Below are 576,716 nucleotides of genomic sequence, written 5' to 3'. Positions count from 1 at the left end.
GTGTTCTCCTTACATGAATGGGACTCTTCCTACTGCTAAAACATGTCTGTCACACACAGAGGATGGTATACCGTCTGATCAGGAAGAGTTTGGAAAAGGCATCTCATCGCCTCATCTCCTGGTGCTCGGGTTCACCCCTCCAGCGTCTTTACTAACAGTCTCCCCACTTGGAGATGTCAGCACTGTCAACATCCTGTTGCATACAGTTTGGAATTTGTCCAGAGGATGAAGCGGAAGGATGAGGAACAATGAGAGACAAGTCCTAGGTGTTCAGACAGGCACATGTCACTCTAATTTCCAATCAGGAAGACGAATTGACCAAAGGCTAGGGTTGCCCATGGAAACAGTATAGGGCTTGAGGAAATCCCACTGCTTTGTGGCCAGTTCCCATAAACACAAGTTGAACAATGGAACTCAGGGGCAGTAAAATTCACGAAACTGCAGAGTTGAAAATATCTATCACTGAAAAATGTCTTGAGGAAAGTCAGAGAAAAGGATTGGTAAGCAAGGGAGAATGGCAGGAAAGGGATTTGAGGAGGTAGAAAGGACTCGCCATTAAGCACAAGAAAAGGGGCTGAACATTGCCAACATTGCAGTTGGCCAAAAAGGCTGTATGCGTTTTTTTCTGTATATATTCAAGAAAAGGGCATACACTTTTTTAGCCAACCAAACAGGTGGGCACTGGAAATCAATACTACAAAAGATATCACTTCGCATCAGTCAGAAGAGCCATCCTCATAAAGTGTAAACACCAGAAATGCAGGACAGGGCAAGGAGAAGAGGGAGCCCTGTGAGGCTTATAGTGGAAATGTATATTGCCAATGGCCATTCTGGAGAAGTGTATTGTGTTTACTAAAGCATCTAAAAAATGAGCTACAGAGCATAGGGCACTTGCACTCATGGGCGTATGTCTTGGGAAAAACAAAAATCGAGAGGACACAGGCACCCCAATGTTTACTGCCTCTCTGTTTAAAAGATTCTCGACTAGGATATAACTTAAATGTCTCTGGAGGGAAAAAATGGATAGAGATGTGGTACTTATGTAGAGTGGAATATTACTCAGCCTGGAAGTCAATGAAATATGGCCAGTTGTAACAACTCCGGAGGAGTTACGTATGATCATTCTAAGTGACATAATTCAAAAAGAAAAAGACACATATCATAAGATATCACTTAAAGGTGGAATCCAAAATGGCTACACATGAAATAAATTACAAAACAAAAACATAGTCAAATATGTAGACAACACGCGTAAGGCTGCTAAACGGGAAAGGTGGGGAGGGGTGAGGCATCATCCAGGAGGTTGAAATTAGCAAAGATACCATTCCAAATACCAAACTGATAATCAACAAGGCCTACACGGTAGCTAAAAGAACTGCACTCAGCACACTCAAGTCACTGGAAAAGAATATATATGACTGGTAAGAATCTGAAAAAGAATTTATTGATGTCTCTCTGTATGTGAATCAAGTGGATGTACAGCAGCAAGAAACAGAGCTTTGAAAATCAGCTGTAACCAATATAGTAATAAATTGAAAAAAATAAACGACAAAGAGACAGAGAAAACCTCTTACAACTTTTCCTCAGGGACGGTGATGCAACATGGATTGAACACATCTAGACCCACAGCAGGATGAGACATAAGGCTGGAAACTGTTTACGCTAAGAGAAATATGAGGTTGGGTGAGGAAATGCACACCCTTTAAAGTAATACTACCTGGTACCCATTCAATGGGTCCCAAATCTGCAGGTTCAAGGGATCTTCCTACAGCGAAAACATGCATGGAAAACCCAGAGGACTGTACACCATGTGATCGGGAGATGTGTCTAAAATGCACCTCATTTATCCTCTCCTGGTGCTCCTGTTCATCATTCCAGCCACGTTACTTAGAATCTCCCCACTTAGAGAATCAGCACATTTAAACTTCTGTTTCACACATTTTGCAAATTGTGAGGAGGATGAACGGGAAGAGGGGGAACCAATGAGAGAATAGTTGTAGGGGTTTGGACGGGCACATGTCACTCTAATTTCCCATTAAGAATAAGAATTAAAAAAAGGCTCAGCCCGCCTCGCCGGAGCCAAAATAGGGCCTGAAGCAATCCTGCGGCTTTGAGGCCAGCTCACAAAAGAGCAACTTAAAAAATGGAGCTCAGGGTCACTGCAATTCACAAACCTGCAGAGTTATAAATGAAAACTAACGTCCCAAAATATGTTGAGGTAAGGCAAAGAAGAGGATCTGAATGCAAGACAGAATTGCAAGAAACAGATTTCAAGAGATAGATTGGACTCGTCTTTAAAGCACATGAAAAGCGGCAGAATTTCGACAATGATGCAGTTGGCCCAAAAGGGAGTATGCGTTTTTTCCTGAATATATCCAGGAAAAAACGCATACGCACTTTATGGGCAACCAAGCAAGCAAGCAATGCAAATGTGCACAACAAAGAAGTCTCATTTCCCACCGGTCAAAAGGGCCATCCGAAAAAATTGTAAAAACCAGAAATGCAGGACAGGCCATGGAGAACAGGGAGCCTTTATACGCTGATGGACAGTGTGTGAACTGCCGAGAGCCACTCTGGAGAAGTGTATGGTGGTTCCTAAATCATCTAAAAAACAGAGCTACAGAGCATAGGGCACTTCCAATCACGGAAGTATATCTAGGGAAGTCTAAAAATCAACAAGACACAAGCACACCACAGTTTAGGGCTACTCTGTTTACAAGAACCTCAACTTCAGTACACCTTAAATATCCCAGGAAAGAGAACAATGGATAAAGAAAATGTGGTACTTATGTACAATGGAATATCTCTTCACCATGAAATCAATGTAATAAGGCTAGTAGAAGGATAAAGAGTGGATTTAGGTCCGATAATACTACTTGAAATAAGTCAAACAGAAAAAGAAACATATCATAAGATATCACTTATAGAGGGAGGATAAATATGGCTGCACAAAAAATGAATTACAAAACAGAACAGTGTCTCACATTTAGAAAACACACTTATGTCAGCTTAAGGGGAAAGGAGAGGTGGGGTGATGCATAAAACCAGAGTTTGAAATTAGCACAGATACCGTTCAATAAACCAAATAGGTATTAGACAAGATCTACACCTTGCTCAATGAACTGGCCTCAACACACCCTATACACCGCAGAGAAATATATCTGAGTAATAAGAATCTTAAAACCCATGTATTGATATATCTCCATAAGGGAATCAAGTGTGTGCAGAGCGGCCAAACACAGCAGTGAAAATGAGCTAAACCCCATTATAGAAATAAATTTTAAAACCAAAACGCAGAAACAATGAAAGAGAGAAAAATTCTTACAAAATTCGCTCAGGGGCTGTGATGCAACCTGGAATGACCACATATAAACCCACAGCTGGATAAGACATAAGGCTGGACACTTGGGGCTGAGAGGATTGGTGAGCTTTGGTGAGCAACTGCCGAAAGTTTAATGCAATACTTCATGCTACTCATTCCAAGGGTCCCAACACTCCAGGTTGAAGGGAATCTTCCTACAGCTAAACCATGCATGGGAAATCCAGCGGATGGTATACCATATGATCGGGAAAGGTTTCTAAAACGCACCTCATTTTCCTCTCCTGGGGCTCCGGATCAACATTCCAGCCACTTTACTAACAACATCTCCACATGGAGAGTCAATGCCTTTACGTTCCGGTATCGCACAGTCTGCAGTTAGTGCGGAGGATGAATGGGAATAGGGGGAACCAGTGAGAAAATAGCTGTAGCGGTTTCAATGGGAACATGTCACTCTAATTCACATCAGGAAGAAGAATTAACCAAAGGCAGAGCAAGGCGACCCAGAAGAAGAATAGGGCCTGAAGAAATCCTGTGGATATGAGGCAAGATCACAAAAATAAGAGCTGAAAAATGCAGCTAAGGGCCACGGCAATTCAAAAACCTGCAGAGTTAAAAAGGCCAACAATTTTCAAAAAGTATATTGAGGTAAGGCTATGAAGAGGCACTGACAGCAAGGCAGAATTGCAGGAAACCGATTTCAGGAGGTAGACTGGAATTGCATTGAAAACATATGAAAACACTCAGAACGTCGACAATGATGCACTTGGCCAAAAAGGGCGTATGCGTTTTTTCCTGAATATATTCAGGAAAAAACGCATACGCCCTTTTTGGCCAACCAAGCAAGCTTGCAAAGGAAATCTGCACTACAATGAAGTCTCACTTCCTCCCTGTCAAAAGGAGCATCTGAAAAAAGTGTAAAATCCAGAAAGACAGGACAGGCCATGGAGAACTGGGAGCCTTGTTATGCTGATGGGCGGGATGTAAATTGCCAACAGCCACTCTGGAGAAGTGTATGGTGTTTCCTGAAACATCTAAAAAACAAAGCAACAGAGCCTAGGGCACTTCCACTTATGGTCCTATAGCTTAGGGAAATTAAAATCAAAAAGACACAGCCACCCCAAAGTTTGGGACGGCTCTGTTTACAAGAACCTCGTTTATGGTACAAGTTCAATATCGCAGAAAGTGAAAAATGGATAAAGAAGTTGTGGTACTTATGTACAATGCAATATCACTCAGCAATGAAATCTATGTCATCAGGCCCGTAGCAGCATAATGAGTAGATTCAGGTACCATGATTCTAAGTGAAAAAAATCACACAGAAAAAGAAACATCATAAGATATCACTACTACACGGAATGTAAACTTAGCTACAAAGGAATTGAATTACAAAACAGAACAGGGTCTCAAATGTAGAAAACCAACTTATGCTTGCTTAAGGGGAAAGGTGAGTTGGGGTGCTGCATAAAACCAGAGATTGAAATTAGCACAGATACCGTTCCATAAGCCAAATATGTAATAGACAAGAGCTACTCCTTGCTCAACGAAGTGGACTCTACACCCCATATTAAACGCCTATGAATATACCTGACTAGTAAGAATCTTAAAACCTATGGATTTCTATGTCTCCGAAAGAGAATAAGGCGTGTGTACAGCGGCATAAACGTAGCAGTGATAGGATTGGTGAGGTTCTGTGAGCCAATGCAGACCCTTTGAAGTCATATTGCATGGTACCCATTCCATGGGTCTCAACTCTCCAGGTTTAAGGGATTCTTCCTTCAGCTAAAACATGCATGTGGAACCCAGAGTATGATCCACCGTGTGATCGGGAAACGTGTTCAAATGTGTCTCAGGTTTCGTCCCCTGGTACTCGGGTGCAACATTCCAGTAGCTTTACTAACACTCTCCCCACTTGGAGAGTCAGTGCCTTTAACCTCCTGTTTGGCCCAGTTTGCCATTTCTGCGGAAAATGAACAGGAATAGGGAGAACCAATGAGAGACTAGCTGGAGGTGCCTGTACTGGCAAATTTAACTCTCATTTCCCACCAGGAAGAGGAATTAACCAAAGGCTCAGCGTGCCATGCCGGAACCACACTAGGGCCTGAAGCAATGCTGCGGTGTTGCGGCCAGCTCACAAGAAAGCGAGTTGAAGAAAGGAGCTCAGGGGCACTGTAATTCACAAACCTGCAGAGTTATAAATGACAGCTATCGTCCAAAAATATATTGAAGTAAGGCTGCCAAGAGGACTTGAAAGCGGGGCATAATTGCAGGAAACCGATTTCAGGAGGTAGACTGGAATTGCATGTAAAGCATATGAAAAGAGGCAGAACGTCCACAATGATGCACTTGGCCAAAAAGGGCGTATGCGTTTTTTCCTGAATATATTCAGGAAAAAACGCATACGCCCTTTTCGGCCAACCAAGCAAGCTTGCAAAGGAAATCTGCACTACAATGAAGTCTCACTGCCCCCCGGTTAAAAGGGCCATCTGAAGAACGTATAAAATCCAGAAAGGCAGGACAGGCCATGGAGAACTGGGAGCCTTGTTATGCTGATGGGCGGGATGTAAATTGCCAACAGCCACTCTGGAGAAGTGTATGGTGTTTCCTGAAACATCTACAAAACAAAGCAACAGAGCCTAGGGCACTTCCACTTATGGTGGTATAGCTTAGGGAAATTAAAATCAAAAAGACACAGCCACCCCAAAGTTTGGGACGGCTCTGTTTACAAGAACCTCGTTTACGGTACAAGTTCAATATCACAGAAAGCGAAAAATGGATAAAGAATTTGTGGTACTTACGTACAATGCAATATCACTCAGCAATGAAATGTATATCATCAGGCCCATAGCAGCATAATGAGTGGATTCAGATACGATGATTCTAAGTGAGATAAGTCACACAGAAAAAGAAACATCATAAGATATCACTACTACACGGAATGTAAACTTGGCTACACAGGAACTGAATTACAAAACAAAACAGGGTCTCAAATGTAGAAAACCAACTTATGCTTGCTTAAGGGGAAAGGTGAGTTGGGGTGCTGCATAAAACCAGAGATTGAAATTAGCACAGATACCGTTCCATAAGCCAAATATGTAATAGACAAGAGCTAGTCTTTGCTCAACGAAGAGGACTCAACACCCCATATTAAACGTCTAAGAATACACCTGACTAGTAAGAATCTTAAAATCTATGGATTTATATGTCTCCGAAAGAGAATCAAGCGTGTGTACAGTGGCAAAAGCGCAGCAGTGATAGGATTGGTGAGGTTCGGTGAGCCAATGCAGAACCTTTGAAGTCATATTGCATGGTACCCATTCCATGGGTCTCAACTCTCCAGGTTTAAGGGATTCTTCCTTCAGCTAAAAGATGCATGTGGAACCCAGAGTATGATCCACCATGTGATCGGGAAACGTGTTCAAATGTGTCTCAGGTTTGGTACCCTGGTACTCGGGTGCAACATTCCAGACGCTTTACTAACCCTCTCCCCACGTGGAGAGTCAGTGCCTTTAACCTCCTGTTTGGCCCAGTTTGCAATTTCTGCGGAAAATGAACAGGAATAGGGAGAACCAATGAGAGACTAGCTGGAGGTGTCTGGAAGGGCAAATTTAACTCTCATTTCCCACCAGGAAGAGGAATTAACCAAAGGCTCAGCGTGCCATGCCGGAACCACACTAGGGCCTGAAGCAATGCTACGGTGTTGCAGCCAGCTCACAAGAAAGCGAGTTGAAGAAAGGAGCTCAGAGGCACTGTAATTCACAAACCTGCAGAGTTATAAATGACAGCTATCGTCCAAAAATATATTGAAGTAAGGCTGCCAAGAGGACTTGAAAGCGGGGCAGAATTGCAGGAATCCGATTTCAGGAGGTAGACTGGAATTGCATTGAAAACATATGAAAACACTCAGAACGTCGACAATGATGCACTTGGCCAAAAAGGGCGTATGCGTTTTTTCCTGAATATATTCAGGAAAAAACGCATACGCACTTTTTGGCCAACCAAGCAAGCTTGCAAAGGAAATCTGCACTACAATGAAGTCTCACTGCCCCCCAGTCAAAAGGGGCATCTGAAAAAAGTGTAAAATCCAGAAAGGCAGGACAGCTCATGGAGAATTGGGAGCCTTGTTATGCTGATGGGCGGGATGTAAATTGCCAACAGCCACTCTGGAGAAGTGTATGGTGTTTCCTGAAACATCTAAAAAACAAAGCAACAGAGCCTAGGGCACTTCCACTTATGGTCCTATAGCTTAGGGAAATTAAAATCAAAAAGACACAGCCACCCCAATGTTTGGGACGGCTCTGTTTACAAGAACCTCGTTTATGGTACAAGTTCAATATTGCAGAAAGCGAAAAATGGATAAAGAAGTTGTGGTACTTATGTACAATGCAATATCACTCAGCAATGAAATTTATGTCATCAGGCCCGTAGCACCATAATGAGTAGATTCAGGTACCATGATTCTAAGTGAAAAAAATCACACAGAAAAAGAAACATCATAAGATATCACTACTACACGGAATGTAAACTTAGCTACAAAGGAACTGAATTACAAAACAGAACAGGGTCTCAAATGTAGAAAACCAACTTATGCTTGCTTAAGGGGAAAGGTGAGTTGGGGTGCTGCATAAAACCAGAGATTGAAATTAGCACAGATACCGTTCCATAAGCCAAATATGTAATAGACAAGAGCTACTCCTTGCTCAACGAAGTGGACTCTACACCCCATATTAAACGCCTAAGAATATACCTGACTAGTAAGAATCTTAAAACCTATGGATTTCTATGTCTCCGAAAGAGAATCAAGCATGTGTACAGCGGCATAAACGTAGCAGTGATAGGATTGGTGAGGTTCTGTAAGCCAATGCAGACCCTTTGAAGTCATATTGCATGGTACCCATTCCATGGGTCTCAACTCTCCAGGTTTAAGGGATTCTTCCTTCAGCTAAAACATGCATGTGGAACCCAGAGTATGATCCACCGTGTGATCGGGAAACGTGTTCAAATGTGTCTCAGGTTTCGTCCCCTGGTACTCGGGTGCAACATTCCAGTAGCTTTACTAACACTCTCCCCACTTGGAGAGTCAGTGCCTTTAACCTCCTGTATGGCCCATTTTGCCATTTCTGCGGAAAATGAACAGGAATAGGGAGAACCAATGAGAGACTAGCTGGAGGTGCCTGTACGGGCAAATTTAACTCTCATTTCCCACCAGGAAGAGGAATTAACCAAAGGCTCAGCGTGCCATGCCGGAACCACACTATGGCCTGAAGCAATGCTGCGGTGTTGCGGCCAGCTCACAAGAAAGCGAGTTGAAGAAAGGAGCTCAGGGGCACTGTAATTCACAAACCTGCAGAGTTATAAATGACAGCTATCGTCCAAAAATATATTGAAGTAAGGCTGCCAAGAGGACTTGAAAGCGGGGCAGAATTGCAGGAAACCGATTTCAGGAGGTAGACTGGAATTGCATGTAAAGCATAGGAAAAGAGGCAGAACGTCCACAATGATGCACTTGGCCAAAAAGGGCGTATGCGTTTTTCCCTGAATATATTCAGGGAAAAACCCATACGCCCTTTTTGGCCAACCAAGCAAGCTTGCAAAGGAAATCTGCACTACAATGAAGTCTCACTGCCCCCCGGTCAAAAGGGCCATCTGAAAAAAGTGTAAAATCCAGAAAGGCAGGACAGGCCATGGAGAACTGGGAGCCTTGTTATGCTGATGGGCGGGATGTAAATTGCCAACAGCCACTCTGGAGAAGTGTATGGTGTTTCCTGAAACATCTAAAAAACAAAGGAACAGAGCCTATGGCACTTCCACTTATGGTCCTATAGCTTAGGGAAATTAAAATCAGTAAGACACAGCCACCCCAAAGTTTGGGACGGCTCTGTTTACAAGAACCTCGTTTACGGTACAAGTTCAATATCACAGAAAGTGAAAAATGGATAAAGAAGTTGTGGTACTTACGTACAATGCAATATCACTCAGCAATGAAATGTATATCATCAGGCCCATAGCAGCATAATGAGTGGATTCAGGTACGATGATTCTAAGTGAAATAAGTCACACAGAAAAAGAAACATCATAAGATATCACTACTGCATGGAATGTAAACTTGGCTACCCAGGAAATGAATTACAAAACAGAACAGGATCTCAAATGTAGAAAACCAACTTATGCTTGCTTAAGGGGAAAGGTGAGTTGGGGTACTGCATAAAACCAGAGATTGAAATTAGCACAGATACCGTTCCATAAGCCAAATATGTAATAGACAAGAGCTACTCCTTGCTCAACGAAGTGGACTCTACATCCCATATTAAACGCCTAAAAATATACCTGACTAGCAAGAATCTTAAATCCTATGGATTTATATGTCTCCAAAAGAGAATCAAGCGTGTGTACAGCGGCATAAACGCAGCAGTGATAGGATTGGTGAGGTTCGGTGAGCAAATGCAGACCCTTTGAAGTCATATTGCATGATACTCATTCCATGGGTCTCAACTCTCCAGGTTTAAGGGATTCTTCCTTCAGCTACAACATGCATGTGGATCCCAGAGTATGATCCACCGTGTGATCGGGAAACGTGTTCAAATGTGTCTCAGTTTTCGTCCCCTGGTACTCGGGTGCAACATTCCAGTCGCTTTACTAAAACTCTCTCCACTTGGAGAGTCAGTGCCTTTAACCTCCTGTTTGGCCCAGTTTGCCATTTCTGCGGAAAATGAACAGGAATAGGGAGAACCAATGAGAGACTAGCTGGAGGAGCCTGGACTGGCAAATTTAACTCTCATTTCCCACCAGGAACAGGAATTAACCAAAGGCTCTGCGTGCCATGCCGGAACCACACTAGGGCCTGAAGCAATCCTGCGGTGTTGCGGCCAGCTCACAAGAAAGCGAGTTGAAGAAAGGAGCTCAGGGGCACTGTAATTCACAAACCTGCAGAGTTAAAAATGACAGCTATCGTCCAAAAATATATTGAAGTAAGGCTGCCAAGAGGACTTGAAAGAGGGGCAGAATTGCAGGAAACCGGTTTCAGGAGGTAGACTGGAATTGCATGTAAAGCATAGGAAAAGAGGCAGAACGTCCACAATGATGCACTTGGCCAGAAATGGCGTATGCGTTTTTTCCTGAATATATTCAGGAAAAAACGCATATGCCCTTTTTGGCCAACCAAGCAAGCTTGCAAAGGAAATCTGCACTACAATGAAGTCTCACTGCCCCCCGGTCAAAAGGGCCATCGGAAAAAAGTGTAAAATCCAGAAAGGCAGGACAGGCCATGGAGAATTGGGAGCCTTGTTATGCTGATGGGCGGGATGTAAATTGCCAACAGCCACTCTGGAGAAGTGTATGGTGTTTCCTGAAACATCTAAAAAACAAAGCAACAGAGCCTAGGGCACTTCCACTTATGGTCCTATAGCTTAGGGAAATTAAAATCAAAAAGACACAGCCACCCCAAAGTTTGGGACGGCTCTGTTTACAAGAACCTCGTTTACAGTACAAGTTCAATATCACAGAAAGTGAAAAATGGATAAAGAAGTTGTGGTACTTACGTACAATGCAATATCACTCAGCAATGAAATCTATATCATCAGGCCCGTAGCAGCATAATGAGTGGATTCAGGTACGATGATTCTAAGTGAAATAAGTCACACAGAAAAAGAAACATCATAAGATATCACTACTACAAGGAATGTAAACTTGCCTACACAGAAACTGAATTACAAAACAGAACAGGATCTCAAATGTAGAAAACCAACTTATGCTTGCTTAAGGGGAAAGGTGAGTTCGGGTGCTGCATAAAACCAGAGATTGAAATTAGCACAGATACCGTTCCATAAGCCAAATATGTAATAGACAAGAGCTAGTCTTTGCTCAACGAAGAGGACTGAATACCCCATATTAAACGTCTAAGAATATACCTGACTAGTAAGAATCTTAAAATCTATGGATTTATATGTCTCCGAAAGAGAATCAAGCGTGTGTACAGTGGCAAAAGCGCAGCAGTGATAAGATTGGTGAGGTTCGGTGAGCCAATGCAGAACCTTTGAATTTATATTGCATGGTACCCATTCCATGGGTCTCAACTCTCCAGGTTTAAGGGATTCTTCCTTCAGCTAAAACATGCATGTGGAACCCAGAGTATGATCCACCGTGTGATTGGGAAAAGTGTTCAAATGTGTCTCAGGTTTCGTCCCCTGGTACTCGGGTACAACATTCCAGACGCTTTACTAACACTCTCCCCACTTGGAGAGTCAGTGCCTTTAACCTCCTGTTTGGCCCAGTTTGCAATTTCTGCGGAAAATGAACAGGAATAGGGAGAACCAATGAGAGACTAGCTGGAGGTGTCTGGACGGACAAATTTAACTCTCATTTCCCACCAGGAAGAGGAATTAACCAAAGGCTCAGCGTGCCATGCCGGAACCACACTAGGGCCTGAAGCAATGCTGCGGTCTTGCAGCCAGCTCACAAGAAAGCGAGTTGAAGAAAGGAGCTCAGAGGCTCTGTAATTCACAAAACTGCAGAGTTATAAATGACAGCTATCGTCCAAAAATATATTGAAGTAAGGCTGCCAAGAGGACTTGAAAGCGGGGCAGAATTGCAGAAAACCGATTTCAGGAGGTAGACTGGAATTGCATGTAAAGCATAGGAAAAGAGGCAGAACGTCCACAATGATGCACTTGGCCAAAAAGGGCACTGCGTTTTTTCCTGAATATATTCAGGAAAAAACGCATACGCCCTTTTGGGCCAACCAAGCAAGTTTGCAAAGGAAATCTGCACTACAATGAAGTCTCACTGCCCCACGGTCAAAAGGGCCATCTGAAAAAAGTATAAAATCCAGAAAGGCAGGACAGGCCATGGAGAACTGGGAGCCTTGTTATGCTGATGGGCGGGATGCAAATTGCCAACAGCCACTCTGGAGAAGTGTATGGTGTTTCCTGAAACATCTAAAAAACAAAGCAACAGAGCCTAGGACATTTCCACTTATGGTCCTATAGCTTAGGGAAATTAAAATCAAAAAGACACAGTCACCCCAAAGTTTGGGACAGCTCTGTTTACAAGAACCTCGTTTACGGTACAAGTTCTATATCACAGAAAGCGAAAAATGGATAAAGAAGTTGTGGTACTTACGTACAATGCAATATCACTCAGCAATGAAATGTATGTCATCAGGCCCGTAACAGCATAATGAGTGGATTCAGGTACGATGATTCTAAGTGAGATAAGTCACACAGAAAAAGAAACATCATAAGATATCACTACTACACGGAATGTAAACTTGGCTACACAGGAACTGAATTACAAAACAGAACAGGGTGTCAAATGTAGAAAACCAACTTATGCTTGCTTAAGGGGAAAGGTGAGTTGGGGTGCTGCATAAAACCAGAGATTGAAATTAGCAGAGATACCGTTCCATAAGCCAAATATGTAATAGACAAGAGCTACTCCTTTCTCAACCAAGTGGAATCAACACCCCATATTAAACGCCTAAGAATATACCTGACTAGTAAGAATCTTAAAACCTATGGATTTCTATGTCTCCGAAAGAGAATCAAGCGTGTGTACAGCGGCATAAACGCAGCAGTGAAAGGATTGGTGAGGTTCGGTGAGCAAATGCAGACCCTTTGAAGTCATATTGCATGGTACCCATTCCATGGGTCTCAACTCTCCAGGTTTAAGGGATTCTTCCTTCAGCTAAAACATGCATGTGGAACCCAGAGTATGATCCACCGTGTGATCGGGAAACGTGTTCAAATGTGTCTCAGGTTTCGTCCCCTGGTACTCGGGTGCAACATTCCAGACGCTTTACTAACACTCTCCCCACTTGGAGAGTCAGTGCCTTTAACCTCCTGTTTGGCCCAGTTTGCAATTTCTGCGGAAAATGAACAGGAATAGGGAGAACCAATGAGAGACTAGCTGGAGGTGTCTGGACAGGCAAATTTAACTCTCATTTCCCACCAGGAACAGGAATTAACCAAAGGCTCAGCGTGCCATTCCGGAACCACCCTATGTCCTGAAGCAATCCTGCGGTGTTGCGGCCAGCTCACAAGAAAGCGAGTTGAAGAAAGGAGCTCAGGGGCACTGTAATTCACAAACCTGCAGAGTTATAAATGACAGCTATCGTCCAAAAATATATTGAAGTAAGGCTGCCAAGAGGACTTGAAAGCGGGGCAGAATTGCAGGAAACCGGTTTCAGGAGGTAGACTGGAATTGCATGTAAAGCATAGGAAAAGAGGCAGAACGTCCACAATGATGCACTTGGCCAAAAAGGGCGTATGCGTTTTTTCCTGAATATATTCAGGAAAAAACGCATACGCCCTTTTGGGCCAACCAAGCAAGCTTGCAAAGGAAATCTGCACTACAATGAAGTCTCACTGCCCCCCGGTCAAAAGGGCCATCTGAAAAAAGTGTAACATCCAGAAAGGCAGGACAGGCCATGGAGAACTGGGAGCCTTGTTATGCTGATGGGCGGGATGTAAATTGCCAACAGCCACTCTGGAGAAGTGTATGGTGTTTCCTGAAACATCTAAAAAACAAAGCAACAGAGCCTAGGACATTTCCACTTATGGTCCTATAGCTTAGGGAAATTAAAATCAAAAAGACACAGTCACCCCAAAGTTTGGGACAGCTCTGTTTACAAGAACCTCGTTTACGGTACAAGTTCTATATCACAGAAAGCGAAAAATGGATAAAGAAGTTGTGGTACTTACGTACAATGCAATATCACTCAGCAATGAAATGTATGTCATCAGGCCCGTAACAGCATAATGAGTGGATTCAGGTACGATGATTCTAAGTGAGATAAGTCACACAGAAAAAGAAACATCATAAGATATCACTACTACACGGAATGTAAACTTGGCTACACAGGAACTGAATTACAAAACAGAACAGGGTGTCAAATGTAGAAAACCAACTTATGCTTGCTTAAGGGGAAAGGTGAGTTGGGGTGCTGCATAAAACCAGAGATTGAAATTAGCACAGATACCGTTCCACAAGCCAAATATGTAATAGACAAGATCTACTCCTTGCTCAACGAAGAGGACACAACACCACATATTAAACGCCTAAGAATATACCTGACTAGTAAGAATCTTAAAACCTATGGACTTATTTGTCTCCGAAAGAGAATCAAGCGTGTGTACAGCGGCATAAGCGCAGCAGTGATAGGATTGGTGACGTTCGGTGAGCAAATGCAGACCCTTTGAAGTCATATTGCGTGGTACCTATTCCTTGGGTCTCAACTTTCCAGGTTTAAGGGATTCTTCCTTCAGCTAAAACATGCATGTGGAACCCAGAGTATGATCCACCGTGTGATCGGAAAACGTGTTCAAATGTGTCAGTTTTCGTCCGCTGGTACTCGGGTGCAACATTCCAGATGCTTTACTAACACTCTCCCCACTTGGAGAGTCAGTGCCTTTAACCTCCTGTTTGGCCCAGTTCGCAATTTCTGCGGAAGATGAACAGGAATAGGGAGAACCAATGAGAGACTAGCTGGAGGTGTCTGGACGGGCAAATTTAACTCTCATTTCCCACCAGGAAGAGGAATTAAACAAAGGCTCAGCGTGCCATTCCGGAACCACCCTATGTCCTGAAGCAATCCTGCGGTGTTGCGGCCAGCTCACAAGAAAGCGAGTTGAAGAAAGGAGCTCAGGGGCACTGTATTTCACAAACCTGCAGAGTTAAAAATGACAGCTATCGTCCAAAAATATATTGAAGTAAGGGTACCAAGAGGACTTGAAAGCGGGGCAGAATTGTAGGAAACTGATTTCAGGAGGTAGACTGGAATTGCATGTAAAGCATAGGAAAAGAGGCAGAACGTCCACAATGATGCACTTGGCCAAAAAGGGCGTATGCGTTTTTTCCTGAATATATTCAGGAAAAAACGCATACGCCCTTTTTGGCCAACCAAGCAAGCTTGCAAAGGAAATCTGCACTACAATGAAGTCTCACTGCCCCCCGGTCAAAACGGACATCTGAAAAAAGTATAACATCCAGAAAGGCAGGACAGGCCATGGAGAACTGGGAGCCTTGTTATGCTGATGGGCGGGATGTAAATTGCCAAAAGCCACTCTGGAGAAGTGTATGGTGTTTCCTGAAACATCTAAAAAACAAAGCAACAGAGCCTAGGGCACTTCCACTTATGGTCCTATAGCTTAGGGAAATTAAAATCAAAAAGACACAGCCACCCCAAAGTTTGGGACGGCTCTGTTTACAAGAACCTCGTTTATGGTACAAGTTCAATATAGCAGAAAGTGAAAAATGGATAAAGAAGTTGTGGTACTTACGTACAATGCAATATCACTCAGGAATGAAATCTATGTCATCAGGCCCGTAGCAGCATAATGAGTGGATTCAGGTACGATGATTCTAAGTGAAATAAGTCACACAGAAAAAGAAACATCATAAGATATCACTACTACACGGAATGAAAACTTGGCTACACAGAAACTGAATTACAAAACAGAACACGGTCTCAAATGTAGAAAACCAACTTATGCTTGCTTAAGGGGAAAGGTGAGTTGGGGTTCTGCATAAAACCAGAGATTGAAATTAGCACAGATACCATTCCATAAGCCAAATAGGTAATAGACAAGAGCTACTCCTTGCTCAACGAAGTGGAGTCAACACCCCATATTAAATGCCTAAGAATATACCTGACTAGTAAGAATCTTAACACCTATGGATTTATATGTCTCCGAAAGAGAATCAAGCGTGTGTACAGCGGCATAAATGCAGCAGTGATAGGATTGGTGAGGTTCGGTGAGCAAATGCAGACCCTTTGAAGTCATATTGCATGGTACCCATTCCATGGGTCTCAACTCTCCAGGTTTAAGGGATTCTTCCTTCAGCTAAAACATGCATGTGGAACCCAGAGTATGATCTACCGTGTGATCGGGAAACGTGTTCAAATGTGTCTCAGTTTTTGTCCCCTGGTACTCGGGTGCAACATTCCAGACGCTTTACTAACACTCTCCCCACTTGGAGAGACAGTGCCTTTAACCTCCTGTTTGGCCCAGTTTGCAATTTCTGCGGAAAATGAACAGAAATAGGGAGAACCAATGAGAGACTAGCTGGAGGTGTCTGGATGGGCAAATTTAACTCTCATTTCCCACCAGGAAGAGGAATTAACCAAAGGCTCAGCGTGCCATGCCGGAACCACACTAGGGCCTGAAGCAATGCTGCGGTGTTGTGGCCAGCTCACAAAAAAGCGAGTTGAAGAAAGGAGCTCAGGGGCACTGTAATTCACAAACCTGCAGAGTTAAAAATGACAGCTATCGTCCAAAAATATATTGAAGTAAGGCTGCCAAGAGGACGTGAAAGCGGGGCAGAATTGCAGGAAACCGATTTCAGGAGGTAGACTGGAATTGCATGTAAAGCATAGGAAAAGAGGCAGAACGTCCACAATGATGCACTTGGCCAAAAAGGGCGTATGCGTTTTTTCCTGAATATATTCAGGAAAAAACGCATACGCCCTTTTTGGCCAACCAAGCAAGCTTGCAAAGAAAATCTGCACTACAATGAAGTCTCACTGCCCCCCGGTCAAAAGGGCCATCTGAAAAAAGTATAACATCCAGAAAGGCAGGACAGGCCATGGAGAACTGGGAGCCTTGTTATGCTGATGGGCGGGATGTAAATTGCCAACAGCCACTCTGGAGAAGTGTATGGTGTTTCCTGAAACATCTACAAAACAAAGCAACAGAGCCTAGAGCACTTCCACTTATGGTCCTATAGCTTAGGGAAATTAAAATCAAAAAGACACAGCCACCCCAAAGTTTGGGCCGGCTCTGTTTACAAGAATCTCGTTTATGGTACAAGTTCAATATAGCAGAAAGTGAAAAATGGATAAAGAAGTTGTGGTACTTACGTACAATGCAATATCACTCAGGAATGAAATCTATGTCATCAGGACCGTAGCAGCATAATGAGTGGATTCAGGTACGATGATTCTAAGTGAAATAAGTCACACAGAAAGAGAAACATCATAAGATATCACTAATACACGGAATGTAAACTTGGCTACACAGGAACTGAATTACAAAACAGAACAGGATCTCAAATGTAGAAAACCAACTTATGCTTGCTTAAGGGGAAAGGTGAGTTGGGGTGCTGCATAAAACCAGAGATTGAAATTAGCACAGATACCATTCCATAAGCCAAATAGGTAATAGACAAGAGCTACTCCTTGCTCAACGAAGTGGACTCAACACCCCATATTAAATGCCTAAGAATATACCTGACTAGTAAGAATCTTAACACCTATGGATTTATATGTCTCCGAAAGAGAATCAAGCGTGTGTACAGCGGCATAAATGCAGCAGTGATAAGATTGGTGAGGTTCGGTGAGCAAATGCAGACCCTTTGAGGTCATATTGCATGGTACCCATTCCATGGGTCTCAACTCTCCAGGTTTAAGGGATTCTTCCTTCAGCTAAAACATGCATGTGGAACCCAGAGTATGATCCACCGTGTGATCGGGAAACGTGTTCAAATGTGTCTCAGTTTTCGTCCCCTGGTACTCGGGTGCAACATTCCAGTCACTTTACTAACACTCTCCCCACTTGGAGAGTCAGTGCCTTTAACCTCCTGTTTGGCCCAGTTTGCAATTTCTGCGGAAAATGAACAGGAATAGGGAGAACCAATGAGAGACTAGCTGGAGGTGTCTGGACGGGCAAATTTAACTCTCATTTCCCACCAGGAAGAGGAATTAACCAAAGGCTCAGCGTGCCATGCCGGAACCACACTAGGGCCTGAAGCCATGCTGCGGTGTTGCGGCCAGCTCACAAGAAAGCGAGTTGAAGAAAGGAGCTCAGGGGCACTGTAATTCACAAACCTGCAGAGTTATAAATGACAGCTATCGTCCAAAAATATATTGAAGTAAGGCTGCCAAGAGGACTTGAAAGCGGGGCAGAATTGCAGGAAACCGATTTCAGGAGGTAGACTGGAATTGCATGTAAAGCATAGGAAAAGAGGCAGAACGTCCACAATGATGCACTTGGCCAAAAAGGGCGTATGCGTTTTTTCCTGAATATATTCAGGAAAAAACGCATACGCCCTTTTGGGCCAACCAAGCAAGCTTGCAAAGGAAATCTGCACTACAATGAAGTCTCACTGCCCCCCGGTCAAAAGGGCCATCTGAAAAAAGTATAAAATCCAGAAAGGCAGGACAGGCCATGGAGAACTGGGAGCCTTGTTATGCTGATGGGCGGGATGTAAATTGCCAATAGCCTCTCTGGAGAAGTGTATGGTGTTTCCTGAAACATCTACAAAACAAAGCAACAGAGCCTAGGGCACTTCCACTTATGGTCCTATAGCTTAGGGAAATTAAAATCAAAAAGACACAGCCACCATAAAGTTTGGGACGGCTCTGTTTACAAGAACCTCGTTTACGGTACAAGTTCAATATCACAGAAAGCCAACAATGGATAAAGAATTTGTGGTACTTACGTACAATGCAATATCACTCAGCAATGAAATGTATATCATCAGGCCCGTAGCAGCATAATGAGTGGATTCAGGTACGATGATTCTAAGTGAAATAAGTCACACAGAAAAAGAAACATCATAAGATATCACTACTACATGGAATGTTACCTTGGCTACACAGGAACTGAATTACAAAACAGAACAGGGTCTCAAATGTAGAAAACCAACTTATGCTTGCTTAAGGGGAAAGGTGAGTTGGGGTGCTGCATAAAACCAGAGATTGAAATTAGCACAGATACCGTTCCATAATCCAAATATGTAATAGACAAGAGCTACTCCTTGCTCAACGAAGAGGACTCAACACCCCATATTAAACGTCTAAGAATATACCTGACTAGGAAGAATCTTAAAATCTATGGATTTATATGTCTCCGAAAGAGAATCAAGCGTGTGTACAGTGGCATAAGCGCAGCAGTGATAGGATTGGTGAGGTTCGGTGAGCCAATGCAGAACCTTTGAAGTCATATTGCATGGTACCCATTCCATGGGTCTCAACTCTCCAGGTTTAAGGGATTCTTCCTTCAGCTAAAACATGCATGTGGAACCCAGAGTATGATCCACCGTGTGATCGGGAAACGTGTTCAAATGTGTCTCAGTTTTTGTCCCCTGGTACTCGGGTGCAACATTCCAGACGCTTTACTAAAACTCTCCCCACTTGGAGAGTCAGTGCCTTTAACCTCCTGTTTGGCCCAGTTTGCAATTTCTGTGGAAAATGAACAGGAATAGGGAGAACCAATGAGAGACTAGCTGGAGGTGTCTGGACGGGCAAATTTAACTCTCATTTCCCACCAGGAAGAGGAATTAACCAAAGGCTCAGCGTGCCATACCGGAACCACACTAGGGCCTGAAGCAATCCTGCGGTGTTGCGGCCAGCTCACAAGAAAGCGAGTTGAAGAAAGGAGCTCAGGGGCACTGTAATTCACAAACCTGCAGAGTTATAAATGACAGCTATCGTCCAAAAATATATTGAAGTAAGGCTGCCAAGAGGACTCGAAAGCGGGGCAGAATTGCAGGAATCCGATTTCAGGAGGTAGACTGGAATTGCATGTAAAGCATAGGAAAAGAGGCAGAACGTCCACAATGATGCACTTGGCCAAAAAGGGCGTATGCGTTTTTTCCTGAATATATTCAGGAAAAAACGCATACGCCCTTTTTGGCCAACCAAGCAAGCTTGCAAAGGAAATCTGCACTACAATGAAGTCTCACTGCCCCCCAGTCAAAAGGGCCATCTGAAAAAAGTGTAAAATCCAGAAAGGCAGGACAGCTCATGGAGAATTGGGAGCCTTGTTATGCTGATGGGCGGGATGTAAATTGTCAACAGCCACTCTGGAGAAGTGTATGGTGTTTCCTGAAACATCTAAAAAACAAAGCAACAGAGCCTAGGGCACTTCCACTTATGGTCCTATAGCTTAGGGAAATTAAAATCAAAAAGACACAGCCACCCCAAAGTTTGGGACGGCTCTGTTTACAAGAACCTCGTTTACGGTACAAGTTCAATATCACAGAAAGCGAAAAATGGATAAAGAAGTTGTGGTACTTACGTACAATGCAATATCACTCAGCAATGAAATCTATGTCATCAGGCCCATAGCAGCATAATGAGTGGATTCAGGTACGATGATTCTAAGTGAGATAAGTCACACAGAAAAAGAAACATCATAAGATATCACTAATACACGGAATGTAAACTTGGCTACACAGGAACTGAATTACAAAACAGAACAAGGTCTCAAATGTAGAAAACCAACTTATGCTTGCTTAAGGGGAAAGGTGAGTTGGGGTGCTGCATAAAACCAGAGATTGAAATTAGCACAGATACCGTTCCATAAGCCAAATATGTAATAGACAAGAGCTACTCCTTGCTCAACGAAGAGGACTCAACACCCCATATTAAACGTCTAAGAATATACCTGACTAGTAAGTATCTTAAAATCTATGGATTTATATGTCTCCGAAAGAGAATCAAGCGTGTGTACAGTGGCATAAGCGCAGCAGTGATAGGATTGGTGAGGTTCGGTGAGCCAATGCAGAACCTTTGAAGTCATATTGAATGGTACCCATTCCATGGGTCTCAACTCTCCAGGTTTAAGGGATTCTTCCTTCAGCTAAAACATGCATGTGGAACCCAGAGTATGATCCACCGTGTGATCGGGAAACGTGTTCAAATGTGTCTCAGTTTTTGTCCCCTGGTACTCGGGTGCAACATTCCAGACGCTTTACTAAAACTCTCCCCACTTGGAGAGTCAGTGCCTTTAACCTCCTGTTTGACCCAGTTTGCAATTTCTGCGGAAAATGAACAGGAATAGGGAGAACCAATGAGAGACTACCTGGAGGTGTCTGGACGGGCAAATTTAACTCTCATTTCCCACCAGGAAGAGGAATTAACCAAAGGCTCAGCGTGCCATGCCGGAACCACACTAGGGCCTGAAGCAATCCTGCGGTGTTGCGGCCAGCTCACAAGAAAGCGAGTTGAAGAAAGGAGCTCAGGGGCACTGTAATTCACAAACCTGCAGAGTTATAAATGACAGCTATCGTCCAAAAATATATTGAAGTAAGGCTGCCAAGAGGACTCGAAAGCGGGGCAGAATTGCAGGAATCCGATTTCAGGAGGTAGACTGGAATTGCATGTAAAGCATAGGAAAAGAGGCAGAACGTCCACAATGATGCACTTGGCCAAAAAGGGCGTATGCGTTTTTTCCTGAATATATTCAGGAAAAAACGCATACGCCCTTTTTGGCCAACCAAGCAAGCTTGCAAAGGAAATCTGCACTACAATGAAGTCTCACTGCCCCCCAGTCAAAAGGGCCATCTGAAAAAAGTGTAAAATCCAGAAAGGCAGGACAGCTCATGGAGAATTGGGAGCCTTGTTATGCTGATGGGCGGGATGTAAATTGCCAACAGCCACTCTGGAGAAGTGTATGGTGTTTCCTGAAACATCTAAAAAACAAAGCAACAGAGCCTAGGGCACTTCCACTTATGGTCCTATAGCTTAGGGAAATTAAAATCAAAAAGACACAGCCACCCCAAAGTTTGGGACGGCTCTGTTTACAAGAACCTCGTTTACGGTACAAGTTCAATATCACAGAAAGCGAAAAATGGATAAAGAAGTTGTGGTACTTACGTACAATGCAATATCACTCAGCAATGAAATCTATGTCATCAGGCCCATAGCAGCATAATGAGTGGATTCAGGTACGATGATTCTAAGTGAGATAAGTCACACAGAAAAAGAAACATCATAAGATATCACTAATACACGGAATGTAAACTTGGCTACACAGGAACTGAATTACAAAACAGAACAAGGTCTCAAATGTAGAAAACCAACTTATGCTTGCTTAAGGGGAAAGGTGAGTTGGGGTGCTGCATAAAACCAGAGATTGAAATTAGCACAGATACCGTTCCATAAGCCAAATATGTAATAGACAAGAGCTACTCCTTGCTCAACGAAGAGGACTCAACACCCCATATTAAACGTCTAAGAATATACCTGACTAGTAAGAATCTTAAAATCTATGGATTTATATGTCTCCGAAAGAGAATCAAGCGTGTGTACAGTGGCATAAGCGCAGCAGTGATAGGATTGGTGAGGTTCGGTGAGCCAATGCAGAACCTTTGAAGTCATATTGAATGGTACCCATTCCATGGGTCTCAACTCTCCAGGTTTAAGGGATTCTTCCTTCAGCTAAAACATGCATGTGGAACCCAGAGTATGATCCACCGTGTGATCGGGAAACGTGTTCAAATGTGTCTCAGTTTTTGTCCCCTGGTACTCGGGTGCAACATTCCAGACGCTTTACTAAAACTCTCCCCACTTGGAGAGTCAGTGCCTTTAACCTCCTGTTTGACCCAGTTTGCAATTTCTGCGGAAAATGAACAGGAATAGGGAGAACCAATGAGAGACTAGCTGGAGGTGTCTGGACGGGCAAATTTAACTCTCATTTCCCACCAGGAAGAGGAATTAACCAAAGGCTCAGCATGCCATTCCGGAACCACACTAGGGCCTGAAGCAATGCTGCGGTGTTGCGGCGAGCTCACAAGAAAGCGAGTTGAAGAAAGGAGCTCAGGGGCACTGTAATTCACAAACCTGCAGAGTTAAAAATGACAGCTATCGTCCAAAAATATATTGAAGTAAGGCTGCCAAGAGGACTTGAAAGCGGGGCAGAATTGCAGGAAACCGATTTCAGGAGGTAGACTGGAATTGCATGTAAAGCATAGGAAAAGAGGCAGAACGTCCACAATGATGCACTTGGCCAAAAAGGGCGTATGCGTTTTTTCCTGAATATATTCAGGAAAAAACGCATACGCCCTTTTTGGCCAACCAAGCAAGCTTGCAAAGGAAATCTGCACTACCATGAAGTCTCACTGCCCAACCGGTCAAAAGGGCCATCTGAAAAAAGTGTAAAATCCAGAAAGGCAGGACAGGCCATGGAGAACTGGGAGCCTTGTTATGCTGATGGGCGGGATGTAAATTGCCAACAGCCACTCTGGAGAAGTGTATGGTGTTTCCTGAAACATCTAAAAAACAAAGCAACAGAGCCTAGGGCACTTCCACTTATGGTCCTATAGCTTAGGGAAATTAAAATCAAAAAGACACAGCCACCCCAAAGTTTGGGACGGCTCTGTTTACAAGAACCTCATTTACAGTACAAATTCAATATCACAGAAGGTGAAAAATGGATAAAGAATTTGTGGTACTTACGTACAATGCAATATCACTCAGCAATGAAATCTATATCATCAGGCCCGTAGCAGCATAATGAGTGGATTCAGGTACGATGATTCTAAGTGAGATAAGTCACACAGAAAAAGAAACATCATAAGATATCACTACTACACGGAATGTAAACTTGGCTACACAGAAACTGAATTACAAAACAGAACACGGTCTCAAATGTAGAAAACCAACTTATGCTTGCTTAAGGGGAAAGGTGAGTTGGGGTTCTGCATAAAACCAGAGATTGAAATTAGCACAGATACCATTCCATAAGCCAAATATGTAATAGACAAGAGCTACTCCTTGCTCAACGAAGTGGACTCTACACCCCATATTAATCGCCTAAGAATATACCTGACTAGTAATTATCTTAAAACCTATGGATTTATATGTCTCCAAAAGAGAATCAAGCATGTGTACAGCGGCATAAACGCAGCAGTGATAGGATTGGTGAGGTTTGATGAGCAAATGCAGACCCTTTGAAGTCATATTGCATGGTAGCCATTCCATGGGTCTCAACTTTCCAGGTTTAAGGGATTCTTCCTTCAGCTAAAACATGCATGTGGAACCCAGAGTATGATCCACCGTGTGATCGGGAAACGTGTTCAAATGTGTCTCAGTTTTTGTCCCCTGGTACTCGGGTGCAACATTCCAGATGCTTTACTAACACTCTCCCCACTTGGAGAGTCAGTGCCTTTAACCTCCTGTTTGGCCCAGTTTGCAATTTCTGCGGAAAATGAACAGGAATAGGGAGAACCAATGAGAGACTAGCTGGAGGTGTCTGGATGGGCAAATTTAACTCTCATTTCCCACCAGGAAGAGGAATTAACCAAAGGCTCAGCGTGCCATGCCGGAACCACACTAGGGCCTGAAGCAATCCTGCGGTGTTGCGGCCAGCTCACAAGAAAGTGAGTTGAAGAAAGGAGCTCAGGGGCACTGTAATTCACAAACCTGCAGAGTTAAAAATGACAGCTATCGTCCAAAAATATATTGAAGTAAGGCTGCCAAGAGGACTTGAAAGCGGGGCAGGATTGCAGGAATCCGATTTCAGGAGGTAGACTGGAATTGCATGTAAAGCATAGGAAAAGAGGCAGAACGTCCACAATGATGCACTTGGCCAAAAAGGGCGTATGCGTTTTTTCCTGAATATATTCAGGAAAAAACGCATACGCCCTTTTTGGCCAACCAAGCAAGCTTGCAAAGGAAATCTGCACTACAATGAAGTCTCACTGCCCCCCGGTCAAAAGGGCCATCTGAAAAAAGTATAAAATCCAGAAAGGCAGGACAGGCCATGGAGAACTGGGAGCCTTGTTATGCTGATGGGCGGGATGTAAATTGCCAACAGCCACTCTGGAGAAGTGTATGGTGTTTCCTGAAACATCTAAAAAACAAAGCAACAGAGCCTAGGGCACTTCCACTTATGGTGGTATAGCTTAGGGAAATTAAAATCAAAAAGACACAGCCACCCCAAAGTTTGGGACGGCTCTGTTTACAAGAACCTCGTTTACGGTACAAGTTCAATATCACAGAAAGCGAAAAATGGATAAAGAAGTTGTGGTACTTACGTACAATGCAATATCACTCAGCAATGAAATCTATGTCATCAGGCCCATAGCAGCATAATGAGTGGATTCAGGTACGATGATTCTAAGTGAGATAAGTCACACAGAAAAAGAAACATCATAAGATATCACTACTACACGGAATGAAAACTTGGCTACACAGGAACTGAATTACAAAACAGAACAAGGTCTCAAATGTAGAAAACCAACTTATGCTTGCTTAAGGGGAAAGGTGAGTTGGGGTGCTGCATAAAACCAGAGATTGAAATTAGCACAGATACCGTTCCATAAGCCAAATATGTAATAGACAAGAGCTACTCCTTGCTCAACGAAGAGGACTCAACACCCCATATTAAACGTCTAAGAATATACCTGACTAGTAAGAATCTTAAAATCTATGGATTTCTATGTCTCTGAAAGAGAATCAAGCGTGTGTACAGTGGCATAAGCGCAGCAGTGATAGGATTGGTGAGGTTCGGTGAGCCAATGCAGAACCTTTGAAGTCATATTGAATGGTACCCATTCCATGGGTCTCAACTCTCCAGGTTTAAGGGATTCTTCCTTCAGCTAAAACATGCATGTGGAACCCAGAGTATGATCCACCGTGTGATCGGGAAACGTGTTCAAATGTGTCTCAGTTTTTGTCCCCTGGTACTCGGGTGCAACATTCCAGACGCTTTACTAAAACTCTCCCCACTTGGAGAGTCAGTGCCTTTAACCTCCTGTTTGGCCCAGTTTGCAATTTCTGTGGAAAATGAACAGGAATAGGGAGAACCAATGAGAGACTAGCTGGAGGTGTCTGGACGGGCAAATTTAACTCTCATTTCCCACCAGGAAGAGGAATTAACCAAAGGCTCAGCGTGCCATACCGGAACCACACTAGGGCCTGAAGCAATCCTGCGGTGTTGCGGCCAGCTCACAAGAAAGCGAGTTGAAGAAAGGAGCTCAGGGGCACTGTAATTCACAAACCTGCAGAGTTATAAATGACAGCTATCGTCCAAAAATATATTGAAGTAAGGCTGCCAAGAGGACTCGAAAGCGGGGCAGAATTGCAGGAATCCGATTTCAGGAGGTAGACTGGAATTGCATGTAAAGCATAGGAAAAGAGGCAGAACGTCCACAATGATGCACTTGGCCAAAAAGGGCGTATGCGTTTTTTCCTGAATATATTCAGGAAAAAACGCATACGCCCTTTTTGGCCAACCAAGCAAGCTTGCAAAGGAAATCTGCACTACAATGAAGTCTCACTGCCCCCCAGTCAAAAGGGCCATCTGAAAAAAGTGTAAAATCCAGAAAGGCAGGACAGCTCATGGAGAATTGGGAGCCTTGTTATGCTGATGGGCGGGATGTAAATTGCCAACAGCCACTCTGGAGAAGTGTATGGTGTTTCCTGAAACATCTAAAAAACAAAGCAACAGAGCCTAGGGCACTTCCACTTATGGTCCTATAGCTTAGGGAAATTAAAATCAAAAAGACACAGCCACCCCAAAGTTTGGGACGGCTCTGTTTACAAGAACCTCGTTTACGGTACAAGTTCAATATCACAGAAAGCGAAAAATGGATAAAGAAGTTGTGGTACTTACGTACAATGCAATATCACTCAGCAATGAAATCTATGTCATCAGGCCCATAGCAGCATAATGAGTGGATTCAGGTACGATGATTCTAAGTGAGATAAGTCACACAGAAAAAGAAACATCATAAGATATCACTAATACACGGAATGTAAACTTGGCTACACAGGAACTGAATTACAAAACAGAACAAGGTCTCAAATGTAGAAAACCAACTTATGCTTGCTTAAGGGGAAAGGTGAGTTGGGGTGCTGCATAAAACCAGAGATTGAAATTAGCACAGATACCGTTCCATAAGCCAAATATGTAATAGACAAGAGCTACTCCTTGCTCAACGAAGAGGACTCAACACCCCATATTAAACGTCTAAGAATATACCTGACTAGTAATTATCTTAAAACCTATGGATTTATATGTCTCCAAAAGAGAATCAAGCATGTGTACAGCGGCATAAACGCAGCAGTGATAGGATTGGTGAGGTTTGATGAGCAAATGCAGACCCTTTGAAGTCATATTGCATGGTAGCCATTCCATGGGTCTCAACTTTCCAGGTTTAAGGGATTCTTCCTTCAGCTAAAACATGCATGTGGAACCCAGAGTATGATCCACCGTGTGATCGGGAAACGTGTTCAAATGTGTCTCAGTTTTTGTCCCCTGGTACTCGGGTGCAACATTCCAGATGCTTTACTAACACTCTCCCCACTTGGAGAGTCAGTGCCTTTAACCTCCTGTTTGGCCCAGTTTGCAATTTCTGCGGAAAATGAACAGGAATAGGGAGAACCAATGAGAGACTAGCTGGAGGTGTCTGGATGGGCAAATTTAACTCTCATTTCCCACCAGGAAGAGGAATTAACCAAAGGCTCAGCGTGCCATGCCGGAACCACACTAGGGCCTGAAGCAATCCTGCGGTGTTGCGGCCAGCTCACAAGAAAGTGAGTTGAAGAAAGGAGCTCAGGGGCACTGTAATTCACAAACCTGCAGAGTTAAAAATGACAGCTATCGTCCAAAAATATATTGAAGTAAGGCTGCCAAGAGGACTTGAAAGCGGGGCAGGATTGCAGGAATCCGATTTCAGGAGGTAGACTGGAATTGCATGTAAAGCATAGGAAAAGAGGCAGAACGTCCACAATGATGCACTTGGCCAAAAAGGGCGTATGCGTTTTTTCCTGAATATATTCAGGAAAAAACGCATACGCCCTTTTTGGCCAACCAAGCAAGCTTGCAAAGGAAATCTGCACTACAATGAAGTCTCACTGCCCCCCGGTCAAAAGGGCCATCTGAAAAAAGTATAAAATCCAGAAAGGCAGGACAGGCCATGGAGAACTGGGAGCCTTGTTATGCTGATGGGCGGGATGTAAATTGCCAACAGCCACTCTGGAGAAGTGTATGGTGTTTCCTGAAACATCTAAAAAACAAAGCAACAGAGCCTAGGGCACTTCCACTTATGGTGGTATAGCTTAGGGAAATTAAAATCAAAAAGACACAGCCACCCCAAAGTTTGGGACGGCTCTGTTTACAAGAACCTCGTTTACGGTACAAGTTCAATATCACAGAAAGCGAAAAATGGATAAAGAAGTTGTGGTACTTACGTACAATGCAATATCACTCAGCAATGAAATCTATGTCATCAGGCCCATAGCAGCATAATGAGTGGATTCAGGTACGATGATTCTAAGTGAGATAAGTCACACAGAAAAAGAAACATCATAAGATATCACTACTACACGGAATGAAAACTTGGCTACACAGGAACTGAATTACAAAACAGAACAAGGTCTCAAATGTAGAAAACCAACTTATGCTTGCTTAAGGGGAAAGGTGAGTTGGGGTGCTGCATAAAACCAGAGATTGAAATTAGCACAGATACCGTTCCATAAGCCAAATATGTAATAGACAAGAGCTACTCCTTGCTCAACGAAGAGGACTCAACACCCCATATTAAACGTCTAAGAATATACCTGACTAGTAAGAATCTTAAAATCTATGGATTTCTATGTCTCTGAAAGAGAATCAAGCGTGTGTACAGTGGCATAAGCGCAGCAGTGATAGGATTGGTGAGGTTCGGTGAGCCAATGCAGAACCTTTGAAGTCATATTGAATGGTACCCATTCCATGGGTCTCAACTCTCCAGGTTTAAGGGATTCTTCCTTCAGCTAAAACATGCATGTGGAACCCAGAGTATGATCCACCGTGTGATCGGGAAACGTGTTCAAATGTGTCTCAGTTTTTGTCCCCTGGTACTCGGGTGCAACATTCCAGACGCTTTACTAAAACTCTCCCCACTTGGAGAGTCAGTGCCTTTAACCTCCTGTTTGGCCCAGTTTGCAATTTCTGTGGAAAATGAACAGGAATAGGGAGAACCAATGAGAGACTAGCTGGAGGTGTCTGGACGGGCAAATTTAACTCTCATTTCCCACCAGGAAGAGGAATTAACCAAAGGCTCAGCGTGCCATACCGGAACCACACTAGGGCCTGAAGCAATCCTGCGGTGTTGCGGCCAGCTCACAAGAAAGCGAGTTGAAGAAAGGAGCTCAGGGGCACTGTAATTCACAAACCTGCAGAGTTATAAATGACAGCTATCGTCCAAAAATATATTGAAGTAAGGCTGCCAAGAGGACTCGAAAGCGGGGCAGAATTGCAGGAATCCGATTTCAGGAGGTAGACTGGAATTGCATGTAAAGCATAGGAAAAGAGGCAGAACGTCCACAATGATGCACTTGGCCAAAAAGGGCGTATGCGTTTTTTCCTGAATATATTCAGGAAAAAACGCATACGCCCTTTTTGGCCAACCAAGCAAGCTTGCAAAGGAAATCTGCACTACAATGAAGTCTCACTGCCCCCCAGTCAAAAGGGCCATCTGAAAAAAGTGTAAAATCCAGAAAGGCAGGACAGCTCATGGAGAATTGGGAGCCTTGTTATGCTGATGGGCGGGATGTAAATTGCCAACAGCCACTCTGGAGAAGTGTATGGTGTTTCCTGAAACATCTAAAAAACAAAGCAACAGAGCCTAGGGCACTTCCACTTATGGTCCTATAGCTTAGGGAAATTAAAATCAAAAAGACACAGCCACCCCAAAGTTTGGGACGGCTCTGTTTACAAGAACCTCGTTTACGGTACAAGTTCAATATCACAGAAAGCGAAAAATGGATAAAGAAGTTGTGGTACTTACGTACAATGCAATATCACTCAGCAATGAAATCTATGTCATCAGGCCCATAGCAGCATAATGAGTGGATTCAGGTACGATGATTCTAAGTGAGATAAGTCACACAGAAAAAGAAACATCATAAGATATCACTAATACACGGAATGTAAACTTGGCTACACAGGAACTGAATTACAAAACAGAACAAGGTCTCAAATGTAGAAAACCAACTTATGCTTGCTTAAGGGGAAAGGTGAGTTGGGGTGCTGCATAAAACCAGAGATTGAAATTAGCACAGATACCGTTCCATAAGCCAAATATGTAATAGACAAGAGCTACTCCTTGCTCAACGAAGAGGACTCAACACCCCATATTAAACGTCTAAGAATATACCTGACTAGTAAGAATCTTAAAATCTATGGATTTCTATGTCTCCGAAAGAGAATCAAGCGTGTGTACAGTGGCATAAGCGCAGCAGTGATAGGATTGGTGAGGTTCGGTGAGCCAATGCAGAACCTTTGAAGTCATATTGAATGGTACCCATTCCATGGGTCTCAACTCTCCAGGTTTAAGGGATTCTTCCTTCAGCTAAAACATGCATGTGGAACCCAGAGTATGATCCACCGTGTGATCGGGAAACGTGTTCAAATGTGTCTCAGTTTTTGTCCCCTGGTACTCGGGTGCAACATTCCAGACGCTTTACTAAAACTCTCCCCACATGGAGAGTCAGTGCCTTTAACCTCCTATTTGACCCAGTTTGCAATTTCTGCGGAAAATGAACAGGAATAGGGAGAACCAATGAGAGACTACCTGGAGGTGTCTGGACGGGCAAATTTAACTCTCATTTCCCACCAGGAAGAGGAATTAACCAAAGGCTCAGCGTGCCCTGCCGGAACCACACTAGGGCCTGAAGCAATCCTGCGGTGTTGCGGCCAGCTCACAAGAAAGCGAGTTGAAGAAAGGAGCTCAGGGGCACTGTAATTCACAAACCTGCAGAGTTATAAATGACAGCTATCGTCCAAAAATATATTGAAGTAAGGCTGCCAAGAGGACTCGAAAGCGGGGCAGAATTGCAGGAATCCGATTTCAGGAGGTAGACTGGAATTGCATGTAAAGCATAGGAAAAGAGGCAGAACGTCCACAATGATGCACTTGGCCAAAAAGGGCGTATGCGTTTTTTCCTGAATATATTCAGGAAAAAACGCATACGCCCTTTTTGGCCAACCAAGCAAGCTTGCAAAGGAAATCTGCACTACCATGAAGTCTCACTGCCCAACCGGTCAAAAGGGCCATCTGAAAAAAGTGTAAAATCCAGAAAGGCAGGACAGGCCATGGAGAACTGGGAGCCTTGTTATGCTGATGGGCGGGATGTAAATTGCCAACAGCCACTCTGGAGAAGTGTATGGTGTTTCCTGAAACATCTAAAAAACAAAGCAACAGAGCCTAGGGCACTTCCACTTATGGTCCTATAGCTTAGGGAAATTAAAATCAAAAAGACACAGCCACCCCAAAGTTTGGGACGGCTCTGTTTACAAGAACCTCATTTACAGTACAAATTCAATATCACAGAAGGTGAAAAATGGATAAAGAATTTGTGGTACTTACGTACAATGCAATATCACTCAGCAATGAAATCTATATCATCAGGCCCGTAGCAGCATAATGAGTGGATTCAGGTACGATGATTCTAAGTGAGATAAGTCACACAGAAAAAGAAACATCATAAGATATCACTACTACACGGAATGTAAACTTGGCTACACAGAAACTGAATTACAAAACAGAACACGGTCTCAAATGTAGAAAACCAACTTATGCTTGCTTAAGGGGAAAGGTGAGTTGGGGTTCTGCATAAAACCAGAGATTGAAATTAGCACAGATACCATTCCATAAGCCAAATATGTAATAGACAAGAGCTACTCCTTGCTCAACGAAGTGGACTCTACACCCCATATTAATCGCCTAAGAATATACCTGACTAGTAATTATCTTAAAACCTATGGATTTATATGTCTCCAAAAGAGAATCAAGCATGTGTACAGCGGCATAAACGCAGCAGTGATAGGATTGGTGAGGTTTGATGAGCAAATGCAGACCCTTTGAAGTCATATTGCATGGTAGCCATTCCATGGGTCTCAACTTTCCAGGTTTAAGGGATTCTTCCTTCAGCTAAAACATGCATGTGGAACCCAGAGTATGATCCACCGTGTGATCGGGAAACGTGTTCAAATGTGTCTCAGTTTTTGTCCCCTGGTACTCGGGTGCAACATTCCAGATGCTTTACTAACACTCTCCCCACTTGGAGAGTCAGTGCCTTTAACCTCCTGTTTGGCCCAGTTTGCAATTTCTGCGGAAAATGAACAGGAATAGGGAGAACCAATGAGAGACTAGCTGGAGGTGTCTGGATGGGCAAATTTAACTCTCATTTCCCACCAGGAAGAGGAATTAACCAAAGGCTCAGCGTGCCATGCCGGAACCACACTAGGGCCTGAAGCAATCCTGCGGTGTTGCGGCCAGCTCACAAGAAAGTGAGTTGAAGAAAGGAGCTCAGGGGCACTGTAATTCACAAACCTGCAGAGTTAAAAATGACAGCTATCGTCCAAAAATATATTGAAGTAAGGCTGCCAAGAGGACTTGAAAGCGGGGCAGGATTGCAGGAATCCGATTTCAGGAGGTAGACTGGAATTGCATGTAAAGCATAGGAAAAGAGGCAGAACGTCCACAATGATGCACTTGGCCAAAAAGGGCGTATGCGTTTTTTCCTGAATATATTCAGGAAAAAACGCATACGCCCTTTTTGGCCAACCAAGCAAGCTTGCAAAGGAAATCTGCACTACAATGAAGTCTCACTGCCCCCCGGTCAAAAGGGCCATCTGAAAAAAGTATAAAATCCAGAAAGGCAGGACAGGCCATGGAGAACTGGGAGCCTTGTTATGCTGATGGGCGGGATGTAAATTGCCAACAGCCACTCTGGAGAAGTGTATGGTGTTTCCTGAAACATCTAAAAAACAAAGCAACAGAGCCTAGGGCACTTCCACTTATGGTGGTATAGCTTAGGGAAATTAAAATCAAAAAGACACAGCCACCCCAAAGTTTGGGACGGCTCTGTTTACAAGAACCTCGTTTACGGTACAAGTTCAATATCACAGAAAGCGAAAAATGGATAAAGAAGTTGTGGTACTTACGTACAATGCAATATCACTCAGCAATGAAATCTATGTCATCAGGCCCATAGCAGCATAATGAGTGGATTCAGGTACGATGATTCTAAGTGAGATAAGTCACACAGAAAAAGAAACATCATAAGATATCACTACTACACGGAATGAAAACTTGGCTACACAGGAACTGAATTACAAAACAGAACAAGGTCTCAAATGTAGAAAACCAACTTATGCTTGCTTAAGGGGAAAGGTGAGTTGGGGTGCTGCATAAAACCAGAGATTGAAATTAGCACAGATACCGTTCCATAAGCCAAATATGTAATAGACAAGAGCTACTCCTTGCTCAACGAAGAGGACTCAACACCCCATATTAAACGTCTAAGAATATACCTGACTAGTAAGAATCTTAAAATCTATGGATTTCTATGTCTCTGAAAGAGAATCAAGCGTGTGTACAGTGGCATAAGCGCAGCAGTGATAGGATTGGTGAGGTTCGGTGAGCCAATGCAGAACCTTTGAAGTCATATTGAATGGTACCCATTCCATGGGTCTCAACTCTCCAGGTTTAAGGGATTCTTCCTTCAGCTAAAACATGCATGTGGAACCCAGAGTATGATCCACCGTGTGATCGGGAAACGTGTTCAAATGTGTCTCAGTTTTTGTCCCCTGGTACTCGGGTGCAACATTCCAGACGCTTTACTAAAACTCTCCCCACTTGGAGAGTCAGTGCCTTTAACCTCCTGTTTGGCCCAGTTTGCAATTTCTGTGGAAAATGAACAGGAATAGGGAGAACCAATGAGAGACTAGCTGGAGGTGTCTGGACGGGCAAATTTAACTCTCATTTCCCACCAGGAAGAGGAATTAACCAAAGGCTCAGCGTGCCATACCGGAACCACACTAGGGCCTGAAGCAATCCTGCGGTGTTGCGGCCAGCTCACAAGAAAGCGAGTTGAAGAAAGGAGCTCAGGGGCACTGTAATTCACAAACCTGCAGAGTTAAAAATGACAGCTATCGTCCAAAAATATATTGAAGTAAGGCTGCCAAGAGGACTTGAAAGCGGGGCAGAATTGCAGGAATCCGATTTCAGGAGGTAGACTGGAATTGCATGTAAAGCATAGGAAAAGAGGCAGAACGTCCACAATGATGCACTTGGCCAAAAAGGGCGTATGCGTTTTTTCCTGAATATATTCAGGAAAAAACGCATACGCCCTTTTTGGCCAACCAAGCAAGCTTGCAAAGGAAATCTGCAGTACAATGAAGTCTCACTGCCCCCCAGTCAAAAGGGCCATCTGAAAAAAGTGTAAAATCCAGAAAGGCAGGACAGCTCATGGAGAATTGGGAGCCTTGTTATGCTGATGGGCGGGATGTAAATTGCCAACAGCCACTCTGGAGAAGTGTATGGTGTTTCCTGAAACATCTAAAAAGCAAAGCAACAGAGCCTAGGGCACTTCCACTTATGGTCGTATAGCTTAGGGAAATTAGAATCAAAAAGACACAGCCACCCCAAAGTTTGGGACGGCTCTGTTTACAAGAACCTCGTTTACGGTACAAGTTCAATATCACAGAAAGCGAAAAATGGATAAAGAAGTTGTGGTACTTACGTACAATGCAATATCACTCAGCAATGAAATCTATGTCATCAGGCCCATAGCAGCATAATGAGTGGATTCAGGTACGATGATTCTAAGTGAGATAAGTCACACAGAAAAAGAAACATCATAAGATATCACTAATACACGGAATGTAAACTTGGCTACACAGGCACTGAATTACAAAACAGAACAAGGTCTCAAATGTAGAAAACCAACTTATGCTTGCTTAAGGGGAAAGGTGAGTTGGGGTGCTGCATAAATCCAGAGATTGAAATTAGCACAGATACCGTTCCATAAGCCAAATATGTAATAGACAAGAGCTACTCCTTGCTCAACGAAGAGGACTCAATACCCCATATTAAACGTCTAAGAATATACCTGACTAGTAAGAATCTTAAAATCTATGGATTTCTATGTCTCCGAAAGAGAATCAAGCGTGTGTACAGTGGCTTAAGCGCAGCAGTGATAGGATTGGTGAGGTTCGGTGAGCCAATGCAGAACCTTTGAAGTCATATTGCATGGTAGCCATTCCATGGGTCTCAACTCTCCAGGTTTAAGGGATTCTTCCTTCAGCTAAAACATGCATGTGGAACCCAGAGTATGATCCACCGTGTGATCGGGAAACGTGTTCAAATGTGTCAGATTTCGTCCCCTGGTACTCGGGTGCAACATTCCAGACGCTTTACTAACACTCTCCCCACTTGGAGAGTCAGTGCCTTTAACCTCCTGTTTGGCCCAGTTTGCAATTTCTGCGGAAAATGAACAGGAATAGGGAGAACCAATGAGAGACTAGCTGGAGGTGTCTGGACGGGCAAATTTAACTCTCATTTCCCACCAGGAAGAGGAATTAACCAAAGGCTCAGCGTGCCATGCCAGAACCACACTAGGGCCTGAAGCAATCCTGCGGTGTTGCGGCCAGCTCACAAGAAAGCGAGTTGAAGAAAGGAGCTCAGGGGCACTGTAATTCACAAACCTGCAGAGTTAAAAATGACAGCTATCGTCCAAAAATATATTGAAGTAAGGCTGCCAAGAGGACTTGAAAGCGGGGCAGAATTGCAGGAATCCGATTTCAGGAGGTAGACTGGAATTGCATGTAAAGCATAGGAAAAGAGGCAGAACGTCCACAATGATGCACTTGGCCAAAAAGGGCGTATGCGTTTTTTCCTGAATATATTCAGGAAAAAACGCATACGCCCTTTTTGGCCAACCAAGCAAGCTTGCAAAGGAAATCTGCAGTACAATGAAGTCTCACTGCCCCCCAGTCAAAAGGGGCATCTGAAAAAAGTGTAAAATCCAGAAAGGCAGGACAGCTCATGGAGAATTGGGAGCCTTGTTATGCTGATGGGCGGGATGTAAATTGCCAACAGCCACTCTGGAGAAGTGTATGGTGTTTCCTGAAACATCTAAAAAGCAAAGCAACAGAGCCTAGGGCACTTCCACTTATGGTCGTATAGCTTAGGGAAATTAGAATCAAAAAGACACAGCCACCCCAAAGTTTGGGACGGCTCTGTTTACAAGAACCTCGTTTACGGTACAAGTTCAATATCACAGAAAGCGAAAAATGGATAAAGAAGTTGTGGTACTTACGTACAATGCAATATCACTCAGCAATGAAATCTATGTCATCAGGCCCATAGAAGCATAATGAGTGGATTCAGGTACGATGATTCTAAGTGAGATAAGTCACACAGAAAAAGAAACATCATAAGATATCACTACTACACGGAATGTAAACTTGGCTACACAGGAACAGAATTACAAAACAGAACAGGGTCTCAAATGTAGAAAACCAACTTATGCTTGCTTAAGGGGAAAGGTGAGTTGGGGTGCTGCATAAAACCAGAGATTGAAATTAGCAGAGATACCGTTCCATAAGCCAAATATGTAATAGACAAGAGCTACTCCTTTCTCAACCAAGTGGAATCAACACCCCATATTAAACGCGTAAGAATATACCTGACTAGTAAGAATCTTAAAACCTATGGATTTCTATGTCTCCGAAAGAGAATCAAGCGTGTGTACAGCGGCATAAACGTAGCAGTGATAGGATTGGTGAGGTTCGGTGAGCAAATGCAGACCCTTTGAAGTCATATTGCATGGTACCCATTCCATGGGTCTCAACTCTCCAGGTTTAAGGGATTCTTCCTTCAGCTAAAACATGCATGTGGAACCCAGAGTATGATCCACCGTGTGATCGGGAAACGTGTTCAAATGTGTCTCAGGTTTCGTCCCCTGGTACTCGGGTGCAACATTCCAGACGCTTTACTAACACTCTCCCCACTTGGAGAGTCAGTGCCTTTAACCTCCTGTTTGGCACAGTTTGCAATTTCTGCGGAAAATGAACAGGAATAGGGAGAACCAATGAGAGACTAGCTGGAGGTGTCTGGACAGGCAAATTTAACTCTCATTTCCCACCAGGAACAGGAATTAACCAAAGGCTCAGCGTGCCATTCCGGAACCACCCTATGTCCTGAAGCAATCCTGCGGTGTTGCGGCCAGCTCACAAGAAAGCGAGTTGAAGAAAGGAGCTCAGGGGCACTGTAATTCACAAACCTGCAGAGTTATAAATGACAGCTATCGTCCAAAAATATATTGAAGTAAGGCTGCCAAGAGGACTTGAAAGCGGGGCAGAATTGCAGGAAACCGGTTTCAGGAGGTAGACTGGAATTGCATGTAAAGCATAGGAAAAGAGGCAGAACGTCCACAATGATGCACTTGGCCAAAAAGGGCGTATGCGTTTTTTCCTGAATATATTCAGGAAAAAACGCATACGCCCTTTTTGGCCAACCAAGCAAGCTTGCAAAGGAAATCTGCACTACAATGAAGTCTCACTGCCCTCCGGTCAAAAGGGCCATCTGAAAAAAGTGTAACATCCAGAAAGGCAGGACAGGCCATGGAGAACTGGGAGCCTTGTTATGCTGATGGGCGGGATGTAAATTGCCAACAGCCACTCTGGAGAAGTGTATGGTGTTTCCTGAAACATCTAAAAAACAAAGCAACAGAGCCTAGGACATTTCCACTTATGGTCCTATAGCTTAGGGAAATTAAAATCAAAAAGACACAGTCACCCCAAAGTTTGGGACAGCTCTGTTTACAAGAACCTCGTTTACGGTACAAGTTCTATATCACAGAAAGCGAAAAATGGATAAAGAAGTTGTGGTACTTACGTACAATGCAATATCACTCAGCAATGAAATGTATGTCATCAGGCCCGTAACAGCATAATGAGTGGATTCAGGTACGATGATTCTAAGTGAGATAAGTCACACAGAAAAAGAAACATCATAAGATATCACTACTACACGGAATGTAAACTTGGCTACACAGGAACTGAATTACAAAACAGAACAGGGTGTCAAATGTAGAAAACCAACTTATGCTTGCTTAAGGGGAAAGGTGAGTTGGGGTGCTGCATAAAACCAGAGATTGAAATTAGCACAGATACCGTTCCACAAGCCAAATATGTAATAGACAAGATCTACTCCTTGCTCAACGAAGAGGACACAACACCCCATATTAAACGCCTAAGAATATACCTGACTAGTAAGAATCTTAAAACCTATGGACTTATTTGTCTCCGAAAGAGAATCAAGCGTGTGTACAGCGGCATAAGCGCAGCAGTGATAGGATTGGTGACGTTCGGTGAGCAAATGCAGACCCTTTGAAGTCATATTGCGTGGTACCTATTCCTTGGGTCTCAACTTTCCAGGTTTAAGGGATTCTTCCTTCAGCTAAAACATGCATGTGGAACCCAGAGTATGATCCACCGTGTGATCGGAAAACGTGTTCAAATGTGTCAGTTTTCGTCCGCTGGTACTCGGGTGCAACATTCCAGATGCTTTACTAACACTCTCCCCACTTGGAGAGTCAGTGCCTTTAACCTCCTGTTTGGCCCAGTTCGCAATTTCTGCGGAAGATGAACAGGAATAGGGAGAACCAATGAGAGACTAGCTGGAGGTGTCTGGACGGGCAAATTTAACTCTCATTTCCCACCAGGAAGAGGAATTAACCAAAGGCTCAGCGTGCCATTCCGGAACCACCCTATGTCCTGAAGCAATCCTGCGGTGTTGCGGCCAGCTCACAAGAAAGCGAGTTGAAGAAAGGAGCTCAGGGGCACTGTATTTCACAAACCTGCAGAGTTAAAAATGACAGCTATCGTCCAAAAATATATTGAAGTAAGGGTACCAAGAGGACTTGAAAGCGGGGCAGAATTGTAGGAAACCGATTTCAGGAGGTAGACTGGAATTGCATGTAAAGCATAGGAAAAGAGGCAGAACGTCCACAATGATGCACTTGGCCAAAAAGGGCGTATGCGTTTTTTCCTGAATATATTCAGGAAAAAACGCATACGCACTTTTTGGCCAACCAAGCAAGCTTGCAAAGGAAATCTGCACTACAATGAAGTCTCACTGCCCCCCGGTCAATAGGGCCATCTGAAAAAAGTGTAAAATCCAGAAAGGCAGGACAGGCCATGGAGAACTGGGAGCCTTGTTATGCTGATGGGCGGGATGTAAATTGCCAACAGCCACTCTGGAGAAGTGTATGGTGTTTCCTGAAACATCTAAAAAACAAAGCAACAGAGCCTAGGGCACTTCCACTTATGGTCCTATAGCTTAGGGAAATTAAAATCAAAAAGACACAGCCACCCCAAAGTTTGGGACAGCTCTGTTTACAAGAACCTCGTTTACGGTACAAGTTCAATATCACAGAAAGTGAAAAATGGACAAAGATTTTGTGGTACTTACGTACAATGCAATATCACTCAGCAATGAAATCTATATCATCAGGCCCGTAGCAGCATAATGAGTGGATTCAGGTACGATGATTCTAAGTGAGATAAGTCACACAGAAAAAGAAACATCATAAGATATCACTACTACAGGGAATGTAAACTTGGCTACACAGAAACTGAATTACAAAACAGAACACGGTCTCAAATGTAGAAAACCAACTTATGCTTGCTTAAGGGGAAAGGTGAGTTGGGGTTCTGCATAAAACCAGAGATTGAAATTAGCACAGATACCATTCCATAAGCCAAATAGGTAATAGACAAGAGCTACTCCTTGCTCAACGAAGTGGACTCAACACCCCATATTAAATGCCTAAGAATATACCTGACTAGTAAGAATCTTAACACCTATGGATTTATATGTCTCCGAAAGAGAATCAAGCGTGTGTACAGCGGCATAAATGCAGCAGTGATAGGATTGGTGAGGTTCGGTGAGCAAATGCAGACCCTTTGAAGTCATATTGCATGGTAGCCATTCCATGGGTCTCAACTCTCCAGGTTTAAGGGATTCTTCCTTCAGCTAAAACATGCATGTGGAACCCAGAGTATGATCAACCGTGTGATCGGGAAACGTGTTCAAATGTGTCTCAGTTTTTGTCCCCTGGTACTCGGGTGCAACATTCCAGACGCTTTACTAACACTCTCCCCACTTGGAGAGACAGTGCCTTTAACCTCCTGTTTGGCCCAGTTTGCAATTTCTGCGGAAAATGAACAGAAATAGGGAGAACCAATGAGAGACTAGCTGGAGGTGTCTGGATGGGCAAATTTAACTCTCATTTCCCACCAGGAAGAGGAATTAACCAAAGGCTCAGCGTGCCATGCCGGAACCACACTAGGGCCTGAAGCAATGCTGCGGTGTTGCGGCCAGCTCACAAAAAAGCGAGTTGAAGAAAGGAGCTCAGGGGCACTGTAATTCACAAACCTGCAGAGTTAAAAATGACAGCTATCATCCAAAAATATATTGAAGTAAGGCTGCCAAGAGGACTTGAAAGCGGGGCAGAATTGCAGGAAACCGATTTCAGGAGGTAGACTGGAATTGCATGTAAAGCATAGGAAAAGAGGCAGAACGTCCACAATGATGCACTTGGCCAAAAAGGGCGTATGCGTTTTTTCCTGAATATATTCAGGAAAAAACGCATACGCCCTTTTTGGCCAACCAAGCAAGCTTGCAAAGGAAATCTGCACTACAATGAAGTCTCACTGCCCCCCGGTCAAAAGGGCCATCTGAAAAAAGTATAACATCCAGAAAGGCAGGACAGGCCATGGAGAACTGGGAGCCTTGTTATGCTGATGGGCGGGATGTAAATTGCCAACAGCCACTCTGGAGAAGTGTATGGTGTTTCCTGAAACATCTAAAAAACAAAGCAACAGAGCCTAGGGCACTTCCACTTATGGTCCTATAGCTTAGGGAAATTAAAATCAAAAAGACACAGCCACCCCAAAGTTTGGGCCGGCTCTGTTTACAAGAATCTCGTTTATGGTACAAGTTCAATATAGCAGAAAGTGAAAAATGGATAAAGAAGTTGTGGTACTTACGTACAATGCAATATCACTCAGGAATGAAATCTATGTCATCAGGCCCGTAGCAGCATAATGAGTGGATTCAGGTACGATGATTCTAAGTGAAATAAGTCACACAGAAAAAGAAACATCATAAGATATCACTAATACACGGAATGTAAACTTGGCTACACAGGAACTGAATTACAAAACAGAACAGGATCTCAAATGTAGAAAACCAACTTATGCTTGCTTAAGGGGAAAGGTGAGTTGGGGTGTTGCATAAAACCAGAGATTGAAATTAGCACAGATACCATTCCATAAGCCAAATAGGTAATAGACAAGAGCTACTCCTTGCTCAACGAAGTGGACTCAACACCCCATATTAAATGCCTAAGAATATACCTGACTAGTAAGAATCTTAACACCTATGGATTTATATGTCTCCGAAAGAGAATCAAGCGTGTGTACAGCGGCATAAATGCAGCAGTGATAGGATTGGTGAGGTTCGGTGAGCAAATGCAGACCCTTTGAAGTCATATTGCATGGTAGCCATTCCATGGGTCTCAACTCTCCAGGTTTAAGGGATTCTTCCTTCAGCTAAAACATGCATGTGGAACCCAGAGTATGATCAACCGTGTGATCGGGAAACGTGTTCAAATGTGTCTCAGTTTTTGTCCCCTGGTACTCGGGTGCAACATTCCAGACGCTTTACTAACACTCTCCCCACTTGGAGAGACAGTGCCTTTAACCTCCTGTTTGGCCCAGTTTGCAATTTCTGCGGAAAATGAACAGAAATAGGGAGAACCAATGAGAGACTAGCTGGAGGTGTCTGGATGGGCAAATTTAACTCTCATTTCCCACCAGGAAGAGGAATTAACCAAAGGCTCAGCGTGCCATGCCGGAACCACACTAGGGCCTGAAGCAATGCTGCGGTGTTGCGGCCAGCTCACAAAAAAGCGAGTTGAAGAAAGGAGCTCAGGGGCACTGTAATTCACAAACCTGCAGAGTTAAAAATGACAGCTATCGTCCAAAAATATATTGAAGTAAGGCTGCCAAGAGGACTTGAAAGCGGGGCAGAATTGCAGGAAACCGATTTCAGGAGGTAGACTGGAATTGCATGTAAAGCATAGGAAAAGAGGCAGAACGTCCACAATGATGCACTTGGCCAAAAAGGGCGTATGCGTTTTTTCCTGAATATATTCAGGAAAAAACGCATACGCCCTTTTTGGCCAACCAAGCAAGCTTGCAAAGGAAATCTGCACTACAATGAAGTCTCACTGCCCCCCGGTCAAAAGGGCCATCTGAAAAAAGTATAAAATCCAGAAAGGCAGGACAGGCCATGGAGAACTGGGAGCCTTGTTATGCTGATGGCCGGGATGTAAATTGCCAATAGCCTCTCTGGAGAAGTGTATGGTGTTTCCTGAAACATCTACAAAACAAAGTAACAGAGCCTAGGGCACTTCCACTTATGGTCGTATAGCTTAGGGAAATTAAAATCAAAAAGACACAGCCACCATAAAGTTTGGGACGGCTCTGTTTACAAGAACCTCGTTTACGGTACAAGTTCAATATCACAGAAAGCCAAGAATGGATAAAGAATTTGTGGTACTTACGTACAATGGAATATCACTCAGCAATGAAATGTATATCATCAGGCCCGTAGCAGCATAATGAGTGGATTCAGGTACGATGATTCTAAGTGAAATAAGTCACACAGAAAAAGAAACATCATAAGATATCACTACTACATGGAATGTTACCTTGGCTACACAGGAACTGAATTACAAAACAGAACAGGATCTCAAATGTAGAAAACCAACTTATGCTTGCTTAAGGGGAAAGGTGAGTTGGGGTGCTGCATAAAACCAGAGATTGAAATTAGCACAGATACCATTCCATAAGCCAAATAGGTAATAGACAAGAGCTACTCCTTGCTCAACGAAGTGGACTCAACACCCCATATTAAATGCCTAAGAATATACCTGACTAGTAAGAATCTTAACACCTATGGATTTATATGTCTCCGAAAGAGAATCAAGCGTGTGTACAGCGGCATAAATGCAGCAGTGATAAGATTGGTGAGGTTCGGTGAGCAAATGCAGACCCTTTGAAGTCATATTGCATGGTACCCATTCCATGGGTCTCAACTCTCCAGGTTTAAGGGATTCTTCCTTCAGCTAAAACATGCATGTGGAACCCAGAGTATGATCCACCGTGTGATCGGGAAACGTGTTCAAATGTGTCTCAGTTTTCGTCCCCTGGTACTCGGGTGCAACATTCCAGTCGCTTTACTAACACTCTCCCCACTTGGAGAGTCAGTGCCTTTAACCTCCTGTTTGGCCCAGTTTGCAATTTCTGCGGAAAATGAACAGGAATAGGGAGAACCAATGAGAGACTAGCTGGAGGTGTCTGGACGGGCAAATTTAACTCTCATTTCCCACCAGGAAGAGGAATTAACCAAAGGCTCAGCGTGCCATGCCGGAACCACACTAGGGCCTGAAGCCATGCTGCGGTGTTGCGGCCAGCTCACAAGAAAGCGAGTTGAAGAAAGGAGCTCAGGGGCACTGTAATTCACAAACCTGCAGAGTTATAAATGACAGCTATCGTCCAAAAATATATTGAAGTAAGGCTGCCAAGAGGACTTGAAAGCGGGGCAGAATTGCAGGAAACCGATTTCAGGAGGTAGACTGGAATTGCATGTAAAGCATAGGAAAAGAGGCAGAACGTCCACAATGATGCACTTGGCCAAAAAGGGCGTATGCGTTTTTTCCTGAATATATTCAGGAAAAAACGCATACGCCCTTTTTGGCCAACCAAGCAAGCTTGCAAAGGAAATCTGCACTACAATGAAGTCTCACTGCCCCCCGGTCAAAAGGGCCATCTGAAAAAAGTATAAAATCCAGAAAGGCAGGACAGGCCATGGAGAACTGGGAGCCTTGTTATGCTGATGGCCGGGATGTAAATTGCCAATAGCCTCTCTGGAGAAGTGTATGGTGTTTCCTGAAACATCTACAAAACAAAGCAACAGAGCCTAGGGCACTTCCACTTATGGTCGTATAGCTTAGGGAAATTAAAATCAAAAAGACACAGCCACCATAAAGTTTGGGACGGCTCTGTTTACAAGAACCTCGTTTACGGTACAAGTTCAATATCACAGAAAGCCAAGAATGGATAAAGAATTTGTGGTACTTACGTACAATGCAATATCACTCAGCAATGAAATGTATATCATCAGGCCCGTAGCAGCATAATGAGTGGATTCAGGTACGATGATTCTAAGTGAAATAAGTCACACAGAAAAAGAAACATCATAAGATATCACTAATACACGGAATGTAAACTTGGCTACACAGGAACTGAATTACAAAACAGAACAGGATCTCAAATGTAGAAAACCAACTTATGCTTGCTTAAGGGGAAAGGTGAGTTGTGGTGCTGCATAAAACCAGAGATTGAAATTAGCACAGATACCGTTCCATAAGCCAAATATGTAATAGACAAGAGCTACTCCTTGCTCAACGAAGAGGACTCAACACCCCATATTAAACGTCAAAGAATATACCTGACTAGGAAGAATCTTAAAACCTATGGATTTATATGTCTCCGAAAGAGAATCAAGCGTGTGTACAGTGGCATAAGCGCAGCAGTGATAGGATTGGTGAGGTTCGGTGAGCCAATGCAGAACCTTTGAAGTCATATTGCATGGTACCCATTCCATGGGTCTCAACTTTCCAGGTTTAAGGGATTCTTCCTTCACCTAAAACATGCATGTGGAACCCAGAGTATGATCCACCGTGTGATCGGGAAACATATTCAAATGTGTCTCAGGTTTTGTCCCCTGGTACTCGGGTGCAACATTCCAGACGCTTTACTAACACTCTCCCCACTTGGAGAGTCAGTGCCTTTAACCTCCTGTTTGACCCAGTTTGCAATTTTTGCGGAAGATGAACAGGAATAGGGAGAACCAGTGAGAGACTACCTGGAGGTGTCTGGACGGGCAAATTTAACTCTCATTTCCCACCAGGAAGAGGAATTAACCAAAGGCTCAGCGTGCCATGCCAGAACCACACTATGGCCTGAAGCAATGCTGCGGTGTTGCGGCCAGCTCACAAGAAAGCGAGTTGAAGAAAGGAGCTCAGGGGCACTGTAATTCACAAACCTGCAGAGTTATAAATGACAGCTATCGTCCAAAAATATATTGAAGTAAGGCTGCCAAGAGGACTTGAAAGCGGGGCAGAATTGCAGGAAACCGATTTCAGGAGGTAGACTGGAATTGCATGTAAAGCATAGGAAAAGAGGCAGAACGTCCACAATGATGCACTTGGCCAAAAAGGACGTATGCGTTTTTTCCTGAATATATTCAGGAAAAAACGCATACGCCCTTTTTGGCCAACCAAGCAAGCTTGCAAAGGAAATCTGCACTACAATGAAGTCTCACTGCCCCCTGGTCAAAAGGGCCATCTGAAAAAAGTGTAAAATCCAGAAAGGCAGGACAGGCCATGGAGAACTGGGAGCCTTGTTATGCTGATGGGCGAGATGTAAATTGCCAACAGCCACTCTGGAGAAGTGTATGGTGTTTCCTGAAACATCTAAAAAACAAAGCAACAGAGCCTAGGGCACTTCCACTTATGGTCCTATAGCTTAGGGAAATTAAAATCAAAAAGACACAGCCACCCCAATGTTTGGGACGGCTCTGTTTACAAGAACCTCATTTACAGTACAAATTCAATATCACAGAAGGTGAAAAATAGATAAAGAATTTGTGGTACTTACGTACAATGCAATATCACTCAGCAATGAAATCTATATCATCAGGCCCGTAGCAGCATAATGAGTGGATTCAGGTACGATGATTCTAAGTGAGATAAGTCACACAGAAAAGGAAACATCATAAGATATCACTACTACACGGAATGTAAACTTGGCTACACAGAAACTGAATTACAAAACAGAACACGGTCTCAAATGTAGAAAACCAACTTATGCTTGCTTAAGGGGAAAGGTGAGTTGGGGTTCTGCATAAAACCAGAGATTGAAATTAGCACAGATACCATTCCATAAGCCAAATATGTAATAGACAAGAGCTACTCCTTGCTCAACGAAGTGGACTCAACACCCCATATTAAATGCCTAAGAATATACCTGACTAGTAAGAATCTTAAAACCTATGGATTTATATGTCTCCAAAAGAGAATCAAGCATGTGTACAGCGGCATAAACGCAGCAGTGATAGGATTTCTGAGGTTTGATGAGCAAATGCAGACCCTTTGAAGTCATATTGCATGGTAGCCATTCCATGGGTCTCAACTCTCCAGGTTTAAGGGATTCTTCCTTCAGCTAAAACATGCATGTGGAACCCAGAGTATGATCCACCGTGTGATCGGGAAACGTGTTCAAATGTGTCTCAGTTTTTGTCCCCTGGTACTCGGGTGCAACATTCCAGACGCTTTACTAACACTCTCCCCACTTGGAGAGTCACTGCCTTTAACCTCCTGTTTGGCCCAGTTTGCAATTTCTGCGGAAAATGAACAGGAATAGGGAGAACCAATGAGAGACTAGCTGGAGGTGTCTGGATGGGCAAATTTAACTCTCATTTCCCACCAGGAAGAGGAATTAACCAAAGGCTCAGCATGCCATGCCGGAACCACACTAGGGCCTGAAGCAATCCTGCGGTGTTGCGGCCAGCTCACAAGAAAGCGAGTTGAAGAAAGGAGCTCAGGGGCACTGTAATTCACAAACCTGCAGAGTTAAAAATGACAGCTATCGTCCAAAAATATATTGAAGTAAGGCTGCCAAGAGGACTCGAAAGCGGGGCAGAATTGCAGGAATCCGATTTCAGGAGGTAGACTGGAATTGCATGTAAAGCATAGGAAAAGAGACAGAATGTCCACAATGATGCACTTGGCCAAAAAGGGCGTATGCGTTTTTTCCTGAATATATTCAGGAAAAAACGCATACGCCCTTTTTGGCCAACCAAGCAAGCTTGCAAAGGAAATCTGCACTACAATGAAGTCTCACTGCCCCCCAGTCAAAAGGGCCATCTGAAAAAAGTGTAAAATCCAGAAAGGCAGGACAGGCCATGGAGAACTGGGAGCCTTGTTATGCTGATGGGCTGGATGTAAATTGCCAACAGCCACTCTGGAGAAGTGTATGGTGTTTCCTGAAACATCTAAAAAACAAAGCAACAGAGCCTAGGGCACTTCCACTTATGGTCCTATAGCTTAGGGAAATTAAAATCAAAAAGAAACAGCCACCCCAAAGTTTGGGACGTCTCTGTTTACAAGAACCTCATTTACGGTACAAGTTCAATATCACAGAAAGCGAAAAATGGATAAAGAATTTGTGGTACTTACGTACAATGCAATATCACTCAGCAATGAAATGTATATCATCAGGCCCGTAGCAGCATAATGAGTGGATTCAGGTACGATGATTCTAAGTGAAATAAGTCACACAGAAAAAGAAACATCATAAGATATCTCTACTACACGGAATGTAAACTTGGCTACCCAGGAACTGAAATACAAAACAGAACAGTGTCTCAAATGTAGAAAACCAACTTATGCTAGCTTAAGGGGAAAGGTGAATTGGGGTGCTGCATAAAACCAGAGATTGAAATTAGCACAGATACCGTTCCATAAGCCAAATATGTAATAGACAAGAGCTACTCCTTGCTCAACGAAGAGGACTCAACACCCCATATTAAACGTCTAGGAATATACCTGACTAGTAAGAATCTTAAAACCTATGGATTTATATGTCTCCGAAAGGGAATCAAGCGTGTGTACAGTGGCATAAGCACAGCAGTGATAGGATTGGTGAGGTTCGGTTAGCCAATGCAGAACCTTTGAAGTCATATTGCATGGTACCCATTCCATGGGTCTCAACTCTCCAGGTTTAAGGGATTCTTCCTTCACCTAAAACATGCATGTGGAACCCAGAGTATGATCCACCGTGTGATCGGGAAACGTGTTGAAATGTGTCTCAGGTTTCGTCTCCTCGTACTCGGGTGCAACATTCCAGACGCTTTACTAACACTCTCCCCACTTGGAGAGTCAGTGCCTTTAACCTCCTGTTTGGCCCAGTTTGCAATTTCTGCGGAAGATGAACAGGAATAGGGAGAACCAATGAGAGACTATCTGGAGGTGTCTGGACGGGCAAATTTAACTCTCATTTCCCACCAGGAAGAGGAATTAACCAAAGGCTCAGCTTGCCATGCCGGAACCACACTAGGGCCTGAAGCAATCCTGCGGTGTTGCGGCCAGCTCACAAGAATGCGAGTTGAAGAAAGCAGCTCAGGGGCACTGTAATACACAAACCTGCAGAGTTAAAAATGACAGCTATCGTCCAAAAATATATTGAAGTAAGGCTGCCAAGAGGACTTGAAAGCGGGGCAGAATTGCAGGAATCCGATTTCAGGAGGTAGACTGGAATTGCATGTAAAGCATAGGAAAAGAGGCAGAACGTCCACAATGATGCACTTGGCCAAAAAGGGTGTATGCGTTTTTTCCTGAATATATTCAGGAAAAAACGCATACGCCCTTTTTGGCCAACCAAGCAAGCTTGCAAAGGAAATCTGCACTACAATGAAGTCTCACTGCCCCCCGGTCAAAAGGGCCATCTGAAAAAAGTGTAAAATCCAGAAAGGCAGGACAGGCCATGGAGAACTGGGAGCCTTGTTATGCTGATGGGCGGGATGTAAATTGCCAACAGCCACTCTGGAGAAGTGTATGGTGTTTCCTGAAACATCTACAAAACAAAGCAACAGAGCCTAGGGCACTTCCACTTATGGTCCTATAGCTTAGGGAAATTAAAATCAAAAAGACACAGCCACCCCAAAGTTTGGGATGGCTCTGTTTACAAGAACCTCGTTTACAGTACAAGTTCAATATCACAGAAGGTGAAAAATGGATAAAGAAGTTGTGGTACTTACGTACAATGCAATATCACTCAGCAATGAAATCTATGTCATCAGGCCCATAGCAGCATAATGAGTGGATTCAGGTACGATGATTCTAAGTGAGATAAGTCACACAGAAAAAGAAACATCATAAGATATCACTACTACACGGAATGTAAACTTGGCTACACAGGAACTGAATTACAAAACAGAACAGGGTCTCAAATGTAGAAAACCAACTTATGCTTTCTTAAGGGGAAAGGTGAGTTGGGGTGCTGCATAAAACCAGAGATTGAAATTAGCACAGATACCGTTCCATAAGCCAAATATGTAATAGACAAGAGCTACTCCTTTCTCAACCAAGTGGAATCAACACCCCATATTAAACGCCTAAGAATATACCTGACTAGTAAGAATCTTAAAACCTATGGATTTCTATGTCTCCGAAAGAGAATCAAGCGTGTGTACAGCGGCATAAACGCAGCAGTGATAGGATTGGTGAGGTTCGGTGAGCAAATGCAGACCCTTTGAAGTCATATTGCATGGTACCCATTCCATGGGTCTCAACTCTCCAGGTTTAAGGGATTCTTCCTTCAGCTAAAACATGCATTTGGAACCCAGAGTATGATCCACCGTGTGATCGGGAAACGTGTTCAAATGTGTCTCAGGTTTCGTCCCCTGGTACTCGGGTGCAACATTCCAGACGCTTTACTAACACTCTCCCCACTTGGAGAGTCAGTGCCTTTAAACTCCTGTTTGGCCCAGTTTGCAATTTCTGCGGAAAATGAACAGGAATAGGGAGAACCAATGAGAGACTAGCTGGAGGTGTCTGGACGGGCAAATTTAACTCTCATTTCCCACCAGGAAGAGGAATTAACCAAAGGCTCAGCATGCCATTCCGGAACCACACTAGGGCCTGAAGCAATGCTGCGGTGTTGCGGCCAGCTCACAAGAAAGTGAGTTGAAGAAAGGAGCTCAGGGGCACTGTAATTCACAAACCTGCAGAGTTATAAATGACAGCTATTGTCCAAAAATATATTGAAGTAAGGCTGCCAAGAGGACTTGAAAGCGGGGCAGAATTGCAGGAAACCGGTTTCAGGAGGTAGACTGGAATTGCATGTAAAGCATAGGAAAAGAGGCAGAACGTCCACAATGATGCACTTGGCCAAAAAGGGCGTATGCGTTTTTTCCTGAATATATTCAGGAAAAAACGCATACGCCCTTTTTGGCCAACCAAGCAAGCTTGCAAAGGAAATCTGCACTACAATGAAGTCTCACTGCCCCCCGGTCAAAAGGGCCATCTGAAAAAAGTGTAACATCCAGAAAGGCAGGACAGGCCATGGAGAACTGGGAGCCTTGTTATGCTGATGGGCGGGATGTAAATTGCCAACAGCCACTCTGGAGAAGTGTATGGTGTTTCCTGAAACATCTAAAAAACAAAGCAACAGAGCCTAGGACATTTCCACTTATGGTCCTATAGCTTAGGGAAATTAAAATAAAAAAGACACAGTCACCCCAAAGTTTGGGACAGCTTTGTTTACAAGAACCTCGTTTACGGTACAAGTTCTATATCACAGAAAGCGAAAAATGGATAAAGAAGTTGTGGTACTTACGTACAATGCAATATCACTCAGCAATGAAATGTATGTCATCAGGCCCGTAACAGCATAATGAGTGGATTCAGGTACGATGATTCTAAGTAAGATAAGTCACACAGAAAAAGAAACATCATAAGATATCACTACTACACGGAATGTAAACTTGGCTACACAGGAACTGAATTACAAAACAGAACAGGGTGTCAAATGTAGAAAACCAACTTATGCTTGCTTAAGGGGAAAGGTGAGTTGGGGTGCTGCATAAAACCAGAGATTGAAATTAGCACAGATACCGTTCCACAAGCCAAATATGTAATAGACAAGATCTACTCCTTGCTCAACGAAGAGGACACAACACCCCATATTAAACGCCTAAGAATATACCTGACTAGTAAGAATCTTAAAACCTATGGACTTATTTGTCTCCGAAAGAGAATCAAGCGTGTGTACAGCGGCATAAGCGCAGCAGTGATAGGATTGGTGACGTTCGGTGAGCAAATGCAGACCCTTTGAAGTCATATTGCGTGGTACCTATTCCTTGGGTCTCAAATTTCCAGGTTTAAGGGATTCTTCCTTCAGCTAAAACATGCATGTGGAACCCAGAGTATGATCCACCGTGTGATCGGAAAACGTGTTCAAATGTGTCAGTTTTCGTCCGCTGGTACTCGGGTGCAACATTCCAGATGCTTTACTAACACTCTCCCCACTTGGAGAGTCAGTGCCTTTAACCTCCTGTTTGGCCCAGTTTGCAATTTCTGCGGAAAATGAACAGGAATAGGGAGAACCAATGAGAGACTAGCTGGAGGTGTCTGGACGGGCAAATTTAACTCTCATTTCCCACCAGGAAGAGGAATTAACCAAAGGCTCAGCGTGCCATGCCGGAACCACACTAGGGCCTGAAGCAATGCTGCGGTGTTGCGGCCAGCTCACAAGAAAGCGAGTTGAAGAAAGGAGCTCAGGGGCACTGTAATTCACAAACCTGCAGAGTTATAAATGACAGCTATCGTCCAAAAATATATTGAAGTAAGGCTGCCAAGAGGACTCGAAAGCGGGGCAGAATTGCAGGAATCCGATTTCAGGAGGTAGACTGGAATTGCATGTAAAGCATAGGAAAAGAGGCAGAACGTCCACAATGATGCACTTGGCCAAAAAGGGCGTATGCGTTTTTTCCTGAATATATTCAGGAAAAAACGCATACGCCCTTTTTGGCCAACCAAGCAAGCTTGCAAAGATATCTGCAGTACAATGAAGTCTCACTGCCCCCCAGTCAAAAGGGCCATCTGAAAAAAGTGTAAAATCCAGAAAGGCAGGACAGCTCATGGAGAATTGGGAGCCTTGTTATGCTGATGGGCGGGATGTAAATTGCCAACAGCCACTCTGGAGAAGTGTATGGTGTTTCCTGAAACATCTAAAAAACAAAGCAACAGAGCCTAGGGCACTTCCACTTATGGTCGTATAGCTTAGGGAAATTAAAATCAAAAAGACACAGCCACCCCAAAGTTTGGGACGGCTCTGTTTACAAGAACCTCGTTTACGGTACAAGTTCAATATCACAGAAAGCGAAAAATGGATAAAGAAGTTGTAGTACTTACGTACAATGCAATATCACTCAGCAATGAAATCTATGTCATCAGGCCCATAGCAGCATAATGAGTGGATTCAGGTACGATGATTCTAAGTGAGATAAGTCACACAGAAAAAGAAACATCATAAGATATCACTAATACACGGAATGTAAACTTGGCTACACAGGAACTGAATTACAAAACAGAACAAGGTCTCAAATGTAGAAAACCAACTTATGCTTGCTTAAGGGGAAAGGTGAGTTGGGGTGCTGCATAAAACCAGAGATTGAAATTAGCACAGATACCGTTCCATAAGCCAAATATGTAATAGACAAGAGCTACTCCTTGCTCAACGAAGAGGACTCAACACCCCATATTAAACGTCTAGGAATATACCTGACTAGTAAGAATCTTAAAACCTATGGATTTATATGTCTCCGAAAGGGAATCAAGCGTGTGTACAGTGGCATAAGCACAGCAGTGATAGGATTGGTGAGGTTCGGTGAGCCAATGCAGAACCTTTGAAGTCATATTGCATGGTACCCATTCCATGGGTCTCAACTCTCCAGGTTTAAGGGATTCTTCCTTCACCTAAAACATGCATGTGGAACCCAGAGTATGATCCACCGTGTGATCGGGAAACGTGTTGAAATGTGTCTCAGGTTTCGTCTCCTCGTACTCGGGTGCAACATTCCAGACGCTTTACTAACACTCTCCCCACTTGGAGAGTCAGTGCCTTTAACCTCCTGTTTGGCCCAGTTTGCAATTTCTGCGGAAGATGAACAGGAATAGGGAGAACCAATGAGAGACTATCTGGAGGTGTCTGGACGGGCAAATTTAACTCTCATTTCCCACCAGGAAGAGGAATTAACCAAAGGCTCAGCTTGCCATGCCGGAACCACACTAGGGCCTGAAGCAATCCTGCGGTGTTGCGGCCAGCTCACAAGAATGCGAGTTGAAGAAAGCAGCTCAGGGGCACTGTAATACACAAACCTGCAGAGTTAAAAATGACAGCTATCGTCCAAAAATATATTGAAGTAAGGCTGCCAAGAGGACTTGAAAGCGGGGCAGAATTGCAGGAATCCGATTTCAGGAGGTAGACTGGAATTGCATGTAAAGCATAGGAAAAGAGGCAGAACGTCCACAATGATGCACTTGGCCAAAAAGGGTGTATGCGTTTTTTCCTGAATATATTCAGGAAAAAACGCATACGCCCTTTTTGGCCAACCAAGCAAGCTTGCAAAGGAAATCTGCACTACAATGAAGTCTCACTGCCCCCCGGTCAAAAGGGCCATCTGAAAAAAGTGTAAAATCCAGAAAGGCAGGACAGGCCATGGAGAACTGGGAGCCTTGTTATGCTGATGGGCGGGATGTAAATTGCCAACAGCCACTCTGGAGAAGTGTATGGTGTTTCCTGAAACATCTACAAAACAAAGCAACAGAGCCTAGGGCACTTCCACTTATGGTCCTATAGCTTAGGGAAATTAAAATCAAAAAGACACAGCCACCCCAAAGTTTGGGATGGCTCTGTTTACAAGAACCTCGTTTACAGTACAAGTTCAATATCACAGAAGGTGAAAAATGGATAAAGAAGTTGTGGTACTTACGTACAATGCAATATCACTCAGCAATGAAATCTATGTCATCAGGCCCATAGCAGCATAATGAGTGGATTCAGGTACGATGATTCTAAGTGAGATAAGTCACACAGAAAAAGAAACATCATAAGATATCACTACTACACGGAATGTAAACTTGGCTACACAGGAACTGAATTACAAAACAGAACAGGGTCTCAAATGTAGAAAACCAACTTATGCTTTCTTAAGGGGAAAGGTGAGTTGGGGTGCTGCATAAAACCAGAGATTGAAATTAGCACAGATACCGTTCCATAAGCCAAATATGTAATAGACAAGAGCTACTCCTTTCTCAACCAAGTGGAATCAACACCCCATATTAAACGCCTAAGAATATACCTGACTAGTAAGAATCTTAAAACCTATGGATTTCTATGTCTCCGAAAGAGAATCAAGCGTGTGTACAGCGGCATAAACGCAGCAGTGATAGGATTGGTGAGGTTCGGTGAGCAAATGCAGACCCTTTGAAGTCATATTGCATGGTACCCATTCCATGGGTCTCAACTCTCCAGGTTTAAGGGATTCTTCCTTCAGCTAAAACATGCATTTGGAACCCAGAGTATGATCCACCGTGTGATCGGGAAACGTGTTCAAATGTGTCTCAGGTTTCGTCCCCTGGTACTCGGGTGCAACATTCCAGACGCTTTACTAACACTCTCCCCACTTGGAGAGTCAGTGCCTTTAAACTCCTGTTTGGCCCAGTTTGCAATTTCTGCGGAAAATGAACAGGAATAGGGAGAACCAATGAGAGACTAGCTGGAGGTGTCTGGACGGGCAAATTTAACTCTCATTTCCCACCAGGAAGAGGAATTAACCAAAGGCTCAGCATGCCATTCCGGAACCACACTAGGGCCTGAAGCAATGCTGCGGTGTTGCGGCCAGCTCACAAGAAAGTGAGTTGAAGAAAGGAGCTCAGGGGCACTGTAATTCACAAACCTGCAGAGTTATAAATGACAGCTATTGTCCAAAAATATATTGAAGTAAGGCTGCCAAGAGGACTTGAAAGCGGGGCAGAATTGCAGGAAACCGGTTTCAGGAGGTAGACTGGAATTGCATGTAAAGCATAGGAAAAGAGGCAGAACGTCCACAATGATGCACTTGGCCAAAAAGGGCGTATGCGTTTTTTCCTGAATATATTCAGGAAAAAACGCATACGCCCTTTTTGGCCAACCAAGCAAGCTTGCAAAGGAAATCTGCACTACAATGAAGTCTCACTGCCCCCCGGTCAAAAGGGCCATCTGAAAAAAGTGTAACATCCAGAAAGGCAGGACAGGCCATGGAGAACTGGGAGCCTTGTTATGCTGATGGGCGGGATGTAAATTGCCAACAGCCACTCTGGAGAAGTGTATGGTGTTTCCTGAAACATCTAAAAAACAAAGCAACAGAGCCTAGGACATTTCCACTTATGGTCCTATAGCTTAGGGAAATTAAAATAAAAAAGACACAGTCACCCCAAAGTTTGGGACAGCTTTGTTTACAAGAACCTCGTTTACGGTACAAGTTCTATATCACAGAAAGCGAAAAATGGATAAAGAAGTTGTGGTACTTACGTACAATGCAATATCACTCAGCAATGAAATGTATGTCATCAGGCCCGTAACAGCATAATGAGTGGATTCAGGTACGATGATTCTAAGTAAGATAAGTCACACAGAAAAAGAAACATCATAAGATATCACTACTACACGGAATGTAAACTTGGCTACACAGGAACTGAATTACAAAACAGAACAGGGTGTCAAATGTAGAAAACCAACTTATGCTTGCTTAAGGGGAAAGGTGAGTTGGGGTGCTGCATAAAACCAGAGATTGAAATTAGCACAGATACCGTTCCACAAGCCAAATATGTAATAGACAAGATCTACTCCTTGCTCAACGAAGAGGACACAACACCCCATATTAAACGCCTAAGAATATACCTGACTAGTAAGAATCTTAAAACCTATGGACTTATTTGTCTCCGAAAGAGAATCAAGCGTGTGTACAGCGGCATAAGCGCAGCAGTGATAGGATTGGTGACGTTCGGTGAGCAAATGCAGACCCTTTGAAGTCATATTGCGTGGTACCTATTCCTTGGGTCTCAACTTTCCAGGTTTAAGGGATTCTTCCTTCAGCTAAAACATGCATGTGGAACCCAGAGTATGATCCACCGTGTGATCGGAAAACGTGTTCAAATGTGTCAGTTTTCGTCCGCTGGTACTCGGGTGCAACATTCCAGATGCTTTACTAACACTCTCCCCACTTGGAGAGTCAGTGCCTTTAACCTCCTGTTTGGCCCAGTTTGCAATTTCTGCGGAAAATGAACAGGAATAGGGAGAACCAATGAGAGACTAGCTGGAGGTGTCTGGACGGGCAAATTTAACTCTCATTTCCCACCAGGAAGAGGAATTAACCAAAGGCTCAGCGTGCCATGCCGGAACCACACTAGGGCCTGAAGCAATGCTGCGGTGTTGCGGCCAGCTCACAAGAAAGCGAGTTGAAGAAAGGAGCTCAGGGGCACTGTAATTCACAAACCTGCAGAGTTATAAATGACAGCTATCGTCCAAAAATATATTGAAGTAAGGCTGCCAAGAGGACTCGAAAGCGGGGCAGAATTGCAGGAATCCGATTTCAGGAGGTAGACTGGAATTGCATGTAAAGCATAGGAAAAGAGGCAGAACGTCCACAATGATGCACTTGGCCAAAAAGGGCGTATGCGTTTTTTCCTGAATATATTCAGGAAAAAACGCATACGCCCTTTTTGGCCAACCAAGCAAGCTTGCAAAGATATCTGCAGTACAATGAAGTCTCACTGCCCCCCAGTCAAAAGGGCCATCTGAAAAAAGTGTAAAATCCAGAAAGGCAGGACAGCTCATGGAGAATTGGGAGCCTTGTTATGCTGATGGGCGGGATGTAAATTGCCAACAGCCACTCTGGAGAAGTGTATGGTGTTTCCTGAAACATCTAAAAAACAAAGCAACAGAGCCTAGGGCACTTCCACTTATGGTCGTATAGCTTAGGGAAATTAAAATCAAAAAGACACAGCCACCCCAAAGTTTGGGACGGCTCTGTTTACAAGAACCTCGTTTACGGTACAAGTTCAATATCACAGAAAGCGAAAAATGGATAAAGAAGTTGTAGTACTTACGTACAATGCAATATCACTCAGCAATGAAATCTATGTCATCAGGCCCATAGCAGCATAATGAGTGGATTCAGGTACGATGATTCTAAGTGAGATAAGTCACACAGAAAAAGAAACATCATAAGATATCACTAATACACGGAATGTAAACTTGGCTACACAGGAACTGAATTACAAAACAGAACAAGGTCTCAAATGTAGAAAACCAACTTATGCTTGCTTAAGGGGAAAGGTGAGTTGGGGTGCTGCATAAAACCAGAGATTGAAATTAGCACAGATACCGTTCCATAAGCCAAATATGTAATAGACAAGAGCTACTCCTTGCTCAACGAAGAGGACTCAACACCCCATATTAAACGTCTAAGAATATACCTGACTAGTAAGAATCTTAAAATCTATGGATTTATATGTCTCCAAAAGAGAATCAAGCGTTTCTACAGAGGCATAAATGCAGCAGTAATAGGATTGGTGAGGTTCGGTGAGCCAATGCAGACCCTTTGAAGTCATATTGCATGGTACCCATTCCATGGGTCTCAACTCTCCAGGTTTAAGGGATTCTTCCTTCAGCTAAAACATGCATGTGGAACCCAGAGTATGATCCACCGTGTGATCGGGAAACGTGTTCAAATGTGTCAGATTTCGTCCCCTGGTACTCGGGTGCAACATTCCAGATGCTTTACTAACACTCTCCCCACTTGGAGAGTCAGTGCCTTTAACCTCCTGTTTGGCCCAGTTTGCAATTTCTGCGGAAAATGAACAGGAATAGGGAGAACCAATGAGAGACTAGATGGAGGTGTCTGGACGGGCAAATTTAACTCTCATTTCCCACCAGGAAGAGGAATTAACCAAAGGCTCAGCATGCCATGCCGGAACCACACTAGGGCCTGAAGCAATCCTGCGGAGTTGCGGCCAGCTCACAAGAAAGCGAGTTGAAGAAAGGAGCTCAGGGGCACTGTAATTCACAAACCTGCAGAGTTAAAAATGACAGCTATCGTCCAAAAATATATTGAAGTAAGGCTGCCAAGAGGACTTGAAAGCGGGGCAGAATTGCAGGAATCCGATTTCAGGAGGTAGACTGGAATTGCATGTAAAGCATAGGAAAAGAGGCAGAACGTCCACAATGATGCACTTGGCCAAAAAGGGCGTATGCGTTTTTTCCTGAATATATTCAGAAAAAAACGCATACGCCCTTTTTGGCCAACCAAGCAAGCTTGCAAAGGAAATCTGCAGTACAATGAAGTCTCACTGCCCCCCAGTCAAAAGGGCCATCAGAAAAAAGTGTAAAATTAAGAAAGGCAGGACAGCTCATGGAGAATTGGGAGCCTTGTTATGCTGATGGGCGGGATGTAAATTGCCAACAGCCACTCTGGAGAAGTGTATGGTGTTTCCTGAAACATCTAAAAAACAAAGCAACAGAGCCTAGGGCACTTCCACTTATGGTCGTATAGGTTAGGGAAATTAAAATCAAAAAGAAACAGCCACCCCAAAGTTTGGGACGGCTCTGTTTACAAGAACCTCGTTTACGGTACAAGTTCAATATCACAGAAAGCGAAAAATGGATAAAGAAGTTGTGGTACTTACGTACAATGCAATATCACTCAGCAATGAAATCTATGTCATCAGGCCCATAGCAGAATAATGAGTGGATTCAGGTACGATGATTCTAAGTGAGATAAGTCACACAGAAAAAGAAACATCATAAGATATCACTACTACACGGAATGTAAACTTGGCTACACAGGAACTGAATTACAAAACAGAACACGGTCTCAAATGTAGAAAACCAACTTATGCTTGCTTAAGGGGAAAGGTGAGTTGGGGTTCTGCATAAAACCAGAGATTGAAATTAGCACAGATACCATTCCATAAGCCAAATATGTAATAGACAAGAGCTACTCCTTGCTCAACGAAGTGGACTCTACACCCCATATTAATCGCCTAAGAATATACCTGACTAGTAATAATCTTAAAACCTATGGATTTATATGTCTCCAAAAGAGAATCAAGCATGTGTACAGCGGCATAAACGCAGCAGTGATTGGATTGGTGAGGTTTGATGAGCAAATGCAGACCCTTTGAAGTCATATTGCATGGTAGCCATTCCATGGGTCTCAACTCTCCAGGTTTAAGGGATTCTTCCTTCAGCTAAAACATGCATGTGGAACCCAGAGTATGATCCACCGTGTGATCGGGAAACGTGTTCAAATGTGTCTCAGTTTTTGTCCCCTGGTACTCGGGTGCAACATTCCAGATGCTTTACTAACACTCTCCCCACTTGGAGAGTCAGTGCCTTTAACCTCCTGTTTGGCCCAGTTTGCAATTTCTGCGGAAAATGAACAGGAATAGGGAGAACCAATGAGAGACTAGCTGGAGGTGTCTGGATGGGCAAATTTAACTCTCATTTCCCACCAGGAAGAGGAATTAACCAAAGGCTCAGCGTGCCATGCCGGAACCACACTAGGGCCTGAAGCAATCCTGCGGTGTTGCGGCCAGCTCACAAGAAAGCGAGTTGAAGAAAGGAGCTCAGGGGCACTGTAATTCACAAACCTGCAGAGTTAAAAATGACAGCTATCGTCCAAAAATATATTGAAGTAAGGCTGCCAAGAGGACTTGAAAGCGGGGCAGGATTGCAGGAAACCGATTTCAGGAGGTAGACTGGAATTGCATGTAAAGCATAGGAAAAGAGGCAGAACGTCCACAATGATGCACTTGGCCAAAAAGGGCGTATGCGTTTTTTCCTGAATATATTCAGGAAAAAACGCATACGCACTTTTTGGCCAACCAAGCAAGCTTGCAAAGGAAATCTGCACTACAATGAAGTCTCACTGCCCCCCGGTCAAAAGGGCCATCTGAAAAAAGTATAAAATCCAGAAAGGCAGGACAGGCCATGGAGAACTGGGAGCCTTGTTATACTGATGGGCGGGATGTAAATTGCCAACAGCCACTCTGGAGAAGTGTATGGTGTTTCCTGAAACATCTAAAAAACAAAGCAACAGAGCCTAGGGCACTTCCACTTATGGTCCTATAGCTTAGGGAAATTAAAATCAAAAAGACACAGCCACCCCAAAGTTTGGGACGGCTCTGTTTACAAGAACCTCATTTACAGTACAATTTCAATATCACAGAAGGTGAAAAATGGATAAAGAATTTGTGGTACTTACGTACAATGCAATATCACTCAGCAATGAAATCTATATCATCAGGCCCGTAGCAGCATAATGAGTGGATTCAGGTACGATGATTCTAAGTGAGATAAGTCACACAGAAAAAGAAACATCATAAGATATCACTACTACACGGAATGTAAACTTGGCTACACAGAAACTGAATTACAAAACAGAACACGGTCTCAAATGTAGAAAACCAACTTATGCTTGCTTAAGGGGAAAGGTGAGTTGGGGTTCTGCATAAAACCAGAGATTGAAATTAGCACAGATACCATTCCATAAGCCAAATATGTAATAGACAAGAGCTACTCCTTGCTCAACGAAGTGGACTCTACACCACATATTAATCGCCTAAGAATATACCTGACTAGTAATAATCTTAAAACCTATGGATTTATATGTCTCCAAAAGAGAATCAAGCATGTGTACAGCGGCATAAACGCAGCAGTGATAGGATTGGTGAGGTTTGATGAGCAAATGCAGACCCTTTGAAGTCATATTGCATGGTAGCCATTCCATGGGTCTCAACTCTCCAGGTTTAAGGGATTCTTCCTTCAGCTAAAACATGCATGTGGAACCCAGAGTATGATCCACCGTGTGATCGGGAAACGTGTTCAAATGTGTCTCAGTTTTCGTCCCCTGGTACTCGGGTGCAACATTCCAGACGCTTTACTAAAACTCTCCCCACTTGGAGAGTCAGTGCCTTTAACCTCCTGTTTGGCCCAGTTTGCAATTTCTGCGGAAAATGAACAGGAATAGGGAGAACCAATGAGAGACTAGCTGGAGGTGTCTGGACGGGCAAATTTAACTCTCATTTCCCACCAGGAAGAGGAATTAACCAAAGGCTCAGCGTGCCATACCAGAACCACACTAGGGCCTGAAGCAATCCTGTGGTGTTGCGGCCAGCTCACAAAAAAGCGAGTTGAAGAAAGGAGCTCAGGGGCACTGTAATTCACAAACCTGCAGAGTTATAAATGACAGCTATCGTCCAAAAATATATTGAAGTAAGGCTGCCAAGAGGACTCGAAAGCGGGGCAGAATTGCAGGAATCCGATTTCAGGAGGTAGACTGGAAGTGCATGTAAAGCATAGGAAAAGAGGCAGAACGTCCACAATGATGCACTTGGCCAAAAAGGGCGTATGCGTTTTTTCCTGAATATATTCAGGAAAAAACGCATACGCCCTTTTTGGCCAACCAAGCAAGCTTGCAAAGGAAATCTGCAGTACAATGAAGTCTCACTGCCCCCCAGTCAAAAGGGCCATCTGAAAAAAGTGTAAAATCCAGAAAGGCAGGACAGCTCATGGAGAATTGGGAGCCTTGTTATGCTGATGGGCGGGATGTAAATTGCCAACAGCCACTCTGGAGAAGTGTATGGTGTTTCCTGAAACATCTAAAAAACAAAGCAACAGAGCCTAGGGCACTTCCACTTATGGTCCTATAGCTTAGGGAAATTAAAATCAAAAAGACACAGCCACCCCAAAGTTTGGGACGGCTCTGTTTACAAGAACCTCGTTTACGGTACAAGTTCAATATCACAGAATGCGAAAAATGGATAAAGAATTTGTGGTACTTACGTACAATGCAATATCACTCAGCAATGAAATCTATGTCATCAGGCCCATAGCAGCATAATGAGTGGATTCAGGTACGATGATTCTAAGTGAGATAAGTCACACAGAAAAAGAAACATCATAAGATATCACTAATACACGGAATGTAAACTTGGCTACACAGGAACTGAATTACAAAACAGAACACGGTCTCAAATGTAGAAAACCAACTTATGCTTGCTTAAGGGGAAAGGTGAGTTGGGGTTCTGCATAAAACCAGAGATTGAAATTAGCACAGATACCATTCCATAAGCCAAATATGTAATAGACAAGAGCTACTCCTTGCTCAACGAAGTGGACTCTACACCCCATATTAAATGTCTAAGAATATACCTGACTAGTAAGAATCTTAAAATCTATGGATTTATATGTCTCCGAAAGAGAATCAAGTTTGTGTACAGTGGCATAAGCGCAGCAGTGATAGGATTGGTGAGGTTCGGTGAGCCAATGCAGAACCTTTGAAGTCATATTGCATGATACTCATTCCATGGGTCTCAACTCTCCAGGTTTAAGGGATTCTTCCTTCAGCTAAAACATGCATGTGGAACCCAGAGTATGATCCACCGTGTGATCGGGAAACGTGTTCAAATGTGTCTCAGTTTTTGTCCCCTGGTACTCGGGTGCAACATTCCAGACGCTTTACTAAAACTCTCCCCACTTGGAGAGTCAGTGCCTTTAACCTCCTGTTTGGCCCAGTTTGCAATTTCTGCGGAAAATGAACAGGAATAGGGAGAACCAATGAGAGACTAGCTGGAGGTGTCTGGACGGGCAAATTTAACTCTCATTTCCCACCAGGAAGAGGAATTAACCAAAGGCTCAGCGTGCCATACTGGAACCACACTAGGGCCTGAAGCAATCCTGCGGTGTTGCAGCCAGCTCACAAGAAAGCGAGTTGAAGAAAGGAGCTCAGGGGCACTGTAATTCACAAACCTGCAGAGTTATAAATGACAGCTATCGTCCAAAAATATATTGAAGTAAGGCTGCCAAGAGGACTTGAAAGCGGGGCAGAATTGCAGGAAACCGATTTCAGGAGGTAGACTGGAATTGCATGTAAAGCATAGGAAAAGAGGCAGAACGTCCACAATGATGCACTTGGCCAAAAAGGGCGTATGCGTTTTTTCCTGAATATATTCAGGAAAAAACGCATACGCCCTTTTTGGCCAACCAAGCAAGCTTGCAAAGGAAATCTGCACTACCATGAAGTCTCACTGCCCCCCGGTCAAAAGGGCCATCTGAAAAAAGTGTAAAATCCAGAAAGGCAGGACAGGCCATGGAGAACTGGGAGCCTTGTTATGCTGATGGGCGGGATGTAAATTGCCAACAGCCACTCTGGAGAAGTGTATGGTGTTTCCTGAAACATCTAAAAAACAAAGCAACAGAGCCTAGGGCACTTCCACTTATGGTCCTATAGCTTAGGGAAATTAAAATCAAAAAGACACAGCCACCCCAAAGTTTGGGACGGCTCTGTTTACAAGAACCTCATTTACAGTACAAATTCAATATCACAGAATGTGAAAAATGGATAAAGAATTTGTGGTACTTACGTACAATGCAATATCACTCAGCAATGAAATCTATATCATCAGGCCCGTAGCAGCATAATGAGTGGATTCAGGTACGATGATTCTAAGTGAGATAAGTCACACAGAAAAAGAAACATCATAAGATATCACTACTACACGGAATGTAAACTTGGCTACACAGAAACTGAATTACAAAACAGAACACGGTCTCAAATGTAGAAAACCAACTTATGCTTGCTTAAGGGGAAAGGTGAGTTGGGGTGCTGCATAAAACCAGAGATTGAAATTAGCACAGATACCATTCCATAAGCCAAATATGTAATAGACAAGAGCTACTCCTTGCTCAACGAAGTGGACTCAACACCCCATATTAAATGCCTAAGAATATACCTGACTGGTAAGAATCTTAAAACCTATGGATTTATATGTCTCCGAAAGAGAATCAAGCGTGTGTACAGCGGCATAAATGCAGCAGTGATAGGATTGGTGAGGTTCGGTGAGCAAATGCAGACCCTTTGAAGTCATATTGCATGGTACCCATTCAATGGGTCTCAACTCTCCAGGTTTAAGGGATTCTTCCTTCACCTAAATCATGCATGTGGAACCCAGAGTATGATCCACTGTGTGATCGGGAAACGTGTTCAAATGTCTCACTTTTCGTCCCCTGGTACTCGGGTGCAACATTCCAGACGCTTTACTAACACTCTCCCCACTGGAGAGTCAGTGCCTTTAACCTCCTGTTTGGCCCAGTTTGCAATTTCTGTGGAAAATGAACAGGAATAGGGAGAACCAATGAGAGACTAGCTGGAGGTGTCTGGATGGGCAAATTTAACTCTCATTTCCCACCAGGAAGTGGAATTAACCAAAGGCTCAGCGTGCCATGCCGGAACCACACTAGGGCCTGAAGCAATCCTGCGGTGTTGCGGCCAGCTCACAAGAAAGTGAGTTGAAGAAAGGAGCTCAGGGGCACTGTAATTCACAAACCTGCAGAGTTAAAAATGACAGCTATCGTCCAAAAATATATTGAAGTAAGGCTGCCAAGAGGACTTGAAAGCGGGGCAGAATTGCAGGAAACCGATTTCAGGAGGTAGACTGGAATTGCATGTAAAGCATAGGAAAAGAGGCAGAACGTCCACAATGATGCACTTGGCCAAAAAGGGCGTATGCGTTTTTTCCTGAATATATTCAGGAAAAAACGCATACGCCCTTTTTGGCCAACCAAGCAAGCTTGCAAAGGAAATCTGCACTACCATGAAGTCTCACTGCCCCCCGGGCAAAAGGACCATCTGAAAAAAGTGTAAAATCCAGAAAGGCAGGACAGGCCATGGAGAACTGGGAGCCTTGTTATGCTGATGGGCGGGATGTAAATTGCCAACAGCCACTCTGGAGAAGTGTATGGTGTTTCCTGAAACATCTAAAAAACAAAGCAACAGAGCCTAGGGCACTTCCACTTATGGTCCTATAGCTTAGGGAAATTAAAATAAAAAAGACACACTCACCCCAAAGTTTGGGACAGCTCTGTTTACAAGAACCTCATTTACAGTACAAATTCAATATCACAGAAGGTGAAAAATGGATAAAGAATTTGTGGTACTTACGTACAATGCAATATCACTCAGCAATGAAATCTATATCATCAGGCCCGTAGCAGCATAATGAGTGGATTCAGGTACGATGATTCTAAGTGAGATAAGTCACACAGAAAAAGAAACATCATAAGATATCACTACTACACGGAATGTAAACTTGGCTACACAGAAACTGAATTACAAAACAGAACACGGTCTCAAATGTAGAAAACCAACTTATGCTTGCTTAAGGGGAAAGGTGAGTTGGGGTGCTGCATAAAACCAGAGATTGAAATTAGCACAGATACCATTCCATAAGCCAAATATGTAATAGACAAGAGCTACTCCTTGCTCAACGAAGTGGACTCTACACCCCATATTAAACGCCTAAGAATATACCTGACTAGTAATAATCTTAAAACCTATGGATTTATATGTCTCCAAAAGAGAATCAAGCATGTGTACAGCGGCATAAACGCAGCAGTGATAGGATTGGTGAGGTTTGATGAGCAAATGCAGACCCTTTGAAGTCATATTGCATGGTAGCCATTCCATGGGTCTCAACTCTCCAGGTTTAAGGGATTCTTCCTTCAGCTAAAACATGCATGTGGAACCCAGAGTATGATCCACCGTGTGATCGGGAAACGTGTTCAAATGTGTCTCAGTTTTTGTCCCCTGGTACTCGGGTGCAACATTCCAGATGCTTTACTAACACTCTCCCCACTTGGAGAGTCAGTGCCTTTAACCTCCTGTTTGGCCCAGTTTGCAATTTCTGCGGAAAATGAACAGGAATAGGGAGAACCAATGAGAGACTAGCTGGAGGTGTCTGGATGGGCAAATTTAACTCTCATTTCCCACCAGGAAGAGGAATTAACCAAAGGCTCAGCGTGCCATGCCAGAACCACACTAGGGCCTGAAGCAATCCTGCGGTGTTGCGGCCAGCTCACAAGAAAGCGAGTTGAAGAAAGGAGCTCAGGGACACTGTAATTCACAAACCTGCAGAGTTAAAAATGACAGCTATCGTCCAAAAATATATTGAAGTAAGGCTGCCAAGAGGACTTGAAAGCGGGGCAGGATTGCAGGAAACCGATTTCAGGAGGTAGACTGGAATTGCATGTAAAGCATAGGAAAAGAGGCAGAACGTCCACAATGATGCACTTGGCCAAAAAGGGCGTATGCGTTTTTTCCTGAATATATTCAGGAAAAAACGCATACGCCCTTTTTGGCCAACCAAGCAAGCTTGCAAAGGAAATCTGCACTACAATGAAGTCTCACTGCCCCCCGGTCAAAAGGGCCATCTGAAAAAAGTGTAAAATCCAGAAAGGCAGGATGGGCCATGGAGAACTGGGAGCCTTGTTATGCTGATGGGCGGGATGTAAATTGCCAACAGCCACTCTGGAGAAGTGTATGGTGTTTCCTGAAACATCTACAAAACAAAGCAACAGAGCCTAGGGCACTTCCACTTATGGTCCTATAGCTTAGGGAAATTAAAATCAAAAAGACACAGCCACCCTAAAGTTTGGGACGGCTCTGTTTACAAGATCCTCGTTTACGGTACAAGTTCAATATCACAGAAAGCGAAAAATGGATAAAGAAGTTGTGGTACTTACGTACAATGCAATATCACTCAGCAATGAAATCTATGTCATCAGGCCCATAGCAGCATAATGAGTGGATTCAGGTACGATGATTCTAAGTGAGATAAGTCACACAGAAAAAGAAACATCATAAGATATCACTAATACACGGAATGTAAACTTGGCTACACAGGAACTGAATTACAAAACAGAACAGGATCTCAAATGTAGAAAACCAACTTATGCTTGCTTAAGGGGAAAGGTGAGTTGGGGTGCTGCATAAAACCAGAGATTGAAATTAGCACAGATACCATTCCATAAGCCAAATAGGTAATAGACAAGAGCTACTCCTTGCTCAACGAAGTGGACTCAACACCCCATATTAAATGCCTAAGAATATACCTGACTGGTAAGAATCTTAACACCTATGGATTTATATGTCTCCGAAAGAGAATCAAGCGTGTGTACAGCGGCATAAATGCAGCAGTGATAGGATTGGTGAGGTTCGGTGAGCAAATGCAGACCCTTTGAAGTCATATTGCATGGTACCCATTCCATGGGTCTCAACTCTCCAGGTTTAAGGGATTCTTCCTTCAGCTAAAACATGCATGTGGAACCCAGAGTATGATCAACCGTGTGATCGGGAAACGTGTTCAAATGTGTCTCAGTTTTTGTCCCCTGGTACTCGGGTGCAACATTCCAGACGCTTTACTAACACTCTCCCCACTTGGAGAGACAGTGCCTTTAACCTCCTGTTTGGCCCAGTTTGCAATTTCTGCGGAAAATGAACAGAAATAGGGAGAACCAATGAGAGACTAGCTGGAGGTGTCTGGATGGGCAAATTTAACTCTCATTTCCCACCAGGAGGAGGAATTAACCAAAGGCTCAGCGTGCCATGCCGGAACCACACTAGGGCCTGAAGCAATGCTGCGGTGTTGCGGCCAGCTCACAAAAAAGCGAGTTGAAGAAAGGAGCTCAGGGGCACTGTAATTCACAAACCTGCAGAGTTAAAAATGACAGCTATCGTCCAAAAATATATTGAAGTAAGGCTGCCAAGAGGACGTGAAAGCGGGGCAGAATTGCAGGAAACCGATTTCAGGAGGTAGACTGGAATTGCATGTAAAGCATAGGAAAAGAGGCAGAACGTCCACAATGATGCACTTGGCCAAAAAGGGCGTATGCGTTTTTTCCTGAATATATTCAGGAAAAAACACATACGCCCTTTTTGGCCAACCAAGCAAGCTTGCAAAGGAAATCTGCACTACAATGAAGTCTCACTGCCCCCCGGTCAAAAGGGCCATCTGAAAAAAGTATAACATCCAGAAAGGCAGGACAGGCCATGGAGAACTGGGAGCCTTGTTATGCTGATGGGCGGGATGTAAATTGCCAACAGCCACTCTGGAGAAGTGTATGGTGTTTCCTGAAACATCTACAAAACAAAGCAACAGAGCCTAGAGCACTTCCACTTATGGTCCTATAGCTTAGGGAAATTAAAATCAAAAAGACACAGCCACCCCAAAGTTTGGGCCGGCTCTGTTTACAAGAATCTCGTTTATGGTACAAGTTCAATATAGCAGAAAGTGAAAAATGGATAAAGAAGTTGTGGTACTTACGTACAATGCAATATCACTCAGGAATGAAATCTATGTCATCAGGCCCGTAGCAGCATAATGAGTGGATTCAGGTACGATGATTCTAAGTGAAATAAGTCACACAGAAAGAGAAACATCATAAGATATCACTAATACACGGAATGTAAACTTGGCTACACAGGAACTGAATTACAAAACAGAACAGGATCTCAAATGTAGAAAACCAACTTATGCTTGCTTAAGGGGAAAGGTGAGTTGGGGTGCTGCATAAAACCAGAGATTGAAATTAGCACAGATACCATTCCATAAGCCAAATAGGTAATAGACAAGAGCTACTCCTTGCTCAACGAAGTGGACTCAACACCCCATATTAAATGCCTAAGAATATACCTGACTAGTAAGAATCTTAACACCTATGGATTTATATGTCTCCGAAAGAGAATCAAGCGTGTGTACAGCGGCATAAATGCAGCAGTGATAAGATTGGTGAGGTTCGGTGAGCAAATGCAGACCCTTTGAGGTCATATTGCATGGCACCCATTCCATGGGTCTCAACTCTCCAGGTTTAAGGGATTCTTCCTTCAGCTAAAACATGCATGTGGAACCCAGAGTATGATCCACCGTGTGATCGGGAAACGTGTTCAAATGTGTCTCAGTTTTCGTCCCCTGGTACTCGGGTGCAACATTCCAGTCGCTTTACTAACACTCTCCCCACTTGGAGAGTCAGTGCCTTTAACCTCCTGTTTGGCCCAGTTTGCAATTTCTGCGGAAAATGAACAGGAATAGGGAGAACCAATGAGAGACTAGCTGGAGGTGTCTGGACGGGCAAATTTAACTCTCATTTCCCACCAGGAAGAGGAATTAACCAAAGGCTCAGCGTGCCATGCCGGAACCACACTAGGGCCTGAAGCCATGCTGCGGTGTTGCGGCCAGCTCACAAGAAAGCGAGTTGAAGAAAGGAGCTCAGGGGCACTGTAATTCACAAACCTGCAGAGTTATAAATGACAGCTATCGTCCAAAAATATATTGAAGTAAGGCTGCCAAGAGGACTTGAAAGCGGGGCAGAATTGCAGGAAACCGATTTCAGGAGGTAGACTGGAATTGCATGTAAAGCATAGGAAAAGAGGCAGAACGTCCACAATGATGCACTTGGCCAAAAAGGGCGTATGCGTTTTATCCTGAATATATTCAGGAAAAAACGCATACGCCCTTTTGGGCCAACCAAGCAAGCTTGCAAAGGAAATCTGCACTACAATGAAGTCTCACTGCCCCCCGGTCAAAAGGGCCATCTGAAAAAAGTATAAAATCCAGAAAGGCAGGACAGGCCATGGAGAACTGGGAGCCTTGTTATGCTGGTGGCCGGGATGTAAATTGCCAATAGCCTCTCTGGAGAAGTGTATGGTGTTTCCTGAAACATCTACAAAACAAAGCAACAGAGCCTAGGGCACTTCCACTTATGGTCGTATAGCTTAGGGAAATTAAAATCAAAAAGACACAGCCACCATAAAGTTTGGGACGGCTCTGTTTACAAGAACCTCGTTTACGGTACAAGTTCAATATCACAGAAAGCCAAGAATGGATAAAGAATTTGTGGTACTTACGTACAATGCAATATCACTCAGCAATGAAATGTATATCATCAGGCCCGTAGCAGCATAATGAGTGGATTCAGGTACGATGATTCTAAGTGAAATAAGTCACACAGAAAAAGAAACATCATAAGATATCACTACTACATGGAATGTTACCTTGGCTACACAGGAACTGAATTACAAAACAGAACAGGGTCTCAAATGTAGAAAACCAACTTATGCTTGCTTAAGGGGAAAGGTGAGTTGGGGTGCTGCATAAAACCACAGATTGAAATTAGCACAGATACCGTTCCATAATCCAAATATGTAATAGACAAGAGCTACTCCTTGCTCAACGAAGAGGACTCAACACCCCATATTAAACGTCTAAGAATATACCTGACTAGGAAGAATCTTAAAATCTATGGATTTATATGTCTCCGAAAGAGAATCAAGCGTGTGTACAGTGGCATAAGCGCAGCAGTGATAGGATTGGTGAGGTTCGGTGAGCCAATGCAGAACCTTTGAAGTCATATTGCATGGTACCCATTCCATGGGTCTCAACTCTCCAGGTTTAAGGGATTCTTCCTTCAGCTAAAACATGCATGTGGAACCCAGAGTATGATCCACCGTGTGATCGGGAAACGTGTTCAAATGTGTCTCAGTTTTTGTCCCCTGGTACTCGGGTGCAACATTCCAGACGCTTTACTAAAACTCTCCCCACTTGGAGAGTCAGTGCCTTTAACCTCCTGTTTGGCCCAGTTTGCAATTTCTGTGGAAAATGAACAGGAATAGGGAGAACCAATGAGAGACTAGCTGGAGGTGTCTGGACGGGCAAATTTAACTCTCATTTCCCACCAGGAAGAGGAATTAACCAAAGGCTCAGCGTGCCATACCGGAACCACACTAGGGCCTGAAGCAATCCTGCGGTGTTGCGGCCAGCTCACAAGAAAGCGAGTTGAAGAAAGGAGCTCAGGGGCACTGTAATTCACAAACCTGCAGAGTTATAAATGACAGCTATCGTCCAAAAATATATTGAAGTAAGGCTGCCAAGAGGACTCGAAAGCGGGGCGGAATTGCAGGAATCCGATTTCAGGAGGTAGACTGGAATTGCATGTAAAGCATAGGAAAAGAGGCAGAACGTCCACAATGATGCACTTGGCCAAAAAGGGCGTATGCGTTTTTTCCTGAATATATTCAGGAAAAAACGCATACGCCCTTTTTGGCCAACCAAGCAAGCTTGCAAAGGAAATCTGCACTACAATGAAGTCTCACTGCCCCCCAGTCAAAAGGGCCATCTGAAAAAAGTGTAAAATCCAGAAAGGCAGGACAGCTCATGGAGAATTGGGAGCCTTGTTATGCTGATGGGCGGGATGTAAATTGCCAACAGCCACTCTGGAGAAGTGTATGGTGTTTCCTGAAACATCTAAAAAACAAAGCAACAGAGCCTAGGGCACTTCCACTTATGGTCCTATAGCTTAGGGAAATTAAAATCAAAAAGACACAGCCACCCCAAAGTTTGGGACGGCTCTGTTTACAAGAACCTCGTTTACGGTACAAGTTCAATATCACAGAAAGCGAAAAATGGATAAAGAAGTTGTGGTACTTACGTACAATGCAATATCACTCAGCAATGAAATCTATGTCATCAGGCCCATAGCAGCATAATGAGTGGATTCAGGTACGATGATTCTAAGTGAGATAAGTCACACAGAAAAAGAAACATCATAAGATATCACTAATACACGGAATGTAAACTTGGCTACACAGGAACTGAATTACAAAACAGAACAAGGTCTCAAATGTAGAAAACCAACTTATGCTTGCTTAAGGGGAAAGGTGAGTTGGGGTGCTGCATAAAACCAGAGATTGAAATTAGCACAGATACCGTTCCATAAGCCAAATATGTAATAGACAAGAGCTACTCCTTGCTCAACGAAGAGGACTCAACACCCCATATTAAACGTCTAAGAATATACCTGACTAGGAAGAATCTTAAAATCTATGGATTTATATGTCTCCGAAAGAGAATCAAGCGTGTGTACAGTGGCATAAGCGCAGCAGTGATAGGATTGGTGAGGTTCGGTGAGCCAATGCAGAACCTTTGAAGTCATATTGAATGGTACCCATTCCATGGGTCTCAACTCTCCAGGTTTAAGGGATTCTTCCTTCAGCTAAAACATGCATGTGGAACCCAGAGTATGATCCACCGTGTGATCGGGAAACGTGTTCAAATGTGTCTCAGTTTTTGTCCCCTGGTACTCGGGTGCAACATTCCAGACGCTTTACTAAAACTCTCCCCACTTGGAGAGTCAGTGCCTTTAACCTCCTGTTGAACCAGTTTGCAATTTCTGCGGAAAATAAACAGGAATAGGGAGAACCAATGAGAGACTACCTGGAGGTGTCTGGACGGGCAAATTTAACTCTCATTTCCCACCAGGAAGAGGAATTAACCAAAGGCTCAGCGTGCCATGCCGGAACAACACTAGGGCCTGAAGCAATCCTGCGGTGTTGCGGCCAGCTCACAAGAAAGCGAGTTGAAGAAAGGAGCTCAGGGGCACTGTAATTCACAAACCTGCAGAGTTATAAATGACAGCTATCGTCCAAAAATATATTGAAGTAAGGCTGCCAAGAGGACTCGAAAGCGGGGCAGAATTGCAGGAATCCGATTTCAGGAGGTAGACTGGAATTGCATGTAAAGCATAGGAAAAGAGGCAGAACGTCCACAATGATGCACTTGGCCAAAAAGGGCGTATGCGTTTTTTCCTGAATATATTCAGGAAAAAACGCATACGCCCTTTTTGGCCAACCAAGCAAGCTTGCAAAGGAAATCTGCACTACAATGAAGTCTCACTGCCCCCCAGTCAAAAGGGCCATCTGAAAAAAGTGTAAAATCCAGAAAGGCAGGACAGCTCATGGAGAATTGGGAGCCTTGTTATGCTGATGGGCGGGATGTAAATTGCCAACAGCCACTCTGGAGAAGTGTATGGTGTTTCCTGAAACATCTAAAAAACAAAGCAACAGAGCCTAGGGCACTTCCACTTATGGTCCTATAGCTTAGGGAAATTAAAATCAAAAAGACACAGCCACCCCAAAGTTTGGGACGGCTCTGTTTACAAGAACCTCGTTTACGGTACAAGTTCAATATCACAGAAAGCGAAAAATGGATAAAGAAGTTGTGGTACTTACGTACAATGCAATATCACTCAGCAATGAAATCTATGTCATCAGGCCCATAGCAGCATAATGAGTGGATTCAGGTACGATGATTCTAAGTGAGATAAGTCACACAGAAAAAGAAACATCATAAGATATCACTAATACACGGAATGTAAACTTGGCTACACAGGAACTGAATTACAAAACAGAACAAGGTCTCAAATGTAGAAAACCAACTTATGCTTGCTTAAGGGGAAAGGTGAGTTGGGGTGCTGCATAAAACCAGAGATTGAAATTAGCACAGTTACCGTTCCATAAGCCAAATATGTAATAGACAAGAGCTACTCCTTGCTCAACGAAGAGGACTCAACACCCCATATTAAACGTCTAAGAATATACCTGACTAGTAAGAATCTTAAAATCTATGGATTTATATGTCTCCGAAAGAGAATCAAGCGTGTGTACAGTGGCATAAGCGCAGCAGTGATAGGATTGGTGAGGTTCGGTGAGCCAATGCAGAACCTTTGAAGTCATATTGAATGGTACCCATTCCATGGGTCTCAACTCTCCAGGTTTAAGGGATTCTTCCTTCAGCTAAAACATGCATGTGGAACCCAGAGTATGATCCACCGTGTGATCGGGAAACGTGTTCAAATGTGTCTCAGTTTTTGTCCCCTGGTACTCGGGTGCAACATTCCAGACGCTTTACTAAAACTCTCCCCACTTGGAGAGTCAGTGCCTTTAACCTCCTGTTTGACCCAGTTTGCAATTTCTGCGGAAAATGAACAGGAATAGGGAGAACCAATGAGAGACTACCTGGAGGTGTCTGGACGGGCAAATTTAACTCTCATTTCCCACCAGGAAGAGGAATTAACCAAAGGCTCAGCATGCCATGCCGGAACCACACTAGGGCCTGAAGCAATCCTGCGGTGTTGCGGCCAGCTCACAAGAAAGCGAGTTGAAGAAAGGAGCTCAGGGGCACTGTAATTCACAAACCTGCAGAGTTAAAAATGACAGCTATCGTCCAAAAATATATTGAAGTAAGGCTGCCAAGAGGACTTGAAAGCGGGGCAGAATTGCAGGAAACCGATTTCAGGAGGTAGACTGGAATTGCATGTAAAGCATAGGAAAAGAGGCAGAACGTCCACAATGATGCACTTGGCCAAAAAGGGCGTATGCGTTTTTTCCTGAATATATTCAGGAAAAAACGCATACGCCCTTTTTGGCCAACCAAGCAAGCTTGCAAAGGAAATCTGCACTACCATGAAGTCTCACTGCCCAACCGGTCAAAAGGGCCATCTGAAAAAAGTGTAAAATCCAGAAAGGCAGGACAGGCCATGGAGAACTGGGAGCCTTGTTATGCTGATGGGCGGGATGTAAATTGCCAACAGCCACTCTGGAGAAGTGTATGGTGTTTCCTGAAACATCTAAAAAACAAAGCAACAGAGCCTAGGGCACTTCCACTTATGGTCCTATAGCTTAGGGAAATTAAAATCAAAAAGACACAGCCACCCCAAAGTTTGGGACGGCTCTGTTTACAAGAACCTCATTTACAGTACAAATTCAATATCACAGAAGGTGAAAAATGGATAAAGAATTTGTGGTACTTACGTACAATGCAATATCACTCAGCAATGAAATCTATATCATCAGGCCCGTAGCAGCATAATGAGTGGATTCAGGTACGATGATTCTAAGTGAGATAAGTCACACAGAAAAAGAAACATCATAAGATATCACTACTACACGGAATGTAAACTTGGCTACACAGAAACTGAATTACAAAACAGAACACGGTCTCAAATGTAGAAAACCAACTTATGCTTGCTTAAGGGGAAAGGTGAGTTGGGGTTCTGCATAAAACCAGAGATTGAAATTAGCACAGATACCATTCCATAAGCCAAATATGTAATAGACAAGAGCTACTCCTTGCTCAACGAAGTGGACTCTACACCCCATATTAATCGCCTAAGAATATACCTGACTAGTAATAATCTTAAAACCTATGGATTTATATGTCTCCAAAAGAGAATCAAGCATGTGTACAGCGGCATAAACGCAGCAGTGATAGGATTGGTGAGGTTTGATGAGCAAATGCAGACCCTTTGAAGTCATATTGCATGGTAGCCATTCCATGGGTCTCAACTTTCCAGGTTTAAGGGATTCTTCCTTCAGCTAAAACATGCATGTGGAACCCAGAGTATGATCCACCGTGTGATCGGGAAACGTGTTCAAATGTGTCTCAGTTTTTGTCCCCTGGTACTCGGGTGCAACATTCCAGATGCTTTACTAACACTCTCCCCACTTGGAGAGTCAGTGCCTTTAACCTCCTGTTTGGCCCAGTTTGCAATTTCTGCGGAAAATGAACAGGAATAGGGAGAACCAATGAGAGACTAGCTGGAGGTGTCTGGATGGGCAAATTTAACTCTCATTTCCCACCAGGAAGAGGAATTAACCAAAGGCTCAGCGTGCCATGCCGGAACCACACTAGGGCCTGAAGCAATCCTGCGGTGTTGCGGCCAGCTCACAAGAAAGCGAGTTGAAGAAAGGAGCTCAGGGGCACTGTAATTCACAAACCTGCAGAGTTAAAAATGACAGCTATCGTCCAAAAATATATTGAAGTAAGGCTGCCAAGAGGACTTGAAAGCGGGGCAGGATTGCAGGAATCCGATTTCAGGAGGTAGACTGGAATTGCATGTAAAGCATAGGAAAAGAGGCAGAACGTCCACAATGATGCACTTGGCCAAAAAGGGCGTATGCGTTTTTTCCTGAATATATTCAGGAAAAAACGCATACGCCCTTTTTGGCCAACCAAGCAAGCTTGCAAAGGAAATCTGCACTACAATGAAGTCTCACTGCCCCCCGGTCAAAAGGGCCATCTGAAAAAAGTATAAAATCCAGAAAGGCAGGACAGGCCATGGAGAACTGGGAGCCTTGTTATGCTGATGGGCGGGATGTAAATTGCCAACAGCCACTCTGGAGAAGTGTATGGTGTTTCCTGAAACATCTAAAAAACAAAGCAACAGAGCCTAGGGCACTTCCACTTATGGTCGTATAGCTTAGGGAAATTAAAATCAAAAAGACACAGCCACCCCAAAGTTTGGGACGGCTCTGTTTACAAGAACCTCGTTTACGGTACAAGTTCAATATCACAGAAAGCGAAAAATGGATAAAGAAGTTGTGGTACTTACGTACAATGCAATATCACTCAGCAATGAAATCTATGTCATCAGGCCCATAGCAGCATAATGAGTGGATTCAGGTACGATGATTCTAAGTGAGATAAGTCACACAGAAAAAGAAACATCATAAGATATCACTACTACACGGAATGAAAACTTGGCTACACAGGAACTGAATTACAAAACAGAACAAGGTCTCAAATGTAGAAAACCAACTTATGCTTGCTTAAGGGGAAAGGTGAGTTGGGGTGCTGCATAAAACCAGAGATTGAAATTAGCACAGATACCGTTCCATAAGCCAAATATGTAATAGACAAGAGCTACTCCTTGCTCAACGAAGAGGACTCAACACCCCATATTAAACGTCTAAGAATATACCTGACTAGTAAGAATCTTAAAATCTATGGATTTATATGTCTCCGAAAGAGAATCAAGCGTGTGTACAGTGGCATAAGCGCAGCAGTGATAGGATTGGTGAGGTTCGGTGAGCCAATGCAGAACCTTTGAAGTCATATTGAATGGTACCCATTCCATGGGTCTCAACTCTCCAGGTTTAAGGGATTCTTCCTTCAGCTAAAACATGCATGTGGAACCCAGAGTATGATCCACCGTGTGATCGGGAAACGTGTTCAAATGTGTCTCAGTTTTTGTCCCCTGGTACTCGGGTGCAACATTCCAGATGCTTTACTAACACTCTCCCCACTTGGAGAGTCAGTGCCTTTAACCTCCTGTTTGGCCCAGTTTGCAATTTCTGCGGAAAATGAACAGGAATAGGGAGAACTAATGAGAGACTAGCTGGAGGTGTCTGGATGGGCAAATTTAACTCTCATTTCCCACCAGGAAGAGGAATTAACCAAAGGCTCAGCGTGCCATGCCGGAACCACACTAGGGCCTGAAGCAATCCTGCGGTGTTGCGGCCAGCTCACAAGAAAGTGAGTTGAAGAAAGGAGCTCAGGGGCACTGTAATTCACAAACCTGCAGAGTTAAAAATGACAGCTATCGTCCAAAAATATATTGAAGTAAGGCTGCCAAGAGGACTTGAAAGCGGGGCAGGATTGCAGGAATCCGATTTCAGGAGGTAGACTGGAATTGCATGTAAAGCATAGGAAAAGAGGCAGAACGTCCACAATGATGCACTTGGCCAAAAAGGGCGTATGCGTTTTTTCCTGAATATATTCAGGAAAAAACGCATACGCCCTTTTTGGCCAACCAAGCAAGCTTGCAAAGGAAATCTGCACTACAATGAAGTCTCACTGCCCCCCGGTCAAAAGGGCCATCTGAAAAAAGTATAAAATCCAGAAAGGCAGGACAGGCCATGGAGAACTGGGAGCCTTGTTATGCTGATGGGCGGGATGTAAATTGCCAACAGCCACTCTGGAGAAGTGTATGGTGTTTCCTGAAACATCTAAAAAACAAAGCAACAGAGCCTAGGGCACTTCCACTTATGGTCGTATAGCTTAGGGAAATTAAAATCAAAAAGACACAGCCACCCCAAAGTTTGGGACGGCTCTGTTTACAAGAACCTCGTTTACGGTACAAGTTCAATATCACAGAAAGCGAAAAATGGATAAAGAAGTTGTGGTACTTACGTACAATGCAATATCACTCAGCAATGAAATCTATGTCATCAGGCCCATAGCAGCATAATGAGTGGATTCAGGTACGATGATTCTAAGTGAGATAAGTCACACAGAAAAAGAAACATCATAAGATATCACTACTACACGGAATGAAAACTTGGCTACACAGGAACTGAATTACAAAACAGAACAAGGTCTCAAATGTAGAAAACCAACTTATGCTTGCTTAAGGGGAAAGGTGAGTTGGGGTGCTGCATAAAACCAGAGATTGAAATTAGCACAGATACCGTTCCATAAGCCAAATATGTAATAGACAAGAGCTACTCCTTGCTCAACGAAGAGGACTCAACACCCCATATTAAACGTCTAAGAATATACCTGACTAGGAAGAATCTTAAAATCTATGGATTTATATGTCTCCGAAAGAGAATCAAGCGTGTGTACAGTGGCATAAGCGCAGCAGTGATAGGATTGGTGAGGTTCGGTGAGCCAATGCAGAACCTTTGAAGTCATATTGAATGGTACCCATTCCATGGGTCTCAACTCTCCAGGTTTAAGGGATTCTTCCTTCAGCTAAAACATGCATGTGGAACCCAGAGTATGATCCACCGTGTGATCGGGAAACGTGTTCAAATGTGTCTCAGTTTTTGTCCCCTGGTACTCGGGTGCAACATTCCAGACGCTTTACTAAAACTCTCCCCACTTGGAGAGTCAGTGCCTTTAACCTCTTGTTTGACCCAGTTTGCAATTTCTGTGGAAAATGAACAGGAATAGGGAGAACCAATGAGAGACTACCTGGAGGTGTCTGGACGGGCAAATTTAACTCTCATTTCCCACCAGGAAGAGGAATTAACCAAAGGCTCAGCATGCCATGCCGGAACCACACTAGGGCCTGAAGCAATCCTGCGGTGTTGCGGCCAGCTCACAAGAAAGCGAGTTGAAGAAAGGAGCTCAGGGGCACTGTAATTCACAAACCTGCAGAGTTAAAAATGACAGCTATCGTCCAAAAATATATTGAAGTAAGGCTGCCAAGAGGACTTGAAAGCGGGGCAGAATTGCAGGAAACCGATTTCAGGAGGTAGACTGGAATTGCATGTAAAGCATAGGAAAAGAGGCAGAACGTCCACAATGATGCACTTGGCCAAAAAGGGCGTATGCGTTTTTTCCTGAATATATTCAGGAAAAAACGCATACGCCCTTTTTGGCCAACCAAGCAAGCTTGCAAAGGAAATCTGCACTACCATGAAGTCTCACTGCCCAACCGGTCAAAAGGGCCATCTGAAAAAAGTGTAAAATCCAGAAAGGCAGGACAGGCCATGGAGAACTGGGAGCCTTGTTATGCTGATGGGCGGGATGTAAATTGCCAACAGCCACTCTGGAGAAGTGTATGGTGTTTCCTGAAACATCTAAAAAACAAAGCAACAGAGCCTAGGGCACTTCCACTTATGGTCCTATAGCTTAGGGAAATTAAAATCAAAAAGACACAGCCACCCCAAAGTTTGGGACGGCTCTGTTTACAAGAACCTCATTTACAGTACAAATTCAATATCACAGAAGGTGAAAAATGGATAAAGAATTTGTGGTACTTACGTACAATGCAATATCACTCAGCAATGAAATCTATATCATCAGGCCCGTAGCAGCATAATGAGTGGATTCAGGTACGATGATTCTAAGTGAGATAAGTCACACAGAAAAAGAAACATCATAAGATATCACTACTACACGGAATGTAAACTTGGCTACACAGAAACTGAATTACAAAACAGAACACGGTCTCAAATGTAGAAAACCAACTTATGCTTGCTTAAGGGGAAAGGTGAGTTGGGGTTCTGCATAAAACCAGAGATTGAAATTAGCACAGATACCATTCCATAAGCCAAATATGTAATAGACAAGAGCTACTCCTTGCTCAACGAAGTGGACTCTACACCCCATATTAATCGCCTAAGAATATACCTGACTAGTAATAATCTTAAAACCTATGGATTTATATGTCTCCAAAAGAGAATCAAGCATGTGTACAGCGGCATAAACGCAGCAGTGATAGGATTGGTGAGGTTTGATGAGCAAATGCAGACCCTTTGAAGTCATATTGCATGGTAGCCATTCCATGGGTCTCAACTTTCCAGGTTTAAGGGATTCTTCCTTCAGCTAAAACATGCATGTGGAACCCAGAGTATGATCCACCGTGTGATCGGGAAACGTGTTCAAATGTGTCTCAGTTTTTGTCCCCTGGTACTCGGGTGCAACATTCCAGATGCTTTACTAACACTCTCCCCACTTGGAGAGTCAGTGCCTTTAACCTCCTGTTTGGCCCAGTTTGCAATTTCTGCGGAAAATGAACAGGAATAGGGAGAACCAATGAGAGACTAGCTGGAGGTGTCTGGATGGGCAAATTTAACTCTCATTTCCCACCAGGAAGAGGAATTAACCAAAGGCTCAGCGTGCCATGCCGGAACCACACTAGGGCCTGAAGCAATCCTGCGGTGTTGCGGCCAGCTCACAAGAAAGTGAGTTGAAGAAAGGAGCTCAGGGGCACTGTAATTCACAAACCTGCAGAGTTAAAAATGACAGCTATCGTCCAAAAATATATTGAAGTAAGGCTGCCAAGAGGACTTGAAAGCGGGGCAGGATTGCAGGAATCCGATTTCAGGAGGTAGACTGGAATTGCATGTAAAGCATAGGAAAAGAGGCAGAACGTCCACAATGATGCACTTGGCCAAAAAGGGCGTATGCGTTTTTTCCTGAATATATTCAGGAAAAAACGCATACGCCCTTTTTGGCCAACCAAGCAAGCTTGCAAAGGAAATCTGCACTACAATGAAGTCTCACTGCCCCCCGGTCAAAAGGGCCATCTGAAAAAAGTATAAAATCCAGAAAGGCAGGACAGGCCATGGAGAACTGGGAGCCTTGTTATGCTGATGGGCGGGATGTAAATTGCCAACAGCCACTCTGGAGAAGTGTATGGTGTTTCCTGAAACATCTAAAAAACAAAGCAACAGAGCCTAGGGCACTTCCACTTATGGTCGTATAGCTTAGGGAAATTAAAATCAAAAAGACACAGCCACCCCAAAGTTTGGGACGGCTCTGTTTACAAGAACCTCGTTTACGGTACAAGTTCAATATCACAGAAAGCGAAAAATGGATAAAGAAGTTGTGGTACTTACGTACAATGCAATATCACTCAGCAATGAAATCTATGTCATCAGGCCCATAGCAGCATAATGAGTGGATTCAGGTACGATGATTCTAAGTGAGATAAGTCACACAGAAAAAGAAACATCATAAGATATCACTACTACACGGAATGAAAACTTGGCTACACAGGAACTGAATTACAAAACAGAACAAGGTCTCAAATGTAGAAAACCAACTTATGCTTGCTTAAGGGGAAAGGTGAGTTGGGGTGCTGCATAAAACCAGAGATTGAAATTAGCACAGATACCGTTCCATAAGCCAAATATGTAATAGACAAGAGCTACTCCTTGCTCAACGAAGAGGACTCAACACCCCATATTAAACGTCTAAGAATATACCTGACTAGTAAGAATCTTAAAATCTATGGATTTCTATGTCTCCGAAAGAGAATCAAGCGTGTGTACAGTGGCATAAGCGCAGCAGTGATAGGATTGGTGAGGTTCGGTGAGCCAATGCAGAACCTTTGAAGTCATATTGAATGGTACCCATTCCATGGGTCTCAACTCTCCAGGTTTAAGGGATTCTTCCTTCAGCTAAAACATGCATGTGGAACCCAGAGTATGATCCACCGTGTGATCGGGAAACGTGTTCAAATGTGTCTCAGTTTTTGTCCCCTGGTACTCGGGTGCAACATTCCAGACGCTTTACTAAAACTCTCCCCACTTGGAGAGTCAGTGCCTTTAACCTCCTGTTTGGCCCAGTTTGCAATTTCTGTGGAAAATGAACAGGAATAGGGAGAACCAATGAGAGAATAGCTGGAGGTGTCTGGACGGGCAAATTTAACTCTCATTTCCCACCAGGAAGAGGAATTAACCAAAGGCTCAGCGTGCCATACCGGAACCACACTAGGGCCTGAAGCAATCCTGCGGTGTTGCGGCCAGCTCACAAGAAAGCGAGTTGAAGAAAGGAGCTCAGGGGCACTGTAATTCACAAACCTGCAGAGTTATAAATGACAGCTATCGTCCAAAAATATATTGAAGTAAGGCTGCCAAGAGGACTCGAAAGCGGGGCAGAATTGCAGGAATCCGATTTCAGGAGGTAGACTGGAATTGCATGTAAAGCATAGGAAAAGAGGCAGAACGTCCACAATGATGCACTTGGCCAAAAAGGGCGTATGCGTTTTTTCCTGAATATATTCAGGAAAAAACGCATACGCCCTTTTTGGCCAACCAAGCAAGCTTGCAAAGGAAATCTGCACTACAATGAAGTCTCACTGCCCCCCAGTCAAAAGGGCCATCTGAAAAAAGTGTAAAATCCAGAAAGGCAGGACAGCTCATGGAGAATTGGGAGCCTTGTTATGCTGATGGGCGGGATGTAAATTGCCAACAGCCACTCTGGAGAAGTGTATGGTGTTTCCTGAAACATCTAAAAAACAAAGCAACAGAGCCTAGGGCACTTCCACTTATGGTCCTATAGCTTAGGGAAATTAAAATCAAAAAGACACAGCCACCCCAAAGTTTGGGACGGCTCTGTTTACAAGAACCTCGTTTACGGTACAAGTTCAATATCACAGAAAGCGAAAAATGGATAAAGAAGTTGTGGTACTTACGTACAATGCAATATCACTCAGCAATGAAATCTATGTCATCAGGCCCATAGCAGCATAATGAGTGGATTCAGGTACGATGATTCTAAGTGAGATAAGTCACACAGAAAAAGAAACATCATAAGATATCACTAATACACGGAATGTAAACTTGGCTACACAGGAACTGAATTACAAAACAGAACAAGGTCTCAAATGTAGAAAACCAACTTATGCTTGCTTAAGGGGAAAGGTGAGTTGGGGTGCTGCATAAAACCAGAGATTGAAATTAGCACAGATACCGTTCCATAAGCCAAATATGTAATAGACAAGAGCTACTCCTTGCTCAACGAAGAGGACTCAACACCCCATATTAAACGTCTAAGAATATACCTGACTAGTAAGAATCTTAAAATCTATGGATTTATATGTCTCCGAAAGAGAATCAAGCGTGTGTACAGTGGCATAAGCGCAGCAGTGATAGGATTGGTGAGGTTCGGTGAGCCAATGCAGAACCTTTGAAGTCATATTGAATGGTACCCATTCCATGGGTCTCAACTCTCCAGGTTTAAGGGATTCTTCCTTCAGCTAAAACATGCATGTGGAACCCAGAGTATGATCCACCGTGTGATCGGGAAACGTGTTCAAATGTGTCTCAGTTTTTGTCCCCTGGTACTCGGGTGCAACATTCCAGACGCTTTACTAAAACTCTCCCCACTTGGAGAGTCAGTGCCTTTAACCTCCTGTTTGACCCAGTTTGCAATTTCTGCGGAAAATGAACAGGAATAGGGAGAACCAATGAGAGACTACCTGGAGGTGTCTGGACGGGCAAATTTAACTCTCATTTCCCACCAGGAAGAGGAATTAACCAAAGGCTCAGCGTGCCATGCCGGAACAACACTAGGGCCTGAAGCAATCCTGCGGTGTTGCGGCCAGCTCACAAGAAAGCGAGTTGAAGAAAGGAGCTCAGGGGCACTGTAATTCACAAACCTGCAGAGTTATAAATGACAGCTATCGTCCAAAAATATATTGAAGTAAGGCTGCCAAGAGGACTCGAAAGCGGGGCAGAATTGCAGGAATCCGATTTCAGGAGGTAGACTGGAATTGCATGTAAAGCATAGGAAAAGAGGCAGAACGTCCACAATGATGCACTTGGCCAAAAAGGGCGTATGCGTTTTTTCCTGAATATATTCAGGAAAAAACGCATACGCCCTTTTTGGCCAACCAAGCAAGCTTGCAAAGGAAATCTGCACTACAATGAAGTCTCACTGCCCCCCAGTCAAAAGGGCCATCTGAAAAAAGTGTAAAATCCAGAAAGGCAGGACAGCTCATGGAGAATTGGGAGCCTTGTTATGCTGATGGGCGGGATGTAAATTGCCAACAGCCACTCTGGAGAAGTGTATGGTGTTTCCTGAAACATCTAAAAAACAAAGCAACAGAGCCTAGGGCACTTCCACTTATGGTCCTATAGCTTAGGGAAATTAAAATCAAAAAGACACAGCCACCCCAAAGTTTGGGACGGCTCTGTTTACAAGAACCTCATTTACAGTACAAATTCAATATCACAGAAGGTGAAAAATGGATAAAGAATTTGTGGTACTTACGTACAATGCAATATCACTCAGCAATGAAATCTATATCATCAGGCCCGTAGCAGCATAATGAGTGGATTCAGGTACGATGATTCTAAGTGAGATAAGTCACACAGAAAAAGAAACATCATAAGATATCACTACTACACGGAATGTAAACTTGGCTACACAGAAACTGAATTACAAAACAGAACAAGGTCTCAAATGTAGAAAACCAACTTATGCTTGCTTAAGGGGAAAGGTGAGTTGGGGTGCTGCATAAAACCAGAGATTGAAATTAGCACAGATACCGTTCCATAAGCCAAATATGTAATAGACAAGAGCTACTCCTTGCTCAACGAAGAGGACTCAACACCCCATATTAAACGTCTAAGAATATACCTGACTAGTAAGAATCTTAAAATCTATGGATTTCTATGTCTCCGAAAGAGAATCAAGCGTGTGTACAGTGGCATAAGCGCAGCAGTGATAGGATTGGTGAGGTTCGGTGAGCCAATGCAGAACCTTTGAAGTCATATTGAATGGTACCCATTCCATGGGTCTCAACTCTCCAGGTTTAAGGGATTCTTCCTTCAGCTAAAACATGCATGTGGAACCCAGAGTATGATCCACCGTGTGATCGGGAAACGTGTTCAAATGTGTCTCAGTTTTTGTCCCCTGGTACTCGGGTGCAACATTCCAGACGCTTTACTAAAACTCTCCCCACTTGGAGAGTCAGTGCCTTTAACCTCCTGTTTGGCCCAGTTTGCAATTTCTGTGGAAAATGAACAGGAATAGGGAGAACCAATGAGAGACTAGCTGGAGGTGTCTGGACGGGCAAATTTAACTCTCATTTCCCACCAGGAAGAGGAATTAACCAAAGGCTCAGCGTGCCATACCGGAACCACACTAGGGCCTGAAGCAATCCTGCGGTGTTGCGGCCAGCTCACAAGAAAGCGAGTTGAAGAAAGGAGCTCAGGGGCACTGTAATTCACAAACCTGCAGAGTTATAAATGACAGCTATCGTCCAAAAATATATTGAAGTAAGGCTGCCAAGAGGACTCGAAAGCGGGGCAGAATTGCAGGAATCCGATTTCAGGAGGTAGACTGGAATTGCATGTAAAGCATAGGAAAAGAGGCAGAACGTCCACAATGATGCACTTGGCCAAAAAGGGCGTATGCGTTTTTTCCTGAATATATTCAGGAAAAAACGCATACGCCCTTTTTGGCCAACCAAGCAAGCTTGCAAAGGAAATCTGCACTACAATGAAGTCTCACTGCCCCCCAGTCAAAAGGGCCATCTGAAAAAAGTGTAAAATCCAGAAAGGCAGGACAGCTCATGGAGAATTGGGAGCCTTGTTATGCTGATGGGCGGGATGTAAATTGCCAACAGCCACTCTGGAGAAGTGTATGGTGTTTCCTGAAACATCTAAAAAACAAAGCAACAGAGCCTAGGGCACTTCCACTTATGGTCCTATAGCTTAGGGAAATTAAAATCAAAAAGACACAGCCACCCCAAAGTTTGGGACGGCTCTGTTTACAAGAACCTCGTTTACGGTACAAGTTCAATATCACAGAAAGCGAAAAATGGATAAAGAAGTTGTGGTACTTACGTACAATGCAATATCACTCAGCAATGAAATCTATGTCATCAGGCCCATAGCAGCATAATGAGTGGATTCAGGTACGATGATTCTAAGTGAGATAAGTCACACAGAAAAAGAAACATCATAAGATATCACTAATACACGGAATGTAAACTTGGCTACACAGGAACTGAATTACAAAACAGAACAAGGTCTCAAATGTAGAAAACCAACTTATGCTTGCTTAAGGGGAAAGGTGAGTTGGGGTGCTGCATAAAACCAGAGATTGAAATTAGCACAGATACCGTTCCATAAGCCAAATATGTAATAGACAAGAGCTACTCCTTGCTCAACGAAGAGGACTCAACACCCCATATTAAACGTCTAAGAATATACCTGACTAGTAAGAATCTTAAAATCTATGGATTTATATGTCTCCGAAAGAGAATCAAGCGTGTGTACAGTGGCATAAGCGCAGCAGTGATAGGATTGGTGAGGTTCGGTGAGCCAATGCAGAACCTTTGAAGTCATATTGAATGGTACCCATTCCATGGGTCTCAACTCTCCAGGTTTAAGGGATTCTTCCTTCAGCTAAAACATGCATGTGGAACCCAGAGTATGATCCACCGTGTGATCGGGAAACGTGTTCAAATGTGTCTCAGTTTTTGTCCCCTGGTACTCGGGTGCAACATTCCAGACGCTTTACTAAAACTCTCCCCACTTGGAGAGTCAGTGCCTTTAACCTCCTGTTTGACCCAGTTTGCAATTTCTGCGGAAAATGAACAGGAATAGGGAGAACCAATGAGAGACTACCTGAAGGTGTCTGGACGGGCAAATTTAACTCTCATTTCCCACCAGGAAGAGGAATTAACCAAAGGCTCAGCGTGCCATGCCGGAACAACACTAGGGCCTGAAGCAATCCTGCGGTGTTGCGGCCAGCTCACAAGAAAGCGAGTTGAAGAAAGGAGCTCAGGGGCACTGTAATTCACAAACCTGCAGAGTTATAAATGACAGCTATCGTCCAAAAATATATTGAAGTAAGGCTGCCAAGAGGACTCGAAAGCGGGGCAGAATTGCAGGAATCCGATTTCAGGAGGTAGACTGGAATTGCATGTAAAGCATAGGAAAAGAGGCAGAACGTCCACAATGATGCACTTGGCCAAAAAGGGCGTATGCGTTTTTTCCTGAATATATTCAGGAAAAAACGCATACGCCCTTTTTGGCCAACCAAGCAAGCTTGCAAAGGAAATCTGCACTACAATGAAGTCTCACTGCCCCCCAGTCAAAAGGGCCATCTGAAAAAAGTGTAAAATCCAGAAAGGCAGGACAGCTCATGGAGAATTGGGAGCCTTGTTATGCTGATGGGCGGGATGTAAATTGCCAACAGCCACTCTGGAGAAGTGTATGGTGTTTCCTGAAACATCTAAAAAACAAAGCAACAGAGCCTAGGGCACTTCCACTTATGGTCCTATAGCTTAGGGAAATTAAAATCAAAAAGACACAGCCACCCCAAAGTTTGGGACGGCTCTGTTTACAAGAACCTCATTTACAGTACAAATTCAATATCACAGAAGGTGAAAAATGGATAAAGAATTTGTGGTACTTACGTACAATGCAATATCACTCAGCAATGAAATCTATATCATCAGGCCCGTAGCAGCATAATGAGTGGATTCAGGTACGATGATTCTAAGTGAGATGAGTCACACAGAAAAAGAAACATCATAAGATATCACTACTACACGGAATGTAAACTTGGCTACACAGAAACTGAATTACAAAACAGAACACGGTCTCAAATGTAGAAAACCAACTTATGCTTGCTTAAGGGGAAAGGTGAGTTGGGGTTCTGCATAAAACCAGAGATTGAAATTAGCACAGATACCATTCCATAAGCCAAATATGTAATAGACAAGAGCTACTCCTTGCTCAACGAAGTGGACTCTACACCCCATATTAATCGCCTAAGAATATACCTGACTAGTAATAATCTTAAAACCTATGGATTTATATGTCTCCAAAAGAGAATCAAGCATGTGTACAGCGGCATAAACGCAGCAGTGATAGGATTGGTGAGGTTTGATGAGCAAATGCAGACCCTTTGAAGTCATATTGCATGGTACCCATTCCATGGGTCTCAACTTTCCAGGTTTAAGGGATTCTTCCTTCAGCTAAAACATGCATGTGGAACCCAGAGTATGATCCACCGTGTGATCGGGAAACGTGTTCAAATGTGTCTCAGTTTTTGTCCCCTGGTACTCGGGTGCAACATTCCAGATGCTTTACTAACACTCTCCCCACTTGGAGAGTCAGTGCCTTTAACCTCCTGTTTGGCCCAGTTTGCAATTTCTGCGGAAAATGAACAGGAATAGGGAGAACCAATGAGAGACTAGCTGGAGGTGTCTGGATGGGCAAATTTAACTCTCATTTCCCACCAGGAAGAGGAATTAACCAAAGGCTCAGCGTGCCATGCCGGAACCACACTAGGGCCTGAAGCAATCCTGCGGTGTTGCGGCCAGCTCACAAGAAAGTGAGTTGAAGAAAGGAGCTCAGGGGCACTGTAATTCACAAACCTGCAGAGTTAAAAATGACAGCTATCGTCCAAAAATATATTGAAGTAAGGCTGCCAAGAGGACTTGAAAGCGGGGCAGGATTGCAGGAATCCGATTTCAGGAGGTAGACTGGAATTGCATGTAAAGCATAGGAAAAGAGGCAGAACGTCCACAATGATGCACTTGGCCAAAAAGGGCGTATGCGTTTTTTCCTGAATATATTCAGGAAAAAACGCATACGCCCTTTTTGGCCAACCAAGCAAGCTTGCAAAGGAAATCTGCACTACAATGAAGTCTCACAGCCCCCCGGTCAAAAGGGCCATCTGAAAAAAGTATAAAATCCAGAAAGGCAGGACAGGCCATGGAGAACTGGGAGCCTTGTTATGCTGATGGGCGGGATGTAAATTGCCAACAGCCACTCTGGAGAAGTGTATGGTGTTTCCTGAAACATCTAAAAAACAAAGCAACAGAGCCTAGGGCACTTCCACTTATGGTCGTATAGCTTAGGGAAATTAAAATCAAAAAGACACAGCCACCCCAAAGTTTGGGACGGCTCTGTTTACAAGAACCTCGTTTACGGTACAAGTTCAATATCACAGAAAGCGAAAAATGGATAAAGAAGTTGTGGTAATTACGTACAATGCAATATCACTCAGCAATGAAATCTATGTCATCAGGCCCATAGCAGCATAATGAGTGGATTCAGGTACGATGATTCTAAGTGAGATAAGTCACACAGAAAAAGAAACATCATAAGATATCACTACTACACGGAATGAAAACTTGGCTACACAGGAACTGAATTACAAAACAGAACAAGGTCTCAAATGTAGAAAACCAACTTATGCTTGCTTAAGGGGAAAGGTGAGTTGGGGTGCTGCATAAAACCAGAGATTGAAATTAGCACAGATACCGTTCCATAAGCCAAATATGTAATAGACAAGAGCTACTCCTTGCTCAACGAAGAGGACTCAACACCCCATATTAAACGTCTAAGAATATACCTGACTAGTAAGAATCTTAAAATCTATGGATTTCTATGTCTCCGAAAGAGAATCAAGCGTGTGTACAGTGGCATAAGCGCAGCAGTGATAGGATTGGTGAGGTTCGGTGAGCCAATGCAGAACCTTTGAAGTCATATTGAATGGTACCCATTCCATGGGTCTCAACTCTCCAGGTTTAAGGGATTCTTCCTTCAGCTAAAACATGCATGTGGAACCCAGAGTATGATCCACCGTGTGATCGGGAAACGTGTTCAAATGTGTCTCAGTTTTTGTCCCCTGGTACTCGGGTGCAACATTCCAGACGCTTTACTAAAACTCTCCCCACTTGGAGAGTCAGTGCCTTTAACCTCCTGTTTGGCCCAGTTTGCAATTTCTGCGGAAAATGAACAGGAATAGGGAGAACCAATGAGAGACTAGCTGGAGGTGTCTGGACGGGCAAATTTAACTCTCATTTCCCACCAGGAAGAGGAATTAACCAAAGGCTCAGCATGCCATGCCAGAACCACACTAGGGCCTGAAGCAATCCTGCGGTGTTGCGGCCAGCTCACAAGAAAGCGAGTTGAAGAAAGGAGCTCAGGGGCACTGTAATTCACAAACCTGCAGAGTTAAAAATGACAGCTATCGTCCAAAAATATATTGAAGTAAGGCTGCCAAGAGGACTTGAAAGCGGGGCAGAATTGCAGGAATCCGATTTCAGGAGGTAGACTGGAATTGCATGTAAAGCATAGGAAAAGAGGCAGAACGTCCACAATGATGCACTTGGCCAAAAAGTGCGTATGCGTTTTTTCCTGAATATATTCAGGAAAAAACGCATACGCCCTTTTTGGCCAACCAAGCAAGCTTGCAAAGGAAATCTGCAGTACAATGAAGTCTCACTGCCCCCCAGTCAAAAGGGCCATCTGAAAAAAGTGTAAAATCCAGAAAGGCAGGACAGCTCATGGAGAATTGGGAGCCTTGTTATGCTGATGGGTGGGATGTAAATTGCCAACAGCCACTCTGGAGAATTGTATGGTGTTTCCTGAAACATCTAAAAAGCAAAGCAACAGAGCCTAGGGCACTTCCACTTATGGTCGTATAGCTTAGGGAAATTAGAATCAAAAAGACACAGCCACCCCAAAGTTTGGTACGGCTCTGTTTACAAGAACCTCGTTTACGGTACAAGTTCAATATCACAGAAAGCGAAAAATGGATAAAGAAGTTGTGGTACTTACGTACAATGCAATATCACTCAGCAATGAAATCTATGTCATCAGGCCCATAGCAGCATAATGAGTGGATTCAGGTACGATGATTCTAAGTGAGATAAGTCACACAGAAAAAGAAACATCATAAGATATCACTAATACACGGAATGTAAACTTGGCTACACAGGAACTGAATTACAAAACAGAACAAGGTCTCAAATGTAGAAAACCAACTTATGCTTGCTTAAGGGGAAAGGTGAGTTGGGGTGCTGCATAAAACCAGAGATTGAAATTAGCACAGATACCGTTCCATAAGCCAAATATGTAATAGACAAGAGCTACTCCTTGCTCAACGAAGAGGACTCAACACCCCATATTAAACGTCTAAGAATATACCTGACTAGTAAGAATCTTAAAATCTATGGATTTCTATGTCTCCGAAAGAGAATCAAGCGTGTGTACAGTGGCATAAGCGCAGCAGTGATAGGATTGGTGAGGCTCGGTGAGCCAATGCAGAACCTTTGAAGTCATATTGCATGGTAGCCATTCCATGGGTCTCAACTCTCCAGGTTTAAGGGATTCTTCCTTCAGCTAAAACATGCATGTGGAACCCAGAGTATGATCCACCGTGTGATCGGGAAACGTGTTCAAATGTGTCAGATTTCGTCCCCTGGTACTCGGGTGCAACATTCCAGACGCTTTACTAACACTCTCCCCACTTGGAGAGTCAGTGCCTTTAACCTCCTGTTTGGCCCAGTTTGCAATTTCTGCGGAAAATGAACAGGAATAGGGAGAACCAATGAGAGACTAGCTGGAGGTGTCTGGACGGGCAAATTTAACTCTCATTTCCCACCAGGAAGAGGAATTAACCAAAGGCTCAGCATGCCATGCCAGAACCACACTAGGGCCTGAAGCAATCCTGCGGTGTTGCGGCCAGCTCACAAGAAAGCGAGTTGAAGAAAGGAGCTCAGGGGCACTGTAATTCACAAACCTGCAGAGTTAAAAATGACAGCTATCGTCCAAAAATATATTGAAGTAAGGCTGCCAAGAGGACTTGAAAGCGGGGCAGAATTGCAGGAATCCGATTTCAGGAGGTAGACTGGAATTGCATGTAAAGCATAGGAAAAGAGGCAGAATGTCCACAATGATGCACTTGGCCAAAAAGTGCGTATGCATTTTTTCCTGAATATATTCAGGAAAAAACGCATACGCCCTTTTTGGCCAACCAAGCAAGCTTGCAAAGGAAATCTGCACTACAATGAAGTCTCACTGCCCCCCAGTCAAAAGGGGCATCTGAAAAAAGTGTAAAATCCAGAAAGGCAGGACAGCTCATGGAGAATTGGGAGCCTTGTTATGCTGATGGGCGGGATGTAAATTGCCAACAGCCACTCTGGAGAAGTGTATGGTGTTTCCTGAAACATCTAAAAAGCAAAGCAACAGAGCCTAGGGCACTTCCACTTATGGTCGTATAGCTTAGGGAAATTAGAATCAAAAAGACACAGCCACCCCAAAGTTTGGGACGGCTCTGTTTACAAGAACCTCGTTTACGGTACAAGTTCAATATCACAGAAAGCGAAAAATGGATAAAGAAGTTGTGGTACTTACGTACAATGCAATATCACTCAGCAATGAAATCTATGTCATCAGGCCCAGAGCAGCATAATGAGTGGATTCAGGTACGATGATTCTAAGTGAGATAAGTCACACAGAAAAAGAAACATCATAAGATATCACTACTACACGGAATGTAAACTTGGCTACACAGGAACAGAATTACAAAACAGAACAGGGTCTCAAATGTAGAAAACCAACTTATGCTTGCTTAAGGGGAAAGGTGAGTTGGGGTGCTGCATAAAACCACAGATTGAAATTAGCAGAGATACCGTTCCATAAGCCAAATATGTAATAGACAAGAGCTACTCCTTTCTCAACCAAGTGGAATCAACACCCCATATTAAACGCCTAAGAATATACCTGACTAGTAAGAATCTTAAAACCTATGGATTTCTATGTCTCCGAAAGAGAATCAAGCGTGTGTACAGCGGCATAAACGCAGCAGTGATAGGATTGGTGAGGTTCGGTGAGCAAATGCAGACCCTTTGAAGTCATATTGCATGGTACCCATTCCATGGGTCTCAACTCTCCAGGTTTAAGGGATTCTTCCTTCAGCTAAAACATGCATGTGGAACCCAGAGTATGATCCACCGTGTGATCAGGAAACGTGTTCAAATGTGTCTCAGGTTTCGTCCCCTGGTACTCGGGTGCAACATTCCAGACGCTTTACTAACACTCTCCCCACTTGGAGAGTCAGTGCCTTTAACCTCCTGTTTGGCCCAGTTCGCAATTTCTGCGGAAGATGAACAGGAATAGGGAGAACCAATGAGAGACTAGCTGGAGGTGTCTGGACGGGCAAATTTAACTCTCATTTCCCACCAGGAAGAGGAATTAAACAAAGGCTCAGCGTGCCATTCCGGAACCACCCTATGTCCTGAAGCAATCCTGCGGTGTTGCGGCCAGCTCACAAGAAAGCGAGTTGAAGAAAGGAGCTCAGGGGCACTGTATTTCACAAACCTGCAGAGTTAAAAATGACAGCTATCGTCCAAAAATATATTGAAGTAAGGGTACCAAGAGGACTTGAAAGCGGGGCAGAATTGTAGGAAACCGATTTCAGGAGGTAGACTGGAATTGCATGTAAAGCATAGGAAAAGAGGCAGAACGTCCACAATGATGCACTTGGCCAAAAAGGGCGTATGCGTTTTTTCCTGAATATATTCAGGAAAAAACGCATACGCCCTTTTTGGCCAACCAAGCAAGCTTGCAAAGGAAATCTGCACTACAATGAAGTATCACTGCCCCCCGGTCAATAGGGCCATCTGAAAAAAGTGTAAAATCCAGAAAGGCAGGACAGGCCATGGAGAACTGGGAGCCTTGTTATGCTGATGGGCGGGATGTAAATTGCCAACAGCCACTCTGGAGAAGTGTATGGTGTTTCCTGAAACATCTAAAAAACAAAGCAACAGAGCCTAGGGCACTTCCACTTATGGTCCTATAGCTTAGGGAAATTAAAATCAAAAAGACACAGCCACCCCAAAGTTTGGGACAGCTCTGTTTACAAGAACCTCGTTTACGGTACAAGTTCAATATCACAGAAAGTGAAAAATGGACAAAGATTTTGTGGTACTTACGTACAATGCAATATCACTCAGCAATGAAATCTATATCATCAGGCCCGTAGCAGCATAATGAGTGGATTCAGGTACGATGATTCTAAGTGAGATAAGTCACACAGAAAAAGAAACATCATAAGATATCACTACTACAGGGAATGTAAACTTGGCTACACAGAAACTGAATTACAAAACAGAACACGGTCTCAAATGTAGAAAACCAACTTATGCTTGCTTAAGGGGAAAGGTGAGTTGGGGTTCTGCATAAAACCAGAGATTGAAATTAGCACAGATACCATTCCATAAGCCAAATAGGTAATAGACAAGAGCTACTCCTTGCTCAACGAAGTGGACTCAACACCCCATATTAAATGCCTAAGAATATACCTGACTAGTAAGAATCTTAACACCTATGGATTTATATGTCTCCGAAAGAGAATCAAGCGTGTGTACAGCGGCATAAATGCAGCAGTGATAGGATTGGTGAGGTTCGGTGAGCAAATGCAGACCCTTTGAAGTCATATTGCATGGTAGCCATTCCATGGGTCTCAACTCTCCAGGTTTAAGGGATTCTTCCTTCAGCTAAAACATGCATGTGGAACCCAGAGTATGATCCACCGTGTGATCGGGAAACGTGTTCAAATGTGTCTCAGTTTTTGTCCCCTGGTACTCGGGTGCAACATTCCAGACGCTTTACTAACACTCTCCCCACTTGGAGAGACAGTGCCTTTAACCTCCTGTTTGGCCCAGTTTGCAATTTCTGCGGAAAATGAACAGAAATAGGGAGAACCAATGAGAGACTAGCTGGAGGTGTCTGGATGGGCAAATTTAACTCTCATTTCCCACCAGGAAGAGGAATTAACCAAAGGCTCAGCGTGCCATGCCGGAACCACACTAGGGCCTGAAGCAATGCTGCGGTGTTGCGGCCAGCTCACAAAAAAGCGAGTTGAAGAAAGGAGCTCAGGGGCACTGTAATTCACAAACCTGCAGAGTTAAAAATGACAGCTATCATCCAAAAATATATTGAAGTAAGGCTGCCAAGAGGACTTGAAAGCGGGGCAGAATTGCAGGAAACCGATTTCAGGAGGTAGACTGGAATTGCATGTAAAGCATAGGAAAAGAGGCAGAACGTCCACAATGATGCACTTGGCCAAAAAGGGCGTATGCGTTTTTTCCTGAATATATTCAGGAAAAAACGCATACGCCCTTTTTGGCCAACCAAGCAAGCTTGCAAAGGAAATCTGCACTACAATGAAGTCTCACTGCCCCCCGGTCAAAAGGGCCATCTGAAAAAAGTATAACATCCAGAAAGGCAGGACAGGCCATGGAGAACTGGGAGCCTTGTTATGCTGATGGGCGGGATGTAAATTGCCAACAGCCACTCTGGAGAAGTGTATGGTGTTTCCTGAAACATCTAAAAAACAAAGCAACAGAGCCTAGGGCACTTCCACTTATGGTCCTATAGCTTAGGGAAATTAAAATCAAAAAGACACAGCCACCCCAAAGTTTGGGCCGGCTCTGTTTACAAGAATCTCGTTTATGGTACAAGTTCAATATAGCAGAAAGTGAAAAATGGATAAAGAAGTTGTGGTACTTACGTACAATGCAATATCACTCAGGAATGAAATCTATGTCATCAGGCCCATAGCAGCATAATGAGTGGATTCAGGTACGATGATTCTAAGTGAAATAAGTCACACAGAAAAAGAAACATCATAAGATATCACTAATACACGGAATGTAAACTTGGCTACACAGGAACTGAATTACAAAACAGAACAGGATCTCAAATGTAGAAAACCAACTTATGCTTGCTTAAGGGGAAAGGTGAGTTGGGGTGTTGCATAAAACCAGAGATTGAAATTAGCACAGATACCATTCCATAAGCCAAATAGGTAATAGACAAGAGCTACTCCTTGCTCAACGAAGTGGACTCAACACCCCATATTAAATGCCTAAGAATATACCTGACTAGTAAGAATCTTAACACCTATGGATTTATATGTCTCCGAAAGAGAATCAAGCGTGTGTACAGCGGCATAAATGCAGCAGTGATAGGATTGGTGAGGTTCGGTGAGCAAATGCAGACCCTTTGAAGTCATATTGCATGGTAGCCATTCCATGGGTCTCAACTCTCCAGGTTTAAGGGATTCTTCCTTCAGCTAAAACATGCATGTGGAACCCAGAGTATGATCAACAGTGTGTTCGGGAAACGTGTTCAAATGTGTCTCAGTTTTTGTCCCCTGGTACTCGGGTGCAACATTCCAGACGCTTTACTAACACTCTCCCCACTTGGAGAGACAGTGCCTTTAACCTCCTGTTTGGCGCAGTTTGCAATTTCTGCGGAAAATGAACAGAAATAGGGAGAACCAATGAGAGACTAGCTGGAGGTGTCTGGATGGGCAAATTTAACTCTCATTTCCCACCAGGAAGAGGAATTAACCAAAGGCTCAGCGTGCCATGCCGGAACCACACTAGGGCCTGAAGCAATGCTGCGGTGTTGCGGCCAGCTCACAAAAAAGCGAGTTGAAGAAAGGAGCTCAGGGGCACTGTAATTCACAAACCTGCAGAGTTAAAAATGACAGCTATCGTCCAAAAATATATTGAAGTAAGGCTGCCAAGAGGACTTGAAAGCGGGGCAGAATTGCAGGAAACCGATTTCAGGAGGTAGACTGGAATTGCATGTAAAGCATAGGAAAAGAGGCAGAACGTCCACAATGATGCACTTGGCCAAAAAGGGCGTATGCGTTTTTTCCTGAATATATTCAGGAAAAAACGCATACGCCCTTTTTGGCCAACCAAGCAAGCTTGCAAAGGAAATCTGCACTACAATGAACTCTCACTGCCCCCTGGTCAAAAGGGCCATCTGAAAAAAGTATAAAATCCAGAAAGGCAGGACAGGCCATGGAGAACTGGGAGCCTTGTTATGCTGATCGGCGGGATGTAAATTGCCAACAGCCACTCTGGAGAAGTGTATGGTGTTTCCTGAAACATCTAAAAAACAAAGCAACAGAGCCTAGGGCACTTCCACTTATGGTCCTATAGCTTAGGGAAATTAAAATCAAAAAGACACAGCCACCCCAAAGTTTGGGACGGCTCTGTTTACAAGAACCTCATTTACAGTACAAATTCAATATCACAGAAGGTGAAAAATGGATAAAGAATTTGTGGTACTTACGTACAATGCAATATCACTCAGCAATGAAATCTATATCATCAGGCCCGTAGCAGCATAATGAGTGGATTCAGGTACGATGATTCTAAGTGAAATAAGTCACACAGAAAAAGAAACATCATAAGATATCACTAATACACGGAATGTAAACTTGGCTACACAGGAACTGAATTACAAAACAGAACAGGATCTCAAATGTAGAAAACCAACTTATGCTTGCTTAAGGGGAAAGGTGAGTTGGGGTGCTGCATAAAACCAGAGATTGAAATTAGCACAGATACCATTCCATAAGCCAAATAGGTAATAGACAAGAGCTACTCCTTGCTCAACGAAGTGGACTCAACACCCCATATTAAATGCCTAAGAATATACCTGACTAGTAAGAATCTTAACACCTATGGATTTATATGTCTCCGAAAGAGAATCAAGCGTGTGTACAGCGGCATAAATGCAGCAGTGATAAGATTGGTGAGGTTCGGTGAGCAAATGCAGACCCTTTGAAGTCATATTGCATGGTACCCATTCCATGGGTCTCAACTCTCCAGGTTTAAGGGATTCTTCCTTCAGCTAAAACATGCATGTGGAACCCAGAGTATGATCCACCGTGTGATCGGGAAACGTGTTCAAATGTGTCTCAGTTTTCGTCCCCTGGTACTCGGGTGCAACATTCCAGTCGCTTTACTAACACTCTCCCCACTTGGAGAGTCAGTGCCTTTAACCTCCTGTTTGGCCCAGTTTGCAATTTCTGCGGAAAATGAACAGGAATAGGGAGAACCAATGAGAGACTAGCTGGAGGTGTCTGGACGGGCAAATTTAACTCTCATTTCCCACCAGGAAGAGGAATTAACCAAAGGCTCAGCGTGCCATGCCGGAACCACACTAGGGCCTGAAGCCATGCTGCGGTGTTGCGGCCAGCTCACAAGAAAGCGAGTTGAAGAAAGGAGCTCAGGGGCACTGTAATTCACAAACCTGCAGAGTTATAAATGACAGCTATCGTCCAAAAATATATTGAAGTAAGGCTGCCAAGAGGACTTGAAAGCGGGGCAGAATTGCAGGAAACCGATTTCAGGAGGTAGACTGGAATTGCATGTAAAGCATAGGAAAAGAGGCAGAACGTCCACAATGATGCACTTGGCCAAAAAGGGCGTATGCGTTTTTTCCTGAATATATTCAGGAAAAAACGCATACGCCCTTTTTGGCCAACCAAGCAAGCTTGCAAAGGAAATCTGCACTACAATGAAGTCTCACTGCCCCCCCGGTCAAAAGGGCCATCTGAAAAAAGTATAAAATCCAGAAAGGCAGGACAGGCCATGGAGAACTGGGAGCCTTGTTATGCTGATGGCCGGGATGTAAATTGCCAATAGCCTCTCTGGAGAAGTGTATGGTGTTTCCTGAAACATCTACAAAACAAAGTAACAGAGCCTAGGGCACTTCCACTTATGGTCGTATAGCTTAGGGAAATTAAAATCAAAAAGACACAGCCACCATAAAGTTTGGGACGGCTCTGTTTACAAGAACCTCGTTTACGGTACAAGTTCAATATCACAGAAAGCCAAGAATGGATAAAGAATTTGTGGTACTTACGTACAATGCAATATCACTCAGCAATGAAATGTATATCATCAGGCCCGTAGCAGCATAATGAGTGGATTCAGGTACGATGATTCTAAGTGAAATAAGTCACACAGAAAAAGAAACATCATAAGATATCACTACTACATTGAATGTTACCTTGGCTACACAGGAACTGAATTACAAAACAGAACAGGATCTCAAATGTAGAAAACCAACTTATGCTTGCTTAAGGGGAAAGGTGAGTTGGGGTGCTGCATAAAACCAGAGATTGAAATTAGCACAGATACCATTCCATAAGCCAAATAGGTAATAGACAAGAGCTACTCCTTGCTCAACGAAGTGGACTCAACACCCCATATTAAATGCCTAAGAATATACCTGACTAGTAAGAATCTTAACACCTATGGATTTATATGTCTCCGAAAGAGAATCAAGCGTGTGTACAGCGGCATAAATGCAGCAGTGATAAGATTGGTGAGGTTCGGTGAGCAAATGCAGACCCTTTGAAGTCATATTGCATGGTACCCATTCCATGGGTCTCAACTCTCCAGGTTTAAGGGATTCTTCCTTCAGCTAAAACATGCATGTGGAACCCAGAGTATGATCCACCGTGTGATCGGGAAACGTGTTCAAATGTGTCTCAGTTTTCATCCCCTGGTACTCGGGTGCAACATTCCAGTCGCTTTACTAACACTCTCCCCACTTGGAGAGTCAGTGCCTTTAACCTCCTGTTTGGCCCAGTTTGCAATTTCTGCGGAAAATGAACAGGAATAGGGAGAACCAATGAGAGACTAGCTGGAGGTGTCTGGACGGGCAAATTTAACTCTCATTTCCCACCAGGAAGAGGAATTAACCAAAGGCTCAGCGTGCCATGCCGGAACCACACTAGGGCCTGAAGCCATGCTGCGGTGTTGCGGCCAGCTCACAAGAAAGCGAGTTGAAGAAAGGAGCTCAGGGGCACTGTAATTCACAAACCTGCAGAGTTATAAATGACAGCTATCGTCCAAAAATATATTGAAGTAAGGCTGCCAAGAGGACTTGAAAGCGGGGCAGAATTGCAGGAAACCGATTTCAGGAGGTAGACTGGAATTGCATGTAAAGCATAGGAAAAGAGGCAGAACGTCCACAATGATGCACTTGGCCAAAAAGGGCGTATGCGTTTTTTCCTGAATATATTCAGGAAAAAACGCATACGCCCTTTTTGGCCAACCAAGCAAGCTTGCAAAGGAAATCTGCACTACAATGAAGTGTCACTGCCCCCCGGTCAAAAGGGCCATCTGAAAAAAGTATAAAATCCAGAAAGGCAGGACAGGCCATGGAGAACTGGGAGCCTTGTTATGCTGATTGCCGGGATGTAAATTGCCAATAGCCTCTCTGGAGAAGTGTATGGTGTTTCCTGAAACATCTACAAAACAAAGCAACAGAGCCTAGGGCACTTCCACTTATGGTCGTATAGCTTAGGGAAATTAAAATCAAAAAGACACAGCCACCATAAAGTTTGGGACGGCTCTGTTTACAACAACCTCGTTTACGGTACAAGTTCAATATCACAGAAAGCCAAGAATGGATAAAGAATTTGTGGTACTTACGTACAATGCAATATCACTCAGCAATGAAATGTATATCATCAGGCCCGTAGCAGCATAATGAGTGGATTCAGGTACGATGATTCTAAGTGAAATAAGTCACACAGAAAAAGAAACATCATAAGATATCACTACTACATTGAATGTTACCTTGGCTACACAGGAACTGAATTACAAAACAGAACAGGATCTCAAATGTAGAAAACCAACTTATGCTTGCTTAAGGGGAAAGGTGAGTTGGGGTGCTGCATAAAACCAGAGATTGAAATTAGCACAGATACCATTCCATAAGCCAAATAGGTAATAGACAAGAGCTACTCCTTGCTCAACGAAGTGGACTCAACACCCCATATTAAATGCCTAAGAATATACCTGACTAGTAAGAATCTTAACACCTATGGATTTATATGTCTCCGAAAGAGAATCAAGCGTGTGTACAGCGGCATAAATGCAGCAGTGATAAGATTGGTGAGGTTCGGTGAGCAAATGCAGACCCTTTGAAGTCATATTGCATGGTACCCATTCCATGGGTCTCAACTCTCCAGGTTTAAGGGATTCTTCCTTCAGCTAAAACATGCATGTGGAACCCAGAGTATGATCCACCGTGTGATCGGGAAACGTGTTCAAATGTGTCTCAGTTTTCATCCCCTGGTACTCGGGTGCAACATTCCAGTCGCTTTACTAACACTCTCCCCACTTGGAGAGTCAGTGCCTTTAACCTCCTGTTTGGCCCAGTTTGCAATTTCTGCGGAAAATGAACAGGAATAGGGAGAACCAATGAGAGACTAGCTGGAGGTGTCTGGACGGGCAAATTTAACTCTCATTTCCCACCAGGAAGAGGAATTAACCAAAGGCTCAGCGTGCCATGCCGGAACCACACTAGGGCCTGAAGCCATGCTGCGGTGTTGCGGCCAGCTCACAAGAAAGCGAGTTGAAGAAAGGAGCTCAGGGGCACTGTAATTCACAAACCTGCAGAGTTATAAATGACAGCTATCGTCCAAAAATATATTGAAGTAAGGCTGCCAAGAGGACTTGAAAGCGGGGCAGAATTGCAGGAAACCGATTTCAGGAGGTAGACTGGAATTGCATGTAAAGCATAGGAAAAGAGGCAGAACGTCCACAATGATGCACTTGGCCAAAAAGGGCGTATGCGTTTTTTCCTGAATATATTCAGGAAAAAACGCATACGCCCTTTTTGGCCAACCAAGCAAGCTTGCAAAGGAAATCTGCACTACAATGAAGTGTCACTGCCCCCCGGTCAAAAGGGCCATCTGAAAAAAGTATAAAATCCAGAAAGGCAGGACAGGCCATGGAGAACTGGGAGCCTTGTTATGCTGATTGCCGGGATGTAAATTGCCAATAGCCTCTCTGGAGAAGTGTATGGTGTTTCCTGAAACATCTACAAAACAAAGCAACAGAGCCTAGGGCACTTCCACTTATGGTCGTATAGCTTAGGGAAATTAAAATCAAAAAGACACAGCCACCATAAAGTTTGGGACGGCTCTGTTTACAACAACCTCGTTTACGGTACAAGTTCAATATCACAGAAAGCCAAGAATGGATAAAGAATTTGTGGTACTTACGTACAATGCAATATCACTCAGCAATGAAATGTATATCATCAGGCCCGTAGCAGCATAATGAGTGGATTCAGGTACGATGATTCTAAGTGAGATAAGTCACACAGAAAAAGAAACATCATAAGATATCACTACTACACGGAATGTAAACTTGGCTACAGAGAAACTGAATTACAAAACAGAACACGGTCTCAAATGTAGAAAACCAACTTATGCTTGCTTAAGGGGAAAGGTGAGTTGGGGTGCTGCATAAAACCAGAGATTGAAATTAGCACAGATACCGTTCCATAAGCCAAATATGTAATAGAGAAGAGCTACTCCTTGCTCAACGAAGAGGACTCAACACCCCATATTAAACGTCTAAGAATATACCTGACTAGTAAGAATCTTAAAATCTATGGATTTCTATGTCTCCGAAAGAGAATCAAGCGTGTGTACAGTGGCATAAGCGCAGCAGTGATAGGATTGGTGAGGTTCGGTGAGCCAATGCAGAACCTTTGAAGTCATATTGCATGGTACCCATTCCATGGGTCTCAACTCTCCAGGTTTAAGGGATTCTTCCTTCAGCTAAAACATGCATGTGGAACCCAGAGTATGATCCACCGTGTGATCGGGAAACGTGTTCAAATGTGTCTCAGTTTTTGTCCCCTGGTACTCGGGTGCAACATTCCAGACGCTTTACTAAAACTCTCCCCACTTGGAGAGTCAGTGCCTTTAACCTCCTGTTTGGCCCAGTTTGCAATTTCTGCGGAAAATGAACAGGAATAGGGAGAACCAATGAGAGACTAGCTGGAGGTGTCTGGATGGGCAAATTTAACTCTCATTTCCCACCAGGAAGAGGAATTAACCAAAGGCTCAGCGTGCCATGCCGGAACCACACTAGGGCCTGAAGCAATCCTGCGGTGTTGCGGCCAGCTCACAAGAAAGCGAGTTGAAGAAAGGAGCTCAGGGGCACTGTAATTCACAAACCTGCAGAGTTAAAAATGACAGCTATCGTCCAAAAATATATTGAAGTAAGGCTGCCAAGAGGACTTGAAAGCGGGGCAGAATTGCAGGAATCCGATTTCAGGAGGTAGACTGGAATTGCATGTAAAGCATAGGAAAAGAGGCAGAACGTCCACAATGATGCACTTGGCCAAAAAGGGCGTATGCGTTTTTTCCTGAATATATTCAGGAAAAAACGCATACACCCTTTTTGGCCAACCAAGCAAGCTTGCAAAGGAAATCTGCAGTACAATGAAGTCTCACTGCCCCCCGGTCAAAAGGGCCATCTGAAAAAAGTATAAAATCCAGAAAGGCAGGACAGGCCATGGAGAACTGGGAGCCTTGTTATGCTGATGGGTGGGATGTAAATTGCCAACAGCCACTCTGGAGAAGTGTATGGTGTTTCCTGAAACATCTAAAAAACAAAGCAACAGAGCCTAGGGCACTTCCACTTATGGTCCTATAGCTTAGGGAAATTAAAATCAAAAAGACACAGCCACCCCAAAGTTTGGGCCGGCTCTGTTTACAAGAATCTCGTTTATGGTACAAGTTCAATATCGCAGAAAGTGAAAAATGGATAAAGATGTTGTGGTACTTACGTACAATGCAATATCACTCAGGAATGAAATCTATGTCATCAGGCCCATAGCAGCATAATGAGTGGATTCAGGTACGATGATTCTAAGTGAGATAAGTCACACAGAAAAAGAAACATCATAAGATATCACTAATACACGGAATGTAAACTTGGCTACACAGGAACTGAATTACAAAACAGAACAAGGTCTCAAATGTAGAAAACCAACTTATGCTTGCTTAAGGGGAAAGGTGAGTTGGGGTGCTGCATAAAACCAGAGATTGAAATTAGCACAGATACCGTTCCATAAGCCAAATATGTAATAGACAAGAGCTACTCCTTGCTCAACGAAGAGGACTCAACACCCCATATTAAACGTCTAAGAATATACCTGACTAGTAAGAATCTTAAAATCTATGGATTTATATGTCTCCGAAAGAGAATCAAGCGTTTCTACAGAGGCATAAATGCAGCAGTAATAGGATTGGTGAGGTTCGGTGAGCCAATGCAGACCCTTTGAAGTCATATTGCATGGTACCCATTCCATGGGTCTCAACTCTCCAGGTTTAAGGGATTCTTCCTTCAGCTAAAACATGCATGTGGAACCCAGAGTATGATCCACCGTGTGATCGGGAAACGTGTTCAAATGTGTCTCAGTTTTTGTCCCCTGGTACTCGGGTGCAACATTCCAGACGCTTTACTAAAACTCTCCCCACTTGGAGAGTCAGTGCCTTTAACCTCCTGTTTGGCCCAGTTTGCAATTTCTGCGGAAAATGAACAGGAATAGGGAGAACCAATGAGAGACTAGCTGGAGGTGTCTGGACGGGCAAATTTAACTCTCATTTCCCACCAGGAAGAGGAATTAACCAAAGGCTCAGCGTGCCATACCGGAACCACACTAGGGCCTGAAGCAATCCTGCGGTGTTGCAGCCAGCTCACAAGAAAGCGAGTTGAAGAAAGGAGCTCAGGGGCACTGTAATTCACAAACCTGCAGAGTTATAAATGACAGCTATCGTCCAAAAATATATTGAAGTAAGGCTGCCAAGAGGACTTGAAAGCGGGGCAGGATTGCAGGAAACCGATTTCAGGAGGTAGACTGGAATTGCATGTAAAGCATAGGAAAAGAGGCAGAACGTCCACAATGATGCACTTGGCCAAAAAGGGCGTATGCGTTTTTTCCTGAATATATTCAGGAAAAAACGCATACGCCCTTTTTGGCCAACCAAGCAAGCTTGCAAAGGAAATCTGCACTACCATGAAGTCTCACTGCCCCCCGGTCAAAAGGGCCATCTGAAAAAAGTGTAAAATCCAGAAAGGCAGGACAGGCCATGGAGAACTGGGAGCCTTGTTATGCTGATGGGCGGGATGTAAATTGCCAACAGCCACTCTGGAGAAGTGTATGGTGTTTCCTGAAACATCTAAAAAACAAAGCAACAGAGCCTAGGGCACTTCCACTTATGGTCCTATAGCTTAGGGAAATTAAAATAAAAAAGACACAGCCACCCCAAAGTTTGGGACGGCTCTGTTTACAAGAACCTCATTTACAGTACAAATTCAATATCACAGAAGGTGAAAAATGGATAAAGAATTTGTGGTACTTACGTACAATGCAATATCACTCAGCAATGAAATCTATAACATCAGGCCCGTAGCAGCATAATGAGTGGATTCAGGTACGATGATTCTAAGTGAGATAAGTCACACAGAAAAAGAAACATCATAAGATATCACTACTACACGGAATGTAAACTTGGCTACACAGAAACTGAATTACAAAACAGAACACGGTCTCAAATGTAGAAAACCAACTTATGCTTGCTTAAGGGGAAAGGTGAGTTGGGGTGCTGCATAAAACCAGAGATTGAAATTAGCACAGATACCATTCCATAAGCCAAATATGTAATAGACAAGAGCTACTCCTTGTTCAACGAAGTGGACTCTACACCCCATATTAATCGCCTAAGAATATACCTGACTAGTAATAATCTTAAAACCTATGGATTTATATGTCTCCAAAAGAGAATCAAGCATGTGTACAGCGGCATAAACGCAGCAGTGATAGGATTGGTGAGGTTTGATGAGCAAATGCAGACCCTTTGAAGTCATATTGCATGGTACCCATTCCATGGGTCTCAACTCTCCAGGTTTAAGGGATTCTTCCTTCAGCTAAAACATGCATGTGGAACCCAGAGTATGATCCACCGTGTGATCGGGAAACGTGTTCAAATGTGTCTCAGTTTTCGTCCCCTGGTACTCGGGTGCAACATTCCAGACGCTTTACTAACACTCTCCCCACTTGGAGAGTCAGTGCCTTTAACCTCCTGTTTGGCCCAGTTTGCAATTTCTGCGGAAAATGAACAGGAATAGGGAGAACCAATGAGAGACTAGCTGGAGGTGTCTGGATGGGCAAATTTAACTCTCATTTCCCACCAGGAAGAGGAATTAACCAAAGGCTCAGCGTGCCATGCCGGAACCACACTAGGGCCTGAAGCAATCCTGCGGTGTTGCGGCCAGCTCACAAGAAAGCGAGTTGAAGAAAGGAGCTCAGGGACACTGTAATTCACAAACCTGCAGAGTTAAAAATGACAGTTATCGTCCAAAAATATATTGAAGTAAGGCTGCCAAGAGGACTCGAAAGCGGGGCAGGATTGCAGGAAACCGATTTCAGGAGGTAGACTGGAATTGCATGTAAAGCATAGGAAAAGAGGCAGAACGTCCACAATGATGCACTTGGCCAAAAAGGGCGTATGCGTTTTTTCCTGAATATATTCAGGAAAAAACGCATACGCGCTTTTTGGCCAACCAAGCAAGCTTGCAAAGGAAATCTGCACTACAATGAAGTCTCACTGCCCCCCGGTCAAAAGGGCCATCTGAAAAAAGTGTAAAATCCAGAAAGGCAGGATAGGCCATGGAGAACTGGGAGCCTTGTTATGCTGATGGGCGGGATGTAAATTGCCAACAGCCACTCTGGAGAAGTGTATGGTGTTTCCTGAAACATCTAAAAAACAAAGCAACAGAGCCTAGGGCACTTCCACTTATGGTCCTATAGCTTAGGGAAATTAAAATCAAAAAGACACAGCCACCCCAAAGTTTGGGACGGCTCTGTTTACAAGATCCTCGTTTACGGTACAAGTTCAATATCACAGAAAGCGAAAAATGGATAAAGAAGTTGTGGTACTTACGTACAATGCAATATCACTCAGCAATGAAATCTATGTCATCAGGCCCATAGCAGCATAATGAGTGGATTCAGGTACGATGATTCTAAGTGAGATAAGTCACACAGAAAAAGAAACATCATAAGATATCACTAATACACGGAATGTAAACTTGGCTACACAGGAACTGAATTACAAAACAGAACAGGATCTCAAATGTAGAAAACCAATTTATGCTTGCTTAAGGGGAAAGGTGAGTTGGGGTGCTGCATAAAACCAGAGATTGAAATTAGCACAGATACCATTCCATAAGCCAAATAGGTAATAGACAAGAGCTACTCCTTGCTCAACGAAGTGGACTCAACACCCCATATTAAATGCCTAAGAATATACCTGACTGGTAAGAATCTTAAAACCTATGGATTTATATGTCTCCGAAAGAGAATCAAGCGTGTGTACAGCAGCATAAATGCAGCAGTGATAGGATTGGTGAGGTTCGGTGAGCAAATGCAGACCCTTTGAAGTCATATTGCATGGTACCCATTCCATGGGTCTCAACTCTCCAGGTTTAAGGGATTCTTCCTTCACCTAAAACATGCATGTGGAACCCAGAGTATGATCCACTGTGTGATCGGGAAACGTGTTCAAATGTCTCACTTTTCGTCCCCTGGTACTCGGGTGCAACATTCCAGACGCTTTACTAACACTCTCCCCACTGGAGAGTCAGTGCCTTTAACCTCCTGTTTGGCCCAGTTTGCAATTTCTGTGGAAAATGAACAGGAATAGGGAGAACCAATGAGAGACTAGCTGGAGGTGTCTGGATGGGCAAATTTAACTCTCATTTCCCACCAGGAAGTGGAATTAACCAAAGGCTCAGCGTGCCATGCCGGAACCACACTAGGGCCTGAAGCAATCCTGCGGTGTTGCGGCCAGCTCACAAGAAAGTGAGTTGAAGAAAGGAGCTCAGGGGCACTGTAATTCACAAACCTGCAGAGTTAAAAATGACAGCTATCGTCCAAAAATATATTGAAGTAAGGCTGCCAAGAGGACTTGAAAGCGGGGCAGAATTGCAGGAAACCAATTTCAGGAGGTAGACTGGAATTGCATGTAAAGCATAGGAAAAGAGGCAGAACGTCCACAATGATGCACTTGGCCAAAAAGGGCGTATGCGTTTTTTCCTGAATATATTCAGGAAAAAACGCATACGCCCTTTTTGGCCAACCAAGCAAGCTTGCAAAGGAAATCTGCACTACCATGAACTCTCACTGCCCCCCGGGCAAAAGGACCATCTGAAAAAAGTGTAAAATCCAGAAAGGCAGGACAGGCCATGGAGAACTGGGAGCCTTGTTATGCTGATGGGCGGGATGTAAATTGCCAACAGCCACTCTGGAGAAGTGTATGGTGTTTCCTGAAACATCTAAAAAACAAAGCAACAGAGCCTAGGGCACTTCCACTTATGGTCCTATAGCTTAGGGAAATTAAAATAAAAAAGACACACTCACCCCAAAGTTTGGGACAGCTCTGTTTACAAGAACCTCATTTACAGTACAAATTCAATATCACAGAAGGTGAAAAATGGATAAAGAATTTGTGGTACTTACGTACAATGCAATATCACTCAGCAATGAAATCTATATCATCAGGCCCGTAGCAGCATAATGAGTGGATTCAGGTACGATGATTCTAAGTGAGATAAGTCACACAGAAAAAGAAACATCATAAGATATCACTACTACACGGAATGTAAACTTGGCTACACAGAAACTGAATTACAAAACAGAACACGGTCTCAAATGTAGAAAACCAACTTATGCTTGCTTAAGGGGAAAGGTGAGTTGGGGTGCTGCATAAAACCAGAGATTGAAATTAGCACAGATACCATTCCATAAGCCAAATATGTAATAGACAAGAGCTACTCCTTGCTCAACGAAGTGGACTCTACACCCCATATTAAACGCCTAAGAATATACCTGACTAGTAATAATCTTAAAACCTATGGATTTATATGTCTCCAAAAGAGAATCAAGCATGTGTACAGCGGCATAAACGCAGCAGTGATAGGATTGGTGAGGTTTGATGAGCAAATGCAGACCCTTTGAAGTCATATTGCATGGTAGCCATTCCATGGGTCTCAACTCTCCAGGTTTAAGGGATTCTTCCTTCAGCTAAAACATGCATGTGGAACCCAGAGTATGATCCACCGTGTGATCGGGAAACGTGTTCAAATGTGTCTCAGTTTTTGTCCCCTGGTACTCGGGTGCAACATTCCAGATGCTTTACTAACACTCTCCCCACTTGGAGAGTCAGTGCCTTTAACCTCCTGTTTGGCCCAGTTTGCAATTTCTGCGGAAAATGAACAGGAATAGGGAGAACCAATGAGAGACTAGCTGGAGGTGTCTGGATGGGCAAATTTAACTCTCATTTCCCACCAGGAAGAGGAATTAACCAAAGGCTCAGCGTGCCATGCCAGAACCACACTAGGGCCTGAAGCAATCCTGCGGTGTTGCGGCCAGCTCACAAGAAAGCGAGTTGAAGAAAGGAGCTCAGGGACACTGTAATTCACAAACCTGCAGAGTTAAAAATGACAGCTATCGTCCAAAAATATATTGAAGTAAGGCTGCCAAGAGGACTTGAAAGCGGGGCAGGATTGCAGGAAACCGATTTCAGGAGGTAGACTGGAATTGCATGTAAAGCATAGGAAAAGAGGCAGAACGTCCACAATGATGCACTTGGCCAAAAAGGGCGTATGCGTTTTTTCCTGAATATATTCAGGAAAAAACGCATACGCCCTTTTTGGCCAACCAAGCAAGCTTGCAAAGGAAATCTGCACTACAATGAAGTCTCACTGCCCCCCGGTCAAAAGGGCCATCTGAAAAAAGTGTAAAATCCAGAAAGGCAGGATAGGCCATGGAGAACTGGGAGCCTTGTTATGCTGATGGGCGGGATGTAAATTGCCAACAGCCACTCTGGAGAAGTGTATGGTGTTTCCTGAAACATCTAAAAAACAAAGCAACAGAGCCTAGGGCACTTCCACTTATGGTCCTATAGCTTAGGGAAATTAAAATCAAAAAGACACAGCCACCCTAAAGTTTGGGACGGCTCTGTTTACAAGATCCTCGTTTACGGTACAAGTTCAATATCACAGAAAGCGAAAAATGGATAAAGAAGTTGTGGTACTTACGTACAATGCAATATCACTCAGCAATGAAATCTATGTCATCAGGCCCATAGCAGCATAATGAGTGGATTCAGGTACGATGATTCTAAGTGAGATAAGTCACACAGAAAAAGAAACATCATAAGATATCACTAATACACGGAATGTAAACTTGGCTACACAGGAACTGAATTACAAAACAGAACAGGATCTCAAATGTAGAAAACCAACTTATGCTTGCTTAAGGGGAAAGGTGAGTTGGGGTGCTGCATAAAACCAGAGATTGAAATTAGCACAGATACCATTCCATAAGCCAAATAGGTAATAGACAAGAGCTACTCCTTGCTCAACGAAGTGGACTCAACACCCCATATTAAATGCCTAAGAATATACCTGACTGGTAAGAATCTTAAAACCTATGGATTTATATGTCTCCGAAAGAGAATCAAGCGTGTGTACAGCGGCATAAACGTAGCAGTGATAGGATTGGTGAGGTTCGGTGAGCCAATGCAGACCCTTTGAAGTCATATTGCATGGTACCCATTCCATGGGTCTCAACTCTCCAGGTTTAAGGGATTCTTCCTTCACCTAAAACATGCATGTGGAACCCAGAGTATGATCCACTGTGTGATCGGGAAACGTGTTCAAATGTCTCACTTTTCGTCCCCTGGTACTCGGGTGCAACATTCCAGACGCTTTACTAAAACTCTCCCCACTTGGAGAGTCACTGCCTTTAACCTCCTGTTTGGCCCAGTTTGCAATTTCTGCGGAAAATGAACAGGAATAGGGAGAACCAATGAGAGACTAGCTGGAGGTGTCTGGATGGGCAAATTTAACTCTCATTTCCCACCAGGAAGAGGAATTAACCAAAGGCTCAGCGTGCCATGCCGGAACCACACTAGGGCCTGAAGCAATCCTGCGGTGTTGCGGCCAGCTCACAAGAAAGCGAGTTGAAGAAAGGAGCTCAGGGACACTGTAATTCACAAACCTGCAGAGTTAAAAATGACAGCTATCGTCCAAAAATATATTGAAGTAAGGCTGCCAAGAGGACTCGAAAGCGGGGCAGAATTGCAGGAATCCGATTTCAGGAGGTAGACTGGAATTGCATGTAAAGCATAGGAAAAGAGGCAGAACGTCCACAATGATGCACTTGGCCAAAAAGGGCGTATGCGTTTTTTCCTGAATATATTCAGGAAAAAACGCATACGCCCTTTTTGGTCAACCAAGCAAGCTTGCAAAGGAAATCTGCACTACAATGAAGTCTCACTGCCCCCCAGTCAAAAGGGCCATCTGAAAAAAGTGTAAAATCCAGAAAGGCCGGACAGGCCATGGAGAACTGGGAGCCTTTTTATGCTGATGGGCGGGATGTAAATTGCCAACAGCCACTCTGGAGAAGTGTATGGTGTTTCCTGAAACATCTAAAAAACAAAGCAACAGAGCCTAGCGCACTTCCACTTATGGTCCTATAGCTTAGGGAAATTAAAATCAAAAAGAAACAGCCACCCCAAAGTTTGGGATGGCTCTGTTTACAAGAACCTCATTTACGGTACAAGTTCAATATCACAGAAAGCGAAAAATGGATAAAGAATTTGTGGTACTTACGTACAATGCAATATCACTCAGCAATGAAATGTATATCATCAGGCCCGTAGCAGCATAATGAGTGGATTCAGGTACGATGATTCTAAGTGAAATAAGTCACACAGGAAAAGAAACATCATAAGATATCCCTACTACACGGAATGTAAACTTGGCTACCCAGGAACTGAAATACAAAACAGAACAGGGTCTCAAATGTAGAAAACCAATTTATGCTTGCTTAAGGGGAAAGGTGAATTGGGGTGCTGCATAAAACCAGAGATTGAAATTAGCACAGATACCGTTCCATAAGCCAAATATGTAATAGACAAGAGCTACTCCTTGCTCAACGAAGAGGACTCAACACCCCATATTAAACGTCTAGGAATATACCTGACTAGTAAGAATCTTAAAACCTATGGATATATATGTCTCCGAAAGGGAATCAAGCGTGTGTACAGTGGCATAAGCACAGCAGTGATAGGATTGGTGAGGTTTGGTGAGCCAATGCAGAACCTTTGAAGTCATATTGCATGGTACACTTTCCATGGGTCTCAACTCTCCAGGTTTAAGGGATTCTTCCTTCACCTAAAACATGCATGTGGAACCCAGAGTATGATCCACCGTGTGATCGGGAAACGTGTTGAAATGTGTCTCAGGTTTCGTCTCCTCGTACTCGGGTGCAACATTCCAGACGCTTTACTAACACTCTCCCCACTTGGAGAGTCAGTGCCTTTAACCTCCTGTTTGGCCCAGTTTGCAATTTCTGCGGAAAATAAACAGGAATAGGGAGAACCAATGAGAGACTAGCTGGAGGTGTCTGGACGGGCAAATTTAACTCTCATTTCCCACCAGGAACAGGAATTAACCAAAGGCTCAGCATGCCATGCCGGAACCACACTAGGGCCTGAAGCAATCCTGCGGTGTTGCGGCCAGCTCACAAGAAAGCGAGTTGAAGAAAGGAGCTCAGGGGCACTGTAATACACAAACCTGCAGAGTTAAAAATGACAGCTATCGTCCAAAAATATATTGAAGTAAGGCTGCCAAGAGGACTTGAAAGCGGGGCAGAATTGCAGGAAACCGATTTCAGGAGGTAGACTGGAATTGCATGTAAAGCATAGGAAAAGAGGCAGAACGTCCACAATGATGCACTTGGCCAAAAAGGGCGTATGCGTTTTTTCCTGAATATATTCAGGAAAAAACGCATACGCCCTTTTTGGCCAACCAAGCAAGCTTGCAAAGGAAATCTGCACTACAATGAAGTCTCACTGCCCCCCGGTCAAAAGGGCCATCTGAAAAAAGTGTAAAATCCAGAAAGGCAGGACAGGCCATGGAGAACTGGGAGCCTTGTTATGCTGATGGGCAGGATGTAAATTGCCAACAGCCACTCTGGAGAAGTGTATGGTGTTTCCTGAAACATCTAAAAAACAAAGCAACAGAGCCTAGGGCACTTCCACTTATGGTCCTATAGCTTAGGGAAATTAAAATCAAATAGACACAGTCACCCCAAAGTTTGGGACAGCTCTGTTTACAAGAACCTCGTTTACAGTTCGAGTTCAATATCACAGAAAGTGAAAAATGGATAAAGAATTTGTGGTAGGTACGTACAATGCAATATCACTCAGCAATGAAATCTATGTCATCAGGCCCAGAGCAGCATAATGAGTGGATTCAGGTACGATGATTCTAAGTGAGATAAGTCACACAGAAAAAGAAACATCATAAGATATCACTAATACACGGAATGTAAACTTGGCTACACAGGAACAGAATTACAAACAGAACAGGGTCTCAAATGTAGAAAACCAACTTATGCTTTCTTAAGGGGAAAGGTGAGTTGGGGTGCTGCATAAAACCAGAGATTGAAATTAGCACAGATACCGTTCCATAAGCCAAATATGTAATAGACAAGAGCTACTCCTTGCTCAACGAAGTGGACTCAACACCCCATATTAAACGTCTAAGAATATACCTGACTAGTAAGAATCTTAAAACCTATGGATTTATATGTCTCCAAAAGAGAATCAAGCATGTGTACAGCGGCATAAACGCAGCAGTGATAGGATTGGTGAGGTTTGATGAGCAAATGCAGACCCTTTGAAGTCATATTGCATGGTAGCCATTCCATGGGTCTCAACTCTCCAGGTTTAAGGGATTCTTCCTTCAGCTAAAACATGCATGTGGAACCCAGAGTATGATCCACCGTGTGATCGGGAAACGTGTTCAAATGTGTCTCAGTTTTTGTCCCCTGGTACTCGGGTGCAACATTCCAGATGCTTTACTAACACTCTCCCCACTTGGAGAGTCAGTGCCTTTAACCTCCTGTTTGGCCCAGTTTGCAATTTCTGCGGAAAATGAACAGGAATAGGGAGAACCAATGAGAGACTAGCTGGAGGTGTCTGGATGGGCAAATTTAACTCTCATTTCCCACCAGGAAGAGGAATTAACCAAAGGCTCAGCGTGCCATGCCAGAACCACACTAGGGCCTGAAGCAATCCTGCGGTGTTGCGGCCAGCTCACAAGAAAGCGAGTTGAAGAAAGGAGCTCAGGGACACTGTAATTCACAAACCTGCAGAGTTAAAAATGACAGCTATCGTCCAAAAATATATTGAAGTAAGGCTGCCAAGAGGACTTGAAAGCGGGGCAGGATTGCAGGAAACCGATTTCAGGAGGTAGACTGGAATTGCATGTAAAGCATAGGAAAAGAGGCAGAACGTCCACAATGATGCACTTGGCCAAAAAGGGCGTATGCGTTTTTTCCTGAATATATTCAGGAAAAAACGCATACGCCCTTTTTGGCCAACCAAGCAAGCTTGCAAAGGAAATCTGCACTACAATGAAGTCTCACTGCCCCCCGGTCAAAAGGGCCATCTGAAAAAAGTGTAAAATCCAGAAAGGCAGGATAGGCCATGGAGAACTGGGAGCCTTGTTATGCTGATGGGCGGGATGTAAATTGCCAACAGCCACTCTGGAGAAGTGTATGGTGTTTCCTGAAACATCTAAAAAACAAAGCAACAGAGCCTAGGGCACTTCCACTTATGGTCCTATAGCTTAGGGAAATTAAAATCAAAAGGACACAGCCACCCTAAAGTTTGGGACGGCTCTGTTTACAAGAACCTCGTTTACGGTACAAGTTCAATATCACAGAAAGCGAAAAATGGATAAAGAAGTTGTGGTACTTACGTACAAGGCAATATCACTCAGCAATGAAATCTATGTCATCAGGCCTATAGCAGCATAATGAGTGGATTCAGGTACGATGATTCTAAGTGAGATAAGTCACACAGAAAAAGAAACATCATAAGATATCACTAATACACGGAATGTAAACTTGGCTACACAGGAACTGAATTACAAAACAGAACAGGATCTCAAATGTAGAAAACCAACTTATGCTTGCTTAAGGGGAAAGGTGAGTTGGGGTGCTGCATAAAACCAGAGATTGAAATTAGCACAGATACCATTCCATAAGCCAAATAGGTAATAGACAAGAGCTACTCCTTGCTCAACGAAGTGGACTCAACACCCCATATTAAATGCCTAAGAATATACCTGACTGGTAAGAATCTTAAAACCTATGGATTTATATGTCTCCGAAAGAGAATCAAGCGTGTGTACAGCGGCATAAACGTAGCAGTGATAGGATTGGTGAGGTTCGGTGAGCAAATGCAGACCCTTTGAAGTCATATTGCATGGTACCCATTCCATGGGTCTCAACTCTCCAGGTTTAAGGGATTCTTCCTTCACCTAAAACATGCATGTGGAACCCAGAGTATGATCCACTGTGTGATCGGGAAACGTGTTCAAATGTCTCACTTTTCGTCCCCTGGTACTCGGGTGCAACATTCCAGACGCTTTACTAAAACTCTCCCCACTTGGAGAGTCACTGCCTTTAACCTCCTGTTTGGCCCAGTTTGCAATTTCTGCGGAAAATGAACAGGAATAGGGAGAACCAATGAGAGACTAGCTGGAGGTGTCTGGACGGGTAAATTTAACTCTCATTTCCCACCAGGAAGAGGAATTAACCAAAGGCTCAGCGTGCCATGCCGGAACCACACTAGGGCCTGAAGCAATCCTGCAGTGTTGCGGCCAGCTCACAAGAAAGCGAGTTGAAGAAAGGAGCTCAGGGGCACTGTAATTCACAAACCTGCAGAGTTATAAATGAGAGCTATCGTCCAAAAATATATTGAAGTAAGGCTGCCAAGAGGACTTGAAAGCGGGGCAGAATTGCAGGAAACCGATTTCAGGAGGTAGACTGGAATTGCATGTAAAGCATAGGAAAAGAGGCAGAACGTCCACAATGATGCACTTGGCCAAAAAGGGCGTATGCGTTTTTTCCTGAATATATTCAGGAAAAAACGCATACGCCCTTTTTGGCCAACCAAGCAAGCTTGCAAAGGAAATCTGCACTACAATGAAGTCTCACTGCCCCCCAGTCAAAAGGGCCATCTGAAAAAAGTGTAAAATCCAGAAAGGCAGGACAGGCCATGGAGAACTGGGAGCCTTGTTATGCTGATGGGCGGGATGTAAATTGCCAACAGCCACTCTGGAGAAGTGTATGGTGTTTCCTGAGACATCTAAAAAACAAAGCAACAGAGCCTAGGGCACTTCCACTTATGGTCCTATAGCTTAGGGAAATTAAAATCAAAAAGACACAGCCACCCCAAAGTTTGGGACGGCTCTGTTTACAAGAACCTCATTTACAGTACAAATTCAATATCACAGAAGGTGAAAAATGGATAAAGAATTTGTGGTACTTACGTACAATGCAATATCACTCAGCAATGAAATCTATATCATCAGGCCCGTAGCAGCATAATGAGTGGATTCAGGTACGATGATTCTAAGTGAGATAAGTCACACAGAAAAGGAAACATCATAAGATATCACTACTACACGGAATGTAAACTTGGCTACACAGGAACAGAATTACAAAACAGAACAGGGTGTCAAAAGTAGAAAACCAACTTATGCTTGCTTAAGGGGAAAGGTGAGTTGGGGTGCTGCATAAAACCAGAGATTGAAATTAGCACAGATACCATTCCATAAGCCAAATAGGTAATAGACAAGAGCTACTCCTTGCTCAACGAAGTGGACTCAACACCCCATATTAAATGCCTAAGAATATACCTGACTAGTAAGAATCTTAACACCTATGGATTTATATGTCTCCGAAAGAGAATCAAGCGTGTGTACAGCGGCATAAATGCAGCAGTGATAGGATTGGTGAGGTTTGGTGAGCAAATGCAGACCCTTTGAAGTCATATTGCATGGTACCCATTCCATGGGTCTCAACTCTCCAGGTTTAAGGGATTCTTCCTTCAGCTAAAACATGCATGTGGAACCCAGAGTATGATCCACCGTGTGATCGGAAAACGTGTTCAAATGTGTCTCAGTTTTCGTCCCCTGGTACTCGGGTGCAACATTCCAGTCGCTTTACTAACACTCTCCCCACTTGGAGAGTCAGTGCCTTTAACCTCCTGTTTGGCCCAGTTTGCAATTTCTGCGGAAAATGAACAGGAATAGGGAGAACCAATGAGAGACTAGCTGGAGGTGTCTGGACGGGCAAATTTAACTCTCATTTCCCACCAGGAAGAGGAATTAACCAAAGGCTCAGCGTGCCATGCCAGAACCACACTAGGGCCTGAAGCCATGCTGCGGTGTTGCGGCCAGCTCACAAGAAAGCGAGTTGAAGAAAGGAGCTCAGGGGCACTGTAATTCACAAACCTGCAGAGTTATAAATGACAGCTATCGTCCAAAAATATATTGAAGTAAGGCTGCCAAGAGGATTTGAAAGCGGGGCAGAATTGCAGGAAACCGATTTCAGGAGGTAGACTGGAATTGCATGTAAAGCATAGGAAAAGAGGCAGAACGTCCACAATGATGCACTTGGCCAAAAAGGGCGTATGCGTTTTTTCCTGAATATATTCAGGAAAAAACGCATACGCCCTTTTTGGCCAACCAAGCAAGCTTGCAAAGGAAATCTGCACTACAATGAAGTCTCACTGCCCCCCGGTCAAAAGGGCCATCTGAAAAAAGTATAAAATCCAGAAAGGCAGGACAGGCCATGGAGAACTGGGAGCCTTGTTATGCTGATGGGCGGGATGTAAATTGCCAATAGCCTCTCTGGAGAAGTGTATGGTGTTTCCTGAAACATCTACAAAACAAAGCAACAGAGCCTAGGGCACTTCCACTTATGGTCGTATAGCTTAGGGAAATTAAAATCAAAAAGGCACAGCCATCATAAAGTTTGGGATGGCTCTGTTTACAAGAACCTCGTTTACGGTACAAGTTCAATATCACAGAAAGCCAAGAATGGATAAAGAATTTGTGGTACTTACGTACAATGCAATATCACTCAGCAATGAAATGTATATCATCAGGCCCGTAGCAGCATAATGAGTGGATTCAGGTACGATGATTCTAAGTGAAATAAGTCACACAGAAAAAGAAACATCATAAGATATCACTACTACATGGAATGTAACCTTGGCTACACAGGAACTGAATTACAAAACAGAACAGGGTCTCAAATGTAGAAAACCAACTTATGCTTGCTTAAGGGGAAAGGTGAGTTGGGGTGCTGCATAAAACCAGAGATTGAAATTAGCACAGATACCGTTCCATAAGCCAAATATGTAGTAGACAAGATCTACTCCTTGCTCAGCGAAGAGGACTCAACACCCCATATTAAACGTCTAAGAATATACCTGACTAGTAAGAATCTTAAAATCTATGGATTTATAAGTCTCCGAAAGAGAATCAAGCGTGTGTACAGAGGCATAAGCGCACCAGTGATAGGATTGGTGAGGTTCGGTGAGCCAATGCAGAACCTTTGAAGACATATTGCATGGTACCCATTCCATGGGTCTCAACTCTCCAGGTTTAAGGGATTCTTCCTTCAGCTAAAACATGCATGTGGAACCCAGAGTATGATCCACCGTGTGATCGGGAAACGTGTTCAAATGTCTCACTTTTCGTCCCCTGGTACTCGGGTGCAACATTCCAGACGCTTTACTAACACTCTCCCCACTTGGAGAGTCAGTGCCTTTAACCTCCTGTTTGGCCCAGTTTGCAATTTCTGCGGAAAATGAACAGGAATAGGGAGAACCAATGAGAGACTAGCTGGTGGTGTCTGGACGGGCAAATTTAACTCTCATTTCCCACCAGGAAGAGGAATTAACCAAAGGCTCAGCGTGCCATGCCGGAACCACACTAGGGCCTGAAGCAATCCTGCGGTGTTGCGGCCAGCTCACAAGAAAGCGAGTTGAAAAAAGGAGCTCAGGGGCACTGTAATTCACAAACCTGCAGAGTTATAAATGACAGCTATCGTCCAAAAATATATTGAAGTAAGGCTGCCAAGAGGACTTGAAAGCGGGGCAGAATTGCAGGAAACCGATTTCAGGAGGTAGACTGGAATTGCATGTAAAGCATAGGAAAAGAGGCAGAACGTCCACAATGATGCACTTGGCCAAAAAGGGCATATGCGTTTTTTCCTGAATATATTCAGGAAAAAACGCATACGCACTTTTTGGCCAACCAAGCAAGCTTGCAAAGGAAATCTGCACTACAATGAAGTCTCACTGCCCCCCAGTCAAAAGGGCCATCTGAAAAAAGTGTAAAATCCAGAAAGGCCGGACAGGCCATGGAGAACTAGGAGCCTTGTTATGCTGATGGGCGGGATGTAAATTGCCAACAGCCACTCTGGAGAAGTGTATGGTGTTTCCTGAAACATCTAAAAAACAAAGCAACAGAGCCTAGGGCACTTCCACTTATGGTCGTATAGCTTAGGGAAATTAAAATCAAAAAGACACAGCCACCCCAAAGTTTGGGACGGCTCTGTTTACAAGAACCTCGTTTACGGTACAAGTTCAATATCACAGAAAGCGAAAAATGGATAAAGAAGTCGTGGTACTTACGTACAATGCAATATCACTCAGCAATGAAATCTATGTCATCAGGCCCATAGCAGCATAATGAGTGGATTCAGGTACGATGATTCTAAGTGAGATAAGTCACACAGAAAAAGAAACATCATAAGATATCACTAATACACGGAATGTAAACTTGGCTACACAGGAACTGAATTACAAAACAGAACAAGGTCTCAAATGTAGAAAACCAACTTATGCTTGCTTAAGGGGAAAGGTGAGTTGGGGTGCTGCATAAAACCAGAGATTGAAATTAGCACAGATACCGTTCCATAAGCCAAATATGTAATAGACAAGAGCTACTCCTTGCTCAACGAAGAGGACTCAACACCCCATATTAAACGTCTAAGAATATAGCTGACTAGTAAGAATCTTAAAACCTATGGATTTATATGTCTCCGAAAGAGAATCAAGCGTGTGTACAGTGGCATAAGCGCAGCAGTGATAGGATTGGTGAGGTTCGGTGAGCCAATGCAGACCCTTTGAGGTCATATTGCATGGTACCCATTCCATGGGTCTCAACTCTCCAGGTTTAAGGGATTCTTCCTTCAGCTAAAACATGCATGTGGAACCCAGAGTATGATCCACCGTGTGATCGGGAAACGTGTTCAAATGTGTCTCAGGTTTCGTCCCCTGGTACTCGGGTGCAACATTCCAGATGCTTTACTAACACTCTCCCCACTTGGAGAGTCAGTGCCTTTAACCTCCTGTTTGGCCCAGTTTGCAATTTTTGCGGAAGATGAACAGGAATAGGGAGAACCAGTGAGAGACTAGCTGGAGGTGTCTGGATGGGCAAATTTAACTCTCATTTCCCACCAGGAAGAGGAATTAACCAAAGGCTCAGCGTGCCATGCCGGAACGACACTAGGGCCTGAAGCAATCCTGCGGTGTTGCGGCCAGCTCACAAGAAAGCGAGTTGAAGAAAGGAGCTCAGGGGCACTGTAATTCACAAACCTGCAGAGTTATAAATGACAGCTATCGTCCAAAAATATATTGAAGTAAGGCTGCCAAGAGGACTTGAAAGCGGGGCAGAATTGCAGGAAACCGATTTCAGGAGGTAGACTGGAATTGCATGTAAAGCATAGGAAAAGAGGCAGAACGTCCACAATGATGCACTTGGCCAAAAAGGGCGTATGCGTTTTTTCCTGAATATATTCAGGAAAAAACGCATACGCCCTTTTTGGCCAACCAAGCAAGCTTGCAAAGGAAATCTGCACTACAATGAAGTCTCACTGCCCCCCAGTCAAAAGGGCCATCTGAAAAAAGTGTAAAATCCAGAAAGGCAGGACAGGCCATGGAGAACTGGGAGCCTTGTTATGCTGATGGGCGGGATGTAAATTGCCAACAGCCACTCTGGAGAAGTGTATGGTGTTTCCTGAAACATCTAAAAAACAAAGCAACAGAGCCTAGGGCACTTCCACTTATGGTCCTATAGCTTAGGGAAATTAAAATCAAAAAGACACAGCCACCCCAAAGTTTGGGACGGCTCTGTTTACAAGAACCTCATTTACAGTACAAATTCAATATCACAGAAGGTGAAAAATGGATAAAGAATTTGTGGTACTTACGTACAATGCAATATCACTCAGCAATGAAATCTATATCATCAGGCCCGTAGCAGCATAATGAGTGGATTCAGGTACGATGATTCTAAGTGAGATAAGTCACACAGAAAAGGAAACATCATAAGATATCACTACTACACGGAATGTAAACTTGGCTACACAGGAACAGAATTACAAAACAGAACAGGGTGTCAAAAGTAGAAAACCAACTTATGCTTGCTTAAGGGGAAAGGTGAGTTGGGGTGCTGCATAAAACCAGAGATTGAAATTAGCACAGATACCATTCCATAAGCCAAATAGGTAATAGACAAGAGCTACTCCTTGCTCAACGAAGTGGACTCAACACCCCATATTAAATGCCTAAGAATATACCTGACTAGTAAGAATCTTAACACCTATGGATTTATATGTCTCCGAAAGAGAATCAAGCGTGTGTACAGCGGCATAAATGCAGCAGTGATAGGATTGGTGAGGTTTGGTGAGCAAATGCAGACCCTTTGAAGTCATATTGCATGGTACCCATTCCATGGGTCTCAACTCTCCAGGTTTAAGGGATTCTTCCTTCAGCTAAAACATGCATGTGGAACCCAGAGTATGATCCACCGTGTGATCGGAAAACGTGTTCAAATGTGTCTCAGTTTTCGTCCCCTGGTACTCGGGTGCAACATTCCAGTCGCTTTACTAACACTCTCCCCACTTGGAGAGTCAGTGCCTTTAACCTCCTGTTTGGCCCAGTTTGCAATTTCTGCGGAAAATGAACAGGAATAGGGAGAACCAATGAGAGACTAGCTGGAGGTGTCTGGACGGGCAAATTTAACTCTCATTTCCCACCAGGAAGAGGAATTAACCAAAGGCTCAGCGTGCCATGCCAGAACCACACTAGGGCCTGAAGCCATGCTGCGGTGTTGCGGCCAGCTCACAAGAAAGCGAGTTGAAGAAAGGAGCTCAGGGGCACTGTAATTCACAAACCTGCAGAGTTATAAATGACAGCTATCGTCCAAAAATATATTGAAGTAAGGCTGCCAAGAGGATTTGAAAGCGGGGCAGAATTGCAGGAAACCGATTTCAGGAGGTAGACTGGAATTGCATGTAAAGCATAGGAAAAGAGGCAGAACGTCCACAATGATGCACTTGGCCAAAAAGGGCGTATGCGTTTTTTCCTGAATATATTCAGGAAAAAACGCATACGCCCTTTTTGGCCAACCAAGCAAGCTTGCAAAGGAAATCTGCACTACAATGAAGTCTCACTGCCCCCCGGTCAAAAGGGCCATCTGAAAAAAGTATAACATCCAGAAAGGCAGGACAGGCCATGGAGAACTGGGAGCCTTGTTATGCTGATGGGCGGGATGTAAATTGCCAACAGCCACTCTGGAGAAGTGTATGGTGTTTCCTGAAACATCTACAAAACAAAGCAACAGAGCCTAGGGCACTTCCACTTATGGTCCTATAGCTTAGGGAAATTAAAATCAAAAAGACACAGCCACCCCAAAGTTTGGGCCGGCTCTGTTTACAAGAATCTCGTTTATGGTACAAGTTCAATATCGCAGAAAGTGAAAAATGGATAAAGAAGTTGTGGTACTTACGTACAATGCAATATCACTCAGGAATGAAATCTATGTCATCAGGCCCATAGCAGCATAATGAGTGGATTCAGGTACGATGATTCTAAGTGAAATAAGTCACACAGAAAAAGAAACATCATAAGATATCACTACTACACGGAATGTAAACTTGGCTACACAGGAACTGAATTACAAAACAGAACAGGATCTCAAATGTAGAAAACCAACTTATGCTTGCTTAAGGGGAAAGGTGAGTTGGGGTTCTGCATAAAACCAGAGATTGAAATTAGCACAGATACCATTCCATAAGCCAAATAGGTAATAGACAAGAGCTACTCCTTGCTCAACGAAGTGGACTCAACACCCCATATTAAATGCCTAAGAATATACCTGACTAGTAAGAATCTTAACACCTATGGATTTATATGTCTCCGAAAGAGAATCAAGCGTGTGTACAGCGGCATAAATGCAGCAGTGATAGGATTGGTGAGGTTCGGTGAGCAAATGCAGACCCTTTGAAGTCATATTGCATGGTACCCATTCCATGGGTCTCAACTCTCCAGGTTTAAGGGATTCTTCCTTCAGCTAAAACATGCATGTGGAACCCAGAGTATGATCCACCGTGTGATCGGGAAACGTGTTCAAATGTGTCTCAGTTTTTGTCCCCTGGTACTCGGGTGCAACATTCCAGTCGCTTTACTAACACTCTCCCCACTTGGAGAGTCAGTGCCTTTAACCGCCTGTTTGGCCCAGTTTGCAATTTCTGCGGAAAATGAACAGAAATAGGGAGAACCAATGAGAGACTAGCTGGAGGTGTCTGGACGGGCAAATTTAACTCTCATTTCCCACCAGGAAGAGGAATTAACCAAAGGCTCAGCGTGCCATGCCGGAACCACACTAGGGCCTGAAGCCATGCTGCGGTGTTGCGGCCAGCTCACAAGAAAGCGAGTTGAAGAAAGGAGCTCAGGGGCACTGTAATTCACAAACCTGCAGAGTTATAAATGACAGCTATCGTCCAAAAATATATTGAAGTAAGGCTGCCAAGAGGACTTGAAAGCGGGGCAGAATTGCAGGAAACCGATTTCAGGAGGTAGACTGGAATTGCATGTAAAGCATAGGAAAAGAGGCAGAACGTCCACAATGATGCACTTGGCCAAAAAGGGCGTATGCGTTTTTTCCTGAATATATTCAGGAAAAAACGCATACGCCCTTTTTGGCCAACCAAGCAAGCTTGCAAAGGAAATCTGCACTACAATGAAGTCTCACTGCCCCCCGGTCAAAAGGGCCATCTGAAAAAAGTATAACATCCAGAAAGGCAGGACAGGCCATGGAGAACTGGGAGCCTTGTTATGCTGATGGGCGGGATGTAAATTGCCAACAGCCACTCTGGAGAAGTGTATGGTGTTTCCTGAAACATCTAAAAAACAAAGCAACAGAGCCTAGGGCACTTCCACTTATGGTCCTATAGCTTAGGGAAATTAAAATCAAAAAGACACAGCCACCCCAAAGTTTGGGCCGGCTCTGTTTACAAGAATCTCGTTTATGGTACAAGTTCAATATCGCAGAAAGTGAAAAATGGATAAAGAAGTTGTGGTACTTACGTACAATGCAATATCACTCAGGAATGAAATCTATGTCATCAGGCCCGTAGCAGCATAATGAGTGGATTCAGGTACGATGATTCTAAGTGAAATAAGTCACACAGAAAAAGAAACATCATAAGATATCACTAATACACGGAATGTAAACTTGGCTACACAGGAACTGAATTACAAAACAGAACAGGATCTCAAATGTAGAAAACCAACTTATGCTTGCTTAAGGGGAAAGGTGAGTTGGGGTGCTGCATAAAACCAGAGATTGAAATTAGCACAGATACCATTCCATAAGCCAAATAAGTAATAGACCAGAGCTACTCCTTGCTCAACGAAGTGGACTCAACACCCCATATTAAATGCCTAAGAATATACCTGACTAGTAAGAATCTTAACACCTATGGATTTATATGTCTCCGAAAGAGAATCAAGCGTGTGTACAGCGGCATAAATGCAGCAGTGATAGGATTGGTGAGGTTCGGTGAGCAAATGCAGACCCTTTGAAGTCATATTGCATGGTACCCATTCCATGGGTCTCAACTCTCCAGGTTTAAGGGATTCTTCCTTCAGCTAAAACATGCATGTGGAACCCAGAGTATGATCAACCGTGTGATCGGGAAATGTGTTCAAATGTGTCTCAGTTTTTGTCCCCTGGTACTCGGGTGCAACATTCCAGACGCTTTAATAACACTCTCCCCACTTGGAGAGACAGTGCCTTTAACCTCCTGTTTGGCCCAGTTTGCAATTTCTGCGGAAAATGAACAGGAATAGGGAGAACCAATGAGAGACTAGATGGAGGTGTCTGGATGGGCAAATTTAACTCTCATTTCCCACCAGGAAGAGGAATTAACCAAAGGCTCAGCGTGCCATGCCGGAACCACACTAGGGCCTGAAGCAATGCTGCGGTGTTGCGGCCAGCTCACAAAAAAGCGAGTTGAAGAAAGGAGCTCAGGGGCACTGTAATTCACAAACCTGCAGAGTTAAAAATGACAGCTATCGTCCAAAAATATATTGAAGTAAGGCTGCCAAGAGGACTTGAAAGCGGGGCAGAATTGCAGGAAACCGATTTCAGGAGGTAGACTGGAATTGCATGTAAAGCATAGGAAAAGAGGCAGAACGTCCACAATGATGCACTTGGCCAAAAAGGGCGTATGCGTTTTTTCCTGAATATATTCAGGAAAAAACGCATACGCCCTTTTTGGCCAACCAAGCAAGCTTGCAAAGGAAATCTGCACTACAATGAAGTCTCACTGCCCCCCGGTCAAAAGGGCCATCTGAAAAAAGTATAACATCCAGAAAGGCAGGACAGGCCATGGAGAACTGGGAGCCTTGTTATGCTGATGGGCGGGATGTAAATTGCCAACAGCCACTCTGGAGAAGTGTATGGTGTTTCCTGAAACATCTAAAAAACAAAGCAACAGAGCCTAGGGCACTTCCACTTATGGTCCTATAGCTTAGGGAAATTAAAATCAAAAAGACACAGCCACCCCAAAGTTTGGGCCGGCTCTGTTTACAAGAATCTCGTTTATGGTACAAGTTCAATATCGCAGAAAGTGAAAAATGGATAAAGAAGTTGTGGTACTTACGTACAATGCAATATCACTCAGGAATGAAATCTATGTCATCAGGCCCGTAGCAGCATAATGAGTGGATTCAGGTACGATGATTCTAAGTGAAATAAGTCACACAGAAAAAGAAACATCATAAGATATCACTAATACACGGAATGTAAACTTGGCTACACAGGAACTGAATTACAAAACAGAACAGGATCTCAAATGTAGAAAACCAACTTATGCTTGCTTAAGGGGAAAGGTGAGTTGGGGTGCTGCATAAAACCAGAGATTGAAATTAGCACAGATACCATTCCATAAGCCAAATAGGTAATAGACCAGAGCTACTCCTTGCTCAACGAAGTGGACTCAACACCCCATATTAAATGCCTAAGAATATACCTGACTAGTAAGAATCTTAACACCTATGGATTTATATGTCTCCGAAAGAGAATCAAGCGTGTGTACAGCGGCATAAATGCAGCAGTGATAGGATTGGTGAGGTTCGGTGAGCAAATGCAGACCCTTTGAAGTCATATTGCATGGTACCCATTCCATGGGTCTCAACTCTCCAGGTTTAAGGGATTCTTCCTTCAGCTAAAACATGCATGTGGAACCCAGAGTATGATCCACCGTGTGATCGGGAAATGTGTTCAAATGTGTCTCAGTTTTTGTCCCCTGGTACTCGGGTGCAACATTCCAGACGCTTTAATAACACTCTCCCCACTTGGAGAGACAGTGCCTTTAACCTCCTGTTTGGCCCAGTTTGCAATTTCTGCGGAAAATGAACAGGAATAGGGAGAACCAATGAGAGACTAGATGGAGGTGTCTGGATGGGCAAATTTAACTCTCATTTCCCACCAGGAAGAGGAATTAACCAAAGGCTCAGCGTGCCATGCCGGAACCACACTAGGGCCTGAAGCAATGCTGCGGTGTTGCGGCCAGCTCACAAAAAAGCGAGTTGAAGAAAGGAGCTCAGGGGCACTGTAATTCACAAACCTGCAGAGTTAAAAATGACAGCTATCGTCCAAAAATATATTGAAGTAAGGCTGCCAAGAGGACTTGAAAGCGGGGCAGAATTGCAGGAAACCGATTTCAGGAGGTAGACTGGAATTGCATGTAAAGCATAGGAAAAGAGGCAGAACGTCCACAATGATGCACTTGGCCAAAAAGGGCGTATGCGTTTTTTCCTGAATATATTCAGGAAAAAACGCATACGCCCTTTTTGGCCAACCAAGCAAGCTTGCAAAGGAAATCTGCACTACAATGAAGTCTCACTGCCCCCCGGTCAAAAGGGCCATCTGAAAAAAGTATAACATCCAGAAAGGCAGGACAGGCCATGGAGAACTGGGAGCCTTGTTATGCTGATGGGCGGGATGTAAATTGCCAACAGCCACTCTGGAGAAGTGTATGGTGTTTCCTGAAACATCTAAAAAACAAAGCAACAGAGCCTAGGGCACTTCCACTTATGGTCCTATAGCTTAGGGAAATTAAAATCAAAAAGACACAGCCACCCCAAAGTTTGGGCCGGCTCTGTTTACAAGAATCTCGTTTATGGTACAAGTTCAATATCGCAGAAAGTGAAAAATGGATAAAGAAGTTGTGGTACTTACGTACAATGCAATATCACTCAGGAATGAAATCTATGTCATCAGGCCCGTAGCAGCATAATGAGTGGATTCAGGTACGATGATTCTAAGTGAAATAAGTCACACAGAAAAAGAAACATCATAAGATATCACTAATACACGGAATGTAAACTTGGCTACACAGGAACAGAATTACAAAACAGAACAGGATCTCAAATGTAGAAAACCAACTTATGCTTGCTTAAGGGGAAAGGTGAGTTGGGGTGCTGCATAAAACCAGAGATTGAAATTAGCACAGATACCATTCCATAAGCCAAATAGGTAATAGACCAGAGCTACTCCTTGCTCAACGAAGTGGACTCAACACCCCATATTAAATGCCTAAGAATATACCTGACTAGTAAGAATCTTAACACCTATGGATTTATATGTCTCCGAAAGAGAATCAAGCGTGTGTACAGCGGCATAAATGCAGCAGTGATAGGATTGGTGAGGTTCGGTGAGCAAATGCAGACCCTTTGAAGTCATATTGCATGGTACCCATTCCATGGGTCTCAACTCTCCAGGTTTAAGGGATTCTTCCTTCAGCTAAAACATGCATGTGGAACCCAGAGTATGATCCACCGTGTGATCGGGAAACGTGTTCAAATGTGTCTCAGTTTTCGTCCCCTGGTACTCGGGTGCAACATTCCAGTCGCTTTACTAACACTCTCCCCACTTGGAGAGTCAGTGCCTTTAACCTCCTGTTTGGCCCAGTTTGCAATTTCTGCGGAAAATGAACAGAAATAGGGAGAACCAATGAGAGACTAGCTGGAGGTGTCTGGACGGGCAAATTTAACTCTCATTTCCCACCAGGAAGAGGAATTAACCAAAGGCTCAGCGTGCCATGCCGGAACCACACTAGGGCCTGAAGCCATGCTGCGGTGTTGCGGCCAGCTCACAAGAAAGCGAGTTGAAGAAAGGAGCTCAGGGGCACTGTAATTCACAAACCTGCAGAGTTATAAATGACAGCTATCGTCCAAAAATATATTGAAGTAAGGCTGCCAAGAGGACTTGAAAGCGGGGCAGAATTGCAGGAAACCGATTTCAGGAGGTAGACTGGAATTGCATGTAAAGCATAGGAAAAGAGGCAGAACGTCCACAATGATGCACTTGGCCAAAAAGGGCGTATGCGTTTTTTCCTGAATATATTCAGGAAAAAACGCATACGCCCTTTTGGGCCAACCAAGCAAGCTTGCAAAGGAAATCTGCACTACAATGAAGTCTCACTGCCCCCCGGTCAAAAGGGCCATCTGAAAAAAGTATAAAATCCAGAAAGGCAGGACAGGCCATGGAGAACTGGGAGCCTTGTTATGCTGATGGGCGGGATGTAAATCGCCAACAGCCACTCTGGAGAAGTGTATGGTGTTTCCTGAAACATCTACAAAACAAAGCAACAGAGCCTAGGGCACTTCCACTTATGGTCGTATAGCTTAGGGAAATTAAAATCAAAAAGACACAGCCACCCCAAAGTTTGGGACGGCTCTGTTTACAAGAACCTCGTTTACGGTACAAGTTCAATATCACAGAAAGCGAAAAATGGATAAAGAAGTTGTGGTACTTACGTACAATGCAATATCACTCAGCAATGAAATCTATGTCATCAGGCCCATAGCAGCATAATGAGTGGATTCAGGTACGATGATTCTAAGTGAGATAAGTCACACAGAAAAAGAAACATCATAAGATATCACTACTACACGGAATGTAAACTTGGCTACACAGGAACTGAATTACAAAACAGAACAAGGTCTCAAATGTAGAAAACCAACTTATGCTTGCTTAAGGGGAAAGGTGAGTTGGGGTGCTGCATAAAACCAGAGATTGAAATTAGCACAGATACCGTTCCATAAGCCAAATATGTAATAGACAAGAGCTACTCCTTGCTCAACGAAGAGGACTCAACACCCCATATTAAACGTCTAAGAATATACCTGACTAGTAAGAATCTTAAAATCTATGGATTTATATGTCTCCGAAAGAGAATCAAGCGTGTGTACAGTGGCATAAGCGCAGCAGTGATAGGATTGGTGAGGTTCGGTGAGCCAATGCAGAACCTTTGAAGTCATATTGAATGGTACCCATTCCATAGGTCTCAACTCTCCAGGTTTAAGGGATTCTTCCTTCAGCTAAAACATGCATGTGGAACCCAGAGTATGATCCACCGTGTGATCGGGAAATGTGTTCAAATGTGTCTCAGTTTTTGTCCCCTGGTACTCGGGTGCAACATTCCAGACGCTTTACTAAAACTCTCCCCACTTGGAGAGTCAGTGCCTTTAACCTCCTGTTTGGCCCAGTTTGCAATTTCTGCGGAAAATGAACAGGAATAGGGAGAACCAATGAGAGACTAGCTGGAGGTGTCTGGACGGGCAAATTTAACTCTCATTTCCCACCAGGAAGAGGAATTAACCAAAGGCTCAGCGTGCCATGCCGGAACCACACTAGGGCCTGAAGCAATCCTGCGGTGTTGCGGCCAGCTCACAAGAAAGCGAGTTGAAGAAAGGAGCTCAGGGGCACTGTAATTCACAAACCTGCAGAGTTAAAAATGACAGCTATCGTCCAAAAATATATTGAAGTAAGGCTGCCAAGAGGACTTGAAAGCGGGGCAGAATTGCAGGAATCCGATTTCAGGAGGTAGACTGGAATTGCATGTAAAGCATAGGAAAAGAGGCAGAACGTCCACAATGATGCACTTGGCCAAAAAGGGCGTATGCGTTTTTTCCTGAATATATTCAGGAAAAAACGCATACGCCCTTTTTGGCCAACCAAGCAAGCTTGCAAAGGAAATCTGCACTACAATGAAGTCTCACTGCCCCCCGGTCAAAAGGGCCATCTGAAAAAAGTATAAAATCCAGAAAGGCAGGACAGGCCATGGAGAACTGGGAGCCTTGTTATGCTGATGGGCGGGATGTAAATTGCCAACAGCCACTCTGGAGAAGTTTATGGTGTTTCCTGAAACATCTAAAAAACAAAGCAACAGAGCCTAGGGCACTTCCACTTATGGTCCTATAGCTTAGGGAAATTAAAATCAAAAAGACACAGCCACACCAAAGTTTGGGCCGGCTCTGTTTACAAGAATCTCGTTTATGGTACAAGTTCAATATCGCAGAAAGTGAAAAATGGATAAAGAAGTTGTGGTACTTACGTACAATGCAATATCACTCAGGAATGAAATCTATGTCATCAGGCCCGTAGCAGCATAATGAGTGGATTCAGGTACGATGATTCTAAGTGAAATAAGTCACACAGAAAAAGAAACATCATAAGATATCACTAATACACGGAATGTAAACTTGGCTACACAGGAACTGAATTACAAAACAGAACAGGATCTCAAATGTAGAAAACCAACTTATGCTTGCTTAAGGGGAAAGGTGAGTTGGGGTGCTGCATAAAACCAGAGATTGAAATTAGCACAGATACCATTCCATAAGCCAAATATGTAATAGACAAGAGCTACTCCTTGCTCAACGAAGAGGACTCAACACCCCATATTAAACGTCTAAGAATATACCTGACTAGTAAGAATCTTAAAATCTATGGATTTATATGTCTCCGAAAGAGAATCAAGCGTGTGTACAGTGGCATAAGCGCAGCAGTGATAGGATTGGTGAGGTTCGGTGAGCCAATGCAGAACCTTTGAAGTCATATTGAATGGTACCCATTCCATAGGTCTCAACTCTCCAGGTTTAAGGGATTCTTCCTTCAGCTAAAACATGCATGTGGAACCCAGAGTATGATCAACCGTGTGATCGGGAAACGTGTTCAAATGTGTCTCAGTTTTTGTCCTCTGGTACTCGGGTGCAACATTCCAGACGCTTTACTAAAACTCTCTCCACTTGGAGAGTCAGTGCCTTTAACCTCCTGTTTGGCCCAGTTTGCAATTTCTGCGGAAAATGAACAGGAATAGGGAGAACCAATGAGAGACTAGCTGGAGGTGTCTGGACGGGCAAATTTAACTCTCATTTCCCACCAGGAAGAGGAATTAACCAAAGGCTCACCGTGCCATGCCGGAACCACACTAGGGCCTGAAGCAATGCTGCGGTGTTGCGGCCAGCTCACAAGAAAGCGAGTTGAAGAAAGGAGCTCAGGGGCACTGTAATTCACAAACCTGCAGAGTTATAAATGACAGCTATCGTCCAAAAATATATTGAAGTAAGGCTGCCAAGAGGACTCGAAAGCGGGGCAGAATTGCAGGAATCCGATTTCAGGAGGTAGACTGGAATTACATGTAAAGCATAGGAAAAGAGGCAGAACGTCCACAATGATGCACTTGGCCAAAAAGGGCGTATGCGTTTTTTCCTGAATATATTCAGGAAAAAACGCATACGCCCTTTTTGGCCAACCAAGCAAGCTTGCAAAGGAAATCTGCACTACAATGAAGTCTCACTGCCCCCCGGTCAAAAGGGCCATCTGAAAAATGTGTAAAATCCAGAAAGGCAGGACAGGCCATGGAGAATTGGGAGCCTTGTTATGCTGATGGGCGGGATGTAAATTGCCAACAGCCACTCTGGAGAAGTTTATGGTGTTTCCTGAAACATCTAAAAAACAAAGCAACAGAGCCTAGGGCACTTCCACTTATGGTCCTATAGCTTAGGGAAATTAAAATCAAAAAGACACAGCCACCCCAAAGTTTGGGCCGGCTCTGTTTACAAGAATCTCGTTTATGGTACAAGTTCAATATCGCAGAAAGTGAAAAATGGATAAAGAAGTTGTGGTACTTACGTACAATGCAATATCACTCAGGAATGAAATCTATGTCATCAGGCCCGTAGCAGCATAATGAGTGGATTCAGGTACGATGATTCTAAGTGACATAAGTCACACAGAAAAAGAAACATCATAAGATATCACTAATACATGGAATGTAAACTTGGCTACACAGGAACTGAATTACAAAACAGAACAGGATCTCAAATGTAGAAAACCAACTTATGCTTGCTTAAGGGGAAAGGTGAGTTGGGGTGCTGCATAAAACCAGAGATTGAAATTAGCACAGATACCATTCCATAAGCCAAATAGGTAATAGACAATAGCTACTCCTTGCTCAACGAAGTGGACTCAACACCCCATATTAAATGCCTAAGAATATACCTGACTAGTAAGAATCTTAAAACCTATGGATTTATATGTCTCCGAAAGAGAATCAAGCGTGTCTACAGCGGCATAAATACAGCAGTGATAGGATTGGTGAGGTTCGGTGAGCAAATGCAGACCCTTTGAAGTCATATTGCATGGTACCCATTCCATGGGTCTCAACTCTCCAGGTTTAAGGGATTCTTCCTTCAACTAAAACATGCATGTGGAACCCAGAGTATGATCCACCGTGTGATCGGGAAACGTGTTCAAATGTGTCAGATTTCATCCCCTTGTACTCAGGTGCAACATTCCAGACGCTTTACTAACACTCTCCCCACTTGGAGAGTCAGTGCCTTTAACCTCCTGTTTGGCCCAGTTTGCAATTTCTGCGGAAAATGAACAGGAATAGGGAGAACCAATGAGAGACTAGCTGGAGGTGTCTGGACGGGCAAATTTAACTCTCATTTCCCACCAGGAAGAGGAATTAACCTAATGCTCAGCGTGCCATGCCGGAACCACACTAGGGCCTGAAGCAATCCTGCGGTGTTGCGGCCAGCTCACAAGAAAGCGAGTTGAAGAAAGGAGCTCAGGGGCACTGTAATTCACAAACCTGCAGAGTTAAAAATGACAGCTATCGTCCAAAAATATATTGAAGTAAGGCTGCCAAGAGGACTTCAAAGCAGGGCAGGATTGCAGGAAACCGATTTCAGGAGGTAGACTGGAATTGCATGTAAAGCATAGGAAAAGAGGCAGAACGTCCACAATGATGCACTTGGCCAAAAAGGGCGTATGCGTTTTTTCCTGAATATATTCAGGAAAAAACGCATACGCCCTTTTTGGCCAACCAAGCAAGCTTGCAAAGGAAATCTGCACTACAATGAAGTCTCACTGCCCCCCGGTCAAAAGGGCCATCTGAAAAAAGTGTAAAATCCAGAAAGGCAGGACAGGCCATGGAGACCTGGGAGCCTTGTTATGCTGATGGGCGGGATGTAAATTGCCAACAGCCACTCTGGAGAAGTGTATGGTGTTTCCTGAAACATCTAAAAAACAAAGCAACAGAGCCTAGGGCACTTCCACTTATGGTCCTATAGCTTAGGGAAATTAAAATCAAAAAGACACAGCCACCCCAAAGTTTGGGACGGCTCTGTTTACAAGAACCTCATTTACAGTACAAATTCAATATCACAGAAGGTGAAAAATGGATAAAGAATTTGTGGTACTTACGTACAATGCAATATCACTCAGCAATGAAATCTATATCATCAGGCCCGTAGCAGCATAATGAGTGGATTCAGGTACGATGATTCTAAGTGAGATAAGTCACACAGAAAAAGAAACATCATAAGATATCACTACTACACGGAATGTAAACTTGGCTACACAGAAACTGAATTACAAAACAGAACACGGTCTCAAATGTAGAAAACCAACTTATGCTTGCTTAAGGGGAAAGGTGAGTTGGGGTTCTGCATAAAACCAGAGATTGAAATTAGCACAGATACCATTCCATAAGCCAAATATGTAATAGACAAGAGCTACTCCTTGCTCAACGAAGTGGACTCTACACCCCATATTAATCGCCTAAGAATATACCTGACTAGTAATAATCTTAAAACCTATGGATTTATATGTCTCCAAAAGAGAATCAAGCATGTGTACAGCGGCATAAACGCAGCAGTGATAGGATTGGTGAGGTTTGATGAGCAAATGCAGACCCTTTGAAGTCATATTGCATGGTAGCCATTCCATGGGTCTCAACTTTCCAGGTTTAAGGGATTCTTCCTTCAGCTAAAACATGCATGTGGAACCCAGAGTATGATCCACCGTGTGATCGGGAAACGTGTTCAAATGTGTCTCAGTTTTTGTCCCCTGGTACTCGGGTGCAACATTCCAGATGCTTTACTAACACTCTCCCCACTTGGAGAGTCAGTGCCTTTAACCTCCTGTTTGGCCCAGTTTGCAATTTCTGCGGAAAATGAACAGGAATAGGGAGAACCAATGAGAGACTAGCTGGAGGTGTCTGGATGGGCAAATTTAACTCTCATTTCCCACCAGGAAGAGGAATTAACCAAAGGCTCAGCGTGCCATGCCGGAACCACACTAGGGCCTGAAGCAATCCTGCGGTGTTGCGGCCAGCTCACAAGAAAGTGAGTTGAAGAAAGGAGCTAAGGGGCACTGTAATTCACAAACCTGCAGAGTTAAAAATGACAGCTATCGTCCAAAAATATATTGAAGTAAGGCTGCCAAGAGGACTTGAAAGCGGGGCAGGATTGCAGGAAACCGATTTCAGGAGGTAGACTGGAATTGCATGTAAAGCATAGGAAAAGAGGCAGAACGTCCACAATGATGCACTTGGCCAAAAAGGGCGTATGCGTTTTTTCCTGAATATATTCAGGAAAAAACACATACGCCCTTTTGGGCCAACCAAGCAAGCTTGCAAAGGAAATCTGCACTACAATGAAGTCTCACTGCCCCCCGGTCAAAAGGGCCATCTGAAAAAAGTATAAAATCCAGAAAGGCAGGACAGGCCATGGAGAACTGGGAGCCTTGTTATGCTGATGGGCGGGATGTAAATTGCCAACAGCCACTCTGGAGAAGTGTATGGTGTTTCCTGAAACATCTAAAAAACAAAGCAACAGAGCCTAGGGCACTTCCACTTATGGTCGTATAGCTTAGGGAAATTAAAATCAAAAAGACACAGCCACCCCAAAGTTTGGGACGGCTCTGTTTACAAGAACCTCGTTTACGGTACAAGTTCAATATCACAGAAAGCGAAAAATGGATAAAGAATTTGTGGTACTTACGTACAATGCAATATCACTCAGCAATGAAATCTATGTCATCAGGCCCATAGCAGCATAATGAGTGGATTCAGGTACGATGATTCTAAGTGAGATAAGTCACACAGAAAAAGAAACATCATAAGATATCACTACTACACGGAATGTAAACTTGGCTACACAGGAACTGAATTACAAAACAGAACAAGGTCTCAAATGTAGAAAACCAACTTATGCTTGCTTAAGGGGAAAGGTGAGTTGGGGTGCTGCATAAAACCAGAGATTGAAATTAGCACAGATACCGTTCCATAAGCCAAATATGTAATAGACAAGAGCTACTCCTTGCTCAACGAAGAGGACTCAACACCCCATATTAAACGTCTAAGAATATACCTGACTAGTAAGAATCTTAAAATCTATGGATTTATATGTCTCCGAAAGAGAATCAAGCGTGTGTACAGTGGCATAAGCGCAGCAGTGATAGGATTGGTGAGGTTCGGTGAGCCAATGCAGAACCTTTGAAGTCATATTGAATGGTACCCATTCCATGGGTCTCAACTCTCCAGGTTTAAGGGATTCTTCCTTCAGCTAAAACATGCATGTGGAACCCAGAGTATGATCCACCGTGTGATCGGGAAACGTGTTCAAATGTGTCTCAGTTTTTGTCCCCTGGTACTCAGGTGCAACATTCCAGACGCTTTACTAAAACTCTCCCCACTTGGGGAGTCACTGCCTTTAACCTCCTGTTTGGCCCAGTTTGCAATTTCTGCGGAAAATGAACAGGAATAGGGAGAACCAATGAGAGACTAGCTGGAGGTGTCTGGTCGGGCAAATTTAACTCTCATTTCCCACCAGGAAGAGGAATTAACCAAAGGCTCAGCGTGCCATGCCGGAACCACACTAGGGCCTGAAGCAATGCTGCGGTGTTGCGGCCAGCTCACAAAAAAGCGAGTTGAAGAAAGGAGCTCAGGGGCACTGTAATTCACAAACCTGCAGAGTTAAAAATGACAGCTATCGTCCAAAAATATATTGAAGTAAGGCTGCCAAGAGGACTTGAAAGCGGGGCAGAATTGCAGGAAACCGATTTCAGGAGGTAGACTGGAATTGCATGTAAAGCATAGGAAAAGAGGCAGAACGTCCACAATGATGCACTTGGCCAAAAAGGGCGTATGCGTTTTTTCCTGAATATATTCAGGAAAAAACGCATACGCCCTTTTTGGCCAACCAAGCAAGCTTGCAAAGGAAATCTGCACTACAATGAAGTCTCACTGCCCCCCGGTCAATAGGGCCATCTGAAAAAAGTATAACATCCAGAAAGGCAGGACAGGCCATGGAGAACTGGGAGCCTTGTTATGCTGATGGGCGGGATGTAAATTGCCAACAGCCACTCTGGAGAAGTGTATGGTGTTTCCTGAAACATCTAAAAAACAAAGCAACAGAGCCTAGGGCACTTCCACTTATGGTCCTATAGCTTAGGGAAATTAAAATCAAAAAGACACAGCCACCCCAAAGTTTGGGCCGGCTCTGTTTACAAGAATCTCGTTTATGGTACAAGTTCAATATCGCAGAAACTGAAAAATGGATAAAGAAGTTGTGGTACTTAACGTACAATGCAATATCACTCAGCAATGAAATCTATGTCATCAGGCCCGTAGCAGCATAATGAGTGGATTCAGGTACGATGATTCTAAGTGAGATAAGTCACACAGAAAAAGAAACATCATAAGATATCACTACTACACGGAATGTAAACTTGGCTACACAGGAACTGAATTACAAAACAGAACAGGGTCTCAAATGTAGAAAACCAACTTATGCTTGCTTAAGGGGAAAGGTGAGTTGGGGTGCTGCATAAAACCAGAGATTGAAATTAGCACAGATACCGTTCCATAAGCCAAATATGTAATAGACAAGAGCTACTCCTTGCTCAACGAAGAGGACTCAACACCCCATATTAAACGTCTAAGAATATACCTGACTAGGAAGAATCTTAAAATCTATGGATTTATATGTCTCCGAAAGAGAATCAAGCGTGTGTACAGTGGCATAAGCGCAGCAGTGATAGGACTGGTGAGGTTCGGTGAGCCAATGCAGAACCTTTGAAGTCATATTGCATGGTACCCATTCCATGGGTCTCAACTCTCCAGGTTTAAGGGATTCTTCCTTCAGCTAAAACATGCATGTGGAACCCAGAGTATGATCCACTGTGTGATCAGGAAACGTGTTCAAATGTGTCTCAGTTTTTGTCCCCTGGTACTCGGGTGCAACATTCCAGACGCTTTACTAAAACTCTCTCCACTTGGAGAGTCAGTGCCGTTAACCTCCTGTTTGGCCCAGTTTGCAATTTCTGCGGAAAATGAACAGGAATAGGGAGAACCAATGAGAGACTAGCTGGAGGTGTCTGGACGGGCAAATTTAACTCTCATTTCCCACCAGGAAGAGGAATTAACCAAAGGCTCAGCGTGCCATGCCGGAACCACACTAGGGCCTGAAGCAATGTTGCGGTGTTGCGGCCAGCTCACAAGAAAGCGAGTTGAAGAAAGGAGCTCAGGGGCACTGTAATTCACAAACCTGCAGAGTTATAAATGACAGCTATCGTCCAAAAATATATTGAAGTAAGGCTGCCAAGAGGACTTGAAAGCGGGGCAGAATTGCAGGAATCCGATTTCAGGAGGTAGACTGGAATTACATGTAAAGCATAGGAAAAGAGGCAGAACGTCCACAATGATGCACTTGGCCAAAAAGGGCGTATGCGTTTTTTCCTGAATATATTCAGGAAAAAACGCATACGCCCTTTTTGGCCAACCAAGCAAGCTTGCAAAGGAAATCTGCACTACAATGAAGTCTCACTGCCCCCCGGTCAAAAGGGCCATCTGAAAAATGTGTAAAATCCAGAAAGGCAGGACAGGCCATGGAGAATTGGGAGCCTTGTTATGCTGATGGGCGGGATGTAAATTGCCAACAGCCACTCTGGAGAAGTGTATGGTGTTTCCTGAAACATCTAAAAAACAAAGCAACAGAGCCTAGGGCACTTCCACTTATGGTCCTATAGCTTAGGGAAATTAAAATCAAAAAGACACAGCCACCCCAAAGTTTGGGCCGGCTCTGTTTACAAGAATCTCGTTTATGGTACAAGTTCAATATCGCAGAAAGTGAAAAATGGATAAAGAAGTTGTGGTACTTACGTACAATGCAATATCACTCAGGAATGAAATCTATGTCATCAGGCCCGTAGCAGCATAATGAGTGGATTCAGGTACGATGATTCTAAGTGACATAAGTCACACAGAAAAAGAAACATCATAAGATATCACTAATACATGGAATGTAAACTTGGCTACACAGGAACTGAATTACAAAACAGAACAGGATCTCAAATGTAGAAAACCAACTTATGCTTGCTTAAGGGGAAAGGTGAGTTGGGGTGCTGCATAAAACCAGAGATTGAAATTAGCACAGATACCATTCCATAAGCCAAATAGGTAATAGACAATAGCTACTCCTTGCTCAACGAAGTGGACTCAACACCCCATATTAAATGCCTAAGAATATACCTGACTAGTAAGAATCTTAAAACCTATGGATTTATATGTCTCCGAAAGAGAATCAAGCGTGTCTACAGCGGCATAAATACAGCAGTGATAGGATTGGTGAGGTTCGGTGAGCAAATGCAGACCCTTTGAAGTCATATTGAATGGTACCCATTCCATGGGTCTCAACTCTCCAGGTTTAAGGGATTCTTCCTTCAACTAAAACATGCATGTGGAACCCAGAGTATGATCCACCGTGTGATCGGGAAACGTGTTCAAATGTGTCAGATTTCGTCCCCTTGTACTCAGGTGCAACATTCCAGACGCTTTACTAACACTCTCCCCACTTGGAGAGTCAGTGCCTTTAACCTCCTGTTTGGCCCAGTTTGCAATTTCTGCGGAAAATGAACAGGAATAGGGAGAACCAATGAGAGACTAGCTGGAGGTGTCTGGACGGGCAAATTTAACTCTCATTTCCCACCAGGAAGAGGAATTAACCTAATGCTCAGCGTGCCATGCCGGAACCACACTAGGGCCTGAAGCAATCCTGCGGTGTTGCGGCCAGCTCACAAGAAAGCGAGTTGAAGAAAGGAGCTCAGGGGCACTGTAATTCACAAACCTGCAGAGTTAAAAATGACAGCTATCGTCCAAAAATATATTGAAGTAAGGCTGCCAAGAGGACTTCAAAGCAGGGCAGGATTGCAGGAAACCGATTTCAGGAGGTAGACTGGAATTGCATGTAAAGCATAGGAAAAGAGGCAGAACGTCCACAATGATGCACTTGGCCAAAAAGGGCGTATGCGTTTTTTCCTGAATATATTCAGGAAAAAACGCATACGCCCTTTTTGGCCAACCAAGCAAGCTTGCAAAGGAAATCTGCACTACAATGAAGTCTCACTGCCCCCCGGTCAAAAGGGCCATCTGAAAAAAGTGTAAAATCCAGAAAGGCAGGACAGGCCATGGAGACCTGGGAGCCTTGTTATGCTGATGGGCGGGATGTAAATTGCCAACAGCCACTCTGGAGAAGTGTATGGTGTTTCCTGAAACATCTAAAAAACAAAGCAACAGAGCCTAGGGCACTTCCACTTATGGTCCTATAGCTTAGGGAAATTAAAATCAAAAAGACACAGCCACCCCAAAGTTTGGGACGGCTCTGTTTACAAGAACCTCATTTACAGTACAAATTCAATATCACAGAAGGTGAAAAATGGATAAAGAATTTGTGGTACTTACGTACAATGCAATATCACTCAGCAATGAAATCTATATCATCAGGCCCGTAGCAGCATAATGAGTGGATTCAGGTACGATGATTCTAAGTGAGATAAGTCACACAGAAAAAGAAACATCATAAGATATCACTACTACACGGAATGTAAACTTGGCTACACAGAAACTGAATTACAAAACAGAACACGGTCTCAAATGTAGAAAACCAACTTATGCTTGCTTAAGGGGAAAGGTGAGTTGGGGTTCTGCATAAAACCAGAGATTGAAATTAGCACAGATACCATTCCATAAGCCAAATATGTAATAGACAAGAGCTACTCCTTGCTCAACGAAGTGGACTCTACACCCCATATTAATCGCCTAAGAATATACCTGACTAGTAATAATCTTAAAACCTATGGATTTATATGTCTCCAAAAGAGAATCAAGCATGTGTACAGCGGCATAAACGCAGCAGTGATAGGATTGGTGAGGTTTGATGAGCAAATGCAGACCCTTTGAAGTCATATTGCATGGTAGCCATTCCATGGGTCTCAACTTTCCAGGTTTAAGGGATTCTTCCTTCAGCTAAAACATGCATGTGGAACCCAGAGTATGATCCACCGTGTGATCGGGAAACGTGTTCAAATGTGTCTCAGTTTTTGTCCCCTGGTACTCGGGTGCAACATTCCAGATGCTTTACTAACACTCTCCCCACTTGGAGAGTCAGTGCCTTTAACCTCCTGTTTGGCCCAGTTTGCAATTTCTGCGGAAAATGAACAGGAATAGGGAGAACCAATGAGAGACTAGCTGGAGGTGTCTGGATGGGCAAATTTAACTCTCATTTCCCACCAGGAAGAGGAATTAACCAAAGGCTCAGCGTGCCATGCCGGAACCACACTAGGGCCTGAAGCAATCCTGCGGTGTTGCGGCCAGCTCACAAGAAAGTGAGTTGAAGAAAGGAGCTAAGGGGCACTGTAATTCACAAACCTGCAGAGTTAAAAATGACAGCTATCGTCCAAAAATATATTGAAGTAAGGCTGCCAAGAGGACTTGAAAGCGGGGCAGGATTGCAGGAAACCGATTTCAGGAGGTAGACTGGAATTGCATGTAAAGCATAGGAAAAGAGGCAGAACGTCCACAATGATGCACTTGGCCAAAAAGGACGTATGCGTTTTTTCCTGAATATATTCAGGAAAAAACGCATACGCCCTTTTTGGCCAACCAAGCAAGCTTGCAAAGGAAATCTGCACTACAATGAAGTCTCACTGCCCCCCGGTCAAAAGGGCCATCTGAAAAAAGTATAAAATCCAGAAAGGCAGGACAGGCCATGGAGAACTGGGAGCCTTGTTATGCTGATGGGCGGGATGTAAATTGCCAACAGCCACTCTGGAGAAGTGTATGGTGTTTCCTGAAACATCTAAAAAACAAAGCAACAGAGCCTAGGGCACTTCCACTTATGGTCCTATAGCTTAGGGAAATTAAAATCAAAAAGACACAGCCACCCCAAAGTTTGGGACGGCTCTGTTTACAAGAACCTCGTTTACGGTACAAGTTCAATATCACAGAAAGCGAAAAATGGATAAAGAAGTTGTGGTACTTACGTACAATGCAATATCACTCAGCAATGAAATCTATGTCATCAGGCCCATAGCAGCATAATGAGTGGATTCAGGTACGATGATTCTAAGTGAGATAAGTCACACAGAAAAAGAAACATCATAAGATATCACTACTACACGGAATGTAAACTTGGCTACACAGGAACTGAATTACAAAACAGAACAAGGTCTCAAATGTAGAAAACCAACTTATGCTTGCTTAAGGGGAAAGGTGAGTTGGGGTGCTGCATAAAACCAGAGATTGAAATTAGCACAGATACCGTTCCATAAGCCAAATATGTAATAGACAAGAGCTACTCCTTGCTCAACGAAGAGGACTCAACACCCCATATTAAACGTCTAAGAATATACCTGACTAGTAAGAATCTTAAAATCTATGGATTTATATGTCTCCTAAAGAGAATCAAGCGTGTGTACAGTGGCATAAGCGCAGCAGTGATAGGATTGGTGAGGTTCGGTGAGCCAATGCAGAACCTTTGAAGTCATATTGAATGGTACCCATTCCATGGGTCTCAACTCTCCAGGTTTAAGGGATTCTTCCTTCAGCTAAAACATGCATGTGGAACCCAGAGTATGATCCACCGTGTGATCGGGAAACGTGTTCAAATGTGTCTCAGTTTTTGTCCCCTGGTACTCGGGTGCAACATTCCAGACGCTTTACTAAAACTCTCCCCACTTGGGGAGTCACTGCCTTTAACCTCCTGTTTGGCCCAGTTTGCAATTTCTGCGGAAAATGAACAGGAATAGGGAGAACCAATGAGAGACTAGCTGGAGGTGTCTGGACGGGCAAATTTAACTCTCATTTCCCACCAGGAAGAGGAATTAACCAAAGGCTCAGCGTGCCATGCCGGAACCACACTAGGGCCTGAAGCAATCCTGCGGTGTTGCGGCCAGCTCACAAGAAAGCGAGTTGAAGAAAGGAGCTCAGGGGCACTGTAATTCACAAACCTGCAGAGTTAAAAATGACAGCTATCGTCCAAAAATATATTGAAGTAAGGCTGCCAAGAGGACTTGAAAGCGGGGCAGAATTGCAGGAATCCGATTTCAGGAGGTAGACTGGAATTGCATGTAAAGCATAGGAAAAGAGGCAGAACGTCCACAATGATGCACTTGGCCAAAAAGGGCGTATGCGTTTTTTCCTGAATATATTCAGGAAAAAACGCATACGCCCTTTTTGACCAACCAAGCAAGCTTGCAAAGGAAATCTGCAGTACAATGAAGTCTCACTGCCCCCCGGTCAAAAGGGCCATCTGAAAAAAGTATAAAATCCAGAAAGGCAGGACAGGCCATGGAGAACTGGGAGCCTTGTTATGCTGATGGGCGGGATGTAAATTGCCAACAGCCACTCTGGAGAAGTGTATGGTGTTTCCTGAAACATCTAAAAAACAAAGCAACAGAGCCTAGGGCACTTCCACTTATGGTCCTATAGCTTAGGGAAATTAAAATAAAAAAGACACAGCCACCCCAAAGTTTGGGCCGGCTCTGTTTACAAGAATCTCGTTTATGGTACAAGTTCAATATCGCAGAAAGTGAAAAATGGATAAAGAAGTTGTGGTACTTACGTACAATGCAATATCACTCAGCAATGAAATCTATGTCATCAGGCCCGTAGCAGCATAATGAGTGGATTCAGGTACGATGATTCTAAGTGACATAAGTCACACAGAAAAAGAAACATCATAAGATATCACTAATACACGGAATGTAAACTTGGCTACACAGGAACTGAATTACAAAACAGAACAGGATCTCAAATGTAGAAAACCAACTTATGCTTGCTTAAGGGGAAAGGTGAGTTGGGGTGCTGCATAAAACCAGAGATTGAAATTAGCACAGATACCATTCCATAAGCCAAATAGTTAATAGACAAGAGCTACTCCTTGCTCAACAAAGTGGACTCAACACCCCATATTAAATGCCTAAGAATATACCTGACTAGTAAGTATCTTAAAACCTATGGATTTATATGTCTCCGAAAGAGAATCAAGCGTGTCTACAGAGGCATAAATGCAGCAGTAATAGGATTGGTGAGGTTCGGTGAGCAAATGCAGACCCTTTGAAGTCATATTGCATGGTACCCATTCCATGGGTCTCAACTCTCCAGGTTTAAGGGATTCTTCCTTCAGCTAAAACATGCATGTGGAACCCAGAGTATGATCCACCGTGTGATCGGGAAACATGTTCAAATGTGTCAGATTTCGTCCCCTGGTACTCGGGTGCAACATTCCAGACGCTTTACTAACACTCTCTCCACTTGGAGAGTCAGTGCCTTTAACCTCCTGTTTGGCCCAGTTTGCAATTTCTGCGGAAAATGAACAGGAATAGGGAGAACCAATGAGAGACTAGATGGAGGTGTCTGGACGGGCAAATTTAACTCTCATTTCCCACCAGGAAGAGGAATTAACCAAAGGCTCAGCATGCCATGCCGGAACCACACTAGGGCCTGAAGCAATCCTGCGGTGTTGCGCCCAGCTCACAGAAAAGCGAGTTGAAGAAAGGAGCTCAGGGGCACTGTAATTCACAAACCTGCAGAGTTAAGAATGACAGCTATCGTCCAAAAATATATTGAAATAAGGCTGCCAAGAGGACTTGAAAGCGGGGCAGAATTGCAGGAAACCGATTTCAGGAGGTAGACTGGAATTGCATGTAAAGCATAGGAAAAGAGGCAGAACGTCCACAATGATGCACTTGGCCAAAAAGGGCGTATGCATTTTTTCCTGAATATATTCAGAAAAAAACGCATACGCCCTTTTTGGCCAACCAAGCAAGCTTGCAAAGGAAATCTGCACTACAATGAAGTCTCACTGCCCCCCGGTCAAAAGGGCCATCTGAAAAAAGTGTAAAATCCAGAAAGGCCGGACAGGCCATGGAGAACTGGGAGCCTTGTTATGCTGATGGGCGGGATGTAAATTGCCAACAGCCACTCTGGAGAAGTGTATGGTGTTTCCTGAAACATCTAAAAAACAAAGCAACAGAGCCTAGGGCACTGCCACTTATGGTCCTGTAGCTTAGGGAAATTAAAATCAAAAAGACACAGCCACCCCAAAGTTTGGGACGGCTCTGTTTACAAGAACCTCATTTACAGTACAAATTCAATATCACAGAAGGTGAAAAATGGATAAAGAATTTGTGGTACTTACGTACAATGCAATATCACTCAGCAATGAAATCTATATCATCAGGCCCGTAGCAGCATAATGAGTGGATTCAGGTACGATGATTCTAAGTGAGATAAGTCACACAGAAAAAGAAACATCATAAGATATCACTACTACACGGAATGTAAACTTGGCTACACAGAAACTGAATTACAAAACAGAACACGGTCTCAAATGTAGAAAACCAACTTATGCTTGCTTAAGGGGAAAGGTGAGTTGGGGTTCTGCATAAAACCAGAGATTGAAATTAGCACAGATACCATTCCATAAGCCAAATATGTAATAGACAAGAGCTACTCCTTGCTCAACGAAGTGGACTCTACACCCCATATTAATCGCATAAGAATATACCTGACTAGTAATAATCTTAAAACCTATGGATTTATATGTCTCCAAAAGAGAATCAAGCATGTGTACAGCGGCATAAACGCAGCAGTAATAGGATTGGTGAAGTTCGGTGAGCAAATGCAGACCCTTTGAAGTCATATTGCATGGTACCCATTCCATGGGTCTCAACTCTCCAGGTTTAAGGGATTCTTCCTTCAGCTAAAACATGCATGTGGAACCCAGAGTATGATCCACCGTGTGATCGGGAAACGTGTTCAAATGTGTCTCAGATTTTCTCCGCTGGTACTTGGGTGCAACATTCCAGACGCTTTACTAAAACTCTCCCCACTTGGAGAGTCAGTGCCTTTAACCTCCTGTTTGGCCCAGTTTGCAATTTCTGCGGAAAATGAACAGGAATAGGGAGAACCAATGAGAGACTAGCTGGAGGTGTCTGGATGGGCAAATGTAACTCTCATTTCCCACCAGGAAGAGGAATTAACCAAAGGCTCAGCGTGCCATGCCGGAACCACACTAGGGCCTGAAGCAATCCTGCGGTGTTGCGGCCAGCTCACAAGAAAGCGAGTTGAAGAAAGGAGCTCAGGGGCACTGTAATTCACAAACCTGCAGAGTTATAAATGACAGCTATCGTCCAAAAATATATTGAAGTAAGGCTGCCAAGAGGACTTGAAAGCGGGGCAGAATTGCAGGAAACCGATTTCAGGAGGTAGACTGGAATTGCATGTAAAGCATAGGAAAAGAGGCAGAACGTCCACAATGATGCACTTGGCCAAAAAGGGCATATGCGTTTTTTCCTGAATATATTCAGGAAAAAACGCATACGCCCTTTTTGGCCAACCAAGCAAGCTTGCAAAGGAAATCTGCACTACAATGAAGTCTCACTGCCCCCCGGTCAAAAGGGACAACTGAAAAAAGTGTAAAATCCAGAAAGGCAGGACAGGCCATGGAGAACTGGGAGCCTTGTTATGCTGATGGGCGGGATGTAAATTGCCAACAGCCACTCTGGAGAAGTGTATGGTGTTTCCTGAAACATCTAAAAAACAAAGCAACAGAGCCTAGGGCACTTCCACTTATGGTCGTATAGCTTAGGGAAATTAAAATCAAAAAAACACAGCCACCCCAAAGTTTGGGACGGCTCTGTTTACAAGAACCTCGTTTACGGTACAAGTTCAATATCACAGAAAGCGAAAAATGGATAAAGAAGTTGTGGTACTTACGTACAATGCAATATCACTCAGCAATGAAATCTATGTCATCAGGCCCATAGCAGCATAATGAGTGGATTCAGGTACGATGATTCTAAGTGAGATAAGTCACACAGAAAAAGAAACATCATAAGATATCACTAATACACGGAATGTAAACTTGGCTACACAGGAACTGAATTACAAAACAGAACAAGGTCTCAAATGTAGAAAACCAACTTATGCTTGCTTAAGGGGAAAGGTGAGTTGGGGTGCTGCATAAAACCAGGATTGAAATTATCACAGATACCGTTCCATAAGCCAAATATGTAATAGACAAGAGCTACTCCTTGCTCAACGAAGAGGACTCAACACCCCATATTAAACGTCTAAGAATATACCTGACTAGGAAGAATCTTAAAACCTATGGATTTATATGTCTCCGAAAGAGAATCAAGGGTGTGTACAGTGGCATAAGCGCAGCAGTGATAGGATTGGTGAGGTTCGGTGAGCAAATGCAGACCCTTTGAAGTCATATTGCATGGTACCCATTCCATGGGTCTCAACTCTCCAGGTTTAAGGGATTCTTCCTTCAGCTAAAACATGCATGTGGAACCCAGAGTATGATCCACCGTGTGATCGGGAAACGTGTTCAAATGTGTCAGATTTCGTCCCCTGGTACTCGGGTGCAACATTCCAGACGCTTTACTAACACTCTCCTCACTTGGAGAGTCAGTGCCTTTAACCTCCTGTTTGGTCCAGTTTGCAATTTCTGCGGAAAATGAACAGGAATAGGGAGAACCAATGAGAGACTAGCTGGAGGTGTCTGGACGGGCAAATTTAACTCTCATTTCCCACCAGGAAGAGGAATTAACCAAAGGCTCAGCGTGCCATGCCGGAACCACACTAGGGCCTGAAGCAATCCTGCGGTGTTGCGGCCAGCTCACAAGAAAGCGAGTTGAAGAAAGGAGCTCAGGGGCACTGTAATTCACAAACCTGCAGAGTTAAAAATGACAGCTATCGTCCAAAAATATATTGAAGTAAGGCTGCCAAGAGGACTTGAAAGCAGGGCAGAATTGCAGGAAACCGATTTCAGGAGGTAGACTGGAATTGCATGTAAAGCATAGGAAAAGAGGCAGAACGTCCACAATGATGCACTTGGCCAAAAAGGGCGTATGCGTTTTTTCCTGAATATATTCAGGAAAAAACGCATACGCCCTTTTTGGCCAACCAAGCAAGCTTGCAAAGGAAATCTGCACTACAATGAACTCTCACTGCCCCCTGGTCAAAAGGGCCATCTGAGAAAAGTATAAAATCCAGAAAGGCAGGACAGGCCATGGAGAACTGGGAGCCTTGTTATGCTGATCGGCGGGATGTAAATTGCCAACAGCCACTCTGGAGAAGTGTATGGTGTTTCCTGAAACATCTAAAAAACAAAGCAACAGAGCCTAGGGCACTTCCACTTATGGTCCTATAGCTTAGGGAAATTAAAATCAAAAAGACACAGCCACCCCAAAGTTTGGGACGGCTCTGTTTACAAGAACCTCATTTACAGTACAAATTCAATATCACAGAAGGTGAAAAATGGATAAAGAATTTGTGGTACTTACGTACAATGCAATATCACTCAGCAATGAAATCTATATCATCAGGCCCGTAGCAGCATAATGAGTGGATTCAGGTACGATGATTCTAAGTGAGATAAGTCACACAGAAAAAGAAACATCATAAGATATCACTACTACACGGAATGAAAACTTGGCCACACAGAAACTGAATTACAAAACAGAACACGGTCTCAAATGTAGAAAACCAACTTATGCTTGCTTAAGGGGAAAGGTGAGTTGGGGTTCTGCATAAAACCAGAGATTGAAATTAGCACAGATACCATTCCATAAGCCAAATATGTAATAGACAAGAGCTACTCCTTGCTCAACGAAGTGGACTCTACACCCCATATTAATCGCCTAAGAATATACCTGACTAGTAATAACCTTAAAACCTATGGATTTATATGTCTCCAAAAGAGAATCAAGCATGTGTACAGCGGCATAAACGCAGCAGTGATAGGATTGGTGAGGTTTGATGAGCAAATGCAGACCCTTTGAAGTCATATTGCATGGTAGCCATTCCATGGGTCTCAACTCTCCAGGTTTAAGGGATTCTTCCTTCAGCTAAAACATGCATGTGGAACCCAGAGTATGATCCACCGTGTGATCGGGAAACGTGTTCAAATGTGTCTCAGTTTTTGTCCCCTGGTACTCGGGTGCAACATTCCAGACGCTTTACTAACACTCTCCCCACTTGGAGAGTCAGTGCCTTTAACCTCCTGTTTGGCCCAGTTTGCAATTTCTGTGGAAAATGAACAGGAATAGGGAGAACCAATGAGAGAGTAGCTGGAGGTGTCTGGATGGGCAAATTTAACTCTCATTTCCAACCAGGAAGAGGAATTAACCAAAGGCTCAGCGTGCCATGCCAGAACCACACTAGGGCCTGAAGCAATCCTGCGGTGTTGCGGCCAGCTCACAAGAAAGTGAGTTGAAGAAAGGAGCTCAGGGGCATTGTAATTCACAAACCTGCAGAGTTAAAAATGACAGCTATCGTCCAAAAATATATTGAAGTAAGGCTGCCAAGAGGACTTGAAAGCGGGGCAGGATTGCAGGAAACCGATTTCAGGAGGTAGACTGGAATTGCATGTAAAGCATAGGAAAAGAGGCAGAACGTCCACAATGATGCACTTGGCCAAAAAGGGCGTATGCGTTTTTTCCTGAATATATTCAGGAAAAAACGCATACGCCCTTTTTGGCCAACCAAGCAAGCTTGCAAAGGAAATCTGCACTACAATGAAGTCTCACTGCCCCCCGGTCAAAAGGGCCATCTGAAAAAAGTGTAAAATCCAGAAAGGCCGGACAGGCCATGGAGAACTGGGAGCCTTGTTATGCTGATGGGCGGGATGTAAATTGCCAACAGCCACTCTGGAGAAGTGTATGGTGTTTCCTGAAACATCTAAAAAACAAAGCAACAGAGCCTAGGGCACTGCCACTTATGGTCCTGTAGCTTAGGGAAATTAAAATCAAAAAGACACAGCCACCCCAAAGTTTGGGACGGCTCTGTTTACAAGAACCTCATTTACAGTACAAATTCAATATCACAGAAGGTGAAAAATGGATAAAGAATTTGTGGTACTTACGTACAATGCAATATCACTCAGCAATGAAATCTATATCATCAGGCCCGTAGCAGCATAATGAGTGGATTCAGGTACGATGATTCTAAGTGAGATAAGTCACACAGAAAAAGAAACATCATAAGATATCACTACTACACGGAATGTAAACTTGGCTACACAGAAACTGAATTACAAAACAGAACACGGTCTCAAATGTAGAAAACCAACTTATGCTTGCTTAAGGGGAAAGGTGAGTTGGGGTTCTGCATAAAACCAGAGATTGAAATTAGCACAGATACCATTCCATAAGCCAAATATGTAATAGACAAGAGCTACTCCTTGCTCAACGAAGTGGACTCTACACCCCATATTAATCGCATAAGAATATACCTGACTAGTAATAATCTTAAAACCTATGGATTTATATGTCTCCAAAAGAGAATCAAGCATGTGTACAGCGGCATAAACGCAGCAGTAATAGGATTGGTGAGGTTCGGTGAGCAAATGCAGACCCTTTGAAGTCATATTGCATGGTACCCATTCCATGGGTCTCAACTCTCCAGGTTTAAGGGATTCTTCCTTCAGCTAAAACATGCATGTGGAACCCAGAGTATGATCCACCGTGTGATCGGGAAACGTGTTCAAATGTGTCTCAGATTTTCTCCGCTGGTACTTGGGTGCAACATTCCAGACGCTTTACTAAAACTCTCCCCACTTGGAGAGTCAGTGCCTTTAACCTCCTGTTTGGCCCAGTTTGCAATTTCTGCGGAAAATGAACAGGAATAGGGAGAACCAATGAGAGACTAGCTGGAGGTGTCTGGATGGGCAAATGTAACTCTCATTTCCCACCAGGAAGAGGAATTAACCAAAGGCTCAGCGTGCCATGCCGGAACCACACTAGGGCCTGAAGCAATCCTGCGGTGTTGCGGCCAGCTCACAAGAAAGCGAGTTGAAGAAAGGAGCTCAGGGGCACTGTAATTCACAAACCTGCAGAGTTATAAATGACAGCTATCGTCCAAAAATATATTGAAGTAAGGCTGCCAAGAGGACTTGAAAGCGGGGCAGAATTGCAGGAAACCGATTTCAGGAGGTAGACTGGAATTGCATGTAAAGCATAGGAAAAGAGGCAGAACGTCCACAATGATGCACTTGGCCAAAAAGGGCATATGCGTTTTTTCCTGAATATATTCAGGAAAAAACGCATACGCCCTTTTTGGCCAACCAAGCAAGCTTGCAAAGGAAATCTGCACTACAATGAAGTCTCACTGCCCCCCGGTCAAAAGGGACAACTGAAAAAAGTGTAAAATCCAGAAAGGCAGGACAGGCCATGGAGAACTGGGAGCCTTGTTATGCTGATGGGCGGGATGTAAATTGCCAACAGCCACTCTGGAGAAGTGTATGGTGTTTCCTGAAACATCTAAAAAACAAAGCAACAGAGCCTAGGGCACTTCCACTTATGGTCGTATAGCTTAGGGAAATTAAAATCAAAAAAACACAGCCACCCCAAAGTTTGGGACGGCTCTGTTTACAAGAACCTCGTTTACGGTACAAGTTCAATATCACAGAAAGCGAAAAATGGATAAAGAAGTTGTGGTACTTACGTACAATGCAATATCACTCAGCAATGAAATCTATGTCATCAGGCCCATAGCAGCATAATGAGTGGATTCAGGTACGATGATTCTAAGTGAGATAAGTCACACAGAAAAAGAAACATCATAAGATATCACTAATACACGGAATGTAAACTTGGCTACACAGGAACTGAATTACAAAACAGAACAAGGTCTCAAATGTAGAAAACCAACTTATGCTTGCTTAAGGGGAAAGGTGAGTTGGGGTGCTGCATAAAACCAGGATTGAAATTATCACAGATACCGTTCCATAAGCCAAATATGTAATAGACAAGAGCTACTCCTTGCTCAACGAAGAGGACTCAACACCCCATATTAAACGTCTAAGAATATACCTGACTAGGAAGAATCTTAAAACCTATGGATTTATATGTCTCCGAAAGAGAATCAAGGGTGTGTACAGTGGCATAAGCGCAGCAGTGATAGGATTGGTGAGGTTCGGTGAGCAAATGCAGACCCTTTGAAGTCATATTGCATGGTACCCATTCCATGGGTCTCAACTCTCCAGGTTTAAGGGATTCTTCCTTCAGCTAAAACATGCATGTGGAACCCAGAGTATGATCCACCGTGTGATCGGGAAACGTGTTCAAATGTGTCAGATTTCGTCCCCTGGTACTCGGGTGCAACATTCCAGACGCTTTACTAACACTCTCCTCACTTGGAGAGTCAGTGCCTTTAACCTCCTGTTTGGTCCAGTTTGCAATTTCTGCGGAAAATGAACAGGAATAGGGAGAACCAATGAGAGACTAGCTGGAGGTGTCTGGACGGGCAAATTTAACTCTCATTTCCCACCAGGAAGAGGAATTAACCAAAGGCTCAGCGTGCCATGCCGGAACCACACTAGGGCCTGAAGCAATCCTGCGGTGTTGCGGCCAGCTCACAAGAAAGCGAGTTGAAGAAAGGAGCTCAGGGGCACTGTAATTCACAAACCTGCAGAGTTAAAAATGACAGCTATCGTCCAAAAATATATTGAAGTAAGGCTGCCAAGAGGACTTGAAAGCAGGGCAGAATTGCAGGAAACCGATTTCAGGAGGTAGACTGGAATTGCATGTAAAGCATAAGAAAAGAGGCAGAACGTCCACAATGATGCACTTGGCCAAAAAGGGCGTATGCGTTTTTTCCTGAATATATTCAGGATAAAACGCATACGCCCTTTTTGGCCAACCAAGCAAGCTTGCAAAGGAAATCTGCACTACAATGAACTCTCACTGCCCCCTGGTCAAAAGGGCCATCTGAAAAAAGTATAAAATCCAGAAAGGCAGGACAGGCCATGGAGAACTGGGAGCCTTGTTATGCTGATCGGCGGGATGTAAATTGCCAACAGCCACTCTGGAGAAGTGTATGGTGTTTCCTGAAACATCTAAAAAACAAAGCAACAGAGCCTAGGGCACTTCCACTTATGGTCCTATAGCTTAGGGAAATTAAAATCAAAAAGACACAGCCACCCCAAAGTTTGGGACGGCTCTGTTTACAAGAACCTCATTTACAGTACAAATTCAATATCACAGAAGGTGAAAAATGGATAAAGAATTTGTGGTACTTACGTACAATGCAATATCACTCAGCAATGAAATCTATATCATCAGGCCCGTAGCAGCATAATGAGTGGATTCAGGTACGATGATTCTAAGTGAGATAAGTCACACAGAAAAAGAAACATCATAAGATATCACTACTACACGGAATGAAAACTTGGCCACACAGAAACTGAATTACAAAACAGAACACGGTCTCAAATGTAGAAAACCAACTTATGCTTGCTTAAGGGGAAAGGTGAGTTGGGGTTCTGCATAAAACCAGAGATTGAAATTAGCACAGATACCATTCCATAAGCCAAATATGTAATAGACAAGAGCTACTCCTTGCTCAACGAAGTGGACTCTACACCCCATATTAATCGCCTAAGAATATACCTGACTAGTAATAACCTTAAAACCTATGGATTTATATGTCTCCAAAAGAGAATCAAGCATGTGTACAGCGGCATAAACGCAGCAGTGATAGGATTGGTGAGGTTTGATGAGCAAATGCAGACCCTTTGAAGTCATATTGCATGGTAGCCATTCCATGGGTCTCAACTCTCCAGGTTTAAGGGATTCTTCCTTCAGCTAAAACATGCATGTGGAACCCAGAGTATGATCCACCGTGTGATCGGGAAACGTGTTCAAATGTGTCTCAGTTTTTGTCCCCTGGTACTCGGGTGCAACATTCCAGACGCTTTACTAACACTCTCCCCACTTGGAGAGTCAGTGCCTTTAACCTCCTGTTTGGCCCAGTTTGCAATTTCTGTGGAAAATGAACAGGAATAGGGAGAACCAATGAGAGACTAGCTGGAGGTGTCTGGATGGGCAAATTTAACTCTCATTTCCAACCAGGAAGAGGAATTAACCAAAGGCTCAGCGTGCCATGCCAGAACCACACTAGGGCCTGAAGCAATCCTGCGGTGTTGCGGCCAGCTCACAAGAAAGTGAGTTGAAGAAAGGAGCTCAGGGGCATTGTAATTCACAAACCTGCAGAGTTAAAAATGACAGCTATCGTCCAAAAATATATTGAAGTAAGGCTGCCAAGAGGACTTGAAAGCGGGGCAGGATTGCAGGAAACCGATTTCAGGAGGTAGACTGGAATTGCATGTAAAGCATAGGAAAAGAGGCAGAACGTCCACAATGATGCACTTGGCCAAAAAGGGCGTATGCGTTTTTTCCTGAATATATTCAGGAAAAAACGCATACGCCCTTTTTGGCCAACCAAGCAAGCTTGCAAAGGAAATCTGCACTACAATGAACTCTCACTGCCCCCGGTCAAAAGGGCCATCTGAAAAAAGTGTAAAATCCAGAATGGCAGGACAGGCCATGGAGAACTGGGAGCCTTGTTATGCTGATGGGCGGGATGTAAATTGCCAACAGCCACTCTGGAGAAGTGTATGGTGTTTCCTGAAACATCTAAAAAACAAAGCAACAGAGCCTAAGGCACTTCCACTTATGGTCCTATAGCTTAGGGAAATTAAAATCAAAAAGACACAGCCACCCCAAAGTTTGGGACGGCTCTGTTTACAAGAACCTCATTTACAGTACAAATTCAATATCACAGAAGGTGTAAAATGGATAAAGAATTTGTGGTACTTACGTACAATGCAATATCACTCAGCAATGAAATCTATATCATCAGGCCCGTAGCAGCATAATGAGTGGATTCAGGTACGATGATTCTAAGTGAGATAAGTCACACAGAAAAAGAAACATCATAAGATATCACTACTACACGGAATGTAAACTTGGCTACACAGAAACTGAATTACAAAACAGAACACGGTCTCAAATGTAGAAAACCAACTTATGCTTGCTTAAGGGGAAAGGTGAGTTGGGGTTCTGCATAAAACCAGAGATTGAAATTAGCACAGATACCATTCCATAAGCCAAATATGTAATAGACAAGAGCTACTCCTTGCTCAACGAAGTGGACTCTACACCCCATATTAATCGCATAAGAATATACCTGACTAGTAATAATCTTAAAACCTATGGATTTATATGTCTCCAAAAGAGAATCAAGCATGTGTACAGCGGCATAAACGCAGCAGTGATAGGATTGGTGAGGTTTGATGAGCAAATGCAGACCCTTTGAAGTCATATTGCATGCTAGCCATTCCATGGGTCTCAACTCTCCAGGTTTAAGGGATTCTTCCTTCAGCTAAAACATGCATGTGGAACCCAGAGTATGATCCACCATGTGATCAGGAAACGTGTTCAAATGTGTCTCAGATTTTCTCCGCTGGTACTTGGGTGCAACATTCCAGACGCTTTACTAAAACTCTCCCCACTTGGAGAGTCAGTGCCTTTAACCTCCTGTTTGGCCCAGTTTGCAATTTCTGCAGAAAATGAACAGGAATAGGGAGAACCAATGAGAGACTAGCTGGAGGTGTCTGGACGGGCAAATGTAACTCTCATTTCCCACCAGGAAGAGGAATTAACCAAAGGCTCAGCGTGCCATGCCGGAACCACACTAGGGCCTGAAGCAATCCTGCGGTGTTGCGGCCAGCTCACAAGAAAGCGAGTTGAAGAAAGGAGCTCAGGGGCACTGTAATTCACAAACCTGCAGAGTTAAAAATGACAGCTATCGTCCAAAAATATATTGAAGTAAGGCTGCCAAGAGGACTTGAAAGCGGGGCAGAATTGCAGGAAACCGATTTCAGGAGGTAGACAGGAATTGCATGTAAAGCATACGAAAAGAGGCAGAACGTCCACAATGATGCACTTGGCCAAAAAGGGCGTATGCGTTTTTTTCTGAATATATTCAGGAAAAAACGCATACGCCCTTTTTGGCCAACCAAGCAAGCTTGCAAAGGAAATCTGCACTACAATGAAGTCTCACTGCCCCCCGGTCAAAAGGGCCATCTGAAAAAAGTGTAAAATCCAGAAAGGCAGGACAGGCCATGGAGAACTGGGAGCCTTGTTATGCTGATGGGCGGGATGTAAATTGCCAACAGCCACTCTGGAGAAGTGTATGGTGTTTCCTGAAACATCTAAAAAACAAAGCAACAGAGCCTAGGGCACTTCCACTTATGGTCCTATAGCTTAGGGAAATTAAAATCAAAAAGACACAGCCACCCCAAAGTTTGGGATGGCTCTGTTTACAAGAACCTCATTTACAGTACAAATTCAATATCACAGAAGGTGAAAAATGGATAAAGAATTTGTGGTACTTACGTACAATGCAATATCACTCAGCAATGAAATCTATATCATCAGGCCCGTAGCAGCATAATGAGTGGATTCAGGTACGATGATTCTAAGTGAGATAAGTCACACAGAAAAAGAAACATCATAAGATATCACTACTACACGGAATGTAAACTTGGCTACACAGAAACTGAATTACAAAACAGAACACGGTCTCAAATGTAGAAAACCAACTTATGCTTGCTTAAGGGGAAAGGTGAGTTGGGGTTCTGCATAAAACCAGAGATTGAAATTAGCACAGATACCATTCCATAAGCCAAATATGTAATAGACAAGAGCTACTCCTTGCTCAACGAAGTGGACTCTACACCCCATATTAATCGCCTAAGAATATACCTGACTAGTAATAATCTTAAAACCTATGGATTTATATGTCTCCAAAAGAGAATCAAGCATGTGTACAGCAGCATAAACGCAGCAGTGATAGGATTGGTGAGGTTTGATGAGCAAATGCAGACCCTTTGAAGTCATATTGCATGCCAGCCATTCCATGGGTCTCAACTCTCCAGGTTTAAGGGATTCTTCCTTCAGCTAAAACATGCATGTGGAACCCAGAGTATGATCCACCGTGTGATCGGGAAACGTGTTCAAATGTGTCTCAGATTTTCTCCGCTGGTACTTGGGTGCAACATTCCAGACGCTTTACTAAAACTCTCCCCACTTGGAGAGTCAGTGCCTTTAACCTCCTGTTTGGCCCAGTTTGCAATTTCTGCGGAAAATGAACAGGAATAGGGAGAACAAATGAGAGACTAGCTGGAGGTGTCTGGATTGGCAAATTTAACTCTCATTTCCCACCAGGAAGAGGAATTAACCAAAGGCTCAGCGTGCCATGCCGGAACGACACTAGGGCCTGAAGCAATCCTGCAGTGTTGCGGCCAGCTCACAAGAAAGCGAGTTGAAGAAAGGAGCTCAGGGGCACTGTAATTCACAAACCTGCAGAGTTATAAATGACAGCTATCGTCCAAAAATATATTGAAGTAAGGCTGCCAAGAGGACTTGAAAGCGGGGCAGAATTGCAGGAAACCGATTTCAGGAGGTAGACTGGAATTGCATGTAAAGCATAGGAAAAGAGGCAGAACGTCCACAATGATGCACTTGGCCAAAAAGGGCGTATGCGTTTTTTCCTGAATATATTCAGGAAAAAACGCATACGCCCTTTTTGGCCAACCAAGCAAGCTTGCAAAAGAAATCTGCACTACAATGAAGTCTCACTGCCCCCCAGTCAAAAGGGCCATCTGAAAAAAGTGTAAAATCCAGAAAGTCCGGACAGGCCATGGAGAACTGGGAGACTTGTTATGCTGATGGGCGGGATGTAAATTGCCAACAGCCACTCTGGAGAAGTGTATGGTGTTTCCTGAAACATCTAAAAAACAAAGCATCAGAGCCTAGGGCACTTCCACTTATGGTCCTATAGCTTAGGGAAATTAAAATCAAAAAAACACAGCCACCCCAAAGTTTGGGACGGCTCTGTTTACAAGAACCTCGTTTACGGTACAAGTTCAATATCACAGAAAGCGAAAAATGGATAAAGAAGTTGTGGTACTTACGTACAATGCAATATCACTCAGCAATGAAATCTATGTCATCAGGCCCATAGCAGCATAATGAGTGGATTCAGGTACGATGATTCTAAGTGAGATAAGTCACACAGAAAAAGAAACATCATAAGATATCACTAATACACGGAATGTAAACTTGGCTACACAGGAACTGAATTACAAAACAGAACAAGGTCTCAAATGTAGAAAACCAACTTATGCTTGCTTAAGGGGAAAGGTGAGTTGGGGTGCTGCATAAAACCAGAGATTGAAATTAGCACAGATACCGTTCCATAAGCCAAATATGTAATAGACAAGAGCTACTCCTTGCTCAACGAAGAGGACTCAACACCCCATATTAAACGTCTAAGAATATACCTGACTAGGAAGAATCTTAAAACCTATGGATTTATATGTCTCCAAAAGAGAATCAAGGGTGTGTACAGTGGCATAAGCGCAGCAGTGATAGGATTGGTGAGGTTCGGTGAGCCAATGCAGAACCTTTGAAGTCATATTGCATGGTACCCATTCCATGGGTCTCAACTCTCCAGGTTTAAGGGATTCTTCCTTCAGCTAAAACATGCATGTGGAACCCAGAGTATGATCCACCATGTGATCGGGAAACGTGTTCAAATGTGTCTCAGGTTTTGTCCCCTGGTACTCGGGTGCAACATTCCAGACGCTTTACTAACACTCTCCCCACTTGGAGAGTCAGTGCCTTTAACCTCCTGTTTGGCCCAGTTTGCAATATTTGCGGAAGATGAACAGGAATAGGGAGAACCAGTGAGAGACTAGCTGGAGGTGCCTGGACGGGCAAATATAACTCTTATTTCCGACCAGGAAGAGGAATTAACCAAAGGCTCAGCGTGCCATGCCGGAACGACACTAGGGCCTGAAGCAATCCTGCGGTGTTGCGGCCAGCTCACAAGAAAGCGAGTTGAAGAAAGGAGCTCAGGGGCACTGTAATTCACAAACCTGCAGAGTTATAAATGACAGCTATCGTCCAAAAATATATTGAAGTAAGGCTGCCAAGAGGACTTGAAAGCGGGGCAGAATTGCAGGAAACCGATTTCAGGAGGTAGACTGGAATTGCATGTAAAGCATAGGAAAAGAGGCAGAACGTCCACAATGATGCACTTGGCCAAAAAGGGCGTATGCGTTTTTTCCTGAATATATTCAGGAAAAAACGCATACGCCCATTTTGGCCAACCAAGCAAGCTTGCAAAGGGAATCTGCAGTACAATGAAGTCTCACTGCCCCCCAGTCAAAAGGGCCATCTGAAAAAAGTTTAAAATCCAGAAAGCCCGGACAGGCCATGGAGAACTGGGAGCCTTGTTATGCTGATGGGCGGGATGTAAATTGCCAACAGCCACTCTGGAGAAGTGTATGGTGTTTCCTGAAACATCTAAAAAACAAAGCAACAGAGCCTAGGGCACTTCCACTTATGGTCCTATAGCTTAGGGAAATTAAAATCAAAAAGACACAGCCACCCCAAAGTTTGGGATGGCTCTGTTTACAAGAACCTCATTTACAGTACAAATTCAATACCACAGAAGGTGAAAAATGGATAAAGAATTTGTGGTACTTACGTACAATGCAATATCACTCAGCAATGAAATCTATATCATCAGGCCCGTAGCAGCATAATGAGTGGATTCAGGTACGATGATTCTAAGTGAGATAAGTCACACAGAAAAAGAAACATCATAAGATATCACTACTACACGGAATGAAAACTTGGCTACACAGAAACTGAATTACAAAACAGAACACGGTCTCAAATGTAGAAAACCAACTTATGCTTTCTTAAGGGGAAAGGTGAGTTGGGGTTCTGCATAAAACCAGAGATTGAAATTAGCACAGATACCATTCCATAAGCCATATATGTAATAGACAAGAGCTACTCCTTGCTCAACGAAGTGGACTCTACACCCCATATTAATCGCCTAAGAATATACCTGACTAGTAATAATCTTAAAACCTATGGATTTATATGTCTCCAAAAGAGAATCAAGCATGTGTACAGCGGCATAAACGCAGCAGTGATAGGATTGGTGAGGTTTGATGAGCAAATGCAGACCCTTTGAAGTCATATTTCATGCTAGCCATTCCATGGGTCTCAACTCTCCAGGTTTAAGGGATTCTTCCTTCAGCTAAAACATGCATGTGGAACCCAGAGTATGATCCACCGTGTGATCGGGAAACGTGTTCAAATGTGTCTCAGATTTTCTCCGCTGGTACTTGGGTGCAACATTCCAGACGCTTTACTAAAACTCTCCCCACTTGGAGAGTCAGTGCCTTTAACCTCCTGTTTGGCCCAGTTTGCAATTTCTGCGGAAAATGAACAGGAATAGGGAGAACCAATGAGAGACTAGCTGGAGGTGCCTGTACTGGCAAATTTAACTCTCATTTCCCACCAGGAAGAGGAATTAACCAAAGGCTCAGCGTGCCATGCCGGAACCACACTAGGGCCTGAAGCAATCCTGTGGTGTTGCGGCCAGCTCACAAGAAAGCGAGTTGAAGAAAGGAGCTCAGGGGCACTGTAATTCACAAACCTGCAGAGTTATAAATGACAGCTATCGTCCAAAAATATATTGAAGTAAGGCTGCCAAGAGGACTCGAAAGCGGGGCAGAATTGCAGGAATCCGATTTCAGGAGGTAGACTGGAATTGCATGTAAAGCATAGGAAAAGAGACAGAATGTCCACAATGATGCACTTGGCCAAAAAGGGCGTATGCGTTTTTTCCTGAATATATTCAGGAAAAAACGCATACGCCCTTTTTGGCCAACCAAGCAAGCTTGCAAAGGAAATCTGCACTACAATGAAGTCTCACTGCCCCCCAGTCAAAAGGGCCATCTGAAAAAAGTGTAAAATCCAGAAAGGCAGGACAGGCCATGGAGAACTGGGAGCCTTGTTATGCTGATGGGCGGGAAGTAAATTGCCAACAGCCACTCTGGAGAAGTGTATGGTGTTTCCTGAAACATCTAAAAAACAAAGCAACAGAGCCTAGGGCACTTCCACTTATGGTCGTATAGCTTAGGGAAATTAAAATCAAAAAAACACAGCCACCCCAAAGTTTGGGACGGCTCTGTTTACAAGAACCTCATTTACGGTACAAGTTCAATATCACAGAAAGCGAAAAATGGATAAAGAAGTTGTGGTACTTACGTACAATGCAATATAACTCAGCAATGAAATCTATGTCATCAGGCCCATAGCAGCATAATGAGTGGATTCAGGTACGATGATTCTAAGTGAGATAAGTCACACAGAAAAAGAAACATCATAAGATATCACTAATACACGGAATGTAAACTTGGCTACACAGGAACTGAATTACAAAACAGAACAAGGTCTCAAATGTAGAAAACCAACTTATGCTTGCTTAAGGGGAAAGGTGAGTTGGGGTGCTGCATAAAACCAGGATTGAAATTATCACAGATACCGTTCCATAAGCCAAATATGTAATAGACAAGAGCTACTCCTTGCTCAACGAAGAGGACTCAACACCCCATATTAAACGTCTAAGAATATACCTGACTAGGAAGAATCTTAAAACCTATGGATTTATATGTCTCCGAAAGAGAATCAAGGGTGTGTACAGTGGCATAAGCGCAGCAGTGATAGGATTGGTGAGGTTCGGTGAGCAAATGCAGACCCTTTGAAGTCATATTGCATGGTACCCATTCCATGGGTCTCAACTCTCCAGGTTTAAGGGATTCTTCCTTCAGCTAAAACATGCATGTGGAACCCAGAGTATGATCCACCGTGTGATCGGGAAACGTGTTCAAATGTGTCAGATTTCGTCCCCTGGTACTCGGGTGCAGCATTCCAGACGCTTTACTAACACTCTCCTCACTTGGAGAGTCAGTGCCTTTAACCTCCTGTTTGGTCCAGTTTGCAATTTCTGCGGAAAATGAACAGGAATAGGGAGAACCAATGAGAGACTAGCTGGAGGTGTCTGGACGGGCAAATTTAACTCTCATTTCCCACCAGGAAGAGGAATTAACCAAAGGCTCAGCGTGCCATGCCGGAACCACACTAGGGCCTGAAGCAATCCTGCGGTGTTGCGGCCAGCTCACAAGAAAGCGAGTTGAAGAAAGGAGCTCAGGGGCACTGTAATTCACAAACCTGCAGAGTTAAAAATGACAGCTATCGTCCAAAAATATATTGAAGTAAGGCTGCCAAGAGGACTTGAAAGCAGGGCAGAATTGCAGGAAACCGATTTCAGGAGGTAGACTGGAATTGCATGTAAAGCATAGGAAAAGAGGCAGAACGTCCACAATGATGCACTTGGCCAAAAAGGGCGTATGCGTTTTTTCCTGAATATATTCAGGAAAAAACGCATACGCCCTTTTTGGCCAACCAAGCAAGCTTGCAAAGGAAATCTGCACTACAATGAACTCTCACTGCCCCCTGGTCAAAAGGGCCATCTGAAAAAAGTATAAAATCCAGAAAGGCAGGACAGGCCATGGAGAACTGGGAGCCTTGTTATGCTGATCGGCGGGATGTAAATTGCCAACAGCCACTCTGGAGAAGTGTATGGTGTTTCCTGAAACATCTAAAAAACAAAGCAACAGAGCCTAGGGCACTTCCACTTATGGTCCTATAGCTTAGGGAAATTAAAATCAAAAAGACACAGCCACCCCAAAGTTTGGGACGGCTCTGTTTACAAGAACCTCATTTACAGTACAAATTCAATATCACAGAAGGTGAAAAATGGATAAAGAATTTGTGGTACTTACGTACAATGCAATATCACTCAGCAATGAAATCTATATCATCAGGCCCGTAGCAGCATAATGAGTGGATTCAGGTACGATGATTCTAAGTGAGATAAGTCACACAGAAAAAGAAACATCATAAGATATCACTACTACACGGAATGAAAACTTGGCTACACAGAAACTGAATTACAAAACAGAACACGGTCTCAAATGTAGAAAACCAACTTATGCTTGCTTAAGGGGAAAGGTGAGTTGGGGTTCTGCATAAAACCAGAGATTGAAATTAGCACAGATACCATTCCATAAGCCAAATATGTAATAGACAAGAGCTACTCCTTGCTCAACGAAGTGGACTCTACACCCCATATTAATCGCCTAAGAATATACCTGACTAGTAATAATCTTAAAACCTATGGATTTATATGTCTCCAAAAGAGAATCAAGCATGTGTACAGCGGCATAAACACAGCAGTGATAGGATTGGTGAGGTTTGATGAGCAAATGCAGACCCTTTGAAGTCATATTGCATGGTAGCCATTCCATGGGTCTCAACTCTCCAGGTTTAAGGGATTCTTCCTTCAGCTAAAACATGCATGTGGAACCCAGAGTATGATCCACCGTGTGATCGGGAAACGTGTTCAAATGTGTCTCAGATTTTCTCCGCTGGTACTTGGGTGCAACATTCCAGACGCTTTACTAAAACTCTCCCCACTTGGAGAGTCAGTACCTTTAACCTCCTGTTTGGCCCAGTTTGCCATTTCTGCGGAAAATGAACAGGAATAGGGAGAACCAATGAGAGACTAGCTGGAGGTGTCTGGATGGGCAAATGTAACTCTCATTTCCCACCAGGAAGAGGAATTAACCAAAGGCTCAGCGTGCCATGCCGGAACCACACTACGGCCTGAAGCAATCCTGCGGTGTTGCGGCCAGCTCACAAGAAAGCGAGTTGAAGAAAGGAGCTCAGGGGCACTGTAATTCACAAACCTGCAGAGTTAAAAATGACAGCTATCGTCCAAAAATATATTGAAGTAAGGCTGCCAAGAGGACTTGAAAGCGGGGCAGAATTGCAGGAAACCGATTTCAGGAGGTAGACTGGAATTGCATGTAAAGCATAGGAAAAGAGGCAGAACGTCCACAATGATGCACTTGGCCAAAAAGGGCGTATGCGTTTTTTCCTGAATATATTCAGGAAAAAACGCATACGCCCTTTTTGGCCAACCAAGCAAGCTTGCAAAGGAAATCTGCACTACAATGAAGTCTCACTGCCCCCCGGTCAAAAGGGCCATCTGAAAAAAGTATAAAATCCAGAAAGGCAGGACAGGCCATGGAGAACTGGGAGCCTTGTTATGCTGATGGGCGGGATGTAAATTGCCAACAGCCACTCTGGAGAAGTGTATGGTGTTTCCTGAAACATCTAAAAAACAAAGCAACAGAGCCTAGGGCACTTCCACTTATGGTCCTATAGCTTAGGGAAATTAAAATCAAAAAGACACAGCCACCCCAAAGTTTGGGACGGCTCTGTTTACAAGAACCTCGTTTACGGTACAAGTTCAATATCACAGAAAGCGAAAAATGGATAAAGAAGTTGTGGTACTTACGTACAATGCAATATCACTCAGCAATGAAATCTATGTCATCAGTCCCGTAGCAGCATAATGAGTGGATTCAGGTACGATGATTCTAAGTGAAATAAGTCACACAGAAAAAGAAACATCATAAGATATCACTACTACACGGAATGTAAACTTGGCTACACAGGAACTGAATTACAAAACAGAACAGGGTCTCAAATGTAGAAAACCAACTTATGCTTGCTTAAGGGCAAAGGTGAGTTGGGGTGCTGCATAAAACCAGAGATTGAAATTAGCACAGATACCGTTCCATAAGCCAAATATGTAATAGACAAGAGCTACTCCTTGCTCAACGAAGTGGACTCTACACCCCATATTAAACGCCTAAGAATATACCTGACTAGTAAGAATCTTAAAACCTATGGATTTATATGTCTCTGAAAGAGAATGAAGCGTGTGTACAGTGCATTAGCGCAGCAGTGATAGGATTGGTGAGGTTCGGTGAGCCAATGCAGAACCTTTGAAGTCATATTGCATGGTACCCATGCCAAGGGTCTCAACTCTCCAGGTTTAAGGGATTCTTCCTTCAGCTAAAACATGCATGTGGAACCCAGAGTATGATCCACCGTGTGATCGGGAAACGTGTTCAAATGTGTCTCAGGTTTCGTCCCCTGGTACTCGGGTGCAACATTCCAGACGCTTTACTAACACTCTCCCCACTTGGAGAGTCAGTGCCTTTAACCTCCTGTTTGGCCCAGTTTGCAAATTCTTTGAAAGTTGAACAGGAATAGGGAGAACCAATGAGAGACTAGCTGGAGGTGTCTGGACGGGCAAATTTAACTCTCATTTCCCACCAGGAAGAGGAATTAACCAAAGGCTCAGCGTGCCATGCCGGAACGACACTAGGGCCTGAAGCAATCCTGCGGTGTTGCGGCCAGCTCACAAGAAAGCGAGTTGAAGAAAGGAGCTCAGAGGCACTGTAATTCACAAACCTGCAGAGTTATAAATGACAGCTATCATCCAAAAATATATTGAAGTAAGGCTGCCAAGAGGACTTGAAAGCGGGGCAGAATTGCAGGAAACCGATTTCAGGAGGTAGACTGGAATTGCATGTAAAGCATAGGAAAAGAGGCAGAACGTCCACAATGATGCACTTGGCCAAAAAGGGTGTATGCGTTTTTTCCTGAATATATTCAGGAAAAAACGCATACGCACTTTTTGGCCAACCAAGCAAGCTTGCAAAGGAAATCTGCACTACAATGAAGTCTCACTGCCCCCCGGTCAAAAGGGCCATCTGAAAAAAGTGTAAAATCCAGAAAGGCAGGACAGGCCATGGAGACGTGGGAGCCTTGTTATGCTGATGGGCGGGATGTAAATTGCCAACAGCCACTCTGGAGAAGTGTATGGTGTTTCCTGAAACATCTAAAAAACAAAGCAACAGAGCCTAGGGCACTTCCACTTATGGTCCTATAGCTTAGGGAAATTAAAATCAAAAAGACACAGCCACCCCAAAGTTTGGGACGGCTCTGTTTACAAGAACCTCGTTTACGGTACAAGTTCAATATCACAGAAAGCGAAAAATGGATAAAGAAGTGGTGGTACTTACGTACAATGCAATATCACTCAGCAATGAAATCTATGTCATCAGGCCCGTAGCAGCATAATGAGTGGATTCAGGTACGATGATTCTAAGTGAGATAAGTCACACAGAAAAAGAAACATCATAAGATATCACTACTACACGGAATGTAAACTTGGCTACACAGGAACTGAATTACAAAACAGAACAGGGTCTCAAATGTAGAAAACCAACTTATGCTTGCTTAAGGGGAAAGGTGAGTTGGGGTGCTGCATAAAACCAGAGATTGAAATTAGCACAGATACCGTTCCATAAGCCAAATATGTAATAGACAAGAGCTACTCCTTGCTCAACGAAGAGGACTCAACACCCCATATTAAACGTCTAAGAATATACCTGACTAGGAAGAATCTTAAAATCTATGGATTTATATGTCTCCGAAAGAGAATCAAGCGTGTGTACAGCGGCATAAGCGCAGCAGTGATAGGATTGGTGAGGTTCGGTGAGCCAATGCAGAACCTTTGAAGTCATATTGCATGGTACCCATTCCATGGGTCTCAACTCTCCAGGTTTAAGGGATTCTTCCTTCAGCTAAAACATGCATGTGGAACCCAGAGTATGATCCACCATGTGATCGGGAAACGTGTTCAAATATGTCTCAGGTTTCGTCCCCTGGTACTCGGGTGCAACATTCCAGACGCTTTACTAACACTCTCCCCACTTGGAGAGTCAGTGCCTTTAACCTCCTGTTTGGCCCAGTTTGCCATTTCTGCGGAAAATGAACAGGAATAGGGAGAACCAATGAGAGACTAGCTGGAGGTGTCTGGACGGGCAAATTTAACTCTCATTTCCCACCAGGAAGAGGAATTAACCAAAGGCTCAGCGTGCCATGCCGGAACGACACTAGGGCCTGAAGCAATCCTGCGGTGTTGCGGCCAGCTCACAAGAAAGCGAGTTGAAGAAAGGAGCTCAGAGGCACTGTAATTCACAAACCTGCAGAGTTATAAATGACAGCTATCATCCAAAAATATATTGAAGTAAGGCTGCCAAGAGGACTTGAAAGCGGGGCAGAATTGCAGGAAACCGATTTCAGGAGGTAGACTGGAATTGCATGTAAAGCATAGGAAAAGAGGCAGAACGTCCACAATGATGCACTTGGCCAAAAAGGGTGTATGCGTTTTTTCCTGAATATATTCAGGAAAAAACGCATACGCACTTTTTGGCCAACCAAGCAAGCTTGCAAAGGAAATCTGCACTACAATGAAGTCTCACTGCCCCCCGGTCAAAAGGGCCATCTGAAAAAAGTGTAAAATCCAGAAAGGCAGGACAGGCCATGGAGACGTGGGAGCCTTGTTATGCTGATGGGCGGGATGTAAATTGCCAACAGCCACTCTGGAGAAGTGTATGGTGTTTCCTGAAACATCTAAAAAACAAAGCAACAGAGCCTAGGGCACTTCCACTTATGGTCCTATAGCTTAGGGAAATTAAAATCAAAAAGACACAGCCACCCCAAAGTTTGGGACGGCTCTGTTTACAAGAACCTCGTTTACGGTACAAGTTCAATATCACAGAAAGCGAAAAATGGATAAAGAAGTGGTGGTACTTACGTACAATGCAATATCACTCAGCAATGAAATCTATGTCATCAGGCCCGTAGCAGCATAATGAGTGGATTCAGGTACGATGATTCTAAGTGAGATAAGTCACACAGAAAAAGAAACATCATAAGATATCACTACTACACGGAATGTAAACTTGGCTACACAGGAACTGAATTACAAAACAGAACAGGGTCTCAAATGTAGAAAACCAACTTATGCTTGCTTAAGGGGAAAGGTGAGTTGGGGTGCTGCATAAAACCAGAGATTGAAATTAGCACAGATACCGTTCCATAAGCCAAATATGTAATAGACAAGAGCTACTCCTTGCTCAACGAAGAGGACTCAACACCCCATATTAAACGTCTAAGAATATACCTGACTAGGAAGAATCTTAAAATCTATGGATTTATATGTCTCCGAAAGAGAATCAAGCGTGTGTACAGCGGCATAAGCGCAGCAGTGATAGGATTGGTGAGGTTCGGTGAGCCAATGCAGAACCTTTGAAGTCATATTGCATGGTACCCATTCCATGGGTCTCAACTCTCCAGGTTTAAGGGATTCTTCCTTCAGCTAAAACATGCATGTGGAACCCAGAGTATGATCCACCATGTGATCGGGAAACGTGTTCAAATATGTCTCAGGTTTCGTCCCCTGGTACTCGGGTGCAACATTCCAGACGCTTTACTAACACTCTCCCCACTTGGAGAGTCAGTGCCTTTAACCTCCTGTTTGGCCCAGTTTGCCATTTCTGCGGAAAATGAACAGGAATAGGGAGAACCAATGAGAGACTAGCTGGAGGTGCCTGGACGGGCAAATTTAACTCTCATTTCCCACCAGGAAGAGGAATTAACCAAAGGCTCAGCGTGTCATGCCGGAACCACACTAGGGCCTGAAGCAATCCTGCGGTGTTGCGGCCAGCTCACAAGAAAGCGAGTTGAAGAAAGGAGCTTAGGGGCACTGTAATTCACAAACCTGCAGAGTTATAAATGACAGCTATCGTCCAAAAATATATTGAAGTAAGGCTGCCAAGAGGACTTGAAAGCGGGGCAGAATTGCAGGAAACCGATTTCAGGAGGTAGACTGGAATTACATGTAAAGCATAGGAAAAGAGGCAGAACGTCCACAATGATGCACTTGGCCAAAAAGGGCGTATGTGTTTTTTCCTGAATATATTCAGGAAAAAACGCATACGCCCTTTTTGGCCAACCAAGCAAGCTTGCAAAGGAAATCTGCAGTACAATGAAGTCTCACTGCCCCCCGGTCAAAAGGGCCATCTGAAAAATGTGTAAAATCCAGAAAGGCAGGACAGGCCATGGAGAACTGGGAGCCTTGTTATGCTGATGGGCGGGATGTAAATTGCCAACAGCCACTCTGGAGAAGTGTATGGTGTTTCCTGAAACATCTAAAAAACAAAGCAACAGAGCCTAGGGCACTTCCACTTATGGTCGTATAGCTTAGGGAAATTAAAATCAAAAAGACACAGCCACCCCAAAGTTTGGGACGGCTCTGTTTACAAGAACCTCGTTTACGGTACAAGTTCAATATCACAGAAAGCGAAAAATGGATAAAGAAGTTGTGGTACTTACGTACAATGCAATATCACTCAGCAATGAAATCTATGTCATCAGGCCCATAGCAGCATAATGAGTGGATTCAGGTACGATGATTCTAAGTGAGATAAGTCACACAGAAAAAGAAACATCATAAGATATCACTACTACACGGAATGTAAACTTGGCTACACAGGAACTGAATTACAAAACAGAACAAGGTCTCAAATGTAGAAAACCAACTTATGCTTGCTTAAGGGGAAAGGTGAGTTGGGGTGCTGCATAAAACCAGAGATTGAAATTAGCACAGATACCGTTCCATAAGCCAAATATGTAATAGACAAGAGCTACTCCTTGCTCAACGAAGAGGACTCAACACCCCATATTAAACGTCTAAGAATATACCTGACTAGTAAGAATCTTAAAATCTATGGATTTATATGTCTCCGAAAGAGAATCAAGCGTGTGTACAGTGGCATAAGCGCAGCAGTGATAGGATTGGTGAGGTTCGGTGAGCCAATGCAGAACCTTTGAAGTCATATTGAATGGTACCCATTCCATGGGTCTCAACTCTCCAGGTTTAAGGGATTCTTCCTTCAGCTAAAACATGCATGTGGAACCCAGAGTATGATCAACCGTGTGATCGGGAAACGTGTTCAAATGTGTCTCAGTTTTTGTCCCCTGGTACTCGGGTGCAACATTCCAGACGCTTTACTAAAACTCTCCCCACTTGGAGAGTCATTGCCTTTAACCTCCTGTTTGGCCCAGTTTGCAATTTCTGCGGAAAATGAACAGGAATAGGGAGAACCAATGAGAGACTAGCTGGAGGTGTCTGGATGGGCAAATTTAACTCTCATTTCCCACCAGGAAGAGGAATTAACCAAAGGCTCAGCGTGCCATGCCGGAACCACACTAGGGCCTGAAGCAATCCTGCGGTGTTGCGGCCAGCTCACAAGAAAGCGAGTTGAAGAAAGGAGCTCATGGGCACTGTAATTCACAAACCTGCAGAGTTAAAAATGACAGCTATCGTCCAAAAATATATTGAAGTAAGGCTGCCAAGAGGACTTGAAAGCGGGGCAGAATTGCAGGAATCCGATTTCAGGAGGTAGACTGGAATTGCATGTAAAGCATAGGAAAAGAGGCAGAACGTCCACAATGATGCACTTGGCCAAAAAGGGCGTATGCGTTTTTTCCTGAATATATTCAGGAAAAAACGCATACGCCCTTTTTGGCCAACCAAGCAAGCTTGCAAAGGAAATCTGCAGTACAATGAAGTCTCACTGCCCCCCGGTCAAAAGGGCCATCTGAAAAAAGTATAAAATCCAGAAAGGCAGGACAGGCCATGGAGAACTGGGAGCCTTGTTATGCTGATGGGCGGGATGTAAATTGCCAACAGCCACTCTGGAGAAGTGTATGGTGTTTCCTGAAACATCTAAAAAACAAAGCAACAGAGCCTAGGGCACTTCCACTTATGGTCCTATAGCTTAGGGAAATTAAAATCAAAAAGACACAGCCACCCCAAAGTTTGGGCCGGCTCTGTTTACAAGAATCTCTTTTATGGTACAAGTTCAATATCGCAGAAAGTGAAAAATGGATAAAGAAGTTGTGGTACTTACGTACAATGCAATATCACTCAGGAATGAAATCTATGTCATCAGGCCCGTAGCAGCATAATGAGTGGATTCAGGTACGATGATTCTAAGTGAGATAAGTCACACAGAAAAAGAAACATCATAAGATATCACTAATACACGGAATGTAAACTTGGCTACACAGGAACTGAATTACAAAACAGAACAGGATCTCAAATGTAGAAAACCAACTTATGCTTGCTTAAGGGGAAAGGTGAGTTGGGGTGCTGCATAAAACCAGAGATTGAAATTAGCACAGATACCATTCCATAAGCCAAATAGGTAATAGACAAGAGCTACTCCTTGCTCAACAAAGTGGACTCAACACCCCATATTAAATGCCTAAGAATATACCTGACTAGTAAGTATCTTAAAACCTATGGATTTATATGTCTCCGAAAGAGAATCAAGCGTGTCTACAGAGGCATAAATGCAGCAGTAATAGGATTGGTGAGGTTCGGTGAGCCAATGCAGAACCTTTGAAGTCATATTGCATGGTACCCATTCCATGGGTCTCAACTCTCCAGGTTTAAGGGATTCTTCCTTCAGCTAAAACATGCATGTGGAACCCAGAGTATGATCCACCGTGTGATCGGGAAACGTGTTCAAATGTGTCTCAGTTTTTGTCCCCTGGTACTCGGGTGCAACATTCCAGACGCTTTACTAACACTCTCTCCACTTGGAGAGTCAGTGCCTTTAACCTCCTGTTTGGCCCAGTTTGCAATTTCTGTGGAAAATGAACAGGAATAGGGAGAACCAATGAGAGACTAGATGGAGGTGTCTGGACGGGCAAATTTAACTCTCATTTCCCACCAGGAAGAGGAATTAACCAAAGGCTCAGCGTGCCATGCCGGAACCACACTAGGGCCTGAAGCAATCCTGCGGTGTTGCGGCCAGCTCACAAGAAAGCGAGTTGAAGAAAGGAGCTCAGGGGCACTGTAATTCACAAACCTGCAGAGTTAAAAATGACAGCTATCGTCCAAAAATATATTGAAGTAAGGCTGCCAAGAGGACTTGAAAGCGGGGCAGGATTGCAGGAAACCGATTTCAGGAGGTAGACTGGAATTGCATGTAAAGCATAGGAAAAGAGGCAGAACGTCCACAATGATGCACTTGGCCAAAAAGGGTGTATGCGTTTTTTCCTGAATATATTCAGGAAAAAACGCATACGCCCTTTTTGGCCAACCAAGCAAGCTTGCAAAGGAAATCTGCACTACAATGAAGTCTCACTGCCCCCCGGTCAAAAGGGCCATCTGAAAAAAGTGTAAAATCCAGAAAGGCAGGACAGGCCATGGAGAACTGGTAGCCTTGTTATGCTGATGGGCGGGATGTAAATTGCCAACAGCCACTCTGGAGAAGTGTATGGTGTTTCCTGAAACATCTAAAAAACAAAGCAACAGAGCCTAGGGCACTTCCACTTATGGTCCTATAGCTTAGGGAAATTAAAATCAGTAAGACACAGCCACCCCAAAGTTTGGGACGGCTCTGTTTACAAGAACCTCATTTACAGTACAAATTCAATATCACAGAAGGTGAAAAATGGATAAAGAATTTGTGGTACTTACGTACAATGCAATATCACTCAGCAATGAAATCTATATCATCAGGCCCGTAGCAGCATAATGAGTGGATTCAGGTACGATGATTCTAAGTGAGATAAGTCACACAGAAAAAGAAACATCATAAGATATCACTACTACACGGAATGTAAACTTGGCTACACAGAAACTGAATTACAAAACAGAACACGGTCTCAAATGTAGAAAACCAACTTATGCTTGCTTAAGGGGAAAGGTGAGTTGGGGTTCTGCATAAAACCAGAGATTGAAATTAGCACAGATACCATTCCATAAGCCAAATATGTAATAGACAAGAGCTACTCCTTGCTCAACGAAGTGGACTCTACACCCCATATTAATCGCCTAAGAATATACCTGACTAGTAATAATCTTAAAACCTATGGATTTATATGTCTCCAAAAGAGAATCAAGCATGTGTACAGCGGCATAAACGCAGCAGTGATAGGATTGGTGAGGTTTGATGAGCAAATGCAGACCCTTTGAAGTCATATTGCATGGTAGCCATTCCATGGGTCTCAACTTTCCGGTTTAAGGGATTCTTCCTTCAGCTAAAACATGCATGTGGAACCCAGAGTATGATCCACCGTGTGATCGGGAAACGTGTTCAAATGTGTCTCAGTTTTTGTCCCCTGGTACTCGGGTGCAACATTCCAGATGCTTTACTAACACTCTCCCCACTTGGAGAGTCAGTGCCTTTAACCTCCTGTTTGGCCCAGTTTGCAATTTCTGCGGAAAATGAACAGGAATAGGGAGAACCAATGAGAGACTAGCTGGAGGTGTCTGGATGGGCAAATTTAACTCTCATTTCCCACCAGGAAGAGGAATTAACCAAAGGCTCAGCGTGCAATGCCGGAACCACACTAGGGCCTGAAGCAATCCTGCGGTGTTGCGGCCAGCTCACAAGAAAGTGAGTTGAAGAAAGGAGCTCAGGGGCACTGTAATTCACAAACCTGCAGAGTTAAAAATGACAGCTATCGTCCAAAAATATATTGAAGTAAGGCTGCCAAGAGGACTTGAAAGCGGGGCAGGATTGCAGGAATCCGATTTCAGGAGGTAGACTGGAATTGCATGTAAAGCATAGGAAAAGAGGCAGAACGTCCACAATGATGCACTTGGCCAAAAAGGGCGTATGCGTTTTTTCCTGAATATATTCAGGAAAAAACGCATACGCCCTTTTTGGCCAACCAAGCAAGCTTGCAAAGGAAATCTGCACTAAAATGAAGTCTCACTGCCCCCCGGTCAAAAGCGCCATCTGAAAAAAGTATAAAATCCAGAAAGGCAGGACAGGCCATGGAGAACTGGGAGCCTTGTTATGCTGATGGGCGGGATGTAAATTGCCAATAGCCTCTCTGGAGAAGTGTATGGTGTTTCCTGAAACATCTACAAAACAAAGCAACAGAGCCTAGGGCACTTCCACTTATGGTCGTATAGCTTAGGGAAATTAAAATCAAAAAGACACAGCCATCATAAAGTTTGGGATGGCTCTGTTTACAAGAACCTCGTTTACGGTACAAGTTCAATATCACAGAAAGCCAAGAATGGATAAAGAATTTGTGGTACTTACGTACAATGCAATATCACTCAGCAATGAAATGTATATCATCAGGCCCGTAGCAGCATAATGAGTGGATTCAGGTACGATGATTCTAAGTGAAATAAGTCACACAGAAAAAGAAACATCATAAGATATCACTACTACATGGAATGTAACCTTGGCTACACAGGAACTGAATTACAAAACAGAACAGGGTCTCAAATGTAGAAAACCAACTTATGCTTGCTTAAGGGGAAAGGTGAGTTGGGGTGCTGCATAAAACCAGAGATTGAAATTAGCACAGATACCGTTCCATAAGCCAAATATGTAGTAGACAAGAGCTACTCCTTGCTCAGCGAAGAGGACTCAACACCCCATATTAAACGTCTAAGAATATACCTGACTAGTAAGAATCTTAAAATCTATGGATTTATAAGTCTCCGAAAGAGAATCAAGCGTGTGTACAGAGGCATAAGCGCACCAGTGATAGGATTGGTGAGGTTCGGTGAGCCAATGCAGAACCTTTGAAGACATATTGCATGGTACCCATTCCATGGGTCTCAACTCTCCAGGTTTAAGGGATTCTTCCTTCAGCTAAAACATGCATGTGGAACCCAGAGTATGATCCACCGTGTGATCGGGAAACGTGTTCAAATGTCTCACTTTTCGTCCCCTGGTACTCGGGTGCAACATTCCAGACGCTTTACTAACACTCTCCCCACTTGGAGAGTCAGTGCCTTTAACCTCCTGTTTGGCCCAGTTTGCAATTTCTGCGGAAAATGAACAGGAATAGGGAGAACCAATGAGAGACTAGCTGGTGGTGTCTGGACGGGCAAATTTAACTCTCATTTCCCACCAGGAAGAGGAATTAACCAAAGGCTCAGCGTGCCATGCCGGAACCACACTAGGGCCTGAAGCAATCCTGCGGTGTTGCGGCCAGCTCACAAGAAAGCGAGTTGAAAAAAGGAGCTCAGGGGCACTGTAATTCACAAACCTGCAGAGTTATAAATGACAGCTATCGTCCAAAAATATATTGAAGTAAGGCTGCCAAGAGGACTTGAAAGCGGGGCAGAATTGCAGGAAACCGATTTCAGGAGGTAGACTGGAATTGCATGTAAAGCATAGGAAAAGAGGCAGAACGTCCACAATGATGCACTTGGCCAAAAAGGGCATATGCGTTTTTTCCTGAATATATTCAGGAAAAAACGCATACGCACTTTTTGGCCAACGAAGCAAGCTTGCAAAGGAAATCTGCACTACAATGAAGTCTCACTGCCCCCCAGTCAAAAGGGCCATCTGAAAAAAGTGTAAAATCCAGAAAGGCCGGACAGGCCATGGAGAACTGGGAGCCTTGTTATGCTGATGGGCGGGATGTAAATTGCCAACAGCCACTCTGGAGAAGTGTATGGTGTTTCCTGAAACATCTAAAAAACAAAGCAACAGAGCCTAGGGCACTTCCACTTATGGTCCTATAGCTTAGGGAAATTAAAATCAAAAAGACACAGCCACCCCAAAGTTTGGGACGGCTCTGTTTACAAGAACCTCGTTTACGGTACAAGTTCAATATCACAGAAAGCGAAAAATGGATAAAGAAGTCGTGGTACTTACGTACAATGCAATATCACTCAGCAATGAAATCTATGTCATCAGGCCCATAGCAGCATAATGAGTGGATTCAGGTACGATGATTCTAAGTGAGATAAGTCACACAGAAAAAGAAACATCATAAGATATCACTAATACACGGAATGTAAACTTGGCTACACAGGAACTGAATTACAAAACAGAACAAGGTCTCAAATGTAGAAAACCAACTTATGCTTGCTTAAGGGGAAAGGTGAGTTGGGGTGCTGCATAAAACCAGAGATTGAAATTAGCACAGATACCGTTCCATAAGCCAAATATGTAATAGACAAGAGCTACTCCTTGCTCAACGAAGAGGACTCAACACCCCATATTAAACGTCTAAGAATATAGCTGACTAGTAAGAATCTTAAAACCTATGGATTTATATGTCTCCGAAAGAGAATCAAGCGTGTGTACAGTGGCATAAGCGCAGCAGTGATAGGATTGTTGAGGTTCGGTGAGCCAATGCAGACCCTTTGAGGTCATATTGCATGGTACCCATTCCATGGGTCTCAACTCTCCAGGTTTAAGGGATTCTTCCTTCAGCTAAAACATGCATGTGGAACCCAGAGTATGATCCACCGTGTGATCGGGAAACGTGTTCAAATGTGTCTCAGGTTTCGTCCCCTGGTACTCGGGTGCAACATTCCAGATGCTTTACTAACACTCTCCCCACTTGGAGAGTCAGTGCCTTTAACCTCCTGTTTGGCCCAGTTTGCAATTTTTGCGGAAGATGAACTGGAATAGGGAGAACCAGTGAGAGACTAGCTGGAGGTGTCTGGATGGGCAAATTTAACTCTCATTTCCCACCAGGAAGAGGAATTAACCAAAGGCTCAGCGTGCCATGCCGGAACCACACTAGGGCCTGAAGCAATCCTGCGGTGTTGCGGCCAGCTCACAAGAAAGCGAGTTGAAGAAAGGAGCTCAGGGGCACTGTAATTCACAAACCTGCAGAGTTATAAATGACAGCTATCGTCCAAAAATATATTGAAGTAAGGCTGCCAAGAGGACTTGAAAGCGGGGCAGAATTGCAGGAAACCGATTTCAGGAGGTAGACTGGAATTGCATGTAAAGCATAGGAAAAGAGGCAGAACGTCCACAATGATGCACTTGGCCAAAAAGGGCATATGCGTTTTTTCCTGAATATATTCAGGAAAAAACGCATACGCCCTTTTTGGCCAACCAAGCAAGCTTGCAAAGGAAATCTGCACTACAATGAAGTCTCACTGCCCCCCGGTCAAAAGGGCCATCTGAAAAATGTGTAAAATCCAGAAAGGCAGGACAGGCCATGGAGAACTGGGAGCCTTGTTATGCTGATGGGCGGGATGTAAATTGCCAACAGCCACTCTGGAGAAGTGTATGGTGTTTCCTGAAACATCTAAAAAACAAAGCAACAGAGCCTAGGGCACTTCCACTTATGGTCCTATAGCTTAGGGAAATTAAAATCAAAAAGACACAGCCACCCCAAAGTTTGGGATGGCTCTGTTTACAAGAACCTCATTTACAGTACAAATTCAATATCACAGAAGGTGAAAAATGGATAAAGAATTTGTGGTACTTACGTACAATGCAATATCACTCAGCAATGAAATCTATATCATCAGGCCCGTAGCAGCATAATGAGTGGATTCAGGTACGATGATTCTAAGTGAGATAAGTCACACAGAAAAGGAAACATCATAAGATATCACTACTACACGGAATGTAAACTTGGCTACACAGGAACAGAATTACAAAACAGAACAGGGTGTCAAAAGTAGAAAACCAACTTATGCTTGCTTAAGGGGAAAGGTGAGTTGGGGTGCTGCATAAAACCAGAGATTGAAATTAGCACAGATACCATTCCATAAGCCAAATAGGTAATAGACAAGAGCTACTCCTTGCTCAACGAAGTGGACTCAACACCCCATATTAAATGCCTAAGAATATACCTGACTAGTAAGAATCTTAACACCTATGGATTTATATGTCTCCGAAAGAGAATCAAGCGTGTGTACAGCGGCATAAATGCAGCAGTGATAGGATTGGTGAGGTTTGGTGAGCAAATGCAGACCCTTTGAAGTCATATTGCATGGTACCCATTCCATGGGTCTCAACTCTCCAGGTTTAAGGGATTCTTCCTTCAGCTAAAACATGCATGTGGAACCCAGAGTATGATCCACCGTGTGATCGGAAAACGTGTTCAAATGTGTCTCAGTTTTCGTCCCCTGGTACTCGGGTGCAACATTCCAGTCGCTTTACTAACACTCTCCCCACTTGGAGAGTCAGTGCCTTTAACCTCCTGTTTGGCCCAGTTTGCAATTTCTGCGGAAAATGAACAGGAATAGGGAGAACCAATGAGAGACTAGCTGGAGGTGTCTGGACGGGCAAATTTAACTCTCATTTCCCACCAGGAAGAGGAATTAACCAAAGGCTCAGCGTGCCATGCCAGAACCACACTAGGGCCTGAAGCCATGCTGCGGTGTTGCGGCCAGCTCACAAGAAAGCGAGTTGAAGAAAGGAGCTCAGGGGCACTGTAATTCACAAACCTGCAGAGTTATAAATGACAGCTATCGTCCAAAAATATATTGAAGTAAGGCTGCCAAGAGGATTTGAAAGCGGGGCAGAATTGCAGGAAACCGATTTCAGGAGGTAGACTGGAATTGCATGTAAAGCATAGGAAAAGAGGCAGAACGTCCACAATGATGCACTTGGCCAAAAAGGGCGTATGCGTTTTTTCCTGAATATATTCAGGAAAAAACGCATACGCCCTTTTTGGCCAACCAAGCAAGCTTGCAAAGGAAATCTGCACTACAATGAAGTCTCACTGCCCCCCGGTCAAAAGGGCCATCTGAAAAAATTATAAAATCCAGAAAGGCAGGACAGGCCATGGAGAACTGGGAGCCTTGTTATGCTGATGGGCGGGATGTAAATTGCCAATAGCCTCTCTGGAGAAGTGTATGGTGTTTCCTGAAACATCTACAAAACAAAGCAACAGAGCCTAGGGCACTTCCACTTATGGTCGTATAGCTTAGGGAAATTAAAATCAAAAAGACACAGCCATCATAAAGTTTGGGATGGCTCTGTTTACAAGAACCTCGTTTACGGTACAAGTTCAATATCACAGAAAGCCAAGAATGGATAAAGAATTTGTGGTACTTACGTACAATGCAATATCACTCAGCAATGAAATGTATATCATCAGGCCCGTAGCAGCATAATGAGTGGATTCAGGTACGATGATTCTAAGTGAAATAAGTCACACAGAAAAAGAAACATCATAAGATATCACTACTACATGGAATGTAACCTTGGCTACACAGGAACTGAATTACAAAACAGAACAGGGTCTCAAATGTAGAAAACCAACTTATGCTTGCTTAAGGGGAAAGGTGAGTTGGGGTGCTGCATAAAACCAGAGATTGAAATTAGCACAGATACCGTTCCATAAGCCAAATATGTAGTAGACAAGAGCTACTCCTTGCTCAGCGAAGAGGACTCAACACCCCATATTAAACGTCTAAGAATATACCTGACTAGTAAGAATCTTAAAATCTATGGATTTATAAGTCTCCGAAAGAGAATCAAGCGTGTGTACAGAGGCATAAGCGCACCAGTGATAGGATTGGTGAGGTTCGGTGAGCCAATGCAGAACCTTTGAAGACATATTGCATGGTACCCATTCCATGGGTCTCAACTCTCCAGGTTTAAGGGATTCTTCCTTCAGCTAAAACATGCATGTGGAACCCAGAGTATGATCCACCGTGTGATCGGGAAACGTGTTCAAATGTCTCACTTTTCGTCCCCTGGTACTCGGGTGCAACATTCCAGACCCTTTACTAACACTCTCCCCACTTGGAGAGTCAGTGCCTTTAACCTCCTGTTTGGCCCAGTTTGCAATTTCTGCGGAAAATGAACAGGAATAGGGAGAACCAATGAGAGACTAGCTGGTGGTGTCTGGACGGGCAAATTTAACTCTCATTTCCCACCAGGAAGAGGAATTAACCAAAGGCTCAGCGTGCCATGCCGGAACCACACTAGGGCCTGAAGCAATCCTGCGGTGTTGCGGCCAGCTCACAAGAAAGCGAGTTGAAAAAAGGAGCTCAGGGGCACTGTAATTCACAAACCTGCAGAGTTATAAATGACAGCTATCGTCCAAAAATATATTGAAGTAAGGCTGCCAAGAGGACTTGAAAGCGGGGCAGAATTGCAGGAAACCGATTTCAGGAGGTAGACTGGAATTGCATGTAAAGCATAGGAAAAGAGGCAGAACGTCCACAATGATGCACTTGGCCAAAAAGGGCATATGCGTTTTTTCCTGAATATATTCAGGAAAAAACGCATACGCACTTTTTGGCCAACGAAGCAAGCTTGCAAAGGAAATCTGCACTACAATGAAGTCTCACTGCCCCCCAGTCAAAAGGGCCATCTGAAAAAAGTGTAAAATCCAGAAAGGCCGGACAGGCCATGGAGAACTGGGAGCCTTGTTATGCTGATGGGCGGGATGTAAATTGCCAACAGCCACTCTGGAGAAGTGTATGGTGTTTCCTGAAACATCTGAAAAACAAAGCAACAGAGCCTAGGGCACTTCCACTTATGGTCGTATAGCTTAGGGAAATTAAAATCAAAAAGACACAGCCACCCCAAAGTTTGGGACGGCTCTGTTTACAAGAACCTCGTTTACGGTACAAGTTCAATATCACAGAAAGCGAAAAATGGATAAAGAAGTCGTGGTACTTACGTACAATGCAATATCACTCAGCAATGAAATCTATGTCATCAGGCCCATAGCAGCATAATGAGTGGATTCAGGTACGATGATTCTAAGTGAGATAAGTCACACAGAAAAAGAAACATCATAAGATATCACTAATACACGGAATGTAAACTTGGCTACACAGGAACTGAATTACAAAACAGAACAAGGTCTCAAATGTAGAAAACCAACTTATGCTTGCTTAAGGGGAAAGGTGAGTTGGGGTGCTGCATAAAACCAGAGATTGAAATTAGCACAGATACCGTTCCATAAGCCAAATATGTAATAGACAAGAGCTACTCCTTGCTCAACGAAGAGGACTCAACACCCCATATTAAACGTCTAAGAATATAGCTGACTAGTAAGAATCTTAAAACCTATGGATTTATATGTCTCCGAAAGAGAATCAAGCGTGTGTACAGTGGCATAAGCGCAGCAGTGATAGGATTGGTGAGGTTCGGTGAGCCAATGCAGACCCTTTGAGGTCATATTGCATGGTACCCATTCCATGGGTCTCAACTCTCCAGGTTTAAGGGATTCTTCCTTCAGCTAAAACATGCATGTGGAACCCAGAGTATGATCCACCGTGTGATCGGGAAACGTGTTCAAATGTGTCTCAGGTTTCGTCCCCTGGTACTCGGGTGCAACATTCCAGACGCTTTACTAACACTCTCCCCACTTGGAGAGTCAGTGCCTTTAACCTCCTGTTTGGCCCAGTTTGCAATTTCTGCGGAAAATGAACAGGAATAGGGAGAACCAATGAGAGACTAGCTGGTGGTGTCTGGACGGGCAAATTTAACTCTCATTTCCCACCAGGAAGAGGAATTAACCAAAGGCTCAGCGTGCCATGCCGGAACCACACTAGGGCCTGAAGCAATCCTGCGGTGTTGCGGCCAGCTCACAAGAAAGCGAGTTGAAAAAAGGAGCTCAGGGGCACTGTAATTCACAAACCTGCAGAGTTATAAATGACAGCTATCGTCCAAAAATATATTGAAGTAAGGCTGCCAAGAGGACTTGAAAGCGGGGCAGAATTGCAGGAAACCGATTTCAGGAGGTAGACTGGAATTGCATGTAAAGCATAGGAAAAGAGGCAGAACGTCCACAATGATGCACTTGGCCAAAAAGGGCATATGCGTTTTTTCCTGAATATATTCAGGAAAAAACGCATACGCACTTTTTGGCCAACCAAGCAAGCTTGCAAAGGAAATCTGCACTACAATGAAGTCTCACTGCCCCCCAGTCAAAAGGGCCATCTGAAAAAAGTGTAAAATCCAGAAAGGCCGGACAGGCCATGGAGAACTGGGAGCCTTGTTATGCTGATGGGCGGGATGTAAATTGCCAACAGCCACTCTGGAGAAGTGTATGGTGTTTCCTGAAACATCTAAAAAACAAAGCAACAGAGCATAGGGCACTTCCACTTATGGTCGTATAGCTTAGGGAAATTAAAATCAAAAAAACACAGCCACCCCAAAGTTTGGGACGGCTCTGTTTACAAGAACCTCGTTTACGGTACAAGTTCAATATCACAGAAAGCGAAAAATGGATAAAGAAGTTATGGTACTTACGTACAATGCAATATCACTCAGCAATGAAATCTATGTCATCAGGCCAGTAGCAGCATAATGAGTGCATTCAGGTACGATGATTCTAAGTGAAATAAGTCACACAGAAAAAGAAACATCATAAGATATCACTACTACACGGAATGTAAACTTGGCTACACAGGAACTGAATTACAAAACAGAACAGGGTCTCAAATGTAGAAAACCAACTTATGCTTGCTTAAGGGGAAAGGTGAGTTGGCGTGCTGCATAAAACCAGAGATTGAAATTAGCACAGATACCGTTCCATAAGCCAAATATGTAATAGACAAGAGTTACTCCTTGCTCAACGAAGTGGACTCTACACCACATATTAACCACCTAAGAATATAGCTGACTACTATGTATCTTAAAACCTATGGATTTCTATGTCTCCGATAGAGAATCAAGCGTGTGTACAGCGGCATAAACGCAGCAGTGATAGGATTGGTGAGGTTCGGTGAGCAAATGCAGAACCTTTGAAGTCATATTGCATGGTACCCATTCCATGGGTCTCAACTCTCCAGGTTTAAGGGATTCTTCCTTCAGCTAAAACATGCATGTGGAACCCAGAGTATGATCCACCGTGTGATCGGGAAACGTGTTCAAATGTGTCTCAGGTTTCGTCCCCTGGTACTCGTGTGCAACATTCCAGACGCTTTACTAACACTCTTCCCACTTGGAGAGTCAGTGCCTTTAACCTCCTGTTTGGCCCAGTTTGCAATTTCTGCGGAAAATGAACAGGAATAGGGAGAACCAATGAGAGACTAGCTCGAGGTGTCTGGACGGGCAAATTTAACTCTCATTTCCCACCAGGAAGAGGAATTAACCAAAGGCTCAGTGTGCCATGCCGGAACCACACTAGGGCCTGAAGCAATGCTGCGGTGTTGCGGCCAGCTCACAAGAAAGCGAGTTGAAGAAAGGAGCTCAGGGGCACTGTAATTCACAAACCTGCAGAGTTATAAATGACAGCTATCGTCCAAAAATATATTGAAGTAAGGCTGCCAAGAGGAATTGAAAGCGGGGCAGAATTGCAGGAAACTGATTTCAGGAGGTAGACTGGAATTGCATGTAAAGCATAGGAAAAGAGGCAGAACGTCCACAATGATGCACTTGGCCAAAAAGGTCATATGCGTTTTTTCCTGAATATATTCAGGAAAAAACGCATACGCCCTTTTTGGCCAACCAAGCAAGCTTGCAAAGGAAATCTGCACTACAATGAAGTCTCACTCACCCCCGGTCAAAAGGGCCATCTGAAAAATGTGTAAAATCCAGAAAGCCAGGACAGGCCATGGAGAACTGGGAGCCTTGTTATGCTGATGGGCGAGATGTAAATTGCCAACAGCCACTCTGGAGAAGTGTATGGTGTTTCCTGAAACATCTAAAAAACAAAGCAACAGAGCCTAGGGCACTTCCACTTATGGTCCTATAGCTTAGGGAAATTAAAATCAAAAATACACAGCCACCCGAAAGTTTGGGACGGCTCTGTTTACAAGAACCTCGTTTACGGTACAAGTTCAATATCACAGAAAGTGAAAAATGGATAAAGAAGTTGTGGTACTTACGTACAATGCAATATCACTCAGCAATGAAATCTATGTCATCAGGCCCATAGCAGCATAATGAGTGGATTCAGGTACGATGATTCTAAGGGAAATAAGTCACACAGAATAAGAAACATCATAAAATATCACTACTACACGGAATGTAAACTTGGCTACACAGGAACTGAATTACAAAACAGAACAGGGTCTCAAATGTAGAAAACCAACTTATGCTTGCTTAAGGGGAAAGGTGAGTTGGGGTGCTGCATAAAACCAGAGATTGAAATTAGCACAGATACCGTTCCATAAGCCAAATATGTAATAGACAAGAGCTACTCCTTGCTCAACCAAGTGGAATCAACACCCCATATTAAACGCCTAAGAATATACCTGCATAGTAAATATCTTAAAACCTATGGATTTCTATGTCTCCGAAAGAGAATCAAGCGTGTGTACAGCAGCATAAACGCAGCAGTGATAGGATTGGTGTGGTTCGGTGAGCAAATGCAGACCCTTTGAAGTCATATTGCATGGTACCCATTCCATGGGTCTCAACTCTCCAGGTTTAAGGGATTCTTCCTTCAGCTAAAACATGCATGTGGAACCCAGAGTATGATCCACCATGTGATCAGGAAACGTGTGCAAATGTGTCTCAGGTTTCGTCCCCTGGTACTCGGGTGCAACATTCCAGACGCTTTACTAACACTCTCCCCACTTGGAGAGTCAGTGCCTTTAACCTCCTGTTTGGCCCAGTTTGCAATTTCTGCGGAAAATGAACAGGAATAGGGAGAACCAATGAGAGACTAGCTGGAGGTGTCTGGACGGGCAAATTTAACTCTCATTTCCCACCAGGAAGAGGAATTAACCAAAGGCTCAGCGTACCATGCCGGAACCACACTAGGGCCTGAAGCAATGATGCGGTGTTGTGGCCAGCTCACAAGAAAGCGAGTTGAAGAAAGGAGCTCAGGGGCACTGTAATTCACAAACCTGCAGAGTTATAAATGACAGCTATCGTCCAAAAATATATTGAAGTAAGGCTGCCAAGAGGACTTGAAAGCGGGGCAGGATTGCAGGAATCCGATTTCAGGAGGTAGACTGGAATTGCATGTAAAGCATAGGAAAAGAGGCAGAACGTCCACAATGATGCACTTGGCCAAAAAGGACGTATGCGTTTTTTCCTGAATATATTCAGGAAAAAACGCATACGCCCTTTTTGGCCAACCAAGCAAGCTTGCAAAGGAAATCTGCACTAAAATGAAGTCTCACTGCCCCCCGGTCAAAAGCGCCATCTGAAAAAAGTATAAAATCCAGAAAGGCAGGACAGGCCATGGAGAACTGGGAGCCTTGTTATGCTGATGGGCGGGATGTAAATTGCCAATAGCCTCTCTGGAGAAGTGTATGGTGTTTCCTGAAACATCTACAAAACAAAGCAACAGAGCCTAGGGCACTTCCACTTATGGTCGTATAGCTTAGGGAAATTAAAATCAAAAAGACACAGCCATCATAAAGTTTGGGATGGCTCTGTTTACAAGAACCTCGTTTACGGTACAAGTTCAATATCACAGAAAGCCAAGAATGGATAAAGAATTTGTGGTACTTACGTACAATGCAATATCACTCAGCAATGAAATGTATATCATCAGGCCCGTAGCAGCATAATGAGTGGATTCAGGTACGATGATTCTAAGTGAAATAAGTCACACAGAAAAAGAAACATCATAAGATATCACTACTACATGGAATGTAACCTTGGCTACACAGGAACTGAATTACAAAACAGAACAGGGTCTCAAATGTAGAAAACCAACTTATGCTTGCTTAAGGGGAAAGGTGAGTTGGGGTGCTGCATAAAACCAGAGATTGAAATTAGCACAGATACCGTTCCATAAGCCAAATATGTAGTAGACAAGAGCTACTCCTTGCTCAGCGAAGAGGACTCAACACCCCATATTAAACGTCTAAGAATATACCTGACTAGTAAGAATCTTAAAATCTATGGATTTATAAGTCTCCGAAAGAGAATCAAGCGTGTGTACAGAGGCATAAGCGCACCAGTGATAGGATTGGTGAGGTTCGGTGAGCCAATGCAGAACCTTTGAAGACATATTGCATGGTACCCATTCCATGGGTCTCAACTCTCCAGGTTTAAGGGATTCTTCCTTCAGCTAAAACATGCATGTGGAACCCAGAGTATGATCCACCGTGTGATCGGGAAACGTGTTCAAATGTCTCACTTTTCGTCCCCTGGTACTCGGGTGCAACATTCCAGACGCTTTACTAACACTCTCCCCACTTGGAGAGTCAGTGCCTTTAACCTCCTGTTTGGCCCAGTTTGCAATTTCTGCGGAAAATGAACAGGAATAGGGAGAACCAATGAGAGACTAGCTGGTGGTGTCTGGACGGGCAAATTTAACTCTCATTTCCCACCAGGAAGAGGAATTAACCAAAGGCTCAGCGTGCCATGCCGGAACCACACTAGGGCCTGAAGCAATCCTGCGGTGTTGCGGCCAGCTCACAAGAAAGCGAGTTGAAAAAAGGAGCTCAGGGGCACTGTAATTCACAAACCTGCAGAGTTATAAATGACAGCTATCGTCCAAAAATATATTGAAGTAAGGCTGCCAAGAGGACTTGAAAGCGGGGCAGAATTGCAGGAAACCGATTTCAGGAGGTAGACTGGAATTGCATGTAAAGCATAGGAAAAGAGGCAGAACGTCCACAATGATGCACTTGGCCAAAAAGGGCATATGCGTTTTTTCCTGAATATATTCAGGAAAAAACGCATACGCACTTTTTGGCCAACCAAGCAAGCTTGCAAAGGAAATCTGCACTACAATGAAGTCTCACTGCCCCCCAGTCAAAAGGGCCATCTGAAAAAAGTGTAAAATCCAGAAAGGCCGGACAGGCCATGGAGAACTGGGAGCCTTGTTATGCTGATGGGCGGGATGTAAATTGCCAACAGCCACTCTGGAGAAGTGTATGGTGTTTCCTGAAACATCTAAAAAACAAAGCAACAGAGCCTAGGGCACTTCCACTTATGGTCGTATAGCTTAGGGAAATTAAAATCAAAAAGACACAGCCACCCCAAAGTTTGGGACGGCTCTGTTTACAAGAACCTCGTTTACGGTACAAGTTCAATATCACAGAAAGCGAAAAATGGATAAAGAAGTCGTGGTACTTACGTACAATGCAATATCACTCAGCAATGAAATCTATGTCATCAGGCCCATAGCAGCATAATGAGTGGATTCAGGTACGATGATTCTAAGTGAGATAAGTCACACAGAAAAAGAAACATCATAAGATATCACTAATACACGGAATGTAAACTTGGCTACACAGGAACTGAATTACAAAACAGAACAAGGTCTCAAATGTAGAAAACCAACTTATGCTTGCTTAAGGGGAAAGGTGAGTTGGGGTGCTGCATAAAACCAGAGATTGAAATTAGCACAGATACCGTTCCATAAGCCAAATATGTAATAGACAAGAGCTACTCCTTGCTCAACGAAGAGGACTCAACACCCCATATTAAACGTCTAAGAATATAGCTGACTAGTAAGAATCTTAAAACCTATGGATTTATATGTCTCCGAAAGAGAATCAAGCGTGTGTACAGTGGCATAAGCGCAGCAGTGATAGGATTGTTGAGGTTCGGTGAGCCAATGCAGACCCTTTGAGGTCATATTGCATGGTACCCATTCCATGGGTCTCAACTCTCCAGGTTTAAGGGATTCTTCCTTCAGCTAAAACATGCATGTGGAACCCAGAGTATGATCCACCGTGTGATCGGGAAACGTGTTCAAATGTGTCTCAGGTTTCGTCCCCTGGTACTCGGGTGCAACATTCCAGATGCTTTACTAACACTCTCCCCACTTGGAGAGTCAGTGCCTTTAACCTCCTGTTTGGCCCAGTTTGCAATTTTTGCGGAAGATGAACAGGAATAGGGAGAACCAGTGAGAGACTAGCTGGAGGTGTCTGGATGGGCAAATTTAACTCTCATTTCCCACCAGGAAGAGGAATTAACCAAAGGCTCAGCGTGCCATGCCGGAACCACACTAGGGCCTGAAGCAATCCTGCGGTGTTGCGGCCAGCTCACAAGAAAGCGAGTTGAAGAAAGGAGCTCAGGGGCACTGTAATTCACAAACCTGCAGAGTTATAAATGACAGCTATCGTCCAAAAATATATTGAAGTAAGGCTGCCAAGAGGACTTGAAAGCGGGGCAGAATTGCAGGAAACCGATTTCAGGAGGTAGACTGGAATTGCATGTAAAGCATAGGAAAAGAGGCAGAACGTCCACAATGATGCACTTGGCCAAAAAGGGCATATGCGTTTTTTCCTGAATATATTCAGGAAAAAACGCATACGCCCTTTTTGGCCAACCAAGCAAGCTTGCAAAGGAAATCTGCACTACAATGAAGTCTCACTGCCCCCCGGTCAAAAGGGCCATCTGAAAAAAGTGTAAAATCCAGAAAGGCAGGACAGGCCATGGAGAACTGGGAGCCTTGTTATGCTGATGGGCGGGATGTAAATTGCCAACAGCCACTCTGGAGAAGTGTATGGTGTTTCCTGAAACATCTAAAAAACAAAGCAACAGAGCCTAGGGCACTTCCACTTATGGTCCTATAGCTTAGGGAAATTAAAATCAAAAAGACACAGCCACCCCAAAGTTTGGGATGGCTCTGTTTACAAGAACCTCATTTACAGTACAAATTCAATATCACAGAAGGTGAAAAATGGATAAAGAATTTGTGGTACTTACGTACAATGCAATATCACTCAGCAATGAAATCTATATCATCAGGCCCGTAGCAGCATAATGAGTGGATTCAGGTACGATGATTCTAAGTGAGATAAGTCACACAGAAAAGGAAACATCATAAGATATCACTACTACACGGAATGTAAACTTGGCTACACAGGAACAGAATTACAAAACAGAACAGGGTGTCAAAAGTAGAAAACCAACTTATGCTTGCTTAAGGGGAAAGGTGAGTTGGGGTGCTGCATAAAACCAGAGATTGAAATTAGCACAGATACCATTCCATAAGCCAAATAGGTAATAGACAAGAGCTACTCCTTGCTCAACGAAGTGGACTCAACACCCCATATTAAATGCCTAAGAATATACCTGACTAGTAAGAATCTTAACACCTATGGATTTATATGTCTCCGAAAGAGAATCAAGCGTGTGTACAGCGGCATAAATGCAGCAGTGATAGGATTGGTGAGGTTTGGTGAGCAAATGCAGACCCTTTGAAGTCATATTGCATGGTACCCATTCCATGGGTCTCAACTCTCCAGGTTTAAGGGATTCTTCCTTCAGCTAAAACATGCATGTGGAACCCAGAGTATGATCCACCGTGTGATCGGAAAACGTGTTCAAATGTGTCTCAGTTTTCGTCCCCTGGTACTCGGGTGCAACATTCCAGTCGCTTTACTAACACTCTCCCCACTTGGAGAGTCAGTGCCTTTAACCTCCTGTTTGGCCCAGTTTGCAATTTCTGCGGAAAATGAACAGGAATAGGGAGAACCAATGAGAGACTAGCTGGAGGTGTCTGGACGGGCAAATTTAACTCTCATTTCCCACCAGGAAGAGGAATTAACCAAAGGCTCAGCGTGCCATGCCAGAACCACACTAGGGCCTGAAGCCATGCTGCGGTGTTGCGGCCAGCTCACAAGAAAGCGAGTTGAAGAAAGGAGCTCAGGGGCACTGTAATTCACAAACCTGCAGAGTTATAAATGACAGCTATCGTCCAAAAATATATTGAAGTAAGGCTGCCAAGAGGATTTGAAAGCGGGGCAGAATTGCAGGAAACCGATTTCAGGAGGTAGACTGGAATTGCATGTAAAGCATAGGAAAAGAGGCAGAACGTCCACAATGATGCACTTGGCCAAAAAGGGCGTATGCGTTTTTTCCTGAATATATTCAGGAAAAAACGCATACGCCCTTTTTGGCCAACCAAGCAAGCTTGCAAAGGAAATCTGCACTACAATGAAGTCTCACTGCCCCCCGGTCAAAAGGGCCATCTGAAAAAAGTATAAAATCCAGAAAGGCAGGACAGGCCATGGAGAACTGGGAGCCTTGTTATGCTGATGGGCGGGATGTAAATTGCCAATAGCCTCTCTGGAGAAGTGTATGGTGTTTCCTGAAACATCTACAAAACAAAGCAACAGAGCCTAGGGCACTTCCACTTATGGTCGTATAGCTTAGGGAAATTAAAATCAAAAAGACACAGCCATCATAAAGTTTGGGATGGCTCTGTTTACAAGAACCTCGTTTACGGTACAAGTTCAATATCACAGAAAGCCAAGAATGGATAAAGAATTTGTGGTACTTACGTACAATGCAATATCACTCAGCAATGAAATGTATATCATCAGGCCCGTAGCAGCATAATGAGTGGATTCAGGTACGATGATTCTAAGTGAAATAAGTCACACAGAAAAAGAAACATCATAAGATATCACTACTACATGGAATGTAACCTTGGCTACACAGGAACTGAATTACAAAACAGAACAGGGTCTCAAATGTAGAAAACCAACTTATGCTTGCTTAAGGGGAAAGGTGAGTTGGGGTGCTGCATAAAACCAGAGATTGAAATTAGCACAGATACCGTTCCATAAGCCAAATATGTAGTAGACAAGAGCTACTCCTTGCTCAGCGAAGAGGACTCAACACCCCATATTAAACGTCTAAGAATATACCTGACTAGTAAGAATCTTAAAATCTATGGATTTATAAGTCTCCGAAAGAGAATCAAGCGTGTGTACAGAGGCATAAGCGCACCAGTGATAGGATTGGTGAGGTTCGGTGAGCCAATGCAGAACCTTTGAAGACATATTGCATGGTACCCATTCCATGGGTCTCAACTCTCCAGGTTTAAGGGATTCTTCCTTCAGCTAAAACATGCATGTGGAACCCAGAGTATGATCCACCGTGTGATCGGGAAACGTGTTCAAATGTCTCACTTTTCGTCCCCTGGTACTCGGGTGCAACATTCCAGACGCTTTACTAACACTCTCCCCACTTGGAGAGTCAGTGCCTTTAACCTCCTGTTTGGCCCAGTTTGCAATTTCTGCGGAAAATGAACAGGAATAGGGAGAACCAATGAGAGACTAGCTGGTGGTGTCTGGACGGGCAAATTTAACTCTCATTTCCCACCAGGAAGAGGAATTAACCAAAGGCTCAGCGTGCCATGCCGGAACCACACTAGGGCCTGAAGCAATCCTGCGGTGTTGCGGCCAGCTCACAAGAAAGCGAGTTGAAAAAAGGAGCTCAGGGGCACTGTAATTCACAAACCTGCAGAGTTATAAATGACAGCTATCGTCCAAAAATATATTGAAGTAAGGCTGCCAAGAGGACTTGAAAGCGGGGCAGAATTGCAGGAAACCGATTTCAGGAGGTAGACTGGAATTGCATGTAAAGCATAGGAAAAGAGGCAGAACGTCCACAATGATGCACTTGGCCAAAAAGGGCATATGCGTTTTTTCCTGAATATATTCAGGAAAAAACGCATACGCACTTTTTGGCCAACCAAGCAAGCTTGCAAAGGAAATCTGCACTACAATGAAGTCTCACTGCCCCCCAGTCAAAAGGGCCATCTGAAAAAAGTGTAAAATCCAGAAAGGCAGGACAGGCCATGGAGAACTGGGAGCCTTGTTATGCTGATGGGCGGGATGTAAATTGCCAACAGCCACTCTGGAGAAGTGTATGGTGTTTCCTGAAACATCTAAAAAACAAAGCAACAGAGCCTAGGGCACTTCCACTTATGGTCGTATAGCTTAGGGAAATTAAAATCAAAAAGACACAGCCACCCCAAAGTTTGGGACGGCTCTGTTTACAAGAACCTCGTTTACGGTACAAGTTCAATATCACAGAAAGCGAAAAATGGATAAAGAAGTCGTGGTACTTACGTACAATGCAATATCACTCAGCAATGAAATCTATGTCATCAGGCCCATAGCAGCATAATGAGTGGATTCAGGTACGATGATTCTAAGTGAGATAAGTCACACAGAAAAAGAAACATCATAAGATATCACTAATACACGGAATGTAAACTTGGCTACACAGGAACTGAATTACAAAACAGAACAAGGTCTCAAATGTAGAAAACCAACTTATGCTTGCTTAAGGGGAAAGGTGAGTTGGGGTGCTGCATAAAACCAGAGATTGAAATTAGCACAGATACCGTTCCATAAGCCAAATATGTAATAGACAAGAGCTACTCCTTGCTCAACGAAGAGGACTCAACACCCCATATTAAACGTCTAAGAATATAGCTGACTAGTAAGAATCTTAAAACCTATGGATTTATATGTCTCCGAAAGAGAATCAAGCGTGTGTACAGTGGCATAAGCGCAGCAGTGATAGGATTGGTGAGGTTCGGTGAGCCAATGCAGACCCTTTGAGGTCATATTGCATGGTACCCATTCCATGGGTCTCAACTCTCCAGGTTTAAGGGATTCTTCCTTCAGCTAAAACATGCATGTGGAACCCAGAGTATGATCCACCGTGTGATCGGGAAACGTGTTCAAATGTGTCTCAGGTTTCGTCCCCTGGTACTCGGGTGCAACATTCCAGATGCTTTACTAACACTCTCCCCACTTGGAGAGTCAGTGCCTTTAACCTCCTGTTTGGCCCAGTTTGCAATTTTTGCGGAAGATGAACAGGAATAGGGAGAACCAGTGAGAGACTAGCTGGAGGTGTCTGGATGGGCAAATTTAACTCTCATTTCCCACCAGGAAGAGGAATTAACCAAAGGCTCAGCGTGCCATGCCGGAACCACACTAGGGCCTGAAGCAATCCTGCGGTGTTGCGGCCAGCTCACAAGAAAGCGAGTTGAAGAAAGGAGCTCAGGGGCACTGTAATTCACAAACCTGCAGAGTTATAAATGACAGCTATCGTCCAAAAATATATTGAAGTAAGGCTGCCAAGAGGACTTGAAAGCGGGGCAGAATTGCAGGAAACCGATTTCAGGAGGTAGACTGGAATTGCATGTAAAGCATAGGAAAAGAGGCAGAACGTCCACAATGATGCACTTGGCCAAAAAGGGCATATGCGTTTTTTCCTGAATATATTCAGGAAAAAATGCATACGCCCTTTTTGGCCAACCAAGCAAGCTTGCAAAGGAAATCTGCACTACAATGAAGTCTCACTGCCCCCCGGTCAAAAGGGCCATCTGAAAAAAGTGTAAAATCCAGAAAGGCAGGACAGGCCATGGAGAACTGGGAGCCTTGTTATGCTGATGGGCGGGATGTAAATTGCCAACAGCCACTCTGGAGAAGTGTATGGTGTTTCCTGAAACATCTAAAAAACAAAGCAACAGAGCCTAGGGCACTTCCACTTATGGTCCTATAGCTTAGGGAAATTAAAATCAAAAAGACACAGCCACCCCAAAGTTTGGGATGGCTCTGTTTACAAGAACCTCATTTACAGTACAAATTCAATATCACAGAAGGTGAAAAATGGATAAAGAATTTGTGGTACTTACGTACAATGCAATATCACTCAGCAATGAAATCTATATCATCAGGCCCGTAGCAGCATAATGAGTGGATTCAGGTACGATGATTCTAAGTGAGATAAGTCACACAGAAAAGGAAACATCATAAGATATCACTACTACACGGAATGTAAACTTGGCTACACAGGAACAGAATTACAAAACAGAACAGGGTGTCAAAAGTAGAAAACCAACTTATGCTTGCTTAAGGGGAAAGGTGAGTTGGGGTGCTGCATAAAACCAGAGATTGAAATTAGCACAGATACCGTTCCACAAGCCAAATATGTAATAGACAAGATCTACTCCTTGCTCAACGAAGAGGACACAACACCCCATATTAAACGCCTAAGAATATACCTGACTAGTAAGAATCTTAAAACCTATGGACTTATTTGTCTCCGAAAGAGAATCAAGCGTGTGTACAGCGGCATAAATGCAGCAGTGATAGGATTGGTGAGGTTCGGTGAGCAAATGCAGACCCTTTGAAGTCATATTGCATGGTACCCATTCCATGGGTCTCAACTCTCCAGGTTTAAGGGATTCTTCCTTCAGCTAAAACATGCATGTGGAACCCAGAGTATGATCAACCATGTGATCGGGAAACGTGTTCAAATGTGTCTCAGTTTTTGTCCCCTGGTACTCGGGTGCAACATTCCAGACGCTTTACTTACACTCTCCCCACTTGGAGAGACAGTGCCTTTAACCTCCTGTTTGGCCCAGTTTGCAATTTCTGCGGAAAATGAACAGGAATAGGGAGAACCAATGAGAGACTAGCTGGAGGTGTCTGGATGGGCAAATTTAACTCTCATTTCCCACCAGGAAGAGGAATTAACCAAAGGCTCAGCGTGCCATGCCGGAACCACACTAGGGCCTGAAGCAATCCTGCGGTGTTGCGGCCAGCTCACAAAAAAGCGAGTTGAAGAAAGGAGCTCAGGGGCACTGTAATTCACAAACCTGCAGAGTTAAAAATGACAGCTATCGTCCAAAAATATATTGAAGTAAGGCTGCCAAGAGGACTTGAAAGCGGGGCAGAATTGCAGGAAACCGATTTCAGGAGGTAGACTGGAATTGCATGTAAAGCATAGGAAAAGAGGCAGAACGTCCACAATGATGCACTTGGCCAAAAAGGGCGTATGCGTTTTTTCCTGAATATATTCAGGAAAAAACGCATACGCCCTTTTTGGCCAACCAAGCAAGCTTGCAAAGGAAATCTGTACTACAATGAAGTCTCACTGTCCCCCGGTCAAAAGGGCCATCTGAAAAAAGTATAACATCCAGAAAGGCAGGACAGGCCATGGAGAACTGGGAGCCTTGTTATGCTGATGGGCGGGATGTAAATTGCCAACAGCCACTCTGGAGAAGTGTATGGTGTTTCCTGAAACATCTACAAAACAAAGCAACAGAGCCTAGGGCACTTCCACTTATGGTCCTATAGCTTAGGGAAATTAAAATCAAAAAGACACAGCCACCCCAAAGTTTGGGCCGGCTCTGTTTACAAGAATCTCGTTTATGGTACAAGTTCAATATCGCAGAAAGTGAAAAATGGATAAAGAAGTTGTGGTACTTACGTACAATGCAATATCACTCAGGAATGAAATCTATGTCATCAGGCCCATAGCAGCATAATGAGTGGATTCAGGTACGATGATTCTAAGTGAAATAAGTCACACAGAAAAAGAAACATCATAAGATATCACTACTACACGGAATGTAAACTTGGCTACACAGGAACTGAATTACAAAACAGAACAGGATCTCAAATGTAGAAAAACAACTTATGCTTGCTTAAGGGGAAAGGTGAGATGGGGTTCTGCATAAAACCAGAGATTGAAATTAGCACAGATACCATTCCATAAGCCAAATAGGTAATAGACAAGAGCTACTCCTTGCTCAACGAAGTGGACTCAACACCCCATATTAAATGCCTAAGAATATACCTGACTAGTAAGAATCTTAACACCTATGGATTTATATGTCTCCGAAAGAGAATCAAGCGTGTGTACAGCGGCATAAATGCAGCAGTGATAGGATTGGTGAGGTTCGGTGAGCAAATGCAGACCCTTTGAAGTCATATTGCATGGTACCCATTCCATGGGTCTCAACTCTCCAGGTTTAAGGGATTCTTCCTTCAGCTAAAACATGCATGTGGAACCCAGAGTATGATCCACCGTGTGATCGGGAAACGTGTTCAAATGTGTCTCAGTTTTTGTCCCCTGGTACTCGGGTGCAACATTCCAGTCGCTTTACTAACACTCTCCCCACTTGGAGAGTCAGTGCCTTTAACCGCCTGTTTGGCCCAGTTTGCAATTTCTGCGGAAAATGAACAGAAATAGGGAGAACCAATGAGAGACTAGCTGGAGGTGTCTGGACGGGCAAATTTAACTCTCATTTCCCACCAGGAAGAGGAATTAACCAAAGGCTCAGCGTGCCATGCCGGAACCACACTAGGGCCTGAAGCCATGCTGCGGTGTTGCGGCCAGCTCACAAGAAAGCGAGTTGAAGAAAGGAGCTCAGGGGCACTGTAATTCACAAACCTGCAGAGTTATAAATGACAGCTATCGTCCAAAAATATATTGAAGTAAGGCTGCCAAGAGGACTTGAAATCGGGGCAGAATTGCAGGAAACCGATTTCAGGAGGTAGACTGGAATTGCATGTAAAGCATAGGAAAAGAGGCAGAACGTCCACAATGATGCACTTGGCCAAAAAGGGCGTATGCGTTTTTTCCTGAATATATTCAGGAAAAAACGCATACGCCCTTTTTGGCCAACCAAGCAAGCTTGCAAAGGAAATCTGCACTACAATGAAGTCTCACTGCCCCCCGGTCAAAAGGGCCATCTGAAAAAAGTATAACATCCAGAAAGGCAGGACAGGCCATGGAGAACTGGGAGCCTTGTTATGCTGATGGGCGGGATGTAAATTGCCAACAGCCACTCTGGAGAAGTGTATGGTGTTTCCTGAAACATCTAAAAAACAAAGCAACAGAGCCTAGGGCACTTCCACTTATGGTCCTATAGCTTAGGGAAATTAAAATCAAAAAGACACAGCCACCCCAAAGTTTGGGCCGGCTCTGTTTACAAGAATCTCGTTTATGGTACAAGTTCAATATCGCAGAAAGTGAAAAATGGATAAAGAAGTTGTGGTACTTACGTACAATGCAATATCACTCAGGAATGAAATCTATGTCATCAGGCCCGTAGCAGCATAATGAGTGGATTCAGGTACGATGATTCTAAGTGAAATAAGTCACACAGAAAAAGAAACATCATAAGATATCACTAATACACGGAATGTAAACTTGGCTACACAGGAACTGAATTACAAAACAGAACAGGATCTCAAATGTAGAAAACCAACTTATGCTTGCTTAAGGGGAAAGGTGAGTTGGGGTGCTGCATAAAACCAGAGATTGAAATTAGCACAGATACCATTCCATAAGCCAAATAGGCAATAGACCAGAGCTACTCCTTGCTCAACGAAATGGACTCAACACCCCATATTAAATGCCTAAGAATATACCTGACTAGTAAGAATCTTAACACCTATGGATTTATATGTCTCCGAAAGAGAATCAAGCGTGTGTACAGCGGCATAAATGCAGCAGTGATAGGATTGGTGAGGTTCGGTGAGCAAATGCAGACCCTTTGAAGTCATATTGCATGGTACCCATTCCATGGGTCTCAACTCTCCAGGTTTAAGGGATTCTTCCTTCAGCTAAAACATGCATGTGGAACCCAGAGTATGATCAACCGTGTGATCGGGAAATGTGTTCAAATGTGTCTCAGTTTTTGTCCCCTGGTACTCGGGTGCAACATTCCAGACGCTTTAATAACACTCTCCCCACTTGGAGAGACAGTGCCTTTAACCTCCTGTTTGGCCCAGTTTGCAATTTCTGCGGAAAATGAACAGGAATAGGGAGAACCAATGAGAGACTAGATGGAGGTGTCTGGATGGGCAAATTTAACTCTCATTTCCCACCAGGAAGAGGAATTAACCAAAGGCTCAGCGTGCCATGCCGGAACCACACTAGGGCCTGAAGCAATGCTGCGGTGTTGCGGCCAGCTCACAAAAAAGCGAGTTGAAGAAAGGAGCTCAGGGGCACTGTAATTCACAAACCTGCAGAGTTAAAAATGACAGCTATCGTCCAAAAATATATTGAAGTAAGGCTGCCAAGAGGATTTGAAAGCGGGGCAGAATTGCAGGAAACCGATTTCAGGAGGTAGACTGGAATTGCATGTAAAGCATAGGAAAAGAGGCAGAACGTCCACAATGATGCACTTGGCCAAAAAGGGCGTATGCGTTTTTTCCTGAATATATTCAGGAAAAAACGCATACGCCCTTTTTGGCCAACCAAGCAAGCTTGCAAAGGAAATCTGCACTACAATGAAGTCTCACTGCCCCCCGGTCAAAAGGGCCATCTGAAAAAAGTATAACATCCAGAAAGGCAGGACAGGCCATGGAGAACTGGGAGCCTTGTTATGCTGATGGGCGGGATGTAAATTGCCAACAGCCACTCTGGAGAAGTGTATGGTGTTTCCTGAAACATCTACAAAACAAAGCAACAGAGCCTAGGGCACTTCCACTTATGGTCGTATAGCTTAGGGAAATTAAAATCAAAAAGACACAGCCACCCCAAAGTTTGGGACGGCTCTGTTTACAAGAACCTCGTTTACGGTACAAGTTCAATATCACAGAAAGCGAAAAATGGATAAAGAAGTTGTGGTACTTACGTACAATGCAATATCACTCAGCAATGAAATCTATGTCATCAGGCCCATAGCAGCATAATGAGTGGATTCAGGTACGATGATTCTAAGTGAGATAAGTCACACAGAAAAAGAAACATCATAAGATATCACTAATACACGGAATGTAAACTTGGCTACACAGGAACTGAATTACAAAACAGAACAAGGTCTCAAATGTAGAAAACCAACTTATGCTTGCTTAAGGGGAAAGGTGAGTTGGGGTGCTGCATAAAACCAGAGATTGAAATTAGCACAGATACCGTTCCATAAGCCAAATATGTAATAGACAAGAGCTACTCCTTGCTCAACGAAGAGGACTCAACACCCCATATTAAACGTCTAAGAATATACCTGACTAGTAAGAATCTTAAAATCTATGGATTTATATGTCTCCGAAAGAGAATCAAGCGTGTGTACAGTGGCATAAGCGCAGCAGTGATAGGATTGGTGAGGTTCGGTGAGCCAATGCAGAACCTTTGAAGTCATATTGAATGGTACCCATTCCATAGGTCTCAACTCTCCAGGTTTAAGGGATTCTTCCTTCAGCTAAAACATGCATGTGGAACCCAGAGTATGATCCACCGTGTGATCGGGAAATGTGTTCAAATGTGTCTCAGTTTTTGTCCCCTGGTACTCGGGTGCAACATTCCAGACGCTTTACTAAAACTCTCCCCACTTGGAGAGTCAGTGCCTTTAACCTCCTGTTTGGCCCAGTTTGCAATTTCTGCGGAAAATGAACAGGAATAGGGAGAACCAATGAGAGACTAGCTGGAGGTGTCTGGACGGGCAAATTTAACTCTCATTTCCCACCAGGAAGAGGAATTAACCAAAGGCTCAGCGTGCCATGCCGGAACCACACTAGGGCCTGAAGCAATCCTGCGGTGTTGCGGCCAGCTCACAAGAAAGCGAGTTGAAGAAAGGAGCTCAGGGGCACTGTAATTCACAAACCTGCAGAGTTAAAAATGACAGCTATCGTCCAAAAATATATTGAAGTAAGGCTGCCAAGAGGACTTGAAAGCGGGGCAGAATTGCAGGAATCCGATTTCAGGAGGTAGACTGGAATTGCATGTAAAGCATAGGAAAAGAGGCAGAACGTCCACAATGATGCACTTGGCCAAAAAGGGCGTATGCGTTTTTTCCTGAATATATTCAGGAAAAAATGCATACGCCCTTTTTGGCCAACCAAGCAAGCTTGCAAAGGAAATCTGCACTACAATGAAGTCTCACTGCCCCCCGGTCAAAAGGGCCATCTGAAAAAAGTATAAAATCCAGAAAGGCAGGACAGGCCATGGAGACCTGGGAGCCTTGTTATGCTGATGGGCGGGATGTAAATTGCCAACAGCCACTCTGGAGAAGTTTATGGTGTTTCCTGAAACATCTAAAAAACAAAGCAACAGAGCCTAGGGCACTTCCACTTATGGTCCTATAGCTTAGGGAAATTAAAATCAAAAAGACACAGCCACACCAAAGTTTGGGCCGGCTCTGTTTACAAGAATCTCGTTTATGGTACAAGTTCAATATCGCAGAAAGTGAAAAATGGATAAAGAAGTTGTGGTACTTACGTACAATGCAATATCACTCAGGAATGAAATCTATGTCATCAGGCCCGTAGCAGCATAATGAGTGGATTCAGGTACGATGATTCTAAGTGAAATAAGTCACACAGAAAAAGAAACATCATAAGATATCACTAATACACGGAATGTAAACTTGGCTACACAGGAACTGAATTACAAAACAGAACAGGATCTCAAATGTAGAAAACCAACTTATGCTTGCTTAAGGGGAAAGGTGAGTTGGGGTGCTGCATAAAACCAGAGATTGAAATTAGCACAGATACCATTCCATAAGCCAAATATGTAATAGACAAGAGCTACTCCTTGCTCAACGAAGAGGACTCAACACCCCATATTAAACGTCTAAGAATATACCTGACTAGTAAGAATCTTAAAATCTATGGATTTATATGTCTCCGAAAGAGAATCAAGCGTGTGTACAGTGGCATAAGCGCAGCAGTGATAGGATTGGTGAGGTTCGGTGAGCCAATGCAGAACCTTTGAAGTCATATTGAATGGTACCCATTCCATAGGTCTCAACTCTCCAGGTTTAAGGGATTCTTCCTTCAGCTAAAACATGCATGTGGAACCCAGAGTATGATCAACCGTGTGATCGGGAAACGTGTTCAAATGTGTCTCAGTTTTTGTCCCCTGGTACTCGGGTGCAACATTCCAGACGCTTTACTAACACTCTCCCCACTTGGAGAGACAGTGCCTTTAACCTCCTGTATGGCCCAGTTTGCAATTTCTGCGGAAAATGAACAGGAATAGGGAGAACCAATGAGAGACTAGCTGGAGGTGTCTGGATGGGCAAATTTAACTCTCATTTCCCACCAGGAAGAGGAATTAACCAAAGGCTCAGCGTGCCATGCCGGAACCACACTAGGGCCTGAAGCAATGCTGCGGTGTTGCGGCCAGCTCACAAAAAAGCGAGTTGAAGAAAGGAGCTCAGGGGCACTGTAATTCACAAACCTGCAGAGTTAAAAATGACAGCTATCGTCCAAAAATATATTGAAGTAAGGCTGCCAAGAGGACTTGAAAGCGGGGCAGAATTGCAGGAAACCGATTTCAGGAGGTAGACTGGAATTGCATGTAAAGCATAGGAAAAGAGGCAGAACGTCCACAATGATGCACTTGGCCAAAAAGGGCGTATGCGTTTTTTCCTGAATATATTCAGGAAAAAACGCATACGCCCTTTTTGGCCAACCAAGCAAGCTTGCAAAGGAAATCTGCACTACAATGAAGTCTCACTGCCCCCCGGTCAAAAGGGCCATCTGAAAAAAGTATAACATCCAGAAAGGCAGGACAGGCCATGGAGAACTGGGAGCCTTGTTATGCTGATGGGCGGGATGTAAATTGCCAACAGCCACTCTGGAGAAGTGTATGGTGTTTCCTGAAACATCTGAAAAACAAAGCAACAGAGCCTAGGGCACTTCCACTTATGGTCCTATAGCTTAGGGAAATTAAAATCAAAAAGACACAGCCACCCCAAAGTTTGGGCCGGCTCTGTTTACAAGAATCTCGTTTATGGTACAAGTTCAATATCGCAGAAACTGAAAAATGGATAAAGAAGTTGTGGTACTTAACGTACAATGCAATATCACTCAGCAATGAAATCTATGTCATCAGGCCCGTAGCAGCATAATGAGTGGATTCAGGTATGATGATTCTAAGTGAGATAAGTCACACAGAAAAAGAAACATCATAAGATATCACTACTACACGGAATGTAAACTTGGCTACACAGGAACTGAATTACAAAACAGAACAGGGTCTCAAATGTAGAAAACCAACTTATGCTTGCTTAAGGGGAAAGGTGAGTTGGGGTGCTGCATAAAACCAGAGATTGAAATTAGCACAGATACCGTTCCATAAGCCAAATATGTAATAGACAAGAGCTACTCCTTGCTCAACGAAGAGGACTCAACACCCCATATTAAACGTCTAAGAATATACCTGACTAGGAAGAATCTTAAAATCTATGGATTTATATGTCTCCGAAAGAGAATCAAGCGTGTGTACAGTGGCATAAGCGCAGCAGTGATAGGACTGGTGAGGTTCGGTGAGCCAATGCAGAACCTTTGAAGTCATATTGCATGGTACCCATTCCATGGGTCTCAACTCTCCAGTTTTAAGGGATTCTTCCTTCAGCTAAAACATGCATGTGGAACCCAGAGTATGATCCACTGTGTGATCGGGAAACGTGTTCAAATGTGTCTCAGTTTTTGTCCCCTAGTACTCGGGTGCAACATTCCAGACGCTTTACTAAAACTCTCTCCACTTGGAGAGTCAGTGCCTTTAACCTCCTGTTTGGCCCAGTTTGCAATTTCTGCGGAAAATGAACAGGAATAGGGAGAACCAATGAGAGACTAGCTGGAGGTGTCTGGACGGGCAAATTTAACTCTCATTTCCCACCAGGAAGAGGAATTAACCTAATGCTCAGCGTGCCATGCCGGAACCACACTAGGGCCTGAAGCAATCCTGCGGTGTTGCGGCCAGCTCACAAGAAAGCGAGTTGAAGAAAGGAGCTCAGGGGCACTGTAATTCACAAACCTGCAGAGTTAAAAATGACAGCTATCGTCCAAAAATATATTGAAGTAAGGCTGCCAAGAGGACTTCAAAGCAGGGCAGGATTGCAGGAAACCGATTTCAGGAGGTAGACTGGAATTGCATGTAAAGCATAGGAAAAGAGGCAGAACGTCCACAATGATGCACTTGGCCAAAAAGGGCGTATGCGTTTTTTCCTGAATATATTCAGGAAAAAACGCATATGCCCTTTTTGGCCAACCAAGCAAGCTTGCAAAGGAAATCTGCACTACAATGAAGTCTCACTGCCCCCCGGTCAAAAGGGCCATCTGAAAAAAGTGTAAAATCCAGAAAGGCAGGACAGGCCATGGAGACCTGGGAGCCTTGTTATGCTGATGGGCGGGATGTAAATTGCCAACAGCCACTCTGGAGAAGTGTATGGTGTTTCCTGAAACATCTAAAAAACAAAGCAACAGAGCCTAGGGCACTTCCACTTATGGTCCTATAGCTTAGGGAAATTAAAATCAAAAAGACACAGCCACCCCAAAGTTTGGGACGGCTCTGTTTACAAGAACCTCATTTACAGTACAAATTCAATATCACAGAAGGTGAAAAATGGATAAAGAATTTGTGGTACTTACGTACAATGCAATATCACTCAGCAATGAAATCTATATCATCAGGCCCGTAGCAGCATAATGAGTGGATTCAGGTACGATGATTCTAAGTGAGATAAGTCACACAGAAAAAGAAACATCATAAGATATCACTACTACACGGAATGTAAACTTGGCTACACAGAAACTGAATTACAAAACAGAACACGGTCTCAAATGTAGAAAACCAACTTATGCTTGCTTAAGGGGAAAGGTGAGTTGGGGTTCTGCATAAAACCAGAGATTGAAATTAGCACAGATACCATTCCATAAGCCAAATATGTAATAGACAAGAGCTACTCCTTGCTCAACGAAGTGGACTCTACACCCCATATTAATCGCCTAAGAATATACCTGACTAGTAATAATCTTAAAACCTATGGATTTATATGTCTCCAAAAGAGAATCAAGCATGTGTACAGCGGCATAAACGCAGCAGTGATAGGATTGGTGAGGTTTGATGAGCAAATGCAGACCCTTTGAAGTCATATTGCATGGTAGCCATTCCATGGGTCTCAACTTTCCAGGTTTAAGGGATTCTTCCTTCAGCTAAAACATGCATGTGGAACCCAGAGTATGATCCACCGTGTGATCGGGAAACGTGTTCAAATGTGTCTCAGTTTTTGTCCCCTGGTACTCGTGTGCAACATTCCAGATGCTTTACTAACACTCTCCCCACTTGGAGAGTCAGTGCCTTTAACCTCCTGTTTGGCCCACTTTGCAATTTCTGCGGAAAATGAACAGGAATAGGGAGAACCAATGAGAGACTAGCTGGAGGTGTCTGGATGGGCAAATTTAACTCTCATTTCCCACCAGGAAGAGGAATTAACCAAAGGCTCAGCGTGCCATGCCGGAACCACACTAGGGCCTGAAGCAATCCTGCGGTGTTGCGGCCAGCTCACAAGAAAGTGAGTTGAAGAAAGGAGCTAAGGGGCACTGTAATTCACAAACCTGCAGAGTTAAAAATGACAGCTATCGTCCAAAAATATATTGAAGTAAGGCTGCCAAGAGGACTTGAAAGCGGGGCAGGATTGCAGGAAACCGATTTCAGGAGGTAGACTGGAATTGCATGTAAAGCATAGGAAAAGAGGCAGAACGTCCACAATGATGCACTTGGCCAAAAAGGGCGTATGCGTTTTTTCCTGAATATATTCAGGAAAAAACACATACGCCCTTTTGGGCCAACCAAGCAAGCTTGCAAAGGAAATCTGCACTACAATGAAGTCTCACTGCCCCCCGGTCAAAAGGGCCATCTGAAAAAAGTATAAAATCCAGAAAGGCAGGACAGGCCATGGAGAACTGGGAGCCTTGTTATGCTGATGGGCGGGATGTAAATTGCCAACAGCCACTCTGGAGAAGTGTATGGTGTTTCCTGAAACATCTAAAAAACAAAGCAACAGAGCCTAGGGCACTTCCACTTATGGTCCTATAGCTTAGGGAAATTAAAATCAAAAAGACACAGCCACCCCAAAGTTTGGGACGGCTCTGTTTACAAGAACCTCGTTTACGGTACAAGTTCAATATCACAGAAAGCGAAAAATGGATAAAGAATTTGTGGTACTTACGTACAATGCAATATCACTCAGCAATGAAATCTATGTCATCAGGCCCATAGCAGCATAATGAGTGGATTCAGGTACGATGATTCTAAGTGAGATAAGTCACACAGAAAAAGAAACATCATAAGATATCACTACTACACGGAATGTAAACTTGGCTACACAGGAACTGAATTACAAAACAGAACAAGGTCTCAAATGTAGAAAACCAACTTATGCTTGCTTAAGGGGAAAGGTGAGTTGGGGTGCTGCATAAAACCAGAGATTGAAATTAGCACAGATACCGTTCCATAAGCCAAATATGTAATAGACAAGAGCTACTCCTTGCTCAACGAAGAGGACTCAACACCCCATATTAAACGTCTAAGAATATACCTGACTAGTAAGAATCTTAAAATCTATGGATTTATATGTCTCCGAAAGAGAATCAAGCGTGTGTACAGTGGCATAAGCGCAGCAGTGATAGGATTGGTGAGGTTCGGTGAGCCAATGCAGAACCTTTGAAGTCATATTGAATGGTACCCATTCCATGGGTCTCAACTCTCCAGGTTTAAGGGATTCTTCCTTCAGCTAAAACATGCATGTGGAACCCAGAGTATGATCCACCGTGTGATCGGGAAACGTGTTCAAATGTGTCTCAGTTTTTGTCCCCTGGTACTCGGGTGCAACATTCCAGACGCTTTACTAAAACTCTCCCCACTTGGGGAGTCACTGCCTTTAACCTCCTGTTTGGCCCAGTTTGCAATTTCTGCGGCAAATGAACAGGAATAGGGAGAACCAATGAGAGACTAGCTGGAGGTGTCTGGACGGGCAAATTTAACTCTCATTTCCCACCAGGAAGAGGAATTAACCAAAGGCTCAGCGTGCCATGCCGGAACCACACTAGGGCCTGAAGCAATGCTGCGGTGTTGCGGCCAGCTCACAAAAAAGCGAGTTGAAGAAAGGAGCTCAGGGGCACTGTAATTCACAAACCTGCAGAGTTATAAATGACAGCTATCGTCCAAAAATATATTGAAGTAAGGCTGCCAAGAGGACTTGAAAGCGGGGCAGAATTGCAGGAAACCGATTTCAGGAGGTAGACTGGAATTGCATGTAAAGCATAGGAAAAGAGGCAGAACGTCCACAATGATGCACTTGGCCAAAAAGGGCGTATGCGTTTTTTCCTGAATATATTCAGGAAAAAACGCATACGCCCTTTTTGGCCAACCAAGCAAGCTTGCAAAGGAAATCTGCACTACAATGAAGTCTCACTGCCCCCCGGTCAAAAGGGCCATCTGAAAAAAGTATAACATCCAGAAAGGCAGGACAGGCCATGGAGAACTGGGAGCCTTGTTATGCTGATGGGCGGGATGTAAATTGCCAACAGCCACTCTGGAGAAGTGTATGGTGTTTCCTGAAACATCTAAAAAACAAAGCAACAGAGCCTAGGGCACTTCCACTTATGGTCCTATAGCTTAGGGAAATTAAAATCAAAAAGACACAGCCACCCCAAAGTTTGGGCCGGCTCTGTTTACAAGAATCTCGTTTATGGTACAAGTTCAATATCGCAGAAACTGAAAAATGGATAAAGAAGTTGTGGTACTTAACGTACAATGCAATATCACTCAGCAATGAAATCTATGTCATCAGGCCCGTAGCAGCATAATGAGTGGATTCAGGTACGATGATTCTAAGTGAGATAAGTCACACAGAAAAAGAAACATCATAAGATATCACTACTACACGGAATGTAAACTTGGCTACACAGGAACTGAATTACAAAACAGAACAGGGTCTCAAATGTAGAAAACCAACTTATGCTTGCTTAAGGGGAAAGGTGAGTTGGGGTGCTGCATAAAACCAGAGATTGAAATTAGCACAGATACCGTTCCATAAGCCAAATATGTAATAGACAAGAGCTACTCCTTGCTCAACGAAGAGGACTCAACACCCCATATTAAACGTCTAAGAATATACCTGACTAGGAAGAATCTTAAAATCTATGGATTTATATGTCTCCGAAAGAGAATCAAGCGTGTGTACAGTGGCATAAGCGCAGCAGTGATAGGACTGGTGAGGTTCGGTGAGCCAATGCAGAACCTTTGAAGTCATATTGCATGGTACCCATTCCATGGGTCTCAACTCTCCAGGATTAAGGGATTCTTCCTTCAGCTAAAACATGCATGTGGAACCCAGAGTATGATCCACTGTGTGATCAGGAAACGTGTTCAAATGTGTCTCAGTTTTTGTCCCCTGGTACTCGGGTGCAACATTCCAGACGCTTTACTAAAACTCTCTCCACTTGGAGAGTCAGTGCCGTTAACCTCCTGTTTGGCCCAGTTTGCAATTTCTGCGGAAAATGAACAGGAATAGGGAGAACCAATGAGAGACTAGCTGGAGGTGTCTGGACGGGCAAATTTAACTCTCATTTCCCACCAGGAAGAGGAATTAACCAAAGGCTCAGCGTGCCATGCCGGAACCACACTAGGGCCTGAAGCAATGCTGCGGTGTTGCGGCCAGCTCACAAGAAAGCGAGTTGAAGAAAGGAGCTCAGGGGCACTGTAATTCACAAACCTGCAGAGTTATAAATGACAGCTATCGTCCAAAAATATATTGAAGTAAGGCTGCCAAGAGGACTCGAAAGCGGGGCAGAATTGCAGGAATCCGATTTCAGGAGGTAGACTGGAATTACATGTAAAGCATAGGAAAAGAGGCAGAACGTCCACAATGATGCACTTGGCCAAAAAGGGCGTATGCGTTTTTTCCTGAATATATTCAGGAAAAAACGCATACGCCCTTTTTGGCCAACCAAGCAAGCTTGCAAAGGAAATCTGCACTACAATGAAGTCTCACTGCCCCCCGGTCAAAAGGGCCATCTGAAAAATGTGTAAAATCCAGAAAGGCAGGACAGGCCATGGAGAATTGGGAGCCTTGTTATGCTGATGGGCGGGATGTAAATTGCCAACAGCCACTCTGGAGAAGTGTATGGTGTTTCCTGAAACATCTAAAAAACAAAGCAACAGAGCCTAGGGCACTTCCACTTATGGTCCTATAGCTTAGGGAAATTAAAATCAAAAAGACACAGCCACCCCAAAGTTTGGGCCGGCTCTGTTTACAAGAATCTCGTTTATGGTACAAGTTCAATATCGCAGAAAGTGAAAAATGGATAAAGAAGTTGTGGTACTTACGTACAATGCAATATCACTCAGGAATGAAATCTATGTCATCAGGCCCGTAGCAGCATAATGAGTGGATTCAGGTACGATGATTCTAAGTGACATAAGTCACACAGAAAAAGAAACATCATAAGATATCACTAATACATGGAATGTAAACTTGGCTACACAGGAACTGAATTACAAAACAGAACAGGATCTCAAATGTAGAAAACCAACTTATGCTTGCTTAAGGGGAAAGGTGAGTTGGGGTGCTGCATAAAACCAGAGATTGAAATTAGCACAGATACCGTTCCATAAGCCAAATATGTAATAGACAAGAGCTACTCCTTGCTCAACGAAGTGGGCTCTACACCCCATATTAAACGCCTAAGAATATACCTGACTAGTAAGAATCTTAAAACCTATGGATTTATATGTCTCCGAAAGAGAATCAAGCGTGTCTACAGCGGCATAAATACAGCAGTGATAGGATTGGTGAGGTTCGGTGAGCAAATGCAGACCCTTTGAAGTCATATTGAATGGTACCCATTCCATGGGTCTCAACTCTCCAGGTTTAAGGGATTCTTCCTTCAACTAAAACATGCATGTGGAACCCAGAGTATGATCCACCGTGTGATCGGGAAACGTGTTCAAATGTGTCAGATTTCGTCCCCTTGTACTCAGGTGCAACATTCCAGACGCTTTACTAACACTCTCCCCACTTGGAGAGTCAGTGCCTTTAACCTCCTGTTTGGCCCAGTTTGCAATTTCTGCGGAAAATGAACAGGAATAGGGAGAACCAATGAGAGACTAGCTGGAGGTGTCTGGACGGGCAAATTTAACTCTCATTTCCCACCAGGAAGAGGAATTAACCTAATGCTCAGCGTGCCATGCCGGAACCACACTAGGGCCTGAAGCAATCCTGCGGTGTTGCGGCCAGCTCACAAGAAAGCGAGTTGAAGAAAGGAGCTCAGGGGCACTGTAATTCACAAACCTGCAGAGTTAAAAATGACAGCTATCGTCCAAAAATATATTGAAGTAAGGCTGCCAAGAGGACTTCAAAGCAGGGCAGGATTGCAGGAAACCGATTTCAGGAGGTAGACTGGAATTGCATGTAAAGCATAGGAAAAGAGGCAGAACGTCCACAATGATGCACTTGGCCAAAAAGGGCGTATGCGTTTTTTCCTGAATATATTCAGGAAAAAACGCATACGCCCTTTTTGGCCAACCAAGCAAGCTTGCAAAGGAAATCTGCACTACAATGAAGTCTCACTGCCCCCCGGTCAAAAGGGCCATCTGAAAAAAGTGTAAAATCCAGAAAGGCAGGACAGGCCATGGAGAACTGGGAGCCTTGTTATGCTGATGGGCGGGATGTAAATTGCCAACAGCCACTCTGGAGAAGTGTATGGTGTTTCCTGAAACATCTAAAAAACAAAGCAACAGAGCCTAGGGCACTTCCACTTATGGTCCTATAGCTTAGGGAAATTAAAATCAAAAAGACACAGCCACCCCAAAGTTTGGGACGGCTCTGTTTACAAGAACCTCATTTACAGTACAAATTCAATATCACAGAAGGTGAAAAATGGATAAAGAATTTGTGGTACTTACGTACAATGCAATATCACTCAGCAATGAAATCTATATCATCAGGCCCGTAGCAGCATAATGAGTGGATTCAGGTACGATGATTCTAAGTGAGATAAGTCACACAGAAAAAGAAACATCATAAGATATCACTACTACACGGAATGTAAACTTGGCTACACAGAAACTGAATTACAAAACAGAACACGGTCTCAAATGTAGAAAACCAACTTATGCTTGCTTAAGGGGAAAGGTGAGTTGGGGTTCTGCATAAAACCAGAGATTGAAATTAGCACAGATACCATTCCATAAGCCAAATATGTAATAGACAAGAGCTACTCCTTGCTCAACGAAGTGGACTCTACACCCCATATTAATCGCCTAAGAATATACCTGACTAGTAATAATCTTAAAACCTATGGATTTATATGTCTCCAAAAGAGAATCAAGCATGTGTACAGCGGCATAAACGCAGCAGTGATAGGATTGGTGAGGTTTGATGAGCAAATGCAGACCCTTTGAAGTCATATTGCATGGTAGCCATTCCATGGGTCTCAACTTTCCAGGTTTAAGGGATTCTTCCTTCAGCTAAAACATGCATGTGGAACCCAGAGTATGATCCACCGTGTGATCGGGAAACGTGTTCAAATGTGTCTCAGTTTTTGTCCCCTGGTACTCGGGTGCAACATTCCAGATGCTTTACTAACACTCTCCCCACTTGGAGAGTCAGTGCCTTTAACCTCCTGTTTGGCCCAGTTTGCAATTTCTGCGGAAAATGAACAGGAATAGGGAGAACCAATGAGAGACTAGCTGGAGGTGTCTGGATGGGCAAATTTAACTCTCATTTCCCACCAGGAAGAGGAATTAACCAAAGGCTCAGCGTGCCATGCCGGAACCACACTAGGGCCTGAAGCAATCCTGCGGTGTTGCGGCCAGCTCACAAGAAAGTGAGTTGAAGAAAGGAGCTAAGGGGCACTGTAATTCACAAACCTGCAGAGTTAAAAATGACAGCTATCGTCCAAAAATATATTGAAGTAAGGCTGCCAAGAGGACTTGAAAGCGGGGCAGGATTGCAGGAAACCGATTTCAGGAGGTAGACTGGAATTGCATGTAAAGCATAGGAAAAGAGGCAGAACGTCCACAATGATGCACTTGGCCAAAAAGGACGTATGCGTTTTTTCCTGAATATATTCAGGAAAAAACGCATACGCCCTTTTTGGCCAACCAAGCAAGCTTGCAAAGGAAATCTGCACTACAATGAAGTCTCACTGCCCCCCGGTCAAAAGGGCCATCTGAAAAAAGTATAAAATCCAGAAAGGCAGGACAGGCCATGGAGAACTGGGAGCCTTGTTATGCTGATGGGCGGGATGTAAATTGCCAACAGCCACTCTGGAGAAGTGTATGGTGTTTCCTGAAACATCTAAAAAACAAAGCAACAGAGCCTAGGGCACTTCCACTTATGGTCCTATAGCTTAGGGAAATTAAAATCAAAAAGACACAGCCACCCCAAAGTTTGGGACGGCTCTGTTTACAAGAACCTCGTTTACGGTACAAGTTCAATATCACAGAAAGCGAAAAATGGATAAAGAAGTTGTGGTACTTACGTACAATGCAATATCACTCAGCAATGAAATCTATGTCATCAGGCCCATAGCAGCATAATGAGTGGATTCAGGTACGATGATTCTAAGTGAGATAAGTCACACAGAAAAAGAAACATCATAAGATATCACTACTACACGGAATGTAAACTTGGCTACACAGGAACTGAATTACAAAACAGAACAAGGTCTCAAATGTAGAAAACCAACTTATGCTTGCTTAAGGGGAAAGGTGAGTTGGGGTGCTGCATAAAACCAGAGATTGAAATTAGCACAGATACCGTTCCATAAGCCAAATATGTAATAGACAAGAGCTACTCCTTGCTCAACGAAGAGGACTCAACACCCCATATTAAACGTCTAAGAATATACCTGACTAGTAAGAATCTTAAAATCTATGGATTTATATGTCTCCTAAAGAGAATCAAGCGTGTGTACAGTGGCATAAGCGCAGCAGTGATAGGATTGGTGAGGTTCGGTGAGCCAATGCAGAACCTTTGAAGTCATATTGAATGGTACCCATTCCATGGGTCTCAACTCTCCAGGTTTAAGGGATTCTTCCTTCAGCTAAAACATGCATGTGGAACCCAGAGTATGATCCACCGTGTGATCGGGAAACGTGTTCAAATGTGTCTCAGTTTTTGTCCCATGGTACTCGGGTGCAACATTCCAGACGCTTTACTAAAACTCTCCCCACTTGGGGAGTCACTGCCTTTAACCTCCTGTTTGGCCCAGTTTGCAATTTCTGCGGAAAATGAACAGGAATAGGGAGAACCAATGAGAGACTAGCTGGAGGTGTCTGGACGGGCAAATTTAACTCTCATTTCCCACCAGGAAGAGGAATTAACCAAAGGCTCAGCGTGCCATGCCGGAACCACACTAGGGCCTGAAGCAATCCTGCGGTGTTGCGGCCAGCTCACAAGAAAGCGAGTTGAAGAAAGGAGCTCAGGGGCACTGTAATTCACAAACCTGCAGAGTTAAAAATGACAGCTATCGTCCAAAAATATATTGAAGTAAGGCTGCCAAGAGGACTTGAAAGCGGGGCAGAATTGCAGGAATCCGATTTCAGGAGGTAGACTGGAATTGCATGTAAAGCATAGGAAAAGAGGCAGAACGTCCACAATGATGCACTTGGCCAAAAAGGGCGTATGCGTTTTTTCCTGAATATATTCAGGAAAAAACGCATACGCCCTTTTTGGCCAACCAAGCAAGCTTGCAAAGGAAATCTGCAGTACAATGAAGTCTCACTGCCCCCCGGTCAAAAGGGCCATCTGAAAAAAGTATAAAATCCAGAAAGGCAGGACAGGCCATGGAGAACTGGGAGCCTTGTTATGCTGATGGGCGGGATGTAAATTGCCAACAGCCACTCTGGAGAAGTGTATGGTGTTTCCTGAAACATCTAAAAAACAAAGCAACAGAGCCTAGGGCACTTCCACTTATGGTCCTATAGCTTAGGGAAATTAAAATCAAAAAGACACAGCCACCCCAAAGTTTGGGCCGGCTCTGTTTACAAGAATCTCGTTTATGGTACAAGTTCAATATCGCAGAAAGTGAAAAATGGATAAAGAAGTTGTGGTACTTACGTACAATGCAATATCACTCAGGAATGAAATCTATGTCATCAGGCCCGTAGCAGCATAATGAGTGGATTCAGGTACGATGATTCTAAGTGACATAAGTCACACAGAAAAAGAAACATCATAAGATATCACTAATACACGGAATGTAAACTTGGCTACACAGGAACTGAATTACAAAACAGAACAGGATCTCAAATGTAGAAAACCAACTTATGCTTGCTTAAGGGGAAAGGTGAGTTGGGGTGCTGCATAAAACCAGAGATTGAAATTAGCACAGATACCATTCCATAAGCCAAATAGTTAATAGACAAGAGCTACTCCTTGCTCAACAAAGTGGACTCAACACCCCATATTAAATGCCTAAGAATATACCTGACTAGTAAGTATCTTAAAACCTATGGATTTATATGTCTCCGAAAGAGAATCAAGTGTGTCTACAGAGGCATAAATGCAGCAGTAATAGGATTGGTGAGGTTCGGTGAGCAAATGCAGACCCTTTGAAGTCATATTGCATGGTACCCATTCCATGGGTCTCAACTCTCCAGGTTTAAGGGATTCTTCCTTCAGCTAAAACATGCATGTGGAACCCAGAGTATGATCCACCGTGTGATCGGGAAACATGTTCAAATGTGTCAGATTTCGTCCCCTGGTACTCGGGTGCAACATTCCAGACGCTTTACTAACACTCTCTCCACTTGGAGAGTCAGTGCCTTTAACCTCCTGTTTGGCCCAGTTTGCAATTTCTGCGGAAAATGAACAGGAATAGGGAGAACCAATGAGAGACTAGCTGGAGGTGTCTGGACGGGCAAATTTAACTCTCATTTCCCACCAGGAAGAGGAATTAACCAAAGGCTCAGCATGCCATGCCGGAACGACACTAGGGCCTGAAGCAATCCTGCGGTGTTGCGCCCAGCTCACAGAAAAGCGAGTTGAAGAAAGGAGCTCAGGGGCACTGTAATTCACAAACCTGCAGAGTTAAGAATGACAGCTATCGTCCAAAAATATATTGAAGTAAGGCTGCCAAGAGGACTTGAAAGCGGGGCAGAATTGCAGGAAACCGATTTCAGGAGGTAGACTGGAATTGCATGTAAAGCATAGGAAAAGAGGCAGAACGTCCACAATGATGCACTTGGCCAAAAAGGGCGTATGCATTTTTTCCTGAATATATTCAGAAAAAAACGCATACGCCCTTTTTGGCCAACCAAGCAAGCTTGCAAAGGAAATCTGCACTACAATGAAGTCTCACTGCCCCCCGGTCAAAAGGGCCATCTGAAAAAAGTGTAAAATCCAGAAAGGCCGGACAGGCCATGGAGAACTGGGAGCCTTGTTATGCTGATGGGCGGGATGTAAATTGCCAACAGCCACTCTGGAGAAGTGTATGGTGTTTCCTGAAACATCTAAAAAACAAAGCAACAGAGCCTAGGGCACTGCCACTTATGGTCCTGTAGCTTAGGGAAATTAAATTCAAAAAGACACAGCCACCCCAAAGTTTGGGACGGCTCTGTTTACAAGAACCTCGTTTACGGTACAAGTTCAATATCACAGAAAGCGAAAAATGGATAAAGAAGTTGTGGTACTTACGTACAATGCAATATCACTCAGCAATGAAATCTATGTCATCAGGCCCATAGCAGCATAATGAGTGGATTCAGGTACGATGATTCTAAGTGAGATAAGTCACACAGAAAAAGAAACATCATAAGATATCACTACTACACGGAATGTAAACTTGGCTACACAGGAACTGAATTACAAAACAGAACAAGGTCTCAAATGTAGAAAACCAACTTATGCTTGCTTAAGGGGAAAGGTGAGTTGGGGTGCTGCATAAAACCAGAGATTGAAATTAGCACAGATACCGTTCCATAAGCCAAATATGTAATAGACAAGAGCTACTCCTTGCTCAACGAAGAGGACTCAACACCCCATATTAAACGTCTAAGAATATACCTGACTAGTAAGAATCTTAAAATCTATGGATTTATATGTCTCCGAAAGAGAATCAAGCGTGTGTACAGTGGCATAAGCGCAGCAGTGATAGGATTGGTGAGGTTCGGTGAGCCAATGCAGAACCTTTGAAGTCATATTGAATGGTACCCATTCCATGGGTCTCAACTCTCCAGGTTTAAGGGATTCTTCCTTCAGCTAAAACATGCATGTGGAACCCAGAGTATGATCCACCGTGTGATCGGGAAACGTGTTCAAATGTGTCTCAGTTTTTGTCCCCTGGTACTCGGGTGCAACATTCCAGACGCTTTACTAAAACTCTCCCCACTTGGGGAGTCACTGCCTTTAACCTCCTGTTTGGCCCAGTTTGCCATTTCTGCGGAAAATGAACAGGAATAGGGAGAACCAATGAGAGACTAGCTGGAGGTGTCTGGACGGGCAAATTTAACTCTCATTTCCCACCAGGAAGAGGAATTAACGAAAGGCTCAGCGTGCCATGCCGGAACCACACTAGGGCCTGAAGCAATCCTGCGGTGTTGCGGCCAGCTCACAAGAAAGCGAGTTGAAGAAAGGAGCTCAGGGGCACTGTAATTCACAAACCTGCAGAGTTATAAATGAAGCTATCGTCCAAAAATATATTGAAGTAAGGCTGCCAAGAGGACTCGAAAGCGGGGCAGAATTGCAGGAATCCGATTTCAGGAGGTAGACTGGAATTGCATGTAAAGCATAGGAAAAGAGGCAGAACGTCCACAATGATGCACTTGGCCAAAAAGGGCGTATGCGTTTTTTCCTGAATATATTCAGGAAAAAACGCATACGCCCTTTTTGGCCAACCAAGCAAGCTTGCAAAGGAAATCTGCAGTACAATGAAGTCTCACTGCCCCCCGGTCAAAAGGGCCATCTGAAAAATGTGTAAAAGGCAGGACAGGCCATGGAGAATTGGGAGCCTTGTTATGCTGATGGGCGGGATGTAAATTGCCAACAGCCACTCTGGAGAAGTGTATGGTGTTTCCTGAAACATCTAAAAAACAAAGCAACAGAGCCTAGGGCACTTCCACTTATGGTCCTATAGCTTAGGGAAATTAAAATCAAAAAGACACAGCCACCCCAAAGTTTGGGACGGCTCTGTTTACAAGAATCTCGTTTATGGTACAAGTTCAATATCGCAGAAAGTGAAAAATGGATAAAGAAGTTGTGGTACTTACGTACAAGCAATATCACTCAGGAATGAAATCTATGTCATCAGGCCCGTAGCAGCATAATGAGTGGATTCAGGTACGATGATTCTAAGTGACATAAGTCACACAGAAAAAGAAACATCATAAGATATCACTAATACATGGAATGTAAACTTGGCTACACAGGAACTGAATTACAAAACAGAACAGGATCTCAAATGTAGAAAACCAACTTATGCTTGCTTAAGGGGAAAGGTGAGTTGGGGTGCTGCATAAAACCAGAGATTGAAATTAGCACAGATACCGTTCCATAAGCCAAATATGTAATAGACAAGAGCTACTCCTTGCTCAACGAAGTGGACTCAACACCCCATATTAAACGTCTAAGAATATACCTGACTAGTAAGAATCTTGAAACCTATAGATTTATATGTCTCCAAAAGAGAATCAAGCATGTGTACAGCGGCATAAACGCAGCAGTGATAGGATTGGTGAGGTTTGATGAGCAAATGCAGACCCTTTGAAGTCATATTGCATGGTAGCCATTCCATGGGTCTCAACTCTCCAGGTTTAAGGGATTCTTCCTTCAGCTAAAACATGCATGTGGAACCCAGAGTATGATCCACCGTGTGATCGGGAAACGTGTTCAAATGTGTCTCAGTTTTTGTCCCCTGGTACTCAGGTGCAACATTCCAGACGCTTTACTAACACTCTCCCCACTTGGAGAGTCAGTGCCTTTAACCTCCTGTTTGGCCCAGTTTGCAATTTCTGTGGAAAATGAACAGGAATAGGGAGAACCAATGAGAGACTAGCTGGAGGTGTCTGGATGGGCAAATTTAACTCTCATTTCCCACCAGGAAGTGGAATTAACCAAAGGCTCAGCGTGCCATGCCGGAACCACACTAGGGCCTGAAGCAATCCTGCAGTGTTGCGGCCAGCTCACAAGAAAGTGAGTTGAAGAAAGGAGCTCAGGGGCACTGTAATTCACAAACCTGCAGAGTTAAAAATGACAGCTATCGTCCAAAAATATATTGAAGTAAGGCTGCCAAGAGGACTTGAAAGCGGGGCAGGATTGCAGGAAACCGATTTCAGGAGGTAGACTGGAATTGCATGTAAAGCATAGGAAAAGAGGCAGAACATCCACAATGATGCACTTGGCCAAAAAGGGCGTATGCGTTTTTTCCTGAATATATTCAGGAAAAAACGCATACGCCCTTTTTGGCCAACCAAGCAAGCTTGCAAAGGAAATCTGCACTACCATGAAGTCTCACTGCCCCCCGGTCAAAAGGGCCATCTGAAAAAAGTGTAAAATCCAGAAAGGCAGGACAGGCCATGGAGGACTGGGAGCCTTGTTATGCTGATGGGCGGGATGTAAATTGCCAACAGCCACTCTGGAGAAGTGTATGGTGTTTCCTGAAACATCTAAAAAACAAAGCAACAGAGCCTAGGGCACTTCCACTTATGGTCCTATAGCTTAGGGAAATTAAAATCAAAAAGACACAGCCACCCCAAAGTTTGGGACGGCTCTGTTTACAAGAACCTCATTTACAGTACAAATTCAATATCACAGAAGGTGAAAAATGGATAAAGAATTTGTGGTACTTACGTACAATGCAATATCACTCAGCAATGAAATCTATATCATCAGGCCCGTAGCAGCATAATGAGTGGATTCAGGTACGATGATTCTAAGTGAGATAAGTCACACAGAAAAAGAAACATCATAAGATATCACTACTACACGGAATGTAAACTTGGCTACACAGAAACTGAATTACAAAACAGAACACGGTCTCAAATGTAGAAAACCAACTTATGCTTGCTTAAGGGGAAAGGTGAGTTGGGGTTCTGCATAAAACCAGAGATTGAAATTAGCACAGATACCATTCCATAAGCCAAATATGTAATAGACAAGAGCTACTCCTTGCTCAACGAAGTGGACTCTACACCCCATATTAATCGCATAAGAATATACCTGACTAGTAATAATCTTAAAACCTATGGATTTATATGTCTCCAAAAGAGAATCAAGCATGTGTACAGCGGCATAAACGCAGCAGTAATAGGATTGGTGAGGTTCGGTGAGCAAATGCAGACCCTTTGAAGTCATATTGCATGGTACCCATTCCATGGGTCTCAACTCTCCAGGTTTAAGGGATTCTTCCTTCAGCTAAAACATGCATGTGGAACCCAGAGTATGATCCACCGTGTGATCGGGAAACGTGTTCAAATGTGTCTCAGATTTTCTCCGCTGGTACTTGGGTGCAACATTCCAGACGCTTTACTAAAACTCTCCCCACTTGGAGAGTCAGTGCCTTTAACCTCCTGTTTGGCCCAGTTTGCAATTTCTGCGGAAAATAAACAGGAATAGGGAGAACCAATGAGAGACTAGCTGGAGGTGTCTGGATGGGCAAATGTAACTCTCATTTCCCACCAGGAAGAGGAATTAACCAAAGGCTCAGCGTGCCATGCCGGAACCACACTAGGGCCTGAAGCAATCCTGCGGTGTTGCGGCCAGCTCACAAGAAAGCGAGTTGAAGAAAGGAGCTCAGGGGCACTGTAATTCACAAACCTGCAGAGTTATAAATGACAGCTATCGTCCAAAAATATATTGAAGTAAGGCTGCCAAGAGGACTTGAAAGCGGGGCAGAATTGCAGGAAACCGATTTCAGGAGGTAGACTGGAATTGCATGTAAAGCATAGGAAAAGAGGCAGAACGTCCACAATGATGCACTTGGCCAAAAAGGGCATATGCGTTTTTTCCTGAATATATTCAGGAAAAAACGCATACGCCCTTTTTGGCCAACCAAGCAAGCTTGCAAAGGAAATCTGCACTACAATGAAGTCTCACTGCCCCCCGGTCAAAAGGGACATCTGAAAAAAGTGTAAAATCCAGAAAGGCAGGACAGGCCATGGAGAACTGGGAGCCTTGTTATGCTGATGGGCGGGATGTAAATTGCCAACAGCCACTCTGGAGAAGTGTATGGTGTTTCCTGAAACATCTAAAAAACAAAGCAACAGAGCCTAGGGCACTTCCACTTATGGTCGTATAGCTTAGGGAAATTAAAATCAAAAAAACACAGCCACCCCAAAGTTTGGGACGGCTCTGTTTACAAGAACCTCGTTTACGGTACAAGTTCAATATCACAGAAAGCGAAAAATGGATAAAGAAGTTGTGGTACTTACGTACAATGCAATATCACTCAGCAATGAAATCTATGTCATCAGGCCCATAGCAGCATAATGAGTGGATTCAGGTACGATGATTCTAAGTGAGATAAGTCACACAGAAAAAGAAACATCATAAGATATCACTAATACACGGAATGTAAACTTGGCTACACAGGAACTGAATTACAAAACAGAACAAGGTCTCAAATGTAGAAAACCAACTTATGCTTGCTTAAGGGGAAAGGTGAGTTGGGGTGCTGCATAAAACCAGGATTGAAATTATCACAGATACCGTTCCATAAGCCAAATATGTAATAGACAAGAGCTACTCCTTGCTCAACGAAGAGGACTCAACACCCCATATTAAACGTCTAAGAATATACCTGACTAGGAAGAATCTTAAAACCTATGGATTTATATGTCTCCGAAAGAGAATCAAGGGTGTGTACAGTGGCATAAGCGCAGCAGTGATAGGATTGGTGAGGTTCGGTGAGCAAATGCAGACCCTTTGAAGTCATATTGCATGGTACCCATTCCATGGGTCTCAACTCTCCAGGTTTAAGGGATTCTTCCTTCAGCTAAAACATGCATGTGGAACCCAGAGTATGATCCACCGTGTGATCGGGAAACGTGTTCAAATGTGTCAGATTTCGTCCCCTGGTACTCGGGTGCAACATTCCAGACGCTTTACTAACACTCTCCTCACTTGGAGAGTCAGTGCCTTTAACCTCCTGTTTGGTCCAGTTTGCAATTTCTGCGGAAAATGAACAGGAATAGGGAGAACCAATGAGAGACTAGCTGGAGGTGTCTGGACGGGCAAATTTAACTCTCATTTCCCACCAGGAAGAGGAATTAACCAAAGGCTCAGCGTGCCATGCCGGAACCACACTAGGGCCTGAAGCAATCCTGCGGTGTTGCGGCCAGCTCACAAGAAAGCGAGTTGAAGAAAGGAGCTCAGGGGCACTGTAATTCACAAACCTGCAGAGTTAAAAATGACAGCTATCGTCCAAAAATATATTGAAGTAAGGCTGCCAAGAGGACTTGAAAGCAGGGCAGAATTGCAGGAAACCGATTTCAGGAGGTAGACTGGAATTGCATGTAAAGCATAGGAAAAGAGGCAGAACGTCCACAATGATGCACTTGGCCAAAAAGGGCGTATGCGTTTTTTCCTGAATATATTCAGGAAAAAACGCATACGCCCTTTTTGGCCAACCAAGCAAGCTTGCAAAGGAAATCTGCACTACAATGAACTCTCACTGCCCCCTGGTCAAAAGGGCCATCTGAAAAAAGTATAAAATCCAGAAAGGCAGGACAGGCCATGGAGAACTGGGAGCCTTGTTATGCTGATCGGCGGGATGTAAATTGCCAACAGCCACTCTGGAGAAGTGTATGGTGTTTCCTGAAACATCTAAAAAACAAAGCAACAGAGCCTAGGGCACTTCCACTTATGGTCCTATAGCTTAGGGAAATTAAAATCAAAAAGACACAGCCACCCCAAAGTTTGGGACGGCTCTGTTTACAAGAACCTCATTTACAGTACAAATTCAATATCACAGAAGGTGAAAAATGGATAAAGAATTTGTGGTACTTACGTACAATGCAATATCACTCAGCAATGAAATCTATATCATCAGGCCCGTAGCAGCATAATGAGTGGATTCAGGTACAATGATTCTAAGTGAGATAAGTCACACAGAAAAAGAAACATCATAAGATATCACTACTACACGGAATGAAAACTTGGCCACACAGAAACTGAATTACAAAACAGAACACGGTCTCAAATGTAGAAAACCAACTTATGCTTGCTTAAGGGGAAAGGTGAGTTGGGGTTCTGCATAAAACCAGAGATTGAAATTAGCACAGATACCATTCCATAAGCCAAATATGTAATAGACAAGAGCTACTCCTTGCTCAACGAAGTGGACTCTACACCCCATATTAATCGCCTAAGAATATACCTGACTAGTAATAATCTTAAAACCTATGGATTTATATGTCTCCAAAAGAGAATCAAGCATGTGTACAGCGGCATAAATGCAGCAGTGATAGGATTGGTGAGGTTTGATGAGCAAATGCAGACCCTTTGAAGTCATATTGCATGGTAGCCATTCCATGGGTCTCAACTCTCCAGGTTTAAGGGATTCTTCCTTCAGCTAAAACATGCATGTGGAACCCAGAGTATGATCCACCGTGTGATCGGGAAACGTGTTCAAATGTGTCTCAGTTTTTGTCCCCTGGTACTCGGGTGCAACATTCCAGACGCTTTACTAACACTCTCCCCACTTGGAGAGTCAGTGCCTTTAACCTCCTGTTTGGCCCAGTTTGCAATTTCTGTGGAAAATGAACAGGAATAGGGAGAACCAATGAGAGACTAGCTGGAGGTGTCTGGATGGGCAAATTTAACTCTCATTTCCAACCAGGAAGAGGAATTAACCAAAGGCTCAGCGTGCCATGCCAGAACCACACTAGGGCCTGAAGCAATCCTGCGGTGTTGCGGCCAGCTCACAAGAAAGTGAGTTGAAGAAAGGAGCTCAGGGGCATTGTAATTCACAAACCTGCAGAGTTAAAAATGACAGCTATCGTCCAAAAATATATTGAAGTAAGGCTGCCAAGAGGACTTGAAAGCGGGGCAGGATTGCAGGAAACCGATTTCAGGAGGTAGACTGGAATTGCATGTAAAGCATAGGAAAAGAGGCAGAACGTCCACAATGATGCACTTGGCCAAAAAGGGCGTATGCGTTTTTTCCTGAATATATTCAGGAAAAAACGCATACGCCCTTTTTGGCCAACCAAGCAAGCTTGCAAAGGAAATCTGCACTACAATGAAGTCTCACTGCCCCCGGTCAAAAGGGCCATCTGAAAAAAGTGTAAAATCCAGAATGGCAGGACAGGCCATGGAGAACTGGGAGCCTTGTTATGCTGATGGGCGGGATGTAAATTGCCAACAGCCACTCTGGAGAAGTGTATGGTGTTTCCTGAAACATCTAAAAAACAAAGCAACAGAGCCTAAGGCACTTCCACTTATGGTCCTATAGCTTAGGGAAATTAAAATCAAAAAGACACAGCCACCCCAAAATTTGGGACGGCTCTGTTTACAAGAACCTCATTTACAGTACAAATTCAATATCACAGAAGGTGTAAAATGGATAAAGAATTTGTGGTACTTACGTACAATGCAATATCACTCAGCAATGAAATCTATATCATCAGGCCCATAGCAGCATAATGAGTGGATTCAGGTACGATGATTCTAAGTGAGATAAGTCACACAGAAAAAGAAACATCATAAGATATCACTACTACACGGAATGTAAACTTGGCTACACAGAAACTGAATTACAAAACAGAACACGGTCTCAAATGTAGAAAACCAACTTATGCTTGCTTAAGGGGAAAGGTGAGTTGGGGTTCTGCATAAAACCAGAGATTGAAATTAGCACAGATACCATTCCATAAGCCAAATATGTAATAGACAAGAGCTACTCCTTGCTCAACGAAGTGGACTCTACACCCCATATTAATCGCATAAGAATATACCTGACTAGTAATAATCTTAAAACCTATGGATTTATATGTCTCCAAAAGAGAATCAAGCATGTGTACAGCGGCATAAACGCAGCAGTGATAGGATTGGTGAGGTTTGATGAGCAAATGCAGACCCTTTGAAGTCATATTGCATGCTAGCCATTCCATGGGTCTCAACTCTCCAGGTTTAAGGGATTCTTCCTTCAGCTAAAACATGCATGTGGAACCCAGAGTATGATCCACCATGTGATCAGGAAACGTGTTCAAATGTGTCTCAGATTTTCTCCGCTGGTACTTGGGTGCAACATTCCAGACGCTTTACTAAAACTCTCCCCACTTGGAGAGTCAGTGCCTTTAACCTCCTGTTTGGCCCAGTTTGCAATTTCTGCAGAAAATGAACAGGAATAGGGAGAACCAATGAGAGACTAGCTGGAGGTGTCTGGACGGGCAAATGTAACTCTCATTTCCCACCAGGAAGAGGAATTAACCAAAGGCTCAGCGTGCCATGCCGGAACCACACTAGGGCCTGAAGCAATCCTGCGGTGTTGCGGCCAGCTCACAAGAAAGCGAGTTGAAGAAAGGAGCTCAGGGGCACTGTAATTCACAAACCTGCAGAGTTAAAAATGACAGCTATCGTCCAAAAATATATTGAAGTAAGGCTGCCAAGAGGACTTGAAAGCGGGGCAGAATTGCAGGAAACCGATTTCAGGAGGTAGACAGGAATTGCATGTAAAGCATACGAAAAGAGGCAGAACGTCCACAATGATGCACTTGGCCAAAAAGGGCGTATGCGTTTTTTTCTGAATATATTCAGGAAAAAACGCATACGCCCTTTTTGGCCAACCAAGCAAGCTTGCAAAGGAAATCTGCACTACAATGAAGTCTCACTGCCCCCCGGTCAAAAGGGCCATCTGAAAAAAGTGTAAAATCCAGAAAGGCAGGACAGGCCATGGAGAACTGGGAGCCTTGTTATGCTGATGGGCGGGATGTAAATTGCCAACAGCCACTCTGGAGAAGTGTATGGTGTTTCCTGAAACATCTAAAAAACAAAGCAACAGAGCCTAGGGCACTTCCACTTATGGTCCTATAGCTTAGGGAAATTAAAATCAAAAAGACACAGCCACCCCAAAGTTTGGGACGGCTCTGTTTACAAGAACCTCATTTACAGTACAAATTCAATATCACAGAAGGTGAAAAATGGATAAAGAATTTGTGGTACTTACGTACAATGCAATATCACTCAGCAATGAAATCTATATCATCAGGCCCGTAGCAGCATAATGAGTGGATTCAGGTACGATGATTCTAAGTGAGATAAGTCACACAGAAAAAGAAACATCATAAGATATCACTACTACACGGAATGTAAACTTGGCTACACAGAAACTGAATTACAAAACAGAACACGGTCTCAAATGTAGAAAACCAACTTATGCTTGCTTAAGGGGAAAGGTGAGTTGGGGTTCTGCATAAAACCAGAGATTGAAATTAGCACAGATACCATTCCATAAGCCAAATATGTAATAGACAAGAGCTACTCCTTGCTCAACGAAGTGGACTCTACACCCCATATTAATCGCCTAAGAATATACCTGACTAGTAATAATCTTAAAACCTATGGATTTATATGTCTCCAAAAGAGAATCAAGCATGTGTACAGCAGCATAAACGCAGCAGTGATAGGATTGGTGAGGTTTGATGAGCAAATGCAGACCCTTTGAAGTCATATTGCATGCCAGCCATTCCATGGGTCTCAACTCTCCAGGTTTAAGGGATTCTTCCTTCAGCTAAAACATGCATGTGGAACCCAGAGTATGATCCACCGTGTGATCGGGAAACGTGTTCAAATGTGTCTCAGATTTTCTCCGCTGGTACTTGGGTGCAACATTCCAGACGCTTTACTAAAACTCTCCCCACTTGGAGAGTCAGTGCCTTTAACCTCCTGTTTGGCCCAGTTTGCAATTTCTGCGGAAAATGAACAGGAATAGGGAGAACAAATGAGAGACTAGCTGGAGGTGTCTGGATTGGCAAATTTAACTCTCATTTCCCACCAGGAAGAGGAATTAACCAAAGGCTCAGCGTGCCATGCCGGAACGACACTAGGGCCTGAAGCAATCCTGCAGTGTTGCGGCCAGCTCACAAGAAAGCGAGTTGAAGAAAGGAGCTCAGGGGCACTGTAATTCACAAACCTGCAGAGTTATAAATGACAGCTATCGTCCAAAAATATATTGAAGTAAGGCTGCCAAGAGGACTTGAAAGCGGGGCAGAATTGCAGGAAACCGATTTCAGGAGGTAGACTGGAATTGCATGTAAAGCATAGGAAAAGAGGCAGAACGTCCACAATGATGCACTTGGCCAAAAAGGGCGTATGCGTTTTTTCCTGAATATATTCAGGAAAAAACGCATACGCCCTTTTTGGCCAACCAAGCAAGCTTGCAAAAGAAATCTGCACTACAATGAAGTCTCACTGCCCCCCAGTCAAAAGGGCCATCTGAAAAAAGTGTAAAATCCAGAAAGTCCGGACAGGCCATGGAGAACTGGGAGACTTGTTATGCTGATGGGCGGGATGTAAATTGCCAACAGCCACTCTGGAGAAGTGTATGGTGTTTCCTGAAACATCTAAAAAACAAAGCATCAGAGCCTAGGGCACTTCCACTTATGGTCCTATAGCTTAGGGAAATTAAAATCAAAAAAACACAGCCACCCCAAAGTTTGGGACGGCTCTGTTTACAAGAACCTCGTTTACGGTACAAGTTCAATATCACAGAAAGCGAAAAATGGATAAAGAAGTTGTGGTACTTACGTACAATGCAATATCACTCAGCAATGAAATCTATGTCATCAGGCCCATAGCAGCATAATGAGTGGATTCAGGTACGATGATTCTAAGTGAGATAAGTCACACAGAAAAAGAAACATCATAAGATATCACTAATACACGGAATGTAAACTTGGCTACACAGGAACTGAATTACAAAACAGAACAAGGTCTCAAATGTAGAAAACCAACTTATGCTTGCTTAAGGGGAAAGGTGAGTTGGGGTGCTGCATAAAACCAGAGATTGAAATTAGCACAGATACCGTTCCATAAGCCAAATATGTAATAGACAAGAGCTACTCCTTGCTCAACGAAGAGGACTCAACACCCCATATTAAACGTCTAAGAATATACCTGACTAGGAAGAATCTTAAAACCTATGGATTTATATGTCTCCGAAAGAGAATCAAGGGTGTGTACAGTGGCATAAGCGCAGCAGTGATAGGATTGGTGAGGTTCGGTGAGCCAATGCAGAACCTTTGAAGTCATATTGCATGGTACCCATTCCATGGGTCTCAACTCTCCAGGTTTAAGGGATTCTTCCTTCAGCTAAAACATGCATGTGGAACCCAGAGTATGATCCACCATGTGATCGGGAAACGTGTTCAAATGTGTCTCAGGTTTTGTCCCCTGGTACTCGGGTGCAACATTCCAGACGCTTTACTAACACTCTCCCCACTTGGAGAGTCAGTGCCTTTAACCTCCTGTTTGGCCCAGTTTGCAATATTTGCGGAAGATGAACAGGAATAGGGAGAACCAGTGAGAGACTAGCTGGAGGTGCCTGGACGGGCAAATATAACTCTTATTTCCGACCAGGAAGAGGAATTAACCAAAGGCTCAGCGTGCCATGCCGGAACGACACTAGGGCCTGAAGCAATCCTGCGGTGTTGCGGCCAGCTCACAAGAAAGCGAGTTGAAGAAAGGAGCTCAGGGGCACTGTAATTCACAAACCTGCAGAGTTATAAATGACAGCTATCGTCCAAAAATATATTGAAGTAAGGCTGCCAAGAGGACTTGAAAGCGGGGCAGAATTGCAGGAAACCGATTTCAGGAGGTAGACTGGAATTGCATGTAAAGCATAGGAAAAGAGGCAGAACGTCCACAATGATGCACTTGGCCAAAAAGGGCGTATGCGTTTTTTCCTGAATATATTCAGGAAAAAACGCATACGCCCTTTTTGGCCAACCAAGCAAGCTTGCAAAGGGAATCTGCAGTACAATGAAGTCTCACTGCCCCCCAGTCAAAAGGGCCATCTGAAAAAAGTTTAAAATCCAGAAAGCCCGGACAGGCCATGGAGAACTGGGAGCCTTGTTATGCTGATGGGCGGGATGTAAATTGCCAACAGCCACTCTGGAGAAGTGTATGGTGTTTCCTGAAACATCTAAAAAACAAAGCAACAGAGCCTAGGGCACTTCCACTTATGGTCCTATAGCTTAGGGAAATTAAAATCAAAAAGACACAGCCACCCCAAAGTTTGGGATGGCTCTGTTTACAAGAACCTCATTTACAGTACAAATTCAATACCACAGAAGGTGAAAAATGGATAAAGAATTTGTGGTACTTACGTACAATGCAATATCACTCAGCAATGAAATCTATATCATCAGGCCCGTAGCAGCATAATGAGTGGATTCAGGTACGATGATTCTAAGTGAGATAAGTCACACAGAAAAAGAAACATCATAAGATATCACTACTACACGGAATGAAAACTTGGCTACACAGAAACTGAATTACAAAACAGAACACGGTCTCAAATGTAGAAAACCAACTTATGCTTTCTTAAGGGGAAAGGTGAGTTGGGGTTCTGCATAAAACCAGAGATTGAAATTAGCACAGATACCATTCCATAAGCCAAATATGTAATAGACAAGAGCTACTCCTTGCTCAACGAAGTGGACTCTACACCCCATATTAATCGCCTAAGAATATACCTGACTAGTAATAATCTTAAAACCTATGGATTTATATGTCTCCAAAAGAGAATCAAGCATGTGTACAGCGGCATAAACGCAGCAGTGATAGGATTGGTGAGGTTTGATGAGCAAATGCAGACCCTTTGAAGTCATATTTCATGCTAGCCATTCCATGGGTCTCAACTCTCCAGGTTTAAGGGATTCTTCCTTCAGCTAAAACATGCATGTGGAACCCAGAGTATGATCCACCGTGTGATCGGGAAACGTGTTCAAATGTGTCTCAGATTTTCTCCGCTGGTACTTGGGTGCAACATTCCAGACGCTTTACTAAAACTCTCCCCACTTGGAGAGTCAGTGCCTTTAACCTCCTGTTTGGCCCAGTTTGCAATTTCTGCGGAAAATGAACAGGAATAGGGAGAACCAATGAGAGACTAGCTGGAGGTGCCTGTACTGGCAAATTTAACTCTCATTTCCCACCAGGAAGAGGAATTAACCAAAGGCTCAGCGTGCCATGCCGGAACCACACTAGGGCCTGAAGCAATCCTGCGGTGTTGCGGCCAGCTCACAAGAAAGCGAGTTGAAGAAAGGAGCTCAGGGGCACTGTAATTCACAAACCTGCAGAGTTATAAATGACAGCTATCGTCCAAAAATATATTGAAGTAAGGCTGCCAAGAGGACTCGAAAGCGGGGCAGAATTGCAGGAAACCGATTTCAGGAGGTAGACTGGAATTGCATGTAAAGCATAGGAAAAGAGGCAGAACGTCCACAATGATGCACTTGGCCAAAAAGGGTGTATGCGTTTTTTCCTGAATATATTCAGGAAAAAACGCATACGCACTTTTTGGCCAACCAAGCAAGCTTGCAAAGGAAATCTGCACTACAATGAAGTCTCACTGCCCCCCGGTCAAAAGGGCCATCTGAAAAAAGTGTAAAATCCAGAAAGGCAGGACAGGCCATGGAGACGTGGGAGCCTTGTTATGCTGATGGGCGGGATGTAAATTGCCAACAGCCACTCTGGAGAAGTGTATGGTGTTTCCTGAAACATCTAAAAAACAAAGCAACAGAGCCTAGGGCACTTCCACTTATGGTCCTATAGCTTAGGGAAATTAAAATCAAAACGACACAGCCACCCCAAAGTTTGGGACGGCTCTGTTTACAAGAACCTCGTTTACGGTACAAGTTCAATATCACAGAAAGCGAAAAATGGATAAAGAAGTGGTGGTACTTACGTACAATGCAATATCACTCAGCAATGAAATCTATGTCATCAGGCCCGTAGCAGCATAATGAGTGGATTCAGGTACGATGATTCTAAGTGAGATAAGTCACACAGAAAAAGAAACATCATAAGATATCACTACTACACGGAATGTAAACTTGGCTACACAGGAACTGAATTACAAAACAGAACAGGGTCTCAAATGTAGAAAACCAACTTATGCTTGCTTAAGGGGAAAGGTGAGTTGGGGTGCTGCATAAAACCAGAGATTGAAATTAGCACAGATACCGTTCCATAAGCCAAATATGTAATAGACAAGAGCTACTCCTTGCTCAACGAAGAGGACTCAACACCCCATATTAAACGTCTAAGAATATACCTGACTAGGAAGAATCTTAAAATCTATGGATTTATATGTCTCCGAAAGAGAATCAAGCGTGTGTACAGCGGCATAAGCGCAGCAGTGATAGGATTGGTGAGGTTCGGTGAGCCAATGCAGAACCTTTGAAGTCATATTGCATGGTACCCATTCCATGGGTCTCAACTCTCCATGTTTAAGGGATTCTTCCTTCAGCTAAAACATGCATGTGGAACCCAGAGTATGATCCACCATGTGATCGGGAAACGTGTTCAAATATGTCTCAGGTTTCGTCCCCTGGTACTCGGGTGCAACATTCCAGACGCTTTACTAACACTCTCCCCACTTGGAGAGTCAGTGCCTTTAACCTCCTGTTTGGCCCAGTTTGCCATTTCTGCGGAAAATGAACAGGAATAGGGAGAACCAATGAGAGACTAGCTGGAGGTGCCTGGACGGGCAAATTTAACTCTCATTTCCCACCAGGAAGAGGAATTAACCAAAGGCTCAGCGTGTCATGCCGGAACCACACTAGGGCCTGAAGCAATCCTGCGGTGTTGCGGCCAGCTCACAAGAAAGCGAGTTGAAGAAAGGAGCTTAGGGGCACTGTAATTCACAAACCTGCAGAGTTATAAATGACAGCTATCGTCCAAAAATATATTGAAGTAAGGCTGCCAAGAGGACTTGAAAGCGGGGCAGAATTGCAGGAAACCGATTTCAGGAGGTAGACTGGAATTACATGTAAAGCATAGGAAAAGAGGCAGAACGTCCACAATGATGCACTTGGCCAAAAAGGGCGTATGTGTTTTTTCCTGAATATATTCAGGAAAAAACGCATACGCCCTTTTTGGCCAACCAAGCAAGCTTGCAAAGGAAATCTGCAGTACAATGAAGTCTCACTGCCCCCCGGTCAAAAGGGCCATCTGAAAAATGTGTAAAATCCAGAAAGGCAGGACAGGCCATGGAGAACTGGGAGCCTTGTTATGCTGATGGGCGGGATGTAAATTGCCAACAGCCACTCTGGAGAAGTGTATGGTGTTTCCTGAAACATCTAAAAAACAAAGCAACAGAGCCTAGGGCACTTCCACTTATGGTCGTATAGCTTAGGGAAATTAAAATCAAAAAGACACAGCCACCCCAAAGTTTGGGACAGCTCTGTTTACAAGAACCTCGTTTACGGTACAAGTTCAATATCACAGAAAGCGAAAAATGGATAAAGAAGTTGTGGTACTTACGTACAATGCAATATCACTCAGCAATGAAATCTATGTCATCAGGCCCATAGCAGCATAATGAGTGGATTCAGGTACGATGATTCTAAGTGAGATAAGTCACACAGAAAAAGAAACATCATAAGATATCACTACTACACGGAATGTAAACTTGGCTACACAGGAACTGAATTACAAAACAGAACAAGGTCTCAAATGTAGAAAACCAACTTATGCTTGCTTAAGGGGAAAGGTGAGTTGGGGTGCTGCATAAAACCAGAGATTGAAATTAGCACAGATACCGTTCCATAAGCCAAATATGTAATAGACAAGAGCTACTCCTTGCTCAACGAAGAGGACTCAACACCCCATATTAAACGTCTAAGAATATACCTGACTAGTAAGAATCTTAAAATCTATGGATTTATATGTCTCCGAAAGAGAATCAAGCGTGTGTACAGTGGCATAAGCGCAGCAGTGATAGGATTGGTGAGGTTCGGTGAGCCAATGCAGAACCTTTGAAGTCATATTGAATGGTACCCATTCCATGGGTCTCAACTCTCCAGGTTTAAGGGATTCTTCCTTCAGCTAAAACATGCATGTGGAACCCAGAGTATGATCAACCGTGTGATCGGGAAACGTGTTCAAATGTGTCTCAGTTTTTGTCCCCTGGTACTCGGGTGCAACATTCCAGACGCTTTACTAAAACTCTCCCCACTTGGAGAGTCATTGCCTTTAACCTCCTGTTTGGCCCAGTTTGCAATTTCTGCGGAAAATGAACAGGAATAGGGAGAACCAATGAGAGACTAGCTGGAGGTGTCTGGATGGGCAAATTTAACTCTCATTTCCCACCAGGAAGAGGAATTAACCAAAGGCTCAGCGTGCCATGCCGGAACCACACTAGGGCCTGAAGCAATCCTGCGGTGTTGCGGCCAGCTCACAAGAAAGCGAGTTGAAGAAAGGAGCTCAGGGGCACTGTAATTCACAAACCTGCAGAGTTAAAAATGACAGCTATCGTCCAAAAATATATTGAAGTAAGGCTGCCAAGAGGACTTGAAAGCGGGGCAGAATTGCAGGAATCCGATTTCAGGAGGTAGACTGGAATTGCATGTAAAGCATAGGAAAAGAGGCAGAACGTCCACAATGATGCACTTGGCCAAAAAGGGCATATGCGTTTTTTCCTGAATATATTCAGGAAAAAACGCATACGCCCTTTTTGGCCAACCAAGCAAGCTTGCAAAGGAAATCTGCAGTACAATGAAGTCTCACTGCCCCCCGGTCAAAAGGGCCATCTGAAAAAAGTATAAAATCCAGAAAGGCAGGACAGGCCATGGAGAACTGGGAGCCTTGTTATGCTGATGGGCGGGATGTAAATTGCCAACAGCCACTCTGGAGAAGTGTATGGTGTTTCCTGAAACATCTAAAAAACAAAGCAACAGAGCCTAGGGCACTTCCACTTATGGTCCTATAGCTTAGGGAAATTAAAATCAAAAAGACACAGCCACCCCAAAGTTTGGGCCGGCTCTGTTTACAAGAATCTCTTTTATGGTACAAGTTCAATATCGCAGAAAGTGAAAAATGGATAAAGAAGTTGTGGTACTTACGTACAATGCAATATCACTCAGGAATGAAATCTATGTCATCAGGCCCGTAGCAGCATAATGAGTGGATTCAGGTACGATGATTCTAAGTGACATAAGTCACACAGAAAAAGAAACATCATAAGATATCACTAATACACGGAATGTAAACTTGGCTACACAGGAACTGAATTACAAAACAGAACAGGATCTCAAATGTAGAAAACCAACTTATGCTTGCTTAAGGGGAAAGGTGAGTTGGGGTGCTGCATAAAACCAGAGATTGAAATTAGCACAGATACCATTCCATAAGCCAAATAGGTAATAGACAAGAGCTACTCCTTGCTCAACAAAGTGGACTCAACACCCCATATTAAATGCCTAAGAATATACCTGACTAGTAAGTATCTTAAAACCTATGGATTTATATGTCTCCGAAAGAGAATCAAGCGTGTCTACAGAGGCATAAATGCAGCAGTAATAGGATTGGTGAGGTTCGGTGAGCCAATGCAGAACCTTTGAAGTCATATTGCATGGTAGCCATTCCATGGGTCTCAACTCTCCAGGTTTAAGGGATTCTTCCTTCAGCTAAAACATGCATGTGGAACCCAGAGTATGATCCACCGTGTGATCGGGAAACGTGTTCAAATGTGTCTCAGATTTTCTCCGCTGGTACTTGGGTGCAACATTCCAGACGCTTTACTAAAACTCTCCCCACTTGGAGAGTCAGTACCTTTAACCTCCTGTTTGGCCCAGTTTGCCATTTCTGCGGAAAATGAACAGGAATAGGGAGAACCAATGAGAGACTAGCTGGAGGTGTCTGGATGGGCAAATGTAACTCTCATTTCCCACCAGGAAGAGGAATTAACCAAAGGCTCAGCGTGCCATGCCGGAACCACACTACGGCCTGAAGCAATCCTGCGGTGTTGCGGCCAGCTCACAAGAAAGCGAGTTGAAGAAAGGAGCTCAGGGGCACTGTAATTCACAAACCTGCAGAGTTAAAAATGACAGCTATCGTCCAAAAATATATTGAAGTAAGGCTGCCAAGAGGACTTGAAAGCGGGGCAGAATTGCAGGAAACCGATTTCAGGAGGTAGACTGGAATTGCATGTAAAGCATAGGAAAAGAGGCAGAACGTCCACAATGATGCACTTGGCCAAAAAGGGCGTATGCGTTTTTTCCTGAATATATTCAGGAAAAAACGCATACGCCCTTTTTGGCCAACCAAGCAAGCTTGCAAAGGAAATCTGCACTACAATGAAGTCTCACTGCCCCCCGGTCAAAAGGGCCATCTGAAAAAAGTATAAAATCCAGAAAGGCAGGACAGGCCATGGAGAACTGGGAGCCTTGTTATGCTGATGGGCGGGATGTAAATTGCCAACAGCCACTCTGGAGAAGTGTATGGTGTTTCCTGAAACATCTAAAAAACAAAGCAACAGAGCCTAGGGCACTTCCACTTATGGTCCTATAGCTTAGGGAAATTAAAATCAAAAAGACACAGCCACCCCAAAGTTTGGGACGGCTCTGTTTACAAGAACCTCGTTTACGGTACAAGTTCAATATCACAGAAAGCGAAAAATGGATAAAGAAGTTGTGGTACTTACGTACAATGCAATATCACTCAGCAATGAAATCTATGTCATCAGTCCCGTAGCAGCATAATGAGTGGATTCAGGTACGATGATTCTAAGTGAAATAAGTCACACAGAAAAAGAAACATCATAAGATATCACTACTACACGGAATGTAAACTTGGCTACCCAGGAACTGAATTACAAAACAGAACAGGGTCTCAAATGTAGAAAACCAACTTATGCTTGCTTAAGGGCAAAGGTGAGTTGGGGTGCTGCATAAAACCAGAGATTGAAATTAGCACAGATACCGTTCCATAAGCCAAATATGTAATAGACAAGAGCTACTCCTTGCTCAACGAAGTGGACTCTACACCCCATATTAAACGCCTAAGAATATACCTGACTAGTAAGAATCTTAAAACCTATGGATTTATATGTCTCTGAAAGAGAATGAAGCGTGTGTACAGTGCATTAGCGCAGCAGTGATAGGATTGGTGAGGTTCGGTGAGCCAATGCAGACCCTTTGAAGTCATATTGCATGGTACCCATGCCAAGGGTCTCAACTCTCCAGGTTTAAGGGATTCTTCCTTCAGCTAAAACATGCATGTGGAACCCAGAGTATGATCCACCGTGTGATCGGGAAACGTGTTCAAATGTGTCTCAGGTTTCGTCCCCTGGTACTCGGGTGCAACATTCCAGACGCTTTACTAACACTCTCCCCACTTGGAGAGTCAGTGCCTTTAACCTCCTGTTTGGCCCAGTTTGCAAATTCTTTGAAAGTTGAACAGGAATAGGGAGAACCAATGAGAGACTAGCTGGAGGTGTCTGGACGGGCAAATTTAACTCTCATTTCCCACCAGGAAGAGGAATTAACCAAATGCTCAGCGTGCCATGCCGGAACGACACTAGGGCCTGAAGCAATCCTGCGGTGTTGCGGCCAGCTCACAAGAAAGCGAGTTGAAGAAAGGAGCTCAGAGGCACTGTAATTCACAAACCTGCAGAGTTATAAATGACAGCTATCATCCAAAAATATATTGAAGTAAGGCTGCCAAGAGGACTTGAAAGCGGGGCAGAATTGCAGGAAACCGATTTCAGGAGGTAGACTGGAATTGCATGTAAAGCATAGGAAAAGAGGCAGAACGTCCACAATGATGCACTTGGCCAAAAAGGGCGTATGTGTTTTTTCCTGAATATATTCAGGAAAAAACGCATACGCCCTTTTTGGCCAACCAAGCAAGCTTGCAAAGGAAATCTGCAGTACAATGAAGTCTCACTGCCCCCCGGTCAAAAGGGCCATCTGAAAAATGTGTAAAATCCAGAAAGGCAGGACAGGCCATGGAGAACTGGGAGCCTTGTTATGCTGATGGGCGGGATGTAAATTGCCAACAGCCACTCTGGAGAAGTGTATGGTGTTTCCTGAAACATCTAAAAAGCAAAGCAACAGAGCCTAGGGCACTTCCACTTATGGTCGTATAGCTTAGGGAAATTAGAATCAAAAAGACACAGCCACCCCAAAGTTTGGGACGGCTCTGTTTACAAGAACCTCGTTTACGGTACAAGTTCAATATCACAGAAAGCGAAAAATGGATAAAGAAGTTGTGGTACTTACGTACAATGCAATATCACTCAGCAATGAAATCTATATCATCAGGCCCGTAGCAGCATAATGAGTGGATTCAGGTACGATGATTCTAAGTGAGATAAGTCACACAGAAAAAGAAACATCATAAGATATCACTACTACACGGAATGAAAACTTGGCTACACAGAAACTGAATTACAAAACAGAACACGGTCTCAAATGTAGAAAACCAACTTATGCTTTCTTAAGGGGAAAGGTGAGTTGGGGTTCTGCATAAAACCAGAGATTGAAATTAGCACAGATACCATTCCATAAGCCAAATATGTAATAGACAAGAGCTACTCCTTGCTCAACGAAGTGGACTCTACACCCCATATTAATCGCCTAAGAATATACCTGACTAGTAATAATCTTAAAACCTATGGATTTATATGTCTCCAAAAGAGAATCAAGCATGTGTACAGCGGCATAAACGCAGCAGTGATAGGATTGGTGAGGTTTGATGAGCAAATGCAGACCCTTTGAAGTCATATTTCATGCTAGCCATTCCATGGGTCTCAACTCTCCAGGTTTAAGGGATTCTTCCTTCAGCTAAAACATGCATGTGGAACCCAGAGTATGATCCACCGTGTGATCGGGAAACGTGTTCAAATGTGTCTCAGATTTTCTCCGCTGGTACTTGGGTGCAACATTCCAGACGCTTTACTAAAACTCTCCCCACTTGGAGAGTCAGTGCCTTTAACCTCCTGTTTGGCCCAGTTTGCAATTTCTGCGGAAAATGAACAGGAATAGGGAGAACCAATGAGAGACTAGCTGGAGGTGCCTGTACTGGCAAATTTAACTCTCATTTCCCACCAGGAAGAGGAATTAACCAAAGGCTCAGCGTGCCATGCCGGAACCACACTAGGGCCTGAAGCAATCCTGCGGTGTTGCGGCCAGCTCACAAGAAAGCGAGTTGAAGAAAGGAGCTCAGGGGCACTGTAATTCACAAACCTGCAGAGTTATAAATGACAGCTATCGTCCAAAAATATATTGAAGTAAGGCTGCCAAGAGGACTCGAAAGCGGGGCAGAATTGCAGGAATCCGATTTCAGGAGGTAGACTGGAATTGCATGTAAAGCATAGGAAAAGAGACAGAATGTCCACAATGATGCACTTGGCCAAAAAGGGCGTATGCGTTTTTTCCTGAATATATTCAGGAAAAAACGCATACGCCCTTTTTGGCCAACCAAGCAAGCTTGCAAAGGAAATCTGCACTACAATGAAGTCTCACTGCCCCCCAGTCAAAAGGGCCATCTGAAAAAAGTGTAAAATCCAGAAAGGCAGGACAGGCCATGGAGAACTGGGAGCCTTGTTATGCTGATGGGCGGGATGTAAATTGCCAACAGCCACTCTGGAGAAGTGTATGGTGTTTCCTGAAACATCTAAAAAACAAAGCAACAGAGCCTAGGGCACTTCCACTTATGGTCGTATAGCTTAGGGAAATTAAAATCAAAAAAACACAGCCACCCCAAAGTTTGGGACGGCTCTGTTTACAAGAACCTCGTTTACGGTACAAGTTCAATATCACAGAAAGCGAAAAATGGATAAAGAAGTTGTGGTACTTACGTACAATGCAATATAACTCAGCAATGAAATCTATGTCATCAGGCCCATAGCAGCATAATGAGTGGATTCAGGTACGATGATTCTAAGTGAGATAAGTCACACAGAAAAAGAAACATCATAAGATATCACTAATACACGGAATGTAAACTTGGCTACACAGGAACTGAATTACAAAACAGAACAAGGTCTCAAATGTAGAAAACCAACTTATGCTTGCTTAAGGGGAAAGGTGAGTTGGGGTGCTGCATAAAACCAGGATTGAAATTATCACAGATACCGTTCCATAAGCCAAATATGTAATAGACAAGAGCTACTCCTTGCTCAACGAAGAGGACTCAACACCCCATATTAAACGTCTAAGAATATACCTGACTAGGAAGAATCTTAAAACCTATGGATTTATATGTCTCCGAAAGAGAATCAAGGGTGTGTACAGTGGCATAAGCGCAGCAGTGATAGGATTGGTGAGGTTCGGTGAGCAAATGCAGACCCTTTGAAGTCATATTGCATGGTACCCATTCCATGGGTCTCAACTCTCCAGGTTTAAGGGATTCTTCCTTCAGCTAAAACATGCATGTGGAACCCAGAGTATGATCCACCGTGTGATCGGGAAACGTGTTCAAATGTGTCAGATTTCGTCCCCTGGTACTCGGGTGCAACATTCCAGACGCTTTACTAACACTCTCCTCACTTGGAGAGTCAGTGCCTTTAACCTCCTGTTTGGTCCAGTTTGCAATTTCTGCGGAAAATGAACAGGAATAGGGAGAACCAATGAGAGACTAGCTGGAGGTGTCTGGACGGGCAAATTTAACTCTCATTTCCCACCAGGAAGAGGAATTAACCAAAGGCTCAGCGTGCCATGCCGGAACCACACTAGGGCCTGAAGCAATCCTGCGGTGTTGCGGCCAGCTCACAAGAAAGCGAGTTGAAGAAAGGAGCTCAGGGGCACTGTAATTCACAAACCTGCAGAGTTAAAAATGACAGCTATCGTCCAAAAATATATTGAAGTAAGGCTGCCAAGAGGACTTGAAAGCAGGGCAGAATTGCAGGAAACCGATTTCAGGAGGTAGACTGGAATTGCATGTAAAGCATAGGAAAAGAGGCAGAACGTCCACAATGATGCACTTGGCCAAAAAGGGCGTATGCGTTTTTTCCTGAATATATTCAGGAAAAAACGCATACGCCCTTTTTGGCCAACCAAGCAAGCTTGCAAAGGAAATCTGCACTACAATGAACTCTCACTGCCCCCTGGTCAAAAGGGCCATCTGAAAAAAGTATAAAATCCAGAAAGGCAGGACAGGCCATGGAGAACTGGGAGCCTTGTTATGCTGATCGGCGGGATGTAAATTGCCAACAGCCACTCTGGAGAAGTGTATGGTGTTTCCTGAAACATCTAAAAAACAAAGCAACAGAGCCTAGGGCACTTCCACTTATGGTCCTATAGCTTAGGGAAATTAAAATCAAAAAGACACAGCCACCCCAAAGTTTGGGACGGCTCTGTTTACAAGAACCTCATTTACAGTACAAATTCAATATCACAGAAGGTGAAAAATGGATAAAGAATTTGTGGTACTTACGTACAATGCAATATCACTCAGCAATGAAATCTATATCATCAGGCCCGTAGCAGCATAATGAGTGGATTCAGGTACGATGATTCTAAGTGAGATAAGTCACACAGAAAAAGAAACATCATAAGATATCACTACTACACGGAATGAAAACTTGGCTACACAGAAACTGAATTACAAAACAGAACACGGTCTCAAATGTAGAAAACCAACTTATGCTTGCTTAAGGGGAAAGGTGAGTTGGGGTTCTGCATAAAACCAGAGATTGAAATTAGCACAGATACCATTCCATAAGCCAAATATGTAATAGACAAGAGCTACTCCTTGCTCAACGAAGTGGACTCTACACCCCATATTAATCGCCTAAGAATATACCTGACTAGTAATAATCTTAAAACCTATGGATTTATATGTCTCCAAAAGAGAATCAAGCATGTGTACAGCGGCATAAACGCAGCAGTGATAGGATTGGTGAGGTTTGATGAGCAAATGCAGACCCTTTGAAGTCATATTGCATGGTAGCCATTCCATGGGTCTCAACTCTCCAGGTTTAAGGGATTCTTCCTTCAGCTAAAACATGCATGTGGAACCCAGAGTATGATCCACCGTGTGATCGGGAAACGTGTTCAAATGTGTCTCAGATTTTCTCCGCTGGTACTTGGGTGCAACATTCCAGACGCTTTACTAAAACTCTCCCCACTTGGAGAGTCAGTACCTTTAACCTCCTGTTTGGCCCAGTTTGCCATTTCTGCGGAAAATGAACAGGAATAGGGAGAACCAATGAGAGACTAGCTGGAGGTGTCTGGATGGGCAAATGTAACTCTCATTTCCCACCAGGAAGAGGAATTAACCAAAGGCTCAGCGTGCCATGCCGGAACCACACTACGGCCTGAAGCAATCCTGCGGTGTTGCGGCCAGCTCACAAGAAAGCGAGTTGAAGAAAGGAGCTCAGGGGCACTGTAATTCACAAACCTGCAGAGTTAAAAATGACAGCTATCGTCCAAAAATATATTGAAGTAAGGCTGCCAAGAGGACTTGAAAGCGGGGCAGAATTGCAGGAAACCGATTTCAGGAGGTAGACTGGAATTGCATGTAAAGCATAGGAAAAGAGGCAGAACGTCCACAATGATGCACTTGGCCAAAAAGGGCGTATGCGTTTTTTCCTGAATATATTCAGGAAAAAACGCATACGCCCTTTTTGGCCAACCAAGCAAGCTTGCAAAGGAAATCTGCACTACAATGAAGTCTCACTGCCCCCCGGTCAAAAGGGCCATCTGAAAAAAGTATAAAATCCAGAAAGGCAGGACAGGCCATGGAGAACTGGGAGCCTTGTTATGCTGATGGGCGGGATGTAAATTGCCAACAGCCACTCTGGAGAAGTGTATGGTGTTTCCTGAAACATCTAAAAAACAAAGCAACAGAGCCTAGGGCACTTCCACTTATGGTCCTATAGCTTAGGGAAATTAAAATCAAAAAGACACAGCCACCCCAAAGTTTGGGACGGCTCTGTTTACAAGAACCTCGTTTACGGTACAAGTTCAATATCACAGAAAGCGAAAAATGGATAAAGAAGTTGTGGTACTTACGTACAATGCAATATCACTCAGCAATGAAATCTATGTCATCAGTCCCGTAGCAGCATAATGAGTGGATTCAGGTACGATGATTCTAAGTGAAATAAGTCACACAGAAAAAGAAACATCATAAGATATCACTACTACACGGAATGTAAACTTGGCTACACAGGAACTGAATTACAAAACAGAACAGGGTCTCAAATGTAGAAAACCAACTTATGCTTGCTTAAGGGCAAAGGTGAGTTGGGGTGCTGCATAAAACCAGAGATTGAAATTAGCACAGATACCGTTCCATAAGCCAAATATGTAATAGACAAGAGCTACTCCTTGCTCAACGAAGTGGACTCTACACCCCATATTAAACGCCTAAGAATATACCTGACTAGTAAGAATCTTAAAACCTATGGATTTATATGTCTCTGAAAGAGAATGAAGCGTGTGTACAGTGCATTAGCGCAGCAGTGATAGGATTGGTGAGGTTCGGTGAGCCAATGCAGACCCTTTGAAGTCATATTGCATGGTACCCATGCCAAGGGTCTCAACTCTCCAGGTTTAAGGGATTCTTCCTTCAGCTAAAACATGCATGTGGAACCCAGAGTATGATCCACCGTGTGATCGGGAAACGTGTTCAAATGTGTCTCAGGTTTCGTCCCCTGGTACTCGGGTGCAACATTCCAGACGCTTTACTAACACTCTCCCCACTTGGAGAGTCAGTGCCTTTAACCTCCTGTTTGGCCCAGTTTGCAAATTCTTTGAAAGTTGAACAGGAATAGGGAGAACCAATGAGAGACTAGCTGGAGGTGTCTGGACGGGCAAATTTAACTCTCATTTCCCACCAGGAAGAGGAATTAACCAAAGGCTCAGCGTGCCATGCCGGAACGACACTAGGGCCTGAAGCAATCCTGCGGTGTTGCGGCCAGCTCACAAGAAAGCGAGTTGAAGAAAGGAGCTCAGAGGCACTGTAATTCACAAACCTGCAGAGTTATAAATGACAGCTATCATCCAAAAATATATTGAAGTAAGGCTGCCAAGAGGACTTGAAAGCGGGGCAGAATTGCAGGAAACCGATTTCAGGAGGTAGACTGGAATTGCATGTAAAGCATAGGAAAAGAGGCAGAACGTCCACAATGATGCACTTGGCCAAAAAGGGTGTATGCGTTTTTTCCTGAATATATTCAGGAAAAAACGCATACGCACTTTTTGGCCAACCAAGCAAGCTTGCAAAGGAAATCTGCACTACAATGAAGTCTCACTGCCCCCCGGTCAAAAGGGCCATCTGAAAAAAGTGTAAAATCCAGAAAGGCAGGACAGGCCATGGAGACGTGGGAGCCTTGTTATGCTGATGGGCGGGATGTAAATTGCCAACAGCCACTCTGGAGAAGTGTATGGTGTTTCCTGAAACATCTAAAAAACAAAGCAACAGAGCCTAGGGCACTTCCACTTATGGTCCTATAGCTTAGGGAAATTAAAATCAAAAAGACACAGCCACCCCAAAGTTTGGGACGGCTCTGTTTACAAGAACCTCGTTTACGGTACAAGTTCAATATCACAGAAAGCGAAAAATGGATAAAGAAGTGGTGGTACTTACGTACAATGCAATATCACTCAGCAATGAAATCTATGTCATCAGGCCCGTAGCAGCATAATGAGTGGATTCAGGTACGATGATTCTAAGTGAGATAAGTCACACAGAAAAAGAAACATCATAAGATATCACTACTACACGGAATGTAAACTTGGCTACACAGGAACTGAATTACAAAACAGAACAGGGTCTCAAATGTAGAAAACCAACTTATGCTTGCTTAAGGGGAAAGGTGAGTTGGGGTGCTGCATAAAACCAGAGATTGAAATTAGCACAGATACCGTTCCATAAGCCAAATATGTAATAGACAAGAGCTACTCCTTGCTCAACGAAGAGGACTCAACACCCCATATTAAACGTCTAAGAATATACCTGACTAGGAAGAATCTTAAAATCTATGGATTTATATGTCTCCGAAAGAGAATCAAGCGTGTGTACAGCGGCATAAGCGCAGCAGTGATAGGATTGGTGAGGTTCGGTGAGCCAATGCAGAACCTTTGAAGTCATATTGCATGGTACCCATTCCATGGGTCTCAACTCTCCAGGTTTAAGGGATTCTTCCTTCAGCTAAAACATGCATGTGGAACCCAGAGTATGATCCACCATGTGATCGGGAAACGTGTTCAAATATGTCTCAGGTTTCGTCCCCTGGTACTCGGGTGCAACATTCCAGACGCTTTACTAACACTCTCCCCACTTGGAGAGTCAGTGCCTTTAACCTCCTGTTTGGCCCAGTTTGCCATTTCTGCGGAAAATGAACAGGAATAGGGAGAACCAATGAGAGACTAGCTGGAGGTGCCTGGACGGGCAAATTTAACTCTCATTTCCCACCAGGAAGAGGAATTAACCAAAGGCTCAGCGTGTCATGCCGGAACCACACTAGGGCCTGAAGCAATCCTGCGGTGTTGCGGCCAGCTCACAAGAAAGCGAGTTGAAGAAAGGAGCTTAGGGGCACTGTAATTCACAAACCTGCAGAGTTATAAATGACAGCTATCGTCCAAAAATATATTGAAGTAAGGCTGCCAAGAGGACTTGAAAGCGGGGCAGAATTGCAGGAAACCGATTTCAGGAGGTAGACTGGAATTACATGTAAAGCATAGGAAAAGAGGCAGAACGTCCACAATGATGCACTTGGCCAAAAAGGGCGTATGTGTTTTTTCCTGAATATATTCAGGAAAAAACGCATACGCCCTTTTTGGCCAACCAAGCAAGCTTGCAAAGGAAATCTGCAGTACAATGAAGTCTCACTGCCCCCCGGTCAAAAGGGCCATCTGAAAAATGTGTAAAATCCAGAAAGGCAGGACAGGCCATGGAGAACTGGGAGCCTTGTTATGCTGATGGGCGGGATGTAAATTGCCAACAGCCACTCTGGAGAAGTGTATGGTGTTTCCTGAAACATCTAAAAAACAAAGCAACAGAGCCTAGGGCACTTCCACTTATGGTCGTATAGCTTAGGGAAATTAAAATCAAAAAGACACAGCCACCCCAAAGTTTGGGACGGCTCTGTTTACAAGAACCTCGTTTACGGTACAAGTTCAATATCACAGAAAGCGAAAAATGGATAAAGAAGTTGTGGTACTTACGTACAATGCAATATCACTCAGCAATGAAATCTATGTCATCAGGCCCATAGCAGCATAATGAGTGGATTCAGGTACGATGATTCTAAGTGAGATAAGTCACACAGAAAAAGAAACATCATAAGATATCACTACTACACGGAATGTAAACTTGGCTACACAGGAACTGAATTACAAAACAGAACAAGGTCTCAAATGTAGAAAACCAACTTATGCTTGCTTAAGGGGAAAGGTGAGTTGGGGTGCTGCATAAAACCAGAGATTGAAATTAGCACAGATACCGTTCCATAAGCCAAATATGTAATAGACAAGAGCTACTCCTTGCTCAACGAAGAGGACTCAACACCCCATATTAAACGTCTAAGAATATACCTGACTAGTAAGAATCTTAAAATCTATGGATTTATATGTCTCCGAAAGAGAATCAAGCGTGTGTACAGTGGCATAAGCGCAGCAGTGATAGGATTGGTGAGGTTCGGTGAGCCAATGCAGAACCTTTGAAGTCATATTGAATGGTACCCATTCCATGGGTCTCAACTCTCCAGGTTTAAGGGATTCTTCCTTCAGCTAAAACATGCATGTGGAACCCAGAGTATGATCAACCGTGTGATCGGGAAACGTGTTCAAATGTGTCTCAGTTTTTGTCCCCTGGTACTCGGGTGCAACATTCCAGACGCTTTACTAAAACTCTCCCCACTTGGAGAGTCATTGCCTTTAACCTCCTGTTTGGCCCAGTTTGCAATTTCTGCGGAAAATGAACAGGAATAGGGAGAACCAATGAGAGACTAGCTGGAGGTGTCTGGATGGGCAAATTTAACTCTCATTTCCCACCAGGAAGAGGAATTAACCAAAGGCTCAGCGTGCCATGCCGGAACCACACTAGGGCCTGAAGCAATCCTGCGGTGTTGCGGCCAGCTCACAAGAAAGCGAGTTGAAGAAAGGAGCTCAGGGGCACTGTAATTCACAAACCTGCAGAGTTAAAAATGACAGCTATCGTCCAAAAATATATTGAAGTAAGGCTGCCAAGAGGACTTGAAAGCGGGGCAGAATTGCAGGAATCCGATTTCAGGAGGTAGACTGGAATTGCATGTAAAGCATAGGAAAAGAGGCAGAACGTCCACAATGATGCACTTGGCCAAAAAGGGCATATGCGTTTTTTCCTGAATATATTCAGGAAAAAACGCATACGCCCTTTTTGGCCAACCAAGCAAGCTTGCAAAGGAAATCTGCAGTACAATGAAGTCTCACTGCCCCCCGGTCAAAAGGGCCATCTGAAAAAAGTATAAAATCCAGAAAGGCAGGACAGGCCATGGAGAACTGGGAGCCTTGTTATGCTGATGGGCGGGATGTAAATTGCCAACAGCCACTCTGGAGAAGTGTATGGTGTTTCCTGAAACATCTAAAAAACAAAGCAACAGAGCCTAGGGCACTTCCACTTATGGTCCTATAGCTTAGGGAAATTAAAATCAAAACGACACAGCCACCCCAAAGTTTGGGCCGGCTCTGTTTACAAGAATCTCTTTTATGGTACAAGTTCAATATCGCAGAAAGTGAAAAATGGATAAAGAAGTTGTGGTACTTACGTACAATGCAATATCACTCAGGAATGAAATCTATGTCATCAGGCCCGTAGCAGCATAATGAGTGGATTCAGGTACGATGATTCTAAGTGACATAAGTCACACAGAAAAAGAAACATCATAAGATATCACTAATACACGGAATGTAAACTTGGCTACACAGGAACTGAATTACAAAACAGAACAGGATCTCAAATGTAGAAAACCAACTTATGCTTGCTTAAGGGGAAAGGTGAGTTGGGGTGCTGCATAAAACCAGAGATTGAAATTAGCACAGATACCATTCCATAAGCCAAATAGGTAATAGACAAGAGCTACTCCTTGCTCAACAAAGTGGACTCAACACCCCATATTAAATGCCTAAGAATATACCTGACTAGTAAGTATCTTAAAACCTATGGATTTATATGTCTCCGAAAGAGAATCAAGCGTGTCTACAGAGGCATAAATGCAGCAGTAATAGGATTGGTGAGGTTCGGTGAGCCAATGCAGAACCTTTGAAGTCATATTGCATGGTACCCATTCCATGGGTCTCAACTCTCCAGGTTTAAGGGATTCTTCCTTCAGCTAAAACATGCATGTGGAACCCAGAGTATGATCCACCGTGTGATCGGGAAACGTGTTCAAATGTGTCTCAGTTTTTGTCCCCTGGTACTCGGGTGCAACATTCCAGACGCTTTACTAACACTCTCTCCACTTGGAGAGTCAGTGCCTTTAACCTCCTGTTTGGCCCAGTTTGCAATTTCTGTGGAAAATGAACAGGAATAGGGAGAACCAATGAGAGACTAGATGGAGGTGTCTGGACGGGCAAATTTAACTCTCATTTCCCACCAGGAAGAGGAATTAACCAAAGGCTCAGCGTGCCATGCCGGAACCACACTAGGGCCTGAAGCAATCCTGCGGTGTTGCGGCCAGCTCACAAGAAAGCGAGTTGAAGAAAGGAGCTCAGGGGCACTGTAATTCACAAACCTGCAGAGTTAAAAATGACAGCTATCGTCCAAAAATATATTGAAGTAAGGCTGCCAAGAGGACTTGAAAGCGGGGCAGGATTGCAGGAAACCGATTTCAGGAGGTAGACTGGAATTGCATGTAAAGCATAGGAAAAGAGGCAGAACGTCCACAATGATGCACTTGGCCAAAAAGGGCGTATGCGTTTTTTCCTGAATATATTCAGGAAAAAACGCATACGCCCTTTTTGGCCAACCAAGCAAGCTTGCAAAGGAAATCTGCACTACAATGAAGTCTCACTGCCCCCCGGTCAAAAGGGCCATCTGAAAAAAGTATAAAATCCAGAAAGGCAGGACAGGCCATGGAGAACTGGGAGCCTTGTTATGCTGATGGGCGGGATGTAAATTGCCAACAGCCACTCTGGAGAAGTGTATGGTGTTTCCTGAAACATCTAAAAAACAAAGCAACAGAGCCTAGGGCACTTCCACTTATGGTCCTATAGCTTAGGGAAATTAAAATCAGTAAGACACAGCCACCCCAAAGTTTGGGACGGCTCTGTTTACAAGAACCTCATTTACAGTACAAATTCAATATCACAGAAGGTGAAAAATGGATAAAGAATTTGTGGTACTTACGTACAATGCAATATCACTCAGCAATGAAATCTATATCATCAGGCCCGTAGCAGCATAATGAGTGGATTCAGGTACGATGATTCTAAGTGAGATAAGTCACACAGAAAAAGAAACATCATAAGATATCACTACTACACGGAATGTAAACTTGGCTACACAGAAACTGAATTACAAAACAGAACACGGTCTCAAATGTAGAAAACCAACTTATGCTTGCTTAAAGGGAAAGGTGAGTTGGGGTTCTGCATAAAACCAGAGATTGAAATTAGCACAGATACCATTCCATAAGCCAAATATGTAATAGACAAGAGCTACTCCTTGCTCAACGAAGTGGACTCTACACCCCATATTAATCGCCTAAGAATATACCTGACTAGTAATAATCTTAAAACCTATGGATTTATATGTCTCCAAAAGAGAATCAAGCATGTGTACAGCGGCATAAACGCAGCAGTGATAGGATTGGTGAGGTTTGATGAGCAAATGCAGACCCTTTGAAGTCATATTGCATGGTAGCCATTCCATGGGTCTCAACTTTCCGGTTTAAGGGATTCTTCCTTCAGCTAAAACATGCATGTGGAACCCAGAGTATGATCCACCGTGTGATCGGGAAACGTGTTCAAATGTGTCTCAGTTTTTGTCCCCTGGTACTCGGGTGCAACATTCCAGATGCTTTACTAACACTCTCCCCACTTGGAGAGTCAGTGCCTTTAACCTCCTGTTTGGCCCAGTTTGCAATTTCTGCGGAAAATGAACAGGAATAGGGAGAACCAATGAGAGACTAGCTGGAGGTGTCTGGATGGGCAAATTTAACTCTCATTTCCCACCAGGAAGAGGAATTAACCAAAGGCTCAGCGTGCCATGCCGGAACCACACTAGGGCCTGAAGCAATCCTGCGGTGTTGCGGCCAGCTCACAAGAAAGTGAGTTGAAGAAAGGAGCTCAGGGGCACTGTAATTCACAAACCTGCAGAGTTAAAAATGACAGCTATCGTCCAAAAATATATTGAAGTAAGGCTGCCAAGAGGACTTGAAAGCGGGGCAGGATTGCAGGAATCCGATTTCAGGAGGTAGACTGGAATTGCATGTAAAGCATAGGAAAAGAGGCAGAACGTCCACAATGATGCACTTGGCCAAAAAGGGCGTATGCGTTTTTTCCTGAATATATTCAGGAAAAAACGCATACGCCCTTTTTGGCCAACCAAGCAAGCTTGCAAAGGAAATCTGCACTAAAATGAAGTCTCACTGCCCCCCGGTCAAAAGCGCCATCTGAAAAAAGTATAAAATCCAGAAAGGCAGGACAGGCCATGGAGAACTGGGAGCCTTGTTATGCTGATGGGCGGGATGTAAATTGCCAATAGCCTCTCTGGAGAAGTGTATGGTGTTTCCTGAAACATCTACAAAACAAAGCAACAGAGCCTAGGGCACTTCCACTTATGGTCGTATAGCTTAGGGAAATTAAAATCAAAAAGACACAGCCATCATAAAGTTTGGGATGGCTCTGTTTACAAGAACCTCGTTTACGGTACAAGTTCAATATCACAGAAAGCCAAGAATGGATAAAGAATTTGTGGTACTTACGTACAATGCAATATCACTCAGCAATGAAATGTATATCATCAGGCCCGTAGCAGCATAATGAGTGGATTCAGGTACGATGATTCTAAGTGAAATAAGTCACACAGAAAAAGAAACATCATAAGATATCACTACTACATGGAATGTAACCTTGGCTACACAGGAACTGAATTACAAAACAGAACAGGGTCTCAAATGTAGAAAACCAACTTATGCTTGCTTAAGGGGAAAGGTGAGTTGGGGTGCTGCATAAAACCAGAGATTGAAATTAGCACAGATACCGTTCCATAAGCCAAATATGTAGTAGACAAGAGCTACTCCTTGCTCAGCGAAGAGGACTCAACACCCCATATTAAACGTCTAAGAATATACCTGACTAGTAAGAATCTTAAAATCTATGGATTTATAAGTCTCCGAAAGAGAATCAAGCGTGTGTACAGAGGCATAAGCGCACCAGTGATAGGATTGGTGAGGTTCGGTGAGCCAATGCAGAACCTTTGAAGACATATTGCATGGTACCCATTCCATGGGTCTCAACTCTCCAGGTTTAAGGGATTCTTCCTTCAGCTAAAACATGCATGTGGAACCCAGAGTATGATCCACCGTGTGATCGGGAAACGTGTTCAAATGTCTCACTTTTCGTCCCCTGGTACTCGGGTGCAACATTCCAGACGCTTTACTAACACTCTCCCCACTTGGAGAGTCAGTGCCTTTAACCTCCTGTTTGGCCCAGTTTGCAATTTCTGCGGAAAATGAACAGGAATAGGGAGAACCAATGAGAGACTAGCTGGTGGTGTCTGGACGGGCAAATTTAACTCTCATTTCCCACCAGGAAGAGGAATTAACCAAAGGCTCAGCGTGCCATGCCGGAACCACACTAGGGCCTGAAGCAATCCTGCGGTGTTGCGGCCAGCTCACAAGAAAGCGAGTTGAAAAAAGGAGCTCAGGGGCACTGTAATTCACAAACCTGCAGAGTTATAAATGACAGCTATCGTCCAAAAATATATTGAAGTAAGGCTGCCAAGAGGACTTGAAAGCGGGGCAGAATTGCAGGAAACCGATTTCAAGAGGTAGACTGGAATTGCATGTAAAGCATAGGAAAAGAGGCAGAACGTCCACAATGATGCACTTGGCCAAAAAGGGCATATGCGTTTTTTCCTGAATATATTCAGGAAAAAACGCATACGCACTTTTTGGCCAACCAAGCAAGCTTGCAAAGGAAATCTGCACTACAATGAAGTCTCACTGCCCCCCAGTCAAAAGGGCCATCTGAAAAAAGTGTAAAATCCAGAAAGGCCGGACAGGCCATGGAGAACTGGGAGCCTTGTTATGCTGATGGGCGGGATGTAAATTGCCAACAGCCACTCTGGAGAAGTGTATGGTGTTTCCTGAAACATCTAAAAAACAAAGCAACAGAGCCTAGGGCACTTCCACTTATGGTCGTATAGCTTAGGGAAATTAAAATCAAAAAGACACAGCCACCCCAAAGTTTGGGACGGCTCTGTTTACAAGAACCTCGTTTACGGTACAAGTTCAATATCACAGAAAGCGAAAAATGGATAAAGAAGTCGTGGTACTTACGTACAATGCAATATCACTCAGCAATGAAATCTATGTCATCAGGCCCATAGCAGCATAATGAGTGGATTCAGGTACGATGATTCTAAGTGAGATAAGTCACACAGAAAAAGAAACATCATAAGATATCACTAATACACGGAATGTAAACTTGGCTACACAGGAACTGAATTACAAAACAGAACAAGGTCTCAAATGTAGAAAACCAACTTATGCTTGCTTAAGGGGAAAGGTGAGTTGGGGTGCTGCATAAAACCAGAGATTGAAATTAGCACAGATACCGTTCCATAAGCCAAATATGTAATAGACAAGAGCTACTCCTTGCTCAACGAAGAGGACTCAACACCCCATATTAAACGTCTAAGAATATAGCTGACTAGTAAGAATCTTAAAACCTATGGATTTATATGTCTCCGAAAGAGAATCAAGCGTGTGTACAGTGGCATAAGCGCAGCAGTGATAGGATTGGTGAGGTTCGGTGAGCCAATGCAGACCCTTTGAGGTCATATTGCATGGTACCCATTCCATGGGTCTCAACTCTCCAGGTTTAAGGGATTCTTCCTTCAGCTAAAACATGCATGTGGAACCCAGAGTATGATCCACCGTGTGATCGGGAAACGTGTTCAAATGTGTCTCAGGTTTCGTCCCCTGGTACTCGGGTGCAACATTCCAGATGCTTTACTAACACTCTCCCCACTTGGAGAGTCAGTGCCTTTAACCTCCTGTTTGGCCCAGTTTGCAATTTTTGCGGAAGATGAACAGGAATAGGGAGAACCAGTGAGAGACTAGCTGGAGGTGTCTGGATGGGCAAATTTAACTCTCATTTCCCACCAGGAAGAGGAATTAACCAAAGGCTCAGCGTGCCATTCCGGAACCACACTAGGGCCTGAAGCAATCCTGCGGTGTTGCGGCCAGCTCACAAGAAAGCGAGTTGAAGAAAGGAGCTCAGGGGCACTGTAATTCACAAACCTGCAGAGTTATAAATGACAGCTATCGTCCAAAAATATATTGAAGTAAGGCTGCCAAGAGGACTTGAAAGCGGGGCAGAATTGCAGGAAACCGATTTCAGGAGGTAGACTGGAATTGCATGTAAAGCATAGGAAAAGAGGCAGAACGTCCACAATGATGCACTTGGCCAAAAAGGGCATATGCGTTTTTTCCTGAATATATTCAGGAAAAAACGCATACGCCCTTTTTGGCCAACCAAGCAAGCTTGCAAAGGAAATCTGCACTACAATGAAGTCTCACTGCCCCCCGGTCAAAAGGGCCATCTGAAAAAAGTGTAAAATCCAGAAAGGCAGGACAGGCCATGGAGAACTGGGAGCCTTGTTATGCTGATGGGCGGGATGTAAATTGCCAACAGCCACTCTGGAGAAGTGTATGGTGTTTCCTGAAACATCTAAAAAACAAAGCAACAGAGCCTAGGGCACTTCCACTTATGGTCCTATAGCTTAGGGAAATTAAAATCAAAAAGACACAGCCACCCCAAAGTTTGGGATGGCTCTGTTTACAAGAACCTCATTTACAGTACAAATTCAATATCACAGAAGGTGAAAAATGGATAAAGAATTTGTGGTACTTACGTACAATGCAATATCACTCAGCAATGAAATCTATATCATCAGGCCCGTAGCAGCATAATGAGTGGATTCAGGTACGATGATTCTAAGTGAGATAAGTCACACAGAAAAGGAAACATCATAAGATATCACTACTACACGGAATGTAAACTTGGCTACACAGGAACAGAATTACAAAACAGAACAGGGTGTCAAAAGTAGAAAACCAACTTATGCTTGCTTAAGGGGAAAGGTGAGTTGGGGTGCTGCATAAAACCAGAGATTGAAATTAGCACAGATACCATTCCATAAGCCAAATAGGTAATAGACAAGAGCTACTCCTTGCTCAACGAAGTGGACTCAACACCCCATATTAAATGCCTAAGAATATACCTGACTAGTAAGAATCTTAACACCTATGGATTTATATGTCTCCGAAAGAGAATCAAGCGTGTGTACAGCGGCATAAATGCAGCAGTGATAGGATTGGTGAGGTTTGGTGAGCAAATGCAGACCCTTTGAAGTCATATTGCATGGTACCCATTCCATGGGTCTCAACTCTCCAGGTTTAAGGGATTCTTCCTTCAGCTAAAACATGCATGTGGAACCCAGAGTATGATCCACCGTGTGATCGGAAAACGTGTTCAAATGTGTCTCAGTTTTCGTCCCCTGGTACTCGGGTGCAACATTCCAGTCGCTTTACTAACACTCTCCCCACTTGGAGAGTCAGTGCCTTTAACCTCCTGTTTGGCCCAGTTTGCAATTTCTGCGGAAAATGAACAGGAATAGGGAGAACCAATGAGAGACTAGCTGGAGGTGTCTGGACGGGCAAATTTAACTCTCATTTCCCACCAGGAAGAGGAATTAACCAAAGGCTCAGCGTGCCATGCCAGAACCACACTAGGGCCTGAAGCCATGCTGCGGTGTTGCGGCCAGCTCACAAGAAAGCGAGTTGAAGAAAGGAGCTCAGGGGCACTGTAATTCACAAACCTGCAGAGTTATAAATGACAGCTATCGTCCAAAAATATATTGAAGTAAGGCTGCCAAGAGGATTTGAAAGCGGGGCAGAATTGCAGGAAACCGATTTCAGGAGGTAGACTGGAATTGCATGTAAAGCATAGGAAAAGAGGCAGAACGTCCACAATGATGCACTTGGCCAAAAAGGGCGTATGCGTTTTTTCCTGAATATATTCAGGAAAAAACGCATACGCCCTTTTTGGCCAACCAAGCAAGCTTGCAAAGGAAATCTGCACTACAATGAAGTCTCACTGCCCCCCGGTCAAAAGGGCCATCTGAAAAAAGTATAAAATCCAGAAAGGCAGGACAGGCCATGGAGAACTGGGAGCCTTGTTATGCTGATGGGCGGGATGTAAATTGCCAATAGCCTCTCTGGAGAAGTGTATGGTGTTTCCTGAAACATCTACAAAACAAAGCAACAGAGCCTAGGGCACTTCCACTTATGGTCGTATAGCTTAGGGAAATTAAAATCAAAAAGACACAGCCATCATAAAGTTTGGGATGGCTCTGTTTACAAGAACCTCGTTTACGGTACAAGTTCAATATCACAGAAAGCCAAGAATGGATAAAGAATTTGTGGTACTTACGTACAATGCAATATCACTCAGCAATGAAATGTATATCATCAGGCCCGTAGCAGCATAATGAGTGGATTCAGGTACGATGATTCTAAGTGAAATAAGTCACACAGAAAAAGAAACATCATAAGATATCACTACTACATGGAATGTAACCTTGGCTACACAGGAACTGAATTACAAAACAGAACAGGGTCTCAAATGTAGAAAACCAACTTATGCTTGCTTAAGGGGAAAGGTGAGTTGGCGTGCTGCATAAAACCAGAGATTGAAATTAGCACAGATACCGTTCCATAAGCCAAATATGTAGTAGACAAGAGCTACTCCTTGCTCAGCGAAGAGGACTCAACACCCCATATTAAACGTCTAAGAATATACCTGACTAGTAAGAATCTTAAAATCTATGGATTTATAAGTCTCCGAAAGAGAATCAAGCGTGTGTACAGAGGCATAAGCGCACCAGTGATAGGATTGGTGAGGTTCGGTGAGCCAATGCAGAACCTTTGAAGACATATTGCATGGTACCCATTCCATGGGTCTCAACTCTCCAGGTTTAAGGGATTCTTCCTTCAGCTAAAACATGCATGTGGAACCCAGAGTATGATCCACCGTGTGATCGGGAAACGTGTTCAAATGTCTCACTTTTCGTCCCCTGGTACTCGGGTGCAACATTCCAGACGCTTTACTAACACTCTCCCCACTTGGAGAGTCAGTGCCTTTAACCTCCTGTTTGGCCCAGTTTGCAATTTCTGCGGAAAATGAACAGGAATAGGGAGAACCAATGAGAGACTAGCTGGTGGTGTCTGGACGGGCAAATTTAACTCTCATTTCCCACCAGGAAGAGGAATTAACCAAAGGCTCAGCGTGCCATGCCGGAACCACACTAGGGCCTGAAGCAATCCTGCGGTGTTGCGGCCAGCTCACAAGAAAGCGAGTTGAAAAAAGGAGCTCAGGGGCACTGTAATTCACAAACCTGCAGAGTTATAAATGACAGCTATCGTCCAAAAATATATTGAAGTAAGGCTGCCAAGAGGACTTGAAAGCGGGGCAGAATTGCAGGAAACCGATTTCAGGAGGTAGACTGGAATTGCATGTAAAGCATAGGAAAAGAGGCAGAACGTCCACAATGATGCACTTGGCCAAAAAGGGCATATGCGTTTTTTCCTGAATATATTCAGGAAAAAACGCATACGCACTTTTTGGCCAACCAAGCAAGCTTGCAAAGGAAATCTGCACTACAATGAAGTCTCACTGCCCCCCAGTCAAAAGGGCCATCTGAAAAAAGTGTAAAATCCAGAAAGGCCGGACAGGCCATGGAGAACTGGGAGCCTTGTTATGCTGATGGGCGGGATGTAAATTGCCAACAGCCACTCTGGAGAAGTGTATGGTGTTTCCTGAAACATCTAAAAAACAAAGCAACAGAGCCTAGGGCACTTCCACTTATGGTCGTATAGCTTAGGGAAATTAAAATCAAAAAGACACAGCCACCCCAAAGTTTGGGACGGCTCTGTTTACAAGAACCTCGTTTACGGTACAAGTTCAATATCACAGAAAGCGAAAAATGGATAAAGAAGTCGTGGTACTTACGTACAATGCAATATCACTCAGCAATGAAATCTATGTCATCAGGCCCATAGCAGGATAATGAGTGGATTCAGGTACGATAATTCTAAGTGAGATAAGTCACACAGAAAAAGAAACATCATAAGATATCACTAATACACGGAATGTAAACTTGGCTACACAGGAACTGAATTACAAAACAGAACAAGGTCTCAAATGTAGAAAACCAACTTATGCTTGCTTAAGGGGAAAGGTGAGTTGGGGTGCTGCATAAAACCAGAGATTGAAATTAGCACAGATACCGTTCCATAAGCCAAATATGTAATAGACAAGAGCTACTCCTTGCTCAACGAAGAGGACTCAACACCCCATATTAAACGTCTAAGAATATAGCTGACTAGTAAGAATCTTAAAACCTATGGATTTATATGTCTCCGAAAGAGAATCAAGCGTGTGTACAGTGGCATAAGCGCAGCAGTGATAGGATTGGTGAGGTTCGGTGAGCCAATGCAGACCCTTTGAGGTCATATTGCATGGTACCCATTCCATGGGTCTCAACTCTCCAGGTTTAAGGGATTCTTCCTTCAGCTAAAACATGCATGTGGAACCCAGAGTATGATCCACCGTGTGATCGGGAAACGTGTTCAAATGTGTCTCAGGTTTCGTCCCCTGGTACTCGGGTGCAACATTCCAGATGCTTTACTAACACTCTCCCCACTTGGAGAGTCAGTGCCTTTAACCTCCTGTTTGGCCCAGTTTGCAATTTTTGCGGAAGATGAACAGGAATAGGGAGAACCAGTGAGAGACTAGCTGGAGGTGTCTGGATGGGCAAATTTAACTCTCATTTCCCACCAGGAAGAGGAATTAACCAAAGGCTCAGCGTGCCATGCCGGAACCACACTAGGGCCTGAAGCAATCCTGCGGTGTTGCGGCCAGCTCACAAGAAAGCGAGTTGAAGAAAGGAGCTCAGGGGCACTGTAATTCACAAACCTGCAGAGTTATAAATGACAGCTATCGTCCAAAAATATATTGAAGTAAGGCTGCCAAGAGGACTTGAAAGCGGGGCAGAATTGCAGGAAACCGATTTCAGGAGGTAGACTGGAATTGCATGTAAAGCATAGGAAAAGAGGCAGAACGTCCACAATGATGCACTTGGCCAAAAAGGGCATATGCGTTTTTTCCTGAATATATTCAGGAAAAAACGCATACGCCCTTTTTGGCCAACCAAGCAAGCTTGCAAAGGAAATCTGCACTACAATGAAGTCTCACTGCCCCCCGGTCAAAAGGGCCATCTGAAAAAAGTGTAAAATCCAGAAAGGCAGGACAGGCCATGGAGAACTGGGAGCCTTGTTATGCTGATGGGCGGGATGTAAATTGCCAACAGCCACTCTGGAGAAGTGTATGGTGTTTCCTGAAACATCTAAAAAACAAAGCAACAGAGCCTAGGGCACTTCCACTTATGGTCCTATAGCTTAGGGAAATTAAAATCAAAAAGACACAGCCACCCCAAAGTTTGGGATGGCTCTGTTTACAAGAACCTCATTTACAGTACAAATTCAATATCACAGAAGGTGAAAAATGGATAAAGAATTTGTGGTACTTACGTACAATGCAATATCACTCAGCAATGAAATCTATATCATCAGGCCCGTAGCAGCATAATGAGTGGATTCAGGTACGATGATTCTAAGTGAGATAAGTCACACAGAAAAAGAAACATCATAAGATATCACTACTACACGGAATGTAAACTTGGCTACACAGGAACAGAATTACAAAACAGAACAGGGTGTCAAAAGTAGAAAACCAACTTATGCTTGCTTAAGGGGAAAGGTGAGTTGGGGTGCTGCATAAAACCAGAGATTGAAATTAGCACAGATACCGTTCCACAAGCCAAATATGTAATAGACAAGATCTACTCCTTGCTCAACGAAGAGGACACAACACCCCATATTAAACGCCTAAGAATATACCTGACTAGTAAGAATCTTAAAACCTATGGACTTATTTGTCTCCGAAAGAGAATCAAGCGTGTGTACAGCGGCATAAATGCAGCAGTGATAGGATTGGTGAGGTTCGGTGAGCAAATGCAGACCCTTTGAAGTCATATTGCATGGTACCCATTCCATGGGTCTCAACTCTCCAGGTTTAAGGGATTCTTCCTTCAGCTAAAACATGCATGTGGAACCCAGAGTATGATCAACCGTGTGATCGGGAAACGTGTTCAAATGTGTCTCAGTTTTTCTCCGCTGGTACTCGGGTGCAACATTCCAGACGCTTTACTTACACTCTCCCCACTTGGAGAGACAGTGCCTTTAACCTCCTGTTTGGCCCAGTTTGCAATTTCTGCGGAAAATGAACAGGAATAGGGAGAACCAATGAGAGACTAGCTGGAGGTGTCTGGATGGGCAAATTTAACTCTCATTTCCCACCAGGAAGAGGAATTAACCAAAGGCTCAGCGTGCCATGCCGGAACCACACTAGGGCCTGAAGCAATCCTGCGGTGTTGCGGCCAGCTCACAAAAAAGCGAGTTGAAGAAAGGAGCTCAGGGGCACTGTAATTCACAAACCTGCAGAGTTAAAAATGACAGCTATCGTCCAAAAATATATTGAAGTAAGGCTGCCAAGAGGACTTGAAAGCGGGGCAGAATTGCAGGAAACCGATTTCAGGAGGTAGACTGGAATTGCATGTAAAGCATAGGAAAAGAGGCAGAACGTCCACAATGATGCACTTGGCCAAAAAGGGCGTATGCGTTTTTTCCTGAATATATTCAGGAAAAAACGCATACGCCCTTTTTGGCCAACCAAGCAAGCTTGCAAAGGAAATCTGTACTACAATGAAGTCTCACTGTCCCCCGGTCAAAAGGGCCATCTGAAAAAAGTATAACATCCAGAAAGGCAGGACAGGCCATGGAGAACTGGGAGCCTTGTTATGCTGATGGGCGGGATGTAAATTGCCAACAGCCACTCTGGAGAAGTGTATGGTGTTTCCTGAAACATCTACAAAACAAAGCAACAGAGCCTAGGGCACTTCCACTTATGGTCCTATAGCTTAGGGAAATTAAAATCAAAAAGACACAGCCACCCCAAAGTTTGGGCCGGCTCTGTTTACAAGAATCTCGTTTATGGTACAAGTTCAATATCGCAGAAAGTGAAAAATGGATAAAGAAGTTGTGGTACTTACGTACAATGCAATATCACTCAGGAATGAAATCTATGTCATCAGGCCCATAGCAGCATAATGAGTGGATTCAGGTACGATGATTCTAAGTGAAATAAGTCACACAGAAAAAGAAACATCATAAGATATCACTACTACACGGAATGTAAACTTGGCTACACAGGAACTGAATTACAAAACAGAACAGGATCTCAAATGTAGAAAACCAACTTATGCTTGCTTAAGGGGAAAGGTGAGATGGGGTTCTGCATAAAACCAGAGATTGAAATTAGCACAGATACCATTCCATAAGCCAAATAGGTAATAGACAAGAGCTACTCCTTGCTCAACGAAGTGGACTCAACACCCCATATTAAATGCCTAAGAATATACCTGACTAGTAAGAATCTTAACACCTATGGATTTATATGTCTCCGAAAGAGAATCAAGCGTGTGTACAGCGGCATAAATGCAGCAGTGATAGGATTGGTGAGGTTCGGTGAGCAAATGCAGACCCTTTGAAGTCATATTGCATGGTACCCATTCCATGGGTCTCAACTCTCCAGGTTTAAGGGATTCTTCCTTCAGCTAAAACATGCATGTGGAACCCAGAGTATGATCCACCGTGTGATCGGGAAACGTGTTCAAATGTGTCTCAGTTTTTGTCCCCTGGTACTCGGGTGCAACATTCCAGTCGCTTTACTAACACTCTCCCCACTTGGAGAGTCAGTGCCTTTAACCGCCTGTTTGGCCCAGTTTGCAATTTCTGCGGAAAATGAACAGAAATAGGGAGAACCAATGAGAGACTAGCTGGAGGTGTCTGGACGGGCAAATTTAACTCTCATTTCCCACCAGGAAGAGGAATTAACCAAAGGCTCAGCGTGCCATGCCGGAACCACACTAGGGCCTGAAGCCATGCTGCGGTGTTGCGGCCAGCTCACAAGAAAGCGAGTTGAAGAAAGGAGCTCAGGGGCACTGTAATTCACAAACCTGCAGAGTTATAAATGACAGCTATCGTCCAAAAATATATTGAAGTAAGGCTGCCAAGAGGACTTGAAAGCGGGGCAGAATTGCAGGAAACCGATTTCAGGAGGTAGACTGGAATTGCATGTAAAGCATAGGAAAAGAGGCAGAACGTCCACAATGATGCACTTGGCCAAAAAGGGCGTATGCGTTTTTTCCTGAATATATTCAGGAAAAAACGCATACGCCCTTTTTGGCCAACCAAGCAAGCTTGCAAAGGAAATCTGCACTACAATGAAGTCTCACTGCCCCCCGGTCAAAAGGGCCATCTGAAAAAAGTATAACATCCAGAAAGGCAGGACAGGCCATGGAGAACTGGGAGCCTTGTTATGCTGATGGGCGGGATGTAAATTGCCAACAGCCACTCTGGAGAAGTGTATGGTGTTTCCTGAAACATCTAAAAAACAAAGCAACAGAGCCTAGGGCACTTCCACTTATGGTCCTATAGCTTAGGGAAATTAAAATCAAAAAGACACAGCCACCCCAAAGTTTGGGCCGGCTCTGTTTACAAGAATCTCGTTTATGGTACAAGTTCAATATCGCAGAAAGTGAAAAATGGATAAAGAAGTTGTGGTACTTACGTACAATGCAATATCACTCAGGAATGAAATCTATGTCATCAGGCCCGTAGCAGCATAATGAGTGGATTCAGGTACGATGATTCTAAGTGAAATAAGTCACACAGAAAAAGAAACATCATAAGATATCACTAATACACGGAATGTAAACTTGGCTACACAGGAACTGAATTACAAAACAGAACAGGATCTCAAATGTAGAAAACCAACTTATGCTTGCTTAAGGGGAAAGGTGAGTTGGGGTGCTGCATAAAACCAGAGATTGAAATTAGCACAGATACCATTCCATAAGCCAAATAGGTAATAGACCAGAGCTACTCCTTGCTCAACGAAGTGGACTCAACACCCCATATTAAATGCCTAAGAATATACCTGACTAGTAAGAATCTTAACACCTATGGATTTATATGTCTCCGAAAGAGAATCAAGCGTGTGTACAGCGGCATAAATGCAGCAGTGATAGGATTGGTGAGGTTCGGTGAGCAAATGCAGACCCTTTGAAGTCATATTGCATGGTACCCATTCCATGGGTCTCAACTCTCCAGGTTTAAGGGATTCTTCCTTCAGCTAAAACATGCATGTGGAACCCAGAGTATGATCAACCGTGTGATCGGGAAATGTGTTCAAATGTGTCTCAGTTTTTGTCCCCTGGTACTCGGGTGCAACATTCCAGACGCTTTAATAACACTCTCCCCACTTGGAGAGACAGTGCCTTTAACCTCCTGTTTGGCCCAGTTTGCAATTTCTGCGGAAAATGAACAGGAATAGGGAGAACCAATGAGAGACTAGATGGAGGTGTCTGGATGGGCAAATTTAACTCTCATTTCCCACCAGGAAGAGGAATTAACCAAAGGCTCAGCGTGCCATGCCGGAACCACACTAGGGCCTGAAGCAATGCTGCGGTGTTGCGGCCAGCTCACAAAAAAGCGAGTTGAAGAAAGGAGCTCAGGGGCACTGTAATTCACAAACCTGCAGAGTTAAAAATGACAGCTATCGTCCAAAAATATATTGAAGTAAGGCTGCCAAGAGGACTTGAAAGCGGGGCAGAATTGCAGGAAACCGATTTCAGGAGGTAGACTGGAATTGCATGTAAAGCATAGGAAAAGAGGCAGAACGTCCACAATGATGCACTTGGCCAAAAAGGGCGTATGCGTTTTTTCCTGAATATATTCAGGAAAAAACGCATACGCCCTTTTTGGCCAACCAAGCAAGCTTGCAAAGGAAATCTGCACTACAATGAAGTCTCACTGCCCCCCGGTCAAAAGGGCCATCTGAAAAAAGTATAACATCCAGAAAGGCAGGACAGGCCATGGAGAACTGGGAGCCTTGTTATGCTGATGGGCGGGATGTAAATTGCCAACAGCCACTCTGGAGAAGTGTATGGTGTTTCCTGAAACATCTAAAAAACAAAGCAACAGAGCCTAGGGCACTTCCACTTATGGTCCTATAGCTTAGGGAAATTAAAATCAAAAAGACACAGCCACCCCAAAGTTTGGGCCGGCTCTGTTTACAAGAATCTCGTTTATGGTACAAGTTCAATATCGCAGAAAGTGAAAAATGGATAAAGAAGTTGTGGTACTTACGTACAATGCAATATCACTCAGGAATGAAATCTATGTCATCAGGCCCGTAGCAGCATAATGAGTGGATTCAGGTACGATGATTCTAAGTGAAATAAGTCACACAGAAAAAGAAACATCATAAGATATCACTAATACACGGAATGTAAACTTGGCTACACAGGAACAGAATTACAAAACAGAACAGGATCTCAAATGTAGAAAACCAACTTATGCTTGCTTAAGGGGAAAGGTGAGTTGGGGTGCTGCATAAAACCAGAGATTGAAATTAGCACAGATACCATTCCATAAGCCAAATAGGTAATAGACAAGAGCTACTCCTTGCTCAACGAAGTGGACTCAACACCCCATATTAAATGCCTAAGAATATACCTGACTAGTAAGAATCTTAACACCTATGGATTTATATGTCTCCGAAAGAGAATCAAGCGTGTGTACAGCGGCATAAATGCAGCAGTGATAGGATTGGTGAGGTTCGGTGAGCAAATGCAGACCCTTTGAAGTCATATTGCATGGTACCCATTCCATGGGTCTCAACTCTCCAGGTTTAAGGGATTCTTCCTTCAGCTAAAACATGCATGTGGAACCCAGAGTATGATCCACCGTGTGATCGGGAAACGTGTTCAAATGTGTCTCAGTTTTCGTCCCCTGGTACTCGGGTGCAACATTCCAGTCGCTTTACTAACACTCTCCCCACTTGGAGAGTCAGTGCCTTTAACCTCCTGTTTGGCCCAGTTTGCAATTTCTGCGGAAAATGAACAGAAATAGGGAGAACCAATGAGAGACTAGCTGGAGGTGTCTGGACGGGCAAATTTAACTCTCATTTCCCACCAGGAAGAGGAATTAACCAAAGGCTCAGCGTGCCATGCCGGAACCACACTAGGGCCTGAAGCCATGCTGCGGTGTTGCGGCCAGCTCACAAGAAAGCGAGTTGAAGAAAGGAGCTCAGGGGCACTGTAATTCACAAACCTGCAGAGTTATAAATGACAGCTATCGTCCAAAAATATATTGAAGTAAGGCTGCCAAGAGGACTTGAAAGCGGGGCAGAATTGCAGGAAACCGATTTCAGGAGGTAGACTGGAATTGCATGTAAAGCATAGGAAAAGAGGCAGAACGTCCACAATGATGCACTTGGCCAAAAAGGGCGTATGCGTTTTTTCCTGAATATATTCAGGAAAAAACGCATACGCCCTTTTTGGCCAACCAAGCAAGCTTGCAAAGGAAATCTGCACTACAATGAAGTCTCACTGCCCCCCGGTCAAAAGGGCCATCTGAAAAAAGTATAACATCCAGAAAGGCAGGACAGGCCATGGAGAACTGGGAGCCTTGTTATGCTGATGGGCGGGATGTAAATTGCCAACAGCCACTCTGGAGAAGTGTATGGTGTTTCCTGAAACATCTAAAAAACAAAGCAACAGAGCCTAGGGCACTTCCACTTATGGTCCTATAGCTTAGGGAAATTAAAATCAAAAAGACACAGCCACCCCAAAGTTTGGGCCGGCTCTGTTTACAAGAATCTCGTTTATGGTACAAGTTCAATATCGCAGAAAGTGAAAAATGGATAAAGAAGTTGTGGTACTTACGTACAATGCAATATCACTCAGGAATGAAATCTATGTCATCAGGCCCGTAGCAGCATAATGAGTGGATTCAGGTACGATGATTCTAAGTGAAATAAGTCACACAGAAAAAGAAACATCATAAGATATCACTAATACACGGAATGTAAACTTGGCTACACAGGAACTGAATTACAAAACAGAACAGGATCTCAAATGTAGAAAACCAACTTATGCTTGCTTAAGGGGAAAGGTGAGTTGGGGTGCTGCATAAAACCAGAGATTGAAATTAGCACAGATACCATTCCATAAGCCAAATAGGTAATAGACCAGAGCTACTCCTTGCTCAACGAAGTGGACTCAACACCCCATATTAAATGCCTAAGAATATACCTGACTAGTAAGAATCTTAACACCTATGGATTTATATGTCTCCGAAAGAGAATCAAGCGTGTGTACAGCGGCATAAATGCAGCAGTGATAGGATTGGTGAGGTTCGGTGAGCAAATGCAGACCCTTTGAAGTCATATTGCATGGTACCCATTCCATGGGTCTCAACTCTCCAGGTTTAAGGGATTCTTCCTTCAGCTAAAACATGCATGTGGAACCCAGAGTATGATCAACCGTGTGATCGGGAAATGTGTTCAAATGTGTCTCAGTTTTTGTCCCCTGGTACTCGGGTGCAACATTCCAGACGCTTTAATAACACTCTCCCCACTTGGAGAGACAGTGCCTTTAACCTCCTGTTTGGCCCAGTTTGCAATTTCTGCGGAAAATGAACAGGAATAGGGAGAACCAATGAGAGACTAGATGGAGGTGTCTGGATGGGCAAATTTAACTCTCATTTCCCACCAGGAAGAGGAATTAACCAAAGGCTCAGCGTGCCATGCCGGAACCACACTAGGGCCTGAAGCAATGCTGCGGTGTTGCGGCCAGCTCACAAAAAAGCGAGTTGAAGAAAGGAGCTCAGGGGCACTGTAATTCACAAACCTGCAGAGTTAAAAATGACAGCTATCGTCCAAAAATATATTGAAGTAAGGCTGCCAAGAGGACTTGAAAGCGGGGCAGAATTGCAGGAAACCGATTTCAGGAGGTAGACTGGAATTGCATGTAAAGCATAGGAAAAGAGGCAGAACGTCCACAATGATGCACTTGGCCAAAAAGGGCGTATGCGTTTTTTCCTGAATATATTCAGGAAAAAACGCATACGCCCTTTTTGGCCAACCAAGCAAGCTTGCAAAGGAAATCTGCACTACAATGAAGTCTCACTGCCCCCCGGTCAAAAGGGCCATCTGAAAAAAGTATAACATCCAGAAAGGCAGGACAGGCCATGGAGAACTGGGAGCCTTGTTATGCTGATGGGCGGGATGTAAATTGCCAACAGCCACTCTGGAGAAGTGTATGGTGTTTCCTGAAACATCTAAAAAACAAAGCAACAGAGCCTAGGGCACTTCCACTTATGGTCCTATAGCTTAGGGAAATTAAAATCAAAAAGACACAGCCACCCCAAAGTTTGGGCCGGCTCTGTTTACAAGAATCTCGTTTATGGTACAAGTTCAATATCGCAGAAAGTGAAAAATGGATAAAGAAGTTGTGGTACTTACGTACAATGCAATATCACTCAGGAATGAAATCTATGTCATCAGGCCCGTAGCAGCATAATGAGTGGATTCAGGTACGATGATTCTAAGTGAAATAAGTCACACAGAAAAAGAAACATCATAAGATATCACTAATACACGGAATGTAAACTTGGCTACACAGGAACAGAATTACAAAACAGAACAGGATCTCAAATGTAGAAAACCAACTTATGCTTGCTTAAGGGGAAAGGTGAGTTGGGGTGCTGCATAAAACCAGAGATTGAAATTAGCACAGATACCATTCCATAAGCCAAATAGGTAATAGACAAGAGCTACTCCTTGCTCAACGAAGTGGACTCAACACCCCATATTAAATGCCTAAGAATATACCTGACTAGTAAGAATCTTAACACCTATGGATTTATATGTCTCCGAAAGAGAATCAAGCGTGTGTACAGCGGCATAAATGCAGCAGTGATAGGATTGGTGAGGTTCGGTGAGCAAATGCAGACCCTTTGAAGTCATATTGCATGGTACCCATTCCATGGGTCTCAACTCTCCAGGTTTAAGGGATTCTTCCTTCAGCTAAAACATGCATGTGGAACCCAGAGTATGATCCACCGTGTGATCGGGAAACGTGTTCAAATGTGTCTCAGTTTTCGTCCCCTGGTACTCGGGTGCAACATTCCAGTCGCTTTACTAACACTCTCCCCACTTGGAGAGTCAGTGCCTTTAACCTCCTGTTTGGCCCAGTTTGCAATTTCTGCGGAAAATGAACAGAAATAGGGAGAACCAATGAGAGACTAGCTGGAGGTGTCTGGACGGGCAAATTTAACTCTCATTTCCCACCAGGAAGAGGAATTAACCAAAGGCTCAGCGTGCCATGCCGGAACCACACTAGGGCCTGAAGCCATGCTGCGGTGTTGCGGCCAGCTCACAAGAAAGCGAGTTGAAGAAAGGAGCTCAGGGGCACTGTAATTCACAAACCTGCAGAGTTATAAATGACAGCTATCGTCCAAAAATATATTGAAGTAAGGCTGCCAAGAGGACTTGAAAGCGGGGCAGAATTGCAGGAAACCGATTTCAGGAGGTAGACTGGAATTGCATGTAAAGCATAGGAAAAGAGGCAGAACGTCCACAATGATGCACTTGGCCAAAAAGGGCGTATGCGTTTTTTCCTGAATATATTCAGGAAAAAACGCATACGCCCTTTTGGGCCAACCAAGCAAGCTTGCAAAGGAAATCTGCACTACAATGAAGTCTCACTGCCCCCCGGTCAAAAGGGCCATCTGAAAAAAGTATAAAATCCAGAAAGGCAGGACAGGCCATGGAGAACTGGGAGCCTTGTTATGCTGATGGGCGGGATGTAAATTGCCAACAGCCACTCTGGAGAAGTGTATGGTGTTTCCTGAAACATCTACAAAACAAAGCAACAGAGCCTAGGGCACTTCCACTTATGGTCGTATAGCTTAGGGAAATTAAAATCAAAAAGACACAGCCACCCCAAAGTTTGGGACGGCTCTGTTTACAAGAACCTCGTTTACGGTACAAGTTCAATATCACAGAAAGCGAAAAATGGATAAAGAAGTTGTGGTACTTACGTACAATGCAATATCACTCAGCAATGAAATGTATATCATCAGGCCCGTAGCAGCATAATGAGTGGATTCAGGTACGATGATTCTAAGTGAAATAAGTCACACAGAAAAAGAAACATCATAAGATATCACTACTACATGGAATGTAACCTTGGCTACACAGGAACTGAATTACAAAACAGAACAGGGTCTCAAATGTAGAAAACCAACTTATGCTTGCTTAAGGGGAAAGGTGAGTTGGGGTGCTGCATAAAACCAGAGATTGAAATTAGCACAGATACCGTTCCATAAGCCAAATATGTAGTAGACAAGAGCTACTCCTTGCTCAGCGAAGAGGACTCAACACCCCATATTAAACGTCTAAGAATATACCTGACTAGTAAGAATCTTAAAATCTATGGATTTATAAGTCTCCGAAAGAGAATCAAGCGTGTGTACAGAGGCATAAGCGCACCAGTGATAGGATTGGTGAGGTTCGGTGAGCCAATGCAGAACCTTTGAAGACATATTGCATGGTACCCATTCCATGGGTCTCAACTCTCCAGGTTTAAGGGATTCTTCCTTCAGCTAAAACATGCATGTGGAACCCAGAGTATGATCCACCGTGTGATCGGGAAACGTGTTCAAATGTCTCACTTTTCGTCCCCTGGTACTCGGGTGCAACATTCCAGACGCTTTACTAACACTCTCCCCACTTGGAGAGTCAGTGCCTTTAACCTCCTGTTTGGCCCAGTTTGCAATTTCTGCGGAAAATGAACAGGAATAGGGAGAACCAATGAGAGACTAGCTGGTGGTGTCTGGACGGGCAAATTTAACTCTCATTTCCCACCAGGAAGAGGAATTAACCAAAGGCTCAGCGTGCCATGCCGGAACCACACTAGGGCCTGAAGCAATCCTGCGGTGTTGCGGCCAGCTCACAAGAAAGCGAGTTGAAAAAAGGAGCTCAGGGGCACTGTAATTCACAAACCTGCAGAGTTATAAATGACAGCTATCGTCCAAAAATATATTGAAGTAAGGCTGCCAAGAGGACTTGAAAGCGGGGCAGAATTGCAGGAAACCGATTTCAGGAGGTAGACTGGAATTGCATGTAAAGCATAGGAAAAGAGGCAGAACGTCCACAATGATGCACTTGGCCAAAAAGGGCATATGCGTTTTTTCCTGAATATATTCAGGAAAAAACGCATACGCACTTTTTGGCCAACCAAGCAAGCTTGCAAAGGAAATCTGCACTACAATGAAGTCTCACTGCCCCCCAGTCAAAAGGGCCATCTGAAAAAAGTGTAAAATCCAGAAAGGCCGGACAGGCCATGGAGAACTGGGAGCCTTGTTATGCTGATGGGCGGGATGTAAATTGCCAACAGCCACTCTGGAGAAGTGTATGGTGTTTCCTGAAACATCTAAAAAACAAAGCAACAGAGCCTAGGGCACTTCCACTTATGGTCGTATAGCTTAGGGAAATTAAAATCAAAAAGACACAGCCACCCCAAAGTTTGGGACGGCTCTGTTTACAAGAACCTCGTTTACGGTACAAGTTCAATATCACAGAAAGCGAAAAATGGATAAAGAAGTCGTGGTACTTACGTACAATGCAATATCACTCAGCAATGAAATCTATGTCATCAGGCCCATAGCAGCATAATGAGTGGATTCAGGTACGATGATTCTAAGTGAGATAAGTCACACAGAAAAAGAAACATCATAAGATATCACTAATACACGGAATGTAAACTTGGCTACACAGGAACTGAATTACAAAACAGAACAAGGTCTCAAATGTAGAAAACCAACTTATGCTTGCTTAAGGGGAAAGGTGAGTTGGGGTGCTGCATAAAACCAGAGATTGAAATTAGCACAGATACCGTTCCATAAGCCAAATATGTAATAGACAAGAGCTACTCCTTGCTCAACGAAGAGGACTCAACACCCCATATTAAACGTCTAAGAATATAGCTGACTAGTAAGAATCTTAAAACCTATGGATTTATATGTCTCCGAAAGAGAATCAAGCGTGTGTACAGTGGCATAAGCGCAGCAGTGATAGGATTGGTGAGGTTCGGTGAGCCAATGCAGACCCTTTGAGGTCATATTGCATGGTACCCATTCCATGGGTCTCAACTCTCCAGGTTTAAGGGATTCTTCCTTCAGCTAAAACATGCATGTGGAACCCAGAGTATGATCCACCGTGTGATCGGGAAACGTGTTCAAATGTGTCTCAGGTTTCGTCCCCTGGTACTCGGGTGCAACATTCCAGATGCTTTACTAACACTCTCCCCACTTGGAGAGTCAGTGCCTTTAACCTCCTGTTTGGCCCAGTTTGCAATTTTTGCGGAAGATGAACAGGAATAGGGAGAACCAGTGAGAGACTAGCTGGAGGTGTCTGGATGGGCAAATTTAACTCTCATTTCCCACCAGGAAGAGGAATTAACCAAAGGCTCAGCGTGCCATGCCGGAACCACACTAGGGCCTGAAGCAATCCTGCGGTGTTGCGGCCAGCTCACAAGAAAGCGAGTTGAAGAAAGGAGCTCAGGGGCACTGTAATTCACAAACCTGCAGAGTTATAAATGACAGCTATCGTCCAAAAATATATTGAAGTAAGGCTGCCAAGAGGACTTGAAAGCGGGGCAGAATTGCAGGAAACCGATTTCAGGAGGTAGACTGGAATTGCATGTAAAGCATAGGAAAAGAGGCAGAACGTCCACAATGATGCACTTGGCCAAAAAGGGCATATGCGTTTTTTCCTGAATATATTCAGGAAAAAACGCATACGCCCTTTTTGGCCAACCAAGCAAGCTTGCAAAGGAAATCTGCACTACAATGAAGTCTCACTGCCCCCCGGTCAAAAGGGCCATCTGAAAAAAGTGTAAAATCCAGAAAGGCAGGACAGGCCATGGAGAACTGGGAGCCTTGTTATGCTGATGGGCGGGATGTAAATTGCCAACAGCCACTCTGGAGAAGTGTATGGTGTTTCCTGAAACATCTAAAAAACAAAGCAACAGAGCCTAGGGCACTTCCACTTATGGTCCTATAGCTTAGGGAAATTAAAATCAAAAAGACACAGCCACCCCAAAGTTTGGGATGGCTCTGTTTACAAGAACCTCATTTACAGTACAAATTCAATATCACAGAAGGTGAAAAATGGATAAAGAATTTGTGGTACTTACGTACAATGCAATATCACTCAGCAATGAAATCTATATCATCAGGCCCGTAGCAGCATAATGAGTGGATTCAGGTACGATGATTCTAAGTGAGATAAGTCACACAGAAAAGGAAACATCATAAGATATCACTACTACACGGAATGTAAACTTGGCTACACAGGAACAGAATTACAAAACAGAACAGGGTGTCAAAAGTAGAAAACCAACTTATGCTTGCTTAAGGGGAAAGGTGAGTTGGGGTGCTGCATAAAACCAGAGATTGAAATTAGCACAGATACCATTCCATAAGCCAAATAGGTAATAGACAAGAGCTACTCCTTGCTCAACGAAGTGGACTCAACACCCCATATTAAATGCCTAAGAATATACCTGACTAGTAAGAATCTTAACACCTATGGATTTATATGTCTCCGAAAGAGAATCAAGCGTGTGTACAGCGGCATAAATGCAGCAGTGATAGGATTGGTGAGGTTTGGTGAGCAAATGCAGACCCTTTGAAGTCATATTGCATGGTACCCATTCCATGGGTCTCAACTCTCCAGGTTTAAGGGATTCTTCCTTCAGCTAAAACATGCATGTGGAACCCAGAGTATGATCCACCGTGTGATCGGAAAACGTGTTCAAATGTGTCTCAGTTTTCGTCCCCTGGTACTCGGGTGCAACATTCCAGTCGCTTTACTAACACTCTCCCCACTTGGAGAGTCAGTGCCTTTAACCTCCTGTTTGGCCCAGTTTGCAATTTCTGCGGAAAATGAACAGGAATAGGGAGAACCAATGAGAGACTAGCTGGAGGTGTCTGGACGGGCAAATTTAACTCTCATTTCCCACCAGGAAGAGGAATTAACCAAAGGCTCAGCGTGCCATGCCAGAACCACACTAGGGCCTGAAGCCATGCTGCGGTGTTGCGGCCAGCTCACAAGAAAGCGAGTTGAAGAAAGGAGCTCAGGGGCACTGTAATTCACAAACCTGCAGAGTTATAAATGACAGCTATCGTCCAAAAATATATTGAAGTAAGGCTGCCAAGAGGATTTGAAAGCGGGGCAGAATTGCAGGAAACCGATTTCAGGAGGTAGACTGGAATTGCATGTAAAGCATAGGAAAAGAGGCAGAACGTCCACAATGATGCACTTGGCCAAAAAGGGCGTATGCGTTTTTTCCTGAATATATTCAGGAAAAAACGCATACGCCCTTTTTGGCCAACCAAGCAAGCTTGCAAAGGAAATCTGCACTACAATGAAGTCTCACTGCCCCCCGGTCAAAAGGGCCATCTGAAAAAAGTATAAAATCCAGAAAGGCAGGACAGGCCATGGAGAACTGGGAGCCTTGTTATGCTGATGGGCGGGATGTAAATTGCCAATAGCCTCTCTGGAGAAGTGTATGGTGTTTCCTGAAACATCTACAAAACAAAGCAACAGAGCCTAGGGCACTTCCACTTATGGTCGTATAGCTTAGGGAAATTAAAATCAAAAAGACACAGCCATCATAAAGTTTGGGATGGCTCTGTTTACAAGAACCTCGTTTACGGTACAAGTTCAATATCACAGAAAGCCAAGAATGGATAAAGAATTTGTGGTACTTACGTACAATGCAATATCACTCAGCAATGAAATGTATATCATCAGGCCCGTAGCAGCATAATGAGTGGATTCAGGTACGATGATTCTAAGTGAAATAAGTCACACAGAAAAAGAAACATCATAAGATATCACTACTACATGGAATGTAACCTTGGCTACACAGGAACTGAATTACAAAACAGAACAGGGTCTCAAATGTAGAAAACCAACTTATGCTTGCTTAAGGGGAAAGGTGAGTTGGGGTGCTGCATAAAACCAGAGATTGAAATTAGCACAGAAACCGTTCCATAAGCCAAATATGTAGTAGACAAGAGCTACTCCTTGCTCAGCGAAGAGGACTCAACACCCCATATTAAACGTCTAAGAATATACCTGACTAGTAAGAATCTTAAAATCTATGGATTTATAAGTCTCCGAAAGAGAATCAAGCGTGTGTACAGAGGCATAAGCGCACCAGTGATAGGATTGGTGAGGTTCGGTGAGCCAATGCAGAACCTTTGAAGACATATTGCATGGTACCCATTCCATGGGTCTCAACTCTCCAGGTTTAAGGGATTCTTCCTTCAGCTAAAACATGCATGTGGAACCCAGAGTATGATCCACCGTGTGATCGGGAAACGTGTTCAAATGTCTCACTTTTCGTCCCCTGGTACTCGGGTGCAACATTCCAGACGCTTTACTAACACTCTCCCCACTTGGAGAGTCAGTGCCTTTAACCTCCTGTTTGGCCCAGTTTGCAATTTCTGCGGAAAATGAACAGGAATAGGGAGAACCAATGAGAGACTAGCTGGTGGTGTCTGGACGGGCAAATTTAACTCTCATTTCCCACCAGGAAGAGGAATTAACCAAAGGCTCAGCGTGCCATGCCGGAACCACACTAGGGCCTGAAGCAATCCTGCGGTGTTGCGGCCAGCTCACAAGAAAGCGAGTTGAAAAAAGGAGCTCAGGGGCACTGTAATTCACAAACCTGCAGAGTTATAAATGACAGCTATCGTCCAAAAATATATTGAAGTAAGGCTGCCAAGAGGACTTGAAAGCGGGGCAGAATTGCAGGAAACCGATTTCAGGAGGTAGACTGGAATTGCATGTAAAGCATAGGAAAAGAGGCAGAACGTCCACAATGATGCACTTGGCCAAAAAGGGCATATGCGTTTTTTCCTGAATATATTCAGGAAAAAACGCATACGCACTTTTTGGCCAACCAAGCAAGCTTGCAAAGGAAATCTGCACTACAATGAAGTCTCACTGCCCCCCAGTCAAAAGGGCCATCTGAAAAAAGTGTAAAATCCAGAAAGGCCGGACAGGCCATGGAGAACTGGGAGCCTTGTTATGCTGATGGGCGGGATGTAAATTGCCAACAGCCACTCTGGAGAAGTGTATGGTGTTTCCTGAAACATCTAAAAAACAAAGCAACAGAGCCTAGGGCACTTCCACTTATGGTCGTATAGCTTAGGGAAATTAAAATCAAAAAGACACAGCCACCCCAAAGTTTGGGACGGCTCTGTTTACAAGAACCTCGTTTACGGTACAAGTTCAATATCACAGAAAGCGAAAAATGGATAAAGAAGTCGTGGTACTTACGTACAATGCAATATCACTCAGCAATGAAATCTATGTTATCAGGCCCATAGCAGCATAATGAGTGGATTCAGGTACGATGATTCTAAGTGAGATAAGTCACACAGAAAAAGAAACATCATAAGATATCACTAATACACGGAATGTAAACTTGGCTACACAGGAACTGAATTACAAAACAGAACAAGGTCTCAAATGTAGAAAACCAACTTATGCTTGCTTAAGGGGAAAGGTGAGTTGGGGTGCTGCATAAAACCAGAGATTGAAATTAGCACAGATACCGTTCCATAAGCCAAATATGTAATAGACAAGAGCTACTCCTTGCTCAACGAAGAGGACTCAACACCCCATATTAAACGTCTAAGAATATAGCTGACTAGTAAGAATCTTAAAACCTATGGATTTATATGTCTCCGAAAGAGAATCAAGCGTGTGTACAGTGGCATAAGCGCAGCAGTGATAGGATTGGTGAGGTTCGGTGAGCCAATGCAGACCCTTTGAGGTCATATTGCATGGTACCCATTCCATGGGTCTCAACTCTCCAGGTTTAAGGGATTCTTCCTTCAGCTAAAACATGCATGTGGAACCCAGAGTATGATCCACCGTGTGATCGGGAAACGTGTTCAAATGTGTCTCAGGTTTCGTCCCCTGGTACTCGGGTGCAACATTCCAGATGCTTTACTAACACTCTCCCCACTTGGAGAGTCAGTGCCTTTAACCTCCTGTTTGGCCCAGTTTGCAATTTTTGCGGAAGATGAACAGGAATAGGGAGAACCAGTGAGAGACTAGCTGGAGGTGTCTGGATGGGCAAATTTAACTCTCATTTCCCACCAGGAAGAGGAATTAACCAAAGGCTCAGCGTGCCATGCCGGAACCACACTAGGGCCTGAAGCAATCCTGCGGTGTTGCGGCCAGCTCACAAGAAAGCGAGTTGAAGAAAGGAGCTCAGGGGCACTGTAATTCACAAACCTGCAGAGTTATAAATGACAGCTATCGTCCAAAAATATATTGAAGTAAGGCTGCCAAGAGGACTTGAAAGCGGGGCAGAATTGCAGGAAACCGATTTCAGGAGGTAGACTGGAATTGCATGTAAAGCATAGGAAAAGAGGCAGAACGTCCACAATGATGCACTTGGCCAAAAAGGGCATATGCGTTTTTTCCTGAATATATTCAGGAAAAAACGCATACGCCCTTTTTGGCCAACCAAGCAAGCTTGCAAAGGAAATCTGCACTACAATGAAGTCTCACTGCCCCCCGGTCAAAAGGGCCATCTGAAAAAAGTGTAAAATCCAGAAAGGCAGGACAGGCCATGGAGAACTGGGAGCCTTGTTATGCTGATGGGCGGGATGTAAATTGCCAACAGCCACTCTGGAGAAGTGTATGGTGTTTCCTGAAACATCTAAAAAACAAAGCAACAGAGCCTAGGGCACTTCCACTTATGGTCCTATAGCTTAGGGAAATTAAAATCAAAAAGACACAGCCACCCCAAAGTTTGGGATGGCTCTGTTTACAAGAACCTCATTTACAGTACAAATTCAATATCACAGAAGGTGAAAAATGGATAAAGAATTTGTGGTACTTACGTACAATGCAATATCACTCAGCAATGAAATCTATATCATCAGGCCCGTAGCAGCATAATGAGTGGATTCAGGTACGATGATTCTAAGTGAGATAAGTCACACAGAAAAGGAAACATCATAAGATATCACTACTACACGGAATGTAAACTTGGCTACACAGGAACAGAATTACAAAACAGAACAGGGTGTCAAAAGTAGAAAACCAACTTATGCTTGCTTAAGGGGAAAGGTGAGTTGGGGTGCTGCATAAAACCAGAGATTGAAATTAGCACAGATACCGTTCCACAAGCCAAATATGTAATAGACAAGATCTACTCCTTGCTCAACGAAGAGGACACAACACCCCATATTAAACGCCTAAGAATATACCTGACTAGTAAGAATCTTAAAACCTATGGACTTATTTGTCTCCGAAAGAGAATCAAGCGTGTGTACAGCGGCATAAATGCAGCAGTGATAGGATTGGTGAGGTTCGGTGAGCAAATGCAGACCCTTTGAAGTCATATTGCATGGTACCCATTCCATGGGTCTCAACTCTCCAGGTTTAAGGGATTCTTCCTTCAGCTAAAACATGCATGTGGAACCCAGAGTATGATCAACCGTGTGATCGGGAAACGTGTTCAAATGTGTCTCAGTTTTTGTCCCCTGGTACTCGGGTGCAACATTCCAGACGCTTTACTTACACTCTCCCCACTTGGAGAGACAGTGCCTTTAACCTCCTGTTTGGCCCAGTTTGCAATTTCTGCGGAAAATGAACAGGAATAGGGAGAACCAATGAGAGACTAGCTGGAGGTGTCTGGATGGGCAAATTTAACTCTCATTTCCCACCAGGAAGAGGAATTAACCAAAGGCTCAGCGTGCCATGCCGGAACCACACTAGGGCCTGAAGCAATCCTGCGGTGTTGCGGCCAGCTCACAAGAAAGCGAGTTGAAGAAAGGAGCTCAGGGGCACTGTAATTCACAAACCTGCAGAGTTAAAAATGACAGCTATCGTCCAAAAATATATTGAAGTAAGGCTGCCAAGAGGACTTGAAAGCGGGGCAGAATTGCAGGAAACCGATTTCAGGAGGTAGACTGGAATTGCATGTAAAGCATAGGAAAAGAGGCAGAACGTCCACAATGATGCACTTGGCCAAAAAGGGCGTATGCGTTTTTTCCTGAATATATTCAGGAAAAAACGCATACGCCCTTTTTGGCCAACCAAGCAAGCTTGCAAAGGAAATCTGTACTACAATGAAGTCTCACTGTCCCCCGGTCAAAAGGGCCATCTGAAAAAAGTATAACATCCAGAAAGGCAGGACAGGCCATGGAGAACTGGGAGCCTTGTTATGCTGATGGGCGGGATGTAAATTGCCAACAGCCACTCTGGAGAAGTGTATGGTGTTTCCTGAAACATCTACAAAACAAAGCAACAGAGCCTAGGGCACTTCCACTTATGGTCCTATAGCTTAGGGAAATTAAAATCAAAAAGACACAGCCACCCCAAAGTTTGGGCCGGCTCTGTTTACAAGAATCTCGTTTATGGTACAAGTTCAATATCGCAGAAAGTGAAAAATGGATAAAGAAGTTGTGGTACTTACGTACAATGCAATATCACTCAGGAATGAAATCTATGTCATCAGGCCCGTAGCAGTATAATGAGTGGATTCAGGTACGATGATTCTAAGTGAAATAAGTCACACAGAAAAAGAAACATCATAAGATATCACTAATACACGGAATGTAAACTTGGCTACACAGGAACTGAATTACAAAACAGAACAGGATCTCAAATGTAGAAAACCAACTTATGCTTGCTTAAGGGGAAAGGTGAGTTGGGGTGCTGCATAAAACCAGAGATTGAAATTAGCACAGATACCATTCCATAAGCCAAATAGGTAATAGACCAGAGCTACTCCTTGCTCAACGAAGTGGACTCAACACCCCATATTAAATGCCTAAGAATATACCTGACTAGTAAGAATCTTAACACCTATGGATTTATATGTCTCCGAAAGAGAATCAAGCGTGTGTACAGCGGCATAAATGCAGCAGTGATAGGATTGGTGAGGTTCGGTGAGCAAATGCAGACCCTTTGAAGTCATATTGCATGGTACCCATTCCATGGGTCTCAACTCTCCAGGTTTAAGGGATTCTTCCTTCAGCTAAAACATGCATGTGGAACCCAGAGTATGATCAACCGTGTGATCGGGAAATGTGTTCAAATGTGTCTCAGTTTTTGTCCCCTGGTACTCGGGTGCAACATTCCAGACGCTTTAATAACACTCTCCCCACTTGGAGAGACAGTGCCTTTAACCTCCTGTTTGGCCCAGTTTGCAATTTCTGCGGAAAATGAACAGGAATAGGGAGAACCAATGAGAGACTAGATGGAGGTGTCTGGATGGGCAAATTTAACTCTCATTTCCCACCAGGAAGAGGAATTAACCAAAGGCTCAGCGTGCCATGCCGGAACCACACTAGGGCCTGAAGCAATGCTGCGGTGTTGCGGCCAGCTCACAAAAAAGCGAGTTGAAGAAAGGAGCTCAGGGGCACTGTAATTCACAAACCTGCAGAGTTAAAAATGACAGCTATCGTCCAAAAATATATTGAAGTAAGGCTGCCAAGAGGACTTGAAAGCGGGGCAGAATTGCAGGAAACCGATTTCAGGAGGTAGACTGGAATTGCATGTAAAGCATAGGAAAAGAGGCAGAACGTCCACAATGATGCACTTGGCCAAAAAGGGCGTATGCGTTTTTTCCTGAATATATTCAGGAAAAAACGCATACGCCCTTTTTGGCCAACCAAGCAAGCTTGCAAAGGAAATCTGCACTACAATGAAGTCTCACTGCCCCCCGGTCAAAAGGGCCATCTGAAAAAAGTATAACATCCAGAAAGGCAGGACAGGCCATGGAGAACTGGGAGCCTTGTTATGCTGATGGGCGGGATGTAAATTGCCAACAGCCACTCTGGAGAAGTGTATGGTGTTTCCTGAAACATCTAAAAAACAAAGCAACAGAGCCTAGGGCACTTCCACTTATGGTCCTATAGCTTAGGGAAATTAAAATCAAAAAGACACAGCCACCCCAAAGTTTGGGCCGGCTCTGTTTACAAGAATCTCGTTTATGGTACAAGTTCAATATCGCAGAAAGTGAAAAATGGATAAAGAAGTTGTGGTACTTACGTACAATGCAATATCACTCAGGAATGAAATCTATGTCATCAGGCCCGTAGCAGCATAATGAGTGGATTCAGGTACGATGATTCTAAGTGAAATAAGTCACACAGAAAAAGAAACATCATAAGATATCACTAATACACGGAATGTAAACTTGGCTACACAGGAACAGAATTACAAAACAGAACAGGATCTCAAATGTAGAAAACCAACTTATGCTTGCTTAAGGGGAAAGGTGAGTTGGGGTGCTGCATAAAACCAGAGATTGAAATTAGCACAGATACCATTCCATAAGCCAAATAGGTAATAGACAAGAGCTACTCCTTGCTCAACGAAGTGGACTCAACACCCCATATTAAATGCCTAAGAATATACCTGACTAGTAAGAATCTTAACACCTATGGATTTATATGTCTCCGAAAGAGAATCAAGCGTGTGTACAGCGGCATAAATGCAGCAGTGATAGGATTGGTGAGGTTCGGTGAGCAAATGCAGACCCTTTGAAGTCATATTGCATGGTACCCATTCCATGGGTCTCAACTCTCCAGGTTTAAGGGATTCTTCCTTCAGCTAAAACATGCATGTGGAACCCAGAGTATGATCCACCGTGTGATCGGGAAACGTGTTCAAATGTGTCTCAGTTTTCGTCCCCTGGTACTCGGGTGCAACATTCCAGTCGCTTTACTAACACTCTCCCCACTTGGAGAGTCAGTGCCTTTAACCTCCTGTTTGGCCCAGTTTGCAATTTCTGCGGAAAATGAACAGAAATAGGGAGAACCAATGAGAGACTAGCTGGAGGTGTCTGGACGGGCAAATTTAACTCTCATTTCCCACCAGGAAGAGGAATTAACCAAAGGCTCAGCGTGCCATGCCGGAACCACACTAGGGCCTGAAGCCATGCTGCGGTGTTGCGGCCAGCTCACAAGAAAGCGAGTTGAAGAAAGGAGCTCAGGGGCACTGTAATTCACAAACCTGCAGAGTTATAAATGACAGCTATCGTCCAAAAATATATTGAAGTAAGGCTGCCAAGAGGACTTGAAAGCGGGGCAGAATTGCAGGAAACCGATTTCAGGAGGTAGACTGGAATTGCATGTAAAGCATAGGAAAAGAGGCAGAACGTCCACAATGATGCACTTGGCCAAAAAGGGCGTATGCGTTTTTTCCTGAATATATTCAGGAAAAAACGCATACGCCCTTTTGGGCCAACCAAGCAAGCTTGCAAAGGAAATCTGCACTACAATGAAGTCTCACTGCCCCCCGGTCAAAAGGGCCATCTGAAAAAAGTATAAAATCCAGAAAGGCAGGACAGGCCATGGAGAACTGGGAGCCTTGTTATGCTGATGGGCGGGATGTAAATTGCCAACAGCCACTCTGGAGAAGTGTATGGTGTTTCCTGAAACATCTACAAAACAAAGCAACAGAGCCTAGGGCACTTCCACTTATGGTCGTATAGCTTAGGGAAATTAAAATCAAAAAGACACAGCCACCCCAAAGTTTGGGACGGCTCTGTTTACAAGAACCTCGTTTACGGTACAAGTTCAATATCACAGAAAGCGAAAAATGGATAAAGAAGTTGTGGTACTTACGTACAATGCAATATCACTCAGCAATGAAATCTATGTCATCAGGCCCATAGCAGCATAATGAGTGGATTCAGGTACGATGATTCTAAGTGAGATAAGTCACACAGAAAAAGAAACATCATAAGATATCACTAATACACGGAATGTAAACTTGGCTACACAGGAACTGAATTACAAAACAGAACAAGGTCTCAAATGTAGAAAACCAACTTATGCTTGCTTAAGGGGAAAGGTGAGTTGGGGTGCTGCATAAAACCAGAGATTGAAATTAGCACAGATACCGTTCCATAAGCCAAATATGTAATAGACAAGAGCTACTCCTTGCTCAACGAAGAGGACTCAACACCCCATATTAAACGTCTAAGAATATACCTGACTAGTAAGAATCTTAAAATCTATGGATTTATATGTCTCCGAAAGAGAATCAAGCGTGTGTACAGTGGCATAAGCGCAGCAGTGATAGGATTGGTGAGGTTCGGTGAGCCAATGCAGAACCTTTGAAGTCATATTGAATGGTACCCATTCCATAGGTCTCAACTCTCCAGGTTTAAGGGATTCTTCCTTCAGCTAAAACATGCATGTGGAACCCAGAGTATGATCCACCGTGTGATCGGGAAATGTGTTCAAATGTGTCTCAGTTTTTGTCCCCTGGTACTCGGGTGCAACATTCCAGACGCTTTACTAAAACTCTCCCCACTTGGAGAGTCAGTGCCTTTAACCTCCTGTTTGGCCCAGTTTGCAATTTCTGCGGAAAATGAACAGGAATAGGGAGAACCAATGAGAGACTAGCTGGAGGTGTCTGGACGGGCAAATTTAACTCTCATTTCCCACCAGGAAGAGGAATTAACCAAAGGCTCAGCGTGCCATGCCGGAACCACACTAGGGCCTGAAGCAATCCTGCGGTGTTGCGGCCAGCTCACAAGAAAGCGAGTTGAAGAAAGGAGCTCAGGGGCACTGTAATTCACAAACCTGCAGAGTTAAAAATGACAGCTATCGTCCAAAAATATATTGAAGTAAGGCTGCCAAGAGGACTTGAAAGCGGGGCAGAATTGCAGGAATCCGATTTCAGGAGGTAGACTGGAATTGCATGTAAAGCATAGGAAAAGAGGCAGAACGTCCACAATGATGCACTTGGCCAAAAAGGGCGTATGCGTTTTTTCCTGAATATATTCAGGAAAAAACGCATACGCCCTTTTTGGCCAACCAAGCAAGCTTGCAAAGGAAATCTGCACTACAATGAAGTCTCACTGCCCCCCGGTCAAAAGGGCCATCTGAAAAAAGTATAAAATCCAGAAAGGCAGGACAGGCCATGGAGACCTGGGAGCCTTGTTATGCTGATGGGCGGGATGTAAATTGCCAACAGCCACTCTGGAGAAGTTTATGGTGTTTCCTGAAACATCTAAAAAACAAAGCAACAGAGCCTAGGGCACTTCCACTTATGGTCCTATAGCTTAGGGAAATTAAAATCAAAAAGACACAGCCACACCAAAGTTTGGGCCGGCTCTGTTTACAAGAATCTCGTTTATGGTACAAGTTCAATATCGCAGAAAGTGAAAAATGGATAAAGAAGTTGTGGTACTTACGTACAATGCAATATCACTCAGGAATGAAATCTATGTCATCAGGCCCGTAGCAGCATAATGAGTGGATTCAGGTACGATGATTCTAAGTGAAATAAGTCACACAGAAAAAGAAACATCATAAGATATCACTAATACACGGAATGTAAACTTGGCTACACAGGAACTGAATTACAAAACAGAACAGGATCTCAAATGTAGAAAACCAACTTATGCTTGCTTAAGGGGAAAGGTGAGTTGGGGTGCTGCATAAAACCAGAGATTGAAATTAGCACAGATACCATTCCATAAGCCAAATATGTAATAGACAAGAGCTACTCCTTGCTCAACGAAGAGGACTCAACACCCCATATTAAACGTCTAAGAATATACCTGACTAGTAAGAATCTTAAAATCTATGGATTTATATGTCTCCGAAAGAGAATCAAGCGTGTGTACAGTGGCATAAGCGCAGCAGTGATAGGATTGGTGAGGTTCGGTGAGCCAATGCAGAACCTTTGAAGTCATATTGAATGGTACCCATTCCATAGGTCTCAACTCTCCAGGTTTAAGGGATTCTTCCTTCAGCTAAAACATGCATGTGGAACCCAGAGTATGATCAACCGTGTGATCGGGAAACGTGTTCAAATGTGTCTCAGTTTTTGTCCCCTGGTACTCGGGTGCAACATTCCAGACGCTTTACTAACACTCTCCCCACTTGGAGAGACAGTGCCTTTAACCTCCTGTATGGCCCAGTTTGCAATTTCTGCGGAAAATGAACAGGAATAGGGAGAACCAATGAGAGACTAGCTGGAGGTGTCTGGATGGGCAAATTTAACTCTCATTTCCCACCAGGAAGAGGAATTAACCAAAGGCTCAGCGTGCCATGCCGGAACCACACTAGGGCCTGAAGCAATGCTGCGGTGTTGCGGCCAGCTCACAAAAAAGCGAGTTGAAGAAAGGAGCTCAGGGGCACTGTAATTCACAAACCTGCAGAGTTAAAAATGACAGCTATCGTCCAAAAATATATTGAAGTAAGGCTGCCAAGAGGACTTGAAAGCGGGGCAGAATTGCAGGAAACCGATTTCAGGAGGTAGACTGGAATTGCATGTAAAGCATAGGAAAAGAGGCAGAACGTCCACAATGATGCACTTGGCCAAAAAGGGCGTATGCGTTTTTTCCTGAATATATTCAGGAAAAAACGCATACGCCCTTTTTGGCCAACCAAGCAAGCTTGCAAAGGAAATCTGCACTACAATGAAGTCTCACTGCCCCCCGGTCAAAAGGGCCATCTGAAAAAAGTATAACATCCAGAAAGGCAGGACAGGCCATGGAGAACTGGGAGCCTTGTTATGCTGATGGGCGGGATGTAAATTGCCAACAGCCACTCTGGAGAAGTGTATGGTGTTTCCTGAAACATCTGAAAAACAAAGCAACAGAGCCTAGGGCACTTCCACTTATGGTCCTATAGCTTAGGGAAATTAAAATCAAAAAGACACAGCCACCCCAAAGTTTGGGCCGGCTCTGTTTACAAGAATCTCGTTTATGGTACAAGTTCAATATCGCAGAAACTGAAAAATGGATAAAGAAGTTGTGGTACTTAACGTACAATGCAATATCACTCAGCAATGAAATCTATGTCATCAGGCCCGTAGCAGCATAATGAGTGGATTCAGGTACGATGATTCTAAGTGAGATAAGTCACACAGAAAAAGAAACATCATAAGATATCACTACTACACGGAATGTAAACTTGGCTACACAGGAACTGAATTACAAAACAGAACAGGGTCTCAAATGTAGAAAACCAACTTATGCTTGCTTAAGGGGAAAGGTGAGTTGGGGTGCTGCATAAAACCAGAGATTGAAATTAGCACAGATACCGTTCCATAAGCCAAATATGTAATAGACAAGAGCTACTCCTTGCTCAACGAAGAGGACTCAACACCCCATATTAAACGTCTAAGAATATACCTGACTAGGAAGAATCTTAAAATCTATGGATTTATATGTCTCCGAAAGAGAATCAAGCGTGTGTACAGTGGCATAAGCGCAGCAGTGATAGGACTGGTGAGGTTCGGTGAGCCAATGCAGAACCTTTGAAGTCATATTGCATGGTACCCATTCCATGGGTCTCAACTCTCCAGTTTTAAGGGATTCTTCCTTCAGCTAAAACATGCATGTGGAACCCAGAGTATGATCCACTGTGTGATCGGGAAACGTGTTCAAATGTGTCTCAGTTTTTGTCCCCTGGTACTCGGGTGCAACATTCCAGACGCTTTACTAAAACTCTCTCCACTTGGAGAGTCAGTGCCTTTAACCTCCTGTTTGGCCCAGTTTGCAATTTCTGCGGAAAATGAACAGGAATAGGGAGAACCAATGAGAGACTAGCTGGAGGTGTCTGGACGGGCAAATTTAACTCTCATTTCCCACCAGGAAGAGGAATTAACCAAAGGCTCACCGTGCCATGCCGGAACCACACTAGGGCCTGAAGCAATGCTGCGGTGTTGCGGCCAGCTCACAAGAAAGCGAGTTGAAGAAAGGAGCTCAGGGGCACTGTAATTCACAAACCTGCAGAGTTATAAATGACAGCTATCGTCCAAAAATATATTGAAGTAAGGCTGCCAAGAGGACTCGAAAGCGGGGCAGAATTGCAGGAATCCGATTTCAGGAGGTAGACTGGAATTACATGTAAAGCATAGGAAAAGAGGCAGAACGTCCACAATGATGCACTTGGCCAAAAAGGGCGTATGCGTTTTTTCCTGAATATATTCAGGAAAAAACGCATACGCCCTTTTTGGCCAACCAAGCAAGCTTGCAAAGGAAATCTGCACTACAATGAAGTCTCACTGCCCCCCGGTCAAAAGGGCCATCTGAAAAATGTGTAAAATCCAGAAAGGCAGGACAGGCCAGGGAGAATTGGGAGCCTTGTTATGCTGATGGGCGGGATGTAAATTGCCAACAGCCACTCTGGAGAAGTGTATGGTGTTTCCTGAAACATCTAAAAAACAAAGCAACAGAGCCTAGGGCACTTCCACTTATGGTCCTATAGCTTAGGGAAATTAAAATCAAAAAGACACAGCCACCCCAAAGTTTGGGCCGGCTCTGTTTACAAGAATCTCGTTTATGGTACAAGTTCAATATCGCAGAAAGTGAAAAATGGATAAAGAAGTTGTGGTACTTACGTACAATGCAATATCACTCAGGAATGAAATCTATGTCATCAGGCCCGTAGCAGCATAATGAGTGGATTCAGGTACGATGATTCTAAGTGACATAAGTCACACAGAAAAAGAAACATCATAAGATATCACTAATACATGGAATGTAAACTTGGCTACACAGGAACTGAATTACAAAACAGAACAGGATCTCAAATGTAGAAAACCAACTTATGCTTGCTTAAGGGGAAAGGTGAGTTGGGGTGCTGCATAAAACCAGAGATTGAAATTAGCACAGATACCATTCCATAAGCCAAATAGGTAATAGACAATAGCTACTCCTTGCTCAACGAAGTGGACTCAACACCCCATATTAAATGCCTAAGAATATACCTGACTAGTAAGAATCTTAAAACCTATGGATTTATATGTCTCCGAAAGAGAATCAAGCGTGTCTACAGCGGCATAAATACAGCAGTGATAGGATTGGTGAGGTTCGGTGAGCAAATGCAGACCCTTTGAAGTCATATTGCATGGTACCCATTCCATGGGTCTCAACTCTCCAGGTTTAAGGGATTCTTCCTTCAACTAAAACATGCATGTGGAACCCAGAGTATGATCCACCGTGTGATCGGGAAACGTGTTCAAATGTGTCAGATTTCGTCCCCTTGTACTCAGGTGCAACATTCCAGACGCTTTACTAACACTCTCCCCACTTGGAGAGTCAGTGCCTTTAACCTCCTGTTTGGCCCAGTTTGCAATTTCTGCGGAAAATGAACAGGAATAGGGAGAACCAATGAGAGACTAGCTGGAGGTGTCTGGACGGGCAAATTTAACTCTCATTTCCCACCAGGAAGAGGAATTAACCTAATGCTCAGCGTGCCATGCCGGAACCACACTAGGGCCTGAAGCAATCCTGCGGTGTTGCGGCCAGCTCACAAGAAAGCGAGTTGAAGAAAGGAGCTCAGGGGCACTGTAATTCACAAACCTGCAGAGTTAAAAATGACAGCTATCGTCCAAAAATATATTGAAGTAAGGCTGCCAAGAGGACTTCAAAGCAGGGCAGGATTGCAGGAAACCGATTTCAGGAGGTAGACTGGAATTGCATGTAAAGCATAGGAAAAGAGGCAGAACGTCCACAATGATGCACTTGGCCAAAAAGGGCGTATGCGTTTTTTCCTGAATATATTCAGGAAAAAACGCATATGCACTTTTTGGCCAACCAAGCAAGCTTGCAAAGGAAATCTGCACTACAATGAAGTCTCACTGCCCCCCGGTCAAAAGGGCCATCTGAAAAAAGTGTAAAATCCAGAAAGGCAGGACAGGCCATGGAGACCTGGGAGCCTTGTTATGCTGATGGGCGGGATGTAAATTGCCAACAGCCACTCTGGAGAAGTGTATGGTGTTTCCTGAAACATCTAAAAAACAAAGCAACAGAGCCTAGGGCACTTCCACTTATGGTCCTATAGCTTAGGGAAATTAAAATCAAAAAGACACAGCCACCCCAAAGTTTGGGACGGCTCTGTTTACAAGAACCTCATTTACAGTACAAATTCAATATCACAGAAGGTGAAAAATGGATAAAGAATTTGTGGTACTTACGTACAATGCAATATCACTCAGCAATGAAATCTATATCATCAGGCCCGTAGCAGCATAATGAGTGGATTCAGGTACGATGATTCTAAGTGAGATAAGTCACACAGAAAAAGAAACATCATAAGATATCACTACTACACGGAATGTAAACTTGGCTACACAGAAACTGAATTACAAAACAGAACACGGTCTCAAATGTAGAAAACCAACTTATGCTTGCTTAAGGGGAAAGGTGAGTTGGGGTTCTGCATAAAACCAGAGATTGAAATTAGCACAGATACCATTCCATAAGCCAAATATGTAATAGACAAGAGCTACTCCTTGCTCAACGAAGTGGACTCTACACCCCATATTAATCGCCTAAGAATATACCTGACTAGTAATAATCTTAAAACCTATGGATTTATATGTCTCCAAAAGAGAATCAAGCATGTGTACAGCGGCATAAACGCAGCAGTGATAGGATTGGTGAGGTTTGATGAGCAAATGCAGACCCTTTGAAGTCATATTGCATGGTAGCCATTCCATGGGTCTCAACTTTCCAGGTTTAAGGGATTCTTCCTTCAGCTAAAACATGCATGTGGAACCCAGAGTATGATCCACCGTGTGATCGGGAAACGTGTTCAAATGTGTCTCAGTTTTTGTCCCCTGGTACTCGGGTGCAACATTCCAGATGCTTTACTAACACTCTCCCCACTTGGAGAGTCAGTGCCTTTAACCTCCTGTTTGGCCCAGTTTGCAATTTCTGCGGAAAATGAACAGGAATAGGGAGAACCAATGAGAGACTAGCTGGAGGTGTCTGGATGGGCAAATTTAACTCTCATTTCCCACCAGGAAGAGGAATTAACCAAAGGCTCAGCGTGCCATGCCGGAACCACACTAGGGCCTGAAGCAATCCTGCGGTGTTGCGGCCAGCTCACAAGAAAGTGAGTTGAAGAAAGGAGCTAAGGGGCACTGTAATTCACAAACCTGCAGAGTTAAAAATGACAGCTATCGTCCAAAAATATATTGAAGTAAGGCTGCCAAGAGGACTTGAAAGCGGGGCAGGATTGCAGGAAACCGATTTCAGGAGGTAGACTGGAATTGCATGTAAAGCATAGGAAAAGAGGCAGAACGTCCACAATGATGCACTTGGCCAAAAAGGGCGTATGCGTTTTTTCCTGAATATATTCAGGAAAAAACACATACGCCCTTTTGGGCCAACCAAGCAAGCTTGCAAAGGAAATCTGCACTACAATGAAGTCTCACTGCCCCCCGGTCAAAAGGGCCATCTGAAAAAAGTATAAAATCCAGAAAGGCAGGACAGGCCATGGAGAACTGGGAGCCTTGTTATGCTGATGGGCGGGATGTAAATTGCCAACAGCCACTCTGGAGAAGTGTATGGTGTTTCCTGAAACATCTAAAAAACAAAGCAACAGAGCCTAGGGCACTTCCACTTATGGTCCTATAGCTTAGGGAAATTAAAATCAAAAAGACACAGCCACCCCAAAGTTTGGGACGGCTCTGTTTACAAGAACCTCGTTTACGGTACAAGTTCAATATCACAGAAAGCGAAAAATGGATAAAGAATTTGTGGTACTTACGTACAATGCAATATCACTCAGCAATGAAATCTATGTCATCAGGCCCATAGCAGCATAATGAGTGGATTCAGGTACGATGATTCTAAGTGAGATAAGTCACACAGAAAAAGAAACATCATAAGATATCACTACTACACGGAATGTAAACTTGGCTACACAGGAACTGAATTACAAAACAGAACAAGGTCTCAAATGTAGAAAACCAACTTATGCTTGCTTAAGGGGAAAGGTGAGTTGGGGTGCTGCATAAAACCAGAGATTGAAATTAGCACAGATACCGTTCCATAAGCCAAATATGTAATAGACAAGAGCTACTCCTTGCTCAACGAAGAGGACTCAACACCCCATATTAAACGTCTAAGAATATACCTGACTAGTAAGAATCTTAAAATCTATGGATTTATATGTCTCCGAAAGAGAATCAAGCGTGTGTACAGTGGCATAAGCGCAGCAGTGATAGGATTGGTGAGGTTCGGTGAGCCAATGCAGAACCTTTGAAGTCATATTGAATGGTACCCATTCCATGGGTCTCAACTCTCCAGGTTTAAGGGATTCTTCCTTCAGCTAAAACATGCATGTGGAACCCAGAGTATGATCAACCGTGTGATCGGGAAACGTGTTCAAATGTGTCTCAGTTTTTGTCCCCTGGTACTCGGGTGCAACATTCCAGACGCTTTACTAAAACTCTCCCCACTTGGGGAGTCACTGCCTTTAACCTCCTGTTTGGCCCAGTTTGCAATTTCTGCGGAAAATGAACAGGAATAGGGAGAACCAATGAGAGACTAGCTGGAGGTGTCTGGACGGGCAAATTTAACTCTCATTTCCCACCAGGAAGAGGAATTAACCAAAGGCTCAGCGTGCCATGCCGGAACCACACTAGGGCCTGAAGCAATGCTGCGGTGTTGCGGCCAGCTCACAAAAAAGCGAGTTGAAGAAAGGAGCTCAGGGGCACTGTAATTCACAAACCTGCAGAGTTAAAAATGACAGCTATCGTCCAAAAATATATTGAAGTAAGGCTGCCAAGAGGACTTGAAAGCGGGGCAGAATTGCAGGAAACCGATTTCAGGAGGTAGACTGGAATTGCATGTAAAGCATAGGAAAAGAGGCAGAACGTCCACAATGATGCACTTGGCCAAAAAGGGCGTATGCGTTTTTTCCTGAATATATTCAGGAAAAAACGCATACGCCCTTTTTGGCCAACCAAGCAAGCTTGCAAAGGAAATCTGCACTACAATGAAGTCTCACTGCCCCCCGGTCAAAAGGGCCATCTGAAAAAAGTATAACATCCAGAAAGGCAGGACAGGCCATGGAGAACTGGGAGCCTTGTTATGCTGATGGGCGGGATGTAAATTGCCAACAGCCACTCTGGAGAAGTGTATGGTGTTTCCTGAAACATCTAAAAAACAAAGCAACAGAGCCTAGGGCACTTCCACTTATGGTCCTATAGCTTAGGGAAATTAAAATCAAAAAGACACAGCCACCCCAAAGTTTGGGCCGGCTCTGTTTACAAGAATCTCGTTTATGGTACAAGTTCAATATCGCAGAAACTGAAAAATGGATAAAGAAGTTGTGGTACTTAACGTACAATGCAATATCACTCAGCAATGAAATCTATGTCATCAGGCCCGTAGCAGCATAATGAGTGGATTCAGGTACGATGATTCTAAGTGAGATAAGTCACACAGAAAAAGAAACATCATAAGATATCACTACTACACGGAATGTAAACTTGGCTACACAGGAACTGAATTACAAAACAGAACAGGGTCTCAAATGTAGAAAACCAACTTATGCTTGCTTAAGGGGAAAGGTGAGTTGGGGTGCTGCATAAAACCAGAGATTGAAATTAGCACAGATACCGTTCCATAAGCCAAATATGTAATAGACAAGAGCTACTCCTTGCTCAACGAAGAGGACTCAACACCCCATATTAAACGTCTAAGAATATACCTGACTAGGAAGAATCTTAAAATCTATGGATTTATATGTCTCCGAAAGAGAATCAAGCGTGTGTACAGTGGCATAAGCGCAGCAGTGATAGGACTGGTGAGGTTCGGTGAGCCAATGCAGAACCTTTGAAGTCATATTGCATGGTACCCATTCCATGGGTCTCAACTCTCCAGGTTTAAGGGATTCTTCCTTCAGCTAAAACATGCATGTGGAACCCAGAGTATGATCCACTGTGTGATCAGGAAACGTGTTCAAATGTGTCTCAGTTTTTGTCCCCTGGTACTCGGGTGCAACATTCCAGACGCTTTACTAAAACTCTCTCCACTTGGAGAGTCAGTGCCGTTAACCTCCTGTTTGGCCCAGTTTGCAATTTCTGCGGAAAATGAACAGGAATAGGGAGAACCAATGAGAGACTAGCTGGAGGTGTCTGGACGGGCAAATTTAACTCTCATTTCCCACCAGGAAGAGGAATTAACCAAAGGCTCAGCGTGCCATGCCGGAACCACACTAGGGCCTGAAGCAATGCTGCGGTGTTGCGGCCAGCTCACAAGAAAGCGAGTTGAAGAAAGGAGCTCAGGGGCACTGTAATTCACAAACCTGCAGAGTTATAAATGACAGCTATCGTCCAAAAATATATTGAAGTAAGGCTGCCAAGAGGACTCGAAAGCGGGGCAGAATTGCAGGAATCCGATTTCAGGAGGTAGACTGGAATTACATGTAAAGCATAGGAAAAGAGGCAGAACGTCCACAATGATGCACTTGGCCAAAAAGGGCGTATGCGTTTTTTCCTGAATATATTCAGGAAAAAACGCATACGCCCTTTTTGGCCAACCAAGCAAGCTTGCAAAGGAAATCTGCACTACAATGAAGTCTCACTGCCCCCCGGTCAAAAGGGCCATCTGAAAAATGTGTAAAATCCAGAAAGGCAGGACAGGCCATGGAGAATTGGGAGCCTTGTTATGCTGATGGGCGGGATGTAAATTGCCAACAGCCACTCTGGAGAAGTGTATGGTGTTTCCTGAAACATCTAAAAAACAAAGCAACAGAGCCTAGGGCACTTCCACTTATGGTCCTATAGCTTAGGGAAATTAAAATCAAAAAGACACAGCCACCCCAAAGTTTGGGCCGGCTCTGTTTACAAGAATCTCGTTTATGGTACAAGTTCAATATCGCAGAAAGTGAAAAATGGATAAAGAAGTTGTGGTACTTACGTACAATGCAATATCACTCAGGAATGAAATCTATGTCATCAGGCCCGTAGCAGCATAATGAGTGGATTCAGGTACGATGATTCTAAGTGACATAAGTCACACAGAAAAAGAAACATCATAAGATATCACTAATACATGGAATGTAAACTTGGCTACACAGGAACTGAATTACAAAACAGAACAGGATCTCAAATGTAGAAAACCAACTTATGCTTGCTTAAGGGGAAAGGTGAGTTGGGGTGCTGCATAAAACCAGAGATTGAAATTAGCACAGATACCATTCCATAAGCCAAATAGGTAATAGACAATAGCTACTCCTTGCTCAACGAAGTGGACTCAACACCCCATATTAAATGCCTAAGAATATACCTGACTAGTAAGAATCTTAAAACCTATGGATTTATATGTCTCCGAAAGAGAATCAAGCGTGTCTACAGAGGCATAAATGCAGCAGTGATAGGATTGGTGAGGTTCGGTGAGCAAATGCAGACCCTTTGAAGTCATATTGAATGGTACCCATTCCATGGGTCTCAACTCTCCAGGTTTAAGGGATTCTTCCTTCAACTAAAACATGCATGTGGAACCCAGAGTATGATCCACCGTGTGATCGGGAAACGTGTTCAAATGTGTCAGATTTCGTCCCCTTGTACTCAGGTGCAACATTCCAGACGCTTTACTAACACTCTCCCCACTTGGAGAGTCAGTGCCTTTAACCTCCTGTTTGGCCCAGTTTGCAATTTCTGCGGAAAATGAACAGGAATAGGGAGAACCAATGAGAGACTAGCTGGAGGTGTCTGGACGGGCAAATTTAACTCTCATTTCCCACCAGGAAGAGGAATTAACCTAATGCTCAGCGTGCCATGCCGGAACCACACTAGGGCCTGAAGCAATCCTGCGGTGTTGCGGCCAGCTCACAAGAAAGCGAGTTGAAGAAAGGAGCTCAGGGGCACTGTAATTCACAAACCTGCAGAGTTAAAAATGACAGCTATCGTCCAAAAATATATTGAAGTAAGGCTGCCAAGAGGACTTCAAAGCAGGGCAGGATTGCAGGAAACCGATTTCAGGAGGTAGACTGGAATTGCATGTAAAGCATAGGAAAAGAGGCAGAACGTCCACAATGATGCACTTGGCCAAAAAGGGCGTATGCGTTTTTTCCTGAATATATTCAGGAAAAAACGCATACGCCCTTTTTGGCCAACCAAGCAAGCTTGCAAAGGAAATCTGCACTACAATGAAGTCTCACTGCCCCCCGGTCAAAAGGGCCATCTGAAAAAAGTGTAAAATCCAGAAAGGCAGGACAGGCCATGGAGAACTGGGAGCCTTGTTATGCTGATGGGCGGGATGTAAATTGCCAACAGCCACTCTGGAGAAGTGTATGGTGTTTCCTGAAACATCTAAAAAACAAAGCAACAGAGCCTAGGGCACTTCCACTTATGGTCCTATAGCTTAGGGAAATTAAAATCAAAAAGACACAGCCACCCCAAAGTTTGGGACGGCTCTGTTTACAAGAACCTCATTTACAGTACAAATTCAATATCACAGAAGGTGAAAAATGGATAAAGAATTTGTGGTACTTACGTACAATGCAATATCACTCAGCAATGAAATCTATATCATCAGGCCCGTAGCAGCATAATGAGTGGATTCAGGTACGATGATTCTAAGTGAGATAAGTCACACAGAAAAAGAAACATCATAAGATATCACTACTACACGGAATGTAAACTTGGCTACACAGAAACTGAATTACAAAACAGAACACGGTCTCAAATGTAGAAAACCAACTTATGCTTGCTTAAGGGGAAAGGTGAGTTGGGGTTCTGCATAAAACCAGAGATTGAAATTAGCACAGATACCATTCCATAAGCCAAATATGTAATAGACAAGAGCTACTCCTTGCTCAACGAAGTGGACTCTACACCCCATATTAATCGCCTAAGAATATACCTGACTAGTAATAATCTTAAAACCTATGGATTTATATGTCTCCAAAAGAGAATCAAGCATGTGTACAGCGGCATAAACGCAGCAGTGATAGGATTGGTGAGGTTTGATGAGCAAATGCAGACCCTTTGAAGTCATATTGCATGGTAGCCATTCCATGGGTCTCAACTTTCCAGGTTTAAGGGATTCTTCCTTCAGCTAAAACATGCATGTGGAACCCAGAGTATGATCCACCGTGTGATCGGGAAACGTGTTCAAATGTGTCTCAGTTTTTGTCCCCTGGTACTCGGGTGCAACATTCCAGATGCTTTACTAACACTCTCCCCACTTGGAGAGTCAGTGCCTTTAACCTCCTGTTTGGCCCAGTTTGCAATTTCTGCGGAAAATGAACAGGAATAGGGAGAACCAATGAGAGACTAGCTGGAGGTGTCTGGATGGGCAAATTTAACTCTCATTTCCCACCAGGAAGAGGAATTAACCAAAGGCTCAGCGTGCCATGCCGGAACCACACTAGGGCCTGAAGCAATCCTGCGGTGTTGCGGCCAGCTCACAAGAAAGCGAGTTGAAGAAAGGAGCTCAGGGGCACTGTAATTCACAAACCTGCAGAGTTAAGAATGACAGCTATCGTCCAAAAATATATTGAAGTAAGGCTGCCAAGAGGACTTGAAAGCGGGGCAGAATTGCAGGAAACCGATTTCAGGAGGTAGACTGGAATTGCATGTAAAGCATAGGAAAAGAGGCAGAACGTCCACAATGATGCACTTGGCCAAAAAGGGCGTATGCATTTTTTCCTGAATATATTCAGAAAAAAACGCATACGCCCTTTTTGGCCAACCAAGCAAGCTTGCAAAGGAAATCTGCACTACAATGAAGTCTCACTGCCCCCCGGTCAAAAGGGCCATCTGAAAAAAGTGTAAAATCCAGAAAGGCCGGACAGGCCATGGAGAACTGGGAGCCTTGTTATGCTGATGGGCGGGATGTAAATTGCCAACAGCCACTCTGGAGAAGTGTATGGTGTTTCCTGAAACATCTAAAAAACAAAGCAACAGAGCCTAGGGCACTGCCACTTATGGTCCTGTAGCTTAGGGAAATTAAAATCAAAAAGACACAGCCACCCCAAAGTTTGGGACGGCTCTGTTTACAAGAACCTCGTTTACGGTACAAGTTCAATATCACAGAAAGCGAAAAATGGATAAAGAAGTTGTGGTACTTACGTACAATGCAATATCACTCAGCAATGAAATCTATGTCATCAGGCCCATAGCAGCATAATGAGTGGATTCAGGTACGATGATTCTAAGTGAGATAAGTCACACAGAAAAAGAAACATCATAAGATATCACTACTACACGGAATGTAAACTTGGCTACACAGGAACTGAATTACAAAACAGAACAAGGTCTCAAATGTAGAAAACCAACTTATGCTTGCTTAAGGGGAAAGGTGAGTTGGGGTTCTGCATAAAACCAGAGATTGAAATTAGCACAGATACCGTTCCATAAGCCAAATATGTAATAGACAAGAGCTACTCCTTGCTCAACGAAGAGGACTCAACACCCCATATTAAACGTCTAAGAATATACCTGACTAGTAAGAATCTTAAAATCTATGGATTTATATGTCTCCGAAAGAGAATCAAGCGTGTGTACAGTGGCATAAGCGCAGCAGTGATAGGATTGGTGAGGTTCGGTGAGCCAATGCAGAACCTTTGAAGTCATATTGAATGGTACCCATTCCATGGGTCTCAACTCTCCAGGTTTAAGGGATTCTTCCTTCAGCTAAAACATGCATGTGGAACCCAGAGTATGATCCACCGTGTGATCGGGAAACGTGTTCAAATGTGTCTCAGTTTTTGTCCCCTGGTACTCGGGTGCAACATTCCAGACGCTTTACTAAAACTCTCCCCACTTGGGGAGTCACTGCCTTTAACCTCCTGTTTGGCCCAGTTTGCCATTTCTGCGGAAAATGAACAGGAATAGGGAGAACCAATGAGAGACTAGCTGGAGGTGTCTGGACGGGCAAATTTAACTCTCATTTCCCACCAGGAAGAGGAATTAACGAAAGGCTCAGCGTGCCATGCCGGAACCACACTAGGGCCTGAAGCAATCCTGCGGTGTTGCGGCCAGCTCACAAGAAAGCGAGTTGAAGAAAGGAGCTCAGGGGCACTGTAATTCACAAACCTGCAGAGTTATAAATGAAGCTATCGTCCAAAAATATATTGAAGTAAGGCTGCCAAGAGGACTCGAAAGCGGGGCAGAATTGCAGGAATCCGATTTCAGGAGGTAGACTGGAATTGCATGTAAAGCATAGGAAAAGAGGCAGAACGTCCACAATGATGCACTTGGCCAAAAAGGGCGTATGCGTTTTTTCCTGAATATATTCAGGAAAAAACGCATACGCCCTTTTTGGCCAACCAAGCAAGCTTGCAAAGGAAATCTGCAGTACAATGAAGTCTCACTGCCCCCCGGTCAAAAGGGCCATCTGAAAAATGTGTAAAAGGCAGGACAGGCCATGGAGAATTGGGAGCCTTGTTATGCTGATGGGCGGGATGTAAATTGCCAACAGCCACTCTGGAGAAGTGTATGGTGTTTCCTGAAACATCTAAAAAACAAAGCAACAGAGCCTAGGGCACTTCCACTTATGGTCCTATAGCTTAGGGAAATTAAAATCAAAAAGACACAGCCACCCCAAAGTTTGGGACGGCTCTGTTTACAAGAATCTCGTTTATGGTACAAGTTCAATATCGCAGAAAGTGAAAAATGGATAAAGAAGTTGTGGTACTTACGTACAAGCAATATCACTCAGGAATGAAATCTATGTCATCAGGCCCGTAGCAGCATAATGAGTGGATTCAGGTACGATGATTCTAAGTGACATAAGTCACACAGAAAAAGAAACATCATAAGATATCACTAATACATGGAATGTAAACTTGGCTACACAGGAACTGAATTACAAAACAGAACAGGATCTCAAATGTAGAAAACCAACTTATGCTTGCTTAAGGGGAAAGGTGAGTTGGGGTGCTGCATAAAACCAGAGATTGAAATTAGCACAGATACCGTTCCATAAGCCAAATATGTAATAGACAAGAGCTACTCCTTGCTCAACGAAGTGGACTCAACACCCCATATTAAACGTCTAAGAATATACCTGACTAGTAAGAATCTTGAAACCTATAGATTTATATGTCTCCAAAAGAGAATCAAGCATGTGTACAGCGGCATAAACGCAGCAGTGATAGGATTGGTGAGGTTTGATGAGCAAATGCAGACCCTTTGAAGTCATATTGCATGGTAGCCATTCCATGGGTCTCAACTCTCCAGGTTTAAGGGATTCTTCCTTCAGCTAAAACATGCATGTGGAACCCAGAGTATGATCCACCGTGTGATCGGGAAACGTGTTCAAATGTGTCTCAGTTTTTGTCCCCTGGTACTCAGGTGCAACATTCCAGACGCTTTACTAACACTCTCCCCACTTGGAGAGTCAGTGCCTTTAACCTCCTGTTTGGCCCAGTTTGCAATTTCTGCGGAAAATGAACAGGAATAGGGAGAACCAATGAGAGACTAGCTGGAGGTGTCTGGACGGGCAAATTTAACTCTCATTTCCCACCAGGAAGAGGAATTAACCAAAGGCTCAGCGTGCCATGCCGGAACCACACTAGGGCCTGAAGCAATCCTGCGGTGTTGCGGCCAGCTCACAAGAAAGCGAGTTGAAGAAAGGAGCTCAGGGGCACTGTAATTCACAAACCTGCAGAGTTAAAAATGACAGCTATCGTCCAAAAATATATTGAAGTAAGGCTGCCAAGAGGACTTGAAAGCAGGGCAGAATTGCAGGAAACCGATTTCAGGAGGTAGACTGGAATTGCATGTAAAGCATAGGAAAAGAGGCAGAACGTCCACAATGATGCACTTGGCCAAAAAGGGCGTATGCGTTTTTTCCTGAATATATTCAGGAAAAAACGCATACGCCCTTTTTGGCCAACCAAGCAAGCTTGCAAAGGAAATCTGCACTACAATGAACTCTCACTGCCCCCTGGTCAAAAGGGCCATCTGAAAAAAGTATAAAATCCAGAAAGGCAGGACAGGCCATGGAGAACTGGGAGCCTTGTTATGCTGATCGGCGGGATGTAAATTGCCAACAGCCACTCTGGAGAAGTGTATGGTGTTTCCTGAAACATCTAAAAAACAAAGCAACAGAGCCTAGGGCACTTCCACTTATGGTCCTATAGCTTAGGGAAATTAAAATCAAAAAGACACAGCCACCCCAAAGTTTGGGACGGCTCTGTTTACAAGAACCTCATTTACAGTACAAATTCAATATCACAGAAGGTGAAAAATGGATAAAGAATTTGTGGTACTTACGTACAATGCAATATCACTCAGCAATGAAATCTATATCATCAGGCCCGTAGCAGCATAATGAGTGGATTCAGGTACGATGATTCTAAGTGAGATAAGTCACACAGAAAAAGAAACATCATAAGATATCACTACTACACGGAATGAAAACTTGGCCACACAGAAACTGAATTACAAAACAGAACACGGTCTCAAATGTAGAAAACCAACTTATGCTTGCTTAAGGGGAAAGGTGAGTTGGGGTTCTGCATAAAACCAGAGATTGAAATTAGCACAGATACCATTCCATAAGCCAAATATGTAATAGACAAGAGCTACTCCTTGCTCAACGAAGTGGACTCTACACCCCATATTAATCGCCTAAGAATATACCTGACTAGTAATAATCTTAAAACCTATGGATTTATATGTCTCCAAAAGAGAATCAAGCATGTGTACAGCGGCATAAACGCAGCAGTGATAGGATTGGTGAGGTTTGATGAGCAAATGCAGACCCTTTGAAGTCATATTGCATGGTAGCCATTCCATGGGTCTCAACTCTCCAGGTTTAAGGGATTCTTCCTTCAGCTAAAACATGCATGTGGAACCCAGAGTATGATCCACCGTGTGATCGGGAAACGTGTTCAAATGTGTCTCAGTTTTTGTCCCCTGGTACTCGGGTGCAACATTCCAGACGCTTTACTAACACTCTCCCCACTTGGAGAGTCAGTGCCTTTAACCTCCTGTTTGGCCCAGTTTGCAATTTCTGTGGAAAATGAACAGGAATAGGGAGAACCAATGAGAGACTAGCTGGAGGTGTCTGGATGGGCAAATTTAACTCTCATTTCCAACCAGGAAGAGGAATTAACCAAAGGCTCAGCGTGCCATGCCAGAACCACACTAGGGCCTGAAGCAATCCTGCGGTGTTGCGGCCAGCTCACAAGAAAGTGAGTTGAAGAAAGGAGCTCAGGGGCATTGTAATTCACAAACCTGCAGAGTTAAAAATGACAGCTATCGTCCAAAAATATATTGAAGTAAGGCTGCCAAGAGGACTTGAAAGCGGGGCAGGATTGCAGGAAACCGATTTCAGGAGGTAGACTGGAATTGCATGTAAAGCATAGGAAAAGAGGCAGAACGTCCACAATGATGCACTTGGCCAAAAAGGGCGTATGCGTTTTTTCCTGAATATATTCAGGAAAAAACGCATACGCCCTTTTTGGCCAACCAAGCAAGCTTGCAAAGGAAATCTGCACTACAATGAAGTCTCACTGCCCCCGGTCAAAAGGGCCATCTGAAAAAAGTGTAAAATCCAGAATGGCAGGACAGGCCATGGAGAACTGGGAGCCTTGTTATGCTGATGGGCGGGATGTAAATTGCCAACAGCCACTATGGAGAAGTGTATGGTGTTTCCTGAAACATCTAAAAAACAAAGCAACAGAGCCTAAGGCACTTCCACTTATGGTCCTATAGCTTAGGGAAATTAAAATCAAAAAGACACAGCCACCCCAAAGTTTGGGACGGCTCTGTTTACAAGAACCTCATTTACAGTACAAATTCAATATCACAGAAGGTGTAAAATGGATAAAGAATTTGTGGTACTTACGTACAATGCAATATCACTCAGCAATGAAATCTATATCACCAGGCCCGTAGCAGCATAATGAGTGGATTCAGGTACGATGATTCTAAGTGAGATAAGTCACACAGAAAAAGAAACATCATAAGATATCACTACTACACGGAATGTAAACTTGGCTACACAGAAACTGAATTACAAAACAGAACACGGTCTCAAATGTAGAAAACCAACTTATGCTTGCTTAAGGGGAAAGGTGAGTTGGGGTTCTGCATAAAACCAGAGATTGAAATTAGCACAGATACCATTCCATAAGCCAAATATGTAATAGACAAGAGCTACTCCTTGCTCAACGAAGTGGACTCTACACCCCATATTAATCGCATAAGAATATACCTGACTAGTAATAATCTTAAAACCTATGGATTTATATGTCTCCAAAAGAGAATCAAGCATGTGTACAGCGGCATAAACGCAGCAGTGATAGGATTGGTGAGGTTTGATGAGCAAATGCAGACCCTTTGAAGTCATATTGCATGCTAGCCATTCCATGGGTCTCAACTCTCCAGGTTTAAGGGATTCTTCCTTCAGCTAAAACATGCATGTGGAACCCAGAGTATGATCCACCATGTGATCAGGAAACGTGTTCAAATGTGTCTCAGATTTTCTCCGCTGGTACTTGGGTGCAACATTCCAGACGCTTTACTAAAACTCTCCCCACTTGGAGAGTCAGTGCCTTTAACCTCCTGTTTGGCCCAGTTTGCAATTTCTGCAGAAAATGAACAGGAATAGGGAGAACCAATGAGAGACTAGCTGGAGGTGTCTGGACGGGCAAATGTAACTCTCATTTCCCACCAGGAAGAGGAATTAACCAAAGGCTCAGCGTGCCATGCCGGAACCACACTAGGGCCTGAAGCAATCCTGCGGTGTTGCGGCCAGCTCACAAGAAAGCGAGTTGAAGAAAGGAGCTCAGGGGCACTGTAATTCACAAACCTGCAGAGTTAAAAATGACAGCTATCGTCCAAAAATATATTGAAGTAAGGCTGCCAAGAGGACTTGAAAGCGGGGCAGAATTGCAGGAAACTGATTTCAGGAGGTAGACAGGAATTGCATGTAAAGCATACGAAAAGAGGCAGAACGTCCACAATGATGCACTTGGCCAAAAAGGGCGTATGCGTTTTTTTCTGAATATATTCAGGAAAAAACGCATACGCCCTTTTTGGCCAACCAAGCAAGCTTGCAAAGGAAATCTGCACTACAATGAAGTCTCACTGCCCCCCCCCCGGTCAAAAGGGCCATCTGAAAAAAGTGTAAAATCCAGAAAGGCAGGACAGGCCATGGAGAACTGGGAGCCTTGTTATGCTGATGGGCGGGATGTAAATTGCCAACAGCCACTCTGGAGAAGTGTATGGTGTTTCCTGAAACATCTAAAAAACAAAGCAACAGAGCCTAGGGCACTTCCACTTATGGTCCTATAGCTTAGGGAAATTAAAATCAAAAAGACACAGCCACCCCAAAGTTTGGGACGGCTCTGTTTACAAGAACCTCATTTACAGTACAAATTCAATATCACAGAAGGTGAAAAATGGATAAAGAATTTGTGGTACTTACGTACAATGCAATATCACTCAGCAATGAAATCTATATCATCAGGCCCGTAGCAGCATAATGAGTGGATTCAGGTACGATGATTCTAAGTGAGATAAGTCACACAGAAAAAGAAACATCATAAGATATCACTACTACACGGAATGTAAACTTGGCTACACAGAAACTGAATTACAAAACAGAACACGGTCTCAAATGTAGAAAACCAACTTATGCTTGCTTAAGGGGAAAGGTGAGTTGGGGTTCTGCATAAAACCAGAGATTGAAATTAGCACAGATACCATTCCATAAGCCAAATATGTAATAGACAAGAGCTACTCCTTGCTCAACGAAGTGGACTCTACACCCCATATTAATCGCCTAAGAATATACCTGACTAGTAATAATCTTAAAACCTATGGATTTATATGTCTCCAAAAGAGAATCAAGCATGTGTACAGCAGCATAAACGCAGCAGTGATAGGATTGGTGAGGTTTGATGAGCAAATGCAGACCCTTTGAAGTCATATTGCATGCCAGCCATTCCATGGGTCTCAACTCTCCAGGTTTAAGGGATTCTTCCTTCAGCTAAAACATGCATGTGGAACCCAGAGTATGATCCACCGTGTGATCGGGAAACGTGTTCAAATGTGTCTCAGATTTTCTCCGCTGGTACTTGGGTGCAACATTCCAGACGCTTTACTAAAACTCTCCCCACTTGGAGAGTCAGTGCCTTTAACCTCCTGTTTGGCCCAGTTTGCAATTTCTGCGGAAAATGAACAGGAATAGGGAGAACAAATGAGAGACTAGCTGGAGGTGTCTGGATTGGCAAATTTAACTCTCATTTCCCACCAGGAAGAGGAATTAACCAAAGGCTCAGCGTGCCATGCCGGAACGACACTAGGGCCTGAAGCAATCCTGCAGTGTTGCGGCCAGCTCACAAGAAAGCGAGTTGAAGAAAGGAGCTCAGGGGCACTGTAATTCACAAACCTGCAGAGTTATAAATGACAGCTATCGTCCAAAAATATATTGAAGTAAGGCTGCCAAGAGGACTTGAAAGCGGGGCAGAATTGCAGGAAACCGATTTCAGGAGGTAGACTGGAATTGCATGTAAAGCATAGGAAAAGAGGCAGAACGTCCACAATGATGCACTTGGCCAAAAAGGGCGTATGCGTTTTTTCCTGAATATATTCAGGAAAAAACGCATACGCCCTTTTTGGCCAACCAAGCAAGCTTGCAAAAGAAATCTGCACTACAATGAAGTCTCACTGCCCCCCAGTCAAAAGGGCCATCTGAAAAAAGTGTAAAATCCAGAAAGTCCGGACAGGCCATGGAGAACTGGGAGACTTGTTATGCTGATGGGCGGGATGTAAATTGCCAACAGCCACTCTGGAGAAGTGTATGGTGTTTCCTGAAACATCTAAAAAACAAAGCATCAGAGCCTAGGGCACTTCCACTTATGGTCCTATAGCTTAGGGAAATTAAAATCAAAAAAACACAGCCACCCCAAAGTTTGGGACGGCTCTGTTTACAAGAACCTCGTTTACGGTACAAGTTCAATATCACAGAAAGCGAAAAATGGATAAAGAAGTTGTGGTACTTACGTACAATGCAATATCACTCAGCAATGAAATCTATGTCATCAGGCCCATAGCAGCATAATGAGTGGATTCAGGTACGATGATTCTAAGTGAGATAAGTCACACAGAAAAAGAAACATCATAAGATATCACTAATACACGGAATGTAAACTTGGCTACACAGGAACTGAATTACAAAACAGAACAAGGTCTCAAATGTAGAAAACCAACTTATGCTTGCTTAAGGGGAAAGGTGAGTTGGGGTGCTGCATAAAACCAGAGATTGAAATTAGCACAGATACCGTTCCATAAGCCAAATATGTAATAGACAAGAGCTACTCCTTGCTCAACGAAGAGGACTCAACACCCCATATTAAACGTCTAAGAATATACCTGACTAGGAAGAATCTTAAAACCTATGGATTTATATGTCTCCGAAAGAGAATCAAGGGTGTGTACAGTGGCATAAGCGCAGCAGTGATAGGATTGGTGAGGTTCGGTGAGCCAATGCAGAACCTTTGAAGTCATATTGCATGGTACCCATTCCATGGGTCTCAACTCTCCAGGTTTAAGGGATTCTTCCTTCAGCTAAAACATGCATGTGGAACCCAGAGTATGATCCACCATGTGATCGGGAAACGTGTTCAAATGTGTCTCAGGTTTTGTCCCCTGGTACTCGGGTGCAACATTCCAGACGCTTTACTAACACTCTCCCCACTTGGAGAGTCAGTGCCTTTAACCTCCTGTTTGGCCCAGTTTGCAATATTTGCGGAAGATGAACAGGAATAGGGAGAACCAGTGAGAGACTAGCTGGAGGTGCCTGGACGGGCAAATATAACTCTTATTTCCGACCAGGAAGAGGAATTAACCAAAGGCTCAGCGTGCCATGCCGGAACGACACTAGGGCCTGAAGCAATCCTGCGGTGTTGCGGCCAGCTCACAAGAAAGCGAGTTGAAGAAAGGAGCTCAGGGGCACTGTAATTCACAAACGTGCAGAGTTATAAATGACAGCTATCGTCCAAAAATATATTGAAGTAAGGCTGCCAAGAGGACTTGAAAGCGGGGCAGAATTGCAGGAAACCGATTTCAGGAGGTAGACTGGAATTGCATGTAAAGCATAGGAAAAGAGGCAGAACGTCCACAATGATGCACTTGGCCAAAAAGGGCGTATGCGTTTTTTCCTGAATATATTCAGGAAAAAACGCATACGCCCTTTTTGGCCAACCAAGCAAGCTTGCAAAGGGAATCTGCAGTACAATGAAGTCTCACTGCCCCCCAGTCAAAAGGGCCATCTGAAAAAAGTTTAAAATCCAGAAAGCCCGGACAGGCCATGGAGAACTGGGAGCCTTGTTATGCTGATGGGCGGGATGTAAATTGCCAACAGCCACTCTGGAGAAGTGTATGGTGTTTCCTGAAACATCTAAAAAACAAAGCAACAGAGCCTAGGGCACTTCCACTTATGGTCCTATAGCTTAGGGAAATTAAAATCAAAAAGACACAGCCACCCCAAAGTTTGGGATGGCTCTGTTTACAAGAACCTCATTTACAGTACAAATTCAATACCACAGAAGGTGAAAAATGGATAAAGAATTTGTGGTACTTACGTACAATGCAATATCACTCAGCAATGAAATCTATATCATCAGGCCCGTAGCAGCATAATGAGTGGATTCAGGTACGATGATTCTAAGTGAGATAAGTCACACAGAAAAAGAAACATCATAAGATATCACTACTACACGGAATGAAAACTTGGCTACACAGAAACTGAATTACAAAACAGAACACGGTCTCAAATGTAGAAAACCAACTTATGCTTTCTTAAGGGGAAAGGTGAGTTGGGGTTCTGCATAAAACCAGAGATTGAAATTAGCACAGATACCATTCCATAAGCCAAATATGTAATAGACAAGAGCTACTCCTTGCTCAACGAAGTGGACTCTACACCCCATATTAATCGCCTAAGAATATACCTGACTAGTAATAATCTTAAAACCTATGGATTTATATGTCTCCAAAAGAGAATCAAGCATGTGTACAGCGGCATAAACGCAGCAGTGATAGGATTGGTGAGGTTTGATGAGCAAATGCAGACCCTTTGAAGTCATATTTCATGCTAGCCATTCCATGGGTCTCAACTCTCCAGGTTTAAGGGATTCTTCCTTCAGCTAAAACATGCATGTGGAACCCAGAGTATGATCCACCGTGTGATCGGGAAACGTGTTCAAATGTGTCTCAGATTTTCTCCGCTGGTACTTGGGTGCAACATTCCAGACGCTTTACTAAAACTCTCCCCACTTGGAGAGTCAGTGCCTTTAACCTCCTGTTTGGCCCAGTTTGCAATTTCTGCGGAAAATGAACAGGAATAGGGAGAACCAATGAGAGACTAGCTGGAGGTGCCTGTACTGGCAAATTTAACTCTCATTTCCCACCAGGAAGAGGAATTAACCAAAGGCTCAGCGTGCCATGCCGGAACCACACTAGGGCCTGAAGCAATCCTGCGGTGTTGCGGCCAGCTCACAAGAAAGCGAGTTGAAGAAAGGAGCTCAGGGGCACTGTAATTCACAAACCTGCAGAGTTATAAATGACAGCTATCGTCCAAAAATATATTGAAGTAAGGCTGCCAAGAGGACTCGAAAGCGGGGCAGAATTGCAGGAATCCGATTTCAGGAGGTAGACTGGAATTGCATGTAAAGCATAGGAAAAGAGACAGAATGTCCACAATGATGCACTTGGCCAAAAAGGGCGTATGCGTTTTTTCCTGAATATATTCAGGAAAAAACGCATACGCCCTTTTTGGCCAACCAAGCAAGCTTGCAAAGGAAATCTGCACTACAATGAAGTCTCACTGCCCCCCAGTCAAAAGGGCCATCTGAAAAAAGTGTAAAATCCAGAAAGGCAGGACAGGCTATGGAGAACTGGGAGCCTTGTTATGCTGATGGGCGGGATGTAAATTGCCAACAGCCACTCTGGAGAAGTGTATGGTGTTTCCTGAAACATCTAAAAAACAAAGCAACAGAGCCTAGGGCACTTCCACTTATGGTCGTATAGCTTAGGGAAATTAAAATCAAAAAAACACAGCCACCCCAAAGTTTGGGACGGCTCTGTTTACAAGAACCTCGTTTACGGTACAAGTTCAATATCACAGAAAGCGAAAAATGGATAAAGAAGTTGTGGTACTTACGTTCAATGCAATATAACTCAGCAATGAAATCTATGTCATCAGGCCCATAGCAGCATAATGAGTGGATTCAGGTACGATGATTCTAAGTGAGATAAGTCACACAGAAAAAGAAACATCATAAGATATCACTAATACACGGAATGTAAACTTGGCTACACAGGAACTGAATTACAAAACAGAACAAGGTCTCAAATGTAGAAAACCAACTTATGCTTGCTTAAGGGGAAAGGTGAGTTGAGGTGCTGCATAAAACCAGGATTGAAATTATCACAGATACCGTTCCATAAGCCAAATATGTAATAGACAAGAGCTACTCCTTGCTCAACGAAGAGGACTCAACACCCCATATTAAACGTCTAAGAATATACCTGACTAGGAAGAATCTTAAAACCTATGGATTTATATGTCTCCGAAAGAGAATCAAGGGTGTGTACAGTGGCATAAGCGCAGCAGTGATAGGATTGGTGAGGTTCGGTGAGCAAATGCAGACCCTTTGAAGTCATATTGCATGGTACCCATTCCATGGGTCTCAACTCTCCAGGTTTAAGGGATTCTTCCTTCAGCTAAAACATGCATGTGGAACCCAGAGTATGATCCACCGTGTGATCGGGAAACGTGTTCAAATGTGTCAGATTTCGTCCCCTGGTACTCGGGTGCAACATTCCAGACGCTTTACTAACACTCTCCTCACTTGGAGAGTCAGTGCCTTTAACCTCCTGTTTGGTCCAGTTTGCAATTTCTGCGGAAAATGAACAGGAATAGGGAGAACCAATGAGAGACTAGCTGGAGGTGTCTGGACGGGCAAATTTAACTCTCATTTCCCACCAGGAAGAGGAATTAACCAAAGGCTCAGCGTGCCATGCCGGAACCACACTAGGGCCTGAAGCAATCCTGCGGTGTTGCGGCCAGCTCACAAGAAAGCGAGTTGAAGAAAGGAGCTCAGGGGCACTGTAATTCACAAACCTGCAGAGTTAAAAATGACAGCTATCGTCCAAAAATATATTGAAGTAAGGCTGCCAAGAGGACTTGAAAGCAGGGCAGAATTGCAGGAAACCGATTTCAGGAGGTAGACTGGAATTGCATGTAAAGCATAGGAAAAGAGGCAGAACGTCCACAATGATGCACTTGGCCAAAAAGGGCGTATGCGTTTTTTCCTGAATATATTCAGGAAAAAACGCATACGCCCTTTTTGGCCAACCAAGCAAGCTTGCAAAGGAAATCTGCACTACAATGAACTCTCACTGCCCCCTGGTCAAAAGGGCCATCTGAAAAAAGTATAAAATCCAGAAAGGCAGGACAGGCCATGGAGAACTGGGAGCCTTGTTATGCTGATCGGCGGGATGTAAATTGCCAACAGCCACTCTGGAGAAGTGTATGGTGTTTCCTGAAACATCTAAAAAACAAAGCAACAGAGCCTAGGGCACTTCCACTTATGGTCCTATAGCTTAGGGAAATTAAAATCAAAAAGACACAGCCACCCCAAAGTTTGGGACGGCTCTGTTTACAAGAACCTCATTTACAGTACAAATTCAATATCACAGAAGGTGAAAAATGGATAAAGAATTTGTGGTACTTACGTACAATGCAATATCACTCAGCAATGAAATCTATATCATCAGGCCCGTAGCAGCATAATGAGTGGATTCAGGTACGATGATTCTAAGTGAGATAAGTCACACAGAAAAAGAAACATCATAAGATATCACTACTACACGGAATGAAAACTTGGCTACACAGAAACTGAATTACAAAACAGAACACGGTCTCAAATGTAGAAAACCAACTTATGCTTGCTTAAGGGGAAAGGTGAGTTGGGGTTCTGCATAAAACCAGAGATTGAAATTAGCACAGATACCATTCCATAAGCCAAATATGTAATAGACAAGAGCTACTCCTTGCTCAACGAAGTGGACTCTACACCCCATATTAATCGCCTAAGAATATACCTGACTAGTAATAATCTTAAAACCTATGGATTTATATGTCTCCAAAAGAGAATCAAGCATGTGTACAGCGGCATAAACGCAGCAGTGATAGGATTGGTGAGGTTTGATGAGCAAATGCAGACCCTTTGAAGTCATATTGCATGGTAGCCATTCCATGGGTCTCAACTCTCCAGGTTTAAGGGATTCTTCCTTCAGCTAAAACATGCATGTGGAACCCAGAGTATGATCCACCGTGTGATCGGGAAACGTGTTCAAATGTGTCTCAGATTTTCTCCGCTGGTACTTGGGTGCAACATTCCAGACGCTTTACTAAAACTCTCCCCACTTGGAGAGTCAGTACCTTTAACCTCCTGTTTGGCCCAGTTTGCCATTTCTGCGGAAAATGAACAGGAATAGGGAGAACCAATGAGAGACTAGCTGGAGGTGTCTGGATGGGCAAATGTAACTCTCATTTCCCACCAGGAAGAGGAATTAACCAAAGGCTCAGCGTGCCATGCCGGAACCACACTACGGCCTGAAGCAATCCTGCGGTGTTGCGGCCAGCTCACAAGAAAGCGAGTTGAAGAAAGGAGCTCAGGGGCACTGTAATTCACAAACCTACAGAGTTAAAAATGACAGCTATCGTCCAAAAATATATTGAAGTAAGGCTGCCAAGAGGACTTGAAAGCGGGGCAGAATTGCAGGAAACCGATTTCAGGAGGTAGACTGGAATTGCATGTAAAGCATAGGAAAAGAGGCAGAACGTCCACAATGATGCACTTGGCCAAAAAGGGCGTATGCGTTTTTTCCTGAATATATTCAGGAAAAAACGCATACGCCCTTTTTGGCCAACCAAGCAAGCTTGCAAAGGAAATCTGCACTACAATGAAGTCTCACTGCCCCCCGGTCAAAAGGGCCATCTGAAAAAAGTATAAAATCCAGAAAGGCAGGACAGGCCATGGAGAACTGGGAGCCTTGTTATGCTGATGGGTGGGATGTAAATTGCCAACAGCCACTCTGGAGAAGTGTATGGTGTTTCCTGAAACATCTAAAAAACAAAGCAACAGAGCCTAGGGCACTTCCACTTATGGTCCTATAGCTTAGGGAAATTAAAATCAAAAAGACACAGCCACCCCAAAGTTTGGGACGGCTCTGTTTACAAGAACCTCGTTTACGGTACAAGTTCAATATCACAGAAAGCGAAAAATGGATAAAGAAGTTGTGGTACTTACGTACAATGCAATATCACTCAGCAATGAAATCTATGTCATCAGGCCCATAGCAGCATAATGAGTGGATTCAGGTACGATGATTCTAAGTGAAATAAGTCACACAGAAAAAGAAACATCATAAGATATCACTACTACACGGAATGTAAACTTGGCTACACAGGAACTGAATTACAAAACAGAACAGGGTCTCAAATGTAGAAAACCAACTTATGCTTGCTTAAGGGCAAAGGTGAGTTGGGGTGCTGCATAAAACCAGAGATTGAAATTAGCACAGATACCGTTCCATAAGCCAAATATGTAATAGACAAGAGCTACTCCTTGCTCAACGAAGTGGACTCTACACCCCATATTAAACGCCTAAGAATATACCTGACTAGTAAGAATCTTAAAACCTATGGATTTATATGTCTCTGAAAGAGAATGAAGCGTGTGTACAGTGCATTAGCGCAGCAGTGATAGGATTGGTGAGGTTCGGTGAGCCAATGCAGACCCTTTGAAGTCATATTGCATGGTACCCATGCCAAGGGTCTCAACTCTCCAGGTTTAAGGGATTCTTCCTTCAGCTAAAACATGCATGTGGAACCCAGAGTATGATCCACCGTGTGATCGGGAAACGTGTTCAAATGTGTCTCAGGTTTCGTCCCCTGGTACTCGGGTGCAACATTCCAGACGCTTTACTAACACTCTCCCCACTTGGAGAGTCAGTGCCTTTAACCTCCTGTTTGGCCCAGTTTGCAAATTCTTTGAAAGTTGAACAGGAATAGGGAGAACCAATGAGAGACTAGCTGGAGGTGTCTGGACGGGCAAATTTAACTCTCATTTCCCACCAGGAAGAGGAATTAACCAAAGGCTCAGCGTGCCATGCCGGAACGACACTAGGGCCTGAAGCAATCCTGCGGTGTTGCGGCCAGCTCACAAGAAAGCGAGTTGAAGAAAGGAGCTCAGAGGCACTGTAATTCACAAACCTGCAGAGTTATAAATGACAGCTATCATCCAAAAATATATTGAAGTAAGGCTGCCAAGAGGACTTGAAAGCGGGGCAGAATTGCAGGAAACCGATTTCAGGAGGTAGACTGGAATTGCATGTAAAGCATAGGAAAAGAGGCAGAACGTCCACAATGATGCACTTGGCCAAAAAGGGTGTATGCGTTTTTTCCTGAATATATTCAGGAAAAAACGCATACGCACTTTTTGGCCAACCAAGCAAGCTTGCAAAGGAAATCTGCACTACAATGAAGTCTCACTGCCCCCCGGTCAAAAGGGCCATCTGAAAAAAGTGTAAAATCCAGAAAGGCAGGACAGGCCATGGAGACGTGGGAGCCTTGTTATGCTGATGGGCGGGATGTAAATTGCCAACAGCCACTCTGGAGAAGTGTATGGTGTTTCCTGAAACATCTAAAAAACAAAGCAACAGAGCCTAGGGCACTTCCACTTATGGTCCTATAGCTTAGGGAAATTAAAATCAAAAAGACACAGCCACCCCAAAGTTTGGGACGGCTCTGTTTACAAGAACCTCGTTTACGGTACAAGTTCAATATCACAGAAAGCGAAAAATGGATAAAGAAGTGGTGGTACTTACGTACAATGCAATATCACTCAGCAATGAAATCTATGTCATCAGGCCCGTAGCAGCATAATGAGTGGATTCAGGTACGATGATTCTAAGTGAGATAAGTCACACAGAAAAAGAAACATCATAAGATATCACTACTACACGGAATGTAAACTTGGCTACCCAGGAACTGAATTACAAAACAGAACAGGGTCTCAAATGTAGAAAACCAACTTATGCTTGCTTAAGGGCAAAGGTGAGTTGGGGTGCTGCATAAAACCAGAGATTGAAATTAGCACAGATACCGTTCCATAAGCCAAATATGTAATAGACAAGAGCTACTCCTTGCTCAACGAAGAGGACTCAACACCCCATATTAAACGTCTAAGAATATACCTGACTAGGAAGAATCTTAAAATCTATGGATTTATATGTCTCCGAAAGAGAATCAAGCGTGTGTACAGCGGCATAAGCGCAGCAGTGATAGGATTGGTGAGGTTCGGTGAGCCAATGCAGAACCTTTGAAGTCATATTGCATGGTACCCATTCCATGGGTCTCAACTCTCCATGTTTAAGGGATTCTTCCTTCAGCTAAAACATGCATGTGGAACCCAGAGTATGATCCACCATGTGATCGGGAAACGTGTTCAAATATGTCTCAGGTTTCGTCCCCTGGTACTCGGGTGCAACATTCCAGACGCTTTACTAACACTCTCCCCACTTGGAGAGTCAGTGCCTTTAACCTCCTGTTTGGCCCAGTTTGCCATTTCTGCGGAAAATGAACAGGAATAGGGAGAACCAATGAGAGACTAGCTGGAGGTGTCTGGATGGGCAAATTTAACTCTCATTTCCCACCAGGAAGAGGAATTAACCAAAGGCTCAGCGTGCCATGCCGGAACCACACTAGGGCCTGAAGCAATCCTGCGGTGTTGCGGCCAGCTCACAAGAAAGCGAGTTGAAGAAAGGAGCTCAGGGGCACTGTAATTCACAAACCTGCAGAGTTAAAAATGACAGCTATCGTCCAAAAATATATTGAAGTAAGGCTGCCAAGAGGACTTGAAAGCGGGGCAGAATTGCAGGAATCCGATTTCAGGAGGTAGACTGGAATTGCATGTAAAGCATAGGAAAAGAGGCAGAACGTCCACAATGATGCACTTGGCCAAAAAGGGCATATGCGTTTTTTCCTGAATATATTCAGGAAAAAACGCATACGCCCTTTTTGGCCAACCAAGCAAGCTTGCAAAGGAAATCTGCAGTACAATGAAGTCTCACTGCCCCCCGGTCAAAAGGGCCATCTGAAAAAAGTATAAAATCCAGAAAGGCAGGACAGGCCATGGAGAACTGGGAGCCTTGTTATGCTGATGGGCGGGATGTAAATTGCCAACAGCCACTCTGGAGAAGTGTATGGTGTTTCCTGAAACATCTAAAAAACAAAGCAACAGAGCCTAGGGCACTTCCACTTATGGTCCTATAGCTTAGGGAAATTAAAATCAAAAAGACACAGCCACCCCAAAGTTTGGGCCGGCTCTGTTTACAAGAATCTCTTTTATGGTACAAGTTCAATATCGCAGAAAGTGAAAAATGGATAAAGAAGTTGTGGTACTTACGTACAATGCAATATCACTCAGGAATGAAATCTATGTCATCAGGCCCGTAGCAGCATAATGAGTGGATTCAGGTACGATGATTCTAAGTGACATAAGTCACACAGAAAAAGAAACATCATAAGATATCACTAATACACGGAATGTAAACTTGGCTACACAGGAACTGAATTACAAAACAGAACAGGATCTCAAATGTAGAAAACCAACTTATGCTTGCTTAAGGGGAAAGGTGAGTTGGGGTGCTGCATAAAACCAGAGATTGAAATTAGCACAGATACCATTCCATAAGCCAAATAGGTAATAGACAAGAGCTACTCCTTGCTCAACAAAGTGGACTCAACACCCCATATTAAATGCCTAAGAATATACCTGACTAGTAAGTATCTTAAAACCTATGGATTTATATGTCTCCGAAAGAGAATCAAGCGTGTCTACAGAGGCATAAATGCAGCAGTAATAGGATTGGTGAGGTTCGGTGAGCCAATGCAGAACCTTTGAAGTCATATTGCATGGTACCCATTCCATGGGTCTCAACTCTCCAGGTTTAAGGGATTCTTCCTTCAGCTAAAACATGCATGTGGAACCCAGAGTATGATCCACCGTGTGATCGGGAAACGTGTTCAAATGTGTCTCAGTTTTTGTCCCCTGGTACTCGGGTGCAACATTCCAGACGCTTTACTAACACTCTCTCCACTTGGAGAGTCAGTGCCTTTAACCTCCTGTTTGGCCCAGTTTGCAATTTCTGTGGAAAATGAACAGGAATAGGGAGAACCAATGAGAGACTAGCTGGAGGTGTCTGGACGGGCAAATTTAACTCTCATTTCCCACCAGGAAGAGGAATTAACCAAAGGCTCAGCGTGCCATGCCGGAACCACACTAGGGCCTGAAGCAATCCTGCGGTGTTGCGGCCAGCTCACAAGAAAGCGAGTTGAAGAAAGGAGCTCAGGGGCACTGTAATTCACAAACCTGCAGAGTTATAAATGACAGCTATCGTCCAAAAATATATTGAAGTAAGGCTGCCAAGAGGACTCGAAAGCGGGGCAGAATTGCAGGAATCCGATTTCAGGAGGTAGACTGGAATTGCATGTAAAGCATAGGAAAAGAGGCAGAACGTCCACAATGATGCACTTGGCCAAAAAGGGCGTATGCGTTTTTTCCTGAATATATTCAGGAAAAAACGCATACGCCCTTTTTGGCCAACCAAGCAAGCTTGCAAAGGAAATCTGCACTACCATGAAGTCTCACTGCCCCCCGGTCAAAAGGGCCATCTGAAAAAAGTGTAAAATCCAGAAAGGCAGGACAGGCCATGGAGGACTGGGAGCCTTGTTATGCTGATGGGCGGGATGTAAATTGCCAACAGCCACTCTGGAGAAGTGTATGGTGTTTCCTGAAACATCTAAAAAACAAAGCAACAGAGCCTAGGGCACTTCCACTTATGGTCCTATAGCTTAGGGAAATTAAAATCAAAAAGACACAGCCACCCCAAAGTTTGGGACGGCTCTGTTTACAAGAACCTCATTTACAGTACAAATTCAATATCACAGAAGGTGAAAAATGGATAAAGAATTTGTGGTACTTACGTACAATGCAATATCACTCAGCAATGAAATCTATATCATCAGGCCCGTAGCAGCATAATGAGTGGATTCAGGTACGATGATTCTAAGTGAGATAAGTCACACAGAAAAAGAAACATCATAAGATATCACTACTACACGGAATGAAAACTTGGCTACACAGAAACTGAATTACAAAACAGAACAGGGTCTCAAATGTAGAAAACCAACTTATGCTTGCTTAAGGGGAAAGGTGAGTTGGGGTTCTGCATAAAACCAGAGATTGAAATTAGCACAGATACCATTCCATAAGCCAAATATGTAATAGACAAGAGCTACTCCTTGCTCAACGAAGTGGACTCTACACCCCATATTAATCGCCTAAGAATATACCTGACTAGTAATAATCTTAAAACCTATGGATTTATATGTCTCCAAAAGAGAATCAAGCATGTGTACAGCGGCATAAACGCAGCAGTGATAGGATTGGTGAGGTTTGATGAGCAAATGCAGACCCTTTGAAGTCATATTGCATGGTAGCCATTCCATGGGTCTCAACTCTCCAGGTTTAAGGGATTCTTCCTTCAGCTAAAACATGCATGTGGAACCCAGAGTATGATCCACCGTGTGATCGGGAAACGTGTTCAAATGTGTCTCAGATTTTCTCCGCTGGTACTTGGGTGCAACATTCCAGACGCTTTACTAAAACTCTCCCCACTTGGAGAGTCAGTACCTTTAACCTCCTGTTTGGCCCAGTTTGCCATTTCTGCGGAAAATGAACAGGAATAGGGAGAACCAATGAGAGACTAGCTGGAGGTGTCTGGATGGGCAAATGTAACTCTCATTTCCCACCAGGAAGAGGAATTAACCAAAGGCTCAGCGTGCCATGCCGGAACCACACTAGGGCCTGAAGCAATCCTGCGGTGTTGCGGCCAGCTCACAAGAAAGCGAGTTGAAGAAAGGAGCTCAGGGGCACTGTAATTCACAAACCTGCAGAGTTAAAAATGACAGCTATCGTCCAAAAATATATTGAAGTAAGGCTGCCAAGAGGACTTGAAAGCGGGGCAGAATTGCAGGAAACCGATTTCAGGAGGTAGACTGGAATTGCATGTAAAGCATAGGAAAAGAGGCAGAACGTCCACAATGATGCACTTGGCCAAAAAGGGCGTATGCGTTTTATCCTGAATATATTCAGGAAAAAACGCATACGCCCTTTTTGGCCAACCAAGCAAGCTTGCAAAGGAAATCTGCACTACAATGAAGTCTCACTGCCCCCCGGTCAAAAGGGCCATCTGAAAAAAGTATAAAATCCAGAAAGGCAGGACAGGCCATGGAGAACTGGGAGCCTTGTTATGCTGATGGGCGGGATGTAAATTGCCAACAGCCACTCTGGAGAAGTGTATGGTGTTTCCTGAAACATCTAAAAAACAAAGCAACAGAGCCTAGGGCACTTCCACTTATGGTCCTATAGCTTAGGGAAATTAAAATCAAAAAGACACAGCCACCCCAAAGTTTGGGACGGCTCTGTTTACAAGAACCTCGTTTACGGTACAAGTTCAATATCACAGAAAGCGAAAAATGGATAAAGAAGTTGTGGTACTTACGTACAATGCAATATCACTCAGCAATGAAATCTATGTCATCAGTCCCGTAGCAGCATAATGAGTGGATTCAGGTACGATGATTCTAAGTGAAATAAGTCACACAGAAAAAGAAACATCATAAGATATCACTACTACACGGAATGTAAACTTGGCTACCCAGGAACTGAATTACAAAACAGAACAGGGTCTCAAATGTAGAAAACCAACTTATGCTTGCTTAAGGGCAAAGGTGAGTTGGGGTGCTGCATAAAACCAGAGATTGAAATTAGCACAGATACCGTTCCATAAGCCAAATATGTAATAGACAAGAGCTACTCCTTGCTCAACGAAGTGGACTCTACACCCCATATTAAACGCCTAAGAATATACCTGACTAGTAAGAATCTTAAAACCTATGGATTTATATGTCTCTGAAAGAGAATGAAGCGTGTGTACAGTGCATTAGCGCAGCAGTGATAGGATTGGTGAGGTTCGGTGAGCCAATGCAGACCCTTTGAAGTCATATTGCATGGTACCCATGCCAAGGGTCTCAACTCTCCAGGTTTAAGGGATTCTTCCTTCAGCTAAAACATGCATGTGGAACCCAGAGTATGATCCACCGTGTGATCGGGAAACGTGTTCAAATGTGTCTCAGGTTTCGTCCCCTGGTACTCGGGTGCAACATTCCAGACGCTTTACTAACACTCTCCCCACTTGGAGAGTCAGTGCCTTTAACCTCCTGTTTGGCCCAGTTTGCAAATTCTTTGAAAGTTGAACAGGAATAGGGAGAACCAATGAGAGACTAGCTGGAGGTGTCTGGACGGGCAAATTTAACTCTCATTTCCCACCAGGAAGAGGAATTAACCAAAGGCTCAGCGTGCCATGCCGGAACGACACTAGGGCCTGAAGCAATCCTGCGGTGTTGCGGCCAGCTCACAAGAAAGCGAGTTGAAGAAAGGAGCTCAGAGGCACTGTAATTCACAAACCTGCAGAGTTATAAATGACAGCTATCATCCAAAAATATATTGAAGTAAGGCTGCCAAGAGGACTTGAAAGCGGGGCAGAATTGCAGGAAACCGATTTCAGGAGGTAGACTGGAATTGCATGTAAAGCATAGGAAAAGAGGCAGAACGTCCACAATGATGCACTTGGCCAAAAAGGGCGTATGCGTTTTTTCCTGAATATATTCAGGAAAAAACGCATACGCCCTTTTTGGCCAACCAAGCAAGCTTGCAAAGGAAATCTGCACTACCATGAAGTCTCACTGCCCCCCGGTCAAAAGGGCCATCTGAAAAATGTGTAAAATCCAGAAAGGCAGGACAGGCCATGGAGAACTGGGAGCCTTGTTATGCTGATGGGCGGGATGTAAATTGCCAACAGCCACTCTGGAGAAGTGTATGGTGTTTCCTGAAACATCTAAAAAACAAAGCAACAGAGCCTAGGGCACTTCCACTTATGGTCGTATAGCTTAGGGAAATTAAAATCAAAAAGACACAGCCACCCCAAAGTTTGGGACGGCTCTGTTTACAAGAACCTCGTTTACGGTACAAGTTCAATATCACAGAAAGCGAAAAATGGATAAAGAAGTTGTGGTACTTACGTACAATGCAATATCACTCAGCAATGAAATCTATGTCATCAGGCCCATAGCAGCATAATGAGTGGATTCAGGTACGATGATTCTAAGTGAGATAAGTCACACAGAAAAAGAAACATCATAAGATATCACTACTACACGGAATGTAAACTTGGCTACACAGGAACTGAATTACAAAACAGAACAAGGTCTCAAATGTAGAAAACCAACTTATGCTTGCTTAAGGGGAAAGGTGAGTTGGGGTGCTGCATAAAACCAGAGATTGAAATTAGCACAGATACCGTTCCATAAGCCAAATATGTAATAGACAAGAGCTACTCCTTGCTCAACGAAGAGGACTCAACACCCCATATTAAACGTCTAAGAATATACCTGACTAGTAAGAATCTTAAAATCTATGGATTTATATGTCTCCGAAAGAGAATCAAGCGTGTGTACAGTGGCATAAGCGCAGCAGTGATAGGATTGGTGAGGTTCGGTGAGCCAATGCAGAACCTTTGAAGTCATATTGAATGGTACCCATTCCATGGGTCTCAACTCTCCAGGTTTAAGGGATTCTTCCTTCAGCTACAACATGCATGTGGAACCCAGAGTATGATCAACCGTGTGATCGGGAAACGTGTTCAAATGTGTCTCAGTTTTTGTCCCCTGGTACTCGGGTGCAACATTCCAGACGCTTTACTAAAACTCTCCCCACTTGGAGAGTCATTGCCTTTAACCTCCTGTTTGGCCCAGTTTGCAATTTCTGCGGAAAATGAACAGGAATAGGGAGAACCAATGAGAGACTAGCTGGAGGTGTCTGGATGGGCAAATTTAACTCTCATTTCCCACCAGGAAGAGGAATTAACCAAAGGCTCAGCGTGCCATGCCGGAACCACACTAGGGCCTGAAGCAATCCTGCGGTGTTGCGGCCAGCTCACAAGAAAGCGAGTTGAAGAAAGGAGCTCAGGGGCACTGTAATTCACAAACCTGCAGAGTTAAAAATGACAGCTATCGTCCAAAAATATATTGAAGTAAGGCTGCCAAGAGGACTTGAAAGCGGGGCAGAATTGCAGGAATCCGATTTCAGGAGGTAGACTGGAATTGCATGTAAAGCATAGGAAAAGAGGCAGAACGTCCACAATGATGCACTTGGCCAAAAAGGGCATATGCGTTTTTTCCTGAATATATTCAGGAAAAAACGCATACGCCCTTTTTGGCCAACCAAGCAAGCTTGCAAAGGAAATCTGCACTACAATGAAGTCTCACTGCCCCCCGGTCAAAAGGGCCATCTGAAAAAAGTATAAAATCCAGAAAGGCAGGACAGGCCATGGAGAACTGGGAGCCTTGTTATGCTGATGGGCGGGATGTAAATTGCCAACAGCCACTCTGGAGAAGTGTATGGTGTTTCCTGAAACATCTAAAAAACAAAGCAACAGAGCCTAGGGCACTTCCACTTATGGTCCTATAGCTTAGGGAAATTAAAATCAAAAAGACATAGCCACCCCAAAGTTTGGGCCGGCTCTGTTTACAAGAATCTCTTTTATGGTACAAGTTCAATATCGCAGAAAGTGAAAAATGGATAAAGAAGTTGTGGTACTTACGTACAATGCAATATCACTCAGGAATGAAATCTATGTCATCAGGCCCGTAGCAGCATAATGAGTGGATTCAGGTACGATGATTCTAAGTGACATAAGTCACACAGAAAAAGAAACATCATAAGATATCACTAATACACGGAATGTAAACTTGGCTACACAGGAACTGAATTACAAAACAGAACAGGATCTCAAATGTAGAAAACCAACTTATGCTTGCTTAAGGGGAAAGGTGAGTTGGGGTGCTGCATAAAACCAGAGATTGAAATTAGCACAGATACCATTCCATAAGCCAAATAGGTAATAGACAAGAGCTACTCCTTGCTCAACAAAGTGGACTCAACACCCCATATTAAATGCCTAAGAATATACCTGACTAGTAAGTATCTTAAAACCTATGGATTTATATGTCTCCGAAAGAGAATCAAGCGTGTCTACAGAGGCATAAATGCAGCAGTAATAGGATTGGTGAGGTTCGGTGAGCCAATGCAGAACCTTTGAAGTCATATTGCATGGTACCCATTCCATGGGTCTCAACTCTCCAGGTTTAAGGGATTCTTCCTTCAGCTAAAACATGCATGTGGAACCCAGAGTATGATCCACCGTGTGATCGGGAAACGTGTTCAAATGTGTCTCAGTTTTTGTCCCCTGGTACTCGGGTGCAACATTCCAGACGCTTTACTAACACTCTCTCCACTTGGAGAGTCAGTGCCTTTAACCTCCTGTTTGGCCCAGTTTGCAATTTCTGCGGAAAATGAACAGGAATAGGGAGAACCAATGAGAGACTAGATGGAGGTGTCTGGACGGGCAAATTTAACTCTCATTTCCCACCAGGAAGAGGAATTAACCAAAGGCTCAGCGTGCCATGCCGGAACCACACTAGGGCCTGAAGCAATCCTGCGGTGTTGCGGCCAGCTCACAAGAAAGCGAGTTGAAGAAAGGAGCTCAGGGGCACTGTAATTCACAAACCTGCAGAGTTATAAATGACAGCTATCGTCCAAAAATATATTGAAGTAAGGCTGCCAAGAGGACTCGAAAGCGGGGCAGAATTGCAGGAATCCGATTTCAGGAGGTAGACTGGAATTGCATGTAAAGCATAGGAAAAGAGGCAGAACGTCCACAATGATGCACTTGGCCAAAAAGGGCGTATGCGTTTTTTCCTGAATATATTCAGGAAAAAACGCATACGCCCTTTTTGGCCAACCAAGCAAGCTTGCAAAGGAAATCTGCACTACCATGAAGTCTCACTGCCCCCCGGTCAAAAGGGCCATCTGAAAAAAGTGTAAAATCCAGAAAGGCAGGACAGGCCATGGAGGACTGGGAGCCTTGTTATGCTGATGGGCAGGATGTAAATTGCCAACAGCCACTCTGGAGAAGTGTATGGTGTTTCCTGAAACATCTAAAAAACAAAGCAACAGAGCCTAGGGCACTTCCACTTATGGTCCTATAGCTTAGGGAAATTAAAATCAAAAAGACACAGCCACCCCAAAGTTTGGGACGGCTCTGTTTACAAGAACCTCATTTACAGTACAAATTCAATATCACAGAAGGTGAAAAATGGATAAAGAATTTGTGGTACTTACGTACAATGCAATATCACTCAGCAATGAAATCTATATCATCAGGCCCGTAGCAGCATAATGAGTGGATTCAGGTACGATGATTCTAAGTGAGATAAGTCACACAGAAAAAGAAACATCATAAGATATCACTACTACACGGAATGTAAACTTGGCTACACAGAAACTGAATTACAAAAGAGAACAGGGTCTCAAATGTAGAAAACCAACTTATGCTTGCTTAAGGGGAAAGGTGAGTTGGGGTGCTGCATAAAACCAGAGATTGAAATTAGCACAGATACCATTCCATAAGCCAAATATGTAATAGACAAGAGCTACTCCTTGCTCAACGAAGTGGACTCTACACCCCATATTAAACGTCTAAGAATATACCTGACTAGTAATAATCTTAAAACCTATGGATTTATATGTCTCCAAAAGAGAATCAAGCATGTGTACAGCGGCATAAACGCAGCAGTGATAGGATTGGTGAGGTTTGATGAGCAAATGCAGACCCTTTGAAGTCATATTGCATGGTAGCCATTCCATGGGTCTCAACTCTCCAGGTTTAAGGGATTCTTCCTTCAGCTAAAACATGCATGTGGAACCCAGAGTATGATCCACCGTGTGATCGGGAAACGTGTTCAAATGTGTCTCAGTTTTTGTCCCCTGGTACTCAGGTGCAACATTCCATACGCTTTACTAACACTCTCCCCACTTGGAGAGTCAGTGCCTTTAACCTCCTGTTTGGCCCAGTTTGCAATTTCTGCGGAAAATGAACAGGAATAGGGAGAACCAATGAGAGACTAGCTGGAGGTGTCTGGACGGGCAAATTTAACTCTCATTTCCCACCAGGAAGAGGAATTAACCAAAGGCTCAGCGTGCCATGCCGGAACCACACTAGGGCCTGAAGCAATGCTGCGGTGTTGCGGCCAGCTCACAAGAAAGCGAGTTGAAGAAAGGAGCTCAGGGGCACTGTAATTCACAAACCTGCAGAGTTATAAATGACAGCTATCGTCCAAAAATATATTGAAGTAAGGCTGCCAAGAGGACTCGAAAGCGGGGCAGAATTGCAGGAATCCGATTTCAGGAGGTAGACTGGAATTACATGTAAAGCATAGGAAAAGAGGCAGAACGTCCACAATGATGCACTTGGCCAAAAAGGGCGTATGCGTTTTTTCCTGAATATATTCAGGAAAAAACGCATACGCCCTTTTTGGCCAACCAAGCAAGCTTGCAAAGGAAATCTGCAGTACAATGAAGTCTCACTGCCCCCCGGTCAAAAGGGCCATCTGAAAAATGTGTAAAATCCAGAAAGGCAGGACAGGCCATGGAGAATTGGGAGCCTTGTTATGCTGATGGGCGGGATGTAAATTGCCAACAGCCACTCTGGAGAAGTGTATGGTGTTTCCTGAAACATCTAAAAAACAAAGCAACAGAGCCTAGGGCACTTCCACTTATGGTCCTATAGCTTAGGGAAATTAAAATCAAAAAGACACAGCCACCCAAAAATTTGGGCCGGCTCTGTTTACAAGAATCTCGTTTATGGTACAAGTTCAATATCGCAGAAAGTGAAAAATGGATAAAGAAGTTGTGGTACTTACGTACAATGCAATATCACTCAGGAATGAAATCTATGTCATCAGGCCCGTAGCAGCATAATGAGTGGATTCAGGTACGATGATTCTAAGTGACATAAGTCACACAGAAAAAGAAACATCATAAGATATCACTAATACATGGAATGTAAACTTGGCTACACAGGAACTGAATTACAAAACAGAACAGGATCTCAAATGTAGAAAACCAACTTATGCTTGCTTAAGGGGAAAGGTGAGTTGGGGTGCTGCATAAAACCAGAGATTGAAATTAGCACAGATACCATTCCATAAGCCAAATAGGTAATAGACAATAGCTACTCCTTGCTCAACGAAGTGGACTCAACACCCCATATTAAATGCCTAAGAATATACCTGACTAGTAAGAATCTTAAAACCTATGGATTTATATGTCTCCGAAAGAGAATCAAGCGTGTCTACAGCGGCATAAATACAGCAGTGATAGGATTGGTGAGGTTCGGTGAGCAAATGCAGACCCTTTGAAGTCATATTGCATGGTACCCATTCCATGGGTCTCAACTCTCCAGGTTTAAGGGATTCTTCCTTCAACTAAAACATGCATGTGGAACCCAGAGTATGATCCACCGTGTGATCGGGAAACGTGTTCAAATGTGTCAGATTTCGTCCCCTTGTACTCAGGTGCAACATTCCAGACGCTTTACTAACACTCTCCCCACTTGGAGAGTCAGTGCCTTTAACCTCCTGTTTGGCCCAGTTTGCAATTTCTGCGGAAAATGAACAGGAATAGGGAGAACCAATGAGAGACTAGCTGGAGGTGTCTGGACGGGCAAATTTAACTCTCATTTCCCACCAGGAAGAGGAATTAACCTAATGCTCAGCGTGCCATGCCGGAACCACACTAGGGCCTGAAGCAATCCTGCGGTGTTGCGGCCAGCTCACAAGAAAGCGAGTTGAAGAAAGGAGCTCAGGGGCACTGTAATTCACAAACCTGCAGAGTTATAAATGACAGCTATCGTCCAAAAATATATTGAAGTAAGGCTGCCAAGAGGACTCGAAAGCAGGGCAGAATTGCAGGAATCCGATTTCAGGAGGTAGACTGGAATTACATGTAAAGCATAGGAAAAGAGGCAGAACGTCCACAATGATGCACTTGGCCAAAAAGGGCGTATGTGTTTTTTCCTGAATATATTCAGGAAAAAACGCATACGCCCTTTTTGGCCAACCAAGCAAGCTTGCAAAGGAAATCTGCACTACCATGAAGTCTCACTGCCCCCCGGTCAAAAGGGCCATCTGAAAAAAGTGTAAAATCCAGAAAGGCAGGACAGGCTATGGAGAACTGGGAGCCTTGTTATGCTGATGGGCGGGATGTAAATTGCCAACAGCCACTCTGGAGAAGTGTATGGTGTTTCCTGAAACATCTAAAAAACAAAGCAACAGAGCCTAGGGCACTTCCACTTATGGTCGTATAGCTTAGGGAAATTAAAATCAAAAAGACACAGCCACCCCAAAGTTTGGGACGGCTCTGTTTACAAGAACCTCGTTTACGGTACAAGTTCAATATCACAGAAAGCGAAAAATGGATAAAGAAGTTGTGGTACTTACGTACAATGCAATATCACTCAGCAATGAAATCTATGTCATCAGGCCCATAGCAGCATAATGAGTGGATTCAGGTACGATGATTCTAAGTGAGATAAGTCACACAGAAAAAGAAACATCATAAGATATCACTACTACACGGAATGTAAACTTGGCTACACAGGAACTGAATTACAAAACAGAACAAGGTCTCAAATGTAGAAAACCAACTTATGCTTGCTTAAGGGGAAAGGTGAGTTGGGGTGCTGCATAAAACCAGAGATTGAAATTAGCACAGATACCGTTCCATAAGCCAAATATGTAATAGACAAGAGCTACTCCTTGCTCAACGAAGAGGACTCAACACCACATATTAAACGTCTAAGAATATACCTGACTAGTAAGAATCTTAAAATCTATGGATTTATATGTCTCCGAAAGAGAATCAAGCGTGTGTACAGTGGCATAAGCGCAGCAGTGATAGGATTGGTGAGGTTCGGTGAGCCAATGCAGAACCTTTGAAGTCATATTGAATGGTACCCATTCCATGGGTCTCAACTCTCCAGGTTTAAGGGATTCTTCCTTCAGCTAAAACATGCATGTGGAACCCAGAGTATGATCAACCGTGTGATCGGGAAACGTGTTCAAATGTGTCTCAGTTTTTGTCCCCTGGTACTCGGGTGCAACATTCCAGACGCTTTACTAAAACTCTCCCCACTTGGAGAGTCATTGCCTTTAACCTCCTGTTTGGCCCAGTTTGCAATTTCTGCGGAAAATGAACAGGAATAGGGAGAACCAATGAGAGACTAGCTGGAGGTGTCTGGATGGGCAAATTTAACTCTCATTTCCCACCAGGAAGAGGAATTAACCAAAGGCTCAGCGTGCCATGCCGGAACCACACTAGGGCCTGAAGCAATCCTGCGGTGTTGCGGCCAGCTCACAAGAAAGCGAGTTGAAGAAAGGAGCTCAGGGGCACTGTAATTCACAAACCTGCAGAGTTAAAAATGACAGCTATCGTCCAAAAATATATTGAAGTAAGGCTGCCAAGAGGACTTGAAAGCGGGGCAGAATTGCAGGAATCCGATTTCAGGAGGTAGACTGGAATTGCATGTAAAGCATAGGAAAAGAGGCAGAACGTCCACAATGATGCACTTGGCCAAAAAGGGCATATGCGTTTTTTCCTGAATATATTCAGGAAAAAACGCATACGCCCTTTTTGGCCAACCAAGCAAGCTTGCAAAGGAAATCTGCAGTACAATGAAGTCTCACTGCCCCCCGGTCAAAAGGGCCATCTGAAAAAAGTATAAAATCCAGAAAGGCAGGACAGGCCATGGAGAACTGGGAGCCTTGTTATGCTGATGGGCGGGATGTAAATTGCCAACAGCCACTCTGGAGAAGTGTATGGTGTTTCCTGAAACATCTAAAAAACAAAGCAACAGAGCCTAGGGCACTTCCACTTATGGTCCTATAGCTTAGGGAAATTAAAATCAAAAAGACACAGCCACCCCAAAGTTTGGGCCGGCTCTGTTTACAAGAATCTCTTTTATGGTACAAGTTCAATATCGCAGAAAGTGAAAAATGGATAAAGAAGTTGTGGTACTTACGTACAATGCAATATCACTCAGGAATGAAATCTATGTCATCAGGCCCGTAGCAGCATAATGAGTGGATTCAGGTACGATGATTCTAAGTGACATAAGTCACACAGAAAAAGAAACATCATAAGATATCACTAATACACGGAATGTAAACTTGGCTACACAGGAACTGAATTACAAAACAGAACAGGATCTCAAATGTAGAAAACCAACTTATGCTTGCTTAAGGGGAAAGGTGAGTTGGGGTGCTGCATAAAACCAGAGATTGAAATTAGCACAGATACCATTCCATAAGCCAAATAGGTAATAGACAAGAGCTACTCCTTGCTCAACAAAGTGGACTCAACACCCCATATTAAATGCCTAAGAATATACCTGACTAGTAAGTATCTTAAAACCTATGGATTTATATGTCTCCGAAAGAGAATCAAGCGTGTCTACAGAGGCATAAATGCAGCAGTAATAGGATTGGTGAGGTTCGGTGAGCCAATGCAGAACCTTTGAAGTCATATTGCATGGTACCCATTCCATGGGTCTCAACTCTCCAGGTTTAAGGGATTCTTCCTTCAGCTAAAACATGCATGTGGAATTCAGAGTATGATCCACCGTGTGATCGGGAAACGTGTTCAAATGTGTCTCAGTTTTTGTCCCCTGGTACTCGGGTGCAACATTCCAGACGCTTTACTAACACTCTCTCCACTTGGAGAGTCAGTGCCTTTAACCTCCTGTTTGGCCCAGTTTGCAATTTCTGCGGAAAATGAACAGGAATAGGGAGAACCAATGAGAGACTAGATGGAGGTGTCTGGACGGGCAAATTTAACTCTCATTTCCCACCAGGAAGAGGAATTAACCAAAGGCTCAGCGTGCCATGCCGGAACCACACTAGGGCCTGAAGCAATCCTGCGGTGTTGCGGCCAGCTCACAAGAAAGCGAGTTGAAGAAAGGAGCTCAGGGGCACTGTAATTCACAAACCTGCAGAGTTATAAATGACAGCTATCGTCCAAAAATATATTGAAGTAAGGCTGCCAAGAGGACTCGAAAGCGGGGCAGAATTGCAGGAATCCGATTTCAGGAGGTAGACTGGAATTGCATGTAAAGCATAGGAAAAGAGGCAGAACGTCCACAATGATGCACTTGGCCAAAAAGGGCGTATGCGTTTTTTCCTGAATATATTCAGGAAAAAACGCATACGCCCTTTTTGGCCAACCAAGCAAGCTTGCAAAGGAAATCTGCAGTACAATGAAGTCTCACTGCCCCCCGGTCAAAAGGGCCATCTGAAAAATGTGTAAAATCCAGAAAGGCAGGACAGGCCATGGAGAATTGGGAGCCTTGTTATGCTGATGGGCGGGATGTAAATTGCCAACAGCCACTCTGGAGAAGTGTATGGTGTTTCCTGAAACATCTAAAAAACAAAGCAACAGAGCCTAGGGCACTTCCACTTATGGTCCTATAGCTTAGGGAAATTAAAATCAAAAAGACACAGCCACCCCAAAGTTTGGGCCGGCTCTGTTTACAAGAATCTCGTTTATGGTACAAGTTCAATATCGCAGAAAGTGAAAAATGGATAAAGAAGTTGTGGTACTTACGTACAATGCAATATCACTCAGGAATGAAATCTATGTCATCAGGCCCGTAGCAGCATAATGAGTGGATTCAGGTACGATGATTCTAAGTGACATAAGTCACACAGAAAAAGAAACATCATAAGATATCACTAATACATGGAATGTAAACTTGGCTACACAGGAACTGAATTACAAAACAGAACAGGATCTCAAATGTAGAAAACCAACTTATGCTTGCTTAAGGGGAAAGGTGAGTTGGGGTGCTGCATAAAACCAGAGATTGAAATTAGCACAGATACCGTTCCATAAGCCAAATATGTAATAGACAAGAGCTACTCCTTGCTCAACGAAGTGGACTCAACACCCCATATTAAACGTCTAAGAATATACCTGACTAGTAAGAATCTTGAAACCTATGGATTTATATGTCTCCAAAAGAGAATCAAGCGTGTGTACAGCGGCATAAATGCAGCAGTGATAGGATTGGTGAGGTTTGATGAGCAAATGCAGACCCTTTGAAGTCATATTGCATGGTAGCCATTCCATGGGTCTCAAATCTCCAGGTTTAAGGGATTCTTCCTTCAGCTAAAACATGCATGTGGAACCCAGAGTATGATCCACCGTGTGATCGGGAAACGTGTTCAAATGTGTCTCAGTTTTTGTCCCCTGGTACTCGGGTGCAACATTCCAGACGCTTTACTAACACTCTCCCCACTTGGAGAGTCAGTGCCTTTAACCTCCTGTTTGGCCCAGTTTGCAATTTCTGTGGAAAATGAACAGGAATAGGGAGAACCAATGAGAGACTAGCTGGAGGTGTCTGGATGGGCAAATTTAACTCTCATTTCCCACCAGGAAGAGGAATTAACCAAAGGCTCAGCGTGCCATGCCAGAACCACACTAGGGCCTGAAGCAATCCTGCGGTGTTGCGGCCAGCTCACAAGAAAGTGAGTTGAAGAAAGGAGCTCAGGGGCATTGTAATTCACAAACCTGCAGAGTTAAAAATGACAGCTATCGTCCAAAAATATATTGAAGTAAGGCTGCCAAGAGGACTTGAAAGCGGGGCAGGATTGCAGGAAACCGATTTCAGGAGGTAGACTGGAATTGCATGTAAAGCATAGGAAAAGAGGCAGAACGTCCACAATGATGCACTTGGCCAAAAAGGGCGTATGCGTTTTTTCCTGAATATATTCAGGAAAAAACGCATACGCCCTTTTTGGCCAACCAAGCAAGCTTGCAAAGGAAATCTGCACTACAATGAAGTCTCACTGCCCCCGGTCAAAAGGGCCATCTGAAAAAAGTGTAAAATCCAGAATGGCAGGACAGGCCATGGAGAACTGGGAGCCTTGTTATGCTGATGGGCGGGATGTAAATTGCCAACAGCCACTCTGGAGAAGTGTATGGTGTTTCCTGAAACATCTAAAAAACAAAGCAACAGAGCCTAAGGCACTTCCACTTATGGTCCTATAGCTTAGGGAAATTAAAATCAAAAAGACACAGCCACCCCAAAGTTTGGGACGGCTCTGTTTACAAGAACCTCATTTACAGTACAAATTCAATATCACAGAAGGTGAAAAATGGATAAAGAATTTGTGGTACTTACGTACAATGCAATATCACTCAGCAATGAAATCTATATCATCAGGCCCGTAGCAGCATAATGAGTGGATTCAGGTACGATGATTCTAAGTGAGATAAGTCACACAGAAAAAGAAACATCATAAGATATCACTACTACACGGAATGTAAACTTGGCTACACAGAAACTGAATTACAAAACAGAACACGGTCTCAAATGTAGAAAACCAACTTATGCTTGCTTAAGGGGAAAGGTGAGTTGGGGTACTGCATAAAACCAGAGATTGAAATTAGCACAGATACCATTCCATAAGCCAAATATGTAATAGACAAGAGCTACTCCTTGCTCAACGAAGTGGACTCTACACCCCATATTAATCGCATAAGAATATACCTGACTAGTAATAATCTTAAAACCTATGGATTTATATGTCTCCAAAAGAGAATCAAGCATGTGTACAGCGGCATAAACGCAGCAGTGATAGGATTGGTGAGGTTTGATGAGCAAATGCAGACCCTTTGAAGTCATATTGCATGCTAGCCATTCCATGGGTCTCAACTCTCCAGGTTTAAGGGATTCTTCCTTCAGCTAAAACATGCATGTGGAACCCAGAGTATGATCCACCATGTGATCAGGAAACGTGTTCAAATGTGTCTCAGATTTTCTCCGCTGGTACTTGGGTGCAACATTCCAGACGCTTTACTAAAACTCTCCCCACTTGGAGAGTCAGTGCCTTTAACCTCCTGTTTGGCCCAGTTTGCAATTTCTGCGGAAAATGAACAGGAATAGGGAGAACCAATGAGAGACTAGCTGGAGGTGTCTGGACGGGCAAATGTAACTCTCATTTCCCACCAGGAAGAGGAATTAACCAAAGGCTCAGCGTGCCATGCCGGAACCACACTAGGGCCTGAAGCAATCCTGCGGTGTTGCGGCCAGCTCACAAGAAAGCGAGTTGAAGAAAGGAGCTCAGGGGCACTGTAATTCACAAACCTGCAGAGTTAAAAATGACAGCTATCGTCCAAAAATATATTGAAGTAAGGCTGCCAAGAGGACTTGAAAGCGGGGCAGAATTGCAGGAAACCGATTTCAGGAGGTAGACAGGAATTGCATGTAAAGCATACGAAAAGAGGCAGAACGTCCACAATGATGCACTTGGCCAAAAAGGGCGTATGCGTTTTTTTCTGAATATATTCAGGAAAAAACGCATACGCCCTTTTTGGCCAACCAAGCAAGCTTGCAAAGGAAATCTGCACTACAATGAAGTCTCACTGCCCCCCGGTCAAAAGGGCCATCTGAAAAAAGTGTAAAATCCAGAAAGGCAGGACAGGCCATGGAGAACTGGGAGCCTTGTTATGCTGATGGGCGGGATGTAAATTGCCAACAGCCACTCTGGAGAAGTGTATGGTGTTTCCTGAAACATCTAAAAAACAAAGCAACAGAGCCTAGGGCACTTCCACTTATGGTCCTATAGCTTAGGGAAATTAAAATCAAAAAGACACAGCCACCCCAAAGTTTGGGACGGCTCTGTTTACAAGAACCTCATTTACAGTACAAATTCAATATCACAGAAGGTGAAAAATGGATAAAGAATTTGTGGTACTTACGTACAATGCAATATCACTCAGCAATGAAATCTATATCATCAGGCCCGTAGCAGCATAATGAGTGGATTCAGGTACGATGATTCTAAGTGACATAAGTCACACAGAAAAAGAAACATCATAAGATATCACTAATACACGGAATGTAAACTTGGCTACACAGGAACTGAATTACAAAACAGAACAGGATCTCAAATGTAGAAAACCAACTTATGCTTGCTTAAGGGGAAAGGTGAGTTGGGGTGCTGCATAAAACCAGAGATTGAAATTAGCACAGATACCATTCCATAAGCCAAATAGGTAATAGACAAGAGCTACTCCTTGCTCAACAAAGTGGACTCAACACCCCATATTAAATGCCTAAGAATATACCTGACTAGTAAGTATCTTAAAACCTATGGATTTATATGTCTCCGAAAGAGAATCAAGCGTGTCTACAGAGGCATAAATGCAGCAGTAATAGGATTGGTGAGGTTCGGTGAGCCAATGCAGAACCTTTGAAGTCATATTGCATGGTACCCATTCCATGGGTCTCAACTCTCCAGGTTTAAGGGATTCTTCCTTCAGCTAAAACATGCATGTGGAATTCAGAGTATGATCCACCGTGTGATCGGGAAACGTGTTCAAATGTGTCTCAGTTTTTGTCCCCTGGTACTCGGGTGCAACATTCCAGACGCTTTACTAACACTCTCTCCACTTGGAGAGTCAGTGCCTTTAACCTCCTGTTTGGCCCAGTTTGCAATTTCTGCGGAAAATGAACAGGAATAGGGAGAACCAATGAGAGACTAGATGGAGGTGTCTGGACGGGCAAATTTAACTCTCATTTCCCACCAGGAAGAGGAATTAACCAAAGGCTCAGCGTGCCATGCCGGAACCACACTAGGGCCTGAAGCAATCCTGCGGTGTTGCGGCCAGCTCACAAGAAAGCGAGTTGAAGAAAGGAGCTCAGGGGCACTGTAATTCACAAACCTGCAGAGTTATAAATGACAGCTATCGTCCAAAAATATATTGAAGTAAGGCTGCCAAGAGGACTCGAAAGCGGGGCAGAATTGCAGGAATCCGATTTCAGGAGGTAGACTGGAATTGCATGTAAAGCATAGGAAAAGAGGCAGAACGTCCACAATGATGCACTTGGCCAAAAAGGGCGTATGCGTTTTTTCCTGAATATATTCAGGAAAAAACGCATACGCCCTTTTTGGCCAACCAAGCAAGCTTGCAAAGGAAATCTGCAGTACAATGAAGTCTCACTGCCCCCCGGTCAAAAGGGCCATCTGAAAAATGTGTAAAATCCAGAAAGGCAGGACAGGCCATGGAGAATTGGGAGCCTTGTTATGCTGATGGGCGGGATGTAAATTGCCAACAGCCACTCTGGAGAAGTGTATGGTGTTTCCTGAAACATCTAAAAAACAAAGCAACAGAGCCTAGGGCACTTCCACTTATGGTCCTATAGCTTAGGGAAATTAAAATCAAAAAGACACAGCCACCCCAAAGTTTGGGCCGGCTCTGTTTACAAGAATCTCGTTTATGGTACAAGTTCAATATCGCAGAAAGTGAAAAATGGATAAAGAAGTTGTGGTACTTACGTACAATGCAATATCACTCAGGAATGAAATCTATGTCATCAGGCCCGTAGCAGCATAATGAGTGGATTCAGGTACGATGATTCTAAGTGACATAAGTCACACAGAAAAAGAAACATCATAAGATATCACTAATACATGGAATGTAAACTTGGCTACACAGGAACTGAATTACAAAACAGAACAGGATCTCAAATGTAGAAAACCAACTTATGCTTGCTTAAGGGGAAAGGTGAGTTGGGGTGCTGCATAAAACCAGAGATTGAAATTAGCACAGATACCGTTCCATAAGCCAAATATGTAATAGACAAGAGCTACTCCTTGCTCAACGAAGTGGACTCAACACCCCATATTAAACGTCTAAGAATATACCTGACTAGTAAGAATCTTGAAACCTATGGATTTATATGTCTCCAAAAGAGAATCAAGCGTGTGTACAGCGGCATAAATGCAGCAGTGATAGGATTGGTGAGGTTTGATGAGCAAATGCAGACCCTTTGAAGTCATATTGCATGGTAGCCATTCCATGGGTCTCAAATCTCCAGGTTTAAGGGATTCTTCCTTCAGCTAAAACATGCATGTGGAACCCAGAGTATGATCCACCGTGTGATCGGGAAACGTGTTCAAATGTGTCTCAGTTTTTGTCCCCTGGTACTCGGGTGCAACATTCCAGACGCTTTACTAACACTCTCCCCACTTGGAGAGTCAGTGCCTTTAACCTCCTGTTTGGCCCAGTTTGCAATTTCTGTGGAAAATGAACAGGAATAGGGAGAACCAATGAGAGACTAGCTGGAGGTGTCTGGATGGGCAAATTTAACTCTCATTTCCCACCAGGAAGAGGAATTAACCAAAGGCTCAGCGTGCCATGCCAGAACCACACTAGGGCCTGAAGCAATCCTGCGGTGTTGCGGCCAGCTCACAAGAAAGTGAGTTGAAGAAAGGAGCTCAGGGGCATTGTAATTCACAAACCTGCAGAGTTAAAAATGACAGCTATCGTCCAAAAATATATTGAAGTAAGGCTGCCAAGAGGACTTGAAAGCGGGGCAGGATTGCAGGAAACCGATTTCAGGAGGTAGACTGGAATTGCATGTAAAGCATAGGAAAAGAGGAAGAACGTCCACAATGATGCACTTGGCCAAAAAGGGCGTATGCGTTTTTTCCTGAATATATTCAGGAAAAAACGCATACGCCCTTTTTGGCCAACCAAGCAAGCTTGCAAAGGAAATCTGCACTACAATGAAGTCTCACTGCCCCCGGTCAAAAGGGCCATCTGAAAAAAGTGTAAAATCCAGAATGGCAGGACAGGCCATGGAGAACTGGGAGCCTTGTTATGCTGATGGGCGGGATGTAAATTGCCAACAGCCACTCTGGAGAAGTGTATGGTGTTTCCTGAAACATCTAAAAAACAAAGCAACAGAGCCTAAGGCACTTCCACTTATGGTCCTATAGCTTAGGGAAATTAAAATCAAAAAGACACAGCCACCCCAAAGTTTGGGACGGCTCTGTTTACAAGAACCTCATTTACAGTACAAATTCAATATCACAGAAGGTGAAAAATGGATAAAGAATTTGTGGTACTTACGTACAATGCAATATCACTCAGCAATGAAATCTATATCATCAGGCCCGTAGCAGCATAATGAGTGGATTCAGGTACGATGATTCTAAGTGAGATAAGTCACACAGAAAAAGAAACATCATAAGATATCACTACTACACGGAATGTAAACTTGGCTACACAGAAACTGAATTACAAAACAGAACACGGTCTCAAATGTAGAAAACCAACTTATGCTTGCTTAAGGGGAAAGGTGAGTTGGGGTACTGCATAAAACCAGAGATTGAAATTAGCACAGATACCATTCCATAAGCCAAATATGTAATAGACAAGAGCTACTCCTTGCTCAACGAAGTGGACTCTACACCCCATATTAATCGCATAAGAATATACCTGACTAGTAATAATCTTAAAACCTATGGATTTATATGTCTCCAAAAGAGAATCAAGCATGTGTACAGCGGCATAAACGCAGCAGTGATAGGATTGGTGAGGTTTGATGAGCAAATGCAGACCCTTTGAAGTCATATTGCATGCTAGCCATTCCATGGGTCTCAACTCTCCAGGTTTAAGGGATTCTTCCTTCAGCTAAAACATGCATGTGGAACCCAGAGTATGATCCACCATGTGATCAGGAAACGTGTTCAAATGTGTCTCAGATTTTCTCCGCTGGTACTTGGGTGCAACATTCCAGACGCTTTACTAAAACTCTCCCCACTTGGAGAGTCAGTGCCTTTAACCTCCTGTTTGGCCCAGTTTGCAATTTCTGCGGAAAATGAACAGGAATAGGGAGAACCAATGAGAGACTAGCTGGAGGTGTCTGGACGGGCAAATGTAACTCTCATTTCCCACCAGGAAGAGGAATTAACCAAAGGCTCAGCGTGCCATGCCGGAACCACACTAGGGCCTGAAGCAATCCTGCGGTGTTGCGGCCAGCTCACAAGAAAGCGAGTTGAAGAAAGGAGCTCAGGGGCACTGTAATTCACAAACCTGCAGAGTTAAAAATGACAGCTATCGTCCAAAAATATATTGAAGTAAGGCTGCCAAGAGGACTTGAAAGCGGGGCAGAATTGCAGGAAACCGATTTCAGGAGGTAGACAGGAATTGCATGTAAAGCATACGAAAAGAGGCAGAACGTCCACAATGATGCACTTGGCCAAAAAGGGCGTATGCGTTTTTTTCTGAATATATTCAGGAAAAAACGCATACGCCCTTTTTGGCCAACCAAGCAAGCTTGCAAAGGAAATCTGCACTACAATGAAGTCTCACTGCCCCCCGGTCAAAAGGGCCATCTGAAAAAAGTGTAAAATCCAGAAAGGCAGGACAGGCCATGGAGAACTGGGAGCCTTGTTATGCTGATGGGCGGGATGTAAATTGCCAACAGCCACTCTGGAGAAGTGTATGGTGTTTCCTGAAACATCTAAAAAACAAAGCAACAGAGCCTAGGGCACTTCCACTTATGGTCCTATAGCTTAGGGAAATTAAAATCAAAAAGACACAGCCACCCCAAAGTTTGGGACGGCTCTGTTTACAAGAACCTCATTTACAGTACAAATTCAATATCACAGAAGGTGAAAAATGGATAAAGAATTTGTGGTACTTACGTACAATGCAATATCACTCAGCAATGAAATCTATATCATCAGGCCCGTAGCAGCATAATGAGTGGATTCAGGTACGATGATTCTAAGTGAGATAAGTCACACAGAAAAAGAAACATCATAAGATATCACTACTACACGGAATGTAAACTTGGCTACACAGAAACTGAATTACAAAACAGAACACGGTCTCAAATGTAGAAAACCAACTTATGCTTGCTTAAGGGGAAAGGTGAGTTGGGGTTCTGCATAAAACCAGAGATTGAAATTAGCACAGATACCATTCCATAAGCCAAATATGTAATAGACAAGAGCTACTCCTTGCTCAACGAAGTGGACTCTACACCCCATATTAATCGCCTAAGAATATACCTGACTAGTAATAATCTTAAAACCTATGGATTTATATGTCTCCAAAAGAGAATCAAGCATGTGTAAAGCAGCATAAACGCAGCAGTGATAGGATTGGTGAGGTTTGATGAGCAAATGCAGACCCTTTGAAGTCATATTGCATGCCAGCCATTCCATGGGTCTCAACTCTCCAGGTTTAAGGGATTCTTCCTTCAGCTAAAACATGCATGTGGAACCCAGAGTATGATCCACCGTGTGATCGGGAAACGTGTTCAAATGTGTCTCAGATTTTCTCCGCTGGTACTTGGGTGCAACATTCCAGACGCTTTACTAAAACTCTCCCCACTTGGAGAGTCAGTGCCTTTAACCTCCTGTTTGGCCCAGTTTGCAATTTCTGCGGAAAATGAACAGGAATAGGGAGAACAAATGAGAGACTAGCTGGAGGTGTCTGGATTGGCAAATTTAACTCTCATTTCCCACCAGGAAGAGGAATTAACCAAAGGCTCAGCGTGCCATGCCGGAACGACACTAGGGCCTGAAGCAATCCTGCAGTGTTGCGGCCAGCTCACAAGAAAGCGAGTTGAAGAAAGGAGCTCAGGGGCACTGTAATTCACAAACCTGCAGAGTTATAAATGACAGCTATCGTCCAAAAATATATTGAAGTAAGGCTGCCAAGAGGACTTGAAAGCGGGGCAGAATTGCAGGAAACCGATTTCAGGAGGTAGACTGGAATTGCATGTAAAGCATAGGAAAAGAGGCAGAACGTCCACAATGATGCACTTGGCCAAAAAGGGCGTATGCGTTTTTTCCTGAATATATTCAGGAAAAAACGCATACGCCCTTTTTGGCCAACCAAGCAAGCTTGCAAAGGAAATCTGCACTACAATGAAGTCTCACTGCCCCCCAGTCAAAAGGGCCATCTGAAAAAAGTTTAAAATCCAGAAAGCCCGGACAGGCCATGGAGAACTGGGAGCCTTGTTATGCTGATGGGCGGGATGTAAATTGCCAACAGCCACTCTGGAGAAGTGTATGGTGTTTCCTGAAACATCTAAAAAACAAAGCAACAGAGCCTAGGGCACTTCCACTTATGGTCCTATAGCTTAGGGAAATTAAAATCAAAAAGACACAGCCACCCCAAAGTTTGGGATGGCTCTGTTTACAAGAACCTCATTTACAGTACAAATTCAATACCACAGAAGGTGAAAAATGGATAAAGAATTTGTGGTACTTACGTACAATGCAATATCACTCAGCAATGAAATCTATATCATCAGGCCCGTAGCAGCATAATGAGTGGATTCAGGTACGATGATTCTAAGTGAGATAAGTCACACAGAAAAAGAAACATCATAAGATATCACTACTACACGGAATGAAAACTTGGCTACACAGAAACTGAATTACAAAACAGAACACGGTCTCAAATGTAGAAAACCAACTTATGCTTTCTTAAGGGCAAAGGTGAGTTGGGGTTCTGCATAAAACCAGAGATTGAAATTAGCACAGATACCATTCCATAAGCCAAATATGTAATAGACAAGAGCTACTCCTTGCTCAACGAAGTGGACTCTACACCCCATATTAATCGCCTAAGAATATACCTGACTAGTAATAATCTTAAAACCTATGGATTTATATGTCTCCAAAAGAGAATCAAGCATGTGTACAGCGGCATAAACGCAGCAGTGATAGGATTGGTGAGGTTTGATGAGCAAATGCAGACCCTTTGAAGTCATATTGCATGCCAGCCATTCCATGGGTCTCAACTCTCCAGGTTTAAGGGATTCTTCCTTCAGCTAAAACATGCATGTGGAACCCAGAGTATGATCCACCGTGTGATCGGGAAACGTGTTCAAATGTGTCTCAGATTTTCTCCGCTGGTACTTGGGTGCAACATTCCAGACGCTTTACTAAAACTCTCCCCACTTGGAGAGTCAGTGCCTTTAACCTCCTGTTTGGCCCAGTTTGCAATTTCTGCGGAAAATGAACAGGAATAGGGAGAACCAATGAGAGACTAGCTGGAGGTGTCTGGATGGGCAAATGTAACTCTCATTTCCCACCAGGAAGAGGAATTAACCAAAGGCTCAGCGTGCCATGCCGGAACCACACTAGGGCCTGAAGCAATCCTGCGGTGTTGCGGCCAGCTCACAAGAAAGCGAGTTGAAGAAAGGAGCTCAGGGGCACTGTAATTCACAAACCTGCAGAGTTATAAATGACAGCTATCGTCCAAAAATATATTGAAGTAAGGCTGCCAAGAGGACTTGAAAGCGGGGCAGAATTGCAGGAAACCGATTTCAGGAGGTAGACTGGAATTGCATGTAAAGCATAGGAAAAGAGGCAGAACGTCCACAATGATGCACTTGGCCAAAAAGGGCGTATGCGTTTTTTCCTGAATATATTCAGGAAAAAACGCATACGCCCTTTTTGGCCAACCAAGCAAGCTTGCAAAGGAAATCTGCACTACAATGAAGTCTCACTGCCCCCCGGTCAAAAGGGCCATCTGAAAAAAGTGTAAAATCCAGAAAGGCAGGACAGGCCATGGAGAACTGGGAGCCTTGTTATGCTGATGGGCGGGATGTAAATTGCCAACAGCCACTCTGGAGAAGTGTATGGTGTTTCCTGAAACATCTAAAAAACAAAGCAACAGAGCCTAGGGCACTTCCACTTATGGTCGTATAGCTTAGGGAAATTAAAATCAAAAAAACACAGCCACCCCAAAGTTTGGGACGGCTCTGTTTACAAGAACCTCGTTTACGGTACAAGTTCAATATCACAGAAAGCGAAAAATGGATAAAGAAGTTGTGGTACTTACGTACAATGCAATATCACTCAGCAATGAAATCTATGTCATCAGGCCCATAGCAGCATAATGAGTGGATTCAGGTACGATGATTCTAAGTGAGATAAGTCACACAGAAAAAGAAACATCGTAAGATATCACTAATACACGGAATGTAAACTTGGCTACACAGGAACTGAATTACAAAACAGAACAGGGTCTCAAATGTAGAAAACCAACTTATGCTTGCTTAAGGGCAAAGGTGAGTTGGGGTGCTGCATAAAACCAGAGATTGAAATTAGCACAGATACCGTTCCATAAGCCAAATATGTAATAGACAAGAGCTACTCCTTGCTCAACGAAGTGGACTCTACACCCCATATTAAACGCCTAAGAATATACCTGACTAGTAAGAATCTTAAAACCTATGGATTTATATGTCTCTGAAAGAGAATGAAGCGTGTGTACAGTGCATTAGCGCAGCAGTGATAGGATTGGTGAGGTTCGGTGAGCCAATGCAGACCCTTTGAAGTCATATTGCATGGTACCCATGCCAAGGGTCTCAACTCTCCAGGTTTAAGGGATTCTTCCTTCAGCTAAAACATGCATGTGGAACCCAGAGTATGATCCACCGTGTGATCGGGAAACGTGTTCAAATGTGTCTCAGGTTTCGTCCCCTGGTACTCGGGTGCAACATTCCAGACGCTTTACTAACACTCTCCCCACTTGGAGAGTCAGTGCCTTTAACCTCCTGTTTGGCCCAGTTTGCAAATTCTTTGAAAGTTGAACAGGAATAGGGAGAACCAATGAGAGACTACCTGGAGGTGTCTGGACGGGCAAATTTAACTCTCATTTCCCACCAGGAAGAGGAATTAACCAAAGGCTCAGCGTGCCATGCCGGAACGACACTAGGGCCTGAAGCAATCCTGCGGTGTTGCGGCCAGCTCACAAGAAAGCGAGTTGAAGAAAGGAGCTCAGAGGCACTGTAATTCACAAACCTGCAGAGTTATAAATGACAGCTATCATCCAAAAATATATTGAAGTAAGGCTGCCAAGAGGACTTGAAAGCGGGGCAGAATTGCAGGAAACCGATTTCAGGAGGTAGACTGGAATTGCATGTAAAGCATAGGAAAAGAGGCAGAACGTCCACAATGATGCACTTGGCCAAAAAGGGCGTATGCGTTTTTTCCTGAATATATTCAGGAAAAAACGCATACGCACTTTTTGGCCAACCAAGCAAGCTTGCAAAGGAAATCTGCACTACAATGAAGTCTCACTGCCCCCGGTCAAAAGGGCCATCTGAAAAAAGTGTAAAATCCAGAAAGGCAGGACAGGCCATGGAGACGTGGGAGCCTTGTTATGCTGATGGGCGGGATGTAAATTGCCAACAGCCACTCTGGAGAAGTGTATGGTGTTTCCTGAAACATCTAAAAAACAAAGCAACAGAGCCTAGGGCACTTCCACTTATGGTCCTATAGCTTAGGGAAATTAAAATCAAAAAGACACAGCCACCCCAAAGTTTGGGACGGCTCTGTTTACAAGAACCTCGTTTACGGTACAAGTTCAATATCACAGAAAGCGAAAAATGGATAAAGAAGTGGTGGTACTTACGTACAATGCAATATCACTCAGCAATGAAATCTATGTCATCAGGCCCGTAGCAGCATAATGAGTGGATTCAGGTACGATGATTCTAAGTGAGATAAGTCACACAGAAAAAGAAACATCATAAGATATCACTACTACACGGAATGTAAACTTGGCTACACAGGAACTGAATTACAAAACAGAACAGGGTCTCAAATGTAGAAAACCAACTTATGCTTGCTTAAGGGGAAAGGTGAGTTGGGGTGCTGCATAAAACCAGAGATTGAAATTAGCACAGATACCGTTCCATAAGCCAAATATGTAATAGACAAGAGCTACTCCTTGCTCAACGAAGAGGACTCAACACCCCATATTAAACGTCTAAGAATATACCTGACTAGGAAGAATCTTAAAATCTATGGATTTATATGTCTCCGAAAGAGAATCAAGCGTGTGTACAGTGGCATAAGCGCAGCAGTGATAGGATTGGTGAGGTTCTGTGAGCCAATGCAGAACGTTTGAAGTCATATTGCATGGTACCCATTCCATGGGTCTCAACTCTCCAGGTTTAAGGGATTCTTCCTTCAGCTAAAACATGCATGTGGAACCCAGAGTATGATCCACCGTGTGATCGGGAAACGTGTTCAAATATGTCTCAGGTTTCGTCCCCTGGTACTCGGGTGCAACATTCCAGACGCTTTACTAACACTCTCCCCACTTGGAGAGTCAGTGCCTTTAACCTCCTGTTTGGCCCAGTTTGCCATTTCTGCGGAAAATGAACAGGAATAGGGAGAACCAATGAGAGACTAGCTGGAGGTGCCTGGACGGGCAAATTTAACTCTCATTTCCCACCAGGAAGAGGAATTAACCAAAGGCTCAGCGTGTCATGCCGGAACCACACTAGGGCCTGAAGCAATCCTGCGGTGTTGCGGCCAGCTCACAAGAAAGCGAGTTGAAGAAAGGAGCTTAGGGGCACTGTAATTCACAAACCTGCAGAGTTATAAATGACAGCTATCGTCCAAAAATATATTGAAGTAAGGCTGCCAAGAGGACTTGAAAGCGGGGCAGAATTGCAGGAAACCGATTTCAGGAGGTAGACTGGAATTGCATGTAAAGCATAGGAAAAGAGGCAGAACGTCCACAATGATGCACTTGGCTAAAAAGGACGTATGCGTTTTTTCCTGAATATATTCAGGAAAAAACGCATACGCCCTTTTTGGCCAACCAAGCAAGCTTGCAAAGGAAATCTGCACTACAATGAAGTCTCACTGCCCCCCGGTCAAAAGGGCCATCTGAAAAAAGTATAAAATCCAGAAAGGCAGGACAGGCCATGGAGAACTGGGAGCCTTGTTATGCTGATGGGCGGGATGTAAATTGCCAACAGCCACTCTGGAGAAGTTTATGGTGTTTCCTGAAACATCTACAAAACAAAGCAACAGAGCCTAGGGCACTTCCACTTATGGTCCTATAGCTTAGGGAAATTAAAATCAAAAAGACACAGCCACCGCAAAGTTTGGGACGGCTCTGTTTACAAGAACCTCGTTTGTGGTACAAGTTCAATATCACAGAAAGCGAAAAATGGATAAAGAATTTGTGGTACTTACGTACAATGCAATATCACTCAGCAATGAAATGTATATCATCAGGCCCGTAGCAGCATAATGAGTGGATTCAGGTACGATGATTCTAAGTGAAATAAGTCACACAGAAAAAGAAACATCATAAGATATCACTAATACACGGAATGTAAACTTGGCTACACAGGAACTGAATTACAAAACAGAACAGGGTCTCAAAAGTAGAAAACCAACTTATGCTTGCTTAAGGGCAAAGGTGAGTTGGGGTGCTGCATAAAACCAGAGATTGAAATTAGCACAGATACCGTTCCATAAGCCAAATATGTAATAGACAAGAGCTACTCCTTGCTCAACGAAGTGGACTCTACACCCCATATTAAACGCCTAAGAATATACCTGACTAGTAAGAATCTTAAAACCTATGGATTTATATGTCTCTGAAAGAGAATGAAGCGTGTGTACATTGCATTAGCGCAGCAGTGATAGGATTGGTGAGGTTCGGTGAGCCAATGCAGACCCTTTGAAGTCATATTGCATGGTACCCATGCCAAGGGTCTCAACTCTCCAGGTTTAAGGGATTCTTCCTTCAGCTAAAACATGCATGTGGAACCCAGAGTATGATCCACCGTGTGATCGGGAAACGTGTTCAAATGTGTCTCAGGTTTCGTCCCCTGGTACTCGGGTGCAACATTCCAGACGCTTTACTAACACTCTCCCCACTTGGAGAGTCAGTGCCTTTAACCTCCTGTTTGGCCCAGTTTGCAAATTCTTTGAAAGTTGAACAGGAATAGGGAGAACCAATGAGAGACTAGCTGGAGGTGTCTGGACGGGCAAATTTAACTCTCATTTCCCACCAGGAAGAGGAATTAACCAAAGGCTCAGCGTGCCATGCCAGAACCACACTAGGGCCTGAAGCAATCCTGCGGTGTTGCGGCCAGCTCACAAGAAAGCGAGTTGAAGAAAGGAGCTTAGGGGCACTGTAATTCACAAACCTGCAGAGTTATAAATGACAGCTATCGTCCAAAAATATATTGAAGTAAGGCTGCCAAGAGGACTTGAAAGCGGGGCAGAATTGCAGGAAACCGATTTCAGGAGGTAGACTGGAATTGCATGTAAAGCATAGGAAAAGAGGCAGAACGTCCACAATGATGCACTTGGCCAAAAAGGGCGTATGCGTTTTTTCCTGAATATATTCAGGAAAAAACGCATACGCCCTTTTTGGCAAACCAAGCAAGCTTGCAATGGAAATCCGAACTACTATGAAGTGTCACTTCCCCCCAGTTTAAAGAGCCATCTGAAAAAAGTGGAAAATGCAGAAAGGCAAGACAGGCCATGGGGATAAAGGAACCTTGTTATGCTGATGGGCGGGATGTAAATTGCCAACAGCCACTCTGGAGAAGTGTATGGTGTTTCCTGATACATCTGAAAAACAAAGCAACAGAGTCTAGGGCATTTCCACTTATGGTCCTATAGCTTAGGGAAATTAAAATCAAAAAGACACAGCCACCCCAAAATTTGGGACGGCTCTGTTTACAGGAACCTCTTCTATGGTACAAGTTAAGTATCCCAGAGAGCAAATAATTGATAAAGAAGTTGCGGTACTTAACGTACAACAGAATACCACTCAGCAATGAAATCTGTGTCACCAGGCCTGTACCCGCATAATGAGTGGATTGAGGCACGATGATTCTAAGTGAAATAAGTCACACAGATAAGGAAACATCATAAGGTATCACTAATACATGGAATGTAAACTTGGCTACACATGAACTGAATTACAAAACAGAACAGGGTCTCAAGTTTAGAAAACCAACTTATGCTTGCTTAAGGGGAAAGGTGAGTTGGGGTGCTGCATAAAACCAGAGTTTGAAATTAGCACAGATACCGTTCCATAAGCCAAATATGTAATAGACAAGACCTACCCCTTGCTCAACGAAATGGACTCAACAATGAGGTATCACCTCACACCTGTTAGAATGGGCATCATCTGAAAATCTACAAACAACAATTGCTGGAAAGGGTGTGGGGAAAAGGAAGCCTCTTCCACTATTGTTGGGAATATAAATTGATACAGTCACTATGGAGAACAATATGGAGTCTTAAGAAACTAATAATAGAATTACCATATGATACAGCAATCCCAGTACTGGACATATACACAGACAAAACCATAAATCAAAAAGAGACATTCACCGCAATGTTCATTGCATCACTATTTACAATATCGAGGTAATGGAAGCAACCTAAATGCCCACAGACAGACGAATGCATAAAGATGTGGTACATATATAAAATGGAATATTACTAAGCCATGAAAGGAATGAAATTGGGTCATTTGTAGAGACGTCGATGGATCTAGAGACTGTCATACAGAGTGAAGTAAGTCAGAAAGAGAAAAACAAATCTTGTATATTCATGCATATATGTGGAACCTAGAAAAACTGTACAGATTAACCGTTTTGCAAGGCATAAATAGAGCAACAGATGTAGACAACAATCGTATGGACAACAAGGGGGGAAAGCTCTTGGGGGGGTGGTGGTGGGAGGAGCTGAGAGATTGGGATTGGCATGTAAACATTTATATGTATAAAATAGATAACCAATAAGAACATGCTGTATAAAAATATAAAATAAAATTCAAAATTAAAAAGAAATAAAATTTAAAAAATAAAACAGAAAAAACAATTATTCCCTTCACATACATGTATTTATATGAATAAATTATTTCCATGCTTATATCTGTAAATACAAAAAAGAGGAATAAAATCTACCTTGAACCAAAAACGAAAAAGAGAAAAAAAAAAAAAACAGAACCCACCAGTTACTCAGAGGAAAACCGTATCAGGGCACTTGCTCCAGTTGTAAACAATTCTGAAGTTGGTCAGTGGTGGGGAATCGTCTCCCATTCAGCCAGCAGCCCCCACACAAGCATACTCATTGCAAAGCTGGGGCACTGTGCCGAGGCATCTGTGAGTGAACGTGAGCTGAGCCCCAGGCCAGTTGCTGTTGAACTGTTCCCACCCTTCCCAGGTAAAACACCTGAATATATACAAGGACTTGAAAGCCTAGAGGAAGGGCCATGGAGCCACACGAGTGACAGCATGCCAGCTGACTTGGTGCCTGCAGGCCAGCCAGGATGGTCCTGTCCCTGGGTGCTCTTCTGGAAGATTTCCATTTCCCTGCCTGAGATACCCGTCCTGTCCCTGCCCCCACTGCTTTTTTCCTTCCTCACCTCTGCCCAGGGAGAAATTCCAGCAGCAGGTATGGGTGACACATCCTCTTCTTTAGCAGGTGGCAGCCTGGCAACTGCTGCAGAAAGTCCAGCAGAGCCCCACTCACACTGGGCCACCCACAAAGCCGTGGCCTCTCACTCCCTCCCACCAGCCCAGCCCCGAGACTGCTGACAGGGCAGAGAAAATGGCGTCAGGCACAGCTGCAGGGGCTCTTGCTGCCTGGAGTGGTATTTATATTGATCTCAACCCAGGCACACCTGGGGAGGGCTGGCCGGCATGGTAAGGCTGCCCAGGTCAGCCAATCATCACCCCTCAGGGGCTCACAGTTGCAGAAAATGGAACTTGCTGAACCGGCCAGGTCCAAGGAACAGGTGTGGGCTCCTGAGAGTCAGGATAGACAAGGGGCTGCAGCTTTGGCTTCTTTTCTAATCATTTTATCTGGCCCATGAGTGGGAGACAACTTCAAGAAAACCCTCTCCTAATGAGAGGAACCCAGGAGTCAGGGAGAGGAGGGGTGGGTGGTGGTTGGAGACAGAGGCTTGGTGCCCCGGGTGCAGTGGAAGTCTCTGGAAGACCAGGTGGAGGGAGGCCACACAGAGTGATGCCCAGGGTCACAGACCTGTCGGAGCTGCTGTTTGTTAGTTCAAGTCCTGCTCTGAGGTGCTCTGTGTCAGCTCTGAGCGACAGGTGAGATGGGGGTGCTCTTCAATGAGGGCTATGTGCACAGTTCCTGTGTGCCCAGCCCTGCCACGGTACCTGCAAGGGTAGCTCTGTATCCTGGGAGAGGCCTGACCATGAGAGCCCCGTGGGCTGGGTTGGGGGTGGGGTACCTGCCCAGGAGAGCTCCATATCCTGGGATTGGCCTGACCACGAGAGCCCCATGGGCTGCTGGGGACCTGGTAAAGGATGTCAGGACAGTCAGTGAAGCCACCGAGGATATACCTCCAGTTGCTCCATTTCCTACACCCTGCTGGTCATTCTACCAACCACCAGGACATGGTATTCTGTATTAGTCTTCAATGATGCCTTCTTTTGTATTCCATTAGTCCCAGAGTCACAAGAAATTTTGGCTTGTGAGTGGCAGGACTCAACATACAACTAAAACAATACTTCCGGGCCGTCTTGCCCCAAGGGTTCAAAAATTCCCACACCATCTTTGGGGAAAGCTTAGCTAAAGACCGAAAAGTTCTACCTCTAGAAAAGGAAACCCTCCTTCAATATGCAGACGACATTCTGATCGCCAGCCCTACTAAGGAGGCCTCTGAACTACCAAGCCAATAAAGGATAGAAGTTGTCCAAGAAAAAGCTCAAATATCACAGACTGCGGTGACCTGCCTGGGCTTCATTCTCACAGAAGGTCGGAGAAGCCCATCCCAGGAAAGGGAAGAAACCATTTGCAGCCTTACCCCTTTCTAAAACTAGAAGACAGCTTAGGGGTTCCTGGGGAGGCCAGGGTTTGCTGCTTCTGGATCCCTAACTACAGTCTACTAGCTGGGCCTCTATATGAAACACTGAAAGGAAAAGATGATGATCCTTTTGAACAGAATCCAGAAGTGGCCTTTCAAGAATGGAAAGAGCAGTCAATTCAGACCCTTGCCCTGGAACTCCCTAATTGAGCTAAACCCTTTGACCTTTCCATTCCCGGTGAAAGGTGAGTCGCCATTGGAGAATTAGTGCAAAAACTGGGACCACTTGAAATGGAACAACGCAAGAATGCCATCCAGGTAGGATAAAATAGAGTCACCAAGGGGCTTGGCCCACTGCCACATCTGGCCAAGATACTGGCGGTATCTAAAAACCTGGAAATCAGCAGCCCAAAAGGCCACCTCCCTCCTAAGGGAAAAGGACCCCACGTGGTGATCCTAATCACCAACCATGCCCTGAAGTTGCAGGGTTCGCTCCGTGGGCACACCGACCTCGAGTGAGGAGGCCCTCCAACTCCAACATCCAGAGAGATAACCGGGGGCAACAGGGCACCATGACGACTCGTGTGAACATCACTTGACCTGGAGTTTCTCTCATAAAACAACAATAGTGTGTCCCGAATGAGTAGACTACTGCTTGCAGGACTTACTGCACCCGGAGGGGAGCTAATAGTCTTGGCGGGGGAAACGTATATCACACTGTCACCATAGAAAAGCCTACAGACACCGTGATGATGGTGGCCAATAAGACCGGCTGGACTCCTGTTTACTTCAAAAGGCTGTTGACTCAGTGGCCATCATGGTCCTTGATCACCACTGACCCTGGACTGTCTGGGAGTTGAGCGGGCAGGGCTCTGACACCTGGTGCTGTTTTTATGTTAATTCAGGGGCCTAATTGAAGAAAGAGCAGACTACTGGTCAGAGCATCTAGGCTGGCAGAAACGGTCAGCCTAAGGTGGCCGAACAAATGTGGGGCAGGGTGAAACCGGCCCCCACAGCGTCTCTGCACATCTCTTTCCTGAACCCTTAAAGGTCATTAGAATCTATAACACTTCCAATGCTGGTGCTCAGGCGGACGAGCAGGGAGGCAGGGGTCCTGGGGCCAATCAACGTCACCTGGAGGCTGCTGGGGAGAAGTTCTGACCCTCATCCCCTGGTATGAGGGCTCCCAACTCAGCACTCAGCAGTTACAGAAGAAGGGTCTGCACCCTCAGCACTCCAAGAATGAGGAACGGGACAAAAGGCAGAGGAGGGGTTTGTCCCCAGCAAAGCCCATTAAAAATCCCTGGGAGATAAAAATAGAATCTGGGCAATAAAGTCAAGTCTGACCTTTTTTATCCTTTGTGCTTTGTCTAATTTCACGTGCTCCTAGGGTCCCGCATGCAGAGGTTCCACACCCGGCACTTCAGACCAGATTTCCTAGTGCAGAATGGCTGGGTTGACACCTCAGCTCCTGGGGCCCAGTGCAGACTCTAAGATATAGAGCCTGAGCTGCAGCCAACCCGGCCCTTGAGTGCTCCGCCCCCTCCCTCCCACTGACTCTGACAGGATCTCTACACAGCAGCCCAGCCCACAGCCCACGGGGTAGTGCATGCTCTCACCTCTCCATTCTCTGATCAAAATATAAAGTTTCCTTTGCTTGTGAACCAAACTCAGTCTCGATCTGTTGGCCCCAATGACACTGGGCAGGGGGACACTTGTTGGGGTCCACTCTGGAGGATCAGTAACAGAAATTGAGACTATTGTAACTTCAATGAACAGATGTGTGAGCCAAACTGTAGTTAACATAGAACAGTTTATAAGGCTCGGGTAAAATAAGATGTTTCTAACACTTCCATTTGATATTTCCATCACTTTATTATAAGCAAGTTCAGTGAAAAGGTTTGTCTTATTTGTCAGGTCAATATTAGAGAAATGAAGTGATTTCTTTCCAAGGATGTACATCTAATAATCTTGGTTAAAGCTTCAATCTTGTTTTAAATGCTTTTCCATTGAAAATGATACCTCTCTTTCAGCTCCCCCATTTCTGAGAAGTATAAAATCTTATAATTTATTATTACCAAAGGGGAAAGGTGGGAGGAGGGATAAATTAACAGTTTGGAATTAACACATACACACTGCTATGTATAAAATAGATCATCAACAAGGAACCACTGTGTAGCACAGGGAACTACACTCAATATTTTGCAATAACCTATAAGGGGAAATAATCGGAAAAAGAATAGATATTTTTATTGACATCATCTATCAATGACAGTTAAAGTGTAACCTAAGGGAAGCCAGTGGTGAGTGCTTCTGACCCTGAAGACTTCAATCATCTAAAGTTTGGACTCTGCCTACTTCCCAAGGCCCTTAATGAACATATGTGTAGCCGTAGCTTAAAAAATTCCCCAGTTTGGGTTTCGGGGAGACACTGATTTTGAAAAAGCCCTGGTGTTCTCCTTACATGAATGGGACTCTTCCTACTGCTAAAACATGTCTGTCACACACAGAGGATTGTATACCGTCTGATCAGGAAGAGTTTGGAAAAGGCATCTCATCTCCTCATCTCCTGGTGCTCGGGTTCACCCCTCCAGCGTCTTTACTAACAGTCTCCCCACTTGGAGATGTCAGCACTGTCAACATCCTGTTGCATACAGTTTGGAATTTGTCCAGAGGATGAAGCGGAAGGATGAGGAACAATGAGAGACAAGTCCTAGGTGTTCAGACAGGCACATGTCACTCTAATTTCCAATCAGGAAGACGAATTGACCAAAGGCTAGGGTTGCCCATGGAAACAGTATAGGGCTTGAGGAAATCCCATTGCTTTGTGGCCAGTTCCCATAAACACAAGTTGAACAATGGAACTCAGGGGCAGTAAAATTCACGAAACTGCAGAGTTGAAAATATCTATCACTGAAAAATGTCTTGAGGAAAGTCAGAGAAAAGGATTGGTAAGCAAGGGAGAATGGCAGGAAAGGGATTTGAGGAGGTAGAAAGGACTCGCCATTAAGCACAAGAAAAGGGGCTGAACATTGCCAACATTGCAGTTGGCCAAAAAGGCTGTATGCGTTTTTTTCTGTATATATTCAAGAAAAGGGCATACACTTTTTTAGCCAACCAAACAGGTGGGCACTGGAAATCAATACTACAAAAGATATCACTTCGCATCAGTCAGAAGAGCCATCCTCATAAAGTGTAAACACCAGAAATGCAGGACAGGGCAAGGAGAAGAGGGAGCCCTGTGAGGCTTATAGTGGAAATGTATATTGCCAATGGCCATTCTGGAGAAGTGTATTGTGTTTACTAAAGCATCTAAAAAATGAGCTACAGAGCATAGGGCACTTGCACTCATGGGCGTATGTCTTGGGAAAAACAAAAATCGAGAGGACACAGGCACCCCAATGTTTACTGCCTCTCTGTTTAAAAGATTCTCGACTAGGATATAACTTAAATGTCTCTGGAGGGAAAAAATGGATAGAGATGTGGTACTTATGTAGAGTGGAATATTACTCAGCCTGGAAATCAATGAAATATGGCCAGTTGTAACAACTCCGGAGGAGTTACGTATGATCATTCTAAGTGACATAATTCAAAAAGAAAAAGACACATATCATAAGATATCACTTAAAGGTGGAATCCAAAATGGCTACACATGAAATAAATTACAAAACAAAAACATAGTCAAATATGTAGACAACACGCGTAAGGCTGCTAAACGGGAAAGGTGGGGAGGGGTGAGGCATCATCCAGGAGGTTGAAATTAGCAAAGATACCATTCCAAATACCAAACTGATAATCAACAAGGCCTACACGGTAGCTAAAAGAACTGCACTCAGCACACTCAAGTCACTGGAAAAGAATATATATGACTGGTAAGAATCTGAAAAAGAATTTATTGATGTCTCTCTGTATGTGAATCAAGTGGATGTACAGCAGCAAGAAACAGAGCTTTGAAAATCAGCTGTAACCAATATAGTAATAAATTGAAAAAAATAAACGACAAAGAGACAGAGAAAACCTCTTACAACTTTTCCTCAGGGACGGTGATGCAACATGGATTGAACACATCTAGACCCACAGCAGGATGAGACATAAGGCTGGAAACTGTTTACGCTAAGAGAAATATGAGGTTGGGTGAGGAAATGCACACCCTTTAAAGTAATACTACCTGGTACCCATTCAATGGGTCCCAAATCTGCAGGTTCAAGGGATCTTCCTACAGCGAAAACATGCATGGAAAACCCAGAGGACTGTACACCATGTGATCGGGAGATGTGTCTAAAATGCACCTCATTTATCCTCTCCTGGTGCTCCTGTTCATCATTCCAGCCACGTTACTTAGAATCTCCCCACTTAGAGAATCAGCACATTTAAACTTCTGTTTCACACATTTTGCAAATTGTGAGGAGGATGAACGGGAAGAGGGGGAACCAATGAGAGAATAGTTGTAGGGGTTTGGACGGGCACATGTCACTCTAATTTCCCATTAAGAATAAGAATTAAAAAAAGGCTCAGCCCGCCTCGCCGGAGCCAAAATAGGGCCTGAAGCAATCCTGCGGCTTTGAGGCCAGCTCACAAAAGAGCAACTTAAAAAATGGAGCTCAGGGTCACTGCAATTCACAAACCTGCAGAGTTATAAATGAAAACTAACGTCCCAAAATATGTTGAGGTAAGGCAAAGAAGAGGATCTGAATGCAAGACAGAATTGCAAGAAACAGATTTCAAGAGATAGATTGGACTCGTCTTTAAAGCACATGAAAAGCGGCAGAATTTCGACAATGATGCAGTTGGCCCAAAAGGGAGTATGCGTTTTTTCCTGAATATATCCAGGAAAAAACGCATACGCACTTTATGGGCAACCAAGCAAGCAAGCAATGCAAATGTGCACAACAAAGAAGTCTCATTTCCCACCGGTCAAAAGGGCCATCCGAAAAAATTGTAAAAACCAGAAATGCAGGACAGGCCATGGAGAACAGGGAGCCTTTATACGCTGATGGACAGTGTGTGAACTGCCGAGAGCCACTCTGGAGAAGTGTATGGTGGTTCCTAAATCATCTAAAAAACAGAGCTACAGAGCATAGGGCACTTCCAATCACGGAAGTATATCTAGGGAAGTCTAAAAATCAACAAGACACAAGCACACCACAGTTTAGGGCTACTCTGTTTACAAGAACCTCAACTTCAGTACACCTTAAATATCCCAGGAAAGAGAACAATGGATAAAGAAAATGTGGTACTTATGTACAATGGAATATCTCTTCACCATGAAATCAATGTAATAAGGCTAGTAGAAGGATAAAGAGTGGATTTAGGTCCGATAATACTACTTGAAATAAGTCAAACAGAAAAAGAAACATATCATAAGATATCACTTATAGAGGGAGGATAAATATGGCTGCACAAAAAATGAATTACAAAACAGAACAGTGTCTCACATTTAGAAAACACACTTATGTCAGCTTAAGGGGAAAGGAGAGGTGGGGTGATGCATAAAACCAGAGTTTGAAATTAGCACAGATACCGTTCAATAAACCAAATAGGTATTAGACAAGATCTACACCTTGCTCAATGAACTGGCCTCAACACACCCTATACACCGCAGAGAAATATATCTGAGTAATAAGAATCTTAAAACCCATGTATTGATATATCTCCATAAGGGAATCAAGTGTGTGCAGAGCGGCCAAACACAGCAGTGAAAATGAGCTAAACCCCATTATAGAAATAAATTTTAAAACCAAAACGCAGAAACAATGAAAGAGAGAAAAATTCTTACAAAATTCGCTCAGGGGCTGTGATGCAACCTGGAATGACCACATATAAACCCACAGCTGGATAAGACATAAGGCTGGACACTTGGGGCTGAGAGGATTGGTGAGCTTTGGTGAGCAACTGCCGAAAGTTTAATGCAATACTTCATGCTACTCATTCCAAGGGTCCCAACACTCCAGGTTGAAGGGAATCTTCCTACAGCTAAACCATGCATGGGAAATCCAGCGGATGGTATACCATATGATCGGGAAAGGTTTCTAAAACGCACCTCATTTTCCTCTCCTGGGGCTCCGGATCAACATTCCAGCCACTTTACTAACAACATCTCCACATGGAGAGTCAATGCCTTTACGTTCCGGTATCGCACAGTCTGCAGTTAGTGCGGAGGATGAATGGGAATAGGGGGAACCAGTGAGAAAATAGCTGTAGCGGTTTCAATGGGAACATGTCACTCTAATTCACATCAGGAAGAAGAATTAACCAAAGGCAGAGCAAGGCGACCCAGAAGAAGAATAGGGCCTGAAGAAATCCTGTGGATATGAGGCAAGATCACAAAAATAAGAGCTGAAAAATGCAGCTAAGGGCCACGGCAATTCAAAAACCTGCAGAGTTAAAAAGGCCAACAATTTTCAAAAAGTATATTGAGGTAAGGCTATGAAGAGGCACTGACAGCAAGGCAGAATTGCAGGAAACCGATTTCAGGAGGTAGACTGGAATTGCATTGAAAACATATGAAAACACTCAGAACGTCGACAATGATGCACTTGGCCAAAAAGGGCGTATGCGTTTTTTCCTGAATATATTCAGGAAAAAACGCATACGCCCTTTTTGGCCAACCAAGCAAGCTTGCAAAGGAAATCTGCACTACAATGAAGTCTCACTTCCTCCCTGTCAAAAGGAGCATCTGAAAAAAGTGTAAAATCCAGAAAGACAGGACAGGCCATGGAGAACTGGGAGCCTTGTTATGCTGATGGGCGGGATGTAAATTGCCAACAGCCACTCTGGAGAAGTGTATGGTGTTTCCTGAAACATCTAAAAAACAAAGCAACAGAGCCTAGGGCACTTCCACTTATGGTCCTATAGCTTAGGGAAATTAAAATCAAAAAGACACAGCCACCCCAAAGTTTGGGACGGCTCTGTTTACAAGAACCTCGTTTATGGTACAAGTTCAATATCGCAGAAAGCAAAAAATGGATAAAGAAGTTGTGGTACTTATGTACAATGCAATATCACTCAGCAATGAAATCTATGTCATCAGGCCCGTAGCAGCATAATGAGTAGATTCAGGTACCATGATTCTAAGTGAAAAAAATCACACAGAAAAAGAAACATCATAAGATATCACTACTACACGGAATGTAAACTTAGCTACAAAGGAACTGAATTACAAAACAGAACAGGGTCTCAAATGTAGAAAACCAACTTATGCTTGCTTAAGGGGAAAGGTGAGTTGGGGTGCTGCATAAAACCAGAGATTGAAATTAGCACAGATACCGTTCCATAAGCCAAATATGTAATAGACAAGAGCTACTCCTTGCTCAACGAAGTGGACTCTACACCCCATATTAAACGCCTATGAATATACCTGACTAGTAAGAATCTTAAAACCTATGGATTTCTATGTCTCCGAAAGAGAATAAGGCGTGTGTACAGCGGCATAAACGTAGCAGTGATAGGATTGGTGAGGTTCTGTGAGCCAATGCAGACCCTTTGAAGTCATATTGCATGGTACCCATTCCATGGGTCTCAACTCTCCAGGTTTAAGGGATTCTTCCTTCAGCTAAAACATGCATGTGGAACCCAGAGTATGATCCACCGTGTGATCGGGAAACGTGTTCAAATGTGTCTCAGGTTTTGTCCCCTGGTACTCGGGTGCAATATTCCAGACGCTTTACTAACACTCTCGCACTTGGAGAGTCAGTGCCTTTAACCTCCTGTTTGGCCCAGTTTGCAATATTTGCGGAAGATGAACAGGAATAGGGAGAACCAGTGAGAGACTAGCTGGAGGTGTCTGGACGGGCAAATATAACTCTCATTTCCCACCAGGAAGAGGAATTAACCAAAGGCTCAGCGTGCCATGCCGGAACCACACTAGGGCCTGAAGCAATCCTGCGGTGTTGCGGCCAGCTCACAAGAAAGCGAGTTGAAGAAAGGAGCTCAGGGGCACTGTAATTCACAAACCTGCAGAGTTATAAATGACAGCTATCGTCCAAAAATATATTGAAGTAAGGCTGCCAAGAGGACTTGAAAGCGGGGCAGAATTGCAGGAAACCGATTTCAGGAGGTAGACTGGAATTGCATGTAAAGCATAGGAAAAGAGGCAGAACGTCCACAATGATGCACTTGGCCAAAAAGGGCGTATGCGTTTTTTCCTGAATATATTCAGGAAAAAACGCATACGCCCTTTTTGGCCAACCAAGCAAGCTTGCAAAGGAAATCTGCACTACAATGAAGTCTCACTGCCCCCCAGTCAAAAGGGCCATCTGAAAAAAGTGTAAAATCCAGAAAGGCCGGACAGGCCATGGAGAACTGGGAGCCTTGTTATGCTGATGGGCGGGATGTAAATTGCCAACAGCCACTCTGGAGAAGTGTATGGTGTTTCCTGAAACATCTAAAAAACAAAGCAACAGAGCATAGGGCACTTCCACTTATGGTCGTATAGCTTAGGGAAATTAAAATCAAAAAAACACAGCCACCCCAAAGTTTGGGACGGCTCTGTTTACAAGAACCTCGTTTACGGTACAAGTTCAATATCACAGAAAGCGAAAAATGGATAAAGAAGTTGTGGTACTTACGTACAATGCAATATCACTCAGCAATGAAACTTATGTCATCAGGCCCATAGCAGCATAATGAGTGGATTCAGGTACGATGATTCTAAGTGAGATAAGTCACACAGAAAAAGAAACATCATAAGATATCACTAATACACGGAATGTAAACTTGGCTACACAGGAACTGAATTACAAAACAGAACAAGGTCTCAAATGTAGAAAACCAACTTATGCTTGCTTAAGGGGAAAGGTGAGTTGGGGTGCTGCATAAAACCAGAGATTGAAATTAGCACAGATACCGTTCCATAAGCCAAATATGTAATAGACAAGAGCTACTCCTTGCTCAACGAAGAGGACTCAACACCCCATATTAAACGTCTAAGAATATACCTGACTAGGAAGAATCTTAAAACCTATGGATTTATATGTCTCCGAAAGAGAATCAAGGGTGTGTACAGTGGCATAAGCGCAGCAGTGATAGGATTGGTGAGGTTCGGTGAGCCAATGCAGAACCTTTGAAGTCATATTGCATGGTACCCATTCCATGGGTCTCAACTCTCCAGGTTTAAGGGATTCTTCCTTCAGCTAAAACATGCATGTGGAACCCAGAGTATGATCCACCGTGTGATCGGGAAACGTGTTCAAATGTGTCTCAGGTTTCGTCCCCTGGTACTCGGGTGCAACATTCCAGACGCTTTACTAACACTCTCCCCACTTGGAGAGTCAGTGTCTTTAACCTCCTGTTTGGCCCAGTTTGCCATTTCTGCGGAAAATGAACAGGAATAGGGAGAACCAATGAGAGACTAGCTGGAGGTGCCTGGACGGGCAAATTTAACTCTCATTTCCCACCAGGAAGAGGAATTAACCAAAGGCTCAGCGTGCCATGCCGGAACCACACTAGGGCCTGAAGCAATCCTGCGGTGTTGCGGCCAGCTCACAAGAAAGCGAGTTGAAGAAAGGAGCTCAGGGGCACTGTAATTCACAAACCTGCAGAGTTATAAATGACAGCTATCGTCCAAAAATATATTGAAGTAAGGCTGCCAAGAGGACTTGAAAGCGGGGCAGAATTGCAGGAAACCGATTTCAGGAGGTAGACTGGAATTGCATGTAAAGCATAGGAAAAGAGGCAGAACGTCCACAATGATGCACTTGGCTAAAAAGGGCGTATGCGTTTTTTCCTGAATATATTCAGGAAAAAACGCATACGCCCTTTTGGGCCAACCAAGCAAGCTTGCAAAGGAAATCTGCACTACAATGAAGTCTCACTGCCCCCCGGTCAAAAGGGCCATCTGAAAAAAGTATAAAATCCAGAAAGGCAGGACAGGCCATGGAGAACTGGGAGCCTTGTTATGCTGATGGGCGGGATGTAAATTGCCAACAGCCACTCTGGAGAAGTTTATGGTGTTTCCTGAAACATCTACAAAACAAAGCAACAGAGCCTAGGGCACTTCCACTTATGGTCGTATAGCTTAGGGAAATTAAAATCAAAAAGACACAGCCAGCCCAAAGTTTGGGACGGCTCTGTTTACAAGAACCTCGTTTGTGGTACAAGTTCAATATCACAGAAAGCGAAAAATGGATAAAGAATTTGTGGTACTTACGTACAATGCAATATCACTCAGCAATGAAATCTATATCATCAGGCCCGTAGCAGCATAATGAGTGGATTCAGGTACGATGATTCTAAGTGAAATAAGTCACACAGAAAAGAAACATCATAAGATATCACTAATACACGGAATGTAAACTTGGGTACACAGGAACTGAATTACAAAACAGAACAGGGTCTCAAATGTAGAAAACCAACTTATGCTTGCTTAAGGGCAAAGGTGAGTTGGGGTGCTGCATAAAACCTGAGATTGAAATTAGCACAGATACTGTTCCATAAGCCAAATATGTAATAGACAAGAGCTACTCCTTGCTCAACGAAGTGGACTCTACACCCCATATTAAACGCCTAAGAATATACCTGACTAGTAAGAATCTTAAAACCTATGGATTTATATGTCTCTGAAAGAGAATCAAGCGTGTGTACAGTGCATTAGCGCAGCAGTGATAGGATTGGTGAGGTTCGGTGAGCCAATGCAGACCCTTTGAAGTCATATTGCATGGTACCCATGCCAAGGGTCTCAACTCTCCAGGTTTAAGGGATTCTTCCTTCAGGTAAAACATGCATGTGGAACCCAGAGTATGATCCACCGTGTGATCGGGAAACGTGTTCAAATGTGTCTCAGGTTTCGTCCCCTGGTACTCGGGTGCAACATTCCAGACGCTTTACTAACACTCTCCCCACTTGGAGAGTCAGTGCCTTTAACCTCCTGTTTGGCCCAGTTTGCAAATTCTTTGAAAGTTGAACAGGAATAGGGAGAACCAATGAGAGACTACCTGGAGGTGTCTGGACGGGCAAATTTAACTCTCATTTCCCACCAGGAAGAGGAATTAACCAAAGGCTCAGCGTGCCATGCCGGAACCACACTAGGGCCTGAAGCAATCCTGCGGTGTTGCGGCCAGCTCACAAGAAAGCGAGTTGAAGAAAGGAGCTCAGGGGCACTGTAATTCACAAACCTGCAGAGTTATAAATGACAGCTATCGTCCAAAAATATATTGAAGTAAGGCTGCCAAGAGGACTTGAAAGCGGGGCAGAATTGCAGGAAACCGATTTCAGGAGGTAGACTGGAATTGCATGTAAAGCATAGGAAAAGAGGCAGAACGTCCACAATGATGCACTTGGCCAAAAAGGGCGTATGCGTTTTTTCCTGAATATATTCAGGAAAAAACGCATACGCCCTTTTTGGCAAACCAAGCAAGCTTGCAATGGAAATCCGAACTACTATGAAGTGTCACTTCCCCCCAGTTTAAAGAGCCATCTGAAAAAAGTGGAAAATGCAGAAAGGCAAGACAGGCCATGGGGATAAAGGAACCTTGTTATGCTGATGGGCGGGATGTAAATTGCCAACAGCCACTCTGGAGAAGTGTATGGTGTTTCCTGATACATCTGAAAAACAAAGCAACAGAGTCTAGGGCATTTCCACTTATGGTCCTATAGCTTAGGGAAATTAAAATCAAAAAGACACAGCCACCCCAAAATTTGGGACGGCTCTGTTTACAGGAACCTCTTCTATGGTACAAGTTAAGTATCCCAGAGAGCAAATAATTGATAAAGAAGTTGCGGTACTTAACGTACAACAGAATACCACTCAGCAATGAAATCTGTGTCACCAGGCCTGTACCCGCATAATGAGTGGATTGAGGCACGATGATTCTAAGTGAAATAAGTCACACAGATAAGGAAACATCATAAGGTATCACTAATACATGGAATGTAAACTTGGCTACACATGAACTGAATTACAAAACAGAACAGGGTCTCAAGTTTAGAAAACCAACTTATGCTTGCTTAAGGGGAAAGGTGAGTTGGGGTGCTGCATAAAACCAGAGTTTGAAATTAGCACAGATACCGTTCCATAAGCCAAATATGTAATAGACAAGACCTACCCCTTGCTCAACGAAATGGACTCAACAATGAGGTATCACCTCACACCTGTTAGAATGGGCATCATCTGAAAATCTACAAACAACAATTGCTGGAAAGGGTGTGGGGAAAAGGAAGCCTCTTCCACTATTGTTGGGAATATAAATTGATACAGTCACTATGGAGAACAATATGGAGTCTTAAGAAACTAATAATAGAATTACCATATGATACAGCAATCCCAGTACTGGACATATACACAGACAAAACCATAAATCAAAAAGAGACATTCACCGCAATGTTCATTGCATCACTATTTACAATATCGAGGTAATGGAAGCAACCTAAATGCCCACAGACAGACGAATGCATAAAGATGTGGTACATATATAAAATGGAATATTACTAAGCCATGAAAGGAATGAAATTGGGTCATTTGTAGAGACGTCGATGGATCTAGAGACTGTCATACAGAGTGAAGTAAGTCAGAAAGAGAAAAACAAATCTTGTATATTCATGCATATATGTGGAACCTAGAAAAACTGTACAGATTAACCGTTTTGCAAGGCATAAATAGAGCAACAGATGTAGACAACAATCGTATGGACAACAAGGGGGGAAAGCTCTTGGGGGGGTGGTGGTGGGAGGAGCTGAGAGATTGGGATTGGCATGTAAACATTTATATGTATAAAATAGATAACCAATAAGAACCTGCTGTATAAAAATATAAAATAAAATTCAAAATTAAAAAGAAATAAAATTTAAAAAATAAAACAGAAAAAACAATTATTCCCTTCACATACATGTATTTATATGAATAAATTATTTCCATGCTTATATCTGTAAATACAAAAAAGAGGAATAAAATCTACCTTGAACCAAAAACGAAAAAGAGAAAAAAAAAAAAACAGAACCCACCAGTTACTCAGAGGAAAACCGTATCAGGGCACTTGCTCCAGTTGTAAACAATTCTGAAGTTGGTCAGTGGTGGGGAATCGTCTCCCATTCAGCCAGCAGCCCCCACACAAGCGTACTCATTGCAAAGCTGGGGCACTGTGCCGAGGCATCTGTGAGTGAACGTGAGCTGAGCCCCAGGCCAGTTGCTGTTGAACTGTTCCCACCCTTCCCAGGTAAAACACCTGAATATATACAAGGACTTGAAAGCCTAGAGGAAGGGCCATGGAGCCACACGAGTGACAGCATGCCAGCTGACTTGGTGCCTGCAGGCCAGCCAGGATGGTCCTGTCCCTGGGTGCTCTTCTGGAAGATTTCCATTTCCCTGCCTGAGATACCCGTCCTGTCCCTGCCCCCACTGCTTTTTTCCTTCCTCACCTCTGCCCAGGGAGAAATTCCAGCAGCAGGTATGGGTGACACATCCTCTTCTTTAGCAGGTGGCAGCCTGGCAACTGCTGCAGAAAGTCCAGCAGAGCCCCACTCACACTGGGCCACCCACAAAGCCGTGGCCTCTCACTCCCTCCCACCAGCCCAGCCCCGAGACTGCTGACAGGGCAGAGAAAATGGCGTCAGGCACAGCTGCAGGGGCTCTTGCTGCCTGGAGTGGTATTTATATTGATCTCAACCCAGGCACACCTGGGGAGGGCTGGCCGGCATGGTAAGGCTGCCCAGGTCAGCCAATCATCACCCCTCAGGGGCTCACAGTTGCAGAAAATGGAACTTGCTGAACCGGCCAGGTCCAAGGAACAGGTGTGGGCTCCTGAGAGTCAGGATAGACAAGGGGCTGCAGCTTTGGCTTCTTTTCTAATCATTTTATCTGGCCCATGAGTGGGAGACAACTTCAAGAAAACCCTCTCCTAATGAGAGGAACCCAGGAGTCAGGGAGAGGAGGGGTGGGTGGTGGTTGGAGACAGAGGCTTGGTGCCCCGGGTGCAGTGGAAGTCTCTGGAAGACCAGGTGGAGGGAGGCCACACAGAGTGATGCCCAGGGTCACAGACCTGTCGGAGCTGCTGTTTGTTAGTTCAAGTCCTGCTCTGAGGTGCTCTGTGTCAGCTCTGAGCGACAGGTGAGATGGGGGTGCTCTTCAATGAGGGCTATGTGCACAGTTCCTGTGTGCCCAGCCCTGCCACGGTACCTGCAAGGGTAGCTCTGTATCCTGGGAGAGGCCTGACCATGAGAGCCCCGTGGGCTGGGTTGGGGGTGGGGTACCTGCCCAGGAGAGCTCCATATCCTGGGATTGGCCTGACCACGAGAGCCCCATGGGCTGCTGGGGACCTGGTAAAGGATGTCAGGACAGTCAGTGAAGCCACCGAGGATATACCTCCAGTTGCTCCATTTCCTACACCCTGCTGGTCATTCTACCAACCACCAGGACATGGTATTCTGTATTAGTCTTCAATGATGCCTTCTTTTGTATTCCATTAGTCCCAGAGTCACAAGAAATTTTGGCTTGTGAGTGGCAGGACTCAACATACAACTAAAACAATACTTCCGGGCCGTCTTGCCCCAAGGGTTCAAAAATTCCCACACCATCTTTGGGGAAAGCTTAGCTAAAGACCGAAAAGTTCTACCTCTAGAAAAGGAAACCCTCCTTCAATATGCAGACGACATTCTGATCGCCAGCCCTACTAAGGAGGCCTCTGAACTACCAAGCCAATAAAGGATAGAAGTTGTCCAAGAAAAAGCTCAAATATCACAGACTGCGGTGACCTGCCTGGGCTTCATTCTCACAGAAGGTCGGAGAAGCCCATCCCAGGAAAGGGAAGAAACCATTTGCAGCCTTACCCCTTTCTAAAACTAGAAGACAGCTTAGGGGTTCCTGGGGAGGCCAGGGTTTGCTGCTTCTGGATCCCTAACTACAGTCTACTAGCTGGGCCTCTATATGAAACACTGAAAGGAAAAGATGATGATCCTTTTGAACAGAATCCAGAAGTGGCCTTTCAAGAATGGAAAGAGCAGTCAATTCAGACCCTTGCCCTGGAACTCCCTAATTGAGCTAAACCCTTTGACCTTTCCATTCCCGGTGAAAGGTGAGTCGCCATTGGAGAATTAGTGCAAAAACTGGGACCACTTGAAATGGAACAACGCAAGAATGCCATCCAGGTAGGATAAAATAGAGTCACCAAGGGGCTTGGCCCACTGCCACATCTGGCCAAGATACTGGCGGTATCTAAAAACCTGGAAATCAGCAGCCCAAAAGGCCACCTCCCTCCTAAGGGAAAAGGACCCCACGTGGTGATCCTAATCACCAACCATGCCCTGAAGTTGCAGGGTTCGCTCCGTGGGCACACCGACCTCGAGTGAGGAGGCCCTCCAACTCCAACATCCAGAGAGATAACCGGGGGCAACAGGGCACCATGACGACTCGTGTGAACATCACTTGACCTGGAGTTTCTCTCATAAAACAACAATAGTGTGTCCCGAATGAGTAGACTACTGCTTGCAGGACTTACTGCACCCGGAGGGGAGCTAATAGTCTTGGCGGGGGAAACGTATATCACACTGTCACCATAGAAAAGCCTACAGACACCGTGATGATGGTGGCCAATAAGACCGGCTGGACTCCTGTTTACTTCAAAAGGCTGTTGACTCAGTGGCCATCATGGTCCTTGATCACCACTGACCCTGGACTGTCTGGGAGTTGAGCGGGCAGGGCTCTGACACCTGGTGCTGTTTTTACGTTAATTCAGGGGCCTAATTGAAGAAAGAGCAGACTACTGGTCAGAGCATCTAGGCTGGCAGAAACGGTCAGCCTAAGGTGGCCGAACAAATGTGGGGCGGGGTGAAACCGGCCCCCACAGCGTCTCTGCACATCTCTTTCCTGAACCCTTAAAGGTCATTAGAATCTATAACACTTCCAATGCTGGTGCTCAGGCGGACGAGCAGGGAGGCAGGGGTCCTGGGGCCAATCAACGTCACCTGGAGGCTGCTGGGGAGAAGTTCTGACCCTCATCCCCTGGTATGAGGGCTCCCAACTCAGCACTCAGCAGTTACAGAAGAAGGGTCTGCACCCTCAGCACTCCAAGAATGAGGAACGGGACAAAAGGCAGAGGAGGGGTTTGTCCCCAGCAAAGCCCATTAAAAATCCCTGGGAGATAAAAATAGAATCTGGGCAATAAAGTCAAGTCTGACCTTTTTTATCCTTTGTGCTTTGTCTAATTTCACGTGCTCCTAGGGTCCCGCATGCAGAGGTTCCACACCCGGCACTTCAGACCAGATTTCCTAGTGCAGAATGGCTGGGTCGACACCTCAGCTCCTGGGGCCCAGTGCAGACTCTAAGATATAGAGCCTGAGCTGCAGCCAACCCGGCCCTTGAGTGCTCCGCCCCCTCCCTCCCACTGACTCTGACAGGATCTCTACACAGCAGCCCAGCCCACAGCCCACGGGGTAGTGCATGCTCTCACCTCTCCATTCTCTGATCAAAATATAAAGTTTCCTTTGCTTGTGAACCAAACTCAGTCTCGATCTGTTGGCCCCAATGACACTGGGCAGGGGGACACTTGTTGGGGTCCACTCTGGAGGATCAGTAACAGAAATTGAGACTATTGTAACTTCAATGAACAGATGTGTGAGCCAAACTGTAGTTAACATAGAACAGTTTATAAGGCTCGGGTAAAATAAGATGTTTCTAACACTTCCATTTGATATTTCCATCACTTTATTATAAGCAAGTTCAGTGAAAAGGTTTGTCTTATTTGTCAGGTCAATATTAGAGAAATGAAGTGATTTCTTTCCAAGGATGTACATCTAATAATCTTGGTTAAAGCTTCAATCTTGTTTTAAATGCTTTTCCATTGAAAATGATACCTCTCTTTCAGCTCCCCCATTTCTGAGAAGTATAAAATCTTATAATTTATTATTACCAAAGGGGAAAGGTGGGAGGAGGGATAAATTAACAGTTTGGAATTAACACATACACACTGCTATGTATAAAATAGATCATCAACAAGGAACCACTGTATAGCACAGGGAACTACACTCAATATTTTGCAATAACCTATAAGGGGAAATAATCGGAAAAAGAATAGATATTTTTATTGACATCATCTATCAATGACAGTTAAAGTGTAACCTAAGGGAAGCCAGTGGTGAGTGCTTCTGACCCTGAAGACTTCAATCATCTAAAGTTTGGACTCTGCCTACTTCCCAAGGCCCTTAATGAACATATGTGTAGCCGTAGCTTAAAAAATTCCCCAGTTTGGGTTTCGGGGAGACACTGATTTTGAAAAAGCCCTGGTGTTCTCCTTACATGAATGGGACTCTTCCTACTGCTAAAACATGTCTGTCACACACAGAGGATGGTATACCGTCTGATCAGGAAGAGTTTGGAAAAGGCATCTCATCTCCTCATCTCCTGGTGCTCGGGTTCACCCCTCCAGCGTCTTTACTAACAGTCTCCCCACTTGGAGATATCAGCACTGTCAACATCCTGTTGCATACAGTTTGGAATTTGTCCAGAGGATGAAGCGGAAGGATGAGGAACAATGAGAGACAAGTCCTAGGTGTTCAGACAGGCACATGTCACTCTAATTTCCAATCAGGAAGACGAATTGACCAAAGGCTAGGGTTGCCCATGGAAACAGTATAGGGCTTGAGGAAATCCCACTGCTTTGTGGCCAGTTCCCATAAACACAAGTTGAACAATGGAACTCAGGGGCAGTAAAATTCACGAAACTGCAGAGTTGAAAATATCTATCACTGAAAAATGTCTTGAGGAAAGTCAGAGAAAAGGATTGGTAAGCAAGGGAGAATGGCAGGAAAGGGATTTGAGGAGGTAGAAAGGACTCGCCATTAAGCACAAGAAAAGGGGCTGAACATTGCCAACATTGCAGTTGGCCAAAAAGGCTGTATGCGTTTTTCTCTGTATATATTCAAGAAAAGGGCATACACTTTTTTAGCCAACCAAACAGGTGGGCACTGGAAATCAATACTACAAAAGATATCACTTCGCATCAGTCAGAAGAGCCATCCTCATAAAGTGTAAACACCAGAAATGCAGGACAGGGCAAGGAGAAGAGGGAGCCCTGTGAGGCTTATAGTGGAAATGTATATTGCCAATGGCCATTCTGGAGAAGTGTATTGTGTTTACTAAAGCATCTAAAAAATGAGCTACAGAGCATAGGGCACTTGCACTCATGGGCGTATGTCTTGGGAAAAACAAAAATCGAGAGGACACAGGCACCCCAATGTTTACTGCCTCTCTGTTTAAAAGATTCTCGACTAGGATATAACTTAAATGTCTCTGGAGGGAAAAAATGGATAGAGATGTGGTACTTATGTAGAGTGGAATATTACTCAGCCTGGAAGTCAATGAAATATGGCCAGTTGTAACAACTCCGGAGGAGTTACGTATGATCATTCTAAGTGACATAATTCAAAAAGAAAAAGACACATATCATAAGATATCACTTAAAGGTGGAATCCAAAATGGCTACACATGAAATAAATTACAAAACAAAAACATAGTCAAATATGTAGACAACACGCGTAAGGCTGCTAAACGGGAAAGGTGGGGAGGGGTGAGGCATCATCCAGGAGGTTGAAATTAGCAAAGATACCATTCCAAATACCAAACTGATAATCAACAAGGCCTACACGGTAGCTAAAAGAACTGCACTCAGCACACTCAAGTCACTGGAAAAGAATATATATGACTGGTAAGAATCTGAAAAAGAATTTATTGATGTCTCTCTGTATGTGAATCAAGTGGATGTACAGCAGCAAGAAACAGAGCTTTGAAAATCAGCTGTAACCAATATAGTAATAAATTGAAAAAAATAAACGACAAAGAGACAGAGAAAACCTCTTACAACTTTTCCTCAGGGACGGTGATGCAACATGGATTGAACACATCTAGACCCACAGCAGGATGAGACATAAGGCTGGAAACTGTTTACGCTAAGAGAAATATGAGGTTGGGTGAGGAAATGCACACCCTTTAAAGTAATACTACCTGGTACCCATTCAATGGGTCCCAAATCTGCAGGTTCAAGGGATCTTCCTACAGCGAAAACATGCATGGAAAACCCAGAGGACTGTACACCATGTGATCGGGAGATGTGTCTAAAATGCACCTCATTTATCCTCTCCTGGTGCTCCTGTTCATCATTCCAGCCACGTTACTTAGAATCTCCCCACTTAGAGAATCAGCACATTTAAACTTCTGTTTCACACATTTTGCAAATTGTGAGGAGGATGAACGGGAAGAGGGGGAACCAATGAGAGAATAGTTGTAGGGGTTTGGACGGGCACATGTCACTCTAATTTCCCATTAAGAATAAGAATTAAAAAAAGGCTCAGCCCGCCTCGCCGGAGCCAAAATAGGGCCTGAAGCAATCCTGCGGCTTTGAGGCCAGCTCACAAAAGAGCAACTTAAAAAATGGAGCTCAGGGTCACTGCAATTCACAAACCTGCAGAGTTATAAATGAAAACTAACGTCCCAAAATATGTTGAGGTAAGGCAAAGAAGAGGATCTGAATGCAAGACAGAATTGCAAGAAACAGATTTCAAGAGATAGATTGGACTCGTCTTTAAAGCACATGAAAAGCGGCAGAATTTCGACAATGATGCAGTTGGCCCAAAAGGGAGTATGCGTTTTTTCCTGAATATATCCAGGAAAAAACGCATACGCACTTTATGGGCAACCAAGCAAGCAAGCAATGCAAATGTGCACAACAAAGAAGTCTCATTTCCCACCGGTCAAAAGGGCCATCCGAAAAAATTGTAAAAACCAGAAATGCAGGACAGGCCATGGAGAACAGGGAGCCTTTATACGCTGATGGACAGTGTGTGAACTGCCGAGAGCCACTCTGGAGAAGTGTATGGTGGTTCCTAAATCATCTAAAAAACAGAGCTACAGAGCATAGGGCACTTCCAATCACGGAAGTATATCTAGGGAAGTCTAAAAATCAACAAGACACAAGCACACCACAGTTTAGGGCTACTCTGTTTACAAGAACCTCAACTTCAGTACACCTTAAATATCCCAGGAAAGAGAACAATGGATAAAGAAAATGTGGTACTTATGTACAATGGAATATCTCTTCACCATGAAATCAATGTAATAAGGCTAGTAGAAGGATAAAGAGTGGATTTAGGTCCGATAATACTACTTGAAATAAGTCAAACAGAAAAAGAAACATATCATAAGATATCACTTATAGAGGGAGGATAAATATGGCTGCACAAAAAATGAATTACAAAACAGAACAGTGTCTCACATTTAGAAAACACACTTATGTCAGCTTAAGGGGAAAGGAGAGGTGGGGTGATGCATAAAACCAGAGTTTGAAATTAGCACAGATACCGTTCAATAAACCAAATAGGTATTAGACAAGATCTACACCTTGCTCAATGAACTGGCCTCAACACACCCTATACACCGCAGAGAAATATATCTGAGTAATAAGAATCTTAAAACCCATGTATTGATATATCTCCATAAGGGAATCAAGTGTGTGCAGAGCGGCCAAACACAGCAGTGAAAATGAGCTAAACCCCATTATAGAAATAAATTTTAAAACCAAAACGCAGAAACAATGAAAGAGAGAAAAATTCTTACAAAATTCGCTCAGGGGCTGTGATGCAACCTGGAATGACCACATATAAACCCACAGCTGGATAAGACATAAGGCTGGACACTTGGGGCTGAGAGGATTGGTGAGCTTTGGTGAGCAACTGCCGAAAGTTTAATGCAATACTTCATGCTACTCATTCCAAGGGTCCCAACACTCCAGGTTGAAGGGAATCTTCCTACAGCTAAACCATGCATGGGAAATCCAGCGGATGGTATACCATATGATCGGGAAAGGTTTCTAAAACGCACCTCATTTTCCTCTCCTGGGGCTCCGGATCAACATTCCAGCCACTTTACTAACAACATCTCCACATGGAGAGTCAATGCCTTTACGTTCCGGTATCGCACAGTCTGCAGTTAGTGCGGAGGATGAATGGGAATAGGGGGAACCAGTGAGAAAATAGCTGTAGCGGTTTCAATGGGAACATGTCACTCTAATTCACATCAGGAAGAAGAATTAACCAAAGGCAGAGCAAGGCGACCCAGAAGAAGAATAGGGCCTGAAGAAATCCTGTGGATATGAGGCAAGATCACAAAAATAAGAGCTGAAAAATGCAGCTAAGGGCCACGGCAATTCAAAAACCTGCAGAGTTAAAAAGGCCAACAATTTTCAAAAAGTATATTGAGGTAAGGCTATGAAGAGGCACTGACAGCAAGGCAGAATTGCAGGAAACCGATTTCAGGAGGTAGACTGGAATTGCATTGAAAACATATGAAAACACTCAGAACGTCGACAATGATGCACTTGGCCAAAAAGGGCGTATGCGTTTTTTCCTGAATATATTCAGGAAAAAACGCATACGCCCTTTTTGGCCAACCAAGCAAGCTTGCAAAGGAAATCTGCACTACAATGAAGTCTCACTTCCTCCCTGTCAAAAGGAGCATCTGAAAAAAGTGTAAAATCCAGAAAGACAGGACAGGCCATGGAGAACTGGGAGCCTTGTTATGCTGATGGGCGGGATGTAAATTGCCAACAGCCACTCTGGAGAAGTGTATGGTGTTTCCTGAAACATCTAAAAAACAAAGCAACAGAGCCTAGGGCACTTCCACTTATGGTCCTATAGCTTAGGGAAATTAAAATCAAAAAGACACAGCCACCCCAAAGTTTGGGACGGCTCTGTTTACAAGAACCTCGTTTATGGTACAAGTTCAATATCGCAGAAAGCAAAAAATGGATAAAGAAGTTGTGGTACTTATGTACAATGCAATATCACTCAGCAATGAAATCTATGTCATCAGGCCCGTAGCAGCATAATGAGTAGATTCAGGTACCATGATTCTAAGTGAAAAAAATCACACAGAAAAAGAAACATCATAAGATATCACTACTACACGGAATGTAAACTTAGCTACAAAGGAACTGAATTACAAAACAGAACAGGGTCTCAAATGTAGAAAACCAACTTATGCTTGCTTAAGGGGAAAGGTGAGTTGGGGTGCTGCATAAAACCAGAGATTGAAATTAGCACAGATACCGTTCCATAAGCCAAATATGTAATAGACAAGAGCTACTCCTTGCTCAACGAAGTGGACTCTACACCCCATATTAAACGCCTATGAATATACCTGACTAGTAAGAATCTTAAAACCTATGGATTTCTATGTCTCCGAAAGAGAATAAGGCGTGTGTACAGCGGCATAAACGTAGCAGTGATAGGATTGGTGAGGTTCTGTGAGCCAATGCAGACCCTTTGAAGTCATATTGCATGGTACCCATTCCATGGGTCTCAACTCTCCAGGTTTAAGGGATTCTTCCTTCAGCTAAAACATGCATGTGGAACCCAGAGTATGATCCACCGTGTGATCGGGAAACGTGTTCAAATGTGTCTCAGGTTTCGTCCCCTGGTACTCGGGTGCAACATTCCAGTAGCTTTACTAACACTCTCCCCACTTGGAGAGTCAGTGCCTTTAACCTCCTGTATGGCCCAGTTTGCCATTTCTGCGGAAAATGAACAGGAATAGGGAGAACCAATGAGAGACTAGCTGGAGGTGCCTGTACTGGCAAATTTAACTCTCATTTCCCACCAGGAAGAGGAATTAACCAAAGGCTCAGCGTGCCATGCCGGAACGACACTAGGGCCTGAAGCAATGCTGCGGTGTTGCGGCCAGCTCACAAGAAAGCGAGTTGAAGAAAGGAGCTCAGGGGCACTGTAATTCACAAACCTGCAGAGTTATAAATGACAGCTATCGTCCAAAAATATATTGAAGTAAGGCTGCCAAGAGGACTTGAAAGCGGGGCATAATTGCAGGAAACCGATTTCAGGAGGTAGACTGGAATTGCATGTAAAGCATATGAAAAGAGGCAGAACGTCCACAATGATGCACTTGGTCAAAAAGGGCGTATGCGTTTTTTCCTGAATATATTCAGGAAAAAACGCATACGCCCTTTTGGGCCAACCAAGCAAGCTTGCAAAGGAAATCTGCACTACAATGAAGTCTCACTGCCCCCCGGTCAAAAGGGCCATCTGAAGAACGTATAAAATCCAGAAAGGCAGGACAGGCCATGGAGAACTGGGAGCCTTGTTATGCTGATGGGCGGGATGTAAATTGCCAACAGCCACTCTGGAGAAGTGTATGGTGTTTCCTGAAACATCTAAAAAACAAAGCAACAGAGCCTAGGGCACTTCCACTTATGGTCCTATAGCTTAGGGAAATTAAAATCAAAAAGACACAGCCACCCCAAAGTTTGGGACGGCTCTGTTTACAAGAACCTCGTTTATGGTACAAGTTCAATATCGCAGAAAGCAAAAAATGGATAAAGAAGTTGTGGTACTTATGTACAATGCAATATCACTCAGCAATGAAATCTATGTCATCAGGCCCGTAGCAGCATAATGAGTAGATTCAGGTACCATGATTCTAAGTGAAAAAAATCACACAGAAAAAGAAACATCATAAGATATCACTACTACACGGAATGTAAACTTAGCTACAAAGGAACTGAATTACAAAACAGAACAGGGTCTCAAATGTAGAAAACCAACTTATGCTTGCTTAAGGGGAAAGGTGAGTTGGGGTGCTGCATAAAACCAGAGATTGAAATTAGCACAGATACCGTTCCATAAGCCAAATATGTAATAGACAAGAGCTACTCCTTGCTCAACGAAGTGGACTCTACACCCCATATTAAACGCCTATGAATATACCTGACTAGTAAGAATCTTAAAACCTATGGATTTCTATGTCTCCGAAAGAGAATAAGGCGTGTGTACAGCGGCATAAACGTAGCAGTGATAGGATTGGTGAGGTTCTGTGAGCCAATGCAGACCCTTTGAAGTCATATTGCATGGTACCCATTCCATGGGTCTCAACTCTCCAGGTTTAAGGGATTCTTCCTTCAGCTAAAACATGCATGTGGAACCCAGAGTATGATCCACCGTGTGATCGGGAAACGTGTTCAAATGTGTCTCAGGTTTCGTCCCCTGGTACTCGGGTGCAACATTCCAGTAGCTTTACTAACACTCTCCCCACTTGGAGAGTCAGTGCCTTTAACCTCCTGTATGGCCCAGTTTGCCATTTCTGCGGAAAATGAACAGGAATAGGGAGAACCAATGAGAGACTAGCTGGAGGTGCCTGTACTGGCAAATTTAACTCTCATTTCCCACCAGGAAGAGGAATTAACCAAAGGCTCAGCGTGCCATGCCGGAACGACACTAGGGCCTGAAGCAATGCTGCGGTGTTGCGGCCAGCTCACAAGAAAGCGAGTTGAAGAAAGGAGCTCAGGGGCACTGTAATTCACAAACCTGCAGAGTTATAAATGACAGCTATCGTCCAAAAATATATTGAAGTAAGGCTGCCAAGAGGACTTGAAAGCGGGGCATAATTGCAGGAAACCGATTTCAGGAGGTAGACTGGAATTGCATGTAAAGCATATGAAAAGAGGCAGAACGTCCACAATGATGCACTTGGTCAAAAAGGGCGTATGCGTTTTTTCCTGAATATATTCAGGAAAAAACGCATACGCCCTTTTGGGCCAACCAAGCAAGCTTGCAAAGGAAATCTGCACTACAATGAAGTCTCACTGCCCCCCGGTCAAAAGGGCCATCTGAAAAAAGTATAAAATCCAGAAAGGCAGGACAGGCCATGGAGAACTGGGAGCCTTGTTATGCTGATGGGCGGGATGTAAATTGCCAACAGCCACTCTGGAGAAGTGTATGGTGTTTCCTGAAACATCTACAAAACAAAGCAACAGAGCCTAGGGCACTTCCACTTATGGTGGTATAGCTTAGGGAAATTAAAATCAAAAAGACACAGCCACCCCAAAGTTTGGGACGGCTCTGTTTACAAGATCCTCGTTTACGATACAAGTTCAATAACACAGAAAGTGAAAAATGGATAAAGAATTTTTGGTACTTACGTACAATGCAATATCACTCAGCAATGAAATCTATATCATCAGGCCCGTAGCAGCATAATGAGTGGATTCAGGTACGATGATTCTAAGTGAAATAAGTCACACAGAAAAAGAAACATCATAAGATATCACTACTACAAGGAATGTAAACTTGCCTACACAGAAACTGAATTACAAAACAGAACAGGGTCTCAAATGTAGAAAACCAACTTATGCTTGCTTAAGGGGAAAGGTGAGTTGGGGTACTGCATAAAACCAGAGATTGAAATTAGCACAGATACCATTCCATAAGCCAAATATGTAATAGACAAGAGCTACTCCTTGCTCAACGAAGTGGGCTCTACACCCCATATTAAACGCCTAAGAATATACCTGACTAGTAAGAATCTTAAAACCTATGGATTTATATGTCTCCGAAAGAGAATCAAGCGTGTGTACAGTGGCATAAACACAGCAGTGATAGGATTGGTGAGGTTCGGTGAACACATGCAGACCCTTTGAGGTCATATTGCATGGTACCCATTCCATGGGTCTCAACTCTCCAGGTTTAAGGGATTCTTCCTTCAGCTAAAACGTGCATGTGGAACCCAGAGTATGATCCACCGTGTGATCGGGAAACGTGTTCAAATGTGTCTCAGTTTTCGTCCCCTCGTACTCGGATGCAACATTCCAGTCACTTTACTAACACTCTCCCCACTTGGAGAGTCAGTGCCTTTAACCTCCTGTTTGGCCCAGTTTGCCATTTCTGCGGAAAATGAACAGGAATAGGGAGAACCAATGAGAGACTAGCTGGAGGTGTCTGGACGGGCAAATTTAACTCTCATTTCCCACCAGGAAGAGGAATTAAGCAAAGGCTCAGCATGCCATGCTGGAACCACACTAGGGCCTGAAGCAATGCTGCGGTGTTGCGGCCAGCTCACAAGAAAGCGAGTTGAAGAAAGGAGCTCAGGGGCACTGTAATTCACAAACCTGCAGAGTTATAAATGACAGCTATCGTCCAAAAATATATTGAAGTAAGGCTGCCAAGAGGACTTGAAAGCGGGGCAGAATTGCAGGAAACCGATTTCAGGAGGTAGACTGGAATTGCATGTAAAGCATAGGGAAAGAGGCAGAACGTCCACAATGATGCACTTGGCCAAAAAGGGCGTATGCGTTTTTCCCTGAATATATTCAGGAAAAAACCCATACGCCCTTTTTGGCCAACCAAGAAGCTTGCAAAGGAAATCTGCACTACAATGAAGTCTCACTGTCCCCCGGTCAAAAGGGCCATCTGAAACAAGTGTAAAATCCGGAAAGGCCGGACAGGCCATGGAGAACTGGGAGCCTTGTTATGCTGATGGGCGGGATGTAAATTGCCAACAGCCACTCTGGAGAAGTGTATGGTGTTTCCTGAAACATCTAAAAAACAAAGGAACAGAGCCTGTGGCACTTCCACTTATGGTCCTATAGCTTAGGGAAATTAAAATCAGTAAGACACAGCCACCCCAAAGTTTGGGACGGCTCTGTTTACAAGAACCTCGTTTACGGTACAAGTTCAATATCACAGAAAGCGAAAAATGGATAAAGAATTTGTGGTACTTACGTACAATGCAATATCACTCAGCAATGAAATCTATATCTTCAGGCCCGTAGCAGCATACTGAGTGGATTCAGGTACGATGATTCTAAGTGAAATAAGTCACACAGAAAAAGAAACATCATAAGATATCACTACTACACGGAATGTAAACTTGGCTACACAGGAACTGAATTACAAAACAAAACAGGGTCTCAAATGTAGAAAACCAACTTATGCTTGCTTAAGGGGAAAGTTGAGTTGGGGTGCTGCATAAAACCAGAGATTGAAATTAGCACAGATACCGTTCCATAAGCCAAATATGTATTAGACAAGAGCTAGTCTTTGCTCAACGAAGAGGACTCAACACCCCATATTAAACGTCTAAGAATATACCTGACTAGTAAGAATCTTAAAATCTATGGATTTATATGTCTCCAAAAGAGAATCAAGCGTGTGTACAGTGGCAAAAGCGCAGCAGTGATACGATTGGTGAGGTTCGGTGAGCCAATGCAGAACCTTTGAAGTCATATTGCATGGTACCCATTCCATGGGTCTCAACTCTCCAGGTTTAAGGGATTCTTCCTTCAGCTAAAAGATGCATGTGGAACCCAGAGTATGATCCACCATGTGATCGGGAAACGTGTTCAAATGTGTCTCAGGTTTGGTCCCCTGGTACTCGGGTGCAACATTCCAGACGCTTTACTAACCCTCTCCCCACTTGGAGAGTCAGTGCCTTTAACCTCCTGTTTGGCCCAGTTTGCAATTTCTGCGGAAAATGAACAGGAATAGGGAGAACCAATGAGAGACTAGCTGGAGGTGTCTGGACGGGCAAATTTAACTCTCATTTCCCACCAGGAAGAGGAATTAACCAAAGGCTCAGCGTGCCATGCCGGAACCACACTAGGGCCTGAAGCAATGCTACGGTGTTGCAGCCAGCTCACAAGAAAGCGAGTTGAAGAAAGGAGCTCAGAGGCACTGTAATTCACAAACCTGCAGAGTTAAAAATGACAGCTATCGTCCAAAAATATATTGAAGTAAGGCTGCCAAGAGGACTTGAAAGTGGGGCAGAATTGCAGGAAACCGGTTTCAGGAGGTAGACTGGAATTGCATGTAAAGCATAGGAAAAGAGGCAGAACGTCCACAATGATGCACTTGGCCAAAAAGGGCGTATGCGTTTTTTCCTGATTATATTCAGGAAAAAACGCATACGCCCTTTTTGGCCAACCAAGCAAGCTTGCAAAGGAAATCTGCACTACAATGAAGTCTCACTGCCCCCGGTCAAAAGGGCCATCTGAAAAAAGTGTAACATCCAGAAAGGCAGGACAGGCCATGGAGAACTGGGAGCCTTGTTATGCTGATGGGCGGGATGTAAATTGCCAACAGCCACTCTGGAGAAGTGTATGGTGTTTCCTGAAACATCTAAAAAACAAAGCAACAGAGCCTAAGGCACTTCCACTTATGGTCCTATAGCTTAGGGAAATTAAAATCAAAAAGACACAGCCACCCCAAAGTTTGGGACGGCTCTGTTTACAAGAACCTCATTTACGGTACAAATTCAATATCACAGAAGGTGAAAAATGCATAAAGAATTTGTGGTACTTACGTACAATGCAATATCACTCAACAATGAAATCTATATCATCAGGCCCGTAGCAGCATAATGAGTGGATTCAGGTACGATGATTCTAAGTGAGATAAGTCACACAGAAAAAGAAACATCATAAGATATCACTACTACACGGAATGTAAACTTGGCTACACAGGAACTGAATTACAAAACAGAACACGGTCTCAAATGTAGAAAACCAACTTATGCTTGCTTAAGGGGAAAGGTGAGTTGGGGTTCTGCATAAAACCAGAGATTGAAATTAGCACAGATACCGTTCCATAAGCCAAATATGTAATAGACAAGAGCTACTCCTTGCTCAACCAAGTGGACTCTACTCCCCATATTAATCGCCTAAGAATATACCTGACTAGTAATAATCTTAAAACCTATGGATTTATATGTCTCCAAAAGAGAATCAAGCATGTGTACAGCGGCATAAAAGCAGCAGTGATAGGATTGGTGAGGTTCGATGAGCAAATACAGACCCTTTGAAGTCATATTGCATGGTAGCCATTCCATGGGTCTCAACTCTCCAGGTTTAAGTGATTCTTCCTTCAGCTAAAACATGCATGTGGAACCCAGAGTATGATCCACCATGTGATCGGGAAACGTGTTCAAATGTGTCTCAGTTTTCGTCCCCTGGTACTCGGGTGCAACATTCCAGACGCTTTACTAAAACTCTCCCCACTTGGAGAGTCAGTGCCTTTAACCTCCTGTTTGGCCCAGTTTGCAATTTTTGCGGAAGATGAACAGGAATAGGGAGAACCAGTGAGAGACTAGCTGGAGGTGTCTGGACGGGCAAATTTAACTCTCATTTCCCACCAGGAAGAGGAATTAACCAAAGGCTCAGCGTGCCATGCTGGAACGACACTAGGGCCTGAAGCAATCCTGCGGTGTTGCGGCCAGCTCACAAGAAAGCGAGTTGAAGAAAGGAGCTCAGAGGCACTGTAATTCACAAACCTGCAGAGTTATAAATGACAGCTATCGTCCAAAAATATATTGAAGTAAGGCTGCCAAGAGGACTTGAAAGCGGCGCAGAATTGCAGGAAACCGATTTCAGGAGGTAGACTGGAATTGCATGTAAAGCATAGGAAAAGAGGCAGAACGTCCTCAATGATGCACTTGGCCAAAAAGGGCGTATGCGTTTTTTCTTGAATATATTCAGGAAAAAACGCATACGCCCATTTTGGCCAACGAAGCAAGCTTGCAAAGGAAATCTGCACTACAATGAAGTCTCACTGCCCCCCGGTCAAAAGGGCCATCTGAAAAAAGTATAAAATCCAGAAAGGCAGGACAGGCCATGGAGAACTGGGAGCATTGTTATGCTGATGGGCGGGATGTAAATTGCCAACAGCCACTCTGGAGAAGTGTATGGTGTTTCCTGAAACATCTAAAAAACAAAGCAACAGAGCCTAGGGCACTTCCACTTATGGTCCTATAGCTTAGGGAAATTAAAATCAAAAAGACACAGCCACCCCAAAGTTTGGGCCGGCTCTGTTTACAAGAATCTCGTTTATGGTACAAGTTCAATATCACAGAAAGTGAAAAATGGATAAAGAAGTTGTGGTACTTACGTACAATGCAATATCAATGAGGAATGAAATCTATGTCATCAGGCCCATAGCAGCATAATGAGTGGATACAGGTACGATATTTCTAAGTGAAATATGTCACACAGAAAAAGAAACATCATAAGATATCTCTAATACACGGAATGTAAACTTGGCTACACAGGAACTGAATTACAAAACAGAACAGGATCTCAAATGTAGAAAACCAACTTATGCTTGCTTAAGGGGAAAGGTGAGTTGGGGTGCTGCATAAAACCAGAGATTGAAATTAGCACAGATACCATTCCATAAGCCAAATAGGTAATAGACAAGAGCTACTCCTTGCTCAACGAAGTGGGCTCTACACCCCATATTAATCGCCTAAAAATATACCTGACTAGTAATAATCTTAAAACCTATGGATTTATATGTCTCCAAAAGAGAATCAAGCATGTGTACAGCGGCATAAACGCAGCAGTGATAGGATTGGTGAGGTTCGATGAGCAAATGCAGACCCTTTGAAGTCATATTGCATGGTAGCCATTCCATGGGTCTCAACTCTCCAGGTTTAAGGGATTCTTCCTTCACCTAAAACATGCATGTGGAACCCAGAGTATGATCCACCGTGTGATCGGGAAACGTGTTCAAATGTGTCTCTGTTTTTGTCCCCTGGTACTCGGGTGCAACATTCCAGATGCTTTACTAAAACTCTCCCCACTTGGAGAGTCAGTGCCTTTAACCTCCTGTTTGGCCCAGTTTGCAATTTCTGCGGAAAATGAACAGGAATAGGGAGAACCAATGAGAGACTAGCTGGAGGTGTCTGGACGGGCAAATTTAACTCTCATTTCCCACCAGGAAGAGGAATTAAGCAAAGGCTCAGCGTGCCATGCTGGAACCACACTAGGGCCTGAAGCAATCCTGCGGTGTTGCGGCCAGCTCACAAGAAAGCGAGTTGAAGAAAGGAGCCCAGGGGCACTGTAATTCACAAACCTGCAGAGTTATAAATGACAGCTATCGTCCAAAAATATATTGAAGTAAGGCTGCCAAGAGGACTCGAAAGCGGGGCAGAATTGCAGGAGACCGATTTCAGGAGGTAGACTGGAATTGCATGTAAAGCATAGGAAAAGAGGCAGAACGTCCACAATGATGCACTTGGCCAAAAAGGGCGTATGCGTTTTTTCTTGAATATATTCAGGAAAAAACGCATACGCCCTTTTTGGCCAACCAAGCAAGCTTGCAAAGGAAATCTGCACTACAATGAAGTCTCACTGCCCCCCAGTCAAAAGGGCCATCTGAAAAAAGTGTAAAATCCAGAAAGGCAGGACAGGCCATGGAGAACTGGGAGCCTTGTTATGCTGATGGGCGGGATGTAAATTGCCAACAGCCACTCTGGAGAAGTGTATGGTGTTTCCTGAAACATCTAAAAAACAAAGCAACAGAGCCTAGGGCACTTCCACTTATGGTCCTATAGCTTAGGGAAATTAAAATCAAATAGACACAGCCACCCCAAAGTTTGGGACGGCTCTGTTTACAAGAACCTCGTTTATGGTACAAGTTCAATATCACAGAAAGCGAAAAATGGATAAAGAAGTTGTGGTACTTACGTACAATGCAATATCACTCAGCAATGAAATCTATATCATCAGGCCCATAGCAGCATAATGAGTGGATTCAGGTACGATGATTCTAAGTGAGATAAGTCACACAGAAAAAGAAACATCATAAGATATCACTACTACACGGAATGTAAACTTGGCTACACAGGAACTGAATTACAAAACAGAACAGGGTCTCAAATGTAGAAAACCAACTTATGCTTGCTTAAGGGGAAAGGTGAGTTGGGGTGCTGCATAAAGCCAGAGATTGAAATTAGCACAGATACCGTTCCATAAGACAAAGATGAAATAGACAAGAGCTACTCCTTGCTCAACGAAGTGGACTCTACACCCCATATTAAACGCCTAAGAATAAACCTGACTAGTAAGAATCTTAAAACCTATGGATTTATATGTCTCCAAAAGAGAATCAAGCGTGTGTACAGCTGCATAAACGCAGCAGTGATAGGATTGGTGAGGTTCGGTGAGCAAATGCAGACCCTTTGAAGTCATATTGCATGGTAGCCATTCCATGGGTCTCAACTCTCCAGGTTTAAGGGATTCTTCCTTCAGCTAAAAAATGCATGTGGAACCCAGAGTATGATCCACCGTGTGATCGGGAAACGTGTTCAAATGTGTCTCAGGTTTCGTCCCCTGGTACTCGGGTGCAACATTCCAGACGCTTTACTAACACTCTCCCCACTTGGAGAGTCAGTGCCTTTAAACTCCTGTTTGGCCCAGTTTGCAATTTCTGCGGAAAATGAACAGGAATAGGGAGAACCAATGAGAGACTAGCTGGAGGTGCCTGTACGGGCAAATTTAACTCTCATTTCCCACCAGGAACAGGAATTAACCAAAGGCTCAGCGTGCCATGCCGGAACCACACTAAGGCCTGAAACAATCCTGCGGTGTTGCGGCCAGCTCACAAGAAAGCGAGTTGAAGAAAGGAGCTCAGAGGCACTGTAATTCACAAACCTGCAGAGTTAAAAATGACAGCTATCGTCCAAAAATATATTGAAGTAAGGCTGCCAAGAGGACTTGAAAGTGGGGCAGAATTGCAGGAAACCGGTTTCAGGAGGTAGACTGGAATTGCATGTAAAGCATAGGAAAAGAGGCAGAACGTCCACAATGATGCACTTGGCCAGAAATGGCGTATGCGTTTTTTCCTGAATATATTCAGGAAAAAACGCATATGCCCTTTTTGGCCAACCAAGCAAGCTTGCAAAGGAAATCTGCACTACAATGAAGTCTCACTGCCCCCCGGTCAAAAGGGCCATCGGAAAAAAGTGTAAAATCCAGAAAGGCAGGACAGGCCATGGAGAATTGGGAGCCTTGTTATGCTGATGGGCGGGATGTAAATTGCCAACAGCCACTCTGGAGAAGTGTATGGTGTTTCCTGAAACATCTAAAAAACAAAGCAACAGAGCCTAGGGCACTTCCACTTATGGTCCTATAGCTTAGGGAAATTAAAATCAAAAAGACACAGCCACCCCAAAGTTTGGGACGGCTCTGTTTACAAGAACCTCGTTTACAGTACAAGTTCAATATCACAGAAAGTGAAAAATGGATAAAGAAGTTGTGGTACTTACGTACAATGCAATATCACTCAGCAATGAAATCTATATCATCAGGCCCATAGCAGCATAATGAGTGGATTCAGGTACGATGATTCTAAGTGAGATAAGTCACACAGAAAAAGAAACATCATAAGATATCACTACTACACGGAATGTAAACTTGGCTACACAGGAACTGAATTACAAAACAGAACAGGGTCTCAAATGTAGAAAACCAACTTATGCTTGCTTAAGGGGAAAGGTGAGTTGGGGTGCTGCATAAAACCAGAGATTGAAATTAGCACAGATACCGTTCCATAAGCCAAATATGTAATAGACAAGAGCTAGACTTTGCTCAACGAAGAGGACTGAATACCCCATATTAAACGTCTAAGAATATACCTGACTAGTAAGAATCTTAAAATCTATGGATTTATATGTCTCCGAAAGAGAATCAAGCGTGTGTACAGTGGCAAAAGCGCAGCAGTGATAAGATTGGTGAGGTTCGGTGAGCCAATGCAGAACCTTTGAATTTATATTGCATGGTACCCATTCCATGGGTCTCAACTCTCCAGGTTTAAGGGATTCTTCCTTCAGCTAAAACATGCATGTGGAACCCAGAGTATGATCCACCGTGTGATTGGGAAAAGTGTTCAAATGTGTCTCAGTTTCGTCCCCTGGTACTCGGGTGCAACATTCCAGACGCTTTACTAACACTCTCCCCACTTGGAGAGTCAGTGCCTTTAACCTCCTGTTTGGCCCAGTTTGCAATTTCTGCGGAAAATGAACAGGAATAGGGAGAACCAATGAGAGACTAGCTGGAGGTGTCTGGACGGAGAAATTTAACTCTCATTTCCCACCAGGAAGAGGAATTAACCAAAGGCTCAGCGTGCCATGCCGGAACCACACTAGGGCCTGAAGCAATGCTGCGGTCTTGCAGCCAGCTCACAAGAAAGCAAGTTGAAGAAAGGAGCTCAGAGGCTCTGTAATTCACAAAACTGCAGAGTTATAAATGACAGCTATCGTCCAAAAATATATTGAAGTAAGGCTGCCAAGAGGACTTGAAAGCGGGGCAGAATTGCAGAAAACCGATTTCAGGAGGTAGACTGGAATTGCATGTAAAGCATAGGAAAAGAGGCAGAACGTCCACAATGATGCACTTGGCCAAAAAGGGCACTGCGTTTTTTCCTGAATATATTCAGGAAAAAACGCATACGCCCTTTTTGGCCAACCAAGCAAGCTTGCAAAGGAAATCTGCACTACAATGAAGTCTCACTGCCCCCCGGTCAAAAGGGCCATCTGAAAAAAGTATAAAATCCAGAAAGGCAGGACAGGCCATGGAGAACTGGGAGCCTTGTTATGCTGATGGGCGGGATGCAAATTGCCAACAGCCACTCTGGAGAAGTGTATGGTGTTTCCTGAAACATCTACAAAACAAAGCAACAGAGCCTATGTCACTTCCACTTATGGTCCTATAGCTTAGGGAAATTAAAATCAAAAAGACACAGCCACCCCAAAGTTTGGGCCGGCTCTGTTTACAAGAACCTCGTTTACAGTTCGAGTTCAATATCACAGAAAGTGAAAAATGGATAAAGAAGTTGTGGTAGGTACGTACAATGCAATATCACTCAGCAATGAAATCTATGTCATCAGGCCCATAGCAGCATAATGAGTGGATTCAGGTACGATGATTCTAAGTGAGATAAGTCACACAGAAAAAGAAACATCATAAGATATCACTACTACACGGAATGTAAACTTGGCTACACAGGAACAGAATTACAAAACAGAACAGGGTCTCAAATGTAGAAAACCAACTTATGCTTGCTTAAGGGGAAAGGTGAGTTGGGGTGCTGCATAAAACCAGAGATTGAAATTAGCACAGATACCGTTCCATAAGCCAAATATGTAATAGACAAGAGCTACTCCTTTCTCAACCAAGTGGAATCAACACCCCATATTAAACGCCTAAGAATATACCTGACTAGTAAGAATCTTAAAACCTATGGATTTCTATGTCCCCGAAAGAGAATCAAGCGTGTGTACAGCAGCATAAACGCAGCAGTGATAGGATTGGTGAGGTTCGGTGAGCAAATGCAGACCCTTTGAAGTCATATTGCATGGTACCCATTCCATGGGTCTCAACTCTCCAGGTTTAAGGGATTCTTCCTTCAGCTAAAACATGCATGTGGAACCCAGAGTATGATCCACCGTGTGATCGGGAAACGTGTTCAAATGTGTCTCAGTTTTTGTCCCCTGGTACTCGGGTGCAACATTCCAGATGCTTTACTAACACTCTCCCCACTTGGAGAGACAGTGCCTTTAACCTCCTGTTTGGCCCAGTTTGCAATTTCTGCGGAAAATGAACAGAAATAGGGAGAACCAATGAGAGACTAGCTGGAGGTGTCTGGATGGGCAAATTTAACTCTCATTTCCCACCAGGAAGAGGAATTAACCAAAGGCTCAGCGTGCCATGCCGGAACCACACTAGGGCCTGAAGCAATGCTGCGGTGTTGCGGCCAGCTCACAAAAAAGCGAGTTGAAGAAAGGAGCTCAGGGGCACTGTAATTCACAAACCTGCAGAGTTAAAAATGACAGCTATCGTCCAAAAATATATTGAAGTAAGGCTGCCAAGAGGACTTGAAAGCGGGGCAGAATTGCAGGAAACCGATTTCAGGAGGTAGACTGGAATTGCATGTAAAGCATAGGAAAAGAGGCAGAACGTCCACAATGATGCACTTGGCCAAAAAGGGCGTATGCGTTTTTTCCTGAATATATTCAGGAAAAAACGCATACGCCCTTTTTGGCCAACCAAGCAAGCTTGCAAAGGAAATCTGCACTACAATGAAGTCTCACTGCCCCCCGTTCAAAAGGGCCATCTGAAAAAAGTATAACATCCAGAAAGGCAGGACAGGCCATGGAGAACTGGGAGCCTTGTTATGCTGATGGGCGGGATGTAAATTGCCAACAGCCACTCTGGAGAAGTGTATGGTGTTTCCTGAAACATCTAAAAAACAAAGCAACAGAGCCTAGGGCACTTCCACTTATGGTCCTATAGCTTAGGGAAATTAAAATCAAAAAGACACAGCCACCCCAAAGTTTGGGCCGGCTCTGTTTACAAGAATCTCGTTTATGGTACAAGTTCAATATAGCAGAAAGTGAAAAATGGATAAAGAAGTTGTGGTACTTACGTACAATGCAATATCACTCAGGAATGAAATCTATGTCATCAGGCCCGTAGCAGCATAATGAGTGGATTCAGGTACGATGATTCTAAGTGAAATAAGTCACACAGAAAAAGAAACATCATAAGATATCACTACTACAAGGAATGTAAACTTGCCTACACAGAAACTGAATTACAAAACAGAACAGGGTCTCAAATGTAGAAAACCAACTTATGCTTGCTTAAGGGGAAAGGTGAGTTGGGGTACTGCATAAAACCAGAGATTGAAATTAGCACAGATACCATTCCATAAGCCAAATATGTAATAGACAAGAGCTACTCCTTGCTCAACGAAGTGGGCTCTACACCCCATATTAAACGCCTAAGAATATACCTGACTAGTAAGAATCTTAAAACCTATGGATTTATATGTCTCCGAAAGAGAATCAAGCGTGTGTACAGTGGCATAAACACAGCAGTGATAGGATTGGTGAGGTTCGGTGAACACATGCAGACCCTTTGAGGTCATATTGCATGGTACCCATTCCATGGGTCTCAACTCTCCAGGTTTAAGGGATTCTTCCTTCAGCTAAAACGTGCATGTGGAACCCAGAGTATGATCCACCGTGTGATCGGGAAACGTGTTCAAATGTGTCTCAGTTTTCGTCCCCTCGTACTCGGATGCAACATTCCAGTCACTTTACTAACACTCTCCCCACTTGGAGAGTCAGTGCCTTTAACCTCCTGTTTGGCCCAGTTTGCCATTTCTGCGGAAAATGAACAGGAATAGGGAGAACCAATGAGAGACTAGCTGGAGGTGTCTGGACGGGCAAATTTAACTCTCATTTCCCACCAGGAAGAGGAATTAAGCAAAGGCTCAGCATGCCATGCTGGAACCACACTAGGGCCTGAAGCAATGCTGCGGTGTTGCGGCCAGCTCACAAGAAAGCGAGTTGAAGAAAGGAGCTCAGGGGCACTGTAATTCACAAACCTGCAGAGTTATAAATGACAGCTATCGTCCAAAAATATATTGAAGTAAGGCTGCCAAGAGGACTTGAAAGCGGGGCAGAATTGCAGGAAACCGATTTCAGGAGGTAGACTGGAATTGCATGTAAAGCATAGGGAAAGAGGCAGAACGTCCACAATGATGCACTTGGCCAAAAAGGGCGTATGCGTTTTTCCCTGAATATATTCAGGAAAAAACCCATACGCCCTTTTTGGCCAACCAAGAAGCTTGCAAAGGAAATCTGCACTACAATGAAGTCTCACTGTCCCCCGGTCAAAAGGGCCATCTGAAAAAAGTGTAAAATCCAGAAAGGCCGGACAGGCCATGGAGAACTGGGAGCCTTGTTATGCTGATGGGCGGGATGTAAATTGCCAACAGCCACTCTGGAGAAGTGTATGGTGTTTCCTGAAACATCTAAAAAACAAAGGAACAGAGCCTGTGGCACTTCCACTTATGGTCCTATAGCTTAGGGAAATTAAAATCAGTAAGACACAGCCACCCCAAAGTTTGGGACGGCTCTGTTTACAAGAACCTCGTTTACGGTACAAGTTCAATATCACAGAAAGCGAAAAATGGATAAAGAATTTGTGGTACTTACGTACAATGCAATATCACTCAGCAATGAAATCTATATCTTCAGGCCCGTAGCAGCATACTGAGTGGATTCAGGTACGATGATTCTAAGTGAAATAAGTCACACAGAAAAAGAAACATCATAAGATATCACTACTACACGGAATGTAAACTTGGCTACACAGGAACTGAATTACAAAACAAAACAGGGTCTCAAATGTAGAAAACCAACTTATGCTTGCTTAAGGGGAAAGTTGAGTTGGGGTGCTGCATAAAACCAGAGATTGAAATTAGCACAGATACCGTTCCATAAGCCAAATATGTATTAGACAAGAGCTAGTCTTTGCTCAACGAAGAGGACTCAACACCCCATATTAAACGTCTAAGAATATACCTGACTAGTAAGAATCTTAAAATCTATGGATTTATATGTCTCCAAAAGAGAATCAAGCGTGTGTACAGTGGCAAAAGCGCAGCAGTGATACGATTGGTGAGGTTCGGTGAGCCAATGCAGAACCTTTGAAGTCATATTGCATGGTACCCATTCCATGGGTCTCAACTCTCCAGGTTTAAGGGATTCTTCCTTCAGCTAAAAGATGCATGTGGAACCCAGAGTATGATCCACCATGTGATCGGGAAACGTGTTCAAATGTGTCTCAGGTTTGGTCCCCTGGTACTCGGGTGCAACATTCCAGACGCTTTACTAACCCTCTCCCCACTTGGAGAGTCAGTGCCTTTAACCTCCTGTTTGGCCCAGTTTGCAATTTCTGCGGAAAATGAACAGGAATAGGGAGAACCAATGAGAGACTAGCTGGAGGTGTCTGGACGGGCAAATTTAACTCTCATTTCCCACCAGGAAGAGGAATTAACCAAAGGCTCAGCGTGCCATGCCGGAACCACACTAGGGCCTGAAGCAATGCTACGGTGTTGCAGCCAGCTCACAAGAAAGCGAGTTGAAGAAAGGAGCTCAGAGGCACTGTAATTCACAAACCTGCAGAGTTAAAAATGACAGCTATCGTCCAAAAATATATTGAAGTAAGGCTGCCAAGAGGACTTGAAAGTGGGGCAGAATTGCAGGAAACCGGTTTCAGGAGGTAGACTGGAATTGCATGTAAAGCATAGGAAAAGAGGCAGAACGTCCACAATGATGCACTTGGCCAAAAAGGGCGTATGCGTTTTTTCCTGATTATATTCAGGAAAAAACGCATACGCCCTTTTTGGCCAACCAAGCAAGCTTGCAAAGGAAATCTGCACTACAATGAAGTCTCACTGCCCCCGGTCAAAAGGGCCATCTGAAAAAAGTGTAACATCCAGAAAGGCAGGACAGGCCATGGAGAACTGGGAGCCTTGTTATGCTGATGGGCGGGATGTAAATTGCCAACAGCCACTCTGGAGAAGTGTATGGTGTTTCCTGAAACATCTAAAAAACAAAGCAACAGAGCCTAAGGCACTTCCACTTATGGTCCTATAGCTTAGGGAAATTAAAATCAAAAAGACACAGCCACCCCAAAGTTTGGGACGGCTCTGTTTACAAGAACCTCATTTACGGTACAAATTCAATATCACAGAAGGTGAAAAATGCATAAAGAATTTGTGGTACTTACGTACAATGCAATATCACTCAACAATGAAATCTATATCATCAGGCCCGTAGCAGCATAATGAGTGGATTCAGGTACGATGATTCTAAGTGAGATAAGTCACACAGAAAAAGAAACATCATAAGATATCACTACTACACGGAATGTAAACTTGGCTACACAGGAACTGAATTACAAAACAGAACACGGTCTCAAATGTAGAAAACCAACTTATGCTTGCTTAAGGGGAAAGGTGAGTTGGGGTTCTGCATAAAACCAGAGATTGAAATTAGCACAGATACCGTTCCATAAGCCAAATATGTAATAGACAAGAGCTACTCCTTGCTCAACCAAGTGGACTCTACTCCCCATATTAATCGCCTAAGAATATACCTGACTAGTAATAATCTTAAAACCTATGGATTTATATGTCTCCAAAAGAGAATCAAGCATGTGTACAGCGGCATAAAAGCAGCAGTGATAGGATTGGTGAGGTTCGATGAGCAAATACAGACCCTTTGAAGTCATATTGCATGGTAGCCATTCCATGGGTCTCAACTCTCCAGGTTTAAGGGATTCTTCCTTCAGCTAAAACATGCATGTGGAACCCAGAGTATGATCCACCATGTGATCGGGAAACGTGTTCAAATGTGTCTCAGTTTTCGTCCCCTGGTACTCGGGTGCAACATTCCAGACGCTTTACTAAAACTCTCCCCACTTGGAGAGTCAGTGCCTTTAACCTCCTGTTTGGCCCAGTTTGCAATTTTTGCGGAAGATGAACAGGAATAGGGAGAACCAGTGAGAGACTAGCTGGAGGTGTCTGGACGGGCAAATTTAACTCTCATTTCCCACCAGGAAGAGGAATTAACCAAAGGCTCAGCGTGCCATGCTGGAACGACACTAGGGCCTGAAGCAATCCTGCGGTGTTGCGGCCAGCTCACAAGAAAGCGAGTTGAAGAAAGGAGCTCAGAGGCACTGTAATTCACAAACCTGCAGAGTTATAAATGACAGCTATCGTCCAAAAATATATTGAAGTAAGGCTGCCAAGAGGACTTGAAAGCGGCGCAGAATTGCAGGAAACCGATTTCAGGAGGTAGACTGGAATTGCATGTAAAGCATAGGAAAAGAGGCAGAACGTCCTCAATGATGCACTTGGCCAAAAAGGGCGTATGCGTTTTTTCTTGAATATATTCAGGAAAAAACGCATACGCCCATTTTGGCCAACGAAGCAAGCTTGCAAAGGAAATCTGCACTACAATGAAGTCTCACTGCCCCCCGGTCAAAAGGGCCATCTGAAAAAAGTATAAAATCCAGAAAGGCAGGACAGGCCATGGAGAACTGGGAGCATTGTTATGCTGATGGGCGGGATGTAAATTGCCAACAGCCACTCTGGAGAAGTGTATGGTGTTTCCTGAAACATCTAAAAAACAAAGCAACAGAGCCTAGGGCACTTCCACTTATGGTCCTATAGCTTAGGGAAATTAAAATCAAAAAGACACAGCCACCCCAAAGTTTGGGCCGGCTCTGTTTACAAGAATCTCGTTTATGGTACAAGTTCAATATCACAGAAAGTGAAAAATGGATAAAGAAGTTGTGGTACTTACGTACAATGCAATATCAATGAGGAATGAAATCTATGTCATCAGGCCCATAGCAGCATAATGAGTGGATACAGGTACGATATTTCTAAGTGAAATATGTCACACAGAAAAAGAAACATCATAAGATATCTCTAATACACGGAATGTAAACTTGGCTACACAGGAACTGAATTACAAAACAGAACAGGATCTCAAATGTAGAAAACCAACTTATGCTTGCTTAAGGGGAAAGGTGAGTTGGGGTGCTGCATAAAACCAGAGATTGAAATTAGCACAGATACCATTCCATAAGCCAAATAGGTAATAGACAAGAGCTACTCCTTGCTCAACGAAGTGGGCTCTACACCCCATATTAATCGCCTAAAAATATACCTGACTAGTAATAATCTTAAAACCTATGGATTTATATGTCTCCAAAAGAGAATCAAGCATGTGTACAGCGGCATAAACGCAGCAGTGATAGGATTGGTGAGGTTCGATGAGCAAATGCAGACCCTTTGAAGTCATATTGCATGGTAGCCATTCCATGGGTCTCAACTCTCCAGGTTTAAGGGATTCTTCCTTCACCTAAAACATGCATGTGGAACCCAGAGTATGATCCACCGTGTGATCGGGAAACGTGTTCAAATGTGTCTCTGTTTTTGTCCCCTGGTACTCGGGTGCAACATTCCAGATGCTTTACTAAAACTCTCCCCACTTGGAGAGTCAGTGCCTTTAACCTCCTGTTTGGCCCAGTTTGCAATTTCTGCGGAAAATGAACAGGAATAGGGAGAACCAATGAGAGACTAGCTGGAGGTGTCTGGACGGGCAAATTTAACTCTCATTTCCCACCAGGAAGAGGAATTAAGCAAAGGCTCAGCGTGCCATGCTGGAACCACACTAGGGCCTGAAGCAATCCTGCGGTGTTGCGGCCAGCTCACAAGAAAGCGAGTTGAAGAAAGGAGCCCAGGGGCACTGTAATTCACAAACCTGCAGAGTTATAAATGACAGCTATCGTCCAAAAATATATTGAAGTAAGGCTGCCAAGAGGACTCGAAAGCGGGGCAGAATTGCAGGAGACCGATTTCAGGAGGTAGACTGGAATTGCATGTAAAGCATAGGAAAAGAGGCAGAACGTCCACAATGATGCACTTGGCCAAAAAGGGCGTATGCGTTTTTTCTTGAATATATTCAGGAAAAAACGCATACGCCCTTTTTGGCCAACCAAGCAAGCTTGCAAAGGAAATCTGCACTACAATGAAGTCTCACTGCCCCCCAGTCAAAAGGGCCATCTGAAAAAAGTGTAAAATCCAGAAAGGCAGGACAGGCCATGGAGAACTGGGAGCCTTGTTATGCTGATGGGCGGGATGTAAATTGCCAACAGCCACTCTGGAGAAGTGTATGGTGTTTCCTGAAACATCTAAAAAACAAAGCAACAGAGCCTAGGGCACTTCCACTTATGGTCCTATAGCTTAGGGAAATTAAAATCAAATAGACACAGCCACCCCAAAGTTTGGGATGGCTCTGTTTACAAGAACCTCGTTTATGGTACAAGTTCAATATCACAGAAAGCGAAAAATGGATAAAGAAGTTGTGGTACTTACGTACAATGCAATATCACTCAGCAATGAAATCTATATCATCAGGCCCATAGCAGCATAATGAGTGGATTCAGGTACGATGATTCTAAGTGAGATAAGTCACACAGAAAAAGAAACATCATAAGATATCACTACTACACGGAATGTAAACTTGGCTACACAGGAACTGAATTACAAAACAGAACAGGGTCTCAAATGTAGAAAACCAACTTATGCTTGCTTAAGGGGAAAGGTGAGTTGGGGTGCTGCATAAAGCCAGAGATTGAAATTAGCACAGATACCGTTCCATAAGACAAAGATGAAATAGACAAGAGCTACTCCTTGCTCAACGAAGTGGACTCTACACCCCATATTAAACGCCTAAGAATAAACCTGACTAGTAAGAATCTTAAAACCTATGGATTTATATGTCTCCAAAAGAGAATCAAGCGTGTGTACAGCTGCATAAACGCAGCAGTGATAGGATTGGTGAGGTTCGGTGAGCAAATGCAGACCCTTTGAAGTCATATTGCATGGTAGCCATTCCATGGGTCTCAACTCTCCAGGTTTAAGGGATTCTTCCTTCAGCTAAAAAATGCATGTGGAACCCAGAGTATGATCCACCGTGTGATCGGGAAACGTGTTCAAATGTGTCTCAGGTTTCGTCCCCTGGTACTCGGGTGCAACATTCCAGACGCTTTACTAACACTCTCCCCACTTGGAGAGTCAGTGCCTTTAAACTCCTGTTTGGCCCAGTTTGCAATTTCTGCGGAAAATGAACAGGAATAGGGAGAACCAATGAGAGACTAGCTGGAGGTGCCTGTACGGGCAAATTTAACTCTCATTTCCCACCAGGAACAGGAATTAACCAAAGGCTCAGCGTGCCATGCCGGAACCACACTAAGGCCTGAAACAATCCTGCGGTGTTGCGGCCAGCTCACAAGAAAGCGAGTTGAAGAAAGGAGCTCAGAGGCACTGTAATTCACAAACCTGCAGAGTTAAAAATGACAGCTATCGTCCAAAAATATATTGAAGTAAGGCTGCCAAGAGGACTTGAAAGTGGGGCAGAATTGCAGGAAACCGGTTTCAGGAGGTAGACTGGAATTGCATGTAAAGCATAGGAAAAGAGGCAGAACGTCCACAATGATGCACTTGGCCAGAAATGGCGTATGCGTTTTTTCCTGAATATATTCAGGAAAAAACGCATATGCCCTTTTTGGCCAACCAAGCAAGCTTGCAAAGGAAATCTGCACTACAATGAAGTCTCACTGCCCCCCGGTCAAAAGGGCCATCGGAAAAAAGTGTAAAATCCAGAAAGGCAGGACAGGCCATGGAGAATTGGGAGCCTTGTTATGCTGATGGGCGGGATGTAAATTGCCAACAGCCACTCTGGAGAAGTGTATGGTGTTTCCTGAAACATCTAAAAAACAAAGCAACAGAGCCTAGGGCACTTCCACTTATGGTCCTATAGCTTAGGGAAATTAAAATCAAAAAGACACAGCCACCCCAAAGTTTGGGACGGCTCTGTTTACAAGAACCTCGTTTACAGTACAAGTTCAATATCACAGAAAGTGAAAAATGGATAAAGAAGTTGTGGTACTTACGTACAATGCAATATCACTCAGCAATGAAATCTATATCATCAGGCCCATAGCAGCATAATGAGTGGATTCAGGTACGATGATTCTAAGTGAGATAAGTCACACAGAAAAAGAAACATCATAAGATATCACTACTACACGGAATGTAAACTTGGCTACACAGGAACTGAATTACAAAACAGAACAGGGTCTCAAATGTAGAAAACCAACTTATGCTTGCTTAAGGGGAAAGGTGAGTTGGGGTGCTGCATAAAACCAGAGATTGAAATTAGCACAGATACCGTTCCATAAGCCAAATATGTAATAGACAAGAGCTAGACTTTGCTCAACGAAGAGGACTGAATACCCCATATTAAACGTCTAAGAATATACCTGACTAGTAAGAATCTTAAAATCTATGGATTTATATGTCTCCGAAAGAGAATCAAGCGTGTGTACAGTGGCAAAAGCGCAGCAGTGATAAGATTGGTGAGGTTCGGTGAGCCAATGCAGAACCTTTGAATTTATATTGCATGGTACCCATTCCATGGGTCTCAACTCTCCAGGTTTAAGGGATTCTTCCTTCAGCTAAAACATGCATGTGGAACCCAGAGTATGATCCACCGTGTGATTGGGAAAAGTGTTCAAATGTGTCTCAGTTTCGTCCCCTGGTACTCGGGTGCAACATTCCAGACGCTTTACTAACACTCTCCCCACTTGGAGAGTCAGTGCCTTTAACCTCCTGTTTGGCCCAGTTTGCAATTTCTGCGGAAAATGAACAGGAATAGGGAGAACCAATGAGAGACTAGCTGGAGGTGTCTGGACGGAGAAATTTAACTCTCATTTCCCACCAGGAAGAGGAATTAACCAAAGGCTCAGCGTGCCATGCCGGAACCACACTAGGGCCTGAAGCAATGCTGCGGTCTTGCAGCCAGCTCACAAGAAAGCAAGTTGAAGAAAGGAGCTCAGAGGCTCTGTAATTCACAAAACTGCAGAGTTATAAATGACAGCTATCGTCCAAAAATATATTGAAGTAAGGCTGCCAAGAGGACTTGAAAGCGGGGCAGAATTGCAGAAAACCGATTTCAGGAGGTAGACTGGAATTGCATGTAAAGCATAGGAAAAGAGGCAGAACGTCCACAATGATGCACTTGGCCAAAAAGGGCACTGCGTTTTTTCCTGAATATATTCAGGAAAAAACGCATACGCCCTTTTTGGCCAACCAAGCAAGCTTGCAAAGGAAATCTGCACTACAATGAAGTCTCACTGCCCCCCGGTCAAAAGGGCCATCTGAAAAAAGTATAAAATCCAGAAAGGCAGGACAGGCCATGGAGAACTGGGAGCCTTGTTATGCTGATGGGCGGGATGCAAATTGCCAACAGCCACTCTGGAGAAGTGTATGGTGTTTCCTGAAACATCTACAAAACAAAGCAACAGAGCCTATGTCACTTCCACTTATGGTCCTATAGCTTAGGGAAATTAAAATCAAAAAGACACAGCCACCCCAAAGTTTGGGCCGGCTCTGTTTACAAGAACCTCGTTTACAGTTCGAGTTCAATATCACAGAAAGTGAAAAATGGATAAAGAAGTTGTGGTAGGTACGTACAATGCAATATCACTCAGCAATGAAATCTATGTCATCAGGCCCATAGCAGCATAATGAGTGGATTCAGGTACGATGATTCTAAGTGAGATAAGTCACACAGAAAAAGAAACATCATAAGATATCACTACTACACGGAATGTAAACTTGGCTACACAGGAACAGAATTACAAAACAGAACAGGGTCTCAAATGTAGAAAACCAACTTATGCTTGCTTAAGGGGAAAGGTGAGTTGGGGTGCTGCATAAAACCAGAGATTGAAATTAGCACAGATACCGTTCCATAAGCCAAATATGTAATAGACAAGAGCTACTCCTTTCTCAACCAAGTGGAATCAACACCCCATATTAAACGCCTAAGAATATACCTGACTAGTAAGAATCTTAAAACCTATGGATTTCTATGTCCCCGAAAGAGAATCAAGCGTGTGTACAGCAGCATAAACGCAGCAGTGATAGGATTGGTGAGGTTCGGTGAGCAAATGCAGACCCTTTGAAGTCATATTGCATGGTACCCATTCCATGGGTCTCAACTCTCCAGGTTTAAGGGATTCTTCCTTCAGCTAAAACATGCATGTGGAACCCAGAGTATGATCCACCGTGTGATCGGGAAACGTGTTCAAATGTGTCTCAGTTTTTGTCCCCTGGTACTCGGGTGCAACATTCCAGATGCTTTACTAACACTCTCCCCACTTGGAGAGACAGTGCCTTTAACCTCCTGTTTGGCCCAGTTTGCAATTTCTGCGGAAAATGAACAGAAATAGGGAGAACCAATGAGAGACTAGCTGGAGGTGTCTGGATGGGCAAATTTAACTCTCATTTCCCACCAGGAAGAGGAATTAACCAAAGGCTCAGCGTGCCATGCCGGAACCACACTAGGGCCTGAAGCAATGCTGCGGTGTTGCGGCCAGCTCACAAAAAAGCGAGTTGAAGAAAGGAGCTCAGGGGCACTGTAATTCACAAACCTGCAGAGTTAAAAATGACAGCTATCGTCCAAAAATATATTGAAGTAAGGCTGCCAAGAGGACTTGAAAGCGGGGCAGAATTGCAGGAAACCGATTTCAGGAGGTAGACTGGAATTGCATGTAAAGCATAGGAAAAGAGGCAGAACGTCCACAATGATGCACTTGGCCAAAAAGGGCGTATGCGTTTTTTCCTGAATATATTCAGGAAAAAACGCATACGCCCTTTTTGGCCAACCAAGCAAGCTTGCAAAGGAAATCTGCACTACAATGAAGTCTCACTGCCCCCCGTTCAAAAGGGCCATCTGAAAAAAGTATAACATCCAGAAAGGCAGGACAGGCCATGGAGAACTGGGAGCCTTGTTATGCTGATGGGCGGGATGTAAATTGCCAACAGCCACTCTGGAGAAGTGTATGGTGTTTCCTGAAACATCTAAAAAACAAAGCAACAGAGCCTAGGGCACTTCCACTTATGGTCCTATAGCTTAGGGAAATTAAAAGCAAAAAGACACAGCCACCCCAAAGTTTGGGCCGGCTCTGTTTACAAGAATCTCGTTTATGGTACAAGTTCAATATAGCAGAAAGTGAAAAATGGATAAAGAAGTTGTGGTACTTACGTACAATGCAATATCACTCAGGAATGAAATCTATGTCATCAGGCCCGTAGCAGCATAATGAGTGGATTCAGGTACGATGATTCTAAGTGAAATAAGTCACACAGAAAAAGAAACATCATAAGATATCACTAATACACGGAATGTAAACTTGGCTACACAGGAACTGAATTACAAAACAGAACAGGATCTCAAATGTAGAAAACCAACTTATGCTTGCTTAAGGGGAAAGGTGAGTTGGGGTGCTGCATAAAACCAGAGATTGAAATTAGCACAGATACCATTCCATAAGCCAAATAGGTAATAGACAAGAGCTACTCCTTGCTCAACGAAGTGGACTCAACACCCCATATTAAATGCCTAAGAATATACCTGACTAGTAAGAATCTTAACACCTATGGATTTATATGTCTCCGAAAGAGAATCAAGCGTGTGTACAGCGGCATAAATGCAGCAGTGATAGGATTGGTGAGGTTCGGTGAGCAAATGCAGACCCTTTGAAGTCATATTGCATGGTAGCCATTCCATGGGTCTCAACTTTCCAGGTTTAAGGGATTCTTCCTTCAACTAAAACATGCATGTGGAACCCAGAGTATGATCCACCGTGTGATCGGGAAACGTGTTCAAATGTGTCTCAGTTTTTGTCCCCTGGTACTCGGGTGCAACATTCCAGATGCTTTACTAACACTCTCCCCACTTGGAGAGTCAGTGCCTTTAACCTCCTGTTTGGCCCAGTTTGCAATTTCTGCGGAAAATGAACAGGAATAGGGAGAACCAATGAGAGACTAGCTGGAGGTGTCTGGATGGGCAAATTTAACTCTCATTTCCCACCAGGAAGAGGAATTAACCAAAGGCTCAGCGTGCCATGCCGGAACCACACTAGGGCCTGAAACAATCCTGCGGTGTTGCGGCCAGCTCACAAGAAAGTGAGTTGAAGAAAGGAGCTCAGGGGCACTGTAATTCACAAACCTGCAGAGTTAAAAATGACAGCTATCGTCCAAAAATATATTGAAGTAAGGCTGCCAAGAGGACTTGAAAGCGGGGCAGGATTGCAGGAATCCGATTTCAGGAGGTAGACTGGAATTGCATGTAAAGCATAGGAAAAGAGGCAGAACGTCCACAATGATGCACTTGGCCAAAAAGGGCGTATGCGTTTTTTCCTGAATATATTCAGGAAAAAACGCATACGCCCTTTTTGGCCAACCAAGCAAGCTTGCAAAGGAAATCTGCACTACAATGAAGTCTCACTGCCCCCCGGTCAAAAGGGCCATCTGAAAAAAGTATAAAATCCAGAAAGGCAGGACAGGCCATGGAGAACTGGGAGCCTTGTTATGCTGATGGGCGGGATGTAAATTGCCAACAGCCACTCTGGAGAAGTGTATGGTGTTTCCTGAAACATCTAAAAAACAAAGCAACAGAGCCTAGGGCACTTCCACTTATGGTCGTATAGCTTAGGGAAATTAAAATCAAAAAGACACAGCCACCCCAAAGTTTAGGACGGCTCTGTTTACAAGAACCTCGTTTACGGTACAAGTTCAATATCACAGAAAGCGAAAAATGGATAAAGAAGTTGTGGTACTTACGTACAATGCAATATCACTCAGCAATGAAATCTATGTCATCAGGCCCATAGCAGCATAATGAGTGGATTCAGGTACGATGATTCTAAGTGAGATAAGTCACACAGAAAAAGAAACATCATAAGATATCACTACTACACGGAATGAAAACTTGGCTACACAGGAACTGAATTACAAAACAGAACAAGGTCTCAAATGTAGAAAACCATCTTATGCTTGCTTAAGGGGAAAGGTGAGTTGGGGTGCTGCATAAAACCAGAGATTGAAATTAGCACAGATACCGTTCCATAAGCCAAATATGTAATAGACAAGAGCTACTCCTTGCTCAACGAAGAGGACTCAACACCCCATATTAAACGTCTAAGAATATACCTGACTAGTAAGAATCTTAAAATCTATGGATTTCTATGTCTCCGAAAGAGAATCAAGCGTGTGTACAGTGGCATAAGCGCAGCAGTGATAGGATTGGTGAGGTTCGGTGAGCCAATGCAGAACCTTTGAAGTCATATTGAATGGTACCCATTCCATGGGTCTCAACTCTCCAGGTTTAAGGGATTCTTCCTTCAGCTAAAACATGCATGTGGAACCCAGAGGATGATCCACCGTGTGATCGGGAAATGTGTTCAAATGTGTCTCAGTTTTTGTCCCCTGGTACTCGGGTGCAACATTCCAGACGCTTTACTAAAACTCTCCCCACTTGGAGAGTCACTGCCTTTAACCTCCTGTTTGGCCCAGTTTGCAATTTCTGCGGAAAATGAACAGGAATAGGGAGAACCAATGAGAGACTAGCTGGAGGTGTCTGGATGGGCAAATGTAACTCTCATTTCCCACCAGGAAGAGGAATTAACCAAAGGCTCAGCGTGCCATGCCGGAACCACACTAGGGCCTGAAGCAATCCTGCGGTGTTGCGGCCAGCTCACAAGAAAGCGAGTTGAAGAAAGGAGCTCAGGGGCACTGTAATTCACAAACCTGCAGAGTTATAAATGACAGCTATCGTCCAAAAATATATTGAAGTAAGGCTGCCAAGAGGACTTGAAAGCAGGGCAGAATTGCAGGAATCCGATTTCAGGAGGTAGACTGGAATTGCATGTAAAGCATAGGAAAAGAGGCAGAACGTCCACAATGATGCACTTGGCCAAAAAGGGCGTATGTGTTTTTTCCTGAATATATTCAGGAAAAAACGCATACGCCCTTTTTGGCCAACCAAGCAAGCTTGCAAAGGAAATCTGCAGTACAATGAAGTCTCACTGCCCCCCGGTCAAAAGGGCCATCTGAAAAAAGTATAAAATCCAGAAAGGCAGGACAGGCCATGGAGAACTGGGAGCCTTGTTATGCTGATGGGCGGGATGTAAATTGCCAACAGCCACTCTGGAGAAGTGTATGGTGTTTCCTGAAACATCTAAAAAACAAAGCAACAGAGCCTAGGGCACTTCCACTTATGGTCCTATAGCTTAGGGAAATTAAAATCAAAAAGACACAGCCACCCCAAAGTTTGGGCCGGCTCTGTTTACAAGAATCTCGTTTATGGTACAAGTTCAATATCGCAGAAAGTGAAAAATGGATAAAGAAGTTGTGGTACTTACGTACAATGCAATATCACTCAGGAATGAAATCTATGTCATCAGGTCCATAGCAGCATAATGAGTGGATTCAGGTACGATGATTCTAAGTGAAATAAGTCACACAGAAAAAGAAACATCATAAGATATCACTAATACACGGAATGTAAACTTGGCTACACAGGAACTGAATTACAAAACAGAACAGGATCTCAAATGTAGAAAACCAACTTATGCTTGCTTAAGGGGAAAGGTGAGTTGGGGTGCTGCATAAAACCAGAGATTGAAATTAGCACAGATACCATTCCATAAGCCAAATAGGTAATAGACAAGAGCTACTCCTTGCTCAACAAAGTGGACTCTACACCCCATATTAAATGCCTAAGAATATACCTGACTAGTAAGAATCTTAAAACCTATGGATTTATATGTCTCCGAAAGAGAATCAAGCGTGTCTACAGAGGCATAAATGCAGCAGTAATAGGATTGGTGAGGTTCGGTGAGCAAATGCAGACCCTTTGAAGTCATATTGCATGGTACCCATTCCATGGGTCTCAACTCTCCAGGTTTAAGGGATTCTTCCTTCAGCTAAAACATGCATGTGGAACCCAGAGTATGATCCACCGTGTGATCGGGAAATGTGTTCAAATGTGTCAGATTTCGTCCCCTGGTACTCGGGTGCAACATTCCAGACGCTTTACTAAAACTCTCCCCACTTGGAGAGTCAGTGCCTTTAACCTCCTGTTTGGCCCAGTTTGCAATTTCTGCGGAAAATGAACAGGAATAGGGAGAACCAATGAGAGACTAGCTGGAGGTGTCTGGACGGGCAAATTTAACTCTCATTTCCCACCAGGAAGAGGAATTAACCAAAGGCTCAGCATGCAATGCCAGAACCACACTAGGGCCTGAAGCAATCCTGCGGTGTTGCGGCCAGCTCACAAGAAAGCGAGTTGAAGAAAGGAGCTCAGGGGCACTGTAATTCACAAACCTGCAGAGTTAAAAATGACAGCTATCGTCCAAAAATATATTGAAGTAAGGCTGCCAAGAGGACTTGAAAGCGGGGCAGAATTGCAGGAATCCGATTTCAGGAGGTAGACTGGAATTGCATGTAAAGCATAGGAAAAGAGGCAGAACGTCCACAATGATGCACTTGGCCAAAAAGGGCGTATGCGTTTTTTCCTGAATATATTCAGGAAAAAACGCATACGCCCTTTTTGGCCAACCAAGCAAGGTTGCAAAGGAAATCTGCAGTACAATGAAGTCTCACTGCCCCCCGGTCAAAAGGGCCATCTGAAAAATGTGTAAAATCCAGAAAGGCAGGACAGGCCATGGAGAATTGGGAGCCTTGTTATGCTGATGGGCGGGATGTAAATTGCCAACAGCCACTCTGGAGAAGTGTATGGTGTTTCCTGAAACATCTAAAAAACAAAGCAACAGAGCCTAGGGCACTTCCACTTATGGTCCTATAGCTTAGGGAAATTAAAATCAAAAAGACACAGCCACCCCAAAGTTTGGGCCGTCTCTGTTTACAAGAATCTCGTTTATGGTACAAGTTCAATATCGCAGAAAGTGAAAAATGGATAAAGAAGTTGTGGTACTTACGTACAATGCAATATCACTCAGGAATGAAATCTATGTCATCAGGCCCATAGCAGCATAATGAGTGGATTCAGGTACGATGATTCTAAGTGACATAAGTCACACAGAAAAAGAAACATCATAAGATATCACTAATACACGGAATGTAAACTTGGCTACACAGGAACTGAATTACAAAACAGAACAGGATCTCAAATGTAGAAAACCAACTTATGCTTGCTTAAGGGGAAAGGTGAGTTGGGGTGCTGCATAAAACGAGAGATTGAAATTAGCACAGATACCATTCCATAAGCCAAATAAGTAATAGACAAGAGCTACTCCTTGCTCAACAAAGTGGACTCAACACCCCATATTAAATGCCTAAGAATATACCTGACTAGTAAGAATCTTAAAACCTATGGATTTATATGTCTCCGAAAGAGAATCAAGCGTGTCTACAGAGGCATAAATGCAGCAGTAATAGGATTGGTGAGGTTCGGTGAGCAAATGCAGACCCTTTGAAGTCATATTGCATGGTACCCATTCCATGGGTCTCAACTCTCCAGGTTTAAGGGATTCTTCCTTCAGCTAAAACATGCATGTGGAACCCAGAGTATGATCCACCGTGTGATCGGGAAACGTGTTCAAATGTGTCAGATTTCGTCCCCTGGTACTCGGGTGCAACATTCCAGACGCTTTACTAACACTCTCCCCACTTGGAGAGTCAGTGCCTTTAACCTCCTGTTTGGCCCAGTTTGCAATTTCTGCGGAAAATGAACAGGAATAGGGAGAACCAATGAGAGACTAGATGGAGGTGTCTGGACGGGCAAATTTAACTCACATTTCCCACCAGGAAGAGGAATTAACCAAAGGCTCAGCATGCCATGCCGGAACCACACTAGGGCCTGAAGCAATCCTGCGGTGTTGCGGCCAGCTCACAAGAAAGCGAGTTGAAGAAAGGAGCTCAGGGGCACTGTAATTCACAAACCTGCAGAGTTAAAAATGACAGCTATCGTCCAAAAATATATTGAAGTAAGGCTGCCAAGAGGACTCGAAAGCGGGGCAGAATTGCAGGAATCCGATTTCAGGAGGTAGACTGGAATTGCATGTAAAGCATAGGAAAAGAGACAGAATGTCCACAATGATGCACTTGGCCAAAAAGGGCGTATGCGTTTTTTCCTGAATATATTCAGGAAAAAACGCATACGCACTTTTTGGCCAACCAAGCAAGCTTGCAAAGGAAATCTGCACTACAATGAAGTCTCACTGCCCCCCAGTCAAAAGGGCCATCTGAAAAAAGTGAAAAATCCAGAAAGGCCGGACAGGCCATGGAGAACTGGGAGCCTTGTTATGCTGATGGGCGGGATGTAAATTGCCAACAGCCACTCTGGAGAAGTGTATGGTGTTTCCTGAAACATCTAAAAAACAAAGCAACAGAGCCTAGGGCACTTCCACTTATGGTCCTATAGCTTAGGGAAATTAAAATCAAAAAGACACAGCCACCCCAAAGTTTGGGACGGCTCTGTTTACAAGAACCTCGTTTACGGTACAAGTTCAATATCATAGAAAGCGAAAAATGGATAAAGAAGTTGTGGTACTTACGTACAATGCAATATCACTCAGCAATGAAATCTATGTCATCAGGCCCATAGCAGCATAATGAGTGGATTCAGGTACGATGATTCTAAGTGAGATAAGTCACACAGAAAAAGAAACATCATAAGATATCACTAATACATGGAATATAAACTTGGCTACACAGGAACTGAATTACAAAACAGAACAAGGTCTCAAATGTAGAAAACCAACTTATGCTTGCTTAAGGGGAAAGGTGAGTTGTGGTGCTGCATAAAACCAGAGATTGAAATTAGCACAGATACCGTTCCATAAGCCAAATATGTAATAGACAAGAGCTACTCCTTGCTCAACGAAGAGGACTCAACACCCCATATTAAACGTCAAAGAATATACCTGACTAGAAGAATCTTAAAACCTATGGATTTATATGTCTCCGAAAGAGAATCAAGCCTGCATACAGTGGCATAAGCGCAGCAGTGATAGGATTGGTGAGGTTCGGTGAGCCAATGCAGAACCTTTGAAGTCATATTGCATGGTACCCATTCCATGGGTCTCAACTTTCCAGGTTTAAGGGATTCTTCCTTCACCTAAAACATGCATGTGGAACCCAGAGTATGATCCACCGTGTGATCGGGAAACATGTTCAAATGTGTCTCAGGTTTTGTCCCCTGGTACTCGGGTGCAACATTCCAGACGCTTTACTAACACTCTCCCCACTTGGAGAGTCAGTGCCTTTAACCTCCTGTTTGGCCCAGTTTGCAATTTCTGCGGAAGATGAACAGGAATAGGGAGAACCAGTGAGAGACTAGCTGGAGGTGTCTGGACGGGCAAATTTAACTCTCATTTCCCACCAGGAAGAGGAATTAACCAAAGGCTCAGCGTGCCATGCCAGAACCACACTAGGGCCTGAAGCAATGCTGCGGTGTTGCGGCCAGCTCACAAGAAAGCGAGTTGAAGAAAGGAGCTCAGGGGCACTGTAATTCACAAACCTGCAGAGTTATAAATGACAGCTATCGTCCAAAAATATATTGAAGTAAGGCTGCCAAGAGGACTTGAAAGCGGGGCAGAATTGCAGGAAACCGATTTCAGGAGGTAGACTGGAATTGCATGTAAAGCCTAGGAAAAGAGGCAGAACGTCCACAATGATTCACTTGGCCAAAAAGGGCGTATGCGTTTTTTCCTGAATATATTAAGGAAAAAACGCATACGCCCTTTTTGGCCAACCAAGCAAGCTTGCAAAGGAAATCTGCACTACAATGAAGTCTCACTGCCCCCCAGTCAAAAGGGCCATCTGAAAAAAGTGTAAAATCCAGAAAGGCAGGACAGGCCATGGAGAACTGGGAGCCTTGTTATGCTGATGGGCGGGATGTAAATTGCCAACAGCCACTCTGGAGAAGTGTATGGTGTTTCCTGAAACATCTAAAAAACAAAGCAACAGAGCCTAGGGCACTTCCACTTATGGTCCTATAGCTTAGGGAAATTAAAATAAAAAAGACACAGCCACCCCAAAGTTTGGGACGGCTCTGTTTACAAGAACCTCATTTACAGTACAAATTCAATATCACAGAAGGTGAAAAATGGATAAAGAATTTGTGGTACTTACGTACAATGCAATATCACTCAGCAATGAAATCTATATCATCAGGCCCGTAGCAGCATAATGAGTGGATTCAGGTACGATGATTCTAAGTGAGATAAGTCACACAGAAAAGGAAACATCATAAGATATCACTACTACACGGAATGTAAACTTGGCTACACAGAAACTGAATTACAAAACAGAACACGGTCTCAAATGTAGAAAACCAACTTATGCTTGCTTAAGGGGAAAGGTGAGTTGGGGTTCTGCATAAAACCAGAGATTGAAATTAGCACAGATACCATTCCATAAGCCAAATATGTAATAGACAAGATCTACTCCTTGCTCAATGAAGTGGACTCTACACCCCATATTAATCGCCTAAGAATATACCTGACTAGTAATAATCTTAAAACCTATGGATTTATATGTCTCCAAAAGAGAATCAAGCATGTGTACAGCGGCATAAACGCAGCAGTGATAGGATTTCTGAGGTTTGATGAGCAAATGCAGACCCTTTGAAGTCATATTGCATGGTAGCCATTCCATGGGTCTCAACTCTCCAGGTTTAAGGGATTCTTCCTTCAGCTAAAACATGCATGTGGAACCCAGAGTATGATCCACCGTGTGATCGGGAAACGTGTTCAAATGTGTCAGATTTCGACCCCTGGTACTCGGGTGCAACATTCCAGACGCTTTACTAACACTCTCCCCACTTGGAGAGTCAGTGCCTTTAACCTCCTGTTTGGCCCAGTTTGCAATTTCTGCGGAAAATGAACAGGAATAGGGAGAACCAAAGAGAGACTAGCTGGAGGTGTCTGGACGGGCAAATTTAACTCTCATTTCCCACCAGGAAGAGGAATTAACCAAAGGCTCAGCATGCCATGCCAGAACCACACTAGGGCCTGAAGCAATCCTGCGGTGTTGCGGCCAGCTCACAAGAAAGCGAGTTGAAGAAAGGAGCTCAGGGGCACTGTAATTCACAAACCTGCAGAGTTAAAAATGACAGCTATCGTCCAAAAATATATTGAAGTAAGGCTGCCAAGAGGACTTGAAAGCGGGGCAGAATTGCAGGAATCCGATTCCAGGAGGTAGACTGGAATTGCATGTAAAGCATAGGAAAAGAGGCAGAACGTCCACAATGATGCACTTGGCCAAAAAGGGCGTATGCGTTTTTTCCTGAATATATTCAGGAAAAAACGCATACGCCCTTTTTGGCCAACCAAGCAAGCTTGCAAAGGAAATCTGCAGTACAATGAAGTCTCACTGCCCCCCAGTCAAAAGGGCCATCTGAAAAAAGTGTAAAATCTAGAAAGGCAGGACAGCTCATGGAGAATTGGGAGCCTTGTTATGCTGATGGGCGGGATGTAAATTGCCAACAGCCACTCTGGAGAAGTGTATGGTGTTTCCTGAAACATCTAAAAAGCAAAGCAACAGAGCCTAGGCCACTTCCACTTATGGTCGTATAGCTTAGGGAAATTAGAATCAAAAAGACAAAGCCACCCCAAAGTTTGGGACGGCTCTGTTTACAAGAACCTCGTTTACGGTACAAGTTCAATATCACAGAAAGCGAAAAATGGATAAAGAAGTTGTGGTACTTACGTAAAATGCAATATCACTCAGCAATGAAATCTATGTCATCAGGCCCATAGCAGCATAATGAGTGGATTCAGGTACGATGATTCTAAGTGAGATAAGTCACACAGAAAAAGAAACATCATAAGATATCACTAATACACGGAATGTAAACTTGGCTACACAGGAACTGAATTACAAAACAGAACAAGGTCTCAAATGTAGAAAACCAACTTATGCTTGCTTAAGGGGAAAGGTGAGTTGGGGTGCTGCATAAAACCAGAGATTGAAATTAGCACAGATACCATTCCATAAGCCAAATATGTAATAGACAAGAGCTACTCCTTGCTCAACGAAGAGGACTCAACACCCCATATTAAACGTCTAAGAATATACCTGACTAGTAAGAATCTTAAAATCTATGGATTTATATGTCTCCGAAAGAGAATCAAGCGTGTGTACAGTGGCATAAGCGCAGCAGTGATAGGATTGGTGAGGTTCGGTGAGCCAATGCAGAACCTTTGAAGTCATATTGAATGGTACCCATTCCATGGGTCTCAACTCTCCAGGTTTAAGGGATTCTTCCTTCAGCTAAAACATGCATGTGGAACCCAGAGTATGATCCACCGTGTGATCGGGAAACGTGTTCAAATGTGTCTCAGTTTTTGTCCCCTGGTACTCGGGTGCAACATTCCAGACGCTTTACTAAAACTCTCCCCACTTGGAGAGTCAGTGCCTTTAACCTCCTGTTTGGCCCAGTTTGCCATTTCTGCGGAAAATGAACAGGAATAGGGAGAACCAATGAGAGACTAGCTGGAGGTGTCTGGACGGGCAAATTTAACTCTCATTTCCCACCAGGAAGAGGAATTAACCAAAGGCTCAGCGTGCCATGCCAGAACCACACTAGGGCCTGAAGCAATCCTGTGGTGTTGCGGCCAGCTCACAAGAAAGCGAGTTGAAGAAAGGAGCTCAGGGGCACTGTAATTCACAAACCTGCAGAGTTAAAAATGACAGCTATCGTCCAAAAATATATTGAAGTAAGGCTGCCAAGAGGACTTGAAAGCGGGGCAGAATTGCAGGAATCCGATTTCAGGAGGTAGACTGGAATTGCATGTAAAGCATAGGAAAAGAGGCAGAACGTCCACAATGATGCACTTGGCCAAAAAGGGCGTATGCGTTTTTTCCTGAATATATTCAGGAAAAAACGCATACGCCCTTTTTGGCCAACCAAGCAAGCTTGCAAAGGAAATCTGCACTACAATGAAGTCTCACTGCCCCCCGGTCAAAAGGGCCATCTGAAAAATGTGTAAAATCCAGAAAGGCAGGACAGGCCATGGAGAATTGAGAGCCTTGTTATGCTGATGGGCGGGATGTAAATTGCCAACAGCCACTCTGGAGAAGTGTATGGTGTTTCCTGAAACATCTAAAAAACAAAGCAACAGAGCCTAGGGCACTTCCACTTATGGTCCTATAGCTTAGGGAAATTAAAATCAAAAAGACACAGCCACCCCAAAGTTTGGGCCGGCTCTGTTTACAAGAATCTCGTTTATGGTACAAGTTCAATATCGCAGAAAGTGAAAAATGGATAAAGAAGTTGTGGTACTTACGTACAATGCAATATCACTCAGGAATGAAATCTATGTCATCAGGCCCGTAGCAGCATAATGAGTGGATTCAGGTACGATGATTCTAAGTGAGATAAGTCACACAGAAAAGGAAACATCATAAGATATCACTACTACACGGAATGTAAACTTGGCTACACAGAAACTGAATTACAAAACAGAACACGGTCTCAAATGTAGAAAACCAACTTATGCTTGCTTAAGGGGAAAGGTGAGTTGGGGTGCTGCATAAAACCAGAGATTGAAATTAGCACAGATACCATTCCATAAGCCAAATATGTAATAGACAAGATCTACTCCTTGCTCAACGAAGTGGACTCTACACCCCATATTAATCGCCTAAGAATATACCTGACTAGTAATAATCTTAAAACCTATGGATTTATATGTCTCCAAAAGAGAATCAAGCATGTGTACAGCGGCATAAACGCAGCAGTGATAGGATTTCTGAGGTTTGATGAGCAAATGCAGACCCTTTGAAGTCATATTGCATGGTAGCCATTCCATGGGTCTCAACTCTCCAGGTTTAAGGGATTCTTCCTTCAGCTAAAACATGCATGTGGAACCCAGAGTATGATCCACCGTGTGATCGGGAAACGTGTTCAAATGTGTCTCAGTTTTCGTCCCCTGGTACTCGGGTGCAACATTCCAGACGCTTTACTAACACTCTCCCCACTTGGAGAGTCACTGCCTTTAACCTCCTGTTTGGCCCAGTTTGCAATTTCTGCGGAAAATGAACAGGAATAGGGAGAACCAATGAGAGACTAGCTGGAGGTGTCTGGATGGGCAAATTTAACTCTCATTTCCCACCAGGAAGAGGAATTAACCAAAGGCTCAGCGTGCCATGCCGGAACCACACTAGGGCCTGAAGCAATCCTGCGGTGTTGCGGCCAGCTCACAAGAAAGCGAGTTGAAGAAAGGAGCTCAGGGGCACTGTAATTCACAAACCTGCAGAGTTAAAAATGACAGCTATCGTCCAAAAATATATTGAAGTAAGGCTGCCAAGAGGACTTGAAAGCGGGGCAGAATTGCAGGAATCCGATTTCAGGAGGTAGACTGGAATTGCATGTAAAGCATAGGAAAAGAGACAGAATGTCCACAATGATGCACTTGGCCAAAAAGGGCGTATGCGTTTTTTCCTGAATATATTCAGGAAAAAACGCATACGCCCTTTTTGGCCAACCAAGCAAGCTTGCAAAGGAAATCTGCACTACAATGAAGTCTCACTGCCCCCCAGTCAAAAGGGCCATCTGAAAAAAGTGTAAAATCCAGAAAGGCCGGACAGGCCATGGAGAACTGGGAGCCTTGTTATGCTGATGGGCTGGATGTAAATTGCCAACAGCCACTCTGGAGAAGTGTATGGTGTTTCCTGAAACATCTAAAAAACAAAGCAACAGAGCCTAGGGCACTTCCACTTATGGTCCTATAGCTTAGGGAAATTAAAATCAAAAAGAAACAGCCACCCCAAAGTTTGGGACGGCTCTGTTTACAAGAACCTCATTTACGGTACAAGTTCAATATCACAGAAAGCGAAAAATGGATAAAGAATTTGTGATACTTACGTACAATGCAATATCACTCAGCAATGAAATGTATATCATCAGGCCCGTAGCAGCATAATGAGTGGATTCAGGTACGATGATTCTTAGTGAAATAAGTCACACAGAAAAAGAAACATCATAAGATATCCCTACTACACGGAATGTAAACTTGGCTACCGAGGAACTGAAATACAAAACAGAACAGTGTCTCAAATGTAGAAAACCAACTTATGCTAGCTTAAGGGGAAAGGTGAATTGGGGAGCTGCATAAAACCAGAGATTGAAATTAGCACAGATACAGTTCAATAAGCCAAATATGTAATAGACAAGAGCTACTCCTTGCTCAACGAAGAGGACTCAACACCCCATATTAAACGTCTAGGAATATACCTGACTAGTAAGAATCTTAAAACCTATGGATTTATATGTCTCCGAAAGGGAATCAAGCGTGTGTACAGTGGCATAAGCACAGCAGTGATAGGATTGGTGAGGTTCGGTGAGCCAATGCAGAACCTTTGAAGTCATATTGCATGGTACCCATTCCATGGGTCTGAACTCTCCAGGTTTAAGGGATTCTTCCTTCACCTAAAACATGCATGTGGAACCCAGAGTATGATCCACCGTGTGATCGGGAAACGTGTTGAAATGTGTCTCAGGTTTCGTCTCCTCGTACTCGGGTGCAACATTCCAGACGCTTTACTAACACTCTCCCCACTTGGAGAGTCAGTGCCTTTAACCTCCTGTTTGGCCCAGTTTGCAATTTCTGGGGAAGATGAACAGGAATAGGGAGAACCAATGAGAGACTATCTGGAGGTGTCTGGACGGGCAAATTTAACTCTCATTTCCCACCAGGAAGAGGAATTAACCAAAGGCTCAGCTTGCCATGCCGGAACCACACTAGGGCCTGAAGCAATCCTGCGGTGTTGCGGCCAGCTCACAAGAAAGCGAGTTGAAGAAAGCAGCTCAGGGGCACTGTAATACACAAACCTGCAGAGTTAAAAATGACAGCTATCGTCCAAAAATATATTGAAGTAAGGCTGCCAAGAGGACTTGAAAGCGGGGCAGAATTGCAGGAATCCGATTTCAGGAGGTAGACTGGAATTGCATGTAAAGCATAGGAAAAGAGGCAGAACGTCCACAATGATGCACTTGGCCAAAAAGGGCGTATGCGTTTTTTCCTGAATATATTCAGGAAAAAACGCATACGCCCTTTTTGGCAAACCAAGCAAGCTTGCAAAGGAAATCTGCACTACAATGAAGTCTCACTGCCCCCCGGTCAAAAGGGCCATCTGAAAAAAGTGTAAAATCCAGAAAGGCAGGACAGGCCATGGAGAACTGGGAGCCTTGTTATGCTGATGGGCGGGATGTAAATTGCCAACAGCCACTCTGGAGAAGTGTATGGTGTTTCCTGAAACATCTACAAAACAAAGCAACAGAGCCTAGGGCACTTCCACTTATGGTCCTATAGCTTAGGGAAATTAAAATCAAAAAGACACAGCCACCCCAAAGTTTGGGACGGCTCTGTTTACAAGAACCTCGTTTACAGTACAAGTTCAATATCACAGAAAGTGAAAAATGGATAAAGAAGTTGTGGTACTTACATACAATGCAATATCACTCAGCAATGAAATCTATGTCATCAGGCCCATAGCAGCATAATGAGTGGATTCAGGTACGATGATTCTAAGTGAGATAAGTCACACAGAAAAAGAAACATCATAAGATATCACTAATACACGGAATGTAAACTTGGCTACACAGGAACTGAATTACAAAACAGAACAAGGTCTCAAATGTAGAAAACCAACTTATGCTTGCTTAAGGGGAAAGGTGAGTTGGGGTGCTGCATAAAACCAGAGATTGAAATTAGCACAGATACCGTTCCATAAGCCAAATATGTAATAGACAAGAGCTACTCCTTGCTCAACGAAGAGGACTCAACACCCCATATTAAAAGTCTAAGAATATACCTGACTAGTAAGAATCTTAAAATCTATGGATTTATATGTCTCCGAAAGAGAATCAAGCGTGTCTACAGAGGCATAAATGCAGCAGTAATAGGATTGGTGAGGTTCGGTGAGCCAATGCAGACCCTTTGAAGTCATATTGCATGGTAGCCATTCCATGGGTCTCAACTCTCCAGGTTTAAGGGATTCTTCCTTCAGCTAAAACATGCATGTGGAACCCAGAGTATGATCCACCGTGTGATCGGGAAACGTGTTCAAATGTGTCTCAGTTTTCGTCCCCTGGTACTCGGGTGCAACATTCCAGTCGCTTTACTAAAACTCTCTCCACTTGGAGAGTCAGTGCCTTTAACCTCCTGTTTGGCCCAGTTTGCCATTTCTGCGGAAAATGAACAGGAATAGGGAGAACCAATGAGAGACTAGCTGGAGGTGTCTGGACGGGCAAATTTAACTCTCATTTCCCACCAGGAAGAGGAATTAACCAAAGGCTCAGCGTGCCATGCCGGAACCACACTAGGGCCTGAAGCAAGGCTGCGGTGTTGTGGCCAGCTCACAAGAAAGCGAGTTGAAGAAAGTAGCTCAGGGGCACTATAATTCACAAACCTGCAGAGTTAAAAATGACAGCTATCGTCCAAAAATATATTGAAGTAAGGCTGCCAAGAGGACTTGAAAGCGGGGCAGAATTGCAGGAAACCGGTTTCAGGAGGTAGACTGGAATTGCATGTAAAGCATAGGAAAAGAGGCAGAACGTCCACAATGATGCACTTGGCCAAAAAGGGCGTATGCGTTTTTTCCTGATTATATTCAGGAAAAAACGCATATGCCATTTTTGGTCAACCAAGCAAGCTTGCAAAGGAAATCTGCACTACAATGAAGTCTCACTGCTCCCCAGTCAAAAGGGCCATCTGAAAAATGTATAAAATCCAGAAAGGCAGGACAGGCCATGGAGAACTGGGAGCCTTGTTATGCTGATGGGCGGGATGTAAATTGCCAACAGCCACTCTGGAGAAGTGTATGGTGTTTCCTGAAACATCTAAAAAACAAAGCAACAGAGCCTAGGGCACTTCCACTTATGGTCTTATAGCTTAGGGAAATTAAAATCAAAAAGACACAGCCACCCCAAATTTTGGGACGGCTCTGTTTACAAGAACCTCGTTTACGGTACAAGTTCAATATCACAGAAAGCGAAAAATGGATAAAGAATTTGTGGTACTTACGTACAACGCAATATCACTCAGCAATGAAATCTATGTCATCAGGCCCGTAACAGCATAATGAGTAGATTCAGGTACGATGATTCTAAGTGAAATAAGTCACACAGAAAAAGAAACATCATAAGATATTACTACTACACGGAATGTAAACTTGGCTACACAGGAACTGAATTACAAAACAGAACAGGGTCTCAAATATAGAAAACCAACTTATGCTTGCTTAAGGGGAAAGGTGAGTTGGGGTGCTGCATAAAACCAGAGATTGAAATTAGCACAGATACCGTTCCATAAGCCAAATATGTAATAGACAAGAGCTAGTCTTTGCTAAACGAAGAGGACTCAACACCCCATATTAAACGTCTAAGAATATACCTGACTAGTAAGAATCTTAAAATCTATGGATTTATATGTCTCCGAAAGAGAATCAAGCGTGTGTACAGTGGCAAAAGCACAGCAGTGATAGGATTGGTGAGGTTCGGTGAGCCAATGCAGATCCTTTGAAGTCATATTGCATGGTACCCATTCCATGGGTCTCAACTCTCCAGGTTTAAGGGATTCTTCCTTCAGCTAAAACATGCATGTGGAACCCAGAGTATGATCCACCGTGTGATTGGGAAAAGTGTTCAAATGTGTCTCAGGTTTCGTCCCCTGGTACTCGGGTGCAACATTCCAGACGCTTTACTAAAACTCTCCCCACTTGGAGAGTCAGTGCCTTTAACCTCCTGTTTGGCCCAGTTTGCAATTTCTGCGGAAAATGAACAGGAATAGGGAGAACCAATGAGAGACTAGCTGGAGGTGTCTGGATGGACAAATTTAACTCTCATTTCCCACCAGGAAGAGGAATTAACCAAAGGCTCAGCGTGCCATGCCGGAACCACACTAGGGCCTGAAGCAATGCTGCGGTCTTGCAGCCAGCTCACAAGAAAGCAAGTTGAAGAAAGGAGCTCAGAGGCTCTGTAATTCACAAACCTGCAGAGTTATACATGACAGCTATCGTCCAAAAATATATTGAAGTAAGGCTGCCAAGAGGACTCGAAAGCGGGGCAGAATTGCAGGAATCCGATTTCAGGAGGTAGACTGGAATTGCATTGAAAACATATGAAAACACTCAGAACGTCGACAATGATGCACTTGGCCAAAAAGTGCCTATGCGTTTTTTCCTGAATATATTCAGGAAAAAACGCATACGCACTATTTGGCCAACCAAGCAAGCTTGCGAAGGAAATCTGCACTACAATGAAGTCTCACTTCCTCCCTGTCAAAAGGAGCATCTGATAAAAGTGTAAAATCCAGAAAGGCAGGACAGGCCATGGAGAACTGGGAGCCTTGTTATGCTGATGGGCGGGATGTAAATTGCCAACAGCCACTCTGAAGAAGTGTATGGTGTTTCCTGAAACATCTAAAAAACAAAGCAACAGAGCCTAGGGCACTTCCACTTATGGTCCTATAGCTTAGGGAAATTAAAATCAGTAAGACACAGCCACCCCAAAGTTTGGGACGGCTCTGTTTACAAGAACCTCGTTTACGGTACAAGTTCAATATCACAGAAAGTGAAAAATGGATAAAGAAGTTGTGGTACTTACGTACAATGCAATATCACTCAGCAATGAAATGTATATCATCAGGCCCATAGCAGCATAATGAGTGGATTCAGGTACGATGATTCTAAGTGAAATAAGTCACACAGAAAAAGAAACATCATAAGATATCACTACTACATGGAATGTAAACTTGGCTACCCAGGAAATGAATTACAAAACAGAACAGGGTCTCAAATGTAGAAAACCAACTTATGCTTGCTTAAGGGGAAAGGTGAGTTGGGGTACTGCATAAAACCAGAGATTGAAATTAGCACAGATACCGTTCCATAAGCCAAATATGTAATAGACAAGAGCTACTCCTTGCTCAACGAAGTGGACTCTACATCCCATATTAAACGCCTAAGAATATACCTGACTAGTAAGAATCTTAAATCCTATGGATTTATATGTCTCCAAAAGAGAATCAAGCGTGTGTACAGCGGCATAAACGCAGCAGTGATAGGATTGGTGAGGTTCGGTGAGCAAATGCAGACCCTTTGAAGTCATATTGCATGATACTCATTCCATGGGTCTCAACTCTCCAGGTTTAAGGGATTCTTCCTTCAGCTACAACATGCATGTGGAACCCAGAGTATGATCCACCGTGTGATCGGGCAACGTGTTCAAATGTGTCTCAGGTTTCGTCCCCTGGTACTCGGGTGCAACATTCCAGTCGCTTTACTAAAACTCTCTCCACTTGGAGAGTCAGTGCCTTTAACCTCCTGTTTGGCCCAGTTTGCCATTTCTGCGGAAAATGAACAGGAATAGGGAGAACCAATGAGAGACTAGCTGGAGGTGTCTGGACGGGCAAATTTAACTCTCATTTCCCACCAGGAAGAGGAATTAACCAAAGGCTCAGCGTGCCATGCCGGAACCACACTAGGGCCTGAAGCAAGGCTGCGGTGTTGTGGCCAGCTCACAAGAAAGCGAGTTGAAGAAAGTAGCTCAGGGGCACTATAATTCACAAACCTGCAGAGTTAAAAATGACAGCTATCGTCCAAAAATATATTGAAGTAAGGCTGCCAAGAGGACTTGAAAGCGGGGCAGAATTGCAGGAAACCGGTTTCAGGAGGTAGACTGGAATTGCATGTAAAGCATAGGAAAAGAGGCAGAACGTCCACAATGATGCACTTGGCCAAAAAGGGCGTATGCGTTTTTTCCTGATTATATTCAGGAAAAAACGCATATGCCGTTTTTGGCCAACCAAGCAAGCTTGCAAAGGAAATCTGCACTACAATGAAGTCTCACTGCTCCCCAGTCAAAAGGGCCATCTGAAAAATGTATAAAATCCAGAAAGGCAGGACAGGCCATGGAGAACTGGGAGCCTTGTTATGCTGATGGGCGGGATGTAAATTGCCAACAGCCACTCTGGAGAAGTGTATGGTGTTTCCTGAAACATCTAAAAAACAAAGCAACAGAGCCTAGGGCACTTCCACTTATGGTCTTATAGCTTAGGGAAATTAAAATTAAAAAGACACAGCCACCCCAAATTTTGGGACGGCTCTGTTTACAAGAACCTCGTTTACGGTACAAGTTCAATATCACAGAAAGCGAAAAATGGATAAAGAATTTGTGGTACTTACGTACAACGCAATATCACTCAGCAATGAAATCTATGTCATCAGGCCCGTAACAGCATAATGAGTAGATTCAGGTACGATGATTCTAAGTGAAATAAGTCACACAGAAAAAGAAACATCATAAGATATCACTACTACACGGAATGTAAACTTGGCTACCCAGGAACTGAAATACAAAACAGAACAGGGTCTCAAATGTAGAAAACCAACTTATGCTTGCTTAAGGGGAAAGGTGAGTTGGGGTGCTGCATAAAACCAGAGATTGAAATTAGCACAGATACCGTTCCATAAGCCAAATATGTAATAGACAAGAGCTACTCCTTGCTCAACGAAGTGGACTCTACACCCCATATTAAACGCCTAAGAATATACCTGACTAGTAAGAATCTTAACACCTATGGATTTATATGTCTCCGAAAGAGAATCAAGCGTGTGTACAGTGCAGTAGCGCAGCAGTGATAGGATTGGTGAGGTTCGGTGAGCAAATGCAGACCCTTTGAAGTCATATTGCATGGTACCCATTCCATGGGTCTCAACTCTCCAGGTTTAAGGGATTCTTCCTTCAGCTAAAACATGCATGTGGAACCCAGAGTATGATCCACCGTTTGATCGGGAAACGTGTTGAAATGTGTCTCAGGTTTCGTCCCCTGGTACTCGGGTGCAACATTCCAGACGCTTTACTAACACTCTCCCCACTTGGAGAGTCAGTGCCTTTAACCTCCTGTTTGGCCCAGTTTGCAATTTCTGCGGAAGATGAACAGGAATAGGGAGAACCAATGAGAGACTAGCTGGAGGTGTCTGGACCGGCAAATTTAACTCTCATTTCCCACCAGGAAGAGGAATTAACCAAAGGCTCAGCGTGCCATGCCGGAACCACACTAGGGCCTGAAGCAATCGTGCGGTGTTGCGGCCAGCTCACAAGAAAGCGAGTTGAAGAAAGGAGCTCAGGGGCACTGTAATTCACAAACCTGCAGAGTTATAAATGACAGCTATCGTCCAAAAATATATTGAAGTAAGGCTGCCAAGAGGACTTGAAAGCGGGGCAGAATTGCAGGAAACCGATTTCAGGAGGTAGACTGGAATTGCATGTAAAGCATAGGAAAAGAGGCAGAACGTCCACAATGATGCACTTGGCCAAAAAGGGCGTATGCGTTTTTTCCTGAATATATTCAGGAAAAAACGCATACGCCCTTTTGGGCCAACCAAGCAAGCTTGCAAAGGAAATCTGCACTACAATGAAGTCTCACTGCCCCCCGGTCAAAAGGGCCATCTGAAAAAAGTGTAAAATCCAGAAAGGCAGGACAGGCCATGGAGAACTGGGAGCCTTGTTATGCTGATGGGCGGGATGTAAATTGCCAACAGCCACTCTGGAGAAGTGTATGGTGTTTCCTGAAACATCTACAAAACAAAGCAACAGAGCCTAGGGCACTTCCACTTATGGTCCTATAGCTTAGGGAAATTAAAATCAAAAAGACACAGCCACCCCAAAGTTTGGGACGGCTCTATTTACAAGAACGTCATTTACAGTACAAATTCAATATCACAGAAGGTGAAAAATGGATAAAGAATTTGTGGTACTTACGTACAATGCAATATCACTCAACAATGAAATCTATATCATCAGGCCCGTAGCAGCATAAAGAGTGGATTCAGGTACGATGAATCTAAGTGAGATAAGTCACACAGAAAAAGAAACATCATAAGATATCACTACTACACGGAATGTAAACTTGGCTACACAGGAACTGAATTACAAAACAGAACACGGTCTCAAATGTAGAAAACCAACTTATGCTTGCTTAAGGGGAAAGGTGAGTTGGGGTTCTGCATAAAACCAGAGATTGAAATTAGCACAGATACCGTTCCATAAGCCAAATATGTAATAGACAAGAGCTACTCCTTGCTCAACAAAGTGGACTCTACACCCCATATTAATCGCCTAAGAATATACCTGACTAGTAATAATCTTAAAACCTATGGATTTATATGTCTCCAAAAGAGAATCAAGCATGTGTACAGCGGCATAAAAGCAGCAGTGATAGGATTGGTGAGGTTCGATGAGCAAATACAGACCCTGTGAAGTCATATTGCATGGTAGCCATTCCATGGGTCTCAACTCTCCAGGTTTAAGGGATTCTTCCTTCAGCTAAAACATGTATGTGGAACCCAGAGTATGATCCACCATGTGATCGGGAAACGTGTTCAAATGTGTCTCAGGTTTCGTCCCCTGGTACTCGGGTGCAACATTCCAGACGCTTTACTAAAACTCTCCCCACTTGGAGAGTCAGTGCCTTTAACCTCCTGTTTGGCCCAGTTTGCAATTTCTGCGGAAAATGAACAGGAATAGGGAGAACCAATGAGAGACTAGCTGGAGGTGTCTGGATGGACAAATTTAACTCTCATTTCCCACCAGGAAGAGGAATTAACCAAAGGCTCAGCGTGCCATGCCGGAACCACACTAGGGCCTGAAGCAATGCTGCGGTCTTGCAGCCAGCTCACAAGAAAGCAAGTTGAAGAAAGGAGCTCAGAGGCTCTGTAATTCACAAACCTGCAGAGTTATACATGACAGCTATCGTCCAAAAATATATTGAAGTAAGGCTGCCAAGAGGACTCGAAAGCGGGGCAGAATTGCAGGAATCCGATTTCAGGAGGTAGACTGGAATTGCATTGAAAACATATGAAAACACTCAGAACGTCGACAATGATGCACTTGGCCAAAAAGTGCCTATGCGTTTTTTCCTGAATATATTCAGGAAAAAACGCATACGCACTATTTGGCCAACCAAGCAAGCTTGCGAAGGAAATCTGCACTACAATGAAGTCTCACTTCCTCCCTGTCAAAAGGAGCATCTGATAAAAGTGTAAAATCCAGAAAGGCAGGACAGGCCATGGAGAACTGGGAGCCTTGTTATGCTGATGGGCGGGATGTAAATTGCCAACAGCCACTCTGAAGAAGTGTATGGTGTTTCCTGAAACATCTAAAAAACAAAGCAACAGAGCCTAGGGCACTTCCACTTATGGTCCTATAGCTTAGGGAAATTAAAATCAGTAAGACACAGCCACCCCAAAGTTTGGGACGGCTCTGTTTACAAGAACCTCGTTTACGGTACAAGTTCAATATCACAGAAAGTGAAAAATGGATAAAGAAGTTGTGGTACTTACGTACAATGCAATATCACTCAGCAATGAAATGTATATCATCAGGCCCATAGCAGCATAATGAGTGGATTCAGGTACGATGATTCTAAGTGAAATAAGTCACACAGAAAAAGAAACATCATAAGATATCACTACTACATGGAATGTAAACTTGGCTACCCAGGAAATGAATTACAAAACAGAACAGGGTCTCAAATGTAGAAAACCAACTTATGCTTGCTTAAGGGGAAAGGTGAGTTGGGGTACTGCATAAAACCAGAGATTGAAATTAGCACAGATACCGTTCCATAAGCCAAATATGTAATAGACAAGAGCTACTCCTTGCTCAACGAAGTGGACTCTACATCCCATATTAAACGCCTAAGAATATACCTGACTAGTAAGAATCTTAAATCCTATGGATTTATATGTCTCCAAAAGAGAATCAAGCGTGTGTACAGCGGCATAAACGCAGCAGTGATAGGATTGGTGAGGTTCGGTGAGCAAATGCAGACCCTTTGAAGTCATATTGCATGATACTCATTCCATGGGTCTCAACTCTCCAGGTTTAAGGGATTCTTCCTTCAGCTACAACATGCATGTGGAACCCAGAGTATGATCCACCGTGTGATCGGGCAACGTGTTCAAATGTGTCTCAGTTTTCGTCCCCTGGTACTCGGGTGCAACATTCCAGTCGCTTTACTAAAACTCTCTCCACTTGGAGAGTCAGTGCCTTTAACCTCCTGTTTGGCCCAGTTTGCCATTTCTGCGGAAAATGAACAGGAATAGGGAGAACCAATGAGAGACTAGCTGGAGGTGTCTGGACGGGCAAATTTAACTCTCATTTCCCACCAGGAAGAGGAATTAACCAAAGGCTCAGCGTGCCATGCCGGAACCACACTAGGGCCTGAAGCAAGGCTGCGGTGTTGTGGCCAGCTCACAAGAAAGCGAGTTGAAGAAAGTAGCTCAGGGGCACTATAATTCACAAACCTGCAGAGTTAAAAATGACAGCTATCGTCCAAAAATATATTGAAGTAAGGCTGCCAAGAGGACTTGAAAGCGGGGCAGAATTGCAGGAAACCGGTTTCAGGAGGTAGACTGGAATTGCATGTAAAGCATAGGAAAAGAGGCAGAACGTCCACAATGATGCACTTGGCCAAAAAGGGCGTATGCGTTTTTTCCTGATTATATTCAGGAAAAAACGCATATGCCGTTTTTGGCCAACCAAGCAAGCTTGCAAAGGAAATCTGCACTACAATGAAGTCTCACTGCTCCCCAGTCAAAAGGGCCATCTGAAAAATGTATAAAATCCAGAAAGGCAGGACAGGCCATGGAGAACTGGGAGCCTTGTTATGCTGATGGGCGGGATGTAAATTGCCAACAGCCACTCTGGAGAAGTGTATGGTGTTTCCTGAAACATCTAAAAAACAAAGCAACAGAGCCTAGGGCACTTCCACTTATGGTCTTATAGCTTAGGGAAATTAAAATCAAAAAGACACAGCCACCCCAAATTTTGGGACGGCTCTGTTTACAAGAACCTCGTTTACGGTACAAGTTCAATATCACAGAAAGCGAAAAATGGATAAAGAATTTGTGGTACTTACGTACAACGCAATATCACTCAGCAATGAAATCTATGTCATCAGGCCCGTAACAGCATAATGAGTAGATTCAGGTACGATGATTCTAAGTGAAATAAGTCACACAGAAAAAGAAACATCATAAGATATCACTACTACACGGAATGTAAACTTGGCTACCCAGGAACTGAAATACAAAACAGAACAGGGTCTCAAATGTAGAAAACCAACTTATGCTTGCTTAAGGGGAAAGGTGAGTTGGGGTGCTGCATAAAACCAGAGATTGAAATTAGCACAGATACCGTTCCATAAGCCAAATATGTAATAGACAAGAGCTACTCCTTGCTCAACGAAGTGGACTCTACACCCCATATTAAACGCCTAAGAATATACCTGACTAGTAAGAATCTTAACACCTATGGATTTATATGTCTCCGAAAGATAATCAAGCGTGTGTACAGTGCAGTAGCGCAGCAGTGATAGGATTGGTGAGGTTCGGTGAGCAAATGCAGACCCTTTGAAGTCATATTGCATGGTACCCATTCCATGGGTCTCAACTCTCCAGGTTTAAGGGATTCTTCCTTCAGCTAAAACATGCATGTGGAACCCAGAGTATGATCCACCGTTTGATCGGGAAACGTGTTGAAATGTGTCTCAGGTTTCGTCCCCTGGTACTCGGGTGCAACATTCCAGACGCTTTACTAACACTCTCCCCACTTGGAGAGTCAGTGCCTTTAACCTCCTGTTTGGCCCAGTTTGCAATTTCTGTGGAAGATGAACAGGAATAGGGAGAACCAATGAGAGACTAGCTGGAGGTGTCTGGACCGGCAAATTTAACTCTCATTTCCCACCAGGAAGAGGAATTAACCAAAGGCTCAGCGTGCCATGCCGGAACCACACTAGGGCCTGAAGCAATCGTGCGGTGTTGCGGCCAGCTCACAAGAAAGCGAGTTGAAGAAAGGAGCTCAGGGGCACTGTAATTCACAAACCTGCAGAGTTATAAATGACAGCTATCGTCCAAAAATATATTGAAGTAAGGCTGCCAAGAGGACTTGAAAGCGGGGCAGAATTGCAGGAAACCGATTTCAGGAGGTAGACTGGAATTGCATGTAAAGCATAGGAAAAGAGGCAGAACGTCCACAATGATGCACTTGGCCAAAAAGGGCGTATGCGTTTTTTCCTGAATATATTCAGGAAAAAACGCATACGCCCTTTTGGGCCAACCAAGCAAGCTTGCAAAGGAAATCTGCACTACAATGAAGTCTCACTGCCCCCCGGTCAAAAGGGCCATCTGAAAAAAGTGTAAAATCCAGAAAGGCAGGACAGGCCATGGAGAACTGGGAGCCTTGTTATGCTGATGGGCGGGATGTAAATTGCCAACAGCCACTCTGGAGAAGTGTATGTTGTTTCCTGAAACATCTACAAAACAAAGCAACAGAGCCTAGGGCACTTCCACTTATGGTCCTATAGCTTAGGGAAATTAAAATCAAAAAGACACAGCCACCCCAAAATTTGGGACGGCTCTATTTACAAGAACGTCATTTACAGTACAAATTCAATATCACAGAAGGTGAAAAATGGATAAAGAATTTGTGGTACTTACGTACAATGCAATATCACTCAACAATGAAATCTATATCATCAGGCCCGTAGCAGCATAAAGAGTGGATTCAGGTACGATGAATCTAAGTGAGATAAGTCACACAGAAAAAGAAACATCATAAGATATCACTACTACACGGAATGTAAACTTGGCTACACAGGAACTGAATTACAAAACAGAACACGGTCTCAAATGTAGAAAACCAACTTATGCTTGCTTAAGGGGAAAGGTGAGTTGGGGTTCTGCATAAAACCAGAGATTGAAATTAGCACAGATACCGTTCCATAAGCCAAATATGTAATAGACAAGAGCTACTCCTTGCTCAACAAAGTGGACTCTACACCCCATATTAATCGCCTAAGAATATACCTGACTAGTAATAATCTTAAAACCTATGGATTTATATGTCTCCAAAAGAGAATCAAGCATGTGTACAGCGGCATAAAAGCAGCAGTGATAGGATTGGTGAGGTTCGATGAGCAAATACAGACCCTGTGAAGTCATATTGCATGGTAGCCATTCCATGGGTCTCAACTCTCCAGGTTTAAGGGATTCTTCCTTCAGCTAAAACATGTATGTGGAACCCAGAGTATGATCCACCATGTGATCGGGAAACGTGTTCAAATGTGTCTCAGGTTTCGTCCCCTGGTAATCGGGTGCAACATTCCAGACGCTTTACTAAAACTCTCCCCACTTGGAGAGTCAGTGCCTTTAACCTCCTGTTTGGACCAGTTTGCAATTTTTGCGGAAGATGAAAAGGAATAGGGAGAACCAGTGAGAGACTAGCTGGAGGTGTCTGGACGGGCAAATTTAACTCTCATTTCCCACCAGGAAGAGGAATTAACCAAAGGCTCAGCGTGCCATGCTGGAACGACACTAGGGCCTGAAGCAATCTTGCGGTGTTGCGGCCAGCTCACAAGAAAGCGAGTTGAAGAAAGGAGCTCAGAGGCACTGTAATTCACAAACCTGCAGAGTTATAAATGACAGCTATCGTCCAAAAATATATTGAAGTAAGGCTGCCAAGAGGACTTGAAAGCGGGGCAGAATTGCAGGAAACCGATTTCAGGAGGTAGACTGGAATTGCATGTAAAGCATAGGAAAAGAGGCAGAACGTCCACAATGATGCACTTGGCCAAAAAGGGCGTATGCGTTTTTTCTTGAATATATTCAGGAAAAAACGCATACGCCCAATTTGGCCAACCAAGCAAGCTTGCAAAGGAAATCTGCACTACAATGAAGTCTCACTGCCCCCCGGTCAAAAGGGCCATCTGAAAAAAGTATAAAATCCAGAAAGGCAGGACAGGCCATGGAGAACTGGGAGCCTTGTTATGCTGATGGGCGGGATGTAAATTGCCAACAGCCACTCTGGAGAAGTGTATGGTGTTTCCTGAAACATCTAAAAAACAAAGCAACAGAGCCTAGGGCACTTCCACTTATGGTCCTATAGCTTAGGGAAATTAAAATCAAAAAGACACAGCCACCCCAAAGTTTGGGACGGCTCTGTTTACAAGAACCTCGTTTATGGTACAAGTTCAATATCACAGAAAGTGAAAAATGGATAAAGAAGTTGTGGTACTTACGTACAATGCAATATCACTCAGGAATGAAATCTATGTCATCAGGCCCGTAGCAGCATAATGAGTGGATTCAGGTACGATATTTCTAAGTGAAATATGTCACACAGAAAAAGAAACATCATAAGATATCACTAATACACGGAATGTAAACTTGGCTACACAGGAACTGAATTACAAAACAGAACAGGATCTCAAATGTAGAAAACCAACTTATGCTTGCTTAAGGGTAAAGGTGAGTTGGGGTGCTGCATAAAACCAGAGATTGAAATTAGCACAGATACCATTCCATAAGCCAAATAGGTAATAGACAAGAGCTACTCCTTGCTCAACGAAGTGCACTCAACACCCCATATTAAACGCCTAAGAATATACCTGACTAGTAAGAATCTTAAAACCTATGGATTTATATGTCTCCGAAAGAGAATCAAGCATGTCTACAGTGGCATAATCGCAGCAGTGATAGGATTGATGAGGTTCGGTGAGCCAATGCAGAACCTTTGAAGTCATATTGCATGGTAGCCATTCCATGGGTCTCAACTCTCCAGGTTTAAGGGATTCTTCCTTCAGCTAAAACATGCATGTGGAACCCAGAGTATGATCCACCGTGTGATCGGGAAACGTGTTCAAATGTGTCAGATTTCGTCCCCTGGTACTCAGATGCAACATTCCAGACGCTTTACTAACACTCTCCGCACTTGGAGAGTCAGTGCCTTTAACCTCCTGTTTGGCCCAGTTTGCAATTTCTGCGGAAAATGAACAGGAATAGGGAGAACCAATGAGAGACTAGCTGGAGGTGTCTGGACGGGCAAATTTAACTCTCATTTCCCACCAGGAAGAGGAATTAACCAAAGGCTCAGCGTGCCATGCCGGAACCACACTAGGGCCTGAAGCAATCCTGCGGTGTTGCGGCCAGCTCAGAAGAAAGCGAGTTGAAGAAAGGAGCTCAGGGGCACTGTCATTCACAAACCTGCAGAGTTAAAAATTACAGCTATCGTCCAAAAATATATTGAAGTAAGGCTGCCAAGAGGACTGGAAAACGGGGCAGAATTGCAGGAAACCGATTTCAGGAGGTAGACTGGAATTGCATGTAAAGCATACGAAAAGAGGCAGAACGTCCACAATGATGCACTTGGCCAAAAAGGGCGTATGCATTTTTTCCTGAATATATTCAGGAAAAAACGCATACGCCCTTTTTGGCCAACCAAGCAAGCTTGCAAAGGAAATCTGCACTACAATGAAGTCTCACTGCCCCCCGGTCAAAAGGGCCATCTGAAAAAAGTATAAAATCCAGAAAGGCAGGACAGGCCATGGAGAACTGGGAGCCTTGTTATGCTGATGGGCGGGATGTAAATTGCCAACAGCCACCCTGGAGAAGTGTATGGTGTTTCCTGAAACATCTAAAAAACAAAGCAACAGAGCCTAGGGCACTTCCACTTATGGTCCTATAGCTTAGGGAAATTAAAATCAAAAAGACACAGCCACCCCAAAGTTTGGGATGGCTCTGTTTACAAGAACCTCATTTACAGTACAAATTCAATATCACAGAAGGTGAAAAATGGATAAAGAATTTGTGGTACTTACGTACAATGCAATATCACTCAGCAATGAAATCTATATCATCAGGCCCGTAGCAGCATAATGAGTGGATTCAGGTACGATGATTCTAAGTGAAATAAGTCACACAGAAAAAGAAACATCATAAGATATCACTACTACACGGAATGTAAACTTGGCTACACAGGAACTGAATTACAAAACAGAACGCGGTCTCAAATGTAGAAAACCAACTTATGCTTGCTTAAGGGGAAAGGTGAGTTGGGGTGCTGCATAAAACCAGAGATTGAAATTAGCACAGATACCATTCCATAAGCCCAATATGTAATAGACAAGAGCTACTCCTTGCTCAACGAAGTGGGCTCTACACCCCATATTAATCGCCTAAGAATATACCTGACTAGTAAGAATCTTAAAACCTATGGATTTATATGTCTCCAAAAGAGAATCAAGCATGTGTACAGCGGCATAAATGCAGCAGTGATAGGATTGGTGAGGTTCGATGAGCAAATGCAGACCCTTTGAAGTCATATTGCATGGTAGCCATTCCATGGGTCTCAACTCTCCAGGTTTAAGGGATTCTTCCTTCACCTAAAACATGCATGTGGAACCCAGAGTATGATCCACCGTGTGATCGGGAAACGTGTTCAAATGTGTCTCTGTTTTTGTCCCCTGGTACTCGGGTGCAACATTCCAGACGCTTTATTAAAACTCTCCCCACTTGGAGAGTCAGTGCCTTTAACCTCCTGTTTGGCCCAGTTTGCAATTTCTGCGGAAAATGAACAGGAATAGGGAGAACCAATGAGAGACTAGCTGGAGGTGTCTGGACGGGCAAATTTAACTCTCATTTCCCACCAGGAAGAGGAATTAACCAAAGGCTCAGCATGCCATGCTGGAACCACACTAGGGCCTGAAGCAATCCTGCGGTGTTGCGGCCAGCTCACAAGAAAGCGAGTTGAAGAAAGGAGCCCAGGGGCACTGTAATTCACAAACCTGCAGAGTTATAAATGACAGCTATCGTCCAAAAATATATTGAAGTAAGGCTGCCAAGAGGACTCGAAAGCGGGGCAGAATTGCAGGAAACCGATTTCAGGAGGTAGACTGGAATTGCATGTAAAGCATAGGAAAAGAGGCAGAACGTCCACAATGATGCACTTGGCCAAAAAGGGCGTATGCGTTTTTTCTTGAATATATTCAGGAAAAAACGCATACGCCCTTTTTGGCCAACCAAGCAAGCTTGCAAAGGAAATCTGCACTACAATGAAGTCTCACTGCCCCCCAGTCAAAAGGGCCATCTGAAAAAAGTGTAAAATCCAGAAAGGCAGGACAGGCCATGGAGAACTGGGAGCCTTGTTATGCTGATGGGCGGGATGTAAATTGCCAACAGCCACTCTGGAGAAGTGTATGGTGTTTCCTGAAACATCTAAAAAACAAAGCAACAGAGCCTAGGGCACTTCCACTTATGGTCCTATAGCTTAGGGAAATTAAAATCAAATAGACACAGCCACCCCAAAGTTTGGGACGGCTCTGTTTACAAGAACCTCGTTTACGGTACAAGTTCAATATCACAGAAAGCGAAAAATGGATAAAGAAGTTGTGGTACTTACGTACAATGCAATATCACTCAGCAATGAAATCTATATCATCAGGCCCATAGCAGCATAATGAGTGGATTCAGGTACGATGATTCTAAGTGAGATAAGTCACACAGAAAAAGAAACATCATAAGATATCACTACTACACGGAATGTAAACTTGGCTACACAGGAACTGAACTACAAAACAGAACAGGGTCTCAAATGTAGAAAACCAACTTATGCTTGCTTAAGGGGAAAGGTGAGTTGGGGTGCTGCATAAAACCAGAGATTGAAATTAGCACAGATACCGTTCCATAAGCCAAAGATGAAATAGACAAGAGCTACTCCTTGCTCAACGAAGTGGACTCTACACCCCATATTAAACGCCTAAGAATAAACCTGACTAGTAAGAATCTTAAAACCTATGGATTTATATGTCTCCAAAAGAGAATCAAGCGTGTGTACAGCTGCATAAACGCAGCAGTGATAGGATTGGTGAGGTTTGGTGAGCAAATGCAGACCCTTTGAAGTCATATTGCATGGTACCCATTCCATGGGTCTCAACTCTCCAGGTTTACGGGATTCTTCCTTCAGCTAAAAAATGCATGTGGAACCCAGAGTATGATCCACCGTGTGATCGGGAAACGTGTTCAAATGTGTCTCAGGTTTCGTCCCCTGGTACTCGGGTGCAACATTCCAGACGCTTTACTAACACTCTCCCCACTTGGAGAGTCAGTGCCTTTAACCTCCTGTTTGGCCCAGTTTGCAATTTCTGCGGAAAATGAACAGGAATAGGGAGAACCAATGAGAGACTAGCTGGAGGTGCCTGTACGGGCAAATTTAACTCTCATTTCCCACCAGGAAGAGGAATTAACCAAAGGCTCTGCGTGCCATGCCGGAACCACACTAGGGCCTGAAGCAATCCTGCGGTGTTGCGGCCAGCTCACAAGAAAGCGAGTTGAAGAAAGGAGCTCAGGGGCACTCTAATTCACAAACCTGCAGAGTTAAAAATGACAGCTATCGTCCAAAAATATATTGAAGTAAGGCTGCCAAGAGGACTTGAAAGAGGGGCAGAATTGCAGGAAACCGGTTTCAGGAGGTAGACTGGAATTGCATGTAAAGCATAGGAAAAGAGGCAGAACGTCCACAATGATGCACTTGGCCAGAAATGGCGTATGCGTTTTTTCCTGAATATATTCAGGAAAAAACGCATATGCCCTTTTTGGCCAACCAAGCAAGCTTGCAAAGGAAATCTGCACTACAATGAAGTCTCACTGCCCCCCGGTCAAAAGGGCCATCGGAAAAAAGTGTAAAATCCAGAAAGGCAGGACAGGCCATGGAGAATTGGGAGCCTTGTTATGCTGATGGGCGGGATGTAAATTGCCAACAGCCACTCTGGAGAAGTGTATGGTGTTTCCTGAAACATCTAAAAAACAAAGCAACAGAGCCTAGGGCACTTCCACTTATGGTCCTATAGCTTAGGGAAATTAAAATCAAAAAGACACAGCCACCCCAAAGTTTGGGACGGCTCTGTTTACAAGAACCTCGTTTATGGTACAAGTTCAATATCACAGAAAGTGAAAAATGGATAAAGAAGTTGTGGTACTTACGTACAATGCAATATCACTCAGGAATGAAATCTATGTCATCAGGCCCGTAGCAGCATAATGAGTGGATTCAGGTACGATATTTCTAAGTGAAATATGTCACACAGAAAAAGAAACATCATAAGATATCACTAATACACGGAATGTAAACTTGGCTACACAGGAACTGAATTACAAAACAGAACAGGATCTCAAATGTAGAAAACCAACTTATGCTTGCTTAAGGGTAAAGGTGAGTTGGGGTGCTGCATAAAACCAGAGATTGAAATTAGCACAGATACCATTCCATAAGCCAAATAGGTAATAGACAAGAGCTACTCCTTGCTCAACGAAGTGCACTCAACACCCCATATTAAACGCCTAAGAATATACCTGACTAGTAAGAATCTTAAAACCTATGGATTTATATGTCTCCGAAAGAGAATCAAGCATGTCTACAGTGGCATAATCGCAGCAGTGATAGGATTGATGAGGTTCGGTGAGCCAATGCAGAACCTTTGAAGTCATATTGCATGGTAGCCATTCCATGGGTCTCAACTCTCCAGGTTTAAGGGATTCTTCCTTCAGCTAAAACATGCATGTGGAACCCAGAGTATGATCCACCGTGTGATCGGGAAACGTGTTCAAATGTGTCAGATTTCGTCCCCTGGTACTCAGATGCAACATTCCAGACGCTTTACTAACACTCTCCGCACTTGGAGAGTCAGTGCCTTTAACCTCCTGTTTGGCCCAGTTTGCAATTTCTGCGGAAAATGAACAGGAATAGGGAGAACCAATGAGAGACTAGCTGGAGGTGTCTGGACGGGCAAATTTAACTCTCATTTCCCACCAGGAAGAGGAATTAACCAAAGGCTCAGCGTGCCATGCCGGAACCACACTAGGGCCTGAAGCAATCCTGCGGTGTTGCGGCCAGCTCAGAAGAAAGCGAGTTGAAGAAAGGAGCTCAGGGGCACTGTCATTCACAAACCTGCAGAGTTAAAAATTACAGCTATCGTCCAAAAATATATTGAAGTAAGGCTGCCAAGAGGACTGGAAAACGGGGCAGAATTGCAGGAAACCGATTTCAGGAGGTAGACTGGAATTGCATGTAAAGCATACGAAAAGAGGCAGAACGTCCACAATGATGCACTTGGCCAAAAAGGGCGTATGCATTTTTTCCTGAATATATTCAGGAAAAAACGCATACGCCCTTTTTGGCCAACCAAGCAAGCTTGCAAAGGAAATCTGCACTACAATGAAGTCTCACTGCCCCCCGGTCAAAAGGGCCATCTGAAAAAAGTATAAAATCCAGAAAGGCAGGACAGGCCATGGAGAACTGGGAGCCTTGTTATGCTGATGGGCGGGATGTAAATTGCCAACAGCCACCCTGGAGAAGTGTATGGTGTTTCCTGAAACATCTAAAAAACAAAGCAACAGAGCCTAGGGCACTTCCACTTATGGTCCTATAGCTTAGGGAAATTAAAATCAAAAAGACACAGCCACCCCAAAGTTTGGGATGGCTCTGTTTACAAGAACCTCATTTACAGTACAAATTCAATATCACAGAAGGTGAAAAATGGATAAAGAATTTGTGGTACTTACGTACAATGCAATATCACTCAGCAATGAAATCTATATCATCAGGCCCGTAGCAGCATAATGAGTGGATTCAGGTACGATGATTCTAAGTGAAATAAGTCACACAGAAAAAGAAACATCATAAGATATCACTACTACACGGAATGTAAACTTGGCTACACAGGAACTGAATTACAAAACAGAACGCGGTCTCAAATGTAGAAAACCAACTTATGCTTGCTTAAGGGGAAAGGTGAGTTGGGGTGCTGCATAAAACCAGAGATTGAAATTAGCACAGATACCATTCCATAAGCCCAATATGTAATAGACAAGAGCTACTCCTTGCTCAACGAAGTGGGCTCTACACCCCATATTAATCGCCTAAGAATATACCTGACTAGTAAGAATCTTAAAACCTATGGATTTATATGTCTCCAAAAGAGAATCAAGCATGTGTACAGCGGCATAAATGCAGCAGTGATAGGATTGGTGAGGTTCGATGAGCAAATGCAGACCCTTTGAAGTCATATTGCATGGTAGCCATTCCATGGGTCTCAACTCTCCAGGTTTAAGGGATTCTTCCTTCACCTAAAACATGCATGTGGAACCCAGAGTATGATCCACCGTGTGATCGGGAAACGTGTTCAAATGTGTCTCTGTTTTTGTCCCCTGGTACTCGGGTGCAACATTCCAGACGCTTTATTAAAACTCTCCCCACTTGGAGAGTCAGTGCCTTTAACCTCCTGTTTGGCCCAGTTTGCAATTTCTGCGGAAAATGAACAGGAATAGGGAGAACCAATGAGAGACTAGCTGGAGGTGTCTGGACGGGCAAATTTAACTCTCATTTCCCACCAGGAAGAGGAATTAACCAAAGGCTCAGCATGCCATGCTGGAACCACACTAGGGCCTGAAGCAATCCTGCGGTGTTGCGGCCAGCTCACAAGAAAGCGAGTTGAAGAAAGGAGCCCAGGGGCACTGTAATTCACAAACCTGCAGAGTTATAAATGACAGCTATCGTCCAAAAATATATTGAAGTAAGGCTGCCAAGAGGACTCGAAAGCGGGGCAGAATTGCAGGAAACCGATTTCAGGAGGTAGACTGGAATTGCATGTAAAGCATAGGAAAAGAGGCAGAACGTCCACAATGATGCACTTGGCCAAAAAGGGCGTATGCGTTTTTTCTTGAATATATTCAGGAAAAAACGCATACGCCCTTTTTGGCCAACCAAGCAAGCTTGCAAAGGAAATCTGCACTACAATGAAGTCTCACTGCCCCCCAGTCAAAAGGGCCATCTGAAAAAAGTGTAAAATCCAGAAAGGCAGGACAGGCCATGGAGAACTGGGAGCCTTGTTATGCTGATGGGCGGGATGTAAATTGCCAACAGCCACTCTGGAGAAGTGTATGGTGTTTCCTGAAACATCTAAAAAACAAAGCAACAGAGCCTAGGGCACTTCCACTTATGGTCCTATAGCTTAGGGAAATTAAAATCAAATAGACACAGCCACCCCAAAGTTTGGGACGGCTCTGTTTACAAGAACCTCGTTTACGGTACAAGTTCAATATCACAGAAAGCGAAAAATGGATAAAGAAGTTGTGGTACTTACGTACAATGCAATATCACTCAGCAATGAAATCTATATCATCAGGCCCATAGCAGCATAATGAGTGGATTCAGGTACGATGATTCTAAGTGAGATAAGTCACACAGAAAAAGAAACATCATAAGATATCACTACTACACGGAATGTAAACTTGGCTACACAGGAACTGAACTACAAAACAGAACAGGGTCTCAAATGTAGAAAACCAACTTATGCTTGCTTAAGGGGAAAGGTGAGTTGGGGTGCTGCATAAAACCAGAGATTGAAATTAGCACAGATACCGTTCCATAAGCCAAAGATGAAATAGACAAGAGCTACTCCTTGCTCAACGAAGTGGACTCTACACCCCATATTAAACGCCTAAGAATAAACCTGACTAGTAAGAATCTTAAAACCTATGGATTTATATGTCTCCAAAAGAGAATCAAGCGTGTGTACAGCTGCATAAACGCAGCAGTGATAGGATTGGTGAGGTTTGGTGAGCAAATGCAGACCCTTTGAAGTCATATTGCATGGTACCCATTCCATGGGTCTCAACTCTCCAGGTTTACGGGATTCTTCCTTCAGCTAAAAAATGCATGTGGAACCCAGAGTATGATCCACCGTGTGATCGGGAAACGTGTTCAAATGTGTCTCAGGTTTCGTCCCCTGGTACTCGGGTGCAACATTCCAGACGCTTTACTAACACTCTCCCCACTTGGAGAGTCAGTGCCTTTAACCTCCTGTTTGGCCCAGTTTGCAATTTCTGCGGAAAATGAACAGGAATAGGGAGAACCAATGAGAGACTAGCTGGAGGTGCCTGTACGGGCAAATTTAACTCTCATTTCCCACCAGGAAGAGGAATTAACCAAAGGCTCTGCGTGCCATGCCGGAACCACACTAGGGCCTGAAGCAATCCTGCGGTGTTGCGGCCAGCTCACAAGAAAGCGAGTTGAAGAAAGGAGCTCAGGGGCACTCTAATTCACAAACCTGCAGAGTTAAAAATGACAGCTATCGTCCAAAAATATATTGAAGTAAGGCTGCCAAGAGGACTTGAAAGAGGGGCAGAATTGCAGGAAACCGGTTTCAGGAGGTAGACTGGAATTGCATGTAAAGCATAGGAAAAGAGGCAGAACGTCCACAATGATGCACTTGGCCAGAAATGGCGTATGCGTTTTTTCCTGAATATATTCAGGAAAAAACGCATATGCCCTTTTTGGCCAACCAAGCAAGCTTGCAAAGGAAATCTGCACTACAATGAAGTCTCACTGCCCCCCGGTCAAAAGGGCCATCGGAAAAAAGTGTAAAATCCAGAAAGGCAGGACAGGCCATGGAGAATTGGGAGCCTTGTTATGCTGATGGGCGGGATGTAAATTGCCAACAGCCACTCTGGAGAAGTGTATGGTGTTTCCTGAAACATCTAAAAAACAAAGCAACAGAGCCTAGGGCACTTCCACTTATGGTCCTATAGCTTAGGGAAATTAAAATCAAAAAGACACAGCCACCCCAAAGTTTGGGACGGCTCTGTTTACAAGAACCTCGTTTACAGTACAAGTTCAATATCACAGAAAGTGAAAAATGGATAAAGAAGTTGTGGTACTTACGTACAATGCAATATCACTCAGCAATGAAATCTATATCATCAGGCCCATAGCAGCATAATGAGTGGTTTCAGGTACGATGATTCTAAGTGAGATAAGTCACACAGAAAAAGAAACATCATAAGATATCACTACTACACGGAATGTAAACTTGGCTACACAGGAACTGAATTACAAAACAGAACAGGGTCTCAAATGTAGAAAACCAACTTATGCTTGCTTAAGGGGAAAGGTGAGTTGGGGTGCTGCATAAAACCAGAGATTGAAATTAGCACAGATACCGTTCCATAAGCCAAATATGTAATAGACAAGAGCTAGTCTTTGCTCAACGAAGAGGACTGAATACCCCATATTAAACGTCTAAGAATATACCTGACTAGTAAGAATCTTAAAATCTATGGATTTATATGTCTCCGAAAGAGAATCAAGCGTGTGTACAGTGGCAAAAGCGCAGCAGTGATAAGATTGGTGAGGTTCGGTGAGCCAATGCAGAACCTTTGAATTTATATTGCATGGTACCCATTCCATGGGTCTCAACTCTCCAGGTTTAAGGGATTCTTCCTTCAGCTAAAACATGCATGTGGAACCCAGAGTATGATCCACCGTGTGATTGGGAAACGTGTTCAAATGTGTCTCAGGTTTCGTCCCCTGGTACTCGGGTGCAACATTCCAGACGCTTTACTAACACTCTCCCCACTTGGAGAGTCAGTGCCTTTAACCTCCTGTTTGGCCCAGTTTGCCATTTCTGCGGAAAATGAACAGGAATAGGGAGAACCAATGAGAGACTAGCTGGAGGTGCCTGGACGGGCAAATTTAACTCTCATTTCCCACCAGGAAGAGGAATTAACCAAAGGCTCAGCGTGCCATGCCGGAACCACACTAGGGCCTGAAGCAAGACTGCGGTGTTGCAGCTAGCTCACAAGAAAGCGAGTTGAAGAAAGGAGCTCAGAGGCACTGTAATTCACAAACCTGCAGAGTTATAAATGACAGCTATCGTCCAAAAATATATTGAAGTAAGGCTGCCAAGAGGACTTGAAAGTGGGGCAGAATTGCAGGAAACCGATTTCAGGAGGTAGACTGGAATTGCATGTAAAGCATAGGAAAAGAGGCAGAACGTCCACAATGATGCACTTGGCCAAAAAGGGCGTATGCGTTTTTTCCTGAATATATTCAGGAAAAAACGCATACGCCCTTTTTGACCAACCAAGCAAGCTTGCAAAGGAAATCTGCACTACAATGAAGTCTCACTGCTCCCCAGTCAAAAGGGCCATCTGAAAAATGTATAAAATCCAGAAAGGCAGGACAGGCCATGGAGAACTGGGAGCCTTGTTATGCTGATGGGCGGGATGTAAATTGCCAACAGCCACTCTGGAGAAGTGTATGGTGTTTCCTGAAACATCTAAAAAACAAAGCAACAGAGCCTAGGGCACTTCCACTTATGGTCCTATAGCTTAGGGAAATTAAAATCAAAAAGACACAGCCACCCCAAAATTTGGGACGGCTCCGTTTACAAGAACCTCGTTTACGGTACAAGTTCAATATCACAGAAAGCGAAAAATGGATAAAGAAGTTGTGGTACTTACGTACAATGCAATATCACTCAGCAATGAAATCTATATCATCAGGCCCGTAGCAGCATAATGAGTGGATTCAGGTACGATGATTCTAAGTGAAATAAGTCACACAGAAAAAGAAACATCATAAGATATCACTACTACAAGGAATGTAAACTTGCCTACACAGAAACTGAATTACAAAACAGAACAGGATCTCAAATGTAGAAAACCAACTTATGCTTGCTTAAGGGGAAAGGTGAGTTGGGGTGCTGCATAAAACCAGAGATTTAAATTAGCACAGATACCGTTCCATAAGCCAAATATGTAATAGACAAGAGCTACTCCTTGCTCAACGAAGTGGACTCTACATCTCATATTAAACGCCTAAGAATACACCTGACTAGTAAGAATCTTAAATCCTATGGATTTATATGTCTCCAAAAGAGAATCAAGCGTGTGTACAGCGGCATAAACGCAGCAGTGATAGGATTGGTGAGGTTCGGTGAGCCAATGCAGACCCTTTGAAGTCATATTTCATGGTACCCATTCCATGGGTCTCAACTCTCCAGGTTTAAGGGATTCGTCCTTCACCTAAATATGCATGTGGAACCCAGAGTATGATCCACCGTGTGATCGGGAAACGTGTTCAAATGTGTCTCAGTTTTCGTCCCCTGGTACTCGGGTGCAACATTCCAGACGCTTTACTAAAACTCTCCCCACTTGGAGAGTCAGTGCCTTTAAACTCCTGTTTGGCCCAGTTTGCAATTTCTGCGGAAAAGGAACAGGAATAGGGAGAACCAATGAGAGACTAGCTGGAGGTGCCTGGACGGGCAAATTTAACTCTCATTTCCCACCAGGAAGAGGAATTAACCAAAGGCTCTGCGTGCCATGCCAGAACCACACTAGGGCCTGAAGCAATCCTGCGGTGTTGCAGCCAGCTCACAAGAAAGCGAGTTGAAGAAAGGAGCTCAGGGGCACTGTAATTCACAAACCTGCAGAGTTAAAAATGACAGCTATCGTCCAAAAATATATTGAAGTAAGCCTACCAAGAGGACTTGAAATAGGGGCAGAATTGCAGGAAACCGGTTTCAGGAGGTAGACTGGAATTGCATGTAAAGCATAGGAAAAGAGGCAGAACGTCCACAATGATGCACTTGGCCAGAAATGGCGTATGCGTTTTTTCCTGAATATATTTAGGAAAAAACGCATATGCCCTTTTTGGCCAACCAAGCAAGCTTGCAAAGGAAATCTGCACTACAATGAAGTCTCACTGCCACCCGGTCAAAAGGGCCATCGGAAAAAAGTGTAAAATCCAGAAAGGCAGGACAGGCCATGGAGAATTGGGAGCCTTGTTATGCTGATGGGCGGGATGTAAATTGCCAACAGCCACTCTGGAGAAGTGTATGGTGTTTCCTGAAACATCTAAAAAACAAAGCAACAGAGCCTAGGGCACTTCCACTTATGGTCCTATAGCTTAGGGAAATTAAAATCAAAAAGACACAGCCACCCCAAAGTTTGGGACGGCTCTGTTTACAAGAACCTCGTTTACACTACAAGTTCAATATCACAGAAAGTAAAAAATGGATAAAGAAGTTGTGGTACTTACGTACAATGCAATATCACTCAGTAATGAAATGTATATCATCAGGCCCGTAGCAGCATAATGAGTGGATTCAGGTACGATGATTCTAAGTGAAATAAGTCACACAGAAAAAGAAACATCATAAGATATCACTACTACACGGAATGTAAACTTGGCTACACAAGAACTGAATTACAAAACAGAACAGGGTCTCAAATGTAGAAAACCAACTTATGCTTGCTTAAGGGGAAAGGTGAGTTGGGGTGCTGCATAAAACCAGAGATTGAAATTAGCACAGATACCGTTCCATAAGCCAAATATGTAATAGACAAGAGCTAGTCTTTGCTCAACGAAGAGGACTGAATACCCCATATTAAACGTCTAAGAATATACCTGACTAGTAAGAATCTTAAAATCTATGGATTTATATGTCTCCGAAAGAGAATCAAGCGTGTGTACAGTGGCAAAAGCGCAGCAGTGGTAAGATTGGTGAGGTTCAGTGAGCCAATGCAGAACCTTTGAATATATATTGTATGGTACCCATTCCATGGGTCTCAACTCTCCAGGTTTAAGGGATTCTTCCTTCAGCTAAAACATGCATGTGGAACCCAGAGTATGATCCACCTTGTGATTGGGAAACGTGTTCAAATGTGTCTCAGGTTTCGTCCCCTGGTACTCGGGTGCAACATTCCAGACGCTTTACTAACACTCTCCCCACTTGGAGAGTCAGTGCCTTTAACCTCCTGTTTGGCCCAGTTTGCCATTTTTGAGGAAAATGAACAGGAATAGGGAGAACCAATGAGAGACTAGCTGGAGGTGCCTGGACGGGCAAATTTAACTCTCATTTCCCACCAGGAAGAGGAATTAACCAAAGGCTCAGCGTGCCATGCCGGAACCACACTAGGGCCTGAAGCAATGCTGCGGTGTTGCAGCCAGCTCACAAGAAAGCGAGTTGAAGAAAGGAGCTCAGAGGCACTGTAATTCACAAACCTGCAGAGTTATAAATGACAGCTATCGTCCAAAAATATATTGAAGTAAGGCTGCCAAGAGGACTTGAAAGCGGGGCAGAATTTCAGGAAACCGATTTCAGGAGGTAGACTGGAATTGCATGTAAAGCATAGGAAAAGAGGCAGAACGTCCACAATGATGCACTTGGCCAAAAAGGGCGTATGCGTTTTTTCTTGAATATATTGAGGAAAAAACGCATACGCCCTTTTTGGCCAACCAAGCAAGCTTGCAAAGGATATCTGCATTACAATGAAGTCTCACTGCCCCCCAGTCAAAAGGGCCATCTGAAAAAAGTGTAAAATCCAGAAAGGCAGGACAGGCCATGGAGAATTGGGAGCCTTGTTATGCTGATGTGCGGGATGTAAATTGCCAACAGCCACTCTGGAGAAGTGTATGGTGTTTCCTGAAACATCTAAAAAACAAAGCAACAGAGCCTAGGGCACTTCCACTTACGGTTCTATAGCTTAGGGAAATTAAAATCAAAAAGACACAGCCACCCCAAATTTTGGGACGGCTCTGTTTACAAGAACCTCGTTTACAGTACAAGTTCAATATCACAGAAACGAAAAAATGGATAAAGAAGTTGTGGTACTTACGTACAATGCAATATCACTCAGCAATGAAATCTATATCATCAGGCCCATAGCAGCATAATGAGTAGATTCAGGTACGATGATTCTAAGTGAAATAAGTCACACAGAAAAAGAAACATCATAAGATATCACTACTACACGGAATGTAAACTTGGCTACACAGGAACTGAATTACAAAACAGAACAGGGTCTCAAATGTAGAAAACCAACTTATGCTTGCGTAAGGGGAAAGGTGAGTTGGGGTGCTGCATAAAACCAGAGATTGAAATTAGCACAGATACCGTTCCATAAGCCAAATATGTAATAGACAAGAGCTACTCCTTGCTCAACGAAGTGGACTCTACACCCCATATTAAACGCCTAAGAATATACCTGACTAGTAAGAATCTTAAAACCTATGGATTTATATGTCTCCGAAAGAGAATCAAGCATGTGTACAGCGGCATAAATGCTGCAGTGATAGGATTGGTGAGGTTCGGTGAACACATGCAGACCCTATGAAATCATATTGCATGGGAGCCATTCCATGGGTCTCAAATCTCCAGGTTTAAGGGATTCTTCCTTCAGCTAAAACATGCATGTGGAACCCAGAGTATGATCCACCGTGTGATTAGGAAACGTGTTCAAATGTGTCAGTTTTCGTCCCCTGGTACTCGGGTGCAACATTCCAGTCGCTTTACTAACACTCTCCCCACTTGGAGAGTCAGTGCCTTTAACCTCCTGTTTGGCCCAGTTTGCCATTTCTGCGGAAAATGAACAGGAATAGGGAGAACCAATGAGAGACTAGCTGGAGGTGTCTGGACGGGCAAATTTAACTCTCATTTCCCACCAGGAAGAGGAATTAACCAAAGGCTCAGCGTGCCATGCCGGAACCACACTAGGGCCTGAAGCAATCCTGCGGTGTTGCGGCCAGCTCACAAGAAAGCGAGTTGAAGAAAGGAGCTCAGGGGCACTGTAATTCACAAACCTGCAGAGTTATAAATGACAACTATCGTCCAAAAATATATTGAAGTAAGGCTGCCAAGAGGACTTGAAAGCGGGGCAGAATTGCAGGAAACCGATTTCAGGAGGTAGACTGGAATTGCATGTAAAGCATAGGAAAAGAGGCAGAACGTCCACAATGATGCACTTGGCCAAAAAGGGCGTATGCGTTTTTTCCTGAATATATTCAGGAAAAAACGCATACGCCCTTTTTGGCCAACCAAGCAAGCTTGCAAAGGAAATCTGCACTACAATGAAGTCTCACTGCTCCCCAGTCAAAAGGGCCATCTGAAAAATGTATAAAATCCAGAAAGGCAGGACAGGCCATGGAGAATTGGGAGCCTTGTTATGCTGATGGGCGGGATGTAAATTGCCAACAGCCACTCTGGAGAAGTGTATGGTGTTTCCTGAAACATCTAAAAAACAAAGCAACAGAGCCTAGGGCACTTCCACTTATGGTCCTATAGCTTAGGGAAATTAAAATCAAAAAGACACAGCCACCCCAAAGTTTGGGACGGCTCTGTTTACAAGAACCTCGTTTACGGTACAAGTTCAATAACACAGAAAGTGAAAAATGGATAAAGAATTTGTGGTACTTACGTACAATGCAATATCACTCAGCAATGAAATCTATATCATCAGGCCCGTAGCAGCATAATGAGTGGATTCAGGTACAATGATTCTAAGTGAAATAAGTCACACAGAAAAAGAAACATCATAAGATATCATTACTACAAGGAATGTAAACTTGCCTACACAGAAACTGAATTACAAAACAGAACAGGGTCTCAAATGTAGAAAACCAACTTATGCTTGCTTAAGGGGAAAGGTGAGTTGGGGTGCTGCATAAAACCAGAGATTTAAATTAGCACAGATACCGTTCCATAAGCCAAATATGTAATAGACAAGAGCTACTCCTTGCTCAACGAAGTGGACTCTACATCTCATATTAAACGCCTAAGAATACACCTGACTAGTAAGAATCTTAAATCCTATGGATTTATATGTCTCCAAAAGAGAATCAAGCGTGTGTACAGCGGCACAAACGCAGCAGTGATAGGATTGGTGAGGTTCGGTGAGCAAATGCAGACCCTTTGAAGTCATATTTCATGGTACCCATTCCATGGGTCTCAACTCTCCAGGTTTAAGGGATTCTTCCTTCAGCTAAAACATGCATGTGGAACCCAGAGTATGATCCACCGTGTGATCGGGAAATGTGTTCAAATGTGTCAGATTTCGTCCCCTGGTACTCGGGTGCAACATTCCAGATGCTTTACTAACACTCTCCCCACTTGGAGAGTCAGTGCCTTTAACTTCCTGTTTGGCCCAGTTTGCAATTTCTGCGGAAAATGAACAGGAATAGGGAGAACCAATGAGAGACTATCTGGAGGTGTCTGGACGGGCAAATTTAACTCTCATTTCCCACCAGGAAGAGGAATTAACCAAAGGCTCAGCGTGCCATGCCGGAACCACACTAGGGCCTGAAGCAATCCTGCGGTGTTGCGGCCAGCTCAGAAGAAAGCGAGTTGAAGAAAGGAGCTCAGGGGGACTGTCATTCACAAACCTGCAGAGTTATAAATGACAGCTATCGTCCAAAAATATATTGAAGTAAGGCTGCCAAGAGGACTTGAAAGCGGGGCAGAATTGCAGGAAACCGATTTCAGGAGGTAGACTGGAATTGCATGTAAAGCATAGGAAAAGAGGCAGAACGCCCACAATGATGCACTTGGCCAAAAAGGGCGTATGCGTTTTTTCCTGAATATATTCAGGAAAAAACGCATACGCCCTTTTTGGCCAACCAAGCAAGCTTGCAAAGGAAATCTGCATTACAATGAAGTCTCACTGCCCCCCGGTCAAAAGGGTCATCTGAAAAAAGTGTAAAATCCAGAAAGGCAGGACAGGCCATGGAGAATTGGGAGCCTTGTTATGCTGATGTGCGGGATGTAAATTGCCAACAGCAACTCTGGAGAAGTGTATGGTGTTTCCTGAAACATCTAAAAAACAAAGCAACAGAGCCTAGGGCACTTCCACTTACGGTTCTATAGCTTAGGGAAATTAAAATCAAAAAGACACAGCCACCCCAAATTTTGGGACGGCTCTGTTTACAAGAACCTCGTTTACGGTACAAGTTCAATATCACAGAAAGTAAAAAATGGATAAAGAAGTTGTGGTACTTACGTACAATGCAATATCACTCAGCAATGAAATGTATATCATCAGGCCCATAGTAGCATAATGAGTGGATTCAGGTACGATGATTCTAAGTGAAATAAGTCACACAGAAAAAGAAACATCATAAGATATCACTACTACACGGAATGTAAACTTGGCTACACAGGAACTGAATTACAAAACAGAACAGGGTCTCAAATGTAGAAAACCAACTTATGCTTGCTTAAGGGGAAAGGTGAGTTGGGGTGCTGCATAAAACCAGAGATTGAAATTAGCACAGATACCGTTCCATAAGCCAAATATGTAATAGACAAGAGCTACTCCTTGCTCAACGAAGTGGACTCTACACCCCATATTAAACGCCTAAGAATATACCTGACTAGTAAGAATCTTAAAATCTATGGATTTATATGTCTCCGAAAGAGAATCAAGCATGTGTACAGCGGCATAAATGCTGCAGTGATAGGATTGGTGAGGTTCGGTGAACACATGCAGACCCTATGAAATCATATTGCATGGGAGCCATTCCATGGGTCTCAAATCTCCAGGTTTAAGGGATTCTTCCTTCAGCTAAAACATGCATGTGGAACCCAGAGTATGATCCACCGTGTGATTGGGAAACGTGTTCAAATGTGTCTCAGGTTTCGTCCCCTGGTACTCGGGTGCAACATTCCAGACGCTTTACTAACACTCTCCCCACTTGGAGAGTCAGTGCGTTTAACCTCCTGTTTGGCCCAGTTTGCCATTTCTGCGGAAAATGAACAGGAATAGGGAGAACCAATGAGAGACTAGCTGGAGGTGTCTGGACGGGCAAATTTAACTCTCATTTCCCACCAGGAAGAGGAATTAACCAAAGGCTCAGCGTGCCATGCCGGAACCACACTAGGGCCTGAAGCAAGGCTGCGGTGTTGCGGCCAGCCCACAAGAAAGCGAGTTGAAGAAAGGAGCTCAGGGGCACTGTAATTCACAAACCTGCAGAGTTATAAATGACAGCTATCGTCCAAAAATATATTGAAGTAAGGCTGCCAAGAGGATTCGAAAGCGGGGCAGAATTGCAGGAAACCGATTTCAGGAGGTAGACTGGAATTGCATGTAAAGCATAGGAAAAGAGGCAGAACGTCCACAATGATGCACTTGGCCAAAAAGGGCATATGCGTTTTTTCTTGAATATATTCAGGAAAAAACGCATACGCCCTTTTTGGCCAACCAAGCAAGCTTGCAAAGGAAATCTGCACTACAATGAAGTCTCACTGCCCCCCAGTCAAAAGGGCCATCTGAAAAAAGTGTAAAATCCAGAAAGGCAGGACAGGCCATGGAGAACTGGGAGCCTTGTTATGCTGATGGGCGGGATGTAAATTGCCAACAGCCACTCTGGAGAAGTGTATGGTGTTTCCTGAAACATCTAAAAAACAAAGCAACAGAGCCTAGGGCACTTCCACTTATGGTCCTATAGCTTAGGGAAATTAAAATCAAATAGACACAGCCACCCCAAAGTTTGGGACGGCTCTGTTTACAAGAACCTCGTTTACGGTACAAGTTCAATATCACAGAAAGCGAAAAATGGATAAAGAAGTTGTGGTACTTACGTACAATGCAATATCACTCAGCAATGAAATCTATATCATCAGGCCCATAGCAGCATAATGAGTGGATTCAGGTACGATGATTCTAAGTGAGATAAGTCACACAGAAAAAGAAACATCATAAGATATCACTACTACACGGAATGTAAACTTGGCTACACAGGAACTGAATTACAAAACAGAACAGGGTCTCAAATGTAGAAAACCAACTTATGCTTGCTTAAGGGGAAAGGTGAGTTGGGGTGCTGCATAAAACCAGAGATTGAAATTAGCACAGATACCGTTCCATAAGCCAAAGATGAAATAGACAAGAGCTACTCCTTGCTCAACGAAGTGGACTCTACACCCCATATTAAACGCCTAAGAATATACCTGACTAGTAAGAATCTTAAAACCTATGGATTTATATGTCTCCAAAAGAGAATCAAGCATGTGTACAGCTGCATAAACGCAGCAGTGATAGGATTGGTGAGGTTCGGTGAGCAAATGCAGAACCTTTGAAGTCATATTGCATGGTACCCATTCCATGGGTCTCAACTCTCCAGGTTTAAGGGATTCTTCCTTCAGCTAAAACATGCATGTGGAACCCAGAGTATGATCCACCGTGTGATCGGGAAACGTGTTCAAATGTGTCTCAGGTTTCGTCCCCTGGTACTCGCGTGCAACATTCCAGACGCTTTACTAAAACTCTCCCCACTTGGAGAGTCAGTGCCTTTAACCTCCTGTTTGGCCCAGTTTGCAATTTCTGCGGAAGATGAACAGGAATAGGGAGAACCAATGAGAGACTAGCTGGAGGTGTCTGAACCGGCAAATTTAACTCTCATTTCCCACCAGGAAGAGGAATTAACCAAAGGCTCAGCGTGCCATGCCGGAACCACACTAGGGCCTGAAGCAATGCTGTGGTGTTGCGGCCAGCTCACAAGAAAGCGAGTTGAAGAAAGGAGCTAAGAGGCACTGTAATTCACAAACCTGCAGAGTTATAAATGACAGCTATCGTCCAAAAATATATTGAAGTAAGGCTGCCAAGAGGACTTGAAAGCGGGGCAGAATTGCAGGAAACCGATTTCAGGAGGTAGACTGGAATTGCATGTAAAGCATAGGAAGAGGCAGAACGTCCACAATGATGCACTTGGCCAAAAAGGGCGTATGCGTTTTTTCCTGAATATATTCAGGAAAAAACGCATACGCCCTTTTTGGCCAACCAAGCAAGCTTGCAAAGGAAATCTGCACTACAATGAAGTCTCACTGCCCCCCGGTCAAAAGGGCCATCTGAAAAAAGTGTAAAATCCAGAAAGGCCGGACAGGCCATGGAGAACTGGGAGCCTTGTTATGCTGATGGGCGGGATGTAAATTGCCAACAGCCACTCTGGAGAAGTGTATGGTGTTTCCTGAAACATCTAAAAAACAAAGCAACAGAGCCTAGGGCACTTCCACTTATGGTCCTATAGCTTAGGGAAATTAAAATCAAAAAGACACAGCCACCCCAAAGTTTGGGACGGCTCTGTTTACAAGAACCTCGTTTACGGTACAAGTTCAATATCGCAGAAAGCGAAAAATGGATAAAGAAGTTTTGGTACTTACGTACAATGCAATATCACTCAGCAATGAAATCTATGTCATCAGGCCCATAGCAGCATAATGAGTGGATTCAGGTACGATGATTCTAAGTGAAATAAGTCACACAGAAAAAGAAACATCATAAGATATAACTACTACACGGAATGTAAACTTGGCTACACAGGAACTGAATTACAAAACAGAACAGGGTCTCAAATGTAGAAAACCAACTTATGCTTGCTTAAGGGGAAAGGTGAGTTGGGGTGCTGCATAAAACCAGAGATTGAAATTAGCACAGATACCGTTCCATAAGCCAAATATGTAATAGACAAGAGCTAGTCTTTGCTCAACGAAGAGGACTGAATACCCCATATTAAACGTCTAAGAATATACCTGACTAGTAAGAATCTTAAAATCTATGGATTTATATGTCTCCGAAAGAGAATCAAGCGTGTGTACAGTGGCAAAAGCGCAGCAGTGATAGGATTGGTGAGGTTCGGTGAGCCAATGCAGAACCTTTGAATTTATATTGCATGGTACCCATTCCATGGGTCTCAACTCTCCAGGTTTAAGGGATTCTTCCTTCAGCTAAAACATGCATGTGGAACCCAGAGTATGGTCCACCGTGTGATGGGTAAACGTGTTCAAATGCATCTCAGTTTTCGTCCCCTGGTACTCGGGTGCAACATTCCAGACGCTTTACTAAAACTCTCCCCACTTGGAGAGTCAGTGCCTTTAACCTCCTGTTTGGCCCAATTTGCAATTTTAGCGGAAAATGAACAGGAATAGGGAGAACCAATGAGAGACTAGCTGGAGGTGTCTGGACGGGCAAATTTAACTCTCATTTCCCACCAGGAAGAGGAATTAACCAAAGGCTCAGCGTGCCATGCCGGAACCACACTAGGGCCTGAAGCAATGTTGCGGGGTTGCGGCCAGCTCACAAGAAAGCGAGTTGAAGAAAGGAGCTCAGGGGCACTGTAATTCACAAACCTGCAGAGTTATAAATGACAGCTATCGTCCAAAAATATATTGAAGTAAGGCTGCCAAGAGGACTCGAAAGTGGGGCAGAATTGCAGGAATCCGATTTCAGGAGGTAGACTGGAATTGCATGTAAAGCATAGGAAAAGAGACAGAACGTCCACAATGATGCACTTGGCCAAAAAGGGCGTATGCGTTTTTTCCTGAATATATTCAGGAAAAAACGCATACGCCCTTTTTGGCCAACCAAGCAAGCTTGCAAAGGAAATCTGCACTACAATGAAGTCTCACTGCCCCCCGGTCAAAAGGGCCATCTGAAAAAAGTATAAAATCCAGAAAGGCAGGACAGGCCATGGAGAACTGGGAGCCTTGTTATGCTGATGGGCGGGATGTAAATTGCCAACAGCCACTCTGGAGAAGTGTATGGTGTTTCCTGAAATATCTAAAAAACAAAGCAACAGAGCCTAGGGCACTTCCACTTATGGTCCTATAGCTTAGGGAAATTAAAAATCAAAAAGACACAGCCACCTCAAAGTTTGGGACGGCTCTGTTTACAAGAACCTCATTTACGGTACAAGTTCAATATCACAGAAAGCGAAAAATGGATAAAGAAGTTGTGGTACTTACGTACAATGCAATATCACTCAGCAATGAAATCTATATCATCAGGCCCGTAGCAGCATAATGAGTGGATTCAGGTACGATGATTCTAAGTGAAATAAGTCACAGAGAAATTGAAACATCATAAGATATCACTACTACACGGAATGTAAACTTGGCTACACAGGAACTGAATTACAAAACAGAACAGGGTCTCAAATGTAGAAAACCAACTTATGCTTGCTTAAGGGGAAAGGTGAGTTGGGGTGCTGTATAAAACCAGAGATTGAAATTAGCACAGATACCATTCCATAAGTCAAACATGTAATAGACAACAGCTACTCCTTGCTCAACGAATTGGACTCTACATCCCATATTAAACGCCTAAGAATATACCTGACTAGTAAGAATCTTAAAACCTATGGATTTATATGTCTCCGAAAGAGAATCAAACGTGTGTACAGCGGCATAAATGCAGCAGTGATAGGATTGGTGAGGTTCGGTGAGCCAATGCAGACCCTTTGAAGTCATATTGCATGGTACCCATTCCATGGGTCTCAACTCTCCAGGTTTAAGGGATTCTTCCTTCAGCTAAAACATGCATGTGGAACCCAGAGTATGATCCACCGCGTGATCGGGAAACGTGTTCAAATGCGTCTCAGTTTTCGTCCCCTGGTACTCGGGTGCAACATTCCAGACGCTTTACTAAAACTCTCCCCACTTGGAGAGTCAGTGCCTTTAACCTCCTGTATGGCCAAGTTTGCAATTTCTGCAGAAAATGAACAGGAATAGGGAGAACCAATGAGTGAATAGCTGGCGGTGTCTGGACGGGCAAATTTAACTCTCATTTCCCACCAGGAAGAGGAATTAACCAAAGGCTCAGCGTGCCATGCCGGAACCACACTAGGGCCTGAAGCAATGCTGCGGTGTTGCGGTCAGCTCACAAGAAAGCGAGTTGAAGAAAGGAGCTCAGGGGCACTGTAATTCACAAACATGCAGAGTTATAAATGACAGCTATAGTCCAAAAATATATTGAAATAAGGCTGCCAAGAGGACTCGAAAGCGGGGCAGAATTACAGGAATCCGATTTCAGGAGGTAGACTGGAATTGCATGTAAAGCATAGGAAAAGAGACAGAACGTCCACAATGATGCACTTGGCCAAAAAGGGCGTATGCGTTTTTTCCTGAATATATTCAGGAAAAAACGCATACGCCCTTTTTGGCCAACCAAGCAAGCTTGCAAAGGAAATCTGCACTACAATGAAGTCTCACTGCCCCCCAGTCAAAAGGGCCATCTGAAAAATGTGTAAAATCCAGAAAGGCCGGACAGGCCATGGAGAACTGGGAGCCTGGTTATGCTGATGGGCGGGATGTAAATTGCCAACAGCCACTCTGGAGAAGTGTATGGTGTTTCCTGAAACATCTAAAAAACAAAGCAACAGAGCCTAGGGCACTTCCACTTATGGTCCTATAGCTTAGGGAAATTAAAATCAAAAAGACACAGCCACCCCAAAGTTTGGGACGGCTCTGTTTATAAGAACCTCGTTTACGGTACAAGTTCAATATCACAGAAAGCGAAAATTGGATAAAGAAGTTGTGGTACTTACGTACAATGCAATATCACTCAGCAATGAAATGTATATCATCAGGCCCGTAGCAGCATAATGAGTGGATTCAGGTACGATGATTCTAAGTGAAATAAGTCACACAGAAAAAGAAACATCATAAGATATCACTACTACACGGAATGTAAACTTGGCTACACAGGAACTGAATTACAAAACAGAACAGGGTCTCAAATGTAGAAAACCAACTTATGCTTGCTTAAGGAGAAAGGTGAGTTGGGGTGCTGTATAAAACCAGAGATTGAAATTAGCACAGATACCATTCCATAAGCCAAACATGTAATAGACAACAGCTACTCCTTGCTCAACGAAGTGGACTCTACATCCCGTATTAAACGCCTAAGAATATACCTGACTAGTAAGAATGTTAAAACCTATGGATTTATATGTCTCCGAAAGAGAATCAAGCGTGTGTACAGCGGCATAAACGCAGCAGTGATAGGATTGGTGAGGTTTGGTGAGCAAATGCAGACCCTTTGAAGTCATATTGCATGGTACCCATTCCATGGGTCTCAACTCTCCAGGTTTAAGGGATTCTTCTTTCAGCTAAAACATGCATGTGGAACCCAGAGTATGATCCACCGTGTGATCGGGAAACATGTTCAAATGTGTCTCAGTTTTCGTCCCCTGGTACTCGGGTGCAACATTCCAGACGCTTTACTAAAACTCTCCCCACTTGGAGAGTCAGTGCCTTTAACCTCCTGTTTGGCCCAGTTTGCCATTTCTGCGGAAAATGAACAGGAATAGGGAGAACCAATGAGAGACTAGCTGGAGGTGTCTGGACGGGCAAATTTAACTCTCATTTCCCACCAGGAAGAGGAATTAACCAAAGGCTCAGCGTGCCATGCCGGAACCACACTAGGGCCTGAAGCAATCCTGCGGTGTTGCGGCCAGCTCACAAGAAAGCGAGTTGAAGAAAGGAGCTCAGGGGCACTGTAATTCACAAACCTGCAGAGTTATAAATGACAGCTATCGTCCAAAAATATATTGAAGTAAGGCTGCCAAGAGGACTCGAAAGCGGGGCAGAATTGCAGGAATCCGATTTCAGGAGGTAGACTGGAATTGCATGTACAGCATAGGAAAAGAGACAGAACGTCCACAATGATGCACTTGGCCAAAAAGGGCGTATGCGTTTTTTCCTGAATATATTCAGGAAAAAACGCATACGCCCTTTTTGGCCAACCAAGCAAGCTTGAAAATGATATCTGCACTACAATGAAGTCTCACTGCCCCCCGGTCAAAAGGGCCATCTGAAAAAAGTATAAAATCCAGAAAGGCAGGACAGGCCATGGAGAACTGGGAGCCTTGTTATGCTGATGGGCGGGATGTAAATTGCCAACAGCCACTCTGGAGAAGTGTATGGTGTTTCCTGAAATATCTAAAAAACAAAGCAACAGAGCCTAGGGCACTTCCACTTATGGTCCTATAGCTTAGGGAAATTAAAAATCAAAAAGACACAGCCACCTCAAAGTTTGGGACGGCTCTGTTTACAAGAACCTCATTTACGGTACAAGTTCAATATCACAGAAAGCGAAAAATGGATAAAGAAGTTGTGGTACTTACGTACAATGCAATATCACTCAGCAATGAAATCTATATCATCAGGCCCGTAGCAGCATAACGAGTGGATTCAGGTACGATGATTCTAAGTGAAATAAGTCACAGAGAAAATGAAACATCATAAGATATCACTACTACACGGAATGTAAACTTGGCTACACAGGAACTGAATTACAAAACAGAACAGGGTCTCAAATGTAGAAAACCAACTTATGCTTGCTTAAGGGGAAAGGTGAGTTGGGGTGCTGTATAAAACCAGAGATTGAAATTAGCACAGATACCATTCCATAAGTCAAACATGTAATAGACAACAGCTACTCCTTGCTCAACGAATTGGACTCTACATCCCATATTAAACGCCTAAGAATATACCTGACTAGTAAGAATCTTAAAACCTATGGATTTATATGTCTCCGAAAGAGAATCAAACGTGTGTACAGCGGCATAAATGCAGCAGTGATAGGATTGGTGAGGTTCGGTGAGCCAATGCAGACCCTTTGAAGTCATATTGCATGGTACCCATTCCATGGGTCTCAACTCTCCAGGTTTAAGGGATTCTTCCTTCAGCTAAAACATGCATGTGGAACCCAGAGTATGATCCACCGTGTGATCGGGAAACGTGTTCAAATGCGTCTCAGTTTTCGTCCCCTGGTACTCGGGTGCAACATTCCAGACGCTTTACTAAAACTCTCCCCACTTGGAGAGTCAGTGCCTTTAACCTCCTGTTTGGCCAAGTTTGCAATTTCTGCAGAAAATGAACAGGAATAGGGAGAACCAATGAGTGAATAGCTGGCGGTGTCTGGACGGGCAAATTTAACTCTCATTTCCCACCAGGAAGAGGAATTAACCAAAGGCTCAGCGTGCCATGCCGGAACCACACTAGGGCCTGAAGCAATGCTGCGGTGTTGCGGTCAGCTCACAAGAAAGCGAGTTGAAGAAAGGAGCTCAGGGGCACTGTAATTCACAAACATGCAGAGTTATAAATGACAGCTATAGTCCAAAAATATATTGAAATAAGGCTGCCAAGAGGACTCGAAAGCGGGGCAGAATTACAGGAATCCGATTTCAGGAGGTAGACTGGAATTGCATGTAAAGCATAGGAAAAGAGACAGAACGTCCACAATGATGCACTTGGCCAAAAAGGGCGTATGCGTTTTTTCCTGAATATATTCAGGAAAAAACGCATACGCCCTTTTTGGCCAACCAAGCAAGCTTGCAAAGGAAATCTGCACTACAATGAAGTCTCACTGCCCCCCAGTCAAAAGGGCCATCTGAAAAATGTGTAAAATCCAGAAAGGCCGGACAGGCCATGGAGAACTGGGAGCCTGGTTATGCTGATGGGCGGGATGTAAATTGCCAACAGCCACTCTGGAGAAGTGTATGGTGTTTCCTGAAACATCTAAAAAACAAAGCAACAGAGCCTAGGGCACTTCCACTTATGGTCCTATAGCTTAGGGAAATTAAAATCAAAAAGACACAGCCACCCCAAAGTTTGGGACGGCTCTGTTTATAAGAACCTCGTTTACGGTACAAGTTCAATATCACAGAAAGCGAAAATTGGATAAAGAAGTTGTGGTACTTACGTACAATGCAATATCACTCAGCAATGAAATGTATATCATCAGGCCCGTAGCAGCATAATGAGTGGATTCAGGTACGATGATTCTAAGTGAAATAAGTCACACAGAAAAAGAAACATCATAAGATATCACTACTACACGGAATGTAAACTTGGCTACACAGGAACTGAATTACAAAACAGAACAGGGTCTCAAATGTAGAAAACCAACTTATGCTTGCTTAAGGAGAAAGGTGAGTTGGGGTGCTGTATAAAACCAGAGATTGAAATTAGCACAGATACCATTCCATAAGCCAAACATGTAATAGACAACAGCTACTCCTTGCTCAACGAAGTGGACTCTACATCCCGTATTAAACGCCTAAGAATATACCTGACTAGTAAGAATGTTAAAACCTATGGATTTATATGTCTCCGAAAGAGAATCAAGCGTGTGTACAGCGGCATAAACGCAGCAGTGATAGGATTGGTGAGGTTTGGTGAGCAAATGCAGACCCTTTGAAGTCATATTGCATGGTACCCATTCCATGGGTCTCAACTCTCCAGGTTTAAGGGATTCTTCTTTCAGCTAAAACATGCATGTGGAACCCAGAGTATGATCCACCGTGTGATCGGGAAACATGTTCAAATGTGTCTCAGTTTTCGTCCCCTGGTACTCGGGTGCAACATTCCAGACGCTTTACTAAAACTCTCCCCACTTGGAGAGTCAGTGCCTTTAACCTCCTGTTTGGCCCAGTTTGCCATTTCTGCGGAAAATGAACAGGAATAGGGAGAACCAATGAGAGACTAGCTGGAGGTGTCTGGACGGGCAAATTTAACTCTCATTTCCCACCAGGAAGAGGAATTAACCAAAGGCTCAGCGTGCCATGCCGGAACCACACTAGGGCCTGAAGCAATCCTGCGGTGTTGCGGCCAGCTCACAAGAAAGCGAGTTGAAGAAAGGAGCTCAGGGGCACTGTAATTCACAAACCTGCAGAGTTATAAATGACAGCTATCGTCCAAAAATATATTGAAGTAAGGCTGCCAAGAGGACTCGAAAGCGGGGCAGAATTGCAGGAATCCGATTTCAGGAGGTAGACTGGAATTGCATGTACAGCATAGGAAAAGAGACAGAACGTCCACAATGATGCACTTGGCCAAAAAGGGCGTATGCGTTTTTTCCTGAATATATTCAGGAAAAAACGCATACGCCCTTTTTGGCCAACCAAGCAAGCTTGAAAATGATATCTGCACTACAATGAAGTCTCACTGCCCCCCGGTCAAAAGGGCCATCTGAAAAATGTATAAAATCAAGAAAGGCAGGACAGGCCATGGAGACATGGGAGCCTTGTTATGCTGATGGGCGGGATGTAAATTGCCAACAGCCACTCTGGAGAAGTGTATGGTGTTTCCTGAAACATCTAAAAAACAAAGCAACAGAGCCTAGGGCACTTCCACTTATGGTCCTATAGCTTAGGGAAATTAAAATCAAAAAGACACAGCCACCCCAAAGTTTGGGACGGCTCTGTTTACAAGAACCTCGTTTACGGTACAAGTTCAATATCACAGAAAGCAAAAAATGGATAAAGAATTTGTGGTACTTACGTACAATGCAATATCACTCAGCAAAGAAATGTATGTCTTCAGGCCCATAGCAGCATAATGAGTGGATTCAGGTACGATAATTCTAAGTGAAATAAGTCACACAGAAAAAGAAACATCATAAGTTATCACTACTACACGGAATGTAAACATGGTTACACAGGAACTGAATTACAAAACAGAACAGGGTCTCAAATGTAGAAAACCAACTTATGCTTGCTTAAGGGGAAAGGTGAGTTGGGGTGCTGCATAAAACCAGAGATTGAAATTAGCACAGATACCGTTCCATAAGCCAAATATGTAATAGACAAGAGCTACTCCTTGCTCAACGAAGTGGACTCAACACCCCATATTAAACGCCTAAGAATATACCTGACTAGTAAGAATCTTAAAACCTATGGATTTATATGTCTCCGAAAGAGAATCAAGTGTGTGCACAGTGGCATAAACGCAGCAGTGATAGGATTGGTGAAGTTCGGTGAGCAAATGCAGACCCTTTGAAGTCATACTGCATGGTACCCTTTCCATGGGTCTCAACTCTCCAGGTTTAAGGGATTCTTCCTTCAGATAAAACATGCATGTGGAACCCAGAGTATGATCTACCGTGTGATCGGGAAACGTGTACAAATGTGTCAGTTTTCGTCCCCTTGTACTCGGGTGCAACATTCCAGACGCTTTACTAACACTCTCCCCACTTGGGAGAGTCATGACCTTTAACATACTGTTTGGCCCACTTTGCAATATCTTCGGAAAATGAACAGGAATAGGGAGAACCAATGAGAGACTATCTGGAGGTGTCTGGACGGGCAAATTCAACTCTCATTTCCCACCAGGAAGAGGAATTAACCAAAGGCTCAGCATGCAACGCCAGAACCACACTAGGGCCTGAAGCAATCCTGCGGTGTTGCGGCCAGCTCACAAGAAAGCGAGTTGAAGAAAGGAGCTCAGGGGCACTGTAATTCACAAACCTGCAGAGTTATAAATGATAGCTATCGTCCAAAAATATATTGAAGTAAGGCTGCCAAGAGGACTTGAAAGCGGGGCAGAATTGCAGGAATCTGATTTCAGGAGGTAGACTGGAATTGTATGTAAAGCATAGGAAAAGGGGCAGAACGTCCACAATGATGCACTTGGCCAAAAAGGGTGTATGCGTTTTTTCCTGAGTATATTCAGGAAAAAACGCATATGCACTTTTTGGCCAACCAAGCAAGCTTGCAAAGGAAATCTGCACTACAATGAAGTCTCACTGCCCCCCGGTCAAAAGGGCCATCTGAAAAAAGTGTAAAATCCAGAAAGGCCGGACAGGCCATGGAGAACTGGGAGCATTGTTATGCTGATGGGCGGGATGTAAATATCCAACAGCCACTCTGGAGAAGTATAAGGTGTTTCCTGAAACATCTAAAAAACAAAGCAACAGAGCCTAGGGCACTTCCACTTATGGTCCTATAGCTTAGGGAAATTAAAATCAAAAAGACACAGCCACCCCAAAGTTTGGGACAGCTCTGTTTACAAGAACCTCATTTACAGTACAAGTTCAATATCACAGAAAGCAAAAAATGGATAAAGAAGTTGTGGTACTTACGTACAATGCAATATCACTCAGCAATGAAATCTATGTCATCAGGCCCGTAGCAGCATAATGAGTGGATTCAGGTACGATGATTCTAAGTAAGATAAGTCACACAGAAAAATAAACATCATAAGATATCACTACTACACGGAATGTAAACTTGGCTACACAGGAACTGAATTACAAAACAGAACAGGGACTCAAATGTAGAAAACCAACTTATGCTTGCTTAAGGGGAAAGGTGAGTTGGGGTGCTGTATAAAACCAGAGATTGAAATTAGCACAGATACCATTCCATAAGCCAAACATGTAATAGACTAGAGCTACTCCTTGCTCAACGAAGTGGACTCTACATCCCATATTAAACGCCTAAGAATATACCTGACTAGTAAGAATCTTAAAACCTATGGATTTATATGTCTCCGAAAGAGAATCAAGCGTGTGTACAGTGGTATAAGCGCAGCAGTGATAGGATTGGTGAGGTTCGGTGAGCCAATGCAGAACCTTTGAAGTCATATAGCATGGTACCCATTCCATGGGTCTCAACTCTCCAGGTTTAAGGGATTCTTCCTTCAGCTAAAACATGCATGTGGAACCCAGAGTATGATCCACCGTGTGATCGGGAAACGTGTTCAAATGTGTCTCAGGTTTCGTCCCCTGGTACTCGGGTGCAACATTCCAGACGCTTTACTAACACTCTCCCCACTTGGAGAGTCAGTGGCTTTAACCTCCTGTTTGGCCAAGTTTGCAATTTCTGCGGAAAATGAACAGGAATAGGGAGAACCAATGAGTGACTAGCTGGAGGTGTCTGGACGGGCAAATTTAACTCTCATTTCCCACCAGGAAGAGGAATTAACCAAAGGCTCAGCGTGCCATGCCGGAACCACACTAGGGCCTGAAGCAATGCTGCGGTGTTGGGCCAGCTCACAAGAAAGCGAGTTGAAGAAAGGAGCTCAGGGGCACTCTAATTCACAAACCTGCAGAGTTATAAATTACAGCTATCGTCCAAAAATATATTGAAATAAGGCTGCCAAGAGGACTCGAAAGCGGGGCAGAATTGCAGGAATCCGATTTCAGGAGGTAGACTGGAATTGCATGTAAAGCATAGGAAAAGAGGCAGAACGTCCACAATGATGCACTTGGCCAAAAAGGGCGTATGCGTTTTTTCCTGAATATATTCAGGAAAAAACGCATACGCCCTTTTTGGCCAACCAAGCAAGCTTGCAAAGGAAATCTGCACTACAATGAAGTCTCACTGCCCCCCAGTCAAAAGGGCCATCTGAAAAAAGTGTAAAATCCAGAAAGGCCGGACAGGCCATGGAGAACTGGGAGCCTTGTTATGCTGATGGGCGGGATGTAAATTGCCAACAGCCACTCTGGTGAAGTGTATGGTGTTTCCTGAAACATCTAAAAAACAAAGCAACAGAGCCTAGGGCACTTCCACTTATGGTCCTATAGCTTAGGGAAATTAAAATCAAAAAGACACAGCCACCCAAAGTTTGGGACGGCTCTGTTTACAAGAACCTCGTTTACGGTACAAGTTCAATATCACAGAAAGCGAAAAATGGATAAAGAATTTGTGGTACTTACGTACAATGCAATATCACTCAGCAATGAAATGTATATCATCAGGCCCGTAGCAGCATAATGAGTGGATTCAGGTACGATGATTCTAAGTGAAATAAGTCACACAGAAAAAGAAACATCATAAGATATCACTACTACACGGAATGTAAACTTGGCTACACAGGAACTGAATTACAAAACAGAACAGGGTCTCAAATGTAGAAAACCAACTTATGCTTGCTTAAGGGGAAAGGTGAGTTGGGGTGCTGCATAAAACCAGAGATTGAAATTAGCACAGATACCGTTCCATAAGCCAAATATGTAATAGACAAGAGCTACTCCTTGCTCAACGAAGTGGACCCTACACCCCATATTAAACGCATAAGAATATACCTGACCAGTAAGAATCTTAAAACCTGTACATTTCTATGTCTCCGAAAGAGAATCAAGCGTGTGTACAGCGGCATAAATGCAGCAGTGATAGGATTGGTGAGGTTCGGTGAGCAAATGCAGACCCTTTGAGGTCATATTGCATGGTACACATTCCATGGGTCTCAACTCTCCAGGTTTAAGGGATTCTTCCTTCAGCTAAAACATGCATGTGGAACCCAGAGTATGATCCACCGTGTGATCGGGAAACGTGTTCAAATGTGTCTCAGTTTTCGTCCCCTGGTACTCGGGTGCAACATTCCAGGTGCTTTACTAAAACTCTCCCCACTTGGAGACTCAGTGCCTTTAAACTCCTGTTTGGCCCAGTTTACAATTTCTGCGGAAAAGGAACAGGAATAGGGAGAACCAATGAGAGACTAGCTGGAGGTGTCTGGACGGGCAAATTTAACTCTCATTTCCCACCAGGAAGAGGAATTAACCAAAGGCTCAGCGTGCCATGCCGGAACCACACTAGGGCCTGAAGCAATCCTGCGGTGTTGCGGCCAGCTCACAAGAAAGCGAGTTGAAGAAAGGAGCTCAGGGGCACTGTCATTCACAAACCTGCAGAGTTAAAAATGACAGCTATCGTCCTAAAATATATTGAAGTAAGGCTGCCAAGAGGACTTGAAAGCGGGGCAGAATTGCAGGAAACCGATTTCAGGAGGTAGACTGGAATTGCATGTAAAGCATAGGAAAAGAGGCAGAACGTCCACAATGATGCACTTGGCCAAAAAGGGCATATGCGTTTTTTCCTGAATATATTCAGGAAAAAACGCATACGCCCTTTTTGGCCAACCAAGCAAGCTTGCAAAGGAAATCTGCACTACAATGAAGTCTCACTGCCCGCCGGTCAAAAGGGCCATCGGAAAAAAGTGTAAAATCCAGAAAGGCAGGACAGGCCATGGAGAATTGGGAGCCTTGTTATGCTGATGGGCGGGATGTAAATTGCCAACAGCCACTCTGGAGAAGTGTATGGTGTTTCCTGAAACATCTAAAAAACAAAGCAACAGAGCCTAGGGCACTTCCACTTATGGTCCTATAGCTTAGGGAAATTAAAATCAAAAAGACACAGCCACCCCAAAGTTTGGGATGGCTCTGTTTACAAGAACCTCGTTTACGGTACAAGTTCAATATCACAGAAAGCGAAAAATGGATAAAGAATTTGTGGTACTTACGTACAATGCAATATCACTCAGCAATGAAATGTATATCATCAGGCCCGTAGCAGCATAATGAGTGGATTCAGGTACGATGATTCTAAGTGAAATAAGTCACACAGAAAAAGAAACATCATAAGATATCACTACTACACGGAATGTAAACTTGGCTACACAGGAACTGAATTACAAAACAGAACAGGGTCTCAAATGTAGAAAACCAACTTATGCTTGCTTAAGGGGAAAGGTGAGTTGGGGTGCTGCATAAAACCAGAGATTTAAATTAGCACAGATACCGTTCCATAAGCCAAATATGTAATAGACAAGAGCTACTCCTTGCTCAATGAAGTGGACTCTACACCCCATATTAAACGCCTAAGAATATACCTGACCAGTAAGAATCTTAAAACCTATAGATTTCTATGTCTCCGAAAGAGAATCAAGCGTGTGTACAGCGGCATAAATGCAGCAGTGATAGGATTGGTGAGGTTCGGTGAGCAAATGCAGACCCTTTGAGGTCATATTGCATGGTACCCATTCCATGGGTCTCAACTCTCCAGGTTTAAGGGATTCTTCCTTCAGCTAAAACATGCATGTGGAACCCAGAGTATGATCCACCATGTGATCGGGAAACGTGTTCAAATGTGTCTCAGTTTTCGTCCCCTGGTACTCGGGTGCAACATTCCAGTCGCTTTACTAACACTCTCCCCACTTGGAGAGTCAGTGCCTTTAACCTCCTGTTTGGCCCAGTTTGCCATTTCTGCGGAAAATGAACAGGAATAGGGAGAACCAATGAGAGACTAGCTGGAGGTGTCTGGACGGGCAAATTTAACTCTCATTTCCCACCAGGAAGTGGAATTAACCAAAGGCTCAGCGTGCCATGCCGGAACCACACTAGGGCCTGAAGCAATCCTGCGGTGTTGCGGCCAGCTCACAAGAAAGCGAGTTGAAGAAAGGAGCTCAGGGGCACTGTAATTCACAAACCTGCAGAGTTATAAATGACAGCTATCGTCCAAAAATATATTGAAGTAAGGCTGCCAAGAGGACTTGAAAGAGGGGCAGAATTGCAGGAATCCGATTTCAGGAGGTAGACTGGAATTGCATGTAAAGCATAGGAAAAGAGGCAGAACGTCCACAATGATGCACTTGGCCAAAAAGGGCGTATGCGTTTTTTCCTGAATATATTCAGGAAAAAACGCATACGCCCTTTTTGGCCAACCAAGCAAGCTTGCAAAGGAAATCTGCACTACAATGAAGTCTCACTGCTCCCCGGTCAAAAGGGCCATCTGAAAAATGTATAAAATCCAGAAAGGCAGGACAGGCCATGGAGAACTGGGAGCCTTGTTATGCTGATGGGCGGGATGTAAATTGCCAACAGCCACTCTGGAGAAGTGTATGGTGTTTCCTGAAACATCTAAAAAACAAAGCAACAGAGCCTAGGGCACTTCCACTTATGGTCCTATAGCTTAGGGAAATTAAAATCAAAAAGACACAGCCACCCCAAAGTTTGGGACGGCTCTGTTTACAAGAACCTCATTTACGGTACAAGTTCAATAACACAGAAAGTGAAAAATGGATAAAGAATTTGTGGTACTTACGTACAATGCAATATCACTCAGCAATTAAATCTATATCATCAGGCCCGTAGCAGCATAATGAGTGGATTCAGGTACGATGATTCTAAGTGAAATAAGTCACACAGAAAAAGAAACATCATAAGATATCACTACTACAAGGAATGTAAACTTGCCTACACAGAAACTGAATTACAAAACAGAACAGGGTCTCAAATGTAGAAAACCAACTTATGCTTGCTTAAGGGGAAAGGTGAGTTGGGGTGCTGCATAAAACCAGAGATTTAAATTAGCCCAGATACCGTTCCATAAGCCAAATATGTAATAGACAACAGCTACTCCTTGCTCAACGAAGTGGACTCTACATCTCATATTAAACGCCTAAGAATACACCTGACTAGTAAGAATCTTAAATCCTATGGATTTATATGTCTCCAAAAGAGAATCAAGCGTGTGTACAGCAGCATAAACGCAGCAGTGATAGGATTGGTGAGGTTCGGTGAGCAAATGCAGACCCTTTGAAGTCATATTTCATGGTACCCATTCCATGGGTCTCAACTCTCCAGGTTTAAGGGATTCTTCCTTCACCTAAAACATGCATGTGGAACCCAGAGTATGATCCACCGTGTGATCGGGAAACGTGTTCAAAGGTGTCTCAGGTTTCGTCCCCTGGTACTCGGGTGCAACATTCCAGACGCTTTACTAACACTCTCCCCACTTGGAGAGTCAGTGCCTTTAACCTCCTGTTTGGCCCAGTTTTCAATTTCTGCGGAAAATGAACAGGAATAGTGAGAACCAATGAGAGACTAGCTGGAGGTGTCTGGACGGGCAAATTTAACTCTCATTTCCCACCAGGAAGAGGAATTAACCAAAGGCTCAGCCTGCCATGCTGGAACCACACTAGGGCCTGAAGCAATGCTGCGGTGTTGCGGCCAGCTCACAAGAAAGCGAGTTGAAGAAAGGAGCTCAGGGGCACTGTAATTCACAAACCTGCAGAGTTATAAATGACAGCTATCGTCCAAAAATCTATGGAAGTAAGGCTGCCAAGAGGACTTGAAAGCGGGGCAGAATTGCAGGAAACCGATTTCAGGAGGTAGACTGAAATTGCATGTAAAGCATAGGAAAAGAGGCAGAACGTCCACAATGATGCACTTGGCCAAAAAGGGCATATGCGTTTTTTCCTCAGGAAAAAAAGCTTACGCCCTTTTTGGCCAACCAAGCAAGCTTGCAAAGGAAATCTGCACTACAATGAAGTCTCACTGCCCCCCAGTCAAAAGGGCCATCTGAAAAAAGTGTAAAATCCAGAAAGGCAGGACAGGCCATGGAGAACTGGGAGCCTTGTTATGCTGATGGGCGGGATGTAAATTGCCAACAGCCACTCTGGAGATGTGTATGGTGTTTCCTGAAACATCTAAAAAACAAAGCAACAGAGCCTAGGGCACTTCCACTTATGGTCCTATAGCTTAGGGAAATTAAAATCAAAAAGACACAGCCACCCCAAAGTTTGGGACGGCTCTGTTTACAAGAACCTCGTTTACGGTACAAGTTCAATATCGCAGAAAGTGAAAAATGGATAAAGAAGTTGTGGTACTTACGTACAATGCAATATCACTCAGGAATGAAATCTATGTCATCAGGCCCGTAGCAGCATAATGAGTGGATTCAGGTACGATGATTCTAAGTGAGATAAGTCACACAGAAAAAGAAACATCATAAGATATCACTACTACACGGAATGTAAACTTGGCTACACAGGAACTGAATTACAAAACAGAACAGGGTCTCAAATGTAGAAAACCAACTTATGCTTGCTTAAGGGGAAAGGTGAGTTGGGGTGCTGCATAAAACCAGAGATTGAAATTAGCACAGATACCATTCCATAAGCCAAACATGTAATAGACAACAGCTACTCCTTGCTCAACGAAGTGGACTCTACATCCCATATTAAACGCCTAAGAATATACCTGACTAGTAAGAATGTTAAAACCTATGGATTTATATGTCTCCGAAAGAGAATCAAGCGTGTGTACAGCGGCATAAACGCAGCAGTGATAGGATTGGTGAGGTTTGGTGAGCAAATGCAGACCCTTTGAAGTCATATTGCATGGTACCCATTCCATGGGTCTCAACTCTCCAGGTTTAAGGGATTCTTCTTTCAGCTAAAACATGCATGTGGAACCCAGAGTATGATCCACCGTGTGATCGGGAAACATGTTCAAATGTGTCTCAGTTTTCGTCCCCTGGTACTCGGGTGCAACATTCCAGACGCTTTACTAAAACTCTCCCCACTTGGAGAGTCAGTGCCTTTAACCTCCTGTTTGGCCCAGTTTGCCATTTCTGCGGAAAATGAACAGGAATAGGGAGAACCAATGAGAGACTAGCTGGAGGTGTCTGGACGGGCAAATTTAACTCTCATTTCCCACCAGGAAGAGGAATTAACCAAAGGCTCAGCGTGCCATGCCGGAACCACACTAGGGCCTGAAGCAATCCTGCGGTGTTGCGGCCAGCTCACAAGAAAGCGAGTTGAAGAAAGGAGCTCAGGGGCACTGTAATTCACAAACCTGCAGAGTTATAAATGACAGCTATCGTCCAAAAATATATTGAAGTAAGGCTGCCAAGAGGACTCGAAAGCGGGGCAGAATTGCAGGAATCCGATTTCAGGAGGTAGACTGGAATTGCATGTACAGCATAGGAAAAGAGACAGAACGTCCACAATGATGCACTTGGCCAAAAAGGGCGTATGCGTTTTTTCCTGAATATATTCAGGAAAAAACGCATACGCCCTTTTTGGCCAACCAAGCAAGCTTGAAAATGATATCTGCACTACAATGAAGTCTCACTGCCCCCCGGTCAAAAGGGCCATCTGAAAAATGTATAAAATCAAGAAAGGCAGGACAGGCCATGGAGACATGGGAGCCTTGTTATGCTGATGGGCGGGATGTAAATTGCCAACAGCCACTCTGGAGAAGTGTATGGTGTTTCCTGAAACATCTAAAAAACAAAGCAACAGAGCCTAGGGCACTTCCACTTATGGTCCTATAGCTTAGGGAAATTAAAATCAAAAAGACACAGCCACCCCAAAGTTTGGGACGGCTCTGTTTACAAGAACCTCGTTTACGGTACAAGTTCAATATCACAGAAAGCAAAAAATGGATAAAGAATTTGTGGTACTTACGTACAATGCAATATCACTCAGCAAAGAAATGTATGTCTTCAGGCCCATAGCAGCATAATGAGTGGATTCAGGTACGATAATTCTAAGTGAAATAAGTCACACAGAAAAAGAAACATCATAAGTTATCACTACTACACGGAATGTAAACATGGTTACACAGGAACTGAATTACAAAACAGAACAGGGTCTCAAATGTAGAAAACCAACTTATGCTTGCTTAAGGGGAAAGGTGAGTTGGGGTGCTGCATAAAACCAGAGATTGAAATTAGCACAGATACCGTTCCATAAGCCAAATATGTAATAGACAAGAGCTACTCCTTGCTCAACGAAGTGGACTCAACACCCCATATTAAACGCCTAAGAATATACCTGACTAGTAAGAATCTTAAAACCTATGGATTTATATGTCTCCGAAAGAGAATCAAGTGTGTGCACAGTGGCATAAACGCAGCAGTGATAGGATTGGTGAAGTTCGGTGAGCAAATGCAGACCCTTTGAAGTCATACTGCATGGTACCCTTTCCATGGGTCTCAACTCTCCAGGTTTAAGGGATTCTTCCTTCAGATAAAACATGCATGTGGAACCCAGAGTATGATCTACCGTGTGATCGGGAAACGTGTACAAATGTGTCAGTTTTCGTCCCCTTGTACTCGGGTGCAACATTCCAGACGCTTTACTAACACTCTCCCCACTTGGGAGAGTCATGACCTTTAACATACTGTTTGGCCCACTTTGCAATATCTTCGGAAAATGAACAGGAATAGGGAGAACCAATGAGAGACTATCTGGAGGTGTCTGGACGGGCAAATTCAACTCTCATTTCCCACCAGGAAGAGGAATTAACCAAAGGCTCAGCATGCAACGCCAGAACCACACTAGGGCCTGAAGCAATCCTGCGGTGTTGCGGCCAGCTCACAAGAAAGCGAGTTGAAGAAAGGAGCTCAGGGGCACTGTAATTCACAAAACTGCAGAGTTATAAATGATAGCTATCGTCCAAAAATATATTGAAGTAAGGCTGCCAAGAGGACTTGAAAGCGGGGCAGAATTGCAGGAATCTGATTTCAGGAGGTAGACTGGAATTGTATGTAAAGCATAGGAAAAGGGGCAGAACGTCCACAATGATGCACTTGGCCAAAAAGGGTGTATGCGTTTTTTCCTGAGTATATTCAGGAAAAAACGCATATGCACTTTTTGGCCAACCAAGCAAGCTTGCAAAGGAAATCTGCACTACAATGAAGTCTCACTGCCCCCCGGTCAAAAGGGCCATCTGAAAAAAGTGTAAAATCCAGAAAGGCCGGACAGGCCATGGAGAACTGGGAGCATTGTTATGCTGATGGGCGGGATGTAAATATCCAACAGCCACTCTGGAGAAGTATAAGGTGTTTCCTGAAACATCTAAAAAACAAAGCAACAGAGCCTAGGGCACTTCCACTTATGGTCCTATAGCTTAGGGAAATTAAAATCAAAAAGACACAGCCACCCCAAAGTTTGGGACAGCTCTGTTTACAAGAACCTCATTTACAGTACAAGTTCAATATCACAGAAAGCAAAAAATGGATAAAGAAGTTGTGGTACTTACGTACAATGCAATATCACTCAGCAATGAAATCTATGTCATCAGGCCCGTAGCAGCATAATGAGTGGATTCAGGTACGATGATTCTAAGTAAGATAAGTCACACAGAAAAATAAACATCATAAGATATCACTACTACACGGAATGTAAACTTGGCTACACAGGAACTGAATTACAAAACAGAACAGGGACTCAAATGTAGAAAACCAACTTATGCTTGCTTAAGGGGAAAGGTGAGTTGGGGTGCTGTATAAAACCAGAGATTGAAATTAGCACAGATACCATTCCATAAGCCAAACATGTAATAGACTAGAGCTACTCCTTGCTCAACGAAGTGGACTCTACATCCCATATTAAACGCCTAAGAATATACCTGACTAGTAAGAATCTTAAAACCTATGGATTTATATGTCTCCGAAAGAGAATCAAGCGTGTGTACAGTGGTATAAGCGCAGCAGTGATAGGATTGGTGAGGTTCGGTGAGCCAATGCAGAACCTTTGAAGTCATATAGCATGGTACCCATTCCATGGGTCTCAACTCTCCAGGTTTAAGGGATTCTTCCTTCAGCTAAAACATGCATGTGGAACCCAGAGTATGATCCACCGTGTGATCGGGAAACGTGTTCAAATGTGTCTCAGGTTTCGTCCCCTGGTACTCGGGTGCAACATTCCAGACGCTTTACTAACACTCTCCCCACTTGGAGAGTCAGTGGCTTTAACCTCCTGTTTGGCCAAGTTTGCAATTTCTGCGGAAAATGAACAGGAATAGGGAGAACCAATGAGTGACTAGCTGGAGGTGTCTGGACGGGCAAATTTAACTCTCATTTCCCACCAGGAAGAGGAATTAACCAAAGGCTCAGCGTGCCATGCCGGAACCACACTAGGGCCTGAAGCAATGCTGCGGTGTTGGGCCAGCTCACAAGAAAGCGAGTTGAAGAAAGGAGCTCAGGGGCACTCTAATTCACAAACCTGCAGAGTTATAAATTACAGCTATCGTCCAAAAATATATTGAAATAAGGCTGCCAAGAGGACTCGAAAGCGGGGCAGAATTGCAGGAATCCGATTTCAGGAGGTAGACTGGAATTGCATGTAAAGCATAGGAAAAGAGGCAGAACGTCCACAATGATGCACTTGGCCAAAAAGGGCGTATGCGTTTTTTCCTGAATATATTCAGGAAAAAACGCATACGCCCTTTTTGGCCAACCAAGCAAGCTTGCAAAGGAAATCTGCACTACAATGAAGTCTCACTGCCCCCCAGTCAAAAGGGCCATCTGAAAAAAGTGTAAAATCCAGAAAGGCCGGACAGGCCATGGAGAACTGGGAGCCTTGTTATGCTGATGGGCGGGATGTAAATTGCCAACAGCCACTCTGGTGAAGTGTATGGTGTTTCCTGAAACATCTAAAAAACAAAGCAACAGAGCCTAGGGCACTTCCACTTATGGTCCTATAGCTTAGGGAAATTAAAATCAAAAAGACACAGCCACCCAAAGTTTGGGACGGCTCTGTTTACAAGAACCTCGTTTACGGTACAAGTTCAATATCACAGAAAGCGAAAAATGGATAAAGAATTTGTGGTACTTACGTACAATGCAATATCACTCAGCAATGAAATGTATATCATCAGGCCCGTAGCAGCATAATGAGTGGATTCAGGTACGATGATTCTAAGTGAAATAAGTCACACAGAAAAAGAAACATCATAAGATATCACTACTACACGGAATGTAAACTTGGCTACACAGGAACTGAATTACAAAACAGAACAGGGTCTCAAATGTAGAAAACCAACTTATGCTTGCTTAAGGGGAAAGGTGAGTTGGGGTGCTGCATAAAACCAGAGATTGAAATTAGCACAGATACCGTTCCATAAGCCAAATATGTAATAGACAAGAGCTACTCCTTGCTCAACGAAGTGGACCCTACACCCCATATTAAACGCATAAGAATATACCTGACCAGTAAGAATCTTAAAACCTATACATTTCTATGTCTCCGAAAGAGAATCAAGCGTGTGTACAGCGGCATAAATGCAGCAGTGATAGGATTGGTGAGGTTCGGTGAGCAAATGCAGACCCTTTGAGGTCATATTGCATGGTACACATTCCATGGGTCTCAACTCTCCAGGTTTAAGGGATTCTTCCTTCAGCTAAAACATGCATGTGGAACCCAGAGTATGATCCACCGTGTGATCGGGAAACGTGTTCAAATGTGTCTCAGTTTTCGTCCCCTGGTACTCGGGTGCAACATTCCAGTCGCTTTACTAACACTCTCCCCACTTGGAGAGTCAGTGCCTTTAACCTCCTGTTTGGCCCAATTTGCCATTTCTGCGGAAAATGAACAGGAATAGGGAGAACCAATGAGAGACTAGCTGGAGGTGTCTGGACGGGCAAATTTAACTCTCATTTCCCACCAGGAAGTGGAATTAACCAAAGGCTCAGCGTGCCATGCCGGAACCACACTAGGGCCTGAAGCAATCCTGCGGTGTTGCGGCCAGCTCACAAGAAAGCGAGTTGAAGAAAGGAGCTCAGGGGCACTGTAATTCACAAACCTGCAGAGTTAAAAATGACAGCTATCGTCCAAAAATATATTGAAGTAAGGCTGCCAAGAGGACTTGAAAGAGGGGCAGAATTGCAGGAATCCGATTTCAGGAGGTAGACTGGAATTGCATGTAAAGCATAGGAAAAGAGGCAGAACGTCCACAATGATGCACTTGGCCAAAAAGGGCGTATGCGTTTTTTCCTGAATATATTCAGGAAAAAACGCATACGCCCTTTTTGGCCAACCAAGCAAGCTTGCAAAGGAAATCTGCACTACAATGAAGTCTCACTGCTCCCCGGTCAAAAGGGCCATCTGAAAAATGTATAAAATCCAGAAAGGCAGGACAGGCCATGGAGAACTGGGAGCCTTGTTATGCTGATGGGCGGGATGTAAATTGCCAACAGCCACTCTGGAGAAGTGTATGGTGTTTCCTGAAACATCTAAAAAACAAAGCAACAGAGCCTAGGGCACTTCCACTTATGGTCCTATAGCTTAGGGAAATTAAAATCAAAAAGACACAGCCACCCCAAAGTTTGGGACGGCTCTGTTTACAAGAACCTCATTTACGGTACAAGTTCAATAACACAGAAAGTGAAAAATGGATAAAGAATTTGTGGTACTTACGTACAATGCAATATCACTCAGCAATTAAATCTATATCATCAGGCCCGTAGCAGCATAATGAGTGGATTCAGGTACGATGATTCTAAGTGAAATAAGTCACACAGAAAAAGAAACATCATAAGATATCACTACTACAAGGAATGTAAACTTGCCTACACAGAAACTGAATTACAAAACAGAACAGGGTCTCAAATGTAGAAAACCAACTTATGCTTGCTTAAGGGGAAAGGTGAGTTGGGGTGCTGCATAAAACCAGAGATTTAAATTAGCCCAGATACCGTTCCATAAGCCAAATATGTAATAGACAACAGCTACTCCTTGCTCAACGAAGTGGACTCTACATCTCATATTAAACGCCTAAGAATACACCTGACTAGTAAGAATCTTAAATCCTATGGATTTATATGTCTCCAAAAGAGAATCAAGCGTGTGTACAGCAGCATAAACGCAGCAGTGATAGGATTGGTGAGGTTCGGTGAGCAAATGCAGACCCTTTGAAGTCATATTTCATGGTACCCATTCCATGGGTCTCAACTCTCCAGGTTTAAGGGATTCTTCCTTCACCTAAAACATGCATGTGGAACCCAGAGTATGATCCACCGTGTGATCGGGAAACGTGTTCAAAGGTGTCTCAGGTTTCGTCCCCTGGTACTCGGGTGCAACATTCCAGACGCTTTACTAACACTCTCCCCACTTGGAGAGTCAGTGCCTTTAACCTCCTGTTTGGCCCAGTTTTCAATTTCTGCGGAAAATGAACAGGAATAGTGAGAACCAATGAGAGACTAGCTGGAGGTGTCTGGACGGGCAAATTTAACTCTCATTTCCCACCAGGAAGAGGAATTAACCAAAGGCTCAGCCTGCCATGCTGGAACCACACTAGGGCCTGAAGCAATGCTGCGGTGTTGCGGCCAGCTCACAAGAAAGCGAGTTGAAGAAAGGAGCTCAGGGGCACTGTAATTCACAAACCTGCAGAGTTATAAATGACAGCTATCGTCCAAAAATCTATGGAAGTAAGGCTGCCAAGAGGACTTGAAAGCGGGGCAGAATTGCAGGAAACCGATTTCAGGAGGTAGACTGAAATTGCATGTAAAGCATAGGAAAAGAGGCAGAACGTCCACAATGATGCACTTGGCCAAAAAGGGCATATGCGTTTTTTCCTCAGGAAAAAAAGCTTACGCCCTTTTTGGCCAACCAAGCAAGCTTGCAAAGGAAATCTGCACTACAATGAAGTCTCACTGCCCCCCAGTCAAAAGGGCCATCTGAAAAAAGTGTAAAATCCAGAAAGGCAGGACAGGCCATGGAGAACTGGGAGACTTGTTATGCTGATGGGCGGGATGTAAATTGCCAACAGCCACTCTGGAGATGTGTATGGTGTTTCCTGAAACATCTAAAAAACAAAGCAACAGAGCCTAGGGCACTTCCACTTATGGTCCTATAGCTTAGGGAAATTAAAATCAAAAAGACACAGCCACCCCAAAGTTTGGGACGGCTCTGTTTACAAGAACCTCGTTTACGGTACAAGTTCAATATCGCAGAAAGTGAAAAATGGATAAAGAAGTTGTGGTACTTACGTACAATGCAATATCACTCAGGAATGAAATCTATGTCATCAGGCCCGTAGCAGCATAATGAGTGGATTCAGGTACGATGATTCTAAGTGAGATAAGTCACACAGAAAAAGAAACATCATAAGATATCACTACTACACGGAATGTAAACTTGGCTACACAGGAACTGAATTACAAAACAGAACAGGGTCTCAAATGTAGAAAACCAACTTATGCTTGCTTAAGGGGAAAGGTGAGTTGGGGTGCTGCATAAAACCAGAGATTGAAATTAGCACAGATACCATTCCATAAGCCAAACATGTAATAGACAACAGCTACTCCTTGCTCAACGAAGTGGACTCTACATCCCATATTAAACGCCTAAGAATATACCTGACTAGTAAGAATCTTAAAACCTATGGATTTATATGTCTCTGAAAGAGAATCAAGCGTGTGTACAGCGGCATAAATGCAGCAGTGATAGGATTGGTGAGGTTCGGTGAGCAAATGCAGACCCTTTGAAGTCATATTGCATGGTACCCATTCCATGGGTCTCAACTCTCCAGGTTTAAGGGATTCTTCCTTCAGCAAAAACATGCATGTGGAACCCAGAGTATGATCCACCGTGTGATCGGGAAACGTGTTCAAATGCATCTCAGTTTTCGTCCCCTGGTACTCGGGTGCAACATTCCAGATGCTTTACTAAAACTCTCCCCACTTGGAGAGTCAGTGCCTTTAACCTCCTGTTTGGCCCAGTTTGCAATTTCTGCGGAAAATGAACAGGAATAGGGAGAACCAATGAGAGACTAGCTGGAGGTGTCTGGACGGGCAAATTTAACTCTCATTTCCCACCAGGAAGAGGAATTAACCAAAGGCTCAGCGTGCCATGCCGGAACCACACTAGGGCCTGAAGCAATGCTGCGGGGTTGCGGCCAGCTCACAAGAAAGCGAGTTGAAGAAAGGAGCTCAGGGGCACTGTAATTCACAAACCTGCAGAGTTATAAAAGACAGCTATCGTCCAAAAATATATTGAAGTAAGGCTGCCAAGAGGACTCGAAAGTGGGGCAGAATTGCAGGAATCCGATTTCAGGAGGTAGACTGGAATTGCATGTAAAGCATAGGAAAAGAGACAGAACGTCCACAATGATGCACTTGGCCAAAAAGGGCGTATGCGTTTTTTCCTGAATATATTCAGGAAAAAACGCATACGCCCTTTTTGGCCAACCAAGCAAGCTTGCAAAGGAAATCTGCACTACAATGAAGTCTCACTGCTCCCCGGTCAAAAGGGCCATCTGAAAAAATTATAAAATCCAGAAAGGCAGGACAGGCCATGGAGAACTGGGAGCCTTGTTATGCTGATAGGCGGGATGTAAATTGCCAACAGCCACTCTGGAGAAGTGTATGGTGTTTCCTGAAACATCTAAAAAACAAAGCAACAGAGCCTAGGGCACTTCCACTTATGGTCCTATAGCTTAGGGAAATTAAAAATCAAAAAGACACAGCCACCTCAAAGTTTGGGACGGCTCTGTTTACAAGAACCTCGTTTACGGTACAAGTTCAATATCTCAGAAAGCGAAAAATGGATAAAGAAGTTGTGGTACTTACGTACAATGCAATATCACTCAGCAATGAAATCTATATCATCAGGCCCGTAGCAGCATAATGAGTGGATTCAGGTACGATGATTCTAAGTGAAATGAGTCACAGAGAAAATGAAACATCATAAGATATCACTACTACACGGAATGTAAACTTGGCTACACAGGAACTGAATTACAAAACAGAACAGGGTCTCAAATGTAGAAAACCAACTTATGCTTCCTTTAGGGGAAAGGTGAGTTGGGGTGCTGCATAAAACCAGAGATTGAATTTAGCACAGATACCATTCCATAAGCCAAATATGTAATAGACAAGAGCTACTCCTTACTCAACGAAGTGGACTCAACACCCGATATTAAACGTCTAAGAATATACCTCACTAGTAAGAATCTTAAAACCTATGGATTTATATGTCTCCAAAAGAGAAACAAGAGTGTGTACAGCGGCATAAACGCAGCAGTGATAAGATGGGTAAGGTTCGGTGAGCAAATGCAGACCCTTTGAAGTCATATTGCATGGTACCCATTCCATGGGTCTCAACTCTCCAGGTTTAAGGGATTCTTCCTTCAGCTAAAACAAGCATGTGGAACCCAGAGTATGATCCACCGTGTGATCAGGAAACGTGTTCAAATGTGTCTCAGGTTTCGTCCCCTGGTACTCGGGTGCAACATTCCAGACGCTTTACTAACACTCTCCCCACTTGGAGAGTCAGTGCCTTTAACCTCCTGTTTGGCCCAGTTTTCAATTTCTGCGGAAAGTGAACAGGAATAGTGAGAACCAATGAGAGACTAGCTGGAGGTGTCTGGACGGGCAAATTTAACTCTCATTTCCCACCAGGAAGAGGAATTAACCAAAGGCTCAGCGTGCCATGCCGGAACCACACTAGGGCCTGAAGCAATGCTGCGGTGTTGCGGCCAGCTCACAAGAAAGCGAGTTGAAGAAAGGAGCTCAGGGGCACTGTAATTCACAAACCTGCAGAGTTATAAATGACAGCTATCGTCCAAAAATATATTGAAGTAAGGCTGCCAAGAGGACTTGAAAGCGGGGCAGAATTGCAAGAAATCGATTTCAGGAGGTAGACTGGAATTGCATGTAGAGCATAGGAAAAGAGGCAGAACGTCCACAATGATGCACTTGGCCAAAAAGGGCGTATGCGTTTTTTCCTGAATATGTTCAGGAAGAAACGTATATGCACTTTTTGGCCAACCAAGCAAGCTTGCAAAGGAAATCTGCACTACAATGAAGTCTCACTGCCCCCCGGTCAAAAGGGCCATCGGAAAAATGTATAAAATCCAGAAAGGCAGGACAGGCCATGGAGACTTGGGAGCCTTGTTATGCTGATGGGTGGGATGTAAATTGCCAACAGCCACTCTGGAGAAGTGTATGGTGTTTCCTGAAACATCTAAAAAACAAAGCAACAGAGCCTAAGGCACTTCCACTTATGGTCCTATAGCTTAGGGAAATTAAAATCAAAAAGACACAGCCACCCCAAAGTTTGGGACGGCTCTGTTTACAAGAACCTCGTTTACGGTACAAGTTCAATATCACAGAAATTGAAAAATGGATAAAGAAGTTGTGGTACTTACGTACAATGCAATATCACTCAGCAATGAAATCTATGTCATCAGGCCCATGGCAGCATAATGAGTGGGTTCAGGTACGATGATTCTAAGTGAAATCAGTCACACAGAAAAAGAAACATCATAAGTTATCACTACTACAAGGAATGTAAACTTGGCTACACAGGAACTGAATTACAAAACAGAACAGGGTCTCAAATTTAGAAAACCAACTTATGCTTGCTTAAGGGGAAAGGTGAGTTGGGGTTCTGCATAAAACCAGAGATTGAAATTAGCACAGATACCATTCCATAAGCCAAATATGTAATAGACAAGAGCTACTCCTTACTCAACGAAGTGGACTCAACACCCGATATTAAACGTCTAAGAATATACCTCACTAGTAAGAATCTTAAAACCTATGGATTTATATGTCTCCAAAAGAGAAACAAGAGTGTGTACAGCGGCATAAACGCAGCAGTGATAGGATTGGTGAGGTTCGGTGAGCAAATGCAGACCCTTTGAAGTCATATTGCATGGTACCCATTCCATGGGTCTCAACTCTCCAGGTTTAAGGGATTCTTCCTTCAGCTAAAACATGCATGTGGAACCCAGAGTATGATCCACCGTGTGATTGGGAAACGTGTTCAAATTTGTCTCAGTTTTCGTCCCCTGGTACTCGGGTGCAACATTCCAGACGCTTTACTAACACTCTCCTCACTTGGAGAGTCAGTGCCTTTAACCTCCTGTTTGGCCCAGTTTGCAATTTCTGCGGAAAATGAACAGGAATAGGGAGAACCAATGAGAGACTAGCTGGAGGTGTCTGGACGGGCAAATTTAACTCTCATTTCCCACCAGGAAGAGGAATTAACCAAAGGCTCAGCGTGCCATGCCGGAACCACACTAGGGCCTGAAGCAAGGCTGTGGTGTTGCGGCCAGCTCACAAGAAAGCGAGTTGAAGAAAGGAGCTCAGGGGCACTGTAATTCACAAACCTGCAGAGTTATAAATGACAGCTATCGTCCAAAAATCTATTGAAGTAAGGCTGCCAAGAGGACTTGAAAGCGGGGCAGAATTGTAGGAAACCGATTTCAGGAGGTAGACTGGAATTACATGTAAAGCATAGGAAAAGAGGCAGAACGTCCACAATGATGCACTTGGCCAAAAAGGGCGTATGCGTTTTTTCCTGAATATATTCAGGAAAAAACGCATACGCACTTTTTGGTCAACCAAGCAAGCTTGCAAAGGAAATCTGCACTACAATGAAGTCTCACTGCCCCCCGGTCAAAAGGGCCATCGGAAAATAGTGTAAAATCCAGAAAGGCAGGACAGGCCATGGAGAACTCGGAGCCTTGTTATGCTGATGGGCGAGATGTAAATTGCCAACAGCCACTCTGGAGAAGTGTATGGTGTTTCCTGACACATCTACAAAACAAAGCAACAGAGCCTAGGGCACTTCCACTTATGGTCCTATAGCTTAGGGAAATTAGAATCAAAAAGGCACAGCCACCCCAAAGTTTGGGACGGCTCTGTTTACAAGAACCTCGTTTACAGTACAAGTTCAATATCACAGAAAGTGAAAAATGGATAAAGAAGTTGTGGTACTTACGTACAATGCAATATCACTCAGCAATGAAATGTATGTCATCAGGCCCATAGCAGCATAATGAGTGGATTCAGGTACGATGATTCTAAGTGAAATAAGTCACACAGAAAAAGAAACATCATAAGATATCACTACTACACGGAATGTAAACTTGGCTACACAGGAACAGAATTACAAAACAGAACAGGGTCTCAAATGTAGAAAACCAACTTATGCTTGCTTAAGGGGAAAGGTGAGTTGGGGTGCTGCATAAAACCAGAGATTGAAATTAGCACAGATACCGTTCCATAAGCCAAATATGTAATAGACAAGAGCTACTCCTTGCTCCACGAAGTGGACTCTACACCCCATATTAAACGCCTAAGAATATACCTGACTAGTAAGAATCTTAAAACCTATGGATTTATATGTCTCCGAAAGAGAATCAAGCGTGTGTACAGTGGCATAAATGCTGCCGTGATAGGATTGGTGAGGTTCGGTGAACACATGCAGACCCTATGAAATCATATTGCATGGTACCCATTCCATGGGTCTCAAATCTCCAGGTTTAAGGGATTCTTCCTTCAGCTAAATCATGCATGTGGAACCCAGAGTATGATCCACCGTGTGATTGGGAAACGTGTTCAAATGTGTCTCAGGTTTCGTCCCCTGGTACTCGGGTACAACATTCCAGACGCTTTACTAACACTCTCCCCACTTGGAGAGTCAGTGCCTTTAACCTCCTGTTTGGCCCAGTTTGCAATTTCTGCGGAAAATGAACAGGAATAGGGAGAACCAATGAGAGACTAGCTCGAGGTGTCTGGACGGGCAAATTTAACTCTCATTTCCCACCAGGAAGAGGAATTAACCAAAGGCTCAGTGTGCCATGCCGGAACCACACTAGGGCCTGAAGCAAGGCTGTGGTGTTGCGGCCAGCTCACAAGAAAGCGAGTTGAAGAAAGGAGCTCAGGGGCTCTGTAATTCACAAACCTGCAGAGTTATAAATGACAGCTATCGTCCAAAAATCTATTGAAGTAAGGCTGCCAAGAGGACTTGAAAGCGGGGCAGAATTGTAGGAAACCGATTTCAGGAGGTAGACTGGAATTGCATGTAAAGCATAGGAAAAGAGGCAGAACGTCCACAATGATGCACTTGGCCAAAAAGGGCGTATGCATTTTTTCCTGAATATATTCAGGAAAAAACGCATACGCACTTTTTGGTCAACCAAGCAAGCTTGCAAAGGAAATCTGCACTACAATGAAGTCTCACTGCCCCCCGGTCAAAAGGGCCATCGGAAAATAGTGTAAAATCCAGAAAGGCAGGACAGGCCATGGAGAACTCGGAGCCTTGTTATGCTGATGGGCGAGATGCAAATTGCCAACAGCCACTCTGGAGAAGTGTATGGTGTTTCCTGACACATCTACAAAACAAAGCAACAGAGCCTAGGGCACTTCCACTTATGGTCCTATAGATTAGGGAAATTAGAATCAAAAAGGCACAGCCACCCCAAAGTTTGGGACGGCTCTGTTTACAAGAACCTCGTTTACAGTACGAGTTCAATATCACAGAAAGTGAAAAATGGATAAAGAAGTTGTGGTAGGTACATACAATGCAATATCACTCAGCAATGAAATCTATGTCATCAGGCCCGTAGCAGCATAATGAGTGGATTCAGGTACGATGATTCTAAGTGAAATAAGTCACACAGAAAAAGAAACATCATAAGATATCACTACTACACGGAATGTAAACTTGGCTACACAGGAACAGAATTACAAAACAGAACAGGGTCTCAAATGTAGAAAACCAACTTATGCTTGCTTAAGGGGAAAGGTGAGTTGGGGTGCTGCATAAAACCAGAGATTGAAATTAGCACAGATACCGTTCCATAAGCCAAATATGTAATAGACAAGAGCTACTCCTTGCTCAACGAAGAAGACTCAACACCCCATATTAAACGTCTAAGAATATACCTGACTAGTAAGAATCTTAAAACCTATGGATTTATATGTCTCCGAAAGAGAATCAAGCGTGTGTACAGTGGCATAAATGCTGCAGTGATAGGATTAGTGAGGTTCGGTGAACACATGCAGACCCTATGAAATCATATTGCATGGTACCCATTCCATGGGTCTCAACTCTCCAGGTTTAAGGGATTCTTCCTTCAGCTAAAACATGCATGTGGAACCCAGAGTATGATCCACCGTGTGATTGGGAAACGTGTTCAAATGTGTCAGTTATCGTCCCCTGGTACTCGGGTGCAACATTCCAGACGCTTTACTAACACTCTCCCCACTTGGAGAGTCAGTGCCTTTAACCTCCTGTTTGGCCCAGTTTGCAATTTCTGCAGAAAATGAACAGGAATAGGGAGAACCAATGAGAGACTAGCTGGAGGTGTCTGGACGGGCAAATTTAACTCTCATTTCCCACCAGGAAGAGGAATTAACCAAAGGCTCAGCGTGCCATGCCGGAACCACACTAGGGCCTGCAGCAATGCTGCGGTGTTGCGGCCAGCTCACAAGAAAGCGAGTTGAAGAAAGGAGCTCAGGGGCACTGTAATTCACAAACCTGCAGAGTTATAAATGACAGCTATCGTCAAAAAATCTATTGAAGTAAGGCTGCCAAGAGGACTTGAAAGCGGGGCAGAATTGTAGGAAACCGATTTCAGGAGGTAGACTGAAATTACATGTAAAGCATAGGAAAAGAGGCAGAATGTCCACAATGATGCACTTGGCCAAAAAGGGCGTATGCGTTTTTTCCTGAATATATTCAGGAAAAAACGCATACGCACTTTTTGGTCAACCAAGCAAGCTTGCAAAGGAAATCTGCACTACAATGAAGTCTCACTGCCCCCCGGTCAAAAGGGCCATCGGATAACAGTGTAAAATCCAGAAAGGCAGGACAGGCCATGGAGAACAGGGAGCCTTATTATGCTGATGGGCGAGATGTAAATTGCCAACAGCCACTCTGGAGAAGTGTATGGTGTTTCCTGAAACATCTACAAAACAAAGCAACAGAGCCTAGGGCACTTCCACTTATGGTCCTATAGCTTAGGGAAATTAAAATCAAAAAGACACAGCCACCCCAAAGTTTGGGACGGCTCTGTTTACAAGAACCTCATTTACACTACAAGTTCAATATCACAGAAAGTAAAAAATGGATAAAGAAGTTGTGGTACTTACGTACAATGCAATATCACTCAGCAATGAAATGTATATCATCAGGCCCGTAGCAGCATAATGAGTGGATTCAGGTACGATGATTCTAAGTGAAATAAGTCACACAGAAAAAGAAACATCATAAGATATCACTACTACACGGAATGTAAACTTGGCTACACAGGAACTGAATTACAAAACAGAACAGGGTCTCAAATGTAGAAAACCAACTTATGCTTGCTTAAGGGGAAAGGTGAGTTGGGGTGCTGCATAAAACCAGAGATTGAAATTAGCACAGATACCGTTCCATAAGCCAAATATGTAATAGACAAGAGCTAGTCTTTGCTCAACGAAGAGGACTCAACACCCCATAGTAAACGTCTAAGAATATACCTGACTAGTAAGAATCTTAAAACCTATGGATTTATATGTCTCCGAAAGAGAATCAAGCGTGTGTACAGTGGCATAAATGCTGCAGTGATAGGATTAGTGAGGTTCGGTGAACACATGCAGACCCTATGAAATCATATTGCATGGTACCCATTCCATGGGTCTCAACTCTCCAGGTTTAAGGGATTCTTCCTTCAGCTAAAACATGCATGTGGAACCCAGAGTATGATCCACCGTGTGATTGGGAAACGTGTTCAAATGTGTCAGTTTTCGTCCCCTGGTACTCGGGTGCAACATTCCAGACGCTTTACTAACACTCTGCCCACTTGGAGAGTCAGTGCCTTTAACCTCCTGTTTGGCCCAGTTTGCAATTTCTGCGGAAAATGAACAGGAATAGGGAGAACCAATGAGAGACTAGCTCAAGGTGTCTGGACGGGCAAATTTAACTCTCATTTCCCACCAGGAAGAGGAATTAACCAAAGGCTCAGCGTGCCATGCCGGAACCACACTAGGGCCTGAAGCAAGGCTGTGGTGTTGCGGCCAGCTCACAAGAAAGCGAGTTGAAGAAAGGAGCTCAGGGGCACTGTAATTCACAAACCTGCAGAGTTATAAATGACAGCTATCGTCCAAAAATCTATTGAAGTAAGGCTGCCAAGAGGACTTGAAAGCGGGGCAGAATTGCAGGAAACCGATTTCAGGAGGTAGACTGGAATTACATGTAAAGCATAGGAAAAGAGGCAGAACGTCCACAATGATGCACTTGGCCAAAAAGGGCGTATGCGTTTTTTACTGAATATATTCAGGAAAAAACGCATACGCACTTTTTGGTCAACCAAGCAAGCTTGCAAAGGAAATCTGCACTACAATGAAGTCTCACTGCCCCCCGGTCAAAAGGGCCATCGGAAAATAGTGTAAAATCCAGAAAGGCAGGACAGGCCATGGAGAACTGGGAGCCTTGTTATGCTGATGGGCGAGATGTAAATTGCCAACAGCCACTCTGGAGAAGTGTATGGTGTTTCCTGACACATCTACAAAACAAAGCAACAGAGCCTAGGGCACTTCCACTTATGGTCCTATAGCTTAGGGAAATGAGAATCAAAAAGGCACAGCCACCCCAAAGTTTGGGACGGCTCTGTTTACAAGAACCTCGTTTACAGTACGAGTTCAATATCACAGAAAGTGAAAAATGGATAAAGAAGTTGTGGTAGGTACATACAATGCAATATCACTCAACAATGAAATCTATGTCATCAGGCCCGTAGCAGCATAATGAGTGGATTCAGGTACGATGATTCTAAGTGAAATAAGTCACACAGAAAAAGAAACATCATAAGATATCACTACTACACGGAATGTAAACTTGGCTACACAGGAACAGAATTACAAAACAGAACAGGGTCTCAAATGTAGAAAACCAACTTATGCTTGCTTAAGGGGAAAGGTGAGTTGGGGTGCTGCATAAAACCAGAGATTGAAATTAGCACAGATACCGTTCCATAAGCCAAATATGTAATAGACAAGAGCTACTCCTTGCTCAACGAAGAGGACTCAACACCCCATATTAAACGTCTAAGAATATACCTGACTAGTAAGAATCTTAAAACCTATGGATTTATATGTCTCTGAAAGAGAATCAAGCGTGTGTACAGTGGCATAAATGCTGCAGTGATAGGATTAGTGAGGTTCGGTGAACACATGCAGACCCTATGAAATCATATTGCATGGTACCCATTCCATGGGTCTCAACTCTCCAGGTTTAAGGGATTCTTCCTTCAGCTAAAACATGCATGTGGAACCCAGAGTATGATCCACCGTGTGATTGGGAAACGTGTTCAAATGTGTCAGTTTTCGTCCCCTGGTACTCGGGTGCAACATTCCAGACGCTTTACTAACACTCTCCCCACTTGGAGAGTCAGTGCCTTTAACCTCCTGTTTGGCCCAGTTTGCAATTTCTGCAGAAAATGAACAGGAATAGGGAGAACCAATGAGAGACTAGCTGGAGGTGTCTGGACGGGCAAATTTAACTCTCATTTCCCACCAGGAAGAGGAATTAACCAAAGGCTCAGCGTGCCATGCCGGAACCACACTAGGGCCTGAAGCAAGGATGCGGTGTTGCGGCCAGCTCACAAGAAAGCGAGTTGAAGAAAGGAGCTCAGGGGCACTGTAATTCACAAACCTGCAGAATTATAAATGACAGCTATCGTCAAAAAATCTATTGAAGTAAGGCTGCCAAGAGGACTTGAAAGCGGGGCAGAATTGTAGGAAACCGATTTCAGGAGGTAGACTGGAATTACATGTAAAGCATAGGAAAAGAGGCAGAACGTCCACAATGATGCACTTGGCCAAAAAGGGCGTATGCGTTTTTTCCTGAATATATTCAGGAAAAAACGCATACGCACTTTTTGGTCAACCAAGCAAGCTTGCAAAGGAAATCTGCACTACAATGAAGTCTCACTGCCCCCCGGTCAAAAGGGCCATCAGATAATAGTGTAAAATCCAGAAAGGCAGGACAGGCCATGGAGAACTGGGAGCCTTATTATGCTGATGGGCGAGATGTAAATTGCCAACAGCCACTCTGGAGAAGTGTATGGTGTTTCCTGAAACATCTACAAAACAAAGCAACAGAGCCTAGGGCACTTCCACTTATGGTCCTATAGCTTAGGGAAATTAGAATCAAAAAGGCACAGCCACCCCAAAGTTTGGGACAGCTCTGTTTACAAGAACCTCGTTTACAGTACGAGTTCAATATCACAGAAAGTGAAAAATGGATAAAGAAGTTGTGGTAGGTACATACAATGCAATATCACTCAGCAATGAAATCTATGTCACCAGGCCCGTAGCAGCATAATGAGTGGATTCAGGTACGATGATTCTAAGTGAAATAAGTCACACAGAAAAAGAAACATCATAAGATATCACTACTACACGGAATGTAAACTTGGCTACACAGGAACAGAATTACAAAACAGAACAGGGTCTCAAATGTAGAAAACCAACTTATGCTTGCTTAAGGGGAAAGGTGAGTTGGGGTGCTGCATAAAACCAGAGATTGAAATTAGCACAGATACCGTTCCATAAGCCAAATATGTAATAGACAAGAGCTACTCCTTGCTCAACGAAGAGGACTCAACACCCCATATTAAACGTCTAAGAATATACCTGACTAGTAAGAATCTTAAAACCTATGGATTTATATGTCTCTGAAAGAGAATCAAGCGTGTGTACAGTGGCATAAATGCTGCAGTGATAGGATTAGTGAGGTTCGGTGAACACATGCAGACCCTATGAAATCATATTGCATGGTACCCATTCCATGGGTCTCAACTCTCCAGGTTTAAGGGATTCTTCCTTCAGCTAAAACATGCATGTGGAACCCAGAGTATGATCCACCGTGTGATTGGGAAACGTGTTCAAATGTGTCAGTTTTCGTCCCCTGGTACTCGGGTGCAACATTCCAGACGCTTTACTAACACTCTCCCCACTTGGAGAGTCAGTGCCTTTAACCTCCTGTTTGGCCCAGTTTGCAATTTCTGCAGAAAATGAACAGGAATAGGGAGAACCAATGAGAGACTAGCTGGAGGTGTCTGGACGGGCAAATTTAACTCTCATTTCCCACCAGGAAGAGGAATTAACCAAAGGCTCAGCGTGCCATGCCGGAACCACACTAGGGCCTGAAGCAAGGATGCGGTGTTGCGGCCAGCTCACAAGAAAGCGAGTTGAAGAAAGGAGCTCAGGGGCACTGTAATTCACAAACCTGCAGAATTATAAATGACAGCTATCGTCAAAAAATCTATTGAAGTAAGGCTGCCAAGAGGACTTGAAAGCGGGGCAGAATTGTAGGAAACCGATTTCAGGAGGTAGACTGGAATTACATGTAAAGCATAGGAAAAGAGGCAGAACGTCCACAATGATGCACTTGGCCAAAAAGGGCGTATGCGTTTTTTCCTGAATATATTCAGGAAAAAACGCATACGCACTTTTTGGTCAACCAAGCAAGCTTGCAAAGGAAATCTGCACTACAATGAAGTCTCACTGCCCCCCGGTCAAAAGGGCCATCAGATAATAGTGTAAAATCCAGAAAGGCAGGACAGGCCATGGAGAACTGGGAGCCTTATTATGCTGATGGGCGAGATGTAAATTGCCAACAGCCACTCTGGAGAAGTGTATGGTGTTTCCTGAAACATCTACAAAACAAAGCAACAGAGCCTAGGGCACTTCCACTTATGGTCCTATAGCTTAGGGAAATTAGAATCAAAAAGGCACAGCCACCCCAAAGTTTGGGACAGCTCTGTTTACAAGAACCTCGTTTACAGTACGAGTTCAATATCACAGAAAGTGAAAAATGGATAAAGAAGTTGTGGTAGGTACATACAATGCAATATCACTCAGCAATGAAATCTATGTCACCAGGCCCGTAGCAGCATAATGAGTGGATTCAGGTACGATGATTCTAAGTGAAATAAGTCACACAGAAAAAGAAACATCATAAGATATCACTACTACACGGAATGTAAACTTGGCTACACAGGAACAGAATTACAAAACAGAACAGGGTCTCAAATGTAGAAAACCAACTTATGCTTGCTTAAGGGGAAAGGTGAGTTGGGGTGCTGCATAAAACCAGAGATTGAAATTAGCACAGATACCGTTCCATAAGCCAAATATGTAATAGACAAGAGCTACTCCTTGCTCAACGAAGAGGACTCAACACCCCATATTAAACGTCTAAGAATATACCTGACTAGTAAGAATCTTAAAACCTATGGATTTATATAACTCCGAAAGAGAACCAAGCGTGTGTACAGTGGCATAAGCGCAGCAGTGATAGGATTGGTGAGGATCGGTGAGCAAATGCAGACCCTTTGAAGTCATATTGCATGGTACCCATTCCATGGGTCTCAACTCTCCAGGTTTAAGGGATTCTTCCTTCAGCTAAAACATGCATGTGGAACCCAGAGTATGATACACCGTGTGATCGGGAAATGTGTTCAAATGTGTCAGATTTCGTCCCCTGGTACTCGGGTGCAACATTCCAGACGCTTTACTAACACTCTCCCCACTTGGAGAGTCAGTGCCTTTAACTTCCTGTTTGGCCCAGTTTGCAATTTCTGCGGAAAATGAACAGGAATAGGGAGAACCAATGAGAGACTAGCTGGAGGTGTCTGAACGGGCAAATTTAACTCTCATTTCCCACCAGGAAGAGGAATTAACCAAAGGCTCAGCGTGCCATACCGGAACCACACTAGGGCCTGAAGCAATCCTGCGGTGTTGCGGCCAGCTCAGAAGAAAGCGAGTTGAAGAAAGGAGCTCAGGGGCACTGTCATTCACAAACCTGCAGAGTTAAAAATTATAGCTATCGTCCAAAAATATATTGAAGTAAGGCTGCCAAGAGGACTTGAAAGCGGGGCAGAATTGCAGGAAACCGATTTCAGGAGGTAGACTGGAATTGCATGTAAAGCATAGGAAAAGAGGCAGAACGTCCACAATGATGCACTTGGCCAAAAAGGGCGTATGCGTTTTTTCTTGAATATATTCAGGAAAAAAGGCATACGCACTTTTTGGCCAACCAAGCAAGCTTGCAAAGGAAATCTGCACTACAATGAAGTCTCACTGCCCCCCGGTCAAAAGGGCCATCGGAAAAAAGTGTAAAATCCAGAAAGGCAGGACAGGCCATGGAGAACTGGGAGCCTTGTTATGCTGATGGGCGGGATGTAAATTGCCAACAGCCACTCTGGAGAAGTGTATGGTGTTTCCTGAAACATCTAAAAAACAAAGCAACAGAGCCTAGGGCACTTCCACTTACGGTCCTATAGCTTAGGGAAATTAAAATCAAAAAGACACAGCCACCCCAAAGTTTGGGACGGCTCTGTTTACAAGAACCTCGTTTACGGTACAAGTTCAATATCACAGAAAGCGAAAAATGGATAAAGAAGTTGTGGTACTTACGTACAATGCAATATCACTCAGCAATGAAATGTATATCATCAGGCCCGTAGCAGCATAATGAGTGGATTCAGGTACGATGATTCTAAGTGAAATAAGTCACACAGAAAAAGAAACATCATAAGATATCACTACTACACGGAATGTAAACTTGGCTACACAGGAACTGAATTACAAAACAGAACAGGGTCTCAAATGTAGAAAACCAACTTATGCTTGCTTAAGGGGAAAGGTGAGTTGGGGTGCTGCATAAAACCAGAGATTGAAATTAGCACAGATACCGTTCCATAAGCCAAATATGTAATAGACAAGAGCTACTCCTTGCTCAACGAAGTGGACTCTACACCCCATATTAAACGCCTAAGAATATACCTGACCAGTAAGAATCTTAAAACCTATAGATTTCTATGTCTCTGAAAGAGAATCAAGCGTGTGTACAGCGGCCTAAACGCAGCAGTGATAGGATTGGTGAGGTTCGGTGAGCAAATGCAGACACTTTGAAATCATATTGCATGGCCCATTCCATGGGTCTCAACTCTCCAGGTTTAAGGGATTCTTCCTTCAGCTAAAACATGCATGTGGAACCCAGAGTATGATCCACCGTGTGATCGGGAAATGTGTTCAAATGTGTCTCAGTTTTTGTCCCCTGGTACTCGGGTGCAACATTCCAGACGCTTTACTAACACTCTCCCCACTTGGAGAGTCAGTGCCTTTAAGCTCCTCTTTGGCCCAGTTTGAAATTTCTTTGGAAAATGAACAGGAATAGGGTGAACCAATGAGAGACTATCTGGAGGTGTCTGGACGGGCAAATTTTCCTCTCATTTCCCACCAGGAAGAGGAATTAACCAAAGGCTCAGCGTGTCATGCCGGAACCACACTAGGGCCTGAAGCAAAGCTGCGGTGTTGTGGCCAGCTCACAAGAAAGCGAGTTGAAGAAAGGAGCTCAAGGGCACTGTAATTCACAAACCTGCAGAGTTATAAATGACAGCTATCGTCCAAAAATATATTGAAGTAAGGCTGCCAAGAGGACTTGAAAGCGGGGCAGAATTGCAGGAAACCGATTTCAGGAGGTAGACTGGAATTGCATGTAAAGCATAGGAAAAGAGGCAGAACGTCCACAATGATGCACTTGTCCAAAAAGGGCGTATGCGTTTTTTCTTGAATATATTCAGGAAAAAAGGCATACGCACTTTTTGGCCAACCAAGCAAGCTTGCAAAGGAAATCTGCACTACAATGAAGTCTCACTGCCCCCCGGTCAAAAGGAACATCTGAAAAAAGTGTAAAATCCAGAAAGGCAGGACAGGCCATGGAGAACTGGGAGCCTTGTTATGCTGATGGGCGGTATGTAAATTGCCAACAGCCACTCTGGAGAAGTGTATGGTGTTTCCTGAAACATCTACAAAACAAAGCAACAGAGCCTAGGGCACTTCCACTTATGGTCCTATAGATTAGGGAAATTAAAATCAAAAAGACACAGCCACCCCACCGTATGGGACGGCTCTGTTTACAAGAACCTCGTTTACGGTACAAGTTCAATATCACAGAAAGTGAAAAATGGATAAAGAAGTTGTGGTACTTACGTACAATGCAATATCACTCAGCAATAAAATCTATGTCATCAGGCCCATAGCAGCATAATGAGTGGATTCAGGCACGATGATTCTAAATGAGATAAGTCACACAGAAAAAGAAACATCATAAGATATCACTAATACACGGAATGTAAACTTGGCTAAACAGGAACAGAATTACAAAACAGAACAGGGTCTCAAATGTAGAAAACCAACTTATGCTTGCTTAAGGGGAAAGGTGAGTTGGGGTGCTACATAAAACCAGAGATTGAAATTAGCACAGATACCGTTCCATAATCCAAATATGTAATAGACAAGAGCTACTCCTTGCTCAACGAAGAGGACACAACACCCCATATTAAACGCATAAGAATATACCTGACTAGTAAGAATCTTAAAACCTATGGATTTATATGTCTCCGAAAGAGAATCAAGCGTGTGTACAGCGGCATAAGCGCAGCAGTGATAGGATTGGTGAGGTTCGGTGAGCCAATGCAGACCCTTTGAAGTCATATTGCATGGTACCCATTCCATGGGTCTCAACTCTCCAGGTTTAAAGGATTCTTCCTTCAGCGAAAACATGCATGTGGAACCCAGAGTATGATCCACCGTGTGATCGGGAAACGTGTTCAAATGTCTCACTTTTCGTCCCCTGGTACTCGGGTGCAACATTCCAGACGCTTTACTAACACTCTCCCCACTTGGAGAGTCAGTGCCTTTAACCTCCTGTTTGGCCCAGTTTGCAATTTCTGCGGAAAATGAACAGGAATAGGGAGAACCAATGAGAGACTAGCTGGAGGTGTCTGGACGGGCAAATTTAACTCTCATTTCCCACCAGGAAGAGGAATTAACCAAAGGCTCAGCGTGCCATGCCGGAACCACACTAGGGCCTGAAGCAATGCTGCGGTGTTGCGGCCAGCTCACAAGAAAGCGAGTTGAAGAAAGGAGCTCGGGCACTGTAATTCACAAACCTGCAGAGTTATAAATGACAGCTATCGTCCAAAAATATATTGAAGTAAGGCTGCCAAGAGGACTTGAAAGCGGGGCAGAATTGCAGGAAACCGATTTCAGCAGGTAGACAGGAACTGCATGTAAAGCATAGGAAAAGAGGCAGAACGTCCACAATGATGCACTTGGCCAAAAAGGGCGTATGCGTTTTTTCCTGAGTATATACAGGAAAAAACGCATACGCCCTTTTTGGCCAACCAAGCAAGCTTGCAAAGGAAATCTGCACTACAATGAAGTCTCACTGCCCCCCGGTCAAAAGGGCCATCTGAAAAAAGTGTAAAATCCAGAAAGGCAGGACAGGCCATGGAGAACTGGGAGCCTTGTTATGCTGATGGGCGGGATGTAAATTGCCAACAGCCACTCTGGAGAAGTGTATGGTGTTTCCTGAAACATCTAAAAAACAAAGGAACGGAGCCTAGGGCACTTCCACTTATGGTCCTATAGCTTAGGGAAATTAAAATCAACAAGACACAGCCACCCCAAAGTTTAGAACGGCTCTGTTTACAAGAACGTCATTTACAGTACAAATTTAATATCACAGAAAGTGAAAAAAGGATAAAGAAGTTGTGGTACTTACGTACAAGGAAATATCACTCAGCAATGAAATCTATGTCATCAGGCCCGTAGCAGCATAATGAGTGGATTCAGGTATGATGATTCTAAGTGAAATAAGTCACACAGAAAAAGAAACATCATAAGTTATCACTACTACATGGAATGTAATCTTGGCTACCCAGGAACTGAATTACAAAACAGAACAGGGTCTCAAATATAGAAAACCAACTTATGCTTGCTTAAGGAGAAAGGTGAGTTGGGGTGCTGCATAAACACAGAGATTGAAATTAGCACAGATACCGTTCCATAAGCCAAATATGTAATAGACAAGAGCTACTCCTTGCTCAACCAAGTGGAATCAACACCCCATATTAAACGCCTAAGAATATACCTGACTACTAAGTATCTTAAAACCTATGGATTTCTATGTCTCTGAAAGAGAATCAAGCGTGTGTACAGCGGCATAAACGCAGCAGTGATAAGATTGGTGATTTTCGGTGAGCAAATGCACAACCTTTGAAGTCATATTGCATGGTACCCATTCCATGGGTCTCAACTCTCCAGGTTTAAGGGATTCTTCCTTCAGCTAAAACATGCATGTGGAACCCAGAGTATGATCCACCGTGTGATCGGGAAACGTGTTCAAATGTGTCTCAGGTTTCGTCCCCTGGTACTCGGGTACAACATTCCAGACGCTTTACTAACACTCTCCCCACTTGGAGAGTCAGTGCCTTTAACCTCCTGTTTGGCCCAGTTTGCAATTTCTGCGGAAAATGAACAGGAATAGGGAGAACCAATGAGAGACTAGCTGGAGGTGTCTGGACGGGCAAATTTAACTCTCATTTCCCACCAGGAAGAGGAATTAACCAAAGGCTCAGCGTGCCATGCCGGAACCACACTAGGGCCTGAAGCAATGCTGCGGTGTTGCGGCCAGCTCACAAGAAAGCGAGTTGAAGAAAGGAGCTCAGGGGCACTGTAATTCACAAACCTGCAGAGTAATAAATGACAGCTATCGTCCAAAAATATATTGAAGTAAGGCTGCCAAGAGGACTTGAAAGCGGGGCAGAATTGCAGGAAACCGATTTCAGGAGGTAGACTGGAATTGCATGTAAAGCATAGGAAAAGAGGCAGAACGTCCACAATGATGCACTTGGCCAAAAAGGGCGTATGCGTTTTTTCCTGAATATATTCAGGAAAAAACGCATACGCACTTTTTGGCCAACCAAGCAAGCTTGCAAAGGAAATCTGCACTACAATGAAGTCTCAATGCCCCCCGGTCAAAAGGGCCATCTAAAAAAAGTGTAAAATCCAGAAAGGCAGGACAGGCCATGGAGAACTGGGAGCCTTGTTATGCTGATGGGCGGGATGTAAATTGCCAACAGCCACTCTGGAGAAGTGTATGGTGTTTCCTGAAACATCTAAAAACCAAAGCAACAGAGCCTAGGGCACTTCCACTTATGGTCCTATAGCTTAGGGAAATTCAAATCAAAAAGACACAGCCACCCCAAAGTTTGGGACAGCTCTGTTTACAAGAACCTCGTTTACGGTACAAGTTCAATATCACAGAAGGTGAAAAATGGATAAAGAAGTTGTGGTACTTACGTACAATGCAATATCACTCAGCAATGAAATCTATGTCATCAGGCCCGTAGCAGCATAATGAGTGGATTCAGGTACAATGATTCTAATTGAAATAAGTCACACAGAAAAAGAAACATCATAAGATATCACTACTACACGGAATGTAAACTTGGCTATACAAGAACTGAATTACAAAACAGAACAGGGTCTCAAATGTAGAAAACCAACTTATGTTTGCTTAAGGGGAAAGGTGAGTTGGGGTACTGAATAAAACCAAAGATTGAAATTAGCACAGATACCGTTCCATAAGCCAAATATGTAATAGACAAGAGCTACTCCTTGCTCAACGAAGTGGACTCTACACCCCATATTAAACGCCTAAGAATATAGCTGACTAGTAAGTATCTTAAAACCTATTGATTTATATGTCTCCGAAAGAGAATCAAGCATGTGTACAGCGGCATAAACGCAGCAGTGATAGGATTAGTGAGGTTCGGTGAGCAAATGCAGACACTTTGAAATCATATTGCTTGGCCCATTCCATGGGTCTCAACTCTCCAGTTTTAAGGGATTCTTCCTTCAGCTAAAACATGCATGTGGAACCCAGAGTATGATCCACCGTGTGATCGGGAAATGTGTTCAAATGTGTCTCAGTTTTTGTCCCCTGGTACTCGGGTGCAACATTCCAGACGCTTTACTAACACTCTCCCCATTTGGAGAGTCAGTGCCTTTAAGCTCCTCTTTGGCCCAGTTTGCAATTTCTTTGGAAAATGAACAGGAATAGGGAGAACCAATGGTAGACTATCTGGAGGTGTCTGGACGGGCAAATTTTCCTCTCATTTCCCACCAGGAAGAGGAATTAACCAAAGGCTCAGCGTGTCATGCCAGAACCACACTAGGGCCTGAAGCAAAGCTGCGGTGTTGTGGCCAGCTCACAAGAAAGCGAGTTGAAGAAAGGAGCTCAAGGGCACTGTAATTCACAAACATGCAGAGTTATAAATGACAGCTATCGTCCAAAAATATATTGAAGTAAGGCTGCCAAGAGGACTTCAAAGCGGGGCAGAATTGCAGGAAACCGATTTCAGGAGGTAGACTGGAATTGCATGTAAAGCATAGGAAAAGAGGCAGAACGTCCACAATGATGCACTTGGCCAAAAAGGGCATAGGCGTTTTTTCCTCAGGAAAAAAACCATAGGCCCTTTTTGGCCAACCAAGCAAGCTTGCAAACGAAATCTGCACTACAATGACGTCCCACTGACCCCCGGTCAAAAGGGCCATCTGAAAAAAGTGTAAAATCCAGAAAGGCAGGAAAGGCCATGGAGAACTAGGAGCCTTGTTATGCTGATGGGCGGGATGTAAATTGCCAACAGCCACTCTGGAGAAGTGTATGGTGTTTCCTGAAACATCTAAAAAACAAAGCAACAGAGCCTAGGGCACTTCCACTTATGGTCCTATAGCTTAGGGAAATTAAAATCAAAAAGACACAGCCACCCCAAAGTTTGGGACAGCTCTGTTTACAAGAACCTCGTTTACAGTACAAATTCAATATCACAGAAAGTGAAAAATGGATAAAGAAGTTGTGGTACTTATGTACAATGCAATATCACTCAGGAATGAAACCTATGTCATCACGCCCGTAGCAGCATAATGAGTGGATTCAGGTACGATGATTCTAAGTGAAATAAGTCACACAGAAAAAGAAACATCATAAGATATCACTACTACACGGAATGTAAACTTGGCTACAAAGGAACTGAATTACAAAACAGAACAGGGTCTCAAATGTACAAAACCAACTTATGCTTGCTTAAGGGGAAAGGTGAGTTGGGGTGCTGCATAAAACCAGAGATTGAAATTAGCACAGATACCGTTCCATAAGCCAAATATTTAATAGACATGAGCTACTCCTAGCTCACCGAAGTGGACTCAACGCCCCATATTAAACGCCTAAGAATATACCTGACAGGTAAGAATCTTAAAACCTATGGATTTATATGTCTCCGAATGAGAATCAAGCATGTGTACAGCGGCATAAACACAGCAGTGATAGGATTGGTGAGGTTCGGTGAACAAATGCAGACCCTTTGAAATCATACTGCATGGTACCCATTCCATGGGTCTCAACTCTCCAGGTTTAAGGGATTCTTCCTTCAGCTAAAACATGCATGTGGAACCCAGAGTATGATCCACCGTGTGATCGGGAAACGTGTTCAAATGTGTCAGTTTTCGTCCCCTGGTACTCGGGTGCAACATTCCAGACGCTTTACTAACACTCTCCCCACTTGGAGAGTCAGTGCCTTTAACCTCCTGTTTGGCCCAGTTTGCAATTTCTGCGGAAAATGAACAGGAATAGGGAGAACCAATGAGAGACTAGCTGGAGGTGTCTGGACGGGCAAATTTAACTCTCATTTCCCACCAGGAAGAGGAATTAACCAAAGGCTCAGCGTGCCATGCCGGAACCACACTAGGGCCTGAAGCAATGCTGCGGTGTTGCGGCCAGCTCACAAGAAAGCGAGTTGAAGAAAGGAGCTCAGGGGCACTGTAATTCACAAACCTGCAGAGTTAAAAATGACAGCTATCGTCCAAAAATATATTGAAGTAAGGCTGCCAAGAGGACTTGAAAGCGGGGCAGAATTGCAGGAAACCGATTTCAGGAGGTAGACTGGAATTGCATGTAAAGCATAGGAAAAGAGGCAGAACGTCCACAATGATGCACTTGGCCAAAAAGGGCGTATGCGTTTTTTCCTGAATATATTCAGGAAAAAACGCATACGCCCTTTTTGGCCAACCAAGCAAGCTTGCAAAGGAAATCTGCACTACAATGAAGTCTCACTGCCCCCCGGTCAAAAGGGCCATCTGAAAAAAGTGTAAAATCCAGAAAGGCAGGACAGGCCATGGAGAACTGGGAGCCTTGTTATGCTGATGGGCGGGATGTAAATTGCCAACAGCCACTCTGGAGAAGTGTATGGTGTTTCCTGAAACATCTAAAAAACAAAGCAACAGAGCCTAGGGCACTTCCACTTATGGTCCTATAGCTTAGGGAAATTAAAATCAAAAAGACACAGCCACCCCAAAGTTTGGGACGGCTCTGTTTACAAGAACCTCGTTTACGGTACAAGTTCAATATCACAGAAGGTGAAAAATGGATAAAGAAGTTGTGGTACTTACGTACAATGCAATATCACTCAGGAATGAAATCTATGTCATCAGGCCCGTAGCAGCATAATGAGTGGATTCAGGTACGATGATTCTAATTGAAATAAGTCACACAGAAAAAGAAACATCATAAGATATCACTACTACACGGAATGTAAACTTAGCTACACAAGAACTGAATTACAAAACAGAACAGGGTCTCAAATGTAGAAAACCAACTTATGCTTGCTTAAGGGGAAAGGTGAGTTGGGGTGCTGAATAAAACCAGAGATTGAAATTAGCACAGATACCGTTCCATAAGCCAAATATGTAATAGACAAGAGCTACTCCTTGCTCAACGAAGTGGACTCTACACCCCATATTAAACGCCTAAGAATATAGTTGACTAGTAAGTATCTTAAAACCTATGGATTTATATGTCTCCGAAAGAGAATCAAGCATGTGTACAGCGGCATAAACGCAGCAGTGATAGGATTGGTGAGGTTCGGTGAGCAAATGCAGACACTTTGAAATCATATTGCATGGCCCATTCCATGGGTCTCAACTCTCCAGGTTTAAGGGATTCTTCCTTCAGCTAAAACATGCATGTGGAACCCAGAGTATGATCCACCGTGTGATCGGGAAATGTGTTCAAATGTGTCTCAGTTTTTGTCCCCTGGTACTCGGGTGCAACATTCCAGACGCTTTACTAACACTCTCCCCACGTGGAGAGTCAGTGCCTTTAAGCTCCTCTTTGGCCCACTTTGAAATTTCTTTGGAAAATGAACAGGAATAGGGAGAACCAATGAGAGACTAAATGGAGGTGTCTGGACGGGCAAATTTTCCTCTCATTTCCCACCAGGAAGAGGAATTAACCAAACGCTCAGCGTGTCATGCCAGAACCACACTAGGGCCTGAAGCAAAGCTGCGGTGTTGTGGCCAGCTCACAAGAAAGCGAGTTGAAGAAAGGAGCTCAAGGGCACTGTAATTCACAAACCTGCAGAGTTATAAATGACAGCTATCGTCCAAAAATATATTGAAGTAAGGCTGCCAAGAGGACTTGAAAGCGGGGCAGAATTGCAGGAAACCGATTTCAGGAGGTAGACTGGAATTGCATGTAAAGCATAGGAAAAGAGGCAGAACGTCCACAATGATGCACTTGGCCAAAAAGGGCGTATGCGTTTTTTCCTGAATATATTCAGGAAAAAACGCATACGCCCTTTTTGGCCAACCAAGCAAGCTTGCAAACGAAATCTGCACTACAATGAAGTCTCACTGCCCCCCGGTCAAAAGGGCCATCTGAAAAAAGTGTAAAATCCAGAAAGGCAGGAAAGGCCATGGAGAACTAGTAGCCTTGTTATGCTGATGGGCGGGATGTAAATTGCCAACAGCCACTCTGGAGAAGTGTATGGTGTTTCCTGAAACATCTAAAAAACAAAGCAACAGAGCCTAGGGCACTTCCACTTATGGTCCTATAGCTTAGGGAAATTAAAATCAAAAAGACACAGCCACCCCAAAGTTTGGGACAGCTCTGTTTACAAGAACCTCGTTTCCGGTACAAGTTCAATATCACAGAAAGTGAAAAATGGATAAAGAAGTTGTGGTACTTACGTACAGTGCAATATCACTCAGCAATGAAATCTATGTCATCAGGCCCATAACAGCATAATGAGTGGATTCAGGTACGATGATTCTAAGTGAAATAAGTCACACAGAAAAAGAAACATCATAAGATATCACTACTACACGGAATGTAAACTTGGCTACCCAGGAACTGAATTACAAAACAGAACAGGGTCTCAAATGTAGAAAACCAACTTATGCTTGCTTAAGGAGAAAGGTGAGTTGGGGTGCTGCATAAAACCAGAGATTGAAATTAGCACAGATACCTTTCCATAAGCCAAATATGTAATAGACAAGAGCTACTCCTTGCTCAACGAAGTGGACTCTACACCCCATATTAAACGCCTAAGAATATACCTGACTAGTAAGAATCTTAAAACCTATGGATTTCTATGTCTCCGAAAGAGAATCAAGCGTGTGTACAGCGGCATAAACGCAGCAGTGATAGGATTGGTGAGGTTCGGTGAACAAACACAGACCCTTTGAAGTCATATTGCATGGTACCCATTCCATGGGTCTCAACTCTCCAGGTTTAAGGGATTCTTCCTTCAGCTAAAACATGCATGTGGAACCCAGAGTATGATCCACCGTGTGATCGGGAAACGTGTCCAAATGGGTCAGGTTTCGTCCCCTGGTACTCGGGTGCAACATTCCAGACGCTTTACTAACACTCTCCCCACTTGGAGAGTCAGTGCCTTTAACCTCCTGTTTGGCCCAGTTTGCAATTTCTGCGGAAAATGAACAGGAATAGGGAGAACCAATGAGAGACTAGCTGGAGGTGTCTGGACGGGCAAATTTAACTCTCATTTCCCACCAGGAAGAGGAATTAACCAAAGGCTCAGCGTGCCATGCCGGAACCACACTAGGGCCTGAAGCAATCCTGCGGGGTTGCGGCCAGCTCACAAGAAAGCGAGTTGAAGAAAGAAGCTCAGGGGCACTGTAATTCACAAACCTGCAGAGTTATAAATGACAATTATCGTCCAAAAATATATTGAAGTAAGGCTGCCAAGAGGACTTGAAAGTGGGGCAGAATTGCAGGGAACCGGTTTCAGGAGGTAGACTGGAATTGCATGTAAAGCATAGGAAAAGAGGCAGAACGTCCACAATGATGCACTTGGCCAAAAAGGGCGTATGCGCTTTTTCCTGAATATATTCAGGAAAAAACGCATACGCACTTTTTGGCCAACCAAGCAAGCTTGCAAAGGAAATCTGCACTACAATGAAGTCTCACTGCCCCCCGGTCAAAAGGGCCATCTGAAAAATGTGTAAAATCCAGAAAGGCAGGACAGGCCATGGAGAACTGGGAGCCTTGTTATGCTGATGGGCGGGATGTAAATTGCCAACAGCCACTCTGGAGAAGTGTATGATGTTTCCTGAAACATCTACAAAACAAAGCAACAGAGCCTAGGGCACTTCCACTTATGGTCCTATAGCTTAGGGAAATTAAAATCAAAAAGACACAGCCACCTCAAAGTTTGGGATGGCTCTGTTTCCAAGAACGTCATTTACAGTACAAATTCAATATCACAGAAAGTGAAAAATGGATAAAGAAGTTGTGGTACTTACGTACAAGGCAATATCACTCAGCAATGAAATCTATGTCATCAGGCCCGTAGCAGCATAATGAGTGGATTCAGGTACGATGATTCTAAGTGAAATAAGTCACACAGAAAAAGAAACATCATAAGTTATCACTACTACATGGAATGTAATCTTGGCTACCCAGGAACTGAATTACAAAACAGAACAGGGTCTCACATGTAGAAAACCAACTTATGCTTGCTTAAGGAGAAAGGTGAGTTGGGGTGCTGCATAAAACCAGAGATTGAAATTAGCACAGATACCGTTCCATAAGCCAAATATGTAATAGACAAGAGCTACTCCTTGCTCAACGAAGAGGACACAACACCCCATATTAAACGCCTAAGAATATACCTGCCTAGTAAAAATCTTAAAACCTATGGATTTCTATGTCTCCGAAAGAGAATCAAGCGTGTGTACAGCGGCATAAATGCAGCAGTGATAGGATTGGTGAGGTTCGGTGAGCAAATGCAGACCCTTTGAGGTCATATTGCATGGTACCCATTCCATGGGTCTCAACTCTCCAGGTTTAAGGGATTCTTCCTTCAGCTAAAACATGCATGTGGAACCCAGAGTATGATCCACCGTGTGATCGGGAAACGTGTTCAAATGTGTCTCAGGTTTCGTACCCTGGTACTCGGGTGCAACATTCCAGACGCTTTACTAACACTCTCCCCACTTGGAGAGTCAGTGCCTTTAACTTCCTGTTTGGCCCAGTTTGCAATTTCTGCGGGAAATGAACAGGAATAGGGAGAACCAATGAGAGACTAGCTGGAGGTGTCTGGACGGGCAAATTTAACTCTCATTTCCCACCAGGAAGGGGAATTAACCAAAGGCTCAGCGTGCCATGCCAGAACCACACTAGGGCCTGAAGCAATGCTGCGGTGTTGCGGCCAGCTCACAAGAAAGCGAGTTGAAGAAAGGAGCTCAGGGGCACTGTAATTCACAAACCTGCAGAGTTATAAATGACAGCTATCGTCCAAAAATATATTGAAGTAAGGCTGCCAAGAGGACTTGAAAGCGGGGCAGAATTGCAGGAAACCGATTTCAGCAGGTAGACTGGAATTGCATGTAAAGCATAGGAAAAGAGGCAGAACGTCCACAATGATGCACTTGGCCAAAAAGGGCGTATGCGTTTTTTCCTGAGTATATTCAGGAAAAAACGCATACGCCCTTTTTGGCCAACCAAGCAAGCTTGCAAACGAAATCTGCACTACAATGAAGTCTCACTGCCCCCCGGTCAAAAGGGCCATCTGAAAAAAGTGTAAAATCCAGAAAGGCAGGAAAGGCCATGGAGAACTAGTAGCCTTGTTATGCTGATGGGCGGGATGTAAATTGCCAACAGCCACTCTGGAGAAGTGTATGGTGTTTCCTGAAACATCTAAAAAACAAAGCAACAGAGCCTAGGGCACTTCCACTTATGGTCCTATATCTTAGGGAAATTAAAATCAAAAAGACACAGCCACCCCAAAGTTTGGGACAGCTCTGTTTACAAGAACCTCGTTTCCGGTACAAGTTCAATATCACAGAAAGTGAAAAATGGATAAAGAAGTTGTGGTACTTACGTACAGTGCAATATCACTCAGCAATGAAATCTATGTCATCAGGCCCATAACAGCATAATGAGTGGATTCAGGTACGATGATTCTAAGTGAAATAAGTCACACAGAAAAAGAAACATCATAAGTTATCACTACTACATGGAATGTAATCTTGGCTACCCAGGAACTGAATTACAAAACAGAACAGGGTCTCAAATGTGGATAACCAACTTATGCTTGCTTAAGGAGAAAGGTGAGTTGGGGTGCTGCATAAAACCAGAGATTGAAATTAGCACAGATACCGTTCCATAAGCAAATATGTAATAGACAAGAGCTACTCCTTGCTCAACGAAGAGGACACAACACCCCATATTAAACGCCTAAGAATATACCTGCCTAGTAAAAATCTTAAAACCTATGGATTTCTATGTCACGAAAGAGAATCAAGCGTGTGTACAGCGGCATAAATGCAGCAGTGATAGGATTGGTGAGGTTCCGTGAGCAAATGCAGACCCTTTGAAGTCATATTGCATGGTACCCATTCCATGGGTCTCAACTCTCCAGGTTTAAGGGATTCTTCCTTCAGCTAAAACATGCATGTGGAACCCAGAGTATGATCCACCGTGTGATCGGGAAACGTGTTCAAATGTGTCTCAGGTTTCGTCCCCTGGTACTCCGGTGCAACATTCCAGACGCTTTACTAACACTCTCCCCACTTGGAGAGTCAGTGCCTTTAACTTCCTGTTTGGCCCAGTTTGCAATTTCTGCGGAAAATGAACAGGAATAGGGAGAACCAATGAGAGACTAGCTGGAGGTGTCTGGACGGGCAAATTTAACTCTCATTTCCCACCAGGAAGGGGAATTAACCAAAGGCTCAGCGTGCCATGCCGGAACCACACTAGGGCCTGAAGCAATGCTGCGGTGTTGCGGCCAGCTCACAAGAAAGCGAGTTGAAGAAAGGAGCTCAGGGGCACTGTAATTCACAAACCTGCAGAGTTATAAATGACAGCTATCGTCCAAAAATATATTGAAGTAAGGCTGCCAAGTGGACTTGAAAGCGGGGCAGAATTGCAGGAAACCGATTTCAGGAGGTAGACTGGAATTGCATGTAAAGCATAGGAAAAGAGGCAGAACGTCCACAATGATGCACTTGGCCAAAAAGGGCGTATGCGTTTTTTCCTGAATATATTCAGGAAAAAACGCATACGCCCTTTTTGGCCAACCAAGCAAGCTTGCAAAGGAAATCTGCACTACAATGAAGTCTCACTGCCCCCCGGTCAAAAGGAACATCTGAAAAAAGTGTAAAATCCAGAAAGGCAGGACAGGCCATGGAGAACTGGGAGCCTTGTTATGCTGATGGGCGGGATGTAAATTGCCAACAGCCACTCTGGAGAAGTGTATGGTGTTTCCTGAAACATCTAAAAAACAAAGCAACAGAGCCTAGGGCACTTCCACTTATGGTCCTATAGATTAGGGAAATTAAAATCAAAAAGACACAGCCACCCCAAAGTATGGGACGGCTCTGTTTACAAGAACCTCATTTACGGTACAAGTTCAATATCACAGTAAGTGAAAAATGGATAAAGAAGTTGTGGTACTTACGTACAATGCAATATCACTCAGCAATGAAATCTATGTCATCAGGCCCATAGCAGCATAATGAGTGGATTCAGGTACCATGATTCTAAGTGAGATAAGTCACACAGAAAAAGAAACATCATAAGATATCACTAATACACGGAATGTAAACTTGGCTACACAGGAACAGAATTACAAAACAGAACAGGGTCTCAAATGTAGAAAACCAACTTATGCTTGCTTAAGGGGAAAGGTGAGTTGGGGTGCTACATAAAACCAGAGATTGAAATTAGCACAGATACCGTTCCATAATCCAAATATGTAATAGACAAGAGCTACTCCTTGCTCAACGAAGAGGACACAACACCCCATATTAAACGCCTAAGAATATACCTGACTAGTAAGAATCTTAAAACCTATGGATTTATATGTCTCCGAAAGAGAATCAAGCGTGTGTACAGCGGCATAAGCGCAGCAGTGATAGGATTGGTGAGGTTCGGTGAGCCAATGCAGACCCTTTGAAGTCATATTGCATGGTACCAATTCCATGGGTCTCAACTCTCCAGGTTTAAAGGATTCTTCCTTCAGCTAAAACATGCATGTGGAACCCAGAGTATGATCCACCGTGTGATCGGGAAACGTGTTCAAATGTCTCACTTTTCGTCCCCTGGTACTCGGGTGCAACATTCCAGACGCTTTACTAACACTCTCCCCACTTGGAGAGTCAGTGCCTTTAACCTCCTGTTTGGCCCAGTTTGCAATTTCTGCGGAAAATGAACAGGAATAGGGAGAACCAATGAGAGACTAGCTGGAGGTGTCTGGAGGGGCAAATTTAACTCTCATTTCCCACCAGGAAGGGGAATTAACCAAAGGCTCAGCGTGCCATGCCGGAACCACACTAGGGCCTGAAGCAATCCTGCGGTGTTGCGGCCAGCTCACAAGAAAGCGAGTTGAAGAAAGGAGCTCAGGGGCACTGTAATTCACAAACCTGCAGAGTTAAAAATGACAGCTATCGTCCAAAAATATATTGAAGTAAGGCTGCCAAGAGGACTTGAAAGCGGGGCAGAATTGCAGGAAACCGGTTGCAGGAGGTAGACTGGAATTACATGTAAAGCATAGGAAAAGAGGCAGAACGTCCACAATGATGCACTTGTCCAAAAAGGGCGTATGCATTTTTTACTGAATATATTCAGGAAAAAACGCATACGCACTTTTTGGCCAACCAAGCAAGCTTGCAAAGGAAATCTGCACTACAATGAAGTCTCACTGCCCCCCGGTCAAAAGGGCCATCTGAAAAATGTGTAAAATCCAGAAAGGCAGGACAGGCCATGGAGAACTGGGAGCCTTGTTATGCTGATGTGCGGGATGTAAATTGCCAACAGCCACTCTGGAGAAGTGTATGGTGTTTCCTGAAACATCTACAAAACAAAGCAACAGAGCCTAGGGCACTTCCACTTATGGTCCTATAGCTTAGGGAAATTAAAATCAAAAAGACACAGCCACCTCAAAGTTTGGGATGGCTCTGTTTCCAAGAACGTCATTTACAGTACAAATTCAATATCACAGAAAGTGAAAAATGGATAAAGAAGTTGTGGTACTTACGTACAAGGCAATATCACTCAGCAATGAAATCTATGTCATCAGGCCCGTAGCAGCATAATGAGTGGATTCAGGTACGATGATTCTAAGTGAAATAAGTCACACAGAAAAAGAAACATCATAAGTTATCACTACTACATGGAATGTAATCTTGGCTACCCAGGAACTGAATTACAAAACAGAACAGGGTCTGAAATGTAGAAAACCAACTTATGCTTGCTTAAGGAGAAAGGTGAGTTGGGGTGCTGCATAAAACCAGAGATTGAAATTAGCACAGATACCGTTCCATAAGCCAAATATGTAATAGACAAGAGCTACTCCTTGCTCAACGAAGAGGACACAACACCCCATATTAAACGCCTAAGAATATACCTGCCTAGTAAAAATCTTAAAACCTATGGATTTCTATTTCTCGAAAGAGAATCAAGCGTGTGTACAGCGGCATAAATGCAGCAGTGATAGGATTGGTAAGGTTCGGTGAGCAAATGCAGACCCTTTGAAGTCATATTGCATGGTACCCATTCCATGGGTCTCAACTCTCCAGGTTTAAGGGATTCTTCCTTCAGCTAAAACATGCATGTGGAACCCAGAGTATGATCCACCGTGTGATCGGGAAACGTGTTCAAATGTGTCTCAGGTTTCGTCCCCTGGTACTCGGGTGCAACATTCCAGACGCTTTACTAACACTCTCCCCACTTGGAGAGTCAGTGCCTTTAACTTCCTGTTTGGCCCAGTTTGCAATTTCTGCGGAAAAGGAACAGGAATAGGGAGAACCAATGAGAGACTAGCTGGAGGTGTCTGGACGGGCAAATTTAACTCTCATTTCCCACCAGGAAGGGGAATTAACCAAAGGCTCAGCGTGCCATGCCGGAACCACACTAGGGCCTGAAGCAATGCTGCGGTGTTGCGGCCAGCTCACAAGAAAGCGAGTTGAAGAAAGGAGCTCAGGGGCACTGTAATTCACAAACCTGCAGAGTTATAAATGACAGCTATCGTCCAAAAATATATTGAAGTAAGGCTGCCAAGTGGACTTGAAAGCGGGGCAGAATTGCAGGAAACCGATTTCAGGAGGTAGACTGGAATTGCATGTAAAGCATAGGAAAAGAGGCAGAACGTCCACAATGATGCACTTGGCCAAAAAGGGCGTATGCGTTTTTTCCTGAATATATTCAGGAAAAAACGCATACGCCCTTTTTGGCCAACGAAGCAAGCTTGCAAAGGAAATCTGCACTACAATGAAGTCTCACTGCCCCCCGGTCAAAAGGAACATCTGAAAAAAGTGTAAAATCCAGAAAGGCAGGACAGGCCATGGAGAAATGGGAGCCTTGTTATGCTGATGGGCGGGATGTAAATTGCCAACAGCCACTCTGGAGAAGTGTATGGTGTTTCCTGAAACATCTAAAAAACAAAGCAACAGAGCCTAGGGCACTTCCACTTATGGTCCTATAGATTAGGGAAATTAAAATCAAAAAGACACAGCCACCCCAAAGTTTGGGACGGCTCTGTTTACAAGAACCTCGTTTACGGTACAAGTTCAATATCACAGTAAGTGAAAAATGGATAAAGAAGTTGTGGTACTTACGTACAATGCAATATCACTCAGCAATGAAATCTATGTCATCAGGCCCATAGCAGCATAATGAGTGGATTCAGGTACCATGATTCTAAGTGAGATAAGTCACACAGAAAAAGAAACATCATAAGATATCACTAATACACGGAATGTAAACTTGGCTACACAGGAACAGAATTACAAAACAGAACAGGGTCTCAAATGTAGAAAACCAACTTATGCTTGCTTAAGGGGAAAGGTGAGTTGGGGTGCTACATAAAACCAGAGATTGAAATTAGCACAGATACCATTCCATAATCCAAATATGTAATAGACAAGAGCTACTCCTTGCTCAACGAAGAGGACACAACACCCCATATTAAACGCCTAAGAATATACCTGACTAGTAAGAATCTTAAAACCTATGGATTTATATGTCTCCGAAAGAGAATCAAGCGTGTGTACAGCGGCATAAGCGCAGCAGTGATAGGATTGGTGAGGTTCGGTGAGCCAATGCAGACCCTTTGAAGTCATATTGCATGGTACCAATTCCATGGGTCTCAACTCTCCAGGTTTAAAGGATTCTTCCTTCAGCTAAAACATGCATGTGGAACCCAGAGTATGATCCACCGTGTGATCGGGAAACGTGTTCAAATGTCTCACTTTTCGTCCCCTGGTACTCGGGTGCAACATTCCAGACGCTTTACTAACACTCACCCCACTTGGAGAGTCAGTGCCTTTAACCTCCTGTTTGGCCCAGTTTGCAATTTCTGCGGAAAATGAACAGGAATAGGGAGAACCAATGAGAGACTAGCTGGAGGTGTCTGGAGGGGCAAATTTAACTCTCATTTCCCACCAGGAAGAGGAACTAACCAAAGGCTCAGCGTGCCATGCCGGAACCACACTAGGGCCTGAAGCAATCCTGCGGTGTTGCGGCCAGCTCACAAGAAAGCGAGTTGAAGAAAGGAGCTCAGGGGCACTGTAATTCACAAACCTGCAGAGTTAAAAATGACAGCTATCGTCCAAAAATATATTGAAGTAAGGCTGCCAAGAGGACTTGAAAGCGGGGCAGAATTGCAGGAAACCGGTTTCAGGAGGTAGACTGGAATTGCATGTAAAGCATAGGAAAAGAGGCAGAACGTCCACAATGATGCACTTGTCCAAAAAGGGCGTATGCATTTTTTACTGAATATATTCAGGAAAAAACGCATACGCACTTTTTGGCCAACCAAGCATGCTTGCAAAGGAAATCTGCACTACAATGAAGTCTCACTGCCCCCCGGTCAAAAGGGCCATCTGAAAAATGTGTAAAATCCAGAAAGGCAGGACAGGCCATGGAGAACTGGGAGCCTTGTTATGCTGATGGGCGGGATGTAAATTGCCAACAGCCACTCTGGAGAAGTGTATGGTGTTTCCTGAAACATCTACAAAACAAAGCAACAGAGCCTAGGGCACTTCCACTTATGGTCCTATAGCTTAGGGAAATTAAAATCAAAAAGACACAGCCACCTCAAAGTTTGGATGGCTCTGTTTCCAAGAACGTCATTTACAGTACAAATTCAATATCACAGAAAGTGAAAAATGGATAAAGAAGTTGTGGTACTTACGTACAAGGCAATATCACTCAGCAATGAAATCTATGTCATCAGGCCCGTAGCAGCATAATGAGTGGATTCAGGTACGATGATTCTAAGTGAAATAAGTCACACAGAAAAAGAAACATCATAAGTTATCACTACTACATGGAATGTAATCTTGGCTACCCAGGAACTGAATTACAAAACAGAACAGGGTCTGAAATGTAGAAAACCAACTTATGCTTGCTTAAGGAGAAAGGTGAGTTGGGGTGCTGCATAAAACCAGAGATTGAAATTAGCACAGATACCGTTCCATAAGCCAAATATGTAATAGACAAGAGCTACTCCTTGCTCAACGAAGAGGACACAACACCCCATATTAAACGCCTAAGAATATACCTGCCTAGTAAAAATCTTAAAACCTATGGATTTCTATGTCTCCGAAAGAGAAACAAGCGTGTGTACAGCGGCATAAACGCAGCAGTGATAGGATTGGTGAGGTTCGGTGAGCAAATGCAGAACCTTTGAAGTCATATTGCATGGTACCCATTCCATGGGTCTCAACTCTCCAGGTTTAAGGGATTCTTCCTTCAGCTAAAACATGCATGTGGAACCCAGAGTATGATCCACCGTGTGATCGGGAAACGTGTTCAAATGTGTCTCAGGTTTCGTCCCCTGGTACTCGTGTGCAACATTCCAGACGCTTTACTAACACTCTTCCCACTTGGAGAGTCAGTGCCTTTAACCTCCTGTTTGGCCCAGTTTGCCATTTCTGCGGAAAATGAACAGGAATAGGGAGAACCAATGAGAGACTAGCTGGAGGTGTCTGGACGGGCAAATTTAACTCTCATTTCCCACCAGGAAGAGGAATTAACCAAAGGCTCAGCGTGCCATGCCGGAACCACACTAGGGCCTGAAGCAATGCTGCGGTGTTGCGGCCAGCTCACAAGAAAGCGAGTTGAAGAAAGGAGCTCAGGGGCACTGTAATTCACAAACCTGCAGAGTTATAAATGACAGCTATAGTCCAAAAATATATTGAAGTATGGCTGCCAAGAGGACTTGAAAGTGGGGCAGAATTGCAGGAAACCGATTTCAGGAGGTAGACTGGAATTGCATGTAAAGCATAGGAAAAGAGGCAGAACGTCCACAATGATGCACTTGGCCAAAAAGGGCGTATGCGTTTTTTCCTGAATATATTCAGGAAAAAATGCATACGCCCTTTTGGGCCAACCAAGCAAGCTTGCAAAGGAAATCTGCACTACAATGAAGTCTCACTGCCACCCCGGTCAAAAGGGCCATCTGAAAAAACTAAAATCCAGAAAGGCAGGACAGCCCATGGAGAACTGGGAGCCTTGTTATGCTGATGGGCGGGATGTAAATTGCCAACAGCCACTCTGGAGAAGTGTATGGTGTTTCCTGAAACATCTAAAAACCAAAGCAACAGAGCCTAGGGCACTTCCACTTATGGTCCTATAGCTTACGGAAATTATAATCAAAATTACACAGCCACCCGAAAGTTTGGGACGGCTCTGTTTACAAGAACCTCGTTTACGGTACAAGTTCAATATCACAGAAAGTGAAAAATGGATAAAGAAGTTGTGGTACTTACGTACAATGCAATATCACTCAGCAATGAAATCTATGTCATCAGGCCCATAGCAGCATAATGAGTGGATTCAGGTACGATGATTCTAAGTGAAATAAGTCACACAGAATAAGAAACATCATAAGATATCACTACTACACGGAATGTAATCTTGGCTACCCAGGAACTGAATTACAAAACAGAACAGGTTCTCAAATGTAGAAAACCAACTTATGCTTGCTTAAGGAGAAAGGTGAGTTGGGGTGCTGCATAAAACCAGAGATTGAAATTAGCACAGATACCGTTCCATAAGCCAAATATGTAATAGACAAGAGCTACTCCTTGCTCAACCAAGTGGAATCAACACCCCATATTAAACGCCTAAGAATATACCTGCCTAGTAAAAATCTTAAAACCTATGGATTTCTATGTCTCCGAAAGAGAATCAAGCGTGTGTACAGCAGCATAAACGCAGCAGTGATAGGATTGGTGTGGTTCGGTGAGCAAATACAGACCCTTTGAAGTCATATTGCATGGTACCCATTCCATGGGTCTCAACTCTCCAGGTTTAAGGGATTCTTCCTTCAGCTAAAACATGCATGTGGAACCCAGAGTATGATCCACCGTGTGATCGGGAAACGTGTTCAAATGTGTCTCAGGTTTCGTCCCCTGGTACTCGGGTGCAACATTCCAGACGCTTTACTAACACTCTCCCCACTTGGAGAGTCAGTGCCTTTAACTTCCTGTTTGGCCCAGTTTGCAATTTCTGCGGAAAATGAACAGGAATAGGGAGAACCAATGAGAGACTAGCTGGAGGTGTCTGGAGGGGCAAATTTAACTCTCATTTCCCACCAGGAAGAGGAATTAACCAAAGTTTCAGCGTGTCATGCCGGAACCACACTAGGGCCTGAAGCCAGGCTGCGGTGTTGTGGCCAGCTCACAAGAAAGCGAGTTGAAGAAAGGAGCTCAGGGGCACTGTAATTCACAAACCTGCAGAGTTATAAATGACAGCTATCGTCCAAAAATATATTGAAGTAAGGCTGCCAAGAGGACTTGAAAGCGGGGCAGAATTGCAGGAAACCGATTTCAGGAGGTAGACCGGAATTGCATGTAAAGCATAGGAAAAGAGGCAGAACGTCCACAATGATGCACTTGGCCAAAAAGGGCGTATGTGTTTTTTCCTGAATATATTCAGGAAAAAACGCATACACCCTTTTTGGCCAACCAAGCAAGCTTGCAAAAGAAATGTGCACTACAATGAAGTCTCACTGCCCCCCGGTCAAAAGGGCCATCTGAAAAAAGTGTAAAATCCAGAAAGGCAGGACAGGCCATGGAGACGTGGGAGCCTTGTTATGCTGATGAGCGGGATGTAAATTGCCAACAGCCACTCTGGAGAAGTGTATGGTGTTTCCTGAAACATCTAAAAAACAAAGCAACAGAGCCTAGGGCACTTCCAATTATGGTCCTATAGCTTAGGGAAATTAAAATCAAAAAGACACAGCCACCCGAAAGTTTGGGACGGCTCTGTTTACAAGAACCTCGTTTACGGTACAAGTTCAATATCACAGATAGCGAAAAATGGATAAAGAAGTTGTGGTACTTACGTACAATGCAATATCACTCAGCAATGAAATCTATGTCATCAGGCCCATAGCAGCATAATGAGTGGATTCAGGTACGATGATTCTAAGTGAAATAATTCACAGAGAAAAAGAAACATCATAAGATATCACTACTACACGGAATGTAAACTTGGCTACACAGGAACTGAATTACAAAACAGAACAGGGTCTCAAATGTAGAAAACCAACTTATGCTTGCTTAAGGGGAAAGGTGAGTTGGGGTGCTGCATAAAACCAGAGATTGAAATTAGCACAGATACCGTTCCATAAGCCAAATATGTAATAGACAAGAGCTACTCCTTGCTCAACGAGGTGGACTCAACACCCGATATTAAACGTCTATGAATATACCTGACTAGTAAGAATCTTAAAACCTATGGATTTATATGTCTCCAAAAGAGAATCAAGAGTGTGTACAGCGGCATAAATGCAGCAGTGATAGGATTGGTGAGGTTCGGTGAGCAAATGCAGACCCTTTGAAGTCATATTGCATGGTACCCATTCCATGGGTCTCAACTCTCCAGGTTTAAGGGATTCTTCCTTCAGCTAAAACATGCATGTGGAACCCAGAGTATGATCCACCATGTGATCAGGAAACGTGTGCAAATGTGTCTCAGGTTTCGTCCCCTGGTACTCGGGTGCAACATTCCAGACGCTTTACTAACACTCTCTCCACTTGGAGAGTCAGTGCCTTTAACCTCCTGTTTGGCCCAGTTTGCAATTTCTGCGGAAAATGAACAGGAATAGGGAGAACCAATGAGAGACTAGCTGGAGGTGTCTGGACGGGCAAATTTAACTCTCATTTCCCACCAGGAAGAGGAATTAACCAAAGGCTCAGCGTGCCATGCCGGAACCACACTAGGGCCTGAAGCAATGATGCGGTGTTGTGGCCAGCTCACAAGAAAGCGAGTTGAAGAAAGGAGCTCAGGGGCACTGTAATTCACAAACCTGCAGAGTTATAAATGACAGCTATCGTCCAAAAATATATTGAAGTAAGGCTGCCAAGAGGACTTGAAAGCGGGGCAGAATTGCAGGAAACCGATTTCAGGAGGTAGACTGGAATTGCATGTAAAGCATAGGAAAAGAGGCAGAACGTCCACAATGATGCACTTGGCCAAAAAGGGCGTATGCGTTTTTTCCTGAATATATTCAGGAAAAAACGCATACATAATTTTTGGCCAACCAAGCATGCTTACAAAGGAAATCTGCACTACAATGAAGTCTCACTGCCCCCCGGTCAAAAGGGCCACTGAAAAAAGTATATAATCCAGAAAGGCCGGACAGGCCATGGAGAACTGGGAGCCTTGTTATGCTGATGGGCGGGATGTAAATTGCCAACAGCCACTCTGGAGAAGTGTATGGTGTTTCCTGAAACATCTAAAAAAGAAAGCAACAGAGCCTAGGGCACTTCCACTTATGGTCCTATAGCTTAGGGAAATTAAAATAAAAAAGACACAGCCACCCCAAAGTTTGGGACGGCTCTGTTTACAAGAACCTCGTTCACGGTACAAGTTCAATATCGCAGAAAGTGAAAAATGGATAAAGAAGTTGTGGTACTTACGTACAAGGCAATATCACTCAGCAATGAAATCTATGTCATCAGGCCCGTAGCAGCATAATGAGTGGATTCAGGTACGATGATTCTAAGTGAAATAAGTCACACAGAAAAAGAAACATCATAAGTTATCACTACTACACGGAATGTAATCTTGGCTACACAGGAACTGAATTACAAAACAGAACAGGGTCTCAAATGTAGAAAACCAACTTATGCTTGCTTAAGGGGAAAGGTGAGTTGGGGTGCTGCATAAAACCAGAGATTGAATTTAGCACAGATACAATTCCATAAGCCAAATATGTAATAGACAAGAGCTACTCCTTGCTCAACGAAGTGGACTCAACACCCGATATTAAACGTCTAAGAATATACATGACTAGTAAGAATCTTAAAACATATGGATTTATATGTCTCCAAAAGAGAATCAAGAGTGTGTACAGCGGCATAAACGCAGCAGTGATAGGATTGGTGAGGTTCGGTGAGCCAATGCAGACCCTTTGAAGTCATATTGCATGGTACCCATTCCATGGGTCTCAACTCTCCAGGTTTAAGGGATTCTTCCTTCAGCTAAAACATGCATGTGGAACCCAGAGTATGATCCACCGTGTGATCGGGAAACGTGTTCAAATGTGTCTCAGTTTTCGTCCCCTGGCACTCGGGGGCAACATTCCAGACGCTTTACTAACACTCTCCCTACTTGGAGAGTCAGTGCCTTTAACCTCCTGTTTGGCCCAGTTTGCAATTTCTGCGGAAAATGAACAGGAATAGGGAGAACCAATGAGAGACTAGCTGGAGGTGTCTGGACGGGCAAATTTAACTCTCATTTCCCACCAGGAGGAGGAATTAACCAGAGGCTCAGCGTGCCATGCGGGAACCACACTAGGGCCTGAAGCAATCCTGCGGTGTTGCGGCCAGCTCACAAGAAAGCGAGTTGAAGAAAGGAGCTCAGGGGCACTGTAATTCACAAACCTGCAGAGTTATAAATGACAGCTATCGTCCAAAAATATATTGAAGTAAGGCTGCCAAGAGGACTCGAAAGGGGGGCAGAATTGCAGGAATCCGATTTCAGGAGGTAGACTGGAATTGCATGTAAAGCATAGGAAAAGAGGCAGAACGTCCACAATGATGCACTTGGCCAAAAAGGGCGTATGCGTTTTTTCCTGAATATATTCAGGAAAAAACGCATACGCCCTTTTTGGCCAACCAAGCAAGCTTGCAAAGGAAATCTGCACTGCAATGAAGTCTCACTGCCACCTAGTCAAAAGGGCCATCGGAAAAAAGTGTAAAATCCAGAAAGGCAGGACATGCCATGGAGAATTGGGAGCCTTGTTATGCTGATGGGCGGGATATAAATTGCCAACAGCCACTCTGGAGAAGTGTATGGTGTTTCCTGAAATATCTAAAAAACAAAGCAAGAGCCCAGGGCACTTCCAATTATGGTCCTATAGCTTAGGGAAATTAAAATCAAGAAGACACAGCCACCCCAAAGTTTGGGACGGCTCTGTTTACAAGAACCTCGTTTCCGATACAAGTTCAATATCACAGAAAGTGAAAAATGGATAAAGAAGTTGTGGTACTTACGTACAATGCAATATCACTCAGCAATGAAATCTATGTCATCAGGCCCGTAGCAGCATAACGAGTGGATTCAGGTACGATGATTCTAAGTGAAATAAGTCACAGAGAAAAAGAAACATCATAAGATATCACTACTACACGGAATGTAAACTTGGCTACACAGGAACTGAATTACAAAACAGAACAGGGTCTGAAATGTAGAAAACCAACTTATGCTTGCATAAGGGGAAAGGTGAGTTGGGGTGCTGCATAAAACCAGAGATTGAAATTAGCACAGATACCATTCCATAAGCCAAATATGTAATAGACAAGAGCTACTCCTTGCTCAACGAGGTGGACTCAACACCCGATATTAAACGTCTAAGAATATACCTGACTAGTAAGAATCTTAAAACCTATGGATTTCTATGTCTCCGAAAGAGAATCAAGCGTGTGTACAGTGGCATAAAAGCAGCAGTGATAGGATTGGTGATGTTCGGTGAGCAAATGCAGACCCTTTGAAGTCATATTGCATGGTACCCATTCCATGGGTCTCAACTCTCCAGGTTTAAGGGATTCTTCCTTCAGCTAAAACATGCATGTGGAACCCAGAGTATGATCCACCATGTGATCAGGAAACGTGTGCAAATGTGTCTCAGGTTTCGTCCCCTGGTACTCGGGTGCAACATTCCAGACGCTTTACTAACACTCTCCCCACTTGGAGAGTCAGTGCCTTTAACCTCCTGTTTGGCCCAGTTTGCAATTTCTGCGGAAAATGAACAGGAATAGGGAGAACCAATGAGAGACTAGCTGGAGGTGTCTGGAGGGGCAAATTTAACTCTCATTTCCCACCAGGAAGAGGAATTAACCAAAGGCTCAGCGTGCCATGCCGGAACCACACTAGGGCCTGAAGCAATCCTGCGGTGTTGCGGCCAGTTCACAAGAAAGCGAGTTGAAGAAAGGAGCTCAGGGGCACTGTAATTCACAAACCTGCAGAGTTATAAATGACAGCTATCGTCCAAAAATATATTGAAGTAAGGCTGCCAAGAGGACTTGAAAGCGGGGCAGAATTGCAGGAAACCGATTTCAGGAGGTAGACTGGAATTGCATGTAAAGCATAGGAAAAGAGGCAGAACGTCCACAATGATGCACTTGGCCAAAAAGGGCGTATGCGTTTTTTCCTGAATATATTCAGGAAAAAACGCATACGCCCTTTTTGGCCAACCAAGCAAGCTTACAAAGGAAATCTGCACTACAATGAAGTCTCACTGCCCCCCGGTCAAAAGGGCCACTGAAAAAAGTATAAAATCCAGAAAGGCCGGACAGGCCATGGAGAACTGGGAGCCTTGTTATGCTGATGGGCGGGATGTAAATTGCCAACAGCCACTCTGGAGAAGTGTATGGTGTTTCTTGAAACATCTAAAAAACAAAGCAACGGAGCCTAGGGCACTTCCACTTATGGTCCTATAGCTTAGGGAAATTAAAATCAACAAGACACAGCCACCCCAAAGTTTGGGACGGCTCTGTTTACAAGAACCTCATTTACAGTACAAATTCAATATCACAGAAAGTGAAAAAAGGATAAAGAAGTTGTGGTACTTACGTACAAGGCAATATCACTCAGCAATGAAATCTATGTCATCAGGCCCGTAGCAGCATAATGAGTGGATTCAGGTACGATGATTCTAAGTGAAATAAGTCACACAGAAAAAGAAACATCATAAGTTATCACTACTACATGGAATGTAATCTTGGCTACCCAGGAACTGAATTACAAAACAGAACAGGGTCTCAAATGTAGAAAACCAACTTATGCTTGCTTAAGGAGAAAGGTGAGTTGGGGTGCTGCATAAAACCAGAGATTGAAATTAGCACAGATACCGTTCCATAAGCCAAATATGTAATAGACAAGAGCTACTCCTTGCTCAACCAAGTGGAATCAACACCCCATATTAAACGCCTAAGAATATACCTGCCTAGTAAAAATCTTAAAACCTATGGATTTCTATGTCTCCGAAAGAGAATCAAGCGTGTGTACAGCGGCATAAACGCAGCAGTGATAGGATTGGTGAGGTTCGGTGAGCCAATGCAGACCTTTTGAAGTCATATTGCATGGTACCCATTCCATGGGTCTCAACTCTCCAGGTTTAAGGGATTCTTCCTTCAGCTAAAACATGCATGTGGAACCCAGAGTATGATCCACCGTGTGATCGGGAAACGTGTTCAAATGTGTCTCAGGTTTCGTCCCCTGGTACTCGGGTGCAACATTCCAGACGCTTTACTAACACTCTCCCCACTTGGAGAGTCAGTGCCTTTAACCTCCTGTTTGGCCCAGTTTGCAATTTCTGCGGAAAATGAACAGTAATAGGGAGAACCAATGAGAGACTAGCTGGAGGTGTCTGGACGGGCAAATTTAACTCTCATTTCCCACCAGGAAGAGGAATTAACCAAAGGCTCAGCGTGCCATGCCGGAACCACACTAGGGCCTGAAGCAATGCTGCGGTGTTGCGGCCAGCTCACAAGAAAGCGAGTTGAAGAAAGGAGCTCAGGGGCACTGTAATTCACAAACCTGCAGAGTTATAAATAACAGCTATCGTCCAAAAATATATTGAAGTAAGGCTGCCAAGAGGACTTGAAAGTGGGGCAGAATTGCAGGAAACCGATTTCAGGAGGTAGACTGGAATTGCATGTAAAGCATAGGAAAAGAGGCAGAACGTCCACAATGATGCACTTGGCCAAAAAGGGCGTATGCGTTTTTTCCTGAGTATATTCAGGAAAAAACGCATACGCACTTTTTGGCCAACCAAGCAAGCTTGCAAAGGAAATCTGCACTACAATGAAGTCTCACTGCCCCCCGGTCAAAAGGGCCATCTGAAAAAAGTGTAAAATCCAGAAAGACAGGACAGGCCATGGACAACTGGGAGCCTTGTTATGCTGATGGGCGGGATGTAAATTGCCAACAGCCACTCTGGAGAAGTGTATGGTGTTTCCTGAAACATCTAAAAAACAAAGCAACAGAGCCTAGGGCACTTCCACTTATGGTCCTATAGCTTAGGGAAATTAAAATCAAAAAGACACAGCCACCCCAAAGTTTGGGACAGCTCTGTTTACAAGAACCTCGTTTCCGGTACAAGTTCAATATCACAGAAAGTGAAAAATGGATAAAGAAGTTGTGGTACTTACGTACAGTGCAATATCACTCAGCAATGAAATCTATGTCATCAGGCCCATAACAGCATAATGAGTGGATTCAGGTACGATGATTCTAAGTGAAATAAGTCACACAGAAAAAGAAACATCATAAGATATCACTACTACACGGAATGTAAACTTGGCTACCCAGGAACTGAATTACAAAACAGAACAGGGTCTCAAATGTAGAAAACCAACTTATGCTTGCTTAAGGAGAAAGGTGAGTTGGGGTGCTGCATAAAACCAGAGATTGAAATTAGCACAGATACCTTTCCATAAGCCAAATATGTAATAGACAAGAGCTACTCCTTGCTCAACGAAGTGGACTCTACACCCCATATTAAACGCCTAAGAATATACCTGACTAGTAAGAATCTTAAAACCTATGGATTTCTATGTCTCCGAAAGAGAATCAAGCGTGTGTACAGCGGCATAAACGCAGCAGTGATAGGATTGGTGAGGTTCGGTGAACAAACACAGACCCTTTGAAGTCATATTGCATGGTACCCATTCCATGGGTCTCAACTCTCCAGGTTTAAGGGATTCTTCCTTCAGCTAAAACATGCATGTGGAACCCAGAGTATGATCCACCGTGTGATCGGGAAACGTGTCCAAATGGGTCAGGTTTCGTCCCCTGGTACTCGGGTGCAACATTCCAGACGCTTTACTAACACTCTCCCCACTTGGAGAGTCAGTGCCTTTAACCTCCTGTTTGGCCCAGTTTGCAATTTCTGCGGAAAATGAACAGGAATAGGGAGAACCAATGAGAGACTAGCTGGAGGTGTCTGGACGGGCAAATTTAACTCTCATTTCCCACCAGGAAGAGGAATTAACCAAAGGCTCAGCGTGCCATGCCGGAACCACACTAGGGCCTGAAGCAATCCTGCGGGGTTGCGGCCAGCTCACAAGAAAGCGAGTTGAAGAAAGAAGCTCAGGGGCACTGTAATTCACAAACCTGCAGAGTTATAAATGACAATTATCGTCCAAAAATATATTGAAGTAAGGCTGCCAAGAGGACTTGAAAGTGGGGCAGAATTGCAGGGAACCGGTTTCAGGAGGTAGACTGGAATTGCATGTAAAGCATAGGAAAAGAGGCAGAACGTCCACAATGATGCACTTGGCCAAAAAGGGCGTATGCGCTTTTTCCTGAATATATTCAGGAAAAAACGCATACGCACTTTTTGGCCAACCAAGCAAGCTTGCAAAGGAAATCTGCACTACAATGAAGTCTCACTGCCCCCCGGTCAAAAGGGCCATCTGAAAAATGTGTAAAATCCAGAAAGGCAGGACAGGCCATGGAGAACTGGGAGCCTTGTTATGCTGATGGGCGGGATGTAAATTGCCAACAGCCACTCTGGAGAAGTGTATGATGTTTCCTGAAACATCTACAAAACAAAGCAACAGAGCCTAGGGCACTTCCACTTATGGTCCTATAGCTTAGGGAAATTAAAATCAAAAAGACACAGCCACCTCAAAGTTTGGGATGGCTCTGTTTCCAAGAACGTCATTTACAGTACAAATTCAATATCACAGAAAGTGAAAAATGGATAAAGAAGTTGTGGTACTTACGTACAAGGCAATATCACTCAGCAATGAAATCTATGTCATCAGGCCCGTAGCAGCATAATGAGTGGATTCAGGTACGATGATTCTAAGTGAAATAAGTCACACAGAAAAAGAAACATCATAAGTTATCACTACTACATGGAATGTAATCTTGGCTACCCAGGAACTGAATTACAAAACAGAACAGGGTCTCACATGTAGAAAACCAACTTATGCTTGCTTAAGGAGAAAGGTGAGTTGGGGTGCTGCATAAAACCAGAGATTGAAATTAGCACAGATACCGTTCCATAAGCCAAATATGTAATAGACAAGAGCTACTCCTTGCTCAACGAAGAGGACACAACACCCCATATTAAACGCCTAAGAATATACCTGCCTAGTAAAAATCTTAAAACCTATGGATTTCTATGTCTCCGAAAGAGAATCAAGCGTGTGTACAGCGGCATAAATGCAGCAGTGATAGGATTGGTGAGGTTCGGTGAGCAAATGCAGACCCTTTGAGGTCATATTGCATGGTACCCATTCCATGGGTCTCAACTCTCCAGGTTTAAGGGATTCTTCCTTCAGCTAAAACATGCATGTGGAACCCAGAGTATGATCCACCGTGTGATCGGGAAACGTGTTCAAATGTGTCTCAGGTTTCGTACCCTGGTACTCGGGTGCAACATTCCAGACGCTTTACTAACACTCTCCCCACTTGGAGAGTCAGTGCCTTTAACTTCCTGTTTGGCCCAGTTTGCAATTTCTGCGGGAAATGAACAGGAATAGGGAGAACCAATGAGAGACTAGCTGGAGGTGTCTGGACGGGCAAATTTAACTCTCATTTCCCACCAGGAAGGGGAATTAACCAAAGGCTCAGCGTGCCATGCCAGAACCACACTAGGGCCTGAAGCAATGCTGCGGTGTTGCGGCCAGCTCACAAGAAAGCGAGTTGAAGAAAGGAGCTCAGGGGCACTGTAATTCACAAACCTGCAGAGTTATAAATGACAGCTATCGTCCAAAAATATATTGAAGTAAGGCTGCCAAGAGGACTTGAAAGCGGGGCAGAATTGCAGGAAACCGATTTCAGCAGGTAGACTGGAATTGCATGTAAAGCATAGGAAAAGAGGCAGAACGTCCACAATGATGCACTTGGCCAAAAAGGGCGTATGCGTTTTTTCCTGAGTATATTCAGGAAAAAACGCATACGCCCTTTTTGGCCAACCAAGCAAGCTTGCAAACGAAATCTGCACTACAATGAAGTCTCACTGCCCCCCGGTCAAAAGGGCCATCTGAAAAAAGTGTAAAATCCAGAAAGGCAGGAAAGGCCATGGAGAACTAGTAGCCTTGTTATGCTGATGGGCGGGATGTAAATTGCCAACAGCCACTCTGGAGAAGTGTATGGTGTTTCCTGAAACATCTAAAAAACAAAGCAACAGAGCCTAGGGCACTTCCACTTATGGTCCTATATCTTAGGGAAATTAAAATCAAAAAGACACAGCCACCCCAAAGTTTGGGACAGCTCTGTTTACAAGAACCTCGTTTCCGGTACAAGTTCAATATCACAGAAAGTGAAAAATGGATAAAGAAGTTGTGGTACTTACGTACAGTGCAATATCACTCAGCAATGAAATCTATGTCATCAGGCCCATAACAGCATAATGAGTGGATTCAGGTACGATGATTCTAAGTGAAATAAGTCACACAGAAAAAGAAACATCATAAGTTATCACTACTACATGGAATGTAATCTTGGCTACCCAGGAACTGAATTACAAAACAGAACAGGGTCTCAAATGTGGATAACCAACTTATGCTTGCTTAAGGAGAAAGGTGAGTTGGGGTGCTGCATAAAACCAGAGATTGAAATTAGCACAGATACCGTTCCATAAGCAAATATGTAATAGACAAGAGCTACTCCTTGCTCAACGAAGAGGACACAACACCCCATATTAAACGCCTAAGAATATACCTGCCTAGTAAAAATCTTAAAACCTATGGATTTCTATGTCACGAAAGAGAATCAAGCGTGTGTACAGCGGCATAAATGCAGCAGTGATAGGATTGGTGAGGTTCCGTGAGCAAATGCAGACCCTTTGAAGTCATATTGCATGGTACCCATTCCATGGGTCTCAACTCTCCAGGTTTAAGGGATTCTTCCTTCAGCTAAAACATGCATGTGGAACCCAGAGTATGATCCACCGTGTGATCGGGAAACGTGTTCAAATGTGTCTCAGGTTTCGTCCCCTGGTACTCCGGTGCAACATTCCAGACGCTTTACTAACACTCTCCCCACTTGGAGAGTCAGTGCCTTTAACTTCCTGTTTGGCCCAGTTTGCAATTTCTGCGGAAAATGAACAGGAATAGGGAGAACCAATGAGAGACTAGCTGGAGGTGTCTGGACGGGCAAATTTAACTCTCATTTCCCACCAGGAAGGGGAATTAACCAAAGGCTCAGCGTGCCATGCCGGAACCACACTAGGGCCTGAAGCAATGCTGCGGTGTTGCGGCCAGCTCACAAGAAAGCGAGTTGAAGAAAGGAGCTCAGGGGCACTGTAATTCACAAACCTGCAGAGTTATAAATGACAGCTATCGTCCAAAAATATATTGAAGTAAGGCTGCCAAGTGGACTTGAAAGCGGGGCAGAATTGCAGGAAACCGATTTCAGGAGGTAGACTGGAATTGCATGTAAAGCATAGGAAAAGAGGCAGAACGTCCACAATGATGCACTTGGCCAAAAAGGGCGTATGCGTTTTTTCCTGAATATATTCAGGAAAAAACGCATACGCCCTTTTTGGCCAACCAAGCAAGCTTGCAAAGGAAATCTGCACTACAATGAAGTCTCACTGCCCCCCGGTCAAAAGGAACATCTGAAAAAAGTGTAAAATCCAGAAAGGCAGGACAGGCCATGGAGAACTGGGAGCCTTGTTATGCTGATGGGCGGGATGTAAATTGCCAACAGCCACTCTGGAGAAGTGTATGGTGTTTCCTGAAACATCTAAAAAACAAAGCAACAGAGCCTAGGGCACTTCCACTTATGGTCCTATAGATTAGGGAAATTAAAATCAAAAAGACACAGCCACCCCAAAGTATGGGACGGCTCTGTTTACAAGAACCTCATTTACGGTACAAGTTCAATATCACAGTAAGTGAAAAATGGATAAAGAAGTTGTGGTACTTACGTACAATGCAATATCACTCAGCAATGAAATCTATGTCATCAGGCCCATAGCAGCATAATGAGTGGATTCAGGTACCATGATTCTAAGTGAGATAAGTCACACAGAAAAAGAAACATCATAAGATATCACTAATACACGGAATGTAAACTTGGCTACACAGGAACAGAATTACAAAACAGAACAGGGTCTCAAATGTAGAAAACCAACTTATGCTTGCTTAAGGGGAAAGGTGAGTTGGGGTGCTACATAAAACCAGAGATTGAAATTAGCACAGATACCGTTCCATAATCCAAATATGTAATAGACAAGAGCTACTCCTTGCTCAACGAAGAGGACACAACACCCCATATTAAACGCCTAAGAATATACCTGACTAGTAAGAATCTTAAAACCTATGGATTTATATGTCTCCGAAAGAGAATCAAGCGTGTGTACAGCGGCATAAGCGCAGCAGTGATAGGATTGGTGAGGTTCGGTGAGCCAATGCAGACCCTTTGAAGTCATATTGCATGGTACCAATTCCATGGGTCTCAACTCTCCAGGTTTAAAGGATTCTTCCTTCAGCTAAAACATGCATGTGGAACCCAGAGTATGATCCACCGTGTGATCGGGAAACGTGTTCAAATGTCTCACTTTTCGTCCCCTGGTACTCGGGTGCAACATTCCAGACGCTTTACTAACACTCTCCCCACTTGGAGAGTCAGTGCCTTTAACCTCCTGTTTGGCCCAGTTTGCAATTTCTGCGGAAAATGAACAGGAATAGGGAGAACCAATGAGAGACTAGCTGGAGGTGTCTGGAGGGGCAAATTTAACTCTCATTTCCCACCAGGAAGAGGAACTAACCAAAGGCTCAGCGTGCCATGCCGGAACCACACTAGGGCCTGAAGCAATCCTGCGGTGTTGCGGCCAGCTCACAAGAAAGCGAGTTGAAGAAAGGAGCTCAGGGGCACTGTAATTCACAAACCTGCAGAGTTAAAAATGACAGCTATCGTCCAAAAATATATTGAAGTAAGGCTGCCAAGAGGACTTGAAAGCGGGGCAGAATTGCAGGAAACCGGTTTCAGGAGGTAGACTGGAATTACATGTAAAGCATAGGAAAAGAGGCAGAACGTCCACAATGATGCACTTGTCCAAAAAGGGCGTATGCATTTTTTACTGAATATATTCAGGAAAAAACACATACGCACTTTTTGGCCAACCAAGCAAGCTTGCAAAGGAAATCTGCACTACAATGAAGTCTCACTGCCCCCCGGTCAAAAGGGCCATCTGAAAAATGTGTAAAATCCAGAAAGGCAGGACAGGCCATGGAGAACTGGGAGCCTTGTTATGCTGATGTGCGGGATGTAAATTGCCAACAGCCACTCTGGAGAAGTGTATGGTGTTTCCTGAAACATCTACAAAACAAAGCAACAGAGCCTAGGGCACTTCCACTTATGGTCCTATAGCTTAGGGAAATTAAAATCAAAAAGACACAGCCACCTCAAAGTTTGGGATGGCTCTGTTTCCAAGAACGTCATTTACAGTACAAATTCAATATCACAGAAAGTGAAAAATGGATAAAGAAGTTGTGGTACTTACGTACAAGGCAATATCACTCAGCAATGAAATCTATGTCATCAGGCCCGTAGCAGCATAATGAGTGGATTCAGGTACGATGATTCTAAGTGAAATAAGTCACACAGAAAAAGAAACATCATAAGTTATCACTACTACATGGAATGTAATCTTGGCTACCCAGGAACTGAATTACAAAACAGAACAGGGTCTGAAATGTAGAAAACCAACTTATGCTTGCTTAAGGAGAAAGGTGAGTTGGGGTGCTGCATAAAACCAGAGATTGAAATTAGCACAGATACCGTTCCATAAGCCAAATATGTAATAGACAAGAGCTACTCCTTGCTCAACGAAGAGGACACAACACCCCATATTAAACGCCTAAGAATATACCTGCCTAGTAAAAATCTTAAAACCTATGGATTTCTATTTCTCGAAAGAGAATCAAGCGTGTGTACAGCGGCATAAATGCAGCAGTGATAGGATTGGTGAGGTTCGGTGAGCAAATGCAGACCCTTTGAAGTCATATTGCATGGTACCCATTCCATGGGTCTCAACTCTCCAGGTTTAAGGGATTCTTCCTTCAGCTAAAACATGCATGTGGAACCCAGAGTATGATCCACCGTGTGATCGGGAAACGTGTTCAAATGTGTCTCAGGTTTCGTCCCCTGGTACTCGGGTGCAACATTCCAGACGCTTTACTAACACTCTCCCCACTTGGAGAGTCAGTGCCTTTAACTTCCTGTTTGGCCCAGTTTGCAATTTCTGCGGAAAAGGAACAGGAATAGGGAGAACCAATGAGAGACTAGCTGGAGGTGTCTGGACGGGCAAATTTAACTCTCATTTCCCACCAGGAAGGGGAATTAACCAAAGGCTCAGCGTGCCATGCCGGAACCACACTAGGGCCTGAAGCAATGCTGCGGTGTTGCGGCCAGCTCACAAGAAAGCGAGTTGAAGAAAGGAGCTCAGGGGCACTGTAATTCACAAACCTGCAGAGTTATAAATGACAGCTATCGTCCAAAAATATATTGAAGTAAGGCTGCCAAGTGGACTTGAAAGCGGGGCAGAATTGCAGGAAACCGATTTCAGGAGGTAGACTGGAATTGCATGTAAAGCATAGGAAAAGAGGCAGAACGTCCACAATGATGCACTTGGCCAAAAAGGGCGTATGCGTTTTTTCCTGAATATATTCAGGAAAAAACGCATACGCCCTTTTTGGCCAACGAAGCAAGCTTGCAAAGGAAATCTGCACTACAATGAAGTCTCACTGCCCCCCGGTCAAAAGGAACATCTGAAAAAAGTGTAAAATCCAGAAAGGCAGGACAGGCCATGGAGAAATGGGAGCCTTGTTATGCTGATGGGCGGGATGTAAATTGCCAACAGCCACTCTGGAGAAGTGTATGGTGTTTCCTGAAACATCTAAAAAACAAAGCAACAGAGCCTAGGGCACTTCCACTTATGGTCCTATAGATTAGGGAAATTAAAATCAAAAAGACACAGCCACCCCAAAGTTTGGGACGGCTCTGTTTACAAGAACCTCGTTTACGGTACAAGTTCAATATCACAGTAAGTGAAAAATGGATAAAGAAGTTGTGGTACTTACGTACAATGCAATATCACTCAGCAATGAAATCTATGTCATCAGGCCCATAGCAGCATAATGAGTGGATTCAGGTACCATGATTCTAAGTGAGATAAGTCACACAGAAAAAGAAACATCATAAGATATCACTAATACACGGAATGTAAACTTGGCTACACAGGAACAGAATTACAAAACAGAACAGGGTCTCAAATGTAGAAAACCAACTTATGCTTGCTTAAGGGGAAAGGTGAGTTGGGGTGCTACATAAAACCAGAGATTGAAATTAGCACAGATACCATTCCATAATCCAAATATGTAATAGACAAGAGCTACTCCTTGCTCAACGAAGAGGACACAACACCCCATATTAAACGCCTAAGAATATACCTGACTAGTAAGAATCTTAAAACCTATGGATTTATATGTCTCCGAAAGAGAATCAAGCGTGTGTACAGCGGCATAAGCGCAGCAGTGATAGGATTGGTGAGGTTCGGTGAGCCAATGCAGACCCTTTGAAGTCATATTGCATGGTACCAATTCCATGGGTCTCAACTCTCCAGGTTTAAAGGATTCTTCCTTCAGCTAAAACATGCATGTGGAACCCAGAGTATGATCCACCGTGTGATCGGGAAACGTGTTCAAATGTCTCACTTTTCGTCCCCTGGTACTCGGGTGCAACATTCCAGACGCTTTACTAACACTCACCCCACTTGGAGAGTCAGTGCCTTTAACCTCCTGTTTGGCCCAGTTTGCAATTTCTGCGGAAAATGAACAGGAATAGGGAGAACCAATGAGAGACTAGCTGGAGGTGTCTGGAGGGGCAAATTTAACTCTCATTTCCCACCAGGAAGAGGAACTAACCAAAGGCTCAGCGTGCCATGCCGGAACCACACTAGGGCCTGAAGCAATCCTGCGGTGTTGCGGCCAGCTCACAAGAAAGCGAGTTGAAGAAAGGAGCTCAGGGGCACTGTAATTCACAAACCTGCAGAGTTAAAAATGACAGCTATCGTCCAAAAATATATTGAAGTAAGGCTGCCAAGAGGACTTGAAAGCGGGGCAGAATTGCAGGAAACCGGTTTCAGGAGGTAGACTGGAATTGCATGTAAAGCATAGGAAAAGAGGCAGAACGTCCACAATGATGCACTTGTCCAAAAAGGGCGTATGCATTTTTTACTGAATATATTCAGGAAAAAACGCATACGCACTTTTTGGCCAACCAAGCATGCTTGCAAAGGAAATCTGCACTACAATGAAGTCTCACTGCCCCCCGGTCAAAAGGGCCATCTGAAAAATGTGTAAAATCCAGAAAGGCAGGACAGGCCATGGAGAACTGGGAGCCTTGTTATGCTGATGGGCGGGATGTAAATTGCCAACAGCCACTCTGGAGAAGTGTATGGTGTTTCCTGAAACATCTACAAAACAAAGCAACAGAGCCTAGGGCACTTCCACTTATGGTCCTATAGCTTAGGGAAATTAAAATCAAAAAGACACAGCCACCTCAAAGTTTGGATGGCTCTGTTTCCAAGAACGTCATTTACAGTACAAATTCAATATCACAGAAAGTGAAAAATGGATAAAGAAGTTGTGGTACTTACGTACAAGGCAATATCACTCAGCAATGAAATCTATGTCATCAGGCCCGTAGCAGCATAATGAGTGGATTCAGGTACGATGATTCTAAGTGAAATAAGTCACACAGAAAAAGAAACATCATAAGTTATCACTACTACATGGAATGTAATCTTGGCTACCCAGGAACTGAATTACAAAACAGAACAGGGTCTCACATGTAGAAAACCAACTTATGCTTGCTTAAGGAGAAAGGTGAGTTGGGGTGCTGCATAAAACCAGAGATTGAAATTAGCACAGATACCGTTCCATAAGCCAAATATGTAATAGACAAGAGCTACTCCTTGCTCAACGAAGAGGACACAACACCCCATATTAAACGCCTAAGAATATACCTGCCTAGTAAAAATCTTAAAACCTATGGATTTCTATGTCTCCGAAAGAGAAACAAGCGTGTGTACAGCGGCATAAACGCAGCAGTGATAGGATTGGTGAGGTTCGGTGAGCAAATGCAGAACCTTTGAAGTCATATTGCATGGTACCCATTCCATGGGTCTCAACTCTCCAGGTTTAAGGGATTCTTCCTTCAGCTAAAACATGCATGTGGAACCCAGAGTATGATCCACCGTGTGATCGGGAAACGTGTTCAAATGTGTCTCAGGTTTCGTCCCCTGGTACTCGTGTGCAACATTCCAGACGCTTTACTAACACTCTTCCCACTTGGAGAGTCAGTGCCTTTAACCTCCTGTTTGGCCCAGTTTGCCATTTCTGCGGAAAATGAACAGGAATAGGGAGAACCAATGAGAGACTAGCTGGAGGTGTCTGGACGGGCAAATTTAACTCTCATTTCCCACCAGGAAGAGGAATTAACCAAAGGCTCAGCGTGCCATGCCGGAACCACACTAGGGCCTGAAGCAATGCTGCGGTGTTGCGGCCAGCTCACAAGAAAGCGAGTTGAAGAAAGGAGCTCAGGGGCACTGTAATTCACAAACCTGCAGAGTTATAAATGACAGCTATAGTCCAAAAATATATTGAAGTATGGCTGCCAAGAGGACTTGAAAGTGGGGCAGAATTGCAGGAAACCGATTTCAGGAGGTAGACTGGAATTGCATGTAAAGCATAGGAAAAGAGGCAGAACGTCCACAATGATGCACTTGGCCAAAAAGGGCGTATGCGTTTTTTCCTGAATATATTCAGGAAAAAATGCATACGCCCTTTTGGGCCAACCAAGCAAGCTTGCAAAGGAAATCTGCACTACAATGAAGTCTCACTGCCACCCCGGTCAAAAGGGCCATCTGAAAAAACTAAAATCCAGAAAGGCAGGACAGCCCATGGAGAACTGGGAGCCTTGTTATGCTGATGGGCGGGATGTAAATTGCCAACAGCCACTCTGGAGAAGTGTATGGTGTTTCCTGAAACATCTAAAAACCAAAGCAACAGAGCCTAGGGCACTTCCACTTATGGTCCTATAGCTTACGGAAATTATAATCAAAATTACACAGCCACCCGAAAGTTTGGGACGGCTCTGTTTACAAGAACCTCGTTTACGGTACAAGTTCAATATCACAGAAAGTGAAAAATGGATAAAGAAGTTGTGGTACTTACGTACAATGCAATATCACTCAGCAATGAAATCTATGTCATCAGGCCCATAGCAGCATAATGAGTGGATTCAGGTACGATGATTCTAAGTGAAATAAGTCACACAGAATAAGAAACATCATAAGATATCACTACTACACGGAATGTAATCTTGGCTACCCAGGAACTGAATTACAAAACAGAACAGGTTCTCAAATGTAGAAAACCAACTTATGCTTGCTTAAGGAGAAAGGTGAGTTGGGGTGCTGCATAAAACCAGAGATTGAAATTAGCACAGATACCGTTCCATAAGCCAAATATGTAATAGACAAGAGCTACTCCTTGCTCAACCAAGTGGAATCAACACCCCATATTAAACGCCTAAGAATATACCTGCCTAGTAAAAATCTTAAAACCTATGGATTTCTATGTCTCCGAAAGAGAATCAAGCGTGTGTACAGCAGCATAAACGCAGCAGTGATAGGATTGGTGTGGTTCGGTGAGCAAATACAGACCCTTTGAAGTCATATTGCATGGTACCCATTCCATGGGTCTCAACTCTCCAGGTTTAAGGGATTCTTCCTTCAGCTAAAACATGCATGTGGAACCCAGAGTATGATCCACCGTGTGATCGGGAAACGTGTTCAAATGTGTCTCAGGTTTCGTCCCCTGGTACTCGGGTGCAACATTCCAGACGCTTTACTAACACTCTCCCCACTTGGAGAGTCAGTGCCTTTAACTTCCTGTTTGGCCCAGTTTGCAATTTCTGCGGAAAATGAACAGGAATAGGGAGAACCAATGAGAGACTAGCTGGAGGTGTCTGGAGGGGCAAATTTAACTCTCATTTCCCACCAGGAAGAGGAATTAACCAAAGTTTCAGCGTGTCATGCCGGAACCACACTAGGGCCTGAAGCCAGGCTGCGGTGTTGTGGCCAGCTCACAAGAAAGCGAGTTGAAGAAAGGAGCTCAGGGGCACTGTAATTCACAAACCTGCAGAGTTATAAATGACAGCTATCGTCCAAAAATATATTGAAGTAAGGCTGCCAAGAGGACTTGAAAGCGGGGCAGAATTGCAGGAAACCGATTTCAGGAGGTAGACCGGAATTGCATGTAAAGCATAGGAAAAGAGGCGGAACGTCCACAATGATGCACTTGGCCAAAAAGGGCGTATGTGTTTTTTCCTGAATATATTCAGGAAAAAACGCATACACCCTTTTTGGCCAACCAAGCAAGCTTGCAAAAGAAATGTGCACTACAATGAAGTCTCACTGCCCCCCGGTCAAAAGGGCCACTGAAAAAAGTATATAATCCAGAAAGGCCGGACAGGCCATGGAGAACTGGGAGCCTTGTTATGCTGATGGGCGGGATGTAAATTGCCAACAGCCACTCTGGAGAAGTGTATGGTGTTTCCTGAAACATCTAAAAAAGAAAGCAACAGAGCCTAGGGCACTTCCACTTATGGTCCTATAGCTTAGGGAAATTAAAATAAAAAAGACACAGCCACCCCAAAGTTTGGGACGGCTCTGTTTACAAGAACCTCGTTCACGGTACAAGTTCAATATCGCAGAAAGTGAAAAATGGATAAAGAAGTTGTGGTACTTACGTACAAGGCAATATCACTCAGCAATGAAATCTATGTCATCAGGCCCGTAGCAGCATAATGAGTGGATTCAGGTACGATGATTCTAAGTGAAATAAGTCACACAGAAAAAGAAACATCATAAGTTATCACTACTACACGGAATGTAATCTTGGCTACACAGGAACTGAATTACAAAACAGAACAGGGTCTCAAATGTAGAAAACCAACTTATGCTTGCTTAAGGGGAAAGGTGAGTTGGGGTGCTGCATAAAACCAGAGATTGAATTTAGCACAGATACAATTCCATAAGCCAAATATGTAATAGACAAGAGCTACTCCTTGCTCAACGAAGTGGACTCAACACCCGATATTAAACGTCTAAGAATATACATGACTAGTAAGAATCTTAAAACATATGGATTTATATGTCTCCAAAAGAGAATCAAGAGTGTGTACAGCGGCATAAACGCAGCAGTGATAGGATTGGTGAGGTTCGGTGAGCCAATGCAGACCCTTTGAAGTCATATTGCATGGTACCCATTCCATGGGTCTCAACTCTCCAGGTTTAAGGGATTCTTCCTTCAGCTAAAACATGCATGTGGAACCCAGAGTATGATCCACCGTGTGATCGGGAAACGTGTTCAAATGTGTCTCAGTTTTCGTCCCCTGGCACTCGGGGGCAACATTCCAGACGCTTTACTAACACTCTCCCTACTTGGAGAGTCAGTGCCTTTAACCTCCTGTTTGGCCCAGTTTGCAATTTCTGCGGAAAATGAACAGGAATAGGGAGAACCAATGAGAGACTAGCTGGAGGTGTCTGGACGGGCAAATTTAACTCTCATTTCCCACCAGGAGGAGGAATTAACCAGAGGCTCAGCGTGCCATGCGGGAACCACACTAGGGCCTGAAGCAATCCTGCGGTGTTGCGGCCAGCTCACAAGAAAGCGAGTTGAAGAAAGGAGCTCAGGGGCACTGTAATTCACAAACCTGCAGAGTTATAAATGACAGCTATCGTCCAAAAATATATTGAAGTAAGGCTGCCAAGAGGACTCGAAAGGGGGGCAGAATTGCAGGAATCCGATTTCAGGAGGTAGACTGGAATTGCATGTAAAGCATAGGAAAAGAGGCAGAACGTCCACAATGATGCACTTGGCCAAAAAGGGCGTATGCGTTTTTTCCTGAATATATTCAGGAAAAAACGCATACGCCCTTTTTGGCCAACCAAGCAAGCTTGCAAAGGAAATCTGCACTGCAATGAAGTCTCACTGCCACCTAGTCAAAAGGGCCATCGGAAAAAAGTGTAAAATCCAGAAAGGCAGGACATGCCATGGAGAATTGGGAGCCTTGTTATGCTGATGGGCGGGATATAAATTGCCAACAGCCACTCTGGAGAAGTGTATGGTGTTTCCTGAAATATCTAAAAAACAAAGCAAGAGCCCAGGGCACTTCCAATTATGGTCCTATAGCTTAGGGAAATTAAAATCAAGAAGACACAGCCACCCCAAAGTTTGGGACGGCTCTGTTTACAAGAACCTCGTTTCCGATACAAGTTCAATATCACAGAAAGTGAAAAATGGATAAAGAAGTTGTGGTACTTACGTACAATGCAATATCACTCAGCAATGAAATCTATGTCATCAGGCCCGTAGCAGCATAACGAGTGGATTCAGGTACGATGATTCTAAGTGAAATAAGTCACAGAGAAAAAGAAACATCATAAGATATCACTACTACACGGAATGTAAACTTGGCTACACAGGAACTGAATTACAAAACAGAACAGGGTCTGAAATGTAGAAAACCAACTTATGCTTGCATAAGGGGAAAGGTGAGTTGGGGTGCTGCATAAAACCAGAGATTGAAATTAGCACAGATACCATTCCATAAGCCAAATATGTAATAGACAAGAGCTACTCCTTGCTCAACGAGGTGGACTCAACACCCGATATTAAACGTCTAAGAATATACCTGACTAGTAAGAATCTTAAAACCTATGGATTTCTATGTCTCCGAAAGAGAATCAAGCGTGTGTACAGTGGCATAAAAGCAGCAGTGATAGGATTGGTGATGTTCGGTGAGCAAATGCAGACCCTTTGAAGTCATATTGCATGGTACCCATTCCATGGGTCTCAACTCTCCAGGTTTAAGGGATTCTTCCTTCAGCTAAAACATGCATGTGGAACCCAGAGTATGATCCACCATGTGATCAGGAAACGTGTGCAAATGTGTCTCAGGTTTCGTCCCCTGGTACTCGGGTGCAACATTCCAGACGCTTTACTAACACTCTCCCCACTTGGAGAGTCAGTGCCTTTAACCTCCTGTTTGGCCCAGTTTGCAATTTCTGCGGAAAATGAACAGGAATAGGGAGAACCAATGAGAGACTAGCTGGAGGTGTCTGGAGGGGCAAATTTAACTCTCATTTCCCACCAGGAAGAGGAATTAACCAAAGGCTCAGCGTGCCATGCCGGAACCACACTAGGGCCTGAAGCAATCCTGCGGTGTTGCGGCCAGTTCACAAGAAAGCGAGTTGAAGAAAGGAGCTCAGGGGCACTGTAATTCACAAACCTGCAGAGTTATAAATGACAGCTATCGTCCAAAAATATATTGAAGTAAGGCTGCCAAGAGGACTTGAAAGCGGGGCAGAATTGCAGGAAACCGATTTCAGGAGGTAGACTGGAATTGCATGTAAAGCATAGGAAAAGAGGCAGAACGTCCACAATGATGCACTTGGCCAAAAAGGGCGTATGCGTTTTTTCCTGAATATATTCAGGAAAAAACGCATACGCCCTTTTTGGCCAACCAAGCAAGCTTACAAAGGAAATCTGCACTACAATGAAGTCTCACTGCCCCCCGGTCAAAAGGGCCACTGAAAAAAGTATAAAATCCAGAAAGGCCGGACAGGCCATGGAGAACTGGGAGCCTTGTTATGCTGATGGGCGGGATGTAAATTGCCAACAGCCACTCTGGAGAAGTGTATGGTGTTTCTTGAAACATCTAAAAAACAAAGCAACGGAGCCTAGGGCACTTCCACTTATGGTCCTATAGCTTAGGGAAATTAAAATCAACAAGACACAGCCACCCCAAAGTTTGGGACGGCTCTGTTTACAAGAACCTCATTTACAGTACAAATTCAATATCACAGAAAGTGAAAAAAGGATAAAGAAGTTGTGGTACTTACGTACAAGGCAATATCACTCAGCAATGAAATCTATGTCATCAGGCCCGTAGCAGCATAATGAGTGGATTCAGGTACGATGATTCTAAGTGAAATAAGTCACACAGAAAAAGAAACATCATAAGTTATCACTACTACATGGAATGTAATCTTGGCTACCCAGGAACTGAATTACAAAACAGAACAGGGTCTCAAATGTAGAAAACCAACTTATGCTTGCTTAAGGAGAAAGGTGAGTTGGGGTGCTGCATAAAACCAGAGATTGAAATTAGCACAGATACCGTTCCATAAGCCAAATATGTAATAGACAAGAGCTACTCCTTGCTCAACCAAGTGGAATCAACACCCCATATTAAACGCCTAAGAATATACCTGCCTAGTAAAAATCTTAAAACCTATGGATTTCTATGTCTCCGAAAGAGAATCAAGCGTGTGTACAGCGGCATAAACGCAGCAGTGATAGGATTGGTGAGGTTCGGTGAGCCAATGCAGACCTTTTGAAGTCATATTGCATGGTACCCATTCCATGGGTCTCAACTCTCCAGGTTTAAGGGATTCTTCCTTCAGCTAAAACATGCATGTGGAACCCAGAGTATGATCCACCGTGTGATCGGGAAACGTGTTCAAATGTGTCTCAGGTTTCGTCCCCTGGTACTCGGGTGCAACATTCCAGACGCTTTACTAACACTCTCCCCACTTGGAGAGTCAGTGCCTTTAACCTCCTGTTTGGCCCAGTTTGCAATTTCTGCGGAAAATGAACAGTAATAGGGAGAACCAATGAGAGACTAGCTGGAGGTGTCTGGACGGGCAAATTTAACTCTCATTTCCCACCAGGAAGAGGAATTAACCAAAGGCTCAGCGTGCCATGCCGGAACCACACTAGGGCCTGAAGCAATGCTGCGGTGTTGCGGCCAGCTCACAAGAAAGCGAGTTGAAGAAAGGAGCTCAGGGGCACTGTAATTCACAAACCTGCAGAGTTATAAATAACAGCTATCGTCCAAAAATATATTGAAGTAAGGCTGCCAAGAGGACTTGAAAGTGGGGCAGAATTGCAGGAAACCGATTTCAGGAGGTAGACTGGAATTGCATGTAAAGCATAGGAAAAGAGGCAGAACGTCCACAATGATGCACTTGGCCAAAAAGGGCGTATGCGTTTTTTCCTGAGTATATTCAGGAAAAAACGCATACGCACTTTTTGGCCAACCAAGCAAGCTTGCAAAGGAAATCTGCACTACAATGAAGTCTCACTGCCCCCCGGTCAAAAGGGCCATCTGAAAAAAGTGTAAAATCCAGAAAGACAGGACAGGCCATGGACAACTGGGAGCCTTGTTATGCTGATGGGCGGGATGTAAATTGCCAACAGCCACTCTGGAGAAGTGTATGGTGTTTCCTGAAACATCTAAAAAACAAAGCAACAGTGCCTAGGGCAATTCCACTTATGGTCCTATAGCTTAGGGAAATTAAAATAAAAAAGACACAGCCACCCCAAAGTTTGGGACAGCTGTGTTTACAAGAACCTCGTTTACGGTACAAGTTCAATATCACAGAAAGCGAAAAATGGATAAAGAAGTTATGGTACTTACGTACAATGCAATATCACTCAGCAATGAAATCTATGTCATCAGGCCCGTAGCAGCATAATGAGTGCATTCAGGTACGATGATTCTAAGTGAAATAAGTCACACAGAAAAAGAAACATCATAAGATATCACTACTACACGGAATGTAAACTTGGCTACACAGGAACTGAATTACAAAACAGAACAGGGTCTCAAATGTAGAAAACCAACTTATGCTTGCTTAAGGGGAAAGGTGAGTTGGCGTGCTGCATAAAACCAGAGATTGAAATTAGCACAGATACCGTTCCATAAGCCAAATATATAATAGACAAGAGCTACTCCTTGCTCAACGAAGTGGACTCTACACCCCATATTAAACGCCTAAGAATATACCTGACTAGTAAGAATCTTAAAACCTATGGATTTCTATGTCTCCGAAAGAGAATCAAGCGTGTGTACAGCGGCATAAACGCAGCAGTGATAGGATTGGTGAGGTTCGGTGAGCAAATGCAGACCCTTTGAAGTCATATTGCATGGTAACCATTCCATGGGTCTCAACTCTCCAGGTTTAAGGGATTCTTCCTTCAGCTAAAACATGCATGTGGAACCCAGAGTATGATCCACCGTGTGATCGGGAAACGTGTTCAAATGTGTCTCAGTTTTCATCCCCTGGTACTCGGGTGCAACATTCCAGACACTTTACTAACACTCTCCCCACTTGGAGAGTCAGTGCCTTTAACCTCCTGTATGGCCCAGATTGCAATTTCTGCGGAAAATGAACAGGAATAGGGAGAACCATTGAGAGACTAGCTGGAGGTGTCTGGACGGGCAAATTTAACTCTCATTTCCCACCAGGAAGAGGAATTAACCAAAGGCTCAGCGTGCCATGCTGGAACCACACTAGGGCCTGAAGCAATCCTGCGGTGTTGCGGCCAGCTCACAAGAAAGCGAGTTGAAGAAAGGAGCTCAGGGGCACTGTAATTCACAAACCTGCAGAGTTATAAATGACATCTATCATCTAACAATATATTGAAGTAAGGTTGCCAAGACGACTTGAAAGTGCGGCAGAATTGCAGGAAACTGATTTCAGGAGGTAGACTGGAATTGCATGTAAAGCATAGGAAAAGAGGCAGAAGGTCCACAATGATGCACTTGACCAAAAAGGGCGTATGCATTTTTTCCTTAATATATTCAGGAAAAAACGCATACGCCCTTTTTGGCCAACCAAGCAAGCTTGCAAAGGAAATCTGCACTACAATGAAGTCTCACTGCCCCCTGGTCAAAAGGGCCATCTGAAAAAAGTGTAAAATACAGAAAGGCAGGACAGGCCATGGAGAACTGGGAGCCTTGTTATGCTGATGAGCGGGATGTAAATTGCCAACAGCCACTCTGGAGAAGTGTATGGTGTTTCCTGAAACATCTAAAAAACAAAGCAACAGAGCCTAGGGCACTTCCACTTATGGTCCTATAGCTTAGGGAAATTAAAATCAAAAAGACACAGCCACCCCAAAGTTTGGGACGGCTCTGTTTACAAGAACCTCGTTTACGGTACAAGTTCAATATCACAGAAAGCGAAAAATGGATAAAGAAGTTGTGGTGCTTACATAAAATGCAATATCACTCAGCAATGAAATCTATGTCATCAGGCCCATAGCAGCATGAGTGGATTCAGGTACGATGATTCTAAGTGAAATAAGTCACACAGAAAAAGAAACATCGTAAGATATCACGACTAATGGAATGTAAACTTGGCTACACATGAACAGAATTACAAAACAGAACAGGGTCTCAAATGTAGAAAACCAACTTATGCTTGCTTAAGGGGAAAGGTGAGTTGGGGTGCTGCATAAAACCAGAGATTGAAATTAGCACAGATACTGTTCCATAAGCCAAATATATAACAGACAAGAGCTACTCCTTGCTCAACGAAGTGGACTCTATACCCCATATTAAATGCCTAAGATTATACCTGACTAGTAAGAATCTTAAAACCTATGGATTTCTATGACTCCGAAAGAGAATCAAGCGTGTGTACAGCGGCATAAACGCAGCATTGATAGGATTGGTGAGGTTCAGTGAACAAATGCAGACCCTTTAAAGTCATATTGCATGGTACCCATTCCTTGGGTCCCAACTCTCCAGGTTTAAGGGATTCTTCCTTCAGCTAAAACATGCATGTAGAACCCAGAGTATGATCCACCGTGTGATCGGGAAACGTGTTCAAATGGGTCTCAGTTTTCGTCCCCTGGTACTCGGGTGCAACATTCCGGACGCTTTAGTAACACTCTCCCCACTTGGACAGTCAGTGCCTTTAACCTCCTGTTTGGCCCAGTTTGCAACTTCTGCGGAAGATGAACAGGAATAGGGAGAACCAATGAGAGACTAGCTGGAGGTGTCTGGACGGGCAAATTTAACTCTCATTTCCCACCAGGAAGAGGAATTAACCAAAGGCTCAGCGTGCCATACCGGAACCACACTAGGGCCTGAATCAATGCTGCGGTGTTGCGGCCAGCTCACAAGAAAGCGAGTTGAAGAAAGGAGCTCAGGGGCACTGTAATTCACAAACCTGCAGAGTTATAAATGACAGCTATCGTCCAAAAATATATTGAAGTAAGGCTGCCAAGAGGACTTGAAAGCGGGGCAGAATTGCAGGAAACCGATTTCAAGAGGTAGACTGGAATTGCATGTAAAGCATAGGAAAAGAGGCAGAACGTCCACAATGATGCACTTGGCCAAAAAGGGCGTATGGGTTTTTTCCTGAATATATTCAGGAAAAAACCCATACGCCCTTTTTGGCCAACCAAGCAAGCTTGCAAAGGAAATCTGCACTACAATGAACTCTCATTGCCCCCGGTCAAAAGGGCCATCTGAAAAAAGTGTAAAATCCAGAAAGGCAGGACAGGCCATGGAGAACTGGGAGCCTTGTTATGCTGATGGGCGGGATGTAAATTGCCAACAGCCACTCTGGAGAAGTGTATGGTGTTTCCTGAAACATCTAAAAAACAAAGCAACAGAGCCTAGGGCACTTCCACTTATGGTCCTATAGCTTAGGGAAATTAAAATCAAAAACACACAGCCACCCCAAAGTTTGGGACGGCTCTGTTTACAAGAACCTCGTTTGTGGTACAAGTTCAATATCACAGAAAGTGAAAAATAGATAAAGAAGTTGTGGTACTTACGTACAATGCAATATCACTCAGCAATGAAATCTATGTCATCAGGCCCATAGCAGCATAATGAGTGGATTCAGGTACGATGATTCTAAGTGAAATAAGTCACACAGAAAAAGAAACATCATAAGTTATCACTACTACAAGGAATGTAAACTTGGCTACACAGGAACTGAATTACAAAACAGAACAGGGTCTCAAATGTACAAAACCAACTTATGCTTGCTTAAGGGGAAAGGTGAGTTGGCGTGCTGCATAAAACCAGAGATTGAAATTAGCACAGATACCATTCCATAAGCCAAATATGTAATAGACAAGAGCTACTCCTTGCTCAAAGAAGTGGACTCTACACCCCATATTAAACGCCTAAGAATATACCTGACTAGTAAGAATCTTAAAACCTATGGATTTATATGTCTCCGAAAGAGAATCAAGCGTGTGTACAGTGGCATAAATGCTGCAGTGATAGGATTAGTGAGGTTCGGTGAAAACATGCAGACCCTATGAAATCATATTGCATGGTACCCATTCCATGGGTCTCAACTCTCCAGGTTTAAGGGATTCTTCCTTCAGCTAAAACATGCATGTGGAACCCAGAGTATGATCCACCGTGTGATTGGGAAACGTGTTCAAATTTGTCTCAGTTTTCGTCCCCTGGTACTCGGGTGCAACATTCCAGAGGCTTTACTAACACTCTCCCCACTTGGAGAGTCAGTGCCTTTAACCTCCTGTTTGGCCCAGTTTGCAATTTCTGCGGAAAATGAACAGGAATAGGGAGAACCAATGAGAGACTAGCTGGAGGTGTCTGGACGGGCAAATTTAACTCTCATTTCCCACCAGGAAGAGGAATTAACCAAAGGCTCAGCGTGCCATGCCGGAACCACACTAGGGCCTCAAGCAAGGCTGTGGTGTTGCGGCCAGCTCACAAGAAAGCGAGTTGAAGAAAGGAGCTCAGGGGCACTGTAATTCACAAACCTGCAGAGTTATAAATGACAGCTATCGTCCAAAAATCTATTGAAGTAAGGCTGCCAAGAGGACTTGAAAGCGGGGCAGAATTGTAGGAAACCGATTTCAGGAGGTAGACTGGAATTACATGTAAAGCATAGGAAAAGAGGCAGAACGTCCACAATGATGCACTTGGCCAAAAAGGGCGTATGCGTTTTTTCCTGAATATATTCAGGAAAAAACGCATACGCACTTTTTGGTCAACCAAGCAAGCTTGCAAAGGAAATCTGCACTACAATGAAGTCTCACTGCCCCCCGGTCAAAAGGGCCATCGGAAAATAGTGTAAAATCCAGAAAGGCAGGACAGGCCATGGAGAACTCGGAGCCTTGTTATGCTGATGGGCGAGATGTAAATTGCCAACAGCCACACTGGAGAAGTGTATGGTGTTTCCTGACACATCTACAAAACAAAGCAACAGAGCCTAGGGCACTTCCACTTATGGTCCTATAGCTTAGGGAAATTAGAATCAAAAAGGCACAGCCACCCCAAAGTTTGGGACGGCTCTGTTTACAAGAACCTCGTTTACAGTACAAGTTCAATATCACAGAAAGTGAAAAATGGATAAAGAAGTTGTGGTACTTACGTACAATGCAATATCACTCAGCAATGAAATGTATGTCATCAGGCCCATAGCAGCATAATGAGTGGATTCAGGTACGATGATTCTAAGTGAAATAAGTCACACAGAAAAAGAAACATCATAAGATATCACTACTACACGGAATGTAAACTTGGCTACACAGGAACAGAATTACAAAACAGAACAGGGTCTCAAATGTAGAAAACCAACTTATGCTTGCTTAAGGGGAAAGGTGAGTTGGGGTGCTGCATAAAACCAGAGATTGAAATTAGCACAGATACTCTTCCATAAGCCAAATATATAACAGACAAGAGCTACTCCTTGCTCAACGAAGTGGACTCCATACCCCATATTAAATGCCTAAGATTATACCTGACTAGTAAGAATCTTAAAACCTATGGATTTATATGACTCCAAAAGAGAATCAAGCGTGTGTACAGCGGCATAAACGCAGCATTGATAGGATTGGTGAGGTTCAGTGAACAAATGCAGACCCTTTAAAGTCATATTGCATGGTACCCATTCCATGGGTCCCAACTCTCCAGGTTTAAGGGATTCTTCCTTCAGATAAAACATGCATGTAGAACCCAGAGTATGATCCACCGTGTGATCGGGAAACGTGTTCAAATGGGTCTCAGTTTTCGTCCCCTGGTACTCGGGTGCAACATTCCGGACGCTTTAGTAACACTCTCCCCACTTGGACAGTCAGTGCCTTTAACCTCCTGTTTGGCCCAGTTTGCAACTTCTGCGGAAGATGAACAGGAATAGGGAGAACCAATGAGAGACTAGCTGGAGGTGTCTGGACGGGCAAATTTAACTCTCATTTCCCACCAGGAAGAGGAATTAACCAAAGGCTCAGCGTGCCATGCCGGAACCACACTAGGGCCTGAATCAATGCTGCGGTGTTGCGGCCAGCTCACAAGAAAGCGAGTTGAAGAAAGGAGCTCAGGGGCACTGTAATTCACAAACCTGCAGAGTTATAAATGACAGCTATCGTCCAAAAATATATTGAAGTAAGGCTGCCAAGAGGACTTGAAAGCGGGGCAGAATTGCAGGAAACCGATTTCAAGAGGTAGACTGGAATTGCATGTAAAGCATAGGAAAAGAGGCAGAACGTCCACAATGATGCACTTGGCCAAAAAGGGCGTATGGGTTTTTTCCTGAATATATTCAGGAAAAAACCCATACGACCTTTTTGGCCAACCAAGCAAGCTTGCAAAGGAAATCTGCACTACAATGAACTCTCATTGCCCCCGGTCAAAAGGGCCATCTGAAAAAAGTGTAAAATCCAGAAAGGCAGGACAGGCCATGGAGAACTGGGAGCCTTGTTATGCTGATGGGCGGGATGTAAATTGCCAACAGCCACTCTGGAGAAGTGTATGGTGTTTCCTGAAACATCTAAAAAACAAAGCAACAGAGCCTAGGGCACTTCCACTTATGGTCCTATAGCTTAGGGAAATTAAAATCAAAAACACACAGCCACCCCAAAGTTTGGGACGGCTCTGTTTACAAGAACCTCGTTTGTGGTACAAGTTCAATATCACAGAAAGTGAAAAATAGATAAAGAAGTTGTGGTACTTATGTACAATGCAATATCACTCAGCAATGAAATCTATGTCATCAGGCCCATAGCAGCATAATGAGTGGATTCAGGTACGATGATTCTAAGTGAAATAAGTCACACAGAAAAAGAAACATCATAAGATATCACTACTACACGGAATGTAAACTTGGCTACACAGGAACAGAATTACAAAACAGAACAGGGTCTCAAATGTAGAAAACCAACTTATGCTTGCTTAAGGGGAAAGGTGAGTTGGGGTGCTGCATAAAACCAGAGATTGAAATTAGCACAGATACCGTTCCATAAGCCAAATATGTAATAGACAAGAGCTACTCCTTGCTCAACGAAGAGGACTCAACACCCCATATTAAACGTCTAAGAATATACCTGACTAGTAAGAATCTTAAAACCTATGGATTTATATGTCTCTGAAAGAGAATCAAGCGTGTGTACAGTGGCATAAATGCTGCAGTGATAGGATTAGTGAGGTTCGGTGAACACATGCAGACCCTATGAAATCATATTGCATGGTACCCATTCCATGGGTCTCAACTCTCCAGGTTTAAGGGATTCTTCCTTCAGCTAAAACATGCATGTGGAACCCAGAGTATGATCCACCGTGTGATTGGGAAACGTGTTCAAATTTGTCTCAGTTTTCGTCCCCTGGTACTCGGGTGCAACATTCCAGACGCTTTACTAACACTCTCCCCACTTGGAGAGTCAGTGCCTTTAACCTCCTGTTTGGCCCAGTTTGCAATTTCTGCGGAAAATGAACAGGAATAGGGAGAACCAATGAGAGACTAGCTGGAGGTGTCTGGACGGGCAAATTTAACTCTCATTTCCCACCAGGAAGAGGAATTAACCAAAGGCTCAGCGTGCCATGCCGGAACCACACTAGGGCCTGAAGCAAGGCTGTGGTGTTGCGGCCAGCTCACAAGAAAGCGAGTTGAAGAAAGGAGCTCAGGGGCACTGTAATTCACAAACCTGCAGAGTTATAAATGACAGCTATCGTCCAAAAATCTATTGAAGTAAGGCTGCCAAGAGGACTTGAAAGCGGGGCAGAATTGTAGGAAACCGATTTCAGGAGGTAGACTGGAATTACATGTAAAGCATAGGAAAAGAGGCAGAACGTCCACAATGATGCACTTGGCCAAAAAGGGCGTATGCATTTTTTCCTGAATATATTCAGGAAAAAACGCATACGCACTTTTTGGTCAACCAAGCAAGCTTGCAAAGGAAATCTGCACTACAATGAAGTCTCACTGCCCCCCGGTCAAAAGGGCCATCGGAAAATAGTGTAAAATCCAGAAAGACAGGACAGGCCATGGAGAACTCGGAGCCTTGTTATGCTGATGGGCGAGATGTAAATTGCCAACAGCCACTCTGGAGAAGTGTATGGTGTTTCCTGACACATCTACAAAACAAAGCAACAGAGCCTAGGGCACTTCCACTTATGGTCCTATAGCTTAGGGAAATTAGAATCAAAAAGGCACAGCCACCCCAAAGTTTGGGACGGCTCTGTTTACAAGAACCTCGTTTACAGTACGAGTTCAATATCACAGAAAGTGAAAAATGGATAAAGAAGTTGTGGTAGGTACATACAATGCAATATCACTCAGCAATGAAATCTATGTCATCAGGCCCGTAGCAGCATAATGAGTGGATTCAGGTACGATGATTCTAAGTGAAATAAGTCACACAGAAAAAGAAACATCATAAGATATCACTACTACACGGAATGTAAACTTGGCTACACAGGAACAGAATTACAAAACAGAACAGGGTCTCAAATGTAGAAAACCAACTTATGCTTGCTTAAGGCGAAAGGTGAGTTGGGGTGCTGCATAAAACCAGAGATTGAAATTAGCACAGATACCGTTCCATAAGCCAAATATGTAATAGACAAGAGCTACTCCTTGCTCAACGAAGAGGACTCAACACCCCATATTAAACGTCTAAGAATATACCTGACTAGTAAGAATCTTAAAACCTATGGATTTATATGTCTCCGAAAGAGAATCAAGCGTGTGTACAGTGGCATAAATGCTGCAGTGATAGGATTAGTGAGGTTCGGTGAACACATGCAGACCCTATGAAATCATATTGCATGGTACCCATTCCATGGGTCTCAACTCTCCAGGTTTAAGGGATTCTTCCTTCAGCTAAAACATGCATGTGGAACCCAGAGTATGATCCACCGTGTGATTGGGAAACGTGTTCAAATGTGTCAGTTTTCGTCCCCTGGTACTCGGGTGCAACATTCCAGACGCTTTACTAACACTCTCCCCACTTGGAGAGTCAGTGCCTTTAACCTCCTGTTTGACCCAGTTTGCAATTTCTGCAGAAAATGAACAGGAATAGGGAGAACCAATGAGAGACTAGCTGGAGGTGTCTGGACGGGCAAATTTAACTCTCATTTCCCACCAGGAAGAGGAATTAACCAAAGGCTCAGCGTGCCATGCGGGAACCACACTAGGGCCTGAAGCAAGGCTGCGGTGTTGCGGCCAGCTCACAAGAAAGCGAGTTGAAGAAAGGAGCTCAGGGGCACTGTAATTCACAAACCTGCAGAGTTATAAATGACAGCTATCGTCAAAAAATCTATTGAAGTAAGGCTGCCAAGAGGACTTGAAAGCGGGGCAGAATTGTAGGAAACCGATTTCAGGAGGTAGACTGAAATTACATGTAAAGCATAGGAAAAGAGGCAGAACGTCCACAATGATGCACTTGGCCAAAAAGGGCGTATGCGTTTTTTCCTGAATATATTCAGGAAAAAACGCATACGCACTTTTTGGTCAACCAAGCAAGCTTGCAAAGGAAATCTGCACTACAATGAAGTCTCACTGCCCCCCGGTCAAAAGGGCCATCGGATAATAGTGTAAAATCCAGAAAGGCAGGACAGGCCATGGAGAACAGGGAGCCTTATTATGCTGATGGGCGAGATGTAAATTGCCAACAGCCACTCTGGAGAAGTGTATGGTGTTTCCTGAAACATCTACAAAACAAAGCAACAGAGCCTAGGGCACTTCCACTTATGGTCCTATAGCTTAGGGAAATTAAAATCAAAAAGACACAGCCACCCCAAAGTTTGGGACGGCTCTGTTTACAAGAACCTCATTTACGGTACAAGTTCAATATCGCAGAAAGCGAAAAATGGATAAAGAAGTTGTGGTACTTACGTACAATGCAATATCACTCAGCAATGAAATCTATGTCATCAGGCCCATAGCAGCATAATGAGTGGATTCAGGTACGATGATTCTAAGTGAAATAAGTCACACAGAATAAGAAACATCATAAAATATCACTACTACACGGAATGTAAACTTGGCTACACAGGAACTGAATTACAAAACAGAACAGGGTCTCAAATGTAGAAAACCAACTTATGCTTGCTTAAGGGGAAAGGTGAGTTGGGGTGCTGCATAAAACCAGAGATTGAAATTAGCACAGATACCGTTCCATAAGCCAAATATGTAATAGACAAGAGCTACTCCTTGCTCAACCAAGTGGAATCAACACCCCATATTAAACACCTAAGAATATACCTGCATAGTAAATATCTTAAAACCTATGGATTTCTATGTCTCCGAAAGAGAATCAAGCGTGTGTACAGCAGCATAAACGCAGCAGTGATAGGATTGGTGTGGTTCGGTGAGCAAATGCAGACCCTTTGAAATCATATTGCATGGTACCCATTCCATGGGTCTCAACTCTCCAGGTTTAAGGGATTCTTCCTTCAGCTAAAACATGCATGTGGAACCCAGAGTATGATCCACCGTGTGATCGGGAAACGTGTTCAAATGTGTCTAGGTTTCGTCCCCTGGTACTCGGGTGCAACATTCCAGACGCTTTACTAACACTCTCCCCACTTGGAGAGTCAGTGCCTTTAAGCTCCTGTTTGGCCCAGTTTGCAATTTCTGCGGAAAATGAACAGGAATAGGGAGAACCAATGAGAGACTAGCTGGAGGTGTCTGGACGGGCAAATTTAACTCTCATTTCCCACCAGGAAGAGGAATTAAACAAAGGCTCAGCGAGCCATGCCGGAACCACACTAGGGCCTGAAGCAATGCTGCGGTGTTGCGGCCAGCTCACAAGAAAGCGAGTTGAAGAAAGGAGCTCAGGGGCACTGTAATTCACAAACCTGCAGAGTTATAAATGACAGCTATCGTCCAAAAATATATTGAAGTAAGGCTGCCAAGAGGACTTGAAAGCGGGGCAGAATTGCAGGAAACCAATTTCAGGAGGTAGACTGGAATTGCATGTAAAGCATAGGAAAAGAGGCAGAACGTCCACAATGATGCACTTGGCCAAAAAGGGCATATGTGTTTTTTCTTGAATATATTCAGGAAAAAACGCATACGCACTTTTTGGCCAACCAAGCAAGCTTGCAAAGGAAATCTGCACAACAATGAAGTCTCACTGCCCCCTGGTCAAAAGGGCCATCTGAAAAAAGTGTAAAATCCAGAAAGGCAGGACAGGCCATGGAGAACTGGGAGCCTTGTTATGCTGATGGGCGGGATGTAAATTGCCAAGAGCCACTCTGGAGAAGTGTATGGTGTTTCCTGAAACATCTAAAAAACAAAGCAACAGAGCCTAGGGCACTTCCACTTATGGTCCTATAGCTTAGGGAAATTAAAATCAAAAAGACACAGCCACCCCAAAGTTTGGGACGGCTCTGTTTACAAGAACCTCGTTTGTGGTACAAGTTCAATATCACAGAAAGTGAAAAATAGATAAAGAAGTTGTGGTACTTACGTACAATGCAATATCACTCAGCAATGAAATCTATGTCATCAGGCCCGTAGCAGCATAATGAGTGGATTCAGGTACGATGATTCTAAGTGAAATAAGTCACACAGAAAAAGAAACATCATAAGATATCACTACTACACGGAATGTAAACTTGGCTACACAGGAACTGAATTACAAAACAGAACAGGGTCTCAAATGTAGAAAACCAACTTATGCTTGCTTAAGGGGAAAGGTGAGTTGGGGTGCTGCATAAAACCAGAGATTGAAATTAGCACAGATACCCTTCCATAAGCCAAATATGTAATAGACAAGAGCTACTCCTTGCTCAACGAAGTGGACTCTACACCCCATATTAAACGCCTAAGAATATACCTGACTAGTAAGAATCTTAAAACCTATGGATTTCTATGTCTCCGAAAGAGAATCAAGCGTGTGTACAGCGGCATAAACGCAGCAGTGATAGGATTGGTGAGGTTCGGTGAGCAAATGCAGACCCTTTGAAGTCATATTGCATGGTAACCATTCCATGGGTCTCAACTCTCCAGGTTTAAGGGATTCTTCCTTCAGCTAAAACATGCATGTGGAACCCAGAGTATGATCCACCGTGTGATCGGGAAACGTGTTCAAATGTGTCTCAGTTTTCATCCCCTGGTACTCGGGTGCAACATTCCAGACACTTTACTAACACTCTCCCCACTTGGAGAGTCAGTGCCTTTAACCTCCTGTATGGCCCAGATTGCAATTTCTGCGGAAAATGAACAGGAATAGGGAGAACCATTGAGAGACTAGCTGGAGGTGTCTGGACGGGCAAATTTAACTCTCATTTCCCACCAGGAAGAGGAATTAACCAAAGGCTCAGCGTGCCATGCTGGAACCACACTAGGGCCTGAAGCAATCCTGCGGTGTTGCGGCCAGCTCACAAGAAAGCGAGTTGAAGAAAGGAGCTCAGGGGCACTGTAATTCACAAACCTGCAGAGTTATAAATGACATCTATCATCTAACAATATATTGAAGTAAGGTTGCCAAGACGACTTGAAAGTGGGGCAGAATTGCAGGAAACTGATTTCAGGAGGTAGACTGGAATTGCATGTAAAGCATAGGAAAAGAGGCAGAAGGTCCACAATGATGCACTTGACTAAAAAGGGCGTATGCATTTTTTCCTTAATATATTCAGGAAAAAACGCATACGCCCTTTTTGGCCAAACAAGCAAGCTTGCAAAGGAAATCTGCACTACAATGAAGTCTCACTGCCCCCTGGTCAAAAGGGCCATCTGAAAAAAGTGTAAAATCCAGAAAGGCAGGACAGGCCATGGAGAACTGGGAGCCTTGTTATGCTGATGAGCGGGATGTAAATTGCCAACAGCCACTCTGGAGAAGTGTATGGTGTTTCCTGAAACATCTAAAAAACAAAGCAACAGAGCCTAGGGCACTTCCACTTATGGTCCTATAGCTTAGGGAAATTAAAATCAAAAAGACACAGCCACCCCAAAGTTTGGGACGGCTCTGTTTACAAGAACCTCGTTTACGGTACAAGTTCAATATCACAGAAAGCGAAAAATGGATAAAGAAGTTGTGGTGCTTACATAAAATGCAATATCACTCAGCAATGAAATCTATGTCATCAGGCCCATAGCAGCATGAGTGGATTCAGGTACGATGATTCTAAGTGAAATAAGTCACACAGAAAAAGAAACATCGTAAGATATCACGACTACACGGAATGTAAACTTGGCTACACATGAACAGAATTACAAAACAGAACAGGGTCTCAAATGTAGAAAACCAACTTATGCTTGCTTAAGGGGAAAGGTGAGTTGGGGTGCTGCATAAAACCAGAGATTGAAATTAGCACAGATACTGTTCCATAAGCCAAATATATAACAGACAAGAGCTACTCCTTGCTCAACGAAGTGGACTCTATACCCCATATTAAATGCCTAAGATTATACCTGACTAGTAAGAATCTTAAAACCTATGGATTTATATGACTCCGAAAGAGAATCAAGCGTGTGTACAGCGGCATAAACGCAGCATTGATAGGATTGGTGAGGTTCAGTGAACAAATGCAGACCCTTTAAAGTCATATTGCATGGTACCCATTCCATGGGTCCCAACTCTCCAGGTTTAAGGGATACTTCCTTCAGCTAAAACATGCATGTAGAACCCAGAGTATGATCCACCGTGTGATCGGGAAACGTGTTCAAATGGGTCTCAGTTTTCGTCCCCTGGTACTCGGGTGCAACATTCCGGACGCTTTAGTAACACTCTCCCCACTTGGACAGTCAGTGCCTTTAACCTCCTGTTTGGCCCAGTTTGCAACTTCTGCGGAAGATGAACAGGAATAGGGAGAACCAATGAGAGACTAGCTGGAGGTGTCTGGACGGGCAAATTTAACTCTCATTTCCCACCAGGAAGAGGAATTAACCAAAGGCTCAGCGTGCCATGCCGGAACCACACTAGGGCCTGAATCAATGCTGCGGTGTTGCGGCCAGCTCACAAGAAAGCGAGTTGAAGAAAGGAGCTCAGGGGCACTGTAATTCACAAACCTGCAGAGTTATAAATGACAGCTATCGTCCAAAAATATATTGAAGTAAGGCTGCCAAGAGGACTTGAAAGCGGGGCAGAATTGCAGGAAACCGATTTCAAGAGGTAGACTGGAATTGCATGTAAAGCATAGGAAAAGAGGCAGAACGTCCACAATGATGCACTTGGCCAAAAAGGGCGTATGGGTTTTTTCCTGAATATATTCAGGAAAAAACCCATACGACCTTTTTGGCCAACCAAGCAAGCTTGCAAAGGAAATCTGCACTACAATGAACTCTCATTGCCCCCGGTCAAAAGGGCCATCTGAAAAAAGTGTAAAATCCAGAAAGGCAGGACAGGCCATGGAGAACTGGGAGCCTTGTTATGCTGATGGGCGGGATGTAAATTGCCAACAGCCACTCTGGAGAAGTGTATGGTGTTTCCTGAAACATCTAAAAAACAAAGCAACAGAGCCTAGGGCACTTCCACTTATGGTCCTATAGCTTAGGGAAATTAAAATCAAAAACACACAGCCACCCCAAAGTTTGGGACGGCTCTGTTTACAAGAACCTCGTTTGTGGTACAAGTTCAATATCACAGAAAGTGAAAAATAGATAAAGAAGTTGTGGTACTTACGTACAATGCAATATCACTCAGCAATGAAATCTATGTCATCAGGCCCGTAGCAGCATAATGAGTGGATTCAGGTACGATGATTCTAAGTGAAATAAGTCACACAGAAAAAGAAACATCATAAGATATCACTACTACACGGAATGTAAACTTGGCTACACAGGAACTGAATTACAAAACAGAACAGGGTCTCAAATGTAGAAAACCAACTTATGCTTGCTTAAGGGGAAAGGTGAGTTGGCGTGCTGCATAAAACCAGAGATTGAAATTAGCACAGATACCCTTCCATAAGCCAAATATGTAATAGACAAGAGCTACTCCTTGCTCAACGAAGTGGACTCTACACCCCATATTAAACGCCTAAGAATATACCTGACTAGTAAGAATCTTAAAACCTATGGATTTCTATGTCTCCGAAAGAGAATCAAGCGTGTGTACAGCGGCATAAACGCAGCAGTGATAGGATTGGTGAGGTTCGGTGAGCAAATGCAGACCCTTTGAAGTCATATTGCATGGTAACCATTCCATGGGTCTCAACTCTCCAAGTTTAAGGGATTCTTCCTTCAGCTAAAACATGCATGTGGAACCCAGAGTATGATCCACCGTGTGATCGGGAAACGTGTTCAAATGTGTCTCAGTTTTCATCCCCTGGTACTCGGGTGCAACATTCCAGACACTTTACTAACACTCTCCCCACTTGGAGAGTCAGTGCCTTTAACCTCCTGTATGGCCCAGATTGCAATTTCTGCGGAAAATGAACAGGAATAGGGAGAACCATTGAGAGACTAGCTGGAGGTGTCTGGACGGGCAAATTTAACTCTCATTTCCCACCAGGAAGAGGAATTAACCAAAGGCTCAGCGTGCCATGCTGGAACCACACTAGGGCCTGAAGCAATCCTGCGGTGTTGCGGCCAGCTCACAAGAAAGCGAGTTGAAGAAAGGAGCTCAGGGGCACTGTAATTCACAAACCTGCAGAGTTATAAATGACATCTATCATCTAACAATATATTGAAGTAAGGTTGCCAAGACGACTTGAAAGTGGGGCAGAATTGCAGGAAACTGATTTCAGGAGGTAGACTGGAATTGCATGTAAAGCATAGGAAAAGAGGCAGAAGGTCCACAATGATGCACTTGACCAAAAAGGGCGTATGCATTTTTTCCTTAATATATTCAGGAAAAAACGCATACGCCCTTTTTGGCCAACCAAGCAAGCTTGCAAAGGAAATCTGCACTACAATGAAGTCTCACTGCCCCCTGGTCAAAAGGGCCATCTGAAAAAAGTGTAAAATACAGAAAGGCAGGACAGGCCATGGAGAACTGGGAGCCTTGTTATGCTGATGAGCGGGATGTAAATTGCCAACAGCCACTCTGGAGAAGTGTATGGTGTTTCCTGAAACATCTAAAAAACAAAGCAACAGAGCCTAGGGCACTTCCACTTATGGTCCTATAGCTTAGGGAAATTAAAATCAAAAAGACACAGCCACCCCAAAGTTTGGGACGGCTCTGTTTACAAGAACCTCGTTTACGGTACAAGTTCAATATCACAGAAAGCGAAAAATGGATAAAGAAGTTGTGGTGCTTACATAAAATGCAATATCACTCAGCAATGAAATCTATGTCATCAGGCCCATAGCAGCATGAGTGGATTCAGGTACGATGATTCTAAGTGAAATAAGTCACACAGAAAAAGAAACATCGTAAGATATCACGACTAAAGGAATGTAAACTTGGCTACACATGAACAGAATTACAAAACAGAACAGGGTCTCAAATGTAGAAAACCAACTTATGCTTGCTTAAGGGGAAAGGTGAGTTGGGGTGCTGCATAAAACCAGAGATTGAAATTAGCACAGATACTGTTCCATAAGCCAAATATATAACAGACAAGAGCTACTCCTTGCTCAACGAAGTGGACTCTATACCCCATATTAAATGCCTAAGATTATACCTGACTAGTAAGAATCTTAAAACCTATGGATTTATATGACTCCGAAAGAGAATCAAGCGTGTGTACAGCGGCATAAACGCAGCATTGATAGGATTGGTGAGGTTCAGTGAACAAATGCAGACCCTTTAAAGTCATATTGCATGGTACCCATTCCATGGGTCCCAACTCTCCAGGTTTAAGGGATTCTTCCTTCAGCTAAAACATGCATGTAGAACCCAGAGTATGATCCACCGTGTGATCGGGAAACGTGTTCAAATGGGTCTCAGTTTTCGTCCCCTGGTACTCGGGTGCAACATTCCGGACGCTTTAGTAACACTCTCCCCACTTGGACAGTCAGTGCCTTTAACCTCCTGTTTGGCCCAGTTTGCAACTTCTGCGGAAGATGAACAGGAATAGGGAGAACCAATGAGAGACTAGCTGGAGGTGTCTGGACGGGCAAATTTAACTCTCATTTCCCACCAGGAAGAGGAATTAACCAAAGGCTCAGCGTGCCATGCCGGAACCACACTAGGGCCTGAATCAATGCTGCGGTGTTGCGGCCAGCTCACAAGAAAGCGAGTTGAAGAAAGGAGCTCAGGGGCACTGTAATTCACAAACCTGCAGAGTTATAAATGACAGCTATCGTCCAAAAATATATTGAAGTAAGGCTGCCAAGAGGACTTGAAAGCGGGGCAGAATTGCAGGAAACCGATTTCAAGAGGTAGACTGGAATTGCATGTAAAGCATAGGAAAAGAGGCAGAACGTCCACAATGATGCACTTGGCCAAAAAGGGCGTATGGGTTTTTTCCTGAATATATTCAGGAAAAAACCCATACGCCCTTTTTGGCCAACCAAGCAAGCTTGCAAAGGAAATCTGCACTACAATGAACTCTCATTGCCCCCGGTCAAAAGGGCCATCTGAAAAAAGTGTAAAATCCAGAAAGGCAGGACAGGCCATGGAGAACTGGGAGCCTTGTTATGCTGATGGGCGGGATGTAAATTGCCAACAGCCACTCTGGAGAAGTGTATGGTGTTTCCTGAAACATCTAAAAAACAAAGCAACAGAGCCTAGGGCACTTCCACTTATGGTCCTATAGCTTAGGGAAATTAAAATCAAAAAGACACAGCCACCCCAAAGTTTGGGACGGCTCTGTTTACAAGAACCTCATTTACGGTACAAGTTCAATATCGCAGAAAGCGAAAAATGGATAAAGAAGTTGTGGTACTTACGTACAATGCAATATCACTCAGCAATGAAATCTATGTCATCAGGCCCATAGCAGCATAATGAGTGGATTCAGGTACGATGATTCTAAGTGAAATAAGTCACACAGAATAAGAAACATCATAAAATATCACTACTACACGGAATGTAAACTTGGCTACACAGGAACTGAATTACAAAACAGAACAGGGTCTCAAATGTAGAAAACCAACTTATGCTTGCTTAAGGGGAAAGGTGAGTTGGGGTGCTGCATAAAACCAGAGATTGAAATTAGCACAGATACCGTTCCATAAGCCAAATATGTAATAGACAAGAGCTACTCCTTGCTCAACCAAGTGGAATCAACACCCCATATTAAACGCCTAAGAATATACCTGCATAGTAAATATCTTAAAACCTATGGATTTCTATGTCTCCGAAAGAGAATCAAGCGTGTGTACAGCAGCATAAACGCAGCAGTGATAGGATTGGTGTGGTTCGGTGAGCAAATGCAGACCCTTTGAAATCATATTGCATGGTACCCATTCCATGGGTCTCAACTCTCCAGGTTTAAGGGATTCTTCCTTCAGCTAAAACATGCATGTGGAACCCAGAGTATGATCCACCGTGTGATCGGGAAACGTGTTCAAATGTGTCTAGGTTTCGTCCCCTGGTACTCGGGTGCAACATTCCAGACGCTTTACTAACACTCTCCCCACTTGGAGAGTCAGTGCCTTTAAGCTCCTGTTTGGCCCAGTTTGCAATTTCTGCGGAAAATGAACAGGAATAGGGAGAACCAATGAGAGACTAGCTGGAGGTGTCTGGACGGGCAAATTTAACTCTCATTTCCCACCAGGAAGAGGAATTAAACAAAGGCTCAGCGAGCCATGCCGGAACCACACTAGGTCCTGAAGCAATGCTGCGGTGTTGCGGCCAGCTCACAAGAAAGCGAGTTGAAGAAAGGAGCTCAGGGGCACTGTAATTCACAAACCTGCAGAGTTATAAATGACAGCTATCGTCCAAAAATATATTGAAGTAAGGCTGCCAAGAGGACTTGAAAGCGGGGCAGAATTGCAGGAAACCAATTTCAGGAGGTAGACTGGAATTGCATGTAAAGCATAGGAAAAGAGGCAGAACGTCCACAATGATGCACTTGGCCAAAAAGGGCATATGTGTTTTTTCTTGAATATATTCAGGAAAAAACGCATACGCACTTTTTGGCCAACCAAGCAAGCTTGCAAAGGAAATCTGCACAACAATGAAGTCTCACTGCCCCCTGGTCAAAAGGGCCATCTGAAAAAAGTGTAAAATCCAGAAAGGCAGGACAGGCCATGGAGAACTGGGAGCCTTGTTATGCTGATGGGCGGGATGTAAATTGCCAAGAGCCACTCTGGAGAAGTGTATGGTGTTTCCTGAAACATCTAAAAAACAAAGCAACAGAGCCTAGGGCACTTCCACTTATGGTCCTATAGCTTAGGGAAATTAAAATCAAAAAGACACAGCCACCCCAAAGTTTGGGACGGCTCTGTTTACAAGAACCTCGTTTGTGGTACAAGTTCAATATCACAGAAAGTGAAAAATAGATAAAGAAGTTGTGGTACTTACGTACAATGCAATATCACTCAGCAATGAAATCTATGTCATCAGGCCCGTAGCAGCATAATGAGTGGATTCAGGTACGATGATTCTAAGTGAAATAAGTCACACAGAAAAAGAAACATCATAAGATATCACTACTACACGGAATGTAAACTTGGCTACACAGGAACTGAATTACAAAACAGAACAGGGTCTCAAATGTAGAAAACCAACTTATGCTTGCTTAAGGGGAAAGGTGAGTTGGGGTGCTGCATAAAACCAGAGATTGAAATTAGCACAGATACCCTTCCATAAGCCAAATATGTAATAGACAAGAGCTACTCCTTGCTCAACGAAGTGGACTCTACACCCCATATTAAACGCCTAAGAATATACCTGACTAGTAAGAATCTTAAAACCTATGGATTTCTATGTCTCCGAAAGAGAATCAAGCGTGTGTACAGCGGCATAAACGCAGCAGTGATAGGATTGGTGAGGTTCGGTGAGCAAATGCAGACCCTTTGAAGTCATATTGCATGGTAACCATTCCATGGGTCTCAACTCTCCAGGTTTAAGGGATTCTTCCTTCAGCTAAAACATGCATGTGGAACCCAGAGTATGATCCACCGTGTGATCGGGAAACGTGTTCAAATGTGTCTCAGTTTTCATCCCCTGGTACTCGGGTGCAACATTCCAGACACTTTACTAACACTCTCCCCACTTGGAGAGTCAGTGCCTTTAACCTCCTGTATGGCCCAGATTGCAATTTCTGCGGAAAATGAACAGGAATAGGGAGAACCATTGAGAGACTAGCTGGAGGTGTCTGGACGGGCAAATTTAACTCTCATTTCCCACCAGGAAGAGGAATTAACCAAAGGCTCAGCGTGCCATGCTGGAACCACACTAGGGCCTGAAGCAATCCTGCGGTGTTGCGGCCAGCTCACAAGAAAGCGAGTTGAAGAAAGGAGCTCAGGGGCACTGTAATTCACAAACCTGCAGAGTTATAAATGACATCTATCATCTAACAATATATTGAAGTAAGGTTGCCAAGACGACTTGAAAGTGGGGCAGAATTGCAGGAAACTGATTTCAGGAGGTAGACTGGAATTGCATGTAAAGCATAGGAAAAGAGGCAGAAGGTCCACAATGATGCACTTGACCAAAAAGGGCGTATGCATTTTTTCCTTAATATATTCAGGAAAAAACGCATACGCCCTTTTTGGCCAACCAAGCAAGCTTGCAAAGGAAATCTGCACTACAATGAAGTCTCACTGCCCCCTGGTCAAAAGGGCCATCTGAAAAAAGTGTAAAATACAGAAAGGCAGGACAGGCCATGGAGAACTGGGAGCCTTGTTATGCTGATGAGCGGGATGTAAATTGCCAACAGCCACTCTGGAGAAGTGTATGGTGTTTCCTGAAACATCTAAAAAACAAAGCAACAGAGCCTAGGGCACTTCCACTTATGGTCCTATAGCTTAGGGAAATTAAAATCAAAAAGACACAGCCACCCCAAAGTTTGGGACGGCTCTGTTTACAAGAACCTCGTTTACGGTACAAGTTCAATATCACAGAAAGCGAAAAATGGATAAAGAAGTTGTGGTGCTTACATAAAATGCAATATCACTCAGCAATGAAATCTATGTCATCAGGCCCATAGCAGCATGAGTGGATTCAGGTACGATGATTCTAAGTGAAATAAGTCACACAGAAAAAGAAACATCGTAAGATATCACGACTACACGGAATGTAAACTTGGCTACACATGAACAGAATTACAAAACAGAACAGGGTCTCAAATGTAGAAAACCAACTTATGCTTGCTTAAGGGGAAAGGTGAGTTGGGGTGCTGCATAAAACCAGAGATTGAAATTAGCACAGATACTGTTCCATAAGCCAAATATATAACAGACAAGAGCTACTCCTTGCTCAACGAAGTGGACTCTATACCCCATATTAAATGCCTAAGATTATACCTGACTAGTAAGAATCTTAAAACCTATGGATTTATATGACTCCGAAAGAGAATCAAGCGTGTGTACAGCGGCATAAACGCAGCATTGATAGGATTGGTGAGGTTCAGTGAACAAATGCAGACCCTTTAAAGTCATATTGCATGGTACCCATTCCATGGGTCCCAACTCTCCAGGTTTAAGGGATACTTCCTTCAGCTAAAACATGCATGTAGAACCCAGAGTATGATCCACCGTGTGATCGGGAAACGTGTTCAAATGGGTCTCAGTTTTCGTCCCCTGGTACTCGGGTGCAACATTCCGGACGCTTTAGTAACACTCTCCCCACTTGGACAGTCAGTGCCTTTAACCTCCTGTTTGGCCCAGTTTGCAACTTCTGCGGAAGATGAACAGGAATAGGGAGAACCAATGAGAGACTAGCTGGAGGTGTCTGGACGGGCAAATTTAACTCTCATTTCCCACCAGGAAGAGGAATTAACCAAAGGCTCAGCGTGCCATGCCGGAACCACACTAGGGCCTGAATCAATGCTGCGGTGTTGCGGCCAGCTCACAAGAAAGCGAGTTGAAGAAAGGAGCTCAGGGGCACTGTAATTCACAAACCTGCAGAGTTATAAATGACAGCTATCGTCCAAAAATATATTGAAGTAAGGCTGCCAAGAGGACTTGAAAGCGGGGCAGAATTGCAGGAAACCGATTTCAAGAGGTAGACTGGAATTGCATGTAAAGCATAGGAAAAGAGGCAGAACGTCCACAATGATGCACTTGGCCAAAAAGGGCGTATGGGTTTTTTCCTGAATATATTCAGGAAAAAACCCATACGACCTTTTTGGCCAACCAAGCAAGCTTGCAAAGGAAATCTGCACTACAATGAACTCTCATTGCCCCCGGTCAAAAGGGCCATCTGAAAAAAGTGTAAAATCCAGAAAGGCAGGACAGGCCATGGAGAACTGGGAGCCTTGTTATGCTGATGGGCGGGATGTAAATTGCCAACAGCCACTCTGGAGAAGTGTATGGTGTTTCCTGAAACATCTAAAAAACAAAGCAACAGAGCCTAGGGCACTTCCACTTATGGTCCTATAGCTTAGGGAAATTAAAATCAAAAACACACAGCCACCCCAAAGTTTGGGACGGCTCTGTTTACAAGAACCTCGTTTGTGGTACAAGTTCAATATCACAGAAAGTGAAAAATAGATAAAGAAGTTGTGGTACTTACGTACAATGCAATATCACTCAGCAATGAAATCTATGTCATCAGGCCCATAGCAGCATAATGAGTGGATTCAGGTACGATGATTCTAAGTGAAATAAGTCACACAGAAAAAGAAACATCATAAGTTATCACTACTACAAGGAATGTAAACTTGGCTACACAGGAACTGAATTACAAAACAGAACAGGGTCTCAAATGTACAAAACCAACTTATGCTTGCTTAAGGGGAAAGGTGAGTTGGCGTGCTGCATAAAACCAGAGATTGAAATTAGCACAGATACCATTCCATAAGCCAAATATGTAATAGACAAGAGCTACTCCTTGCTCAAAGAAGTGGACTCTACACCCCATATTAAACGCCTAAGAATATACCTGACTAGTAAGAATCTTAAAACCTATGGATTTATATGTCTCCGAAAGAGAATCAAGCGTGTGTACAGTGGCATAAATGCTGCAGTGATAGGATTAGTGAGGTTCGGTGAAAACATGCAGACCCTATGAAATCATATTGCATGGTACCCATTCCATGGGTCTCAACTCTCCAGGTTTAAGGGATTCTTCCTTCAGCTAAAACATGCATGTGGAACCCAGAGTATGATCCACCGTGTGATTGGGAAACGTGTTCAAATTTGTCTCAGTTTTCGTCCCCTGGTACTCGGGTGCAACATTCCAGACGCTTTACTAACACTCTCCCCACTTGGAGAGTCAGTGCCTTTAACCTCCTGTTTGGCCCAGTTTGCAATTTCTGCGGAAAATGAACAGGAATAGGGAGAACCAATGAGAGACTAGCTGGAGGTGTCTGGACGGGCAAATTTAACTCTCATTTCCCACCAGGAAGAGGAATTAAACAAAGGCTCAGCGAGCCATGCCGGAACCACACTAGGGCCTGAAGCAATGCTGCGGTGTTGCGGCCAGCTCACAAGAAAGCGAGTTGAAGAAAGGAGCTCAGGGGCACTGTAATTCACAAACCTGCAGAGTTATAAATGACAGCTATCGTCCAAAAATATATTGAAGTAAGGCTGCCAAGAGGACTTGAAAGCGGGGCAGAATTGCAGGAAACCAATTTCAGGAGGTAGACTGGAATTGCATGTAAAGCATAGGAAAAGAGGCAGAACGTCCACAATGATGCACTTGGCCAAAAAGGGCATATGTGTTTTTTCTTGAATATATTCAGGAAAAAACGCATACGCACTTTTTGGCCAACCAAGCAAGCTTGCAAAGGAAATCTGCACAACAATGAAGTCTCACTGCCCCCTGGTCAAAAGGGCCATCTGAAAAAAGTGTAAAATCCAGAAAGGCAGGACAGGCCATGGAGAACTGGGAGCCTTGTTATGCTGATGGGCGGGATGTCAATTGCCAAGAGCCACTCTGGAGAAGTGTATGGTGTTTCCTGAAACATCTAAAAAACAAAGCAACAGAGCCTAGGGCACTTCCACTTATGGTCCTATAGCTTAGGGAAATTAAAATCAAAAAGACACAGCCACCCCAAAGTTTGGGACGGCTCTGTTTACAAGAACCTCGTTTGTGGTACAAGTTCAATATCACAGAAAGTGAAAAATAGATAAAGAAGTTGTGGTACTTACGTACAATGCAATATCACTCAGCAATGAAATCTATGTCATCAGGCCCGTAGCAGCATAATGAGTGGATTCAGGTACGATGATTCTAAGTGAAATAAGTCACACAGAAAAAGAAACATCATAAGATATCACTACTACACGGAATGTAAACTTGGCTACACAGGAACTGAATTACAAAACAGAACAGGGTCTCAAATGTAGAAAACCAACTTATGCTTGCTTAAGGGGAAAGGTGAGTTGGGGTGCTGCATAAAACCAGAGATTGAAATTAGCACAGATACCCTTCCATAAGCCAAATATGTAATAGACAAGAGCTACTCCTTGCTCAACGAAGTGGACTCTACACCCCATATTAAACGCCTAAGAATATACCTGACTAGTAAGAATCTTAAAACCTATGGATTTCTATGTCTCCGAAAGAGAATCAAGCGTGTGTACAGCGGCATAAACGCAGCAGTGATAGGATTGGTGAGGTTCGGTGAGCAAATGCAGACCCTTTGAAGTCATATTGCATGGTAACCATTCCATGGGTCTCAACTCTCCAAGTTTAAGGGATTCTTCCTTCAGCTAAAACATGCATGTGGAACCCAGAGTATGATCCACCATGTGATCGGGAAACGTGTTCAAATGTGTCTCAGTTTTCATCCCCTGGTACTCGGGTGCAACATTCCAGACACTTTACTAACACTCTCCCCACTTGGAGAGTCAGTGCCTTTAACCTCCTGTATGGCCCAGATTGCAATTTCTGCGGAAAATGAACAGGAATAGGGAGAACCATTGAGAGACTAGCTGGAGGTGTCTGGACGGGCAAATTTAACTCTCATTTCCCACCAGGAAGAGGAATTAACCAAAGGCTCAGCGTGCCATGCTGGAACCACACTAGGGCCTGAAGCAATCCTGCGGTGTTGCGGCCAGCTCACAAGAAAGCGAGTTGAAGAAAGGAGCTCAGGGGCACTGTAATTCACAAACCTGCAGAGTTATAAATGACATCTATCATCTAACAATATATTGAAGTAAGGTTGCCAAGACGACTTGAAAGTGGGGCAGAATTGCAGGAAACTGATTTCAGGAGGTAGACTGGAATTGCATGTAAAGCATAGGAAAAGAGGCAGAAGGTCCACAATGATGCACTTGACCAAAAAGGGCGTATGCATTTTTTCCTTAATATATTCAGGAAAAAACGCATACGCCCTTTTTGGCCAACCAAGCAAGCTTGCAAAGGAAATCTGCACTACAATGAAGTCTCACTGCCCCCTGGTCAAAAGGGCCATCTGAAAAAAGTGTAAAATACAGAAAGGCAGGACAGGCCATGGAGAACTGGGAGCCTTGTTATGCTGATGAGCGGGATGTAAATTGCCAACAGCCACTCTGGAGAAGTGTATGGTGTTTCCTGAAACATCTAAAAAACAAAGCAACAGAGCCTAGGGCACTTCCACTTATGGTCCTATAGCTTAGGGAAATTAAAATCAAAAAGACACAGCCACCCCAAAGTTTGGGACGGCTCTGTTTACAAGAACCTCGTTTACGGTACAAGTTCAATATCACAGAAAGCGAAAAATGGATAAAGAAGTTGTGGTGCTTACATAAAATGCAATATCACTCAGCAATGAAATCTATGTCATCAGGCCCATAGCAGCATGAGTGGATTCAGGTACGATGATTCTAAGTGAAATAAGTCACACAGAAAAAGAAACATCGTAAGATATCACGACTAAAGGAATGTAAACTTGGCTACACATGAACAGAATTACAAAACAGAACAGGGTCTCAAATGTAGAAAACCAACTTATGCTTGCTTAAGGGGAAAGGTGAGTTGGGGTGCTGCATAAAACCAGAGATTGAAATTAGCACAGATACTGTTCCATAAGCCAAATATATAACAGACAAGAGCTACTCCTTGCTCAACGAAGTGGACTCTATACCCCATATTAAATGCCTAAGATTATACCTGACTAGTAAGAATCTTAAAACCTATGGATTTATATGACTCCGAAAGAGAATCAAGCGTGTGTACAGCGGCATAAACGCAGCATTGATAGGATTGGTGAGGTTCAGTGAACAAATGCAGACCCTTTAAAGTCATATTGCATGGTACCCATTCCATGGGTCCCAACTCTCCAGGTTTAAGGGATTCTTCCTTCAGCTAAAACATGCATGTAGAACCCAGAGTATGATCCACCGTGTGATCGGGAAACGTGTTCAAATGGGTCTCAGTTTTCGTCCCCTGGTACTCGGGTGCAACATTCCGGACGCTTTAGTAACACTCTCCCCACTTGGACAGTCAGTGCCTTTAACCTCCTGTTTGGCCCAGTTTGCAACTTCTGCGGAAGATGAACAGGAATAGGGAGAACCAATGAGAGACTAGCTGGAGGTGTCTGGACGGGCAAATTTAACTCTCATTTCCCACCAGGAAGAGGAATTAACCAAAGGCTCAGCGTGCCATGCCGGAACCACACTAGGGCCTGAATCAATGCTGCGGTGTTGCGGCCAGCTCACAAGAAAGCGAGTTGAAGAAAGGAGCTCAGGGGCACTGTAATTCACAAACCTGCAGAGTTATAAATGACAGCTATCGTCCAAAAATATATTGAAGTAAGGCTGCCAAGAGGACTTGAAAGCGGGGCAGAATTGCAGGAAACCGATTTCAAGAGGTAGACTGGAATTGCATGTAAAGCATAGGAAAAGAGGCAGAACGTCCACAATGATGCACTTGGCCAAAAAGGGCGTATGGGTTTTTTCCTGAATATATTCAGGAAAAAACCCATACGACCTTTTTGGCCAACCAAGCAAGCTTGCAAAGGAAATCTGCACTACAATGAACTCTCATTGCCCCCGGTCAAAAGGGCCATCTGAAAAAAGTGTAAAATCCAGAAAGGCAGGACAGGCCATGGAGAACTGGGAGCCTTGTTATGCTGATGGGCGGGATGTAAATTGCCAACAGCCACTCTGGAGAAGTGTATGGTGTTTCCTGAAACATCTAAAAAACAAAGCAACAGAGCCTAGGGCACTTCCACTTATGGTCCTATAGCTTAGGGAAATTAAAATCAAAAACACACAGCCACCCCAAAGTTTGGGACGGCTCTGTTTACAAGAACCTCGTTTGTGGTACAAGTTCAATATCACAGAAAGTGAAAAATAGATAAAGAAGTTGTGGTACTTACGTACAATGCAATATCACTCAGCAATGAAATCTATGTCATCAGGCCCATAGCAGCATAATGAGTGGATTCAGGTACGATGATTCTAAGTGAAATAAGTCACACAGAAAAAGAAACATCATAAGTTATCACTACTACAAGGAATGTAAACTTGGCTACACAGGAACTGAATTACAAAACAGAACAGGGTCTCAAATGTACAAAACCAACTTATGCTTGCTTAAGGGGAAAGGTGAGTTGGCGTGCTGCATAAAACCAGAGATTGAAATTAGCACAGATACCATTCCATAAGCCAAATATGTAATAGACAAGAGCTACTCCTTGCTCAAAGAAGTGGACTCTACACCCCATATTAAACGCCTAAGAATATACCTGACTAGTAAGAATCTTAAAACCTATGGATTTATATGTCTCCGAAAGAGAATCAAGCGTGTGTACAGTGGCATAAATGCTGCAGTGATAGGATTAGTGAGGTTCGGTGAAAACATGCAGACCCTATGAAATCATATTGCATGGTACCCATTCCATGGGTCTCAACTCTCCAGGTTTAAGGGATTCTTCCTTCAGCTAAAACATGCAAGTGGAACCCAGAGTATGATCCACCGTGTGATTGGGAAACGTGTTCAAATTTGTCTCAGTTTTCGTCCCCTGGTACTCGGGTGCAACATTCCAGACGCTTTACTAACACTCTCCCCACTTGGAGAGTCAGTGCCTTTAACCTCCTGTTTGGCCCAGTTTGCAATTTCTGCGGAAAATGAACAGGAATAGGGAGAACCAATGAGAGACTAGCTGGAGGTGTCTGGACGGGCAAATTTAACTCTCATTTCCCACCAGGAAGAGGAATTAACCAAAGGCTCAGCGTGCCATGCCGGAACCACACTAGGGCCTGAAGCAAGGCTGTGGTGTTGCGGCCAGCTCACAAGAAAGCGAGTTGAAGAAAGGAGCTCAGGGGCACTGTAATTCACAAACCTGCAGAGTTATAAATGACAGCTATCGTCCAAAAATCTATTGAAGTAAGGCTGCCAAGAGGACTTGAAAGCGGGGCAGAATTGTAGGAAACCGATTTCAGGAGGTAGACTGGAATTACATGTAAAGCATAGGAAAAGAGGCAGAACGTCCACAATGATGCACTTGGCCAAAAAGGGCGTATGCGTTTTTTCCTGAATATATTCAGGAAAAAACGCATACGCACTTTTTGGTCAACCAAGCAAGCTTGCAAAGGAAATCTGCACTACAATGAAGTCTCACTGCCCCCCGGTCAAAAGGGCCATCGGAAAATAGTGTAAAATCCAGAAAGGCAGGACAGGCCATGGAGAACTCGGAGCCTTGTTATGCTGATGGGCGAGATGTAAATTGCCAACAGCCACTCTGGAGAAGTGTATGGTGTTTCCTGACACATCTACAAAACAAAGCAACAGAGCCTAGGGCACTTCCACTTATGGTCCTATAGCTTAGGGAAATTAGAATCAAAAAGGCACAGCCACCCCAAAGTTTGGGACGGCTCTGTTTACAAGAACCTCGTTTACAGTACAAGTTCAATATCACAGAAAGTGAAAAATGGATAAAGAAGTTGTGGTACTTACGTACAATGCAATATCACTCAGCAATGAAATGTATGTCATCAGGCCCATAGCAGCATAATGAGTGGATTCAGGTACGATGATTCTAAGTGAAATAAGTCACACAGAAAAAGAAACATCATAAGATATCACTACTACATGGAATGTAAACTTGGCTACACAGGAACAGAATTACAAAACAGAACAGGGTCTCAAATGTAGAAAACCAACTTATGCTTGCTTAAGGGGAAAGGTGAGTTGGGGTGCTGCATAAAACCAGAGATTGAAATTAGCACAGATACTCTTCCATAAGCCAAATATATAACAGACAAGAGCTACTCCTTGCTCAACGAAGTGGACTCCATACCCCATATTAAATGCCTAAGATTATACCTGACTAGTAAGAATCTTAAAACCTATGGATTTATATGACTCCAAAAGAGAATCAAGCGTGTGTACAGCGGCATAAACGCAGCATTGATAGGATTGGTGAGGTTCAGTGAACAAATGCAGACCCTTTAAAGTCATATTGCATGGTACCCATTCCATGGGTCCCAACTCTCCAGGTTTAAGGGATTCTTCCTTCAGCTAAAACATGCATGTAGAACCCAGAGTATGATCCACCGTGTGATCGGGAAACGTGTTCAAATGGGTCTCAGTTTTCGTCCCCTGGTACTCGGGTGCAACATTCCGGACGCTTTAGTAACACTCTCCCCACTTGGACAGTCAGTGCATTTAACCTCCTGTTTGGCCCAGTTTGCAACTTCTGCGGAAGATGAACAGGAATAGGGAGAACCAATGAGAGACTAGCTGGAGGTGTCTGGACGGGCAAATTTAACTCTCATTTCCCACCAGGAAGAGGAATTAACCAAAGGCTCAGCGTGCCATGCCGGAACCACACTAGGGCCTGAATCAATGCTGCGGTGTTGCGGCCAGCTCACAAGAAAGCGAGTTGAATAAAGGAGCTCAGGGGCACTGTAATTCACAAACCTGCAGAGTTATAAATGACAGCTATCGTCCAAAAATATATTGAAGTAAGGCTGCCAAGAGGACTTGAAAGCGGGGCAGAATTGCAGGAAACCGATTTCAAGAGGTAGACTGGAATTGCATGTAAAGCATAGGAAAAGAGGCAGAACGTCCACAATGATGCACTTGGCCAAAAAGGGCGTATGGGTTTTTTCCTGAATATATTCAGGAAAAAACCCATACGACCTTTTTGGCCAACCAAGCAAGCTTGCAAAGGAAATCTGCACTACAATGAACTCTCATTGCCCCCGGTCAAAAGGGCCATCTGAAAAAAGTGTAAAATCCAGAAAGGCAGGACAGGCCATGGAGAACTGGGAGCCTTGTTATGCTGATGGGCGGGATGTAAATTGCCAACAGCCACTCTGGAGAAGTGTATGGTGTTTCCTGAAACATCTAAAAAACAAAGCAACAGAGCCTAGGGCACTTCCACTTATGGTCCTATAGCTTAGGGAAATTAAAATCAAAAACACACAGCCACCCCAAAGTTTGGGACGGCTCTGTTTACAAGAACCTCGTTTGTGGTACAAGTTCAATATCACAGAAAGTGAAAAATAGATAAAGAAGTTGTGGTACTTACGTACAATGCAATATCACTCAGCAATGAAATCTATGTCATCAGGCCCATAGCAGCATAATGAGTGGATTCAGGTACGATGATTCTAAGTGAAATAAGTCACACAGAAAAAGAAACATCATAAGTTATCACTACTACAAGGAATGTAAACTTGGCTACACAGGAACTGAATTACAAAACAGAACAGGGTCTCAAATGTACAAAACCAACTTATGCTTGCTTAAGGGGAAAGGTGAGTTGGCGTGCTGCATAAAACCAGAGATTGAAATTAGCACAGATACCATTCCATAAGCCAAATATGTAATAGACAAGAGCTACTCCTTGCTCAAAGAAGTGGACTCTACACCCCATATTAAACGCCTAAGAATATACCTGACTAGTAAGAATCTTAAAACCTATGGATTTATATGTCTCCGAAAGAGAATCAAGCGTGTGTACAGTGGCATAAATGCTGCAGTGATAGGATTAGTGAGGTTCGGTGAAAACATGCAGACCCTATGAAATCATATTGCATGGTACCCATTCCATGGGTCTCAACTCTCCAGGTTTAAGGGATTCTTCCTTCAGCTAAAACATGCATGTGGAACCCAGAGTATGATCCACCGTGTGATTGGGAAACGTGTTCAAATTTGTCTCAGTTTTCGTCCCCTGGTACTCGGGTGCAACATTCCAGACGCTTTACTAACACTCTCCCCACTTGGAGAGTCAGTGCCTTTAACCTCCTGTTTGGCCCAGTTTGCAATTTCTGCGGAAAATGAACAGGAATAGGGAGAACCAATGAGAGACTAGCTCGAGGTGTCTGGACGGGCAAATTTAACTCTCATTTCCCACCAGGAAGAGGAATTAACCAAAGGCTCAGCGTGCCATGCCGGAACCACACTAGGGCCTGAAGCAAGGCTGTGGTGTTGCGGCCAGCTCACAAGAAAGCGAGTTGAAGAAAGGAGCTCAGGGGCACTGTAATTCACAAACCTGCAGAGTTATAAATGACAGCTATCGTCCAAAAATCTATTGAAGTAAGGCTGCCAAGAGGACTTGAAAGCGGGGCAGAATTGTAGGAAACCGATTTCAGGAGGTAGACTGGAATTACATGTAAAGCATAGGAAAAGAGGCAGAACGTCCACAATGATGCACTTGGCCAAAAAGGGCGTATGCGTTTTTTCCTGAATATATTCAGGAAAAAACGCATACGTACTTTTTGGTCAACCAAGCAAGCTTGCAAAGGAAATCTGCACTACAATGAAGTCTCACTGCCCCCCGGTCAAAAGGGCCATCGGAAAATAGTGTAAAATCCAGAAAGGCAGGACAGGCCATGGAGAACTCGGAGCCTTGTTATGCTGATGGGCGAGATGTAAATTGCCAACAGCCACTCTGGAGAAGTGTATGGTGTTTCCTGACACATCTACAAAACAAAGCAACAGAGCCTAGGGCACTTCCACTTATGGTCCTATAGCTTAGGGAAATTAGAATCAAAAAGGCACAGCCACCCCAAAGTTTGGGACGGCTCTGTTTACAAGAACCTCGTTTACAGTACAAGTTCAATATCACAGAAAGTGAAAAATGGATAAAGAAGTTGTGGTACTTACGTACAATGCAATATCACTCAGCAATGAAATGTATGTCATCAGGCCCATAGCAGCATAATGAGTGGATTCAGGTACGATGATTCTAAGTGAAATAAGTCACACAGAAAAAGAAACATCATAAGATATCACTACTACACGGAATGTAAACTTGGCTACACAGGAACAGAATTACAAAACAGAACAGGGTCTCAAATGTAGAAAACCAACTTATGCTTGCTTAAGGGGAAAGGTGAGTTGGGGTGCTGCATAAAACCAGAGATTGAAATTAGCACAGATACCGTTCCATAAGCCAAATATGTAATAGACAAGAGCTACTCCTTGCTCAACGAAGTGGACTCTACACCCCATATTAAACGCCTAAGAATATACCTGACTAGTAAGAATCTTAAAACCTATGGATTTATATGTCTCCGAAAGAGAATCAATCGTGTGTACAGTGGCATAAATGCTGCCGTGATAGGATTGGTGAGGTTCGGTGAACACATGCAGACCCTATGAAATCATATTGCATGGTACCCATTCCATGGGTCTCAAATCTCCAGCTTTAAGGGATTCTTCCTTCAGCTAAAACATGCATGTGGAACCCAGAGTATGATCCACCGTGTGATTGGGAAACGTGTTCAAATGTGTCTCAGGTTTCGTCCCCTGGTACTCGGGTACAACATTCCAGACGCTTTACTAACACTCTCCCCACTTGGAGAGTCAGTGCTTTTAACCTCCTGTTTGGCCCAGTTTGCAATTTCTGCGGAAAATGAACAGGAATAGGGAGAACCAATGAGAGACTAGCTGGAGGTGTCTGGACGGGCAAATTTAACTCTCATTTCCCACCAGGAAGAGGAATTAACCAAAGGCTCAGCGTGCCATGCCGGAACCACACTAGGGCCTGAAGCAATGCTGCGGTGTTGCGGCCAGCTCACAAGAAAGCGAGTTGAAGAAAGGAGCTCAGGGGCACTGTAATTCACAAACCTGCAGAGTAATAAATGACAGCTATCGTCCAAAAATCTATTGAAGTAAGGCTGCCAAGAGGACTTGAAAGCGGGGCAGAATTGTAGGAAACCGATTTCAGGAGGTAGACTGGAATTACATGTAAAGCATAGGAAAAGAGGCAGAACGTCCACAATGATGCACTTGGCCAAAAAGGGCGTATGCGTTTTTTCCTGAATATATTCAGGAAAAAACGCATACGCACTTTTTGGTCAACCAAGCAAGCTTGCAAAGGAAATCTGCACTACAATGAAGTCTCACTGCCCCCCGGTCAAAAGGGCCATCGGAAAATAGTGTAAAATCCAGAAAGGCAGGACAGGCCATGGAGAACTCGGAGCCTTGTTATGCTGATGGGCGAGATGTAAATTGCCAACAGCCACTCTGGAGAAGTGTATGGTGTTTCCTGACACATCTACAAAACAAAGCAACAGAGCCTAGGGCACTTCCACTTATGGTCCTATAGCTTAGGGAAATTAGAATCAAAAAGGCACAGCCACCCCAAAGTTTGGGACGGCTCTGTTTACAAGAACCTCGTTTACAGTACGAGTTCAATATCACAGAAAGTGAAAAATGGATAAAGAAGTTGTGGTAGGTACATACAATGCAATATCACTCAGCAATGAAATCTATGTCATCAGGCCCGTAGCAGCATAATGAGTGGATTCAGGTACGATGATTCTAAGTGAAATAAGTCACACAGAAAAAGAAACATCATAAGATATCACTACTACACGGAATGTAAACTTGGCTACACAGGAACAGAATTACAAAACAGAACAGGGTCTCAAATGTAGAAAACCAACTTATGCTTGCTTAAGGGGAAAGGTGAGTTGGGGTGCTGCATAAAACCAGAGATTGAAATTAGCACAGATACCGTTCCATAAGCCAAATATGTAATAGACAAGAGCTACTCCTTGCTCAACGAAGAGGACTCAACACCCCATATTAAACGTCTAAGAATATACCTGACTAGTAAGAATCTTAAAACCTATGGATTTATATGTCTCTGAAAGAGAATCAAGCGTGTGTACAGTGGCATAAATGCTGCAGTGATAGGATTAGTGAGGTTCGGTGAACACATGCAGACCCTATGAAATCATATTGCATGGTACCCATTCCATGGGTCTCAACTCTCCAGGTTTAAGGGATTCTTCCTTCAGCTAAAACATGCATGTGGAACCCAGAGTATGATCCACCGTGTGATTGGGAAACGTGTTCAAATTTGTCTCAGTTTTCGTCCCCTGGTACTCGGGTGCAACATTCCAGACGCTTTACTAACACTCTCCCCACTTGGAGAGTCAGTGCCTTTAACCTCCTGTTTGGCCCAGTTTGCAATTTCTGCGGAAAATGAACAGGAATAGGGAGAACCAATGAGAGACTAGCTCGAGGTGTCTGGACGGGCAAATTTAACTCTCATTTCCCACCAGGAAGAGGAATTAACCAAAGGCTCAGCGTGCCATGCCGGAACCACACTAGGGCCTGAAGCAAGGCTGTGGTGTTGCGGCCAGCTCACAAGAAAGCGAGTTGAAGAAAGGAGCTCAGGGGCACTGTAATTCACAAACCTGCAGAGTTATAAATGACAGCTATCGTCCAAAAATCTATTGAAGTAAGGCTGCCAAGAGGACTTGAAAGCGGGGCAGAATTGTAGGAAACCGATTTCAGGAGGTACACTGGAATTACATGTAAAGCATAGGAAAAGAGGCAGAACGTCCACAATGATGCACTTGGCCAAAAAGGGCGTATGCATTTTTTCCTGAATATATTCAGGAAAAAACGCATACGCACTTTTTGGTCAACCAAGCAAGCTTGCAAAGGAAATCTGCACTACAATGAAGTCTCACTGCCCCCCGGTCAAAAGGGCCATCGGAAAATAGTGTAAAATCCAGAAAGGCAGGACAGGCCATGGAGAACTCGGAGCCTTGTTATGCTGATGGGCGAGATGTAAATTGCCAACAGCCACTCTGGAGAAGTGTATGGTGTTTCCTGACACATCTACAAAACAAAGCAACAGAGCCTAGGGCACTTCCACTTATGGTCCTATAGCTTAGGGAAATTAGAATCAAAAAGGCACAGCCACCCCAAAGTTTGGGACGGCTCTGTTTACAAGAACCTCGTTTACAGTACGAGTTCAATATCACAGAAAGTGAAAAATGGATAAAGAAGTTGTGGTAGGTACATACAATGCAATATCACTCAGCAATGAAATCTATGTCATCAGGCCCGTAGCAGCATAATGAGTGGATTCAGGTACGATGATTCTAAGTGAAATAAGTCACACAGAAAAAGAAACATCATAAGATATCACTACTACACGGAATGTAAACTTGGCTACACAGGAACAGAATTACAAAACAGAACAGGGTCTCAAATGTAGAAAACCAACTTATGCTTGCTTAAGGGGAAAGGTGAGTTGGGGTGCTGCATAAAACCAGAGATTGAAATTAGCACAGATACCGTTCCATAAGCCAAATATGTAATAGACAAGAGCTACTCCTTGCTCAACGAAGAGGACTCAACACCCCATATTAAACGTCTAAGAATATACCTGACTAGTAAGAATCTTAAAACCTATGGATTTATATGTCTCTGAAAGAGAATCAAGCGTGTGTACAGTGGCATAAATGCTGCAGTGATAGGATTAGTGAGGTTCGGTGAACACATGCAGACCCTATGAAATCATATTGCATGGTACCCATTCCATGGGTCTCAACTCTCCAGGTTTAAGGGATTCTTCCTTCAGCTAAAACATGCATGTGGAACCCAGAGTATGATCCACCGTGTGATTGGGAAACGTGTTCAAATTTGTCTCAGTTTTCGTCCCCTGGTACTCGGGTGCAACATTCCAGACGCTTTACTAACACTCTCCCCACTTGGAGAGTCAGTGCCTTTAACCTCCTGTTTGGCCCAGTTTGCAATTTCTGCGGAAAATGAACAGGAATAGGGAGAACCAATGAGAGACTAGCTCGAGGTGTCTGGACGGGCAAATTTAACTCTCATTTCCCACCAGGAAGAGGAATTAACCAAAGGCTCAGCGTGCCATGCCGGAACCACACTAGGGCCTGAAGCAAGGCTGTGGTGTTGCGGCCAGCTCACAAGAAAGCGAGTTGAAGAAAGGAGCTCAGGGGCACTGTAATTCACAAACCTGCAGAGTTATAAATGACAGCTATCGTCCAAAAATCTATTGAAGTAAGGCTGCCAAGAGGACTTGAAAGCGGGGCAGAATTGTAGGAAACCGATTTCAGGAGGTACACTGGAATTACATGTAAAGCATAGGAAAAGAGGCAGAACGTCCACAATGATGCACTTGGCCAAAAAGGGCGTATGCATTTTTTCCTGAATATATTCAGGAAAAAACGCATACGCACTTTTTGGTCAACCAAGCAAGCTTGCAAAGGAAATCTGCACTACAATGAAGTCTCACTGCCCCCCGGTCAAAAGGGCCATCGGAAAATAGTGTAAAATCCAGAAAGGCAGGACAGGCCATGGAGAACTCGGAGCCTTGTTATGCTGATGGGCGAGATGTAAATTGCCAACAGCCACTCTGGAGAAGTGTATGGTGTTTCCTGACACATCTACAAAACAAAGCAACAGAGCCTAGGGCATTTCCACTTATGGTCCTATAGCTTAGGGAAATTAGAATCAAAAAGGCACAGCCACCCCAAAGTTTGGGACGGCTCTGTTTACAAGAACCTCGTTTACAGTACGAGTTCAATATCACAGAAAGTGAAAAATGGATAAAGAAGTTGTGGTAGGTACATACAATGCAATATCACTCAGCAATGAAATCTATGTCATCAGGCCCGTAGCAGCATAATGAGTGGATTCAGGTACGATGGTTCTAAGTGAAATAAGTCACACAGAAAAAGAAACATCATAAGATATCACTACTACACGGAATGTAAACTTGGCTACACAGGAACAGAATTACAAAACAGAACAGGGTCTCAAATGTAGAAAACCAACTTATGCTTGCTTAAGGCGAAAGGTGAGTTGGGGTGCTGCATAAAACCAGAGATTGAAATTAGCACAGATACCGTTCCATAAGCCAAATATGTAATAGACAAGAGCTACTCCTTGCTCAACGAAGAGGACTCAACACCCCATATTAAACGTCTAAGAATATACCTGACTAGTAAGAATCTTAAAACCTATGGATTTATATGTCTCCGAAAGAGAATCAAGCGTGTGTACAGTGGCATAAATGCTGCAGTGATAGGATTAGTGAGGTTCGGTGAACACATGCAGACCCTATGAAATCATATTGCATGGTACCCATTCCATGGGTCTCAACTCTCCAGGTTTAAGGGATTCTTCCTTCAGCTAAAACATGCATGTGGAACCCAGAGTATGATCCACCGTGTGATTGGGAAACGTGTTCAAATGTGTCAGTTTTCGTCCCCTGGTACTCGGGTGCAACATTCCAGACGCTTTACTAACACTCTCCCCACTTGGAGAGTCAGTGCCTTTAACCTCCTGTTTGGCCCAGTTTGCAATTTCTGCAGAAAATGAACAGGAATAGGGAGAACCAATGAGAGACTAGCTGGAGGTGTCTGGACGGGCAAATTTAACTCTCATTTCCCACCAGGAAGAGGAATTAACCAAAGGCTCAGCGTGCCATGCCGGAACCACACTAGGGCCTGAAGCAAGGCTGCGGTGTTGCGGCCAGCTCACAAGAAAGCGAGTTGAAGAAAGGAGCTCAGGGGCACTGTAATTCACAAACCTGCAGAGTTATAAATGACAGCTATCGTCAAAAAATCTATTGAAGTAAGGCTGCCAAGAGGACTTGAAAGCGGGGCAGAATTGTAGGAAACCGATTTCAGGAGGTAGACTGAAATTACATGTAAAGCATAGGAAAAGAGGCAGAACGTCCACAATGATGCACTTGGCCAAAAAGGGCGTATGCGTTTTTTCCTGAATATATTCAGGAAAAAACGCATACGCACTTTTTGGTCAACCAAGCAAGCTTGCAAAGGAAATCTGCACTACAATGAAGTCTCACTGCCCCCCGGTCAAAAGGGCCATCGGATAATAGTGTAAAATCCAGAAAGGCAGGACAGGCCATGGAGAACAGGGAGCCTTATTATGCTGATGGGCGAGATGTAAATTGCCAACAGCCACTCTGGAGAAGTGTATGGTGTTTCCTGAAACATCTACAAAACAAAGCAACAGAGCCTAGGGCACTTCCACTTATGGTCCTATAGCTTAGGGAAATTAAAATCAAAAAGACACAGCCACCCCAAAGTTTGGGACGGCTCTGTTTACAAGAACCTCATTTACGGTACAAGTTCAATATCGCAGAAAGCGAAAAATGGATAAAGAAGTTGTGGTACTTACGTACAATGCAATATCACTCAGCAATGAAATCTATGTCATCAGGCCCGTAGCAGCATAATGAGTGGATTCAGGTACGATGATTCTAAGTGAGATAAGTCACACAGAAAAAGAAACATCATAAGATATCACTACTACACGGAATGTAAACTTGGCTACACAGGAACTGAATTACAAAACAGAACAGGGTCTCAAATGTAGAAAACCAACTTATGCTTGCTTAAGGGGAAAGGTGAGTTGGGGTGCTGCATAAAACCAGAGATTGAAATTAGCACAGATACCGTTCCATAAGCCAAATATGTAATAGACAAGAGCTTGTCTTTGCTCAACGAAGAGGACTGAATACCCCATATTAAACGTCTAAGAATATATCTGACTAGTAAGAATCTGAAAATCTATGGATTTATATGTCTCCGAAAGAGAATCAAGCGTGTGTACAGTGGCAAAAGCGCAGCAGTGATAAGATTGGTGAGGTTCGGTGAGCCAATGCAGAACCTTTGAATTTATATTGCATGGTACCCATTCCATGGGTCTCAACTCTCCAGGTTTAAGGGATTCTTCCTTCAGCTAAAACATGCATGTGGAACCCAGAGTATGATCCACCGTGTGATTGGGGAACGTGTTCAAATGTGTCTCAGGTTTTGTCCCCTGGTACTCGGGTGCAACATTCCAGACGCTTTACTAACACTCTCCCCACTTGGAGAGTCAGTGCCTTTAACCTCCTGTTTGGCCCAGTTTGCCATTTCTGCGGAAAATGAACAGGAATAGGGAGAACCAATGAGAGACTAGCTGGAGGTGCCTGGACGGGCAAATTTAACTCTCATTTCCCACCAGGAAGAGGAATTAACCAAAGGCTCAGCGTGCCATGCCGGAACCACACTAGGGCCTGAAGCAATGCTGCGGTGTTGCAACCAGCTCACAAGAAAGCGAGTTGAAGAAAGGAGCTCAGAGGCACTGTAATTCACAAACCTGCAGAGTTATAAATGACAGCTATCGTCCAAAAATATATTGAAGTAAGGCTGCCAAGAGGACTTGAAAGCGGGGCAGAATTGCAGGAAACCGATTTCAGGAGGTAGACTGGAATTGCATGTAAAGCATAGGAAAAGAGGCAGAACGTCCACAATGATGCACTTGGCCAAAAAGGGCGTATGCGTTTTTTCCTGAATATATTCAGGAAAAAACGCATACGCCCTTTTTGGCCAACCAAGCAAGCTTGCAAAGGAAATCTGCATTACAATGAAGTCTCACTGCCCCCCAGTCAAAAGGGCCATCTGAAAAAAGTGTAAAATCCAGAAAGGCAGGACAGGCCATGGAGAATTGGGAGCCTTGTTATGCTGATGGGCGAGATGTAAATTGCCAACAGCCACTCTGGAGAAGTGTATGGTGTTTCCTGAAACATCTAAAAAACAAAGCAACAGAGCCTAAGGCACTTCCACTTACGGTTCTATAGCTTAGGGAAATTAAAATCAAAAAGACACAGCCACCCCAAAGTTTGGGACGGCTCTGTTTACAAGAACCTCATTTACACTACAAGTTCAATATCACAGAAAGTAAAAAATGGATAAAGAAGTTGTGGTACTTACGTACAATGCAATATCACTCAACAATGAAATGTATATCATCAGGCCCGTAGCAGCATAATGAGTGGATTCAGGTACGATGATTCTAAGTGAAATAAGTCACACAGAAAAAGAAACATCATAAGATATCACTACTACACGGAATGTAAACTTGGCTACACAGGAACTGAATTACAAAACAGAACAGGGTCTCAAATGTAGAAAACCAACTTATGCTTGCTTAAGGGGAAAGGTGAGTTGGGGTGCTGCATAAAACCAGAGATTGAAATTAGCACAGATACCGTTCCATAAGCCAAATATGTAATAGACAAGAGCTAGTCTTTGCTCAACGAAGAGGACTCAACACCCCATATTAAACGTCTAAGAATATACCTGACTAGTAAGAATCTTAAAACCTATGGATTTATATGTCTCCGAAAGAGAATCAAGCGTGTGTACAGTGGCAAAAGCGCAGCAGTGATAAGATTGGTGAGGTTCGGTGAGCCAATGCAGAACCTTTGAATTTATATTGCATGGTACCCATTCCATGGGTCTCAACTCTCCAGGTTTAAGGGATTCTTCCTTCAGCTAAAACATGCATGTGGAACCCAGAGTATGATCCACCGTGTGATTGGGGAACGTGTTCAAATGTGTCTCAGGTTTTGTCCCCTGGTACTCGGGTGCAACATTCCAGACGCTTTACTAACACTCTCCCCACTTGGAGAGTCAGTGCCTTTAACCTCCTGTTTGGCCCAGTTTGCCATTTCTGCGGAAAATGAACAGGAATAGGGAGAACCAATGAGAGACTAGCTGGAGGTGCCTGGACGGGCAAATTTAACTCTCATTTCCCACCAGGAAGAGGAATTAACCAAAGGCTCAGCGTGCCATGCCGGAACCACACTAGGGCCTGAAGCAATGCTGCGGTGTTGCAGCCAGCTCACAAGAAAGCGAGTTGAAGAAAGGAGCTCAGAGGCACTGTAATTCACAAACCTGCAGAGTTATAAATGACAGCTATCGTCCAAAAATATATTGAAGTAAGGCTGCCAAGAGGACTTGAAAGCGGGGCAGAATTGCAGGAAACCGATTTCAGGAGGTAGACTGGAATTGCATGTAAAGCATAGGAAAAGAGGCAGAACGTCCACAATGATGCACTTGGCCAAAAAGGGCGTATGCGTTTTTTCCTGAATATATTCAGGAAAAAACGCATACGCCCTTTTTGGCCAACCAAGCAAGCTTGCAAAGGAATTCTGCATTACAATGAAGTCTCACTGCCCCCCAGTCAAAAGGGCCATCTGAAAAAAGTGTAAAATCCAGAAAGGCAGGACAGGCCATGGAGAATTGGGAGCCTTGTTATGCTGATGGGCGAGATGTAAATTGCCAACAGCCACTCTGGAGAAGTGTATGGTGTTTCCTGAAACATCTAAAAAACAAAGCAACAGAGCCTAAGGCATATCCACTTACGGTTCTATAGCTTAGGGAAATTAAAATCAAAAAGACACAGCCACCCCAAAGTTTGGGACGGCTCTGTTTACAAGAACCTCATTTACACTACAAGTTCAATATCACAGAAAGTAAAAAATGGATAAAGAAGTTGTGGTACTTACGTACAATGCAATATCACTCAACAATGAAATGTATATCATCAGGCCCGTAGCAGCATAATGAGTGGATTCAGGTACGATGATTCTAAGTGAAATAAGTCACACAGAAAAAGAAACATCATAAGATATCACTACTACACGGAATGTAAACTTGGCTACACAGGAACTGAATTACAAAACAGAACAGGGTCTCAAATGTAGAAAACCAACTTATGCTTGCTTAAGGGGAAAGGTGAGTTGGGGTGCTGCATAAAACCAGAGATTGAAATTAGCACAGATACCGTTCCATAAGCCAAATATGTAATAGACAAGAGCTAGTCTTTGCTCAACGAAGAGGACTCAACACCCCATATTAAACGTCTAAGAATATACCTGACTAGTAAGAATCTTAAAACCTATGGATTTATATGTCTCCGAAAGAGAATCAAGCGTGTGTACAGTGGCATAAATGCTGCAGTGATAGGATTAGTGAGGTTCGGTGAACACATGCAGACCCTATGAAATCATATTGCATGGTACCCATTCCATGGGTCTCAACTCTCCAGGTTTAAGGGATTCTTCCTTCAGCTAAAACATGCATGTGGAACCCAGAGTATGATCCACCGTGTGATTGGGAAACGTGTTCAAATGTGTCAGTTTTCGTCCCCTGGTACTCGGGTGCAACATTCCAGACGCTTTACTAACACTCTGCCCACTTGGAGAGTCAGTGCCTTTAACCTCCTGTTTGGCCCAGTTTGCAATTTCTGCGGAAAATGAACAGGAATAGGGAGAACCAATGAGAGACTAGCTCAAGGTGTCTGGACGGGCAAATTTAACTCTCATTTCCCACCAGGAAGAGGAATTAACCAAAGGCTCAGCGTGCCATGCCGGAACCACACTAGGGCCTGAAGCAAGGCTGTGGTGTTGCGGCCAGCTCACAAGAAAGCGAGTTGAAGAAAGGAGCTCAGGGGCACTGTAATTCACAAACCTGCAGAGTTATAAATGACAGCTATCGTCCAAAAATCTATTGAAGTAAGGCTGCCAAGAGGACTTGAAAGCGGGGCAGAATTGCAGGAAACCGATTTCAGGAGGTAGACTGGAATTACATGTAAAGCATAGGAAAAGAGGCAGAACGTCCACAATGATGCACTTGGCCAAAAAGGGCGTATGCGTTTTTTCCTGAATATATTCAGGAAAAAACGCATACGCACTTTTTGGTCAACCAAGCAAGCTTGCAAAGGAAATCTGCACTACAATGAAGTCTCACTGCCCCCCGGTCAAAAGGGCCATCGGAAAATAGTGTAAAATCCAGAAAGGCAGGACAGGCCATGGAGAACTCGGAGCCTTGTTATGCTGATGGGCGAGATGTAAATTGCCAACAGCCACTCTGGAGAAGTGTATGGTGTTTCCTGACACATCTACAAAACAAAGCAACAGAGCCTAGGGCACTTCCACTTATGGTCCTATAGCTTAGGGAAATTAGAATCAAAAAGGCACAGCCACCCCAAAGTTTGGGACGGCTCTGTTTACAAGAACCTCGTTTACAGTACGAGTTCAATATCACAGAAAGTGAAAAATGGATAAAGAAGTTGTGGTAGGTACATACAATGCAATATCACTCAGCAATGAAATCTATGTCATCAGGCCCGTAGCAGCATAATGAGTGGATTCAGGTACGATGATTCTAAGTGAAATAAGTCACACAGAAAAAGAAACATCATAAGATATCACTACTACACGGAATGTAAACTTGGCTACACAGGAACAGAATTACAAAACAGAACAGGGTCCCAAATGTAGAAAACCAACTTATGCTTGCTTAAGGGGAAAGGTGAGTTGGGGTGCTGCATAAAACCAGAGATTGAAATTAGCACAGATACCATTCCATAAGCCAAATATGTAATAGACAAGAGCTACTCCTTGCTCAACGAAGAGGACTCAACACCCCATATTAAACGTCTAAGAATATACCTGACTAGTAAGAATCTTAAAACCTATGGATTTATATGTCTCTGAAAGAGAATCAAGCGTGTGTACAGTGGCATAAATGCTGCAGTGATAGGATTAGTGAGGTTCGGTGAACACATGCAGACCTTATGAAATCATATTGCATGGTACCCATTCCATGGGTCTCAACTCTCCAGGTTTAAGGGATTCTTCCTTCAGCTAAAACATGCATGTGGAACCCAGAGTATGATCCACCGTGTGATTGGGAAACGTGTTCAAATGTGTCAGTTTTCGTCCCCTGGTACTCGGGTGCAACATTCCAGACGCTTTACTAACACTCTCCCCACTTGGAGAGTCAGTGCCTTTAACCTCCTGTTTGGCCCAGTTTGCAATTTCTGCAGAAAATGAACAGGAATAGGGAGAACCAATGAGAGACTAGCTGGAGGTGTCTGGACGGGCAAATTTAACTCTCATTTCCCACCAGGAAGAGGAATTAACCAAAGGCTCAGCGTGCCATGCCGGAACCACACTAGGGCCTGAAGCAAGGATGCGGTGTTGCGGCCAGCTCACAAGAAAGCGAGTTGAAGAAAGGAGCTCAGGGGAACTGTAATTCACAAACCTGCAGAATTATAAATGACAGCTATCGTCAAAAAATCTATTGAAGTAAGGCTGCCAAGAGGACTTGAAAGCGGGGCAGAATTGTAGGAAACCGATTTCAGGAGGTAGACTGGAATTACATGTAAAGCATAGGAAAAGAGGCAGAACGTCCACAATGATGCACTTGGCCAAAAAGGGCGTATGCGTTTTTTCCTGAATATATTCAGGAAAAAACGCATACGCACTTTTTGGTCAACCAAGCAAGCTTGCAAAGGAAATCTGCACTACAATGAAGTCTCACTGCCCCCCGGTCAAAAGGGCCATCAGATAATAGTGTAAAACCCAGAAAGGCAGGACAGGCCATGGAGAACTGGGAGCCTTATTATGCTGATGAGCGAGATGTAAATTGCCAACAGCCACTCTGGAGAAGTGTATGGTGTTTCCTGAAACATCTACAAAACAAAGCAACAGAGCCTAGGGCACTTCCACTTATGGTCCTATAGCTTAGGGAAATTAGAATCAAAAAGGCACAGCCACCCCAAAGTTTGGGACAGCTCTGTTTACAAGAACCTCGTTTACAGTACGAGTTCAATATCACAGAAAGTGAAAAATGGATAAAGAAGTTGTGGTAGGTACATACAATGCAATATCACTCAGCAATGAAATCTATGTCACCAGGCCCGTAGCAGCATAATGAGTGGATTCAGGTACGATGATTCTAAGTGAAATAAGTCACACAGAAAAAGAAACATCATAAGATATCACTACTACACGGAATGTAAACTTGGCTACACAGGAACAGAATTACAAAACAGAACAGGGTCTCAAATGTAGAAAACCAACTTATGCTTGCTTAAGGGGAAAGGTGAGTTGGGGTGCTGCATAAAACCAGAGATTGAAATTAGCACAGATACCGTTCCATAAGCCAAATATGTAATAGACAAGAGCTACTCCTTGCTCAACGAAGAGGACTCAACACCCCATATTAAACGTCTAAGAATATACCTGACTAGTAAGAATCTTAAAACCTATGGATTTATATATCTCCGAAAGAGAACCAAGCGTGTGTACAGTGGCATAAGCGCAGCAGTGATAGGATTGGTGAGGATCGGTGAGCAAATGCAGACCCTTTGAAGTCATATTGCATGGTACCCATTCCATGGGTCTCAACTCTCCAGGTTTAAGGGATTCTTCCTTCAGCTAAAACATGCATGTGGAACACAGAGTATGATACACAGTGTGATCGGGACATGTGTTCAAATGTGTCAGATTTCGTCCCCTGGTACTCGGGTGCAACATTCCAGACGCTTTACTAACACTCTCCCCACTTGGAGAGTCAGTGCCTTTAACTTCCTGTTTGGCCCAGTTTGCAATTTCTGCGGAAAATGAACAGGAATAGGGAGAACCAATGAGAGACTAGCTGGAGGTGTCTGAACGGGCAAATTTAACTCTCATTTCCCACCAGGAAGAGGAATTAACCAAAGGCTCAGCGTGCCATGCCGGAACCACACTAGGGCCTGAAGCAATGCTGCGGTGTTGCGGCCAGCTCAGAAGAAAGCGAGTTGAAGAAAGGAGCTCAGGGGCACTGTCATTCACAAACCTGCAGAGTTAAAAATTATAGCTATCGTCCAAAAATATATTGAAGTAAGGCTGCCAAGAGGACTTGAAAGCGGGGCAGAATTGCAGGAAACCGATTTCAGGAGGTAGACTGGAATTGCATGTAAAGCATAGGAAAAGAGGCAGAACGTCCACAATGATGCACTTGGCCAAAAAGGGCGTATGCGTTTTTTCTTGAATATATTCAGGAAAAAAGGCATACGCACTTTTTGGCCAACCAAGCAAGCTTGCAAAGGAAATCTGCACTACAATGAAGTCTCACTGCCCCCCGGTCAAAAGGGCCATCTGAAAAAAGTGTAAAATCCAGAAAGGCAGGACAGGCCATGGAGAATTGGGAGCCTTGTTATGCTGATGGGCGGGATGTAAATTGCCAACAGCCACTCTGGAGAAGTGTATGGTGTTTCCTGAAACATCTACAAAACAAAGCAACAGAGCCTAGGGCACTTCCACTTATGGTCCTATAGCTTAGGGAAATTAAAATCAAAAAGACACAGCCACCCCAAAGTTTGGGACGGCTCTGTTTACAAGAACCTCGTTTACGGTACAAGTTCAATAACACAGAAAGTGAAAAATGGATAAAGAATTTGTGGTACTCACGTACAATGCAATATCACTCAGCAATGAAATGTATATCATCAGGCCCGTAGCAGCATAATGAGTGGATTCAGGTACGATGATTCTAAGTGAAATAAGTCACACAGAAAAAGAAACATCATAAGATATCACTACTACACGGAATGTAAACTTGGCTACACAGGAACTGAATTACAAAACAGAACAGGGTCTCAAATGTAGAAAACCAACTTATGCTTGCTTAAGGGGAAAGGTGAGTTGGGGTGCTGCATAAAACCAGAGATTGAAATTAGCACAGATACCGTTCCATAAGCCAAATATGTAATAGACAAGAGCTACTCCTTGCTCAACGAAGTGGACTCTACACCCCATATTAAACGCCTAAGAATATACCTGACCAGTAAGAATCTTAAAACCTATAGATTTCTATGTCTCCGAAAGAGAATCAAGCGTGTGTACAGCGGCCTAAACGCAGCAGTGATAGGATTGGTGAGGTTCGGTGAGCAAATGCAGACACTTTGAAATCATATTGCATGGCCCATTCCATGGGTCTCAACTCTCCAGGTTTAAGGGATTCTTCCTTCAGCTAAAACATGCATGTGGAACCCAGAGTATGATCCACCGTGTGATCGGGAAATGTGTTCAAATGTGTCTCAGTTTTTGTCCCCTGGTACTCGGGTGCAACATTCCAGACGCTTTACTAACACTCTCCCCACTTGGAGAGTCAGTGCCTTTAAGCTCCTCTTTGGCCCAGTTTGAAATTTCTTTGGAAAATGAACAGGAATAGGGAGAACCAATGAGAGACTATCTGGAGGTGTCTGGACGGGCAAATTTTCCTCTCATTTCCCACCAGGAAGAGGAATTAACCAAAGGCTCAGCGTGTCATGCCGGAACCACACTAGGGCCTGAAGCAAAGCTGCGGTGTTGTGGCCAGCTCACAAGAAAGCGAGTTGAAGAAAGGAGCTCAAGGGCACTGTAATTCACAAACCTGCAGAGTTATAAATGACAGCTATCGTCCAAAAATATATTGAAGTAAGGCTGCCAAGAGGACTTGAAAGCGGGGCAGAATTGCAGGAAACCGATTTCAGGAGGTAGACTGGAATTGCATGTAAAGCATAGGAAAAGAGGCAGAACGTCCACAATGATGCACTTGGCCAAAAAGGGCGTATGCGTTTTTTCTTGAATATATTCAGGAAAAAAGGCATACGCACTTTTTGGCCAACCAAGCAAGCTTGCAAAGGAAATCTGCACTACAATGAAGTCTCACTGCCCCCCGGTCAAAAGGAACATCTGAAAAAAGTGTAAAATCCAGAAAGGCAGGACAGGCCATGGAGAACTGGGAGCCTTGTTATGCTGATGTGCGGTATGTAAATTGCCAACAGCCACTCTGGAGAAGTGTATGGTGTTTCCTGAAACATCTACAAAACAAAGCAACAGAGCCTAGGGCACTTCCACTTATGGTCCTATAGATTAGGGAAATTAAAATCAAAAAGACACAGCCACCCCACCGTATGGGACGGCTCTGTTTACAAGAACCTCGTTTATGGTACAAGTTCAATATCAAAGAAAGTGAAAAATGGATAAAGAAGTTGTGGTACTTACGTACAATGCAATATCACTCAGCAATAAAATCTATGTCATCAGGCCCATAGCAGCATAATGAGTGGATTCAGGCACGATGATTCTAAGTGAGATAAGTCACACAGAAAAAGAAACATCATAAGATATCACTAATACACGGAATGTAAACTTGGCTAAACAGGAACAGAATTACAAAACAGAACAGGGTCTCAAATGTAGAAAACCAACTTATGCTTGCTTAAGGGGAAAGGTGAGTTGGGGTGCTACATAAAACCAGAGATTGAAATTAGCACAGATACCGTTCCATAATCCAAATATGTAATAGACAAGAGCTACTCCTTGCTCAACGAAGAGGACACAACACCCCATATTAAACGCATAAGAATATACCTGACTAGTAAGAATCTTAAAACCTATGGATTTATATGTCTCCGAAAGAGAATCAAGCGTGTGTACAGCGGCATAAGCGCAGCAGTGATAGGATTGGTGAGGTTCGGTGAGCCAATGCAGACCCTTTGAAGTCATATTGCATGGTACCCATTCCATGGGTCTCAACTCTCCAGGTTTAAAGGATTCTTCCTTCAGCGAAAACATGCATGTGGAACCCAGAGTATGATCCACCGTGTGATCGGGAAACGTGTTCAAATGTCTCACTTTTCGTCCCCTGGTACTCGGGTGCAACATTCCAGACGCTTTACTAACACTCTCCCCACTTGGAGAGTCAGTGCCTTTAACCTCCTGTTTGGCCCAGTTTGCAATTTCTGCGGAAAATGAACAGGAATAGGGAGAACCAATGAGAGACTAGCTGGAGGTGTCTGGACGGGCAAATTTAACTCTCATTTCCCACCAGGAAGAGGAATTAACCAAAGGCTCAGCGTGCCATGCCGGAACCACACTAGGGCCTGAAGCAATGCTGCGGTGTTGCGGCCAGCTCACAAGAAAGCGAGTTGAAGAAAGGAGCTCAGGGGCACTGTAATTCACAAACCTGCAGAGTTATAAATGACAGCTATCGTCCAAAAATATATTGAAGTAAGGCTGCCAAGAGGACATGAAAGCGGGGCAGAATTGCAGGAAACCGATTTCAGCAGGTAGACTGGAATTGCATGTAAAGCATAGGAAAAGAGGCAGAACGTCCACAATGATGCACTTGGCCAAAAAGGGCGTATGCGTTTTTTCCTGAATATATTCAGGAAAAAACGCATACGCCCTTTTTGGCCAACCAAGCAAGCTTGCAAAGAAATCTGCACTACAATGAAGTCTCACTGCCCCCCGGTCAAAAGGGCCATCTGAAAAAAGTGTAAAATCCAGAAAGGCAGGACAGGCCATGGACAACTGGGAGCCTTGTTATGCTGATGGGCGGGATGTAAATTGCCAACAGCCACTCTGGAGAAGTGTATGGTGTTTCCTGAAACATCTAAAAAACAAAGCAACAGAGCCTAGGGCACTTCCACTTATGGTCCTATAGTTTAGGGAAATTAAAATCAAAAAGACACAGCCACCCCAAAGTTTGGGACGGCTCTGTTTACAAGAACCTCGTTTACGGTATAAGTTCAATATCACAGAAGGTGAAAAATGGATAAAGAAGTTGTGGTACTTACGTACAATGCAATATCACTCAGCAATGAAATCTATGTCATCAGGCCCGTAGCAGCATAATGAGTGGATTCAGGTACGATGATTCTAAGTGAAATAAGTCACACAGAAAAAGAAACATCATAAGATATCACTACTACACGGAATGTAAACTTGGCTACACAAGAACTGAATTACAAAACAGAACAGGGTCTCAAATGTAGAAAACCAACTTATGCTTGCTTAAGGGGAAAGGTGAGTTGGGGTGCTGAATAAAACCAGAGATTGAAATTAGCACAGATACCGTTCCATAAGCCAAATATGTAATAGACAAGAGCTACTCCTTGCTCAACGAAGTGGACTCTACACCCCATATTAAACGCCTAAGAATATAGCTGACTAGTAAGTATCTTAAAACCTATGGATTTATATGTCTCCGAAAGAGAATCAAGCATGTGTACAGCGGCATAAACGCAGCAGTGATAGGATTGGTGAGGTTCGGTGAGCAAATGCAGACACTTTGAAATCATATTGCATGGCCCATTCCATGGGTCTCAACTCTCCAGGTTTAAGGGATTCTTCCTTCAGCTAAAACATGCATGTGGAACCCAGAGTATGATCCACCGTGTGATCGGGAAATGTGTTCAAATGTGTCTCAGTTTTTGTCCCCTGGTACTCGGGTGCAACATTCCAGACGCTTTACTAACACTCTCCCCACTTGGAGAGTCAGTGCCTTTAAGCTCCTCTTTGGCCCACTTTGAAATTTCTTTGGAAAATGAACAGGAATAGGGAGAACCAATGAGAGACTAAATGGAGGTGTCTGGACGGGCAAATTTTCCTCTCATTTCCCACCAGGAAGAGGAATTAACCAAACGCTCAGCGTGTCATGCCAGAACCACACTAGGGCCTGAAGCAAAGCTGCGGTGTTGTAGCCAGCTCACAAGAAAGCGAGTTGAAGAAAGGAGCTCAAGGGCACTGTAATTCACAAACCTGCAGAGTTATAAATGACAGCTATCGTCCAAAAATATATTGAAGTAAGGCTGCCAAGAGGACTTGAAAGCGGGGCAGAATTGCAGGAAACCGATTTCAGGAGGTAGACTGGAATTGCATGTAAAGCATAGGAAAAGAGGCAGAACGTCCACAATGATGCACTTGGCCAAAAAGTGCGTATGCGTTTTTTCCTGAATATATTCAGGAAAAAACGCATACGCCCTTTTTGGCCAACCAAGCAAGCTTGCAAACGAAATCTGCACTACAATGAAGTCTCACTGCCCCCCGGTCAAAAGGGCCATCTGAAAAAAGTGTAAAATCCAGAAAGGCAGGAAAGGCCATGGAGAACTAGTAGCCTTGTTATGCTGATGGGCGGGATGTAAATTGCCAACAGCCACTCTGGAGAAGTGTATGGTGTTTCCTGAAACATCTAAAAAACAAAGCAACAGAGCCTAGGGCACTTCCACTTATGGTCCTATAGCTTAGGGAAATTAAAATCAAAAAGACACAGCCACCCCAAAGTTTGGGACAGCTCTGTTTACAAGAACCTCGTTTCCGGTACAAGTTCAATATCACAGAAAGTGAAAAATGGATAAAGAAGTTGTGGTACTTACGTACAGTGCAATATCACTCAGCAATGAAATCTATGTCATCAGGCCCATAACAGCATAATGAGTGGATTCAGGTACGATGATTCTAAGTGAAATAAGTCACACAGAAAAAGAAACATCATAAGATATCACTACTACACGGAATGTAAACTTGGCTACCCAGGAACTGAATTACAAAACAGAACAGGGTCTCAAATGTAGAAAACCAACTTATGCTTGCTTAAGGGGAAAGGTGAGTTGGGGTGCTGCATAAAACCAGAGATTGAAATTAGCACAGATACCTTTCCATAAGCCAAATATGTAATAGACAAGAGCTACTCCTTGCTCAACGAAGTGGACTCTACACCCCATATTAAACGCCTAAGAATATACCTGACTAGTAAGAATCTTAAAACCTATGGATTTCTATGTCTCCGAAAGAGAATCAAGCGTGTGTACAGCGGCATAAACGCAGCAGTGATAGGATTGGTGAGGTTCGGTGAACAAACACAGACCCTTTGAAGTCATATTGCATGGTACCCATTCCATGGGTCTCAACTCTCCAGGTTTAAGGGATTCTTCCTTCAGCTAAAACATGCATGTGGAACCCAGAGTATGATCCACCGTGTGATCGGGAAACGTGTCCAAATGGGTCAGGTTTCGTCCCCTGGTACTCGGGTGCAACATTCCAGACGCTTTACTAACACTCTCCCCACTTGGAGAGTCAGTGCCTTTAACCTCCTGTTTGGCCCAGTTTGCAATTTCTGTGGAAAATGAACAGGAATAGGGAGAACCAATGAGAGACTAGCTGGAGGTGTCTGGACGGGCAAATTTAACTCTCATTTCCCACCAGGAAGATGAATTAACCAAAGGCTCAGCGTGCCATGCCGGAACCACACTAGGGCCTGAAGCAATCCTGCGGGGTTGCGGCCAGCTCACAAGAAAGCGAGTTGAAGAAAGGAGCTCAGGGGCACTGTAATTCACAAACCTGCAGAGTTATAAATGACAATTATCGTCCAAAAATATATTGAAGTAAGGCTGCCAAGAGGACTTGAAAGTGGGGCAGAATTGCAGGGAACCGGTTTCAGGAGGTAGACTGGAATTGCATGTAAAGCATAGGAAAAGAGGCAGAACGTCCACAATGATGCACTTGGCCAAAAAGGGCGTATGCGCTTTTTCCTGAATATATTCAGGAAAAAACGCATACGCACTTTTTGGCCAACCAAGCAAGCTTGCAAAGGAAATCTGCACTACAATGAAGTCTCACTGCCCCCCGGTCAAAAGGGCCATCTGAAAAATGTGTAAAATCCAGAAAGGCAGGACAGGCCATGGAGAACTGGGAGCCTTGTTATGCTGATGGGCGGGATGTAAATTGCCAACAGCCACTCTGGAGAAGTGTATGGTGTTTCCTGAAACATCTACAAAACAAAGCAACAGAGCCTAGGGCACTTCCACTTATGGTCCTATAGCTTAGGGAAATTAAAATCAAAAAGACACAGCCACCTCAAAGTTTGGGATGGCTCTGTTTCCAAGAACGTCATTTACAGTACAAATTCAATATCACAGAAAGTGAAAAATGGATAAAGAAGTTGTGGTACTTACGTACAAGGCAATATCACTCAGCAATGAAATCTATGTCATCAGGCCCGTAGCAGCATAATGAGTGGATTCAGGTACGATGATTCTAAGTGAAATAAGTCACACAGAAAAAGAAACATCATAAGTTATCACTACTACATGGAATGTAATCTTGGCTACCCAGGAACTGAATTACAAAACAGAACAGGGTCTCACATGTAGAAAACCAACTTATGCTTGCTTAAGGAGAAAGGCGAGTTGGGGTGCTGCATAAAACCAGAGATTGAAATTAGCACAGATACCGTTCCATAAGCCAAATATGTAATAGACAAGAGCTACTCCTTGCTCAACGAAGAGGACACAACACCCCATATTAAACGCCTAAGAATATACCTGCCTAGTAAAAATCTTAAAACCTATGGATTTCTATGTCTCCGAAAGAGAATCAAGCGTGTGTACAGCGGCATAAATGCAGCAGTGATAGGATTGGTGAGGTTCAGTGAGCAAATGCAGACCCTTTGAGGTCATATTGCATGGTACCCATTCCATGGGTCTCAACTCTCCAGGTTTAAGGGATTCTTCCTTCAGCTAAAACATGCATGTGGAACCCAGAGTATGATCCACCGTGTGATCGGGAAACGTGTTCAAATGTGTCTCAGGTTTCGTACCCTGGTACTCGGGTGCAACATTCCAGACGCTTTACTAACACTCTCCCCACTTGGAGAGTCAGTGCCTTTAACTTCCTGTTTGGCCCAGTTTGCAATTTCTGCGGAAAATGAACAGGAATAGGGAGAACCAATGAGAGACTAGCTGGAGGTGTCTGGACGGGCAAATTTAACTCTCATTTCCCACCAGGAAGGGGAATTAACCAAAGGCTCAGCGTGCCATGCCAGAACCACACTAGGGCCTGAAGCAATGCTGCGGTGTTGCGGCCAGCTCACAAGAAAGCGAGTTGAAGAAAGGAGCTCAGGGGCACTGTAATTCACAAACCTGCAGAGTTATAAATGACAGCTATCGTCCAAAAATATATTGAAGTAAGGCTGCCAAGAGGACTTGAAAGCGGGGCAGAATTGCAGGAAACCGATTTCAGCAGGTAGACTGGAATTGCATGTAAAGCATAGGAAAAGAGGCAGAACGTCCACAATGATGCACTTGGCCAAAAAGGGCGTATGCGCTTTTTCCTGAATATATTCAGGAAAAAACGCATACGCACTTTTTGGCCAACCAAGCAAGCTTGCAAAGGAAATCTGCACTACAATGAAGTCTCACTGCCCCCCGGTCAAAAGGGCCATCTGAAAAATGTGTAAAATCCAGAAAGGCAGGACAGGCCATGGAGAACTGGGAGCCTTGTTATGCTGATGGGCGGGATGTAAATTGCCAACAGCCACTCTGGAGAAGTGTATGGTGTTTCCTGAAACATCTACAAAACAAAGCAACAGAGCCTAGGGCACTTCCACTTATGGTCCTATAGCTTAGGGAAATTAAAATCAAAAAGACACAGCCACCTCAAAGTTTGGGATGGCTCTGTTTCCAAGAACGTCATTTACAGTACAAATTCAATATCACAGAAAGTGAAAAATGGATAAAGAAGTTGTGGTACTTACGTACAATGCAATATCACTCAGCAATAAAATCTATGTCATCAGGCCCATAGCAGCATAATGAGTGGATTCAGGTACGATGATTCTAAGTGAGATAAGTCACACAGAAAAACAAACATCATAAGATATCACTAATACACGGAATGTAAACTTGGCTACACAGGAACAGAATTACAAAACAGAACAGGGTCTCAAATGTAGAAAACCAACTTATGCTTGCTTAAGGGGAAAGGTGAGTTGGGGTGCTACATAAAACCAGAGATTGAAATTAGCACAGATACCGTTCCATAATCCAAATATGTAATAGACAAGAGCTACTCCTTGCTCAACGAAGAGGACACAACACCCCATATTAAACGCCTAAGAATATACCTGACTAGTAAGAATCTTAAAACCTATGGATTTATATGTCTCCGAAAGAGAATCAAGCGTGTGTACAGTGGCATAAGCGCAGCAGTGATAGGATTGGTGAGGTTCGGTGAGCCAATGCAGACCCTTTGAAGTCATATTGCATGGTACCAATTCCATGGGTCTCAACTCTCCAGGTTTAAAGGATTCTTCCTTCAGCTAAAACATGCATGTGGAACCCAGAGTATGATCCACCGTGTGATCGGGAAACGTGTTCAAATGTCTCACTTTTCGTCCCCTGGTACTCGGGTGCAACATTCCAGACGCTTTACTAACACTCTCCCCACTTGGAGAGTCAGTGCCTTTAACCTCCTGTTTGGCCCAGTTTGCAATTTCTGCGGAAAATGAACAGGAATAGGGAGAACCAATGAGAGACTAGCTGGAGGTGTCTGGACGGGCAAATTTAACTCTCATTTCCCACCAGGAAGAGGAATTAACCAAAGGCTCAGCGTGCCATGCCGGAACCACACTAGGGCCTGAAGCAATGCTGCGGTGTTGCGGCCAGCTCACAAGAAAGCGAGTTGAAGAAAGGAGCTCAGGGGCACTGTAATTCACAAACCTGCAGAGTTATAAATGACAGCTATCGTCCAAAAATCTATTGAAGTAAGGCTGCCAAGAGGACTTGAAAGCGGGGCAGAATTGCAGGAAACCGATTTCAGCAGGTAGACTGGAATTGCATGTAAAGCATAGGAAAAGAGGCAGAACGTCCACAATGATGCACTTGGCCAAAAAGGGCGTATGCGTTTTTTCCTGAGTATATTCAGGAAAAAACGCATACGCCCTTTTTGGCCAACCAAGCAAGCTTGCAAAGGAAATCTGCACTACAATGAAGTCTCACTGCCCCCCGGTCAAAAGGGCCATCTGAAAAAAGTGTAAAATCCAGAAAGGCAGGACAGGCCATGGAGAATTGGGAGCCTTGTTATGCTGATGGGCGGGATGTAAATTGCCAACAGCCACTCTGGAGAAGTGTATGGTGTTTCCTGAAACATCTAAAAAACAAAGCAACGGAGCCTAGGGCACTTCCACTTATGGTCCTATAGCTTAGGGAAATTAAAATCAACAAGACACAGCCACCCCAAAGTTTGGGACGGCTCTGTTTACAAGAACCTCATTTACAGTACAAATTCAATATCACAGAAAGTGAAAAAAGGATAAAGAAGTTGTGGTACTTACGTACAAGGCAATATCACTCAGCAATGAAATCTATGTCATCAGGCCCATAGCAGCATAATGAGTGGATTCAGGTACGATGATTCTAAGTGAAATAAGTCACACAGAAAAAGAAACATCATAAGTTATCACTACTACATGGAATGTAATCTTGGCTACCCAGGAACTGAATTACAAAACAGAACAGGGTCTCAAATGTGGAAAACCAACTTATGCTTGCTTAAGGAGAAAGGTGAGTTGGGGTGCTGCATAAAACCAGAGATTGAAATTAGCACAGATACCGTTCCATAAGCCAAATATGTAATAGACAAGAGCTACTCCTTGCTCAACGAAGAGGACACAACACCCCATATTAAACGCCTAAGAATATACCTGCCTAGTAAAAATCTTAAAACCTATGGATTTCTATGTCTCGAAAGAGAATCAAGCGTGTGTACAGCGGCATAAATGCAGCAGTGATAGGATTGGTGAGGTTCGGTGAGCAAATGCAGACCCTTTGAAGTCATATTGCATGGTACCCATTCCATGGGTCTCAACTCTCCAGGTTTAAGGGATTCTTCCTTCAGCTAAAACATGCATGTGGAACCCAGAGTATGATCCACCGTGTGATCGGGAAACGTGTTCAAATGTGTCTCAGGTTTCGTCCCCTGGTACTCGGGTGCAACATTCCAGACGCTTTACTAACACTCTCCCCACTTGGAGAGTCAGTGCCTTTAACTTCCTCTTTGGCCCAGTTTGCAATTTCTGCGGAAAAGGAACAGGAATAGGGAGAACCAATGAGAGACTAGCTGGAGGTGTCTGGACGGGCAAATTTAACTCTCATTTCCCACCAGGAAGGGGAATTAACCAAAGGCTCAGCGTGCCATGCCGGAACCACACTAGGGCCTGAAGCAATGCTGCGGTGTTGCGGCCAGCTCACAAGAAAGCGAGTTGAAGAAAGGAGCTCAGGGGCACTGTAATTCACAAACCTGCAGAGTTATAAATGACAGCTATCGTCCAAAAATATATTGAAGTAAGGCTGCCAAGTGGACTTGAAAGCGGGGCAGAATTGCAGGAAACCGATTTCAGGAGGTAGACTGGAATTGCATGTAAAGCATAGGAAAAGAGGCAGAACGTCCACAATGATGCACTTGGCCAAAAAGGGCGTATGCGTTTTTTCCTGAATATATTCAGGAAAAAACGCATACGCCCTTTTTGGCCAACCAAGCAAGCTTGCAAAGGAAATCTGCACTACAATGAAGTCTCACTGCCCCCCGGTCAAAAGGAACATCTGAAAAAAGTGTAAAATCCAGAAAGGCAGGACAGGCCATGGAGAACTGGGAGCCTTGTTATGCTGATGGGCGGGATGTAAATTGCCAACAGCCACTCTGGAGAAGTGTATGGTGTTTCCTGAAACATCTAAAAAACAAAGCAACAGAGCCTAGGGCACTTCCACTTATGGTCCTATAGATTAGGGAAATTAAAATCAAAAAGACACAGCCACCCCAAAGTATGGGACGGCTCTGTTTACAAGAACCTCGTTTACGGTACAAGTTCAATATCACAGTAAGTGAAAAATGGATAAAGAAGTTGTGGTACTTACGTACAATGCAATATCACTCAGCAATGAAATCTATGTCATCAGGCCCATAGCAGCATAATGAGTGGATTCAGGTACCATGATTCTAAGTGAGATAAGTCACACAGAAAAAGAAACATCATAAGATATCACTAATACACGGAATGTAAACTTGGCTACACAGGAACAGAATTACAAAACAGAACAGGGTCTCAAATGTAGAAAACCAACTTATGCTTGCTTAAGGGGAAAGGTGAGTTGGGGTGCTACATAAAACCAGAGATTGAAATTAGCACAGATACCGTTCCATAATCCAAATATGTAATAGACAAGAGCTACTCCTTGCTCAACGAAGAGGACACAACACCCCATATTAAACGCCTAAGAATATACCTGACTAGTAAGAATCTTAAAACCTATGGATTTATATGTCTCCGAAAGAGAATCAAGCGTGTGTACAGCGGCATAAGCGCAGCAGTGATAGGATTGGTGAGGTTCGGTGAGCCAATGCAGACCCTTTGAAGTCATATTGCATGGTACCCATTCCATGGGTCTCAACTCTCCAGGTTTAAGGGATTCTTCCTTCAGCTAAAACATGCATGTGGAACCCAGAGTATGATCCACCGTGTGATCGGGAAACGTGTTCAAATGTCTCACTTTTCGTCCCCTGGTACTCGGGTGCAACATTCCAGACGCTTTACTAACACTCTCCCCACTTGGAGAGTCAGTGCCTTTAACCTCCTGTTTGGCCCAGTTTGCAATTTCTGCGGAAAATGAACAGGAATAGGGAGAACCAATGAGAGACTAGCTGGAGGTGTCTGGAGGGGCAAATTTAACTCTCATTTCCCACCAGGAAGAGGAACTAACCAAAGGCTCAGCGTGCCATGCCGGAACCACACTAGGGCCTGAAGCAATCCTGCGGTGTTGCGGCCAGCTCACAAGAAAGCGAGTTGAAGAAAGGAGCTCAGGGGCACTGTAATTCACAAACCTGCAGAGTTAAAAATGACAGCTATCGTCCAAAAATATATTGAAGTAAGGCTGCCAAGAGGACTTGAAAGCGGGGCAGAATTGCAGGAAACCGGTTTCAGGAGGTAGACTGGAATTGCATGTAAAGCATAGGAAAAGAGGCAGAACGTCCACAATGATGCACTTGTCCAAAAAGGGCGTATGCATTTTTTACTGAATATATTCAGGAAAAAACGCATACGCACTTTTTGGCCAACCAAGCAAGCTTGCAAAGGAAATCTGCACTACAATGAAGTCTCACTGCCCCTCGGTCAAAAGGGCCATCTGAAAAATGTGTAAAATCCAGAAAGGCAGGACAGGCCATGGAGAACTGGGAGCCTTGTTATGCTGATGTGCGGGATGTAAATTGCCAACAGCCACTCTGGAGAAGTGTATGGTGTTTCCTGAAACATCTAAAAAACAAAGCAACAGAGCCTAGGGCACTTCCACTTATGGTCCTATAGCTTAGGGAAATTAAAATCAAAAAGACACAGCCACCTCAAAGTTTGGGATGGCTCTGTTTCCAAGAACGTCATTTACAGTACAAATTCAATATCACAGAAAGTGAAAAATGGATAAAGAAGTTGTGGTACTTACGTACAAGGCAATATCACTCAGCAATGAAATCTATGTCATCAGGCCCGTAGCAGCATAATGAGTGGATTCAGGTACGATGATTCTAAGTGAAATAAGTCACACAGAAAAACAAACATCATAAGTTATCACTACCACATGGAATGTAATCTTGGCTACCCAGGAACTGAATTACAAAACAGAACAGGGTCTGAAATGTAGAAAACCAACTTATGCTTGCTTAAGGAGAAAGGTGAGTTGGGGTGCTGCATAAAACCAGAGATTGAAATTAGCACAGATACCGTTCCATAAGCCAAATATGTAATAGACAAGAGCTACTCCTTGCTCAACGAAGAGGACACAACACCCCATATTAAACGCCTATGAATATACCTGCCTAGTAAAAATCTTAAAACCTATGGATTTCTATGTCTCCGAAAGAGAAACAAGCGTGTGTACAGCGGCATAAACGCAGCAGTGATAGGATTGGTGAGGTTCGGTGAGCAAATGCAGAACCTTTGAAGTCATATTGCATGGTACCCATTCCATGGGTCTCAACTCTCCAGGTTTAAGGGATTCTTCCTTCAGCTAAAACATGCATGTGGAACCCAGAGTATGATCCACCGTGTGATCGGGAAACGTGTTCAAATGTGTCTCAGGTTTCGTCCCCTGGTACTCGTGTGCAACATTCCAGACGCTTTACTAACACTCTTCCCACTTGGAGAGTCAGTGCCTTTAACCTCCTGTTTGGCCCAGTTTGCCATTTCTGCGGAAAATGAACAGGAATAGGGAGAACCAATGAGAGACTAGCTGGAGGTGTCTGGACGGGCAAATTTAACTCTCATTTCCCACCAGGAAGAGGAATTAACCAAAGGCTCAGCGTGCCATGCCGGAACCACACTAGGGCCTGAAGCAATGCTGCGGTGTTGCGGCCAGCTCACAAGAAAGCGAGTTGAAGAAAGGAGCTCAGGGGCACTGTAATTCACAAACCTGCAGAGTTATAAATGA

At 43.8% G+C, this 576,716-nt stretch overlaps 1 long non-coding RNA gene across 1 annotated transcript; it reads right to left on the bottom strand.

Annotated features, from left to right (window-relative positions):
• Positions 1–198,827: 198,827 nt before the first annotated feature.
• Positions 198,828–518,959, bottom strand: LOC137203813 (uncharacterized). Its single transcript, XR_010933307.1, has 3 exons — positions 518,904–518,959; positions 395,759–395,840; positions 198,828–198,909 (listed from the first exon to the last, which is right to left on the bottom strand). It is a non-coding gene; the product is annotated as an uncharacterized lncRNA (long non-coding RNA).
• Positions 518,960–576,716: the final 57,757 nt, after the last annotated feature.

The sequence above is a fragment of the Pseudorca crassidens genome, chromosome 1 (genome assembly GCF_039906515.1).
Source record: "Pseudorca crassidens isolate mPseCra1 chromosome 1, mPseCra1.hap1, whole genome shotgun sequence".
NCBI lineage: Eukaryota > Metazoa > Chordata > Mammalia > Artiodactyla > Delphinidae > Pseudorca > Pseudorca crassidens.
This window is presented reverse-complemented; position numbering and strand designations above follow the sequence as displayed.